This window comes from Lepidochelys kempii, chromosome 9 (genome assembly GCF_965140285.1).
Source record: "Lepidochelys kempii isolate rLepKem1 chromosome 9, rLepKem1.hap1, whole genome shotgun sequence".
NCBI classification, from domain to species: Eukaryota; Metazoa; Chordata; order Testudines; family Cheloniidae; genus Lepidochelys; species Lepidochelys kempii.
Genome location: NC_136388.1, coordinates 99,719,750 through 100,180,690, shown reverse-complemented (window position 1 = coordinate 100,180,690; position 460,941 = coordinate 99,719,750). Strand labels below are relative to the sequence as shown.

The window sequence follows — 460,941 nt, the reverse complement described above, 5'->3', positions numbered from 1 at the left end:
CATGCAAGCAGCATGGTCTAGCAGATTGGTCACTGGAGTGGTGGTCAGGAGACCTGGGTTCTATTTAGGGTTCTGGGAAACTGAATTTCCATTCTGAGAATACTTTCGAGTTTTGGGCAGGAGGAGGGGAGGATTGTTCTGAATAGGGATGAAGATAAAACCGCAACTTTTTGCAGAATCGAAATCCCAAGATATTTTGGTTAGGAAACACCGAAACATGGTGTTTCCAAAATGATGTGTGCTCCCCAGGATCCCTGACAGCTCAAACGGATGTGATTTTTGTCTGTTTCACTGCTGCCCCCACCGCATAAAAGCAGTGAAATGGACCAGTTCTATTCCTGGCTCTGCTACTGACCTGCTGCATGACCTTGGGCAAATCACTCCACCTCTCTGTGACTCTTTCTCCTCCCATCTGCTGTCTCTCGTATCTTTTTAGACTGTAAGCTCTGTATGGGAAGGCCTGAATCTCACTATCAGTTCATACATCACCTAGCCTGAAAGCCCCTGGTTTTGGTTGGGTTCGCTAGGTGCAACTGTAATACAAACAATAATAATAACATGGAAGTGCAGTGGCCTCTAGGAAATTGTGTGGGGGAGAGGAAGTAGCAGTAGTTTCCAGGCAGACAACTGGCATCCAGTCCACTTCTGAACTGGGGGAGAGCATTGCCAAGGAGCAAAGCCCTTTGCTCTGGCTAGGTCAGAATGGCGTGATGGAAATTGGTTTGGTACAAATGGTTGAAGCTGTACCATAGTATTTGGAAATTATTCATGTAATTTGTTGTACTTGGCAGCAGACCCATAATGCAGCATTAGCAAGGTGGCTGAAGAATAATGCACTGTTAGTGTTAGACAGACACTGACCTTGGTTTAGGAGAAACTGTGATCAATAGCAGCGATACTTTAAGTGAGTTCAAGGTGGCAGTGGCCACTTTAATCTACTGGGGTGAGATATTGGTTTGTTTGTCTGCAAGCTGACCTTTCACTAGTCTTTGAGCCTGACCTTGGTAAAGTTACTCTCCGCTAGAAGAGGAAAACACCTACACTCTGAATGTGTGAAGAGAGTAAGCATGCCAGGGCTTTTCTTGGATTCATACCTCTTCTGTACAGACAACATGGTCTTAATGTCCTTAAGATTCTACACACAGTATTACATATATGTCTATGATTGCCCCTTAGTTGTGTTGTTTTAGGGAAATCTGCTGGTCCCCTTTTGGACCATGTGCAAAGTAAAAAGGTAGCTGCTGCCTTTAAAATCCTTTCCTGATTTCTTTCCCCAGACTTGAAGAACTCTGTGTAGTTTGAAAGCTTGTACCAGCTACCAACAGAAGTTGGTCCCATAAAAGATATTACCTTATCTCGCTCATATCCTGGGACCTACACAGCTACAACAACATTGCAAGCAACTTTAAATGCTTGGAAGCTAGCCGTTATCCTTGCTATGTGAGGTCTCAGTCCAGCTAACAAGAATCCTGTCATAATCACTGTTGCTAGGCAACGATACCTCAAGCAAAGAAATGTGGTAGATCAAAGATTCCTGCAAGTCTCTGTGTTTTTTCCAGTCTTCTGGAGTTTGTTAGTGAAGTTTGTAGTGGCATTATCCACTTTTGTTTAGCCAAGGAAAGCATTCACCTCAAAAGGTGGTACTACCTGGGCAGAGGTAAGGGAAACCTAAAAAGAGCTGTTTTCTTGCAATTCCATGAATTACTTTATTGGGAAATAATGAAAACAAGAGACAGAGTGAAAAATAAGGAGGAGACCAGGTCCAATTATAGGAGAGAAAATGTAAAGGGTAAATCAAGCAAATCCCCAAGAGGAGATGCACGAATTTCAGGGGATGCAGGCAGCCTGGTACTTTGTGACAATTTCTGGAGGCTATCCGGCAAGCTGATAAACTAAAACAGGCACAAAAGGTCAGAACTATACTTTAAAATGTAGGGCAATAAAGCATGCTGAGAGAGAGGAACATGCATAGGAAATGCAGCTGCATTCAAAGCCGGACATAAAGTCATACATTACACGCTTTGTCCAGCGCCACACAGGGACCACTTCCTATCACACTGACCTCATAGGATGTGAGATACTCACCGAGTGACTCAGCTGAGATAAGCTTCATATGGATGGTTCTGAGAACTTGTATGTTTTGCTGTAGTGTGGGTGGCCACTTGTCCGTCGAGAGGTTTTCGCCTTTGACAGCCGAGGCATCCATTGCCACTTTTGCTGCTGCAGCTTCTATAGCACCCCTTTAAAGAAAACACAGGTATTACACGCTTTTACCAGAACGTTGCAAAAACACTAATGGCTTCCAGTACCAACCCTGCAGCATTTGAATCTAGAGCTATAGGGTCTTGCTGTGTTTGGGATAAGTGCTCTAAGACCCTCTAGTATTATTTTTAATAAAACAGAGATAAAACACATAGCCCAAAATATGTCGAAAGAAGAGCCAAGAAGGTAGAAGAAACAGCCACTGGGGAAATAAGCTCGGAGAGGAAAACTAGTGCTAAAGTGACCACAATATACCAATACAATGTTTCCACTGAGTGATTTACAGTGTCACAGTTGAAGTTTCTGCTGGAGAAGGGCTCTTGCTGCTCCTTCCAGCCTGGCATTACTCAGAGGCAAGCAGCTAAGCCAACCTAGCACAAACAAAGGCCCCAATCCTGCGGGCAGCCTCTCACACCTATGCAAAGCCCCAGTGAAGTCAATGAGACTCGACGTGGACATCCTGCCAGCCTGGATGGAACGGGACAACCTGGGCCTGTCAATGAACAGGAGCAGGCAGAGAAGATCCCCTCTTCTTCTGCACTAATGTTGTCGTTCTGCACCTCTATGGCACACTGCATGCCTGTGACTCATGCACCATCAGCTAATGCGTAGGCTCCATGGGTCTCTGGCCACAGGGACTCTGCCTGACATTGCATTCTTTAGTCCTACTTGTGCTTAGGAAAGAAAGCTACTAATCTGATTTGGGGGAAAAGAGGACAGGTTAGGGGCCTCTGGTCCTGAGCCTCATAAAAAGCAGATCTGAATGGGCACAACCAGCCAGGTATGGCAGAGCTCAAGGAGTGGAGAGGTTGGGAACAGAGCTGAGTGAAATATTTTGGTTGAAACTTTTTTTGTGTACGTCAAAAATGCAAACTGAGGTGGACTGAAACGTTTTGTGAATTTGCGTCAAAGTCGCTGGGTTGTCCGAGTCACAAAAAACCCTGAAGAAATCTGAACATTTCATTTCAACGTTTTCGCAGCAAAACGTTTTGATTTTTCAGTTTGACATGGCTTGTCATTTGCAAATTTCCTTCAGTTTTATTTTTTAAAAATGTAACATTTTTAAAAAGCTCAAACCTGAAGCAAAATGTTTCGTTGTTTCAGGAGAACGAAATGTTTCATTTGATCCTAAATTAATTTTCGGTTTTTTGGAATTGCCAGAGAACCAAAAATCAGCTGTTCACACAGCACTAGTCAGAAGAACAGGAGTAATTGTGGCACCTTAGAGACTAACCAATTTATCTGAGCATAAGCTTTTGTGAGCTACAGCTGACTTCATCGGATGCATAAAGTGGAAAATACAGTGAGGAGATTTATATACACACAGACCATGAAAAAATACACATTGTAAGGAGAGTGATCACTTAAGATGAGCTATTACCAGCAGGAGAGTGGGGTGGGGGGAGAGAAAACCTTTTGAAGTGATAATCAAGGTGGGCCATTTCCAGCACATTTCCAGGAGTTAACAAGAACATCTGAGGAACAGTGGGTGGGGAGGGGAGGGAAATAAACAAGGGGAAATAGTTTTACTTAGTATAATGACACAGGAGGCTGTGCCATCAACCCACCATCTGTCTGGAGTCTACTTAAAGTACAAACTGCTGACTATGATTCTGCGGCATCTAGCTGAGCCGTGTAGATGCCAGCAGAGCTATGAACGCCTTGTGATTGTGTCGCAGGGCTGCTTTCTGTTCACGCCATTCCTCTTTAAAAAAAAAAAATGAACATGCAATTGGAATGATACCCCACTTCTCCAAGGGCACAAACACCTGCCTGCTCATTTGTACTGCGTGGGGAGAGCGACAGCTGAACGTTATTAGTGCCTTCATGTGCACTGACAGGGCCCATCTTTATCAGTCCCACCGTGGGAGCCGGGCTATGGCAGAAAGAGGAAACAGAATCTTTAGAGCAACAAAACTACGCTGGGCAAAAAGTTCAGATTCCTTCTGTGGCAGGTTCCAATTGTTTGTAAGTACCCCAAGGAAACAGCACATAAAGACTGCCCGTTTCTGTTCTGCCATTGGCTTTAGACTGGAACTCATTTGAACATCCACATATAGCTGCAGAGTATAATTGTATTTATAGGCTTGAAGGGACCTCTTATCAGCTTTGCCTATTATTTCAGTGGTTTCTGCTCACTCGGTGTGAAATTATCGACTCCACTATAGAAGAGGCAAAGCTATTGTTATGCTCTCAGCCACCGTGATTTATACCCTGTGGCGCTAAGCAGCGTTTCCTCCACCAACAGAAGAAAATGTGTCTCTCAAACAATGTGACACTGGGGGAGAGACCGCCTTCATTTTGGGCCTTGGGGCTGGTCTCCCGCGCTCCACATAAACTACCACTGAAATAGCTGAATTGCTTTTCATTCACACCCTTGGTTGCTACAGTGCAAATCTGTGTGGGCAGTTTGGGGGCTCTGCAGGAGCTCCCGAACCTGGGTAGAAGTGGTGGGGCCACGGGCACTGGATTTGAGGCCCCGCCCCCTGCTCCTCCTCTTCCCCAGAGGCCCCGCCCCCTGCTCCTCCTCTTCCCCCCTGTGGTCCTGCCCCCTGGCCAGGCCAGAAGCTGGAGCCAGGCCATGGTAAGAGCCTCCCAAGGAGCCCGTGCTGCTGAGGGGAGCCCCGGACCCTCCAACTTGGGCGGAGGGCTGGGGGGCCTGAAAGCAGCCCCCAGCCCCTGTGCCCAGCCCCCGAGGCACACCACCCAGGGCAGGCGGAGGGTCCAGGGCTCTCCATAGTGGCCCAGGCTCCCTGGGCAGCTCTCACACCAGCCCAGCTCTGGCTTCTGGCCTGGCCAGGGGGGCGGGGCCCTGTGGCAATGGAGGTGTGGGGGGGGGACCAAAAGTTCTTTGTGCCCAGGGCCCCAATAAAACTTAAACTTCATCTAAAACTGGTCATCTGAAATGAGAGTGTCCACACCCAGAAATGCACCAGATTAACTAAATCAATTTTAATTTACACTGTAACAGGGCAGCCTGCCCTTTAAGGACCAGCCAGCCCTGTTAGATTATCAGAGCCCGCTGGGAAGGGGTCACGTTTCCTATAAAGGGCGGAGAGAGCTCTGATGGAACGGAGCTCCAGGAGGCAGATGGGCTCCTGCTGTAAGTTCTGAAGCAGGCAGTGAAGGGGCGGGAGCATTTTCATTTCAGCACTGAGAGAAGCAAGGGCAGAAACTTCTGGGAGCTGTTGCCCAGGGTGGGCAGAGGAACTGCTTTTGTTTTGAAGTTTTGCCTAAGTTTTATGTTTGAAGAATAAATCTGCACTTGGAAAGAGACTTGGGCCTGGCAGCGAGTCCTCCCCGGAAAGGTTGGGAAAGCCCACTTGAGTGAGGGGAAACTGAGGCAGTGGCTAGCTGGAAGCTGGACCAGGTAGGTGGCACTGCTGCAGACATCTTTTCTTATTTCAGTGCTAGTTTGTGTGTGGAAAAGCTCTTATACAGCCCCACACATGGTAGCAGCACTCAGATAACCAGCACCCTGAATGTAGTGGAAGCAATAGACTTTCTGTAAACCTTTTAAAATATACTGAGTGTTGGAAACAAGGAAAACCTTAAACTCATTCAACTCAAACACATTGTGTCCGATATGCAAATCCTCTCAGAATTTATTTCCAGAGCACCTGTCTCCTGGGCACTGGGAAGAGGTGTCCATGTTCCAGCCAAGCCTAGCAAAAATGTCACTACACTTCTGCTAACCCCACCACACTCTTACAGCTAATCTGATGCTGTACACAGGGAGGGCAAAATGCCACCTCAGCATCTCAGAGAGACAAGGTGGGTGAGGTGTTATCTTTTATTAGACCAACTTCTCCTGGTGAGCGAGACAAGCTTTTGAGCTTCCACAGAGCTCTTCATAAAAGATATCACCTCACCCACTTTGTCTCTCTAATATCCTGGGACCGACACCACTCCAACAACGCTGCATACTTCGTGATCTGACTAGCATTATACAGAAATGTGGAATTTTAAAAAATACCTTTTATCTTCCTAACTAAGACACCTATTCAGCAAAGCACTTCACAGATATTTTAAAAGGGTCAAAAAGGGATGAGCCAGGGAACTATAGACTCATTAGCCTGTAGTCAACCTGAGGAAAAATAATAGCATGGTTAATCCAGGACTTTGCCAACAAAGAATTAGAGGTTAATGATAATTAATGCCAGTTAGAATAGTTTCACCAAAAGTATGTCTTGTCAAAGCTGTTAGTCTTTTTTGACAGGTTTACAGGTTTGGTTGATAAAGGAAACTGCATTTGTTGATACAGCATTCTTGGATCTCTCTAAAGTATTTGACTTAGTACCAATTGACATTTTGATTAAAAACCTGGCATCCTATGGAACCAACCCAGCACAGATTAGACAGATTACAAACTGGGTCACTGACAGATCTCAAAATGTAGATGTTAGTGGAGAATTATCAATGAGCTGAACTGTTGTGAGCAGGGGCCCCAGACATTGGTTCTTGGTCCAATCCTATGATCTAGACCAGTGGTTTTCAAACTTATTTGATCGCACCCCCCTTCTTTGTGTCTGTAGTAGGGTACACCCCCCACCCCCACCACACAAGTACATTTACTGATAAAAAAAATCAACATGCAACTCTCACTAAATATTGAAAACAGTAAGGCATCGATTCAAACAGTGCCAACGATCCATTGTAATAAGAGCAAACGCAAAACTGCAAGTGAGATCAATACATATAATCAAATGTGTACACTATGTCGTAGCAAACAGATTAATGCGCAGGTGGCAACGACTTTGTATCGCGCTATGGAAGTTTAACAGAAATCCGTCAAAATGCACAGCGCCACCTGGAGTCAAATGCACCTCGCCATCTGAGGACCTGACATGTCTGGAGGAATCAGCTTGGCCAGTTATTCATTGCTGTGGGTAAAATGTGCGCAGTGAGGTTTTTCCCCTGTAGTTTCGCACGCCTGCCCTCCCATCTGTGCGGCTCCCCAGTTTGAGAACGGCTGATCTAGGCAATGATGTGAAATGGGTGATGGTAAAGTTTGCAGCTGATAAAGATTGGCAGAGTAGTAAATAATAAGGAGGTTAGATTACTGTTACAGAGTAAAATGGCCACAATCCAATAAAATTTACCTTACTACAGCCAGTTGCAAGGTAACACACCTGGGAATCTAGAATGCAGGCTACACATACAGATGGGGACGCTGTCTTGGAAAGCAGAGACTCGGAGGAAGATTTAGGAGGACAACTGCCTCAACATCAGCTCTCTCTGCAGTGTTATGACAAAAAGGGCTAATACAATCCTTGGATGTATAAAAAGGGGAATATCAAGAAGCAGAAGTAGGAAGTGATCTTGCCTCTGTGCACAGGACTGGTAAGACTGCTACCAGAATATTGTGTCCACGTCTAGTGTCTGTGCTTCGTGAGGGATGTGGAAATGCTGGAGAGAATTCAAAAGAGGGCCACAAAAATGATCCCAGGGCCAGAAAACAAGCCTTAAGGAGCTCAGTCTTTTCAGTTTATTGAAGAAGAGGTTGGGAGGTGTCTTGATCACCAGGTCTAGACACTGACACATGAAAAAGAGATTTGATGGTAGGCGGCTTTTCAGCCTTGCTGACAAAGACATCACAAGATCCAGTGGCTGAAATTGGATAAATTCAACTTTAAAACATGACACAATTCCCTAGCTGTGAGGGTAGTTAAATAATGGAACAGCTTATCAAGGGGAGTGGTGGACTCACCCTGGCTCACTTTTTAAGAAGAAATTAGATATTGGGGGGTGGGGTGGCAGATGGGAAGGATGGATTAGCTGGTTGGCATGGTGGTCTTTTCTGGCCTGGGATTATATGACTACCCCAGCTCATTTCCCTCCCTTCTTGAGCCATGAGGAGAATAGGATTCTCTGCCTTGACTTCAACATGCTCTTAACACTTGCTGTTCTGTATGAAAACAATGACCATAATCAAGTCTTGCTGTCCCCTGAAGCATGAGGATATTTTTCCCTTAATGCACAATTGGCCAAATATATTTGGTGGGTTGTTTTTTGCCTTCCTCTGAAGCTTCTGAGATTGGCTGCAACTGGAGATGGGACCTCAGGTTTGGTGGGCTAGAGCTGTGAGGTGGTACAGAGAATTCTCTTTCTTATATACCTGCCAGGTGACTTTTGCTCACATGCTCAGGGACCAACTGCTCTCCAGATTTGGGGGCAGGAAGGAATCTTCTTCCAGGTCACATTGGCAGGGATCTTGCAGGAGGCATGGGGGTATGGGGAGGTTAGAAGAGCTGCTGGGAAGCCTCGAAGAACATGGCTGTGAATAGCCTAATAATTTTCTATGCTTTTTTTTTTTGCCTCAGTCTTCACAGAGAAGCACAGCTCCTGGATGGCTGCCCTGGGCAGCACAGCATGGGGAGGAGGGGAGCAGCCCTCTGTGGTGAAGGAACAGGTTAAAGACCATTTAGAAAAGCTGGATGAGCACAAGTCCATGGGGCCAGATGCACTGCATCCGAGGGTGCTGAGGGAGTTGGGGGATGTGATTGCAGAGCCATTGGCCATTATCTTTGAAAACTCATGGCGATTGGGGGAGGTCCCGGACGACTGGAAAAAGGCTAATGTAGTGCCCATCTTTAAAAAAGGGAAGAAGGAAAATCTGGGGAACTACAGACCAGTCAGCCTCACCTCAGTCGCTGGAAAAATCATGGAGCAGGTCCTCAAGGAATCAGTTCTGAAGTACTTGGAGAAGAGAAAGGTGATCAGGAATAGTCAACATGGTTTCACCAAGGGCGAGTCATGCCTGACTAACCTGATTGCCTTCAATGATGAGATAACTGGCTCTGTGGATGAGGGGAAAGCAGTGGACGTGATATACCTTAACTTTAGCAAAGCTTTTGATACGGTGTCCCACAGTATTCTTGCCAGCAAGTTAAAAAAGTACGGATTAGGTGAATGGACTATAAGGTGGATAGAAAGCTGGCTAGATCATCAGGCTCAATGGGTGGTGATTAACGGCTCAATGTCTAGTTGGTGGCTAGTATCAAGCGGAGTGCCCCAGGGGTTGGTCCTGGGGCCAGTTTTGTTCGACATCTTCATTAATGATCTGTATGATGGGATGGATTGCACCCTCAGCAAGTTCTCAGATGACACTAAACTGTGGGGAGAGGTAGATACGCTGGAGGGTAGGGATAGGATAAAGAGTGACCTAGACAAACTGGAGGATTGGGCCAAAAGAAATCTGAAGTTCAACAAGGACAAGTGCAGAGTCCTGCACTTAGGACAGAAGAATCCCATGCACTGCTACAGGCTGGGAATCCAACTGGCTAAGCAGCAATTCTGCAGAAAAGGACCTGGGGATTACAGTGGATGAGAAGCTGGATATGAGTCAACAGTGTGCCCTTGTTGCCAAGAAGACTAACGGTATATTGGGCTGTATAAGTAGAAGCATTGCCAGCAGATTGAGGGACGTGATTATTCCCCTCTATTCAGCACTAGTGAGGCCACATCTGGAGTACCGAGTCCAGTTTTGGGTACCCCACTACAGAAAGGATGTAGACAAATTGGAGAGAGTCCAGTGGAGGGCAACGAAAATGATCAGGGGGCTGGGGCACATGACTTACGAGGAGAGGCTGAGGGAACTGGGATTGTTTAGTCTGCAGAAGAGAAGAATGAGGGGGGATTTGATAGCAGCCTTCAACTACCTGAAGGGGGGTTCCAAAGAGTATGGAGCTCAGCTGGTGGCAGATGGCAGAACAAGGAGCAATGGTCTCAAGTTGCAATGGGCGAGTTCTAGGTTGGATATTAGGGAAAAGCTATTTTACCAGGAGGGTGGTGAAGCACTGGAATGGATTCCCTAGGGAGGTGGTGGAATCTCCATCCTTAGAGGTTTTTAAGACCCAGCTTGGCAGAGTCCTGGCTGGGATGATTTAGTTGGGTTTGGTCCTGCTTTGAGCAGGGGGTTAGACCAAATGACCTGAGGTCTCTTTCAACCCTAATCGTCTATGATTCTATGGTCCAGAAGGATAGAACCCAGAGTGAGTCAGAAGGGTCTTTGTTTTGGTTCTGTCCATTTTGTTGTGTTTCTTTTCCTGGAGGATAGGTCCATTAATGACTATTAGCCAGGATGGGCAGGGATGGTGTCCCTAGCCTCTGTTTGCCAGAAGCTGGGAATGGGCGACAGGGGATGGATCACTTGGTGATTACCTGTTCCATACATTCCCTCTGGGGCACCTGGCATTGGCCACTGTCAGAAGACAGAATACTTTGGTCTGACCCAGAATGGCAGTTCTTATGTTTTCTCTAGCTTCGCTCCAAGTTATGTGCGTATTGAACCTCCAGCTATAGTGTTATCAGCCCCCCCTCACCATTCCTTGATTTGATTTTTTGACAGTTTATCAGCTGCTGGCTTCACTGTCTACTCCCACTCAGAGAGAGGGGGATGCTTTGTCCAAGAATAGGTCTGTGTCTCTGATCCAACCTTGCCACCTGGCCTTCAGGTGGGCCAAAAACTCAGGTCTTTCCTAGGAAAAAGCCCCAACTTCAGCCTGCATCTGACAGCCACCACCTGCCAGTCACCACCATGCAGCCTAGGAAAGAAGCACGTGTTCTCTTTTCCTTCTCCTTTCTTCTGCATTCTCTCTTGTAGAAAAAAAAATTATGCAAAAGTCTTTGCAATTTTCCATGAAAACTTTCTTGTCAATTTCAAATTTTTGAAAAATGTCAACCTTTCACTAGGCTGGTTTTGCAAGTCTCTGGATGTGTAAGCCATAGGGGCCAAATTTCAGACTAGATGTAGATGTAGTGAAAGTAACACACAGAAAAGTCAGCACAAATGAGTGCAAGTAGCTGTAGGTTACATGCCAGAGCCAGGGAAAGGTGGACTTATAGCAGCATCCACCAGGAAATATAAGATATAAGCTAGGTAGACTCGCTGGATTTTGCGCCTTCATATACACCCTCCTGTTGGCTGCTTATCTTGCTACGACCTCTTTCTTCTGCCCATTTTGCAGGTGGTTATATCTAGTTTCACTGATGTGTTTGCCACTAGGTAAGTCACCTCTGAGTGCAGCCGGACCAATTTATAAAATAACAGTGCTAGGTTCTAATAGAATAGGACACCTCAAAACTGCACCCAGCAAAGAAGCTGCTTGAAAAATGCACGACAAATAAGTTCAGGAATAATGAAACAGCAGCTAGACACCTTTGAAAAGTGCCTTGAGATTCTTGGTTGAAAAATGTGATGTATTCCTCTTAGAGTGACCACTTGGGCATCCTCGGAACACCGGACATTCTGGGACTTGCAGGAACGGCATGACCCTGACCTTGCCAGCGTGACCATGCACAGTGGGCATGAGGTCATGCTGCACAAAGGACACCATTTTGAAGAGCACCTTGCCCCGGTCACGCCACGTGGAAGTTGCAATTCTGAGCTGGCGTGTGCAAGGACACACCAGCGAGGGAGTAGCGGTGTGCTTCAAAATGCTATGGGACAAACCATGTCCAGTTTTGTCTCCGTACCAGACTGGGACAAACCATTTAAAAACAGGACTGTCCAGCTTAAAAACGAAAGAAAGGCCTACCTAATTACTGTTCTTGTTTCGTACCTCTGTCTGGTTGGGGAAATTGACTTGAGAAAAGTAGCAATTTTGTAAGAAAGCTGAGAACATAGAGTCTGGGGTGTTATGTAGGTTATGCTGTTGTGACTTTCAGTTTTTCCTCACACGTGAGTTAAGGAAGTGGTAGGGTTAGTGTGATGTGTGACTGGTTATTAAGAAATTGAAGGCTGACATCTTCAAACAAAACCCTAAGGCCCAGTACTAGCCATAGCCTGTAAGAGCAACATGTAAGTAATCTATGAACCATGGCAGACCCTTCCAGGGGAATGGAATCCTTACACACCCCGTCACACAGAGTCTAATCTGTGCTGGGTTGTTCCCCATACACAGTACACTAGAGGGCGATTACAGTCGTTCTACTCAAGTGTTGCCAGCTCTCACAATTTTATCACAAGTCTCGCAATCTGTGGTGTTTTCTCTCAGAGCGCCAGCTCCTGAAGTCATCTGATTACTTGAGAATATTGGGTTTCATTTTAAAAAATGTCTAGCCCTACTAGTTGAAAATATGAATCCTAAAGGCCCAATAAAACCCAGAAGGCAAATAGAAAGAAGCACAGCTCTCCAGCCTGAAAAGACCATTGTTGATGGTGGTGGTTTAGATGGGAAACCTGTCCCCTTGGAGTCAAAGTCACCCCAGTACAAGGCCTTTGGACTCTTCCATTCTGGTTTGAAAGCAGAAGAAAACCCTGTGCAGCTCCCCTATATGGAGGTTAATTTCCCCGGGGGAGAGGGTGGGAACTGAGGCTTGGATCAATAGCTGAGAGCAGTATTTTCTCATGCAATGTTAATACAATGAATAACTAAATCCTCAAATGCTTGGGATTGACCCTATTCAAATCAGCCTACCCCCGCAGCAGTTTTTATAACTGCAGGTGATTTCCACAGGCTAGGGAAAAGAAATGTGATCCAGAGTTTGTCCCTCAGTCCTCCGACTGGCTCACTTTCTGGGGTTCCCATTTCTTATCATTCTGGATGTGAATTCAGCCTCTGCAGCCAGTTGTTAGAAGGTCAATGAAATTATACTCTGCTTAGAAAAGAAAACCCTAAGTTCTGAAATGAATTCTGTTTATCTGACCTTAAAAAAAAGGTTATAAAATACCAAAATTTGCACATTCTCAAGGGAACCACTCCACTTATATGCCAGGAAAGGAGGAAATTATATTGCATGGGGACATGGCTGGGAAGGAGCCAGATTAGAGAAACCAATCTGAGGCACTGATCCTGTACCGTACTCTGCAGGGCGTTGTCAGTGTGCCATTTATTGCAGGATTGGGGCCTTTATTTGTAACCAGATTTGCTCAAGAAAGAACAATAAAGAAATTCAAAACTGGGCTTGCCGGGAACGCTGTATAAATCACTTAGACACAATCTGCCGAAGTCTGTCTTGTCTTGTCCCGGGTTTGCCTTTTTGACATCAAACTAAGTTCTCTGAGACAAGTGCTGTCCACCTTTTTATTTGAAGTCTGTAAAGCATTTAGCACAACGCAACTTCTGGGTATTTCCCTGACGGAGGTAATAAGTGGCCAAGCGCAGGAAGCTCTCCAAGCAATGTCATGACTCATTCTCCCTTTCTGGAAACAGGGGGAGGGGTTGTGGCCTGGGGACCATGTGATGCCTGAGCGTCTGGGGCAAAACTGGGTGCCAACCCTACAGAGCTTGGGACATCCACCCAGAGCACCTGCTCTCCAGACATTTTCCTGTGCTTTCTCCCTCCCCAACACCCAAATTTCAAGGCATCCCTGGCACAGTTCTGGGCTGCTCAGCCCCTTCTAAGGTGGTGTGATGCTGCACACCCAGGTGGCCATATCTCCTTGGCATCTCCCAGCCCCGCTTCTCAGGAATCCTGAGTCCACAGACATAGGTTGGCTTGGACCCGAGCACCCTGCCTGGCATGCGGAGGGAGGAGCACAGGTGGCAGGAGGGAAGACTCTGGAGGAGGCATGAAGGAGTCATTCTGTTTGCACATGGCTTGAGTGCTAACGGCAGCCTTTCTGTCAACGTCTCTCTTCCTAAATAGCCAGTTTTGTTTTAAAAACACGGCGCTCTCCTCTTGTTACCCTGCCCCCAGGATGTGAAACACGGACAATGTCTTCTACCTGTCATCGGGTTCAGACAGATTTCCGTGGCAGTGAATTCCAGAGGGGAGCACCCCCAGCGACACCCAGGAGCTTGGATTATACTTTAGTCCTCGATTTACTGTTGAAATACAACGTGACTACGTTTCCATGTGTATTGCCCAGGAAGAAGCAGCCTCTCTTATACGAACAGACATGCGAAGGACTACATGCCATGCTGGCCGATCACCTACCCATTCACTCTGCCCCATTTAGCTGGGCTTTTCTTAGCACTGAGCATTCCTCCGTGCTTTCATCCCAGGGGGTGATGGAGAGTATCTCGGTGTGCTGGGGTGTCTACCCCATCAAGGCCTGAGTGGGGCCAATTAACCCCATGGGAAGCTACCCCTGGAGGAGAGTCAGAGCTGATGAGGCCCGAATGGCTGATGAAGCCCAGTTGGGGAAGGAGCTGAGACAGGCATGAAGAAGATGGTGGTGGTCAGAGGGGACTGTAGGGAGGAACTCTGCAGTCACTCCCTAGAGAGGAGCGGGGTAGAAGCCCTGGGATCCTGCCTGGGAACACAGACTCGGACAAGAACTCGAGAGAGGGTAAAGTAGCCACAGGGAGCAGAGGAAGCTTCAGTGGTAACTCAGAGGGCGCCAGAAGGCAGAGAAGGGAAGGTAGGAAAGAGCCCAGGGAAACAGCAACAGGGTCTGAGATTGGGCAGACCGTGGCTGTTGGGCAGCAGGCCCCGAGGCTGGAACCTGGGGTAAAGGGTGGGCCTGGGTTCCCCTACCAGCCACTGGGGAAGTGGCATGGTCTGGGCTGTGGAGCTGAAGACTGCCTGGGATAGTTAGTCCTGAGAGACTTTGATACCCCAAAAGGAGAAAACTGTAGTGACTTGGCTGGAGGGCCAAGCCACGAAGAGGGAGCCCCCTAAATCACAAAGAGGGAGCACCCTGAGTCCAGAGAGAGAGAGACACCACAAAGGGGGCGTCAGACCCATTGAGAGCTCATCCCCAGATGAGCTACAAGGAGGTGCCCCAGCAGAGACCCCTGTCACAATCAGCATTGAACCCGGGCTCCTAAGAATATTAAAGAAGACGGGATTTTTGACATGAGCCTGCAGAAAGAGGTCAGCTTAAGCAATGAATACCCAGAACACCACAATTGAATTGCCCGCTGGATCTTTTCAACACCACATTTCTAACTGGTGGAGTGCAGGTATTTATTGTGAAGGGCCATCTCCGCTGCCTCTCCATTACGTAGTTCTGTAGTTACGTCTGAATTTTCCATTTTCAGAGTCATTGTAGAAAGCATTCTTGGGCAGGTCTCTGCTCAATAGGGGTGGGACTTGTGTCCCCAAAATACAAAAATATAGCTGGAGAAACTGGAACTGGCTTAGAAAGAAGGATTTTTAAAAGGCTCTGTTCATTCCTAAATATAACAGAGAGCTTTCAGCATGCAAATGACTGTCGTTTCTTCGGGAAGTGCTGTGCATTAGGCTATAGTGCCCAGTATGTAGCTAGCTCCTAGAGAGAGAGAGGCATTTTACTGCACGGTATCCGGGCCCACCTGGAGGTAGAACCAAATTACCAGAGTTCTTGATGATGTGAGATGCTGTAATGGCAATCGCAGAAACACACTCTGATGCACATAAGCACCTGGAATGAGTGGCTGCAATGTCATCCCCTGCAGATAAATGTTCCAACACAGCTAGGAAAGCGGGAATAGTCATGAATGAACCAAGCCTGCGAGAAAGGGTGAACTACTCTCATCTTATAAAAATAGTGGGGTGAATCAAAATGAACAAACACGAACAGAAAAGCAAAAAATGGCCAGACAGAACATTCCAACAGAATGAAAGGTACGTGAAATCATTCTTAATTGGAGCAAGGTATTTGTTGCAGTACTACAAGAATAAAATCAATAAGCTGAGCTGGTGTAAATCGGCATATATCTATTGACCTCAGTGGAGCTAGATCACTTTACACCAGCTGATGGTCTGGTCCAGCGTACCGGACTCAAGGCACCATAGGTAGAGCTGTAAAAATAATCAATTTTTTGCCTCACTGTGTCAGGAATAAGGCCCTCAGCTGCACCTGCTCAGTACTCCTGATGCCCTAACAAGCCAGCAAGGCTGCCTGACGCCAGGCTGAGGAAGCCAGCAGGCTGATTCCTAAGCTCAGCCGCAGCAGCTCGTCACAGGGTGCTCAATGCACATGCCCATGGACTCTGCCTCCCTGTACTGTCTCTCTAAGCCTTGTTCCTGCTTTGCTCCTCCACAGCTGCAGCCCAGATCCTGCCCTGCACCCAGCCTTGTTCCCATCCGGTCCCAGAGTTGCTCCGGCCTCAGAACCAGACCGTTCCTGCCTTCCCTGACTTTTGGTAATCTGGTTCCAGCCCTCAGCTCTGACTCCTGACTCAGGCTCTGTCTTGGCCTTTGGCTCTGGCAATTCAGTCACTAGGCCTGACTCCTGGGCCGACCGCTAGCCATGACCACCTATGACCCAGTCCCCTGACACACTGGCTGAACCAGAAAACCATTGTTTCAGGTTGATCCAAAATTAAAATTTGTCAATTTTTTCAGCAAATCTGAAAACATTCGTTTAAAGTCAAACAAAGCACTTAGTTTGACCCACAGTATTTCATTTTGTTTTTAAAATAGAATTCAGGGAGATTCGGAAATGAAGTGCTTTTCCAAAACGAAAATTCCAAATGTTTCATTTTTGGAAATGCTGAAGTGAACTGTTTTGACATTTATGAAAAAAAATTCGGCCTAAGCATTTTGCCAAAATCCACCCAAATGCACAAATTGTTTTGGTTGACCCAAATCTGTAATTTTTTTTTTTTTTTAGCAAAAAAAGTTTTTGCACACAAAAAAAATTCATCCAGCTCTACTCAAAATAAATGTCCCTGATATGCAGATGCTATTGTTTTGATATTTTCTTTTGAATTCTTAGAGGAAGACAACAACAACAAAAAATTCACATCCATTGGCTTTTATTAACTTTTCTCTCAATGCTTTCTAAGAAGATTCCCCAAACAAGAATGAACACGGGAAGTTGATTTGTGTTTTATAAACTACTTGAATAAAGTCACCTCCACTTAACTGACATGACGGCATTTCTGATTGTAAAGCATAACTTCAAACAGCTTTATTTGTTAAAGGCTAACAAGAAATCAAGCTGCTGTTTTATTTATTGTTTGTATTTCCCGATTGCTCAGCAGCCTTAGCCATAGGCCGGGACCTCATTGTGCTAGATGCTGCACAACCATGGAGGAAAAAGACAAGTTTTGCCTCAAGAGTTTACGAGCTAGTATAATCCAAGAGATAAAGACAGATAATCAGGATGAACAACATTACCAAATTCTCAGTGAGAAAACAAATTGAAAGTGCAAAAATGACATATTTTTACAACTTTTTGCTGTTTTGCCCATCTTTGTTTGTTTTTATCAGCCTTCCATAACGACGAATGGAATGCAGTCAAGTGCAGTGGTTCGCAACCTTTCCAGACTACTGTACCCCTTTCGGGAGGCTGATTTGTCTTGCATACCCTCACTTAAAAACTACTTGCTTACAAAATCAGACAGACATACAAAAGTGTCACGGCACCCTATTACTGAAAGTTGCTGACTTTTTCATTTTTACAGTACAACTATAAAATAAATCAATTGGAATATTTATAAAAACCATTTCATATTTGTATATACATTTCAGGGTATGGTACATAGAGCAGCATAAACAAGTCATTGTCTGACATCTTTGTTTGTACTGACTTTACTCGTGCTTTTTATGTAGCCTGTTGTAAAACTAGGCAAATATCTCGGTGAGTTGATGTATCCCCTGGCAGACCTCTGTGTACCCCTAGGGATACGTGTACCGCTGATTGAGAACCGCTGATCTAGTGGTTTGAGCATTGAACTGTGAATCTGATGAAGAGAGGTCTATTCCTAGCACTACCTCTAGCCTCCTTGGTGATTTGGGCTTAAGACTCCCATTCATAAAACTATTAACCCCCAATCTTGCAAAGACTTGTGTACATACTTCGCTCTGTACACTGGGAGTGGAAGTATTGACCTTTATGGGGCTGCTCATAATGTATAGAAGTAAGCCCGTGCATATATGATTGCAGGATCTGGGTCTGTTATAGTAACCACACCTCATAGTACAGTAACCCCATGTAGTTCACAGTCATGTAAGGCTAAATTTCAGTTATACGGTGCTCTGAGAAACACAAGTGAAAAACATTACAGGAGTGCAAATAACAATGTAAAATAAAAATCTGACCCCTTCTTTAACCTAATCTGACAACATTTTCAATCCTGAATGGGATTCACTGAGCAAGCTGTTGTGTTTTAGCATTCAGAATTTTTGGCTAAGCATCCAACGTATCAGTCTGTGAAGAGAAGAGAAGTTTAAAGGAAGAGCTGCTCGCCGGGGAGCAATAGTGCATCCTTCAAGATAAAGCTGAATCCTCCACCTTCAGAACAAGAGTTCTCAATTTACTAAGCAGACTGTTTGTTCAAAATAATGTTGATCTTTGTTTGATGTTGTATCGTGAACGGTACAATGCAAGAGCAAGAAAAATAGCCCCAAAATCTTGGAGTAAATCGTCATTTACTGTCTGTAATTCTGGCGAGAAGACTGCAATGTGGTCCTGAGCTTTCGAGGAACTGAGAGTGAACAGTGATAAAGGCACTGATCCTCACAGTGCTATCCTCCTCATAGAGCTGGTCAGGAAGTTTCCACTGAAAGTTTCTCTCAGCAGAAAATGTGGCTTCCACGACATTGGAGTTTTCCAGTGGAAATTTCAATTGTGCTGAAATTATTCCATTTTCCAGCAGGAAATAAAATATTTTGTTTTGGGTGGGGTCGTCCTCACTCAGCACTTTTTTTTTCTTATTGAACCAAATCAGAACATTTCATGCTGTGGTCTCCCCTGTATGTGAACTGCATGACTCATCATGGGAGTGCCCTGACTCTAGTAGATCCCGGGCAATGTACTCTAGCCAGGGCATCGGATCCCTAACGAAGAAGGGGCATAAGACCCCCAAACAACATCTCCCAGGAAGCATTGCAGCAGTGTACACAGAGACAGTTCAACGCTGAACTGAGCTAAAATGAAATATTTTCACATTTCCAAACTGAATATTTTCCCAACTTTCTATTCATCAAAAAAAGTGATGTTCTAATATTTTGTCTTGATTTGGGACAAACAGGAGTGCTGAAATACTGGAATGCTGACATTTGATCAGCTCTGCTGCTGACCAAAGAACACATATGAACATGGTCCTGAACCCAAGTCTTGGCAAGCACAAAGCTTTTCAGTTCCTCTGTAAGAACTAAAGGCTGGCTGTTATAAGGAGCTTTGCAGACTAACTGAGCATCCTGGAATGGTAAACAGAACGAGCGAACCTGAGAAGTGAGCCCCTCTCTTCCTGCATTTAGATGACTTATTTGGACTTAGTTATGATACAGGTGCATAGGATCTCTCTTTTCTTTGTGGACTGCAACTTGTATAGTTACCAAACTAGAACCAATCCCCCACAGTATGATGTGTTGTGTACTGTTCCTTCCCACTTCTGTTTCCTTTTCATCACTTTGCAATTATTTTAAACGAGGCAGTAAAGCCATTCTGTAGAACCAGCCTGTCTTTTCTTTATTTCAATACAATTTTCTGTTTCATGGTGCTTCAGTTTACCTGTGGAAATAGGCCACAAAAGCCACATTAGCATTTTCCCCATCACGTTCCTTTTGCACACCAGGATCTTTTGGGTTATCAGTATACATGCAGCAGCAATTACTTGAAACAGATCTGTAACGCCCTTTGATTATAAACCTTGCATTGTACTTGGGCTCCCTGCACTCAGCTCAATATTATGTGATATTTGCTTTATCTACATGTTTGTTGGGATGTAAATCAGCCACTTTTCGGCCTCAGAGTATTTCAGACTATAAGAACTCAAAGCAGATTTCCCCATGTCACATTCATGACTAGGTTTATGTCGGTATAAATCAGTGTAAAATACGGGAGGAGTCCTAGGTTAAGCCAGTGTAGTTGCTCTTTAGATCTAATAAATTACAATAGGGGGAAATAAAACAATCATTATGGGCTGAATAGGAAATCAGAGGTAAGTGGTTTAGATTACAGTGGGTTTAAAATTTCAATAGGCTGAGGGCCAGATGCATCCTTCAGAATTGTACACATAGTATTTCCTAAAGCACCTCTCTTCCTGGCACCTGTCTAAATTAAAGAACACAGAGAAATCCAGCATGGCCCCTATCCGTGTTCTGGTTTATTCCTGATCCACTGCTCATCTAGAATTTTATTCAATGCTAATTTCGGTCCCAATACAGAACTAGATTTCAGTGCCACCAGTCGTGGGGAGACAATGTGATGTAATGGGTAGTGCACTGAAGTGAGGCTCAGGAGACCTGCATTCTCTTCCTGGCTCTGCGCCAGGCCTAGTGTGTGTCCTGAAGCAAGTCACTTCCCCTCCCTGTGCCTCATTTCCCTCTCTGTAAAATCCTGGTCTCCTTTGAAAAGCGCTTGGATGAAAAGAGCTAGGGATTATTTATTATTCTCACCTGTATACTGGCCTGTGGACCTGTTAATTGAACACATATCAATAGAGAGTGGTTTGATTCAAATCAGAAGAGAACTAGATTGCAAATGTGCCTGGCAAGAAGAGTGTGTGCCTTTAACCGGCACGCCTCGTAACAGCTGTCCTTGCCTTTGTCATGTCTGGACTGAGTCACTGCAGTGTTTTCTGGATGGGGCTACTCCAGACATCCAGTCGGTGCAGAATGCAAAAGTCTGCTAACCGGGGCTTCTCACCCTGAGCATTCTTCACCTATGCTTCAATGCATAACTGTTGACACTGACAGTCTTTAATAGTTTGGGTCCAGTGTATCTCAGATCTGCCTTTCTCCTTGTTTTCCATCTCAGCCTCTGAGTTCGGCGGAGACGCATATCTGAGAGTGCCTAGATTGGCACTTCTGGGCCTGGGATCAGGGTGTTCCTGGTGGGGCACCCTCACCTCGGGCACTCTCTCGCCCTGGACTGAGAGAGCCGGAGTATGTTGCCCTTTGGGGCATTCTGAAGACTTCTTTGTTTCGCCAGGCTTTTTCCAAGGGTTGTTTCCTGGGCGTTGGGGAGGAGTCATTCTTCTGTGTGTGTTTGCGCTGGTCTATCCTGATGCCCTGTGGGTTGCAGATGTCCTCAGAGGTTGGCTGATGACTTCTTATGAATGGAAAATAATTTCAGCTCCGATTCCAGCAGAAATGCGGCCACTTACAGCAGGGCTGACTTTGTCCCTGAACGTCATTACATGTAACTAGGCCCGGCTGTCTGAGTCGCCCCCTTGAACAGTCCCTATCTCTCTCACATCCTGTGTGGTTCACTCGATTGTCCACCACACTTGTGTGCTAATAAATAATATCTGTAATAATAAGTCCTGGCTAAATTCTGGGCTAAGGCTAGGCAAGACTTGGTGTTAATTAAATACATCTGTTTGCTCTTTTTTGGTGATGAACTCAGTGCTCATGAACGGGAGCTATTTATAGGGCTAGTTGGAGGCAGGCAGAGCACAGGCAGGCTAAGTGTAAACTGCTGTCCACTGTGCTGTCAATGAGCCAGTCACGATCTCCAACACCTCTTCTCTTCCAGTTCTGCAGGGCCCTCTTGGGAGGCAGGACTGCTGCTTCCGAGGGCTTGTTTTGCAGTTTTTGGTAATGCAGGTAGAAAGGCCCAAGCCTGTCCTTTCTGGAACTCCACTGATTTCAGCCCATTTGCACCTGGGCAAAATATGACCTGCTGTCCTAAGGGAAGTAGGACGATGTCAGCAGCAAATTCATTTTTTCATGTTATCTACACAGGCTGGGTGTCCTGGCACCTGACTCTCCCCTGCCCTGTACCTTGTGTAGCCATTCACGCCTGGGCAAAGGGAGTGTGAATGGCCAGTGGTGAACTCACCACTTACACCCCTTGGCACCCGCTTTGCACAAGTGTCAATGACTGTGTGAGTTGCAGGGGAGTTGTGTTAGTCTGTATTCTCAAAAAGAAAAGGAGTACTTGTGGCACCTTAGAGACTAACCAATTTATTTGAGCATAAGCTTTCATGAGCTACAGCTCACTTCATCGGATGCACACTGAGGAAAGTGTAGAAGATCTTTTTATATACACACAAAGCATGAAAAAATACCTCCTCCCACCCCACTCTCCTGCTGGTAATCACTTATCTAAAGTGACCACTCTCCTTACAATGTGTATGATAATCAAGGTGGGCCATTTCCAGCACAAATCCAGGGTTTAACAAGAACGTCTGGGTGGGGTAGGAAAAAACAAGGGGAAATAGGTTACTTTGCATAATGACTTAGCCACTCCCAGTCTCTATTGAAGCCTAAGTTAATTGTATCCAATTTGCAAATGAATTCCAATTCAACAGTTTCTCGCTGGAGTCTGGATTTGAAGTTTTTTTGTTGTAATATCACAACTTTCATGTCTGTAATCGCGTGACCAGAGAGATTGAAGTGTTCTCCGACTGGTTTATGAATGTTATAATTCTTGACATCTGATTTGTGTCCATTTATTCTTTTATGTAGAGACTGTCCAGTTTGACCAATGTACATGGCAGAGGGGCATTGCTGGCACATGATGGCATCTATCCCATTGGTGGATGTGCAGGTGAACGAGCCTCTGATAGCGTGGCTGATGTTATTAGGCCCTGTGATGGTGTCCCCTGAAGAGATATGTGGGCACAGTTGGCAACGGGCTTTGTTGCAAGGATAAGTTCCTGGGTTAGTGGTTCTGTTGCGTGGTATGTGGTTGCTGGTGAGTATTTGCTTCAGGTTGGGGGGCTATCTGTAGGCAAGGACTGGCCTGTCTCCCAAGATTTGTGAGTGTGTTGGGTCATCCTTCAGGATAGGTTGTAGATCCTTAATAATGCATTGGAGGGGTTTTAGTTGGGGGCTGAAGGTGACGGCTAGTGGCGTTCTGTTATTTTCTTTGTTAGGCCTGTCCTGTAGTAGGTGACTTCTGGACACAAATCAGATGTCAAGAATTATAACATTCATAAATCAGTCGGAGAACACTTCAATCTCTCTGGTCACGCGATTACAGACATGAAAGTTGTGATATTACAACAAAAAAACTTCAAATCCAGACTCCAGCGAGAAACTGTTGAATTGGAATTCATTTGCAAATTGGATACAATTAACTTAGCCACTCCCAGTCTCTATTCAAGCCTAAGTCATTATGCAAGGTAACCTATTTCCCCTTGTTTTGTCCTCCTCCCCCCCCCCCCCGCCCCGACGTTCTTGTTAAACCCTGGATTTGTGCTGGAAATGGCCCAACTTGATTATCATACACATTGTAAGGAGAGTGATCACTTTAGATAAGCTATTACCAGCAGCAGAGTGGGGTGGGAGGAGGTATTTTTTCATGCTTTGTGTGTATATAAAAAGATCTTCTACACTTTCCATTGTATGCATCCGATTAAGTGAGCTGTAGCTCACGAAAGCTCATGCTCAAATAAATTGGTTAGTCTCTAAGGTGCCACAAGTACTCCTTTTCTTTTTGCTAATAAAGTTTGAGGCTGATACAAAGCTGGGAGGTATTGCCAATTTAGAGAAGGACTGGGATATCGTCCAGGAGGATCTGGATGTCCTTGTAAACTGGAGTAATAGTAATAGGATGAAATTTAATAGTGAGAAGTGTAAGGTTATGCATTTAGGGATTAAGAACAAGAATTTTAGTTATAAGCTGGGGACGCATCAATTAGAAGTAACTGAGGAGGAGAAGTGGAGTATTGGTTGATCATAGGATGACTATGAGCCGCCAATGTGATATGGACGTGAAAAAAGCTAATGCGGTCTTGGGATGCATCAGGAGAGGTATTTCCAGTAGAGATAAGGAGGCTTTAGTACCATTATACAAGGCACTGGTGAACCTCACCTGGAATACTGTGTGCCGTTCTGATCTCCCATGTTTAAGAAGGATGAATTCAAACTGGAACAGGTACAGAGAAGGGCTACTAGGATGATCCGAGGAATAGAAAATTTGTCTTATGAAAGGAGACTCAAGGAGCTTGAATTGTTTAGCCTAACTAAAAGAAGGTTGAGGGGAGATATGATTGCTCTCTATAAATATCTGAGGGATAAATACCGGAGAGGAATTATTTAAGCTCAGTACCAACATGGACACAAGAACAAATGGATATAAACTGGCCACCAGGAAGTTTAGACTTGAAATTAGACGAAAGTTTCTAACCATCAGAGGAGTGAAGTTTTGGAATAGCCTTCCAAGGGAAGCAGTGGGGGCAAAAGATCTATCTGGCTTTAAGATTAAACTCAATAAGTTTATGGAGGAGATGGGATAACATGATTTTGGTAATTAATTGATCTTTAAATATTCATGGTAAATAGGCCTAATGGCTTGTGATGGGATGTTAGATGGGGTGAGATCTGAGTTACCGAGGAAAGAATTTTCTGTAGTATCTGGCTGGTGAATCTTGCCCATAAGCCCAAGGTTTAGCTGATCGCCATATTTGGGGTCAGGAAGGAATTCTCCTCCAGGGCAGATTAGAAGAGGCCCTGGAAGTTTTTCGCCTTCCTCTGTAGCATGGGGCACGGGTCACTTGCTGGAGGATTCTCTGCTCCTTGAAGTCTTTCAACCACGATTTGAGGACTTCAATAGCTCAGACATAGGTGAGGTTTTTCGCAGGAGTGGGTGGGTGAGATTCTGTGGCCTGCGTTGTGCAGGAGTTAAGACTAGATGATCATAATGGTCCCTTCTGATCTTAGTATCTATGAAAAGGGGGGAACTGAGGGGAACCTCACAGAGACAAAGGAAGCTTGGAACAGCATGGTGTGCTTCCATTGCAGAGGGGACCTTGAAGGGTGGGACCAGCTGAGAAAGAAGGAAACTCTCTGCAGAGAAGAGAGATTCCGAGGTTTGGAGGAGAAGGCATAGGCTGGGGTGTGGGTCCTGGACTCCTCAAAGGGCTCTGACCCAAGCCCAAGGCATGTTCTAGATTGGTGAAGGAAATGAGGCAGGGAAAGGTATCCAGGGGGTTTTGTTGTGTTGTCTAGATCTGTGTCACCCTTGTGCTATTTAGAGAGAAGAGTGGTTGGGTTTTGGGAATCCTTCCAAAGCCTGTATGGGGGTCTGTCCCTGAAGAGGTACCTCTGGAAACAGGTGTGCTTCAACAACTGGGGATGTGAGGGCTCAGCCCTGGGGGCCTCGGGCAGCTGGACTGCCTGGACTGTGAGCTTCCATTCTGGGGAAGGGATCAGAATGTGGGCCAGAGAGGCCAAGGGAAGAGACTCTGCTGGGACCAAGGGATGCTTAACGGTATGTGGGTCCAGCATGTGAGCCCAAACCCATAGCCTGGTGAATGTCCAGCTAGGGGAGCTTGACAAGGCTGTGACAACAGGATGCAGCATTGCCCTTTGAGAGCTAGGCCTCTTGTGTATCTCCTAGATCATCCCCAAGGTCAAAACTGCAAACTAAAGCTTGCTCAATGGCAACAAGGGCCAGAACCACTGCTAGTACCCGCAGCCGAGCAGAGTTGAATAGGTTTTTAAAAAAAACCACAGTGCATGTTTTACATTCCTGTGTATAAATCCCTGAGGGGCTAAGACATGTACCCCGAATGCTGTGGAGCAAAGGCACAGCTGCCCTGCCTGAGGGGGAAGGAGGCTGGGCCTGTGCAAAGGATGAAGGGACCCATGGAAAAGTCTGTGCAGAATCCTGCCTCTGGGTCCTGTCTGTCTGGAGTCCTGGACGCAGCGCTCCATCTCCCTTGGCAGCATCTCTCTAGAGCTGCCCTGCCATTGGGCTCTGGCTACAAAGCTTGCTCCTGTCCCCTCCCAGTTCACGTGCGCCATTGGGAAATTCCCCCACAGTCCAGCGGTTATTCCTGCCTCCCCCCTCCCGCCCCCGAATGCATCCTCTGGCCTAACCCAGCCCCCGGTCCGGAGCTCTCACACAGCAGGGCTGGGTGGCAGGAGGAGCGTGCCAGGGAGATGCTGCCCCACGGCTGCTGCAGCAGATTTGGGGCTAGAGCCGCAGTGGGGACATAGCTGAGCATCACGAGGCCTCAGGGCTGGGCACGCTGCCCCCTAGTGGAATCCCCAGCCTTGTGCGAGGTGCTCCAGCACCTCACCCCATGCCTAGGGAGAGGTAGACACTGCAGCATGGGATTCACCGAAGCCGGCCCTCTGCAGGGGGAGCTGCTGAACCTAGCCCGTGGGAAAGACCCAGGAGAGAGGATGGGCCTAACTCCACCCCCTCAAAGGCATTTCAGCACCTCCCTCTGCTCAGGCTGTCCAGCCATGAATCCTCTGCTGGAGCTCGGCCTTTCGCACACACAACCTGAATGCAACCCCCACCCCCCTACAACCTATAGCCAAGTGGTTCAAGCACTCAGCCAGGCTGGCGGGTGAGATCTGGGTTCAAATTCCCCCTCTGCCTGATGTGGAGCAGGGATACGCACCCATGGCCCAGCTACGTTCCCCTCTCCATTGTCTGAAGAGTCATTCTCACGCATTCCCTGGCCCACTGACTATTAAATATGTCATGTAAAGTGGAACAGTATCAACAAGAGCCTGGGGAGTCCCCACCTCGGACTACCCCATAGCCTAGTGGTTAGGGCACTTGCCTGAGAGTGGGAGAGATCTGGGCTCAAATCTCCTGAGGCAGGGAGTGCATTGTGAGCAAGGGCAGGTGTTCTCATCCTCTGGGGATGAGCCAGCCACCTCCACGGATCCTGCAGCCCATAGACCATCCATGGTCTGACTTTTCCCAGAGGAGCTGAGTGCCCACAGTTGCTATTGACTTCCCCACAGATCAATCCGCTGAACAGTACCTAGAGCAACCGGGGTATAGGGGTTCTCAAACTTCATTGCACCGCAACCCCCTTCTGCCAACAAAAATTACTACACGACCCCAGGAAGGGGGACCAAAGCCTGAGCCCCACCACCCTGGGCAGGGGGCCTGTAACCTGAGCCCTGCCCTCCGGGGCTCTGGCTTTGGCTTTGGCCCCAAGCAGTGGGGCTTGGGCTTAGGCCTGGGCCCCCCATAAGTCTAACGCCAGCCCTGGTGCTCGTGACCCACTTTGGGGTCCTGACCCACAGTTTGAGAACAGCTGCGTTACTGCAAATCAGACTGCACAACATGGTCCGGGGCCTGGTCAGGAGACCAGGCTGAGTCACAAGGCAGTGGGGATGTTCAGTATTTCAAAAGTATGTAACCAGCCACCTCAGCTGATCTAGTCTCCTTTGCCAGTGTGTAGAACCAGGTATATTCCTTGTACGTACCAAATGTATCCCTGCTATATGGATATACAGGACCAGATTCTGCCCTTGTTTCAGAAGCCCATTGGATGCAATGGCTCTGTGAAGCACTTGGATTAGAGCACTTGGGGATTTAGGATTTATCTCCACAGGGACACTGTCTGGAAGAGCTACTGCGGAATAGCTCTCTATGTAGACATTTATTTAGCTTAATCCAAAACGGATTAAGCTAAATTGGAAAAAGGCCCCTGTGTTTCCAGAAGAAGAGTTTCCGCACGGTTGTCCCTGACGAGCTATTCCTACCACTTTCCTGGTGTAGACCAAACCTGGATGGCTGTCTGGCTCAAACTATCCTGCTGATCTATTGCTAACCATTAGGGACTCCTGCTTAGGGACTTCCCCAGGCTAATTTCCATCCTACTGTTACTCACACCTTCTTGTCAACTGTTGGAAATGGGCCATCCTGATTATCACTACAAACGGATTTTTTTTTCTCCTGCTGAGAATAGCCCACCTTAATTAATTGGTCTCGTTACAGTGGGTATGGCAACACCCTTTGTTTCATGTTCTCTGTGTATATATCTCTTCCTACTGTATTTTCCACTGCATGCGTCCGATGAAGTGGGTTCTAGCCCATGAAAGCTTATGCCCAAATCCATGTGTTAGTCTCTATGGTGCTCCAAGGATTCCTGGGTTTTTTGCTGATTATCTAAGACTCATATGCCTCCCTTGGGAGGGATTGTGAGCTCCAACCCCAGGCCCATGGATTCTCTGCTGTTGCTCAGACTGGGGCTCTCACCCAAACCACCGGCGAATGGGGCTAGCAAAACTCTAGCTTGCAAAGGGCCCGTCCATGAAGCTCCTGAATGGGGGAGACGTCCAGCCCCACCGATTGGCTGGGATGCACTACTTAAACCAGAAAGAGGGACTGGCAGTTGTCTGAGCAAGGAAGCGAATCCCTGGCAGTGGCAGATGGAGCCTATTGTCCTGACTCTTGAGCCTTGACTTCCTGCCTGCCCTCCTCATCCCAGACCCTGTGTATGCCCAAACCCTGCCCTGCTCCTACACCCTACCTGTGATGCTGATTCCAGCTTTAGCCCCTGCTTGGCACCTGGCTCTGTCCTTTGGTTTGGCACCTGACTCTGACCCCAGCTTTCATTCCGTGCCTTGACTCTAACCATTAGACCTGGCCAGTTCCTACATCTCTATAGTGGAGGCTGTCAGGCTGGGCTCTGTTAGTCTGCATTAGTTCTGTGTCTGGGTAGTGATTGCCTTTCTCCCAGTGTTCCTGCTCCATTGACTAAACGCCTTCCAGATATTTTAATTAGCTGGCCTTTTGGACTGCTAAGCATCTAAGCAATACCTTGACCAGACTCCATTCACATTGCGACGGCAGCCCTGTCAGATCAGCTGTGTGTGAGGCTGTGCGATTCTGTTAATAACTCCAGTCATTAATAGAAATGTATCGGGTAGCAGTAAGATTGGACAGGTTGGCCAAGCCATTCACACGCTTTCCCAAGGTAAGCAGGTGGGAGATTCGGACCAGTCTCTTGGCACATCTTGCATATCAAGGAGCTCATTCATACCTGTCTAGTTTTAATCCAGAATTTGCACATTAAGTATGTGGGAGTTCACTCCACTTCTTCTGGGGTTTTTGAACAGTGGGTGCTCACATCTTAGGTGTTTAGTCATGGCTGGCTGGCCCAACATAACTGCACAAAGGTACACACTGTACTCTTCCTTTGAGAAAGCTATTTATGAAAATTAATTAGTGCAGCTTGTGTATGACTAGAAGCAGCTGAATGGCTGATGTCACGATGCCCTAGAGAAGAAAAGGAAATTGTCTCTCTGGGTTTTTTTAGGAAACTGGTCGCAGTGTCTTGGGCTAGATATTTAATTTGGACTTACAACAGCATGGTGATCAGCCCAAAGCCGGGGCTAACCAGCATTCGTCTCTGCCAGTTACTCTGAGCCCACATGACACTTTCAGATTTACTTATTGTAATGTGTCCTTTAGTACGGTCATTTGTCTGGTGCTTTAAAGGGCAATGGCTGACATTTGGTCTTTGGTGGATTTAGCAGTCGCTTCTAAGCGTAAAGGTTCTGTCTGGTTAAATAAAGTTTCATTGGAGGTGTTTGTGACTTTATGCTTCCCTCCCCAGAAATGTCACCATTTGCCTCTACTCTGAACTGGTTCGGGGAACTCGGTTTTGTTTCTGAACAGTGCTGAAGATAGCAGGTACTTGCCCTTAGGCCTGAGCTTCTGAGCCCTTATGTAAAACCAGCCTCCTGATGTACCAGTGAGAGGGAAGTGCTGACTTTCGTGAAGGTACTGAACTTTATGCCCAGATAAAAGTGTTAGTCTCCAAGGTGCCACAAGGGTTCCTCCTTGTTTTTTTCTGTTTGAAGAGATTGATATCACTGCTCCAAGATGTAAGTTTGTACTAGCAGCCACATACTGGACTTTTTCAATTCAATGTGCTATCAGGGAATGTGTTTTCTTCTCTCCTTGGACCTACTGCTTTGCGATCTAAGCCAGACGAGCAGCAATACTCAGAGCCTCAGTGGCTCAGGAGCCAAATTAGCAATTGACATTACCCCAAAGAGCCTCAGCCATGTGAATTCATGGTTTCATTTGATATAGTACTAGCTAGTCATACTGAAACAGCATGACAGGGGAAATATTTACTATATTCTCACAGCAAAAGGACTGACCAAGTATTATTATTAACTACAATACAGTAAACGCATCCGGACTGGCTAATAACTTAGCTGGGTTAATAATGAACTCACCCAGTGTTTTAATAGCATGTGTTGCAAAGAGCCGCCGGAGACACATGAAAGAGCCGCTTGCGAGCCTCAGTCCGAGTATCCCTGGCCTCGAGAGCCAGGTATTCCAGCACTGGCCTCGGAAATAGGCAAGGCCGTATTTGTGGGCTTGGTAGAATGAGACCTTCGTTCTCTTACTGTAAAAACAAATTAGGGCTTAGGATATGCTATGGAGGGTGAGCACGTTCCCTTCAGCTTATGCCTCTGTGCAGGGTCCACGCACAACTATAGGCCTGGCACTTGTAGAGCATGAGGACTGGCACAGGCTGCTGCAAACAATGACCCTGGACTCCCCACAGAGACAACAAGCTGAAGTAACCTCTCTCTGCATCCGCTCCTGAGCTGGGCCAGCCCACGTAGCCCTGCAAGGGAGTAGCAGGGCCCTTCCCAATGTGTAAGTCTACAGAGGAGCTGGGGGGTAGCTAGCAGAGGGACGGGCTAGCTGCCAGGAGGAAGTACCTAGGGTTTCCGATGGGACTGTGCTCAGGGCAGCCAGCCCATCCCTCTCTGGGCAGATGCAGCTACGCTGCTACTGTTAGCAGATCAGCTCTGCTCATGTGAGCGGGCACCTACGCCTTCCTGCTCCATGTGGACAGGCCCTGTGTGGTCCCTCATCCCAGCTGGAGGCCTTGTATTGCCTGAGGCCCTACCCACACCCAGCCACTCATAACCTATTGCTGTCTTCACCCCTCTCTCAGGCAGGCGGTGGCTTAGATCTGCAGTCTTGGCCTGTGGCCTGATATTCAGGGCGGAGGCTGGTACTCTCAGGAGGTCAGTAGCCAAAACAAATGCCTAAAGGGGTTCTGAGCCCCAACGGATAGTGGCCATTAAAGATCACGCTGGGTATGATTTGTAACATGATGTAAGCTAAATAGCCAGTCCTGTCAGCCTCCCCTGGCTGCTAGCTCAGTGCTACTCAAAGTGGTGGTCCGCACTCCTCATTGGTTATTGACGGGCGTGGAGGAGAGGACAAAATCCCAGCCTCCATTGCGAGCAATCCAGTCACAGCAGGACACAGCCTGGTCTCTCTTACCTGGGGAGATGCTTTATCCCATATTCTGGGGAACATATTAGGTCTCTTTTCTTTACCGTAAATACCATTTTTATAACCTGCAGGAATACGCTTTGCCAGCCTGTTACTGCAGGAGAATCTGCACCCTTCCGTCTTGCCAGAGTTACCTTTTTTCTTTTGCCTGAGGAAATGGGTAATGCAATGTGTATCATGCCTTTGGAAATCTCTAAGGAGAGTTACACACTAGTGCCAACAGCATATGTCCCCTGAATGAGCTCTGTCCTGTAGCCCATTGGTGAAACCTACATTTTATACATCGCCTCCTTTGAGGCGGTTGTAAGGGCCAATATTTCCTCTACTCCAGGTGTGACTGGGGTCCTAGTGGGGGCCAGCCGTGGTCACTCAGTTAGGGTGAACTGCAAAGAATGGGGCAGACAATCCCCATAAAGCTGGTGGATATTCCAATACTTAGATTCACCAAGCCCGCATAAAACAGCTTCTTTATTACTTTACTGGTTACTCAGAAGTCCAAACAACACAGTTCCCTTAAAGTGATCCAGCCTCAGGCCTCCATCCAGGTACCTACATCAAATATGATGAAAATTTGTGTAAATCTTATTTCATCATATAAAAGAAATGTTCTACCAATCCCAAAGGATCAGACACATCACCTCCCAGGTTAATGAAGGTTTCAGATCTTACCCAAATACATACTACAGCCAATTCTTATGAACTAAACTAAAATTTATTAAAAAACAAAAGAGAGAATATGGTTAAAAGACCAATATACATACAGACATGAGTTCAATCCATTGAGGTGCAGATTCATAGCAGAGATGGTGAGCTTCGTAGTTGCAAAGAGTTCCTTTAGCATTCAGTTCATAGGTCATAGTCCAATGTCCAAATCTCATATTCAGGGCATACCAGCATAACTGGGACCTCAGTCTCATGACTCAAACTTCCCCTGATGAAGTTTAAGCAGATCTGAGATGACAGAATCAGGACCCAGGATCTTTTATACAATTTCATGTCCTCTTTGACAAGTTGGGATTTCCTTGGGGAACAAAAGGTCATTAGGATGACTTTGAAGGAGGTGGCCATTTGCTTGTTCCTCCACCATCCACAGTAAATTTCAAAGAGAGATGAGTACTGCAGTATCCCGTGTTTACAATTCATGTAAATGATATCAGAATACAGCAGAGAGAGGGACTGTTCATTACATTATCGACCCTACACATACATATGTAAATACACAAATGTGATCTCCCCACATGTCTTCTGTGGGTTACTGCTTTTGCAGGATGTTTAACCCTTTCTAGCCATGCGTCACACCAGGATATTCAGGATAAGAGTTAACCCTTTAGGAATTACTCTGTTGAAAATGGATTCTATATGGAAACAGGGACAATTTAGCTGTCAGTCCTTCTGAAATTTTGGTGCAAACTAGTCTGAGGGGTTTTTTTAAACTTGAAATTTAAAAATGAAATAAACCATAACTCAAAATTTGAGGTTGTCAGGGGCAAACCTGAGCTCATTTTACTGCTAACCTATTGGATCTATTATTGCAGTTGGTCCCAAGAGCCTAATCACAGGCAGGAGGAACTCCACTGGGGTCCCATTTGTTAAGAGGCAATCGAGGGTACATGGAGCCCTGTTGGCTATCTCTAAGGCAGTGATGAGCATGCAAACAGGGCTTCAGGCACAAAGTGCAGGGCACATTCTACTCTTGTCAGTAGGCAAAGTCGAGACAACTTTCCTGGACTTGAAATTACTTCTTTTAGTCTGCAGTTCATGGAAGAAGCTACATATTGTTTTTCCTTTCACAATGGTTCCTTCTATCTGACTGAAATGGTGTGAGAATGCTGCCACAGTCTGCTTTGGGTAGAGAACAGGGGCCCAATATTTCAATCCCTTACTCGTGCAAGTCACATTTCGACTTCATAGAATCACTTGCGTGTGTAAGGGCTGCGGGATCAGGCACCAAGTGACGCGCCATAGTCATGCGTCATTGGCTATCCCTGTGCTGAAAGGTACCAGAGCCTTCATGAGGTATTTACAATGGTCCCGGTTCTGCTGTCCTTCCTCGGAAAGGGTTTCCGCGGTCTTCAGGGGGATTTTTCTTTGAGTAAGCAGTGCAGGGGCCAATCCAGTCTTGCACCTGAATGCTTTAAAAAGGGGATGTAGGCACGTGCTACTTTCATCTCTGAGAGCAGCAATCACAGCACAGTCCTTAGTCTGCCATTTGGGCAGGAGATGACACCAGACCTTTACAAACAATATTCCAGTGCTATTTCTGCAAATCCATTAGCAACTTTCCATAGCAATCAGACCACCACCATGTCTAGGGTTAGTTCACAGGGATGTCTTCTAAGAAAACCACCTTACTGTGCATCTGCTGTGTTGTTTCCCTGAGTGATGCATTTTTAAGCCTCAACCTTTCCTGGTGTCTAGGAGTCACAGGTTAAATGTAAAAAGAACAGAAGGACTTTCGAAAGCTTATGCTCCAATAAATGTGTCAATCTCTCAGGTGCCACAAGTCCTCCTGTTCTTTTTGCAGATACAGACTAACACGTCTGCTACTCTGAAACCTGTCAGTTTAAATGTAGGCTTTTAAATACGGTGCTGCTCTAGGAAATCTCCTTCAAGTCACTGTCTTGCACTGTTATAGATCATAAGGTTTGCATGGTGTTGGATAGACCAGGACTTTACAATGAGAGTTTGCTTTTCTGTCCAACATTGCTAACATAACCCAAGAAAACCCTGGTGCCCTTCCTAGTTTTTTCTTGCTGTCACTAAGTTTCCTTTTTTAAACCTGTGTCTGATTATAAGCATGAGGCCAGAGCACCACCCTCTGGTGCTGTATTGCAAAGCAAGCGTCAGAGATACAAACTCTGAATCGTTTTCCATTTATCCCTTTTATTCACATGCAGGCTGGAGCAGCTTCCCTCTCAGAAACTGACTCCCTTCCTTTCTTGCAGCTGTGTTCCTCTTTTCTTTCTTTGTAGTTCTTCGTCCTTTGGAAAGTAGCCAGTGCCCTCAGGCATGGCACCTGGGAACCAGCTAATTTGCAGGTCATTGTGAGGTTGCGGAGGGGCACTCTCCTGGAAAGGAGGGCGGCTCTGTGGTCCTTGGAGTCAGGCTAGGTTAAACTCCTGCTTGCAGTGAGACTATGCTGCCCTTTGTCCCGACTTTCAGTTGAGGTGTGAGCCTGACGACCTGTGGTCAGTAATAATTCTGACTCTCTATTCACCAGTGGGGAATGTTTGTCCTGGGACCCTAGTCACATTGCAACCCTTATTATTTACATTTCCCTTCCTAACATTTTTTTGGAGATGTCAGCAGGGTGTGGTCTTCTCCTCCATTTCCAATCTCCACTGCTGGTGTTTCTGTTCGCTGGTAAACAAATGACGCTTTCCCCCCAAGAGGAGGGTGCATTTTTCTGGTTTCTAGGTCCTGATCCAGCCCCCATTCATGTGACTGCAGCTGGATAAGGCCCATGGTTTACATATCATTTTGGTAGGACAGAGGCTAAACAAGGAGAGCTGGTTCACTGGAGACACAGGTCTGAGCACGTCACCCTTTCCAGGTTGGAATCCCCATGCGTGGATTCTGGTGTAACCCAGTCGACTCCTGCTTGTCTATGGCTGCTTCCCTTGTTAAACTACCTGCAGCTGGGGATCTCAAATAAAGCCCATGCAGCCTAGCTCCTACGGCGGCCGGTTGGGGCAGCAACCGGGGCTCTGGCAAGAACTCTTCTGCCCCTTTTGCTGGGGGTGAGCATCTGTCATAGCCTGGGGTGCTGTTGGAACGTGGAGCCCCACATGACCACACAGCATGAGAGCAGCGCTGCCCAGGACAGGCCTTCAAGGGCATTGGAGCCTTCCCAAAAGGGGAGGGGGCAGGGGCCCCGCTGAGGCCCCATCCCTGCCCCGCCTCTTCCCCCTGCGGCCCTGCCCCCACCCAAGCCAGAAGCTGGAGTGGGGAGCCTGCCCAGGGTGGGGTGCAGCCGAAAGCAGCCCCCTCCCTGCCTGTGTCCCTGCCCTCCCAGCTCCCCACTGGCCTGGACAGGGGGTGGGACTTCAGGGGGGAATAAAAAGGGGTGGAGTCTACCCCAGCGAAAAGTGGACGGGCCAGACCTGTCCACTTTCAAAAAGTGGGAGGGCCCTAGCCCCCTGACCCCCCCCCCCCCATTGTTCTGGCACCACTTCACTCTCTTCGGTTGAGAAACCAGCTATGCCTTGCAGCTGTGATCCTATCTCTGAGCTTGATCACTGCAAAGGACCCTGTGTGGGGCTGTTCCTTCAGAAAATCTGCAAACCCAGGCAGGCGTAGAGGGCAGCAGCCCCCCCGCATTTAAGCAGCGGGTCCCCGTGGGAGCTGTGAAGGGTTGGATCGCAGAAACCCCTTGGGACTGCCACCTGATGTACCTAGACTACCTCTGGGCCTGTTTTCCCTGCCAGCTTGGGACTTCAGTACCTTGCCTGGTTTGAGCCAGACACACTTGCCTGCTGCAAACACAGATCCAAGTCTGAACCACGTCCCCCACAAGCTGCAGGCTTAAACTGAAAACAGCTTAAGACGTGCTCCTGTCTCCAGCCCTCAGATACCCAACTCCCAACGGGGTCCAAACCCCAAATAAATCCATTTTACCCTGTATAAAGCTTATACAGGGTAAACTCATAAATTGTTCGCCCTCTATAACACTGATAGAGAGAGATGCACAGCCGTTTGTGCCCTCCCATCCCAGGTATTTTACTCTGGGTTAATTAATAAGTAAAAAGTGATTTTATTAAATACAAAAAGTAGGATTTAAGTGGTTCCAAGTAATAACAGATAGAACAAAGTGAATTACCAAGCAAAATAAAATAAAACACGCAAGTCTAAGCCTAATACAGTCAGAAAGTGATTACAGATGAAATCTCACCCTCAGAGATGTTCCAATAAATTTCTTTTACAGACTAGCCTCCTTCTAGTCTGGGTCAAGCAATCACTCACACCCCTGTGGTTATTGTCCTTTGTTCCAGTTTCTTTCAGGTGTCCTTTGGGGGTGGAGAGGCTATCTCTTGAGCCAGCTGAAGACAAAATGGAGGACTTTCCAGGGACTTAAATAGACTTTCTCTTGTGGTTGGAAACTCTCTCCCCCTATGTAGAATCCAGCTACAAAATGGAGTTGTGGAGTCACATGGGCAAGTCATATGTCCATGCATGACTCAGTTTTCTACAGGATGTTCCCAGGAAAGGTCAGATGTGGATTGGTGTCTATCAAGGTCCATTGCTAACCAAGTACTTTCATTTACTTGAATAACCCCTTCACGCTATGTTGACCAAATTTGCCTTAAGTGCTTTCTACAGCAAACATTTTAAATACAAGCACAGAGCCAACACTCATAACTTCAGATATAAAAATGGTACATGCATACGAATAGGATGAATACATTCAGTAGAACATGATCTTTGCAAATATATGTTACATGGCAGATGTAGCATAAAACATATTCCAGTTATGTCATATTTACATTCATAAGCATATTTCTATAAAGCATTATGGGGTGCAATGTCACGGGATCACTGCTCTGTGCTCTGGCATCTGCCCATTGGTTTCAGACAGAGCTTAACATGCTGGTTTTGACCGATGAAGCCTTAAATGATCTGGCACTTGCCTCACTGAGAGACCATCTTGCTCCCTGGACTACATGCAAGCTGGAGTCCCTACCCCCCCCTCCCCGCAGCTTCCTGAGGAGACCCTCCACTTGGGAACCTGCCCTAGTTGGAACCCCCAGCTGTCAGTTTGCTCTGGCTGTGATGGAGAAGGGACTGGATGACGGGGGCTGGTTGGAGTTGTGATGGGAGGTATTAACTGTTTGCTTTGTTGCTATTGTTTGTCTTCTCCCTGGTGCAGGTGCATAGTGTGAACAGGTGTACATGTTGGTAAATGTTTCCAGCAAGGTCCCATCCCTGGCGTCTGGGTCTGAGAGCAATGCCCCCTGCTCTGTGGGTGGACAGCCTACCTAGTCTAAATAGCAGCCAGCTGGGACTGCTTCCCCCAGGCTCCCTGGTAATTAATGCCCTAGCCCAACATCTCCCCAGAGGCTACAGCATCCCGAACACCACATCAGATGCCAGGATTTAGTCATGTGCTTTGGGATCCTTTCCCAAAGGTGCAGGGTGCTATTACCACCTCCACCAAGATGACACGATTCCTTGACACCAGAGCCTCTGCGAAGATGGCCCCTTCACACAAGCTTGCAGGTGGGTTGCCCAACAGTCCGTATTCTCCTTAGCATGCAGAGTGCTTAGCCCGCAGCCTGGGGTGGGAGATGAGTAATCTCAAGTCTCTCCCCCACCTGCTGAGTAACCATGGGAGGCCCACGTCTGGTAAGCCAGCTCTGGAAAATTGTTTTTAAAAGACTTTGGGAGGGAGGGCAGGTAAATGGTATTCCTTCAGGGGGCTAGGCATGTAGAAAGGCACTAATCCCTAGCATGTGCTGCTGGTTGTGGCCCAGTCGGACCTGTAATTTATTCCACTTTCTTTTAGGTCCTAACAAAATGCCAGCCTGCCCTTAAACAGATGGGCTGGCCTGACAAGCACTGCATTGTCTTGATCTCCAGACAGAGTGCTGCCAGGTCATGTGCATATTGGATATTTTGTGTTTTGCTTCAAGCCCCAGCTCCTGGAGTCATGGAATCTTGGCTTTTAAAAAAAAATGAAAGTTTTCTAGCCCTGGTGCTTGTGTGAAAAGGTTGAAAACCTGGCCCTTAGCAGCACAAAACCCCAAAAATAAATACAAAGAGCCTGCCATTTATTATTTTTTAAGCCACACTCATGAGTTTTGGGGGTCTGGTTCATGATTTTTGATCACTTAGGCCTGACAGTACTGCTGACGGGAAGAGGTCTGAAAGCCCTGGTGTCTGATCATGAACTGAGAACTAAAATGTCTAGGACTTGAGTAAACTCTGGAAGCGCAGCCCTGCTCTGCAAAGTGACTGTATCAATGGGAGCGTCTCCCGCTGCTAGGCATGTGTACTTGCAGTGGCAGCCATGACTGCACTGGTGACAACCGAGATGTCTTGTAAACCCTACTCCTTAGTTTTTGTCTTTAAACAATCAGTTACTATTCAGTGGGAAGGCTGCAGTAGCCTAATGCCAAGGGGAACTTTTAGAAACGCTGTGGGGAAACTTGAGATCTCTGCTGCTTCCCTACCTCTGAAACCTGATAAACTGATCACTTCTCCAGCCGACGAAGCATGGCTAACTGCAAGTATTCAAACGCTGAGGCAGCGTATAGCCATTGCCCTGCGTACGTTACACTTCAGTTACAGCTTCTTAACAGCCGCCTTGCAGTCAAGAAACGACAGAGAAGCTGCTGTAACTCCAGTAAATACGTGTTAACAGGAGAGGCTGAGGTGCTGGTGTGTTACTGTGGAATGCACGTGTCTTGCTGCTTTTCTAGTGAGTCCGGGTACTTGCTGTTCATGCCACTTACAAGAGGGTTGGTGCGAAGGCCCCTGGAGTGTCCAGTCACAGCTGCTGCAGCTGCTCCATCCACATGCCCCATCACCGCCGAGACAAGAAAGGACCCTACAGGGGACCAGCTGCAGACACCGCTTTGGCATGCGGCTATTGCACCAGCAGACAGACAGACGCCCTCTTCACATGGGGTTTAAGCAGCTTGGAGGCCCTCTGCACCCGTGCGAATTTCACCATGGACAACACCAGACAGGTGCAGTAAAATGGCCCAGACCCCACCTCAGGCCCAGTCACCATTACAGTTGACATGATGATAACAACACTTCCTCCCAGTGTGATTGACCTGGCTTCTGCCCTGACACTGTGCAGCAGGGGCCACCCAATGGCAGGTTCCTGGAGGTTTTGCTAGCGAGGGAGCAGGTTTTCAGTCCCTGGAGAAATACTGTGCTGGTAGTTGTCTGAGGCTGTGCCTCTGGGGAGAGCTACGGCCAGCAGCCAGGGAGTTTGCTCTCTGCCTTAATCTCTCTGGGGAGAGTGAATTCTGGGGCAGCACCGCTCCCTGGGAGCCAGGCATTGGCGTTGGGCTGAGATTTCTGGAAGAAGGAATTGCCTGCCAGCTGTGTGACCCCCCCCATTCCACAACTAGTGGATATGTGTAAATAAAAGAAGTTGCACAAAGCATGTGCTCTGACCCTGCATCAGCCATTTCTCCTCTTGCAAGAAGCAAACCTGCAAAGCCCTGGACTTCTGCTGCTGCCATTTGTCAGAGGGAAGGAACACTATTCACCTGTGGTTCGGCAGTCCAGTTTTGCTGGTCACCCACGACATATCTCTGCTGTGTTTGGAGCTCCAGGAAAGGGAGCGGGCTCTGGTTATGGATAAAAGATGGAAGCTGAGATGTTTTGTCTGTAGAATGATGCTGTTGTCCTTAACAAATGTCTCTTGTTTAAGAAGGGCTGTGGCCGTATGTGTTATGTGCATCCCACTCTTATTAGCGTGTTACCATATAGCACAAGGTGTCTTTCCAAGGTTGTCATTAAAACCCTTTAACCTCTGTTTTTTGTCCAATTACCACAATATTTCTGTAAATAGCAAAGTAACATTAATGACTTGCAAGCAACAGTTGTATGAATTTCATGGCAACCACTGTATAGACTAGAATGTAGTTTCTTAACATTTACTCACCTCATTGGTGAGGTAGCAATAGGACCCCTGTAATTGTTATTAGCAACACTATTGCAACTTCCGGGCAGACTTGGCCTAGAAGAGTGCAGAGAAAACAAAACCTGTTTAAAGGCGAGCTGGTCAAAATCTTTTAAAATTTTTGACAACAAAAAAGCAAAAGTTTTTCAGAAAATGTTTACGTTCTAAATCTCCTGGTTTTTCATTGAAAAAGCCTAAAACTTTTTTGAAATCCATAAAATATTTTAAATGGAAAAACTGGAAATTATCTATGCAAACTTTTTTGGGGGGGAAATGTTTCTTTTTAATTTTTTTCCATAGCCAACACTTTCCATTTTCTGACTAGCTCCCGCTAAAAGGAATAATCTGCAGAACAAGTGAAGGGGCTACAGAATCTGCCAGAGGGGTTCGGGGATGAGATATTCAGGAGTGAAGGCCTATTCATGCATTGCTGTAGCAAGCTGGTGTGTGCGTGCGCATGATACCTGCTTGGAGACGTTCCCATTGTTGTTTGTTGTCCTTTTTAAGTATTAGCTGAAGAAAGGAAGGGGAATTTCGTTATGTCCTGAATGTGGGCTAAGAGGATAAGAAAAAAAGCAAAGGTAATTTGAGAACTGCAAAGCTTCCTGGTTGGCTCTTACATTGTATCAAACTGTAGAAAAGAGCGGTTAACAGGCCACATCCCAGGGCAGACCTCCTGTGGTAGCTAAACGTCTCCACTCTGACAGCAGGTGGAAGGAGGAGCAGACGGCTGGTACGTTTCTGATAATATATGCTAGTGCTAAATGCAGCCAGCTGGCTCTGAGGTTTAGAACATTCTCTGCTAGTGACTGGGAAAGGCTGGCCTTCCTGGTTTACTGTGGAGAAAGAATCCTGTTCATAGATAGGAGGACTTTACGGTTGCTGATGCTGAAGCAGAAAAGTAGATGCACTTAAAATCCTTGTGGACTGAAGGTTGAAAACAAAACTCTGTGTGTTTGAAGCAGGTCTGGGAAGGTAGCTGGGTAGGTGGGGCATCCATGACCTATCCTCACAACCAGCCGTACCATCGCCCAGTTAAAAACTTACTAAAAGGGGACAATGGACAGGGCTGGAAACAATGCTACAGGCTCACAGCTACATTGTATGGCGGTTAAACATATTAATTGTGTGATCATCACACTGAAATAGGGCAACTACTGTGTGCGTGGTGTATCTTCTACCCTCCCATCATGCGCTGAGTGGCTTCATTTTCTATCCAGTTCCACTTTCCTATGATTTGCATTACTGCGTAACGCCAAACAAGGCTGGAGCCTCATTGTCCTGGACAAACACAGTCACTGCCCCAAAGAGCTCCCAGGCTAAGCAGACAAAACAGACAGTGTCCAGGTTCACACAGGTCAGGGGCAGAGTCAAGGGGAGAACTTAGACTCCAATAGCCAGGATACCACACAATCCACTGGGCCATGCTGCCTCCCAATAGCTATTGTGAGATCAGTCTGTCACACAAACCAGCCCTGCGTTCCTCCCCAGAAGATGACACGTTCCCTCTTAAGAGGGTGTTTCCCCCACGTGGGTAGATGAGGCTGATAACAACGGCAGGGGGCCTCCTCCTAGTGGCAGGACAGACACAACCTTAGCGACACTCGCCTTTTCCTTTTCTTCTCCCACTGGTGTTTTTCCACCAGGGCAGCACCAGGGTTGGGGGGGCACTGGTGTATTTACCAGCATGTTGTTGAAGCAGCTCTAGCTTTCCTCCCAAACAACCACCGTAGTGCTTCTCCTCTCCCTGCGTGAAAAGGACTTTGGATCGTTGCTGTCCACGGGGTTGGCTTGGATCCCTTGTCTGTGCTAAATTAATGTTTACTGGCACCCTGATCCTGCCATGCAATCTGCCAGAGTTGTGACGATCATCTCAGTCACACTTGGGGAGTGAACCCAGCAGCTCCCTGACCCAAAATGTGAGTTACTAAAACACCAAGTGCCAGATTTGTAAAGGACTCCCAGGGGGAGTCTTCCAGCTGGGAGCTGTAGCAATGTCAGTTCCTCTGGGCATCATGTACCAAGAGGGACGTGTACCACACACTAAGCAGTGCCTCACACTAGCATGAACCCCTACGCCCAGACAGAGGCCCAGTGGTACTTTGCACAGGAACAGGAGTCCACGCTGGCAGATCCCAGGGCAACACTGGGAACTATTCCTTCTCTTACCTCCAAAGCTAGGTCCAAAATCACTTACAGTATTTCCATTGTTTCTTGGCTTCAGCCTTTCCAAGTTTGGACTGTTGCTGTCTCTAGTGTCAGTTGTGCACCCAGACAGAAAACCCAGGGTGTAATTCTGGCTTTGCTGCTCCCGTAGAACATGCAACCTGTGCTTTCATAGGCCATGACAAAAGCAGAAACCCTTAATTTAATTCCACTGTTGAGTGCTTCATCGAGGACTGTGACATTTAAAGTAGTTAATAATACAGTATTGAGTTAACATTTAGCTGTACATGGCTAAAATTAAACCAGTAGGCGGATACATGGCATAGGAAAGTAACGATCAGGATCTGATTTAAACCCAGGAAAATCTGCCCATTCAGAATTAACCCATCCTTTTGTGCCTTCGCATTAGAATGTGTGATATTCAGAGCTGTGTTCTGCCCACCCATTTCTCCAGAGTGTTCTTCACTCTCTTTCTCTGGCTCAATGGCTCAATGACTGTTTAACCATTTGCCCACAGTGGCCACTATGCCAGAGAGCCTGAGAATGACTCTGTAGCCCAGTTGTTAGCCACCCTGCATGGGAGCAAGGTGACTATGGATCCTGCCCCCCTGCTCCAACCACTCTTTCATTATTTATCCAGAGTGCAGCAGCTCTACATCAGACTGTCACACGGCTCAGTGACCAAGCTGTACAAACAGGTAGTTAATTATAACTACTTACATTATTTTTTGCTCTTGATAGCACCTTGAAAATGAAGCTAATCTATTCTATATAGGTTCGAATACCACACTCTAGCAAGGGGGCGTCGTCTCCCTCCGAGACTGATGGGGAGGGACGGCCATGAACTCCCTCACACACACACTCCTACGAAGCTTACTGTCCAAGACAACACACAAAAGGCAGTCATGGTGCTCTGCATGACCTGGAGGTGCATCCGTTAAACACCAGTGCAGCGGCTTGTGTGGGTCATACGGATGAAGAAAGGAGCTGCTTAGGGTGGTGGTTTCAGTGATAGGCTTTGTGAAAGGTGTGTTTAGAAGAAAGAGTTGAAAGACTAGAGGGTGGATGCTTGTCACACCACAATGGGGTCTAAATTAGCTGTTATCACTCAAGAAAGAGCTCTTGGAGTCATTGTGGATAGTTCTCTGAAAACATCCACTCAATGTACAGTGGCAGTCAAAATAGCAAACAGAATGTTGGGAATCATTAAGAAAGGGATAGATAATAAGACAGAAAATATCATGGTGCCTCTGTATAAATCTATGGTACCCCCACATCTTAAATTCTGTGTGCAGATGTGGTTGCCCCATCTCAAAAGAGATATATTGGAATTGGAAAAGGTTCAGAAAAGGGCAGTAAAATTATTAGGGGTATGGAACGGCTTCCATATGAGGAGAGATTAATAAAACTGGGACTTTTCAGCTTGGAAAAGAGACAACTAAGGGGGGATATGATAGAGGTCTACAGAATCATGACTGGTGTGTAGAAAGTAAATACGGAAGTGTTATTTACTCTTTCTCATAACACAAGAACTAGGGGTCACCAAATGAAATTAATAGGCAGCAGGCTTAAAACAAACAAAGGAAGTATGTTTTCATACAACACACAGTCAATCTATGGAACTCTTCGCCAGAGGATGTTGTGAAGGCCAAGACTATAACAGGGTTAAAAAAAAGAACTAGATAAATTCATGGAGGATAGGTCCATCAATGGCTATTAGCCAGGATGGACAGGGATGGTGTCCCTAGCCTCTGTTTTCCAGAAGCTGGGAATGGGTGACAGGAGATGGATCACTTGATGATTCCCTGCTCTGTTCATTCCCTCTGAAGCACCTGGCATTGGCCACTGTCGGAAGACAGGATACTGGTTAGATGGAACTTTGATCTGACCCAGTATGGCCGTTATGTGCTTAATGGCTCTGCACACAGCGCAAACATCGTGTCATCCGAAGCAAAGGGGCACGGTAAAGTCCTCTCATTCTTGTTGGCCTAGCAGATCTCTCTCCATCACAGGAACAGCTATGTTTTTCTCCAAGTAAAATGCTGCACTGAAATCATCTTCTCCAGAAGATTTAGTCATCTGTCCAGTTGTTTTGAAGAAGAAGAAGGAGGAGTCTGAAGTATGAAGTGATACTGGACCATCGGTGGTGCACAAAACCACAATGAAAAGCTTTTTGTCTAAACTTCCAACTGTAACCCAGGAAAGCCTGGTTCCCCTTCTCCACCCACCTTTTGGAGGAGGCAAGTCCCAGACAAACATCTACAACATCCTGGAACACTTTTGTGACAATTGGGAACTGGGACATTTTCTTAATGCTGATCATTATAGGACTATAACATATAAAGTTACAAAAAGAAAAGGAGTACTTGTGGCACCTTAGAGACGAACCAATTTATTTGAGCATAAGCTTTCGTGAGCTACAGCTCACTTCATCGGATGCTGAGCTGTAGCTCACGAAAGCTTATGCTCAAATAAATTGGTTCGTCTCTAAGGTGCCACAAGTCCTCCTTTTCTTTTTGCGAATACAGACTAACACGGCTGTTACTCTGAAACCTGTCATATAAAGTTACAATAATTTCAAAATACTTTGTGGTGTCAATCATAGTGTTCAACTGACTTTCATGAGAATTTTTTAAACACAGTCATTTTGGTTTGAGGGGGGCTCCTGTGGGGATAGTGTGGACAAAATCAATTGCTTAAATTATTTTATTAATCTTTAATATTCTTTCTCAAGCCTGAGATTGTTTTACAAAAAATATATTAGAAAATATTTCCTTTATTTTATAAAAATTTCTTTGAATTTCTTCATGAATTTTGGATTATTTTATAACTTTGTAAACCTGCCAACATTGATTAAAAGAAAGTTGTCTGTATCACAAATTTTCCATGCATAAACAATGACCTCATTTCCGTCTTAGTGTGAAGAACGTCTGTTTTAGCTTAATGAAAACAGACAAGGACCAGCAAAAGCAGTTTCCAGGAGAGACCACACTGTGTGGTGGTCTTGTAGAATGATGTATCAACTCTGCTTCGTAAAATGGCTGCTGACTCCTAGATATTTAAAGAAGTAGGACACAGAAAACAAAATCATAACCATTATATAGTCACACACGCACGCACACACCTGGACTGTTCCAGACAAAAATAAAAAATGGCACTTCTGGCAACAAAATATTTGCATTTGCAAAGATTGAGCTATAGCTCATCTGCACTTGCAGAAGTTGGCAGCACGCCAGTAATAATGAATAAAGATCAAGTCTTTACATCAAATCCGTGTAATTAAAATGTTTTTATTTGTAAGATGAAGATGATAAAGTAGCAGGAAAACTCTTTAAACATAAATACTTCTGCAGTCTGAGTTTTGGGAGGACAGCTGACGAGGCAGATGGGTGGCTCCGCTGAGAGTTCTCGCCACTGTTTGTTTTTCTGTCTAGCAGAAAGTGAGTAGCACTGAGATTTCAGTGCAGCATTTGCAGCCTGCATCAGATGCTATTCTAATGCTTAGTGCAGTTCCTTGCCAAAAGAAACAAACATATTTCCCTCCCGACAAAGTAGTTTGGTTCACAAGTTCAATTAGCCTGGGGAAACCTCAGCCATTTGACCCAGACTCTGCTGAGCCACTTCAGACCCTACTGTTTCTTTTAGAGGAATCAGAGCCACAAAGTTCAGATCCAGACCTGGGCTTCCTCCCGCATGTGGCTACACAGGGCTGTGCAGGTGAACTGCCCTCAGTTCCTTCTCAGCTGCATTGGCCTGAGATGGAGCCTAGCCTGTCCGCACTGAGCGTGCCTTGGCTACTTTGCTTTTCTTTTGCTGAGCTTCGCTGAGCTTCATGTTATTAGTTGGTTGACTTTTATTTGGAGAATTGTTTATTTCCTCCCTCACCAGAGCCCTTTCTCACTGAGAGAGGAGTGCCCTGTTCCCCAGGTTTTAAACGCTGCCTCGTGTACTGCAAGGCCATCCTGGTCAGTGATGGACACTCTAAGTGCGTTAGCTGTTTAGGAAAGTCACAAGTCCCACAGAAGTGTAACGTCTGTTTAGTCCTCAAATCCAGGGCAAGAAAGAACCAGGAAATCAAGCTGCAACTGCTAATGATGGGGCCCTCCCTTCGATCTGCTTCAGAGCCAGGTAAGGAGAACCCCCCTGTACATTAGTTTTCAGGGGTATCTAACGCCTCTTCGACCTCAGCTCGGCACTCCCCCAGAAAGACACCGAAGAAGAGGAGCGCTAACCCCTCTCTTAGGCATCCACTTTGAAAAGACCTCGCTCTCTGAGCAGGTCAAGGGCCTCAGAAGCTCCCACCTCAAGGCACTGTACTGCGGAGGCTAAGGGTCGCTCTGGTACTGGTGTGGTTAAGAGACCCTGTAGCTTTAAGAGCAAGCGTGGCTCCGAGAGGGCACTGGTACCATCTGGAAGAGCTGGACAGGTTAAGCATAGAAGAGTGGTACTGCCAGACATCACCACTCTCCTGGTATCTTCTTTAATGGGCTCTTCAGTACCGGGTGTGACCAAGCCCCCATCTACATCAGTAACTATCTCAGAGCGCTCAAAACCTTTGGTCCTGTCCTGCAGGGATAAGCGCACACAGTGCCGCAAATCCACTCAGCGCTGCAAGTCCGTGCAGTACCGCAAGACTTCAGGTACCCAAAGGACGTATCAGTGACTATTGAGCCCGAGTCGCCATTGCTTGCTGGTACCGAGAGTCTTTAGAGACCGAGTGGTTCTCAGTACCCAGACCCATACACATCTGTGGTACCACCTGATTCGCCACCCGATTCAGTTGGAGCTCCTCCATTAGAGGAAGAAAAGGATGATGATGGGGACCTCCCTTTGGTCTCCGTGGTTACCCTGCGTATCCACATAGGAACCTGCTTTCCTGAGAAGACAGGGATTAATTTGGGGGAGTGTTTGGTGGAAACCTGGGATACCACCCCCTCCCCCATATGGACCTCAATGGCCATATTGGGATCCATGGGCAGCTTATTGCCAACAATTGTCCAGGACCCAACCCTCTCCCATCGGGATAATAGGGGGACACAAGCTTCTCCTCCCGGACACACCCCTCAACAGGAAGGGGCTAAGGTGGACAAAGAAGCTACCCCTCAGATTACCATCACCTGAATGGGCGGTAATGCTCTCCCCACCCCCATGGCTGATGATTTTTGGCAGTTCCAAGAACTTATCAGATGGGTGGCAGACTCCCTACGAATATCTCTCAAGGAGGTCAAAGAATCACAGCACAGACTGCTGGATATTCTCCACTCTGCCACTACATCCAGAGTCGCCCTCCCTGTCAATGAGGTTCTCCCGGAGCCTGCAAAAACAACTTGGCTTATCCTGGCCACAGAACCACCTACACGTAATAGGGCTGTTACAAATATTATGTTCCCTCCAAGGACTCTGAGTTCCTATTCTCCCACCCTCCATCCAACTCTTTGGTAATTGACATGGCGAATGAACGAGAAGAGTCCATCCCATATGACCGACACCAGAAGCGTCTGGATCTTCTAGGGAGAAAATCTTACTTATCTGCGTCTCTACACTTCCTCATTGCACATTACCAAGTGCTAATGGGCAAATACAATTTCACAGATTACACAGAGCTTAATTCTCTTATTAAAAAATCATCCTCCAGAAGAAAGGGAACGATTCCGGGCTGTTCTTGCTGAGGGACGTTACTGGCCAGGCCAGTCCTTCAGGCATGCTTACATGCTGCGGGTACCATGGCTTGTTCTACCACCACAGAAGTGGTGATGCACAGGGCAGAGAAGTCCAGGATATAGCAGAGGGTCTCCTGTTTGACGGACTGGAGGTGTTCACGGAGAATACCAATGAGCTGCTCCACACTCTAAAAGACTCTAGAGCCACATTGCGTTCACGGGAATTTACACCCCTGCGAACAAAAGGAAATTCAGTAGATCACAAAGAGCTCAAAGATCCCACCTGGTGCAATTCTCAGGGTTTTAGAGACCTCTCAAACCTCAAAGAAAGAACCAGAGGTTCCAGAGAAAGAGATCCTCTAGCCCAACCAACTCACAGCAGAAATAGGCGGAGAAATGTTTGCAATGGCATTGCCCTTAGCACCATGCGATCCCTGGGGTGAGCAGCATGGTAGCAGTATTCCTGGCATACAACACCAGGTGTTAGCATTCTCAACAACTTTCTGATTCGACTGCGGTTCTAAGCCAGGAAATGGCAGGGTAGCATTTTGCAGTGTTTTGATACTCGGTGTCCAAGAAGTGACAGGCCTGCCCTGTGCTGTGACATGCTGCCTATCATGCACCTTTTCCAGATACCCGCCCCAAAACGATCTTAGGGTTTATGCTGCCACCCATCAGGCTAGTGTCCGAGTGCCTTCTATGTGCAATGAGTAGCAATAGCAAAGTCCCCAGGGACCTTAGCGGAGTCTCTGGTTCTCCTCCCTTTTGGGGGTAAAAACTCTGCTTGGGGTATTTTTTTGTTTGTGGCTTTTTGGTTTGGATGGGTTGATTGTGTTACAGGTTTTTATTTGTTAGTTTTATATATATATATATTGGCTGGGGTTGTGGGAGGAGTGTTGGGGTAGATGGGAGCTCTTGGGTGGCTGTGACATGTCCTAGAGGATAGTGAATGGATGACATCGCTCCATCCAGTGGTGTGTATCTTCACGCGTATTCCATCAGATCATCTTTGTTTTTAATGGGCAGCTAACGAATAAGGTGCTCCAGGCCACTACTGCAGTATGCTACGGAAATGACGAAGAAACCTGTCTTCGCTCCAGCCCTCGTGCACTGTCTTGGAGGAGGATGGGCTGTAAAGCAACCACAAGCCGCTGGGAGAGTATTCCCGCGGCACAGGGGTAGGGCAGGGCAACTGTCTGTCCCCACACTGCCCCCGCGGTAGCCCTGGCATTGTGGGAGGAGGGGATGCATACACAGCCCGGAGCACTGCGGAGAAGGTGCGCTGCTCCAGGCTGCAGTGCAGCCCATAGGCAGTGTGAGAATGGCTGCTGTCCATTAGAACAGCCCCAGCACGCCAGGCCCTGGAGCAGCCCAGAATCTGGACAGCCTAAGCCACCTTTGTGCCCCCTTACCAGGGGCTGTGCCCAGTCATGTGCCCTCATCCCCTGGAATGGCTGTGGTGGCTTCCACATGAAAACTCCAGCTCCTTGTCCTTTCCTATCGGGCCACATACATTTGTGCTCTTCTTTCGTCCACACACCCCTTCCATCCTCTACACTCTTCCCAAGCCGCTCTCCTTGCTTCATCCTTCCCCTCCTCCTCCAGTTCTCAGCTCTGTGCCATCCATCATGCTCTCCCCTCGCCCCCCGGAATGGTCTCCCCTCCTTAGCCTCAGAGCATCCACTTTATCCTGCAATAATTCCTCCTTAAAACCCACCTTTTCAGGAAATCTTTCTCCCTTCTCTCGCCCTGTGCCTCTCCTGCATGGCTGTCTGACGTTTCATCTTCTGTTGGTGTGTCAGGTTTTATGTAGATTGTCAAGTGTCTGGAACCTGGACTGCACCAGGTGGTCAGGAAAATGCTGTGTTAATTGACTATGTCAGTGTTTTATGATAATCCTGATCATTCCAAGAAAGCCCATTTCTGCATCAACCTTTTTATTGCCTTAAAACTTTCAGTAGGCATCCGTGCAACTGGCAGCATTGCTAAGATCAGCCCATTTGTTCCTGTTCTTGAAGCATCTGTTCCATCATCCCATAAGGCGTTCTGTTTCCCTGTGCCCTATCTAATGCCCAAGCTGGCGGAGAGCTGTGTTCCTGTGTTGCGCCAGGCTCTCATACTCCAAAGTTTCAGAGTAACAGCCGTGTTAGTCTGTATTCACAAAAAGAAAAGGAGTACTTGTGGCACCTTAGAGACTAACCAATTTATTAGAGCATAAGCTTTCGTGAGCTACAGCTCACTTCATCAGATGCATATCGTGGAAACTGCAGCAGACTTTATATATACACAGAGAATATGAACCAATACCTCCTCCCACCCCACTGTCCTGCTGGTGTTTATCTACAACTCCAGTGATTTATGCAGGCAAAGATTAGAATCAATTCCTCTACTCAGATTTTCCATGTTAGTAAAAAGCAGAGGAAAGCAGATGGGCATTCAGGTATCAGCACCCATGGGGATAGAATCCCTCCCCCGACTCTGGTCACTCTGTGTCAGAATTCCTCCCCTGCACGCACACATTCGCACCTCTACAAGGAGAATTCCAGTGGCAGCCACAACCTGGGGCCTTGATACTAGATAAGGGACAGGAGCCTTGACAGCTGAAGAGGCATAGGGTACTCCAGGGTCTAGCAGGTCCCCATGATTCCCAGGATTTGGTGGGTTCAGCCCCTGCTCCCGTTGCAGGGGTAGAGAGGAAACCCACCAGCCAGCACTGGACTGGGACTCAGGAGACCTGTATTCAATTCTTGGCCATCGACTTCTTGTGTGAACTGGGGCAAGTTGCACTGAGCCATAGCTCCCCTTTGTACAATGAGGACGTTAGCACTTCCCTCCCACCCAGGGGTTTGTGCGGATCGGTTAACGATTGTGAGCGGCTCAGCAGCTACTGTCCTGGGGGCTGTTTAGACAGACAGCCATACCTCTGTCCTCTCTCCGTGGTGCCTCCTACACCTGGAATATCCTCCTCACCCTGAAGGCAGCACAACCTCTCTTTGGTCCTCTTCCCACAGTGCTTCAGACAGCATCCTCTCTTGGCTATTTAAAGAAAAGAGGTCCTGCCCTTTGCCCACCCCTGTGTTTGCGTGTTGCCTGTGGCCATTGTAAGCTGTTTGGGTAGGGGCCTGACTAGAGATTTTTGATACATTTCTAAAGCACCGAGCACATTCTGGGGCACTAAAGAAACCATCATCATCATTTAACCGGGAAGCCAGACATCTACTCCAGGCCTGGTATATCGATGACCCTACAAAGACTCCACTTTCCATGAAAAACCCAGTGAAATTATAGGTTACCATTTCCAAGGTACTCTTTCTTTACCAGACATTGGCAGTTGACCCCCATCCCGCATATAGGAACTACTTGGACCGAACCAAGATGGCACATTCTAGAAATGAAGTGAGGAATTAGGTACAGGGGTGTGGCTTATGGGAAGTAGAGGAGACCGCCGAGCAATAACAAGGGGGAGAGTAAGGAAACCCAAGGGAAGACACCAACAGTCATTAGCTGGTGTTGGTTGTGACTGCCGGTCAATTGTGGCTGTTATGACGGTTCTTTGCTGGTGACACCAGGAAGGCAAATAGAGCTCTGGGGCGAGCTGCTGCAACACCTATTAACGCTAATGGTAATTGCACCTGCTAATACCAGAGCTTAGTTTGGTCCTGAGGGTGCAGAAACCGTGGCCCAGATTTCCTGTGTCTTGCTGAGCTGTGCTCATTCCAGGACTGGGAGGGACAAAGATGGTTTTATGTTAATTTTGTGGCCCTGGGGCTGACTGGTGACAAGTTTGGCCCGTTGCACAATTCGGAGTAGCCTCAGGGCTGCTCTAGGTTACACCCAGGACATTCAGGGAACACCAGAACTCAACAGCACGCCACTCATTCATCCTTTTACCTGGCCACGCTCCTCGAGCTTGGGCAGGAGTGGGCAGGCTGTAGAACTGCTACCCTGATTCTGCTCCACTGGGGGCAGGTAACCTGTTAAGCCGGAGTGATATGAAGCAGCCAGATTGTAGGGAAGAACCGGAGCCAGTGTTTCACATTTTTTTAATAGCCAGAAAAAAATAAATGTTTCATTAAAAGGCTTTTGCCAGTTCACTCCTCACACAGACGGCAGGTACAGCCCATCCAGATATGTGAGCCTTGCCCTCTTTGGCATTCCTTTGATATGTCTCAGGCATGTCCACAGAAAGGCAGTATAGACAGGTTGCTTGATTTCCTTAGACCAGAATGTCATCATCAACTCAGCTGGGAACTCTTACTGACAGGACAGGAATGCCAGGGCTGTAAATTTAGTCAAGTCTTGTGCACGCGGCACTTACCACAAGGAACTCATTTCCATTTTCTCCATCCAGGCTGTGCCTTTGGCTTGCAGCTCCCCTTTCACACAGCCACATGAGAGCTGACTGATCTGGAACATTTTTAAGATTACTGGCATTACCAAGGACACTTTGACCCTATTATTAATCTTGGCCTGTTAATTTTTTTCTGCAGTGACAGTTGCTTTGAGCACATAGGTGTTCTGCTTCTTTTGGGCCAAATTCACTTATGGCTTCGGTGAGTGCCACTCCCTTGCCATCTATGAGTATTCTGTGAATATGAAATGTACCATTCGCAGCAGGGCCCTGTGGCCATTTGCTGCAGCCTGGTTGCTGGGGTCATAGCCTCATGCCAGATTGAGGCTGCTTTGTAGTTAATCCAGCCTCAGCCAGACAATCTAATTCTCAATTACTACAGATATCATTATTCTCCTTACCTGCTGCCATAGCATTCTGCACAGCCGTGTGCAACGCCAATGGGAAGTTTTATCTGCAAAGATTTGTTTGGGTTGTGGGGGAGAAAGGCTGAATAATTTGTAATACCAGTCACGAACTGTACACTATATCTCTGGAAACTGTATTCCTGCTACCAGAGCTGTCCCTAGGATACAGCAAATTGGGGCGACTGCTCCAGGCCCTGCGCTTTGTGGGGGACGGCACAATTGGTCCCAGAAGTGACGGATTCGTCACTTCCGCCCCGGGCCCCGCACCCCTCCAGAGACAGCCCTGCCCGCTACACCCAAACTGCACTGTTCTGGTTGGCTGGGAACAGGAAAGTTAACAATATTCACCTTTAAAGCGAACTGAAAACACCTGACCACACCCTGAAGAAATATGAGTGAGATTAAAACCATGGAAGACATTCTTCTATTTTGCTCCTATGAGCTTGGCAGAAACACAGCATTGTGGCTGCCAGATCTTGTGCACGCCTCCCTTTCTAGCCTCTTCCGATCAACAAATAGATTTGCTGATGCTTAATGACATCTCTAAAAAATCCTTCATAGTATGCAACATTATACTTGTCCAAGCTGATAAAGGAAATTTAGGTTGCTGATTGTTAGTGCTGTGGTAATTATCCTACTGACTTCCTATAGTGTCTAACAATTGCTGTGAATCTTCTCAGACATTTACAGGATGAGAGTTTTCAGAATGTGAAGGCAAAGATCGCTACATATAGGAAATTGGGCTTGATTCTGATCTTAATCTTGTACAAAGCAGGAGTAAATGGAGTTATACTTGAGTAAAATCCAGACTTGGGCTCTTGGTGATCTTTAAAATGCTAATGTTATCTATATCATTTCCTCTGGGCAACAATATACTCAGCCTTACAATTTCTGTCAGCTATTGGCAAAGTACTAAATTCAAGAAGCTCTTCATGTTTTTTCAACTTCTGTAGAGGTCTGTCTTTCCAATTAAGATTACATCATTAGCTTTAATAATTTAGAGACCACTCTATTGTCTTTAACGGAATCTATGTGTCATGCTGACTGGCAGAATAGGAACATGAACTATGTATTAAACATTGAATCATTAGTCAGTAATTTGCTGCATGTGATATTTTGCCCTATTGTTCCCTACATAAAAGTGCAAGGTGCCAGCCAGGTCCCACCTTACCTCTTTATTAGAAGAAGTATAAAAACAGCAAAAGGATGTGCCAGGTGCCCTCCCTCCTCATCTTCCCCAACCCCCCACAACCATCGTCATCTGGTTGGCTGCCACTCTTCACCCATTACTGCCCTTTTGTGAGGGATGTCACCCTGTAGTCACGGGCACGTTCAGAGAGAATGGGAACCTACTAGGTGTGTCCTTTGGCTCAAATGCTAGAGGTGTGTGTTTTTGGAGCTGAAGGCCCAGCCCTTCCTCTGCGTGTATGCCATGAGCATGCCATGTAGCCTCCTGTGTAGACTAGCCTAAATCCACATGCTATGCGGAGCACTCTGCTTTCATACTCTGGATTTCAAATTCTATCTTGTTCTGATTAACGTTTTGTTTCTGAAAACTGATGGTCCGTGCTTTTCCCACACAATCTTCCCCACTGAGTGATGGATTACAGTCAAGTTTTAACTATATTCTTGAGTCCCAGAGGCTCATTAGAAGAAATTTGTCTCTTCCTATGTGTTACCAAAGAGATTTCCATCGAGATTCCTTTGAATGTGTTGGCAGCTCTCTGCCAGATAAGTGCGTTTCCACAGCACTTATCACTTGCAGTGCTGCACATCCCTAATAGTGTCACAGTCTCATTTTTGGCATCAGATTTTTTTTTCCTGTCCTACAAAACAAAGTTGAAAGAGCAGACAGCGGTCTCACCGCACGTTGTGCTGAGCAGGCCAGGTGACGCCGACCAAGGCTTTTAAACAGTTGTTACAAGGCAATCCTCTTGACAAAGTTGACTACTGTGACCAGATTCCCAGGGGACCCAGCTAAGGTCACATAATTAGGGTGAACTGCAAAGAATGGGGCAGACAATCCCCATGAAACTGGTGGATATTCCAATACTTAGATTCACCAAGCCAGCATAAGACAGCTTCTTTGTTACCTTACTGGTTACTCAGAAGTCCAAACAACACAGTTCCCTTAAAGTGATCCAGCCTCAGGGCTCCGCCTAGACACCCAAGTCAGACATGATGAGGATTAATGAAAATCTTATTTATCATATAAAAAAGGGGATCAGACACATTACCTCCCAGGTTAATATCTTACCCAAATACATGCTTACAGCCAATTCTTATTAACTAAACTAAAATTTATTAAAAAGGAAAAGAGAGAGAGAAATGGTTAAAAATCAGTATACATATAGACATAAGCACAATCTTGAAATTCAGATTCATAGCAGAGATGGTGAGCTTTATAGTTGCAACGAGTTCTTTTAGAATTTAATCCATAGGTTATAGTTCAATGTCCAATATTATATTTGGTGTGTTCCAGCTTAGGCTAGGATCTCAGTCTTGCGACTCAAACTTCCCCTGATGAAGCTTAAGTAGATCTGAGATGACAGGATCAGGATCCAAGAGTCTTTTATACAGTGTTTTGGCATCCACTTGACCGTACAGTCCTGGGTAAACAACAGGCTTTTGATGTAACCTTCTGTTTCCTAAACATCACCAGTTATGTTACACAAATTAACATAGGGCAATTTATCCATTAGGCCGGCTATCACAAACTTCAAAGAGACATATAAACAATGACATTATTGCACCCAAAATTCATCTAAATGTTAATATTACCTTCTGATCTCTAAACCAACAGCTATAGTGACAGACAGGAACTGTCTGTTTACATGGCTAACATTTATGAGTAAACAATTAGTATCACTTCTAACTTCTAACAATATAGGTTTGCATTTCAAAGTTCTAGCCTATCTACTATAGAATGACCCTAATTACTATTTCTAACATGTCTCTACAGGTTGGCTCTGGGTTAGTTAGCCTGCAAGCTATTTAACCCTTTCTGGCCATGCGTTATACTTTGTATAAGATTTGTTGCAATTATATAACAGTGGTAGCAATAATGATTTGCCTGATGATATTTTAATTAGATAACATCACAACTACCAATAATGAATCTAATTCAGCTTGTTCCTGGACCTGCAATGTATTTTAACAGGAAAATCCTCCTTAATGTGGAGTCCCATTTAAGATCCCAATCCTGCAAAGACTCATGCCCATGTTTAGTTTGAGGTACTGAGAGTAATCCCACTGAAATCTATGGGAATATTCACAGTGCATCAAATTAAGTATGTGCACAAATCTTTGCAGGATTGAGGGCTAAGGTACTGTATGGAAAGCTGAAGGACTGTCATAATCTTAAAATGCACTACTTGCAGACTCTGAAGTAGAGAAGACTATCCACTCCTCAGGAATGAGGATCTGTCCAAATATCCAAAAGTTTAGAAGTCTAGCCTAAGTGACAAAGACCCACAATTCAGCTTCGAGCCCCTGGCCAGAAATATTTGCCATTTAATTAATTAATTATGAATGTATTGCAGTAGTACCTGGATTCCCATCCCCATTGTGTTAGGTGCTGGACACAGACACATAACAAGGTGGTCCAAAGAGTTTACAACCTAAGTATAAGACAACAAGAGAAAACAGGTGGACCTAACAGATAGATGCGGGGGAAGCACAAGGTAATGAGACAATTATGATCAGCATGTCATCTTGGCAAGTGCTGATAAATTATTCTGCTTTGGTTCAGTAACATGTACTTATAAAATTACTGTACAGATGCAAAATGAAAGGAATGTTTAATGTGTCAGAAAGCAGTTAGATCCCTACAGTGAACTGTTGTTGCCTTATTCATTGATTATTTGGTGGTGGATGGAAAATGTCCACATAAGATAAATCTCATAGGCAGGAATATATATATGTATATATGTATAGATATATAATATAAAATGAGGAACCAAAGAATTTGTCTCTTGCTGGATTCAAATGTTCATTGCTAAAGCTGGTCACAAAAAAACAATTTTTCTCAACAGGAAAAATCCCTTTTAAAATTTTTTCAACTGAAAATTTTTGGATATTTTACAGGAAATTTTGCGTTTTATTTCATCTTGAAGTGTCATTTCATTTTTGGCTTTTGAAAATGAAAACATTTTGGTTTTTTATGGTTTGTTTTTGGATTTCCCCCTGCTTCTCTTTTTATTACATTCCACTCTTTTTTCCACTGGAAACCAGGGAAAAACAGTAAGAAAATGTGGGAAATCCATTTCTGACACTTGAAAAACTAATAAAATATAAAAGTGTTTTCCCCACTTTCCCACACATTCTTACCATTTCCCCCCATTTCCAGTAGAAAAAGTAAAAAAGGAAGAGAAAGGGGGAATCCCCCAAAATAAAAATATTAAATCAGAACATTTACATTTCCAAAAAACAAAGAAAAACGTTATTTTAGAATCATAGAATCATAGGACTGGAAGGGACCCCGATAGGTCATTTAGTCCAGTCCCCTGCACTCATGGCAGGACAAACTATTATCTTCTAAACCATCCCTGACAGATGTTTGTCTAACCTGCTCTTAAAAATCTGCAACTTAAACCTCCCTGGCTGCAATTTAAGCCCATTGCTTCTTGTCCTATCCTCAGAGATTAAAGAGAACAATTTTTCTCCCTCATCCTTGAAACAACTTTTATGTACCTGAAAACTGTTATCATGTCCCCCCTCTCAGTCTTCTCTTCTCCAGACTAAACAAACCCAATGTTTTCAATCTTCCTTCATAGGTCATAGGACATTTAATCATTTTTGTTGCTTTTCTCCGGTCTTTCTCCAATTTGTCCACATCTTTCCTGAAATGTGGTGCCCAGAACTGGACACAATACTCCAGCTGAAGCCTTAACAGCCCAGCATAGAGCAGAAGAATTACTTCTTGCTTACAACACTCCTGCTCCATCACAGAATGATGTTTTCTTTTCTTTTTTTTTTCTTTTTTTTTTCTTTTTTTTTTGCAACAGTGTTACAGCGGTGACTCATATTTAGCTTGTGATCAACTATGATTCCCTTCCAACATCTATTGTCCAATCCCAGCATCTGGCAGTCAGAGGTTTAGGGACATCCAGAGCATGGGGTTGCATCCCTGACCGTCTTGGCTAATAGCCATTGATGGACCTATTCTCCACTAAATTATCTAATTCTTTCTCGAACCAAGTTATACTTTTGTCCTTCACAACGTCCTCTGGCAATGAGTTCCACAGGTTGACTATCCATTGTGCAAAGTACTTCCCTTTATTTTTTTTTATACATGCTGCCTTTAATTTCAATAGGTGACCCCTGGTTCTTGTGTTATGTAAAGAGATAAACCACGCTTCCCTATTCACAGTTTTATTAGACCTCCACCATAGCCCCTCTTAGTCGTCTCTTTTCTAAACTGAACAGTGCCAGCCTTTTCAGTCTCTCTTCTTATGGAAACTGTTTCACACCCCTCATCACTTTTGTTGCCCTTCTCTGCACCTTTTCCAATTCTAAAACATGGTTTTTTGAGATGGGGTGACCAGAACTGTATGCAGTGTTGAAGGTATGGATGTACTGTGGAAATATAGTGGAATTATGATACTGTATTTTCTATCTATCCCTTTCCTAATGGTTTCTAACATTGTTAGCTTTTTTTTTATTGCTGCTGCATATTGAGCAGATGTTTTCAGAGAACTATCCATGATGACTTCAAGAGCTCTTTCTTGAGTGGTACCAGCTCATTTAGACCCCATCATTTTGTATGGATAGTTGGGATTATGTTTTCCAATGTGCATTACTTTTTATCAACACTGAATTTCATCTGCCATTTTGTTGCCCAGCCACGGGTCTTGTGAGAGCCCTTTGTAACTCTTCACAGTCAACTTTGGACTTAGCTGTCTTCAGTAATTTTGCATCATCTGCCAACTTTGCCACCTAACTGTTTATCCCTTTTTCCAGATCATTTACGAATATGTTGAATTGTACTGGTCCCAGTACAGACCCCTGGGGGACACCACTATTTACCTCTCTCCATTGTGAAAACTGGCCATTTATTCCTACCCTTTGTTTCCTACCTTTTATCTAGCTATTGATTCATGAGAGGACATTTCCTCTTATTCCATGACAGCTTAGTTTGCTTAAGAGCCTTTGGTGAGTGACTTTGTCAAAGGCTTTCTGAAAGTCCAAGCACACTATATCCACTGGATCATCCTTGTCCAGATTCTTGTTTATTCCCTCAAAGAATTCTAATAGATTGAAGAGGCATGATTTCTATTTACAAAACTTGTATTGACTCTCCCCCAACATATCATTTTCATCTATGTGTCTGATAATTCTGTTTTTTACTATAGTTTCAACCAATTTGCCTGGTACTGAAGTTAGGCTAACTGTCATGTAATTACCAGCATCACCTCTGGAGACTTTTTAAAAAACCAGCATTATATTAGTTGTGCTCGTCATCTGGTACAGAGGCTGATTTAAGCAGTAGTTACATACTATAGTTGACAGGTTTCAGAGTAGCAGCCGTGTTAGTCTATATCCGTAAAAAGAAAAGGAGGACTTGTGGCACCTTAGAGACTAACCAATTTATTGGTGCATAAGTTTTCGTGAGCTACAGCTCACTTCATCGGATGCATCCGATGAAGTGAGCTGTAGCTCATGAAAGCTTATGCTCTAATAAATTTGTTCGTTTCTAAGGTGCCACAAATACTCCTTTTCTTTATACTATAGTTGTTAGTTCTGCAATTGCATATTTGAGCTGCTTCAGAACTCTTGGGTGAATATCATCTGGTCCTGGTGCCTTATTGCTATTTATCAATTTGTTCCTCAGCTTCTATCCCTCAATCATGTAACTCGGGATCATGGCTGCTCAGAGACAGAGTTTTGTGGATCTTCTCTCTGTAGTCACTGTCTTTCCTATAAAAGCTGTATAAACAAGCCACCAAAGCAACACTCCCAAAGCAAAGAAACAAGTACGTGAGTCATTCAACAGCTCCATTTATTATGTGACACCCTTCAGTTCTCATTTCAACCGTTGCTACCTTCCTTTTTCACAACCCACCTAGCTCCACCCTTATCCTGCACAACCAACCACATGTATGGGTTATTGAGCCATATGCTTTAACAATCAATCTAGGGTGAGTGGGGATTTCCTACATCAACCTCAACATATTTCTGTACACGCTCTTGCATTGGCATTCACCAGTCAGGGAGGGATAGTATCCCATTTTACGTGGGAGCTGCAAGATGGTTTTCTATGAATGGATAATCTAGGCGGGTAACAATCGATCTGAATTTGGTAGTAATGTTTAAACGGAAATGACAGCACCGCAATCTGCACCTGACGGTGCACTGGTGCATTAGCTCCATGCTGCTTGTTCAGGGTGGAAGTAGGGGGATGTGCAGGCCCTGGTTGGTGAAAGGGAGGCAGTGGAGAGCTGAGAAGGGGAATGGATGAGTGGAGCGCTGACTGACTTAACTGCTTATTTTCCTTTTTTGGGACCTTGTATTTAACTTGAGTCATGCGAATTTAGCTGAGGCAGGGCTGCAGCTAGTAGCTTGCCAGGCCACTAATAACGGTGCAATCTCTAGCACCCTGTCAGCCCAGGAACAAAGTGAATGAAACCACTGCCCTTCTGAGGGTCTCATCATTCCCGATCACTCAGGGTGCAAGGTGGTTTAGGGAAAGGCCTCTCTCTCCCGTAGGTGTTTGTACAGCTCCGAGAACAGTGGAGCCCTGCCCCTCCCTGCCCAACAGAAATGAGCACCAGCCTCTGTAAGCACCCAGTGCTGTGCCAGAGCCCCTGAAGCCTCTTGCTGAGAAGCGCCGGCAGCCTCTCTCTCTGTGTTGGTACAGCGCCTAGCACCGCGCCTAGGTGTTGGTACAGCGCCTAGCACCGCGCCTAGGTGTTGGTACAGCGCCCAGCACCGCGGAGCCGTGCCCGAGCCGGGGTCGCTTGGTGCCAACCCCAGTGAGCTGCAGCCCCGGCCCTGACCACGGGCACAGCAAGGCCCCAGGCGGGCCTAGGAGAGCCCCGCGCCCCGCCCAGGCTCTGCGGGGAGCACGGCCCCGCCCCCGCTCGGCCTACGCCGCGGCGTCCCCCGCCATTGGCCGACTCGCAGCGGCCCCGCCCCCGCCGCGCCCGCGCCGCTCGCGAGACTTGCGCGGCTCCCGCTGTCGCCGCCGCCGTCAGCCGCCGCCTCCTCGCCTCGCCTGCCGGGGCCCGGCCCATGGCGTCCGACAGCGACACCGAGGAGTTCTACGATGCGCCCGAGGACGTGCACCCGGGCGGCGCCTCCCCCGCGCCGTGAGTCCCCGCCCCCCCGGGCTCCCCCCCCCTCGGCGCCCCCCCGCCGGCTCCCCCCCCTCGGCGCCCCCCGGCGCCCCCACCGCCCCCCCGGGCTCCCCCCCCGGAGTGCCGGGCCCCTGCTCCAGCGCCCCCCCAGCTCCCCCGCGCCGTGAGTCCCCGCCGGCTCCCCCCCCTCGGCGCCCCCCCGCCGGCTCCCCCCCTCGGCGCCCCCCCGGCGTGCCGGGCCCCCGGCGCCCCCACCGCCCCCCCGGGCTCCCCCCCCGGAGTGCCGGGCCCCTGCTCCAGCGCCCCCCCAGCTCCCCCGCGCCGTGAGTCCCCGCCCCCCCTCTCCTCCCCCCCCGCCGCCGGCAGTACGGCCCCCCCACCCCCCCGAGTCGGGCCCCATTTCCCCGGGCTTCTTCCCCTCAGCCCCGCCCTGCCCCCCCTTCCCCCTGCTGCCCCGGCCTTTCAGTTCCCCATTTACCGCCCGCTCCCCCCCCCCGGTGGGCCCTTCTGAAAGGGGGGCGCCTGGGGCTCCCCCCGAACTCCCGCCCCGGTGCCCTCCCCCTCAGGCGGCGGGGGCTGGGGCGGGCCCCTCACCCGGGCGGCCCCGCGGGGGCGCCTTGGGAGCGAGCGATGCGCTTCCCTTTGCACCGCCCCAGCCCGGGGGGGGCCGGCCCCTTCGCTCGGCGGGGGCCCTTCCGAGGGCTGGACGTGTCCCCTGGGGCAGTCACCTAGCTCCCCCGCGCCGCCGGGGGGGGAGATGCCGAAGGTTTAGCCAAGCTTTTTTGTGAGGGAGGAAACAGCCCCAAGTCTTCAGTCTGTTCGTCAGTGGGTGGGACACCTCTGGTTCTTGGGGAGTAGGTGGTGATCACAGCTCGATGGCACTGGGATGTTAGATAAGGATCTGACTTTACAAACTTTTAAAAATGTATTTTCCTAACTGAGGCTGCTTCCAAACTCTTCTGTCAAAAGGTCCTTTGTTCCTTGAAGAACTAGTCGTGTTTGCTTTGGTGATTCAGATGTATGCAGTAGTAAAAACAAATGCAATAGAAATGGCTTCCTGCAAAATAAAAAATGGGGTGAAATTAGCTATTTTAAAAAAAAAAAAAATTCCCTGCAATGTTTGCGAGTCAACCCTTGCAGCATGGTGCCAGTACATGAGATCATGAAAATGTATTCATTGTCCAAACTGAGAGAGAATCTGCATGTGAAAAGCAAATTAGATATTTATAAAGGTCATGGAAGAGTTAATAACCATGTAAGAATTAATAACATGTGTACTAGTTTTTAAATGCAAAATTTTTAACTTCATAGTGTTCTATTTAAGGCCTTCTTATGAGCTGAGATGCAGAGCGTGAAAACAGTTTCATGTTTATAAACACAGAGCTCATACCTAGGAAATAGAGTTCTTGAGGCAAGCTACAGGTTTTGTTGACCTGCTTCAATATCATGTTTTATGCTTTTGTTACTTTTCTTTTATGTTGAACTTGGAGTTTAAGAATGCCTGTACACGCAAACAAACCACGCAAGACTCTGCAATGTAGATGATGTCGTCTTTCATTCTAGAATATTTGTGCTACGTCATTTAGTTACTTATTTCATAGGATATACTCTTGCTAATGCTAGTTCAGTGTCTATTGTCTTGAATTAGAGAGGGTACCATTATAAGTGTTCGCAAAAAGAAAAGGAGTACTTGTGGCACCTTAGAGACTAACCAATTTATTTGAGCATGAGCTTTCGTGAGCTACAGCTCATGCTCAAATAAATTGGTTAGTCTCTAAGGTGCCACAAGTACTCCTTTTCTTTTTGCGAATACAGACTAACACGGCTGTTCCTCTGAAACCTGTCATTATAAGTGTTACAATTCAAACCATTACTGTTCAGTAAAACCAGGTTGCCTACAGTTGTAACCTCTGCTTGTTTGTATCACTGGGTTCTTTTAAATTGCTACAGCTGCATACTGTTTGGAAAAACTCATAGGTCTCGTATGTTTGCTGTGTTTCAGAAACCGTTCTCTGCTATGTATTATGTAGAAAATGAGGCTTTTTTATTAAGTTAGTTTTATGCTATATGAACTACAATGTGCATGGTGCTTCATACCGCGGATGTATACCAAATCTTTCTATAAACTGGTGTAGTGCTGTTCAGGCATTATAAAACATCTTATGGATTAAATAAAGTTTTATTTAAATGTAAAATCAGAAAATGACCATCTGGAAATTAAGTATATTATCTGCAGCAGGGGTAGTTGTGGCTTTAGCTAAGTAAGCTTTTATTACAGTTACCTGTCACAAACACCTTTCTTTTTAACTATATTTTAAATAGTTCTTAGCTGGATCAATTCTGTTTTACACACAGTCTGAACCAAAAGCTGTGCTCCCTTTGACCTTGCAGTGGAAGACTTGTTGAAAGAGCAGTAAGATATGGGATCAATTCCATTTTTAAAACTTTGAGTCAGGGTTTTAGTTTTAACAGTCTGTATATCAACAAGCAGCCAGGTTCCAGAGCAAAGCAATTGATACTGAGTCCACTCTGTCTGCTCCTGCGCACACACACCCATGCACTTCTGTCAAAGCTAGTGCATTCTGCACTATCAGCTTTTTACATGCACTCTGTCCTGGGCTATCTTAATGTCATAAAGAAGTATATTAGGGTTAGTAGAGGGGGTCAACAAGCATGTGGACAAAGGAGATCCAGTGGAAGTAGTGTATTAGATTTTCAGAAAGCCTTTGACAAGGTCCCTCACCAAAGGCTCTGAAGCAAAATAATCAGTCATGGGATAAGAGGGAAGGTTCTTTCATGGATTGGTAACTGGTTAAAAGATAGGAAACAAAGGGTAGGAATAAGTGGTCAGTTTTCAGAATGGAGAGAGGTAAATAGTGGTGTCCCCCAGCGATCTGTACTGGGCCCAGTCCTATTTAACATATTCATAAATGATATGGAAAAAGGGGTAAACAGGGAGGTGGCAAAATTTGCAGATGATACAAAACTACCAATATAGTTAAGTACCAGGCAGACTACAAAGAGCTACAAAAGGATCTCACAAAACTGGGTGACTGGGCAGCAAAATGGCAGATGAAATTTAATGTTGGTAAATGCAAAGTAATGCACACTGGAAAACATAATTCTAACTATACATATACAATGATGGGGTCTAAATTAGCTGTTATTACTCAAAGAGCTCTTGGAGTCATTGTGGATAGTTCTCTGAAAACATCCACTCAATGTGCAGTGGCAGCCAAAAAAGAGAACAAAATGTTGGAAATCATCAAGAAAGGGATAGATAATAAGACAGAAAATATCACATTGCCTCTATATAAATCCATAGTACGCCCACACCTTGAATACTACGTGTAGATGTGGTTGCCCCATCTCAAAAAAGATATATTGGAATTGGAAAAGGTTCAGAAAAGGGCAACAAAAATGATTAGGGGTATGGAATGGCTTCCGTATGAGGAGAAATTAATAAGGCTGGGACTTTTCAGCTTGGAAAAGAGGCAGCTAAGGGGGGATATGATAGAGGTCTATAACATCATGAGTGGTATAGAGAAAGTAAATAAGGAAGTGTTATTTACTCCTCATAATACAAGAACAAGGGGCCACCAAATGAAATTAATAGGTAGCAGGTTTAAAACACAAAAAAATATTTTTTCACGCAACGCACTGTCAACCTCTTGAATTCCTTACCAGAGGGTGTTGTGAAGGCCAATACTATGACTGGGTTCAAAAGGGAGCTAGATAGATTCATGGAAGATAGGTCCATCAATGGCTATTAGCCAGGGTGGGCAGGAATAGTGTCCCTAGCCTCTGTTGGCCAGAAGCTGGGATTGGGTGACAGGGCATGGATCACTTAATGATAACCTGTCTGTTCATTGCCTTTGGGACACCTGCCATTGGCCAGTGTCAGAGGACAGGATACTGGGCTTGATGGACCTTTGGGCTGACCCAGTATGGCCGTTCTTATGCTCTTAGACCTGGTATGTGATTTTTCTAATGTCACTAACTATGGTCATGCCTAGGCTGGATGTATAATTTAGTGGCCACCTTCAGGAAGCCTCTATAGAATAACTGGGAGAACTAGAGAATTACTGGTCTTACCCCATTTTGCTAATTTAGTAACCAGTTGCTGTATGATTTCCATGTAGAGCTGGTTGGAAAATTTTTGACAAAATGGGTTTTCATTGGAAAATGCTGATTTGTCAGAACTAAGGTTTTTTTACAGGGACCTGTCAGTTTTGGGAAGGTTTCTCTGGCCCAGATTGGATTCAAGAGAGACTGACCAATTTATAGTCAGTCCAGAATAGGCCATAGCCTGGTAGTTAGGGCACTCAAGTGGAATGTGGTAGATCCAGGTTCAAGTCCTTGTCTCCAATTTTTTTTGCAAAAATTTGTGAAAGATCTTGGATTCATTCCAATGCAGAAATATAAATTCTTGAAAAACTTTATGGGATGTAAAAACAGTTTCCCACCTAGCTCTAATTCCATCTCTATCATTAGGTATGGAACATGCAAAACAGTAAAATTAGGGAGAAATATGATTTCTCACAATTTCTATGATCTGTCATTAATGTTTGTAATTAATACTTGGGCTCAGGAGTGCAAAACAGGAACTAATTTACATCGTGGAATACTCCAAATACATGGTTTTTCTTTAGCAGCAGGAAACAAGAGGCATAGCCTAATAAATAGAACATGGGACTGAATTCTAATCCTCTTACTGATATGGTACCTCTGGCCTTGGATAAGTCACACAACCTTTATGCTTTGCTGTCTGAAAATCAGGGATTATACTGCCTGCCCAGATCACAGGAGTGTTGTGAATCATAGAATCATAGAATCATAGAATATCAGGGTTGGAAGGGACCCCAGAAGGTCATCTAGTCCAACCCCCTGCTCAAAGCAGGACCAATTCCCAGTTAAATCATCCCAGCCAGGGCTTTGTCAAGCCTGACCTTAAAAACCTCTAAGGAAGGAGATTCTACCACCTCCCTAGGTAACGCATTCCAGTGTTTCACCACCCTCTTAGTGAAAAAGTTTTTCCTAATATCCAATCTAAACCTCCCCCACTGCAACTTGAGACCATTACTCCTCGTTCTGTCATCTGCTACCATTGAGAACAGTCTAGAGCCATCCTCTTTGGAACCCCCTTTCAGGTAGTTGAAAGCAGCTATCAAATCCCCCCTCATTCTTCTCTTCTGCAGGCTAAACAATCCCAGCTCCCTCAGCCTCTCCTCATAACTCATGTGTTCCAGTCCCCTAATCATTTTTGTTGCCCTTCGCTGGACTCTCTCCAGTGAAGACTGTTTTAAATAAGCTTTAAAGTGCTAAGTATTATTACTAACAAAACCAAGTATCATTTGTTAACTAGCTGTTTTTTCAAATAATATTCCCACTATATTTAGCAGTCAAAATGCCTGCCATTATGTTTGACCCTCTGTGGGCACAAATAATTTAGAATTAATTGCAACATCTTTTGAAATTGGGCCCACTCCATCTGGCTCACACGGCATTTTTTGTTGCTACCTATATGATTCACGTGCTTCTGAGGTTGGAAAAACATATTTTGTTTTAGGTAGTGTTCTGCTGTCCCTGTTGCTCTTGGAGATTTCTGTGCATGTGGGAGGAACAGTATTTGAGATGAGATCCACCAAAGAAATACTGAGAGCGTAAGAACTGATTGGAGGCTCTTCCCATTCAGGGTATGTCTACACAGCAGCTGGGAGTTGTGGTTCCCAGTGCAGGTAGACATCTATGCACTAGCTCTGCTTGAGCTAGCACCTAATCATAGCAGTTTGGCCACAGAAGAAGAGGTTAGCAGAACCATTCAGTACGAACATGCAACACCCAGGTAGTTCCTCTGATGCTTTGTTGGAGTTCTCTGCTCAGCATAATGAGTCCTGTGACAGCTTCTGAAGACTGATACTTCAGGCTATTTTTCTTGCTAATTTTTGCTAAAGAACTTTTTCATGACTTAGTTCATTTGATCCTTGGAAAGAACTTTAACACACTTACACACACACTATTCTGCAGTGCTTTACAGATCTAAATGTGTACGTATATCCTTCAGCATGGTGTGTGGGGGTGTGTGTGTATTTAACATCTTTAATGTGTCATACCTGAATTTTTTTAAAATGTTGTTCCTAATACAACTTTCTGTGCTTATAAAGGTCAAACATAGCATAAAGTTGGGCCTGATGTGAACAAAAGTGGACAAGTAAATGGTCACTGCTGAGTCTGACTTAAACACAAACATGAATTTAATAACTTAACAAAATAGAGGTTTAATGGAATCAGACACATCACGTGTGTCTATACAAATGGCAATGTTTTAATGCCACTGACTTACCCACTGGGACAGCTATATTTAAATCCTCTTGTAAAACTGTGCAGAACTTTGTGATTTTATTGCCTTTCCAGTAGACCGTATCTCTTGTTTTTTAGCCTTCTTATCAAATAGGACATCAACATTAGATAAATTTACTCCATGTCATCAATAACATGTCATATCAAGTTGACATATTGACCTTTTTTTATATGACCTAATGTACTTAGTCAATTTATGAATGCTTTTATTTAAATCTTGCTTATATGACTAGATTTTTAAAAATTGTTTAAAAACCTGTGTAAGTGTAACAGGCCTATGTAAATGTTATATACAACGAGAGAGAGAGTGGCTGTATACTTTCATGTTCCAGTTTTTAATAGCATATCAGTAAGGGCAATATCCTCATATCGGGGGAAATGACTTAACCTCCTACCCCAAAATAGTTAATTTAGACATTGTAAAACATTCATGAGCACCCATATCATTGCTGGGACAGACCTTTTCACAGTTCCTTTGTGTTCTGTTTCTGCCAAGAGTAGGAATACATTTGAAGAGGGTTGGAGTTGTCCTTGGGGAGCATGACTTGGTCTGATTAACTGCATGTTCATTCATACACGTGCATTCAAACCCCAGGCTCAAAGTTAGGATGGTATTCCAGTGCTTCTGTGGGGAGACCCATCAGTATATGCAGGATTTATTAACAAAAAAAGTTAGTGTTTATGGTTACAGGGATATGCTCTGAACATGAACCAGAGTCGTGCTGTCTTGCTGAGACAGCAGACAGAAGGTCAAACAGTAGCTCAGATACGTAGACTACACCACTTATATCAGTTGAATATTGACTCTCAAGTTTAATAGTGGTTTAAATGTCATCGCTAACAATTTCACTTCTGAACATGTCAGCAAAATAAGACTGACTTTAGAGGTGGGAAAAATGTATTAGGCCACCTACTTCTTTCCCTGAGGCCTGAATAAGATTTTCCCAATGTGTGTGTTCTCATGGCTTTTTCCAGACTAATTAGAAATGGCTCAAGCACTGTGGTTTCCATCATATAGCTAAGAAGACTGATCTTTAGAAGTTTTCCTGAGCCTAATTCTTTTTTTCTTAAATTAATACCATTATTCTTAGTTTGATCCCAGTGCTCAAGGTGAAAGGATGTAAAGAGGGGTAAAAGCTACCTGTGGAAGGGGTGTTATAAATTGGGCATTGGTTTTCAGTTTGACACCTGTGTGGACTGCACACCCCACGACACAGGTGACAGTTCTTGTTGCTGAGGGCTTCCAGTGTAATCTCTCTGCAAAAGTTTGGTTTGGTCAGATTGCCGTAATAGCCACAAGTTAGGTTTTTCACTGTTAAGGGTGTCCATGTGTAAGTGTCTAGCTAAAACTTGGAGCTGATGGAAGACATATGTGTCAATCAATAAACTTAACGTTTGATTGTTTCATATAACCAGCTCCTTCCCTCAGTTCGCTGGGCCTTGGGGAGCAGTGGCCTTAGCACTGCTCCCCTACTTGAACTGCACTTTGACATTAATTTCTGTCATTACCAATGAAACTTAGTCTAGTGACAACCACTGGTGTTGGAAAACCCTTTAAGTTTTGATGGTGGTATGAAGAAAAAACACCCCAAGTCCTACTTGTGATTAAATTGTGTTGCTAAGCTAGAATTCTTTAGATCTAATAACTTAATAAAGATGAGTTCAAGCTATTTATTTTTCACTTGTGAGCTTGCTTGGTGTGTTAATTTTGTTTTTGAGCTCTAAATCTTAGTGTAATGGAAGGGCTATTGTATTGCCTAGAATGCCTCATGTAGCTTTTAAAAAAAATGGTCTGGACTAAGGTATAAGCAGAATAGCTTTGAGGAATAGCGCAAAGTTGCTGTTTTATTGTTGAAAATATCGGATTAGTTATTTTTAGAGCTGTTTGTTTAAGTAGCTGTCAAGCTTCTTATTGCAGTACTATGTAGGAGTAGTTTGTATTTTGGAGAATGGAAAACTTGTTTTTCCACATCTGGCAGCACTGTTGGGAAGGCTGGGTTTAAACACCCCATGCTGCTGCTCTTATTGATAGGCCAACTTTTCTGCAGATGTCTTATCTTATGATTTGGGAGCAGCATCTAACATTCCACAAAAGCCAGTAATGGGGATGTATGACTCTGAAGCACAAAGCCAGCACTTCAGGGAAAGCAAAAATACAAGAGGAGGCTGAGTATGCAAGGCCATCATTACACTGTAAATTCTTCAAAATAGTGACTTGATTTGGTATTTTTATCTGTTGCGTAGTGATATTCATAGTAACAGCATAAATGATTTTAACAGGAATCACAACTAGCAATAAGAAAAGGAGTACTCTTGGCACCTTAGAGACTAACAAATTTATTTGAGCATAAGCTTTCGTGAGCTACAGCTCACTTCATCGGATGCATTCTGTAGCTCACGAAAGCTTATGCTCAGATAAATTTGTTAGTCTCTAAGGTGCCAAGAGTCCTCCTTTTCTTTTTGCGAATACAGACTAACACGGCTGCTACTCTGAAACCTGACAATTAGCAAGGAGGATTTTGTATGAGTACGCCATTGTGCATAGTCAGTTGAATCTCACTTGTGGGCTGCGTACACTGGTGGCAGTGTTACTTGAAAACCTTACTATTCCCTCAAAAAATAATATTGTGACTCATGGCTTTAAAATCTTGTGGCTGTCATTTTGTTTAACACAACTTCAAGAAAAACCTTCTGATTGCAGCCAAATGTTAAGTGATGTCCTTAAAGAATTGTCTACTCCAGTATCACTAAGACCCTGTGTGCATAGGAATATCTTTCAAAAATTTCCCACCACTGATGATAGTGGTTCAGTTTTCTGTTAGCAATTTTGTGGAATGCAACTGCTGCTGTTTTAAGCACCATGTTGTCTTAACACTCAACTGGGGTCATCTCAGACCTCATTTCTTGCTCTGCATGCAGCCGTGAATATCTTAAACAATGTCCACTGTGATTTATGTGGCGGAGTACAGGAACCTAACAGTAGGGATAGACTGGGTTTGATAACTGCAGACTCAGGAAACCCAACCAGTCTGGGAAATAATGAGTTAAAATGGATGTAACATTTCTAATTCTCTGAGAAATCTATTGAGATGAGTTTGAAAGTGCTGGTCAGTATATGAAGTAAAAAAACGAGGAGTACTTGTGGCAAGTTAGAGACTAACAAATTTATTTGGGCATAAGCTTTTGTGGGCTAAAACCCACTTCATCGGATGCATGCAGTGGAAAATACAGTAGGAAGATATATATACACAGAGAACATGAAAATGGGTGTTGCCATACCAACTGTAACGAGACCAATCAATTAAGGTGGGTAATAGTTTGTGATTCTATACACTCTTCTATGACAAACATCAGTTTTGCCTCCCAACACCGCTGTGGGATGTGTTATCTCCATTTTACAGACAAGGAGGCTGAAGCATAGAGTAAGTGGCCTGCCCAAAGTTGCTCCCACCTCTCCTGCTGTGTTCTGCACACTTTTCAGGCCTTGTCGCTCCCTTTGTCACCTCATCCCACTCTTGCCTTTGTGCTTCTTGACGTGCTGCTCCTTATGTCTGGAATGGCATCTGCAAGTGTATCAGAATTTGTAACTTGCCCACTATATAATTGCTCAAATTTTTTCTTTTAACCTTTGTCTTGTCTTTCCTTTCCCTTGCCCTTCCATTTGTCATCTTGTTGTGACCTAACTTCTATTGTAAGACTGAACTTTTCAAAGGAGACTTGGGCTTCCAACCCCCATTGCGAGGCAGTAGGAGTTGGATGCCTAAGGCCCCTCTGACAATCCGTCTCAACTCCCTGGGGAAGCATCATGCAAAACGATGGTGCTATGTAAATGTTTAATATGGATAAAAATCCATACAAGTAATTGCATAGAATGCAATTTATCCTGAGGATTTAAGTGCTAAACTTGCCCTTCCGGATTGGGGACTTCAGTAACATTAAATATTCTAAACCAGATGTTTAGAGAGCTAAGGCATTCCCTCTAGCTGAGCCTATCTGCTTCATTGCCAAAGTATATCTTCTTTCATTTTATTTGTAACTATGCTTCTATGATGGGACATATGGAGAGAGTCAGTCTCTCAGATAACTGGGTCCTGAACTGAGTCCTGGACCATGTCATTGCCTATGAGAACATCTGTTCAGTGTGCAGCTAGGGTCAAAATGCCTAGATGATAGGCTGTATTAACAGAGAATAAAACTGAAAATATTGTAACGACCCTATATAAACAGATGAAATGCCCTTATCTGGACTACAGTTTTTAGGTTTGGTCACCCCCTTTGAAAAAGGGTATAGTGATAGAAGGGGTTCCAAGAATGGCAATGAAGAGTAATAGAGACATGAAGATTTTCAGGAGAGGAAAGTGATTCAGGCTCTTCAGAGAAGCGGCAAGTGAGATGGTAGAGATAATGAATTGTATAGATAGGGTAATAAACGCCTATGAGGGACTTTATCTCATACCATGAGAAAAAGGCGTCACCCAATGAAATGAAACAGTAGCAGACTTAATACTGATAAGGGGATACTTCTTGTGATCTACACACAAGAAACTTGGAACTTCTTGTTACAGGAGATTGGGGTGGAGCATAGTAGGATTTTAAAAAGGGATTTGACTTCCATGGACTATAAAATATCCTCTGTTACATTAACTAGGTAGGGTAAATATTTGAGGGTTTCAGTGCTCATGCTTTTAGGATGTAAGCCAACCACTAGTTTTCTGGGGCTACTGTCTAACTATCCCAAGGCTATTCTATTATTGGAGTTTTAATCTTTGAAGCATCTCGTACTTACCCTTATTAGAGACTAGGTAAAACGCTGATGTGACATGTATGGGAATTCCTTTGTTCCTATACTTATTTTAACCAGTATCTAAAACTGCACTCAGTGAATAGGTAGCCAGTGCAGTGTATGGTGCATTAATTATATCCTTGTACTTGCTTGCCCCTCCTGAGACAAGCTTCTTTGTTCTCTATCAACTGACGTTTCCAAATGTTTTTCAAGGGTAGCCCGGTAGAGTGCGTAGGAATGATGTATCCTTGTGATTACAAAGGTGTAGACTACTGCAGTAAGATCTGCAGATAGAGGCTGCAATTATTCCTACCAGCCATAGTTCATAGGAAGGAGGAAAACATTACATGTCATTGGTGTCACATGGAAATCAAAGAGCAGCAGTGGATATGATGACTGGACTGGGCTGACTGAGGTCAAACATATACCTCCTGTACAAGATGGTCTTTTGGCTTCAGTCCAGTCCTCTGTTTCCCTCTTCCTTTCAGCCTCATCTTCCTCTTACGTAGGCTTCCCATCTACTGTCCCATCACCAGCCGTTGGAGAGATTTGCTCCTAGCCATCACAGATTAGCTACATGCCATTGTAGGCACCTCTCGCCATACCATCACCTCCATAAACTTATCAAACTCAGTCTTGAAGCCAGTTAGGTTTTTTGCCCCCACTACTCCCCTTGGAATGCTGTTCCAGAACGTCACTCTGACAGTTAGAAACCTTCGCCTAATTTCAAGCCTAAACTTGTTGATGGCCAGTTTATATCCCTTTGTACTTGTGTCCATATTGGCACTTTACTAAAATAGCTTTTCTCCCTTCCTGGTATTTATTCTTCTGATGTATTTATAGAGAGCCATCATATCTCCCTCAGCCTTCTTTTGGTTAGGCTGAACAAGCCAAGCTCCTTGAGTCTCTTCGCATAAGACAGGTTTTCCATTCCTTGGAGCATCCTGGTAGCCCTTCTCTGCACCTGTTCCAGCTCGAATTCCTCTTTCTTAAACATGGGAGACCAGAACTGCACGTAGTATTCCAGATGAGGTCTCACCAGTGCCTTGTATAATGGTACTAACACTTCCCTGTCTCTACTGGAAATACCTCCCCTGATGCATCCCAAGACGGCATTAGCCTTTTTCACAGCTACATCACCTTGGCAGCTCATAGTCATCCTGTGATGAACCAAAACACCCACGTCTTTCTCCTCCTGTCACTTCCAACTGATATGCCCCCAAGCTAATAGGAAAAAATCTTCTGGTTAGTCCCTAAATGCATGACTTTGCACTATTAAATTTCATCCCATTTCTATTACTCCAATTTACAAGATCATCCAGATCTTTTTGTATGATGTTCCAGTCCTCCTCTGTATTAGCAATACCACCCAACTTTGTGTAATTTGCAAATTTTATTAGCGCACTCCCACTTCTTGTGCCAAGGTCAGTAATAAAAATGTTAAATAATATTGGTCCCAAGACCAGTCCCTGAGGAACTGCACTAGTAACCTCCCTCCAGCCTGACAGTTCACCTTTCAGTATGACCCACTTTAACCAGTTCCTTATCCACCTTTCAATTCTCATTAATCCCCATCTTCTCCAATATAACTAATAATTTCCCATGTATAATTGTACCAAATGCCTTACTGAAATCCAAGTAGATTAGATCAACTTGATTTCTTAGACAAAGGAAATGCAGTAATCTTCTCAAAGAAGGTGATGTATCATTGACAATGCAGGCCTAAATGTCTCCTGTTTTCCCTTGCACTAAATTTGTCAAGAAGCTGTTCAGTGGTGAAGACATTAATCTTCATGAAGTCTCCACTCTTAGCTTGACAGTCTACTAGCTTGGAGCTGCCCAATAAGGGGAAACAGGGAGGAGGAGGCCTTTTATAGCCTGGTCAGTTTTAGAATGAATAGGTAGGTTGAATGGATGAAAGAGCAAGTTCTGCAGGAGGCTGCTGGTATTTTCAGTTTTAGATATTCTAATAAACTGATTATGTTTGTGGCTGTCCCATTGGCTCATTCTTTGACTCCTGCTTTGCCTATTAAACCCTTTTCGTTCGGGTGTAGTGACGATGGCAGTGATATAATAACTTAAGCTACTCTCTAAACATTTCATCTGCATTTAACTGAAAATCAGTTTTGTTGGAAAAGATTTTTATGAAATCTGTTATGCAGGGCTGAGCCTCTAACTGCTAAATGTCAGATAATGGGATTATAGAGCTGATAAATTTCCTGGAGGAATATCAGATTCTATTCAACAGCACATTCATAACAGTATTCATTTGCCTTACGATTTTGTTTAGTACATGACATTTCATTGTTAATATAGCATAAAGAGACTTCCTAATTGAATTTTTCATGATGGCTCAAACTTCTATAATTGATTAATATTTGTACCAAATAAATTTCATGTCTTCCATACATGTATTTATGAAATTGCTGCTGTTCATATACAGAATTTGTAAAATCAGTGTCTGATGAAATAGAACTGAGTGTTAATTTTAGGGGGCTGGGAAAGAGAAGGAACCCATTACAGAACAATATTAACAAAACCTCTTATTGGTGAAGGTGCCTACTAACAATTTTTTTTTTTGTGATGTACTTGTTACGCTGAGTTATAAAGGCTTAAAAAGGTGACCCACTCATGCCCTGGAGGGACAAGCACTGACATTAATGAATAATTGAAACGAAGTACACACAAGCCTAATGAACAGGTTTTTTTTATTCTTAGTGCACCACAGATTGCTCTGAGAATTATGCCACCACAACCAAGAACAATTATGGCAGATCATCTGAATGCCTTATTATGTTGAATAGATGCCACAGCAACAAAAAACTTTTATCTTTAATGTGACTTTTATTCAGTAGCCTTATCAAATACTTGTTGTGTTATACCTTGTGATACCTTTGACATTCTTATTGTATTGTCTTTGTAAGCATTCTGTACACTTCAGTAATACATCAGAAGTGGAAAATAATTAAATGGAACTTGTGTGTGTTTTCCTGAGAAACTGCAATTAATTATTTTGAATCTAAAAAAATCTACCCACGGAAGGCGGGAAGAAGAATTAAATTGGTTTACTGTACTACTTACTTCATATAACTAGTGAAGGAATGTGAGGGGGTGTTTCCCTGGTGTGTTTCCTTGCTTAGAAATAATCAGTGTTAGCACTGATAGTTACATACGTATATAACTTTGTTTAGTATTACTTTGTAACAGGTAGGGTGTCCGAAATATCTTTGGCCACTATGGTCATTTAGATTGAAAGTTCTTCAGGGGAGGGACTGTCTACTGTTGTGTTTGCACAGTGTTTAGCATAGCGGCCCCCCATTCTTGGTTGGTCCTTGTGCACCACCACAATAAACATGTTTAATAATAATACTAAGGAACAAAGTACTTCTAAGATTTTTGGCTGTAGTGACATGGTACTGCATATGTCAATGCTCCTTTCTCCTTTTCAACTTAAAATCAAGGGGTTATAGTACAAAGTCCTGCTAGTTGGAAATACAAAGTGGTTAAGGATAGCTGCTGGGAAGAGGGAGTGAGGAAGGAGAGGGAAGTGAGTGAGTGAGCATCTTCCCAAGCAATATGTTAAGAATAGCAGTAAAAGGCACATACTGATATTTGAGTGAAGTATTGATTTATTGTCCTGAACACCTTGGTCAACATTTACTTCTAGTAATTGTACATCGTAATCACTGAAATAAGTTACTATCTATATTACTACAAATATTCTGTATATCTCTGGAAATCTCTCTCCAATGCACAGATGAATTTCAAAAGCATATTGTTTTTTCCTATTAAAGAGATGCTGTCAACTTGAAATCTAGCCAATTTTTAAAAAGAGCTGAAAGTAGTTTTGTGTACTGTACCTTACTTTAATAATAATAAAAAAACACCACAGAAATCCCAGTCCATTCTTTGAAGGGCCTTCTTAACTAAAAAGAAAAACTTGACTGAAGTAAGCCGAGTAAATATTTTTCTCTGACCTTTCAGTTTTATTTTTTTAGTTGTCTCTGGTGTAACAATGGTAGTCTTTTTAAAAACAAATGAACCAAAAAAAAGATGGTAATTACTTGTTTTTCAAGTTGATAGTGTCCCTTGAAACTGTCATTCTGGAAAAAAGATGAAGAAAAGGGTCTGGAAAAAACTATTCTCTTAGGTCTTGTCTATACTAGAAAGGGTTTGCTGATATGGCTGTACCAGCAAACCCTCCTAATGGAGTTGCAGCTTTTACTGCCAAGAGTTCTTCTGCAGGTGTTATGCCAGTTTCTTGAATTAAATAAGCTATTACCAGCAAAATAACTCTTTTGCAGGCATAACTATGTTTACAATGGGGCTTTTGCTGGCACAGCTAAATTGGTTTAGGGATGTAATTATTTTTTTCACACTTCTAACTGACATAACTAGGCCTAATCAATTAACAAGCAAGGATTTGATTATGTATGTGGTTCATCAAAGGTGTGGTCACTGATCTCTGCAGCCAGTTAAAATTCTTGAGCAGTCTTTTTACCGTAGCTTCAAACTTTGATGCTCTCATTGGAGGAAGCAAACTATGGGCAAACAGCCCATAATAGGCAGAGGTTATGGTGTATGTAACTTTAAGGGCCCTGAAGTCAAAACACTGACTCAGCACTATTCAATATAAGAGTATCTTCTGGAACACCAAAAATCAAGAACAGGTTCAGGAATTTGGGTACATTGCAGAAGTAAAATAAACCAGTGAACTTTCCATTGCTGTCAACCTGAAGTATTTTTCAACCAGTGACTTGAAGATGAGTAGCTCTCTGGTGCCCAATCCCTTTCTCTAATTAGGTTTATTAGAAGTTGCGCTTCAGATTGGAAGCTAATGTAGCTCTCTGGCTCTGAATGTAAACTTCTAGAGGCCAATTGTCCAAGCTGCTTGTCTCAGTCCTGTGGCTGGCTGGTGGGAAGGTGTTCTTATCACAGTCCATGCTAGTTGGAACTCTTGGTTGCTGCCTTTATGGAGAGGCTGAAGAATGAATGGACTTGTCAGAGATGACACACTCTGTCTGGGCTAAGGCACTTGACTGCTGTCTCTTGGAGTTTGCACTACTTTTCGTTTTAATGAGGGCTTCAGTTTTCAGTGATGCTTCTCTGTCATCTTCCATGAGCAATAACTCTATTAAAATCCCTCTGATTAGAAATGATCAATGGCCACAGAGATGGGATAGCATCAGTTTTATAGAAGGGATGGAGGGCAGGAGAATCCTATTATTTCGGTTCTTAGAAATTGCTTTTGGCTGGGCATTTCAAAGGAGATTTAGGGAGTTATTTTCCCAGCTCCTGTCAAATTTCAAGTGACAATTGAGCATTTAACTCCCTTCAGCTTCTCTGAAAAGTCTTCACTGTGAGTGCTGAGGAACCTGTGGTATAATCACTTGGTCTTCGTGTAGAAGAGGCAGACACAATATTTTTAAACTGAAAATTCAGAGTAAACCACCAGTTTAGAGAAGACCTTTGTCATTGTGATTTTTGTATAGTGAAACTTCTACTAAGTAATCCAGGGAAGGATTCATTTTTGGAGCTTTGGGATTTTTTTGCATACTTTCATCTAAATCTTTTTTCCTTTTTTTTCCTAGCAGGTCACCGACAAAAGTTGGGTCCCATGTATTAAAGGTGTGTCTCTCTTTATATAATCTTAAATGTTTGTAATCTGACAAATGCTTATGTAACATGCCTGACCGTAAGTCCATAATATTGGTTCATATTATATAGCTGCATGCGTAGGCAGAAAATGGCAAACTAAGGATGAAGCTTTTTTCCAAATCATACTTTCCTTGTTGTGGGTTTGTTGACTTTTTATGCTTCCACTTTTTTTAAGTTTAAACTTTTCTTGTTTCCTTTGGCTTAAAAAAAAAAAGAAAAGAAAAATGGACCCGCATGCTTTGACTAAAGAGCTAATAAATGGTATCCTTAAATTGGCAGAGTTTTTAATTACTCAAACAGCATGTAGAGGAACTGGACCCATCTTTTTTTGTTTTATATTCAGATACAGGAGTATGTCAGAGTTTTGGTCACCTTGATTATATTGACTTATTTCAAATCATTGACTAAAATTTCTATTTGTATTTTGGTGACAGAAGGCAGTAAAGTGTTTTATGCTTCAAAAGCTACCACTTCAGGTTACGTGAAAGCAAAACTCTAAATTTAGCTTATCGAGGCAGCATCACCACTTCCCACGCAGGTAATTAGTATGCTGTTTCTCTGCACAATGACAGTGCAGCTGAACCTCTGGCATTTATTAAGTAGGTCAGGAATTGGTATATGTACGGATACAATTCATTATACAGGTTGGGAGAAGGACCAAAGGCGATGCTATGCAATAATCTTTTATGTGGAGTAAAGCAGGACTGGCGTTTTCTGTCCCAGAAGTGCTGGGTAATCCGTAGTGAAAATAGAAATACTTTGATTCATCAACAGTGGTAGAAAGTAAGTCATAACACTGTCCCACAGATAACAGCATATCTTTATTCATTCCACTGTAATGTGATTTAGGAGGAGAGATTTAGAAAAGTCATTGACTTAATTCTGTCGTTACATTTATAGGCGTCTCACCTGGTATCCTGCTTTAATTTCAATGTCTCCTTGACAATATGGTGTTAAATGTCTAAACTTTTCAGTAAATGTAGTTCCATTTAATTCTGACAGAAAGTAGTACGTGGATGTGGATTGAGGCGGATTCCATGTATCACTGGCTAAACTTTGAGTGAGAATATTTGGCTATAATCTAAATTTTTAAGTATATGCAGTGGCTGGGCACTACTGTTAGTTGCTTATGGGGTCCTCACCATGTTACTAATTTTCGTTTTTCATTAAGGAGTGTCTTCCTAAATCACTTCACCTTCAAAAGTCAGCCTTGTATAAAAGCAGACTATCAGTTTCACCACTTGGTACCATTATCAGTTCATTAAACTTGTGACCAGCCGTACAGTTGAAGGAGTTTGGGATCTTTCTCAAGTCCAAAGTCTACTGTGTTAATGTCAACAAAAGTGGAAATTAATCTAGCAAGCTTGTTGAGGCACGGACTACAGTGGGATGTATTTGTGTCAAAATGTATTTGCTTCTTGTCACCTTGTCAGTATGCATTTGAATAGCCTAAATTAAAATGTTGTAGGAGTTTATTATATGATGTCTTGTCACTAGGAGTAATTAGAAAAAGTACATTAAAATATACAAGTATTTCTATTATGGGGAAAATGCCTATATATCCTCCTGTTGAGTAATATTGCTCATTAATTAATTCTTTGATAGAATAATGGCAGGTGCTTCTTTATTGTATATTAATGCACATTTCTGGGCCAACACTTAAAAAAAAAAAGAAAAAAAGAAAAAAGAAATGTGTGCGCCTAAAGTTAGGGTTTCAAAAGACAGCTGAGCTCCGCTGAAGTCACTGGTAACTGCTGAGTGCTCAGTAACCTGATGTGTAACCAAGCTGATTTGGGTGCTTGAAATCAGGCTCCTACTTTTCAAGAACTTGCCCTTATTTTCTAACTTTTCAGTTCTAATTGTTGGCGTGTATTATAGACAATTCTCCCTGTTCCTTCTCAGGCCATAAACATGTTGACTTCTGATTTTTAACTGAGATTAGTTAAGGGGTTTAATTGTAGACCAAACTGGCTCCCATTCAGCGGTTAAAATTTGGTCTGATATTACAATTTTTTGACAAACTTGATATTGCAGTAAAAGCTTTGTTATCCAGCATGTTGTGGGAATGGGGGGTGCCAGCCAGTTAACTAAGAGTTATACTTACCAATGGATTACCAATTTTCAAAGAATTGGAATACAATAAAATGAATAAACATTCCTATTCTTGCCCTTTACAAGATGTGGACAAATATCTATTTTCTGTTTTAATGTCAACACAACTCTCTTAGGCTTCTCTCCTTTGCTTTTCACTGGTATTTTGGATGCTATAATGGTGGTGATATTTTACGATAGACACAGGACAATACACCAAGTAATAAACCAACCAATCACAATGGCGGATGCAAACAGAACAGCATTCAGCTCTTAGAATATCAGGGTTGGAAGGGACCCCAGAAGGTCATCTAGTCCAACTCCCTGCTCAAAGCAGGACCAATTCCCAGTTAAATCATCCCAGCCAGGGCTTTGTCAAGCCTGACCTTAAAAACCTCTAAGGAAGGAGATTCTACCACCTCCCTAGGTAACGCATTCCAGTGTTTCACCACCCTCTTAGTGAAAAAGTTTTTCCTAATATCCAATCTAAACCTCCCCCATTGCAACTTGAGACCATTACTCCTCGTTCTGTCATCTGCTACCATTGAGAACAGTCTAGAGCCATCCTCTTTGGAACCCCCTTTCAGGTAGTTGAAAGCAGCTATCAAATCCCCCCTCATTCTTCTCTTCTGCAGGCTAAACAATCCCAGCTCCCTCAGCCTCTCCTCATAACTCATGTGTTCCAGTCCCCTAATCATTTTTGTTGCCCTTCGCTGGACTCTCTCCAATTTATCCACATCCTTCTTGAAGTGTGGGGCCCAAAACTGGACACAGTACTCCAGATGAGGCCTCACCAATGTCGAATAGAGGGGAACGATCACGTCCCTCGATCTGCTCGCTATGCCCCTACTTATACATCCCAAAATGCCATTGGCCTTCTTGGCAACAAGGGCACACTGCTGACTCATATCCAGCTTCTCGTCCACTGTCACCCCTAGGTCCTTTTCCGCAGAACTGCTGCCTAGCCATTCGGTCCCTAGTCTGTAGCTGTGCATTGGGTTCTTCCGTCCTAAGTGCAGGACCCTGCACTTATCCTTATTGAACCTCATCAGATTCCTTTTGGCCCAATCTTCCAATTGGTCTAGGTCCTTCTGTATCCTATCCCTCCCCTCCAGCGTATCTACCACTCCTCCCAGTTTAGTATCATCCGCAAATTTGCTGAGAGTGCAATCCACACCATCCTCCAGATCATTTATGAAGATATTGAATAAAACCGGCCCCAGGACCGACCATTGGGGCACTCCACTTGATACCGGCTGCCAACTAGACATGGAGCCATTGATCACTAAATGGCTAACTAAATGGCTAACTTCTTGGCTAACTAAGTCCGACTGCTCTCAGAAATACTCGGGTTCCGAATAGCTTCGGCATTGGTCCTGGTTACTAGATGAAAGATTTGTGTTGGGAGGTATCAGAAATGCCCGTTTCTCGAACTTTCCAGTTGGTAAAGTGCTGGATAGCACAGCTTTTACTGTACTAGGTTACTAAAATCTAGAAAAAACAGACCAAATCTGCTTGCAAATTCATACCAGAATGGTTGTCATTTCAAATCTCTATCAAGATACAGTAGTCTGCAAAATAAAGGGCCTCAGCCTCTGTCAAGAAACAATAAATACTGAGGTGCTGTAAAATGCAAAGTGCATGTACATGTTAATATATATGAAATGTCAGAAATCTTTTCACTTTGGCTATGAATTTCAGATGAAAACTTCTAACAGTTTGAAGGTTTAATGAAATAAGAGGCCTGGATGGGGATGGGAGGGAGCGCTGTTCAATTCACATGAAAATCACTGCTTCCTCGTTTGCTCTGTCTTCAGACCAGAGGCGTAGAATAGCGTTCACTGCATCCAAGTTCAGAGAATCAAGTGTGTTTATTTTACATTGCTCCTGCCTTGGTTTTACCTCTTTGCAGGTTAATCATTAAATTAATGGCTTGTCAGATGACTCTTCTCAGCCAGTCGTGCACCAGGATTTGTCTCTTCTGTGTAAGAATAGCTAATACTGGCCTTTACCTGTGGGTTTGTGCTTTAAGTGCCACCCTTTCTTTTTTTCCACACCATTGTAAGCCATATAGTATGTGAGTTGCAAAGTATCTAAAAGCTTACGGATCAGCATATGATCAATATTCTGTCAGCTCAAATGAAAACTAGCTTTTTTTGTCCACTTAGTGGCATTGAAGAGGAGAGAGTGAATTCCTAATAAATAAATTGCAATAGCAGATGTGTAAGGAACACTTCCACTGATTATACTGGAAAATTGATGTCACTATCTTTTTTCTATTCCTGAAAAATGCTCATTTTTGCTCCCTGGATTAAGCTTGAACAAATGGTGGTGGTCTCCTGAAAATACTGCACAGAATGCCATATCAGAGCAGCCAGTAACTATTTAGAAAAGCTGTTCAAAATGTAATGTCTATAATTAACTCGAATAGCATATTTAAATTAAAGAAATACTTTTTCTTTTGGTCATTTTTTTTTTTTGTCATTGTATGAAAAGTCCACACTTTTAACTTTCAGTTGTAGGTCTTTACCCAATCTCTAAAATGTTCAAAATTAAGGTTAGTTACTTGACCTAAATAAGTGGCTAATATTTTAGAATTGGGTTCCAAATGTTTGCTTTAGGTTTTAGTGTATTTAATACACTTAATATATAACTTTGTTGTGTCAATTACACTGTTTTCATGGAGCTGCTGCTATGTAAACTTGCTAAAATTTATGCTACATTGTACTTTTCTTGGCTAAGTGTGACTGGGGGTGAAACAAGGTGCTCTAAGGGTTGCATTGTATGTTTAAAATTTGCTCATAAAGTTAAAATATAACTAGTGGAAATGCTATTCAGATGAATGGTGCAAGATGCAAACTGCCCTACATGTGAAAGTATTTTCTAACCACAACATTTCTTATTTTTGTAACAAGTAAATATCCCATAAGAATCACACTTTTTTTTTTAGAAGGTTAGGTTTGGAAGGGACCTCAGAAGGTCATCTAGTCCAACCCCCTGCTTGAAGCAGGACCAATCCCCAATTTTTGCCCCAGATCCCTAAATGGCCCCCTTAAGGATTGAACTCACAACCCTGGGTTTAGCAGGCCAATGCTCAAACCACTGAGCTATCCCTCCCCCCCAATGACTTAATGACTTTCATTTTAGGGTGGAGCAGTTTTGTCTGTCTGTGGAGCGGTAAACAATTGCTTAAGTATTTTCTTGTTTGTGTTCATTAAACTTCGTAATGAAATGAGTGTAATGTACTGTACTGCAGTTTCATTAGATTCCAAAAGCATCTGAGTGAACATACCTTTGTATTTAGCTGTATTAACTAGTATTGCTATGCCAGGTGTTAAGCAGTTATAATTAGGACAGAATACGAGGTTGTGAATTTTCAAGAGCTCAAAGACTTATTTGTGTTTGCCAGATGTGATTTAACCTGGCAACTGCTAATCACATTACACTTGCTATTGTGAGTGATGGTAGTACTAGGTTTTAAAAATGTGAAAATTCTGCAAGTACGTACAGATCACTTGTATTGAGCTAGTTTTGCATAATCAAGACAAACTTTATGTAAACTATTATAAATATAGCTGTGTTGATCCCAGTATATGTGGAAACACAAGGAGGTAAGGTAGTGTCTCTTACTGAAACGAATCTACAAATGACTATATACAAAAACCAATGTATCACCAAACTTACCTTCGCAGATCCAGCAACCGCTTCAGACACACCAAAAGATCTGTTATCTGCAGCCAGGCACTCAGCTACCACTGAATTTGCTCTGAAGAGAGAGTCAGGGATACACGCACCTAAACATACTTAAAACTACCAAGCAAGGACACTCTACCAGAGAAGTAGATCGCATAATAGAAAGGGTCACCCAAATACCCTGGGAGAACCGACTTCAGTACATGGGGGGGAGCCACTGACAGCTCACCCCTAGTTGTCACTTACCACCCCACACTGGAGCCCTTATGGAGAATCATCATCAAACAATTACAAAACCATATTTTATGGGGACCATATCCTGAAAGAAATCTTTCCTGAACCCCCTTCTCCGGCTTTCAGACAACTCCCAAACATTAGTAAGCTCCCCATGGACCAGGACACACCAAATCAAAATGGCACCAGAACTTGCCAGTACAATGGCTACAAAACCTCCAGACATGTCTCCACTCCTATGATAATGAATACCACTCACAACGCATCTTTCAAGATTTATGGATCCTATACATGCCTGTTACAACATGTAGTGTACCTCATCTCGTGCGTCAGATGCCCCAGTAACAACTATGTGGGTGAAACTAGACCATCTCTGCCCTCTAAATGAACTCCCAGAAAAATAAGACAAAAATGCCATCTCATCCATCAGCGAACAGTTCACAAAGTGATCGCTTCATTTCTGACCTCTCGTTCCTCATCCTGACACATACACAACACCTTCAAAAGCAAGCCTGGGAACTTAAATTCATAATGCTGCTAGACACAAAAAGACATGGACTTAACAGGGACACTGTTTTCATGGCTCATTCCAACAATTTGCAACACACTGCATGCTAACCCTTACTGGTCCACTTCAAACCCCTTTTGCATAACAATCTAATCCTTATTGCTCACGAATCTCAAGTGACCTGCAACATGTTACCCCTTATGCTTACTGTCTGTCCCACTCTGATTTTTTTCCCTAGACCTGAAGAACTGTGTGTGGTTCAAAAGCTTCTACCTTCCACCAACAGAAGTTGGTTCAGTAAAAGATATTACCTTACCTACCTTCTTTCTCTTATAAATGTTTAATTTTTCCTAATTTTCATTTGTTGCAGATTATTAAATATGCTTGCATTTATTTCTCATAACTCAACATTATCTTCCATTTGGTTATTTTAGCAACAAAGTCAGAATATTTTTTGTGACATTTCAATGGGAAAACACTGGGTTTCATAAGCACAAGATTCTAATGTCTGTGTAGGATCATTTAGATGGAAGGAGTTTATCTTGTGATAGGCAGAGATCTTATCAAGCACGCCTAAAATAGCAAGAGAATAGAAAATTACTGAAATTAAGTGACTTTTTTAGTTCTCACCGTAGTGTGTGTTGTCTATTTCTGTGATTACTCCAGTGTGACATACCTTCTCCAGTTTACTCTATGAACTACTACTTAAGCTTGTCAGTATGACAGCAATAAAACCAGTCTTCAAATATAGGGGAATGTTTGCCCCCTTGGGATATTTTGCTGCTTTGCCGTTTAATTTGTATCTTTGCTAAATTACCTTTCGTATTGAGGAATTTTATTCCGTTCCTTATTACTGATGGTTGTTTTTACAGGAAACAGACAGCAATATACCCAGAGTTGCAAATGAGGCCCTGATACAGGAAGTAAAACAAGATGACTCTAAAGAGGTTGGTTAAACATCTGTTTAGCAGTGTGTATAAAGTCTAAACTTAGATTTAAAGTTTTCTTAGCTGAATTAAAATATTTTTAAAATTAATTTTTAATATTTTTAGCAATATATTGAAATTGGAATCAGTAAGTTTTTAAATTACCTTAATACAAAGTTTTTAGAATTAGTTATTGTAAACAGCCCAAATGCTGTTCATTTAGGGGAAATCAAACTAAATATGTTCAAATAAAAATTCAGGATTTGTGGTCACTAAATCATTTGGCTACTTTACGGTATAATAAACAAGGGAAGTGAGGGGGATGATAAATGTCCAAAAAAATTAATCAGATTAAATTTTTCTGTGTTTTGTTACAATCTTTTTAAAAATATAAACTACACTAAAAAGCAAGAAAATGCAGTTTACGTTTTCTGAAGTCACTTGACCCCATTACCACTCGAGTGGGTGTATTTCTGTACCCAGCTTCTAGCCCCCATAATTTTGTTTAAAAAATGCTGGAGGGTAATAATTATATTAATATTAATATTTAATATATTTATTGATGTCCTTATTTTCATTATAAAAGTGAGGTAACTTTTCCATAGACGCTGAGACTTATCCTATGCTTGGCATGGACTGCCTGAAAAGTGTGCTTTAGGAACTCTTCCTTCCTATATTTGTATGTCTTGGCAAACATATGTTTTGGGTTTTTTTAGATTATTGACAGTATTATAGAAGAAAGCCAAAAGGTACAACAGCTAGAAGATGATCCTTTGGCTTCTCAAGGAAAAGAACTAACTGATCAAACTTCAGATATAAATACTTGGATTCCTGGAGCAGATATCCTTAGTAATATTCCTGAACTACTAGCTACTGAATCAGCATTACAAGAAGATACTCAAGAACCTGTGACTCAGAGTACATGTAAGGAGGCAGAAGTGGAATCCAGAGGGTTTTTTTTGCCTTCTGACCATACCGTTGAGCATCAAGAAGGTGAAACCACTAATAAACTAGCAGAAATAATAAATGCAGCTGAAGAGCTTAAAATCACTGAATCTTACTCACCGAAAGAAACATCTAAAGATGAGGAAGTAACAGAAGTGAAGCAGACAGATACTTTAGAACAGGTGACTTCTGATTTCTTACCTACTAAAGATCTTACAACAGAAGAAATGCCTCCAGCCAAACCCCCAAGGCAACTTAGTGTAGAACCTGATATAGTTGCTAGCACTAAGAAATCTCTTCCAGCACGTCCACCGCCTCCTGCAAATGTTCCTCCTCCTAGACCACCACCACCTGCTCGGCCCGCTCCACCACCACGGAAGAAAAAGAGTGAATTGGAGTTTGAGGTGCAAAAATTATCTGGTTTAGAAGGCAAGTATATGCTTTGCCCTAAGGTATTGTGTCCAGATTAGTGCACCAATTTTCTGTCTTTAGACGGTTGACATTTTTCTGCTTTTCAGAAGTTACTGAACCTCTTGCTTTTCTTTTGGCTAGCTATCCTTGAATTAAAGAGGAGCAATCAACTGAACAATCACATGGCATTTTCAGATATCTGCGTGAGTTAGGAGCCCGAGGCCCTTTGAAAGTCAACAGGATTCGGGCTGTTAACTCACATATTTTCTTTTGAAAGTCTCACTCCATACTTCTGTCAGAATTTTTCACCTGCTTTTATTCAGAACACCTAAAAACAACAGAGCAAGAGAAAGTAATGGAAATATTTTCTCTATTTTCTTTTCTGTGTTTGCACCATTTTGTGATCAGTTTCACTGTTCCTTTATCTTTTCCCTGCTTATGTCTCTTCTGCACAGCAACAGGAGTCTAAATGTTTTTTTAAAAAGTAGTGATTATAAAGCCACAGATTAGATGTGGGATTCAGTTCTGTTTTTGGCTAGATGGCTATGTTTATGGCTAGATCTTTAGAAGTAATGGCTTTCTTTAGTATTCATATTGGACTTTCTAAAACTCTGTACTCATGACTTTTAGTTATGATTGTTGCCCATACTGTAGGTATCTTACTACCTCCTTCTACTAATGATGGTTGGATGTGCATATGTATTGGCGTGTCAGAAGTAAACATGAGACGCAGTCCGGAATCTAGCACCGTGCCACTTTAATTATGTACTGTCCCAGAGAATTGCCCAGCAACAGTAGGACAGCTGATTAGAAACAGTAATCAGTTCACAAAGATCACATTAAACCTTCAGTACTAAATTTCTGATGCAATGGCTGTCAAAAATAATTTTTAGTCCGAACCAAAAGAAGCTTGATCTTCTGGCACTCTGTCAACTATTTCTGCATAGGAGAGGGCTGTCTTTTATGTTGAGAATAGTGTAGGACAGAAAACTGCAAGTTTGATAGGCTATAAAATATACTTTGAGCAAGATAGAACTCTTGTGGTGAAAGGTAAAACACCCAGCATAGTACACATGAATTTGTGTATATACATATAATTATAAATCATAAATTTTAGTTTTCCAGTAATGATTTTCCCCATATGTATTGTCTGAGGATTTGGTTTTTAAGCAGGGCACAGCCCTAATGAAACTCTTTGATGAAACATTCGACTAGGAGGAAAATTAACCTTTGCTCCAGCAAATAAAGAAATGGTGTAGTTTCAGTATGCCAAAAGTCAACATAGATAAATTTTTGGGTGAATTTTAACCACTGTATGATGAAGAGAAGGAGTTAGAGATGTCATATTGTAACTGTATAATTTTAGATCATTACAGATTATTTCAGTTTCTGCTAATTCTAAAATTATAAATGATCTGTACAATATTCTATAATAAATATTTATTTTCAGAGATTACTATGGGGGAAAACCAGTTCAAGAGAGTTGGAAATTTTTCAAAGAGACATTATTAAGGGGACAATAAGATCAAACTGTCCCACTGTGTAGGAAAGTTAGGAAGTAATGATCTGAAACTCAAAACAGAGTCTTGCAAAAAGTGGAAATAACACAACGAGATTAAATTAGCTAGAGACGTAAAGCATAACAAGAAAATATTCTACAAATACATTAGAAGCTAGAGGAAGTCCCAGGACAGGGTAGGCCCATTACTCAATGGTGGTGGGAAACAACAGAAAATGTGGAAATGGCAGAAGTGCTAGAAGACTTTTTTGTTTCAGTCTTCACCAAAAAGGTTGTTAGCATTGGATGTTTAATGTAGTGAATGCCAGTGAAAATGATGTAGGATCAGAGGCTAAAATAAGGAAAGAACAAATGAAAAATTACTTAAATGTCTGCAAGCCACCAGGGCCTGATGAAATACATCCTTGTATACTCAAGGAGCTGGCTCAGATATCTCCTCAGTCATTAACGATTATCTTTTAAAAGTCATGGAAGATGGGAAAGATTCCAGAGGACTGGAAAAGGGGCAAATATGGTGCCAATCTATAAAAAGGGAAATAAGGACAACCAGGGGAAATTACAGACCAGTCAGCTTAAGTTCAGTACCCAGAAGGATAATGGAGCAAATAATTAAGCAATCAATTTGCAAACACTTAGAAGATTATGAAGTGATAAGTAACAGCATGGATTTGTCAAACCAACCCGGTAGCTTTCTTTGATAGGGTAACAAGCCTTGTGGATAGCCGGGAAACAGTAGATATGGAATATCTTGACTTTACTAAAGTTTCATAATGTCTCACATGACCTTCTCATAAAGAAACTAGGGAAATACAGCCTCGTTGGAGCTACTGTAAGGTATAAGTTCTGGGTCTGGTTCTGTTTAATATCTTCATCAGTGATTTAGATCAGGGGTCTCCAAACTTTTTGAATCATGCACTCCCCATGGCCAGCTCTAGGGAAGCAAAAAAAGAAAAAAAGAGCTGCCGAAGAATCAAAGGTCCAGGAGCACTGCTGCCCGCCGTGCCGGCGGTGCTGCTTCTGCCACATGCCCCCAGGGGTGGTCTTGTGCACCCCCTGGGGTGAGCGCACCCTACCTTGGAGACCACTGATTTAGATAATGGCATAGAGAGAACACTTATAAAGTTTGTGGACGATACCAAGCTGGGAGGGGTTGCAAGTGCTTTGGAAGACCGGATTAAAATTCAAAATGATCTGGACAAACTGAAGAAATGGCCTGAAGTAAATAGGATGAATTCCATAAGGACAAATGCAAACATCATTTTGGGCTGTATTAGCATGAGTGTTGTACGCATGACACAAGAAGTAATTCTTCCGCTCTACTCCGTGCTGATTAAGCCTCCACTGGAATATTGTGTCCAGTTCTGGGTGCCACATTTCAGGAAGGATGTAGACAAATTGGAGAAAGTCCAGAGAAGAGTAGCAAAAATAATTAAAGGTCCAGAAAACATGCGAGAAGATTGAAAAAATTAGGTTTGTTTAGTCTGAAGTTTGGGGGGAAGAGGGGCATAAGTTTTCAAGTACATAAAAGCTTGCTACAAGGAAAAGGGAGAGAAAATTGTTAAGCAACGGGCTTATGTTGTAGCAATGGCAGCTTAGGTTGGACATGAGGAAAAACTTCCTAACTGTCAAGGTGGCGAAGCACTGGAATAAATTGCCTAGGGAGATTTTGGAATATCTATCATTGGAGATTTTTAAGAGCAGGTTAGACAAACACCTGTCGGACATGGTCTAGATAATACTTAGTCCTGATGTGAGTGCAGGGATCTGGAAGGATTCTAAGTTTAAAGAAGCTACTACATTATTGTTTCACCAGAGTACGGTACCTGCACTGCCTGTCTTCCTCAGTAGAAATAGTTACCTAACATAATCTTGTACAAGGAACAGAACAATGAATATGGTGTATTCAGCAGCTTGGTATATAGCAGGCTTCCCAGAGTTGTGCAAATTGCAGCTGAAGCATGTATAATGTATATCTCCATGCTAATAAATAGACAAGAGCTGCTCAGGCCCTAGGGGGGAAAAACAGTAACATAAACACTTGCTGAATCATAAAATATCAGGGTTTGAAGGGACCTCAGGAGGTCATCTAGTCCAACCCTCTGGTCAAAGCAGGACCAATTCCCAGTTTTTTCCTCAGATCCCTAAATGGCCCCCTCAGTGATTGAACTCACAACCCTGGGTTTAGCAGGCCAATGCTCAAACCACTGAGCTATTCCTCCCCACCCGGGTAGAGGGAGTAGAGGTTAGTAGCAAAACTTATTTTCAGGCTTAAATGATCCCCTTTACTGGTGTTGGATTTGTTTGCATAAGAAATCTAATTGGCAATACAGATTGCTAATACTGTTTGATATTTATTTCAGTTTGAAAAAGGTGGTGTATTAATGTAACTTTGACTAAATTATCTCTATTCTGGTATTGCAATTTTAAATAAAAAAATTTCTAGGGCATATAATACTATCATGATGCACCTTTTTCTAACCTGCAGTTGCTTTATAGTTCCTAGAGAGAATTTAACAACTGGTGGTCTCTTTGCTTTGAATACAGTGACAGAATGCATGGCCAAAGATTCTCAGCCTTCTTTGGATCTGGCAAGCGCAACCAGTGGAGATAAAATAGTTACTGCACAGGTTAGTGAACTGTTCTATTATTATGCATTGTGGTTATCTGGAGTTGCATTCATGTATCCGGGCCCCATTGTGCTAGACACTGCATGTGTGTGTACACAGACAAAATGAAAAGATAGTCCTTGCCTACAAATGAAGTAAAATCTTTGGATGACCTTAATAAAGTATTTAGAAATCGTACCGAATGGGTTCATTTAAATAGGCACTTTCACATCATAACAAACTTGGAGGAATCAAAGGTCTGCATATGTGTAGCTAATATTGTATAAAATACAATGCAGCAAAAGGAGAATTAAAATAATAGAGACAGCATGTTTTTAATTCTTGACAGTCCTTTAATGCAGATAGAGCCTCCCACAAGTGCTTGTGTCCTCGAGCTGACTACAGGTAGCAGCGCACTTAAATGCTTTCCCTTCCTTCTCCAGGTTCTCTCTAACCCCACCTACCTTCATCCCAACTAGTCCCGGGGAGAGCCAATTACAATAGAAAATACATTGACTTCGTCAATATTTTTTAGTACATCTCTTACCAGTGAAGGGTTTTTTTGTCTGAATAATATTTTTCTGTCTCCCAGTCCACCTTTTGTTTGATTATACAATAGATTTTTGACAAAGTTGCTGCAGCTGAAATTGTGTCCAAATTCACCTCAGAGTTAACTCCATTATAGCCAGTGAAGTTGCCCAGGGATTTGTTTGATCCTGAACTTTCACCACAGGATGTAGCAAGAGAAAATGAGAGAATCGGAAAGTCACTTAAATATAAGCACAATCACCCTTGGGTGGGATAAAGGCAAGGGAAGCTATTTGATCTTGGGGCCCAATCTTTCACAGGTGCTCAGCATCCACACTTCTTTAACAGAAGTCAGTTGGAGCTGCAGGTGCTCAGCACTTGCAAATACCAGTATTGTGTATGTGGCAGGCAATCTGTATAGCTCTTCATTCAGAGTTTAATTTCAGAATACTTAATTTATAAACATTACATGTACATTTTTCAAATGGAAAATGAGTATTTTTATTTTTCTGGAAATATCCTGTAATGTAATTGCCAATTTGCACTTCTGGAATTATAGTGAAACTAATATACTAAAAGAATGTTTGAAGTAAATACATATATTAATATATATATATATCTATGCGCACACACAACTGCAGGAAAATGGAAAATCAGCTGATGGACAAACAATACCAAATGAATTGCTTGGACCACAAAGACCCAGATCTAACTCTGGAAGAGAACTCACAGATGAGGTATTACTAGGACTTCTACCCAGTTTTCTTACGTGTGCTTTTCCTTTCCAATTTCAGAGATGGGTTAGAATAGTCATGTTTCATCACCCCTGCTCATGCACTGTTGAACCATGGTATCCTGAGGTGGGGAAAAGGAAGGCGCGGTAGGAATGGTGCAGAGCAACACTATTTTTCTTCACAGGTTAGGCGTTCCAGTGAATCAAGGGCTGTGAATGCTCACAAAGTGTTTAAATGCCTCTGTGTTGAGCGTACTGGAATTCCAAGAGTGTTTGGCTGCATATTTTATTAGAAGATAGAGTATTTTCTGTTATACTTATGACTAAGGGTATGCTTATGTTATGGAATCCGTGACTTCCAAAGACCTCTGTGACATTTTCTGCTTCAGCCCCTGGGGCTGCGGGACAGGAGCTGGCAGCCAGCGGGGCCCCGGCAGGGTTCCAGTGACAGGCAAAAGCCTCCTCAGGGTCCCCCTTCAGGTTTCCAGCCACAGACAACAGCCTCCTCAGGGTTTCCCTGCAGGGTTCTAGTGATGGGAGGCCCTCCTCAGGGTTCCAGCGACTCACGGGGGACAGCCTTGCGGGAAGGGGGAAGAAGCCTGCAGTTCCCAGCCACCATGGTGGCAGGGGAAACCATGGAGCTGCAGCAGCAAAAGTCACAAACAGGTCATGGCTTCCCTTAATTTTTGTTTATTGCCCGTGACCTGTCCGTGGCTTTTGCTAAAAATAACCATGACAAAATCTTAGCCTTACTTATGACTTGTGTGTATTCTTATCCGTTTTGATGTTATAGGATTCCCTCCCCTCATTAATAGGTACTAGCTGTCTTGTTGGAATAACACTGTAAGCTTTGTGTTTTCTTCATGCCTGTCCCTTATGTATCTCTTTCTTCATTCCATACCTTAAATTTGTACAAGTTATTGCAGCAAAATTTTAGATTCCATTCATAAGAGCATAAGAATGGCCATACTGGGTGAGATCAATGGTCGACCTAGCTCAGTATCCTGTCTTCTGACAGGTTTCAGAGTAGCAGCCGTGTTAGTCTGTATCCGCAAAAAGAAAAGGAGTACTTGTGGCACCTTAAAGACTGTCAAATCTATTTGAGCATAAGTTTTCGTGAGCTACAGCTCACTTCATCGGATGCATGCAGTGGAAAATACAGTGGGGAGATTTTATATATGCAGAGAACATGAAACAATGGGTGTTACTATACACACTGTAATGAGAGTGATCAGGTAAGGTGAGCTGTTACCAGCAGGAGAGAGAAAAAACCTTTTGTAAGGATAATCAAGGTGGGCCATTTCCAGCAGTTGGACACTTCTGACAGTGGCTGATGCCAGATGCTTCTAAGGGAATGAATAAAATAGGGCAGTACATTGAGAGATCCATCCCGTTGTCCAGTCCCAGCTTCTGGTAGGACATCATTAGGTTAAAGTGCCTTTCAAAAGGTGTCCTTGTTTTGTCCTATCTAGGACTCAACTGTTCTAGCCCACAGGGCCCCCTGGTGAATAGAGGTTGGCAGTAGGCAGATAAGATGGTCCTCTCTCTTTTCCATTTGGACATAAACCTAAAGTAAAGTTTGAAGAGAAGGATTTCAGAATTTTGGAATTTGCATCTTATCCAATCTGCTCCCTTATTCAGTTTTCTAACTGTATAGTGGTACAACTGGCTATTAAATAGGGCAGTATCAGTTACCAAATATCGATTCAGAAATTGAAGGTAGTTGAGTTTGCATGTTGTAAAACAGAAGACAAGTTAGGTCTGTGTTCTGCAGAGGTCACATAGAATGCTTCCCTTCACACATCTAAAATCTGTAACTCTACCCGTATAATCCAGTTAGTTGTGTCCTTTCTTTAAAGTGCTATCATTAGCATTCTACATGTCTAAATCAAGACAATTTATGAAAAAATGGTTCATATAATGCAGTATTGTAAGGCATAGAGTGTACTGCAGAATTTCCCAGTAAAAACCACATACAAAATATTCTGGTATATAAGGTATCCTTTTTTTCTTTAGAATCCTCTAAAATTGTTGTTTTAAGTCTCAGGACTTAAGGCACCCTCATTAATGTCAGATTCTTCGTATTTTCTGTACTGCAGGAAATTCTAGCGAGTGTAATGATAAAGAACCTTGATACTGGTGAAGAAATACCATTGAGCTTGGCAGAAGAAAAACTGCCACCAGGCATTAACCCCCTGACGTTGCATATCATGAGGAGAACTAAGGAATATGTCAGGTATGAATGAAAATGGCTTCTAGCTGTTCATCTCAGATAGCTTGTGATATATTGTTCAAATATTGCTGTTTTGTTTCTGTACTCATTATTTTGTTTAAAGCCTTTTTTAATGGAAGCAAGGAAGTATGTTTCAACCCATCCATCTGTTTGTGTTGTGTATAATTTGAATGCTGTTACCTGGTTCTCTCTGATATTAGCTTATTTAATTAGGTAACAGAGGATATAGAATGAAATACTGTATTTTTAGGATAACTGACCACTGGACAATAAATCTCTGACTGGATCTGCAGGTGTTCAGCATCTCTGAAAATCAGCCTTAACTCCAAACCAAACAGCAGTAAATATGCATAATGTTGTGTTGCTTCTGACCTGAACTGAATGCATTTTATTATAACCCAATAATAGGTGCCTAAGAAGTAGTTAAAATAAATTTATGGGAGAATAAATATTAAGAGGTCATTCATGCTTTGAAATTCTACGGGCACAATTACAGTTGAGTATTCTACAGTCTCCATCCTATTTAAGCAGGTTTATAATTTCTCTTTTGAGTTCTTGAATAAGTTCGGAGATTGTTGTCAATTGACCTTATGGTAGACTGTTGCAGATACTTGATGCTGATCAGCAAGTCATATTTTAATGCAGAGGTCTCTAAGCCCTTAGCATAAATGTCAGATAGGAATTTGAACACTTGTACTGTTTATAAATACGTATAGCATTGGACAAAATAATTTTCAGACAGCCACATAAACTTCTGTGTGCGAAGTTTTGCTTTGCATTATTTCTTCCTTCAGTATTGGCTTTCTTAGATACATATTTGCTTAACATCTACAATTGGAAACAAAGTACCATAATGAAACAGAAGCATCTGTAACATGTTGTGAAACAATAAAAAGTTGTTATACGTACAAATAATTCGTTAGCCAGTTCATGTATTTAGTCTGCTTCAGACATTTTTCAAAACACAGACGAGAAAGAATGTGGCCTTTCAGGATATTTGAATGTACATAAGGTAATAGATAACATGTACCTTGAATTGAGAGAGATGTGTATGCAGTTTGTCTTAATCAAGGTACCTAATGCATTGTATCTGCTGACTACAGCTATTGCTTGCTGAACACGATGCTGAACATTATTGGAGGATGTTGAACTTACTAATGGACTCCTAAATCAAGAGCTATCAAGATGTGTGATATAAGCAGGAATCTAAAGATATGGTTTAATGCTTAATAGAATGATGCTAGCACTTTAATTTGTGTTAAGAGCTGTTACAGTATTTTGCATATAACAGTGTATATTTCACAGCAATGATGCAGCACAATCTGATGATGAGGACAAAATGCAGACACAGCAAACTGATTCTGATGGAGGAAGGTTAAAACAAAAAACGTAAGACTTTAGGCCTCTTGTTTCACTGTTTTATGTGAACTACCAGTGTCTTTAGAAGTACAAATGTTTTGTTTTCATGTAATGATCTGTACTCTGGTCACAACTTGTCCCCCCCTTTCATGTTTCAAAATGATTTCAGGACACGGGTCTGAAATCAGTTATGACTACTACTACATATTAAAAATAGGTACCTATATTTTATCCTAATTAAATTACTGATGCTTACGAGCAAAAAAGCTGAACCAGCAGGTTTAAGACAAACAGAAGGAAGTTCTGCTTCACACAACCTCTGTTACTCATTGCCAGGGGATGTTGTGAAGGTCAGAAGTATAACTGGGTTCAAAAATAATTAGGTAAGTTCATGGAGTATAGGTCCATCAGTGGCTGTCAGCCAAGATGGTCAGGGACGCAACCCCATGCTCGGGGTGTCCCTAAGCTTCTGACTGCCAAAGCTGGGACTGGACAGCAGAGGATGGATCACTAGATAACTAGTGTTCTGTTCTGTTCTGTTCATTCCCTCTGAAGCATCGGGCACCAGCCACTGTTGGAAGACAAGGTACTGGGCTAGATGGACCATTGGTCTGACCTAGTATGGCTGTTCTTTATATTAAGATGTAAAAATACAAATGGAAAGAAATAACACTTTTTCAAACCAAAAATGTTTTAGGGTCACAAATTGCAAATACTATGTGATTGGTTTTCTGTGCATGGCATGAGTGGTGAAAAAATATCCTTGCATTTTAAGGACTCAGCTGAAAAAGTTCTTGGGCAAATCAGTAAAGAGGGCAAAGCATCTTGCTGAAGAATATGGTGAACGTGCTGTAAATAAAGTTAAAAGTGTTCGAGATGAAGGTCAGTGAAATAGAATCATTATCTAATAGATCTGAATCTTGTGTATCCCTTGGGACAAAAGCCAGCTATATAAGGGAATCTGGGATTTTCCTTTGAGGGGAAAATTAAAAATGAATTATGCTCCCACCAAATAGCTTCAACATAATGCGGGTTCTCGAGGCTGAGGTCTGTCTTGCAGTTCTCTGTATGATCTGACAGATGAATACTTCAGCAGTGGTTTTGTTTGCTTCCTTTGTGGTGTTACTGTTTCTTACACAGTACAAACAGCTGTGGGGAGGGTGGCAGGAGCTGAATAATGATTTTAAGTGTAGCATAAAAACTAGCCTATAGATGTACAGGAAATACAGGGGATTTAAAGACATTTAATCAATGTATATACTTAATAAAAATATAAAGAATTATGCTTGGTGGTTCTTCTAGTGCTGGTCCCCATGTGTATTCCACACCAGGTGTGCATGCCCCCGAGACTAGAGATTTGTAGCAGGGAGTGCTTTGATCTGTGCATGCACAGTTGGTTTCCCCATGTTCCAAACCATGGGCATAAAGGGTGGCATGGACCAATGCCACTCCAATTCCTTCTTACCACCTCATGGCCCGAGTCAGAATTCTGTGTCAACTATGGTCTTCCTCTGCTTTCAATATCTATAAGTGGTCTCAAACTGTGAGCAGCATTAACCTGGAGTAGAGGCCAAATCAGTTAAGCCTAAGAAACCTTCTCATAAGAGTGAGGAGTATAACCACAGGCATAAGGACAGATTCCCCATCTGCATCTGCCCCTAAGAGAAAGCATCCCTCCCCATCCCAGTACAAGCTGGGTGAGTCACTGTGTGCAGATCATAAGGAATTAGGTCCTCCTAAACCTATCCAAAAAGGAAAGGTGCAACTGAAGAAGGGTCTGACAATACCGGCTCTGGCCCACAAGCCAAAAGATCAGCACCCACTGCTCCTGTCTGGGAGCTTCACGTTGGACCCCATTTGACAGTTCTGGCACACTCCAAGTGGGATTCTCAGATTACCAGGTCATTAGAGGCTCTGGATCTGTCCATTCCCATCTCAGGAACTCCAGGTAGGACTAAAATCTTTTCCTCGCCCGAAGATCTTTTCCCTCTGCCCTATCCACAATCTCCTCTTCTGTCAGCTTGTTCCTCCTTAGAGACATTTCGACACCACAAGAAACCCTCTCAGAGAGAAGATCCTCCCCTGCTGCATCCGCAAGTCACAGTATTCTCCACCGGCACGGTTGGTAGAACAGGAGCCTACCCTTTCAACAGATGGAGTCGAAGCTCCAGATGAGCACACTCGATTACACAACTATAAAGCACTGTTAGCAAAGTACAGTTTCCTAAATTATTCTGAATTTCTGGAATTCAGAGACAAATATCCTCAGGAAGACAGAGCTCAGCTCCAAGCCCTTATTGATGAAGGCAGGTTGTTGGCATCATTCCAAGCAGCTGTGGATGCAGCTGATACTGTGTCTGTTGCCATCTCCACAGCCTTAGTCATGAGGCATGACTCGTGGCTTCGCTCGTCAGGATTCCCCATGGAGGTCCAGAATACCATCAAGGACTTGCCCTTTGAGTCTAATCTCTACAATGAGAAGACCAACGAATCACTACACTCTCTTAAGAACTCTAAATAAGCAGGAAGTGGAGGGTTTTCCTACACCCTGGTCCCAAAGAGAAAACACCTCAAGCAAACCTACAGGCCATGACCTCCTCCCCCACAAGCATTTGTCACCGGCTCCCTTATGAACTACCACTCAAGCGACAGGGTTCAGGAACCCAGGTACAAGGCTTCTTCCACTTCTGTGATCACTGCCCAGGCCCACCTACCATGTAAGGATTTCTTTGATGTATCACTCAAGGACTGTATAGCAATATTTGATGCCATGACATACTGCCCCCAATCTTTTGGTGGCCGCCTTACCTACTTTGTTCACAACTGGAGGGCAGTAGCAAGAGAGAAGTGGATACTAGATGTCATCCAATCCAGCAGCACAATCAAATTTATTTCACCTCCCACCACAAACCACCTTCCCAGCCTCTTCTCAGGGATCATACTCATGAGAAGATTCTTCATCAGGAGGTGAAACTTCAGGAAGGGTCCATAGAACAAATGCCACCACAACATCCAGGGAAGGGGTTCTACTCTCTATATTTCATAGTTCCCAAGGAAAACAAAGGATGAAGACCAATTCTTGATCTACATCAACTAGATATCTTACTTGCAAATCAAAATTTCTCATGGTAATCCTGGCAGAAATAATTTCCTTACAGGAGAACACCTGGTTCCTGGCCCTCGACATGAAAGATGCATGCTTTCTTGTGCATATTTACCAGTCCCACAGAAGGTTTCACAGATTCATGAGAAGACGAGCACTACCAGTTCAGAGTACTCCCATTTGGGCTGGCAACAGCACCCAGGGTCTTCACGAAAGTCCTCTCTGTGGTGGTGGCAGAGTGTGACACCCCGTAGCTCATGTTCACCGCTTGCATGGTTGGTATGTGTTGTACAAAGCATGCCTTATGAGGTATCATTTGAAAACTCATAAGCTACTGAGCATCCTTAGCCTATTAATGTATATCGTATATGCAGTTATGAGACTTTGCTATAGTGTACTGAAACATGCGGTGAGTCTGGGGAACGCCCGCAGACTAGGTCCTTAAAGATAACGAAAGGACTGTCAACAAAGACCTTGCATGTTATCTCTGAATATGCCTCAAAAGTCCTTGCTCACACCTTCTGTGTAAGGAAAGTGACCATTCACCTGAAAGAAGTCTCGACTCTCACGTACACCACAGACTGTCTGCACCCCAGCAGGGGGTGGGGGTGTTCCTTAAGGAGAGGAGGAGGGTGTTAAATAAGAGACAATGGCTTCCTCTCCTACCCCACCTCAGACGCATGAAAACAAGATCATTCAGAAGACAAAGAGAAGCATCATTGATGTGTGAGGGGTGGTCCCAGCCTGCGAAATGTATTGCAGCTTATGGTAGCCTGGGTAAAGTTTAGGAATTAGATTGTGATTTTATCATTTTATTTCCTTTTGTAACCAATTCCGACTTTTATGCCATTGTCACTTACAATCTGTCTTTCTCTAGTTAATAAACTTGTTTTAATATTTTAATCCAGGCCAGTGTTTTGAGTGAAGTGTCTGGGGGAATCTCTACTCAGGTTAACAGAGGCTGTGGCATGATCATTTCCTTCAATTAAATTAACTAATTAATGAGCTTACAGTTACTCCTCACTTATAGTTGTGTTGTTGTTACGTTGCTGATCAATTAGGGAACATGCTCGTTTAAAGTTGAGCAATGCTCCCTTGTAACGTTGTTTGGCAGCCGCCTGCTTTGTCCACTGCTTGCAGGAAGAGCAGTCCATTGGAGCTGGTTGGTGGGGGCTTGGAACCAGGGTGGGTCAGCCGCCCCCCCATCAGCTCCCCTAAGTTCCCTGTGCGGCAGCCCCACAGCAGGCTATCAATTGCCAGCAGTTCAGGTGTCCCTCCCCCATTGCCCTGTGCTGCTCCTGCCCTCTGCCCTGGAGCTGCTCCCCGGAGCCTCCTGCTTGCTGGGGGCGTGGGAGAGAAAGAGGGGTGCTAATGTCAGGGTGTCCCCCTCCCCCTGCTCTTGTACTGCATCTTTACAGAGCCGGGGGGGGGAGGGGGGGACAACAGGGCTCAGGACTGAGGGAGCTTGCTGGCAGCAGCTGCTGTCTCAACTTGCTGATCTACTTAAAAAGGCAATGTACTTAGAGTGGGGTCAGCATACTTAAAGGGGCAATGTGTGTGTGCGTGTGTCTTGCGCGCTCTTTCACACTCACAGCCACACAGCACTTTGGAAAGTGGAGGGAGTGGTGCGCTCCAGGGGATAGCGTGGGTTCATCATCACATTCAGTTTCCACAGGGAATTTTTGCTGCCGCTGCCATGTGGTGTCTTTTCCCTCCATTCGTGCCACCTTGTAGAGCGTGAGGCTACATTAAGGTGTTAATCCCTGAGGGCTCAGCCGAGTGCTAGTTCATCATTTTAGCAGTAAGGCAATCCCTGGGAAATATCCCACCCTCTGACTTCACCACCACAACCAAGCTTCACAATCATCACTGCTGTGTACCAGTATTACACAGTTTTAGACAAACAATTTTTGTGTGTGTATAAATAAAATATAGTATTTTGTCTGGTGAAAAAAATTTCCCTGGATCCTAACCCCCCCCCCATTTACATTAATTGTTATGGGGAACTTGGATTCGCTTAACATCATTTCGCTTAAAGTAGCATATTTCAGGAACATAATTACTGCAACGTGAAGCGAGGAGTTACTGTACTCTGATCAAGGGGGTGTTCAGCAGTGTAAGCAGATTAGTGTTCTTCCTTTCAGATTAGATTTAGACACACTAATACAGTAATAACCTTGTCCGGTTTGTAAGATGTTCAGAACTCCTTGCTAAAAGAATCACAATTAATTCAAAAGCAAAATAATCTTCTGTTCCAAGAAAAATGATTGAGAAATGCACACTGCTGGGATCATTGCTATCTAATGTACACAGTTGTGTTGTGTTCTGCTTAGTGTTCCATACTGACCAGGATGATCCCTCTTCAAGTGATGATGAAGGAATGCCATATACAAGGCCAGTTAAATTCAAAGCAGCACATGGCTTCAAGGGACCTTTTGACTTTGAACAAATAAAAGTAGTTCAGGATCTCAGTGGTGAACACATGGTAAGTTTATCTTTTTGGTGTCAAGTTCCACTTTGATGTAAATGAAGAGAATACTTCTGCTTGCTGAGTGTGGTCAGTGTGAAATCCAAGTGTATCTTCAGATTATGAAATAACAGAGTAGGGAGTCAGAGCCATTAAGACTTATTTCTTCTGTCTTATCTATGGGTGAGATTCTGCAAATGAATTTGTCTGGACTCATTCCTAACCCCCCAAGGAGCTATTTGCAGGATGTAGCCCTGTATATGTAGCAGTTAATGCAGTTCCATTGCTCCAGTTAGAAGAGTATTATGCTGCTTTCTCATACTCTTGATCTGAATGTTCTTGTGAGAACTGGAAGGCAAGAATCTCCTTCCCTTTCCAGCCTTCCTGGAGAGCCTTCATGCCTCAGGTCAATGTTCTATTTGAGTGCCACTGAATTAAGTCAACCTAGCATTGCAATGCACTGGGATTGGCGCAGTTCTTCAAGTGTGTGTATTATAGCATAATGATTGCCCAACTCTTCCCTTTTAAAGACCTTGTTTTCAGTAGCTTATAACTTTGCCAAACTTCATCTGAGCTGAAATGCTGGGTCTCTCTATCAGGCTGCCTTTTTTTTAAAGAAATTTCAGGCCAAATGGTTAGGCAGTTTCCTAGAAAGCTACTAGGAAAACATGTTTTACCCATGTTAAAATTTTGAATTTTTTTTTTTAAATTTGAGATGCTCTCGCACCCTGTGTTTTGGAGCAGGGACTTTAAATTCAGGTGGCCTTTCTGTCAAGGATGTGCCTTTTGCCAAAGCTGGGAAAATCCACCCAAATTTGGCCAAGTTACAAGCTCTTGAAAACCTGCAGTTTGCACATGTTCAGTAGAGATTTGCTAGCGCTTCTCGGCTAAGTTCCCCAAATATGTCATCCGCACTTGGCATGCTCCAGCCAAAGGTTGAGCAGAAATTTCCCTGTAAGTGCCGCTGTGGGCTGTTGCCCAGGTCCAACCCTGGTCTGCACTAGAACTGAGCAGGGAACTTGTCTTGCTGTGCTTTCAGTGACCTCTCACTGTAAACAGACATCCAGGTTGCGTGGAGGAAGAAGCTGTCTGATGCAAATGCGGAGAACAGAAAATCTTGACTGTGGCAGAGAAGAATAGATTGGGAACAGGTGCAGAGAAGGGCTAGTAGGATGATCTGAGGAATGGAGAACCTACCTTATGAGAGGAGACTAGAGGAGCTTGGTTTGTTTAGCCTAACAAAATGAAGACTCTGGGGAAATAGGATTGCTTTCTATGAATACATCAGAGGGATAAACACCAGGCAGGGAGAAGAGTTATTTAAATTATGGGCCAGTGTTGGCACAAGGAGAAATGGATATAAACTGGCCATCAATAAGTTTAGGTTTGAAATGAAACAAATGTTTCTAACCATCAGAGGAATGAAGTTCTGGAACAGCCTTCCAAGGGGAGTAGTGGGGACAAATAACCTAACTTGTTTTAAGACTGAGCTTGATAATTTTGTGGAGGGGATGGAATGATGAGGTTGCCTACAGTGTCATATGGCCCTTCCATGGCTGCTATTAGCAAATATCTCCAGCAGCTGGAAATGGAACACTAGGTGGGGAGGGCTCTGAGAATACTATAGAGAATTCTTTTTCGGGTGTCTCACCCACATGCTTAGGGTCAAACTGATCACCATATTTGGGGTCAGGAAGAAATTTTCGTTTAGATCAGATTGGCAGAGACCTTGGGCATTTTTCGCTTTCCTCTGAAGCATGGGGAATATGCTTGCTGGTTTGAACTAGAGTAAATGGTGGATTCTCTATAACTTGAAGTATTTAAATCAAGATTTGAGGACTTCAGTAACTGAGCCAGAGGTTATGGTCCCACTATAGGAGTAGATAGGTGAGATTCTGTGGCCTGAGATGAGCAGGAGGCCTTAAAGACTGAGACTGGAGGCTGGCAGGCAGGAAGGTGGGGGACGCTGGGCCTGGCAGCAGGGAGAAGCAGGACCCTAGAAGTCAGTGGATGAGGGGAGCCTGTAACTGGCTGTGTAAAGAGACTGGAGAGAAGGCGATGGGGGAATGTGAGCAGAACTGGGTATGGCTGAGATGGGGAACAGGGAGTCTGGAGGGGTGAGAGTAGGATTTACTGGGTAAGGAGCTTGGGATGGGGACAAGAAGCCTCAGGAGTGGAGACTGGGACTCACTAGATGAGGAGAATGGGATTGGGATGAGGAGCCTGGGGTGAGGAGGAGGTGGTACAGAGGAGATCGATCTTGAGTGGGGAATGGGCAGAAAAGTACCCACTACAACAGCCCCCTCTCCAGAGTTTGGCATGGAACCCATGATTCCCAACTCTCACTAGGCCTCTGCTGTTAGCAAATGGCTGTGAAACCCACTGACAAAGTGTGTGTCTGAGTCCCCTGCAGCGCTCATTCACCCAAAGGATGAGAACCTACTTTGTCCTCAGTAACTCCATTAGCTCAAGTGGCAGAAGTTTGTGCAGTGAATCTAAAGGTTCCAGACCGGCTGACAAGCCATGTGTATGTCAATAAGGTGCCACATGATGGAATTGTTTTCTTTGTTTACTTTTTTAAAAAACTAGGAAAATTACATGCAAACCATGTTACAAGAACATTAAGATTGGAAAGTCAAAAGTTGGAAAATGTCAGCATTAAGGTTGTCTCCCCAACCTTAATTCAGCCCCCTTGTGCGCATGCATTATGGTACGGTCGCTAATTATGTGATCACATACTATTTTTCCTGCAGGACCCCTCATGCTCATACTGCTCATGTAGTACACAGGTTGGAACTGCTCTGGAGACGAATCAGGGTTGTGTAGTGAAGGAGGCTGTTGTCTCTAAGACCTTTGCTTCATTTGTTACAGAGGTGTAGTGCCCGTGGCAGGGGACTGCAGAAAGAAAAAGGAGTGTCTCATAAGGCAGTTGAATGGTGCCCTGGAGAACTGGATTCTATCCCTGCCTCTGCCACAGTGTTCCTGTGTGGTGCAAGTCAAGTCACTTAAACTAGACTCTTCACGGACGGTCACTAATTGTGTAATTTTCCTGTGCTTTGAACATATCAAGTGCTGTATAACACTATATATTCTGAAAAACCAAGTGGTAGTTATCTCAAATTGGGCACCCAGAATTAGTGGATACTTTTGACCTTAATCTCTCTATGCCTCCGTAAAATGTGTATAATAATAACCACTCATCTCCCAAGGGTATAACATAATTTCACCAATGTTTGTGAAGCACTCTGATAGAGTGGTGATGCCATAGACAAGCTGATGAGAAGTTGTTAATTCTGTGATCCTCGCGGAGTTTGAATAGCAAGCAGGAAATAAGGCATGGGGCCACATATTGAATAATGAGGAGAAATAAAAATTGAATAGCTGCATTTCAAGTGAACACTGTCCATCCTGTGCACTGAATGAAGCCGAGGTCCTGTGTAAAAAGTAGTATGTGATGATGTAATTACAGACACAGTCATAATGTATGAGCTCAGGGGGAAACAAATTAAGATTGCCCAGGCAACCTTAATTCTGGTGTTTCCTAACTTTTTGGGGCTTAACTTCACGATCTTAATAAAATGTTCTTTTAACATGATGGTGTGTATATATGCCTATTAATATGCTAGTTCTGGTATGGAAAAAGATACTTACATTGTTTTATTGTGAACTCTTATTTTGACAGGGTGCTGTTTGGACAATGAAATTTTCTCACTGCGGCCGATTACTTGCATCAGCTGGACAGGACAATGTAGTGAGAATATGGGTTTTAAAGAATGCTTTTGACTATTTCAATAACATGCGACTGAAATACAATACAGAAGGTACCTCTCCATTTCTCACTGGTATTTTAAGGGCATTAGAAATTCTAGAACTATCTAGAGTTTTTCTTGTATTTAAAAAAAAAAGTTCTACTTAGTTACTAATTTGCTGGCTTTTAATCTATGTTCTAGGTCGTGTGTCTCCCTCCCCATCTCAAGAGAGCCTGAATTCTTCAAAGTCTGATACTGATGCAGGGGTATGTGTACCAGATAGTGTATGAGTTTTGTAAGCAATGTGTTTCTCTAATGCTATAGATTTGCGCTGCTTTAATCCAAAAAGCATGCCCCAGCTCCAGAGGAGTTCAAACTCTGAAGTCTCAATTCTTCAGTCTAATTCTACATGGTCTTCTGCGGGAGTTTCCCCTCAATAAGAATGCAGGCTTGGATCCTATGTAATAGGACTCAAACATTTATTCACTCAGTCAAAAACTAAGATCTGATTGAAGATGTTTAGTCAATGTGTGCATGTGATACAGGCAAAAAATAAAAGAGCAAAACTAGATAACTTGTTACAGTCTGCACATCTTCATTTTGATATGTTATTAATTAAAGCTAGTCCCTCAGTGGATCTTTGAGCTGAATGCTGGAAGTAATTAAATACAGATAACATTGAATTTCTCACCTGGCAATTTCTTTCACAACTTTATTTAAAAATTAGTCTGACACTGTATCCTTAATTCTCACTTAAGACTAAGATTTAGTCATGGGCATTTTTAGTAAAAGTCATGGACAGGTCATGGGCAATAAATAAAAACTCTCGGCCCATGACCTGTCCATGAATTGTACTATAAATACCTCTGACTAAATCTTAGGCACTTTGTGGGGCGTCCCAGGGCCCCGCCGCTGCTCTGCCGGGTGGGGGGCAGCCTGAGCAGCTGGCTCCACAGCACCGCTGCTGCTCTGCGGGGGTGGGGGGGCATGAGCAGCTGGCCCCAGGGCCACCCTTCATTCTCACGGGGGTGTGTGTGGGGGTGTGTGAGTGAGAGGGAGAGGAGGGAACAAAAAACAAGGGAAGTTTTAAGAATGGTGTATGTTTATAATAGATATGTGTGCATACCCATTGTTTCATTTATTTATACAGTTACATAAACTGAATACTGCTTAGCCAATAAATCAGAATTAACCTGCCTTAAATATGCAGTATGTATTTAGACAATAAATCAGAATTAACCTGCCTTAAATATGCAGTATGTATTTAGACAATGTTATTTTAATCTATTCAAATCAGTTAAGTACAATAATAAGCATTAAAGTCCTTTGATTGACATTTGAGTTTTTACCACAGTTACTAAGTATACTGCAGTAACATTAGCTCATGCTCAGTTTCACAGTTTGTCTGTAACTGCACTGAGTGTTTTAAAATCTTTTCTGAAAATGTATTCTAGTTTAAAAAAAGGGAATGTCATCTTTTGGTAAATCCATACCAGCATCGTAGACCACATCAGTGCTCCTGTGGGTGTTTGTTCTGAGACCTAGCTTTTAATCAAAGGTCCTATGCAGAAGCCAACTATTTTCCTTTCATTTTGCCTTTGTTTGTTGCTGAAAAGCTCACGTATCACTGCAGTCTCTAAATACCCCTTCCCAGTAAGCACTAGGAACCTTCGTTTTTTATTTAGAATTTTTTTACTTAATTAGGCAGTGAAAAAGTACAATCAGTGAAATGTTAATAAAACACAAAGTCTAAAACCCCAGGTTATGCATCCTAAAAAAGTGTTTGACTAATGGGATTGCTTATCTGCCTTCTCCCCCTGTTGTAATGAAAAGCGCTGCAGTGTTCGACACTTTAGAATAACCAAAAATTCGAGATGTATGGCAGAACTTTGTGCGTTTTAGAGTAGTGTAGTTGTAAACTCAGTACACTGCTTATAGCACCATGTAATTTATTTTGAATGTTCAAATAACTGACATGAATCACTTATTTCTCGAATACTTGGTACTTAGGTTTTATATCTGTGCTCAGATATCTGCAGCACATCTGCATATCAGAAATAGTAACAATATGTTCTGTTACCATAGGTTTTTTCTGTTGCACTGATTGATTTTGATATATTTATATCTGATAGGTTTGCAGTGGAGCTGATGAAGACCCTGATGATAAAAATGCACCATTTCGGCAGCGGCCATTTTGCAAATACAAAGGTCATACAGCAGATCTCCTTGATCTCTCATGGTCTAAAGTAAGACAGCTTTTGTGCAGACTATACAGAACTTTCCCTTTTCCCCACGTGTTTTGCTCTTTTCCTTTTCTTGTACTTACGTTTGGCACTTTATATCTAACCAGTGAAACAACTGATTATTAGCCTATGGATATAGGCACAGCCCATTCGTGAATTTGTTGATAAATGTCTAAAACACTTTGTAGCTGGTTTCCTCTTGTCTCTCATAGAGTATCCAGCATAAGAACATTATCTCTCATTCTAGCTTCGCTGCAGTTTTTAGGGGGCCAGATTCTGAGCTGGTGTAAATTGGCATAGTGTCGTTGGATTCAGGGAAGCTATGCTGGTTTACTTTAGATGAGGATCTGATCGCAGAATATTCAGTACCTTCAGATTGGCCATCTCTGTGAGTTCTAGCTGTGTTGTCTGTGTTATATCTAAAATGTGATCTTAGCTGCTGTTCTGTGAAGAGCTTAGTTTATTGCACCCTTTTAATTATTATATTGTGGCTCAGTCTGTACTGGCAGGAAGCTGAGTCCATTTGTGGCTTTACGTAATCATATGAAAGATGGAATCTCCCGCCACTACTGGTTGTAGTTTGATTATCTGAAAATGTTGCTCTTCCTCAGGTTCCCCTATTTTTAAAAGAAGAAAACTGGTTATTTCAAAACCTTTTTGACTGTTCACTGAAGAACTTAGGCTACACAGAGAGGAGGCAGGAATGATTGTTACTATTTTTCAGAGGTTGACTGGCACTGGTTGAATGAGGGTGGTTGAATAACAGCTAATAAAAAAAAATTAAGTTGTAAACTCTTGCAGCTAATTGTGTAACCCTACTGACTTGTGTTGATGAGGTCTTACTCTCCATGGAGCTACTCAAGTGTATAAGGCCTCAATAGCATCAGTAAAGGTGTTCCAATGCAGTTGTTAAAAAGTTTTCCCAGTTTCCATATTTATTATTGGATTGTCTGGAAGCAACTTAGATTATAAAGATTCAGAAATCAAGATTTTAAATTTACCATTATCAAATCAAACACCTTAATTTCTGGAGGCCATTACATTTCTTACTCAGTTCAGGGCCTATATTAAAATCAAAGTAGTATACATTCAGTACCTGGTACAGAACACACCTCAGGGATCTTCCCAAGATACACAAACAAAGGAACCCGGGAAGACCCATCATATCTGGCTACAGTACTCCTACTGAAGGAAAATCGCGACTCATAGAAACTATCCTCAAACCTCACCACCCAAAGGGCCAGCTTCCTCCAAGACAAAACTGACTTTCTCCAAAAACTCCACAAATTAACAACCTCCCTCAGAATTTATGTACAAGATAATAGACAACCCTCAGATATCCACCCAAAACACATCACCAAATTCATCCATTTCATCCTCACCCATAACAATTTTATATTCAACAACAAATACTTTATTCAAACCCTGGGAAGAGTCATGGTTACTAGGATAACTTCTCAATATATCAACTTCTTCATGGCCCACCTTGAAGAATTTCTAGACAAATGCACCACAAAACCAGTAATATACCTGAGATACATCAGACATTTTCATCCTCTGGACAGACGACTTGAGCTCCCTCGTAAATTTCCACCACAACTTCAGCCACTAGCCATCCATTAAACTTTCTAGAACACACCCACACTAGCATCAGCTTCCTGGATGCCACAATCCACTTCAACAGTGGAACCCTACAGACAGCCATATACAGGGAACCCACGGATTACCACGCGTACCTTCACAGATCCAGTAACCACTCCAAACAAACCAAGGCATCTGTCATTTACTGCCAGGCACTCAGAAACCACAGAATAGTCTTCCAGGAGAAAGTATGGAATATACACCTTAACACATTTATAACTGCCTTCACCAAACAAGGACACTCTACCAGAGAAGTGTAGAGCATCATGGAACAGGCCACCCAAATGCCCCGAGAGAACCTACTTCAGTACAGAAATAACCCCCCCTCCAACCACACGCCCCTAGTTGCCCCCACCACCCCACGCTGGAACCCAAACAATGATGCCCTCCACTTGATGGGTACCCCATCTGGAAAGAAATCTTTCCTGAATCCCCTCTTCTGTGATATGTAATCAGTACTGAAATAACTCTGAATTTGAGATGGGAGGGAAGGGGAATTTCCACTGATCTATTCTGTGGTTTCTAGTTCCTGCATTGTTGCTATTTTTGTCATCAGTACAATCCACTGTTCTTGTGCAAATTATATAGTCCTTGAAGCCACTGCTGTATGTCTGCAGTTAAAATGAGAAAATCACCCAACCTTCAGCTTTGTATCACATTTTTAAAACCAAATTAACTTTTCTTGAGTTCTCTATACTGAAATAACAGAGCAACCTCTTAGGAATGCAGACATCTGGCCAAAGGAGACCAGGCAGTAGTCTCTCTGCCATCACCCTGGAGTTTCTTTCTTGTACCCATGCTGGGTTTTTTTCCCCAAATACTTTAAGAACTAATTGTTATAACCACTTCATTGCCACTTTCATTGATATTTTTTCCTATTTTAAAAAATAAATTCTACCTAAATTTCTTTGTGTACTGATTTAGGTAAGGCACAAATCAGTAAGTATTTTGGGTGAAAATGACATTTTTATGAAAAGATCAAATGTTAAGCATGATAGGAGGAAAGGATTAAGTGGTCTGTGGGAGTTTATAAACAATTTCACTTGGTATCATTTTAGTCTCGAAGTGTGAAATTTACAAAGGATGAAACCTTACATGCATGCTCTCAGTAATCTTGTTTGGTAAATATCTTAAAAACCTACAGGCTGCACCTTTCAAATGCTGTGAAAATTATTCTGTTTACGAACTGAAAATATTATAAAGAGAGATTAGTATTTTTCTTCCATTTTGGTGAAAAGGAAAAGTTTATTCCTGATTATTCCTGTCCTGCAACAGCAACTTTGCAGTTCGTTTCTGTGGAGATTATTTTGATGTCCTAAATGGGAATTGTTCTTAATGGGTGGGGAATAATCAGGAATAGATAAACTGTAAAATTTTCCTCCAAATTTTTCTAGTAATAAACAAAAGGGGGGGACAGAGTATGATATAGAAATGGTTTTTAAGTGATTTTCAGAATTCTTCAAGAAATGTAGGATACTTAAGAAAATAATTGTCGTTGGTAGGTGCCTCTGCACCCCATTTAGTAAGCTACTTGCTACTTCTGTTGTCTTCCCAGCCCCCCTCTGCCCCCTCGCCCCTGAAAAAGGTATTGTATTAAAATAACAGTGTTTGAGCATTAGCATTTGGGGCAGGGGGAGGCCTTTCATTAATACTGAGTTTCTACTGGAGTGCTGTTACCTGGAAATCCATGTTATAATCTGAGCAAGAAATATTATATACCAAACTGCAGTTGTGCTGTGTACAAGTATATTTGATAAACCTTTGAATTATTTTGTGCAATTTCTGCCACAGAACTACTTCTTGCTTTCTTCTTCAATGGATAAAACAGTCAGATTATGGCACATATCCAGAAGAGAGTGTCTCTGCTGTTTCCAGCATATAGACTTTGTCACTGCGATAGCTTTCCATCCAAGAGTAAGTAGCTGTATACTCTTTCAAATGAATAGAGGGGAATATTTTTGAAAGGGGATTTAGGCACCTCCCATTAACTGTCAAACCTAAAAATTGAGTCTCTGTAAAAGCTGGGCACATGAGTGCTCTTTGTGCCTCTTGAAAGTATTCCCTGTGCCCTTAAAATTCTGTCCTGAGCACTAGTTATTGCTAAATTGCTAAACCCTAGTCCCAGTTGACTGGCTGACATGATATATATAGCACATGAATTGTTCTTGTCTGCACTGACCACTAATATGGCTAGTATTGCCTTAGCTAACTTCATTGTAAAATAAATCATGTTTCAAAATGATAAAATTTCCTAATGTTGACAACGGAGTGGGAACCCAATGCAGCACACTCTGGAAATCCATCCCAAGCACTTTTGAGCTTCATCATGGACTCTGGAAGCAGCTGTGTCCAACCAGCCAGAAAAACATCAGTTCTTAGCAGTGTATATCTGAGAGCAAAGAACTCTAAGTAACACATTGCGCCTCTCAGAGGGAACAGTTAGACCGTCTTTGGATAGAAAACATTGATTATGTTGCTAAATTAAAAAAAAAAAACAATCTACAGGTGTGCATTGTACATCCAATGATATTTCAAATAGTGTCTGGGTCTTAATTCTACTAATTGATCTGTCAGTGAATTCCTGTTTGAGACGAATGGTGGGCCCGGGGATGGGGTTTCCAGTATGTATTTCAGTGCATACACATCCTTTTACTCCACAGCTTATGGTATCTGCCCTTTTAGGATGACAGGTACTTTTTAAGTGGCTCATTGGATGGGAAACTCCGACTTTGGAACATTCCTGACAAAAAAGTGGCATTATGGAATGAAGTGGATGGGCAGACAAAATTGATCACAGCAGCAAACTTCTGTCAGAATGGCAAATATGCAGTGATTGGTACATATGATGGGCGATGTATTTTCTATGATACAGAGGTAAAAACTTCTGTTTTGTATACTCAGTTAATAATTACAGCCACAGCTTCCATTTATTGATAGGACAGTTTCACTTCTAACTTACATTATATTAGGTAAACAACTTAGGTTAAAGCCTTTTTTTAACATTCGTTTATAGAAATATAAGCTTTCTAAGCAGTTACTATTTTTCAACTTCTAGCAGACTTCTTTATGCTGCCTGCAGTTTTATCTAATACTTCCCAATAATTAAGAATCTCAGTGTAATTTCTCTAGCACTTGAAGTACCATACACAGATACATGTGCGCTCTACCAGAGGACGGAACAGAGTTGGAAGAAAAATTACTGGCATTGAACCTTTGCCTGGAGAAAATAAGGTACTGTAATATAGTCCAAACAATCTTTCACATGCATGTTCAGCGAGGTGTTAATCTCAGATACTCTGTATTCTTCCCAGGGCCTATGCTAATAGTTATTTTTCAGAGGTCCTGGATGCACACTGCCCCCACTGTCTTTTGAATAACAGTTTCTGGGCACTACTATGATATAAACATTTGCTGAGATGTAGTTCAGTTGATAATATGGTACCACAATCACAGCGGAGAGACAAATGCCATATTTAATATGAATATTGTAGCAATCTAAAATACTGAAATTGGCTGCTGATGGTTACCCCGGGAAGTGCTTATATCTTACCTTTAGTATGTCTAACTTGTTCCCTATTAATTGGGTTTATTTTTTGAAAATTTGCTGAATTTACATGTGATTTCATACAATTTACTTAGAAAAGTTGTTAAGCATGACTCAGAAGCTGCTGTTTTAGGGAATAAGTTACCTTTGGTGTGTCCCTAGTGGGTCCCCTTGTTCATCATAAGGGATAAATTATCATGAATCAAAGAACTCCACTACAGCATATTCAGCTTAAAATGAGAGAATTCTCAGCTCTGCTCTGCCAGGGCTCTGATGTTCTGCTGTATCAACTCCTGGCTCTGGCTTAATTATTTATCACCTGCCGCTCTGTTGCTTCCATGGCTGTACTCTAGACGTATACCAATGCTGTACGCAGCAGCAGCCCATCTCAAGGGAGTGCAGAAACCTCAGAAGTCTTTGGATCTGGATTGGGCAATGTTATGCTCTGGTTAATGAACTGGGGGGGGGGGGGGGTTGGTGATAAGCTATGCATGAGCTGTAAAATAATGAGAGCTTATCTACATGCACATTCATTTATTTACAGGTTAGTCCCAGTTGTTCAGATATCCCAGAGATAACCGTTGAATAATTGGAATATAAAAAATGTGTTTCTATAGCAAGATTTGATGTGAAGGACATATCTGAATTTAAAAACCAGGGTTCAGTTAATTAGAGTTTCTGTACTTCGCATGAAAGGGACGAGAAAAAATAAATATGAATACTACTAAATAGCCAATAAATCTGACTTCAGGCTCCTGCCTTACTGAAGGGGAGATTATTTTCTGAAATCTGGGGTCAATGCAAGTCGCTAAATATACTGCTCTTATACAAAATAATAAAAGAAAAGTGTTTTAAAAAATTTCCTTAAATTCTCTAGGCCTATTTATCAACAATTTGGTGTCATTCTCTCCCATGTTTTCTTGAGACTGTCAAAGCCTGAATGATTTGTTCAAGAACTCTTGTTGATAGAAGTTAGGTTTTCCAATCAGGTAGCAGAAACCATACCATGTGACTTGAGTGAACAGCATACCTCACAGATATTAAATGGTGCAGTAGAATATTCTACTGAGTTACCTATTGATGCCAATCTGCAAGAAACCAGATTAAACAGATACATCTCGTGCTGTGTCCTGAAGGCTCCCAGATCTGGGCATGTTACTTGGGTGCTTTATAAGCATAACAGACAGGGAATAGATGAGCACACAGTTCCCACCTAAAGTACACCTGGCTTGTTGTGAGAGTTTATTTCATTCAAGGACTCCTTTTTAACTGCCATGTGGCATAGTGTGAGGAAACTCATAGACCAGATGCACCTGCTCAGTTGCTAATGCGGTGGTTAACACAGAGTGCTGAATCGCCTCCCCCCCGCAGGGTCTCCCACTGCCTCCTTTCTCAATCACTATGGACAGTGGCACCATTCTGCCTGTCACTCAGGCCCATAACCTGGCTGCCCTCTCTGACTCATTCTCTCTGAGTCCTCACATCAAAGCTGTGTCTAAATCTTGTAGATTCTTCCTGCATAACATCTCTCTGAGATACAGCCTTTCCTATCCGTCTGCAGGGCTAAAGCACTTGCTCAACCTCTCATCTCGATAACTGCAGCAGCCTTCTCTCTGGCCTTGACACGTGCAATCTTGCCGTATTCATATCCATTCAGAATGCTGTTTAAAGACCCTTCTCCAAGCCCGTTGCTTTGGCCATATCACTCCTGTCTTTAAATAGCTTCCCTGCCTCCCCTTTCCCTCGCTGATGAAACATAAGTTTCTTGTCTTCGCTTTCAAGGCTCTTCATGGTCAGTCCTCACCCTGCTTATCTCTCCTTCACTACGGAGCTGTGGACTCCCACCTCCAACCAGCCAAGGGTGCCAGCCTTCATCTCCCACGTGTTCAAATGTTCACACAGGCACCTTTATGCTTTCTCCCATGTTGGCCGTCACACTTTAGGAAGATCCATTCCTGTAAATATTCCTCTGATTTCTATAAACATCACCCGAGCTACCTCATTAACCTCCTACAAATCCCTCCTTAAAACCTCTCCTTTGACGTGATCCAACAAAAAACTTGACAATAATTATGCCACTGGTATGCCGAGACTGCTGCCTATCATGTTGGTCTCGTATTGGCTCATTGTTTCCTTGTATTCCCAGATCTGTCTCTTTGTTAATCTGTTCTCTTGTTTTATACTTCAACTGTAAGCTCCTTGATGCAGGGCTTGTCTTTCTGTTCTATGTCTGTACCTCGCCTAGCACAGTGGGGTCCATGACTGGGACTCCAAGGTGATAAAGTAATACAAATAATGTATTTGGCTCAGTCTATAACCAACATGGGTGGGGATGTCCTGTATGTGCCGTTTGACATAAGACGAAAAAATATGGAACTATCATTGTACCAGTTCTTCTGGGATGAATGTAGGTGACAACAAGGAAAGTGTCGATCTATTTAAGTACCTGGAAATTCTGCTGCTGTGGTTTGAATCAGCTAGATCTTTTGTGTATGCTGCATTGTTTGTATGAAAGGTTTGTGCTTAGTATAATTTACCTTTTTCTGTTTATTTTCAATTGGAAAGCTGTTTCTAAACCTTTGCAACATTTTTATTTAACTTCTAGATATTAGTGACATCCAATGACTCCAGAATCAGACTGTATGACCTAAGAGATTTGTCCTTGTCCATGAAATACAAAGGTTATGTCAACAGCAGCAGCCAAATCAAAGCCAGCTTCAGGTAAGAAGTGGAAAAATGTAGAATGTGTTATAGCAATGCACTTTGTGAATCTCCTAGAAATCTGTTAAGGGTAATGTACAAAATCGTCTTGTTGGAGGATATCTGTATGTAACCTAATATGAAACGGAGCAGCTTGAATGCCGGGTTGCTAGAAATCCCAAGTGAGTTGGAGGGGAGGGGAGAACCAAATCCACTCTGCAGGCAGGAGTGGTGGAGCTCCTCAGGGATAGAGAGCTCATGTACATAAGCTAATCTCCTTCCCTTACCTGCACCATTACTCCCAGTTCTTGAGTCATGTCCCATAATTGCTTCTACAGCTGGCACGCCACAGGCTCCAGAAGCCTCACACAGAAGCTAGGAAAGCTCTAGGGCTGGAATAAGCACTGTACTTAGAGAGGCTCTCTGAGGTGTTCCTTCGTTTAATGAAGAAAATCTCTTGGTGGCTGTTGATGTCTTGGTTCTTCCTTCCCCATCTGTTGTAGGGAAGCAAAAGGCTCTTGATCACTACTATTGGTGCGTCCATCAGCGAGTTGCTTCCATTTCTCAGGTGGGGGAAATTCTCCTTTTCTTCCCCCACCTCATATTGCATTGGTGAGGGGAGGAGTATTTGGCCCAGTAAGTATAATATACTCTCTCTGACTAAGCTCCTTTGAGCTTCTGACTCCGCTCAGGCATAGAGGTGTCAGTTTTCTGCTAAAAAAAAAAAACTGGGGAGCTTGAAGGAAGAAGAAAGGGGGCCTTTACATGTATCATACATGGTAGTCAGGCCAGGCAAGTTGCAGAGCCCATCCCAGCGACTGCCAGATGCTGGGACTAGACGACAAGAGATGGATCACTTGATGGGTGACCTGTTCATTCCCCTTAAAGCACCTGGCATTGGCCACTGTCATTAGACAGGATACCTGGCTAGATGGACCATTGGTCTGACCAGGTCTGGCCATTCTTATGTTCTTATACCTGAGAAGGGGGGTAGGTTTGAATAGCTGCTTAGCCCAAAATCTGCGCTGGGATTCTTATCTTATGTCAAAGGTGCACATCTGTACAAAAATAATAGGTGTCCCCTTGTGGTGGTGGCAGCAGGGGGATGAATGAAGTTCCCAAAGCTGAGATGTTCATGCTACCAAGCCCGTACATTGTGTGACGTTTAAATACGCTTACATTTAAAATCCAAAACTATGCAGCAGGAATAGAGGGGTAGCACAGTTCAGTACTCTGGTTAGGAATTGCTTGTACTCCCTTGACTGAGCCCGTTTTGTATATCATAGAATCACAGAAGATTAGGCTTGGAAGAGACCTCGGGAGGTATCTAGTCCAACCCCCAATCAAAGCAGGACCAACCCCAACTAAATCATCCCAGCCAGGGCTTTGTCAAGCCAGGCTTTAAAAAAGGCTGCATTATGACAGTCTTCATCATATGATCACATAACTATTTCTCAAATGTCTGTAATTTTTGCAACCTTTCGTACACAAAATTTGTGCTTCTAGGTATTGGTCTGTTTGACAGATCATGAATATCTATATTGTATGATAGGCTGCACTGTCACTGTGTATCTTAAAAGGTGCTTATTTCAGGTTGCAGCCAGAAGCAGAAGAAAAACAGGACTGTGTTTTTGTATGAATGAATTTCCTCCCACTGAATGTAGTGAACTAGGATTGTGTAATCCCCTGCAGTTGCAGTAGCAGCGGGAGAGTAATTTCTTTGCAGCTGCCATCGTCAGCTGCTGGAGAGCATTTTGCGCAGAGGAGGGTGGCTAGATACCTGTCACTGTGCCTCGAAGGCGAGTGGACGGCTGATTTTAGGGCCGGGCTACACTTAAAAAGCTGCAGTGAAGCTACTATTACGCCCAGGGGAGAGCTGCTCCCACTGGCGTACTTAATCCACCTCCCCGAGGGACAGTAGCTACATCAAGAGGAGAAGCTCTCTTGTCGACATAGCGCTGTCTACACCGGGGTTAGGTGGGTATAACCATGTCGCTCAGGGGGGTGGATTTTTCACACCCCCAAGCGATGTAGTTCTATCGATTTTAAGTTTGCAGGGTAGACCTGGCTTTAGACTCCGGGTTTCTTGTTTTAGGTGGCTGTGAAGGTTGCCATTGAAGCAAAGGAGCTACTTTGATTGTAACTTGTTTTTTCCACTGTTGCTTACATTAGTTCCTTACTGTTCTAGTGTCCAAATCCTTTTCTGGATTCAGGTCTAATCACCTGTTACAATCCAGCTGCTGATAGGATGTATTTCTTATGATTTGACTGGTAACTAGCTTTATAGATGGTATTGGAATAATTTCTGATTTCTGTTCTGGACTAGACGAACAGAAAGGTGTATGCTCTTCTGCGATTTCATGTCCTTTTCAGGAAAACAATGCAGTGTGCTGAGTGGAAGAGCCAAAGATTAAGGGAATAAGTCTTTGTCTTTTGTATCTTCAGCCATGATTTTACTTACATTGTAAGTGGCTCAGAAGATAAATATGTATATATCTGGAGCACCTACCATGACTTAAGCAAGTTTACTTCAGTAAGGAGAGATCGTAATGACTTCTGGGAAGGCATTAAAGGTAAGTTACTGGATCTTTTATATATTTTGTTTTTTATCTAAACTTGTACAGTTTTAGGGATTGAATGTTTTTAATGTCTTTTGGCTTTTACTTTTGCCCGCAACAATTAAAAACTGTAAGGAAAGTCACACAGATTTCATTAACCTAATATAACAAGCATTAAGTTTATAGAAGCAAAATGTACTATGTAACTTTTGAGCGTTGTTCATAATGAAACTTTTCGCTTGCAGAGCTGAAGAGACCCTTCAGAATATTTGACTAAGTACAACTGAATAAGTGGCGTGATAAGAGATGGATTTAAATTTTTCAAATAATCCGTAAGGGTCAATCCAACTTCAGTCAGGGTCTGGACTTAGTTTTCTAGATGCACAATAATAATTCATGCAGGTCAGCAGAGCTATTTGCTCAGTTGTAGAACTGTAGGGTCATCAACATTGAAGAATGTGTTGCTTGGTGTCTAATTCATTTAAAATCCCAGGGGTTTCTATTGTATGGAAATAGCAAGTTGACTCTAAGTAATTCATTTTGTTTTCAAACTTTAAGCTTTGTAACTTGCCTCTCCTTAAAATAAGAAAACATGACATCAATATAAAGAAAGTAAGAGCAGCAAAATACCCATCTTCTCCCTCTCCCCCCAGACATCTTGGTCGGGAGGGGAGTTAAAGTAAGAGGAGTTTCTTGTATATATGTTGTTCTGTCTGGGCAATCATTCACATTGTGCATCTTAATTAATGGGATGGGTGCCTACAGAGACATTTTATTTCCTCAGATTTTTAAGATGTCAACAGTATTCCCTGCCTAGCTCCAGAATTCCCTGAAAATGCAGATGACTTAGTTCAGCTTACATTAAGCTACTTGGGCACTCTGACAGGTTTCAGAGTAGCAGCCGTGTTAGTCTGTATTCACAAAAAGAAAAGGAGTACTTGTGGCACCCTAGAGACTAACCAATTTATTTGAGCATAAGCTTTCGTGAGCTACAGCTCACTTCATCGGATGCATTCAGTGGAAAATGTGGTGGGGAGATTTATATACACAGAGAACATGAAACAATGGGTGTTACCATACACACTGTAAGGAGAGTGATCACTTAAGGTGAGCTATTACCAGCAGCAAAGCAAGGAGGGGAGAGAAAACCTTTTGTCGTGATGATCAAGGTGGGCCATTTCCAGCGGTTGACAAGAAGGTCTGAGGAGAATAAACATGGGGAAGTAGTTTTACTTTGTGTAATGACTCATCCACTCCCAGTCTCTATTCAAGCCTAAGTTAATTGTATCCAATTTGCAAATTAATTCCAATTCAGCCGTCTCTTGTTGGAGTCTGTGTTTGAAGTCTTTTTGTTGAAGAATTGCCACATTTAGGTCAGAAATCGAGTGACCAGAAAGATTGAAGTGTTCTCCGACTGGTTTATTAATGTTATAATTCTTGACATCTGATTTGTGTCCATTTATTCTTTTATGTAGAGACTGTCCAGTTTGGCCAATGTACATGGCAGAGGGGCATTGCTGGCCCATGATGGCATATATCACATTGGTGGATGTGCAGGTGAACGAGCCTCTGATAGTGTGGTTGATGTGATTAGGCCCTATGATGGTGTCCCCTGAACAGATATTTGGACACAGTTGGCAACGGGCTTTGTTGCAAGGATAGGTTCCTGGGTTAGTGGTTCTGTTATGTGGTAAACACCCATCTTTTCATGTTCTGTGTGTATATAAATCTCCTCACTGTATTTTCCACTGAATGCATCCAATGAAGTGAGTTGTAGCTCACGAAAGCTTATGCTCAAATAAATTGTTTAGTCTCTAAGGTGCCACAAGTCCTCCTTTTCTTTTTGGGCACTCTGAAATTCTTGGGTTTTTTTACTGTATTTACACAGCTGTATTTTAGAAAATTGATGTTTCTTGACATGAATAAATCTTAAAATGTATTTTCCCCTCTTTCTTTAGCACACAATGCCGTTGTCACATCAGCAATTTTTGCCCCAAACCCCAGCTTGATGGTATCATTGGAAACCTCTGAAAAACAAGAAACTGAAAGCAAGGGAGATGATCCTGAAGCATCAGACACTATACCTTCTGGTAGGTTGCTGCTGTCCACCTGTATTTGGTACCAGCCAGAAAGATTAGAAGCCAGATTTGATCCACAGTGTATAAATGACTGGTCAGAATGTTCTTGAGGAAAATTGTAGTTCATCTGTTGGTATGGACATTTTTTAATGAGGTGCTTTAATAGATATATTAAACTATTACTCTGTAGAAGCTGTTTAGCAGTGTGCAGATGAGAAGAATCCCAAGTTCCTCATTAGGAACATATCACGGTCATCCAGTCCCCGTTAGGAAGATGCATTTTTTTCCATTCAGACTGAGGACAATGGGGCCCCATTGTGGTAGGTGGCTGTACAAACCCATAACAAAAAGACTGTTGCTTACCCAAAGAGAGCTTATGATCTTGGCAAATAACAAGAGGCAACTGCTGACTATAACAAATGGGGAATATGGAGAGGACAAGGTATGTTGTACCTGGTCTTCAGTTGAAGATATGTTGTAGCTGGTCTTTCATTACAATTGGTAGCTTTGTTTTAATAAGCAGTTTTCTTTTAAAATCAACTAAATTATTTCTTTTCGCTTAAGGTGCTTTGAAGACTGATCACACAGAAGTGCTTTTATCGGCTGACTTTACTGGAGCTATCAAAGTCTTCATTAACAAAAAGAAAAATGTATCTTAATTATTTGTAGCTGATAGCATTAAAATATGGTACCCTGGAAGTAAAATTCCACAGATGACATGGACAGAAGCAAAGTATCTACTGTAATAGCATCATGGGCTGATTTAGTTTAAAATCATTATTTTAAAGCTACTCAGTTATCAGACCTCTTGGGAAGCAGTCTCAACCTATTAACACCTGGGCTTGTAGAGTAGAAAGGAATGTGTAATAATAACCTTGCCAAACAAATAGGCTCAACGTTTTCTAAATACCATTGTTTTGCTACATAATTGTGAACATGCACAGATTTCTGCATGAAAATATGTTAATATATTCACACATGTGTGTGCCTTTCTGGTTACATGCACTAAATTGAACATAGATCAGGAGTTAATTTATTTAGTGGTGCTTATGGCCACTTGATGGGGGAGGGGAAAATAAATTTTAAAAAATGCTAAATGGTCTAGCTTGAAAATAAAAAGCAATCTCTTTGCACAAAGTTCCATTTCTAAGAAAGGTGATCTATTTTGAATTTGCGGTAGTTATGGTTCAGAATATCTAAGTTATGCAAGTTTCTAATGGATCAGCAACCATGTGTTAAATGTTTTTTATAAATTTCTCAACTTTCAGGACATGTGAAAATTTTTGTTGTCTTTTAATTGTGGATTTAGATTCCTTTATTTATATATATATATATATATATATATATATATATATATATATATATATATATATAATTTTGCACACTGGAGCACAATATTTCTATGTAAAGAATTCTCTCATTCCTTATTCACGAGCATCATGCTATGCTCACCTAAAATTAAGCTGCATTAGAAACAATTCTTATATTTTACAACAATGTAAAATAAACTGTTTACATATTTTTTTAAGCATTGTAGTTTAAAAAAGTTTTAAGTTGTCTTTTTGTTTAGAGCTACTGAATTTGAAAGTCTTTGTAAATATTCATATAATGTACCAATGAAATAACGTTCTGGGCAACATAACCCATGAAATGTTATTGATGGTTAAAATTGTTACAGAGAACAAAGATGTATCATTAAAATTGGTCACAAATACTTGGAAAATATCATTATTTTCAGATATTTTGTATGTTTGCCTCTTTGCCTTAATACAGTTTCCACCTGTTTTTCTCAGATCAAAATCTTTTTGTTTAGTCGTTCACTTGTCCACTCCACTCTCCCTGATTTTTTTTTTCCTCCTCTGATTTTAAATGGTAATTTCAGTTTTCTTCTTGAAAGAAGCAGTAGGGAACTGGAAATGGGTATTAGGTGGAGACTGTGTTAAGAGTTATTGCATGATCCATACACACACTTCCCTTATGAGAAATTCATGAAGTCTTGACATTTGTAGTAGCATGGGGAAAGGAATGGGAAAGCCATAAAGAAAAGGAAACTGCATACTTTAATTGCTCCAATTTCTTATTTCTACTTTGCCACTGCTGCTGCGGTGAGTATGATCACAGTTTGACTGAAGTTAATATTGGAGGCAGTATCTTAAGCAAGGAAGCTGATAGATGAAAAGGACTATCATAAAGAAATCACTGCTTCTGACATCCCTGTTTACTAAATGCTAATATGGGAGACATGCTGTGGCATTGGGTTTGCCTTCAAGACGCGGTCACTTGGGATAAGTGCACTTGCAGATGATACTAAACTGGGAGGAGTGGTTGATACGCTGGAGGGCAGGGATAGGATACAGAGGGACCTAGACAAATTGGGGGATTGGGCCAAAAGAAATCTGATGAGGTTCAATAAGGATAAGTGCAGGCTCCTGCACTTAGGACGGAAGAACCCAATGCACAGCTACAGACTAGGGACCGAATGGCTCGGCAGCAGTTCTGCGGAAAAGGACCTAGGGGTGACAGTGGACGAGAAGCTGGATATGAGTCAGCAGTGTGCCCTTGTTGCCAAGAAGGCCAATGGCATTTTGGGATGTATAAGTAGGGGCATAGCGAGCAGATCGAGGGACGTGATCGTTCCCCTCTATTCGACATTGGTGAGGCCTCATCTGGAGTACTGTGTCCAGTTTTGGGCCCCACACTACAAGAAGGATGTGCATAAATTGGAGAGAGTCCAGCGAAGGGCAACAAAAATGATTAGGGGTCTGGAACACATGAGTTATGAGGAGAGGCTGAGGGAGCTGGGATTGTTTAGCCTGCAGAAGAGAAGAATGAGGGGGGATTTGATAGCTGCTTCCAACTGCCTGAGAGGGGGTTCAGCTACTAGAAGCAGGTGCAGCACGTTTGGTAGGCACCTCTGGAGGGAAACTCCCCCAGGAACTTTTATCCGCCTTACTCCAGGTATTGGTCATCCCTCTGCACAGCTGGCTTTTGCAATCTCCCTGGATTGCCACCCTGCCGCTGCCACCCCCACGTTGTTTCCTATGCAGGGCTAAGCTCTGGCACCAGCTCACGTTGACTATGTGATTTAAATATGGACATTTTTTTCATTAAATCTGGTGGCCAAGGGTGAGACGTGAATTTGCCGGGGCGCTGAACATTAGCCAGCTGCCCTCTGAGGGGGGATGTGGTGGGTAAATATGGACGAACCACATTTAGAGCAGAACTTTGGGTGTAAATGCAGGAATGCAAGTGCCTAGTGTCCACTTGTAAACCCCATTCAGCAAAGAGCAGCTGCATTTTATTACTAAACCTTACACGCCCAAGCCAGGCTTCCTACAAACCTAACATGTTGGTTTATAAAAAGAACAGGAGGACTTGTGGCACCTTAGAAACTAACCCATTTATTGGAGCATGAGCTTTCGTGAGCTACAGCTCACTTCATCGGACGCTGTAGCTCACGAAAGCTTATGCTCCAATAAATGGGTTAGTCTCTAAGGTGCCACAAGTCCTCCTTTTCTTTTTTGCGGCTGCAGACTAACACGGCTGCTGCTCTGAAACCTGTTGGTTTATGTTGTCTTTTCTTCAGTGCAAGCTCTGATGTCAGTATCCAGAAATCCTGCCAAACCTGCCTATCATGCAAACAGCGGGATGCCAATCTGCCCTGACAGTTTCTCTTTCTATCCCTTTGACCAGTTCAAACATTAGCAGAAAGGCAGTTGATTGTTGAGTTCCCTACTAGCATTTCAACTCACTAGATAACTTTGTTCTACTGGCAAACCAAGCTGAGAGAAAGTAAGTAGCAAGGTGGTTAAAAATCTGGTGTTTATACAGTAACTCCCTTGCTAAAGGAGCATGAGACAAGGTGGGTGAGGTAATTTTTTATTGTAGGATTAGTATCTGTTAAGCTAACTAGGGCAAATGCCTCAATTCACCAACTACTTGAATCTCTTTGGAAAAGTACTTGGGTAATGTAGACCAGCTAAAAGCCATCTTAAGTTAGGATGTTCTTAGTGGGTATTATTTATTCTGGTCTTTTCCACTACAGTTTCTTAATAATTTGAGGGAAACCTGAAGAACATGAAGAAAGCCGCAGCTTGTAATTCCTAAAATGAAATGAGGAGCCACTGTACTTAAGAGGGTGAATACACACTCTGTTCTACTAGACAGTTTTGCTTCCTGTAGCTAGATACTGGACTTAGTCTGTGACAACTTAGATTCTACTAGATTTTCCATAGCTTGTATGTTTTGGCAGTATATGAATACCAAAATCCACTTGCTCACTTCTCTAACTGTAGTGTTATACGTCATCAAGCATGTTACCCAGATGTGATCACCGTAGGAAGAGGAATGCACCACTGACAGAGTCTCCTCCTTTAGGGAGCCTGTCCTTGCTAAGTTGCTGCAGCCCTTTAATTCCAGCAACTTTACTGGATGACCAGGGAAGAGTGGTTCATGTGGAGGGAGCTCATTCATGCATCTTCAGCTGTAGTGCAAGCAAAAAGCCATCTAGTTAAAGGCTGACCTTGGTCATTACAGGTAAATAAAAGAGGAGGATAAAGTGCTTCCTTAGTCCCTATGTTTCAGTATTGCTCAAAGACTAGACATGAGCAGGGAACAGATTCTTGTCCTGCAAGAATTTTTGACATTTTGAAAATTGCTCCTGTCCTGAATCAGAGGGAAAAATCAATATATTGAAACCTTGCACAAGCTGGTGATAATCCAAAATATTTCAGCTTGGGACAAATGAAATCTTGTTTCAGTTTTGATCTTTTTTTAAAATTTAACCACCTTAGTATGTGTTAATTAAAATGTCAAAACACCGTCTCCTCAAATCAAAAAATGTTTTGATAAAAGGCTAAATGTTCCATTTCTGCCATTTTAAAACGTTGATGTTCTAACTGGGAGATTTGTTGAACTGGCCTTTTCCCTCCACCGGTTTGTTTTGATGAATCTGCTTTTCTTGACAAAAAAGCATTTAGTCAGAAAATCCCTGACCAGCTCTGTTGGACAGCTCGTAACTGAAACAGTGTTGCTAACTTTACTTTCCACATCTACTTATAACCTCATTTGCTTGGATTTCTAAATAACCACGTGCTGCAAACTTAAGGGAAATAGGTGATTTTTTTCAGTCTCCCATCATCCAGCAACTGGAGGTGAATAGTTCCTCAGCATCTTGGCTTCTCCTTGCCAATATGTCTTAGCCATTTGTACATGTAATCCCACTGAGCAATATCTAGCAACAAGTGAGGAACTGATTCTTTTTAAGTTACTTATTCTCATGCCTGAGAACCAAAGCTGATCTGCACAAACCACTTCAAACCTTCTAACTCTTTAAGTCTCCATCTTTCCTTAAAGATCTGGAGGAGGAATTTTAACGTGATTGGGTTGTAGTTAAAACACTTTGGAATTTGATGAATCAAACATTCATTTTTCTCCTTAGCTGCTGCTGATGCCATTAGAGAGTCATGGAGCACATCAAACTTAAGTAAAGTATTTAATACCCCTTCATAAAAATCACTGATTACAGCTATCTTTAATTATCCAGTATCTGGTAGTAAGCGAAATAGACTCTCTCAAACAGACTATTTCTGATTGAGACAGTCTCATCAGACACCAGACACCTTTTAATTTTGCATTCATTGCTATATATCTACAGTAAGTGAGATTGTTAGGTTCAGCTCTCATGGTTTCTGAACTATGTTGAGATTCTTTGAATAGTTTAGGTACATCAATTTAAAAGAAAAAAACACACGGCTTGTTACCACCAAGCTGTGCCCACATCCAGTCTGTTTATGCCTTATGCCTTTGTTTTTTCCCTTGTTCTCTTGTCCCTGTTCCTTCCTACATCCATACCCGTTGCTGCATCTTAAACAGGGCTGGGCCTGTCCTCTGTACAGTGCTCGGCACAGAGTAGCACCTACATGCAAGATTGGGGCACCAATCAGAGAACTAATAAATATCAGAGCTACTCATCTTCACACTGCCTGAAGTTGGTGGATCGCTGAGTACTTGGCTACAATGTACACCAGCAAAATAACGTACAGTTTTGTCCCTTCAGGCCTCTGCTCTTCGCCTCAGCACCACAGAGTTATGGAGTGTACCAGCACCTCAGGCAGAAGTAATCTGGCCTCCCTCAGCAGTGTGAGGGTATCTGAGGCATCTGAGAAGCTGACAAGGAGGCACTTCCTGTCATTCCTGAGGTCTTCCTCCCATGACATACATCTCTGCCAACAGACTAACTCGCTTTCTTTCATCAGCAGTGGGATCAGTTGTGCAGGCAAAATCCCACCTAAAAATGGCAACTCTCAACTCCTCCCTGTCAAGCCAAACAAATCACGAGAAATGGATGGAGGAGGAGGGGAATCATCCTTGTGGGAAAGAACTTGTACTCAGAGGAAATCCCTGCAAAGAAAAGACGAGCTCGCCCCTCCGAAGAATCAGTTGAACAAGCCAGCTTGATCACAGATTCTAGAACACCAAGTCCCCTCTCCATCTCTGCTGCAACCAGCTCCTACCTTTAGGCCATGGCTTTTGCCTACTGCCTCCCAATCAGAGGGCAGGCTTTACGCGGCAGCTCGAGCGGGTGGCAAAGGTGCATGTTTCTCTAACACTTCTATTGTCTTTCAGCGGCCACCATCACTCCCAACGAGTGTAGCGTTAGAGAAAAGAATTCACGTTGTCTGAGTAATGTTAACAGGGTAGCCTGGAGCAGGATCTGGGTTTTCACAACCTTTGAACTGAGAAGCACTTGCATTTTGCTATGGCTGATTTAGGACCCGCCTCTATTCTAGTGGAGAAAGCGTGTTACGCTATTGAGCATTCAGGAGCCATGGGTGCCTCTTCCACAGCAGAAGGTGCCTGTAACCAGGCAACTCCTGGAGAGGAAACTGTTGCCACCATCCACTCACTTCCCAGATGTTCACGGCTGGATGGGAACATGCTGCTCCTGTGCATTAATCATAGAGAGATTTCAAGGGTGTGGATGAATTAGGTTGTTTGTTCTTTCCTTTTAAATAGTTTTATCCTCACAGGGTGGATGGTAATGCAAAGGAATACTATTTACCCAATATTATTTGTTATATTAGCCCCAGGACCCCGTTGTGCTTGTTGCTGTACAACCACAGAACAAAAAGACAGTCCTTGCCCCCCAAAGAACTTACAAACTCAGACAGGTGACAACAGATGGGGAGTATAAGGAAACAATGGGACAATGTAACCAGGAAGCTCCTTACCCAAAGAAACATGTATACAGAAGAAAATAACTAAATCAATGTAGACAAAAACTTGTCCTAAACTCTAAGTAGCTGAGAAACTAAACTCCATCCAGAGTGTCTGTGTGTGTTTCAGGTGAGTCTAGTTTGTCCAGTCACTGTCCTTCTCCTGATCAAATGTAGGATAGTGCCCCAATTTGGATTGCTGTTTGAGTGACGAATAGTAGGATTTCTCCTTCCACGATGCCAGGTCTTTAAAGCACAAGCCCAGTCTGATCTCTTAAGCTCCATGCAAACATGTCTGTGTCTCAGATGCCCTGACTCTCGCCTTTCCCTGTCAGTTTATAGGCTAGCACAGTTTGGTGTGTGAACAGGACAGGCTTAAAATATCATCCTTTGCACTGAATACAATCTAAGAAAGCTACAGCCCCTTATGGCTGAACACAAAGCCCTTCGCCTGTATCACAGGTATGTTGTCTGTAAGCCTGCACTGTCTCTTGTTGACAGCCATGGGACTTCTCACATTGCCATGATTTATTATTTGCATCCCAGTAATATTCACAGTGCACTGAGCGCTGTCCCTAACCACATGACAACTAAGTTCCAGCTTACTTATTCTAAGCAGCAACGTATTAGAAAATACAAGGGAAAGCATTAAATTGGATATAATTACTAGAGGCACCAAAGACCTGTGTATGCGTCTTTTCATTTCTTAAAAAGAAAAGGGGTACTTGTGGCACCTTAGAGTACACAAGTCCTCCTTTTCTTTTTGCGATTACAGACTAGCACGGCTGCTACTCTGAAACTTTTCATTTATTGTGTCTTGCAGAAGGAGGAAAGCAGACTGGCTGTATGTTTCTAGGGTAACTATTTAAATGATCTGCACGGGTGAGGTTCAGAGCCAGACATAAGTTATTAGTGAATATTCTACTCAATTTTTGTTTGAAATGTGTGTATTTTTGTGAATATTGATGAGCTGTAGAAGGTGGGGGGATCAGTGTGTAATTTATTAGAGAAACTTCATGAAACTTGGCAAATTTGAATAATAGTTGACCATCTAGCATTACTGCTGACGGTTGAATAATTAAATTATTTGGCAAGTTTTATGAAGTTTTTGTAATAAATTAGGCACTGATTCGGCTTATAGAAAAACAAAACATTTCAATAGCTGGTGTGCCTAGATAATCTGCATGGATAATCTGTAGATTTTATACAGATGGTAACTAGCAGTAGCGTCTGTGCATGAGAATTACTGGAGAAACAAAAAGAACAGGAGGACTTGTGGCACCTTAGAGACGAACCAATTTATTTGAGCATAAGCTTTCGTGAGCTACAGCTCACTTCATCAGATGCATGCATTGGAAAATACAGTGGGGAGATTTATATACACAGAGAACATGAAACAATGGGTATGACCATACACACTGTAACGAGAATGATCATGTAAGGTGAGCTATTACCAGCAGGAGAGCCGGGGTGGGGAGGGGAGAACCTTTTTGTAGTGATAATCAAGGTGGGCCATTTCCAGCAGTTTACAAGAACAGTAGGAGGGGAACATCTGAGGAATGGGGGGGAGGGGGGGAAATAAACATGGGGAAATAGTTTTACTTTGTGTAATGACCCATCCACTCCCCATCTTTATTCAAGCCTAAGTTAATTGTATCCAGTTTGCAAATTAATTCCAATTCAGCAGTCTCTCGTTAGAGACTGTCTTTGAAGTTTTTTTTGTTGAAGAATTGCCACTTTTAGGTCTGTAATCGAGTGACCAGAGAGATTGAAGTGTTCTCCAACTCGTCTTTGAATGTTATAATTCTTGACGTCTGATTTGTGTCCATTTATTCTTTTACGTAGAGATGTCCGGTTTGGCCAATGTACATGGCTCGGGGCATTGCTGGCACATGATGACATCTATCCCATTGGTAGATGTGCAGGTGAACGAGCCTCTGACAGTGTGGCTGATGCGATTAGGCCCTATGATGGTGTCCCCTGAATAGATATGTGGACACAGTTGGCAACGGGCTTTGTTGCAAGGATAGGTTCCTGGGTTAGTGTTTTTGGTGTGTGGTTACTGATGAGTATTTGCTTCAGGTTGGGGGGCTGTCTGTAAGCGAGGACTGGCCTGTCTCCCAAGATCTGTGAGAGTGATGGGTCGAAACAAAGCTTGTTTCCAGTAGATGGTGCTACGAGCTTAGAATCAACAAAGATGCCAACCATTCCTTACATTGATGGCACAGGCAGGCAATGGTTAGGTTGTTTGCTCGGTAGAGAAGGAACAAAGCTTAATATTTGTTATACACAACTTGGAGCTTCTGAATGGTCTTGACTTGCATCCCTGCTACTATTGACAGTTGCAGGCCATACTATACATCACTGAAAAGTAATTCCCCCTGGATTTGTGCTAGACTCTGTGATGTGACTACGATCATACTGATGAGGTATTCATGATTTCCAGACAGCTGCCATATAAATCAATAGGTGCTGGTTTGTCCATTTGATAGTTTGATTTTCAAGGTTAAACTCAACTCACTGCTTAAATTTTAACTTTCCACTGATTTCCCCTATTTCTAAACAAGGTTTAAACCCTCCAGTATCTAAATACTGAGAAACCTGTTTGAAATCTAGATATATGCTCTTAGAGAAGCAAAGTGAGTAAAAGGCCCTCTGCCTAAATATTGGACGCTCATTTATCCCTTCCCATGGATGAACCACACGTGCTTTACAGCTATTGATTATCACTTGTATTTATTGTTTGCATGGCAGTAGCAGCCCAGCCATGGACCAGGACCCCCTTGGGCTAGGCACTGTACAAACACAGAACAAGAGTCGGTCCCTGCCCTAGGGATCAATTTATCCACAACACCCCTGTGGGGGGAAAGAAGTACTAACTAAAGCACGGAGAGGTGAAGTCCTCCAGGAAGTGTGTGGCCGGGCCAGGTGCAGACTCAGGAGTCCTGGGCCTCAGCTCTGTGCTGGGGCCATACATCCATTCCTTCTGGTATTTGTTAAGCAGGAGCACTAAGGGGCAGGGCCTGTTTGCTTCCCCACTGGGCGGGCCTGGGAGGCCTCTGGTGGGAGACTGTAAATGTCTGAGAGTTTCAGTGCTGGGTTATTCTGTATGTTAATCACTGGTCGAAGGAGGTTACAGAAGTCTTCTATTGGTAAAAAGGAATCCACTTTAATGTATCCGAGAGCCCCTGCAGCAAAGGACAGGGTGGCCTGTCTAAGGAGGGAGCATACGGAGTCAAACCCTCAGGGCAATGCCTGAATTTCTCCCCCTCATAGTTCTAAGTAATGCAGTAAACACTACGTTTTCAGCAGATAGGTGAGGTGGAGGTGGGGGGTTTCTGCCTGTCTCCTTCACGCTCGTACTGCTATTTGCCCCCTCCTCAGGAACTGGCAACAAGAGTAGGGGGGGAAGACAGGATTCCTTATTAAACAGCCTTTAGGAAACGGAGCACAACCTCCAGTGCCGCTGCTGTTCGTGTGACCCCTGTGCCCTCGCAGAAATCCAGAGGACTTGCACCTGCTTTGTACATGATGTAAAGCCCTTGTGGAGCGAATTCTTTGTTGGTGCTCATGAAAGCTGCCTCAAGGAGAGCCCACCGGACACGTCCATAGGGGGGAGAGAGCCCAAGCAGCAGCAGGGCAAGGCTCCTCACACAGTACAGTCACTGGGCCTCAATCTGTAGGGACCATCTCTGGGGACGGGAACAGGCCTCAATAAATCGGTCTCTAGGACCCGTTCAGCCCTTGGCTTCTGGGCCAAGGTCACCAGCAAAGGAGCCAACTGGGATTGTGGTTTCTGAGAGACAGATACCACACAGAATTGGACAAGGATCACCATTTCTGATGGTCCCTGAGCAGCTGTCAGATGGTGACGACTTATCAGATATGAAGACTTTTTAATTCCAGTGGCTGCTTTCCTGCATCCAAGCATCCCATTGACCAGGGCAAGCTTTAAACAAGCAAAGACGTTGGGGTGGGGGGTAGCTTTCAGCTAGCAAAGACCCAAACCCAGGATGCAGTGCACAGTGACATAGATCTAAAACCAGTGTTGCACAAAGATTGTTCCTTCAGAAAACTTCCATGCAGAGGGGCTGATTCATTCACTGCAATCACACTATAGACTGAAGTCCATGAGGCTTAACTCCTGATGTAAATGGTACCCACCAATAAAAATGAGAGGGCACCATTCTGTGTGGAAGGTAGGCAATTTGGTGACAGCAAAGGAGTTACACTTGAGAGCCATTCTTGGGACTAAGTTTCCTCACGTCGGCAGGACTGGAGGGGGAGCTGGTTGGAAAAAATGGAAACACATTTCACAAGGGTTTTTTTTTTTCATATTTTTCATTAAAAGTTTTCAAAACTTTTTCATGAAAATCGTTCATCAAAATGTGGATTTTTCCCCCCAACATTCTGATAACTCTGTGAGTTGGTTTAGGGGAAGAAAAGGCAAAAAAGTCATCAAATTTATTTATTTTGCAAAAAAAATACATTAACATTTTGAAAGTTTAAAAGATTTTGTTTGGCTCCTATGTATTTGTATTTTTAATCCTGCCATATGTCAGAATGACATCAATGTCCACAGGTCATCAGAGAAAACTGGGAGGGAAATTTTGAAAAGACCAGAAAATCTGGAGTATGAGATTTTCTTGGTTGCCCCCAGCAGGCCAGGAGCAGTTGGGTCAATAGTTTCAGAGAGATTTGCCACTCGGATCTGTGGAGACCTCTTTGCGCTTCCCTGCTTGCTTATGTTGTTGCTCTCACCAATGGCCAGTCTTCCCCATTCCTTTCCCTAGATGGTTGAAAAGTACATCCCCTTTGAGGGGCCCCTGTAGCTCCATGTTGTTTCTGCTACTCTCCTGTCTTTTGTCCACAATGGTAGCGTTCCATTATGCTTGTAGCTCTTATCCATTCTCATGCTGATTCCTTCCGGGGGAGCGTTACCTTCGGAACACGTTGCACTAAGATGCCACATGTGGGAGAACGCACCCCATCTCTTCCCTTTCACTTATGTTATTTTCATCTCCAAAGGACAGCCCCGTTGTTCCCTGTAGCTTCAAGGACTATTTAATCCAATTGCAGCAGGAAGCTGATGCGCAGCTGAGCTGACGCTCAGTAACTGGCCTCATGCCTAGCTGATAACTCCACGAGAGACTTGGCACCTCCCTTTATAGGAACTATGGATGCTGTGGTGCTGATTTCCTGTCCAGTCATGTGCCAGAGCACAAGGAGTTGTGCTCCTTCTTTTCATTTTTGCAAACAAAGTTACACTGGATCAACACACTTCAGACACTCAAGGGTTACGGTACAAAAGCAGCCCTCCTGAGCTTTGACGTAACAGCTAACCTCTACGTAAGAATGTACGTATGCCTGGGAACACTCTACTGCACATAGGAGCCAGCTTCCTCCTTTCCCCCGGGGGTGCTCAACTGCCACTCAGCCCCAGGCCCTGCCCCCACTCCACCCAGTTCCGCCCCCTCTCCAGAGTGTGTCCCGTGTCTGCTTCCCCCACCCCAAACCCAAGCCTCTTGCATGCCACGGTACAGCTGACTGCAGTGGGCAGAAGGCGCTGGGGGGAAGGGGAAAGCTGACTGCTGATGGGTGCTAAGCACCTGTGCTACTGGAAAAATTTTAAATGCTAAATATGTCTGTCATAAGTTCACCATTTCTCCCTCAATACTTTCTACATTTGAGGAGGTTAAAAAGAAAAGGCCATTTCTTCTTCGAGATGGGTGTCCCTGTGGGTGCTCCACTTTCGGGGTCGGGGCATCCCGGTGCTGTCGGTCAGAGGTTTTTGGTAGCAGTGTCCATCGAGGCCACATGTGCATCGTAGCTGTCTTGCAGTGCCGTTGGTGCCTTGACCAGTGTGCTCACAACTCGACCCCCTCGGTTCCTTCTCAACCGTCCTCGGCCTGAGACAGAGCTCCATAGCTGTGTCGAAAGACAGCCTAGGAAAAATAATTAGAAACACAATTATTTTAGTTAGGCTTTTGTAGGTTACTTGTTTAGATATGTCACATCTTTTTGTTCTCCTTTTAAAAAAAAAAAACCAAACCTTTATTATGTTTTAAAAATGACCTCGGCGAGGACCATTAAAAACATGCCTGGTTCACCAGGTTTCAAAAGCTGTTCCTTGTGCAAGGATGCTGTGCTGATTTCTGATGGCCACTCAGGCGGCGTCCATTGCTTAGGTGAGTCACACATACCACAAACAGGCACTCACTACAGCAACCTCAAAGCTAAAGCCAGATGGGATAGAGATCTCTGCTTGAAACTTATTCTCATGGAGAAATCCCTTCCGTCAACTTCTTACCCCAGACAGCAGACCCCCTTAGCCAGGGCCTCTCTGGGCACATCATCTTTGGAAACAAGTACTCACTCCTCCAAGAAAACAAGGAGAAGAGAGACCTCGTCCCAGCAGAGAGAACTGTTGAAAAGAAAATGATCTCCTGCAAGGTCCCTATCTTTGGTGCCGACCAGCCTAAGAGTGAATACCTCTGATGCACCAGGAACCTCAGCACTGCCCCAGGGCCTCTGCTGGGAAAGTTAGGGCGTCGAGAGGGAAACACAAGCCAAACTCCTCCTTTACGGCCTGGACAATGCGGGTGAAGACGACAGCACCACAGTCTTCTCCAAGGCCCATGCCCCCACCAGCAGTGCCACCAGCAGTGCCTCCAACAGCATCGGCACTGATGGAGAGATCCACATCAGCAACACCGGCATGGAACAAGGCACCACGTAAACAACTGTCACCGATCACCGTTACTGCACAAGGGGGGGTAACCTTCTCTTCTGAAAATGCTGAAAGGCCATTAAACAACCTCCCTGTTTGTCTAAACCTCATGGACAACATCTCTGAGAATCAGCAAATGGGCGTGCATTCTTCACTCATTTTTCCTTCCAGAGCCTCCAAGCACAGAAAAGCAAAAGGAGTATTTCCTATGAAATGGTACTTCCTGCCCATTTAACAAACTGCTTACAAGCCAAATAGCAATTGAGGGCATGCTTTACAAGTTACTACTAATGTTTACAATGATTTCAACTATAATCGCTGCACATTTGACCCCTACAGATAATCTAAATAATTCCTTTGTACCTGGAGTGGTTGGTAATATGAATACAGGAACAGAGAACATCCTCTTCAGTTGTGCTTAAATGACAACACTGCAGCAAGCATGTGAGCTCCCTAGAGTTGCACTCAGAAAAACTATCCAGTTCAGGTTTGGTACTTTTCGTATCCTTAACTGTATATTAATTATATGTCTTAGCCCTAGGCCCCAGACACAATAAACTAAACACAACATAAATATAAATGTTAACATCAGCACAGCTTGGTAAAATAAATACAATTTTTTAAGACATACCCGATGAAAATACAAGCTCACCCCTTCTCTGGGGATCTATTACACCTTTACAGTCACAGCCCCTAACACGATATACAAACCTAGATGAAGGGTTAGAAATACATTAGTGCAGTGAGCCCCTGCGGACCCTTCTTTCACCTACTTTTTTCTTTTTTGGGGCCTACCCAGCAAACTGGAGGACAGCCCATGTTATCAAAGCACTAGTGTGTCACGACCACATGTGCATTCGCACCTCCATGAGCAGAAGGCACTGCACCATCACACTGGAGCCCTGTACCGGTAAAGCACACCTGTCCTGGCTGAATGCTGGAGAGCTGCCAGGGGCGGGAGGGAATATGGGTTCTGGGGCCAGTTTCTTGGGGTGAGCCAGAGAAGCCTTCGAGCCCCACCGAGCTCTTCTTTCCCACCTTGTATCTCTACTATCCTGGGAGGAGAGGGCTACAGCTCCCCGGCCTGTGCATAGAGCGAGCCGGGGATCCAGGCGGAGACCTTGGAGCTGGTCCGTGCCAAGCACAGGGCAGACGGGTACCAACCCCAGTGTACCCTGGGCTCACACAACAGCATGGCTCTCGGCAGCATGTCCTGCTCTGGGCAGAGGCGCGGCACCTCTTTGCTCTTCCCTGCGGTGTGTCCCTGAGGTGGGGCGCTGTGGGGGGGCCGGTCCCTGCTCGCTCTAGCCAGGGCCCCCGGCCGAGCCAGCTGTCACCTTCACCCTGGGGCCCCTGCTTCCCAGAGCGGCCCTGGCCCCAGCTGGCCGGCCAGCTCCCCTTCCCCCGGGGCCCCTTCCTCCCAGAGCGGCCCTGGCCCCCAGCTGGCCGGCCAGCCGCCCTCCGGGAACACGAGCCCCCTGCTCCGCCGGGCTCGCCGCCCGCCGGGGCGGACGGAGCGAGCTGGGGATGCACTGGCCGGAAAACGCGGCCCTTGTGCGGGCCTGGGAAACACTGGGGCAGAGACCCGCTCCTGCCCTGCCTCCCCGCGGGGGTGCGAGGCGGGGGGGCCGCGCCCCGCTCCCCTGCCCAGCCAGCCGGAGGAAGGGGGCGGCCCCCCCCGCCATCGTGACCCCGCCCCCGCCCGTGCCGGGGCGGGGCCGGCGGCGGGAGGGGCCCCTGCGAGCGGCTGCCGGGCCGGGCACCATGGCCGAAGTGAGGAAATTCACCAAGCGGCTCAGCAAGCCGGGCACGGCGGCCGAGCTGCGGCAGAGCGTCTCGGAGGCGGTGCGCAGCTCGCTGCTGCTGGTGAGCGCGGGGCGCGCCCGGGGCGCACGGGCAGGGCGCACGGGCAGGGCGCGCCCGGGGCGCACGGGCGGGGGCCGCCCTGCCTGGCCGAGCGGCGGCCGGGGGCGCCCTGGGGGGCCGGGGGCGCCTGGCCCTGCGGCCTGGGCACTGCCCCAGCCCCTCCCGGGGGTGCCCTGGGCAGCGCGGGCTGTGGGGGGAGCCCCTCCCCGGCACCCCGGGCGGCTCCCCGCGGGTGCGATGGGAGGGGAAGGGCCGCGCCCCGCCTGCGCTTCCTGCAGCGGGCGCCTTCCCGCCCCGATCCGCTAAGCGAGCCCCAGGCGGGGCTGCCTGGTCGCCCCGGTGCCGGGCGTGCCCTGGGGCTCGCACAGCAGACGTTACCCTTGGGCCGGCCAGAGCCCGGCTCCGCCCGCGGGTTCCTGGTCCGCGGTGCCCCCAGCCGGTGCCCTGGGGGAGAAGGGGCCGCCCTGCCAGGCTGCGGGGCGGGTTCCCAGCGGCCGAGCGTGGCAGTGGGGCTGCAGTGGAAGTCCTGGGCAGAGCCCAGCCTGGGCCACCCGGTTGGCCAAGCAGCTGCAGTCTCCGGGGCCGGGCGGAGCTGGGTGACCTGCTGTGGGGAGGAGGTTTTGTAGGGTGACTCTCCCGAGGGAGCCCGGGGTTCGAGCCAGACCCTGGCGAGGAATGACCAGTGTTCCTCTGAGCCGTCCCTGGGCTGGGGAGATTTTTCTGAAGGTATATGTGGCACTTAGCACATGGGCCAATAGCTCTGCAATGGCCGGCGCGGGGGCCAAGTTCAGCTCAGTTGATGACCCTCAGTCCTTACTGCAGCATCCCTGCTCTGCCCGTCCTGATCCTCACCTCTCACGCAGGAGTCGCCAGGCTGGATCAGACCAGTGGTCCAGGCCAGCGAGCCCAGTATCTCATCTCAGATAAAGGCCAGATGCTTTAGAGGAACCTCTCGTTAGGCAGAGGTGGGATAATCCGCCTCCACATTAGATTTATAGCTTCTAAGGCCAGAAGGGACTGCTGTGCTCTTCTAGTCTGGCCTCTGGCATAACTTGGCCAGAGCAGTGCCCTGAGATCATTCCTGTTTGATCCAGAGCAGGTCTTTTAGAAAAACAGCCGGTGTCTATCCATCTATCCACCCACCGTAAACTCACCCCCATATCCCCCCTCACCCCCATCCATCAACCCATTGCTGCACCTGTGTCTCACTGCAGTTCCCGTCCCTGTCCCCCATGGCGTCAACCACGCTCCGACTGGGAGCTCTGTGGGGCAGAGCCTCGTGCAGTGAGGGCCCACTTCCTGATGGGGGCCTGTCAGGGTTCCCTCCCCACTCTGACCTCCAGGGTACAGATATGGGGGACCCGCATGAAAGACCCCCTAAGCTTATTTCTACCAGTTTAGGTTAAAACTTCCCCAAGGCACAAATTCTTTGCCCTTGGATGGTACGCTGCCACCACCAAGTGATTTAACAAATAATCAGGGAAAGGACCACAAGGAGTTCCTATTCCCCAAAAATATCTCCCCAAGCCCTCACACCCCCTTTCCTGGGGAGACTTGAGAATAATATCCTAACCATTGGTCACAAGTGATTCCAGACCCAAACCCCTGGGTCTTAGGACAGTAGAGAAATCAGTCAGGTTCTTAAAAGAAGGATTTTATTTAAAAAAAAAAAAAAGGTAAAAATCACCTCTGTAAAATCAGGATGGGAAATAACTTTACAAAGTAACAAAAGATTCAAAAACACAGCAGAACTTCCTGTAGGCTTAGTTTCAAAGTTACAAAAAACAGGAATAAGTCTCCCTCCAGCAAAGGAAAAATTCACAAGCAAAACAAAAGATAATATAACGCGCCTTGCCTGGCTTTTACTTACAATTTTTGTAATATGAGAGACTTTTAGGATGGTTTATAAGAGAAGGAGTTTTCTGACCTGATGCTTCTCTGCTTCCCAAGAAAACACACACAAAAAAAGCCTTCCCCTCGCCAATATTTGAAAGTATCTTCTTTCCGAATTGGTCCTTTTGGTCAGGTGCCAACCAGGTTATTTGAGCTTCTTAACCCCTTAAGGGTTACAGGTAAGGGGGAATTCTAGGCTACCCTTAACTGTATGGTTATGACAGGGTCCTGGACACTATCTCAGTACACCCAGACATCAACAAGGGACCACTTCTTCCTGCCCCACTAGGCACTCATTGCCCGTGGCGCTGGGACTGTTGGGGTGTCAGAGAGCCTGCCCTGCTTGGCACGTGGCTCGGGCAGGGCTGAGTGTGTCCTGCTGTCCACGGTGACTCCTGGGTAGTTGTTTCAGGGCCAGGTGTGAGTTGAGGTTGTTTATCCCTTGGGATGGAGGCTGTTGTGAGGGAGATGGCTAGGGGTGTTGGCCATTGATCTTCCAGTACTTTCCAGTGGATTGTGTGTGTTTGTACTTCCAGAGCCACAGTAGACCCCAGGAATCCCGGCTCCCAGAGCTTCCACCAGCTCGAACACGTTACACCCCCTGAGCTGGGGATAGAACCCAGGAGTTCTGGCTTCTAGCCTCCCACCCCAGCTCTAACCCATTAGACCCCCCACTCCCATCCCCAAGCTGGGGACAGACCCTGGGAGTCCTGACTCCCACCCGCTCTAAACCACTAGACCCAAGACTCCTCCCAGAACTGGGATAGAACCCAGGCATCCTGACTCCCAACCCCCTGCTCCCCCCGCTGTAATCCACTAGACCCCAGTCCTCTCCAGGAGCCCTAATAGTCAGATATTGACTTACATCCTCGCGCTCCGTCTCAGTCCTGGTTTGCAACCCCCTGCTCTGCTGGCCTCTGTGGAGCAGCCCCAGCTAACTGCCCAATGGCGGGTTAGTCTGCGTGAGGGTCACAGGAATCGGCACCTTTGTGACCTATTCTCCTCACGGTTATGGATTGTTATTTCTATTGTGGGAGCTCCAAGCGGCCCCAAAAGGGAGCAGGGCCTCCTTGTACTAGGCACCAAGCAAACCTTACACAGAGGCGGTCCCTGCCCCAGGCAGCTCACAGCCTAGGATCGAGACAACACACAGCAGTGGTACAGACAGAGGGAGAGGGCTAGCAGCAGAGAAAGATGCCTGGGGATAAGTGGGGAGTCCCAGAGGTCTCCGTAGTCACAGAAGATCAAGTGTCCAGAGGCGCCGCTTGCCCCTTTTAAGGTTTTAGAAAATAATCAGAAGAATTTTGTGTTCATTGTCAACAGCCTGTACTCTAGACCTGGGGAGCAGGCTGTCCCTGCCTGCCCTATACGCTGGATATCTCTATTGTGTTCACTTTTTAGTGCGTCTCAGGTGGCATGTCACCAGGATCCATCACCAAATTTGCTCCACTGGATGGAGCATTAGCTTCCCCGGCCGGGCCGGCTACTGACAGGGAGCATGTCATGAACTCTGTCCCCTACTGAGTGTGGAGGCTATGGACTAAACATTAACAGCAGGGCTGTGGGTGATCAGCATTTGACATTAGGATCAGATCAAAGCCTCTCTGGCTTAATTTGATCTGCTGCCCTATTCCTGTTTGAATTACATTAGGAGACAATTAGGTTTGACCTTGAACTTGACAGAGTGTTAGTCAATCCTACATACAATACAAGTACAGTTTGTGCAGACACTTCTCAGTACAGATTGTTTCTACGAATCCTAGCCTGACAGACACCTGTGGAATAAATGAAGAATTTTAGACAAATCTTTTTAAAACAAAGCGGCCAAGATTGAGATCTCTTAATTTAACAATATCTTCACAGACTCAGAGATTTTAAGGCCAGAGGAAGCATAGTAATCTAGCCTCGCTTCCTGCCGAACGCGGGCCAGAGAATTTCATCCAGCAATTCCAGCATCAGGTTTAATCTACACTTCTTAGCAGGCTCCCATTCATTTTGCTCACTGTTTTTCAGGAACAATTCAGATGTACAAATGTTTTATGAAAGCTGATGGAACTTTTCTCATTAAAATAGTGATTATCTCTCTATTGATAGTCTGGTAGGTATCCGACTGCCTAGTAAGGACACAGTCCCTGCACTCGGGGACTTACAAGCAAAACAGACAATGGATGAGAGATGAGATGAGGAAAAAACCCAAGTCACCGAGCCAGTAATGATGTTCAGCACCCATCTGGCATGTTCTTTGTTTGGCTCACACTCACGTACACTCTCTCCCCCAGCTCACCTCTCTCTCTCTCTGTGTCTTTCACACACGTGTGCCCCAGAGCCCATTAGTGCGAGTTTGAGTGTTCACAGCCAAATGTGGGGGGAACAGGCCATTCGATTCCACAGGGCTTGAACCTGCTGTTTCTGCAGAGAGCCCAGCTCCTGGCAGCCGAGCAGCCAGGGATACACAAAGCCAAGGCTGGAAGTTGGGTCTCCTGTAGCTCTAACACTAGATCAGCTGTCAAAACCGGAGTTCCAGGCTGAACTTGGGACAGTCCCATAAGCTGAAGCCACCTTCCCCCTGGGACTTGGCACTCTGCTTCTGGCTGGGAGCAAGCCCCTCGGTTACGTGAGGGAAGAGACTGTTCCACTCTCCTCCAGATCTCTCCTAGCTTGGGAGGGGATATCGCTCATGCTTCCCATCCATAGCGATCAGGAGGAGGAAGAGAGGCAGGTAGCAGAAACTGGCCAGGAGGAATGGCGAGAGAGGGGAAAGCCTGAAGGGCCTTGGGGGTGAGAAGATGGGCGGGAGCCATAACGTCTCCCGGGTGTGCTGGCGACAAGGCCTCGTGTAAAAGCGAAGCACAATGTGAAGCTGCTTGGCCCATGCTGTGCCTTTTGGGAATGGTGTGAACGCACTTACCTGGCCTCCTCCGGCACTCGCCGTATGAGCAGCTTTCCGAGGAGGTTGTCATCACGGGCTCCGCATGGCGGGAACTGCATTTTGGGCTCAGGCATCAGCAGTGGTTCGTTGTAACAAGGGACGCACAGCGAGCCTGTACAAGGTGCCGGTACTGAGAGCTGCTATCTTGGAGCACGGCGTAGGTACAGCATGGGCCAGGGCAGTGCCTGCTTCCCCACGCAGCCCTCCGACCGCGCCTTGCTTGGCAAACCCAGGGCTGGTCGGGCACCTCAATGGCTGCATAATTCTAGGCCCGTCTGAGGCCACCAGCCTGAGTGCCAGGGAGGTGGGGGAGCTTGTGACACTGACGCTTGCCCATAGGAACTGGCCTGAGACCTCACTGTCACACAAACCTTTTTGGATGCTCTGAACCAGACCAGATTCAGACTAGTGACTGCGGAGTGCAAAGATCCACGTCTCGTTACCCGTGCCGTCAACCAGCCAGTGCTGTGCAGTTATAATGCAGGAAGTGAGGATTAGCCAGTCAGAGCTCTCACCTGAGTTCAGTACTCCACACAGCACAGAACAGCTGAAGGGTTGGCTCTTCCTCCGGCTGCGGGGAGATGCGCCCTTGGAGAATTTCTGTTTGTGAGCCCTTGAGTAACCCAGTCTCAGAATCACTGCCCTCCCATGCTGGTCTAAGCAACATCTGAGCATCTTCAGATCAGTCTTAGCACTTAACCACCTTATGATCCCATAAAGGACAGTCATTCATAGGGACTTGGCCCATTGTCCACAGAAGCTGACGGGAGTCTTTCCAGTGAGCATTGATCAGGCCCCAGAATAGAAAATACACTGTGCCTTAGAGTTAAATTTATCCCCCTGGAGGAGCTAACTGCATGGGTACACCAGGGAGAGTCAGTCTAATTCGCCTCCAGCACTTGGTGAATGTTTCTTTGTCACATAGCTTCTGCAAATAGGTTTAAATGCAAACATCTTACTGAGGGTTACAGAGCACCTGGCACTGGCTGCTGTCGGAAGACAGGATACTGGGCTAGATGGATCATTGGTCTGACCCAGTAAAGGCTCAGTATGGCCGTTCTTATGTACAGAGCTTTTAGCAGCAGGAAAATGGTCTGGTTTTATTGCAGAATAACACTGCTCAAAAGATGACATAACTCCAGCTTGACAGGGACTGCTGAGAAATATACCCCTGTGTAGGCTAATCTCTCTGTGTGCGTCTCATGTTAAGTAGTGTGTTGGTTAAACAGCACCCTCAGTGTTCTTGCATTGTTGGATTTTAAGGCAGTATTGTTTCCATTTTCACGTTTCCAATGAAGCCTAGCTAGTAGGGCGAGAGTTTGAATGCGTGTTGTTCTTTTTGTTGTTGAAGCAGGGTGAGATCCTGCCTTAGCGAAGTCCGTGGGCATTGTCATTGCCTTCAGTGGGGTTGGGACTTCATCCCGGGCCAATTGTGGAATTGAAAGGGAGGAGCTGCGTACTGCCCTAGCCACCATCCGGTGTAATTCCAGCTTCCTCCCCCAGCTCCGCTCTAGTGGGACACAGTCTTGAGTTCAGGATTCCTGCTCCTCCAGTGCTGGGCTCTGGCGGTAGCAGTTCTGCATTGGGCGAGGCAGGTGAGGGATTTTGCCCTTTTGACTAGACACCAGGATAAGGCCACCGAAGTTATTTCTACTCATGCTGTGAAATGGGTTGTAATCCCCATCTCTAGAGGTGAAAGGGCTGCATGACACAGCCTGGGACATTCATAATCTTGGTGGCTAGGATAGGACGGAACAGAACTCTCAGTCCACACCATTTCACCTCCTCAGCCAGCATGTGGAAGCTGCATCTCCCCTTCCATAACTCTGGCTTCTCTGTGTCTCTCACACCACCCAGAAGAGGAAAACAGCCATCAGGGGAGGAGTGAGAGAGAGTCTGGGGGAAACCCCCCAGAGTCAAGCTGGAATCCTTACGAACAAAACCCAAAGAGCCCTGACTACCTTGGGCAGTGGAGACATAGGGGAGCCCTCATTCTTTCTGCAGGCTTGAGGTTTTTCACACATCTGTAGGGTGAGATTGTATCAGTTACAGCCTTTAACATTCCCTGTGTTTGTCAGGCTGTAAATGCATGGCTGGAGTCTTGGCAGGGTGACTTATAAACAATGTCATTATTTTAATGCTTTTGCTGTATTTATTTAGTGGTCAGGCTGCGGTATAAATGGCATGCAATGGCAGAGCGTGCTGCTTAAGTGCTCAGTAGTTAAAACCCCACTTAATCAAATGTTTGGTCGTGAAATAAATCCTGGGCCCCCAAACAGTAACATGTTGCCTTCTGAACTGCAGTTTCACACCCAGGGTGAAAAGCGAGAGCACCGTGCGGTGAAGCTAGGGGAGGAATTGTGGAATTCGAGCCTGAACACAGCAAAAAGAGAGAGCCAGGGTCTCATGCGGACCAGGATTATCTGACCTACATCTGAGCTTATCTGACCTACACATCATAAGTCCTAGTAAGGTAGTGTCTAGGATCTCTCTTCCCCCCCTGGGCTTAGGATGTAACTTATGCAGAATGGGAGAGTCCCCCAGCCAACAGGGAAGGAGAGACCCTTTTGGCCCAGCCCTGCTTGGGGCTGTGAAGAAGAGCACACAAGAAAACCGGCCGACAGCAGTAGGAGCAGTAGGGGAGAGCTGGGTACTTCTGTTGTAGGAGTTATGGAGCGGCATAGGGATCAGGCTTGCCAAGCATGGGCTGCAGACAGGTTCTTGCTGACTGTTTCAGTGACTTCTGTGTGCATCTCCTCCCCCCCTTGGATCACATGAGTCTTGGCTTCGCCATGGGAATATTGCTGGCCATTGCAAAGAGCCTTGCACTTAGTATAATAATGTAAAAGTCCTCAATCAGAATAGGATCCAAAATGCTGTTCCTGGTGGCAGGGGCAGCGAAGTTACAGAGCTCTGTCTTAGGAAAGCAAATCAGCTACCCCCAGATAATCGATTTCTCTTTGTGAAACTGAGACCATCAGGATTTCAGCACCATGCCACAAAGTTCATGGTCTCGTTCCCCTGGTGAACACTAATGTATTCTGAAGGAGCCGAGTGCTGCCATTCCAGCGCTGCAGGGATGGGGGAGTAGATAGCTGTTCCTGAGGCACGTTTCATGTCTTCCAAAGCGGCTGTCCCGTGTGGTGAGGGAGAAGTAACGTACAGGAAGCGTTCAGATCAGGAAAGGAGGAATTTCGGCAAGTATAGACAAACCGTTTCCCTGATGGTGTTGCCAAAAATAGTCGTCTGGTGGCAACTTGAACTCTGACAGCATTACTCCTGCTCTTCTTCGTCGTTCTGCCGTGGAGTGAATTGAAGACACAGTCGGTATGTTACCTTAAGGATCTATAAAATGCGTCATGGTTGTAACACAGCATCTTAGCTGAGAACCAGCAGCTGCACCAACCCGTTCAGAAACCGCAACCAGCCTCCTCCTCCGACTACAGTGCAATGCTTTACCTGAGCACGCCGGGTGGTCATGCACACGCCTACGTGCACACGCGTGTCTGCGCGTTTGTGAACATCTCTGCTGGCAGAGGGCTGCGTGGGTTTTTGCCATATTAAATCCTGCATCTACTCTCTCAGCTGTTATTAGATGCCTGAGATGTGCTCCCTGACACCTGGCTCTTAGAGAAGTGGCAGAAAGTCAAGGGAAGGTCATTTTTGTTTGATCCAGCCTGGGCTCGGTTTGTACATGTGGCTCAGTTTCCAACAGAAACAATGTAGGAGACAAAACTGGCCTGTAATTATGGTGTTAGGGAGGCTTTGACTAGAGGCAAAAACATTTTATTTTTTCTTTGTGCGTCTCTTTCACTTTAATCTGTGTGATTTGGCTGCAGGATTTACACTCATTATACGGTACACGAGAGAGCCCGTCTGCAAAGAAAACAACCTTCCAACTGCGTAAACCCTTGTTGTAATAAACTAACCCCACTGTGAACGTAGACGGTGCTGACAGGGTGCTAGGCTGGTACAGACAGACAAGCGAACGTGGAGCCTGCCCTGACGGATTTACTGTCTGAGCAGTCACTAGGTAGATCTAATATTGACAGCAAACGGTTACATTACAGACAAAGGGTGAAATCCTGGGCCCATTGAAATCAATGGGAGTTTTGCCAGCTATGTCAGCATGGCCAGGATTTCACCCACCCCCTACGCATCAAAATAACGGGGGGCCAGATTTTGCCACTTTTACTCCGAGTAACACCTTGCTCCAGGGTGGTCCCACTGACTCCCATGGGGTCACTTGCAGAGTAAGGCCACTCAGAGACCCAGATTCGGGAAAGCACTGAAGCACACGCTGGAATTTAGTCACACGCTTTTCTGGCTAAGGGCCGCAGTGAGTTCGGGTAGTGGAGTATGCTCTCAGGCGATTTACACAACACAGGTGGGCAGTTTTGCGCTGGCCTCCCCATCCAGTCTGAGCACCGTGGGGGCAGAAGGGGCGTGTGCTGCAGAGGTATGAGCTAGCCCTGCTAACATCACTTCCCCCTAGTGCCGTTCAGCTTGGGTCCCACCTAGAAACAGCAAAACACCACCCCCAAATCTGCCAATTTTTGGCAAAACCCCTGGCTGCCACCGTCACCTTCCCTGGCCCTCTGCTCCCTTCTGGGACTGTGCCCCCTCACAGCTCTGCCCTGTGTGTGGGATCGAGACCCCTCTCTGCTACTGCAAGAGGTTCCACCCCCCGGCCGCCTAAGCGGGCAGTGGGCTGGTGGGTGGCCATGACGATGCAAGACCTGGTGAATGGGCCCATGGTGGTGGTTTTGGAAGCTGGAGCCAGTTCTCCAAAGGTGCTAAATCTTATCCCTTCCTAGCATGCTTTTCAACTTGCCCCTGGGACAGGAAACCTCTCGGCCCCGGGAGCTGAGACCCTGACTATCCTGGCTGAGAAGAGAGCCCGCCCCAGGAAGCCCAGAGGGCTGGATGTGACAGGTGTACCTGGGCCTGCCTTCTCTCTGCTGGCTGCATTCACCTGTTGAGTTCCGGGAGGTGGGAGGGCGCAAACCCACCCACCTCCAAAGCCCCCTCCCCCAGCCTAAGGGGAGAAGCTACCAAACCTGAGGCTCAAGCAACTTCGGGGGACACCTAATGAGAAAACAGGGTCAGGAATGAGGGTTACAGGTTCAAAATCAGGGATCTGGAAGGGGGGCATCAAGCAGAGAACCCCAGGCAGTGCCCACTGCTGAGTTTTGGTTAACAGCTGAACACACTGACTGACTGACTGCACCACAGAGACACCTGGGCGAGAGACGTGGCCAAGGCGTACAGCCTGAGCAATGTCCCCAGGTGGGCTGGAACCACCAGCCTTTCCGTTAATAGCTGAGCGTGCGGCCCGATAGTGCACCACAGGGACACCTAAAGGCACCAGCATCTCCTGTTTCCTAGGCAGACATGTTAGGCAGCTTCGCCCTGGCTGTGTTCACGTGAACAAGCAGGGCACTGAGCCTGACCTGAGTGTCGCCTCACAGCTTCTGAGAGAAGGATTCTGGTCTGCAGCGGTTCTCCTGCACCTAGGGACAGGAGGGCGAAGGGCATGGGCCCTTCCCACCCATGCACATACATGTCCCATCATGTTTTGCCACCCAGGAAGAGACTTCAACATTGCTGCGGCCCGGGTTTTGAATGGCTGAAGGCTATAGAACACCCATCCAGGCAGTGGGGTGCACACCGGTGAATTGCTACTGACGGGCTCTAAACAGACTATTACTGTTAGTAAAAGGAAGACTCTTCTCCTTGGTTCTGGCTAACGCTGGTGACTGTTTTGTGCACTGATGAGCAATGGGCTCAGGCTGCCAAATTCCATTCTGGATTGGAAGCACCCAATAGCCAGGGAGGCATTTGGATCTGGGGTGTTGGTCCAGCTCATTGTAGAATGTGGGGCCATTGGTAGAATCCCCCCAAAGATCGAGGGTGTTCAGACCCCACAAACTCAGTTCTAATATAAGTCATGGTGGCTTTTTTAGTGTTTCCTTTAAAGCCTAACACGCTGCTTTATCATCTCTAACAGGGTTGTAAAATTATCTCATCCTTATTGTTATTATTGGCAAATATCTTGGCAAAATGGTGAGAATCTTTTCAAATCTCTGTGGTTGGGAAGTGCAATCCCAGTCCGAGAAATCATTTGGACAGCGACCAGCTTTCAAGTGCAAGTTGTTTTCTAATCCCTTGGTTAATCCGTCTCCTTGTTCCCATTCTCTCCAGAGCACAGGAGCAAACTCACACGCTTTCCTGCTGCCTTTTCAGAAATGCTGGGAATTCTCTGTTTCCCTGCAGTTGCCCCCTTCTGTGTCTGGTCTGGCTTCATTCTCTCATTACCTTAAAAATACCAATCAGCGCTCTCCCTTCCTGGTTCCAGGTCCTTGCTCATAGCTCAGTCTGGTCTGCACAGCACTCCCCTGGCTCCTGCTGTTTCTCTAATGGTGTCTAGTCTGTTCTTGCCTGCCCCTTTCTCACCCGCATTAACTCCTCTCCTGGTGCCACGTGAAATAGCTTTGTCTCTGGCCCTATTCATTTCTTGCTGATCTAGCGATGATTCAATACCAGAGCTCTGGGGGCTTCTCGGGGGAGCAACTGCAGAGGGAAAATATTCTCCTTCTTCCAGAACAGCTGTTGCACAGAGCTTAGTGCTCCCAGCATAGCAGGGCTCCAGCTGCTTCTGGCACCTCTCCCGCAGCCTCCGTGGAACCAGCCCAGGCTGATCCATCAAGTCCTGCCCATAAACCATGGTGCTCTGCTCCCGAACAAAGGGAACAAAAGCAAAGCCCAAGTGAGAGTAAACCCTTGACATGCTGTGGCCAGCGCCTCGGGCAGGAGCAAACAGCTGCTGGGCCCCCATGCGATTTTCAGCGCTCGGGTCATCTGAGCCCAGTGGCTTGAGCACTCGGGGGTGGGGAGCAAAGGCTCCCGTTGGCGTTCCTGGGAATTGGATGGGGCCCAGCCTGGGTTAGGGGAGCAGCGCTCAGCTGGTGTATTCAGAAGGGCTGCATTTCTTGGAGAAGGTTGTGATCAGCTGAACAATGAGGTGTCCGTGGAGAGATGGTTTAAAATGGAAGTGACTTCCCAGTGACTGGTTTGGGTCCAATTCTCCACTCCCTCCTATCTCAGTAATCATTTACCCCTGCAAGCTGCTGCTAAGTCAGAACAACAATTTTTACTGCTCCCTTTGCCTGCACCCAGTGCTGGTCAGGAGGATCTGGCTCTTTGTTCACCCTCAGGAAATGCTACGACATGCACAGTGTTGTTTGGGAGAGAGATGGAGATTAAATAGCAGCAGAACCAGCCCAGGGTAAGGCCGTTTGCTCTCCAGCTGCAGACAGGGTTTTCTTAGATCAGCCATGGGCTCATGCCCGTCTGTGTCAATCTGACTTTATTAGTTTCCAAAAAGGCTCTCTCCTTTTGGCCTGAGCTCTGTCACTTTGTCAGGGAATTGCAAAAGGGGTTTAGACCAAGCTGGCCCCATGCCTCCTGGGCTCCTGACAAAACACGGCTTGATCTAATAGTAACTTTAGTAACATTAAATCTTTTAAAATATGTGTCTTCAGGAACCGAAGTAGCTAACCATTTTCCAGCCCGTTGAAAACCAATTCCACTGGAGATTTAAGCACCTGATTTCTTGCCATTGAAGTGAATGAGAAAACTCCCTTTAAATCAGTGGCAGCAGGACTGGGCCGGAAGTAACTGGGAAAAGCTCTTTGCTGCTGCACGCAGAGATGAGCTCGCTCTGCTGGGTGAGCTGTCCAGGGAAGTTAACGAGAATCTAGATTTTAAAAATTATGATCTGTGTTTAAAAATAGCAGGTAAAATGTAGTGACGGTAAGCTAGAGCATTATCAGAAGCAAATACAGAATAAAACAGTGTAAACTCCCCTATATTGTAACAGGACTTTCCTTTTTTGCAGTACCGCACAAGCATCCGTCCTCACAGCACCCAGGAGGAGGGAAGTAGTATTATCCCCTCTTTCTGGCTGAAGAAACAGAGACACAAAAGGTCAAACCCTGTTTGCCCATCTCTTATATTGTCTCCGGGGAGCTGCTCTCGAGAGTAAGATGGTCAAGCCTAGGCCCCCAATCAAAGATCATGCTAAATGCTGTCGAGATACAGAGCCGAGGGCGGTCAGTGCCCAGAGAGCTCACAGACAAACTAATGCGGGGGAAGGCCTTGGGAGGATGAGATCGTTGCAGAGCAAGCAGAGTTGAGCAGAAAAGCTGAAGTGGTGGCTCAGCAGTGTCGAACTCATGCCAGTTGTGTGTGATTTGTGGGGATCAGAGAGGGTTGACCCAGGCAGGATCAGGGCTAGATTGTGACTGGGCTGTACGTCCACACGAGAACTCTCTGTCCACCCTAGGGCAGGTCCCTGGACCTAGGGGCTGGGTGTGCAGGGGGAGGCAGGAGGAGGAGGAGGTGGGCGGGGAGGGGGAGGGAATAAGTGTGGCCTTGGCTCCGCCCCCCCCCCCCCCCCCCCCCCGCTCTGGTCCGTGCATCTCACTTGGCTCCATGGAGCTGTAATTTGCTGCTGGGTCCAGCTGTGATTCCACTGGGCAGAGCGTGGCCTTTGTGCATTCCTGCGACGCAGAGATTTTGTAAATGTGGGAATTGTCTGGACCTGGAATAAGCTGGTAGCAGGACTGTCACTAGTACTGTAATGCAAGCATCAAGCCCTGGGATCCTGCTTCCAAAACCCTTTCTTCATCCCTGCCACGAGGAGGGCATTGAAACCGGATGGGGGCACGTGCCTGGCCGGATCCGCATCGCTGACAATACACAGCGGGGCCGTCGACCGTTTCCTCGTGGTATTGGGGATATTTGCCATTCATGCTCCAGTTCTGGGCTGCTGTTTTGTTTGGGTTTTTTGCTTCTGGTGAGCTTTGCGATTTGTTTTTAATTGAAATGTACGCTTCCAGTTGTCACAGAAGAAACGCAGCATCTGGGTGCCAAATGGATCTTCCTGTGGTGTGTGAAAAGAATGGCATTTTGGAGACGCACAGGGGTGTCCAAGACCATCTAGCATGACCAGTCCTTGCCGCTGCCACAGTTTGCTCTGCAGTGATGGCCTCCTGAAGCTCAGGTGTGCTTTAAACGTGGCCTGTAAAGAGAAATGACACATGAGGAAGGCTAGCAAACCGCTTCAGGGGCAAGGCTGCCAGGGACTCAGTGGGCATGGAAGGGGATAATAATGGGGGATCTGAACCCACAGTCTCGGCAGCAGCCGTGCTTGGGGAGGTGGAGTTAAAAGGACGAGTGAATCCTGGTAAAGAGAGGGGGACAGGGAGGCTTAATGGGGAGAGGGAAGGGTGGGTAGAGTTCAGTGGGGGAAGAGAGATCAGTGGCAGGAGAGGGAAAGAGATGGGGAGGCGTGTGAGAGACAGTGGGAAGAGGAAAGCAAGGGCAATGCTCAATAGAGGGAAGGGACAGGGTAACACAGGAGAGAATACGGGGTTAGGCGGAGGAAGAGGCAGATGAGAGAGCCCGAAGAGGAGAGGAGAGAGGGGCTGCATTTTACAGGGGAGAGGGAAGAGCTGCAGATGGGTCTGAGAGACCAAATGGAGACCAGAACAAGGCGGTGGGGAGAACCAAACACCGAGCCAGGCTCTCAGGTCAACAAACTGCAGTTATTTGTGCTTCTCTGCATGTCCCACGCGTCTATGTTCAGGGGACAAGGGCGGATTGCCCCTCACATTGTGGGCCTGTAACGGGATTCACTCACCGCTATGGCACCTCCTCGTGGCTGGGTCTGGGGATGAGCACTCATCCAGACTAGTGCCCCTTTCTGTTGCTCACTGGCCCCGCAGCCCTCTCGCTCTCCAGGACTCGGGGTGCGCTCTCTCCGGGACTCAGCCCTCCAGCCGGGTCACTGTAGACTTCCCCTTCTGGGGGAGCCAAGTCCCACCGGACAATCTACCCGTGTGCTGTCTCAGGCAGTCTTCAGCCATTCCCGCTCTGTGCTACTTTCACAGTGGCTGGTAGGGGAACCCAGGCCTGCCCGCTGCTCCGGGTTCCAGCCCTGGGGCCCTGTCGGTAGCCACCAACTCTGCACAGTCTCCACACTTGCTGCTCTTTCCTTGGGCTTCTTCCTACCCACCTGTTTGTGCCCAGAGGTGAAAGCAGGATCACTCCCTGCAGCCTCTTTCTGCCCTCCACTTCCAGGCTTTATTCAAGTCCCCTGCTCCTGCCCAGCTGGGCTTCATCTTCAGTTAGTGCTTATTGGTCAGGCCTGACTCTGCCCCACGTGCGGTCAATAAGGTCCATGACCCTTTCTGAGGCCCTTTAACTCCGTCAGTGCTGGTGTGGGGTAAACACCCCATCACAGGGCCCGACCCAGCTCCTATTAACAGTAGTGGGTAATTGAGGCATGGGTACTCGTCTCCAGACCAGTTCCCTACACAGCCCTGCCTCGTTTACTGCCCATCCTGTGGTGCATTGCAATGCATTTGCGTGAAGGGTGAACGGACACCCTACACGCAGTCGTTTTCTGACTCTGAGTGCTTCGTTTGGTGGCTTGAACGTTTTTGGTGGTGTTTGGACTGGAACTTCGTGAATGCTTCTCGCAATCCAGCCCCGGAGGGAGCCCCTGAAGGGTTGTCTGCACGTGCCTGCAGTAGGAACAGAAAAGAAAGGAACATTGTTGCAACTAGTATTCGGTCTGCACCTGGATTAATTTAGCCCGCAGACCAGGCTGGGCAGGTCAAGCAGCAGCTGGCATGAGCAGCTTCCTGGAGCTGGGTAAATTGCTCTCACTTCTGTGAGATCTTACTTTTGTGCTGCAGTTTCATGGATGTTAAGCATGTTGTTAGGGCAGCCCATGTGTGTGTTTCCTGGCTTCTGCTGCAGTCTTGCGTATAACCTTGGGAAGTCACTTAACCACGCGATGCTTCAGTTTGCACAGCTGCCAGGGAGATTTCTGTCATGTCACCTACCTCCCAGGGGCGTTCAGCTACTTTGGAGAGCTTCCGGGCCCTTTGTTTGGCCAAGCTTCTGAACAGCTCCTTGATGGAGAAATAGGGTTTTTCTGTTAACAAGCGGAGGGTCGATGTGTCATTGATCGTTGGATGATGTCTGGAGCCCGGGTGCTTTGGAGCTGAATGCTAAATGTAAATTCCAAACCATGTCAATAAATGATGAGGCATCATCAATGTCTGTAAAGCTCTCTGGGATCCTGAGATGGAAGAGCTTTCCTAAGTGCAAAGTAGAAGCAGGAGTACTGATGATGATTTCCCTGATACAGCATGCTTCTGTGTACAAAGCCAGATTGAAAAATCAGCCCTGACAGAGATCCATGTGTCCAATGGAAACACAGTCATTTGCCAATTTCTAATCCTGGCCCCGCTATTTCCAGAGGAGACGATCAAAACAGTGTTTTGTTTACATTCCTCTTCGCTCAAGTCAGTGGAGATGCACTGATGTTCACCAGCTCAGGATCTGCCTCTCTGTCTTTGACGTATACAAGCAGAAAAGCCATGTTTGGTTTAGCTTAGGGCCAGATTCTACCCTGGGATATGTACTGTTGACTTCGTGGGAGCCAGACATTGTGTCCAAGAGCAGAAGATGCCATAGCGATTGGTGACTAATGGTCATTATTATGTGTGCTGCAGAAGCGTTCAGTGACCCTGCTTGGGACCACTGGTGCATTGTGCTGGGTGCACACACAGATAGGTGTGGCAGAACAAGTGAATGCGATAAAGCGGAGGGTGAGGGTAACAGGAATAAGATTACGTGGTCACGTTGCTGAGCTGTTGGACAGCTAGAGGTACCACATCGTCTCAGATACACATTTAAAACCGAGACCTTGTCTGTGCCAGGGATTTTCCATGATTTCAGCGCTGGGTGCCAGCCAGCGATGCTGATTCAAGCTTAACCTAGGCCTGGTTCTCCATTCCTCTTGTGCAGTCATTTTCACTTGTGCAAAGTGGGTGTTGAGCACGGTGGCGTTTTAACTCACGTTGCCTTGCTCGCAGTGTTGCCAGTTCTCACCATTTTATCTTGAGTCTCTCATTATTTGTTTTTTTTCTTAAAGCCCCAGCTCCTGGAGTCAAGTGATTGGGTGAGAATCTCTGCAGTCATTCGAAAAAAAAGTGAGGTTCCAGCCTTCCTGGTTGTGGAAGAGAGCCCCCAAATCAGAAGGGAAATGAAAAGAACCCCACACTTGTTATTTTTAAATCTCATGACTTTAAGCCAGTCTCTGGATGTTGTGATTTTTTGAATGCCTGGGGTTAGCCCCACTTCTGGTGTAAACAGCCACACAAGGTGCAAGACAACAGAGAGTCTGGCTCCTAGTGTAGACTGGCAAAGAGGTTATTTGCAGGGGAGGAGCTTAGCCCAGCTTGGAACTAGAGTAAATACAGTGAGTATGCTCAAGGTTGTTCTGGGCAGTTACATCGCGGCTGCCATCAATGTCTGTAACCAGAGCGGATCCCCAGAGTAGATAAGGCCTGACTGAATCGGATCTGCTCCTCAGCCTCACTCCCATTGGCTAGCTGGTTTTTTTGAAGGCATCCTGGCAGAAGCGGGTCTTGAGGCGAGTCCTAGGACTGGCCCTTAGTGCCACCCCCTTCTGCTGTACTGATAGATTTGCTGCTTCTGTGTAGAGAGCTGTTTCTGAAATTAACAAGAGAGAGAGGTTTGGTGGTGAAGGACCAAGGCTTCCTCTTGTTCCAGGGCTGTCTGTGTCAGCTCTGTGCGGCTCCTGTGCCTAGGAAGGAGAAAGTGACTCTCTGACTTTATACCATGAGGGCAGCATACTGGGGGCTGTATCAGCCTCTCAGGGTCTGTCTACACTACAGTTAAAAACCCACATCTGACCTGTGCCAGCTGACTCAGGCTCGCAGGACCCAGGCTAAGGGGCTGTCTAATTTCAGTGTAGATGTTCTAGCCTGGGCCCGAACATCTGCACTGCGATTAAACGGCCTCTTAGCACGAGTCAGCTGGCAGGGGCCAGCCATGGGTGTCTAGTTGCAGTATAAACACCCTAAGACTCTTTCTCACCACCCTTCGAGTGTGATGCTCCCAGCAGCATCTGTGCAGACAGAAAGGGGGTGGTGAATGCTTTTAGATCTTTAGAAGATGTCCCTGAAAAGAAATATTGTGAAAGGCTGGTCTGAGATGGCCCAAAGGAGAGCAAGAGTTATCTCCTGTATTGTAGATTAAGTATTACCAACCCCAAACATGCAGAAATCATGGGTCAGGCTCCCAAAACATGGAGAATTTAAAAAAAACAACAAAAAACCCGTGCATTTGGGTGGTTCTTATTTGGTTCTTGAGTCTTTAGGTCACACTCTAATCCTATCGTCTGCAAACGTGAGGGCGAGAAACTTCCTTGTTTAACCGAAAGCCGAGATCCCCACGTTCTAGTGGGATAGCCATGGTGCCACTGTCTACCGTTGAGACAAGCTTACGGTTTAATTGACTTTTCTAAGTGCTCTAATATCCACAGCTTTAAACAGATCTTCCTGAAAACGGCTCTGGCCCCTGGGAATCCAGGGTAGTGTTGGTGATCAAATTTGAGGTCATTCAACCGAGCGATTCCTGACATACAGCCTTCATAGAATCATAGAATATCAGGGTTGGAAGGGACCCCAGGAGGTCATCTAGTCCAACCCCCTGCTCAAAGCAGGACCAATTCCCAACTACATCATCCCAGCCAAGGCTTTGTCAAGCCTGACCTTAAAGACCTCTAAGGGAGGTGGTGGAATCTCCTTCCTTAGGTGACCCATTCCAGTGCTTCACCACCCTCCTCGTGAAAAAGTTTTTCCTAATATCCAACCTAAACCTCCCCCACTGCAACTTGAGACCATTCCTCCTTGTTCTGTCCTCTGCTACCACTGAGAACAGTCTAGATCCATCCTCTTTGGAACCCCCTTTCACGTAGTTGAAAGCAACTATCAAATCCTCCCTCATTCTTCTCTTCCGCAGACTAAACAATCCCAGTTCCCTCAGCCTCTCCTCATAAGTCATGTGTTCCAGTCCCCTAATCATTTTGGTTGCCCTCCACTGGAAGCTTTCCAATTTTTCCACATCCTTCTTGTAGTGTGGGGCCCAAAACTGGACACAGTACTCCAGATGAAGCCTCACCAATGTCGAATAGAGGGGAAGGATCACGTCCCTCGATCTGCTGGCAATGCTCCTACTTATACATCCCAAAATGCCATTGGCCTTCTTGGCAACAAGGGCACACTGCTGACTCATATCCAGCTTCTCGTCCACTGTAACCCCTAGGTCCTTTTCTGCAAAACTGCTGCCTAGCCATTCGGTCCCTAGTCTGTAGCGGTGCATGGGATTCTTCCTTGCTAAGTGCAGGACTCTGCACTTGTCCTTGTTGAAGCTCATCAGATTTCTTTTGGCCCAATCCTCCAATTTGTCTAGGGCCCTCTGTATCCTATCTCTACCCTCCAGCATATCTACCACTCCCTCCTTCCTAAAAAAAATCACGCAGCTTCAACATTTAAGTGTCGTTACAACTTTCTGTGCACAAGCCTTGGGCTCAAACTATGGCTCTGATCCTTCCCAAATGGATTTCAAATGGCTGCTTTGGATTGATCTCAGCTAGTGTCTGGCCACCGCTGCCCCTCTTGGGAAACAGTATTTTTAAACTTTAATCTGTATGAGGCGAGATTATCAAAACTGGGACTTTTCAGCTTGGAAAAGAGACGACTAAGGGGGGATAGGATAGAAGTCTATAAAATCATGACTGGTTTGGAGAAAGTAAATAAGGAAGTGTTATTTACGCCTTCTCATAACAAGAACTAGGGGTCACCAAATGAAATTAATAGGCAGCCAGTTTAAAAGAAACAAAAGGAAGTATTTTTTCACACAACGCATGGTCAACCTGTGGAACTCTTTGCCAGAGGAATTTGTGAAGGCCAAGACTATAACAGGGTTCAAAAAAGAATTAGATAAGTTCATGGAGGATAGGTCCACCAATGGCTATTAGCCAGGATGGGCAGGGATGGTGTCCCTAGCCTCTGTTTGCCAGAAGCTGGGAATGGGTGACAGGGGATGGATCACTTGATGATTCCCTGTTCTGTTCATTCCCTCCGGGGCACCAGGCACTGGCTACTGTCGGAAGACAGGATACTGGGCTAGATGGACTCAGTATGGCCGTACTTATGGGGCAAAAGTTGGATCTAATATGTGTCTCAACTCAAACTGACAAACCTGGAAAAATCACTTTCCCGTGTGCGGTGGCACAGGGATTCTGTTGCAAGTCAGAGTATGTGCAGGCAGCCTGTGGTCACAAGCAGTGTGTGGTTCAAGGTGACATACTGTGGCTCTTAAACCTGGGGGGCTCTGCCATCCACAGACTCCCCTGGGGCAAGGCGAATGCCCAGCAAGCTGTCCAGTTTTGACTGCTCTGAATCACTGGAGCAGTGCAAAGCTCTTGGAGTTGAGGGGTCGGGAGAGAGCATCAGGCCTACAGTGGCTGCAACCCCAAGTCCTGCTAGCTGCGGCAGGCATTGCTGACACTCTGAGCAGACTCACTGCAGTAAAGAAGTGCTTTTAAAAAACGACTCCCAGAAAAAACAGCGGCTTGGCCTTAACACAAAGGCCCCCGCCTTAGCAACTGCTGTGCCAGGATCCTGTGCACACCATAAAGGCATAGCACTGTCTCTGCCTGGTTCCTAAAGGCCGTGACTGAACGAATACCAACCCCACTCCACGGGTACTACAGCAAGGCCTCGCTGTGTAATTAGAGAAGTCAGCACTGTGTTTAAAGAAATGGAAAAGCTCCAGTTTCTAGAATGCCCTTTGGGGTGTGGTTCTGAGCGGGGCTACGCTGGCTGGTACTTTGTGGGCTGCTTTTCAGTCGGAGTCGGCCAGGGAGTTCCTTCAGCTCGGCGCTGGCTCTGCCTGCCTGGGGCGCTACCGGGGTGAAACGAAGGCAACATATGGCCACGTGCTGTGGGCCACATCCTGGCCGGCATGTGCCTCTATGCACGTGCTGGAAAAGAGGCAGCCAGCTGGGTTAGGCTGGGGTGAAAATGCTCCGACTCTCCACAAACCTGAACTTGTAAAAGGTGCTTTAGGAGTGGATCCCTGGAGAGGATTTCCAAGTGGACTCCGGTATCAGAGGCATGATCTGCTCCTTTTAGTCAGCGTGTCCCTGCTCTGGTCTCAGCCCCGTGTCCTGCACTGGCTGCTTACGCTGGCAGGAATCACCTGGACCGGGGGGGAGGTGCTGTGCAGGGATCGCGGCAGGGCGGGGCATGGGTGCACAGTTACAGCTGGCTTTGCACCAGTCATGACGCCGCTGGGGATGGTGCTGCTGCAGATGCCAGGATCTAAGCCTGTGTTTTCAAATGGAAACCGAGAGTCATCATCACTGCGCAAATTCTCTGAAACTGCCCCAGCTGCCCCCCTCATCCCAAAGCAGGGACTTTCCATCCCCCTGGAGGCTCCAGCCAAAGCTGGCCATGCTGCTGCTCGCGCTGTCCAACAGGAACCCTTGGAGGAGAACAGGAAAGCTGTTGTGTTTACTCTGCTTCTCGTTAAAATCCAGGCCTGGGAAGAATAACACAGCAGGCTGCAAGCATGGGGTGAGGTGGGCTGTGTTAGCCAGCTGGTCTCCCGTGGCCCTGGGCACTTGAGCCTTGCATGCCCCTGTCAAGTCCCAGCTTAGCCCTCTGCTCCCTGTAGTCTCAGTGCGGTGGAACAGGCAGGGTAGGGTTACAGGGCGTGATGGGCAGGCAGTAGAGCTGTACGGCCCGTCGGGGCCAGGTGCTGGTATAAAAGAAGAAGGCAGGGAGTGGTGACAGTCTGGGGTGGGAGAAATGGGCTGGGGGGGGATACTGCTACTTGGGCCTCCGCTAGGGGGAGTTTTTGTGTTCAAAGCCTTGGGAGAAGTCCTGCAGATGGCGAAGAGGTGCCCAGATCAGATACTACAGGGATGGGCATGGTGTAAGATCTGGAACAGAGGGGAATATTTGCCATCTTACTGTGCCCCGCCCAAGGGAGGACTTGGTTTGTATGGTGCTTGGTGAGGAGAGCCATCCCGTGGTGACAGAGGAGAGACACGCTTTCCCACACTTTAGGCAGCAGAAAGTCCGGTTCCCAGAGCCAAGTTTTGGTGACATGTGGACGGGCTGCCAGAAGGCTCACAGGTGCCTGAGTTCTGAGCTGTCTGCAGTCCCTTGCACTTCCCTGCCCAGTCCTGCTGTAGACCACTGTGCCCAAGACACATCATCTCTTTAAGGACCATGGGCAGGGCGCTGGGATTCTGTGTATAAATACAGGCCCCTAGCTCTGCTCCACGTTGTCCCAATTTGAGGGAGCCTGTGCTCTGGCCTCTCTGCAGGTTTGGGGGGAGATGGGACAGGAGCAAAAAACAGGGTGCACCCACTTTTTATAACTGGCCACAATGGTCATTGCTTATGAGGCCCTGCTCTATACAGCTATGTGGATGCTTGTTTCACATCCGTAGGATCCTTTGATGTCAGTAAGTGTTGTTAAATGACAGTGGGACAAGGTGAGGGAGGTAATATCTTTTATTTGACCAGTGCTGGTGAGGGAAACAAGGTTTTGAGCCACACAGAGCTCTTCTTCAGGTCTGGGAAAGGAACTCCCAGCATCACAGAAAAATGCAAGGTGGAACAGTGTTTAGCATAAGAAGTTATTATATATTGTAAGGGACTATTCAAGATAGAATGGCTTGTTAACACCTCTGCAGTCAGAGGGCAGAAAGAGGGGGTTAGTGGGTTACAGATTGTTGTAATAAACCATAAATGCAGCGTTCCTGTTCAGTCCATGATTTTTGTATCTAGCAGAGTAACCAATTTAAGCTCCCAGGCTCGTCTTTTGAAAGCGTTGTGCATTTGTGGGGTTTCCTTTGGGGATGAGGACTGAGAGGTCAGCTATAGAGTGATCACTTTGTGAAAAGCGTGCACCCACAGGTGACAAAGTGTTTTTGTCTTTTATAATTTTCCTGTGCTTCAGGGGGTCCATTAAAACACCTGGAGTGTATAAAGGATGGGGTTAGGCCTATTTCAAGTGGATCACTACTTCGGAATCCCACTTTCCTTTTCTAGAATGTATAATCCCTTTGTAGGAAGAATGATGCTGTACTCCATGCGTAGATGAATGGGTGTTGCCAACTCGCATGAGGGTTGATGTTTTTCTTTCAGCCCCAGCTGCTGGAGTCAGGAATTATATAAGAATCTCAATTTGGTGGTGGTGGGTTTGGTTTTTTGGTAATGAAAGTTTTAGCTCTAATGGCTGCAGTGAAAAGTTTGAAAATGTGACTAGAGTGACCAAAAGATGGCTCCGGAAGCGCAAGGCGAATAAAAAGAACCCAAAACTTAGCAGTTTTGTAAAACAAAACAAAAACCTCATGATTTTTAATCCAATCCCATGGAGTTTGGGGAGCCTAATTCAGTATTTCTAAATGTTTGGTGCTGGAGATACTTTTCTTCTGTTATAATTATTTACTTAAAAATGCCTCACATTTCCATAGTGTACTTGTTTAAAGGTAGATTTCCTCGGATCTCGATTCAGTGTAAACTCTTCCTTTCACAAACAAATTGTGTAAACAAAAGCTGAGTTGTGATGTCTGGTTTTTATATGCTTATGTATCCAGGTTAGTTACCTCTCTCGGAAGTTGTTCCCCTTCTGAAATTCGAGGTTGCAAGTTACACTCACAGTGGTTTTGAATTATACATGCATACGCCTGTTCTTTCTTGAGCATCACTGACTGGGCCACTGCGGTTAGTCGGTCCAAAATGCTTAATTATATGTTGTCATATATAATATATAAAAATGCACCCTTTTCAATCTGTTCCTCAACTTCTGCCTCATGTTTTCTATATTTTTCATCTAGTTGGTCCTTTGGGATCTATTTTAAAATTTAGTTTGCACTGGGTTTGCAAGGCTTTATGAGATGCTCCCTAGAAATGATTTCATACATAAATCAATGCATTACGGAGTTACAATAGAGAAAAGAGAAAGTAGATATACTGTAAAAGCTGATTGACTGATCAAGTTTTTGTGAGCAACAATTGCATATCCTGATGCATATTTTTAGATTTGTATGTGATCTGTGTTGTTTCCCCTCTTTTGTCCAGCTGCCACTCTTAATATTCAGATTATTGGTGTCTCTGTTCAGGATGCCGTCTCTCTCTCTCGTGTGTGTGTGTGTATGCAATGAATGGATGTGTTTAGTTGAGTCTCATTTCAGATATTTCTTCATCAAGTCACAGTGAGAAAACGTGACATCTCTTGTTCACAGGCTCATCCATAAACAAAAGATTTTTAGTGCAAGGTTTGGAGAAGAAGCTGCAGTCAAGGTTGACTGTAGTAGGGGAAGGATCATCTACTGAAAAATAATGTCCATGTTAATCGGTTGGCATTTGTCCATCAAGAAGTGAAAGTCTAATCTAGTCTAGTTCCTACACTGGGGGTGTGGGTTGAGAATAACGAACTTCCGTTCTGGAGCAGGAAATGTGAGTTGATGGTTACTGGTGAGCCTTTCATATGCTGTCTAAACAGACTGCTGGAATTGATTAATGGCAAAGTAAAAACAGCTTTTTGGTCTGTGTGTTACTACTGCAAGCGGGTGATGGACAATTACTCTTCTGGGTTTGTTTGTTTTTAAATGCGAGCCACTGTGACATGACTGATGATGTGAAAGAATGTTATATTTGTTCCCTTAATGTACTATTTTGAAAACCCTCAAACCTTTGTGAAACAATCTTTTCTGCAACTTATGTACAATGCTGTAACTTTATTCACCATCTGGGGTGATTTGGAAGAAAAGGGATACTAGGAAAGAAGCCATTGGGGTATGTTTCTATTAATAGAAACATGTGTTTGTAAGAAATTCAGCAGGTGCAGAAAGGAGGCCATTGGAGAGAGATTGTTGTACTGGCCTGGAAATGGAACTCTCCTTTCCTGTCCTCAATCCCATGAACTCTCCAATTATCGTTATAGGGAAGCTCATGAAGGTTGGGCTGGTGGCATTTAAAAAAGTACTATTTTCTTTTTAGAGAAAGTGTGCCAAAGACCTTGTTCTGAAAAGAGGTGTAAAGAATTCCATCGATTTTGCAAATGGATACAGGACAGGTCTCTTTGTCTGACTCCTCGTCAGCCTCCGGAGTCCCTCAGTCTGTCCCCTGGATGTATCAGTCATTCACTTACCTGTTTCCTTGAGTCCTCTGTGACTGTTCCCCATGGCTGTACACACCCTGGGGCCCATACACTTCATGTTCGGGTGTCTGTACGTGGCTCTAGCTAAATAGGGTTTGGGCAGCCGTACAGGTGAAGGCAGGTTCCGTGCAGAGACAGAGCAGCTTTGCCTTCGGGTTATTTTCCGTGCTTTCTCGCTCTTTGTATCTGCACCCAACCAAAGGCAGAGCCTGCCTGGCTGGGCAAACCGAGTTTGTGTTTCAATGGAGTAATGCAGCTGAAGGTCCTGTCAAGGTGCAGGCTAGCGTATTGGAAGCCACATTGTTCCCTAGGGGGATTCCTAGGCTCTAATATGGTGGCCACCATTTTGGACGACACACCGAGGCCCTCCTGAGCTAAAAGCAGGAGCTGCTAGAGCAGAAGAGTCAAGGCTCTGTAGTTGGGGGCTGTAACAATTCACCCCCTTGGCTTGGCACAGAGAGGGTCCTGGAGTGCACACAGACTGCTGGGTTACAGTCACGTGGCTTCAGACGCGCTGGTCTGGATTCAGTGCGGCTCTCAGGAGGGTTAAGCTAACTTGACTGAGAAACACACATCCTGTCTGTCCAGACATATCCCTTGAGACCACCTCCCTGCTGCCCCCCACGTGTTACCTCTCGCCCTGTGTCTGTGAGCATGATGCTCACACTCCCTCTAGCTGGCCAAACACGCTACCCCGGGAAGTACTAATGCAGGATGCCTCTGTGTTGATCTTCCCCTTGCGAGCTTCAGCACGTGGCCTCCAGGTGAAGGTGAGGAGAGACGTGTGAACCCAAAGCAGTCCTATCGACCCTGCTGTAATAAGGGGATACAGGCCCTTGTATTTTTCATCAGAGCTTAAAATTATCCTCTGTCAGTGTCTGTTAGCCAGGAGCAATTTGCTCAGCATTGTGCAAAAGGACAGTGACCAGAGACTGCTTCATCTTCTCCTATGGAGAAGCTCCAGATTTCTGCTGCTGACCTAGTTTGGCACTATTCCCCATAGGCAGCCCTGATTCCTCACATGGCAAAGAGAGATCAGCACTGAATTTCTTTGCCACCAGTGGAGTCACTGAGGTAGAAAATTGCTGAGCTTTATGGTTTGCTTTGCTCTGCTTGATGGAGGCTTTGGTGTGGGACCAGACTCTTTAATGGGAGGATGCTTCACCTCATAATCTGTACAGAATGAGTGTTGTAACCGGGTTGGGAAATGTTACTCCATGGAGCAATGTGTGTTAGCTTGTAAATTTAATGCAGCCCAGTGTCAACACCTGCCATATCTCTGACTGTGACCCACCTCTCTCTTTCGGTGGGACTGTCTTGATTCTCCCTGGAAGAAGATAGTGATTTTGTTGCCGAGGTAGCCAAGCTCCTTTGTGCTACAGTGTCGGGAGTCGGCTTCTAATTGTAAATCGCTTTAATGCAATTGCTTCTCCTCTTCTGTCACAATTCTGTTGGTGCCATCTGCGGATGTAATAGCAAGGGGCGGAAACATTTACACCAGGAGGTGTCTGTGGTCTGCAGTTTAACAGAGCTCAGCAACAAAACAAAGACTTTTGAAATCTTCTTTCAGGGCTTAAAAAGCTTCGTCTCCAGCCCTGTTAGATCAGCACTCTTTGATACATGCCGGAGAGCAAAGATATATTTTTGATGTCTGTCTTGCCAACCTACCAGATTGCAGTTATAATTTGCATCAGGTACATAAAAATACTTCTCTCTAACTGGGTGACATCTTGTAACCGAGGAATTCAGGTTCTCCTGGATCATAGCTGTGCTGTGGGCTAACAGTCAAGTTTGTTTACAAAGACTTGACCTGCATCTTTCAGTTTCACTTTGAAGACATTGCTCTAAATCATCTTATGGCTTGTGGCAGCCAGCTGGGTTGTGTTTTGGTGATAAGTAAAACTAATGTGATGTGTCTCTGCCATGTAACCCAGTGGAGTTATTCAGCAGTATGGGTTCCTGGGCCAATGCAGGCTGCAGCTGATACAGGGAGGACTGGATGGAGAGTGATTTGATGCCCTTGAAAATTATGTGGTGCTATCCTTCACTGAAAAAATGTAAACTGACCTCAGACACTGTGATTTTGTGTCTATTTCATGCATGTGAGTGGGCAGCTTCCATTCAGGCTTTAGGTGATTGAGAGCCTTGAGAGAAAACTAGAAAGCCCTAACCCCCTCTCCGACCTCCCTGCCTGGCTGGGCATTGCAGAGTCTGCTGGTTAAGGGATCACACTTCTCACATCTTTGAAAAAAAGGAATGGAAAACACCTTTGGCTCTGGGTACTGAAAGGCCCAGCCTGGCAAACCCTTGTGAGTATTTTGCACTTGTTGGTGGTAGGGTGACCAGACAGCAAGTGTGAAAACCTGGGATGGGTGTGGGGGTAATAGGAGCCTATATAAGAGAGAAACCCCAAAATCGGGACTGTCCCTGTAAAATTGGGACATCTGGTCACCCTAGTCAGTGGCTGGACTAGGTGGTTAAGAGCTCAGATCCGTAGGTCTGTGAAGTTTCCCCGCATGCAGCTGAAGGTCTGTTCCTGAAAGGTGCTGGGTGTCCTCAACTCTCCCTGAACCCTCCTTGCAGGCCAGAGCCTCAGGGGGAACCCTGCCATCCTGATGCTATAAATAAGAGGGTGTAAGTTACATCAGATGCTTTGTTGAACGTAATTAAAATCCGAAGAGGCCCCTTAGCGCAGAAGAGCGGAGGAAACGCTGGGTTATTTTTAGGAGCTCGGTAACACCAATTGCTAGTGCTGTACAGGTGTAAAAGTCTCTTGTAAGAAGGGCTTGGGTTCATGTTTAGACCTTGAAGTCTTTATAATTCAGTTGATACCAGTTCCTTTAAAGATGCCCATGCTGGGATGTGCTCTAGAAACTCTCACTCAAAGTGCATCCCTGCAGCCCCGTTACACTGCTTCTGCAGTGTGACAGACTCTTAAGGTGGACATGAATTACAGTCTTCCCCACTGCCGGAGCAGTAGAACGGGGTCCAAGTGTGAAGGAGAATGCAGGCTCAAGACTTGAGTTTAGCAACAGAGTTACTGATTTACCTTAATTGGCACTGCAGCAAATGTTGTTGCGTGTTCAGAGCCATGTGTTAAAGGCTGGTTTGTTCAGGAAGCAGCTTGGCTCAGAGAAAGTCCGACTCTATTTTTGTGCATGCAGGATATAAAGCTGCAAGCCAGGAAAGTGACTTTTAGGATGTTTCTGCCCATCACTAGCAAGTATTTGGCACATTGTCCCAGTGCATTCTGTTTGACTGAAATAAGAGAGCTGTCCGGGGATGCTAACCAGTGACTACATTCAGGGCCACTTCCTGCCATCAGCGCTCAGTCCCAGCTCAGGCAGTGACGTCTGAGTAAAGGCTGCGGGCTCTTGCCATAAGTACGTGAAGTCAAATTCAGCTCCCATCCCCTCACTCTCATCACACTGCTGTGAGTGTGGAAGGCCATGATAGCCTGGGACCACCGATGCCGTGGGCTGGGGGGGGAGGAAGACTGGAAGGGTGGGAGGTGGGGTTGGCTTTCATCCCCACAGTGTTGCTGTGGTATCAGCATTGCCAATCTAAGCATTCAGAGAGAATGGCTTGAAAACCGTGAGACATTAACAGCAATAAATATCAGGTTCTTTTGATTTGCTTTCTTGTTTTTGAGCTTTTGGGGGTCCCATTTTCAATCTTTTCTCTGCAATTGTGAAAGCTAGTAACTTCCTTTGTTTTTTTTTTGGTTTTTTTGGTTTTGTTTTTTTTTAAACAAATGTTAACTGAGATTCTCACATAATCACATGACTCCAGGAGCAAGGGTCTTACAAAAAGCTATCACAAGACTTGTAATAAAACTAACACAAGGACTAGGGGCCACCAAATGAAATTAATAGGCAGCATGTTTAAAACAAAGAAAGGGAAGTATTTCTTCACACAACGCAGAGTCAACCTGTGGAACTCTTTGCTAGAGGACGTTGTGAAGACCAAGACTATAACAGGGTTCAAAAAAGAGCTAGATAAGTTCACGGAGGATAGGTCCATCAGTGGCTATTAGCTGGGATGTCCCTAGCCTCTGTTTGCCAGAAGGTGGGAATGGGCAACAGGGGATGGATCACTTGATGATTCCCTGTTCTGTTCATTCCCTCTGGGGCACCTTCACTGGCCACGGTCAGCAGACAGGATACTGGGCTCGATGGACCTTTGGTCTGACCCTGTCTGGCCGTTCTTATGTTTTAAAACCAGAGGCATTGGTAGCACTTTGACCGGCCCCTGTGGCTTCACAGATCCCTGCCTCGCTAGGGGAAACTGCACAGTGATGGATCTGCACAGTGATGCATCTGTGATGGAGCTCCTTGTCCTGCGACTGTGCACCCGACCCGGGGCCTCGTCCTGGGAAGTCTCCAGAATTAGCTCTTCCATGTGGCTGTGGTTCGTGCAGTATAACACGGCCTGCGTAATTCTCAGAAGTTACCCACTTGCGAGAGTGCACAGGCTCTCTGGCAAGCACCTCTTGTTTTCCAAGTTGCTAGTTTGTCTGGTGGGCTCATCATGTCTGCGTCTGAAGGATTTTGCTGGCATCAGCACCCTGCCGGAGCTTGGCGGAATTCGTGGAGGGTTGTGTGCAGGGTGACACACACATTTCCAGAGAGCGATTTTGATGGCACCGTTTCAGATGTTTGAGCTAATCCACACGGGCATTACTGCACGAAAAGAACGCTGAATGGAAAATCAGGTGGGGGCAGTTAGACACCGGCTTCTCACAGGGCCTCTCCATTGCCAACCCAAAGCTCACCGAGGCGGCGATTCAAAGAGCGTACATGAAAACCTGTGTGCGCTATTCACATGGCATGAAATTCCCTGCTTGCTGACGAGCCACATGAGGCCAGGCACCACTTAAGGCAGGAAACTAGGGCTTAAACAGCATGTAGCTCCTGTGGTAGCCTCCTGCAGGGATGGGCTGGCAAGTCTGACTCAGCAGGTTGCAGAACCGGGTCCTGAGGTTGAGGGAGGGGTGTTTTTCTGTTGGCGCACATGCCAGTTCGAGGAAGCTTGAAGTGAAAGGTGGATCTTTTTTTAAAGTGCTGTAGGAAACTTAAGATCTCATTGTTACTTATTGCATTAAAAATTAACCCCAAATTACTTCCTGATTGAGCCTTCCCCAGACGTTGGGACATCCTATGCAATGAGCATTGTTCATCCTCTCACAGCCTTATAGTCAACCTCGCTTGGCCCCAAATGTACAATTTGTGAAAACCAATTGGAGACAGAGTTTGTTTTGTTTTTAAAACAGAGTGGGAACAGCTGTGTTTAATCAAATGGAAAACCTCCGGGGGATATTGCAGCCCTTGAAAATTAAACTAACTTTAAACCAATGTGAAAAGCACTTATTTGATTTCAGTTGTCCGCAGTGGGGAAAATGCAAAAAAGTAAATAAGGAGCAATAAACAATGAGATTCACGCTGGATATTTAAAATTCTTTCCTTATTCCTAACAAGTCTGATTATTAAAATGAAACTCATTTTCGTTTACAACACATGATATAAGTTAACAGCAGCCCATTCATAAAGGGGAAAAAAGGCAGTATAAAGCCAGTATTTGATACCCTGCAAAACATGCTTTACGATGTATATAAAACAAGGCTAACATCTTAAACTTTAGTGTCACTGGAGACAGACTGGCACAGCTGCCCTAGGTTACTGAATTTATTGAGTATTCTTTTTGACCACAGCCCTAAAAGAACAAATTGAAGGATCCGTTTTCATCTTACTGGACACAAGGACCTTCTCGTAACGTGAATTGGAGTTATTTGCAGGTGTTAAAAGGAAATAATATCTCCTTATATTCAAGCTGATGAGATGTTATTGATAGAAGTTAGTTAAAAATGAGTAAACAAAAACCCTAAATAATAGCAATTTTATCCTTAAAATAGCATAATCGGGTATTTAATTTGTGAGCGCATAGAGAAACGTTAAAGAAAAATAAGTTTTCTAATATTTCCTGGTTTTATAAAGGGAATGGTGTACTAATTTTCTAGTACCGCTGCTGGCAAAATCGTTTTCCACAGCACATTGCATTGTTGGAGAATATGCAAATCGTATCAAGGTATTTCAGTTTTAATCATATGATACCACTTCCTTTTTTGTGCTTAAGCAACGGGGCCGCAGCACTCTTCTTACACAAAATGGCATTTCTGCCTCTTTGGTTGCAGTTATTGGGAAGTATCCTTTGTTTGCTAAGGATATGTCTACACTATGAAATTAGGTCAAATTTATAGAAGTCGGTTTTGTAGGAAGCGCTTTTATGTTTTTATACAGTTGATTGTGTGTGTCCCCACACAAATGCTCTAAGTGCACGTAGTCAGCGGAGTGTGTCCACAGTACCGAGGCAACTGTTGACTTCTGGAGCATTGCATTGTGGGTAGCTAACCCACAGTTCCCGCAGTCTCCGGTGCCCATTTGAATTCTGGGTAGAAATCCCAATGCCTGATAAGGCTAAAACATTGTCGCAGGTGGTTCTGGGTACATATCGTCAGGCAACCCCCTTCCTTCCCTCCCTCCCTGCTTCCCTCCGTGAAACCAACAGCAGACAATCGTTTTGTGCCTTTTTCCCTGAGTTACCTGTGCAGAGGCCATACCACGGCAAGCATGGAGCCCGCTCAGCTCACCGCTCAGCTCACCGTCACCGTATGTCTGCTGGGTGCTGGCAGACGCTGTACTGCATTGCTACACAGCAATCGTTTATTGCCTTTTGGCAGCAGACAGTGCAGTATGACTGGTAGCCGTCGTCGCCGTAGTCCAGGGTGCTCTTTTAGCCGACCTCGGTGAGGTCAGGGCACCTGGGCAAACATGGGAGTGGCTCAGCCAGGTCATTTCCCTTTTAAGTTTCGTCTCATGGTGATTCAGTCCTACCGGCAGTGCACTGTCTTTCAATCAGCAGCCAGGAGAATATGATGGCCAGCAGTCCTACTGCACCGTCTTCTGCCGGGCACCCAGGAGATGACGATGGCTAGCGGTCGTACTACACCGTCTGCTGCCAGCAAGATGTATAAAGCTAGATGAAGTGGCTCAAAACAAGAAATAGACCAGATTTGTTTTGTACTCCTATTTTCCTCCCTCCCTCTGTGAAATCAATGGGCTGCTCAACCCAGTTTTGAGTTCTATCCTTGAAGTTTTGAGTTCTATCCTTGAGGGGGCCATTCTGTTTCTCGCAAAGCCACCCCCTTTGTTGATTTTAATTCCCTGTAAGCCAACCCTGTAAGCCATGTTGTCAGTCGCCTCCCTCGCCCCAGCCAGAGCAACGGCAAACAATCGTTTCGCGCCCTTTTCCCTGGATTGCCCGAGCAGGAGCAGATACCATAGCACAGCAAGCATGGAGCCCGTTCAGCTCACCCCAGCAGTTATGACCATTGTAAACACCTCGCGCATTATCGTGCAATGTATGCAGAACCAGCACCTGAAAAACCAGGCAAGGAGGCGACAGCAGCGCGGTGATGAGGACATGAACACGCTTTTTTCTAAAACGGCGTTCCCCCGCAATTTGGAGATCATGGTGTTAATGGGGCAGGCTCATGCCGTGGAACACCAATTCTGGGCCCGGGAAACATGCACAGAGTGGTGGGACCGCATAGTGTTGCAGGTCTGGGATGATTCCCAGTGGCTCCGAAACTTTCACATGCGTAAGGGCACTTTCATGGAACTTTGTGACTTGCTTTCCCCTGCCCTGAAGCACAAGAATACCAAGAGGAGAGCAGCCCTCACAGTTGAGAAGCGAGTGGCAATAGCCCTGTGGAAGCTTGCAACGCCAGACAGCTACCGGTCAGTTGGTAATCAATTTGGAGTGGGCAAATCTACTGTGGGGGCTGCTGTGATGCAAGTAGCCAACGCAATCAAAGGGTAGTGACCCTGGGAAATGTGCGGGTCATAGTGGATGGCTTTGCTGCAATGGGATTCCCTAACTGTGGTGGGGCCATAGACGGAACGCATATCCCTATCTTGGCTCTGGAGCACCAAGCCGGTGAGTACATAAACCGCAAGGGGTACTTTTCTATAGTGCTGCAAGCGTACCACAAGGGACGTTTCACCAACATCAACGTGGGATGGCCGCGAAAGTTTCATGACGTTCGTGTCTTCAGGAACACTGGTCTGTTTAAACGGCTGCAGGAAGGGATTTACTTCCTAGACCAGAAAATAAGTGTTGGGGATGTTGAAATGCCTATAGTTATCCTTGGGGACCCAGCCTACCCCTTAATGCCCTGGCTCATGAAGCCGTACACAGGCACCCTGGACAGTAGTAAGGAGCTGTTCAACTATAGGCTGAGCAAGTGCAGAATGGTGGTAGAATGTGCATTTGGACATTTAAAGGGTTGCTGGCGCAGTTTACTAACTCGCTCAGACCTCAGCGAAACCAATATCCCATTGTTATTGCTGCTTGCTGTGTGTTCCACAATATCTGTGAGAGTAAGGGGGAGACGTTTATGGCGGGGTGGGAGGTTGATGCAAATTGCCTGCCTGTTGAATACGCATAGCCAGACACCAGGGCAATTAGAAGAGCACAGCAGGAAGTGCTGCGCATCAGAGAAGCTTTGAAAACCAGTTTCTTGACTGGCCAGGGTACTGTGTGACACTTGTTTGTTTCTCCTTGATGAAAACCTACCCCCTTGGTTGCCTCTAAATTCCCTGTAAGCCACCCTCCCTCCCCGCTTTGATCACAGCTTGCTTGCAAAGGAAATAAAGTCACTATCGTTTAAAAAACATGTATTCTTTATTAATTGATTATAAAAATAGGGAGATAATTCACAAGGTAGCCCGGGTGGGGTGTGGGAGGAGGGTAGGAGGGAAGGAAAAGGCCACTTCAAAACTTGTTGAATGCCAACCTTCCGTTGCTTGGGCTGTCCAGTGGTGTGGAGTGGTTGGGTGCCCGGAGCCTCCCCCCCCCCGGCCTCCCCCGCGTTCTTGGGCATCTGGGTGAGGAGCCCATGCAACTTGGGGAGGAAGGAGGGCAGTTAAGCAGGGGCTGCAGTGGCAGCCTGTGATCCTGCACCATTCATGAACCTCCACCGGACGCCGTTTGATCCCGCAGTAGCCCTAGTGTTGCCTCATTCCTCTCCTGATCTTCCTGCCGCCACCTCTCCTCAAGTTCATCGGCCACTGTCCTGTACTCTGCTATTGTGTCCCTCCACACAGCTCTGTTGGTGCCGGACGACTGCATGAGCTCAGAGACCACTTCATCGCGGGTGCGTTTTTTTCGCCGCCTTATCTGAGAGAGCCTCTGGGACGGAGGAGGGAGGCTTGAAACATTTGCAGCTGCTGGAAGAAAAAAAGGGAGTGAAGTATTTTAAAAGGTACATTTTACAGAACAACGGCTACACTCTTTCACGGTGAACAGCACTATTCACATTGCATAGCACATGTGATTTTGGTACATGGTCGCATTTTGCATCTTTTATATTGAGTGCCTGCGGCTTCGGTGTTAGAGATCACACACGCAGGGCCGGGCAACAGAATTCGGCTTGCAGGCAGCCATGTTAAGCCATAGTCTTTCGGCTTCTGCAACCTTCATAACAGCAGCCCCCTGCTTTCCCATACCAAGCAAAGCACGTTGAGTTGGCCATTTTGTGCTGCAGTTTTCCTGTTAAGGTGCAGCAGCAGAAACCAAAATAACCCCCTCCCCCCTTCCATTTCTCTGGGATGATTGCTTTTCCCCTCCCCCCACCACCTGGCTGGTGTTAGGGAAGGTGCCTGCTAGCCAAACGCGAACAGCTTAGCATCAATGCCTCCCCCCCCCACCATGTGGCTAACTGCGGGGAGGATTTCTTTTCAGCCACAGGCAAACAGCCCAGTAGGAACGGGCACCTCTGAATGTCCCCTTAATTAAATTCCCCTGTTTCAACCAGGTTACCATGGACAATATCACTCTCCTGAGGATAACACAGAGAGATAAAGAACAGATGTTGCGTGAATGCCAGCAAACACCGGGACCATACACTGCCAGGCTTTGTCATGTAACGATACCAGATTACTTGCTACTAGCATGGCGTGGTAAAGTGTCCTACCATGGAGGACGGAATAAGGCTGCTGTCCCCAGAAACCTTCTGTAAAGGCTTTTTGAGTACCTCCAGGAGACCTTCATGGAGATGTCCCTGGAGGATTTCCGCTCCATCCCCAGACACGTTAACAGACTTTTCCAGTAGCTGTACTGGCCACGAATGCATCTCAAGTCCTCAGGGCTACTTAATCATTAAACAAAACACTTGCTTTTATAACATGTATTATATTTAAAAAGGTACAGTCACCAGAGCTCCCTTCTCCGGCTTCGTTGGGTTGGGAGGGTATTTCAGTCCAGGTGATAAAAAAAAGATCCTGGCCGTCGGGGAGAACAGTGTGCTGTGCGCTCTCCCCAAGCTGCTGCTGCTCCTCCTCATCTTCCCCATCTGCAAATCCTCAGCCATGGCGGAGAGTATCCCATCCTCAGAATCCACGGACAGGGGTGAGATAGTGGTTGTGGGCCCCCCCTAGAATTGCATGCAGCTCAGCGTAGAAGTGGAATGTCTGGGGCTCTGTCCCGGAGCGTCTGTTTGATTCTTTGGTTTTCTGGTACACTTGTCTGAGCTCCTTAAGTTTCAGGCGGCACTGCGTTGCATCCCTGATGTAGCCTCTGTCCCTCATGGCCTCTGAGATTTTTTGAAATGTTTTGGCATTTCATCTTTTGGAACGTAGTTCTGATGGCATGGATTCCTCTCTCCATACAGTGATCAGATCCAGTACCTCCCGTTCGGTCCAGGCTGGAGCTCTTTTTCGATTCTGGGACTGCATGGTCACCTCTGCTGATGAGCTCGCCTGACCAAACAGGAAGTGATATTCAAAAGTTCCCAGGGCTTTTCCTGCACACCTGGCCAGTGCATCCGAGTTCAGAGTGCTGTCCAGAACGGTCACAATGGTGCACTGTGGGATAGTTCCCGGAGGCCAATACCTTCAAATTGCATCCACACTAACACTAATTCAAAATGGCAATGTTGATTTCAGTGCTAATCCCTTCGTTGGGGAGGAGTACAGAAATCGGTTTTAAGAGCCCTTTGTGTTGAGAAAATGGCTTCATTGTGTGGACGGGTGCAGGGTTAATTCGGATTTAACACTGCTAAATCTGACATAAACTTGTAGTGTAGACCAGGCCTAACAGATCAGATGTATGTACTGAAACAAAACTATATTCTAAGGCGTAAAGCCGAATTCTGTCATAGCATCAGCAGGTGCAACTCCATGAGATGCCAGAGAAGGAAATCCTCGGGTGTCGCAGGGCAGAAATGAAAATGGGATCTCAGGAACCATGAAGATGGGTGCAGTATGAGAACCAAAAGAGACAGCCAGCTAGGCAGCCTCTCCTCCCACCATAGAGGGAGGCCAAAAACAACTGTGCAGCTGGTCAGGAGAGGAGCAGGAGGGAATTCTGGCTCAACTTCATCAGTCCTTAATCAGACAAAATTTCCCTTGACATCAGTAGGAGTACCCTTTGCTTGGGTAAAGATGGCAGAAGTTGGCCTTTTGTTACTAATGTGGCTGCTGCCTTATGGACATGGGGACAAAACCCTGCATGGACCCCAGGGCAGCGTTTGGCCTGATCACTCCCTCAGGTATAATGCTACTGGATACTTCAGTGCTGTCTCCTTAGAGCCTTGGGTGTTTGCTTTAGCTGGGTATCATCCTGTCGTGGCATCACTCTCGGTTTTTTTAACATCCCCACCCCCAAATCTTAATATGAGCATGTTTATTTTAAAGAACAAATAATGGCATGTAACGATGTTAACCCACTATTACATTTCATTAGATCGGTCTGCCAAATGGAATCAGGATACCATGGTTTACAGTGATTACATAATACGTAACATGACTGTGTCCTGGCAACTGCTTGTAATGACTTTGTATGGAGAGCAATGGCAGGGTTTTAATTTTCAAGCAAATCCTTGAATTTCTGCAGATTAATTCTCCGTAAGAATTTGGAGAATGCCAAACCCTGCGCAAGTGGGGATTGCTGCACTAGGAAGCACAAGTAAAGACACAGCTATGTCTACGAGGAGCCTATCAATGTCCTCCTGCCACAGCGTGTGTGAGATCGGGAGAGTCAAACCGCAGGTGAAATGCGAGCATTTGGGGGTGTGACGTGCCTGGACTTGTTGAGGTCTCCACCATCCCAAGGGCTGAGTGCCCTCTGGCAAGGGTGCAGCTCTTGAGGGAGTGCGGCAAATGTCAGGGTGTGCTAAGGGTCTCCTGGGATCAGGCCCAAATGGGTGTGAGGAGAGAGTTAAAGTTCCCATCCTTCAGGAGGCTCTAGCTCGTGCTGCACAGGGTGGTCCCAGGATCGTGCGAGCACAAGTTTCATTTAAAGCCGCCGTTGCACCCCACTTCCATTCTGAGTCCCATCAAGTGCTCGCTGGCGGGTGCCAAGGATCTGATCTGGGACAGTCCATCTGATATGGCTGGTGTTCCTGTTTCTCAAAAGCAGTGTTTCCAGAGAGACTCTTCGAGGTAGTTCGTAGCCAGCCAGCCAGTTCTGGGGCCTCTGACTGATTGCCAAATGTCAACACAGTGTTGCCAACTTTCACTATCGATGGTGTTTTCCTTAAATCCCCAGCTGCTGGAGTCCTGTGATTGCGTGAGACTCTGTGTTCATTTAAAAAAAAAAAAGTCAGTCTCTAGCCTGTATGGTTGTAGAAGAAAGCTTGAAAATACGACCCCAGCACACTCTAAAGATTCAGAAACCAGAAAGCCAAGAAAAAGAACTTATTATGTATGATTTTTTAAAAAAAACTCTCAATATTTAAGCCAATCTCTTGATGTTTTATGGCCTGGCTCGTTTAACATTTGGGGTTGTCAGTCCTGCTACTTGTGTAGCATTCTCAGTGTGTTCTGCCCGGCTGTTCAGAAATGCATTTGGGTCTGATCCTGTGTTGTGCTCAGCACCCACAGTTCTGTGTTTGAAAGCGAAATGGGGAGTTGTGGGTGCTAGGAGCCCCTCGTGCTGAGGCCATTTGTCTCTGAAGCAGAAGCTGTTATCTGTGAGGCTTTTGCACAGGGCAGTTGCTGGAATTTTGATGGTCACCTGCAAAATATAAGCTGCTGAATGCTTCACTTCTCATTCTTTATAACAGTTCTTCTCTTGGGCCTGACCCTCTATGCCTGGCTTAAGAGAAACTGCCTTGAACCTCAGTGGGATACTTTCCTGTAGGATGGGATGGTGGCTTAATATTTAATTACATGAAAGTGGGCCACAACCAAAACATGCCCATGAGTCTGGAGCAAAGTTTACTGGTGGTTAAAAATAGTATGTTGCTGCTTCACCTGAACATGCTACTCTTGTGACGTGGGTTATCTCCGGTTCCAGAGTGAAACGTAATCAAAATCTCTGCGGAGACGGATTAAACAGCCTCTGTGGAGGGGCTGTTTAGTGTTACACTTTTCTCCTAACTCCCCAACAGGGCCAGGCTAATAGACTGAAGTTCATTTTTCCATTCAGTGTGATCCTTCCCCAACGTCTATAACCTTTGAAAAGAATTTGGTCTAAAGTTTAATTTTCATAGCTCTTGTGATAAGCGTCTGATAATTGCTTCTGAAATCCAAAGTCTGGGCTGGACCTGGAGTAAATTTTCCTGTTCGTTGCTTTTTTTTTTGTCCCCCTTTTTTTAGCCTTTGTTCATTTTTGGTGCTCTCTAATCTGGCTAAAGGAAAAGCAGCGAATAGCATAGTGGTTTTACAATACCTTCGCAGCAGTGCTGTGGGCTAACGCATGCCGACTCCCAAAGGGGTCGGATAAAAGCACCTTGCCAAGGATAACATAATAATTTGGTTTTTCTCTTCAGCAACAGCAATAATTGGGAAGGAAAAAAAAAAGGAATGGCCTTCCGTGGCAGGCAGTAAATTGTAAAGCTGTATCTTCTGATAGAGTAACGTAGTATGTATGTGATGACACCTCCGTATGATCAAATATGCAGCTGTTATCAATTCGGCGATGGGCAGATCTGTATGGAAAAAGGTGGAACAGTCATTGCTAGCGAGAGATGTTTATCAATGACTTATAAAGGGCTTGACTGGGCTCTCTCCCCAGTTTTACCCAGTGTGACCCCCATGGATTTCAGTGGAGTTACTCCTGGTTTACCATAGCCCAGGTCTTCACCTAAACCTTAGCCACATTGCTCAGAGCTGTGAAAAATTCACAGCCTTATAGTTAAGCCAAAGTAAGGCCTGGTGTAGACACTGCTAGGTCAATGGGAGAATTATTCTTTCGACCTCGCTGCTCCCTCTCAGGGGGTGGAACGAAAAGCCCCCTCCGTCGCTGTAGCGGGGGCCGGCACTATGATGGCGCAGCTGCCATGGTGTAGCTCTGCTGGTCTCGTGCCTGGAACGTAGGCGAGCCCGCGTTTGAAGTGAAAGCAAAATCAGGCCTGGAGAGTTTACGATCGTTCTTGCCACAAACTCTCGCCTGGCAGTGGGCCTGGAGGCGTGATTTATTGCTAGGCGTTCAGGTTTCAAGTGTTGAAAGGGATTATTGAGTTGATCTTCCTTTCCATCCTGCAAGATTCCTAGTCAGAGCTCGGAACAGCTGGTTTGCTTTCGTCTTGGCGAATGGCAGGCTTCCCGAGGCCCCGTAAACCTTGTCAGTTCACATCACATAACAAGCCTCAAACAGGGAAGGCTCAAGCGACGCTGAGTGTTGGGGTCTCATTGCAGCGGGGTTCGACTAGTGCAGGTGAGCTACTCCTAATGGTACGTACCGTGCCTTGCAGGGGCTGTAAAAGCACGACCGCTAACCTGTCCAGGCAGCTTGTTTTCCACGCTAAAGGGAGAGAGGGAGTGTGAACCGGGGCGCCTAGTGCTTAAAGCCATCAGGATGATTGTTCTTTCTGTAGGCAGTTTTGTGACCATGGGCATGTCACTGAACCTCTGATTCACCCTGGAGGATGTGCATAGTAATGTTCACCTACACGGCAGGAGGATTGTAAGGCTGATGTAATGAGTAATTCCCTGGTACCAGGCTTTGAAATCCTCAGGTGAACATTGCTGTGGAAGCGCAGATTGCTGTAAGTCACTAATGTGATTTGAAAAGGGCTCCTGGCGTAACCCAGATTCGGTAGCACCCAACCTCGGGCAGAAGTGGAACTGATGACTCGTGTTGGGGAAGTGAATCTCAGTTCTTGGTTGAGTGTCTCAGGTACAACATTTGCAATTTTTGTTCACTATCTCTTTTGTTATTCTGCTTTTATTTTCCTTCAGGAAAAAACCAAAGTGATTGAACCCCTGGACTACGAGAATGTGGTCCAGCAAAGGAAAGCCCAGATCTACAGCGATCCTCTCCGTGATCTGCTCATGTTTCCGATGGAAGATGTGTCTGTGAGTTTGTGTTGGCTCCTTCTCACATATAAGGCCTAATCCATTCCTCCACTGACCCACTCCCATGCTGGGGAACCCCCTTTGATTTCAGTGTCCACTTCTACATTGATTTCAAAGGCCTTACAACCAGGTCAAATGGGAGTGACCAGACCTTGAATCAGGCCCAGAGTATTTATTATTTTCACTGAAAATTTATAAGGGCCCAATTAACTATGAAATCTCTTTTTCTATTCCCTCCCTCCCCGCAGATCTCGGTGATAGGTCGCCAGCAGAGGACTGTCCAGTCTACGGTGCCAGAAGACGCCCAAAGGAAGGCTCAGAGTCTCTTTGTCAGAGAGGTAGGGTGCAAAGGCCTTTGACATGCAGCGTTGCAGCTCCTTGTCCTTCAGGGGAAATAATCTCCAGGCGGCTCTGCAGCTAATGGCAGATAAGGCTGCAAGTTGCTTTGCTGGCCTCGTCTGTGATGCAGGGGAGCTGTAACTTCAGGCCTGGAGTAACAGCTCTTGTTTTCTATCTGGCAGAAGCAGTTTATGAGCCACCTGCTGCCCCCAGCTCTGTGGGGTGCAGTACGCACCCCCACGGCCTTAAGGGGGGGAGGGGAAGGCAGAGGCTTCACTGCTTCTGCCTGTGGTGCCTCCGAGCCGCTGGAGAGGCTCCTGTGTGTGCGCCGGCAGGAGCGAGACGGGGGAAGGGAGACACCCGAGAGCAGCTGCTCTCAGCAGCACCAAATGGAAAAGGACCCGGCGGGGGCTCCCCTTGGCCGCGGCAGCTGTGCCCTTGAGAGTGGTTCCTGGGCAGCTGCAGGTGGGGACGGGTGGGGAGCCCAGCTCCCGCGCGGCCAGCGTGGGGGTCAAGGGGGAACCCCGGCAGAGGTGCCATTGGTGGGTGACTGTTTTGAGACCCCTTTAAAGGAGCCTGACTCTCTCAGAGGCAGGTGCTCGGCGTGCTCTGAAAATCAGTGCACCAGGCTGGGCGTTCAGCCGCACTGGCCAGGTCTGACGGCCGCGGCCTCGGCAAGCGCAGGTTCCAGCACCCGGGCAGCTGGAGAGAGGCTCTGTGTGCCTTGTAACTCGGCAACTCTCCTGTCCAGGCCAGGCGCACCTCGTTTGGTTTAGTGAGGAGGGTGGGGCTGCCCTGGGGAGTATGAAATGGGAGAGGGTCCAGAGGCGAGGGAGAGTCCAGGGGCCGCGAGCTCAGAGAAGGAGCCAAGCAGGATGGAGCGCCTCGGGGAGGGGACGCCCCAGAAGGAGGGAGCGGCGAGAGGTCCCTCGTCAAGCTGTGGATCTGGCCGGTCAGAGGAGGAGGCAGTCATGGGTCACCCACAAATCTCCGCTGGCCAGAAAGGGCTGGATACTTGGAGCAGCAGAGGGAGATGCCTGGCGGCTCTCCGAGCGAGAGAGCTGAAGCCAGAGGGCCAGAGAGGGCTGCAGGCCGGGGAGTGGTGGAGGGCTGAGCCTGTCGATGTCTCCGGCCAAGAGCTAGAAGCAAACCCGGGACAGAAATAGGGCGGAGGAGCCTCCCAGCTAGAGGGACTGGGCTGAGGACTAGTGAGGTGACTGCACCGGTCGTGCCATGGTCTGCCACAGGAGGGCAGCCCATGGAAGGCTTGTGACATGGTGGAGAATGTGTGCAGGTGACCGGCCCCTTGGAATAGAGAAATTGAGGCAGGGGGCCTCTTGCAGATTCACCCTGAGCCCAGGAGGGGATGCTCTGGAAGCAGCCATCATAGAATCATAGAATATCAGGGTTGGAAGGGACCCCAGAAGGTCATCTAGTCCAACCCCCTGCTCGAAGCAGAACCAATTCCCAGTTAAATCATCCCAGCCAGGGCTTTGTCAAGCCTGACCTTAAAAACCTCTAAGGAAGGAGATTCTACCACCTCCCTAGGTAACGCATTCCAGTGTTTCACCACCCTCTTAGTGAAAAAGTTTTTCCTAATATCCAATCTAAACCTCCCCCACTGCAACTTGAGACCATTACTCCTCGTTCTGTCATCTGCTACCATTGAGAACAGTCTAGAGCCATCCTCTTTGGAACCCCCTTTCAGGTAGTTGAAAGCAGCTATCAAATCCCCCCTCATTCTTCTCTTCTGCAGGCTAAACAATCCCAGCTCCCTCAGCCTCTCCTCATAACTCATGTGTTCCAGTCCCCTAATCATTTTTGTTGCCCTTCGCTGGACTCTCTCCAATTTATCCACATCCTTCTTGAAGTGTGGGGCCCAAAACTGGACACAGTACTCCAGATGAGGCCTCACCAATGTCGAATAGAGGGGAACGATCACGTCCCTCGATCTGCTCGCTATGCCCCTACTTATACATCCCAAAATGCCATTGGCCTTCTTGGCAACAAGGGCACACTGCTGACTCATATCCAGCTTCTCGTCCACTGTCACCCCTAGGTCCTTTTCCGCAGAACTGCTGCCTAGCCATTCGGTCCCTAGTCTGTAGCTGTGCATTGGGTTCTTCCGTCCTAAGTGCAGGACCCTGCACTTATCCTTATTGAACCTCATCAGATTTCTTTTGGCCCAATCCTCCAATTTGTCTAGGTCCTTCTGTATCCTATCCCTCCCCTCCAGCGTATCTACCACTCCTCCCAGTTTAGTATCATCCGCAAATTTGCTGAGAGTGCAATCCACACCATCCTCCAGATCATTTATGAAGATATTGAACAAAACCGGCCCCAGGACCGACCCTTGGGGCACTCCACTTGATACCGGCTGCCAACTAGACATGGAGCCATTGATCACTACCCGTTGAGCCCGACAATCTAGCCAGCTTTCTACCCACCTTATAGTGCATTCATCCAGCCCATACTTCCTTAACTTGCTGACAAGAATACTGTGGGAGACCGTGTCAAAAGCTTTGCTAAAGTCAAGAAACAATACATCCACTGCTTTCCCTTCATTCACAGAACCAGTAATCTCATCATAAAAGGCGATTAGATTAGTCAGGCGTGACCTTCCCTTGGTGAATCCATGCTGGCTGTTCCTGATCACTTTCCTCTCATGCAAGTACTTCAGGATTGATTCTTTGAGGACCTGCTCCATGATTTTTCCAGGGACTGAGGTGAGGCTGACTGGCCTGTAGTTCCCAGGATCCTCCTTCTTCCCTTTTTTAAAGATTGGTACTACATTAGCCTTTTTCCAGTCATCCGGGACTTCCCCGGTTCGCCACGAGTTTTCAAAGATAATGGCCAATGGCTCTGCAATCACAGCCGCCAATTCCTTCAGCACTCTCGGATGCAACTCGTCCAGCCCCATGGACTTGTGCTCGTCCAGCTTTTCTAAATAGTCCCTAACCACCTCTTTCTCCACAGAGGGCTGGCCATCTCTTCCGCATTTTGTGATGCCCAGCGCAGCAGTCTGGGAGCTGACCTTGTTAGTGAAAACAGAGGCAAAAAAAGCATTGAGTACATTAGCTTTTTCCACATCCTCTGTCACTAGGTTGCCTCCCTCATTCAGTAAGGGGCCCACACATTCCTTGGCTTTCTTCTTGTTGCCAACATACCTGAAGAAACCCTTCTTGTTACTCTTGACATCTCTGGCTAGCTGCAGCTCCAGGTGCGATTTGGCCCTCCTGATAACATTCCTACATGCCCGAGCAATATTTTTATACTCTTCCCTGGTCATATGTCCAACCTTCCACTTCTTGTAAGCTTCTTTTTTATGTTTAAGATCCGCTAGGATTTCACCATTAAGCCAAGCTGGTCGCCTGCCATATTTACTATTCTTTCGACTCATCGGGATGGTTTGTCCCTGTAACCTCAACAGGGATTCCTTGAAATACAGCCAGCTCTCCTGGACTCCTTTCCCCTTCAAGTTAGTCCCCCAGGGGATCCTCACATGTGTATCTAGGTCTCAAAGGAATGCTGTGTTGTTTAGTTTCCCCAGTCCAGGATAAATGAAACAACTCCACAAAGTCTTTGTCCAACCTATTGTGTATGCTTGTTACCTTAATGCCAGACCCAGCGTCTGACTAGTAACTCTTCATTCTTAAGCGTTGTGCGTGGTTTTGCTTAGCGTGCTGTGATTTCACAGAACATGCATCATTCTCCTCGCAGTGCATTAAAACGTACCACTCAGACTGGCATGTGGTGAACTATAAATATGAAGAATACTCGGGTGACTTCCGGATGTTGCCATGGTAAGTGATCTTTCTCTTCTGGGATACTAGGAAGTCTTAATAACCTTGCTAGACTGTGGTATGATCAGGTCTAAGTTTCAGCTTAGAAAAGAGATGACTCAAGGGGAAATGATAGAGGTCTATAAAATTGTGAGTGGTGTGGAGAAAGTGAACAGGGAAATGTTATTTATCCCTTCACCTATCACAAGAGCCAGGGGTCACCCACTGAAATTACGAGGCAGCAGGTTTAAAACAAAAGAAAGCACTTCTTCACACAATGCACAGTTAACCTGTGGAACTTATTGCCAAGGGATGTTGTGAAGGACAAAAGTATAACTGGGTTCAAAAAGGAACGAGATAAATTAATGGAGGATAGGTCCATCACTGGCTATTGTCCAAGACAGTCAGGGACGCAAACCCATGCTCTGGATATCCCTAGTCTCTGACTGCCAGAAGCTGGGACTGGACAACATTATGGATCACTCCATAATTGTCCTGTTCTGTTCGTTCCCTCTGAAGCACCTGGCTGTTAGAAGACAGGATACCATTGGTCTGACCCAGTCTGGCCGCTCTTATGAAATATTGTTATTGATCCAACAAGCCACTAATATTTTCTGTTCCCTGATGTTTGCCCCACCCCCGTATCTTCTCATGAGATTTACTTGCCCTTTATTTAGGGTTTGCAAGCCAGAGGCCTGTGTCACTCAGACTGTATCAAGGAACTGCAGGAGATACTACAGGGGTTTGTTCACATTGTATCTGTCAATGTGCAAACATCCTCCTTCCATCAGCGGATATGACAGGAAGAGCCTAAATTCAGGGCATGTGGCAGAATAAGTAGCTTCAGCACAGACTGCTCATCCCGAATCAGGAATCCCATTGTCTCTGAATGCTGACAGTCACAGCACGCTATACAGCATTATTCCTTGCTCACGTCAATCCTGCTTGTGCCTAACATGGTGGGGAAATCCCAGTCCTGTGGGAATAAGAATATTGCCATCAACACTGGCAATGCTGAAGAGAGCTTTGTGCATTAAAATGCCAGCCCTTGTGTTATTCCAGCCAAAGGCTAATCTCATTTTGTGCCTCCATCTTCAGACAAGCACGTGCATGTCTGATGGATGGGTGGTTATGTGCTGGGTGGGGCCAGTTTTGCCCCCATCCCTTCTCAAACCACTTCAGACAAAGCTCTGGTGGTATGCTGACAGCCTCGTCTTGCTAATGACTCCTCTGGAGAGGCAGAGCTGGGGGACAGCTGGCTTTGAATCATAGAATCATAGAATATCAGGGTTGGAAGGGACCCCAGAAGATCATCTAGTCCAACCCCCTGCTCAAAGCAGGACCAATTCCCAGTTAAATCATCCCAGCCAGGGCTTTGTCAAGCCTGACCTTAAAAACCTCTAAGGAAGGTTTATATATATAAACTATATGCCTGCGCTGTGAGTGGTTTTGAGCTTGAAAAGTTTTGCTGTCCTGAATTGAGACAAAAAGTCAAAATCTGGAAATTTTTGTGAACCAAACAAATAATTGTCTCAGGTGGATCAAAATGTTTTAGTTCTGGAATTGTGAACATTTTGTTTCAGTTTCAGCCTTTTCCCTTTTAACCCTTTTCAGTCTAAGTGGCTTACATTTTAAAACAGAGAGTCACTCTGAACCGGAAACCTGGAATTTTTCATTTTGAAAACATCCAAAAGAGGTGGCTTAACAATTTCAACACCTTTCCCCAAACACGTTTCTGGTCAGGAGGTTCGTCAGAAAGGGCCTTGTCTTGCAAACAGGTTTGGTTTCCACAAATTGGCATTTTTAGATGAAAAAATTTTATGTCAAAAAATTCCCCGCCAGCTCGACGTGCAAGAGGCCTGCTCCATGCAGGTGGCGTGAAAGCCATGCACGAGAGGAGGCCATTGGTGCTTGAATTACATTCAGTTTGCACATGCTCTTGCTATCTGATCTTTGTTGGGTTTTGCAAAATAAATGATGGGCCGGTCCCTTGACTCGGTCCTGCTCATGCGAACCAGCAATAACTGCACTGAAGTTGGCGAAGTTACACTAGTGTAACAAAATCCAAAGGAAGAAGCCACTCACCTCCCGCCCTTGCTTGCCTCACTCAAACAAGAAGTGCCAGTGACGTAAATGGGACTACACAGGTGAGTAAGGCAAGCAGGATTTGGCCCTATAAAGGCTATGGGCATTCTACAGGTAGAGCAAGGTCATGGGCCACCCACCTGTGGACTTTGGTCGGAAGTCAGACTTCGGTCACGTTTGGTCAGGAAATCAGGCTTCAGAATGACTTGGAGGTTTTTTAAATGCAAAGATCTCTTTGGTGGTCAATTAAGGCACCAGTTCCTGTAGGTTTCACTTGTACTGAAGTGTATGTTCAGCGTGAAGCCCAGCTTCGGTGCGTGTGAAGAGGGCATGGGGGGAGGTTCACGTACAAGCTTTGATTGAGACTTCTGCATGTTTATATCATTTTCTCCCAGAGAAGCAACAAGATCCATAGATTTCAAGGTCTGAAGGGAACCATTATGATGATCTAGTCTGGCTTTCTGCAGGGAACAGGCCAGATAATTTCTCTCAGGGATTTCTCCAAGCCCAGTAACTTCTGCTTGAGCTAAGGCATATCTTTTAGGCAGCCACCCGCTTTTGACATGTCATGGCGACACACACAAATGTATGGCCTTCCATTGTCCTACCCCCTCCCCACTCATCCACATCAATTTTTGCAAATAATATCTGTTGTTGAGCCTACTCATTCCATTGCATGCATGAACATGCCCAGCAGTGACAAGAGGACCAGTACCCATTCTTTACTATTGTCCATAATTCTTCCCTTTTGTGTGGCTGTCTTACATATTGCGTTATATTTTCAGCAAATCCTTTAGACCGGAGAAGATTCCAAACCATATATTTGAGATTGATGAAGACGTTGAGAAGGATGAGGTAAGGGAAAGATAAATGTCTCCGTAGCACTGTGCATTCCAGCTGGAACAATTCACACCAGGCAAAGTGCCAGTCTGGAATGCTCCTGCTGGGAAATCATACACTGACGGCCCATTCCCTTTTCTGAGCGGTTGGGACAAGGCTACAGACAATTATTCGACCGCAGGTGTTACAAGATAATCTCTTAGAGCCAAGAAGCTTATGAATTAGTAGGCATGTGCTTCCTTTCAGTTCACCGGAATGTTTTTCCCTGGATGCTTTCTTTGGCTCTCCATCTGGTATTGTGCAGCAGTACGAAACGGAGAGGCCAAGAAAATTACTAAGCAATTCTTTGTGTGAAGGTTTTAATTAAATCTACTTCAATCAAAAGTGAACAGGTAGGTTCCGTGTGTAAAGGAATCTTGCAAAATGGTGTTGCGGCTCGTTTAAAGGCACAGGGTCTGACTCTCTTCTGCCTTGCAATGGAAGTTGTTAATAAGTTTTAGTCTAAAATTGTTGGACACTGTAGCCTAAATGTGTTTAAATTTGATGTGGCCGTGAGGCATCACAGCTGATGAATTTATTAAAGGAAAAAAGCAGCTTGTGTTTTACCAAGGCTGAAGATTTGAAAGTGATGTTTCGTATGCATTTTTAATGACTGCTGTGCATGTCCTGGATGTGCCTTTTAGCGGCAGACCGGAACGGCTCTTTATAGTCGAGAATTGATTGTTGGGCCCAACCCTGAATTTCCTGGTTGTTTTGTTGGCTTGTGTCATTAGCTGTGTGTAGTTCTTTCCTTTAATAGCTTCTCACTCTATCTAGATGCGGTATTGTGCAGTAAGTTACACAAGGTGCTTTCTGGAAAGCAAAGGACAAAAATAAACCCTCAAAATATAATAGAATTGTTTTCTTTTAAGCAGTTCCCCAAATAAAATACTCCAATGAAAATACTAAAGTAATTTGAGGGAGTGCTTCCATACTCCTTCTTAGCTGAACTGTAATTCCTCATCTTGGCTTGTGTCTGACCAAACATGGACTGTGCTCTTTGTAATTTTCCAATAGTGCTTTCGCATCAGGATTAGGTAAAAGAACTTCAGTGAAAAGCAATGTGTTCATGGAAAAGGGTGAACTGTCAGCAAGGAGAAATCCTGGACGTTAGTCACAGACGTAAAGCACTGTGAATATTTCCATTGTCACCGCAGAGTCTTGAATTGTGAGGCTTGGAAGCTGCTCTCTAGGGGGCCAGGAGGCCTAGGTTCTATCCCCCACTATGCTACTGACTGGCTCTGAAACTTTTAGCAAGTTGCTTCCCGGCCTGTGCAATGGGGATAATTATGCGTGCCCCCACGTAGAGCACTGTGAGATCTACACGTGGAAAAACGCTGAGTATGACGAGCTGGGCAGATGCTAAGGCCTGGCTTACACCGAAAAGTTTTACCAGTATAACTGGTATGGGTAGGGGTTGTGATTTTTTTTTTCTTTTTAACTGTAGTATTATACCAGTAATAGCTCTCAGGTGGATGCAGTTATACCAGTATAAGGGTGACCCATACCAGTATGGATATTCCCCTTTCTGTACAAGAATAGCGGTGCCATTACAAAACTGTATATCGCTAAAACTGCATCCGTGTTGCGGGTAATACCACTTGAACGATTAATTCAGTGCAACTTCCTAGTGTAAATGAGCCTTAAAGTTCCCCTCCATGGGAACTTTTTGCATGTGGCACAGTGGCAGGGTCAGGACCTGGTTAGCACTGACATCACCTCTTTCTAATCTCCTGTTTTGTTCCAGGACTCGTCCTCATTGTGCTCTCAGAAGGGTGGAATCATCAAACAAGGCTGGCTGTACAAAGCAAATGTCAATAGTACAATCACTGTTACCATGAAGGTGAGCTTAATTCCATATGCTGTCATGCCAGAGCAGTGCGGGGAGGGTTCTCATTTACAAGGTGGAGCTTTGTAGCCAAGTGTCTCCGTTCAGATCCAAGCTTCCAAGTCTGGCTGCTGGGTTTTGGTTTGGGCCCCTCTGTAACTGTCTTACAGAGCCTCCCTCTGGACGAGTCCCTTTCTGCAGTGCGATCTTTGCTGAACCCTGACAAGCAGTGCATAGACTAGTCGCTTTGGATCACGAAGGGCAGGATAAGAAGAGAGGTAGGTTAAAGCAAACCCATGCTCGCCTTCTGAATCAGCGCCCAAGGCCCAGAAGAGGAGGACAATTGAATTAACCAAAACAGCTGGCCTAAAAAAAATTTTAAAAAAGGCTTTTGAATGCTGGTTTCCTTGTATGCACATGGCCAAACTTTTAGACTCTAAATAACAAGTTTCTGTGCTTAAAGCAGGGATGGTGTCTCTGAGATGATACAGTAGGACTGACCTTCTGTGCAGCAGCTGTGTCTTCAGCTCTTCTTTTTATCGGATACCGGATACCGTGCAGCACTTCACAGCTCGGACTTCACTACAGAAGCTCAAACTAGTTGCATAAGTGGTTTTGCTCAGCCAGGGATCTATTTGTTGTTTCAGCAAACAGCTGCTTTGTTACTTGATAAGAGAGACTGATCTGGTGATAACACTTGGGTGGGTTCCAAATTACAACAGGAGCAAGACTCAGGAGAGAAAACGTTACATTCTTTTGCTCCCGTTGGGATACTAAAAGCTCTCCAAAGTATTCCACGATTTTGAGTTTCTCAGTCTGATGCCTTGATTCAGTGAGGTGCAGAAGCACATGCCTGAATTGAAGCTCGAGCTGTGATCATCTAGTCTGACCTCCTGTATCGTACAGGCCAGAGGACCGGTAGTTTCTGCACTAAGCCCATAACTTCTGGTTGCGCTAGAGCATATCAATGTACAACCTGTGAAGTGAGGCACATGATCAAGGATGTTGCTGCCTGGGAGGCTGAAATGCTCAGCCAGAGGCATCTCAGGCCTGTTTTTCAGAGGTGCTGAGCAGCTGCAATCCCATTGACTTAGCTGGAGTTGTGGGGGTGTAACACTTCTACAGATCAGGCTCAAGTTATCTATAGGGTGACTCAAAAATCAAGGGACCCAAAATTAGTGCCCATTGGTGCAAACGTTGGTTCTGATCACTTCTCTTCCTTGCAAAAGACTTCTCTAATGCCTGTTGCTAGAGTTCTGAGAAAGCAGTAGCACCTTGAAGGTCTGAAGCCATCCGTACTGGCACAGTGAAGCATCATTATGGTGTTGCAGAAGGAGCTTTGCCATGATCTCAGTTCCGAGTTCCTTCATTACAGTGATGTGCTTGGCAACGAATGGTGCTGGCTGTTGCTAAGCATGTACAGAATGTTTTTGGTGGTGAGCCAGTTTATAAGCAGAACTTAATTAGGCTTACGGTTTACTGCGTTTGCTTCAGAGTAACCTTTTTCTTTGCAATGCATTTTCTTGCAGACACATTCTCCAGCGTGACTCTGGTTAGCTTGGATTCTGTTGCACACCAGTCCAGTTTAACCCCGGGCAATTGCTATATCAGGACCCTTTTTGTTTTCTGGACCTCCTCAATACCCTGGCTAGCCCCACACAATTGTCTAGCAACATTTTTTGTTGTTCTTTTTGCTTCATCTGAAGCTTTCACAACTCCCCCCTGCCAAAGGTGGGATACTGAGCCGGCTGTACTGATGGTCTGATCTGATATGGCATTCGCTCTGTTCCTAGGTTCCTGCAAGTCATTCCAAAAGCGGTACAGCATTCTGACAATTCTTTGTAACAGCAGGCCTGCAAAGGAAAAATCCATATAAATAATGCAGCATATTTGTATCTGCTGCTTGCTTCTGCACTTTCCATTGGAAGGATGTTAAATGTTTTGCATGAAATCAAACATCGCATGAGAAACTTATTCTCCTCTCTTCTGAACATTAGTTAAACACACATCTGTTTAATCTAAGATTTTCTGTAGCACCCAGCACTGAAGTATCGAAGGCCCCAGTTCAGCTAAGTGCTGAAGCAGTGCTTACCTTTGAGCTCCTGCTTAAGTCCACACATACTAAGTGCTTTGCTAAATCAGGGCCAAAGTGCTTACACTATCCTCTAAACTTAAAATTCATCAGCCTCAAGTCCTCAGAGCTCACAAACAGTACTCATCTAAACACTGAACTCAGTGTTACATTTTAATGGATTAGATTTAATTCACTCTTCCTATTCTGTGCAATAAGTGAATGGCCTGATCAAATATGTGATAGATTTACTATTCATGGAGGCATGAAATTAGTGGTAGAACCTGATCGGTGGTGGTCAAATGCTGCATTGATCCATATTTGTTCCAGGCACTCATTACAATGAGAATATTTTCTAAGTCTCAAAATGGGAGTGCAAGTGGTATTTCTCTTTCCTGACCTCCTGTGCCCTACCTTCATGCTCCTTTTAAACATGGTCTCTAGCAAGAAGAAAATACATTTCTGATTCGTAGCAAACCTGAGAACATCTGAGGCTACTTTTCCAACTGCTGAAATTGCAAAATGTTCCTAGGCATTATGTGCCAGTATCTACTGCTAAGCAGACTCCAGGAAAGGTGCGTTGTGTGAATACTACCTAGGGCAGGAGCACATTTGTCTCATCTTTGTTGTGTCTCTGTAGCTCCCAGTATATAATAGTTGGATGGATCACAAACATCCTGGCCTTAATTTGGCACCCAGTACAGTAGGAGCAAGAAGTTGCAGATGCAACTAATTGTGCGTGTGGTCTTATGCTCCCATTGACTTGCAGCACAAGATTGCAGCTGCAGCATTGGAGGGCATAGTCCAGTCTGTATGTTTGTAGTCGTAACTCAGGTATGGAGACACTTAAGACAAACTTATTGCATTTAGGGGTGAGTGAATGAGTCAGGAAAATAAACCAAGGCTGGTCCATAAAAGTTTCTTTTCTCCAAAAAGAAACACAACCAGTTGCGTGGATTCCATTCAGATTCTGTCACTGGACTGTTTGCTAAGGTGTTGTTACAACATCTGTCTGACAATTGGATTGCAACTATTACTGAGATCTTTATCACGAAGGGTTCTGGAAGTACCTTCTGTGTGGTGGAATGAATCTCCGGATGCTTGCTCAGCTGAATGGCCCAGACCCTAATGTAACCACCTGGCTTTTCTTTTTAGAGCTGAAGGGGATAGGAGCCAGTGGAGGGGAGGGCGTGCAGGCAGTATGAAGACTCTGCACTGGGGGGAAGGGAGGCCCAGCCTGTAATCATGCACATCTTCCCCCCACAAAGATATTAATTCAGGGCTTCCTCCTGCAACGTGCTGAGCACTTTGATCATGATCCAGCAAAACACTTAAGCAGATGAGTAATCCTATTGATTTCAATGGGGCTGTGGACAGACTCAAGTGCTTTGCTTGGTCAGCTTTGCTCAGCACCTTGCAGAAGTGAGCCATTCCAGGAGAGGGTGCAGAGGGACAGAACTAGGAGCCAGCTCAGATTCAGACTCCGACTTTAAGCTCAGAAGGGACCATCATGATCATCTAGTCTGACCACCTGCACATTGCAGGACACAGAACCTCACTTCTGTAATAGACCTCTAACCTCTGGCTGAGTTACTGACGTCTTCAAACCATGGTTTCAAGACTTCAAGTTGCGGGAAATCCACCATTCACACGAATTTAAACCTGCAAGTGACCCCTGCCCCAGGCTGCAGAGGAAGGCGAACCCCCCCCACCAGGGTCTCTGCCCATCTAACCTGGGGGGGAAATTCCTCAGATTGCCAGCGTGAGAGGGACTTCTTTAGTTGTGGAATCCAGCCCTGCTAAGGAGTTTTGAATTACCCCATTAAGCGAACAGTCTCAAACTGCCAGAGGTGAACGGAACTAATCTGGAATTAGGTGTGTGAGACGCAGGAGCTTTGGGGGGTTGTATTTCAGACCTGTCTGTGAGGGTGCTGACCTGTGAAACATGCTTTCTGTCCTTTCCGCCTTCCAAAGCCTGAGTATGAGAACATCTTTAGGTTTAATAATAACCTGGTAAATGTGTAGCACAGAGAGACCATCTGGTTTCCCTAGCAGGGTATCGTACAGTGACCGAGAAGCCAAATGCTGCAGATGCGTGCCTTGCTGGCTGTGTGTGGCACAGAGTGACCCTTGTATGAGAATGGCGTTCTGCTCTTGCAGGTATTCAAGAGACGGTATTTTTACCTCACGCAACTGCCGGATGGTTCCTATATTCTGAATTCCTATAAAGACGAGAAAATTTCAAAAGAATCCAAAGGCTGCATCTTCTTGGATGCTTGCATTGACGTTGTTCAGGTAGGTTGACAAGGGGTGAGTCCTACCTGATTTCGTCCCTGTACATGTGCTTCACCAATCTCATTTGCGCGCTCTGCCTACCCGCCAGCCTGACCAGCAACGCCATCGCTGCGACTAGCAGGGGGTGGGCAGAGCCTCCCGGTGACCATGTAAAACCTGGGGCTCGCTGCCACCGCGCCTCCCGCCTGTTCCCCAACTGGCTGTGCCATCCATACTGAGATGGTATGCGCTCTTTTTCTTCATGACTGTCCACTCTCCACCACCAAGGGGCCCTGTCCCCTGATGGGGACCTCTAGGCACCCCCGTTGACTTCAATGGGACTAAAGGTGCTTGAACTACATGCAAGATTGAGGGCAAGAAACTATTCTGTGCAGTCAGATGTTCACCCCAGTGTTACCTTCATCTGCCTTCCTCTCTGTCTGTCTGCACCCACTGGTTGTCTCTTGTCTTAAATTAGGTCCGGATCCTGTACACACACAATTCAATGGGACTACTCACACATGTAAAATAACTCACCCGTGCACAGGGTTACAGAAGCAGGGCCTAAAATTGTAAGCCTTTCCAGGCAGGTAGAGTCTCTTACTGTGTATTTGAACACTGTGGTTTGCTGGAGGACAATTATAATACAAATAATAAGAGAATGCAAATGAGCTGTGTTTGCTTCCTGTAGCTCTTGTTAGAGAGGAGGAGGAGGAGTGGTGAATGGTAAAGAGTGGTAGTGGAAAATGTCCCCAAATTGCAACATCATGGTGTCTTCTGTGGAAAACTGTTTCAGCCAAGTACTTTGATCATGTAAAAAACCCTTCTTTGGAAAGGTCCATCAGGCATTAGTCACATGCACTAGCAGTAGTGTATGGAAAAACACAGCTTCTGAAGACTGAGACAGTTTTTACTCCTGACCTTGTTCTGTCTATTGTGTAGCTCCCACAGGGCGCATGTGGGTTTGGGCTAATGCTCAGGTGAGTAGTGCAGAGTCCATGCAGGTTCCAAAGTGAGTTTCCGTAGATTTCTTTGTAGCCATCAGTTGTGACTCTGGGCGGCATGGACTGTACTTTACATGTTGCATCATGGGATTTGCCTAGACTTCTCACTGGAATATGCTACTATGAGACAAGCAGCGGTTGGAAAAGTGAGCTACCATGAAACCATGTTAGTTTGGTTTTTGATTAATGCTTCTTGCTATAGCGCCGGGCAGAAGTTCTACTTGGTGGGTTGGATGAGTCTTTAAAATCAAGCTCCTGGGTGTGCTGTAAAGCTTCCATGGCACGTTTTTTATAAGTGAAGGAATTTTCTCTTGTGACTTGGGCTCAAGTTTCCCTTCACACTAGTGTGTAACAGGCTGCACCTTGGCTGCTTGCTACTTTCCACCCCAGAGCTAGCCGCATGTCAGTGGGGCTGAGCCGTGCATGTGTGAGTTAGTGATTGCCCTTTGGAATGCCCCGGAATGGAAGGTGCTATGGAAGTAAGGCATTTGTAACAGTGTTGTTTTTGCGTAGTATGTTTCATCTGGGAGAAGCTTCCTAATAGCTCTGCACTGAGCTGAGCTCTAAAGTGAAGGCAGTATTAATGAGGTGTAATGCGAAGCCCGCTCTCTTGTTTGTTTGTGCAGTGCCCCAAAATGCGCCGCTATGCATTTGAACTCAAGATGCTAGATAAGTACAGCCACTATCTGGCAGCCGAAAGTGAACAGGAAATGGAGGAGTGGCTGGTAACTCTGAAAAAGATCATTCAGATCAATACGGAGAGTTTGGTGCAAGAGAGGAAAGACACAGTGGAGTCGGTACCAGGTCAGTCTTTAAATCACTAGATCTTTCATTTCACCATTCCGGCGCTGACGTCGTCGTTAGGGAGCATGGAGGTGTTTACATTCTTTCCTGCATTAAAAATAGCCATTGTAGCAAGTAAATGCTGACGCTGAGATTTGACTAGTAGCACATACACTGTGGTGGGTAGGATAAAAGTGGATTTGAAATTTGACTCTTCTGCTGGATGGGGAACCCATGGCAACGTCTCCAGAGCGCCAATCAGTTGTCCCTGTGCTATTGTAAGTGAGCGGCTCAGGAGCAGAGCCCGGAGGCCTGATGGGATTAGAAGGCGCCATTCCTGTCATTTGGAACATCTGCTTTTCATGACTTCACAGATGATGACTCGAGCAGCCAAGGGAAATCGGAAAACATCCTGGAGAGCTTGGAGAGAAGCATGCATCCTGAGCTGATGAAGGTATTGTGTCCACAGTGGCCATTTCCTCAACTCCCACAGCTAACTTGCAGCTGGCACTGCAAAGGGACTTCCCACTCGACACTGTTAAGTGACTGAGGTTAAGGTCCCTAAGCTGTGCTCTGGGGGGAGCTGGGCAGCCACGGGATGTTGCTGGCACCGGCTTCGCCTCCTTGTGTACGGATCCCATCAGGGTGCCCCAAAGCTCCGAGCTGGAGCCGCTCCCAGGCCTGCTGCTGAGGTTACCGCAGAAGGAGCTGCCTGTATTCTCATCCCAGCTCAGGCACACCACCGCGGCTGCTGCTTCCCAGAGCCAGCGGCTGGGACAGGGATAGGAGAAAGAACCCCGGGAGGGGGTGCTGAAGCCAGGAGGGGGCAGGGGGAGGGGTATTGGGGGGAGGGTCCGTGTCTTTGGGAGTGGCAGGGAAGGAGGCGGCTGGAGCAGAAACCTGGAAGGAGCTGCAGACAGGAGGAAGAGAGGGCCTCCGTCTGAGAACCTCTGTTGAGCTGGTGCTCTTGTTCCTTTCGGGGAGCTATTCGTGGAAGGGAGCTGCAGGAGGCGTGTGCCCGGCCCTGTGGCACAGAGCTGGAAAGGGGCTGGAGGCCTCCGAAAGGTGGGAGGGAGGGAGTGGGAGTGCAGTAGGAGATGAGGGGTACGTGCATCCCAGAGCAGTGCTGTGTGAGAGCCTTCAGAGTCAGGGTGAGGAGTCTGAAACCCAGTGGGGATAGGGTCAGAGCAGCCGTTTGGGCTGCAGTTCGTGGAATATATTGGAGCGGATGAGATGAGAGGCGGGGAGGCCGCAGAAGTTCTGGGGAGAGGTAACGAGGGCTTGCAGAGAAGAATTTTGTGGGCGGGGACAGGGCGGATCTCGGAGGGAGAGGCCGTGGAGGGAGACGTGGCTGGATTTGGTGAGAGCCGGGAGGTGAAGAGAGGGGAAGAGTCAGACAGCCATGAGGCTGTAGACCCGAGTGACTCCGAGAATGGGAATGTTGCCGATGGTGATGGAGAAAGGCCGGGAGGGATGTGATTTGGGGAGCAAGCTGAGAAGTTCAGGTTTGGGCATGTCGAACATCCCAGAAGACGTGGCCTGAGCGTGGATGTGGGGGGTGGGAAAGTGGAAGGGTCAGAGGTAACTGACCTGAGTCATCAAGGTAAAAGGTGCCACCCAAGCCACAAAAGAGGATAACTCAGCTGGGGGAGAGGGCATCGAGCAAGGGACAGTGGATGCATCTGGTGATGGCGGGGAATAGAGGTCGCCAAATCTACCCCAGGGACATGCAGTGCAGAGGGGGGAAGAAGAGATTGGCCTCCAAAGTGGTGCAATAATATTGACAGCTTCACTCCTGTTTGGCAGGGCGGGGATGGCTCGTCACTACTCTCTGCGTAGGCCAGGTGCAGGTATCTGGTAGCTAGCTGGCTGTGTCACTTAGAGTGACCCTGTCACATAGCCAGGCCATGGGACCCCAATTCCTCCTGTTTCCCGGTGCGGCGTTCGGTGGTGCAGCAGGGCACCAGTCATCAGTCAGCTCTGAACAATATTGATTTCTTTATTTTTATTACATTTTGCGTCCATTCCTCCCAAAGACAAACACTTGCTTCTCTTGTGGCCTGGTCTCCTCAGTAATATCAATGCTTTCCTTGTCCTAGTATGGAAGAGAAACTGAACAGCTGAATAAACTAAGCAGAAATGATGGACGACAAAACCTCTTTTCCTTTGACTCGGAAGTCCAGGTAATTTCTGCCCCCCCTTAGAGTCTTCCAGAGTTCAGCCATTCTGAAAAGTCCATTTGGTGTCATCTGCTTCCTTCCTTCCTTGGGTGGCTGTGGTCACCTCCGGCAGCAATGGGATTTGTAGGAAGACGGTAGAATGACTGGGAGTCAAGTCACCTCTACAGATAAGGCCGATGAGAGAAGCAGCAAGCCCATGTCTCTGCTGAGTCCTTGTGAGATATGCCAGCCGCTCAGGTTCCGGGTTTTGGAGATACCAAAGCTCAGAACACCTCTCACATCAAGGAAGTCTTGATGGCTGCTGGCACACGGAAGCTCCCAAACCACAAAGGCTCTTCCCTGTTCAGACTCCTATCTGACAGCTGCAGAATGCCAGCTTTGGTCTTTCCCCACTGCTCCTTTCCGGGGACTTAGTCTGATTCCATGATAGCCCTTAATTTGACCATGTAGACAGCTGACCCTTCTTTAAGTAGGCTGTGGGAACACATCTGTTTGTCTCTAAATTTGTTCTTTACGAACTTTGAAGTTTGGGCTGTGGAAAAGTGTCAAGAATGAATCTCTATTCACACGGATAGGAAAGAGTTAATAGAAACGTTGATACAAGCACAATGATAATGTGGCTTGAGCTCAGTACCTTTGGAATAGAAGGGACGACTTTGTCCACTGCACAGTCAGGGGAATAGAGAGAGACTGCCCCAGCTCCAGCAGAGCCGCCATGTGGGATGATGGGGGCCCGAGGTCCTCCCCAGGATGGCAAAAGGAAGGTTCGGCATGCATGCTAGCATTTCTCCTCGGTCCCTGAGGCCAACGGGACGGAGCTGAAGGCACGCGTGAAATTTAAAGGGAATAAGCTGCTGCTGTTAACACGACTTTAGAAACCTGTTCCGTTTATTTCCTAGTTCCTGATTTTCTCTAGCTTCAACTCAATATGATCTGTTTCAGAGTAGCAGCCGAGTTAGTCTGTATTCGCAAAAAGAAAAGGAGTACTTGTGGCACCTTAGAGACCAACCAATTTATTTGAGCATGAGCTTTTGTGAGCTACAGCTCACTACATCGGTGCCACAAGTACTCCTTTTCTTTTTGCCAATATGATCTGTTAGAGCCCAGGAAAGTGAGGATTCTGAGTTAACGGGAAAAATTCAGAGTCTCCCAAGAGTCTTTCTTGTACCAAACCAAACTTTCCTCTCGGGCCTTCTTTAGGATGATTGCACCGGGGTCTCTACGTCCCTTGTGGCAGCCATGAGGTTTGTTTTTAAAAAGGGACTGTTGGCAACACCCCAAAATACTAGACGTGTGATTCAGAAGGGGAACATCCTTGACAGTGCAGTACAAAAGATCTTTATTGGCTGGGCTGTCACTGAACTCATGGTGCCCTTCTCCTGGGCACAAAGAGGTCTGTTGATTCTGGTTCAGAGCAGACCCCGTGTGTTCTGCGGCTTGGTACGTCTGCGATCGTGGACACAAGTTCAGTTTTGTGGCGCGTGTTTACACGCTTGTCAGGCTGATGTTGAAGCAATTATGTGATCGCAGCAATGGGCCTGAGAGAGGGCAGGGTCTTCTGTCTGCTCGAAAGAAAATCAGAAATAGTTTTCTAAAATAAGTTAATGATTGCAGCCTATATTTGCTTAAATTACTCAGAGGGGGAAAACAGCCCTCACGGAGCTATACCACGGGTCTCCTCAGTAACTGGGGGGAAATGATCGCATGTACTTCAGCCCTTCAACACACTGTTATTTTGATGTTCTGGATGCAGTCCTACGTCCTTGGCACACAGCAAGATGGGTCTGGTTAAGGGAGGGAGTTGTTATCTGGCTAAGGGTCATGCCTAAAAGTCGTCTTGTCTGTTTCTTCCCGTTCTGCACTGTCTGTGAACGGTCGCTGTGTGGGCACAAACCAGTGACAGGACTAGCTGGGCCTCCTCCTATGGAGGAGGTGACTGGATTCAAGATGGCTTGAGTTTTATTGCAGCAAATCTAAATCAAATGCCCATCTTGACTGTTTATAACCAGACTGGTCATTGCTGCCTATCAAAAATGTCTTCCAGTTTGTGAGCTGTTGCTGGTTCTGGCAGCTCTGTCTATTAACTATGTGAATGATCTCGTCAACCAATAGAGTCCTGCTAAGTGGTAGAAACTCTTTGAGCATTCCCGCTGCACCTACGCTGTTTTCACTTCCAAGCTCCCTATGTCTGGACATTTGAGTGGATCCTCAAGATTACAACTAAAAGGCAGAGAGCAGAACTGATTTAGTTCTCTGTACGGTACAAACTAGACTGCCAGAAATCAGTACACAGTTATGAATTCCTGTCCTTAATGCATGTGAATAACAGGCACCAAATGGGCTCTCAGTTTGTGAATGTCCTGCACTTTTTATACCATCTTTTAATCATGGTAAAATAGCATTAGCTATAAGGTAATCCCATAACATTTTTGTGAAGTTCCCATTTTCAAGGCTGTGTATCATTTGTTTCCTAGAGGCTGGACTTCTCTGGAATTGAGCCAGACGTAAAGCCCTTTGAGGAAAAGTGCACCAGGCGCTTTTTGGTGAACTGTCGTGATTTAACCTTCAACGTCCTGGCTCACATCTGTGACCGATCCGAGGGCGCCCCCACAAACGTATGTATATTTTCATGGGAAAGTTCTCTTTCTTCTCTTGGAGCTGTGCTTAGACATAGACAGTTACCTTCCCGTTTCTTCTGATCAGCAACAGACACTGACCGGGGGTGGAGCTGGGAAAAGAAATTAGGCCCCAATTCTGCTCCCAGTGGCCTGTGGACCGACACAGGGGGTCGACTGGCACAGAGCTCATTGTAGGCCTGGGGCCTGAGTTGGCATCACTGTGACAGTATTTCACCAATATGACGGAGCGGGATGGAGACACTGCTAACAGAGACCTCAGTCCTGATGCACCCAGGGCCAGTGGGGACTTCAGATTTTAGCCTGCAGAATCAGGCCTGGAGATAGCAGAGACGTACGTCACTGCTCAGCTCAGTGCTGGATCAGGCACGCTGCAGTCTTACCTTCACGTGGTAGCTTTGACCTCTACAATCTTTCTGAACCAAAAACATATGGGATTGTTGCTACTTGTCAAGGCCTGCAGCTACAAAGTCCAGCATGAGGTCTGATGTAGTCCCCCATTGTGGAACTCACTTCAGACAGTTCACATGCAAGGTGAGAACAGCTAGGGAAAGGTGATTAGTTTATGCTGGAAGCTTTCGCTGTGTGACTCTGCCTGACGTGCCAAGAAATATGTAGAGTCTCTTGCTAGAACCCATTTGAAGTCAGGCAACTCAGAACTGAGTTCTTTGGGACTTTGTGAGGTGTGAAGTAACATGCTAAAAATACACATTCTTAGGCTGTGTGTACACTACAGACCTTACCGCAGCACAGCAGCGCCACCGTCAGGACTCCCGAGTGATCGCTCTATGCTGATGGGAGAGAGCTCTCCTGCTGGCATAATCAGACCTCCCCCTGTGAGCAGTGGTAACTACGTCGGCGGGAGAACATCTCCCACCGGCATAGCACTGTCCACACCAGCGCTTCTGTCGGTGAAACGTATGTTCTTTTCACGCCTCTGACCGACAAAAGTTTTACCGACAAAATGGCTAGGGTAGACAGAGCCTTATACTGAACTTACATCCTTCAAACAGCTCTTACAGGCTGATCAGTGTTTTCATCTCTTCCTGACATTCGTGTTCCACCATTTGTATAAATAACCCGCTCCTCTTCTTTCTGTCTGTTAACATCAGTGATTTTAAAATGGCACTGCTCAGCTTTACTAGATACAAATGCAAGAAGATCCGGCAAAGCTGTGGCCTTAAAGTCCTTTTTTTGGATAGTTAGAAGCAAATAAACTGTTGGTTACTTATGTAATTCTTTCACAGTGAAATTCACCCTGCGTACATGGCCTCCACAGATTGTAAGTGGTGCACAGTCCTTGTGGAAGGGGGAATTTCATCCTAAGAGTTGAACTGAGACTCAAAGAAACAGAGGTCACACTTGTGTATCTGGCAATGAATTTCACGTACACCTAGATGTACCAGGCTTTTTAACAAGAACATTCATTCAAATTCCCAGGTCGAGCCTTTCTTCATCAGCCTGGCATTATTTGACGTAAAAAACAATTGCAAGATCTCAGCTGACTTCCATGTCGACTTGAATCCTCCCTCGGTCCGTGAAATGCTCCTGGACAGCTCCACCCAAGCAACTGCCGACAGTCACCCCAAGGGGACTTCGACCAATGAGCACCTCATTCACGGAATTCCCGAATCTCACCTTCGCTATATAAAGCAGGTGAGGAACTGACTTCCTGTTTTCTTTCCTTGTTGTCATGGTATATGCAAGGAAAAAGCTTTGATGATGTTGCAACTCTTCAGAAAATGTACAGTACATGATTGATTATGTGGAGTGCTGTAGCATCTAGGGGCCTTTGTCATGGACCAGGAGCCCACTGTGATAGGTGCTGTACAGAAACAGCACAAAAAGATGGTCCGTGCTCCGAAGAGCACAGTCCCAATTATCCAGCCCTCGCTCACCCATGACCCTCTGTCACCTGAATGATCACTGAGAAAACATGCAAACAAAAGTCGTAGACATTTTTCCCGATTTTTATCAACATTTTGAAATTCAAATAATGTCACCCACTCTGCCTGAAATGTAGCCACCTGGGATTTGCGAAGGAGCCAGTGAAAGTGCCTGGAAGCTGCGCATCTCCCTCCCTTTGACTCTCCCAGTCCATAATTCAAGCATACGCTGTAGCTTTTCTTTGAGGGGGAGGGAGGTTTCATTATTGAATCCCCTCCACCCAGCTCCGCAGTCTGCTGGGAACCCAAACGGTTCTGACTGTTACCACGCTTGGGGCGCATAGAAAGAGCTGATGAGCCATTTAACCTTCCAAGTCCCACAGCTAGCACCAATTCTGAGAAGTACCAAGTGCTTGCACCATCCCAGTGGCCTCTCAGGCTTTGGCCCGGCTCAGACCGTGACAACCTGCTGGAACCGGGCACATGGCCCCAGTGCCATGTCAGTAATGGACATGTGCCATGAATCTGCAAAGTGCCAAAGCAGGGAAGCTACCAGGCTCCATTCTGATTGGAGCCAGAGGAAAGCGCGGCCGTGGGAGGAGTAGTTGCCTCTAACTCTCTGCTGTTCGTTCACTTTCAGGGAGTTTTCTCCGTGGCAAACCCCCATGCGGAGATATTTCTTGTTGCCCGTGTGGAGAAAGTGTTGCAAGGCAGCATTACACACTGTGTGGACCCGTACATCAAGAACTCCGACCCGGGGAAGGTACCGGATAAGGTTATGTATGGCAAGGTCTCCCAAAGGGCACTGCAGGCCACTCCTCTGATAACCTGGAGCTGGCTAGTCTCCACGGGCTTCTGATACTCTGAGAAGCATGAAAATACAGAGGGAATTGTTGTTTCTCGTCCTTTCTGGCAAACCTTGGGTTCTTCCTGCGCCATTAAGGTGACCGCTGCTCTTGGCATTTCTGGCCTCACTCTGGGCGCTGGCGTCATAGCTGATGTCCGCTCGGCTCTCAGAACAGAGCTTGGCTGTTCAGAAACATGCGGTAGATTTTTAAGATGAGTTTAATTATTTCCCCAGCACGCTAGAACGGTGCGGGGCCTGATGCCGCATTGGCCTAAGTTGGGTGTGGAACTGCTATGCACAGGAGAGACTCGGCCCTGCTCACAACCAGCGGCCTCAGGTTGCTCCTGCAGGTGGGAAGAGCTGTTTTTAATGAAAATGGTTCCTTCCCCACAGCTGTCGCGCTTTAATTCTTGTCCTATGAAGGTGTGACCCCACTGTCACCTTGTTGATCCTTTCTCTTGTTTTTCCAGACTGCCCAGAAGGTTCATAAGTTGGCTAAGCAGGTGTGTAGTCGGCTTGGGCAGTACAGGATGCCCTTTGCTTGGGCTGCCAGGTCAGTTGTCCTGAAATCCTCACGTGTCCTTCTGAAGTTGTTGTTGTCTGGTTGTTTGTAAATCAGGCCACATGGTGATGATGGGTTAAGGGCCAAACTCCTCAAGACAGGGAGGCTGCACAAGTGTAACTGAGGGCAGAATTTGGCCCTACGTATTGTCTTTCTGAGCCAGCATTTCAATTGGCTGGAGTCCTAGATCTAGAGCGAGATTATAAAATAAACAAAAGTTCTGGGGAGGGCTATAAATAGAGCTGGTCGAAACGTGGAACTTCTGTTTTGTGGGAAATGTTGACGTTTTGAAATTTTGTTTTTGTTCCATGTGGGAACAAAAACATTTGAAATTTCCCAGGCAAATGGAATTCCCATAAAATTTCTGATTTGGAAAATGTTCATTTTGGAATTCTGAAATTCCATTTTGAATTTTGTTTTCACTTTTATGTGTAATATTTTTATGTTCTTTCATTCCATGAGAGTAATAGTAGGGCCAGACTGTTCACTGGAACACAAACAGGAGACACTTTGATCTGGAGAAGGAAATGTTTCAATCACTGCGATGTAGTATCTGCCTTACTGATTTTAAAAATAAAATAGAATATTTCAGCTCTTAGATTAGGTCACATTGTGCACCACTACTGCTGACATGGCAAGAAATAATGTGAAAATATTTTTTTTTAAAATGAAAACCATAAAGTAAAATAAAATCTGAAACAAAACTTCCCCCAAAATGAAAATTTCAAAACAGAAAAAATGCATTTTCCTTCCCCCAGGAATTTTCATGACAAGCAACACATTTGTTGAGGTGTCTGGATTTCAACAGCAATGGCATTTTTCACCAAAACCATGTGGGTGAAAAATTTCCAACCAGTTGTAGCTATAGAATCATAGAATATCAGGGTTGGAAGGGACCCCAGAGGTTCATCTAGTCCAACCCCCTGCTCGAAGCAGGACCAATTCCCAGTTAAATCATCCCAGCCAGGGCTTTGTCAAGCCTGACCTTAAAAACCTCTAAGGAAGGCGATTCCACCACCTCCCTAGGTAACGCATTCCAGTGTTTCACCACCCTCTTAGTGAAAAAGTTTTTCCTAATATCCAACCTAAACCTCCCCCACTGCAACTTGAGACCATTACTCCTCGTTCTGTCATCTGCTACCATTGAGAACAGTCTAGAGCCATCCTCCTCTATAAACCCTCCTGCTTCAGGTGTGAGCTGACCTCTGCCTACTGTGGTCAGGAGGGAACTTCCTTGGGGACAGGTTATCCTGTAACTGCTAGTGCCAAGGTCTTGCACCTGCCTGTGAAGCAGCTAGTACAGGACACTGTCAGCCTCAGGACAGGATGGTCCATTGGTCTGATCCTGTCTGGTAGCCCCTGTAGTTCTTTTTCAAAGAAAGGACTGAAGGGACTGCATGCATGTCCTCTCTGCTTCAGTGACTCTGCCCAGGAGACAAGGGCTGCAGGACTGGACCTTTAGTTAGTGGGTTTTTTGGGGTGGAGGTTAACTCGTTCAGTCTGGAATTCTGGAAATTCCCAAGAGATGCCACCTAGCTGCAGCTCCTCCCTTTGTTTCCACTTAATTAGTATTCTCTTGGATGACTGAAGAAAGACCGTGATCTGTTCCCCCGAATATTCTTTCGTTAAGGGTAAACATATACCGAGCCAAGCTGGCCCTTAGTGCAGCACCCTTGAAGACACTGATGTAAATTCATCCCACTGTCTCCTATTCCTACCACTAGGTTGCTGTTTGGTCCTAAACCAAGATGGTGATGACTCTTGAATGTCAGCGTGGGCTGTGGCTTGGTACATACATGTCGGTTCCTGAGCAGAGTTTTCATATTGCAAGGACATGCTGAAGAGCTTCCATAGGATGCTGTTCATTCCTTTGCGGAGAGCTAGCACAGACCCTACACACCACCAGTGTGCTGGTTAGAGTATTTGTGTTGCATAGCCCTTGTGTGTGTTGCCTGCACAGGAGTGAATCTCACCCTTTGAGCTTGTCCCCAAGCCCGCTGAAGTCAATGACAAGATTCCCCCGACACAGATGGGCTGTGGGTCAGTTCCTGCTCCATACACTGTTAATAGCAGGGCAGAGCACAGCACTTGGGAGCTGCAGAAGCTGAGTGTGTCACAGACTGGTGTGTGTAGCCACACAGCTGCCTGATACTAATGCTCGGGAAATGTGTCCACTTTTGTTTTTTGCAGGCCAGTTTTCAAAGACTCTCAAGGTACTCTGGATCTTGACGGGAAATTCTCTCCTCTCTATAAACAAGACAGTGGCAAACTCTCTAGCGAGGATCTGCTGAAGCTGCTGGCAGAGTTTAGGAAGTGAGTGTAAGGAACTGGTGAAGCGACTGTGTGGGCATTTGAATATTCTTTAAAATAGTATGTGTGGATGCGAGAGTGTTTCTAAACCACCGGTAGAGATCAAATATTTGGGGCTAATTTGTTCATGCTTGAATTTTCAAGATTGGTGAGTTTGTTCTTGCTTTCTAATACAGACCAGAGAAGACAAAACTCCAGGTTATCCCAGGCCACTTAAATGTCACTATCGAGTGCATCCCTCTGGAATTCTCAAGTAAGAAACACAAATCAGAAAGTAAATATTGACTGTGCTAACCATACTGCTAACATTTATAGCGCGCTTCTCTAGAATATGGCTGAGGAATATCTAGAATTTACAGTGTTAGATAATGAGCAACTCACATAGTGAAACTGATATTTTAAAAAGAATAGGAGGACTAGTGGCACCTTAGAGCCTAACCAATTTATTTGAGCATAAGCTTTCGTGAGCTACAGCTCACTGGAGCTTAACAGCAAAGGTTTCTCTTAAGGAACACATCCATGTACTTTCGTTTTCAAGCTTTAGGAAATCGGCAGCTCTGGCTGCACTAGTCTAATGATCCTTTGAAGGGGTGGCTGTCCAGTGACTGACAGGAGAAGTTGGCCCAGTAGCATGGAACAGGCTCTACCTTGGGGCATGTACCCATGGCTCTCTGACTGCAGTGAGAGCCCTGGATGTGATGGCAAAGGCAGAGTGTCAAATGTGCAGTGGCATGTTGCATTTGCTGTCTTTCCCATGTTTGTCAGACACCTGCTTATCTCAACTTCTCCTTCCTCTTTAGATTGTGTTACTGCCTCTTACATCCCTATAAAGCCTTTTGAAAAGGGCCATGAGAACATCACCGTTGAGGTGGAGGAGTTTGTCCCAGACGTGGCGAAATACCGTTATCCCTTCACTATTTACAAAAATCGTCTCTACGTGTACCCCTTGCATTTAAAATATGACAGCCAGAAAACATTTGCAAAGGTGAGTCACGTGGAACACGGGCCGTACAGACGCTCACCACGTCTCCAATCTAAAACTTGTAGCTTACTCTCCCATTCTTCTTCAATCCAGGCAAGGAATATCGTGGTCTGCATGGAATTCAAGGACTCAGATGAAGCTGATGCCCAAGCTTTGAAGGTTGGGTCATAATCCATTTTTGAAACCGTAAACAAATGTATATAGAATTGGGCACTTTGTTGGGTTAATATGGCGTAGTACTGAGTGTCTCCATAAGAACCCAAGAATGGCCATACTGGGTCAGACCAAAGGTCCATCTAGCCCAGTATTCTGTCTGCCAACAGTGGCCAATGCCAGGTGTTTCAGAGGAAATGAACAGAACAGGGAATCCTCAAGTGATCCATCCCCTGACACCCATTCCCAGTTTCTGGCAAACCATCCCTGCCCATCCTGGCTAATAGCCATTGATGGACCTATCCTCCAGTCAAATGGTCTTTCCAAGATGGAAAAGAGCATCTAGAAAAATGTCAGTATTTTCTGTTTCCAATGTATTTCATTATTCTGGTTGGCAAATTTGAGTGACAGCTGCCTTTGATCCAACATGTCACTTGCCTTCATTCCAGTGTATCTATGGCAAGCCTGGAGGACCCGTCCTGACAGCAAATGCCTATGCCATCGTGTTGCATCATAACCAAAGTCCAGAATTCTACGATGAGGTAAAAACTCAACTCTAGAACAGCTGCGGGAAGTAGTAGTCTTTCATGGGTTTCCCAAAGCCATAGAGAACTTCAGCACCTCTTTCTATACAACTGGATATGGAACGGGGGGGAAATGAGCATCGGCCCATCTGCTCAGTGATTTTCAGTTTTTAATGTCAGTTTGTTTGCTGGTCTCTTGCTTTCCTAGTATGTGGTGTTATTACTGTAAGGTTATGGTCACAATGTACAAGTAATACACAGTTGTGATGAAACTGTTACACGGTCGAGTTCAAAGGTGTGCAGAAATATCTGCAACACAATGTGTGATTCTGAAAATGACAGTAAAACTTCAGTAAATAAGAGAGCTTACAGTATAACTTGACAATTATAAATCCAGTATTATCTGTCATGGTATCATTTTAGATTAAAATTGAGCTTCCAATTCATCTCCATCAAAAGCATCATTTGCTCTTCACCTTCTATCATGTCAGCTGTGAAATTAACACCAAGGCATCAATGAAAAAACAGGACTCCATTGAAACTCCAGGTATGTTTTCTCCTTAAGTTATAGCTCTTAAAATCTAAAACTCAGCGATGGGAATAAATGTAAAGAGCTGAATAAAAAGAAAACACTGTTTGTAATTTAAGGTACTAGTCTGTTTTCATCTTCTTATGAACAAATGAATCATGTAACCCCCTACTACAAGAAGCAACACAATGGATTAGTGGCTACTAAAATACAAACTACTGCCTCCATCATAGAATCATAGAATATCAGGGTTGGAAGGGACCTCAGGAGGTCATCTAGTCCAACCCCCTGCTCAAAGCAGGACCAATCCCCAATTAAATCATCCCAGCCAGGGCTTTGTCAAGCCTGACCTTAAAAACTTCTAAGGAAGGAGTTTCTACCACCTCCCTAGGTAACGCATTCCAGTGTTTCACCACCCTCCTTGTGAAAAAGTTTTTCCTAATATCCAATCTAAACCTCCCCCACTGCAACCTGAGACCATTACTCCTTGTCCTGTCATCTTCTACCACTAAGAATAGTCTAGAACCATCCTCTTTGGAACCACCTCTCAGGTAGTTGAAAGCAGCTATCAAATCCCCCCTCATTTTTCTCCTGCAAACTCTTCTGCATATTCTTACCTTTACTTGCATGAGAAGTCCCACTGGCTGCAATGGGACTACCCATGGGAGTAAAGTGGCAGGCTGGTGCAGGATCAGGGCGTATGTGTAACTTTGAGGTCCTATTGATCTGGGCATCTGTGCCTGCAGTCCTCCCTCAGGCAATGCTCGCTGGGGGAAGTTCACATTGTGAATTAAACCAGCACAAAGGCTATTTGCCATGCAGCCCCACTGAGGGTCGCAGTTGGTGTCACGTGAATTTCAGCCGCTGACTCTGCGGAAGGGATTTTGTCAGAGTAAGGCGGGTGGAGGACAGTTCCCAGTCGCTGGGTTAGCTTCCCTGGGCGGGTGAGTCTGGGCCACGGCTCCCGAGTCTCATGAGAAACTGGGCTGAATGCACACCTGTGTGGGTACATTAACCCTTGCTCATTAACTCTTTTCGCAGTAAGAAAAGGAGGACTTGTGGCACCTTAGTCTCTAAGGTGCCACAAGTCCTCCTTTTCTTTTTGCGAATACAGACTAACACGGCTGTTCCTCTGAAACCTGTCTTTTCGCAGTGGGATTTGCCTGGCTCCCTTTGCTGAAGGATGGTCGAATTATCACCTTTGAGCAGCATTTACCCGTTTCAGCCAATCTTCCACCTGGCTACCTGAGCCCTGGGGACATGGAGTCGCGCAGGGTAGGAAGAGCTTTTAAAATACGCTTAAACGTAGAGAGAAGAAAGCTACGTCTGGTACCATTTCAAGCCTTGGGTTTGCATTTGCCCCACAGATCATCTTGAGCCATGCCTGTCCACCCAGAAAGTCCTGCCCCAACTTCACCCACCATCAGTAGGCTGCAAAAGACCCCTAATGCACCATGGTGTTACTGCCTGGGCCTTAGACAAGTACAGGCTTTGTAGGGGACTCCGTGTGCTACGTCCGTCTCTCTTCCTGGTCCTTTATTCCATGCTCACCATGTGAGTCCCAGTGTGTCTCCCCTGGTGCAGTGTGGTGCGTGGTACCTGGCTCGTGGGCACATGTATTATGTGGATTCAGTGGCTGATGAAGTGCCGCAGGCCACGTTCCCTGCTGCAGGCTGGGAACAGAGTGGCTGTAGGGTGCACTCTGGGTTGAAGGACGACTCCATTCTCCTGTGCCAGGCAAAGCCCTTCTCGCCAGACCTTGTGCAGGCAGTGAACCTTTAAATGCGGGGCTGAATAAAGAGCCGGCTGCATAAAGCCTTGTTCTCATCTGCAAATGTCTGCAACCAAGTAGCTGAATATTTTCTGGTTTCAGCGTAGCAGCCGTGTTAGTCTGTGTTCACAAAAAGAAAAGGAGGACTTGTGGCACCTTAGAGACTAACCAATTTATTTGTTATTTCCTGTTCGTAGCAGCCGAGCGTTGATGTTAAATGGGTCGATGGAGCAAAGCCACTGTTGAAGATCAAAATCCACTTGGAATCAACCATTTACACCCAGGTAAGCGCACCGTCTCATTCCTCGCCAGGAGCATAGTGGTAGCAAGACCTTGTAACGATGAGCTTGGAGGGAGCGTGGGAATAAAATGATTTGAACTACGCTGTTGCTGCTGGGTTTAGGGTATTAAGAAAGGGATCAGAGCTCTGCAGCATAGAACTGGGAGAGTCTATGTAATAGCAGGTTACAGCTTGTTTCCTCTTCTCTCCCTTCTTCTGGACTGGGAGCGTAAGGAGCAGTCAGAGCTGAGAGAGAGCCGCAAGACGTGCTGGTATTCCCTTTGCTGGTCACGCTACAACCCACAGGCACTATGGAAGCCTGAGTCGCTGAGCTGGTTGGAAAATGCATTTTTCCTATAGGCAATTTTGTCTTTTCATCCCCAAAAGAAAAGTTTTGGGGTCTTGACCAAGTGTCACACTTCGCCCCAGACAGCACTTTCCGCAACAACCTTCGTTGAGTCACAAGCCCCTTTTCTCGTAGGAAATATGGAAAATTGTTCACCTGACCCTCCTGAGTAGGTCAAACTCGTGATGACAGGTTCCATATCCCCAGCGCCTGACCCTGACCCTGAGATCATCGCTGTGACTGTGCGAGTGTCAAGGGAGCTGCACTGTGTGTGCAGCAATGCTGCGGCGTTGTGGGCCATATTCAAGGCCGTGTCGACACTAGGGGGACTCTAGCCCCAGAGCTGTGCCAGCATAACCCTATAGTGTAGACGCGGACCACAGCCTTGGAAGGGGTTTTCCATCGGTGTGGAACTCCACCTCCCTGCTGAGTGACAGCAACGTGCTTCCATCGACTGAGCTGTGTCTACACCGGACGATAGGACAGCAGAGCTTAGGTGCTCAGAGGTGGGGATTTTTCACACCCCTGAGTGCCGGAGCTAGGCCAGGCTGAGATTTGTAAGTGTAGACCTGGCCATGGTGTGCAGCTGGCTCATTTTCGCTGGGGCTTTTTATGCCTTCTGTGATGTTTAAGCGTGCTTTTCGCTCTTACCTGTGTGGTACTGTGGGTAGCAACAGCACAAGCCCACGTACGCTGCACCCTTCGTACAAACTGTGCCCCCAAACCTTTTCAGAGGTAAATACCCCACTAATAAACTGTAAGATCAGAGGGAGAGAGAAAGGAAGGGACATAGGCAGGGGAGAAAGGAGGGGATCCGTGAGGCAGGCGGACACAGCGAGGCTGTTTCAAATATTAGGAGCTAGGAGGAGAAAGCTTTTGCCCCACCAGTGCTGGGACTAAGAAGGGGCAGGAGGAGGCTGATGCTGAGCAGACTGTGTGGGGAGGGGCTAGCCAGAAAGACACAATTGTGATGCAGATTGGTGCAAGCCTACTGAGGCCGCTGTTTTGCGCTAATGCTGAGAAGAACAGGGAGCCAGAGGAGTCGTTTGAAGAGGGTGGCTATGTGGCCATGCTTCTGTGTGCATCTGAAAAGGCAGGGAGCAGGGCTCTGCATGGGCTGGGCTCTAGGGAACTGGGATGCAGTTGAAGAGGACCTGGCAGGGCTGAGATCAGGCTACGCCACGCGCCGGGCACTGCTGCAGAGGCGGATAGAGGTAGGTTTGCAGATCTGGGGAACGTGGGGTAGGAAAGACTGACCATGGTTGAGGCTTAGTAATTGAATTTTGTATGTTTTTTCATCTCTCTTTCAGGACTTGCACCTGCATAAATTCTTCCAGTGCTGCCAGCTGGTGCAGGCAGGAGCTCAAGAAGTGCCAGGAGAGCTTGTTAAATATCTGAAGGTGAGCAGTGTCTTTCCCTGACCTTTTTTACAGTCCATTGGGGGATACCCAGAGGGCTTTTCAAGTCACTCAGTCACAACTAAGTATTCCACGTGGAGTATGCACATGGGGCTTTAAAGGCTCCTGTGGGACAGTAATAGAGTTACTGATCTCAATAATGCTTTCTAGTATGTGCATCTGTAACTCTGGAGACCTGTGAGTCAGCAGCCCCATGCCGAGAAAGTAAGTGGCTTATCACCGGAGTTAAAAGTCTGGTATACGTACGCTCATCAGTATTAGTCCCTAGTCACTAGAACGCATGACGCAATGCTTCTGCGTTATCTGCGCCGTACATGCGGGCGGCGGGCGTAGCTTCAGTAGCCACTTCATGTTGTGTTAAAATTAAATATCAAGAAGCTAAAGAGAGACCGTTCACCAAACGCAATGGCGCACTATGTTACAGACCAGTCCAGTCCTTCCCTGATGTCAGGGAAGCCCCCCCCCCCTTTTCTGATGTCATTTCCTCCTCTGCCCTATCTCTTTGTACTGCAAACGCCTCAATGCAGGGACCGACGAGCTGTGAAGTGCCATGCGTCTCCTGGCACAGCACAGATAATTGGTTCTGCTCAGATGTCTGGCACACACTGCAGCAGGGTCTGTTTTGAGGGAACGGCGGAGCCCCTGTGAGAAAGGACCCTCCTCTCCGCACCCATTAGGGTCTGACCCAGCTCCCACTGATGTTGACAAGAGTTTTCCATTGACAGCATTGGAAATTGGGTCAGACCCTCAAAAACTAGAATGAGGCCAGGGTCACTGTCCTTGTGAGTTCCTGAGCAGCGCATGTTAAAATACAACGCCCTCCTTCACCCGAGTTAATGTTCCCCGGGTTCTGCTCTTTCAGAAGTGTGCTCTCCTCTCTGCCTGCGTGATTCGCTCAGAAATGCTCGCCGCTGTTTTCACGTTCATTCTGATTTTTATGAGGGTGTGAACGTAGAGGCATTTGTGCAGCTTCCGGGCGCCCTCTAGTGGTAAAAGTCCAAATAGTGCCCATTCATACCAGCAGTTTCCCGTAAACGTGGGAGTAATTCTCTCGACTGGCAGATGTCACAGGCACATAAGGCATAGAATGTTTCCTGGTATCGCAGGTGGGTTTGCTACATTGAACCTAGTTGGCATCAATGATTTCCCAAAGGTGTAATGATCGTTTATATTACACCTGTAATCTCAAGCTACTGTAGGTACTGAAGAGGCCCTTGGATTAGCGTCGTCTCTTATTTTCAGAAATTTATAACCTGTGTACACCTTTTTTTTTTTTTTTGCCAGCGTGAAATTTGGCCCCTGTGGCCAATAGCTCAGAATTGAATTTTAGTTTTAAAGGAACCCCAATCCTGATGCAAGTGAGTGATCCCACTGAAATCGGAAGGTGGGTTGTAGGATCAGGCCCAAGTTTTTATAAACAGTAACTTCTGAACAGAACAAAAACTTTCTGTACACCCCTTCTGATAGCTTTATGATAAGAACTTGTCTTCAAGTGTGATTCAATAGCAAAGAGGTAGATCATTTAGCGTTAAAAATCATTGGATCTATGTCATAGATCTAAATATTGGTTTAAGGAATAAAAATAATCACACTTTTAATAATAATGGCGAGCACTTAAATAGTAGTTTCCATGTTCAAAACACTTTACAAACATAATCTAATGAAGCCTCAACCCCCTGAGATAGGCCTCTTTCACAGATGGGGAAACTGAGACAGAGATGTTGTCACATTGTCAAGGCTGTAGAGGGAGTCCATGTCTGAGGCAGAGCTTAGCACCTCTGAAAATGAGGCCACTTTTATTTAGGTCCCTAAATATGGACTTGGGCCTGGGGAATGGCTGAGTGACGTCAGTGAGTTCATATTTAAACTCACAGGGTCAAACTTTCGAAAGCTCCTAAGTCCCATGTTCAAAAGTGGGCACTTGGGAGCCTGAGTACCCTTGCACATCAGTGGGAGTTAGGCACCAAAGTGCCGGAGTTGCTTTTGAAAGTTTTCCCCTAATCACAAAAAGAGAGTTGGGATCAAAACTTCAGCTTTAACCGTTTGGATATATGGGGCCCTTCGGAGCGAGCACGTGACTTCTTGTAAAGGCAGCTGAGTTGCTCCAAGACCGCGCTCAAGCTGTCCGGGCACAACTGAGGGTTGTATTTATGAGCCCTGGAAATGATTTACATTTGCTGGTGTGAGCAGCTGGCTGGGTAATTCCAACCTCTCCTTCCTTCTTTCCAACTGGGAAGAGGCCTGGCCTTTATTAATGCCTACACTGGTGCTAAAGATTCTGTGCAAAGTAAACAGAGAGCAACATCTGTAACATATCAGGCTAATAGCCATGTGTTTTGAACCTTTATTCTAGTGTTTGCACGCCATGGAAAGCCAAGTGATGATACAGTTTCTACCGGTAATTCTTACGCAACTGTTCAGAGTCCTCACAAATGTGAGCCAGGAGGATGAAGTAGCTGTCAACTGCACCATGTAAGAGTCTGCTAACCAGTGCTGCTTTCTTCCATTATAAATATGAGGCTGTAATTCAGACTTTTCCAAAGGAATTCTGACATTCCATCATCAAAAAAAGAAAAAACTTAGCATTCCCGCAACTCACATTTCTCTTAAAGGTCTTACTGACCTCCACAAAACAGAGCGGGAAGTCAGCTTGCTTTAGCAAAAGATCTTGCCTTTATTTAAAAGTATTTGGAGATGAAGTCAGAGATCAGGGGAATTTGATTCTCCCTCTTTTGTTATTTTACTTCTTGGCTTCAAAACTTTATTTTTGGAGGGCCAGGCTCTTTCTGAGCTGTGCAGGGTAGGATTTGCTCTTGTGAGTGGTCCTGTTTGGGGCAGGCGTAAATGTTACTCAACATGAGTAAAGCTTGCAGAATCTGACCCTAATTGTCTTGAGGATCCTGACATTGTTTGAGTGAGACTAGAGTCACTTGTCTACTCTGAGCTGTCACTTCCCACCAGGTCCTAGAGCCTGAATTAGAATCAGTTCGACTCTAATATTATTAAGAATCACTTTCACAGCACTGCTTGTTATGGGCTGGGACATGGGCGGTGAGGCCTCGAGGTCTGAGCAGGATGTCAGAGCCGGAAGAGCAGGGACAGGTACCCCGAGCTGGACAGGGAAGCAGGAACAAGGCAGGGAAGCAGGCAAGACTGGAAGGCAGGTCCAATGTAGCAGGAAGCCAGGAGCTCACCACTTGCACAGCCAACTTCCTGTGCCTCTTTCTGGCTGAAATAGTGCAGCTGGGCCAATCGGTGGGTCAGGCGCTCCTTCAGTCAGGACTCCTGTGGACGGTGCCCCTGGTGGGGCTAGGATTACATTAGCCGCTTAGCCCACCCTGTGCTAGTAAGCTGCTGGATGGCTGTTGGGATATGAAGGCTGCCCGGCGACCCAGGGGCCCCAGGTTCAAGATTTAATTGGGGATTGGTCCTGCTTTTGAGCAGGGGGTTGGACTAGATGACCTCCTGAGGTCCCTTCCAACCCTGATATTCTATGATTCTATGACCCATGGATCCTCGTGCTGAACGTGCATGGTGCTGCATGGCCATGTATAAAGTCTCATTCCCCTTAATACACAGCTTATGGTTAAGATGCAGGGGTGGCAGGTTTGTATAACATTGGCGGTGCGGGTCCGAGTCCTGCTACCCCACTCCCCTGCCTAAGGCTCTGGGAGGGAGTTTGGGTGCGGGCTTTGGGCTGGGGCAGGGGGTTGGGGTATGGGAGAGGGTGCAGGGGGCAGGCTCTGGACTGGGGCAAGGGGTTGGGGTGCAGGAGGAGTTGCAGGGGGCAGGCTCTGGGAGGGAGTTTGGTTGTGGGGTCTGGCCTGGCGCAGGGGTTTGGGGTGCAGGGGGCAGGCTCTGGGAGGGAGTTTGGTTGTGGGGTCTGGCCTGGCGCAGGGGTTTGGGGTGCAGGGGGCACGCTCTGGGAGGGAGTTTGGTTGTGGGGTCTGGTCTGGCGCAGGGGTTTGGGGTGCAGGGGGCAGGCTCTGGGAGGGAGTTTGGTTGTGGGGTCTGGCCTGGCGCAGGGGTTTGGGGTGCAGGGGGCGGGCTCTGGGAGGGAGTTTGGTTGTGGGGTCTGGCCTGGCGCGGGGGTTTGGGGTGCAGGGGGCGGGCTCTGGGAGGGAGTTTGGTTGTGGGGTCTGACCTGGCGCAGGGGTTTGGGGTGCAGGGGGCAGGCTCTGGGAGGGAGTTTGGTTGTGGGGTCTGGCCTGGCGCAGGGGTTTGGGGTGCAGGGGGCGGGCTCTGGGAGGGAGTTTGGTTGTGGGGTCTGGCCTGGCGCGGGGGTTTGGGGTGCAGGGGGCGGGCTCTGGGAGGGAGTTTGGTTGTGGGGTCTGACCTGGCGCAGGGGTTTGGGGTGCGGGGGCGGGCTCTGGGAGGGAGTTTGGTTGTGGGGTCTGGCCTGGCGCAGGGGTGTAGGAGCTGGAAGAGGGGTGCAGTGCTTACCTTGGGCAGCTCCCGAAAGCAACCCACACCCCCCACTGACAGCAGCTCGTAGGCCAGGGGCCGGAAGGGTCTCCAGGTGCCGCTGCCCACAGGCACTGCTCCTGCAGGTCCCACTGGCCACAGCTCAGGGCGGGGGCAGCATGTGGAGATGCCCCCCCAGGGGCTACAAGGACATGCCGGCTGCTTCCAGAAGTGGAGCGGGCGGGCAGGACGGTGCCCTTGCCCCGTTGCGCTGCTGGTGATGGCAGTGGGGGCCCTTTTAAATCGCCCGGGGGCGGCAGGAGAGACCCAGCTCTGAACTTCGGTGGAGTCGGGCCCCCATGCTGGCATATTGGTGTAGTGCGGGCACCATGGGCCCATACATCTCGCCGCCCCTGTGCAGAAGAGTCATTCAGGAGGAAAGGGTTTGGAGAGGTTACTGGGGAGTGGAGCCATGGAGTGTTCCTGGCAGAAGGGTCTGGAGGAGAAGACTCAGTGCGAAGAGGAATGCGGGTGGACGTTGCTCAGCTGGCCCCTTCCAATGACTCTGCTGGGTTGATTTCAATTTTGAGAAAAAATAGGTTCCCAGGGCCAGTGGGAAGGTTCCACAGGTTTTAAATCTCCAGTGAAAACTAGCTTGTGTTGGAATTTGAAAATCCCTTTGCAGTGTTTGCAAGCCCCAGTCTGGGCGAGGGGGTGAAAGCCAGAGGGCAGCTGGCTGGGCTGCAGGTCTCTCTTGCCCCAGCTGAGAGAGACGCAGAGAGGAAACCCCAGGCCTAGCAGTGAATAGTAAAGTTGCTTTTTAAAACAGCTTTTGCTCCTGGTGATCTAAGGCCCAGTCAAAATGCAAGTAAACCAAGTGGTGTGTTAAACATCTCTGGGGCCTGGTTCACTTGTGACACCGCTGCCTCTCCGCTGCAGCGCCTTGTGACTTACACCAGTCAGAGAGCAGAATCAGGCCCATAAAGTTTCGCCAAACGCTGCAGGCTTGCACACATTGGGAGTAGAGGGCAGGGTGGCCTCTGGCATGCCCTAGCCCCCTCTCTCTCACCCCCACTGGAGTTTGAGGGCATTCCGTCGGGCTAGAATGTCTCTGGGATGAACCTCCTCCTGCCAAAGGGCTCAGACTCAGGAGATGTGTCTGATCACACCAGCCGCAGGGCCTCTGGCTGCTAGGCTACTGTTGTAGTCGGATGAAGCCCGAATGCTCTCTGTTCGCCAGCTGGATGAGCTAAGCCTTGCACATCACCGAGTGCTCTGTAGTGAGCAGAACCCTATGGTTTGTTTTTGTAGGGTTCTTCTCCACATCGTGTCCAAGTGCCATGAGGAAGGTCTAGATCATTACTTACGGTCCTTCATAAAGGTCAGTCAGGACCATGCTCTGGTCTGGTAAATTCCTCACTGCGAGAAAGCACCTCACTGGCCTGACGATGTCCCTGTTCCTTTGTAGTATGGCTTCCGTGCAGAGAGACCCAGTGCCTCACATGTGAAGACGACCCATGAAATCCTGGCCATCGCAATGGCCACAGTGCTCAAGCAGTCAGCAGATTTTCTAGCCATCAATAAGCTGCTCAAGGTAAAGGGGTAGCTGGCCATTTACTATAAACTGTCGGAGAAGAAAGGGGGAAAGGTCAGGGGCTCCATGTTACAAAGCCGCTTCTGCCCTCTCAAACCCATCCACAGGATCAGAGCCTCAGTGTGCCCGGGCAAGCCTTTGTAATCTGTTCCCAGGCCCCCCTCCTAGCAGACACTGATCCCTGCTCTCCCTGCTGGAGGGACAGCTGTGACTGTGATTCCTAGTATGATGCACCTTGTGGATTTCTCCGTGTGCAAGTGTACTCGTTCAGCTGACGTACAATCTCGCTCCTTTCCAGACTCCACTCAGGGGGAGTGTTCCTTACAGTGCTGATTTTGCATTCCCCGGGAGACCCCACATTTCTGCCTCCTGTAGCCTAGGAACACTGCCCTTTCTGTGCTCTCCCTCTGTCCATGCGTAACGTTCTTTGGACCCAGTCACGCGCTGCCTTACCCCCCATTCCAGCCCCGGTGGCATCAGCTGGCCCTTCCTATGTGCCTTTGCAACTTCAACACAGCCCCTGCTCCTCCAAGTGGATCTTCTCCAGGCAGACCCTTGCACCTGAGGGAGACCCGTTGATTTCAGGGATGCGCTTGGTTTAAACGGTCATTCGTATTACTCCTCCAGTCATTACAGTCCTGCATTTTCTGATTCAGACCAATGCGCTCGATCTTACTGGGAGATTGAACTGACCTCCATTTCTTTGTTCTAGTACTCCTGGTTTTTCTTTGAAGCGCTGGCAAAGTCGATGGCAATGTACCTGTTAGAGGAAAACAAAATCAAGGTAAGCGTGACTGCCCATGACCCGTACGAGAGATGTCACAAGGCAATATTCATTCAGACAGCTACTTTGCAAACTTGATCTTCAAAAAAAAAAAGTGTAAATCTTTCTAAACAAACCAGAAAACTCCCAGCCAGATTCTTTTTTCTTCTCTCTCCTCACTTCCCCTCCATTGTAACTTTATGTCGCTGTAAACATTTGTGGTCTTTTTCTTATGGTCAGTGCAGCACAGACCTCCTGTACTTGAGCTAAAGGAGTAGCTCTGTTAGTTGGTAGCAGTAGTAGGCTATTCTCCTGTAGTGTCCCCGCCACATTATTTTCTGGTGTGTAGCTCAACATTTCTTTCTGTGAGTGATTAAAGGGAGCTTGCACAGTGACGCCTCTCAGACCTGATTGTGCACTGTGGTTTGTGTTTGGTTTCAGCTTCCCAGAGCCCAGCGGTTTCCTGAATCCTACCATCGGGTTTTACAGTCGCTGCTTCTTGCCCTAATTCCCCACGTGACTATTCGCTACAGTGAAATCCCCGAGGAGTCAAGGAGTGTCAGCTTTAGCTTGGCCAACTTCCTGAAGGTCAGTCATTTCCTGCTCTCTCCCAGGCTAAATAAATAAAAGACAGCTAGCACTGAACAGGCTGTGAATTCACAAGCCAGGCAAACATGGCTTGGCTGCGTCATCCTTGCAGGTCCAGTGACTCCGGCTCTTTCTGTCATGGTTAGCTTTTGTTGCAGGTAAGAAGCAATGAGGACTCTCCACTTTTAATATGGGGCCTGCCATCATACCTAGCAGCTGTGCCAAAGCTTTGATTAAAATGAGTGCGCGCACATTTAATTTATTTGAGCAGAAGCTTTCGTGAGCTACAGCTCACTTCATTGGATGCATGCAGTGGAAAATACAGTGGGGAGATTTTATATACACAGAGAACATGGAAACAGTGGGTGTTACTGTTATACCAATAAAATAAAAACCAGCAGGATCTTATTAAAGGGGAAAAGGCAAAATACCACATTTATTGTGAATACAGAAAGAATCATAGTAAGCAGTTAGTTATAGCTATAACATTCCATTCAATCTCATATTTATTCACACATTCATTCATACAAACACACACACACAGGTTCTGCAAGGTTGTTATCATAGTTACCAGCCTTAGAGTTGCTTGTGCCAAGCCACTGGCCAGGTGGCCTGGACATGAGGAGGGAGCAGGGCCTCGTCAGATGCTCATCTGATGCTCCTGGAAGTTGGTTTGCAGAATCAGACCCCAAAGTTCTCACTTTCTAGAGTCCATTGTTATAGGAGTTTCTTCCTATGCCAGTCTGTGGGAATTGCTTCATCATGCTGTTGCTGAATCAGTCAGCAGATGGCACATTCCTGACGACTCAGTGCTGCCAGATGTTATCTTGTTCTTTGGTTCTCCCATCCTTGAGAATGTTGGGTGGATTCCAGTCTGCCCTCCGGGGGTCCTCTGGTTATTTCCACTTGATGCCTTCTTCGGCTGATGGACACTGGATTCTTAGGCTGGCACCTCCCTGATCATTCAGTTATTATCTACACCAAGCATCCATCCACATACGTCCTCTATCTCTGTTTTAATCACAAAGCGAGATGAATACAACAAAAGGGCGGGGAGTCTCTGGGTGCTGTTTCTATTGTTGTATTCATCTCGCTTTGTTAACAATTGTGATTAAAATAGAGATAGAGGATGTATGTGGATGGATGCTTGGTGTGGATAATAACTGAATGAGTATTGCTTTGAGTCTCTCTCTGTGTGAGTAGTTGTTGTTACAAAGAATTGCTTTGAGAACAGACGCTGTCTTAGAATGTACTGACACAATTAGCAGCTTGCAAGTTTCACACACGGAGGGAGAGAAACAGCACCAAAAACCAAGAGACCTCTTAATCAGTAATATCCTGGAATTTAAATTTAAACTATGGGGAATCAAACTCATTTGTGATTTTAATACAGAACTACTTTAATATGATCCAACATTACCATACACACCGTAACGAGAGTGATCAGGTAAGGTGAGCTATTACCAGCAGGAGAGGAAAAAAAACCTTTTGTAGTAGTAATCAAGGCGGGCCATTTCCAGCAGTTGACCCATTGTTTCATGTTCTCTGTTTATATAAAATCTCCCCACTGTATTTTCCACTGAATGCATCTGATGAAGTGAGCCGTAGCTCACGAAAGCTTATGTTCAAATAAATTTGTTAGTCTCTAAAGTGCCACAAGTCCTCCTGTTCTTTTTGCGAATACAGACTAACACGGCTGCTACTCTGAAACCTGTCACACATTTAATGTTTCTCTTGCCCCTTCAAGGCTGAAGTGAGATCATCCAGTACATTTCAGAGAAAAAAGTTTATAGATCACATGGGACTTGAGTAGCCCTGCAGAAGGACTTGACTCTTGGCAGGACTCTTGGTGAATTGACTCTTGGGGTGTAGAGAAGATTTAGGATGGTGACGTTCTTTTCTAATGATTGCTGACATGCTTCACTGTGCTTTCTGCAGCGCTGCTTGACATTTATGGACAGAGGGTTTATTTTTAACTTGATAAATGACTATGTTTCTGGATTTGGCCGCAAAGACCCTAAGGTGAGCGTTGGATTTATTGTGATCGCGTGTTGGGGGTGGGGCGTTATTTGTCAGCATCAACCAGAGCTTTGCGGTAATTATTTTGCACTGTAATTGGCTGCCATATGGACACAATTGCTGCAATATCAGCTAAGTGTAGAGGTGTCTCCAAGAGCACCAATACTGTTCTAAATTTTCAAACAACCTGAGAGAATTGGAGCAACCAAACTCCAGAGACGCTAGGGAGTATCAGGCCCAGGGTAGCAAGAGAGGGTATGGGAGACAAAGAGCAGGGTAGCAGAGGACAGGCGGTCACAGTGGCTTATAATGACTGGAGAGACAAAGGAAGCAGGATATAAACCAGCCCTAATCGGTTACTGATACTATGGAGACCAAGCTGGTATCATGCAAACCCTGTCCCTGCCCTAACTCCGCAAGCGGTAAACAAGAAGTACATTGAATGCCAACTAGCAGTGAGCTAATCCAACTAAAATCTTATGTCTTTTATCCAGATACTGGTTGAATTCAAGTTTGAATTTCTGCAAACAATTTGCAATCACGAGCATTACATTCCTTTAAATTTACCGATGATCTTTGCCAAACCAAAACTTCAGAGAGTTCAAGGTACGTCCTTTTCATATTGAATTGGTTAGAGAGCCCTAATTTATCAGCCTTGATGGGTTCCCTTGGTGACATTTGGTGTTAATTTTCTGTAATGCCCTCGGTGAGCCCCATTTTAATTCTTATGTTTCTGTGTGACTGGGCCCACATAACTACAGACACACTGTTGGTCAACACGTTCTGTATTTCCTACATCTAAATAAACCCATAGAGCTGCCCTAGAGAAATTCTCTCTGTTTTCTGAACAGGGTTCAGTAACTATATTGAATATAGTGTAGCTAACTGCCCTTTCCCACAACCTCCGAACTCTGTCCCCAAGGAGGATGGCTGTTCCCATCGTGGGGGGCACTAGCCTGTTACACGGGAGACCTGGTTTAATGCCCTACTGGCTCAATGGGTGACCAGGTCTCTCTACCTCGGGGTATATCTATACTTGGGGGGGTGGGGAATCAAACCTGCGGTGGCAAGTCTCAAAGCTCAGGTCTACAGACTCGGGCTCACAGGGCTGGTGCTAGGGCACTAAAAACAGCTGTGTAAACATTCCTGCTCAGGCTCCGAGCCCTACCCCCATTTCTGGGCTTCAGAACCAGAGCCGGAATGGCTGCATGGCTATTGTTAGCGCTGTCATTTGAGCCCCGCAAGCCCAAGTCTGCAGGCTCTGAGACTCGCTATCATGGGATTTTCTGCAGCGTAGATGTCTCCTCGGTTCCCCACCTGTCCCATGGAGATAACAGCACTGCCCTACCGCCGAGGGAGCTCCAAGACTAACTGCCTTCAGTTGGAGCGCTTGGGGACAGATCAGCATCTTCCTGTCTGTTTTCTCGCATTACTTACCTCTCTGAGCGGCCCAGCCCAGACTAATCTCTGTCACACTCGCATAAAGCTGGCCTTTTGTCTGTCTGGCCCAGTGTAACAGCATGCACTGCTGGAAGTGGCTGGGAAAGAGAGGAGATGTGACACACTGGGATGTCTGCTGACTGCTTACGGTTAACACAATAGGACAGGGATGCTCTGACTTGGTTAACATACATCTCTGTACTTGCAGCATTCAGACTGAAAAATGAAAAGCCACTAAGCTCCCGCCCTGTAGTTCACTGCCGCCAGTGTCTGCCATGATATTCTATTCTATGATTCAGGTTATTTTCCTTCCTTTTAAAAAAACATGCATATGTTAATAAGTGTGAATCGGTTCACCACAGTCACCAGGATCTGGCTGACGTGAGAAAGTGGCACAGCCCCCTCCTCAAATGTGCACATGATAGAAGTGGCATTAACATGTGCCCATTCTGCCTGCCCTTGCAGAGGTGCATACAGGGGCGTGTCCGTGGTGAAGTGGGCCTGTCTGTAGGTGGAGTTCATGGAGTATGGAATTGTCTGAACCAAGGGAAGAACCCTTCACACCACCCCTTTAGTATGGTGTTCGCACTAGAGAAAGACTAGTTTGCATAGGGCTGGGAACAGGGGATGTGGTGTCTGCTGACACGTCGCATGCAGACCATGCCCACTTTGGGTCATTCTCCGTTATCTCTCAGAGGCATCTCAGAGCAGTTTGTCTGTGGCTTCGCAGGGTAGGGATAATAAGAAGTCAGTTTTCACATCTCCTCCCTCCCCATGTAGGTTTCCTGAAAGACATCTGTGTTTCATCAGAATTTGGCATTGCTGTTGTAATCAGAACTAACACTGGCCAGTTTCTGCAGGTCGCTGTCAGCCAGCTAAACAATAGATTAGTAGAAACAGAAGTTACAATGTATGAAGAAGTGGGTTTTTTATCCACGAAAGCTTATGCCCAAATAAATCTGTTAGCCTTTAAGGTGCCACCGGACTCCTCGTTGTTAATGTGCGAACAGTGTGTAACAACACCATCAAGACTGTCCCCTGCCCAAGGCTGAGGGCAGGATTACTTAATACTGTTCAGTTTTGCTGTATTTTTATTTGTTCCTTTTCTTTTTACATATTAGTTAGATTTTTTTTCATTTGCTGTGGAACGGTTCACTTCAGTAGGTAGGTTCGACTGGGATCATTGAATCATCTAATGTCAAATTAAATACACAGCTTCAAATCAACGCGCTTGCTTGCACGCAGCTAACTGAAATAACCATGGTGTGTGCTAGACGCAGACTTTTACTAAAACAACTAACAATCGATGCTAGAGAGTTTCTCCAGCTTGCTTTCTGTTTTCTCCTAATCAAGAATTCACAGTTCAGTTAACGGTGTATTGGATGATATGGAGCAGCAGAATTTAAAATACCGATTGTTTCTGTAATCAGCATGATACAGTTGTTGGAAAACCTAGGCTGGGATTTTCAAAGCTGTCTAGACACCCCAGGCCCAACCAGGTGTATCAGGGGAGCCTTCCACACTTGCGGGAGTGTCCAAAAGGCATCTGAGCCAAGAACAAGGTGGCTGTCCACTCTGGGGAAAGGCCACACAAGTTGTGTCATGTCCACCAGACTGGGAGCTTGCGGGATATTCCAACTCTGTGTGTGCGAGCATTAGAGGAGAGCACAACAAGAGCTGGCCATGGTGAAGTTAAACCACCCGAAGCAGTGGAAGTCTGGGCTGCATTGCTCCTTGGTGGCCGAGCTGCAGAGGCAGTGTGTTGGGAACAGCAAAAGATGTCTGCTGGCGGAGGTGAAGCCATCGCAGCTTCTGGCAAGCAGGGCATTAAACCCCCTGCCCGGTTAGCTCCCCAGGCCCTCGGGGGCATATTGAAAAGCCTGGTGTTCTAAACCAGCAGCAAGGACAGGGGGTGGGCGGGGAAGATACGTCCTCAAGAGCCTCCCGTATGTTCTAGGTCTTCCTGCAGCTTGATCTTCTACAGGAGTCGCAAGAAGCTGTCTCTTGTATATTGGGACTCCGGAGTCTTTTAACCCTTTCCTTTGCTGTCTGACCAGGGCTGAAGGAGACGGTACTGCCATTGTGGATGCAAAATAAACCAGCGCCCGGACTCAGTGTGCAGATTCCTTCCCAAGCCACTGCGCCGAGTGGCCTATTGTAACTAGGCAGCACGGCTATGAAGTGTCCCATTCCCCCACCCATTAGCCATCGCCCGCAGAGTGTAGCACTCACTCCAGGGCTTGAGCTTCTCTCTTGCTTGTTAGTTCTCAGTAGCATAAACAGCCCCCGAAAGAGGCTGTGTCATGACGATAACCCCTCAAGTGGGCTAGTCCCCAAGTGCTAAGTATCTCTGGGTCTTAGCAAATCTCTTCCATCCCTGTTCTCTGTGATTCTAGGACTTCCGTAAAACTCTGCTGACCCTAGAGAGGTAAATTTAATAAGGCTGTCTGAGGACCTTTAGGGCCGGCGCTGCCAAAACATGGTCATGAAAGAGAGAAGCCAATATCAATGTTTAATCTAAACAGGAGGAGCTAGTGGGTGTCTGTGACCTTTAATGTGGTTGCAGTCGGTGGGCAAAACCTGTGGTTAGTTCAGTCTTAATCAGAATGTTGCTCCATTGAATAATGGTTACAAAAGTTCCAGGGCTGTTCATAGTCCCTGAATCACGCCAACCTAGAATGCTTTACAGAGAGGGCGGCATCTGTGTTACGAATATATCATGATTGTGTTTTCTTTCTCTAAAACAAAATATTGCGAGCACTGCTCAGTGTTTTGCTGTTTTGTTGCAGACGTAAATCTTGAATACAATTTAACCGATGAGTATTGCAGGCATCACTTCTTGGTGGGGATGCTGCTGAGGGAAACGGCTCTTGCTCTGCAGGATAATTATGAGATCAGATTTACAGCCATCACTGTGTTAAAGAATCTGTTAATAAAGCATGCGTTTGACAATAGATACCAGCACAAGGTAAGGCATGACTATTTTGATGATTCAGTGTGTCTTGGGGTGCGATGCAAAGACACACAACAAACTTTTGGTTTTGCAGAGTTCATTAGTATTTTATTACTTTTTAAAGACCCATTCGGAATAATTGACAGGAGCTTTACTGTGTTGTGGGGAAAGTTTAAGATGGAAATAGCTTAATCTTCAGTTAGTTATTCCCATTGGTTTTAGCCATATTGAGCATTAAGGTGATAAGGCCTTGATTCAACAAGGTACTTAAGCATGTGATTAGCCATGGGCTACCTAAAGTTAAGCATGTGCTTTACTGGACTAGGATTTAACTTAACATCCTCGTATTAAATATGCAGTAATATGAGGAGAGAACCAATCTCTATTACTCTAAGATAGCTTGATGTTTTTCTAACTAGTCGATCTCACACTAAGATAAAAGGATTTGGGTGAGGTTTGGTTTCAGATGCCTACATTGTGTTCATGATGCCTTTCTTACTCCAGTGGTTTTATGGTAAAACATTTTTAAACGTTGGAACTATCTTCCCCATGACTTTCCTGTCACTGATTTCTCAAATGCAGGATTTCTGCCAGCGTAACTCCTCTCTCTTTCGGGAGAATTAGATAGTCAGCATTTGGTATCAGGTTTGTTTTGCTTCTCACTGATCTCTGTTGACTTCTGTAGTTTAGAAACTCTTAGCTGCAGTGCTCAGTGGTTGTCAAATCATGTTGTAATAATCATTGAGATTAAGGAAAAGATCCCTGTCCCTTCTCAGTGCAAGATAAGGGAACAAAAGCCACAACTCGTTAATTCAGTGGCATTTACTGGGTACTCAGTGCTCTTGCAAATCAGGTCTCTTATTTAGAAGAAGGATGGTCTAGGGCTTAGGGTGCAGCCGGAGTCAGGATAGTAAGGTTCAATTGCTTGTTCTGCCACATACTTCCTGTGTGATGTTGGGCGTGTCACTTAGCCCTGCTGTTCCCCATCTATAAAAGAGGGATAGTAATATTTCCTGCCTCATAGGGGTGTTGTGCAAATTAACATATTAAAGGTAGTGATGGAGCAGTAGCTAACTCTTTCTAGGCTATTGCAATCAGCAGGGATCATCATGGAGAAGCCGAGGAGCTTAACTGTGTCACCCACATTTGAAGAGATTGGTGGTTATCTTAACAGTTTGTGCACTGATTGTCTTTCAGAACCAGCAGGCGAAAATAGCCCAGCTGTATCTGCCACTTGCTGCATTGCTCCTAGAGAATATCCAGCGAGTGGCTGGCCGGGACACCCTGTACTCCTGCACGGCCATGTCTAATTCTGTGAGTAACGCTACCTGCACCGAGGATTGGCAGTTCTCTTCCTCGGGATTTCTAGCTCAAATAGAGCAGTCACCATCCAAGTGTCCCTGTGTTCCCCCTCTTCACTGGGCACCAAAGATCCATCTCACTCTCCCCTTGTCTCGGGGCTGATTGAGGCTCTCCCATTCTCCACCGTACGTGATAGAGCAGGGCTTTCCCTAGCTTAAGCACTCGCCACCAGACCAGTCTCCTTGAAGTAGGTTTATTTGTCCGAACATAAGCACACTCCACACAAAAACAGTTCCTTGGCTTGCCCTTTGTCCTAGTGTTTCACAGCCTCCCCTCCGAGGGGTCTGTGGTAATCCTGCTCTTTCAGCTTCACTGCCAGTTCTCTGCTCTCAGCCATCTTTGCTTCTCTTCTGGAACACCGGCCCCAGAGCCACCTCCTTGGGCCCCTGGTCTCTTGTCCCAGGAACCCACCACCAGAGTTAGCGCCACTCCTTTGTGGTTCCGCTCCCCCGGCACAACCTACCCCAGCCACTCTTCCTCCTCTTGGCCTCCAGCAGGCCTTTCTAGTCCCAGGGGTAGCCCTGCCCCCTTGAACTGGCTCCATTGGGCTCACCTGCCCTGACGCAAGAGCACCGGGCCTGGTCTTCCCACGGGGACCAACCCCACCCTTCCGTTAGCTCTGTCACCCTACCCGCAGTTTTTAGTATGTTTTGCCGGTAGCCAGCTCCATTTTGCTTTATAAACAAATAACTGCACTCTCTTTTCCGTAGCCCAGTTTGATCTCGCTTGTTTTGTTCCTTTCACGTTCCTTTTCTACTCTGATATCAATCTCTCTGCACTGCTAGGTGAGATTGCTTCGCCCTTTCATTTGCAGTTTATAACATTCTTTTGAGATCTACCCTACGCTTGAGGAAAGTGGGTTGTCGCCATGTGTTAATGTAAAACCATGTCCTGCTCTCGCACAGATGTGGATTTACAATGGGAGTTGTATATCCATATCTGAGTTTGGCCCCAGGATGAGCTCAGCCTTACAAATTGTCCCTGCCCAGTTATTCAGGGCAAGTAATTTTTTTAGACTGGCAAGTAAAATATCAAATTTTTAGAGCTGGTCAACATTTCAACAGAAATCTTGGGGAGAAAAAATTTGACAAAACTTTTGTTAAAATGTTTTACTAGTCTTTGAGCAGCTCTGCCAGTGTTTTCATCCTCCTGGCAGAAGTGAGTGAGGAGATTTTTTTTTTTTTCTTTTTAGTCACACTAGATATTTTTCAGCCCACGTTTTCAGCACTGATCGAGTTGGTGATCACTGTTCTACTTTGACATTGCTTTTCCATCACACACCTCTCCTGTTGTTTTGCAGGCATCCAGAGAGGAGTTTTTGTGTAATTTTACATCCCCCTCAAATAGATCGGGTCTAATTGTGGAGAACGATACAGGTAAATGAGTTATGTAAAGTGTAATTAAAGCATCACTAGCACCAACTAAAAGCAGCTGGTGGAAACAAACAGCACTTTCCTTGTTTTCTTCCAAATGCACAGCAAGGAAAGGAAGGAGACCGGAGAACAATTACTCAAATGTGGGCTGTCCTCTTCATCTTCAATGGGCCAGAGTTTTAAGTGATTAAAAATGGCAGAATTCTGCTCCATTCCTTGCCCAGAACAATAGTATGCCCACCCTTTGGGAGGGACTTTGTGTCCTTAAGGTTACCAAGGGCTAGATTTGGCCGTGCTTTGACGGAATAACTCTGTTGAAATCAGTAGGACTGCTCGTGGTAGCAAGGGTCTGTCTATGCAGTGGTCAGAGGTGGGATGCATGGAGCTCACGGACACATACCCACCCTAAATTCAGTCTAGTTAGCATAGCTGAAAGTAGCAGTGAAGACCCGGCGACGCAGGCTTCGGCACAGGCAAACAACGTGGGGGGCGGGGTGTGTGTGTGTACGTACACTTAGGGTCCCAGCGGATTTGTACAGCCTTCCCTGAAGGCCTGAAGTATTGCCATGGCTTCCCTGCCCTTTTCAGCTCTTCTAGCTAGATTAGAGCTAGTGCAGGTCTGCCTCTTGGGGCTGGGATCGCCTCTCGAGTTGCAGTGTAGACATACCCGCAGTGTCCTAAGCGTCGGTATCGTAACCAATGAGATTACTCCAACGGGTGATTATTGCTAGATGGAAACTTTTCTTAAATGTTTATAAACGACTTTGTTCTTGGGGGGAAGCTACGAGAAGTATTAAAAGAATAGATTTCCCTCATTATGCTCAGGAGATAGGTGGTCCGCTAAACTCTGCAGTCCAGCTAAATTCAGCGGGAGCTGAGAAAGGGCTGGTGGAACTGAGCCATTGTTAATATTAAACAGTTATCAAATCAATTGCCAGAAGAGTCTGACACCCTTACTCACACTGAAATCCATGGGACTACCAGTGGAGTAACGCGTTACTCAGTGCGAGTAAGTGGAACGGAAGCTGGGCCAGAACATGACACTACTATTCTGTTAAACAACTGCTTAAAGGTTTGTAAGTCTTTGTGGACACTCTGCCTGACCCTTCTCAATTCTTTCTGGATTAGTCGTTGCTCCAGGGGCACTCAGATACGTGCCATTTGTTCTCTGCCGGTCATGTATCCATCCGCGGGCATCTTTCATGAAGCCCCTTCCCAGCGATATGTAGTCGCTAACGGTGCCTTTGTGGGTTTGTTCTTTTTCTTTAGGCTATGGTACAGCACTTCCGAACGGCCACAGTATGAAAAGGGAGGACTCGAAAGGATCTCTGAGTTCGGAAGGGGCAACGGGTTCTCCTGATCAGTGCAACACCGGGGAAAACGTAATGCATGTGGGATGACAGAAAGCAATAGCACATTTGGGCTGTTCAAAAAAAAAAAAATCACCATGTTGATCATTCTCTTGCAAACCAGTTTTAAAGCAAACAGAAAATGATACTTGTGTTTTATAGAGGTCAGACTAGATGATCTAATTGTGCCTTAATCTATATATCTAAAATACAGTGAATGATTTATAAAAGGTCAAAGTCAGAATTCATAGGGAATGTTTCTACTCCCTGAGTAGAAACATTGGCTGTCCACATGCACACACACATCCTCATTGACTTCCGTGGGTCATTGCACATTTGACCAAGGCCTGATGAGTTCTGTATGTGGACTGAAAGCAGAGCACCGTGGTGTTTGCCTGCCAACGATCGTCACTTTCAGGGGAGAAGACGCTGAGAGGACACAGCTGTAGGAAAAGCAGCTCTGTTTAAAAAGCAGCCACCACCTCACTTTGCAGGAAATAACGTTGGTCAAATGACCCAGGGAAGAATGTGGCCCCAAATTTTAAGAATGCAAGTTCCCTGCCTGAGCCCAAGTTGCATGCACAGAGACTGGGGATTTGTCCCAGCTTTCCTGTGACCAGCAGGCATTTGCACATGTACCTGGGGCAGACACGGAATTGCTACGTGCTCTTTTAAAAATACAGGCCTCTGTGACTAAAAAGGCAACAGGAGCGAGCTCTCGGAGCTGCCACCGGTTCTACTCGTGCATACTCAGAAGGGAGTCTGCAGAGCTTCTCGGTGGGAGAGGCGGGGCCTGGTGAAGGTCCAGTATCCCCACCAAGAGCCCTGAAGCCCCAGTTCTGTCAAGTACTTGAGCACTGAACCATTCCTAGTCAGCCAAGTATTACGCTTGTGCATAAGTTCCATTGGAGAGAACATCCAACTCTGTTTTGCAGCAAGTAGTGTTGGTATTCGCACAGTTCTTCTCGAGGGACCCTTGTTAGCCAGGAGTCCTCTTTGTTTTTCAGAGTACCCAAAAAATAGTTCTCTGTTAATAGACGTGATGTACCAGGGTTCAGTTTTCCAGCAACAAAGGTGCATGTCTTTAGAGCTACATGGTATAGTATGTGGAATGTTCTCTGATGCCATTTGTGCACCTCCTGTTTTCCAGCACTGAGTCGTGTGCAGATTTAGTAGGTTGAATTTGGCACATACGAACAGCGTGATGCTCATTCTGTGTTGTGCAGTGACTCATGTCCCTAGCCTGTTCCAGAATCAATCAGAAACTAAAAATTTCTGTCCATTCTTTATGAGCCTGGGGCTCAGCTAAAAAAAAAACAAACCAAAAAAATCCCTGTGTGGGGCTTCAGCCAGAACTGACTGGCCCAGGGAGCTGAGAGGGTGTGTGCAGTTCCATTCTGCACTCGGTCCATGGCAGGGATCGTTCACTCGTCATTCCCCTTCAGTCAGCCGAGACCCCGGCAAGTACCAGTTCCTGCCCGTTCTCACAGTGGCTTGGGTGACATGGGAACATCCCGCCCCTCACACGCAGATTGCAGCCACCAGCATATTTCACCTCGGCCACCAGTTAGCCATCAGGTGGAAGCAGCCTCGGGTCGGGGCAGCTTAGGCTACATTCAAAGCAGGGACCCGGCTCTCTGTGCTGCAGGATGGTTTTCTAACATGTATTTTTGTGGTGATTAGAGCCGGAGAAGTTCCACGAGGAGTAACGTGTCCCATCACAGTAGGCTGGACCAGTATGAGATCAGGAGTCTCCTAATGTGCTACCTCTACGTCATTAAAATGGTCTCTGAAGGTTAGTGACACTCACCGAACTGTGTGCTTAGGGAGATGGGTCTGCTCCCTACCACAGCCCCTGTATGCCATGGCGTGTAGCAGCCGTAAAGGCGAGGGGATCTCCCCCAGCACAGAGGCAATGCAGGGCCACCAGAAGCAGCCATACACTTCCTCACCTGACAGGCCCCGGTGTGGGGGGCAGGAGGGGACGCCCCCAGTGCTGCAGAGATCTTGGAGATTCTGCAGTGCTGCCCACAGGTAGCCCTAGAGAGGCTGCTGGGAGTTAGACACTCTCTTCGCCCTCCACCCAAGGTTGTGCCACTCAGACACCAGCATGGACCCAGCGTCTGGTAAAGCACCGTTGGTCGGATGGTCTCCATACCGTATATTGTAGCAGGGTGCGTTGGGGCATCACAGAAGTTACGTGCCCTCTGTTTTCATTGGCTGGCCCTCGTGTTACCAGAAATGTACAGTAAGTGAACTCATTTCTGGGGGGAGGGCTGCACCTCCCCTTGCTAAGCCCAGCTGTCTCCCACAGTCAGCTGGGGCTGCCGAGGCCTAGGACTAGAATCAAGGGCTGCGAACTCCAGCCCTTCCCACACTGCTGAGTTGAGGGGGGAGCAGAGGGATCCCAGCTGGAGCTTGGTTAGGTAGAGGAGCTCCCATCACAGGAAAGAAGACGAGCCTGCGGGTACCACATCCATGACTGGGGAGACAGGCAGATCCCAGACTTGCTCTGCTCTGTCTTATTTCATCATTTTCAAAAATCCATCTGTGGGGAAGGTGAGCATCTGACCCTGACTGCAGGAGGAGGGCAGCTGAGGGGCTGTTCCCCTCCACGGCTGGAAACACGTTCACTGCAGCTTCCTGCCCCATTGCATTGGACGAGCAGGCTTGGGCAAAGGCCTCCAGGGAGGTAAAGAATCAAATGGCCAGTATGAAAAAACACATGGTTGTGTGGCTGCAAAGATAGATTTCCATGGGCCACTGGTCACAGGCTGATTTAGCCTGCAAAGACCCCCTGTGACGGTCTTAAATGTTATACATTCTTAGCGGGTTTGTTTCATTTTCAGATACACTTCTCGCCTATTGGAACAAAATATCACCCCATGAGCTGATAAATGTCCTCGTACTTCTGGAGTAAGTATCAGGAGATTGTATCTATGCTTCGAAGTGTGCATGATACGTTTGTTATATAACATAGGTAGGTAAAATGAAACCATCCCTCCATGCACTGCACACGGTACATGCTCCTCCGTTCCACACGAGATGCAGCTTACCAGGAGGTAGAAAAGTCTTTTGGTATAATATTGCATCACATGAGACATGATCTAGGATCAGCCATTGCAGACTGTAGGGTAACAGGTAGCCCCGTGAGGCCAGGCTGGCAAGCTGACTGTGATCAGCACTGATTCTGTGCGAAGAGCGTTCCATTGCATAAGAGCAGAGAAGGTGATCGCATCAAAGGCCCTGGAAATACCAGCACGGTCTCACTTTCTATTGTGTCTGGCGGCACAGATGGGTGAGTAGATAGGAGTGTGTTTGGAGGGGCTGAGGGCCTACATGCTGAGCACAGGTTTAAAATACAGACACCCAAACCCACGCACGCAGACATGTACTGGTTAAAGTGAAACAGCTCGGTATCCTTCCTGACATTTACAATGTTTTTCTTTCTAGAGTCTGTTTATTCCACTTCAGATACGCAGGGAAGAGAAATATAGCCAGGTATAGTTCTCTTTTTGCTAGTGGTTTCTTCCCCCACACCACCTGCCCCATGGTGGCTACATGAGAATGAACAGGGGAGCACTCATGTCCAGTGCGGAGAGGGAGCTGTTGGAGAGCCCTGCTCACCCCGTCCAGGGAGAGGAAGTGCGGGGCTTCCTTCTGCTTTTAGCAGAGAAGGGAAGCTACACTTCTCTCAGTGGTCTCACTTTTCCTCCGGCTCAGCAGAGGGCAACTTCAGCTCTCACTGGTAAAGCTCAACTTCCCAGCCGTTTGTCTGATCCTTCCAGCCCTTGGCTGAGATTTATTTTTATAGATTTCTGCTAGAGTGAAGCTGCAAGCTTTGAAATACAAGTGGTGGTTCTCAGTTCACACATCTGGCTCTGGACCTGATGCTTGGAGGTGCTGCAAAGCTGGTTATTCTCTAGTTTTAGGGACACACCTGCCAGTGGGGCTACTTGGCACAGTGCTCCATTGGGCAAGCAGGGACAGGCCATCCCTGTTGGTTTTTTTGTTGCCTGCCCCAGGTGCCACTTTAAGCCCTCCTGTGTGTTGGCATGAGCTTAACAAGCAGATTGGACTCAGGTCTCCCTGCTTCACACTCCAATGGTAATGATGCCAGCCCAGTGCCACTGGCCCATCCCAGTCTGCATCTTGGGTTCTCCTTTCAGGGTTCACGATGCCTGGTTATCAAAGCATGTTGGAGTTGACAGGAAGTCGCAGACAATGCCTGCCCTTCGCAGCAGGGCTGGCCTCATGCAGGCCCGGCTACAGCACCTGACCAGCTTGGAAAGTTCATTTACGCTCAATCACAGTATGTACAGAGACGGAGCTGGTAACGTCGGTTGATCGTATTAGACGATTGCATGCTGCCACTTGTGACGTCACTTCCCTTTTGTTGCGTCAGGCTGCTTGGCTTTGCATCTTTCCACTGATCCCCTCGCTTCCCTGCAGCCCTTTGAACTGCGGGGAGTGGCAGGGGCTTCAGGCCAAAGGGTGTGTTAAAAATCACCCCTGTTTAGTCTGTAGATGGAATTTTCCTCTTCCAGTCTCGCTTCCGCTTCCTGGTTGCCAGTAGGGACAGGTGGTGCTCTGGTGTCAGTGATCAGAACAGACAGGAATGCTGCATCCTGCATGGCGTTTGGCCATTCGCCCCGTGCAGATCCCCAGCACAAGGCCAATGCCAATGGGGCTTACGTGGGATTTAAGTGGGGTATAGGCCTTGTATTGGCCCTTCTTCATGTGGGTGAACTTCACCCCTCCCCAATGAGAGAGCCTGCCCCGCTTCTGCGCCAGGAATCCAGCTTGGAGAGGCAGCTGTTGGACGGGAAGTGGCAAGAGGCCACTCACAAACTTCCCTCCGTGTGGTGATGAAGCTGCCCTTGCCTGCTGTGGGTAAGGTGAGTACCTGCTGCATTTAGGTCTCAGGAGGGCTGGAGTTATAACCCTGTGTGTGCCTGAGCTCCACACTTGCATGTTGTTCTGGAGGGTTCCATCACTTTCCTTTACTTCCTGCTCCCAGATGCTGGCACTTCAGAAGCAGACATTGTGCACCAGGCCTTACTAGAAGGCAATACGGCCACAGAAGTTTCCCTAACAGTCCTGGACACCATTTCTTTTTTCATCCAGTGTTTCAAGGTGAGCATTGAAATCAGCATTGTCCTTTGGTGTATTGCAGACCCCCAAAACAGTGTCAGTTTGAAAACCTTGCGTTAGACTGAACGCTCTCACATGTAAATGTGCTTTTCCTTTCCGCTCACGATCATAAAGACGTACCACACAGAAGTATAGTGCAAAGAAGGAAAACCCAAGCTGAGTCTTAAGCATTTATACTTTTATTGACAGAGCTAGTTCAATAAAGTGAGTAAATGTATCCGGCTAGTAGACATGTTTAGGAATTCAAACAAATAGTAAAAGCCAAGAACTCACGCAGAGTATTGCCTATGCTTTGTGTAGTTGGTCAAATACTTCTCTGGGGCCAGATCCTAGCCCATGTAAAAAGTGCTACACAACTGTACCAGGATGTCTGTGATACAAGCTTGTTATTTTTTTAAGAGGTGTGGTGAGAGACATAACAGAAAAGTGGTTCAGCTTTTGAAGTGACTTCTGCAAATGTGGTAATATCATTTGACTTTTTATCTAGTGTAGAAAACAAAATCTCTGACCAAATAATATAGCTTTAGGGGGACTTCCCGTTTTTCTACCATCATTTGTCTGTACCTATTTACCCAAGTCGCTGTAGAGCTGCTATTTGTCTGGCTTAAGAAATAGCATATTCTGTTAGGCATGGGTATCCCAGTCACTTACAGTCCTCCTTCGAGTGCTTGCGCATGTCGATTCCATTCTAGGTGTGCGCAGCCACCAGAGGGGGGTTTTGGTGTAACTGTATCTGTAGGGTTGGCTGTGGCGCCCCCTGGAGTGCCGTGCTCGTGCGTTGGTATATTAGGTGCCGCTGGCTCTACGCCCTCTCAGTTCCTTCTTACCGCCCGTGGTGGCTAGTCGGAGCGCCTTTCCCTTGCCTAGCAGGGGTTACCGGTTCTTCTACTTCAGCGGCCTGTGTCCGACTGATCTTGTTGGGTAGCAGAAAACCCTCCACCAGAGTGACCTACCTGGCCAAGTGGAAAAGGTTCACATGCTGGACCTTGGACCAGGGTATCCGGGCCGAGCAGGCCTCAATGCAGGCAATCCTAGATTATCTTCTGCACCTCAAGCTCCAGGGGTTGTCCCTGTCTTCAATCAAAGTCCACTTGGCCGCTCTTTTGGCCTTCCACCCTCTGCTCCAGGGCAGGTCAGTCTTCGCGCATGACATGATGGTTTTTGAAAGGTCTGGAGAGTCTCTACCTGTACGTCAGGGATCCCATCCCTCCCCTGGGACTCAACCTTGTGCTGTCAAGGCTCATGGGTCCCCCCTTCAAACCTCAGGCTCCATGCTCTCTTCTTCTCTCCTGGAAGGTTTTGTCCCTGGTTGCGATAACATCTGCCCACAGGATCTCTGAGATCAGGGCACTACTTCAGAGCCACCCTACATGGTGTTCTACAAGGACAAGGTCCAGCTGCGGCCACATCCAGCATTTCTGCCCAAGGTAGTTTCACAGTTTCATACAGGCCAGGATGTATGCTTACCTGTCTTCTTTCCAAAGCCTCATAAATTGGAAGAGGAGCACAAGTTGCACGCCCTGGACATCAGGAGGGCACTTTCCTTCTACATTGACAGAACTAAGCCATTTCACAAGTCGACACAATTGTTCTTTATGGTGGCAGACAGGAAGAATGGTACCTGGCCCAGGTGCTGATTCAGGATATCTGCAGGGCCGCTACCTCGTCCTCCATCCACACCTTTACATCTCATTACATGCTTACCTAGCAAGCTCGAGAGGATGCTGTCTTTGGCAGAGCAGTGCTGCAAGACCGTGAACTCTGAGCCCACCTCATAGAATCGTAGAATATCAGGGTTGGAAGGGACCTCAGGAGGTCATCTAGTCCTACCCCCTGCTCAAAGCAGGACCATTCCCCAATTAAATCATCCCAGCCAAGGCTTTGTCAAGCCTGACCTTAAAAACTTCTAAGGAACTTCTATCACCTCTGTAGATACTGCTTGTGAGTCACCTAGAATGGAATCGACATGAGCAAGCACTCGAAGAAGAAAAAACAGTTACCTAACTTCTGTAACTGTTGTTCTTCGAGATGTGTTGCTCATGTCCATTCCATTACCTGCCCTCCTGCCCCTCAGTCGGAGTTGCCAGCAAGAAGGAACTGAGAGGGTGTAGGGTTGGCGGCGCCTAATATACCAACGGATGAGCATGGCCCTCCAGAGGGCTCAACAGCCAACCCTATGGACACCGCTAAGGCAAAAATCTCTGATGGCTGCACACGTGGGCGTGCACACACCTAGAAAGGAATGGACATGAGCAACACATCTTGAAGAACAACCATTATGAAAGGTAGGGAACTGTTTTTTTGAGGCACACACGCTGGGTTTTTCTGCAGAATGAATTCTCTCCTTGCTTTCCAGAATCAGCTCTTAAACAACGACGGCCATAATCCACTTATGAAAAAGGTTTTTGATATTCATCTCGCCTTCCTCAAAAACGGGCAGTCAGAAGCAGCTCTGAAGCACGTCTTCGCTTCCCTGAGAGCTTTCATTAGCAAGGTAGGTGCAGAGGTGACGCGTGAGGCAGTCCTGTGCCCTCGAACCTTTACATGGTGCCTCCCGCCCCTACTGACGCTTACGAGATGTCTCTGGGTAGGTGGGGCAGCTTTAAAGGTTCCGGTTAGAATTCATACAGGTCGGGGGGCAGGAGGGGATGGCCCTACCGCAACCTTCACTGCCGGCCTGCACTGCTCGGGGGAACCTTTAAAATAGAGATTCTTAACTAATGGAACAGCAAGGCCAGATGAAGTCATCTAACTTTAAACAGCGGTCAGCAATGTACGGACACTCATCAGGGCTGGGTAAAATAACAGGGACATCACCAGGAGCTAAAGAGGCTGTCCTGACTCTGACTGAATGTGCACAAGTGTGGGTCAGAAGTAACTCCATTGACCTCTGCGGTGTTCCCTGGGTCCTGTAAGAGATCTGTATCAGTCCCACCAAAACGTTGCTCTTCCTTGAAGCATTTGTGCCAACAGGCAGCGTTAAAATGAGTTATCCGCAGGGGTGGGTCTAGCACTCAGGACCTGCTGCATCTATGGGAGGTAGCATCACGCTCACTTTCTCCGGCAGCTTTTTCAACATTCCAATAGTTCTGTTTTGCACAAAAGCAGCCCAAGGTTGTGTTTGAACACAGCAACTTCCTCCCTTCCCAGCCAACTGTTATGCAGTTCAAATGAACAGGCAAATCCACACCTGCCCTACTGGATCTCCTGACGAGATTCCAAAACCCTGAGCTCCTGGAGACTTTCCCCAGAGCTAAGGCCTTATGCCCATGGGTTCCAAAGCAAAGTGAAAACTACGGTGGGCCAAGTTCCTTGCTTGTGTCCATGAGAGCAACTCGTTGACTTCAGTGGAGTCTTGACCATCTACAGCAGCTCTGAATTTGGCTGATATATTTTCAGAGACTTGCAAAATTATTTTACTGAAGTTTTCTCATTTCCCCTGAGATATGTTGCTTCTGTAAAATGAGATACAGGCCCAGTAGATAGTATCTGCAAGGAAGTGTTTTCTCTGCTAGCTGTACTCACATGGGTTCAAGCATCCTTCTTCTACCTCTGTTAGACTTTAAAGGTCATTTCTAACTGCAGAGTGACTATAAAGTGGCCAGGGCAATTGTCTCTCAAAGACGGGTACAAGGTTGGCTTTTATGTTTGCAAACTTGTTATGGGATCTGAAAGTCCCAGCATGTTGTTTTTGGTTTGCGCACCATCACCAGTAACTTTTTTCCCGCTACGGTGTCCATTCCATTGGTTGTAGCTCTGCTGCAAGTTGGATGTGTATGTTCCCTCCTACTTTCACACTTCCTCTAGTGCAGAGATAATGGTAATGAAGCAGGAAAGAGCCTCCTGTCATGGTGAGTTTGTAAAGGTAGTAGTTAGGAAAAAAATCTTCTTAATTTCACCCATACTAGATACATTTTACCGCTTGTCTCAAAAGTCTTCCCCGCTATACTAAACTCAACTGGGCAACGTGACAGGGAAGAGACAGAGAACAGAATTGGTGTGCGAAAACTGAGCTCACGCTGTGCTTAGTTGTTTAAAAAAAGAGGAAGAAGCAGCTCTGTTTCTTTCCTTAGTGGAAACTCAATAAAAATCAATTATTCTTAATTGTTTATACTCTTGGTTGCTGCCAGTCCCTAGGTTGCTGGGGAGAATGCTGACATAAAACACACATCTCCTATTCGGGAGTGGTCCCAAAATGAAGGGTAGTGAAGGAAACATGGCTTTTAAGGGGCTAATTCACTTGATCCACAACAGGCTTGATTCTCTACTATGTCCAAGTGGAGCTGCGAGGGAGGATGAGGGGAGCTGATTGCAGATCCCTACTCCCTTGCTGTAACTTAAAGCTGCAGGGGAGCAACTTTAACTTTTGTCACTGGCAAAGGTCCCTGAGAACTTCCTGCCTGTGGAGAGTCAGGAGAAGCAGAGACCCACTCCACCATGCCCAGGCTCCATCTTTCTCACCCCTTGGCCTGGCACTCTTCCTCCCTCTCCTTATGCCAGGTGAGGGCAGCTGGCACAGGAGGCTTTTCCCACAGCACAGGGGAAATTCTCTGGCCACTTTAAGGCCACCTTGGGCTACTCGTCTATTCAGGCCCAGCATGGAGACACTTTCTCCATGGATGTTGCTCAGACGTCCCTCTGTGGGGCATCAGGGATGCCATGAGCTGTGTGCTGCAAGGCAGAACCCCACTGGACCCAAAGCATGCTGAGCTGGGGGCCCCGTGGCACTTCTTCAGCACTTCCAGACATGAGGATCTAGATGCCCCTCTGCCGACAGGCACTCCGAACTCATTGGGGCAGCAGCGCCTCTGAAGTCAGTGGATCTAGGACAATTTACACCCACTGAGGATCTGCCCCATAGATGGGAACAGCCAAGTTACCCCATTTCTGGGGGGAATGGGTTCTCTTTGTATGACAGAGAGCTGCCTTCCCACATCTGACATGCTGGAGGAGTGACTGGCGAGTATTATAGACATGGAAAAGACTCTAAACTCTAAATCTGATGAAGTGAGCTGTAGCTCACGAAAGCTTATGTTCAAATAAATTCGTTAGTCTCTAAGGTGCCACAAGTCCTCCTTTTCTTTTTGCGGATACAGACTAACATGGCTGCTACTCTGAAACCTAAACTTTCTGTGTCAGCCAAAGACTACACATTCCTGCAGGTCTCAGGGTTGTGTGTGGAATAACACCATGCCTGTGGGCCAGAATCAATTCCTAATATAAATACATCACCCACTAATCCTCTCATCCCACTGTTGACTTAACTTGATCGTAGGGGAACTGCCTAGTAGAAATGCTTGAACTGTGGTTGATCTTCTGCCTTTGGTAGTGGAAGAGGGCAATGCTACCTAAGCAGCAGTTAATCTTTAACCGTTGGTTTCTTGTGTACACACTTTTAGTTCTTTGCTGTTACACTGGTGTGTTTTTTCTCTTCTTCCCAATTTTTTTTCCTTAAAATGTTGATTTTGGCCAAAGACGATGAATATAAGGCTTATTTGCTGTCTCGCTGACTATAAGCTACTATAATTATTATTTGTGTTACCAACTCAACGGAAGAGATCTGCCCCATGCATAGGAGGTCAGAGCTCCCCTACCAATGGTTCAGTCTGTCGTAGAGTAGAAAATATTTGATCTTTCAGCTGTTGACTTTTCTTTGACAAATAATGCTACGAGGCAGTCGCAGTCCCTGGTGGTGCTGATATTACCATTTACTTGATCAAACTACAAAATAAATCAAACCTCCTCTTGTAAGCTGAGCAAGTTGCTCAGAAATCATGTGGCGGCAGAAAGCCTAGAGCGCCACAGCGACATCCCCCCAGTTCATTTCCTCATGGACGTTTTCAAAATGTCTGCCCAGTATTCTGGCCACCGAATACCGCCTTTAACAGAGCTCACAAGTCCCCATCCCTTCAGCAAACTACTCTGCTCGGATCCACCCGCACACCCCAGGGTGTCCCCTCTTCCCCTGCCAGGAAGAGCAAGGGAAGAGACGAGTCCGTGGCATTCCCCTGAATTGGCGTGAGCCGGGGCACTCGGCCTGAGGTGGTGAATCAGCTGCTGAAAAGGCTCAGGCCGACGGCAGCGCAGGGTACATCTACAGAAGAGCCGGGCGGGCGCTACCCAGATGGACACGCACTAGCTCGACATTAAAGGTAGCCGTGTGGCCGTAGTGGCATGGGTGGAGGCTCAGGCGACCCGCCCGAGTACAGCCCCACCTGATCCTTGGGGAGTAGACTCAGGTGGCTAGCCCGTGAGCTGCACCGCCCGGCTGCTCCGCAGATGCACCCTCGCTGGGCAAACCCCCTGACGCTTTGTCGCCTAGTACGGCAGCGTTTAACGTCTCCGTGATGTCTGGGGGAACGACGCCCCCTGAGAATACGGCTACACTGCAGTGGAAACCGCCCCGCACGGAGTCTCGGAGCCCGGACTGTGGGGCTAAGAATTGCAGAGTAGACATTCGGGCTCAGGCTGGAGCCCAGGCTCTGGGAGCCTCCCCTCTCATGGGGTCTCCAGGCCTGATCATCTACTCTGCACGTTTTAGTCCTGCAGCCCGAGCCCAAGTCAGCTGACCCAGGCCAGCTGTGGCTGTGAGGCTGGTTTTTGATTGCAGGGTAGGCATACGCTGAGCATTTGTGCGTGTTCCAGGCCCACAGACAAATCCTGCCCACTCCTCAGTGACTATCTAGCCCTCACCATTTGCACGAGGAAGATCCTTGTGCCACCCCCGAGCTCGCCTCGTCTCTGAAGCTGCCCTGCTGCGGTTTCCTTGTGGCGGGCAGGAAGGTAGCATGCATCCCCCTTCCCCCTGTCCTTCTTCCAGGTCATTTCCCTGCTGCGACCCTGGTCCCACCATCAGGCCCAGTGAGTTCTGGGAAGAAGCAGATTGCAACTCCTGGCAGCCAGCAGAGAAGGCTTCAGCCACAATTCACTCTTATTTAGAGATTTGCTTGGATTACAAATGTCCTAGCTGCTGCTATTCCTCTCCTGCTGCTCCACCTCATTCTCAGTGTAGAAAATATCTGAGGAGATGTACTTCTTCCTCAGGAGAACAGTCTGTGTTTGTTTTAACCCTCATCCTTCCCTTGCCTACTGCTTCCTTTGCCTGCTAGCTCCGTTTGGGGGGATCTGATGGAGATTTCAAGCTCTCTAGGACAGGATGTGTCTCATTTGTGTGTCTTCAGAGTTCCACACAAAGTCAGGGCATTCTATAAACATTCAGCAATTAAAAATAAGCCCCTGAAATTCATTCCCACGAGTATTTATAGAAGCCAAACACCAATCTAGGCCCATTTGCATTCAGACGTGAAGACAAAGCATGGGCCTGCTTGTGCACATGTGTATGTGTGTGTGTACTGGGTGTGTTTCACAGGGGTGTTTTTTTTAACATTGGCACACTTCTTGTTAAGTTTCCCTCAGCATTTTTCAAAGGAAGGGTGACCATGTGTGCAGCCTTGTGCTATGAGGTCCTGAAGTGCTGCACCTCGAAGCTAGCCTCCACCAGGAATGAAGCATCGGCACTCCTGTATCTTCTGATGAGGAACAACTTTGAGTTCACTAAAAGGAAAACCTTTCTGAGAACACACCTGCAGGTCAGTGAAAGGTGAACTGCTGCACAGAGGTGCACCTCAATGCTTAATCTCCAGGTCAATCCTGCAAAGACAGAGAATGTGTCCAGCATGACTCTGAGCTTCAGCATGACAGATTAAAATATTTACACTTAAGACCTAGCTGTCATCCAGCGCTTGTCATCAGCAGATCTCAAAGCACTTTACAAAGGAGGTCAGTGTCGTGCCTCCCCATTTTACAGCTGGGGAAAGTGAGGCACCAAGCAGGGCAGTGACTTGCCCATGGTCACTCAACAGGCAGGGCCAGGAGTAGAACCCAGAACTCCTGGGTATTATGGGGATTTATCAACCTCAGCCTGTCCTGTTCTTCAGGGAGTCTGAGAAGGAGTTTGACTTTCTTTAAGCAGGCTAAATCTTGCAGTCCTTATCTGGTCAGAAATCCCATTGATTCCAGTGATTTCCCTGGGAGTTTGGTCTAAGTCGTGATTTCAGGATTTGGCCCAGGGTCCTTATGGATGAAATACGTTTGCTGTTAGAGTCAGAGATTATTGATTTTCAGAGTATGCTTACAAGGCTCGCCTCTTTGCCAAGAGATGAGTGAAGAGAACGGGGGTGATTGTCCATGGTCAGGTGGGAAAAGTCCTGCCTGTTGGATTGGGGGAGGATTTTTTCTGGGGGGTTGTTTCTGGCTTTTGTTGTATTGTTGTTTTCAGTCATGATAAAAGCAGCCAGAATAGCAGATGGGCTACAAGCTGTTATAAATCACAAAAGAGATAAATATAACATAGCATCTAATAGCTACGGCCCCAGGATTTGTTGTCTGTTCTAGTCCTAATCCTCGTTCTAAAAATGTGGCACACTGAGAGCAGAACTATGTCCTGTGGTGTAATGATCATCAGATTTTGAAGAGTAAACAAGGAAATGAGACCGGTTATGATGAAGGTTATGATTTAATCATGAGTATTTTAAATAAAAGTAATGAACAGGTCACGGGCAAGAAACAAAGAAACACAGTCCGTGAGCTGCCCATGACTTATTCCACAAATAACCCTGACTGAATCTTGGAGGGTTGGGGGTGGAGCCCTGGTGGCCCATGGCACCAGCTGTGGGAAGGCAGCCTTGGAGGGCCTGGGGGACCTGCTGCCACTCAGGCCACCGCCAGGGGGGAAGCTACGGGGGGTCAGCCACTGCTCCAGCCACCCCAGGACTGCTGCCAGGAGCCACCAAGCTGCGGCTGCTCCCCCCAGGACCACTGTTCAGGTGGTCTCCTAGGCCACCCACATTGGCCGCTGCTCAGGCGGTCCCCGGGGCCAGCTGCCCAGAGCAGCAGCCGGTGCAGCTGGTCCCGGGCCTCTCCAGCAGCGGCTGGTGCATCTGGCTCCAGGGCCAGCTGCTTGGGCAGCCCTGGGGTCAGCCACACTGTCTGCTGCAGAAGTCACGGCGGTCGCAGACACTGAGCCCTAGTTACGATTAATTGTATTCATTCTGTTTGAAAGATTTTTGACTCACAAACATCTTTTTATACAATTGTGACAACAAAGCACATGGATGAGAACCTGTCCCTTTTCCAACAGATAATAATTGCAGTGAGCCAGTTAATAGCAGATGTGGCACTAAATGGAGGATCGAGGTTCCAGGAGTCACTATTCATTATTAATAACTTTGCAAACAGTGACAGGCCTATGAAGGTAAATTTGATGAATTAAAACAAATAATAAGTTTGCACTACCACCACCAAGTATGTGGTCTGGGAAATATACACAGAGATTGTAGTTAAAGAGTGAATGTTATGTATTTATACTATTTACTCCTGAAACCATCTGCCAAACTATGTGTGTTGAGTGAGAGGAAACAAACATTTTGGCTGCAGCGATTTGAGGCTCTCTCTCAATGACTATGACAGCTGTGTCAGTCTAATTGTTGGTTTATTGCAGCTGGGTGAGAGGGAGAACTGCAGTTGAGGTTACACCTTTGTATTTAGCATTACTTTCTGGTCATCTGAAGATCTTCCCGAGAATTTCCAACAAAGGGAGGGAAGAGAGGACCAGGTGTTTCTCATGTAATAAAGCTAACCATTAAAAATAAAAAATTGAGACAGTCACTCTCTGTAAAAGAGGTGAAATGATCGCCATATTATTTTTGCTTTGCAGTCTACCGTTTTTGGAAAGCAATTGCTTCCTTAGTGCTAAAGTAGTGTGAATAAATTCTGTCTGCTTCAGTAAATATCAATATACAATGCTTGCAATCTGGTCACATTTTACAATATGTAACTGCCAGTTTAGGAAAGGAAAAACCTAGGAAATGTTTTAGAAGACCACAGTTTTCCTATTATTTAAAGATGCGGGAGGAGGAGAACCTAAGTAGAGTTATGGCCTATGATAGAATGAAACTTGTCATTGGCATTGGTAGGTAACGGGCAAAGATCCTTAGTTCTGTTCTGCACAGGAATGTTTATGTGCATTTGAAGTTCACTGAGCCACGCTTTGTTTGCTAACTGTATTTTACACATGTGGACCTTTAAGTAATGCACTTTTCAGGGAAGGGAGTATGTCTGTTTATTTCTAGTTTTTACTTAGCATTTTTTTAGTACCGGGCACACTTTTAGTACAATATACAGAAAAATGATAAACCACACTAGAGAGCGAACAAGTGAGGCAGGTGTTGACTCGAGTGAAAAATACTTCAGGAACTAGTGAAGGCCCAATTCTGTAGCCTGTACTCACGTTGCGTAGCACTTGCTCACCCACATGCCAGTCCAGTAGGGTACGTAAGCATAAGTAGTCCCACTGAAGTCCATTTGGCTACTGTTTACATGAGCAACTCAAGCAGAGTTGCAAAATTTGACCCTGAACAAGAGGATTTGCAGACCCAAGGTCAAATGCATTGATTGCATAGCAAAATGACACAGTATAGGATTAATATATCAAAAGTCCAGTCGGCATCCTCTCCTGTACCTTGCATGTGAAAATTGCTACATGCAGTGTACGTAGCAATTAAATCCATTGCACGTTGAGTAAGCTGAAGGGTTGACATCTGTCTTTCTATAGCAAAACCTCGAACATCTTTATTTCTGTGTTTTTCTAATTAGATTTGTTTTGTGCCAGGCAACTGCTTTCCCCTCAGAAGTCAAAGATTTGACCAAGAGAATCCGTACTGTGCTTATGGCTACCGCTCAAATGAAAGAACACGAGAAGGACCCTGAAATGTTGATCGATTTACAGTACAGCTTAGCCAAGTCCTATGCTAGTACCCCAGAGCTCAGGAAAACGTGGCTGGACAGCATGGCAAAGATCCATGGCAAAAATGGAGATTTTTCAGAGGTAATCTGTCAAATTCCATTGAAAACAGGTGGTGTGGAGAGGCAGAGATTCCAATTGACGTGGTAACTACTCCTGTTTTGTTGTATTTTGCAGGCTGCCATGTGTTATGTCCATGTAGCAGCCCTTGTTGCAGAGTTTCTTCACAGAAAAAGTAAGAGTTTACTGTTGGGGTGGGGAACGCTGCAGCCTTTTTTTGTGTCCATCTTTGAGTTTACAGGTCATCAAAACGTTTTCAAGATCAAATTCACTTAATTTGGTAAACGACTGTTGTCAGTTTATACTGGGTTCTTCTAAAATAGTGAACGAAAGCTGTGGTCCTCAAACTATTGTACTGGCGACCCCTGTCACGCAGCAAGCCTCTGAGTGCAACCCCCCTTATAAATTAAAAACACTTTATATACTTAACACCATTATAAATGCTGGAGGCAAAGCGGGGTTTGGGGTAGAGGCTGACAGCTTATGCCCTCCTCCCCCCCATGAAATAACCTCGCGACCTCCTGAGGGATCCTGACCCACAGTTTGAGAACCCCTGAACTAAAGGGAAAACTACAGCATAGGAATTTACACATGTAAATGCCAGTCTAACTATTCAAACACGGGACTGAAATGTCCTAATCAGTGTAAAAACTGGCTCCCCACTATTCTGATCATGCCACAAGTGTCACTGCATGGAGTTCAAAGCCGTGTGTCCCTTCACAGCGGGAGTACAGGCTAAGTGCAGTGAAAGCGGAATTGGTCTACGCCCTGTACAACTAGATAAAGAGCCAGTGGTGAGAGAGGACATTGTGGCTTAGTGCAGAACAGGAAGTGGTGGGCAGACTGGTTGGTTTTAAAATATCACAATTTTGCATGTAAAAACACATTTTTCTTTCGAATACCTCCCTGCTCTGACCGTTAATGTACTGCACTCCACCTGTCGGCTCCCTCTGATCTTTTAATCTAAAGGGCGCCATTGAAACTGAAGTTGGAATATCTCTGACTGCAGTTGATCTGCAAAAACTAGGAAGAAGGGAACAGAGACCAGGAAACGCTAGTTTTCAGCTGTAGTTCGCAAAGGTGATTGATGGCACCTTATTGGCATACTGGGGGCCAAAGTCCCATAGAAGTATATATTTTGTGTTCATCAAAAACATTTCTGGTTACGTATACAAAACATACATGATTGCAGATGGAAGGGTTGTTACAAATCTGGATACTCTCCATTCATGTGAGTGGAAAGAAAGGGAGACTGAAGCCAGCAGGAAAAGAGGAACAGTCCCAAAGGATGCATGAGTTAGTATTGCTACTGAACTGCATTGCTCATCCATCACATGTGCAGGAAAGTGACACTTTTGCCATGCCCAAGGAAGTACTCTCAATTTCAGAATCCATGCCACTAGAAACAGGCAACCCTGCGCATCCATTACCCTGCACTGCAGCACACAGCACTGCCCATCACTCAGCGTGCACGTTCAGAACACAAACACAGCCTGCTCCTTCTCTCTTCTCCGGTACATTGCAGCCCCCCTTAGTGGTTCACAGATGACTCTGTGCAGTAGTTGTTAGGTGAGACACGCGTTCATTGCTTTCTGGTAGAGGAAGCCAAGGCTATTGGTGGAGGAGAGCGTTATTCTGAGAAGTGGGGCCCCCTTACCAGATGGAACAGGCTGGCCAAGTCATGGGTGGTGTCCATCAGAAGGAGCCGGCGAGCAGGCCAGCTGGCCCTGCCATCAGACAGATCCAGGCTGTTGGATTAAGCCACGGTCTCAGAGGATGTGCAGGCTGACAGTTTGTTGAACAGTATGGCTGACTCAAGGGGCAATGTGTGTCCATGCCTCAGTGATTAGTTAATACTCCCCCAAATTCCTTGCAGCTGCAGAGGGGTCAGCTGGAGGCCACACTCTCTAACGTGCTAATTCATCTATTTTGGTTCTATTCCTCCCTTTGAGGTACAAAGGCAGAGCAGCCTGGAGACCTTTGTTGTCCCTTTTTACTTCACAATCGACTCTTTCGCTGAAGTGTTTTTGGACATTATTATTTTTATTGCAGTAGCACCTAGAGACCCCAGCTGAGATCTGAGCTCAGTTGTGCCAGGTGCTGTAGTTGCCCAGGCAGTCCAGGCCCAAACCATCTAACAGTCCAAAGGGACAAGACAGACAAAGGTTGGGGGGGAAAGTGACATTGAGAGAGGGGAAGGGACTTGCCCAAGGTCATCCAGTCTGTCAGTGGCAGCACTGGGAATAGAACCCAGATCTTCTGACATGCGTATAAGTGTCCTATTTGCTAGCCCACATCGCTTCCCATGCTAAGGCATGATGGTATGTATTAACTATGCTAAAACATAAGCCACTGTATAACCGATAACATGAAAGTAAGTTTAGCTTTTCGTGCACAAATGGACCAAGTACAATGGGAATCCGCATGACAAAGATATAGCATGGGTAACCATAGCACAGTATTCCGTACGCCACATTAGACTGTTTGATAATATTTGAATTCTAACTTACTTTTCTTTTTGCCTTCCATAGAATTGTTCCCTAATGGATGCTCAGCCTTCAGGAAAATTACGCCCAATATTGATGAAGAGGGAGCAATGAAAGAAGATGCTGGGATGATGGATGTTCACTACAGCGAGGTGGGATTCCAAAGCGCAGAACCTTAGATTGAATAAGAATAATTCTTTAAGAATGAGTCACCCACCCTTGGGCTGCTGAACTGTTCTGATGTCTTTCACGGTACCTCTCCCTAAGATTACTTAGCTATGAACAGCCTCCATCTTGTGCTTCATACAGGAAGTCCTAGTGGAGCTGCTGGAACAATGCATAGATGGCCTGTGGAAGGCAGAACGTTACGAAACGATTTCAGAGGTTTCCAGACTGATCATTCCAATTTATGAAAAGCGCCGTGAGTTTGAGGTAGCTATTTGGAGCTGGCTTTGTGTTAATGAGAATTCCCCAGGCTGCTAGTAAACAAATTCTTAGTTTGTGAGTGATGAGCAGATGTGATGGGTTGTATCATTTCTTTTGTATACTCTGTATTATTGATTAATATTAAACAAAATAAGTTAAAGCAAGACTCAGGAGGCTAATAGTTCCCATGAGATGCCGCAGTCAGAGATCTCTTAAATAGGGACCCAATTCAGCAAAGATTATAGGTACATCCATACCACCCACACCCATAGAAACCCCTGTTTCTGGGTGCCCTTAGACTTGGGAAGGCTTCAAAGCTTTGCAGATTTTTTAAAACTGAATGAGTCCCTTCCTTTGACCTGGGGGTAACTGACACTAATGGGTACCCAGAGCTTCAGCTGCCCCAAGGCAAACATTTCCTCCTGTTCCCAGATGAATACTTGTTTCTCCCGTGCTCCTGGATCTTTCTTCCAAGAGGCAATACAGCCCAACGTCTCCAAGCCCACTACAGCAGGACACCAGCCAGGAGATATTAGTTGTGCCCTATACAATTATCTGCTGCAGACTTCCTGCTGCAGACCATGGAATTGAGTCACTAAAAGCAGATGATAAACCAGACATTAAAACTGTGCCTTCAGCATGTATTGACTTGCTTAATGCGTAGTGCTTGCATATCTTAGTGGTTCACAGCCAAAGTACCAGGCAGGCACATTCCAAAATCCATGTCATCTCTGGCTGTAAACCAGACAGAAGAAATGCAAGCTATGCTCCAGCATGCAGTTGTATGTGTTACTTTCCCTCAGAATAGGTGCAATGCACAATCAAATCTGCAGAGAAGGCATTCTTGAGGACAGGCTTTCAGTGATGCCAAGTGATTTTCTGTACCCCATGGGCCATACGCTGTCCCTGGATGATCCCATTGGCCTCACTGAAAGCAATGCCTACATGGCTGAGGGCTGAATTTGGCCCTATGTGAGAGTCAAAGGGAACATTCAGGGACATCTTTCATTTTCCTGTGGCTTTAGGAAAGGTGGGGGAGTGAAAGAATGCACTGAAGTAGGGTGGGTCGAAAAATGTTTCTTGGGGATTTCAAAGCTCTGTTTTGCAGGGTTTGAAATGGATCCATTTTTTGCTTTTTCTGGAAGATTCCACAATACTTTGTCGCCATTTTCATGTCAGAATTTTTACTGAAATCTTGTTCAGAATAGTTCTCCAGCATTTGTGTTTACTGGAATCCTGGTCTTTGGTAAACAAAAATGTTGGACGAAGATTTTGCATATTATTTCAATAAACATTCTGCTTTAAAATATAAAAATAAAAATGTCACCAAAACTTTTAGGAAAACCAGAAAGTTTCAAATATGTCGGCAGTTTTTCACAAAAAGTTGAGTTTTCGGAAAAGGTCGGTTTTCACTGGAAAAACTTTGAGTGTGAAATATTTCAAGCAGCTCTGCTTTCAAAGACTCAGTCCTGCAACGTGCTGATCTCTTAACCCAGCAGAGCATTTAGGCGCGTGCTAAAGTTTAATGTGACTAACCCTATTGAAATAAATGGGACTACTCTTGTGCTTAATGTTAAGCATGTGCTTAAGTCTGGCATTTTCAAAGGAGCTTCTGTGCTAGGCTGAATCAGGGCAAGAGTGCTCAGCACTTTGCAGAATCAGCTCTGACTTCCTGCTCACATAATTCTACTTCAATAATGTTGAAACACACCTGCCTTTTTCTGCTTTCCAGAAACTTACTCAGTTGTACAGAACACTTCATGGCGCTTACACTAAAATATTGGAGGTGATGCACACAAGAAAAAGACTTCTAGGAACCTTTTTCCGAGTGGCCTTTTATGGACAAGTAAGTACATAGATCAGCCTGCCAACTAACCTGCCCCAAGCACCCTGTCTTTGCTCAGCCATTTCATTCAGGAAGCATTCTTGTTGCACTGACCACTAGCTTCTTTAAGATGGTTCTGTATTTTGCTCCCTTGTGCTCTTTTATATAGTAAACTCTTCAGTACAGGGCTTCTGTGCCTTGTTAATGTGTTATTACAAAGCTTTATGACACTGGGTGGGATTCTCAAAGGCAGCTGACTGATTAAGGATACAAGTCCCATTGATTTTTAATGAGATTTCTCCTTTTAAGTGACTTAGAAGCTTTTGAAAATCCTACCCTGTATAAATATTACTGTAATGAGTTAAAAAATAAAGTTTAAAAAACACTTTGGATTACTCAAGCAATACAGAACCAATAGTGATCATGGATATTTCCCTCTGCAGAAGATCATTGTGACTTTTCAGAATATTAGCAATGGTGTGTTCAGGGGGAAGGTCTGCTTAAAAACTGGTGGCACAATATGGCCCACTGTTGTTATGGGTTCGACATACTCCGGTAGTGGCTGTCTCTGCAGTGCACATAGTCTGATGTCTCTCACTTTGGACTTCTATAAAACCAAGAATAGAATCCCTTTTAATAAAATGTACAAGGAGCAACAGCTGGCGTTAGTTTTCTATATGCTGGGATCACTATATTTACAGTAATGTGACTAAATGATATTCAGCCTTATTCCTGGTACAAGTTCCAGATTTTCACTTTGAAAGTTTCACCAACTTTTTAGATATTACTACACAGAGATCGTTTTAACATATAAACGTATCTTATCTGATAAGTTTTTAAAAAAACATTTTAAAATGAGCTTTTTAAAATAAAATGTTTAATGTAATGAAATCTCTCCATTCACCATCTATGTCTTTCTGATTAATGCTAGACTTTCTTTGAAGAAGAGGATGGCAAGGAGTACATCTACAAGGAACCCAAGCTGACGGGCCTGTCAGAGATCAACCTGAGGCTTCTTAAACTTTATGGAGAAAAATTCGGAGCAGAGAATGTAAAAATTATCCAAGATTCAAATAAGGTGGAGTTAAACGGCATGTGGTGTCATTGAGTCTAGACAGCCCTGCTAACAAAATGCTTGGAAGAGTGAGCTCTAGGCTGTAGAGCAGAGAGGATCAAAGGAATGGAGACTCCATTCTAACATCCCAATCCTTTGGACTGTCAAAAGGGAAGGAGACCAAAGCTACGTTGTCCTCCTGACTCCTATAAAACCCCCTCCATGCAAACATCACACAGTCGGGGCCCTGTGGGGTTTGGAGGAGGCAGGTCTCAGACCAGAAGGAGATGGATCTGGAGGGCTTCCAGGTGACAGTGAATGAAGTATTAACTCATGCTCTGCAGCCTCTCCAGACTGAGTCATGTAGTCAGAGGCAGAGAGCAGGGAGCAGCATAGAGGGACTGATGCCCATATGGTCGGGGACAGGATTGGCTGTGGGTTCTCAGGACTTGCCAGACAGGCATGAGATGCCCCTTGTCCCTTTTGCAAACTCCTCCCCTTTACTAGGACGATGCCTTGGGATTTCCCTCGTACATGTTCCATTCACGGGAGTTCCTCCCATGCAGCAGGTCCTTGACCTGCCCATTCTGCTGCAATTGCACATCGCTCTAGCAGTAAATTGTGATTTTTTTACTGAGCGTAAATGTGACCATGTTCTGAACACAGGAACTACTTGCAATAGCTTTGAAATGTCTGTCACCGTCACAGGGTGTGACTGTGTCTTTATAGTGTTATGTGAGCAGGGGAGGGCCGTTACTCTGTGAAGGTGCTGGGAGTTCATCGCATAAGCAACCTGACGCTGTCTGGCAGAGCTCCAAAGGAATTCTTGTGGGTGAAATTCACCCAAGGCAGCAGGGTCAGTCCAAGGCCTGTGTGCCGCTTAAGCCCTTGAAATAGCATGTAAGTGGAACTAAAGTGATGTATAGGATTCATAGAATCATAGAATATCATGGTTGGAAGGGACCTCAGGAGGTCATCTAGTCCAACCTCCTGCTCAAAGCAGGATCAATCCCCAATTTTTGCACCAGATCCCTAAATGGCCCTCTCAAGGATTGAACTCACAACCCTGGTTTAGCAGGCCAATGCTCAAACCACTGAGCTATCCCTCCCCCCCAGGATTTGTACTGGTCCTCTGCATGGGGTGAATTCACCCAGGATGGATAAATCCGTGAATATCTAAACTGGTCATTAATGTAGTTTGTGCCAGTTTCCTCTTCTAGTAAATAACTCTCTTCTGTCATAGGTCAGTGTCAAAGATCTTGATCCCAAATATGCTCATATTCAAGTGACTTATGTGAAGCCCTACTTTGAAGACAAAGACCTCTCTGAAAGAAAGACTGAGTTTGAAAGAAATCACAACATTTGCAGATTTGTGTTTGAATCTCCTTATACCTTATCTGGGAAAAAACATGGCTCTGTGGAAGAGCAGTGCAAAAGACGGACCATTCTAACTAGTGAGTATGACCTTCTAAATATTAGGGAATAGGAATCAGCAAATATTGTTTTAACACATAAATCACAGCTGATTAACCTCCAAAAAATGGCAGGAATACCCCCTAGAACTTAGAATTGTGCAGAATTGTTCATTTTGATTTGTTACATTTTATTGCCACATACAGAATGTTTAAAGTGTCAGCTAATTACAGTACAGTATTAACCCCTGGATCTCAAATTATTCCTGTGGGAATTCTGCACCACTGTGTGGGCACAGAATTCATGTCCCCCACAGATTTCTTTGCTTCCCCGCAAAAAAATGACTTTCTGACGGGAAAGCAAAGGGAAGCGGCAAGAATGGTCACGTGCCCCTCCCCAGCAGCGTGGGCACATCCTTTCAGGCTCCCAGAGCAACCGGCGGAGATGTAAATCACTGTGGGGGCAGAGGGTGGAGGAGCCCCCTGTAACTGAACTCCCACCCTGCCGAGCCCCACCCCCGCACATCCGCCCTCCTCAGCCCTGTTTGGGGCTGGGGACACCCTGGCCAGTGTCTCCTATTCTGTGCAGGGCTCAGCTGCTAGTCCAGGCTGGGCTGGGGATGGGGAAGGAGCGCACTTCCCCAGCACAAAGTGGCCAGGTCAGACCCACCCCCAGAAACCTCCCCTGGCTCCACCCCCACACTTCCTGCCCCATCACTCCTCAGCTACGGGGGAGGAGGGTGGGGTCACTGTATGGGGAATTGCTCCCCTGTCCTCCAAACCCTCTTGCATCTGGACACTCCATATACCCAGTACCCCCACCAAGTCTCACTCCCCACACCTACAACCCCCCTGCCCCATAACCCCCACCCTGTTGAGCCCCAGCCCTCTGCACAAGGCCCTCCCTGCTGAGCCCAACCCCCATACACCTGGAACCCTGCCGAATCCCTACCCCCTGCATCCGATCCCCCACCCCTGCACTCAGATCCCACCCCCACCGAGCCCCACCCCCTGCATCCAGCCTTCCCATTCGTGCACCCAGACCGCCCCCTGCACTCAAATCCCCACTTCAATGAGCCCCATCTCCTGTGCACCTGGATCACCCCAACAAGCCACCCACACATGGACCCCCACTCCACTGAGCCCCAACCAGCTGCACCGGGGACTTCCCTGCAGAGTCCCATTGCCCTGCATCCAGTTCCTCCCACCACCACTGATCACCCGCGTGTCCAGATCCTCCTGGCACCCGTACCCCCCACTGAGCCGCCCACACCCAGACTGCCCCACACAGAACCCTCTCACCCCACACCTGGATCCCCCCACACTTGGATCCTCCCAGGCTGAGCCTGCCTTCCCACACCTGGTGCACCTGGCACAGAGGGGTGGGGCCCTGGGGTGTTTCTGGGTCAGGCCGAGCCCTGGCGCTGCGTCAGGATCAGATGCAGCCTCACAGCCGATTATCCCTGTCCTGGAGTCCCTGTCCCACCTCTGTGCAGCTAGTGGTCTGTGCTCCCCAATGCCATGCTGGGGCCTCCACATTTATTTATTGACAAAATTTGCAGAATTTTAAAATGCATTTACATTTTTAATATTCTGTGCAGAATTTTTAATTTTAATTGGACACGGACTGAGTCTCCATATTGTTTTAGATCTGATTTATTCAGCCTCACCCCTTCCTCCCCCTCTTGTTTGTGATCGTGTCATGCCTAAACACTATGGCTGAAATCCTGACTCCTCTTGAAACTCAGTCGCAAAACTGCTACTGACTTCAGCACAGCCAGGATTTCACCTTTGCTCTGTGAGATCCTCAGGGCAGGGCCCTGGCTATATCTGTTCCGTGGGCCTTTGGGAAAGGGTCGACTGAGAAGACTTTCAGACTGTACATTCTGTTTGATATGTTTAATAGCTTCAAACTCGTTTCCATATGTGAAGAAGAGAATTCCAGTAAATAATGAACAACAGGTTAATCTCAAGCCCATTGATGTTGCTACTGATGAGATAAAAGACAAGACAGCAGAGCTGCAAAAACTCTGCTCTTCCAATGAGGTTGACATGATCCAGCTGCAGCTCAAGTTGCAGGGTTGTGTTTCCGTTCAGGTAAGGCCCGTCATTAGCACAACATCTTGAAGTCCTTACTCTGTTGGCAGAACAGCTTATTTACTTTCCAGAAATCATTAACTAGCTCACTGGAGCACTAAATGTAGTGCTTACCACTATAAGTCAATGGAACTACTCATAGGAGTAAACACTATACCAGTTGTGTTTGCAGAATCAGGCCCATTATTTGTTTGTGACAGGTGTTGGTTATATTTAACAGCTCTGAAAGACTGACCTGGAAATGACAGACAGAAACAGCATCATGAATCCTGACCTGTCCCCAATCTGAGACATGGTCCATGTGTCTCAATAGGTCACTCCCCAAAAAGGAAATGAAGGGATGTAAATTTCTTCATTTTTCTTTTTGTATGTAAAGATCATAAATAGAAAAGTAAAGTCTAGCACAACCCTTAAAGCAAACCGTTGTAGCTGATAAACTCATATCATGCATTCTTTTTAGTATATCTAGATTGCTGAAACTTCAAACCTGTGTGTAAAATTTTCTAATACAGATAGCTTTGTTGGTGCTTTTCTTCTCTGAAAGTGATTTTTAATAAAGTAAGCAGCAATCAAGATTATGTCTAGAATGTGTAATCAGACTGTAAATATGAAATAACAGCAAAATAATGGGATGAGATGATGCAGACAATGAATAGATTTTAATATTAACGTAGTGCAAATTCAGTCATTTTTAGTTTACAGAGTGTGTGTTTCTCCATGTCTATATAATAAAATACATAATATTGCCCCAGATATCTGTATGAAATGCAAGACAGCCAGGCCCTCTTTCATGCATGTGATATGGGACTGGTGGTAATAAATAAAAAATAGGAAAAATATCCTGAAAGAAATAAAACAAATATTAGCAATAGAATTTGAACAGGACTGAAAGATTTATATTGGAAGCTGGCCTGTTAAAGAGATTCAAATCAGGAAATATATCTAATACAATGTCTTTAAACATTTTTTTTTTAAAAAGGGAAATGTTAATAACATCATAATATGTAGTCAATATTCAATATGTTGCTTAATATTGTTAATTCTGTATTAAGATATACTTATCAAGACAATATCATCATCATAATGTCTTATTGTAAATGTCTCAGGAGATCAGTAAATACATTTTTTCCATCCCAAAAAGTAAAACCTAACATTTTGAACTACAGGTGCCTTCTGTTCTGGTACATAAACAGTACTGTAGCATTGCTATCCCACGACCATATAGAAATCCACACCTAGTGGCATGAAGTAATATTTCTAATAAAACAAACTGATTATCCTCTGAAGTTAACCTAAAAGCTGCAGCATAAATGAGTTCTCACATTTTGGGTTTTAGGTTAATGCTGGTCCGCTGGCCTATGCTAGAGCTTTCCTGAATGACAATCAGTCCGGCAAATATCCCACTAAGAAGGTGAATGAGTTAAAAGAAATGTTCAGGTAGGTTACTCAGTAATTGAATTAGCCTGCTGGCAGCAATGGAATATGTGGTTTTTCTTATATTTTTAATGATCAGGGTTAAGATTTGTAATACTAATGCAAAGATTTGCTACTGTCCTTCTGATTTTGGAAGGAGACTGGTTTCCACTTTCCTGGCCCAAAAGTGTCCTGACCATGATCATAGAATCATAGAATATCAGGGTTGGAAGGCACCTCAGGAGGTCATCTAGTTCAACCCCCTGCTCAAAGCAGGACCAATCCCCAACTAAATCATCCCAGCCAGGGCTTTGTCAAGCCTGACCTTTAAAAACTTCTAAGGAAGGAGATTCCACCACCTCCCTAGGTAACGCATTCCAGTGTTTCACCACCCTCCTAGTGAGAAAATTTTTCCTAATATCCAACCTAAACCTCCCGCACTGCAACTTTTGAGACCATTACTCCTCGTTGTGTCATCTGCTACCACTGAAAACCGTCTAGATCCATCTTCTTTGGAACCCCCTTTCACGTAGTTGAAAGCAACTATCAAATCCCCCCTCATTCTTCTCTTCCGCAGACTAAACAATCCCAGTTCCCTCAGCCTCTCCTCATAAGTCATGTGTTCCAGTCCCCTAATCATTTTTGTTGCCCTCCGCTGGATGCTTTCCAACTTTTCAACATCCTTCTTGTAGTGTGGGGCCCAAACTGGACACAGTACTCCAGATGAGGCCTCACCAATGTCGAATAGAGGGGAACAATCACGTCCCTTGATGTGCAGGCAATGCCCCTACTTATACAGCCCAAAATGCCTTTAGCCTTCTTGGCAACAACGGCACACTGTTGACTCATATCCAGCTTCTTGTCCACTGTAACCCCTAGGTCCTTTTCTGCAGAACTGCTGCTGAGCCATTCGGTCCCTAGTCTGTAGCGGTGCATGAGATTCTTCCATCCTAAGTGCAGGACTCTGCACTTGTCCTTGTTGAACCTCATTAGATTTCTTTTGGCCCAATCCTCTAATTTGTCTAGGGACCTCTGTATCCTATCCCTACCCTCCAGTGTATCTACCTCTCCTCCCAGTTTAGTGTCATCTGCAAACTTGCTGAGGGTGCAATCCACACCATCCTCCAGATCATTATTTAAGATATTGAACAAAACCGGCCCCAGGACCGACCCTTGGGGCACTCCACTTGATACCGGCTGCCAACTAGACATGGAGCCATTGATTACTACCCGTTGAGCCCGACAATCTAGCCAGCTTTCAATTCACCTTATAGTCCATTCATCCAGCCCATACTTCTTTAACTTGCTGGCAAGAACACTGTGGGAGACCGTGTCAAAAGCTTTGCTAAAGTCAAGGAACAACACGTCCACTGCTTTCCCCTCATCCACAGAGCCAGTTATCTCGTCATAGAAGGCAATTAGATTAGTCAGGCATGACTTGCCCTTGGTGAATCCATGCTGACTGTTCCTGATCACTTTCCTCTCCTCTAAGTGCTTCAGAATTGATTCCTTGAGGACCTGCTCCATGATTTTTCCAGGGACTAAGGTGAGGCTGACTGGCCTGTAGTTCCCAGGATCCTCCTTCTTCCCTTTTTTAAAGATGGGCACTACATTTGCCTTTTTCAGTCCCCCGATCGCCATGAGTTTTCAAAGGTAATGGCCAATGGCTCTGCAATCACATCCGCCAACTCCTTTAGCACTCTCGGATGCAGCGCATCCAGCCCCATTGGACTTGTGCTCGTCCAGCTTTTCTAAATAGTCCCGAACCACTTCTTTCTCCACAGAGGGCTGGTCACCTCCTCCCCATGCTGTACTACCCAGTGCAGCAGTCTGGGAGCTGACCTTGTTCGTGAAGACAGAGGCAAAAAAAGCATTGAGTACATTAGCTTTTTCCACATCCTCTGTCACTAGGTTGCCTCCCTCGTTCAGTAAGGGGCCCACACTTCCCTTGACTTTCTTCTTGTTGCCAACATACCTGAAGAAACCCTTCTTGTTACTCTTAACATTTCTTGCTAGCTGCAACTCCAGGTGTGATTTGGCCTTTCTGATTTCACTCCTGCATGCCCAAGCAATATTCTTATACTCTTCCATGGTCATTTGTCCAATCTTCCACTTCTTGTAAGCTTCTTTTTTGTGTTTAAGATCAGCAAGGATTTCACTGTGAAGCCAAGCTGGTCGCCTGCCATATTTACTATTCTTTCGACACATCGGGATGGTTTGTCCCTGTAACCTCAATAAGGATTCTTTAAAATACAGCCAGCACTCCTGGACTCCTTTCCCCCTCATGTTATTCTACCAGGGGATCCTAACCATCAGTTCCCTGAGATTGTCAAAGTCTGCTTTTCTGAAGTCCAGGGTCCGTATTCTGCTGCTCTCCTTTCTTCCTTGTGTCAGGATCCTGAACTCGACCATCCCATGGTCACTGCCTCCCAGTTTCCCATCCACTTTTGCTTCCCCTACTATTTCTTCCCAGTTTGTGAGCAGCAGGTCAAGAAGAGTTCTGCCCCTAGATGGTTCCTCCAGCACTTGCACTAGGAAATTGTCCCCTACACTTTCCAAAAACTTCCTGGATTGTCTGTCTGTGCGCCGCTGTATTGCTCTCCCAGCATATATCAGGGTGATTGACGTCTCCCTTGAGAACCAGGGCCTGCAATCTAGTAACTTCCAAGAGTTGCCGGAAGAAAGCCTCGTCCACCTCATCTCCCTGGTCCGGTGGTCTATAGCAGACTTCCACCACGACATCACCCTCGTTGCTCACACTTCTAAACTTAATCCAGAGACTCTCAGGTTTTTCTGCAGTTTCATACTGGAGCTGTGAGCAGTCATACTGCTCTCTTACATACAATGCAACTCCCCCACCTTTTCTGGCCTGCCTGTCCTTCCTGAATAGTTTATATCCATCCATGATGAACTTACCTAATCATAGTCAGAACATCTTGGCTCCTTCTAAACCTGAGACCATTGCCCATCATGCTGACCCCTACTGACTCATTGTTTTTATACTCCCCCATAATCGGTCTGTCTGTATCCATCCATGTATCTCTTGTCTTAGATGATAAGCTCTTTGGGGCAGGGACTCTCTCTTCTTTCTGGATTTGTACAGTGCCTAGCACAATGGAATGCTGGTTCATGACTAGGGCTCTTGGTGCTACAATAAATAACATAAAATAATAATAATGATGATAATAATTAATAAATAAATACACCAGCAGTTGCTGCACACTAAAGCTGACTCTGTTTTTAAAGCTAGAGCGTTCATGAGCTATCAGGTGCCCAGTCTCAACACCTAGACAAAACTGTTTTTTAAAAGTGGGAAATGTCTCGCTAAAAACCAAAGACTTGGTGTTTGTGTTTGTTAATTTTTTTTATTATGCTTCATTTCCTGATCTTTCAAGAGAGACTTTTCTCGGGGGACTGTTAAACTGGAAAGAACTTTAAAATATTTAAATAAATCCATTTACTGTCCATGTGGTTCCATTACTCTTGCCTCCATTGCTACTTTTGCAAAGATATTTGATTTCAAACAAGAATTTGTTTTTGCATCTATCAATCTACCTACCTACCAATCTATCCTGGCATTCTCTCTGTGGTCTTAGAATTGTGGCCAACGCTGTGCCTCCCAAGAGATAACTAAAGAGCTAACTTCTCGTCCTCCATCCATTTGGGGCCATTGTAGATTTTTCCCCACTTTCATCCTTCCCTCTCTCCTCCTTCCTACTAGTCTGCCTTTGGTATCTAGAATTCCTCTTGAAGCAATAAGAAAAGGAGTACTTGTGGCACCTTAGAGACTAACCAATTTATTTGAGCATGAGCTTTCGTGAGCTACAGCTCACTTCATCAGATGTTTACCCCGAAAGCTCATGCTCAAATAAATTGGTTAGTCTCTAAGGTGCCACAAGTACTCCTTTTCTTTTTGCGAATACAGACTAACACGGCTGTTCCTCTGAAACCTGTCTTGAAGCAATGAGGCACACCCAGCCTGCTCGCCTGTTGCTGCTGCCTCCTTTGTTGGGTGCAGCTGCCTCCCACCCCACACAGCTGGCCAGTGCACAGGGGGAGTAAGCTGTTGACACTTCTTTCCTGTCCCCTTTGGGGCACTGGACACCCCAGGGAAGTAGTGAGGGAGCAGCCCCTTCAACTGTACCGGAAACTTATGCTTGCCACGAAAGAAAGAGGGAAGACATCTTGTACCCCGAACCGTGCGGTGCAGTCTTATGGTCCCGGCAGCTCTATCCCTTTCATAACAGCCTTTGAAAGTCAGACACTGTTATTTCACCACAGCCTCAGACAGGGGAGAAGTGGTCATGTGAAAGAGAGAACTTAATCTGAGAAAAAAGATCAGGAGGACTTGTGGCACCTTAGAGAGTAACAAATTTATCTGAGCATAAGCTTTCATGGGCTACAGCCCACTTCATCAGATGCACAGAATGGAACATATAGTAAGAAGATAGATACATAAAGGGAACATGAAAAGGTGGAGTAAGAGGCTAATTAATTAAGATGAGCTATTATCAGCAGGAGAAAGAGTAACAGTAACAGCCAGGAATAGAATACAAACATCCTTTTTGCTCAGTGCCACCCAAGAGAGAACCTGTGTGTTGCTTTTTGGATTAGATGTTGCCCATGGGGTGAATCTGTAAACAAAGTCATACATATCCGTTTGTTTTTTTGGCTCCAATCTGCAAATCTGAATAAGAAACAATAATGCCCAGTGGCTATTTCTTTCATCCCCAGGAAGTTTATACAGGCCTGTGGACTTGCTCTGGAACTCAATGAGCAGCTCATTAAGGAAGACCAAGTAGAGTACCATGAAGGACTAAAATCAAACTTCAGAGACATGGTGAAAGAGCTTTCCGACATCATCCATGAACAGGCATGTATTTAAAGAGACTCCAAAAACTATGCTGAAATATTATCTCTAGCCTGGCAACCCAGTGTAGTGAAATCACATTCTGAGGGCAACTTAGTGATAAGAAGGTAAGAGAGGTATCCTCTGACTCGAAAAATTCTACAGAATCATTTCAGTGGAGGACTCACTCCCACCTTCTCCTGCCCCACAGTGGCCAGCTCCAGGTCCTCTAGTTGGTGGGAATTTTGATAATACAATGTCTTCAGAAATGGGTCAAGCTGGGTATCGTTTGCAGCCCTTATTCAAGCCCTTTCTTCCACACACACAGTGGTACCAAACATGGCAAACCAAGAACAATTATATAGCTACCTATCGGAGAAAATGTTGAAAAATCAATGTTTTTTTAATGACAGGTTTCAGAGTAACAGCCGTGTTAGTCTGTATTCGCAAAAAGAAAAGGAGGACTTGTGGCACCTTAGAGACTAACCAATTTATTAGAGCATAAGCTTTCGTGAGCTACAGCTCACTTCTTCAGATGCATATCGTGGAAACTGCAGCAGGCTTTATATATACACAGAGAATATGAAACAATACCTATTCCCACCCCACTGTCCTGCTGGTAATAGCTTATCTAAAGTGATTTCCAGCACAAATCCAGGTTTTCTCACCCTCCACCCCTGGTGGAGGGTGAGAAAACCTGGATTTGTGCTGGAAATCACTTTAGATAAGCTATTACCAGCAGGACAGTGGGGTGGGAATAGGTATTGTTTCATATTCTCTGTGTATATATAAAGCCTGCTGCAGTTTCCACGATATGCATCTGAAGAAGTGAGCTGTAGCTCACGAAAGCTTATGCTCTAATAAATTTGTTTTTTTAATGATACTCTAACACAGGGATGCATTGCTTACATTAAAAAGGACATTGATCTCTGGCAACCCTAGGGAAGTTATCCTTGACATGTACGACTGAAAATATTTATTCATCAAAGTCATCTCCATCTAAGGCATCACTGCTAGACCCACTGTCATGCTGATCCTCGTCCATATCACACTTGTACTTCTCTGTACAAGGAAGGCTGCTGGCTAAACATTTGCATGGTGGTGAGCACCTGGTCTTTGTGCACAAACATTTGATTAGTTGAAGGATTGATTGGGGAGCGCATGGTATTTCAAACATGACTAATGTGATCAGTCCATCCTCCAATACCCCTTCATGCCTGATAGGGGATGGTAGTTTTGGATATGTTTGATCATCCCAGAGCCATTCCATTGCTTGACAATTTACCTCTAGATGGCACCCCTTCTAGGTGGCAGTTTTGCTCCGTCTGCCTTCCTCTTGGAAAATGTCTACCAATGTAACTAGGCAAGTGTCGTAATGTTGGTCTTCAAACGGCAAACTCGTGTAAACACCTCCAGCGTACTTATGACCTCATCAGTGATTGTCTCAGCTGTTCCAAGCACCTCCAGAGCCAGGAGAGAGTCTTTGGAGGCTGAAACAAAAGCCTTCCAGTAACATAATTTGGTCTTCCCAGCCAACCTCCAGTAGTGTCACATTCTGAAAGGACGTGGAGACCTGGCAGAGTGGCAGCTTTTAATGGTCCGAGTGGTAGGAACAGGTCTCTGAGGGATACACTGCGATTCTGCTCCTCAGCAGCAGGCACAAAACCAGAATCTTCTGAAAGTCTTGGGTAGCATCTCTGTGACATACCACGGTGCAGTCCAGATCAGTGAAGGGCTGTCTCACCATTGTCCTGTAACCTTAGGTGCCTTACAGTGTCTTGGTGCTGTAGCTCCCTCCTGGGCTGCTCACAAACAGCCTTCCAGCATGCCACCCACGCCCTGTATGTCTGTGCATAACTGCAAACTTCCAGCCACACTTGGGTTACTTCTGCAGGTGACCCCCAACATATTCCCAATCGCAGATTTCCCCCCTAAAATATATGTCCTGTGCCGCTCAGCCCTCTCCTGGACAGTTCAAATACATTATTCCTTTAAGGGAATAATATACACTAGCTTGTTATCTTAAATAGTTACCCAGACACTTTAAGATAAACACACTGGATTAGGTAAAACAAGTTTAACTATAAAGAGAGAGATTTTAAGTGAGTACAAGGAATGAGGCATAAAAGTCAAAATGATTACTAGAAAAATAAAGATAACACTTTCTAATGCCTATCTTAACAAATTATATTAGATTCAAAGCAAAATTTTTCACCACATGCTTCCAAGAGTGTTACTGACCAAACTCTTCCATTCAGGGCCCCTTCCCCAGAGTCCAGTGGCTGTTTCTTTCACCTTCTCAGGTGCAAAATTGTGAAATAGACAGGGGAAGAGAGAGGAACAGGTCTCTTGGGGTGTTTGCTCCTCCTTTTTATAATTTCAATTCTCCCCCTTGGAAAACATTTCCAGCTGAGAACCAGGAGATGGAGGTCTGATGGAGGAAGGACACCTCCAGCTGTTTTTTTGCTAAGATGCAGATCTCTTTGTCCATGTCCCCTTTTCTTGCCAAATAACGTCCACTCGATAAGTTATGTCCCATCAGCTTTATTGACATCTGGCTGGGCCATCAGCTTGCCCTTTGTTTTAGAGAAACTGGCTTAGCCCCTCCTCAGACTTATCTGGGAAACACACTTCAGTCATGATGTCAGCTTATGTTCATAACTTTACACACAATGTTGCTACTTGCATTTTACCATGATATTACTGATCAGCAAGTTATGAGTTTTCAGATGGTACCTCTCAAGGCATACTTTGTACCGAGAGTATTACAGGAGGGCGCGAGTATGGGGTGCATTCTGTCACAATTGCACAGAGAACGCTAGAACATCTGAGTCTTGTGCAAAAATTTGGAGTTCAGATGCACCTCTCTTTGTGGCAGTGATGGCACGCCAGATAATTCTAGCGTCAGCCTCTTCGTGAGAGCAACACAGAAACTTCACTGAACACGCATGGCAGCAGCCTCATAATGCCATGTCTCACATGTGGAAACTGTGCATAATGAATGCCTTTGGGCTAACCACAGAAGAAGCAGGTGTTCTTCTCTAAACACAGACCTTGGGACTTAGTATAAGGCAAGTCTTGCCCACAGCTGGCACATGTCCCATCCGTTTTCCTGTTGCTTGATGTACTTTCTCTCCAACCTTTCCATATTCAGTTTGTGTGCATTTCTTATAGCATGTAAGGTGCCACAAACGTTATGTGGTTACCAGATCTTCAGTGGTGGTATCCTCCAAAGATTCGGCTACTAGTTGGTACTCTTTGTCTTCCCATTGATACCTAAAAATGATCAAGAACAAAGTTTAAAAACAAGGATTTTCTAATAAATTACTTTGGGATTGTATGTAATGTATGTTATATGCATTGTTGTATAACTATATGCATGCTATTTGAAGATGGATTCTGACGTCTTAATCAATGCTTCATTACACCTCTTTTGGCAAAATAAGCAAAGCTGATAATACCACTGAACTGCTTCTTGTTTGCCAATGATGGCAAATCAGCTTGATGCATTCCTTCCATTTACAGTAATCTGTAACATTAAAAAAATGATTCAGGTGTCCTGTTCTGAGCATTAACTGATAACCCAGTACTGTCAGTCAAGGGCCACAGTATAACTTTGTGAGGGCTGCATGTTTCCAATACCTGTGGTAAAGTATAATTACAAAAACATTGATTTTTTTAAAATCATTTTGTCAAATATACAGCTCCATAATTAGTCGAGTTTTGGCATGTTTGGTACCATTGTTTTGGTGGCAGAAAGGGGACTGATACCCAACTCGACCCATTTCTGATGACACTGTATTACCAAAATTCCCACCAACCAGAGGACTTCAAGCTGGAAGCGGCGGGTGGGCAGAGCCACATTAACCAGTAGGCTGATAAGGCTATAGCCTGAGGCCCTCCTATCTTTAAGCCTTACTGGTCAGGCAGGGGGCACAGCCGGGGCTGGGTGTGGGGGAGTGAGCTTGCAAAAGAAAGGCAAAGCAGCCCTCTGTGGCTTGGAAGGAGCTCAGCCACACTGCAAGGGATCCAGTTAACACTGGTGACCGGACACTAAAAATCCAGTTACCACGGAAACCTGTACCAACCATGGGTGTAGTTTGAGCAGGCATTGTCCCCCCACTATGCCCCCCACCCCCGATTTCTCCAGAGCTCTGCTTAGCTGTCAGGGAGGGAGGAGGCTCCCTCTGTCCCTCTCCTGGGCTGATGCTGCCTCCTGAGTCCTAGCGCCCATCACTGTCATCTTCTATGTGTGCTGGGTCCCGTTTCTGGACAACTGGTGAGCACCTGTGGGGGGATGGGGGGAAGGGGCAGTACCAGAGTGGTAGGTGGGAAGCTTGCACAGAATCTGCACACACTCTAACTCCAGCCAGGACGATTGCCCCTCCCATGTATAAGGAACGAATTCCCACACATTTGTAGGAAAAACAAAACAAGACATCCCATTCTGGATTCCAGTCCTTGAACTTTTACAGACCCTTCCATGGAGGGGCGTCAGGTGTATGATGTGCTGTGTTCAATACTGTAGTGAACTGTACTAAAAATCAAAGACATCCAATGTTTTTCTTTGGTGTATTTTTCTGTACTGGGATGCACAGGCCACCAAGTTCTTCCCTTATGCTCAGCCTAGTTCCACAGGCCAACGCATCTTTGTACTTTTAAGGGGTTGCAAAAGCACTGGAGGAAGCTCAACACACAATGTTGTAGGTTTCTCCCTCCCCGCTCCCTCAAGGATTTTAAATCCACTTCTTAGCAGGCTATGATAGAAAGACTGGCTGAATAGGCTAAAGGCAGGTTCTGTCCATTTGCTGGTTCTCTAGCCATTCAATCCATCATAAAAGTACCTCACATTTGATTTCTTTTGAGTTTAATTCCAAAAACTTAAAGCTAAATAAACCTGAAGTTAGTCCTTATTTTTCTGCCCCAACTCAAACGAACTTCTTTCCCGACTGGAAAATGTTGGGTAAGCATGGGATGTGTGAGATTCGAGATGGGAATGAGAACACAGGCCAAGTCCTGCTGACAGTTATTGACTTCAGGGAGAACAGATTTTTGCACAAGAATAGATTTTGGTTCCTCTGCTTTTTCACACGTGGTATAAGCAGAATCTCATTCACTTTCATCCCCTAAACTCTGAGTACTTAAGGAAAAAAAATAAGGTTTGCTTGATTTACACATGCACATGAAACAGGACACTCTCCCTTCATTCTAAACCAGCCTTAAACACCAGACCTAATGTAACAAGGGTCTCACTACAGCAGCTTTGGTTGGACTGTTCTTTTGAAAGATCCTTAATGGTTCTTCTAAAGTGCTGATTTTCAATGAAGTCTTTTTGTTCAGGGGGGCAGAGAACACAACAGGGAATGGGTCTGTTTTGTCAACTCCTAGTCATTCAAAAGCTGAAAGCCTTTAGATTAAGTTTGTTTAATGTTTGTACAGTGATTTTGAAGAGCTACAGTACAGAAGTGCTAAATATTGTGACTGGGCAACCATCTAAAGATCTGTGTCACTTCTAGCTGTTACCTTTTTCTTACAGAAAGCTTAAAACAAACAAATGCAAACCATAGGGGGCTGGTGGACACAGAACTCATGCTTTAAAAAACTCATGTCAGAGCTGCTGATCACACATTCTAGAATAGATAATACTTAGCCCTGCCATGAGTGCAGGGGACCGAACTAGATGACCTCTTGAGGTCCCTTCCAGTCCTGTGAGTCTATTCTATTATTCTAATTGTGGAAGAGCTGGTGACAGAATGGCCTGATGTAGTGAATTACTGGAGATTAACTACACAAACTGGGTTGCAGTATACTGTGCTTTAGGGTGCAGCCTTCGCAGATGCAAATAACTAGGATCCTAGCCATGTATAGGCTGGCAGTTTTTGCAAGAGTACAGTAATAAGTCTTGGCTTGCTGCAAACTTGATTAGTTACATCTTGCCTATATAAATTCCTTCCCTCTCTTTCTAATGTTTTCTGCTTCTTGGCCTAAACAGCAGTGTATGTGTTAAACAGCATGTAAAACCCAGGAGGAAATGAAGTGGGTATGTGGGTGTTATACCATTAGATATACATGCACTGTAATCACACTTTGGGAATCTTCTGGGTGAAAGGTGTTGTACAGATGTAATCTATGATCAATAATAGCATAGTGTTAACAGATGCAGAAGAATAACTTGTACCCATCCATTAACATGGTATGAAATCAAAGGCCAGTTGGCTCTTTGAAGTGATCTCTCTACCTCTGGGATCATATCTTTAATTTATAAAAGAAAGTTAATATAACAAAGCTACAGTACCAGGTGTCTAAAATGAATAGTTGTGTTTGTAACTTCTGATTGAACAAGATGTTCTCAGAATTTCCTAGTCATGTTATGCACAATAATTTCATCTCCTACAGGTTAGAGTACTATATACAGTATAATTTTAACTGAACATGTGAAATCAAAATTATTTTACATTAAAATAGCCTGGGAGGAGGGTCTGCACACAATATATAATTTTTGTTTGATTAAACAGTTCTCTTCATTTCTGTTATAACTGTACCACTTTAAATTCATATACATCATCAGGTCTCTTGAAAAATATTTCATCAAATTCAGTGGTGACACAAACAGTTGTGTAAATTGATAGGAAAATGTATGTAAGTGGCAAAGTATAACTTGCATCAATTTGGCATTTGCAAACCGAGTGCAATTTACAATAGTTTAGTGTCTGTGGAAGCCAACTAGAACCTTGACATAACTGGATGTTGGTTCAGGTAAGTGGGAGTTTCCCTTTCTTGTGCTGGGTCTGAATTTGGCCCTGGGAGTGTTGGGGAGGAGGAAAGTACTAAGGGGTGGGGAGTGTCTGCTTTACCTTACATCTTCTAGTTAGTTGCTTTTTCTGCTACCTGCCCCCTGCTGTGCATTCTCCACATATTATAACCTGTTTATTTCACTGCTGAACTTTGCCCAGAAACTTTCACAGAGTTGCACCTGCTTACTCCAGTCTTTTTTCAAGTAAACATGACCAAGCTATTTAATTTACATGCAGCTGCCAGAATGAGGGTTTTTTAATTCTGCAATATTCAAATTGAAAACAAATCAGCCAGTACCACACCTTGGCATCACAGCAGGTAGGGGGCTCTTAGAACAGAGATGCATTGTTAATATACTCCCTATTATCTGAACACATTTAAAAATGCACCATCTTGTTCTCTTCGATTAATGGGGCAACATATTAATGTATTATCTGCTGTTTTCAGGTTAAGTGCTAGCTAAGAATATTAGTTTTCATTAATGAAGATTCTACATTTTGCATTGTATAGAATGAATAACCCAAGATTTCTTATATACAAAACTGATCTTCATGTTCATCTTACTTATTACATGTAGATAATGGTTGGCTTTCAATCTTTTGTGCATTTAATAGCAACAAAACGTCTACCAGTTTTACCATAATGAAACTCTTCTGCAGAGTTCCTCAGTTAAACACAGAGGAGGAAATTGGGTTAGTTTTGAGGCCCAATTTAAAAAAAAAATTGGTTGCTATACTTTTTTTAAAAATCAGTCAACAAACAAATATTGTCCCCTATTTTGACATGGAAGGGAGAAGGGCAACCCAATAGATGCCCCCCTGAGGCCCACTTTCAGGTCATTTACGATAGGGAAGGGAAGGGAAGCTGCAAAAGAGAGAGAGATAGGGGAAGAGAAGGGTAGAAGCAAAAGTAGATGGAGAACTGCAATTAGAGGACACAGGGAGCCACAGAGAGAAGCACAGTGCTGGATGGCCCAAAATGGGCCAGATTCTGAGCTCGGTTCCATCAGTGGAAATCCTTTGGCTTACCAGTGCCCCCACAGAATGTACACTAACCCCCCAGTTACCTACCCCAGTAGGAACTCTTTGAAATCAAGGTACAGCAGATAGGTACTATGTTGTAGTTCCCACTGTGCCCTGACTTTTTTTGGCAATAAATGCAAGATTGGTGACGCAAACATTTATGAATTGGTGTTGATTTTGCCAAATTTGGCAGGGGGGAGGTTTTATATTTTTGGTTTGAAACACACTTTTCATTGCTCACAATCTAAACAAAACATTTCATGCAGAGTCACACCAAACATTTTATTCAACTCTAAACAAATTTTTACTTTTGAATTCTCCAAAAATTCTCATTTTTAATCTAACCCAAAACAATTTTTTGACTTTTTTCAAAATTGCCAGTAAACTGAAAAATCCATTATTAACCCAGCTCTACAGCCGTGCTCTCTAAGAGAGTACCAAAACCAGTTTCATCATGTCTATGCCTGCAACTATGCTATATTCACCACTCTGCACTGACATCCATTGTCATCAAAGGGTCAATTTGCTTCTGCAGGGAAGGCTCAGAACTCCCACCTATTTCAATGGGATCTGAGCACCTAGAATCTTTCTACCACCAGGTTGTACAAGCAAGTGGGTTCCTATCTGTATTTGTATTTACCACTCATCCTGACAGTTGCATCACAGAATTTAGGTTTATTTTCTAAACTAGAGAAGTCTGCAAAACTACTGAAATCAGACTGAGAAATATCAGTTTCTGGAGCTGTGTGTCCGTTTCATTTTGTACATTTTTAAATGCTGCAGTATAATGAAGTTTGGTTTTCTAGGTCATGTGTATAGGTCATCAAATCATACTATACAATACTGATTTTGGTTGAACAACATCTTTCACAAGCAGCTTTCTGTTCTTTGGTAATAAATTCCTGATTGCCGCTAAAATAACATTTGTTCTGAACTATTGTTAAAATATACAGGTATAGCAGTAAGGAATTCTTAGACTCTTGCCTGTCTTTAAGCTCAACAGTCTCTTCTCCTGAAATCTACCTAATAATATATATGCATCATGCTGTAGTTACTGAATAACCATTCTTTCTCATTTCTTTGTTATGCTGCCTTTGCAACCCAGCTTTGAAGACAAAATTGGGGTAATACTATGCCACTTTTGCTTTGTGTATCTTTTAAAATAATGATATCATGAGTGAATAATGAGTTGAAACTTGACTTAATTACTACCTTGGTTTTGTTTTAGATGTACCAAGAAGATACTATGCATTCTCCCTGGATGCATGACTCCTTACATGTTTTTTGCGCAATCAGCGGAACATCTGGTGACGGAGGTTATGGCTCGCTTAGATCTACTGCCGAAATATAAAGAGATTTAGAAGTAGAAGTGACACTTTACAGATATTTCTCAGGAATACTTGGAGCTGTGCAAAGTTTGTTAAAATTCAAATGAGTGACTAGTATACATTCAGTATTCCCCCCCCCCTCAATTAACATGCTTTCAAACAGTGTTCTCGCTTATTTTGCTGAGCAACATTGAAAGTGCCCAGACAATTGCACCACTGTGCTTGTTTTGTACTTTTTTTAGTTAAATGTATACAGTACACTGAAAGGCATTTATCAAAGTATGTACTGAATTGCTTAATTATGAGTTGAAATTGTAATGGTAGTCTGTAAAGTTGTAATATGGAATATAATAAAGTGTAAAACTGCTTTGTAAGTAGAAAGTGGAGTACAGCATATAGAAATTACCCCTCTGCAATATTTGCTGCTATATTCCCAGTCTCTTGTGGGCATGGGGTATGCAGGTTGGTGTGGAAGTCAACCTGCCCTCAGAGCACTTGTGAGCAGGAGCAGTGGTGCCAGTCATGGTGCAAAACGTTTTCACTGCCCCATCCCGCAGCAGTCAAGCCTCCAATATATTTTTTAAAAGCTGAATGGTACGGTGGTACAGCACTTCCTAGAAGCTGGTACCTAGGGCAACAGCCCTGCTCGCCCATCCCTAGAAGCATCCCTGCTCCTGAGAGAGCCTGTCTTGCTAGAAAGTGATTTAGGCTGTATATGCTACTTATGCACCAAGAGGCATTACTATACAATAGCTATACTTACTTAGTTTGAATCCTGCATATATCACATTTAACACCTAATGCAGACACCACATAGTCCACAAATAGATGGTCTGTCAGGTGAATCGGGAATCCTTGTTGAGCCTCTGGGAGACTTACCTCAGCTGGCTTTTTGCCTCTCGTACACTGTCTGCTTGAGGAACCATCATTATGACTAAGCAAGATCTCTGATAATACAAGCCTTTGTTTATCTAACTCTTCCTCTTTATCATTCATGGGATAGAAGCTGAATAAACCTTGAGAGATCCTGTGTGATGCAGTTATTACATTTTATGTATAAGATAAATAATTAGAGAATTTAAAGTGGGTCTGGGAGTCTAAAGTGCTTTAGCAGCTTTCAGAAAATTCTAATGTCGTGCAAGGTCTATTTTAAAGAAAGAAGGGTTTTTCACTGGAAATTTCTCAGACTGAAATAACTTTTATTAACTAGACTTTTTACATCTTGTGACAAACCTCAGTGTTCATTCCCCTATGCAGGATGGATCTCCTAGAGTTGTATCTCTCAAAACAACTTTTCAGATAAATGTTGCTTTTTCTGGCAGATGGTTGAGGGACATTTAAGTACAAAGGGATTTAGTCTTTAGTGAATTTCACATGCCCTCATACAGCATCTGTGTCTCTTTCATATCAATGGGACTTATTCATATGTGGGAAGAGGAAAATGGATCCTCAAACTACTCAATAATTCCTTCATGCATTATCTTTCGTCCAACAACAAATGTAATGTCTTTATTTTCAAATCACTCCTACTGTTAATACAATTCCATGCATCCTAGTGTCTGTAGAGCTTTTAATTTTGACATTAATAAAAGCAGGTGCATAACAAAATGTATACAAATATATACAAGAGACTCTAGCTAGGTTTTGACATGGGAAAGGTGTCTGAGCGCATTCAACCCTATGAAATGCTAAACCTCTAATCTCTATAATAAAAGTGGTCTATAATAAAACTAGCAAATAGTCCACATGCTATGTATGGTAGCTGTCCTTTATGGGGAGCTATGACCTAGCCTTCCCATAACTGGCCCAGGTGGCTGATTAGTAAATAAAGGTTACCTAAATTCAGTTAGAAGGGAATACTCCAAGGGGCGACAGGAAGCTCCTGTGGGGAGGAGAAACTGAACCTAGAGGGTGAGCTCTCTGGGGAACCCACCAAAATGTTGAATCTATAAGAGGTGCTCCTAGAGAGGGGAGCCTCCTATATGGAGGACTGCAATCAGCCAGCATCCAAGGGGAGCTGCTCTCAGCCAGGAGTCTCCTTGGCAGTGACCAGAAGCCTGGCCTGGAAAGGATCACCTGCTGTCCCTGGAAAAGAGTCGCTGTGGATGGACCTCTGACTTCAGAGAAGGATCTTACTTCAGTGAGGTAAGAGGCCTAACACCAGGTGCAGAGACTGGAACCAAGAGACCCCCCAGAAGGAAGTACCTGGGTAGAGAGAGCACTGGGCTCGGGTGTGGGATGGCTAGAGCAGGAATGACCTAGTCTCCCGGCTGAGATGTTGAAGTGAAAGTTTTGTTCATGTCCTCTGTTGCATTTTCTGTTAACAAATGAGATCCTCCACAAGGAGGTTCTCTTTAGCACCTGATGGTCTGTTTGGCCTTGTTGATACCCTGGGCGAGGGGAAAATCAACTAAGGGCTCATCTGCAACCCTATGTCTGCCTGCATGGGACACGGCAGGTAGCCTGGAATGATGACAGTGGAAAATGGCAAAAATTAATAGAGTGTCCTGGGAAGGAGATTGAGAGTTCCATTACTTTTAGTAGTAAGCAAAATATAGATACTCCTGTTTCGCAAACAGATCATGTTTCTGCTTGTACGTGCTTGTGTTCCAGCCAGGATCCAAATTTAGTTTCACAGAAAGAGGAAGAGAGATTAGTACATTTAGTTATAGTCATTACTATCTTGGTCATCAGCTTTCTTTGAGGAATGTTTAAGGACAGATAGTGGGCGTATTCCAAATTATGCTTTGAAAAGATAAATATGTTTATCAGTGACTGCAATAAATGGCCTTATCTGTCCATTAATAGCAACCAGCAGTACTGAAAACATGTTCTGGTACACAGGGACAGAAAGCAATGTAGCAAAAAAGTTTCCAAGCTATAGGCACTGATGCTATCTCAAATGCCATAGCCACACTAATAGTTATTGCTGATGCTGTTCCTGGTGATGACAATGTGATTGTTCCTGGTCGCTTTATACTCCCTAGTGTTCCCAGCTGACATTCTGGAGAGAGTTTTCAACAATATATATTATGGCACCAACATACACATGTTCAGGAACAAACAGGTAATATGCAAACACTCAACTGTTTGCAGGCAAACTAAATATTTTGTGCCCACCTCCATATTTTGCAGACACAACATGCACTTAGGGTCAGAATGAGCAGGGCATGGAATGCTGTCAATGGGCATTGAGGGCACTCAGCTTCTCACAATATCAGGAGCCATTTTGATGTTTTGTGTTGTGAACGAGAAAAATAAGGAAAAGAGATGTAGAAAAGGTATCTATCAGCACTTTTCTTTGAGAGTATAACTATCACAGAATCATAGTATATCAGGGTTGGAAGGGACCTCAGGAGGTCATCTAGTCCAACCCCCTGCTCAAAGTAGGACCAACCCCAGCTAAATCATTCCCAGCCAGGGCTTTGTCAAGCCTGACCTTAAAAACTTCTAAGGAAGGAGATTCCACCACCTCCCTAGGTAACGCATTCCACTGTTTCACCACTCTCCTAGTGAAAAAGTTTTTCCTAATATCCAACCTAAACCTCCCCCACTGAAACTTGAGACCATTACTCCTTGTTCTGTCATCCGCTACCACTGAGAACAGTTTAGAGCCATCCTCTTTGGAACCCCCTTTCACATAGTTGAAAGCAGCTATCAAATCCCCCATCATTCTTCTCTTCCGCAGACTGAACAGTCCCAGTTCCCCCAGCCTCTCCTCATAACTGTGTTCCAGTCCCCTAATAATTTTTGTTGCCCTCCGCTGGACTCTTTCCAATTTTTCCACATCCTTCTTGTAGTGTGGGGCCCAAAACTGGTCACAGTACTCCAGATGAGGCCTCACCAATGTCGAATAGAGGGGAAAGATCATGTCCCTCGATCTGCTGGCAATGCCCCTACTTATACTTCCCAAAATGCCATTGACCTTTTTGGCAACAATGGCACACTGACGACTCATATCCAGCTTCTCGTCCACTGTAACCCCTAGGTCCTTTTCTGCAAAATTACTGCCTAGCCATTCAGTCCCTAGTCTGTAGCGGTGCATGGGATTCTTCTGTCCTAAGTGCAGGACTCTGCACTTGGCCCTGTTGAACCTCATCAGATTTCTTTCGGCCCGATCCTCCAATTTGTCTAGGGACCTCTGTATCCTATCCCTACCCTCCAGTGTAGCTACCTCTCCTCCCAGTTTAGTGTCATCTGCAAACTTGCTGAGGGTGCAATCCACGCCATCCTCCAGATCATTATTTAAGATATTGAACAAAACCGGCCCCAGGACCAACCCTTGGGGCACTCCACTTGATACCAGCTGCCAACTAGACATGGAGCCATTGTCTAAAGTCAAGGAACAACACATCCACTGCTTTCCCCTCATCCACAGAGCCAGTTATCTCATTATAGAAGGCAATTAGTCAGGCATGACTTGCCCTTGGTGAATCCAGGCTGACTGTTCCTGATCAGTTTCCTCTCCTCTAAGTATTTCAAAATTGATTCCTTGGGGACCTGCTCCATGATTTTTCCAGGAACTGAGGTGAGGCTGACTGGCATGTAGTTCCCAGGATCCTGCTCCTTCCCTTTTTAAAAGATGGGCACGCCCTTAGCCTTTTTCCAGTCATCCAGGACCTCCTCCAATCGCCATGAGTTTTCAAAGATAATGGCCAATGGCTCTGCAATCACATCCCCCACTCCTTTAGCATCCTCGGATGCAGTGCATCCGGTCCCATGGACTTGTGCTCATCCAGCTTTTCTAAATAGTCCTGAATCACTTCTTTCTCCACAGAGGGCTGGTCACCTCCTCCCCATATTGTGCTGCCCAGCACCATAGTCTGGGAGCTGACCTTGTTCGTGAAGACAGAGGCAAAAAAAGCATTGAGTACATTAGCTTCTTCCACATCCTCTGTCACTAGGTTGCCTCCTCCATTCAGTAAGGGGCCAACACTTTCACTGACCACCTTGTTGCTAACATAAAAACCCTTCTTGTTACTCTTAACATCCCTTTCTAGTTGCAAGTCCGTTTGTGATTTGGCCTTCCTGATTTCACTCCTGCATGCCTGAGCAATATTTTTATACTCCTCCCTGGTCATTTGTCCAAGCTTCCACTTCTTGTAAGCTTCTTTTTTGTGTTTAAGATCAGCAAGGATTTCACTGTGAAGCCAAGCTCGTCGCCTGCCATATTTACTATTCTTTCGACACATCGGGATGGTTTGTCCCTGTAACCTCAATAAGGATTCTTTAAAATACAGCCAGCTCTCCTGGGCCTTCTCCTGTGACCCAATCATAAGAACAGCCATACTGAGTCAGACTAAAAGTGCATCTAGCCCAGGAACTTGTCTTCCAACAGTGGCCAATGCCAGGTGCCCCAGAGGGAATTAACAGGTAATCATCAAGTGATCCAACCCCTGGCAAACAGAGGCTAGGGAAACCACCCATGCCCATCTTGGCTAATAGCAATTGATGGACCTACCCTCCATAAATTTATCTAGTTCTTTTTTGAACCCTTTTATAGTCTTGGCCTTCACAACATCCTATGGCAAAGAATTTCATGGGTTGACTTTGCGTTGTGTGAAGAAATACTTCCTTTTGTTTGTTTTAAGCCTGCAGCCTATTAATTTCATTTGGTGACACCTAGTTCTTGTGTTATAAGAAAGAGAGTAAATAACACTTCCTTATTTATGTTCTCCACACCAAGCATGATTTTATAGACCTCTATCATATCCCCCCTTAGTTGTCTCTTTTCCAAGCTGAAAAATCCCAGTTTTATTAATCTCTCCTCATATGGAAGCTGTACCATACCCTTAATCATTTTTGTTGCCCTTTTCTGAACCTTTCCAATTCCAATATATCTTTTTTGAGATGGGGTGACCACATCTGCATGCAGTATTCAAAATGCGGACATAACTTGGATTTATATAGAGGCAATACGATATTTTTTATCTTATTATCTATCCTTTTCTTAATGATTCCCAACATTCTGTTTGCCTTTTTGACTGCCATGGCACATCGAGTGGATGTTTTTAGAGAACTATCCACAATGACTCTTGAGTGGTAACATCTAATTTAGACCCCACCATTTTATATGTATAGTTGGGATTATGCTTTCTAATGTGCATTACTTAGCATTTATCAACACTGAATTTCATCTGCCATTTTGTTGTCCAGTCACCCAGTTTTGTGAGATCCTTTTGTAGCTCTTCACAGTCTGCTTGAGACTTAACGATCTTGAGTAGTTTTGCATCATCTCCAAATTTTGCCACCTCACTGTTTACCCCTTTTTCCAGATCAGTTATGAATATGTTCAATAGGACTGCTGTTCAGCTAAATTGCTAAGTAATGTGGTGGTGACACCCAGTAACATACAAAAGCTATCTCCAGAGAATTCTAAAATCTAGCTTTCCAACAAGAACATTACCTGTTTCTGGTTCCTCCTCGTTGGAATCCATAATCCAGCACAGGAACTGGGAGCAAACTCACACCTCCGGTGAGCCAGATAGAGGACATTTCACTAAGGCTCACTAAAAGGATTCTAGAAAGAGGACAGGAAAAACTAGTGGTACACTCTGCACTTCAGTGAATCTTTTACTTACTGAGCCTGATTCTGCTCTTGTTTCTACCAATATAGGACTCGAATATTGTTTTTTAAAGTGAATAGCTACACCACTGTAAAACTTGTCAGAGCAGAATTGGGTCAAATGCGTACTTGTATATACTTCCCACAACCCCAGATTACTATGCTAACCCCCCAAAATGTTGAGCTACTCCAAATGAAGGAGAGTTAATACTAAGTCATTTACTTGGGGATGCAGATTGAGGTAGTTGATACTAATTCAAACAGCTCCAGAGGAACATGCATTCCATTCAGCGTTACTAGAGCTACACTCACCAGGGCATCTCCTGAGTAAAACCAGGCACTAACCTAGATTAACTGTAAATATGGTATAGTTCCCCTAGAAATGAGACGATGACAGCAAACTGACCTCCCTCCTCACCTGGAGAAGATTCAGGAGGGTAGTGATCCAATTTTTGCTGCATCTTGCAGTTACAGATTCTGAGCCCAAAGTCTGTTGTTTTGGAATATATTTACCCTGACTGCCCACTTCAAGTATCTAAAATTAAGGGGCTCGACGCTGATCTCAGCTACTTCAGGGTAAATCTGAAATATACGTAGTTATCCTGGCTTTACAATTGGTGTATCTGAGATCAGAATGAAATCCCATTCTTATTGGATACTTGCAAGCTTGTAACAGCTGATAAAAGTTAGACACAGCTTTTTCTGTGCTGTGTGGCTGGGAAAATGGATCCAGCTCCCATGGGGTTAAGAAAGGAAGCCTGACATTGACAGCATTCAGCAACTGGAGCAACCTTCTGGCAATGCTTCCGCTGGCAGTAATTGCTGGAATTATTTATGCAAGGAATTATCATGACACTAATTTAACCATAAGTTAATTTACTAAAGCCAAACAACATTTATACAATCATTCTAAATATGTCTAAAAAGCCTAAATAATAAGCAATTTCCTACACCAAACAGTAACAAAACATTTATAACCATTTGATCAAGATGCTTACAACTGGGCTAAACCCAGGGGTATTCCGATCTAAAGTAGTCTGCTCCAACTTGATCAGACATGTATTAGCAATTCACTAGTGGTGTTATTGCCTGTTGCTAACTTAGCTAAAAACCAGGTTTGGGGGCAGTTTAGGGTCATTGCTAGTTCAAATGCACCATTCTTTCTTACTATTAGCTATCCCTGTTAATTGGAGCCTGTCAAGGTTCCTCCCCCACTCTGAACTCTAGGGTACAGATGTGGGGACCTGCATGAAAAACCTCCTAAGCTTATCTTTACCAGCTTAGGTCAAAACTTCCCCAAGGTACAAAATATTCCCCCCGTTGTCCTTGGACTGGCCGCTACCACCACCAAACTAATACTGGTTACTGGGGAAGAGCTGTTTGGACGCGTCCTTCCCCCCAAAATACTTCCCAAAACCTTGCACCCCACTTCCTGGACAAGGTTTGGTAAAAAGCCTCACCAATTTGCCTCGGTGACTACAGACCCAGACCCTTGGATCTTAAGAACAATGAATAATCCTCCCAACACTTGCACCCCCCCTTTCCTAGGAAATGTTGGATAAAAAGCCTCACCAATTTGCATAGGTGACCACTGACCCAAACCCTTGGATCTGAGAAAAATGAAAAAGCATTCAGTTTTCTTACAAGAAGACTTTTAATAAAAATAGAAGTAAATAGAAATAAAGAAATCCCCCCCTGTAAAATCAGGATGGTAGATATCTTACAGGGTAATTAGATTCAAAAACATAGAGAACCCCTCTAGGCAAAACCTTAAGTTACAAAAAAGATACACAGACAGAAATAGTTATTCTATTCAGCACAATTCTTTTCTCAGCCATTTAAAGAAATCATAATCTAACACATACCTAGCTAGATTACTTACTAAAAGTTCTAAGACTCCATTCCTGGTCTATCCCCGGTAAAGACCAGCATATAGACAGACACAGACCCTTTGTTTCTCTCCCTCCTCCCAGCTTTTGAAAGTATCTTGTCTCCTCATTGGTCATTTTGGTCAGGTGCCAGCGAGGTTACCTTTAGCTTCTTAACCCTTTACAGGTGAGAGGAGCTTTCCCCTGGCCAGGAGGGATTTCAAAGGGGTTTACCCTTCCCTTTATATTTATGACAGAGCTGCTACTTCCATCTGTCTTATCAGTTACCTTTCAGGTCCAATTAAGCCATATTCTTTCAAGGCCTTCCCACAAAGGCTAACAAACCTGCACTTTACATAACCTACAAAAATGTGTACATTTAAACTAATTTACCCCTTTATGTTCTACAGTAACTCTTCCTTTCACCCCTCACTCAGCTGGCACATTGCCTCTTCTGGGCCCTCTAGCTGCTGTGGAGCACTCATCAGCTAGGTCACTTTCCGGGACTCCAGGTGACAGTGCTGCACCCAAGACCTGTATTCCCTCTATTAATTGCCTCTGAACCTCCAGGCCTCAACAGTCCATCACACAGCTCCCCAGATGCCATCCCTCTGTATAAAGCTCCTCAAGTTTTGTTTAACCAGTGGAGGTCAGGGAGACGGAGACTATTATCCTTTATCTCCTTTCTTTCTCTCACTGTCTAGTCTCCTGCTGCCCACAAACAAAGAAGGGAAAGAGACTATAAAACGCTCTACAGAGATATCTCCAAGTCTTGCAAGATCCCTACATAAGCAACCTCTTCAGAGAGGAGACTACAATTGTTTATATGGGTTAGGGTCATGGATATTAACAAGGCTCCAGCTATTTGTAGTAAATAATATCTGTCAAGCGTTACTGCAAAATGAATTCAATGGTACTGACTTTTCATCTGGAAACCATACATATACAGGTTATAAAAGCGTATATAGGAAAGATGCTGTCAAAGCCCTCCCCCATCCTGCAAAGACACATGCTTAAAGGATCAGGACCTAAACTAGTAATTAATAGCAACTCGTTCCATGTCTGGTTTCTATTGTTACATGCCACTTATTGTAGCAACCAGAACAGAAATTCAGAGGCTTTCTACCAGACTACATTGTAAATTGTAAAACTGGTATATTTTAAAATATAATTTACTCAGAGAGACTAGCTTTTTTGGTAGTTTTACATTTTATACGATTGTACACCCTAACCTGTATTCTTAATTGCACAATTTAATTCAATGACAATCTATTCTGTGTGATTTTTGATATGGGGTGCAAGAACATATTTTGAGAACCAAAGGGGTACAGGCTGTAGTAAAGTTTAAGAACCACTGCTTTAGGACATGACTACGCTGTGCATAGACACCTATAGCTAGCCCATGCCAGCTGACTTGAGCTAAGGAGCTGCTTAATTGAGGTGCAGACATTCCCAACTCCCCTCACAAGGTCCTAGAGCCCAGGCCTGAATGTCTACACCACAATTAAACAGCTCCTTAGCCTGAGCCCAAGTCAGCTGGCACGGGCCAGCCACTGGGTTTAAATTGCAGGGACTTCTCAGCTAGCCCTGTTCTGGAGAGAAGCCCAGCAAGCAGGTGCTGAGAATCAGCCAACTCAGTTGTACAGAAACTAGTGATTAGGACTGATTTCCAGCTGAAGGATACAAAGGAGAGCTCCAAACTCCCTAACAGAGTTGATAGGATGCTTATTTGTGGTTGTAGTAGTAGAAGGCTGGGAGAAGGTAAGCTAAAGTAGCCATGAACCCATTAGGTAGGGGTGAAGATCAGACCCTTGAGCTACTAAAGGGCCCCACAATCTCACTCAGGAACGATAGCTTTTTGTTTGTTTGTGTGGTGAGGAATAAACTGAGCCCTGAGAAATAGGCTACAAACTGAACTGTGTATGGCGGAGTGCTTGTTTGTCCCAGGCTAGTGATTGGGTCTACTGGCCTAAATTTCAACAAAGCACAGGCGTAAGGTCCTAGTGAGTAATTCAGTGCAAGCAAGTGTGGCTCATAAGTTGAAAGCCCCAACAGAAAGAAAACCTACACAATGCATTGCTTAAGTGAGAGATTCAATCTATGAATCTACATCTTTGAAATCCACTGGAGTTATGAAGTCTCTAGAAAGGTGATCAATAGGTAAAATGTTTAACATTGTAGATTTGGCTCATACAAAATTGTTCAATTTGCCTGATGGACTGCTATGGTGTTTAGACGTTGCTTGTAATGATTAGAATTGGGAGCACTGGCTGTTGGGAGTCTGAGGGAGAGCTACTGAGGGTGCAGCAGCAGCTTGGAAAAGAGGTTTCCACTTCAAAAAAAGAAAGTCCTGTTGAAGTTTGTTACTACCTTGCCTGACTACTATAACAACGGCTTGGTTTTGTTTAAGGAAAACAACATGGCCCAATTTTGTTACCTTTATTCACCTTGATGTAGTACTTTGCTATGAATATTAAAAAAAAAATAATTGTTTTCAGTGGGACTATTCATGCAGTAAGGCAGTACTCAGCATGAGTAAGAATGGTGCAATTTGGTCTTCAGTAACATCTTTATTGTCTTACTGAAACACAAACTATTACTTTCATGAGGGTATTTAATCCAATCAAAATATTTGTATATCCTGAATTCTTCTCTTCAGGATTTATGCTGCCTTTGATGTGCCTGGCCTTCCTGCTGGGATTTACACATGTACAATGAGGAGAAACATTAGAAGTAGGGCTGGTAGTACCTCCTATTAAGGCTACTCAACACTTACTTACCCTTATAAAAGTCTGGTTTGGGTTGCTTATAGCTTTGCCAAACTTATAGGCAGGGTACTATGGAAAATAACGTATCAAAATGTGTACAGAGCTGAATTAAACCTGCACAGGCAATCTTACTTTAACATTTCCTCACTTTTGGGTGCTTGACTTTGCAAATTAATAATATTCTTTTAAAGTAGGGTGATAGTTTTTTCCCCATGTAATACACATTCTATCCTACAAACTGCAAGAACAGGCTGAATTTATAATTAATCATACAGTGATAACTGTACAATAAAATGAAATATAGCAATTTACTTTGGACAGAAACATCTGTTGGGCTTTTTGGCCCTTGGGGAAGGAGAACATAAAGAATGTATGGAGCCAAATTCATTGCTAGGGTAACTCTACTGTGGACAATACAGTGACATGGGATGAATTAAAGTCTGTGTGCCTGGGAAGAGAATCAAGAGGAAAGAAAACAAAAGAGAAAAATTAGAGTCAAAACTGAGGGAGGAGGGGGAAAGAGCTAGAAAATAAAAGAAAAACAGTCTACCAGGAATAGTGTTTCATGGTAGTCCCACAAAACCACCTCTGACTCCAGCAGAGCTTATAAATGTGTCCAAGAAGACTGTCAGCGGTGAGAGAGGAGGAGGCTGGGAAAGGAAATGCAGGGATTTATTCCAGGAATTGAAACCACAAGAGGCCGGACAGGAGTCAACACCAAGGAGACCCAGGAATCTGAAGTCTCAGATTAGAGAGTAATGAATATGGGAATGGATGTGACTGCCATCAAATACGTGGGAGAGTAGGAAAGCATAGTATGTTGTTGGAGCAGAGAGGAATGCAACATTCTGGGAGCTGGGTTGAAAAAATAAATGCAACAAAGATCTGGGAGGCAGGACAGAGAGTCGAGGACTGGAGTAATCTGTGATGCTGTTACTGCTCCGAGAAAGAGTGAGTGGATGGGGGGTGGAGGAAAGCAGAAGTGAGAAACTATACAGTGTAGTGCTGAGTAAGGGTGGAGACTGGGAGGCTGCCATATAGCTCAGGATCAAGCCCTTATGCTGTAGTTCCAGAAGCTCTGTGCTAGCAGGCATTGAGTGCCCTGTCAGAAACCTAGCAGTGAAAGCCTGACACATGTTCCAGTGTGTGTAAATTAAGCGACAGTGTTTCTATTTTGCTTGTCTTGGATACCATTTTACAGAGGTTAGGAGGTTCCCTAGACCTGCTTCTTTTCTTCTCCCACAACAATTAAAAAAAAAACTCAGAGGAAAAATACACTATTAAAACAGCATAATCCACACCCTAGAAGAATAGGGTCAGCTTCCCTTTTCCCAAAATGGCTGTGAACTCTAATGAATACTTGCAAAACTCTTCAGCTGGGAAGTTGAGTAAGTCAGACTACAGAATGTTAGTTTTACAGGTTTAGGAACAAGGAGAATTTTAGCTAATTCACTCTTAGGTCCACCAGCAGTTTAAAATTATTACCTAAAGTTCTGTATGGGCTAGACTTTTATCATTTGTATTGTGGTAACATCGAGCACATTAGATTGCTAGTTACTACACAAACAACACAAAAAAATGGTTCTTGTCCCCCAGAGTTTACAATCTCCTTTAGTTCTAATCTCATGTGTGTTCAAGGTGTAAATCAGGAATAACTCTCAAAGTCAGTGGAATTATACTGAGGCAATACAGGTGTAAGTGGGGCCTGGGCTACTCCTAAAAGTTAGGTTGACCTAGCTGCATGACAGGGCTGTGAAATGTTGTGCCCTGAGCATCACAGTTAGGGTGACAGGTTTCAGAGTAGCAGCCGTGTCAGTCTGTATTCGCAAAAAGAAAAGGAGTACTTGTAGCACCTTAGAGACTAACCCCCAGGGTAGACATTCCTATGTCCACAGAAGGATTCTTCTGTCAACCTAGCTGCTGCCTCTTGGAGAGATGGGTTACCTACATTGATAGACAAACTCCTGCCATCAACATAGGAAGCACCTGCACTATGGCGGCCCAGCTGTGGGACTGTAGCTGTAGGGGCTGTGCATATGCTAAGAATAGAATCAGGCCCTCTTATTGCAAGGGGCTTGTGAAGTCAGGCCAACCTAACACCTGGTGTAGATGTGGCTAGGTCAGTGGAATTCTTCCGCTGTCGTAGGAACCATCTTTCTGAAAGCTAAATAACTACATTGATGGAAAAAATCTTCTGTGTTGCGGTCAAAGCATCTACACTGTGGTGGGACAGCTGCAGGCTGTAGCTGTGCTGCTGTAGCATAGGGTCTGAACTCGGAAGCAGAGGCTAGGTGTCTGTGGACCCTTAGAAAGTCTGCTTAACACCTTGTCAATATAGGAACTCTCAAGAAAGTTAATGTGAATCAGCTACAGGTGTGAAGTCATCGGGCATAAGGATTAACTAGTTTATTCCTGAATGAGATTAGCCATATGGTTTAACATGCTTTAATTTAGGTGGATTGTCTTCACATCTTTAGTTGACTCTGGTTACATTTCCTGCGTGTCCCTGTGTAGACATGACCTAAGAGTTTGTAGTAGTGGGTCGGTATGAGGAAAACTGTTTGTAGTACAAGGTGGGTAGCAAGATGGGGGGGCGGGGGTGGAAAATAAAATGAATTTGCAGTAGTGGGTGGACAAGATAAATTCTAGGGTCTCTGAGGGTACGATGGATCCGTCTAGTGCTGGATTTCTAAAAGGGGGGCTGTAGTGGGAGCCTGGCCATAAGGGGGCTATCCGATATGCAGGAGCAGAGACGACTGGCAGTGGGGCCAGGCTGGTGGGTGGGTTCGGGGCGGCGGTGGCCGGGCCGGGGGGTGTGGACGGGGGCTGGTGGGCGGGCTCGGGGCGGTTGACGGGGCTGGGGGCGGTTGAGGGGTGAGGGACGGGGCTGGGGGCGGCTGAGGGGTGTGGGGCGGGCTCGGGGCGGCTGAGGGGACGGGGCCAGGGGGCGGCAGCCCTGGGGGTGTGGGCCGGTGAGCGGCAGCCCTGTGGGGCGGGCTCGGGGCCGCTGAGGGGGCCGGGCCGGGGGCTGAGGGGCCGGAGCCGGGGGCGGCAGCCCTGAGGGGACGGGGGCGGGGGCCAGGCTGGGGGCGCTCAGAGGGCAGAGGTGGCCGGGCCGCTGGCCCGCCCCGCCTTTCCCGGCGGAGGCCGCTCCCTTCCCGGCTCGGGTTACCTGGGCGGGCCGCCCAGCGCCTCTTCCCGTCTGGCCCGTCCCCGCAGCGCTGGGAAGCGGGGCGGCGGCGGCGGCGCTGCCGGACGCGGACATGGGCCCTGCGGTCCCCGCCGGAGCCCGGCTCTTCCTCGCCCTGACGCTCTGCCTCGCGGCCGGGGCCGCGGAGCCCGAGGGGCGGCCAGCAGGTGCGGTGCGGTGCGGCGCGGGGCCGGGGCGAGGCGAGGCGAGGCGAGGCGGGCAGCCTGGGGGGCGGCCCGGGGCCGAGGGGAGACACGGCGGGGGCGTGGGGCGGGGCCCGCCGGCCGCTGCGGGGGCTGCAGCTGGCGGGTCACCGCGGTCAATGTTCCCCGGGCGCCCGGCCGGCCCCTTGCCCTGCTGCCCGGGCGCGGCGGTGCCTGGCCCCCCCCAGCTCCTCGTTCGCACCGGGCGTGTCACGTCGCTTGCCTCCGGGCCGGGAGCCCTCTTCGGCGCTGATCCCGCCAGCGTGTGCGGCGGGATCGTTCCCGGGGCATGCAGCCCACGTCGGCGCCCGCACCTGGGCGGGATCGGGGCCACCAGTCTCCCTCTTTTGAAATAAATTAAAAAAAAAAAACCAACCACCACCACCTTGCAAGCTGGCCAGCCGTTCCTAATCCGTTTAATCCCGCCAGCTACACGCGTGTGGTCCTGCAGATCTTTACTACTGCAGGTAATTTTGTTCCTGTACAACTCTTTGTAAAGACAGGAGGTAGTTGCTGTTTGCAGGATTAGTCGCTATATTTCTTTCAGGGTGCGATCATTAGATTGCACCTTCCGTTCAAATAACTTCGACTTTTCAGCCTAAACCTCCTGTAGATGGTGGAAATTTTGAGCGACGTGCAATGTGAATTAGGATTTCAGACCCTCTGCTTCCTATATCATAAAATAGTGAGGAGAAATTTAAGATTCTGATCTTCCTTCCTTTATGATGGTATTTCAAAAGAACCCTAACATCTCTGACAGGTTTCAGAGGAGCAGCCGTGTGAGTCTGTATTCGCCAAAAGAAAAGGAGGACTTGTGGCACCTTAGAGACTAACCGATTTATTTGAGCATGAGCTTTCGTGAGCTACTTCATCGGTACGATGAAGTGAGCTGTAGCTCACGAAAGCTCATGCTCAGATAAATTGGTTAGTCTCTAAGGTGCCACAAGTCCTCCTTTTCTTCTAACATATCTGGTGGCTTTAAACTGTATCTCAAATTTCTGTGGCTGCAGCCACAACCACCGTAAAATAAAAACACACTTTTCTAAAAATTTCAAACCTGCATCTCTTGCAAGTAGCACCAAAGTTTACTTAAATTGAAAGAATTAAAGAAAAAAACTTTGTTTATTCAGCACCCCGGTTCTTTATTTTGTGCATTTGATACTATTTTCTGTATAGTTCATTTCCCATTGCTTTTTCTGAAGCAGGGTGCTCACACAGTAACAGGGAAAACAAGGTTTTTTTAAATTGTTTTAGCTTTCTCAGATTAATAGGAAAATACATCTGTAAACCCACAAAATCAGCAAAGAAAGATTTGAGAACAATCTACCTCTAGTTGGGGGATTTTTTTAAAGTGTCTAGATTTTCATGTTGACTGTCCCTTTAACTAAAGAAATTCAGTGGAAAAACGTTGTGAATATAATGTGACTGAAAATGTAAATGAAAATTAAACAATCTAAATTGTAAAGGATTTCCTATTTACATAGGATGAGTGTAAATACTTAGTCAAAAGACCACATGCTTAAATGTATGTAGAGACTACATTCGATCCCAGTGATGTTCCCTGTGTTTGCTTTTCCATCAGAATTTTTTTCTTATTCTTAAAAAGAAAAGGAGGACTTGTGGCACCTTAGAGACTAACCAATTTATTAGAGCATAAGCTTTCGTGAGCTACAGCTCACTTCTTCAGATGCATATAAGAAGTGAGCTGTAGCTCACGAAAGCTTATGCTCTAATAAATTGGTTAGTCTCTAAGGTGCCACAAGTCCTCCTTTTCTTTTTGCGAATACAGACTAACACGGCTGTTACTCTGAAACCTTTCTTATTCTTATTAACAATCTGAAAAGTAAGTGTGTGTGTATGTGTGTGTGGTAAGTACAAAGGAATAAAATTCATGAGTAAATTCCATTATATAATTTCAATTCTAAATAACTTAATTAGTTCTTATTTTCCGTGTGGGATGCTAGTCTTATATGTAGATTATTTACTATACTAACTCATTGGAGTACTGTAAGTTGCTTGTAAATAGGGACCTGCATGCCAAGGTGGAGCCCAGCTGAAGTCATTAAAGCCTCAGATGTTAGATAAGGATAATTTTGGTGGAGTGCAGAGGGAGGGAGGCAGAGGTTCAATATTTAATCAAGTTGTATTTTGTATAAATGGTGGTATTTCTGATATTGGGGAGTTAAATATTGGAAACAAGAGTACATCAGTGAATCGGTCCCTGCTACAGTTAATCTTCCTGGAGGTCTCACTGATGAGATCGATAGATAGATCTTGAGCAAAAATAAAATACTTCTCTTTTTAGGTTTTTGAAATGGAAAAAAATCTTGGTCTTTGAATTGAGCCATTGATTTTCTTTTCCTATTATTGTAAACTTTTTTCAGCTCAAAGGGGTGCCATTTTAATGGTCACTAAATCACTGTGCACACCTCTGGAAGAGTGGAAATAATGAATAATTATATATTTTTTTAAATATAATGTATTGTTCTCCTTGAGAGAGTTGGAATCCCCTCACGATTATTGATAAGTACTTATCTTTGATCTACTTCTTCTTTCACTTTCATAATTACTGTTAGGCTGCCATTAAGAGCTAATCTAATATTAATCTGTCAAACTTCCTATAGTAATTTATTTAAATTAGATATCTTAATTGTATCCACAAAAACAACAAGGAGTTCGGTAGTCTTTTTGTGATAAGACTAACATGGCTACCCCTTGATGATTAATTTTATCACGTATATTTAAATCATGATTTACTAAACTAATATGAACATTGGGTGCCACCTGTATGTAATAGTATGTATTAATATTGAATCAGGTTGATTATTTTCTACTTGATTTTTAACACTTTAGTGTGAAGTGAAGTAAAATCCCATTAAATCATTAAGTTGCTAAATGAAGAAAAATTTATGAGTAGAAACACAGTTTTGCAGAGATATTGGTTACTTTTACTTTTGTATTATGGTATTTAGTCAGAGAGAGCTATAAAGAAAGAGAGGCCATGAAAAAGGCATGGAGATCCCAGGCATGTATTTATATGTATTTTATAAGTTAGATCCTTTCAGCTAATGCTGATCTGCTTATCAAACTAAGGATGGTAATTGGGATGATGCAGAAATAAAACATCACAATGGGGACTGAATTTAAAAGCAGAGGTTTCTATTAAGTAAAACATCCTGCTGTGTTATCCACCAGCTCTGGGGTTCTAAATAATCTTGCACCCATCACATGTCCTGAGATATGGCTCCAAAATGGAAGCTTCCAAACCATACCAATATTCGAGAGGAACATGTTTGCTTGCCTAATCTAGTGTTTGGTCATAAAGCTGTCATGCATCCCTGTGTCCTTCCTCCCCCGCTGCCCTAACCATACCTGATCCTGTCAAAGTTAGATTCAGGACTCCCATAATTTGTCAGACCACTCTGTTTATTAGCAAAGCACTTTGCCAATGCACCCAGATATGTGAGCCCCTCTCTAAGGCTCAAGCTAACTTATTTATACAGATAAGCCAAAGCCAATTTAACATAAGAGACAAAAGGAAGCAGAAACTGACAAATATACATACAGATCTTATTTGCATACTAACGTTTACCAATCTCCTAGCTCAGTAGGAGCTCTAAGTTAATTAGTTTGAGGACCCATTGTCTCACACTCCTTAATGTTTCTCTTTCTGACAACTATATTTCAACAAACCCTTCAAGCAGCATTTCTTTAATGAATTATAATTTCAATATAATTCATTCTACTTTCACAATCCCAAACTAGCATCCAGATTTTGGGAAAGGAACGTACGCTACTCAGCTTTTACCAGAAATTAAATGCACATAGAAATGTAACTTAGAATTTTTTGCCTATTAATGCAAGTATTTTGCATCAGAATTTAACTATGCTTTACATGGAATAGGTCCAAATTCATAAAAGTTGAAAAGATTGTGGTAATTGCTGTTCAAACCACTGTCTGGCTGATATTTTAATAATAAAAGTAATGAGCAGGACTTGAGTAATCACCGAAGGTGTATTCTATACATGCTTTTTACATCTAAGCCATTTTTTCTTCAGAGGTTGACTTAAAAGCATGAGACCTGAAAATTACTTTGGAAGTTTATTAGGTTAAATTGGTTATGCTAATAAGACTTAGTCAAGGTTTATATCTTGCAAACACAATTTCAGCTTCAGGCAGTGTGAAATAGTTGTGTGTGAATTTAAAATACCTAAAATTAAGCTTTACTAAAAGGAAAGCTGTAGAATTTTAAAAGGAGTGTCTATTAAAGTTCTTAGCTTGGAATTATTTAAAGACACCTTGGGGTGCCCCCCCCCAAAAAACATGCCTCCTGTGCTGGTTGCAGTTTATTAGGGGCTTAATTCTGCAAATACTTCAAGATGTGATACTACTGTAGAAAGTCATATTGAAAGACTTAACTAGAACTACTAATTGATTTAGTGAGATCACACTCAGTAGTGAATGTTTTCAGAATAGGGCCCGAATAGGGCATGTCTGCTACCTTCTTGTGGCATCCCCCATAAGCAGTGCAAAGGGAAAAGAAAGCAAACAAAACGTGGAACAGGCTAACGTTGTAAGCCACATTCAGCCTGAAAGGGCCATTTTCCAATGGGGTCCCTTTCAGGGCCAGCACCGCAAACCCTAGCACTAGGGTCGTTTCTCAAGATGCTGTGTTCCAATATTGAGGGGATATCAACAGCAAAGTTACAAACTCCACCTACATACAAACCTTGAAGCACATGTAATTTTGCTTCAGGAGATGCACTCTACCACTGATGTGCAAGTTTCAGTTCCAGGCTACACTGTCATGGCTCATCACCATTGCAGTCAGTATGGGAGTATGGGAAAATCACCTTTTCATCTTCCAGGCAAATGCCTCCAGTGGTCAAAGAGCAGAAAGTATTTGAAGCTTTTCTGAAATCTCAGCATCTGCTGTCCTTGACCACCACAGGCTTGCTGACATTAACAACAAACAGTTTACAGAAGGCCTGATGGAATTTTCAGAAAGCTTGGTGGGAGGTTTTTCAAGCAGAACTAGATACATTTATAAGCAAACTGGCCCCTGCACCCGGGATCCCTAGGGAGGGCTCTGTCCACCATTACAGATTTTTTTTTCTGAGAACCCCCGATACATTTCACGAACCTCCAAGTGTTCATAAACCCCAGTTTGGGAACCACTGCTCTACATAAGATCGAAGGATCACTCAGCCAGGACACACACGCTCTGGCCACTTCCTTTGGTCAGTGGAGACTTCCAGTGAATGAGTCTAAGATGGCAGCCCCAATCTTCCAGCTGAAGGATCGCCTGGCTAACCAACCCCTTGCAGTCTGTGGTGAGGCTCACCCCCTCCCTTTCCAGCCAGTTCTCACTTATTTAGGAGCTGGCAGCCTGAGCTCCGTGACCATGACTTCCTGGCGGAACAAGTTTAAGCTTTGTTGTAGTTGTGCATTGTTTGCCTGGACTGCTCAAGACCCGAATGCTTGTGGGAGGAACTCTTTATTGAGTTGGCTTCTTAAATACTTTCATGCTGATTCACGTCTGGTACTCCTGGATGAAACATGTAGGAGGCTTAATCCAAGTGATATGAGCTACAGAAATGAAATCTTGGAAGAGTGTTGCCGTTTTCATAATGTAATAAAATTAATAATGATAAATAATGTAATAATTGTGTGTAATAAGCAGGGTGGATTTGATTTAAATCACTAGTCAGGAAGACTCGATTTAATCATGGATTTCTACTTAAAAGTGCATTCTTGTTGGTGGTTATAACCTCAATACATATTCTTCATAACTCAGAGACAGATGTAGGTTTCATTCTTAAAAGGTACACACTATACATTTTAAAGTGATTTTACTTTGAAAACTTTTCAGATTAGTTTTACAGCTGTATCAGAAAATGAAGGATTGTTTGGTTATTTCATTTACCAAAGTTAATTGAAGCAGATATTTATGAAGTCACTGGGAGGTGAACTATCTCCAATTCAACAGATTAATCATTAATATTTGGAGGATTTTCTTGCCATGCTGCATTAGGAGGAGAACATCACCAAACCGACATTTAAATTGTTTTATTTAACTAAAACAACAACATTATGTATTCTGGATTTTTTTCTTCAACAGCAAACCTACAATATTTTAACAAAACAAGGATATGAATTTTTGAATTTAGTTAAGCGTTCAAGTTTTTTAAAATCAGGTTTGTCTTTGTTAAAATTGTTAACTAAAATAGTTAAATGAAATTTAAAAAAAAAAAACAAAACAAAAATTAAATAGACTACGTCAGCCAGGTCAACGTGAGAAACTTAAAATATTGGCTTCTGCAGCTAACAGTCGTCTTCACCTTCATTTTCCTGTTTGTTCATAATCTGGCAAAGAAAAACAAGCTCTCCTGCTTTTTCAGGCCCAAACGATTTCTCAATTTGGAATGAATTCGTCCAAAGGAAGAAAATAGTCTTTCTACACCTGCAGAAGAAGCTACTGCTGTTAAAAGTGAGATTATCACGTCAACGGTCTCTGAATCCAAGTGCTTGAGTGACTTCCACCAGTTCAATGGTGTGACTTTCTTCAAAACGTCATCAGCAAACATATATTTCTTGAATGGTTCTTATTCCGAAACTGGGTCTCTTTTATGGCCTGCTGCTATTATAGGTTTTTCCCTTCTAGTGAGAGAATGTTATGGTAGATCTCAAATCAATGGAGGCTACACTCAAGACTTCTGGAATATGCTGCTCAAACAGTTTCACTTTTGTTTCTACTGCATGTCCCTCTCTTCTTACATTTATCTCTTCTCCTTATCTAGATCTATTCCATCCCCAACAATCTTCTATTCATTGAACTTTCTGAAACTTTGCACTTTTAGGGAGAGATAAGGGAGTGACTCTGTACACAAATTTACAGAGGGACAATAGGGTTGAGGTCTGTTGTTTCTCACCTCTATATAGTTATTTATTTTAAAACATTTTTGCTGTTAACAGGCACGTTATCTCTGGAGACAAATCCACAGTTTGAGAACAGCAAAACTAAGCATCTCTGATGGTATCTTCTAGACTGAGCACTAAGTCCCATTGGGTAGATATAAAGATTAACCTAAATAATCTATACAGAAGCCTCTGGAACCTCATAAAATGGGGTCTGTAATCCATGAACTATTGGAACTCATTTACAAAACTTTTTTCTTAAACGTTACATGAATATATTGTCTCATACTATAGAATTAGAATTTATAATCCCAATTCCATGATGAGATATCTTGGAGCTAAAATGTATCTTTATCTTTAGATAGGTTTTTTCCTCCAAAAGCATTTTATCAAAAAAATCTGATATAAATTAAAAAAAATCCGATTTTTTTTTATTGATTTTTATCCATCGTGGTAATAGGCGTGTCATAAAAAAACAAATTATTTCCAAGATCACTGCTTCCATAATTTATGCTCGGGTAAGGGAGGAAATCCCTGGAAATATTCATTTTTAGGAGGGGGTTTGCGAGATTCGATATTTTCGTGAAAGGGGTTCATGGGTGGTTAATGTTTGGGAATCACTCTTCTGAGGGGTAGTAGTGTGCTACTAGCCTATGCCAGCAGTAAATTATTTCTTATTGCACCCTGGTCCTACCTATTGTGCACTTGAGTTAAAGATCAGGTGAATCCATGGAAGGTAAAGTTTTTAATGCCCTCTTACTCACTAAGGTGTGTGTAAAGTCCAAGCCACAATCTACCCCAAAGGTTGTAATTTGAAAGACTAATTTTTTGAAATTAAAACTACTGGATTATGTCTCTAAACACAAAATAGGTTCTGTTAATACACACATCTTTGTTCTGAAGCACTTAGGGTTACTACAAACTCACAAAAGCCTCCAAATAAAAACTTCAGCCACCTACCAGGACATATTCTCTGTTCCTTTGCCTGCAATCGCATCCCTTGTTACCGTAACTATTGTATGCCACACACTGCAGTCTTAACGTTGTCTCCCCTTCTGCCTTTGTGTACCCAGCACTTTCCCAGATTAATTTGTCCCATACTAGTAATTGTGGATGTTTGGTGTCGTAGTTGGTTATGTTGGGAGACAGTGACTTGGCAAAGGGTTGTTTGTAGAAGAGCATGTAGGCTAGCATCTCGAAGGGGTAGAATGAAGGTAACTGTGCTATATGGTAGTTTTAGGTGAAGGAGTAGAGGATATGTACTGTTAGGTAGCGTCACTTTTGTTTCTTCGCTTTTGTAGACTTGTTAGGCATGTATTTTTGTAGCAACCTTAATTGCTTCATAATAACATCTTTGTGTCATTGCCTGTGCTTTTGTTTAATCCGATGGCTGGATGTGGGATGGGCAGACCTGTGAGGGTAAGGACAGAGAATAGTTCATCTGTCAGCCTCTGTGCAAACACTTTCGCATCAGCAGCCATCCATAAGCCCTTTGCTGATGCCAAATAAAATCTGACCAAAAAATGTAATTCCTGATGGAGAAGGTTTTGTATGCACCTGCCGACCCAGTCAGCCAGTATGATTTGGGGAAGTAAGAGGAAGCATTGATTGGGCAAATATTTCAGTTGTGTTGCTTTACAGTCAGTGTGAACCACTGTAAAGACAGGATTTTTTTTAATCAAATGACTTTTTAAAAATAAATATAAAAATATACTGGGTTTTATTTATCCTTTATTTTAGGAGGGTTGTGAAACTGAAGCAGATTTACATTTTAAATCATTGTAATATAAACCTCTTAGGATTTCAGCTTCATTACATGAAACTTAAAACATTTTCTGACCAGCTTTAATTTTTTATTTTCCACAGAGTTGACTTTGCTTTTTTATTTTTGGGGGGAAGAGGGGGTCAAAATGTGAGAGTTTCCAGCTGAAAACTTGATTTTCATTTTTTGACCAGAAAGGGTGGGTTCTTTTTCAAGATAACTGTCAGCTTTTGATGGAACATTTCATTTAATTAAAATGAAATTTCTGTCGAAATAGTCCTAATGGAAAATTTTTCGCCAGTGTTAATTGAATTACTTAGAGCACCCATGAAGTATTTATTTAGAACTTTTTCCTTTGCTTTTATAGGAAGAAAAGTTCTCCCACCTCCATCCAACCTGCATTATTCATTTGGCCAGCTCTGTAAACTGAAATGGACATGGAATCCCCCAGAGGGCATGAACAGTGGCTGTGATCTAGAATATTGCAGTGAAATTTTGATTAATGGCATCCCACAAGAAAACAGAGTACGTTTTGTTGTTGTTTTTGTTTTGTTTTTTGTTTTTCCCCCAGCTCTTTGAATTCCACAATATTCCAGTAAATGTTTATCCTTACAATGAAAGGAAATAAAATTACCTGGAGCTGTTCTTAGATGTTATACACTTCATAATGGATCTACATACTTGGGGGTCGTTTGCAGGGCTGTGCGAATAACTAGTTTAGATTTGGTGGCCAAACGAGGGGGTAAAAATTATCTTGACTTTACCAGAAACAAACCAAAAATTTTGACAAAACAATTAAAAAAAATTATTGATGGATTTTTACCTTTTTTTAATAAAATGGAAGTAAATTTTGAAATGAAAAGTTTAATTTGAAAATATTACTTTTTTTAATTCGAAACAATATATTGACTTTTTAGAGTCTTTTTCACAGAAATAATTTGGTGAAATCAACACAGTTACAAAATATTTTGGTTTCAGAGTAGCAGCCGTGTTAGTCTGTATTCACAAAAAGAAAAGGAGTACTTGTGGCACCTTAGAGACCAACAAATTTATTTGAGCATAAGCTTTCGTGAGCTATGGCTCACTTCATCGGCTGCATTCAGTGGAAAATATGAAGTGAACTGTAGCTCACAAAAGCTTATGCTCAAATAAAAATATTTTGGTTGACCCAAGTATACGCTTTTTGGTGTGTGTGGGGGGGAGAAATTAAAGAGGGTTTGATCTGAAAAAAATCTCACCTGTTGCAGTTATGATGTCATGACGGGTTGTGGAATATTCAGAGCTCAAAAGCAGTAGCCAGCCTCGTTCTTGAGCAGGGTACTTTAGTAGTAATTCACAGACAGCATAATAGAAAAGACTCATGCATCCATTAAATTAAGTATTCTTTTTAAAGGTACTTTTAACCAATACATACCAAACTTGTCTTCATCTTCAAGCTACACAAAACTGGGTTTCCTGAAAGGGTCCTGTACCCTGACTCTGAACCCTTCAAAGTGGGCTCCGAGTCCAGAAGAGAGACATCAGTCGTCATCTTAGGTTAGATAGTCATATACTTCCAAATTATAACAAACTTTACTTTTTTCCTGAACTGCCCCCAAGTGACTGTGTCTTGGATGCAGTTAAACTTGATATGATGCAAGTCCTCCAGGCCCGGAGAGGATGCCTCATGGAGACACTCTGTGATTACTGAACGTTATTGCTGAACATTATTGCTGTGACAGCTGCCAAGTCCAGGATATCCTGGTCTTTTTAAGGGAAAGCAGTTCATAAATTTGTTTTGTGGCTACAGTTTTGCGTTCTGATCTGCTGTATTTGGAATGTTAATGGCTGTTTGACTCCCTACCTGTTCAATGATTGTTTGCTTATATGCATGTTTTTTTCTGTTGTTACTCTGGTATGGGCTTTGAGTGCTTTTTTCCTTCTGTTAATGTTTTGTGTGACTATGGAGTGGTGAAAGGTGCTGGATTGACCTCCCTGTATTTTTTAAGTCCTCTGTTTAGACAGAGGTAGTGTAAACTTCATGACTTTGCCTTATCAGATCTGGAAGAATGCCCGTAGGAAGAAAAGTCTCCTCCATACTCCATTTTGGATCTCTGTAGGTTGCCAGTCAGTCCATGTCCGTGGGGAATTGGTTCAGACTATGACACTCTCTCTCTTCTTGAGTGGTATGTTTGAGTATGCCTGCCGAGAGATCATCACCTTTTGTTTTTGCTGAATGGCTGTTCATTGCTTTTGGTTTGGATTTTTAAGCATCCTCTTTGTTCCTTTCGTTCTAGAACTGGGTGTGAGCCTTTTGATTTGTTCTAATATGTTTTTACATTAACTATGGTTTCCCTTGTACTTTGTGTGTTTACTATATTTGGGCATTTTAAAGTTTTTTTTTCTTTAAATTTAGGAATGGAGTAGGAATCTTTTTCGTGAGGAAGATGTATCCTTGAATGAGGAGGCTCATTTCAGAGTGAGAAGTGAATGCAAATCTGATAATACAAGTGAACCAAGCAACTGGGTGGAGATTTCTACTCCACCAAAAGGTACCCATTCTAAAACCTAGCCTTGAGCATGTTACCTTCTTTATATCTGATGAAATACACAACTTTTTTTGCTTTCTGAGATGTAGTACAAGAAAGCTGAATCTTTAGAAAAATAAAACTCAGTTAAAATCTTAAATTAGCTGAAAGTGTCTGTATTTTTGCACATCCCAATACACTTTAAAAGTGAACTGTACAGTTCTCACCTGCCAGGACATTAGTTCAGGATTGTTTGTTGTTTATATTATTAGCTCTTACAGGAGAAACAGAAAATCCTGAACACCAATCCTAGCAGGTAAGTAAGATAGCAAATTAGAGAGACAAGGTGGGTGAGGGAATGTCTTTTGTTGGAACCACTTCTGTTGGTGAGAGAGACAAGATTTCTGGTTTACGCAAGCTTTACTCAAAAGCTTGTCTAAACTTGAAAGCTTGTGTCTCACCAACAGAAGTGGTTCCAATAAACTGTATTCCCTCATCTCCTTGTCTCACTAATATCCTGGGACCAACACAGGTACAAGAATACTCCATACAACTGGGAAATAATTGTCATATGTTTTAGTTCTTAAAGTGTGTGTGCCTCTGTAATATTGAAACCTACCCTGTGTGCCCTGCTAATAAATATGATTCTTATATTCTCCTCATTTTTTAAAAGATGAATTCAGAGATGAGAAGTTTAAGTGATTGGGCCAGGGGAGAATAGCTAAGGGAAACACATTTTCTGGGTAGTGTCAGGGACGAGACAGGTGTATGGAGGACTGATCAGTAATAGGCCACAGGGCACAGTCCAGTTGCTTGGGAGTAGAGAGAGCTGCAGGGAGAAGTGGGCAGGAAAGCAAGTGACAGTAATGGAAGCAAAAAAAGCAGGTCAACTGGAAAGAAAAGTAAAGTTGCGGTGAGACACTGAGATGTGGAAGCTTTCACTGATTAAAGGGAGGCCGTGTCCTAGGAGTACTGTGTATCCTTTGGTCTAAGGACTGTTCTGATGCACCCCAGGGGTGGACCATTAGGAGTGAGTGAGCTAAACAGACTTTTGTTTTTAAAAAGCTATCTGCATAGACATCTGTCACCTTATGAACTAAACACAATTTTAATTTTCCTGTAATAAACCTTCAAGTAGTCGCTTCCGCAGAAGAAACAAGTTTAGGAGCAGAAGTGAGGTTGAAGGCTGGGCTCTTTATGGAAGTAACATATATGTGTAGTGCCTGAGGATTATTGTGGTGTTACCAGATATATTTATTTCTTCTCTAAGATGTAATCTGTTAATACAGTGTGAGACAGCAGTGGATGGAAGGAAATGAAGAAATTAAATTTAAAAAAAGAAACTCTTCAACCTTTGCAATTTTGCCACTTTTTGTGTGAGTGACATGAAATTAAATATGAAGAACCTGATTCTATAGCTGTTGTACCCACCATGGGATATCCTGTTAACATCCCAACTCATGGTGGCTATGTAATCATTTGTTTCTACCATTCTGTCACTTGTTTCCTAGTATTTTAAATACCGTCGAGGTATCTTGGAGGTACAGTAGTCATGATTAAAACTTGACTTTGACTCACTTTTGCCACTGAATAGTATTTTAGAGACAGTTTATTTCCATATTCAAAGTACATGAAAATAACACTGATACCCCAGTAACTGTGGGTGAGCACTGATGGTTTCTAATGGCTGCAGCTGTCATGCAGTTCATGGCTTTGCAACAGTGTTCCTTTGACTGTCAAGGATTTTAACTAACCCTAAAGCACCTGCATTTTATTGGAATATGGCTTCCCTGTTTCACCATCTCATTCTATCTGTAAAATTATTGTTCACACTAGTTCAGATTAAATGAAAGCAACAGCTTAGGCTTTTCTGGGTCACTTGTGTTTAGAAGGAGCCTTGCACAGGTTCAGGAATGCCATGCTGTACAAGTGAGTGACTTTCACTTGCTGACTAATGAGGGCATTCACTGTAGCCTGAGAAGCCCATTGTGACAGGTTGGATCACAGAACCCCCACTTGGTAACTGCCAACTGATGTGCCAAAGCTATTTCTGCTCCTGCTTTCCCTGCCAGCTTGGGACTCCAGCACCCTGTCTTGATGAGCCAGACACGCCAGTCTGCTCCAACCCAGACCAAGGGTCTGAACCACGTGCCCCAAAGCTGCAGACTTAATTGAAAGCAACTTAAGAAGTGTTCCTGTCTTTAACACTCACATGTGCAACTCCCAATGGGGTCCAAACTCCAAATCCGTTTTACCCTGTATAAAGCTTATACAGGGTAAACTCATTAATTGTTCGCCCTCTATAGAGAGAGATGCACAGCTGTTTGCCCCCCCTTCCCAGGTATTAATACATACTCTGGATTAATTAATAAGTAAAACGTGATTTTATTAAATCCAAAAAGTAGGATTCAAGTGGTTCCAAGTAGTGACAGAGAGAACAAAGTGAATTATCAAGCAAAATAAAATAAAACACGCAAGTCTAAGTCTAGTACAGTAATAAAACTGAATACAGATAAAGTCTCACTCTCAGATGTTTCAATAAGTTTCTTTCACAGACTGGACGCCTTCCTAGTCTGGGCACAATCCTTTCCCCAGGTACAGCCCTTGTTTCAGCTCAGGTGGTAGCTAGGGGATTTCTCATGATGGCCGCCCATTTGTTCTGTTCCACCCACTTATATATCTTTTGCATAAGGCAGGAATCCTTTGTCCCTCTGGGTTCCCACCCCGCTTTCTCAATGGAAAAGCACCAGGTTAAAGATGGATTCCAGTTCAGGTGACATGATCACATGTCACTGTAAGACATCATTACCCACTTGCCAGCACACAAGTATACAGGAAGTCTTACAAGTAAAACAGAGCCATCTACAGTCAATTGTCCTGGTTAATGGGAGCCTTCAAGATTCCAAACCACCATTAATGGCCCACACTTTGCATAATTACAATAGGCCCCCAGAGTTATATTTCATATTTCTAGTTTCAGATACAAGAGTGATACATTTATACAAATAGGATGACCACACTCAGTAGATTATAAGCTTTGTAATGATACCTTACAAGAGACCTTTTGCATGGAGCATATTCCAGTTACATTATATTCATACTCATTAGCATATTTTCATAAAATCGTATAGAGTGCAACATCACACCCGCACTCTGCCTTTCAAGTGGGATAGTGGAAGGTGAACAATGTCAACTGCTAAGATATTCACTAAACAATGGGAGGGTGCTCTGATATTTGGGAAAGAAAAGCACTTACTGGTAGAAAAAAATCTTTCTAAAAAGCCTTTGAACTTGCATTCCAGGTGCTGCAGGCACTGCTGCTGTTGGCATAAATTGCACTTGGTACAACTTAGAGTACATGGTCTGTACATGGCTTCCTGGACAGAATGCAAGTGCTGGTACCAACTACACTCTGTACTACTGGTTTGTATCGATTGGTGGTTTGTTTTTTGTTTGGTTTTTTTCCCCTGCTTTAAAAGTACTCTGCATACCTCTGACTTAATAATAATAAGAATAATTAATAATAAAAATATTATTTTTATTACCCGTTGCCCTGAAGGATCCCAAAGCTCTAATATAGAGACTAGAACTGTGAGTCCCATCTAGCATGCTGGCTCTTTAGAGCTGATTTGCTTATATGAAGCATTTGGCCTGCCCCAGAAACTCATTTTTTAAAAAAAATTATCTGTTGGTTTTATCTTCCATCTTTAAGAAACTGATTTATTCCTGGAAGTTATGGAGTAGGATGCCACCTTAACATCTCCAACTCACTTGCCAACTGTCTTCCATAAATAGTCTTCTGTTACAAGACAACAGAGTTGTGGAGAGAGAGAATTTGGCACGGATATTTATATACACTAACCAGTGCGCACACCCCTATATTGATGTCTTTCCTGAAATTTTAGACTTCATTAGTTTCTGCAGAGATATAAAGAGACTTTTTTTGAAAGCTTTCAAAGTTCTTTTTAGTTTTAAATTTACATTACATCTTACTTTCTGTTGACTACATAAAAAAGTTGTCTTTCTCACTCTAATGGTAGATACTAAAATTACTAAGTTTTCTGCAAATGTATTTGGACAGCAAATACCAGGATGTTTGTTACTTGTTAAGCTAAACACAGGGAGAAATGACCTTTTCACTGTCCAAAACTATTCACCTCAACCCCTTCTTGCATGTAGCAGTGGTAACCTAGCCCTGGTTCTAATTGGAAAAAAGAATTTAAATTTCTAGTGGACTATGCACCTTCTTGGAGTAGCATTTTACACCCCTCTCCTGGAATCCTTTCCTGCCCAACCCATGCTGGGATCATGGATGAATGTGAATATAAGGCCTCTCAGCTGCCTGGGTTGTTGGCATTAGCTGGCAACAAATTCCCACCAGTCCAGAGTGGTATTAGCTGGAATAGAGTCCAGCTGGAAGGAATGAGTACAATATTGAGATATCTTTGTACTCAAATTTTCCTGAAAATTCAGGGGTGGTTGAAGGTGGTAGGCACTCAACAGGGAGGTGGATAGTGTGGGGTGGGACGGAGTTGGGGGCCTGAAGGTGCATATGTGAGAGGGACTGCAACAGCTTCCCCACCTCCTACACATGGGGGCAGGCAGCATGGAAACTGCACTCCTGTTGTGGTGCCAGAGACAGAGTTTTCCTTCCCTGCTGGGGGGGCGGGGGGCAGGAGGGAAGACATCTACAGCAGCAGTACCCCAGCTCCTGTGGAAGAGCCAGGAGGTCCCTGCTGTGCTTGCGTCCATAGGGTAAGGTGGGGAAACAAGGAGGAAGGTGTGCAGGTGGCCGTAGTTCTCTTGGGCAGCTGGGGAGGGTGGGTAATTAGTAGCGTGGGTGGCATGGGAGGGACTCTTGACTGGATTAGCCAAACCCTGGGTGACTCTATAAAAGTGGTCCCCAAATTGTGGGGCCCGTCCTCTTAAGGGGGTGAGGAGGAACATTTGGGGGTGCACAGCAGGGCCCAGGCCAGCCCCGTGGGGGTGGGGAAGGGAGAGGCACCCTGCCCTTGGCCACCAGCCCCTGACCACAGTCTCTGCTCCTGACCATGGCTCCGGGGGGCATGGGCAGATTACATTAGGAGTAAGGGGGTCGTGACTGAAAAAGCTTGGGGACCTCTCCCCTATAACTGCTAGTAAATTACAGGAGTAGGACTCGCTACTTTCCATCATTGAGTGGACTAACTTCCCTTTTTGGGGTGGGGGAATGTCAAAAGGAATCAATCAGAGGTGGAATTCTTTTTCCCTGGGGATGTTTGCCCTCCTGGAAAAAACTATTTTGAACTAATATTTTTTTAAACATTTTAAAATATAGTATAGAGGTAGCAGAGTTGTCTGTCATGCTTTGAGTTAAAGGGCCCAAGACTTGCTTCTGCTTTGCTGCAGCTTTGTACAGAAAAATCAGTGTGTTTCATGCTTTGGCATTCCTTGAAGTATGAGTGAAATGACACCCTGTGTGTTCAGTCTAATCCCGTCTCTTATTGCTCTAACCTAACCGTCATGCAATGCCCACTTTGACAATCTTGTAAAGCCGATTTAAAAGCACATGTAACCATTGGTGCCCTGGTGTTTGAAGTTAAAATGTGGTATGTTTACATTTTATTCTTGTAGGTATGACGGCCTGGGAAATAACCAGCAGTGCCAGAATTATATCTATGGAGATAACTTTGGATGTAATTTCAGTCTTTCCATCCAAAATTCCACAGATGTGTATCCAACTATCAGTATTTTGATCAGAGACAACTCGGAGGAAATTAGGCCTGTCTGTGCAAACAGAAATCCAACAACAATTGGTAGGTTTAAAAGATTATGTAACTTTGCAAAGAGTGTTAGGTTTAAATATCAGTCAAAGAAAAGGGTATGGAATTTGTTTTGATTATGTATTGTTCCGTGCAAAAAGGAACAGCTGGTTTAACCTGACAAGAATACACCCAGGATACATATCTGTATGTATTCTAACAAGAACATTATGTAATGTTCATAAATTGTGCATGAACACTCAAGATTCTCTTGTAATAGGCTGATCATCTTATCCAGATTAAATTGCATCAGTGATGCCTCCGGATGAAACTCAGCACAAAACCACTTTACGCTAGCCTAAGATCTGGCCCTTCATCTACAGGAATGGCCCCACTATATTCCCTGCATGTTAATCATCCTAGATGTCTCAGGTCTTCTGGGAGTTGGGGATAGGAGAGTGAATCTGGATAGCATTGGAGCCAATTAAATCCATTCTCTTCAATCTTGAATCCAAAGTTTTGTATTCCCCTGGATATGAGTCACCGGCACTTAGTGAGAACAGCAGATGCATCTGGTCAGCTATCAGCTTGCAATTGAGACTTCTTGCAGGTACCAGATTTTTGCAGTAATAGTGGGAGATTTTTAGGGTATTTTTGCCCTTGGGTGTGTTATCATTCACCTAAACTACACAGCCCCTTGTCGTTAAGGATCCTGGTCTTTCAACCTTCTTGCCAGTCTGTGGCATTTGAAAATTGTCAGGGACCTAGGATTTGTACACAGCTTCCTCTAAATTTATTGTCAAGTAGTCAGTTATTTTTGACAAATGAAGGGCACTTTTTGGTGTATCTTAGGCCACACTCTCTAATGTTGGAACTCTGTGGCTAATCATAGCTCTATGTGGTGTGATGACTAGCTTCTGAGAGGCTCTATTCTATTCAGCATGTTGCTTCTTGGCAGAATATTCTTATTAGTTTGACTTCCTGGTGTGAGAAATTACACTGTATTTTGAAATTCCAAGGACTTGACATTACTGAGTAATGGTTTAACTTACACAATTTTTGAGCCTGCCATCTCACAGTCATGTTCAAATTTCCTAATAATAAAAGCATCATTTTAGTGGTTGGCTTGTCTTTAACATGTTAGCAAATGCTACCATGTAAACGGAACTTCTGGAGCATGGCCATCCATGCTCCAGACAATAAGACTAGTGCAGAACGATACAATGATTGCATCTTATCTGCTACTTACTTTTTCATGAGATTTGATTTGGGAATTCATCAGAAGTGTTGTTGATCCTGATACAGGGTGACCAGACAGCAAGTGTGGAAAAATCGGGGCAAGGTTAGGGGTAATAGGTGCCTACGTAAGACACAGCCTGAAATACTGTGACTCTCCCTATAAAATTGGGGCATTTGGTCACCCTGTCCTAATATTGAATCTGTCAAGCTCTTCCCTTACTTTTCACTGTCCTAATTGCTGTGCGTGCATTATGCCTTATACTGCTGTATCTAGTGACTCTTTCTTTTTAACTGGTATGGACTTTAATCATATTAAATGTCAAAATAAACTTAGTTCAAAAATTTGGATTTTTTCTATTTCAGTAAAACCTGGACCTCCAAGGATTGTAACGGCATCAGTGATCAAAGATGAAATGCACATAGAATGGCAAAACCCAGGCACCTTTCCACCACATTGCTTAGTATACCAAGTAGAGCTTAAAGACAGCAAATCGGGCTCTGTTCAGCAACATGATGTAACTTTTTTTCCATTAATTGTTTACAATGGCACTGAAATTTGTTGCATGTGTTTTTTTTTTTAATATCTTCTTCAAACTGTTCAATGCAACACTTGAGTTGCTATTAAGAGCTATAATTGTATGCAGAGCAGAAATGTGTACGTTTTATTAACTTACTTGAAACTGCATATGTGGACATAACTGGTTTTCCTCTCATGAAATGTGGTTCAGTAATATGACCATGCATTGAAACTAATGCCAGTTTTCTGAGTCTCTTGCCTTAGCTACCCATTTACCATAGCAAAGGCTTGGTATGTACGTAATGTACTCTGCAAAACAGGTACACTTCTGAACGGGGTAATAGCTCTTCAGAAACATACAGCACAACTACATTACCCTATGGTCTGTCTCCCAGTCAGATCCTCATATTCATGTACTCTGGTTTTGTGACTTGATTACCACAAAGAAAATGAACATGCTGATTTGTGGTTCTGTGCATGTAGTAAGCAAGGAGATTTGAGGGTAAGGGAAAGGGGGAAATAATCACACACACAAACCAATACAATTGCACTGATATCAATGTGTGGGTGTGTACTTGCTTGTGTATGCCTGTATCTGAGTAACCGAACTAGGTGTGCCATTAAATCAGTAAGGAAAACAGCTTAGTATGCTAGGTTTCAGAGTAGCAGCCGTGTTAGTCTGTATTCGCAAAAAGAAAAAGGACTTGTGGCACCTTAGAGACTAACCAATTTATTTGAGCATAAGCTTTCGTGAGCTACAGCTCACTTCATTAGTATGCTATCTACTAGTTTCAATGCTTTGTAACTTGGCAAAACAAGAGTCCTTTCCTGAGGACTGTGTACACAATAAGTTATAAACAAAACTGGATGGTCCACACACCAAAAAAGGCACTAGATGAATTTGTTCAGTCTTCCCTTTTATTTCTCCCATAGGAAAAATGAGAGAAATGGATGCGGTTCTCAAACTTCGTTGTACCGTGACCCCCTCAGATAACAAAAATTACTACACCACCCCAGAATGGGGACTGAAGCCTGAGCCCGGTGGGGGAGGGCAGAGCCCGAGCCTCACCACCCCAGGTGGGGTGCCAAGGCTGAAGCCCAAGGGCTTCAGCCCCAGGCAGTAGGCCTGTAACCTACCTGAGCCTCGCTGCCCAGGGTGCAAGTCAAAGCCTGAGCCATGCCACCCTGGGCTGAAACCCTCAGGCTTCAGCTTCGGTTCTGGGCAGTGGGGTTCAGGCTTTGGCCCAGGGCCCCAGCAAGTCTAATACCAGCCCTGGTGACCCCATTAAAATGGGGTCACAACCCCCTTTGGAGTCCTGACTCTCAGTTTGAGAACCACTGAGATTGGGCATTTGTCCTAACTTCCATGGAGAATTTGGTCCTTTGGGCTCAGAATAAACATGAAGGTTCTCAAGCATTTCACTTCTCACAGGGATAGGGGCAGACTCTGGTGTAGGGAAAGCTTGGGCAGCAATTCTGCCGTCCTGATAGATGGAGGGGAAGGCAGTAGAACTCATGCAGGTATTTGGGGGAGCTTGTAGACCACCACTCCAGGCCATTCAGCCTCAGTTTAACCTTTGATGCTAACACTGGGGTCAGCTAGTTTGAACCCTGATTTCTGAATGACCTTGCTTCGGCAGTTTGGATAATTGTTTAAGGCCAATACATACTGTGAAAATCTAAATTCCTTATCTTTTACCCTTTTATTTTATGGAGTTCAAAAATACAAAAGGCAAATGGGGCTTCAGTCAAAACATTCAGTTTGATTATGTTAAAGCTACACAATGAAACCAGTTTGCAAATGTCATGTATCCTGTCACAAGAAATAAGTAAATATCTTTAATTTCTTTATTTTAAGATTAAAGGCTACACTGAAGCTTGGTTTCCCAGTGTTCATCCTAACACTGTGTACGTCGTCAAAGTGAGAGCAAGGGTTGAAGGAACATGTTACAGCAGCAATCGCTGGAGCGACTGGAGTGAGGAGAAGAGCATTGGTAAGAACACTCTTTCTTTGAACTGATCTGAATTTTTTTTCTAACTTCAACTTCCAGTCATTAGCCCTCTTATGCTTTTGTCTGCTAGATTAAAGGGCCCCAGAATTGTCAGATTCTTTCTACCTGTGTAGGTACTTACAGCTATGACCAAGTTCCCTCTCTCTTAACACTTCAGTATCTCCGGGTCACTCGATTACAGTCCTAAAAGTTGCAATATTACAACAAAAAAACTTCAGAAACAGACTCCAAGGAGAGACTGCTGAATTGGAATTAATTTGCAAACTGGACACCATTAACTTAGGCTTGAAGAAAGACTGGGAGTGGATGGGTCATTACACAAAGTAAAACTATTTCCCCATGTTTGTTTTTTCCCCCCTACTGTTCCTCACACATTCTTGTCAACTGCTGAAAATGGCCCACCTTGATTATCACTGCAAAAGGTCCCGTCCCCCCGCCACTCTCCTGCTGGTAATAGCTCACCTTACCTGATCACTCTCGTTATGGTAACACCCGTTGTTTCATGTTCTCTGTGTATATAAATCTCCCCACTGTATTTTCCACTGCATGCATCCGATGAAGTGAGCTGTAGCTCACGAAAGGTTATGCTCAAATAAATGTGTTAGTCTCTAAGGTGCCACAAATACTCCTTTTTTCTTTTTGAGGATACAGACTAACACAGTTGCTACTCTGAAATCTTTGAAGATCGTTAGCTTTACTACGTGAATTTTCATAGCTGTTGCTGTTTTTCATCTGTCACATTTTGAAAAGTTAGTGGTCACTTTCATTGCTCACAAAAGCATTTGTGAATTTGTAAGTTGGAATATTCTTAGGAGTCTATCATGTAGCCTGAAAAGAAGTGTTTGCATTAAACGTTTTCATTATTCCTGAAGCACTTTGCTCTCTAAATTCTTTGGGATTTTTTTGTTTTGTTTTCCAGGTGAAAACACAGACTTCACATTCTATATTGTTTTAATACTCACTGTTCCATTAACAGTAGCAGTCGCTACTATAATTCTACTAGTGTACCTGAAAAGGTAAATATCCATACCGCTTTTATATTAAAATCTGTTACTGACTGACTTGACTTTTAGAGTTACATTGCAGTCAGTCTCTGCTTTAGTTTACCTTTCATGTGTAGTATGTATGTTTTGACAGTGGTTATCTTCCCTTTATACCTCTGTGTACACAATTAATATGGAGGTGCCAATCAGAGCTCTAGAGTTGACTTTGAGTTGAGGTTTTTTATGGAACAAATATGTTCTGGTTGCAGTAACACTGTGTGTAGTTTATCTCCCTAAAAAAAAAGGAAGTTCCTCTCACTCAATGATTGCAAATGCAGTAGGTGCACACTTGCAGCTCCCATTGACTTCCGGGGGAGTTGCTCAGAGATATCCAAAGACATAGGCGCCGACTTCCACTGTTCCTGGTGGGTGCTCAAACCCCCACCCCACCCGCCCCTGGCCCTGCCCCCGCCCCCATTCCACCCCCTTCACCCAAATCCCCGCCTTTGCCCCACCTCTTTTCCGCCTCCTCCCCTGAGCACATGCTTCCCCCCCTCCCTTCTGAAAAGTCCTAAGTGCCGCCAAACAGCTCTTTGGCAGCGGGAAGCACTGGGAGGTAGGCGGAGGAGCGGGAACACGGCGAGGCTCGTTGGGGGGGAGGGGAGCTTGGCTGCCGGTGGGTGCAGAGCACCCACTAATTTTTCCCTGTGGGTGCTCCAGCCCCAGAGCACCCGCGGAGTCGGCACCTATGTCCAAAGACAAAATTGGGCCTGTATGTACAACTCCTTTTCCATTCATTATTGGGAATGAAGGTGGAGAGAACGGGGCATGGTCTGGGAGGACAAAAGATGGTCAGAGAAGACAGAGTCCAGCTGACTTTCACTATAACATTCTAAATGCAACTTTGAAATGTTCTTCCTTTGGTTAATTGTTTTCATCGAACACTTTTATTTCTCTATTCTAAAGGCTCAAGATACTAATTTATCCACAAATTCCTGACCCTAGAAAAATTATTAAACGCATGTTTGGAGAGCAAATTGAGGACTTCCAGGTTAGTATCTGCCTGTTTGCTGTGAAGTGATCTCTCAGAATTAAGTCGTCTCTACATTCCCACCTCCTATATTAGTATTTTGCCTTTACATAATCTAAAAGAATTTTAAAGAGAATTTTACACTATATATAGACCAAGTATTTAAGACCATGAGAATTATACAAAAACAAGTACAGTCTAAAACCAAGAGTTTCATGTCCTCAGTTAAGTTTTTTTCTTAAGCAGTGTAAACTTTTTCCCACTCACTAATTTACTAAATGCCATTATGCTATTCAACAGAGCTTGTGCTTTCTCTTCCAGTTCCATGAAATGGTTCTCTTTGCAACTCAATTAAGCTGCTTTTCCAATCTCCCAGTCTTGAGTAGCCCTACAGAGACTCACAAAGAATTGGTGTATGGGGTTAATTACGTGCTACTGTGAAGTCACAGGCACTTTGCACCTTTGCAATTGTTATCCTGGTTATGCTACATTTAATTGTGTTTAAATCCCTTTTTCTCTCCTCAAATCTCTGGGCCAATCCAGACACCGCTTGTAGTTCCTTCCTGCCAGCAAAGAGAGCACATTGAACCTTTCTGGTGAGGCCATTCCCAGTTTATAGAGCAGCTATTGGTTCACCACAGTGAATTGTCTCTGTCTTCTGCATCTGGAAAATAAACTGTCCTTGACAGTTTTATAGAGGACTAAAGAAGGATTAAGAAGGTCTCTTCCTGGAGCCCTTGTAGGACTAGGACACCCTGGGCTGAACAGCTTCCACTGAGGGAAGTACTGGTGGGCTCTGGTTCCCAAGGGGTTTCAGATGACTCTGTACAGCCATGGTCTCCAAACCTTTTGGCACGCGCCGCCGATGGAAGAAGACCTGCCGCAGGCGCGCTGCCAACGGAAGAAGACCGGAAGACCTGCTGCAGGTGGGCCGCCAGAGGGGAACACCAGCCTTGGACTTGCAGAGCTGCCGCCGAAGGAAAAAAAACAGTGGAGTGCCATTAGGAGGGCTCCTGCTGCTGCACACCCCCGAGGATCCTCTCGTGCCCCAGTTTGGAGACCACTGCTCTACAGGAAAGACAGGATCAAGTAGAGGAGAGAGCTTCTTCCTCCTGCAGCCTCTCAAGTGGGAGGGAGTTTGGGCAGTGTGAACCCAAGAAGCCCCACTCCCCATAGTGATGGGCAGGCTAGATACTCCCAGTGTAACTCAGCCCAGTGTGGAAGGCTACGTTCAGGCTCGATGCCAGCTCCCCCTGGGTCCAGGCTACAGCATCCAGTGATCACTGAGCCTCTTCTAATGGTGGTTCTAGTTCTACCAGTGTTAGACCTACTGCAATGTTCCTCCCTATCACTATTCCCCGGCTGCCTTCTTCCCTTCTTCCGATCCCAGCAACAACGGCCTCCCACCTGTATGAGCTCAATGTCCATGGGGAGAATGGGGAACACACCCCATGTGCAGTTTGGCAGCATTGTGGGACCCAGTCCTGACCTCTGGAATGTCCCGCTTGCATGCCTGCCCCTCTCAGATAAGCAGCTGCAGCAGGGGGAGGTCTCCTGAGACTCTGGCCAACCCTTGGCACCAACCGAAGCCCCATCACTTTCCTAGGAGGAGCAACTGCACCCCCACACTCCCCCTCCATAGGACATGCTCTTGGTCCTGAGCTGCCTCTGCTTCACCCTCTGAGCTGAACACTGCATACCCTGTAAAGCTGACTATTACTGCTAACTAAAAGAGAGACCGAGCCCTGAGGACACTGAAGATCTTCTGTAAAATAATGTGTTGTATTCTCTTTCAGAGCTGTCCAGGGGATGACTTTTTGAATGTCCGTAAGCCAGCTATGGAAGAGGAAATCCACTATTTAGTTTGGATAGAGAATCCAGAGAGCTCCACATCTGATAATGAGGACCGAGAAAGACCTGCTTTACAAGTGAAAGCCTTGTGAGGAAGACTTCTTTGTTGCTCTTGTTTACCTCAGAGGATTTCTGAATATTGACAGTGACTTGTCTGCAAGGCAGACACCCACATTCCAAACAGCAAACACCTGCTGAAAACTCACCTCTCTGGTGACACTCGCAAGATAAAATGCTGACCGTTGCCACCTTCCATCTCTGCTAAAAATGCTACCCAGAGCCACCACAATATGCATGTACATAAACCATGCACTGGACCCACAGCAGTGCCCCTCCTTCTGCCTAAGCCCAGCTCTTCTGACTATGTGCCTTTCTTGCTTCTGCTCATGCCTCACATTTGGACTGTAAGCGGTTTGGAGCAGAAACTGGTTCTTCTGTGAAGCACCTTGCTCAGTTCGGTGAGAAGTAAAACAATAAACAACTTGTTTACAGCTTATCACTGCTAGAACATAGGAACTGCCAAGAGATTGGGTGGACCATTTAATCTGGCTTCCTGTCTCTGACAGTGGCCAATTCCAGAGGAAGGTGCCATAAATCTTCGAGAGTATTTATGGAATAACTACCTGTCTGTAAAGGAAGTTTTTTCCTAATGCCACCTGTTAGTGGCTGCTGAAACCAAAGAGGACCATTTATATCCTTTCTTTAAAATATATGTATATACACAAGTCTCCTAGCATAACAGTGGATGTTGTCACTAACCACACAAGTGTTTTTAATCCTTTTTGAATTCTACAAAGCTCTTGGCCTCTAATATCTTTTTGACGGTGAGTTTCATCAGTTAATTATGCTTTGTTTAAAAACCACTGCAGTCTCTCACTTGAAATGTGTAGCCTTTCAGCTGCTGGGACTGGTTCTCTCCATGTACCCCTGTATAACCTCCCATGCTGGGGAGAAGGTGAAAGCCCACTTCTTGGGAATAAGCCTCACTCTTCCCCCTGGTTAACATAGTGATCCTATTTTGTTCTTGGTTTTCTCCTCTGAGAACTTGAAAGCCATTTAACTTTCTGACTTTACTTCAGCCTGTCTCTGCTGATGGTATTTATCTTTAGTGATTGTACATCATAGACTTTAAGGTCAGAAGGGACCCTCATGATCACTAGTTGATTGTTCATAATATTCTCCTAAACTATGTTTGAGGTTGTTTTCGCCATGCTTTCCTGCTGTAAATTCTAAGCATAACCTAATGTGTGCTTTTATGCTTCAAATAGGGTTACTCCCTGGCCATTATTATGCCTCCTAAAGATGGGGAGAAAGAACTGCAGGAAAAAAATCATATCGGCTGGCCTTACGTGGTGGATTAGGGATTATCTCTCTCCTCTAAATCCCCTTGGCAGCCTCCACTACGAAGTGCAGTCCAGTTAGCTGATAAGAGACCTAACTCTAAACAAATTGGAACAGGCCACCTCAAAAGTTTCATTGGAAGCCACTGGGACTGGAAGGGACCTCGTGGGTCAGTAAATCCAGACCCCTGCGAGCCCATGCAACCCTGTCAGATCATCCTCTTCATATATGTGTCAAGCCCCAAAACAAGGATGCAATCTCAGGGATTTTAATAAAAGGTACAGCAAAACGCTCAGCCTCTGGAAAACTCTAACATCAGCTAATAATAGGTTGTTGCAGAGGGAGAAGAGTTTTAAAGAATATCCTGTCCGTCAAATTCCCTTTCCAAGCTTCAACCCCCCTCCCCTCCCCCAAACATTCTTTGTATATATTCTAAAGATATTCCCTTTACTTCTCAGATCTGACCATAGTTAGAATGATCTACCTCAACTAGAATGGTATTAGCTCTGGCATCACGGTGTGACTAGGAACATCAGACGACCGTGTAAGGGAGAGCAATCGATAGCTTTTCTGTAAAGGTTGGATTTTTTTCTTACCAATCAAGGAAGAAAATTATTGGCACTTTGCCACAAATTCTTTTGAGTTAGCTTCTGTGGTGTTTCTGGCAAAACTGAAGCTTATTAAAGAGAATAATTCTGTTTGGGTTTGTGTGTTTTTTAAGAAGTAGGGTAGTGCTAGGCCAAAAGGAACCTTTTAGTTTTTTTAAATGAAGAGATAAATGTAGGTCCTGATGAGGATGTTGTGAATAATTTTTTTGTTTCCTGGCTGAATAGTGAAGACAGTTCCCGGTAGCAGAATGTTTTGTGTTTATTCCGTACCATACCACACCACAATGCAATGTGAGTACACTTGAATTGCTATTTTTTTCTTTGTCCATATGCCATTTTTTAGTAGACTTCTTGATAAGTTTGGGATTTTTTTTTTCAGCTTTTGTAATTATGTGAATCTTCTAACGTTTGTTTGTTTGTTTTCCTTTATTATAGTTAGTTGATTGTGATTTTGTTAAAAGGATGAATAAAAATATATTTGATTAACTGTTGCATTTCAGTTTAATTGAATAGCTTCCTTGTATTTTAATCAGAGGGTAAATCGAGAGACTGAAAAAATGGGAGCTGTTTAGTTTAGAGAGAAGATAAGTAAAAGGGGATGTGCTAGAGGAATGCAGAATGAAGGAAAAACGGCCATTCTCATTTACTATTTCTGGTGTAAACAAGCTAAGATAATGCAGAAGCTGGCATTTTTCACTTGGGTGTTCAGGCAAAAAGAGGGGATGTACAAAGAGCCTTAGCTATCGTCTTGTGTATTTCCATTTAAGTAGTCTGTAACTACGTCAGCATATACTGCTTCTCAGTAATACAATAGAATATCATACAGACACCTTCAAACTTCAATGTGTGTCACACTGTTGAGAAGATCAAGTAGGGTTTAAGATGTTGTTTTAAATCATAGGGGGTTTTTTATTACTGCCCCATATTAGCAGCAATTTGGGTCTCACGTTTTGTTACCAGGAACCTGTTAAAGTCTGATCATGTTTCTTCTTTAGGCAGAAAAAGCAAGTACGCAGTAGAGGTGAGAGGGAGAGAAAAGATTGAAAAGTAGGAAAATACAGCTTCTGTCTGATGCTTGCAGTTCCATAACTAGAAAACCACAGACACGTATCCACAACTGGGACCTGCAAATATTCTACCAGAAAATTAGGCTGCTTAGGGATTGACAAACCAAAAAACAAACTGGTCATAGCAAAATGTTGCAAGGTTAGATTTGTCCTCGCTGGCCAAGTTCAAATCTTCTCAGATGACCATGAGCAAGGCACACTGTCCGACAAGAGGGTGATGATAGGAACAGTAGCATCACTGTTTGGAATTCAGCCACCTTTTTGTAAACTAGCAAAGGAAAAGTTTCTGAAAGTTAGGAGTGACTGAAACCAAGGATTAGAAAAGAAGACACTAGTTTAAATGTAGCAGTTGTTGGAACTTTTATGATAACAAAAGTGACAGGCAGTGGGTATTGCAGGCTGGAAAGAAATGAGTACATAAAAGGAGCATCCTTTATAAGAAGTATAATTAGAGATTAAATAGATATCAACCTTTTGTTACCTTTAGAGCTCTGTGCACATGTGGCAACAGAATCCCGTACGGTTTTGAAATGTCGTCATCTGGCCCTCCCACAGGAATCCAGCCAGGTAAACACTGCTTCCTGTCACCTTGACGCTGATTTGAGATGAAATGGGGTCTCTTCTTGACACTAGCACGAGGTGGCAGTGCAGTTACTTTTCATTCACATTGCAGCTGGAGCTTCTACCCGCTTTCCAGTGCAGCTGACGCCCCCTTTCTCCTTGTGCAAAATGTTAAAAAGTGCCAAGAACTTTTTAAAAAGACAAGGAGGGCTTGTGGCACCTTAGAGACTAACCAATTTATTTGAGCACAAGCTTTCCTGAGCTACAGCTGTTACTCTGAAACCCGCCAAGAACTTTTTAGAAAATGTCATTTAGGCTGTCTTTAAAAGTGCACAGCTCCCTAGCTCTTTAAATGACAGGACAGTTGTGGACCCTGTTAATAAAAGTGCCTTTTTTCAAATTCGCTTTATCCACTTTGGAAGTGCATTAAGATTAAACCAAAAAAAAAGGAAATTCTTGCCCTGGATTAAGAGGGTCCATACACAGCGTTACTCCGGAATAGCTATCCTACTTTAGATTCACACCCTATTTTACACCAGAGTAACTTTCATGTAGAGACATTCCCCCCCAGAATAAAGGGAAATTTGAAAAGCACAGAGCTGTTAGTGCTTACTCATAACTAAGGAAATGACTAGGTCATGGAAGTCACAGATTCCATGACTTTACCGGAGCTCTGTGACTTCTTTGGCTTCAACTGTCCGTAGCTGCGGCTGGAGCTGGGGCTGTACGCCCAGGGCTGGGGCCATGCACAGCCTTGCAGCCGGAGTTGGGGCTATTCTCCTCCCCTCAGCCCCCATGGCAGCAGGGCTCAGGCTGTCATTACACACACACTCACACACCCCGATTATTTTTAGTAACAGTCACAGACCAGTCACTACTCCCATTAATTTTTGTTATTGTCTGTGACTGTTACTAAAAATAACCGTGACAAAATCTTAACCTTCCTCATAACTAGTTTTCGATGTGCTTTTATTCCATAAAAGAACTTCTCTCTGTCACTCATTCTGCAGGGTTTTTTCCTTTGAAGAAACAGTAAGTAGAAAACTGAGACACTGTCACTTATGCTCTAGACTTTAAAAGGTTATATTCACCTTAGCTTAAGTCCAAAATCTTGATGGTTGGTGGGTTTTTTGTTGTTTTTTTTAATTAACCCTGACATGAGTAGCACAGGTTTAATAACTTATTGACAAATTCTTTGCAGTGTTGTGAGCTCAACCATACCAGGGATGTGCTAGAAAACCACAGGCCTATGGCTACAGTATAGGACGAGAAGCCAGGAGACCAGACTGCGGGGGCTTCCTATGTCACCTGGGCAAGTCACTTAATCTGAAGTCAATGGGAGCTTCAGGGGCTCGGTACCTGGAGAAATGTTATTCTGGAATCTGACTTTAAGCACCCCGGTCTCTAACCTTTTGGTCGAGGAGCTTAAAATACAATATTGATTTGATTTTTTTCCCCCTTTATTAGTATTTAGTGTGTTTCCATTCTGAGATGATTTGTGCGCCTTCGTCAGTCTCACTTTGGATGCTATTTTTCCCGCTCCACAAACCTATCCAGCAGATAAGGCAAAAATGTAATTTCAGAGTCATTAAATGTGAGAATGAGCTCCTAGCATGTTTGATTTTTAGATGACTCCAGAATGCGAGGCATTGACCTGCTGACATTAGTTTATGTATACCTAGGTTGAATCACTCTTCTCCCTGTTAGCTGGCCAGTGCTGTAATGTAATCTAAGTAGTGATCTGTAACACTGTGAGACCTGCTTAGAGAAGCAAAGTTACTATATAGTTACAATGGGTTCTTATTGCCCTATCTGAATGTATTGATCTAGTATAATAGGGGGCTGGAGGAAAAACAAGCGGGAAGGCAGCACAATGATGATGATACCCCAGCACACACTTGAAAGACGAAGGGGAAAGTTGTTAGCTTTGAGGATCCTACGTCTCGCCTCTGATGAAGTGACAAGCCCTGTTTTGCCAAGGCTGGGAGCCAAGAGATGAAAAGGGCACCAGACAGTTGAAAAGCCCCTCTCAGGAGAGGTAAGGGGGCTGTCCTGAGGAACAGGCTGCGTGAAGAGGTTGGGTCTACAAGGCTGACATCAGGAGCTGGTGAGCTCTACACAGATAGGCCTCGGTAGAGGCTGGTTTGTTGTTTTAGGTCTGTTTTCTCTGAATGCTGTTGTGCAAATCAATATACTTGGCTTTAAGGAGGCTGTCTGGTCACTAGATAAACTGTCACTGCTCCTGGGGGGACTAGAGCTGCAGATATTGCACATAAGTCAGGCCTGCTGAGGTAATCATGGTAGGTCACAGGAGACCTCCATCCAGGGCCTGATCTGAGAGTGACATGATTTCACCCCTACTGAGGTGACAGTGTGAGGCCTGAGAGGGGAGTGGCCTGAGAGGGGAGTGGTCTCAGGGGACTGAGCCCCGGTAACTGACCGGTGATCACAAATAAGTCACTGCAAAACCGGGCATTATTTTCACTTGGTTGCTAAGCCAAGATTTTTGTCTCCTCTGTCTTCAGTCCAAATTACTCTACCAAATATGGTAAAAGGCCAGCATAAGCTTGTGCTAGGGAACAAGAATACATGGAGCGAGGTAAGACAGGGCACTGTGTACATATACACCAGATAGGACTGGAACGTTATTTATCACTGTTTAGAGTTCTCTCAAGGATGTTTTAAAGGCCTTGTCTGAAGAGTTAGCACATTACAGAATGCTGTAAACATGTGGCAAAAATAAACATCATAATTTAAAAGATGCTTCTGTCTACGTGATACTTAAAAGTGCACATGGCAAACAAAAGGAAGTATTTTTTTTCACACAATGCACAGTCAACCTGCAGAACTCCTTGCCAGAGGATGTTGTGAAGGCCAAGACTATAACAGGGTTCAAAACAGAACTAGATAAATTCATGGAGGATAGGTCCATGAATGGCTATTAGCCAGGACGGACAGGGATGGTGTCCCAAGCCTCTGTTTTCCAGAAGCTGGGAATAGGTGCTAGGGGATGGATCACTTGATGATTACCTGTTCTGTTCATTCCCTCTGGGGCACGTGGCACTGGCCACTGTTGGAAGACAGGGATAGTGGACTAGATGGACCTTTGGTCTGACCCAGTATGGTGGCCAGAGGTGAAAGTAAGCCCATCTGGTCTGGTGTACTGGTAAAAGCCGGTACACAGCTGACTGCACTGGCAGGGCTGATGATGATGGGGGCCAAAAGGCAGCTTCCCTGGGACTGGCAATTTAAAAGGGCCCAGGGCTCCCGGCAGTGGCTGGAGCCCCGGCCCTTTAAATTGCCCCCAGAGCCCCAGGGCTCTTGGCCGCTGATACCACGGGGCTCCGGCAGCGATTTAAAGGGCCTGGGCTCCTGGCCCCCGCTACTGCGCCAGCAGCCGGAGACCCAGGCCCTTTAAATCACCGCCGGAGCCCTGGGGTAGCGCTGGTAGGGGCAGCCAGGAGTCCCGGGCCCTTTAAATCGCCCTCCCAGTGCTGAAGGGTTGGCTGGGGGAGTCTGTCCCCAGACCCATCCCCACCCCTTCTGGTTGAGCTGCCCCCCACACCTTGCTCAGGATCCCGGCTACCCTGAATACCAGTAAGTCCCTTACGTTCCTTTCACCCCTGATGGTGACTCTCATGTTCTTATGTCCTCTCTGTTCAAGCATGGGAATGAAAGTGGGAAGGGTACACGGAGAGAGAAGACGGCGGCTGTGCTAATGCCAGTTACTGCTGTGTAAGGGACCTACAGAACTGAGCTCAGATTAATGTCCGTGACTGGTGTTGGGATATTGTAAAACACCACGGACATGTCCCAAATTAATAACAGTGTGTCTCTAAAATCCATTAAAATCTAAAATGAAGGGCACAGCAAAACAGGAGTATAGAAGGTATATGCTGCGTACAAAATCATCTTCACACCCAAACACTTTTGCACCTTTCTCCCCCTCCCCATCCCCCCCACTAAGCATTTTCAATGCTGCTAATTTACTACAATAGAGCCGTCTGAGCAGGTGTGGGGGTGTCCAGGATTTTGGCACTAGAGTGAATGGTGTCTTCCTAGAGAGTAGTGCAGAGGGGACTTCTGTGATCCTGAGTTAGTTAGGCAGTAAACCTCACTTCCTCTTGAGGAGACCCTGCCCGGAGCCTGGAAATGCTTTAAAACTCACTATAAAAGAGAAGTGTTTATAAAAATGAACTCTCTGCCTTTACATGTTCTGCTAGCAGCTTGGAAAGAGAAATGTCCAAGGACGCAGGCCCCAGGCCTTGTGGGCTGGGCTATCTGGAGAGTGGGAAAGAGAAGAGCCCCAGGTACTAGGGGCATGTACAGGAGAGCTGAGCGGAAGAGGACTAGGGGGCAGAGAATCATGTGCTGGGGGGCAGGGTAAAGGAGAGAAGTGATGGGAGGGCGATGGAAAGTAGCCAGCGTAACTGAAAATCCTATTTGTCTCCTGCTGGGGCCCTGGAATGCTCAGCCGTAGGGGACGCTATGCCCACCGAAATGTATGCCTGGTTTGTTTTGCCCTGACTGTTGCACCCTGTCACTTGTAAGAGGAGGGGTGCAGGGAAGACATTTGGTTGCTGGTTCTGGCTGTCTGGCATTTACTGCCTTGGCCCTTATGCTTCCTGGGAAGTGGGATGTTGCCTTGGGCTTTTGTCAGCTTGATGGGAGAAAGAGAATTTCGTATTACCTCAGGGCTGAATTTTCTTCTGGTGTACATGGGTGCCTCGCCATTGCTTGCAGTGGAATTGTGCTAACTCACCCCAGCGGAGAACTTGGCCCTGAATTTTCATATTTTCACAGCTAACAAGGCAAATCTCTCTCCTGGAATGCTGGGTTTCTGTCTCCGCCATCCTTCGCCAGATTTACTTGGCTGGTCTGAATAATGGGAGCTGTGAAATTGGCAAGCTAATTGGTGAGTTATCCCACATCTCTGCTCTTGGCCGTAATTATTTTTCTGTTCACAGAAAGGAAGCGTGTACCTTAAATGGACTGAATAGACCGTGAATGTTTTTGTTTGTGCTCCATTCTCCTCCAAGGATAAGCTCCTGCACACAGCTGGTAGGTAAACACGGTCAGCTGGGTACGTACAGTGCATGTCCAGAAATTCTCCCTGGGTTAGTCTCAGACCAGCTCCTTGTATCATTTCAGCTGTGCCTGTACTAGCAATGGTTGCTAGTGTACTAGTGTAAGCCATGACATCAGCGTTCGTATCACCATGGCACTGAGCAGTGAGTTTCTGAAAAGATACAGCCCAGACAAGGCCATTGTAAACAATTCTATCATCGGGTGACAGTGAAACAGAACAGGCCAGCTCCTCACTGACACCTGTGTTTAATTTAAAAAGGGAGAGGGAATGCTTAATGCAACCCAGGAAACATCAGGGCAATGACACAGAGGCACTGCAAAGAATTTGAGATGAATGTCCTGGGTTTCTTCCCTCTGCAGGTGAAGGAATATTTCTCCAAGGCCCTGTCTACAGCAGGTTCTTGTACACGTTTCCCACTGTTGCTAGCCCCAGTTAAACTTCTGGGTGATAGTGTCTTTATGGTTAACACCTTCAATAATGCCAACCCCGAGCATTCAGAAATCACGAGATGTTTTTAAAAAGTCACTGCTGGATTCTTTTTCTTTGCCTTCAGGTTTCTGAGCCTTTCTGGTGCACTTGGGCCATGTTTCCACATTTCTCCACAGCCAGCTGGGCTAAAAACTTTTTTTTGTTTTTCAAGGAAAACTAAGATTCTCAAGTCATCACCTGCCTTCAGGAGCTGTAACTTTCAGAAAAACACCAAATACCGCAAGGCGTACAATAAAATGCAAAAGTTGGCAACACTAGGGCACCATGTTTATACCTGCTCTGTGTGCGAGGTAATGCTGGCAGCTGTTGGAACCTGGTCTATCCACTACAGCTAACACTGGGGGAGCTGCACCCAGCCCAGCTGTGAGCTTGGAATCCTTTGGTTTGCATCTCTTCAGCTAGGGGGTCATATTAAAAAAAAAAATCAATTGGAAATTGAAATCAGAGGACAAGCTGCAACATGGCTCTAAGAAGCCTGATGCACAGCAAGATTCTGGGCAGGTGCTTGAGGGAAATCGAAGGATCAGGTGTTACAAAATAATAGGAAAGACTAATTAGCATTCGCCTGACCTCTGGAGGCAGCAGGAGGATGTTGCTGTGGGACATGGAGGTCTTGAATCCCTGTGTTCATCTGGGCACTATTGCCTGAAATGTACATGTTTTTGGATCATACAGGGGGATTTTTTTAAGCTGTAGGCCAACTGTCTGTGTCTTTTGCTCTCTTTTCTGTGCATTATCTGCAGAACCAGCAGCTCTCAAGAGGTTCTGGGACCATTAACAATAGTATTAGAGGCTGTGTTAATAGCTTTGAAAGCCATATTTGCAGTGTAATTAAATTGTGTACTGAGCATCACCTTGCCTTGATTCATGTAGGTAATTACCAGGCTACTTAGCTTGTCAAAACAAGCTGCTGCAGCCAGAAGCAATTAATGGATTTGCACAGTAATAGTGCCCATGTCTAGAGGAGACGCTAGGGGACAGGATTCTCCCACCAAGCGAGCGCTCTGGTTTATTGCACTGAGTTGTTACTTCCCTTGCTGAGGAGTTCATCTTTAATGCACAGTGATAGTAACTTGCAGGATGCCTTGAGTTACCATTGTTTGCATGTCCAGTAAATACATCCCCTGTAGCTCCATCGGCCCTCAGGCTCGGCATGCCTGGCCGGGTGAAGAGGCCTTTGGACAAGCTGTGGTATTTGGCCTTCAGACCTATGGATGGGCTCAGTTACCCAGCAGCTGTTTCTTTACACTAGGGGGGTCGCACACCTCATGGCTTCTGCTAGCCAAGCTCATTACATGCACCGCGGGCCCTTCCATTCCCCCTGCAAGCTCCTGGGGTGCCCCCCTCCCAACCCCCCTATCAAAGGGACTCCCTGCAACTCCTCCCAATCTCCCCCTGCAGCGGGCTCCGCCTGCCCCATTCCCCACCTTCCCAGGGTTATGCAATCTCCCCCCAAGGTGGGATTGTGTGTGCCCCATTCTCTTCCCTCTCCTTAGGGTCCCTTCTTCCCTCATTGCAGGGGCTTCATGTACCCCTTCCTCTCTTTCTGGACTTTCCTTGGTGTAAGCAGAATCAGGATGAGCTCCACCCTGACATCTGGTGGTGAGTTGTGGCAAGTTGTGGAAAAGAACTTCAGGGACTGATCTCATTTGCATAGGCACACCCACCCTGCCTCGCATGAGCCCATAGCTGCCCAAATGGTCACTTTGGCTGCTGTGGGATCCCCAGTTTCTCTGTTATTGGGGCAGGAAGAATAAATTATCCTGATTATGTGAATCAAGGACAGTGGAACTGTACTTGGCCTTTTGTTATGATGGGGGGGGACTCGCCATCAATTAAGTAACACTCGCTAGGCAAGGGACATGGGTTCCAAAACTCAGTGAATTCAGAGAGAGGCTGGGGACAGGTATTAATACGTGGGGGTACAGGCCCCTGGTGAGGGCCTTACATGCTAATCAAATCTTCTTCTTCTTCCTCCTCCTCCTCCTCCTCCACTACTGTGGAATGTCAGAGTTAATTTTGATTCCATTAGGAGTCTAGTTACAGGCTGCTGAGCTGAATTTGCTTTGGGCCAATGGTGCACCAGCACTGAGGCTCCCCTACTAAAAGCTGAAATCACAAAAGAGCTAAACTTCCTAAGAGCTGAAATCACTGAGGGTTGTGTTAAGTAGTGGGGGAGCCTGAAGATACATATTGCGGAGCAGTTTGCAGGAGGGCTGGAGCAGTTCAGGGGTGGGGGCTGGCAGAGCAGAGCGATTTGTGGGACAGCTGGTAGAGTGGAGCCCTATGGAGAGGTGGGGCAATTGGCTTTGGACCATGTAAGGTGCCCCTTAACCCTCCCATTTCCACCCCATTCCCTCCTTCCCCCCCCCCATGCTAAGGGTTCTGCATCCCACCTGTATCAGGGTATCCCAGTTCCCCCTGCCAGGGCAAATGGGGGACATGCAGAACCCCTCTGTCCCTGCTTCACCCCCTTTCCCCACCTCCACCCCTTAGTATTTAGCTGGGAAACAAGTCATTCAGCATGGTACGCTCTGCTGGGAGGCTGGGCAGAGTTGAGAGAGGAATATAGTTATGCCTGAAGGCCTTAATGAGTGCCAGCAGCCAGTTGTTTGGTCTGTTGATGCTGTGCTAATCTGATAGCAGGGGCTCTATGTGTCTTCCTTTCCTTTTTATTTTTCTGATTCCCCCAAATCCATAGGCCCCTTTGCTATGAGACTGGACATGCCGTCCCCTGCCCTGAAGAAGAGCTGTGTGTGGCTGGAAAGACCGTCTCTCTTGCTAGCAGACATTGGTCCAGTATAAGAGATTCCCTCCCCCACCTTGTCTCTGGACTATTCCCTGACGTTGGTGTTGATCAATGCAACATTGCAAAGTTATTACATTACAGACAGAAACACCATCATGGTGAGCAGCTGGCCGGCTACCGGGAAGCCTCTGCCCCCTACCAAAGGGATGTGGGGATGATGGTCCTGCCTCCCCAGTTTTGGACGGGAGTGAGGGATGGGATGATCTTGCTCGTAACTTCCCAGCTGTTGTTGCCTTCCCAGATTTGGGGTGGGGGAGGGATAGCTCAGTGGTTTGAGCTTTGGCCTGCTAAACCCAGGGTTGTGAGTTCAATCCTTGAGGGGGCCATTTAGGAATATGGGGCAAAAATTGGGGATTGGTCCTGCTTTGAGCAGGGGGTTGGACTAGATGACCTCCTGAGGTCCCTTCCAACCCTGATTAAAAAAAAAAAAAGATTTCTTACTCTTGTTACCAGGTGTCTCCTGCCCCTCCTCTCTCCTGTCCAGCAGGCCCTCTTGTTGTGTTTATTATTTCTTCTAGTGGCCTCAGCTGGGCGCTGCCGGAGAGCCAGCGAGTTTAGGGTCTAAGCATCACAGGCAGAGGGCAGGCAGAGATGCTGAGACACAAAGAGGGGAAGTGACTTGCTGGAAGTCACTCAGCAGGTCAGTGGCAGAGATGGGACCAGACCCCGAGTCGCCTGGTTCTATTGCCCTGATTGCAGGGAGCTGCCTTTCAGTGTGGTGTGAGGGTTGGTAAAAGCGAAGCCAGGGAGTTTCCCTCCAGAGGTGCCTACCAAACATGCTGCACCTGCTTTGGGTGGTTCAGCTACTAGAAGCAGGTGCAGCACGTTTGGTAGGCACCTCTGGAGGGAAACTCCCCCAGGAACTTTTATCCGCCTTACTCCAGGTATTGGTCATCCCTCTGCACAGCTGGCTTTTGCAATCTCCCTGGATTGCCACCCTGCCGCTGCCACCCCCACGTTGTTCCCTATGCAGGGCTAAGCTCTGGCACCAGCTCACGTTGACTATGTGATTTAAATATGGACATTTTTTTTCATTAAATCTGGTGGCCAAGGGTGAGACGTGAATTTGCCGGGGCGCTGAACATTAGCCAGCTGCCCTCTGAGGGGGGATGTGGTGGGTAAATATGGACGAACCACATTTAGAGCAGAACTTTGGGTGTAAATGCAGGAATGCAAGTGCCTAGTGTCCACTTGTAAACCCCATTCAGCAAAGAGCAGCCGCATTTTATTACTAAACCTTACACGCCCAAGCCAGGCTTCCTACAACCCTAACATGTTGGTTTATAAAAAGAAAAGGAGTACTTGTGGCACCTTAGAAACTAACCAATTTATTGGAGCATGAGCTTTCACTTCATCGGACGCTGTAGCTCACGAAAGCTTATGCTCAAATAAATGGGTTAGTCTCTAAGGTGCCACAAGTCCTCCTTTTCTTTTTTGCGGCTGCAGACTAACACGGCTGCTGCTCTGAAACCTGTTGGTTTATGTTGTCTTCAGTGCAAGCTCTGATGTCAGTATCCAGAAATCCTGCCAAACCTGCCTATCATGCAAACAGCGGGATGCCAATCTGCCCTGACAGTTTCTCTTTCTATCCCTTTGACCAGTTCAAACATTAGCAGAAAGGCAGTTGATTGTTGAGTTCCCTACTAGCATTTCAACTCACTAGATAACTTTGTTCTACTGGCAAACCAAGCTGAGAGAAAGTAAGTAGCAAGGTGGTTAAAAATCTGGTGTTTATACAGTAACTCCCTTGCTAAAGGAGCATGAGACAAGGTGGGTGAGGTAATTTTTTATTGTAGGATTAGTATCTGTTAAGCTAACTAGGGCAAATGCCTCAATTCACCAACTACTTGAATCTCTTCGGAAAAGTCCTGTCTTCTAATTATTTCACTCCATTACTTCTAATGCTACAGATAGACACTTGGAAGAATTCTGTAGTTCACACTTCATCTCCCTTGCTTCCTTCATGCTACCAAACTAGAGAGGAGTAAGTCAGGGAATCCCAAACTTTTTGCCTGCGTGACTCCAATTTGGAACTTACTGTTTCCTATGACCCCAGACAGCTACAAAGTGTGACGGGTTGCCCCCCTTTAAGGTGCCTCCTGATGTACCGGGATACCACTGAGCCCACCTGTTCTGCCAGCCTCGGCCCCCTTTACCCTGTCTTGCTGAGCCAGATTCTTAAGCCTCCTCTAACACACACAGAGGCAGGGCCACACCCAGCTGCAGAAAGGCACAGACACTGAATCATAGAATATCAGGGTTGGAAGGGACCTCAGGAGGTCATCTAGTCCAACCCCCTGCTCAAAGCAGGACCAATTCCCAACTAAATCATCCCAGCCAGGGCTTTGTCAAGCCTGACCTTAGAAACCTCTAAGGAAGGAGATTCCACCACCTGCCTAGGTAACCCAGTCCAGTGCTTCACCACCCTCCTAGTGAAAAAGTTTTTCCTAATATCCAACCTAGACCTCCCCCGCTGCAACTTGAGACCATTACTCCTTGTTCTGTCATCTGCTACCACTGAGAACAGTCTAGAGCCATCCTCTTTGGAACCCCCTTTCAGGTAGTTGAAAGCAGCTATCAAATCCCCCCTCATTCTTCTCTTCCGCAGATTAAACAATCCCAGTTCCCTCAGCCTCTCCTCGTAAGTCATGTGCTCCAGCCCCCTAATCATTTTTGTTGCCCTCCACTGGACTCTTCCCAATTTTTCCACATCTCTCTGGTAGTGTAGGGTCCAAAAATGGACACAGTACTCCAGATGAGGCCTCACCAATGCCGAATAGAGGGGAATGATCACGTCCCTCGATCTGCTGGCAATGCCCCTACTTATACATCCCAAAATGCCATTGGCCTTCTTGGCAACAAGGGCACACTATTGACTCATATTCAGCTTCTCGTCCACTTTAACCCCTAGGTCCTTTTCTGCAAAACTGCTGCCGAGCCATTCGGTCCCTAGTCTGTAGCGGTGTATGGGATTCTTCCATTCTAAGTGCAGGACTCTGCACTTGTTCTTGTTGAACCTCATCAGATTTCTTTTGGCCCAATCCTCTAATTTGTCTAGGACCCTCTGTATCCTATCCCTACCCTCCAGCGTATCTACCTCTCCTCCCAGTTTAGTGTCATCTGCAAACTTGCTGAGGGTGCAATCCACACCATCCTCCAGATCATTAATGAAGATATTGAACAAAACCAGCCCCAGAACCGACCCTTGGGGAACTTCGCTTGATACCATCTGCCAACTAAACATGGAGCCATTGATCACTACCTGTTGAGCCCGATGATCTAGCCAACTTTCTATCCACCCTATAGTCCATTCATCCAGCCCATACCTCTTTAACTTGCTGGCAAGAATACTGTGGGAGACCGCATCAAAAGCCTTGCTAAAGTCAAGGAATAACACGTCCACTGCTTTCCCCTCAACCACAGAGCCAGTTATCTCATAATAGAAGGCAATTAAGTTAGTCAGGCATGACTTGGCCTTGGTGAATCCATGTGACTGTTCCTGATCACTTTTCTCTCCTCTAAGTGCTTCAGAATTGATTCCTTGAGGACCAGGTCCATGATTTTTCTAGGGACTGAGGTGAGGCTGACTGGCCTGTAATTCCCAGGATCCTCCTCCTTCCCTTTTTAAAAGATGGGCACTACATTAGCCTTTTTCCAGTCGTCCAGGATCTCCCCCAATTGCCATGAATTTTCAAAGATAATAGACAATGGCTCTGCAATCACATCTGCCAACTCCTTTAGTACCCTCAGATGCAGTGTATCTGGCCCCATGGACTTGTGCTCAACCAGGTTTTCTAAATAGTCCCGAACCACTTCTTTCTTCACAGAGGGCTGGTTGCCTCCTCCCCATGCTCTGCTGCCCAGTGCAGTAGTTTGGGAGTTGACCTTGTTTGTGAAGACAGAGGCAAAAAAAGCATTGAATACATTAGCTTTTTCCACATCCTCTGTCACTACGTTGCCTCCCTCATTCAGTAAGGGGCCCACACTTTCCTTGACTTTCTTCTGACCACTGAGCTCAGCTCAGAGAAGACTCAGCTTAAGGGACTTGCCCCAGTGCTCAGGTGCCCACCTCCCTGAGAGTGCAGACCCAAAGGTATATTCTTTTGCGCTGTATAGAAAGATCTGCACAGCACAAGCTCATAAAAATTTGCCCCCTCCCTCAATGTGAAGAGAGATACACACAACTTCTTGCCCCCCCCCCGTTAGAAATTGCACAAACTGGGTTTAATAATAAACTAAACAAATTTATTAACTATGAAAAGCAGATTTTAAGTGATTATAAGAGACAGCAAACAGAACAAAGCAGATTACTGAGCAAATAAAACAAAACATGCATACTAAGCTTAAGATCTTAAAGAGACTGGTTTCAAGAAATAATTTCTCACCCTAAATGTTGGTTTAGGCAAGTTGCACAGTTTCTGTAGCTTTGAGTTCCAGTTAGTTCTTCTTACAGACTGGACCCCTGTCTCAGTCTGGACTTACCCTGCCTTTCCCCTCAGGTACTTTCAGCAGTCTTTCTTCTTGGGTAAGCAATGGAGGAGAGGCCAGATTAACTCCCTCCCCAGCCTTAAAATGGATTTACCTAAGGTGGGAAACCTTTGTTTGATCCCCATCCCCCTACAGAGGAAAAGTACCAGCAGTGTCCAAGGTGGTATTTTGCATCAGGTGACAGAACCACCTGGCCTCGTAGTGTCAATGCAGCATCCCAAGAAGCTCCTCAGGCAGGTGGAAGATTAGTATCGTCAGAGTTCTATTGGCCTTCTTAAATGGCTCATTCAGGATGATTGCTTACTGCCTGGTGGGCGTTTCCCCAAGTACACACACAGTTGTAAGTGTTACATAGTCAATATTCCTAACTTCAGAGACAGAAATGATACAGCCCTATAACTTGGATAATCACATTCCGTAAATCACAACCTTTCCAATGAGATCTTACATGAGCCATCTTGCATAAAGTAGATCTTAGTCATGCCATATTCGTATCATAACCATATTTCTATGAAGAATGTGGGGTGTAACATTACACAAAGCAACATAGCGACCAAGGAATCCAAGGATTTTACACATCAAGTACATTATTTAATGCTCTCTACTGCGACCCATGGGCTTGCATGTTGTGACACTGCATCTCAAAGTCTGCCTGTGTGGTAGAAATCTCGTGTCTCATCTCCAGTGTGACATCAAGGGTAGCTCAATACTGAGATTTGATGGACACAAGCGTGCTGTATCCAGCTTCACACAAATACATTTCACAAATGGCACCATCAGTTTCAAGGCGTGGGTTGAGAAGTGCAGGATATTCATTCCTGACAGAGACCCAGGAGGCCGGGAGGAAAAGCTGGGCACATATTCCTCGCAAGAAACAATCACCGGACATTTCGACGAGCTGTTTGATTTCAGCTGCTAGCATCAGGCTTGCACAGAAAGGAGCTTTGCACCCAACCATACTTTGTCATGTCCATGTGGGGAAAAAGGATACAGACTGTTCCTCCAGCCAGCTGAGATATTCAGCCGTCACCTGTGTGGGAGGCTGAATAATTTCATTGTCAGAGGAAATTACAGAACTGTGGGAAGGATTCGTAGTTCGTCTTTAATTGATTATTCTTCCAGAAAATCATTTCCTTCATGACTCCTATGATTCAGTCACTCAGCTGCAGGAGCGGGTGTCCTTTCCTTGCAGACCTGTATTCAATTCATTCAGTTTCCCAGATATGCCTGTGGCACAAGCAAAAAGACACCTTCTCCTTCAGTCACACTGAAAACCAATGAATTCACTCTTTTTGCTGTCCATTGCATAGGCTAGTCCAGGGGTCGGCAACCGATGGCACGGGAGCCAAACACGGCACGCGAGCCAATTTTTAATGGCACGCTGCTGCCTGCCAGGTCCCAGCCGCCGGCCCTGCTCAGCCCACTGCCGGACCCGGGCAGACAGCAGCATGCCACTACAAATCCTGCCCGGCCCTGCCCGCTCTTTTCCGCCCACTGCTCTCTCCTTGCAGGGCAGGCAAGGTTCCCTCTCCCCAGCCTCTTCCCCCAGCGGGCTGGGTTCCTGCCCCTCCTTCTCTCCCTCCCTGCGGCCGATCAGCTGACAGCCCTTGCTACAGAGGGGGAGAGGGTGGAATCAGAGCATATCCCCTCCAGCTCCCTGCCGTGAGCCGCTCAGGGCACCCCCACGACCCCAACCCACACCTCCAGCCCTCTGCCTTGACCCCTGAACCCCCCCCACACCCCAGCCCTCTGCCCTCACTGCTGCACCCCCCACACATCCCAGCCTTGACTCCAGCACCCCCCACACATATCCAGCCCCCTGCCCTGACTTCTGCACCCCACACACATACCCAGCCCCCCCCACCCTATGCCCTGACTCTTGCACCCCCCACATCCCCACTCCCATCCCTCGCACCAAATGGGAGCTGCCCAGGTAAGCACTCCACACCCAAAGCCCCTGCCCCAAACCCGAGCCCCCTCCCTCATTCTAGCTCCTGGCCAGACCCTGCACCCCAACCCCCAGCCTGCTCCTTCACCCTCAGCCCTGTGCTCAGTGCACTCCCACCCTCAGCTCAGTACAGAGAGAGAGGAAGAGAATGGGCTAGAACCAGGGAGAAGGTAGGTACCCACTCTGTGTGGACAGGGCCGGGATCCCAGACCGGCAGTGGTCTGAGCGGAGCCGGCAGCTGGGACCCTGGCTGGCAGGAGCTGGCAGACTGAACCCCAGACCGGCAGCGGGCTGGCCCCACTCAGCCTGTTGCCGGCCTAGGTGAACGGCACCCCAGGTTGGCAGCGAGCTGAGCGGGCCGGTGGCGTAAGATCAGTATTTTAATTTAATTTTAAATGAAGCTTCTTAATCATTTTGAAAATCTTGTTTACGTACGACAATAGTTTAGTTATATAATATATAGACTTATAGCGAGAGACCTTCTAAAAAAACGTTAAAATGTATGACTGGCCCACGAAACCTTAAATTAGGGTGAATAAATGAAGACTCGGCACACCACTTCTGAAAGGTTGCCGACCCCGGGCTAGTCTCTCAGTCCAAAACACCCTCCCAGTGCTTTTGCTCTCGACAGCCAACGAGCTGCAGAGTCGAACAGCAACACGTCCTGATCAGACCCCATTTCTTCATGCAGTTTTGCAAACAGACATGTGCAGAGAGGCTGATTCTTGACGTAGTTCACAGCAGATGAGACCTGCTGCAAAACCTCACCTTGCTCTGGTCTCAGAGCTCGGTTGTTCTCTGGGAATCGTGCAGTGAGTCCACACAGCAGATGGAGCAATTTTCTTTACCAAGACGCACAGACCGGCTCTGCGGCCTGCCATAGACTGAGCTCCATCTGTGCAAAAGCCAAGCAGGCAATCACACGGGATATTTTTGTCTTGCATGTAACACATCGAATAGTCCTTGCACCCTCTTGTGTCCGGGAAGAGGGAGAGAATTGCAGCCTCCCGTATATTTCACAAGCCAAGAAATGTGCATCACGACCCTCAGTGCTCACATCAACTTGACGAGCAACAGCCGCCGTGTTTTTTCAGGTGTTCCAGTAGCGTGTTTTCCTGAACCGCTGCTCTCCCTTCAGGGCTTCGCTTCACTGTGTTGCTGGAGCGTGGCGTGGCTTTGAGCTTGTTTGCCTCGTTTCCCCCAGCACGTTCTGTTCACCCTATTGAGTCCAGCTGGCAGAAACAAAGTCTTTCCAATTGTGTAGGCTGCTTGGTCTATGGGATGCGGTACCTCACCTCCGATGACGCCTTTTGAGCATGCTCAGAGACGGTCACGGCTCTCTACAGTTGCAATTGAGGATGCAAAAGTTCTTTCCAATGCTGGGAAAATAACCGTTGTTTTCCTTTGTGCTCTTGAGAAGGGTTTCCAAGTGTCATTTCAGTTTATTAGGCTTCATGCTTTCGCCAGATAACACTGTGTGGTCTAGCTGACATTTTGGCCTTTCTTCACTCTTGACCAAAGTGCCAGGGAAGCCAACGTCAAAGGAAGCCTTGTTGTATTTGCAAGCACGTTTCTTGCATTCTTGTTTTTTGTTCATAACTGCGCCACTAGACTCACTGCTGGAGGTTGAACCAGACACTGTGCGTAAACATGGGTCCATTGTGCTCTTATCACAACCAGAAATAGGAATTCAGTGCTAAGCAAATGAGGCCAGGATGGAGGAAGGCCCGCTGTGGTGAAACTAGGGCAGCATGGAGACACTGACTTCCAATGAGTCTTTATCCTAGTAGCCAATAGGATACTCCGGGTGGCCCTGCCTCAAGGAACTTCCAAATCACTGCAGATTCCCATCTCAGAAAAGGCCAGCCCAGGCTCCTACCAGCTCGAGCAGAGAGGATGCTCTGTTGACGAGGCTGCTGCCCACACAGGAGGATCTTCTGCATTCGATCCCTCAGCTGGATGCTTACACAGCAGGATGGTGCAAATTGCCAAACTGGCGTCTGCACAGCCAACCTGTCCTGACCTGCTCCACAAATGCCACACCGGGAGGCTTCTGTTTGGATCCACCAGATCGCGGCCTCTGCGCAACATGACCTCACATGCACTGTATGTGCAAGGTTGTGCCATGAGGAGGCCACTAGTTCGAAGATCAAAATGGCAGCCTCCCGGTGTGGCGTCTGTGGAGCAGATCTGGACACGTTTGGAGGTGGACGGCATCGTCTCATGGGCCAAATCTTGCCTATTGGACCCACGACCTAGTTGGCTGATGGCACAACCCCATTTGGGGTCGCGACCCCTAGTTTGGGAACTGCTGCAGTAAGGGATCTCTGCTTTCAATAGGAGCATGTCACTCTGATTCATGTCAGTTCAGTCCATCAAAAGGGACCAACTACAACGGTTTGTTCTCTCTGGAAGAGTGCAAGGTGAGAGAGGTCCTGGATGTCCCAGAAGACCATGGTATAATGTGATATATAAAATCATCCAGGCACCCCACCCCCTGCAGGCTTAAATGGAGGCTTAAAACAGACGTGGATGGAATCTGTTCATATCCTGGGTCCTACCCAACCTTGGCATTGGAAAAAGGAGATGGGGGAGATGATGATGATGATGAAGAGCAGCACCACTAGTGAGATTCAAACACCCCCATACAGTGCTCTCTAAAGGTCGCTAAGCAGGCAGGGTGTTCTGCACCAGGGAATGCTTGATCAAGAAAATCCTGCTTCAGGTCCAGTTCAGAGCCTGACCCCAGGTTGCAAGGTGAGGGGCCCTAGATTATGCTGGTCTGTGCATACTAAGAGCTTTGAATTGCGTGTATCCTTTGGTGTACCGGCACTCAAGGAAGTTTGCAAATGAGCAGTTGCATTTCACAACTGCTGCAGAAGCACATTTGGGGCTTGTCAATATGAGCAAATTTAGTGGCATAATTTTCTCCTGTAATTATACCTTTATAGTTATATCAGTCCAACTCCCCATCTGGACCAGCGGAGTCCAGAATAGGAATGCCTCTTTCCACTGCAACTAGCCTTGCTTTGGAAGGGAGTTGTACCAGTCTAACAATGGTAGTATAACTCCTCACTACATCCCCTCCTGTAGCCAAGGCTTGAGAAGCGAGTTGCTTCAGTCTCGTCCGGCTGCGACAAAGGCTTGGTCTACACGTTTAAGGTTATATTGGTATAGCTATGCTGGTCAGGGGTATGAAAAACTCACCCCCCTGACCAGCATAGCTATGCCAACAAAACTCCCAGTGTAGATGCAGCTATGTCAAGGGCAGCATGCTTCCCTTTAACTAGCTAGCATCATTTGAGGACATGGTGTTCCTACAGCAATGGAAAATCCCCTTTGGTCAGTATATGCACAACAGGGCAATGCTGCCATCATCTCCATAGTGTAGACAAACCCAAAGGCATGGGTGTCTCTGATGAGGTCCATGTCTGGGGCAGAACAGATGGTGGGAGCAAGAGAGAACAACAGGAGACCACAAAGTCCTGCCTTCTCCTTTGGTGCTCCAGGCAACTGACTTACTCGCCTCATGCCATAAAACTGCAGCATTACACAGCCAAACGTTCCAGTGGTAAAGTCCTGCTGTGATCAGTTCTTAATACAAGTATGGAACTGGCAGCTTCTCTACTCTCGCTATGGTCCCCTCCTCCTCTAAAGAATTGGAATCTCTCCTACCGGCTCAGAAAGAAATGAAGAGCAAAGAACTGCAAAAGAAGATGAATACTGCAGCTGGTTTGTCTCTGCAGGGTGATTTGACATTGCGTATTCCATGTGTCTCAGAATCCACCCCCAAGTGAGTATTTTCAGGCAGGTAACCCACCCAGGGGGAAGGAATAACCCTGGAGCAAGAGAGAGCCACCAAACTAGTAGTAGAATCAATGAGACAGAACGGATATAGGGAGAGAAAACGCTCAGCTTTGAACCCGGTCCAGTGTGAGAATGATCCAAATGTGCACACAGTGGGATACCTCACTGGTGGCCGTTTCTTTCTGGCCAAGACTCCACTCTCACCAATCACCTCATCAGGTATGCCCAAAGTATGGAAAGGCGGAGTAGCTGGAGTGGGTTCTCGTTTTCATCCTTACTGGAGTTATACTGTGCTCTACAGGAGGCCAGACTAGATGGTTTTAATGATGCCTTCTCAGAGACTCATGGCCTTTAAAACCAGAAGGGACCATCATGACCTTCAAATTTATGATTCACAAACCCGTGAATGAATCTTACAGGGTCTCTTTCCTCGTATTTGTTCCCCACGTTCCCTAGAATGAGCAGTGGAGGATATAATACCTTGCACAATATCTACTCAAGGACAGCATTTCAGAGCTACAAACCAGTGTTATGTGATGCAGAAATCAGAGATGGGACCAGCCCATTTCTTGCAACCCCTGGAACCAACAATATATGCATGTTTTCTAGAGCGCTGTCTACTCTGCTGTGATTACAAAACAGTTCTGTAGGTGTACATGTTGTTCAACAGACAATAAGGCGGGGCCCTGCCTCAAAGCGCTTACAACCTAAGCACAGCCTACTTCACAATGGTACATTTTTCACCACTCTCCTTGGGAGCCCAGTGCACAGGTTGCATCACCAGGAAGGCTTCCCTGCTTTTGAAAAGTTCATTCTTTTATTTCTAATTATGCTCACAAGCACCAGCCTCAACACTTCCTCCCTCTCATTTCTGTGAACATAAGAACAGCCATACTGGGTCAGACCGAAGGTCCATCTAGTGCAGTATCCTGCCTTCCAACAGTGGCCAATACCCCAGAGGGAATGAACAGAACAGCTAATCATCAAGTGATCCATCCCCTGTCGCCCATTCCCAGCTTGACAAACAGAGGGTAGGGACACCATCCCTGCCCATCTGGACTAATAGCCATTGATGGACCTAACTTCCATGAACTCTGTTATAGTCTTGGCCTTCACAACATCCTCTGGCAAGGAGTTCCACAGGTTGACTGTGCGTTGTGTGAAGAAATACTTCCTTTTGTTTGTTTTAAACCTGCTGCCTATTAATTTTATCTGGTGACCCCTAGTTCTCATGTTTTGAGAAGAAGTAAATAACACTTCCTTATTTACTTCCTCCACACCAGTCACAATGTTATAGACCTCTATCATATCCCCCCTTGGTCATCTCTTTTCCAAGCTGAAAAGTCCCAGTCTTATTAACCTCTCCTCACATGGTAGCCGTTCCATACCCCTAATCATTTTTGTTGCCCTTTTCTGAACTTTTTCCAATTCCAATATGTCTTTTTTGAGATGGGGCGACCACATCTGCAGGCAGTATTCAAGGTGTGGGCGTACCATGGATTTATATAGAGGCAATGTGACATTTTCTGTCTTATTATCTATCCCTTTCTTAACAAGTCCCAACATTTGGTTCGTTTTTTTGACTGCGGCTGCACATTGAGTGGATGTTTTCAGAGAAACCTCTGGAGAGTGTGTACACCCTCCAGGTGCTTATAGCTGACTAGTATGTTCCTCCCTGACGTTTAACCAAGCCAAGTGTATTTTGTTCTATTAACGCTCCACATAAGGCACTGCCTCCACCCTTCCTTGATCCTTGTTGTTTCTCTTCCCTGAGTTTCTTCAGTTTGTCAACATCTTTCTAGAGGTACCCAGAAGTGAACGCTAATATGGGGGCCCAATCCCACAACCACGTTGTGCTTCGACACAAAGCATCCTGCACCTTGGCAGGGGGTTAGACCAGACGCATCTTGCAGTTCTGTCTAACCCTATGGTTCCACGATTCTAGAACTCCCACTGCCATCAGTGGGAGTGTCCACACATTCCTGGAGATATTTGGGTGCCTGGTGTGGTGAAGGCCCCAACCCGGCAAAGCGCTTAAGCACAAGAACAGCCCCACTGACTCCAATGGGTTCTCATGCCTATAGTTAAGCATGAGCTTAGTTATTTTGTGGGACCAGAGGCTAAGATGTGAACATGGATATTACTTAAAACTTGGTGTGACAGATGCTATGGACACATGGACTATCCAAACACTATTGTATAAACTCTATAAATGTTACCTGTATCTGTATGGGCTAGGGATTGTATTCTGCTCCACTGGGGAGCTAATGAGTTTCCTGCAGCAACTAAAATCACCAGGGTCAAAGTGAGGGAAAGGTGGTTAATACAAATCCCTGGACAGGTAATGAATTTGGAGAAGCCTGCACTCCTGCAGAGACCTGCTTTGACCTGACTAAAGAGGCCAGACAAAGGAAAGAATTGAAAACTGGAGAAAGTGACCACCTAGACATAGGGAGAGAGGTCATTCTCACCCGACCCAGCGAAAGACATGAGACTGTGGCCTCAGGGATATGCCTTGTGGGAGGAACTGATGGGACTTTGGAAGGGTCTCCATGTGGAAGATCGTGGGTGACTCCTGGTGAGCTTGACACATCTAAAAGCTGTTTATTGTTTTCAAGCTGTGTTTTCCCTGTATTGCTTCTGTCCAGAATAAAGAGTACTTTGCTTTGTGAAAGCCGACTACTCACTGCTTAACCCTGTTATTGCCCCTGAGAAAACAGGACTGCAAGTGCGTCAGCCTTGTCAAGGAGATCACTGCAAATCTGCAGGAATCTGCAGCCTAAAACCCTGGAGAGGATGGGATGGTGGGATCCCAACCTGAGAAAAGTGATGGCTAGAGGCCTGAGATGGGGGGGAGGGGCCCTGCCCCCAAGGAGGCCATGAAGCAGTGAGCAGTGCATTTCCCTTGGGAACTGAGACACCTGGAATCCCCAAACTTCTCCTGGTTTTTTTAGCTGAAAGATTCCAGATGGATTGAGAAAAGTTATGCAGGCTCAGGGCGAAATAACTACTGCACTTAAAAAAATGTGCATTTTTCCAGACTGAGCCACTTTCCTTCTTAAACCAGTAGAAATGCCTGTCTGATGCCATAAAAAGCATATCATCCCCCGGCGCGCAACTCAAAATCAAAAGACCCAGTTTAAATAAAATTATGTGAAGGGTGGATGGGAATCAAAGTCATGCATGCCGTCCTGTATTACATAGCATGGTTCAGCCTTGCACTATCTGAAGCAACCACAGTATATTCAATTTCTTTCTTTACCCTAGAATATATATGTTTGCAAGAACACCCAGATCGGCAATGTTAATTTCATCGTCAGTGCTATGAAACAGGCTCCTAGAGCCCCAGCTGGCGGTTCAGCTGCAGGGAGGGACCTATGCACTCCTCATGACTCTGACATCAGGTCTGGAGCCTGCACGAGTTTAAAAAAATCAAATGTAACTCATAGAGATGAAAGGAAAGCCCATCTCTTCAGAGATTTGTGTGCATATTCTCTTAGGAACAAAAAATATAATCCTGCTGCACAACTGCAATGTGTGAAACAGCCACAGGACTTCCTGGCAGAAGAACTCATCAACAAGCTTTCCCCACTTCTCTTTTGTGAAAGTTTCACTCTGTTCCACTGATCCGGCTTCTTCTTTGTCTCTGGCCCCACCTCCCCCCTGACTCCCATCAATAGCTGAGTCAGCCTAGCGACAATGTTGCCCTGTGGCCGCCTCTTGTAACATAGCAGGAAGACCTGCCTCTGGAGTGTGCTCTTGACACATTTCTTGGGTTTTCTTTCTTGCTCTCCAGTAAGTTATTTTGCTGCTATTCCTCATTCACACACTGAGAGAGAGAGAGAGAGAGAGGGAACCAATGGCCCATATATTCAGCAGCTCATTATCAGTGAACTGTGCTAGGGGTCTCCTATACCTCCTCTTCCTCTGTCCCCACTGCCTCCAGACTCATATTTGCCATGTAGCTTAATCTCTGCAATGACAGGTGCCTGGACTGAGTGTTCAGAGCTCAGCACTTGCCTGCATAGGAGAGTGCTTGTCTAGATTTCATCCTCATTGTTACATACATTTTAATTACAATGCTGTCATCCTTTCCTGGAAACAAAGACATTGAAGCACCAATCCAAACAGAGGTTACATCAAGCTTTGCATATTTTATTGATAGTCGGCCATATAGTCTTCTTCCTGGCATTTATAGTCCCATTATCAGCTTTCTGGCCTTGCCCTTGTCTCACTTCCTCATTAGAGCTAGGAAATCAAATGAATGTGTGGAGCAGCTGGACCCACTAGAGGAGAGCTCCCAAAGCAAAGTCAGAAGAGAAACATGCTAATGGGGCAATCATCTGCTCTTTAGTGTAGCGCTTCATTCACAGAAAATACCCCTTGCATGCAGTGCCGTACTGACATCCAGAAAGATTCCTGGCCCTTCTATTGCGCCCACGGAGACTTATTCTGTTTTCCATATCAATTACTTTGTAAATCTGAAATAACATTAAATAAATGTTATCTGACTTGGGTTAGAAGGGACTGCAAGATTCATCTGGTCTAGCCCTGTCCTTTTGTATTTTCCTCTGAGTCACTGGTCAATTTAGGAAATCTTTTGCGTTCACAAGGGAGACCACATGCCTTCCGTTTGAGCCCAACAGGTTTGATGCTTCTTTTTACTTCTGGCTCATCAACGATCCTGATCCAAGCAGGGTGGATCCTTGCTTGTATGTGGAGTCCTCTTGAAGCCAATGGGTCAACCAGGCACATGCAAGGAACTGCCCACATGGGTTCGATTGCAGAATAGGGGCCCATGACAGCGGTTCCTCCCTTCGCACCCCACTTCTATCTTATTAGTTGCTTCCTTGCTAACAGTCTGAATAGGTTTGGGTTCTCTGGGTCCTTGTGGTGTATAGGAAGTCCTCTAGTTGTAATACTTACATGCTCAAGTGGAGACTAATATCCTAGCAGTGTTTCATGGGGTACTAGCCCTGTCGTCTCTTATTTTTAAATACTCTACTTCTGGATTGCTGTTTCCTCTGTTTTGCTGTCAAATTTGCAAATATGTCTAAGTCAACTCCTCTCTTCTCATCCTCTTGTGGTTCACTTGAGCCCTCCCCATTCCTCTCCAGCTCCTTTCTGTCCCTCATGAAGTCTTGAGGGTCTCCTGCTCTACATTCACCACCTTTCGAGGCCCTGTGTCATGGCTAGCATCTGTACATCTGCTGCTCTCCTCTCCACCTGCCAGCCTAGGGAATGAGAAGAGAGAAATTAAACACAGGACTCTCACAAACCAGAGGTTTTGGGTCATTTTTCTGTGAGATTTGCTCTGTTTCTCTTTTGCTCAAGTTCCATGTTAACACCAAGGAAACTTAATTTGTTCTTTGGTAAAAAAGCAGCTTCCTTTGGAACCTCTGAAGAATGAATACTTTGCTCTCAGCACCTCTTTTCCCTATGCCAAGAATGTATCAATTTCCTTCTTGACATCACCTGTGAATTTAGGCTGGGCTTTAAAAGCCAAGCTGCATTCTTCCCACCTAGAACACCAACATGAGTAAGAAAAGTCGTACAAGACAAAGTAAGCTCTCAGTGATACCTGAGTGGTTCCAATGGGTGTAACTGATCAGAACTCAATAAACAAATTTTGCTGTTGAGCAATATGGAATAGAATCCAGCTCCCTGTCTCTTAGCTGTGTTGGCTGTATAGTGAAACAGGAATATAAAGCAAGAAATGCTCTTGTCATCAAACTAGAGAGAGAGATTTATTAATAGGTGACTGAATGCACAAAAAGACCAGACCAGTTGAGTAAGAAGATGCCCATTTTTAATTCGTCATCTTTTTCAGAGGAGAAGCACATTTGAACCAATGTTTCCTTCTCTCATCTTAAGTGGGTGATAGCCATCACCAATTCAGTGTGAAGAGTATTCTTTTGTCTTTCCCATTGATAGTGTGAAAGAATTCTATTTATGGGAGTCTGGCCATCTTTCTGTGGTCTGTGTGCATTGTTTAAGGGACAGCAATCTTCGTCCAAGTGGAGTATAATTTTATTTCTATTGTTTGGGCAAAGTTTTAGTTTCTGAGCATCCTTATGCATACTCCCACTCCCCACCCCTGTTTAGTGACTACTTTGTCAGCCTGTTTTCAACAGGTACTGATAGCTGTGATTTGCCAGGCAGCCCTTGGAGTTCTGCCCGTACTTTTTGTGAGCACTGTTGCCATGATACCGAACATAGAGCAGATGTTTATTTCAACAGAGATGTTTCTAATTCCTTTTCAACGTTTTTCTCAGGCTGCCATCATGCGTGAATGCTGCTTTCTAGGAGCCAAGTACAGCCAGGGCCCAAGAGGCAGGCACTGTCCCTGCAGCTGATTCAGAAGAAAGTGGGGGTAGGAGAAACTGGGGAAATGCATAGAGAGAAACCTGACTGTGCTGGGAGTTCTTTAGCCCAAACATTTGGTAGGGGTGGTGAGAGTCTGGGGACTCCCAAGACTAACAGCATTTTCATGGCTAATGAAAAGTAACACCCTCCCTCTTCCCTAGCTCTTTGTTTTGCCTTCCTTTTCATCCCCTCACAACCTACTTTTCCTCCTTTAGCTCATGTACCTGGCCCTTCCCTGGACTCACCTATACCTCAACTGCTGCGATTGCAACCAGATAAATTGAAGCAAGGGTGGACCAGAAATGCATTAGTGTTTGGAGGTACATGCTCCCTTTTCTCCTCCCCTTCTTGAGGTAGTGTCTCCTGTCTGGGACTGACAAGAGGTGTCGCTCATAGCTGGATGAGTTTTCTCCTTCCTTCCTTTCTTTTACCTCTCCTAATTTTCTTCTCATTTTTTCCTCTCTGCTTGTTTCTCTTCTTCCATACTTTATCTCGCCTTTAACACCTGTTGTCTCTCATTACCCGCTTTCTTTCTCAAGTTGTTCCTCTCTGGCTTCTTGATTTCTTTTTTGCAGGTGTGGATCAGCATTCCCACTCTGTGGGCCGAAGATGATCTGCTCACAAAAAGTACCAGAGCACCATTATATCACTGCTCTCCTCCCAGAGGTATGCTTGGGATGGTATGTTGGACAAATCCCACTTGGAAATTCACTTGGGTACTACTGTGACATACTCCTGGAGTGGATGCTTTTTTAGTATAGGAATTCTCTTTAGCGCCAGCTTCCTGTTGTTGCTCCTATATAGAGAAATGTTTTTAATTCTATAAATACAGTATGTTTTATTTTAAAAAATGACTGACTGGGCTGGAGGAATGATAGAACATGAATCTGGAGCCTCTCACTGACTTCCTTCAGCCCTTCTATGGTTGTGTTCACACTATTTTTGTATTCCAAGGGAGAGCTTTGGTGAAATTTCAGTTTCCTTCTAGAAGAGAAATTAGACGAGGGAAGGGGCTCTTAAAAGCATAAGTAACTGTGCTAGCAGAGATGTGAATCCATGAAAACTTTCATTGGAGAAAGCTCTCTAACAAACTAACCTTCCAGTGGTGCAGACGATACAGGATTGGGCCTAAATTAACTAAGACTTCCAATGCCCCTGCGAGGTAGGTAAATATCCTCTTCATTTTACAGATGAGGATATGGTGCCAAGAGAAGTTAAGTGATTTCCAAAGGCCATATGGCTAGTCAGGGGTAGAGCCAAGAATAGAAATATGGAGTCTTGCCTTCCAGTACAGTGCAAAATAGCTTGTGTATAACCACTGCAGAGGGAAACCATAGTACCCCCCCTCCCCCTCCACAAAAAAGACGACTTTTCTGGCACAATTAAAAAGGGCCTTGGGAATTGTGTAAACATTTTTATTCTATTGTACTTCACTCAGATGTTTGGATCGGATATATCTTTAGTGCAGGGTAGCACAGACTGTCTGGTACACAATATGCACAGTACAAGTGCGTGCAGCTATATTAATGAAACATTTTGGAGAACTCCAGTTAGTGTGGAGTAATCCGAGTGGTGTACTCGCTTCTGTAGGTTAAAGTTGGGTCCTGGGCATTCTGTGCAATTTGTTTAGTTTAACAGGAATAATTATTTGAAGAAAGAAGTTAGTTCACATCTATAACCAGCCTTTTGAAACCAGCCAGCACTGATTAAACTTTTGTCAATCTGTTCTACTCAGAGTGGGTGTGAGTAGTTCATTGTTCAAATCACACACAGTTAGAGCACTCTCTCCATACCAAAGCAGTGAAGAAAATGAGACCTAGATATTAATACTGTGCTTTCAGCAGCAAGATTATCTAGTTTCTGACCTTTTCAGAATGAATTTAATCTATAGAAGATTGACTTGTGTAAACCAGATTCTGTATTAAAATACATAACTCACTGCAGTGAAGGTGAACAGTATACCTTGAACTTCTGATCAAGTAGTTCAGTTTGTTCCTAACTCTTAGTCACTGTACTGACTCACCACTGTTTTTCCCTATCCACCCTCCTTATATCTAATATAGAACACCTGAATAAAGTCAAGTCACAGCTTTTTGTTCCTACTAAATAAGATTATAGTGTGTGTCAAAGAAAAACTCTCAGGAAAAAGAGAGAGAATTAAAGCCAAGTTCATCAAGCCCAAGGACATAGCAACAGCTTTTCTCTTACAGAAATTCATCTGCTCCCTCCTAACGGGTTTCCTTGGTCTTTTTATATTGTGTCCTGTATGTGAGGTGCCTGTTTGTGAGCTCATATGGAGAAGCAACAGCAACAAGGATTTACCAGGCTTTTCATATGGTGGCACGAGCAATAGGCCACCTGAGCCTTCTTAATTAGTAAAAGCATTAGTACTAGTTAATTACAGGGTGGTAAATAATTATCTAACAATTTTCTTGGTTCTTTCGGTAAGATTCCTCCACTTCACAGCCTGGCTTCATAGTTCAGTCATTACACAACCGGCTGTTTTGTCCTAATTCCCTCTCAGGTTTTTTGTTCAGTCTCCAGCCACCATGTCCAGGAGTCTTCTAACTGAATGTGATGTCGCTGACTGACTGCCACATTCTACTAGAACCTTCTACTTCTACATTTTAACCTAGAACCTGACATCCCTGTCACTGCAACAATGATTCACAAAACTGTCATGTATGTGACCAGAATAGAATTACTGTGGAAAATATACTAATCATTCGTACCCAACTTACCCTTCTCCTCCTTGCATTCCATTCGAGAAATTGGTTACAAAAGATGTCATATTATACTCAGGAATAGATATGGGAAGAAGTTGGAAATCCTTGTTTATGAGATTTTGGGTTGACGTCTGCAGAATCTGAAATCCACATTGTCTGGAACTTTTAACACAGACTGAATATCTGTTTTTAGACTCAGGGTAGCACATACCAGCTAGCAGTATTTAGTGAGTTTCTGCCCTAGTAACTTATTTTTGTGAACCTTAACGGATTTTCAGCTTGACCTGTGAAGAGTGCACCCCTGTATGACTCATCGACTGCAATGACTTACTGGCAACAGGAGATGTGAAGGCTGCAGCTTTCAGGGCATTGTAAGTGGCAAAATCTCCAGATGGTGCATCATTATGAACATACTTTGCTACTTGAGTTTTCCCTTAATAGCAAACCAGTCAGCTCCTATAATGGAGTCTGTCTCTTTGTTTCAGATTTCTATGCAGACGTACACTTTGTATAAAGACTCGTCCTACTTTATTTCTTTCCGTATTCAACTCTCCTTGTCAATATTCCTCAGCTCCTAGTGAAAGGCTGCACAGCTGCAATGTTCTTGGTGCTGAGCACGACACAGCTAATGCAGTGCTACTCTCATGTGAAAGATAAATGGGGTGGAGATGGCCGAGGGAGGGCAGCAAGTTCAAAATGACATGAGAGCTTCACTTTTCCCCCATTTTGTGCCAGATGAAAAGGAACACCCTTCTCCTTTGCATCTGATGAAGTGAGCTGTAGCTCACAAAAGTTTATGCTCAAATAAATTGGTTAGTCTCTAAGGTGCCACAAGTCCTCCTTTTCTTTTTACCTTTCCCCTTGTTTTTTATCATCTGCACAGTTGCAGGTACAATGTCATGTAGCAAAGAGCATGCAACTGTTTTAGTGCTACAAAGAGCTCCTCTCTTCCTGCATCAAACATTGTAGTGATATTTACTTTACTAGGTTTTCTCCAAGATTTTTAGTTACGTGTGGAGGGAGATGGGCACTAAACAGATGTGAATTTTTTTAAGTAAAAGGGCTATTTTGGTATTATTATAGAATCAAAGGGGTGCATGGGATGTAGGGGTGGCTTTCAGAAGGGAATGTGTGAGAGAAAAGAGTAAAACCAAAGCATGCTGGGACTACTAACATCTAGGGCTCCAAGGAACAACACGGAGGACAACTAGTGCAGAAAAATCAGCAGTGAACATCAGACTTAGAAGAGGAACAGAAGGGAGGCTGTGCATGTGCAGTAATGAATTAGCAGATTGAAAAAAATTCAGCCTCTACCACAAATATTGGGATTTTTCCAAAGTCATGATGAGTTATGACTGGAGCACTGAAATATAAAAATAGAGACAATGTTAAGTATTAATGAGCAGAATGAATCTGCACTATTTAGAAATCTGATAAATGGACATCTTTAAATTTTATTGAAATGCTGTATACTGCAGTTAAGGTTGGGTCAGGTCCTTTATTAACAAAATCTCCCAGTTTTTTTAAGGTTTAATTATTCAGCCAAAACAATTCCTGAATCTTGGCATACAGTACAAGTTCCCAGAAATTACCCTTTTAAAGTAATCTACCCATGAGATTGGACTCATTACAGCTCCCAGGTAACTAACATGCATTTTATAACTTTCACTAAGAGGGCTTTTAAAAATACGTATTTTTAAACTGGAGGGTAGGGAATTAAATATTTTAACATTAACATTTTAACAAACCAATAAGTCAGAAAGTTCCAATTTAAGCCACAAGTCCTATCCTTAACTAACATCAGTGTGGGGTTTTGTTTGATTTTAAACCACAGTTAGTTATGGATGGAACTTCTGCCTTAATGTTGAATTTCTTGGCTTTAGGTAGTTTTAGCCCAACCTTAACTTAAACAAAGATGTTTTGTATTCAGTGCCATATTGGATGTAGCAGGCAGTGCTTCATGTTGAAAAAGGGGGAGCTACTTTAAAAACTGCCTTCAAATGAATCCTGCATAAGGAAACATCCTCTAAATAACTATTTTGGGGTAGGTACGATGTGTGTAACTGTCCAAACTAGTTCCTACACCCTTGGATTGGATGAAGTAAACTATTTCCTGGCCTTGGGAATGAACCAACCCTGTGAACTCATGGAACCCCTATCAATTTTCAGGGACCTCCCTTGCAAGCAGGGCTTTTAGTGCATGTAGTTTTCCCAGGTGAATGGAGGAGCTCTATTGCCTTCGGAAAGGATTTTCCATATGAGTGGGATGGCCCTGCCCTAATGTAGGCAGGATGGCCTACATGGGTGAAAAGGCTGTCATCTTGATGCAGGTATTTCCGTATGGGTATAATCCTGACCCCAATTAAGTCCATGGCTATACTCCTATTGATTTCAGTGGAGCCAGCATTTGACCCTCTGTCTCTATAGTTGCAGAGGGGCTTTCTATAAGGATGATGGGCCCCATTTTAATATTTGGGGAGGAGAGAGAGTGCTATCCAGGGGCAAGGGCCCAGTGTGCTAGATACAGTTACTTTTGCAAAGAAGCAACTAGATACTCCAAATGCTTTTATCCCATAAATATAAAAACAGAACATTTGATCCACAGCTAAAAAGGAAAACTACTGCCTAATTCAAAACAATCTCAATTCCTCTATATCACAGGAGGCACTGAGCACATTTGGATTATGGAGACATCAGACAATGGAGTCAATTTTCATTGCAGGAGACAGGACTGTTTTGGATAAAAAGGCATTTTAGACCTATTGTGGAGGCACTACAGTAGGTTTCACCTACAACTATACATGACCACAGGGTGCTAAGTACAGAGAAATGTCACCTGAAGTACTATTTGTCCTACCCTTCCGGCACAAAGAAGAATGGCCCATCATAGGAGGGAGGTAAAGTGTAAGGTCAGAAGGTTCTGGAGCAGCTGAGACAAAGAACTGGAGCTGGACAGTTGAAAAATCAGCCTCAAGAGGGGGAAATTATTGATAAGGAAGAAGAAACTCAGGAGTTGGTTCACATCTTAGGGTATAACTATAAAAAGAAAAAGGTTGCTATGTCTGGGTGTTTGCCAGAGGGGACACAGTGAGATTCAGTCAAGTTCTAAAAGAAGAATGAAAGTTGGGGTTTAACAGTTATGTTGGAGGCAGCCGGTCAAGCAGAGAAACTGAGTCACAACAAGGTGAGCACTGGGTTCAGCACACCACCAGCGGGTGGCGGGGGGAAGCCAACGAGAAGAGAGGACTTTGCCAACTCCGCATCCTCCTGAAGGGAGGCTATGGAAGAACTGTGGACTGCTGGATGAACAAATCAAAACGTAAGACTTGCATTCCGAAATGTTAGCGGGATGTCAAGTTAAATATCGACCGAGTTGGGTTAAATACAGTGAAGCCTGTACAAAAGGCCACAATTACTTGGCAATTTCCCCTCTTGACAGGCGGCCTCAAAGGATCTGGGGCAAAAAAGGGGGGCAGGGGGGGAGGGATAGCTCAGTGGTTTGAGCACTGGCCTGCTAAACCCCGAGCTGCGAGTTCAATCCTTGAGGGGGCCATTTAGGGATCTGGGGCAAAAAAACTGGGGCTTGGTCCTGCTTTGAGCAGATGGGACGGGACTAAGTGACCTCCTGAGTCTCCCTTCCAACCCTGGGATTCCATGATCTCCAAATCCACCGCACCGCCTCCACCCTCCTGAGGAGAGCGAAGGCCACGGAGCCGCGGACCAGGGCAGGTCTCACCATCCCCCGGGACCAACGGGTGGGCAGGGGCCAGGCGAAGGGGCTGGCCGGCTTGCTCTGGTCCCGGGGGGTCCCAGCCCGGGGACCCCCACGGCTCTGGCTCCTGCAGGGGCGAGGCCCAGGCCCGTGCCGGGCGGGGTGGGGGCGTGGCGGTCTCCTCTCGCCAGGGCTCCTTCCCCTCGCACCAGCCGCCCTGGCCCCGGCTCCCCGCCCCGTGGGCGGCCCCGAAGGCGGGGGGCGGGTGACGCGGGGCCGTGTCCCGGCGGCTCCACCCCGCGCGGCCGGAGCCGAGGAGACGGAAGGACGGAGCCGCGGCCGCCCCACCGCTTCCCGGAGCCCAACATGGCGCTGGCCGCCGCGGCGCCCTGAGCCCAGCCCCGGCCTCGCCTCGCCGCCCCGCGCCCGCCCGCCCGCCGCCGCCGCCGGACCTTCCCGCCCCACCCCGCCGGGGCCATGGGCAGAGCGGGCGGCAGCCGCCGGCCAGGCCGCGCCTAGAGCCCCGCCGCCGGGCATGGGAGAGCGGCGCTAGGCGCCCCGCAGCGACCCGTCAGGTGAGCCCCGGGCCGGGGCCGGGGCGGGGAGCGGAGCGGAGCGGAGCCCGGCCCGGCCTAACCAGCCTCCCTCCGGCTTTGTCCTTGCAGGCCCCGCCGCAGGCAGCCCCTCCCGGCCGGAGCCGCAGCCGGAGCCAGAGCCAGCCGCGGGCGGCGCCCGGCCGCCATGGCCCACTCGCCGGTGGCCGTGCAGGTGCCCGGCATGCAGGTGAGCGGGGCGGGCCCGGCGCGGGCGGGAAATGGAGGCCGGGGAGCGGGGCCTTGCCCGGAAGCGGCGCGGCCGGGGCCGGGGCCGGTGTCGGCGGGCGGCTCGGGCCGGGCGTCGGCTGCGGCCTGCGCGTGTCTGGCCCGCCCGGCCCGGCGTGACCAGGCCGCGGGGGGGGAGGGCGACGGGGCCCGGCCCGGCCCGGCCCGGCGAGTCCTTGGGCAGGACCTTGGGCTGGGGCGGCGGGTCCCCTGACCGCGCTGGGGGGGCTCGGGGAAAGGCGGGGTCTCGGACCCCAACGCCTTGGTGGGGGCGAGTAGGGGGCGTTGCCTCGCCCCCCGCGGGGGCCAGGGCTGCCCCCTCAGCGCTGGGGGGGCCCCGGCTTTGTTCAGAGGCAGCCGCCCCCCCCCCCCCGCCCCCAAGTGCTGTTAAACCGAGTACTCCGGGTTCGTGTGAAACGGCATCGCAGCCCAGCTGGCCAGGGCAGGCCAGCCAGGCCGTCCCCGGCTCCTGGCACTGGGCCTGGATCGCAGGTCCCCGGGGGACCTTCTGTTGAATGGGAAGAGATGGGGAAAGCGGAGCCCTGCCTTCCTCCAGGCTGGCAGCTAGGCTGCTCCTAGGAGGTGTCGGTCTGTTGGCAGTTCGCAGGCTGGGCCAGGCCGGGAACCTCCCTGGAAAAGGGGGGCTTCTGTGTGTTTGTTGCTGCAGCCTGAGCTGGGGCACTTGACAGTTCGCTCCCTTTGTTTTGGCAACGATAGCAGCGGTGTCCCCGCCTGTCCTTTCCCCTCTTTCGAACGTCCTAAAACAGATTTAGGGTGGGGTTTTCAAATGACCCTAAAGGAGTTAGGCACCAAATGCCCATTTCTATGGGATTTGCGCATCCAACTCCTTAAGCCTGGTCTATGCTAGGAAATTAGCTTGTTATAACTGCATCTCTTGGGGGCTCTGTCGACCTAGCTACTGTCTGTCCGGGAGGTGGACTACCCACCCTGACACGCGAACCCCTCCTGTAGGTGTAGATAGCATCTTCACTGCAGCCGTAGCACGGCACAGCTGCGTACCGGTTTATGTGTAGACATATCCTTATTTTCCTTTGAAAATCTGAGCCCTGTAACTTTCCCAAATGAATGTGGTGATCCATAATATTGATGCTACAGTGTTTTTTCAAGACTGCAAGCCATTTCAGCCCCCCCCCCCCCAAGATGTCCTATTATTGGTATGTCTTAGTTTTTGTAAAATAAATATATAACATATTTGTCTCTTAATAGTTGTGTCTAATGTTTCTAGTAACATCTTTCTCTCTTTTTCCTCTATCTAGTTTAAATGTCACTTGTTTCTTTCATACTTTTTTTAATTGGGTGAGTGGTGTGTGAAAAGTAAGAGAATTCTTCTGAGATGGTGTATATTCATAAACTCTGGAAGGCTTTGTGCCAGAATCATGGACGGGACAGCTACGACAGAAAACACCGAACCATGCAAGATGGAAAATGCAATTACTATTTTCAAGTTTTCCCTTCATTTTGCAGTCATGCCTGTGAAATCAAGGAAGACATTAATACAATAGCTTTTAGGATGTGTGTTGGATAATTCTATGTAGAGTAAAAGAAGTTTTGAAGCTGCTAGTAACAATATCTTGAGTGTGATTAGATGCAGCTTGTAAGTATTTGTGGAATGTTTACCCAAACACTCTAATCGTACGCTTTCCAAAAATGAACTTTCAGCAAAGTAGGCCAGGCCAGTGATAACATTTGTAAGGATAAAGTTAATACCATTATTTCTGAAGATCTGCGCAATTTTTGTACTTTTCTAAAATCTGTTGAATTTCTCCTTTCAAAGAAATTGCTTCACCAACTTTTTGATGGTACAGACAGATGTGAAACCATACTTTTGCCATACCAATTTAACCTGCAAATACACTTAATCTCCATAATGACAGGTTTCAGAGTAGCAGCCGTGTTAGTCTATATTCGCAAAAAGAAAAGGAGTACTTGTGGCACCTTAGAGACTAACCAATTTATTGGAGCATAAGCTTTCGTGAGCTACAGCTCACTTCATCGGATGCTCAAATAAATTGGTTAGTCTCTAAGGTGCCACAAGTACTCCTTTTCTTAATCTCCATACTATGTCAATATTATTGATGATACATTTTTAAAAATTAGAAGCAAGGGAGAAGTCTTACTTTGAGCCTTTTCTTTTTGTTGTGTCCCATGGTGTGACTTCTCTTCAGAGAATTTTCCTATATTGCTTTGATAAGCATTTTGGACACGTTTTCTATCTAAAAATTCTATAATCTTGTTGCCCATTTCTTTATCTTATTTAATGTTTCTACTTTCTTGGGCTGTAGTATAGTTCAACAAGGACCCTGACATAATTTAAAGCACTGTTTTCCGATATTAAACTTTATATCGGAAGTTTACATTTCGTAAAAGTAGTACATTTCCTTCCACTACTTTGTTTTTAGTTTAACCCAAACTCCTTGATCTACACATGTAGACTTAAAGCACATTTTCCTTAAGTGCTCATAAGTACATCTGAGTAGAATTGATGTTTTCTCCGTGAGACTATTTTTTTATGAAGACAAGTATAAGAAACATTAAAAGCTTTTCTAGAATATAAAACATTAAAAGCTTTTCTAGAATATAAAAGATTTTGAGTTTAGTGTAAAATTATTCTGCATGGTATTCCCCTTTGCACGTTTTACTGTTCTGTGACTGTTAAAGAAACTATGAAAGAAGTCATTAAATCAGGGGTGGGCAAACTACGGCCCAGGGGCCACATCCGGCCCTCTCGATATTTTAATCAGGCCCTCGAGGTCCCACCGCAAAGTGGTGTCCGGGGCTTTCTCTGCTCCGGCGCTCCAGCCAGGGACGGAGTCAGGGTATTGCCCCAATCCACATGGCTCCCGGAAGCAGCAGCATGTCCCCTCTGGCTCCAGCGCATAGGGGCTGCCAGGGGGCTCTGTATGCTGCCCCTGCCCTAAGTGCCGCCCCCGCTGCTCTCATTGGCCAGGAACCGCAGCCAATGGGAGCTGCAGGGGTGGCACCTGCGGAGGGGGCAGTGCACAGAGCCGCCTGGCCGCAACTCCGCATAGGAGCCAGAGGGGGATATGCTGCTGTTTCTGGGAGCTGCTTGAGGTAAGCGCCCCTCAGAGCCTTCCCCCCGACCACCTCCAACATCCCTGCCCCAGACCTGAACCCCCTCCCATCCTCCAAACCCCTCAGTCCCAGCCCAGAGACCGTCCTGCACCCCCAACCCCTCATCCCCAGCCCCACCCCAGAGCCCGCATCGCCAGCCGGAGCCCTCCTGCACCCCAGCCCCAATTACATGAGTATTCATGGCCCACCATACAATTTCCATACCCAGATATGGCCCTCGGGCCGAAAAGTTTGCCCACCCCTGCATTAAATGATTAGGAGATAGGAATGGTTTTCTTTTTTTTTTTTAATTTGAATTAGTATTATTTATTGAAGGTCACCTGAGTAATTATTAAAGCATTACCTACTTCTGGTCGGTGTTAAAAATAAATGCATGAGGTTTGATTTAAGAAAGCGTAAACAGATCCGAGTATGGTGGAATAAGATCCAAAAGTTATGTTAAAATTAGCACTGTGGGAAAGTTTGTCTGTAATCTCAAACCATCATCTACCATGTAATGTTGGAGGGATTTTTTTGTTTTTGTTGTAGTATAGGAGTTGGAAACAGAATTTATGGAAGGGAATGTGCTGTAGCTATAACGTTTTCAGCTATATTATGATAATACTTTCCCCTTTCTGTCCATTATTTAATTATGCATAAAAGCAAAATAACATTCCATGAACAAAAACAATGTGATAATCTATTATATTGCTTGTAGACTAATTTCCAGACAGAAATTTTGTTAACATAGTTTTGAAGATGCACAGAGATTTCTTCTGCTCTTATTAGAAAAAGCCCTTAAAATGTTTATTTAATAGAAAAACAAAAATCCAAATGCTGGAAACTATGGAAAGTCCACACAAAGGTCGCTAAAGCAATCCTAACTTTGCCCTTACATTACCGCCCTGACAGCAATAGGAGACTCGGACAATCTTATTAATTACACAGGTTTATCTCATGAATAGCTATGAAAACACTTAGAGTGGGTGCATAGACTCCAAAATATTTTGTACAGCTTATACTCAGTTCATGAAATAACATGTGCACGGTAACTCCTCACTTAACGTTGTAGTTATGTTCCTGAAAAATGCGACTTTAAGCGAAACAGTGTTAAGTGAATCCACTTTCCCCATAAGAATTAATGTAAAATGGGGGGGTTAGGTTCCAGGGAATTTTTTTTCACCAGACAAAAGACGTATACACACACAGAGCGATGATGATTGTGAAGCTTGGTTGTGGTGGTGAAGTCAGAGGGTGGGATATTTCCCAAGGAATTCCTTACTGCTAAATGATGAACTAGCACTCGGCTGAGCCCTCAAGCGTTAACCGATTGTTGTTAATGTAGCCTCTCGCTCTACAAGGCAGCACGAATGGAGGGAGAGGAGACAGCGTGCCAGACAGAAACACACACCCTGTGTGTGAGAGAGAGATGCGCGTTGCTCCTTTAAGTACACTGATCCCACTCTAAGTACAGTGCCTTTTTACGTTAATCAGCAAGCTGAGACAGCAGCTGCTGCCTGGAAGCTCCGTCCGTCCTGAGCCCTGTTGTGTCCACCCTCCCCCCCGGCTCTATGGAAGATTGGGTAAGCTGGGTGCAGGAGTGGGAGGCACCCTGACATTAGCCCCCGGCCCCCACCCCCCCCAGCAAGCAGGAGGCTCTAGGGAGCAGCTCCAAGACAGAGGACAGGAGCAGCACATGGTAGTGGGGGGAGGGAGAGCTGAACTGCTGGCAACTGAGACTGTGCTGGGCGGCTGCCGCACAGGGAACTTAGGGGAGTGGGGAACTGATAGGGGGGCTGCCGGTCCACCCTGGTTCCAAGCCCCCTCCAGCCAGCTCCAATGGGCTGCTCTTCCTGCAAGCAGTGGACAAAGCAGGTGACTGCCAAACGACTTATAAGGGAGCATTGCACAACTTTAAAAGAGCGTGTTCCCTAATTGATCAGCAACGTAACAATGAAACAATGTTAACTGGGATGACTTTAAGTGAGGAGTTACTGTAATCAGGAATTGCTAAGTACAAATAGCCTGCTAAATACATTTTCTTCTGTAGGTTCCATATGCACAGAACCTAACAAAGCTCTGTGTGTCTATGTATTCACACTTCTAAGCCAAACTCATAAAATTACAGCACATAGATTAGAAGAGTAAAGGCTAGCATGGTGCTAAAGCATCATGTTTAGTGTTGGAAACGTGTATATAGCACTAATGCTCGGAGGTTCAGATTTTTAACATTCTACCTGCAGATTATATAAATAGTATGTTCTACAAATTTAAGATTAGAACAGAAAGTGAGAGATGAATGGAGCTAAAGGAGCACGGTTAAGGTTGCCATTGATCTGAACCATGGTTTTCCATGGCCTCCAATGTGTGTTTGGAATTTGTTTTGTAAAGTAACACTAATTTTAATAATAATAAAAAAAAAACAGAGCATGAAAATTTAAAGTGGAAGGAAGAGTTTAAAATAGCTTCCTACTGCTAGAATAATTTAGTGTCTCTCTCTGAAATCCTATTCCACAGAGGCCCCCTGAAGAAAAGTGCTTCTAGGTATAAACTGTGAGAGCTGTCTTGCACTAACAGTTTGGGGGGTGAAGTATAGGTATTCCTGAAGTTGGAAGAGGGATGTGTTGGGCTGCTTAGTAGCAGGGCTCATCTCCCACTGCATTTCTTTGACTTAGCTGGCCAGGCGTGTATTTGGAAGGGCCACATCAAATACAGATGAGCAAGGCTTTAATATCCCTTTCATTTCAGATGGGTGCAGCTTGAGATGAGTCTTTGCTACTCCAGCCCTTAATATTTTACTATGAAAATCATTTGAAGTTGGTCTTTCCAGCTTTGATTATTTTCTAAGTGTAAAGATGGATAACCAAATAGCTTGAGAGTGGACAGTTCAACACTTAAGAATTAACAGGAAAATTGCCTTTAAAGTTCCTGATGAATCATTTGTGCTTTCCAAAGGCAGTCCTTAAACCCTGTGTGGAAAATACAATTTTTGCTGGTCTTTGTGGTTCCTGCTTTCTCCACCAATGGAAAATCACTTGAGAAATAACATCTTCTAGTTGGAGGAGTGGTTGGTGAACTTTTCCTTTCCTGCTTCTAATTTGTATGTTATCAGAATTCATCTAATATTCAGCACTGGTGGAAATGTCTTGGAATATTCTGTCTATTGGGTACAAGGAGTAAGGGGGATTACGTGGAGGTGAAGATATTTTGTGAATTATTTATGTCTCCACCTCTCTCTCAGGTGGGAGAAGTTTACTGGAGAATATTTGGCTGATTGACACTTATCCCATGTGGGTTTCAGAGTAGCAGCTGTGTTAGTCTGTATCCGTAAAAAAGAAAAGGAGTACTTGTGGCACCTTAGAGAATAAGAAATTTATTAGAGCATAAGCTTTCATGAGCTATAGCTCACTTCATCGGCTCCGTACTGTGGAATATATAGTGGGGAAATTTTATATACACAGAGAACCTGAAACAATGGGGGGAGGGATAGCTCAGTGGTTTGAGCATTGGCCTGCTAAAGCCAGGATTGTGAGTTCAATCATTGAGGGGGCCATTTAGGGATCTGGGGCAAAAATTGGGGATTGGTCCTGCTTTGAGCAGGGAGTGGGACTAGATGACCTCCTGAGGTCCCTTCCAACCCTGATATTCTATGATTCTATGGGTGTTACCATACAGACTGTAACAAGAGTGATCAGGAAAGGTGAGCTATTACCAGCAGGAGAGCAGGGGTTGGGGGTGGGACCTTTTGTAGTGACAATCAAGGTGGGCCATTTCCAGCAGTTGACAAGAACAATAGGAGGGGAAATAAACAAGGGGAAATAGTTTTACTTTATGTAACAACACATCCACTCCCAGTTTTTATTTAAGCCTAAGTTAATTGTATCCAGTTTGCAAATTAATTCCAATTCAGCAGTCTCTCTTTGGAGTCTGTTTCTGAAGTTTTTTTGTTGAAGAATTGCCACTTTTAGGTCTGTAATCGAGTGACCAAAGAGATTGAAGTGTTCTCCAACTCGTTTTTGAATGTTGTAATTCTTGACGTCTGATTTGTGTCCATTCTTTTACGTAGAGACTGTCCAGTTTGGCCAATGTACATGGCTCAGGGGCATTGCTGGCACATGATGACGTCTATCACATTGGTAGATGTGCAGGTGAACGAGCCTCTGATAGTGTGGCTGATGTGATTAGGCCCTATGATGGTGTCCCCTGAATAGATATGTGGACACAGTTGGCAACGGGCTTTGTTGCAAGGATAGGTTCCCGGGTTAGTGGTTCTGTTGTGTGATATGTGGTTGCTCATGAGTATTTGCTTCAGGTTGGGGGGCTGTCTGTAAGCAAGGACTGGCCTGTCTCCCAAGATCTGTGAGAGTGATGGGTTGTCCTTCAGGATAGGTTGTAGATCCTTGATGGTGCATTGGAGAGGTTTTAGTTGGGGGCTGAAGCTGATGGCTAGTGGCATTCTGTTATTTTCTTTATTGGGCCTGTCCTGTAGTCGGTAACTTCTGGGTACTCTTCTGGCTCTGTCAATCTGTTTCTTCACTTCAGCAGGTGGGTATTGTAGTTGTAGGAATCACATCAGCCACACTTTCAGAGGCTCGTTCACCCTGCGCATCTACCAATGTGATATAGAATCATAGAATATCAGGGTTGGAAGGGACCTCAGGAGGTCATCTAGTCCAACCCCCTGCTCAAAGCAGGACCAATCCCCAATTTTTGCCCCAGATCCCTAAATGGCCCCCTCAAGAATTGAGCTCTCAACCTTGGGTTTAGTAGGCCAATGCTCAAACCACTGAGCTATCCCTCCCCCCATGCTGGTGTTGGTGCTGGAAAGGGGCAAAACCAATATTGGGAAAGTAGTCTCCTTCATTCTTTCTACCACCTGGTTCCAGTCTTTCTTTCCTTGCATACCCCTGTTGTCTGGTGTTGCCACCCGCCACATGCCTGGTTTCCTTATGCCGTAAATATTCTTCTTTCTAGTGGCTCCTTTGGCATCTTGTGTAGTAGCAACCTCTGATGAAGGCAGCAAGGCAGGCTTCCCCTTGTTTCCATCCATCTTCTTTTACTGGCATACATGTTTTCTTGCAATGAAGAGCCTAACTTCCTGCAGAAGCAGAGAGGAGCAGCCAGCTCCATGTGACCTGTCAGATACTACAATGTGGTCCACAATTTGAGGACTACTGGATTAATCAAAAGCTTGGCTGAAAAGATGAGCTTTGCTCTCTACTTTGAAAGTTTAACAAACTGGCTCAGCTGGACTACCAGGTCAAAGTATCCTGTGGCTGGGCACTGGGGATCCTTAACTGGGAACATTCTTCTTCCAAACCTTGAGTGCCTGGCAAGGGACTACTCAGAAGAGGTTCAGTTGGTCTCGGAATGGGTACAGGAGGAGGAGGAGATGGATAGTGCCTATGTTTTGCAAACTATAACAGCGTGTTAATTTTAACCTATAACACCTTGAACCCAGAAGGAGATGAGAAGCCAGTCCATGGCATAAAGAATGGATGAAATAAGACTTTAAGTTTAGTAAGGAGTAAATGGGGAATGCTGCTTTAACACCTTGAGTTCATGCACCTGCAAAATTAGCTTACTTATTAGGCTTAGATACTGTATGTTTGGAAATGTGTCAAACTCTCAGTACCTCTAAATTATCTTGTAGCGTCCTTATACATTGCAGTTATGGGAATATTATCACTGTGTATATGACTTACTACTGAGTGTGAGCAGTGCTGGATATAAAGTACTTAAATGTTTAAAGGAAGGCGTTGTACAAACAAAACTCTGGGAAGGATCCAGTCAAATATCTGTTAATTTATTCTTGCGCTCAGAAATTAATTGCATTCAGTTGGTTCCACAGTATCTTGAAGCAACTTTAAATTGTTACTGCTTCAGTATATACTGGGTGCTGTAGAAACCAGAAATTTGTCTAGTGAAAACTGATAAACCTAACCCTTTAGGATACCAAGTTTCTAAACTGTGACTTTTGTGGCTTCCTTGTTTTCTGGCACTGTGATTTTTGGGCCATAGAAAAAATGCATAGCTAGACATTAGGAAATTATAAAGGGCTGTGGAGTATTTGGCTCTTAATTTAAAGTGGTTCTGCTCTGAAAAGCAATTTGTGGGATTCCATGTTCAGTCTTTCAGCAGTTTATGTATCAGATGTGCTTGGTGTGCAAGTACATTTTTTTTCTAATTGCTAGCCCTACAAACTCAATTTGAGTTCTAATAGCCACGCTGGGTTCCTTCCATCTTATGCATCACCAATAATAAAAGTTCTCTGTGACAAATTAGGCTTCAGTAACACCTGTGATGTCTTATTGTCTTCAAATTATGCTGTCAGTGACTCCGCGTGCAAAGTGTTTGCCTACTCTGGAGTTGTACAAGTGTAGCTGATTGGAACTTCATAGACAGTGCTGTTTATGATGCATGAGATGGGATAGAATCCAAAGCACTCTCACCTGTGGTTTTCTTCAGATTTAAGAGGAGTAAAAAGCTGTGAAAACTCCCTTTTGGCAGAAGATCCGCCTCTGAATTCAGATAGGGGATCAGGTCTGTTGAGTAAGATGGTGGTGTTTATATAGTCATTTTTCAGAATGCCAGCTGCACTAATGGATCTTGGTTGAGTTGGCTCAAAATATACATTTTGAAAAATATAAACTGATAGAAATGTTTTCATTGCTGTTAAAAATATAAGGTTAAAGGCCTTTTTAACAAAGCATTCCCAAAACGTTGTATCTACACTACATGAGAACTTGGAAGTGAAACCAAATAGTTATTCATCTTCTTCACCAAATGAGAGAGATGCAAAAATTGTGCAGCATAAATAATAGAAACTAAATTAGGATTTATAGTAAATTATTTCAGTGTCTCCTTATATAATAATGGAGGTAACCACGTATCTAATCTTGGACTCTCTAGGCTGTCTTTAATGAAATATAAAGATTTCTCTTGTGAATTTGTAAAAGTAAGGCAATCTAAGTTAGTCCAGTAAAGAGAAGATTTTAAACCTAGGTGTCAGTTTCTTCCTGTCTAGAACACTAGTTCTTGTGAGTCTGTCTGGGTACTTATCAAATTTCCATCCAGAACAAGCTCTAGAGAAATAAGCTGTGTGATTCAAAAGAACATTTGACTTGGCATGTGCATGGTAAATCAAAGAATCTATATAAAAATGTTTTTTATTCATGGCATTGTAGTGAAAAAAGGAAGTTTTCTAAGTGAAAAACTAGGGTATTTATGTAGATCTGCTCTTTATTTTGTTAGATCTGTGTGCGCGTCAACTCTACAGAAGGGGTTATATTAAATATTTATCTACCATTTGGTCAGTACTTAATATATACTTTGGCACTCATGGATCTTTACACCTTTTATGTCTCATTCTGACTGGTAAAGCCAGTACAGGTGTTCAGGTCATATAGACCTGATTTAGGAAAACATTACTATTTTGGAAGGCTACTCAAGAATATGATTAAATGCTTTCTTGAATTGGGGTCCTATTTAGTAGATATGGTATAGCCTTACATATATACTCTTGGGGGAATTCTGCGCCAAAAAATGAAAAATTTTGCACACAATATTTTAAAATTGTACCAATTTTATTTGTCAAAATAACACTATATAATCATGCCAGTTTCAATTATTTTGGTAATTTATTTCAAAACACCTGTCAGCAAGTATGTCTGTAACAATACAGACATTCACAAAAATTACCCCAGGAGTGGAGAGTTAAAGAAACCCATACAACAACCCAGTTCCTGTTTCTCTTTTGCCCCCAACCCCCGAGCCCAGCCAAGTTAACAAGTGTTTGAGCAGCTAAAGACCCATCCAGTAATAAACATTGCACCGTGTGCCACAAGCTACCAACTACAAAGATAGGTTAGAAATCATTAAGAGATGGAAGCAAAGTTAATTTTTTAAATGTACACAATACTGCAGATAATGCACATGTATTATTCAAATAAAGTTCAAGTGCAGAAGATGAAACATGGCACAAATCCAGTCAGAAAAGCCCTGTGTAAAGTGGGGCTAAAATATTGTTTTTTTACAGATACCACAGAAATTTAGCTCACTACTTTCCATAGATGGTTACCAAAATTAGACATCCAGAAACAAATTTCAGTGGCTTAAAATAAGGCAACCAGTGACTGAATTATCCAGTAAAATTAAAGATATACGCAAATTTATTTGCTAATTTGCTCAGAAAATGTTACTAGTTAGCAATAATTTTAGTTTTTTCCTCATACAGAGAAGTTACCCAAAAAGGACATCTGTAAAGATTTTTACTTCTGCAACATCTGCTGCAAGGAAAGATCTCACTAGGCCACCTGCCATGTTGAACTTCAGAGAGAATTGAGATACTGGCATGGAGTAGCTACTGCTGTTCTCTGAACTTCTGCTTTTGGCATATTGAAAAATGTCAGCAGTTAAGAGAACCAGGAAACATTCATGTCTAAGTGAATATTGATCTACCCTTTTTAAGGAGATGACAAAAGTTATGTAATTAAGTGTAAGAGCAACAGAATTACTTGGATTCATCCCAAAAGAACCACACTAATAGGGTGTCACAATATTGCTTGTTTAATGTTCAGCTGATGAACTGAATGAGACTTTTCCAATGTATTATTGAACTACACTTATTACAGGGCACGTTCCCTCCCTTTAAAGCAAAAACAAAACAATATAGAAAATAATTGCTCACTATAATCAGTAAAACAGAACAGAGTTAGACACATTTGCCATACGTTCAAAAAACAGCCAATGTCAGTCATTTTATAGGAATATAAATATACACTCCTGAGGAAAATCTGTGGCCAAACAGTAAAAATTCTGTGCCAAAAAAGATAAAAATTTTGCTCACAATATTTAAAAATTCTGCAAATTTTATTTGTCAATAAATAAATGTGGAGGCTCCAGCATGGCAATGGGGAGCACATAGCTTTAAGCCATGTTCACTGTGTAGCCGGCTGATACCCAACAGTGACCCCCATGAGATCTGTTTGAAGTGTCCCGGGGAATCACACAGAAAAAACAAGTCCAGGATCTGCAAAAACTTTTGCCCTTGAACTCAAAAGGAGCGGGATCTCCACTTGAGGGCCCTCTTCATGGAGACTGCACTTGGTCCTGCCTTGGAGCCCTCCCAAGTGGACTCCACACCTAGTACTTCAGCGTCAGTGCGTAGTGAACTGCTGGCGCTGGAACCTGCCTGGCACCGTTCCCCCTCGCCAGTGCCTAAGAAGCGGCTGAAGCCCAAGGGCCCGTTGGTACCTCAAGACAAGGGGGCTTCCAGCAGAGGACCTGTGTTGGGCCACGTGCCCGCCTGGAGCTACATGGGGATACTGCTGTGGTTCGACCCCCTAGCCCAGCCAAGGATCCAACTCCCGGGAGCGGCAGGGGATCCCAGCCCCTCGTAGGGCCACCTGTGCCCGAGGTGGCCCTGGCGACCAAGGACCATGTAGGCCAGCCGGCACCACAGACACCAAGCCAGGCGATGGACCCAGTTAAGGCCCAGACCTCTATGGGCAAGCTCCCTCTAAAGCAATGGAGGATCCCTGGACCGCAGGCATCGATCCCTGGCACCGCAGCCTTGGTCTCCTGTTAGAAGACCCAAGTCCCTAACACCAAGGTCGCCACCTATGAGGCACAGGGCATCCAAGTCATGATTGTGATCCCCGTACCCATGGTACCACCAGGCCTCCTGCCGGAGATCGCCGCAGCCCAGTCCCCCATCAGCTAGGCCATCCCCCCAGTGTCGATTCCTCTTGGTGTGGGATCATTCCCAGTCGTGGCACCGGTCTCCAACTTCCCGGTACCACTGTTCATGCTGGCACTGTTCCTTGCCCTTTCCTTACCGGTCTCGGACGAGGGTCAGCCGACAGACTTGGACATCTAAGGCTCCGCCCTGGTCACCAGAGGGGAAGTGGTCCAAGTCAGAGGGAAAGTTCAGCCCCTCACCTAGGAGAGGCAAATTGCCAATGGCCCATGCGACCGGTGTGGTGGCATGGCAGCAGGCCGTTCAGTGGCAGTACTGGATCCCATGGGGTGTACCCCCCAGCCCTCCCCGATGACTTCAAAGAGCACCAGGACCTGCTCTAAAGAATGGCTGCTAACTTGAACTTGGAGGTTGAAGAGCTAGCGGGGACCTCTTAAATGTCGTACTCTCGTCCACCCTGGCCCAGGTCGTATTGCTCGTCTACCCGGGGTCCTGAAACTTGCCAAGTCTGTGTGGCAGACTTCCCCTTCCATTCCATCTACCTCCAAGAAAGTGGAAAGAAATATTATGTCCCGGCAAAGGGATTTGAATATCTGTACACCCACCCTCCAGCAGGGTCCCTGTTAGTGTCTGCTGTCAACAAAAGGCCCAGGCAGGGCCAAGCCAGTGGCACACCCAAAAATAAAAACGCTAAGAGACTGGACTTGTTTGGCAGGAAAATTTATTCAATGGCCAGCATGCAATGTCGGGTATCTCACCATCAGGCCCCGCTAGACAGGTACAGCTTCAACTTGTGAGACTCCATCAGAAAATTCAAGGAGGGTTTTCCATAGGACCAAGCCCAGGAGTTTGCTACCTTAGTGGATGAGGGGAAAGCGGTGGCGAGAGGTGCCCTCCAGATGGCCTGGGTTGCTACAGAGTTGGTGGCCAGGGTGGTCTCCTTTTGCAGTTGTCATGAGGTGCAGATCCTGGTTACAGTCCTCCAGGCTGTCCCAGGAGATACAGGCTACCTTTCAGGACCTCCCGTTTAAGGGAACAGGACTCTTCTCTGATCTTAGCAATGCACGGCTCCACAGCCTTAAAGACTCCCGTGCCACCCTCTGGTCCTTGGGCCTGCACACCCCTCAACAGGCTCGAAAGCCATTCCAGCTGCCGTTGCCTCTGTCGACATTCAGGATCAGAAAAGAGAGTTGTGCTTGTACTCCTATATTCTCATGGCCACAGTCCAGGTTGTGAACTGTTAAACTACAAAGCTGATTTTGTTCAAATTGGATTCTATGGCATGCACTAAATTTTATGTAAGGAAGAAAATCTGTATATAATACTGTGCTAAGTCTTTTCATATTATAAAAATGATAAAATGCCTTCTAAAATAATGTCTTCCTGTGAAGACACTTTTGTTCATTTAGCAATAGCCATTTTACTGCTGAAACTTAAACTTTTTCAGTATTCAGAAAATATTGCGTAAATATCATGACTCTGTAGTTTTTTCTTATTGGCAAGGCTTCAGTGCTGCTGTCTCTTGGATTGGAAGGGTGTGGCAAAAGTAAAAGAAGCCGTCTTGTGAACCGATAAGCACTGCCTGCCAGCTGAAAGGAAATATGTTGCTGTTAAAAGTAAAAGGCAGACTTACTGTTCCATGCATCATTTTTTCCTTTTATCTGCCTTTGCTCGTAGAAGTGGCTTCTGTAATCTCTCAGTATAGTAGGATTTTGAAAGTAGTGCATAAAATGGAGAGAATAATGCAAATGCCCTCCAATAATGAGAGCATTTACAGACGACAGTTCTCTCATCTTCAGACTTCTGATTGGTTATAAAGTGTTCAAATAGTTCATCGAGTTAGGTTACCTAACTGTTTAAACATCCTTTTGTTCTACAACAATTCAACAAATTAGATGAATTTTGTTTTGGAAGAGAACAATTTGCTGACTGCTATAAGAAACTGAGAACCAGTTTTAAATGCTGGTGTGGTGGAATCTGTCATTGGATTTAGACCAGGCTGAGGTCTGAAATAACAAAGGGCAGTTAACTTTTTTAGCTGTACAATGTTGTTACTAAATGAATCCATTCCAAATCATGATAAAGATCCAATGGTATCGTTTGCATATTTTTCATTCCACTGGTTCAACTACCAGGCAGTACTTTCCTTATGATATGAATGTTCAAAGTCCATGATCTGAGGTCAGCAGCATCTGAGCAGTGGAGGAGATGTCATAGGTCTAAATTAATAAAAAATATAATGAATAGATATCTTCCTTTTTTACACGTTGGTGTCAAATTATATTTCTGTTAAAATTCAAAGTCAAATCATTACTAAGAATATGCCCCTTGTGTCAAAACGCCTCTCCTTTCCACTCCCTTCTTTCTACCTAGTGCACACTGTACAAGTAAAAGCAGTTAATCAAGAGACGTATGTGAATGTTGGGGGGGTGGGATGGGGTTCTTGCTCATCTCTAAAGAAATGTGTTTTTGTTTTTTGAGGTAGGCTGATCCTTCTGCCTTTTGTTTTTGGTCACTTTCTGCTGCTCCCCAAACCTCTCCTTCCTCTGCTGCCAAGATGGAAAAATAATTTGGGGCTAGAGAGAGTGATTTGGGGCTGGAAACAGAAACACTCCTTTCATGAACCCAGTTTGTGGCCAATAATAGCATGTATCTACTCTAGAAAGGTCAGAAAAGTTTTATCTTCCCTTGAAGTTCCCAGAGCAGCCTTTAGTGCGCTGCTCATTTTAAGAAAGCAGTGGTATGGTGTCCTCCGTAGAGTTTTGAAACAGCAGAGTTCTTCTGTGACTACAGTTGTCTCAGTGAAAACAGAGTTCTCCAGTAGGCAGAGCCCCTTTATGGCCAGAAGTGACAGTAAAGCAGGGCTTGATTTCGCAGGAGCCCCACTGTGTCTTCAGAGGGATCCAAAGGCCAGAGCACATAGCTCTGAATATGTTGGAACTCAGATCTGGTTGCCTAACAGCCATCTGTGTCTCTCTGAAACGGAAACGTGGCGTGAAGCTAGAAAACATGGCTAGGCCACACTTGCTGTGGAAAGTGTATAATTTATTTAAAAATCATCCCCTTTGGAAGAAGATGACGTGAGCCTAGAAGACCAGCGGTTATGTTTGCCCTAAGATGGGTACAATGTTTAACACTATCTTTTAAAAAAGATAGGAAATTACATATAAAAAAAGCACATTAAATGAGTGTCATTAGGTTGCAAAGTCAAGCAGTTGCAAGGTAGACATGCCAGAGTTACTGTTGTTCATGCAACCTTAGTTCTGCTCCCTAGTGCATCAATGTTGTACATTAAACAAGGTCCTGCGGCTCTTGGAAAGCATTAAAGCAATGGTCCTGTGGAAACATGTACTTAAAGAGTATATCTCAATGCCTACAGAATCAAAGGGAATTGGGGGAGCTCCTGACCTGTGTGGTCTCCTTAGTGAGGAGGGTGGCTGGTGGGTCTGGAAGCTAATTGGGGAATGGTGGGAGGAAGGGCAGCTTGACTCTCCTTCCTGCTCTTTCACTGCCTCCAGCTTGCTGTCTTTAGACCAGTGTTCTAAGTACTGTGTATGTAATGGATGGTTCTTTCCTTGTGCTTACATGTTGTCAGTTTGAATACTTTCTCTGGAGCACTTCAAATAGACAACGATAAAGCTCTTGTGTTTTCTTCACAGCGGCTTTGTCCTTACCTTTTCTGTTGCTCCTGAGTGGAACAACTTAATTTTGTGAAGGGCCAGTTTAATTTATAACAGAAGGATGTTAGTTACTTACAACCAAAATATCTACCCATCCTTGTTATGGCAGTTACAGCCTTAAATGTGACTTTAATATCAAATGTGTATTGTCACAAGAAAAATCTGCAGTTTTCACCCTGGTTCTAAGAGTCAGGCTGGGTTCTTTACTGGTCATGATGCAGGAGAGGAATCTTAGATTTATACCTGTATAATCCATTGCCTTCAAATTATGCATTCAGTGACATCTGTGCAATCCCATCGTACAATGTGTTTGCACAGCTGTAATTAATTGTAACTCAGTAAACATTTTTTTTGAAAGGAATAGAATCCATGTCTCTTAGGTATGTTAGCTGTGTTGTGCAAAGAAGTAAAAAAGTAGTAAAAACACCTTAGCATATCTTTAAAAAGTCTGACTAAATATATATGCAAGGAACAGATCTTCTGAGTAAGATTTAGAACCATTCTTCACAGTTAAACTGAGCGATCAGTTTTTTTCTATCTCTACTCAATCTGAATCTCTTTTAGACCTGAAAATTGCTGTTTGCTTTCATTTAGAGTGGGGGAATCCTTTACATGACTGTTGTTTATTTTGATACTGGTCTCATCGTTTTTTACCTTTATTCAAAGGTGTGGATATGCTCAGTTGGGGCTCAGGGTTAGGGTCAGGGTCACATAGGTAATTAAAATAGACTGTAGTGATTTGGTGAATCTTAAATCTATCTTCAGTTCATGCCAGCTGGCATAACTTCAGTGCAGGTAGCTACTCTCTGAGACATAGTCTAATTTCTGTTTTACAATACTTAAAAAGTACTCTAGATATGAAGTGCACCAGGATATTTTAAACAATAAACTAAACCTACCGGTGGCCCTATCACATGGGCATTCTCTCCACTTTAGACAAGTAATGGAGGCACAAAACACTGGGCATGTCTACACGGGGATAAAAAACCTAAAGATAAAATGTGTACACAGCAATTTTTAGCCCTGCGCCCTGAGCCCAAGTCAGCTGACCTGGGCTGGCTGTGGCCATGCTGAGGGGCTATTATCTCCATGTAGATATACCCACTATGGTCACCTAAGAAGTCTGGGTTCTAACCCTGATGCTGCTATGAGTCTCATGGTGTTGTACTTCAGCCACAGACCTTCCTTCCGATGCTTGCTATAAGATACAGATAATAGATTACTACCAAGTCACTAAATATTCAGCTTTGACTGTCAATAATGAGAGAGATCAGACTGCTTTTTGTTTCTAGTTATTGGTGTTATCAGTGGGTTGTTGTATCTGGAACTATCTATTAGGCAGCCACAGAGAAATATAATAGTAACTTCTTATAGCAGCAGCCAAAGTTCCCCATTTGTATTGGAGCTCTATAGTACTAGGCATGTCACAAACATAGGCAAATGGGCAATTTAGTACTCTAACCAAATTGGCAAAACTTTTTGCACTTCTGGAAGCATTTTATAAAATCTTTTAAACCTTATTTTTGAGTAATGTCTCAGTGTAGGTGAACTACAAGCTCTGGTAACTGACCACACCTACATTAGAAGGGGATTTCTGTTTCAAGTAAAACCCAGGAGACATCTAAAAATCCAGAAAATGTAATAGCTTCTCTGGGCGGGGTGTGGGAAGTATTGTCAAGTCAACAGAGTGAACAAGATGGTGTTTGGACACCACTCTCCAAAGGAATCTTGTCAGAGTCCATGATACCCGGTTTTTATAAGGCTGAGAAGATGCATCCAGCTTTTGGTTTCATTAGATCAGCCTGTATCTGAGACATTTTGGAATGGTTGTTTTCTTGCTTTTTTGTTTGCTCGTCTTCGGTGATATTGACTTGAAAGCCATCTTGGGGGGAAAAGGCCGTTTTGTGAAGTGGCAGCAGCTAGTTTCAAGATTATTCTGCTTTGGAAGATCTGCAAGGCAGCCATACAGAGTGTATTGCTTACTTAATTAGACATTGTTCTGAGCAGAAGTCTAGCTTTCTCCCTATTTCCTGTGTATGAACGGGTTGTTTGAGTAGTCAACCCATGTTCTATAAAATTGATATCCTTCCCCTTTTCTTAAATATATATCTTTTAAAAGGGCAGCTGATATAACATACCCAGCTTCTTTTTAAGAGCAGGAACACAATATGGTAAAAGCTGTTTTATCCGGCATGTTGGGGGAATGGGGGAGTGCCAGTAAGTGAAAAATGCCAGTTAACTAAGAGGGAGGGAGTTTGGGTGTGGGAAGGAGCAGCAGGTTGGGGCGTGGGAGGGGGTGCCAGATCCAGGGGGGCGCTCATCTCAGGCGGCAACCTGTGCTGATTACTCCTAGGCAAAGGCATAGCTAGGCAGCTCTGCGCGCTGCCCCCATCCCGCCCCGCCCGCTAGTTCCGCAGCTCCCATTGGCTAGGAACCGCGGCCAATGGGAGCTGCGGGGGCAGCGCCTGTGGGCAGAGGCAGTGCACAGAGCCGCCTGCTGCACCTCCACCTAGGAGCAGCCGAGACAGGGAGCCGCCCAAGGTGAGTATCCCCTGGATCCAGCACCCCACACCCTCACCCACGCTGCCAGCCTCACGTTAACCGGCCTATAAACTGGAATTTCAATGAAGATCTGAAATGCCGATTTATAGAGCTTTCCGGGTGCTGAAGTGCCCAGAAAACCAGCTTTTACTGTATATTGGGAAGTTGCTGGAAGCAGGGAAGAAGAGAGGTTGGAAGATTAGCCAGTCAAGGTTTTGGAGACGATTAGGACCTGGTCTACACTTAAGTTTTGTCGGCAAAACTTATGTCTGTTCGGAATATGAAAAAAATTCACAGCCCTGACTGTCATAGCTATTCTGGCAAAAGCCCAAGTGTAGCTGAAGTTGTATTGGAAAAGACTCATTTAGCCAGAGTAGTTTATTTCATTGAGGGAACTGGTATGAGCTGCATCTACACTAGGGGTCTTTGCTGGCATAATGCTGACTCTTTCCTGCTCTTATGCACAACCTTTCGCAGATGTTCTTTTCATGGAAAGTGATGGAGTGCATGAACTCCAACTACCATACGCTCATTCTATTCACTGTCTTAACAGATATGATCCTTCAGTCAGTATTTCTCTGTGCAAATAAAGCTTTGTAGCATTGCATTGGAATGCGTTGTGCATCTAAGTTTTTATGAACTTCTCTTGGTTAAAATTAGGGTGCCCAGAGGGCAAGTGTGAAAAATCAGGAGGGGGGTGATGGGTAATAAATGACTATATAAGAAAAAGTCCCTAAAATCAGGACTGTCCCTATAAAATCGGGACATCTGGTCACCGTAGTTAAAATACTCTCCCTCCATAAACAACAACAAAACATGGCTGAAAAGAAGTAGCCTGAAAGACAGGGAAATTGAGAACTGGGAAAGGCAAAAACAAGGCTGTAGCTGCATGTTTCTGAACTTCATACAACCAGTGATGTAAGACTGTATCTCAAATGATACAAGCATGCTTGGTAATTAATATGTAAAGGCTTACCACCTTGTATCTCAGTACTTGGCCATAGCTGAACTGGAATATTGGGCCTGATCCTGGGCTGTGCTGCAGATGCTTTTTCCACACTGTGAGCACAAGGGAGCCGTAAAGCTGGGGAGATCCTCTTATGGCCAGCTGCCCCAACATAAGGAAATCCTTTGGATTGTCTCCTAGTCATGCCGCATAAACTGTGTACGCCCATGCACACTCTGGTGTAAGGGGGAATGACTGGAAGAAACCAGACATGACTGGAGCTTCCTTGTACCTTGGCCATTCCCAACTACTGTATCCACCTGTTGCTGGCTTCGGCGCCTGGGGGAAGTTAGAACAGTCTCTTGGACTGTTATTGCTCACATTAGGGAACTAGACCTGCGTTTTATTGATGAAGGATTGGGGAAGTGCAGTGGTGGTTTAAGTGACCTTTGTCTACCCTTCCCCACCTAGAGTTGCTCTTTGGATTTCTCAGTCACATACAAAGATCTGGGCCACTGGCCGCAGGCATTTAGCTTCTATTCTGTCAGATCCTGCAAGTAGCTAGGCACCTTCAACTCCTATTAATTTGAATGGGATTAATAGAGGGTGTTCTGCCTCAAAAGATACCTTCAGGGAAGCAGAATTGAAAGCAAGTTACTTTCCCTTCCAAGGTGGGCTCCTGAGATCGTCTTTCCCACCTGTGTACTGTGGGATGAGTGGAAAGGGTGATCTTGGGACTTAACATGGAACAGGAGTTGAAAGATATCAAACAAGCACCAGCAAGCCCGTACTTCATTGCCACAGCACACAGGGGATCGGGTTTCGTCTCTACTTTGCTTGTAGCAACATTATCAAGTCTTCACATGAACAATCTTGGAAGGGGAAGGGTAGATGGTTCCCCTGGAAAGTCATGAAAGTTTACAAAATCCAAAGAACTAATCAGTGGTACGTATACCTAAATTTGAGTAATACCAATGGAAGAGAGAGAAACATTTATTCTAGCTGAGGGTTATTCTTTCCCAAAGAACAGATGGACTGAAAAGTAAATCTCAGAAAAAAATATGCATCAACTACCTAGTTTCTGTGACCAATACGAACATAGTGCAAGGAGCTTAAAGAGAAGCTTCTCATGAAGAAAAGAGCTCCCAAGCTCTGCTGAAGATCTCTTCAGTCTCATCCTTAGGCCAGTTGTACATTTCAAACTATTTTGCCAATGTTGGTCAGGGTGTAATGAGGTCTGATTTTGAGACATAACTGTACTGGCAAAAACCCTAGCTTACGCGTGGTTATACTGGCAAAACTACACTTTTGCAAACTTACTTTGGGGGTGAGGGTGAGGAGGGCTGAAATAAACTGTGTTTTTGCAAGCATCATTTTGCTAGTATAGCCTGTCCACACGAGAAGCACTTTGCTGGCATATTATTTTGGTATATCTAAATCTGCAAAGCCTTTCAAGCATAGACTGGTCTTATTTACTTCTGCCCTGATCAGTGGCAAGGAACACAATGACCAGCATGGACCTAAGCACACAGATCAAATCATTTGGCAGTTTCTGACCCTTCCAATGGGTTAGGTTCTTATGGTATTCGCTCTGTATGAAAGATTCACATTCATGCTCATCTTACTCCTAGTGTGACGAGAAATAGTACAAGGCATGTAATAAGAGCAGGCTTTCATTTTGTACCTGTGACTCTGCCAGATTCCATAGCGTCCCAATCCTGGGGAAGATTTAAAAGCAAGACTGAGAGTTGGAAAATTCCATCAGAATTTTTAGCCTTCTAGAACCAGAAGAAACAGAGCTTCATGATTATCAGCTTGCTTCCTAAGGGGGAACAATTTGGCAAGCTGGGATTATCGCACAATCATATTTCTTTGCAAATTAGACTATGCATTTTAATAAACTGTTGGATTTTTTCATAATAGGAGGAATGCTGCTTTTTAAAAAGAAAACCAGAACCTGGGACCTGTATCTCCAGGGTTTTAGGGAAGTAGAAACCAGAGAATTAAAAAAAAAAAATAGTTTCTTAGACATTTTACTTCCTCTTCTGTCTTCAACAATAGCACCTACATGTTCTATTTATATTGGCATGGACTGAAGCTGTGGTAAATGTCCTGTGCTTTATTCATTGGTCCCAGTAGTACTAGGAGCTGATTTTCTGACCCACATTGCTTATGCAAAATACATTCCTGGTTAGCAGCATTGGGGTAATTGACTTTTGGTGTTTAGAAATATCTTGTAAAAGAGTAATTTTTTGATTATAGAACTGTATTCCAAATATATTAAATTTATAATCTAAAGCATTAATACATTCAATTCTAGACTGAAATTTAGAAGGAATATCTCAAATGCTATGAGTATACATTAAATCTTATATTTCAGTAGCTGTCGGAGTTTTAAAGAACATGTAATGATCTGAATTTTAGAATGTTTTTGAAAGTATCGGTTTAAGAGCTGCTTTAACATCTAGGACTAATGAGGTTAACACTGTGGAAAACTATTGCCCAGATCCTTTGCATTTGCGTTTCTTGATAAATATATTAGTGTCAATTGACTTTTGACTGGGAGAGCAGCTAGTTGTTTACTGACAACTGTTTATGTTGCTTAGAGAGGCTTAAGAGCTTGAATTCCTCTGGAACTTGTCAAGAAAGGTGACAGTGTGCATGGCCGTACATCTGGAACATTGTGTAATAGCAGGAGTTGTTAGGCGTGGAAAGAAGGTTTGGAGAAGTAAATAGAAAAGATTACAGCATGGGGGCACATTTACTTTACATCATGAGGCACTTGACTTTTTCCAGAAATGTACCTCAAAGCTGGAAGCTGCTTTTTCTAGTCTATTGTGAGTTTTTTCTTTCTTTTAACAAGTTGATAGGGAAAGGTTGCTAGCTTCATATAGCCATGGTATGGTTCACAGGTCCATTTCAAGTAGCCTTGTTAGTAGGTGGAGACACCTCCCTTCTTGAACTCTTGTGCACCTGGTGAAGATAGTCTATTTTAATTCATTTGGACTGCTTCCTTTTAGAGATTTGTTGCTGTGGGTTGTCTTCCACACCACACTTCTATGTATGGTCAGTGAAGGGAAACTTAATGAGCAACTGACAGGTTTCAGAGTAGCAGCCGTGTTAGTCTGTATTTGCAAAAAGAAAAGGAGGACTTGTGGCACCTTAGAGACTAACAAATTTATTTAAGCATAAGCTTTCATGCATCTGATGAAGTGAGCTGTAGCTCACGAAAGCTTATGCTTAAATAAATTTGTTAGTCTCTAAGGTGCCACAAGTCCTCCTTTTCTTATTAAGCAACTGTTCTCTGAAGTGCAGTATACTGGAATTGCAATAACTGAATGAAGCAGAGTACTGTGTTTTCAAGCATTGAGGCCTGGAGCTGTGCTATCTCTGGCCATTGCCTTGTCTGATCTCATGAGCAAAGCAGGGTCCAGCCTAGCCAGTTCTAGACTGATGGGAGTTTCCCCCTCCTCCAGCCACAAAAGGAAGCAAAACCAAGGTACTTCAGAAAATGGTGTTGGTAATTCAGTAGATCACAATCTCTGATGCCAAACAGATTTTTTAGCATGATTGGTGCTAGGCAGGTTTCTTTTGTGAAACAGAAAGTAGAAGTCTTGGCTACTTGTGGTACAAGTCTGGGTTTCAGATGGCTCTGAGGAAGAACAGTGTTTTGTAGATCAGCCACACACTATTAATGGTCTGGTAGAACAATATTATAATCCTCTCTCGTAAGCAGTCTCTTCCCCTGTTTCATCCTCATGGGTCACCCTAATATGCAAGTGATCTGACCCTAAAATGCATGGGAAGGTAGCTGGAGTGCCAGTGGAAATAAATCTCATGCTGAGTCTGACTGGTTCTGATAGGGAAATTTTTAAGTTCTATGCCATGACTGTACCGGAGGGAAAGAAGGACTTCTTCACTTTAGCTGTAGGAAATGCAAAAGTGTGGATCAGCTAAACTGTTCCAGATGGTCGCCAGCCTTGTTAATCCAGGTTGTCTCTGCTTGGTAACAGCCAAGTATTCGACATTAGCAGAAGTATTTAAGTTGCTTCATGCATAGGAGTACTTTGATTCAGAGTGAATGTCTTTGTGGTAGCAGAACCCTGTTGAGGGAGGGGGAAAACAGCAGCTGATGCTCACAGTGATCCCGGAAAGTGCCTGGGGAGCTTCAGAAAGCTGGACACTTATGTTTTTTGGCTGGCACTGAACCTGATACTGAAGGGGATTTTTGTTATCCCTCTCTGAGGGCAATGAGTAAGTATTGCTTAAGAGGGTGATGATCATCCTCTACTCAGGAAACCATCTCTTGTCTCTTCAATCTCTTGAATCTCCTTTTTGGAGGGAAGGTTATCAAGGGTTTGTAGTGAGGCAGCTTTAGTTGTTCATCAGGTCTTGGGTTTGTGACCCATACAGTCTGGTGTTAAACTTGCCTGTGATACAGAGCTTCTTGGTATTTGGTGATCCAGCTTCTGTGTTGATTCTCTCATGCTCTATGTTTGTCAGGTCACTGAGATAGTAGACAGATTCTACTGCATTTCTTCCAATGTCCAAGTGACACCCAGCTCTGTCTCCATTATATCAGATTCTGCAGTTGAATGCCTTAAGGGGAGGCCCTGATCCTGCATTGTGGTCTGTGGGGGTGCACTGCTGCACCATCACAGAGTTCCATGCACCTCGTTGCTTCACCTGGGTGGATCATAATGCAAGACTGGGGCTCTTAGTGTGATTGCAATTCCAGTTTGGATGGCGGAGGTTATCTGATAGACTCAGCGCAGACAAGACTCAGATGTGACATACGGAGTTGGTAATATTTTTACACAGAGTTTTTCATCCCTGAATCACAAAAGAGGGTCAGCGTTGTTTTACAGATGGGAAATGGAGGCGCAAAGATTAAGTGACTTGTGAAGATTGCCTCATTATAGAAGAAGTTTGTCTGCTGTCTGTTTGGATGAACCTGAAGTTGCGCTGGTGGGAATCTCTCATCAACTTCCCTAGTATGAACCCAGCTCTAGTTCTTGGGCCAATGAGCATCAGAGGACTTTCTAAAATGTGTATATATAATTATATTGTGTACCAGAGTTGTATTTGAATTCTGTGTTCTCATATGGCAGCCCAGACTGGTTGATGTCTCCTTCCAGCTGGTGGAGTTAGAAAAATGGCTTTTGCTGCTGTAGAGGATTTGCTATAAAACTTCTGCTAACTGCTCTGAGGCCTAGGCTATTTCCTTTCTCTTTCAGATTCTAAAGCTTGCTATGAACTCTCTTCTTCCAGAATATCTAAAGTATTTACATTATAGACAGATTCCCTGCCAGAGACTCTTTGAGTTACAAGAGTACAAAACAAGTAAATGACACTATTTTGTGACCAAATGAGACTTTCATAGAAATCTAAAGACTTCAGATATTCCTGTACAAAACACGCACCTTTTGTATTTTAGACATAAGCCACTGGAAATAGAAATACAAATGGAACCTTAATTATAAAATAGAGAACATTTGCCTTGTGATAGTCAAGTGAAATAAGACTGCCTGCTTGCCTTGGATGCAGAAGTCCAAGGTTAAAACTGATTTTTTATCCACAGACTGAATATAATACAAGTTTTCCTATTCTGTCTCGCGACTGTGCCTCATCCTTGACCTTGAGTGTCCACTTCCAGGCATGAGTAGGCAATTCGTTCTTCATGACCATCTAATCCTTGGAATCTGAGGCAGCTTTTATTCATTGACACCTGCTCGCTGAGTACTGGGCGGACACCCCAGCTCGTTTCATGTAAGGTATCCAATCCATTAGACTCAAAGCTGCATGTGTACACAGCTAAACCCCTGATGGTAGGGACTGTGCCACATAGAAGTGCTTTCCATACAGTGAAATACCTTCACCAGGAGCCATCTGCCTCCTGGCTGGGTGGAAGGTGGCTTGGAGGTTCTTCCCACTACTGTTTCTGCCTCCTGCTGAGCAGGTGAAGGAGGCTCCCAGCTCCTGCTGTTGGCACACTTCTTTCTGAGGCTCTCCTTCTCCCTTTTTGGTGCTGCTACAGCAATCTGGAAAACAGGTGGAGAGAGTTAAGGGAAGGAGAGGTTTCAACAAAGAAAATAACAGAACGCCACTAGCCATCAGCTTCAGCCCCCAACTAAAACCTCTCCAACGCATCATCAAGGATCTACAACCTATCCTGAAGGATGACCCATCACTCTCACAGATCTTGGGAGACAGGCCAGTCCTTGCTTACAGACAGCCCCCCAACCTGAAGCAAATACTCATGAGCAACCACATACCACACAACAGAACCACTAACCCAGGAACCTATCCTTGGCAACAAAGCCCGTTGCCAACTGTGCCCACATATCTATTCAGGGGACACCATCATAGGGCCACATCAGCCACACTGTCAGAGGCTCGTTCACCTGCACATCCACCAATGGGATAGATGCCATCGTGTGCCAGCAATGCCCCTGAGCCATGTACATTGGCCAAAGTGGACAGTCTCTAGGTAAAAGAATAAATGGACACAAATCAGACGTCAAGAATTATAACATTCAAAAATGAGTTGGAGAACACTTCAATCTCTTTGGTCACTCGATTACAGACCTAAAAGTGGCAATTCTTCAACAAAAAAACTTCAGAAACAGACTCCTATGAGAGACTGCTGAATTGGAATTAATTTGCAAACTGGATACAATTAACTTAGGCTTGAAAGACTAGGAGTGGATGGGTCATTACACAAAGCAAAACTATTTCCCCATGTCGTCGTCGCCCCCCCCCTCGCCCCGTTCCTCAGACGTTCTTGTCAACTGCTGGAAATGGCCCACCTTGATGATCACTACAGAAAGTCGTCCCCCCCCCCCCACCCCACCCCCGCTCTCCTGCTGGTAATAGGTCACCTTACCTGGTCACTCTCGTTACAGTAAAAAGAAAAGGAGGACTTGTGGCACCTTAGAGACTGACTGTGAGCTGTAGCTCACGAAAGCTTATGCTCAAATAAATTTGTTAGTCTCTAAGGTGCCCCAAGTCCTTCTTTTCTTTTTGTGGATGCAGACTAACACGGCTGCTACTCTGAAACCTCTCATTACAGTGTATATGGTAACACCCATTGTTTCACATTCTCTGTGTATATAAATCTCCCCACTGTATTTTCCACTGAATGCATCTGATGAAGTGAGCTGTAGCTCACGAAAGCTTATGCTCAAATAAATTGGTTAGTCTCTAAGGTGCCACAAGTCCTTCTTTTCTTTTTAAGGGAAGGAGAAAAATTTTTGATTGGGTGGGAAGCTGTAGCAAAAAACCAAAACAAAACACCTGGGAAGCTAAGTGTTCTCGTTCCAGTTTCTTCGTTAAAAACAAAATGTAGTTCATTTCTCATGTCAATAGTCTCAGTTTGTAGGAAATTGGGCAGGCTGGTGCACTCAAAGCGGGTCTCTACAAAAAAAAAACTTGATAATCACAGGATTAAATCTGTCCGTCAACTAGAATGCCATCAGTTGTTCCTGACTGTCATCATATTTATTTGAAAGTACCAAAAAGAGAAATTTTAATCAAGTACTTTTAAAAAGTAATATAGACCCAGTTACTATGGTTCACCTAAGTCAGGGGTTCTCAAACTGGAGGTCGGGACCTCTCAGGGGGTCACAAGGTTAGTACATGGTGGGGTTATGAGCTATCAGCCTCCATCCATCCCAAATCCGACTTTTCCTCCAGCATTTATAATGGTGTTAAATATATTAAAAGGTGCTTTTAATTTATAAGGGGGTCGCTATGTGAAAGGGATCGCCAGTAAAAAAAAGTTTAAGAACCGTTGACCTCAGTGTTTTACCATCATGACAAGAACAAAATAATTAAGTCCAGCACGGGGAGATAGACTAATTCCCATCAGAATAGGGAAACCAGGTTATGTGCCTCTTCAGCAGCAATGATGAGGCACATGACTTCCCTAACATCTCAGAATAAGCGCTGAACCCATTTTCATACACCAAACATTCCTTTACTCAAAAAGCCTGGACTTCCTCCTCCGTCATAATATTTCACTTAGGTTAAGATTATAAGAAAAATAGTGTTCAAACAATTTTCAGTGTGGCTTCTGGGAAGCCCTGAAGGCAGTCCTTGAAATAGCATTCCTGAGAAGCCTTTCCCTACCTTGGCTACGCTGATAATACTGACTTATACTTTGTGGCAACCTAGTAACAGGTCCTGTACAGCGTTTTAGAAATGTGGCATTTCTTAGACACCTTAAAGGAGCTGAAATCTTTGTGAAACCTGCATGAGAGCCCATGTTTCTAACAGAAATGCACATGTAGACAAACCACCCCACCCCCCACAACCCGTTTTAAGAGGCAGACTACAGGACTTCATATTCCATGTAGCAGCAGATGAGTGCATGGGATTTTACAGGCTGCTAGAGTGATGATGTCCTGGCCCTGTGGAACTTGCAACCTAAACTTGGACACAAAGGACAGAAAACCACAGAATAATAAGAGGGTGGAAAAGATACTGGTATAAAAAATGCGGCTGTAGCTTGTCAAAGTGGGAGGTAAAATCTGCTGCTTTCAAATTGTTTTTTTAATCTAATATAGAACTAAGCTCCTTTTTGATACTATCAAGATTTATATCTAAACAGAAATGCATTTTTACATACTCTAGTTTTCTCTTTAAATTTTAGATTCACCTGTATTTTTAGTTATGGATTAGTGTTGACAGGCTTTGAAGAAATAAGTTTTTCAGGTGGGATGTGAATCAGAGGAGGATGGTGATTTGATGCAGAAATGGAGACTGTACCAAGTAAAAGGGGTAAAAAGTGATGAGTGTGGAAGAAAACTAAAAAGAAAAGGAGTACTAGTGGCACCTTAGAGACTAACCAATTTACTTGAGCATAAGCTTTCGTGAGCTACAGCTCACTTCATCGGGTGCAAGGCAGTGGCTCAATGGGAAGCTTGTCCAAAGCATTTTACTCATAGACACCTTAGTCCTTGGTGTCTGGTTTAGTGTTTCTTCTGCAATAGAGAATGACCTTATTAACACGCAGAGAGGTTTTGAATGGAAGTAAATGGGGCCTCCTTTCTACTTTTCATGGATTCCTTAGTCTCCATATTATAGTAATCTGATAACTGATAAAAAAGAAATATGCATTGTGTGAAAAATTGGACCGCCATAGGAAGTGTACCAAGAATGTAGCAAGGTTCAAAAAAGGTTTGAATATTTATAGGGATATCAAGAATCTCCAGAGTTGTCATTATTAGTATCCCTTCCAAAAATGTTGTCATTAAACTTCATGCTTTCAGGCTTACCCTAGTAGTTAGATTGCTTCTGTCCACACCGCCGCGGGGGGTGAGCCTCCCAACCCAGGTAGACAGACTTGTGTTAGTGGGGCTTGCGCTAGCAAGCTGAAAATAACTGTGTGGACATTGTCGCACTGACAGAGGCTCTGGCTAGCCACGCAGGCTGGGACCGAGGGGTTGGGGTAGGCTTGAGCTTGTGTGGCTCTCCTGAGCCTCCACTGGTGCCACAAAATTTGCACAGCTATTCTTAGCATGCTAACTTGAGCCTTGCGAGCATGAGTCTGTCTATCCAGTCTGGCAGTCTTGCTTCCAGCTGCAGTGTAGACATACCCTTAGAGACCAGGATGAGACCTCTTGTGGGGGGCAGATTATAAAACATCTGCCTATTGCAGATTTTGCACCTTTCTCTGAAGCACCTGTTGCTGGCCACTATCAGAGACAGGATGCTGGACTAGATGTTATAATCCCTGCTCCAAAGAGTTTATAGTCTATCTTTGTTCTGTGTTTGTACAGCTCTGAGCACAGTGGGGACCTGGTCCATGACTAGGGCTACTAGGCTTTCTGGTAATAAATAGTAGTAGACAGGTCTTGGGTGTGATCCACTATGGCAATTTCTATGCTCACCAAAGAGAGACTCATTGCCTCATGACCACATCTAAATGCTTTCTGTAAGACTGTCACACCTACGCATGGGAGCACCCAAATGGCCTGCAGCAGGTGGGAGGCAACAGACAGTGCAGTTGTTGGTCACCACAGCACTGTCTCTTGAAGCCCTGCTGTAGTTTTGCATGGCTGGCTAGGAGAAAAGTCTCCAGTCACTTTTCCACAAGCACCCAATGCTTTAGATTTGGTTGACTGACAAGAAAACATGGCTGTCCCAGTATTTGGACTGTGGTCTTATTCTGACTTCATGTACTGGCTTTCTACTGGGGGGGAGAGGGGTTAGTTTGTCTGTGACTTGGTTGTATGTTTAGTTTTGTTCTCAAGTGCAATATAAAATGTCACTCTTGCAACCAGTTTAAAGACGGAGAACTAAGACTAAATAACTATCTCAAATACAAGTATACGTTGTAATGCTGTAATCTACCTCATGTGAAATCTAGATGTGATCATTCAAAGTAGCACTAGTCTAGTCTGCTGCTGCCTGCCGTCTGAGACTGGAGATGGTGATTTTGGTTCCTGGTTCCCTTTGAAGCTAGTAGAGAATAGCCTGATTAGGCTAGAAACATGTACATTTGGGCCATGCATCCTACCTGCATCAGATGTGCTTTGCTCCATATATTGGCATGATCTTGTTTAAGTTCATTGCAGTGGTAGACTGTCCTGTAGACAGTGCCCTTTTTATTTTCCCAGATATTGATGATAGCACTTCTACTTGCCTTGGACTTCTAGACTTTCCCCAGCCTGTTGCATGACTATACAGTTGGAAATTTACATAGTGCCAACATTTCCTTTCGCCTTAGGGGATGTTTTATGGGGAAACTCAGAGGTTAATTTTCCTGCCTGCCTGGCTCCATCCTCTCTGTTGCTTATAGGAGCAGAGGGTCCGGCCCTTGCCTTTACTACACAAGATGTACTGTAACTAGTAGGTGAACAGAAGTTCAGCTTAACTTTCTGATAACAATGTACTAATGCATAGCATTACCACATAACTTTACCAGTGCCAGCCGGGGGTAATGTGGATGATCTGCTTTTTGGGGAATGAGGAGGGTTCGTCTTTGACAATAAGTAAAATAACTTGTTTACAATCTTTCCTTTCCTTTCCTTCTTTTATAGAACTATAGAGCAGATCCAGAAGAACTGTTCACAAAATTAGAACGCATTGGAAAAGGCTCATTTGGTGAAGTCTTTAAAGGAATTGATAATCGAACGCAGCAAGTGGTTGCTATAAAAATCATAGACCTTGAGGAAGCGGAAGATGAAATAGAGGACATACAGCAAGAGATTACTGTCTTAAGTCAGTGTGATAGTCCTTATGTAACAAAATACTACGGATCATATTTAAAGGTAATGTATACCGTTGCTCCAAGCTCCCTGGGAAAGTCTTAGCCTGTCTTCTAATTGTTTTGAAAGCAGCAAATTTAAGAAAATTCAAAGTTAAAGGAGTACTGTCCTGTCAACTTGAATTTTTTTGGAAAAAAGACTAAAAAAGTCATTTTCTGGCAGTGGGCAGAGCACCTGATCAGTATTGTGCTGTGGGCCTTTTTCAGTGCTTTCATTCAGGTTTTCTGATTCTGCTGCCAGTGGTTTTTTTAAGGGTCTTTTGAAATGTCCCAGAGCCACAGTAAAAAAAATTAAAAAGTGCTGGGGCTTGCCCCCTCCCAGCGACTCTGGGTTGCCTACAGGTGTCTTCCCTTCCATTGCCCTGGGCAGGCAGCACCACAGCATTGACGCCTGTCCCCCCGGCCCCGTATACTTGTCTCTCTGCATGGCTGCTCCTGCTACAGGAGTTGGCTTTGAGACAGAAGATCTCTACTGCCTCACCCAGGCCAGGATTCTGGCTCCTGTGAAGGGAGCTGAGCAGAGGATCTCTCCTGCTCCTACTGTTGCACTTGGCCTCTGGTATTATTTGCCCCATATAGAGGTCTCACATTCCATGGCCCTGAGGGGCTCTCTCAGATGTGTTCCTCTCTCCCCAAGCCATTTGCTCATTGGGTCTGGTGCTCGGGAAGAAAAGATGTCCTCATAGGCAAAATTTTGATGCTACAGAAGCTCTCCTATTACAGGTAAATACTAATCAAGGTTTTAGGACAAGTGTGTACATGAGTAGTGCGTGGGTGCTGTTTTCAGCTAGTGCATGAGACAGGAAATGACCATTAGCAAAACAGTAGAACTGCCTATACACACAGTGCTGTCAAATGCACAAAATAAGCAAACTAGAGGAAAGTTAGGGAAATCTCTCTTCTGCTTACTTTTCAGTTTTACTAAATGTTACTTAGTGACCTATCAGGTACAAAATTTTTAGACAGAAATGTGATTGATTGTTTTTAATGTTACCAAGATCCTTTTTAAGACTGAAGCCATTGGCAACATTCTAAAGGAGTGGCTCTTTTTAGTAAAGCCAGCAGGTTAGCTCAGACTCTGTTTAGGGCATTCTTGAAATTCAGATTGTTCCAAAGACAGTAACTGGTTTCTTCAAGGTGTTGCACTATTGCATGAGCTCTGTCTCTTTAAGAGCATTGATATAGGAGTAGGTTATTTGGAGAACTAGTTCTAATGTAGTATTCACGTTTTCTCTTTTGGTTTAAGTTGCCAAAACATCCTAATCTAACTTATCTACTAAATGCCTACGGCTTTTAAAAATTGTGTACTCCAAGGATCTGATGCTTGGTTTGACCCACATATAAAGCCATGGAAGCTTTGTTTCCTTGGCTGTTCCCTATTCCATGGCCTTGCTTCCCCCATCAGAAGTGGAGATACGACGTCAGTGATGGTTTTCTTCAGCTGCCTTGTTCTACCTTGTTCTTAAAGGGTGTAATTACTGGTGTATGGCAATAAGGCTCCGAGGAGGAGCTGAGCTTGCCCACTCATGTTCTGTTGTCTTAGCAGCAGCAGGTTCTTCCCCAACTGGCTGTGAATCAGGCTGGGAAATCCCCATTAGAGCAATTTTATGGGTACTGCTATAGCAATCTGCCCCCAATTCCTTATTTCCCTATGCATACCTATGTCCGGAGTGTCATCCAGCCGTGAATCTGTCAAACTTAGCCTTCTGAGTTTTAGGCACCCAGAAGGCCTGATATTTGCCCTGAAGAGCAAACAGATAAAGATAAGTGTGTTGGTGAAAATCCTCTACTTTTGAGTTGTCAGATATCTCCATGGTACATAGTTTTCACAAACTCTAAACATAGAAATAATTTACTTTTAAAAAAAAAAAAAGTTAGTTTTGTAAGCCGTGGATTTGAAAGAGTGTGGAAAGCTGTCTCTTTTTGTACTCATGCTGGTTTTTAAAAAAATAGGTATTAGGAAAAAAACAGACCCCAGATCTGGGAAAGCTAAATGTGATTTATACCTTCTGTATTCATGAGCTGCTGCTGCTTTTTTTTTCTTTTTTTTAAATGTAGGCACACCCATCAGTAGCCTTGAAGGGTCTAACTCAAACTTGTCCTAGGCATTGTTACTCAAATCTTTCACACTTTAGTATCTTCCTCTTTTCACACAGTAGTATGAAGGTCAGGGGGGAATCTTCCCTCAATGCTCTAGCAGTTGTAAACTTTTGGCTGAAATTAGCTTAATATTTTTATTCAAAAAATTCCTGGCAAATACAGAACTACCATTGTGGCAATATTTTCCACTCCAGCATGAGTTGCCTTCAGTTTTCCATTACTATAATGACTCAGTAAATTCTGAAGTCTTTAAAGATTAATCCTAGCCTTATAGCTGCTCTTCAGACTTCCCAAATTCTCTTCAGGAAAAAAATAAACTTCTCTATATTGTCTGGAGGGTTTTTTGTAGTTTGGTTACTGTCTAGCTCCTTCTTGAGAAATTCCTTTAAGAATGGGATCAACAAAGATTTTTCTCCTCCAGCTTGACTAGCATGTTCAGTAGCTTCACGGGCTGACTGCTTCCTGCAGTTAGATGAGTAAATACATCCACATATGTGAGAGGGAGAGAGACTGTTACCTCAAAGGGACTCTGTCAATACAGTTTGTTTTTAAAATTAACACATTTCAGAAGAAAAACTCTGATAGGATCCCTTTAAATGATGTCTTGGTTTAGAAAAAAAAAATTAAGGGTTTTGTTACTCCCCAACTACTAATTACAGGGATCTTTTCTGCAGGAGACAGAAAGTTACTGACTACCCAAGGAAGTAGTGGCATAGAGTGGGCACAGTGTTGCCAAATGGAGTAAACATTTTTTGCTACGTTTTAGTTTTAGTAATTACAGGCGTTTTTAGAAGGAAATGGGACTTCCATACTGATATCTTTTTTAATGACTTGGTATCTGCCACAGATCATTGTCTTATTCCAACAATGGTTATTGCGCCAGAAAAACCTTAGTGAGATGGTGCTTTTCTGGTGCTTTAGATAACTATTTAGATTTAGGGAAACTGAGACACAGTAAAATGCTTGTGGTTGTAAACTAAAAAGGATTTTTAATATAAAGGTATAAACAAACCTTAAAGCAATGTAAATATGTTTTAACACCTCTTGTTGCAACAAGTGTGATATACTGGCTCCATGGAAGCCAGTGAGGCAAGGATTTCACCCAAAGCGCTGAAATAACATTATCACAAGTATCTGTATTGATGAAAAATGTATTCATTTTGTATTTAGAGATCAGCAGAAATAATCCTGGAAACAGAAGTTTTATTTTGGATCTTAAACTTTAGCACTATATTTGTGTTCTTACTAAACGAAAAGATTGAATTCCCATTACCCCCAAGCTTGCTGTTTTCTTCTAAATCCAGAAAAAAAAAGACTAAATTGACCATTATTCGAGTTCCCTAATAAAGAGAATAATGCCATCGTGTATCCAGTCTCTGACTGGTGAAGGTTCTGAATACATGGGTGTCCAGTAGAACCTTAGAGGGTAGGGTCTTTCTAGCCAATCCACCTTCCTTCAAGTCATGCCTACGAACTAGATGGTAATCTAAACTGGTTTCTATTTTTAAATGTGATTTTTTTCCTTCCTAAACGTGAAAACTGCTGACATTAGAAGTCCCTTGTATGTTGGGGTTTGTCTCTATTAAAAAGCTTGCACCAATTAAACTGAAGTGTTTTAAAAATGGCAGTGAACACTCCTAATGTAGATATATTTAAACTGACTTAATTCACACTTCAACTGGTTCAGCTTAGTTCAGTAATACAGACCAGGTCTTGGTCCCTAGATGCTATTTGAAAAATGTTGCAAATGACATACACAAGGGTCCTAACACTTCATGGGCTCGCTGTCACTTCCATTCGTATAGAAAAAGGGGAATTGAGTCTGGGCGACTGGAATTAAGGGTGAGAGAAGTAACTGCAGATGAGTTCCCTTTTTTCAGAGAACACAGAATTTTGCTTTTGTCCTGCAACTTTGTGTGATTGCTTATAATAAACCTGCTTTTTAAAAAGCTATTTATATCATATAGATCAGTTTGGCATGTTGACAAATACAGCATCAATTATTCCTTGAAACACAGCATATTTGAACTGTCAATTGAGTTTAGCATATGAAGAAAAACATAACATGAAAATATTTTGAAATTAACAAGATGTGTGCTAACTGTGGGGGATTTATTTTTAATCCTTCTCACGTCTCATCCTCCGTGTACTTAGATTTTAAGCTTTTCAAAACAGGCATCTTCTCTTCTGCACTGGATCCTTTACAGTGTGTGTTTTTGCAGCTCGGGAGGCCGAACCAGACCTGTGACTGACAGGAAGGGAGTGGCCCAGCCTCTGACTGCGCTGCTGGTTTTATCTTGTTAGCTGCAATTAGGTTTTTCCAGATTCTTCCTGCTGCAGAGCAGAAACTGAAACAAAAATGGGTGTCTTTATTCATACTATTCGACTTAGTGTATTTTAAACTTTTGCTGGGCTATGTAGACTCTTTCTATAAGCTCCTCTTATACAGAGTTAACTGGCTGCACAAGGTCTACAGCTTGCATATCTGACTGAAAGTATGGACAGATGACCACCAGGAGTACTGCATGTCTTGTTTTTAAACTTGTCCAACTGTTAGACATTTTAGTCTTTAAAACTATGAGTATAAGATAAGCTCTGCTTCCTTAGTGACTCTTGAGGTGAAATTGAATCCAGTTTCCAGACATTGTGACAAAGGAGCAGACCCTTAAACGAACCAAAATTTTTGAAGTAGAAACAGTTGTCTTCATCTGTGGGGTTACTTATTAATTTTCCTTGAAACATGGAGAAAAACTTCTAGTTGCTATTGAAAAGGGGTACTTGTGGCACCTTAGAGACTAACCAATTTATTTGAGCGTGAGCTTTCGTGAGCTACAGCTCACTTCATCGGATGCATAACGACTTTCTCACTTTCTGATCCATGAATGCTTAATTGTGCAGCCTCCCTGCTGTATTAAAAAAGTTTTTACATGTAATAAGTTTTTTAAATTTGTAGTATAATTTTATCCCTTTATATGATAGTGTAGAGTAGATTACAGGGATTGGATTTGTCTGATAACCAGTACTTTCATAGCATTATAAAAAACAGAGATTCAAGCACTTACGATTGTAGAGAGAACCTTCCAAAGTAGACCATGTAAAACAATGCAGTGAAAGCTGCCTGATAGGAAGACAACTGAAAAATAGACAGCTGAGAGATGTCTGTCATCTCAGTGAGGCTTTTTCTGAAGCCTGATCATTCAAATGTCAAAATTATAAACTATCACTTCCAATCAAAGCCTGCAAGAAAGGGATAATAGTCCTATAAGAGCTGCAAGTCTGCATGTAGCATCATCTTAGCAATACAAGCAGATGAAGCTTGGGAGAGTATCTCCACTTATTTTCAGTCTGACCCTGTAGATATAAATCTTCTCTGGAGCTAGATGATTATAAAATAGTTGCTTGATGGTGTTTCTCCTCCTCACCAACCCTCATGCTGGAAGCTAGAAATCAAATGTTTGATTCTGTAGTTCCTATCATGGCCAACACTTACTCATTTTTATTCGAGACTAAGACCAGCTTTATGTTATCTGCAGTTAATACTGGTTTAATTTGTAGTATTATTATTTACACTTGTTAGCACCCAGAGACTCCAGTCACAATTGAGGCCTCATTGTACTAGGTGCAGTACAAGAACATACAAAGACACGCCTCTTGCCCCACAGCATGTACATATGCATGCTCTTTCTATATTTCTATATTTTCTTGGCCTAAAATAGCTGGAAAGAAGGATTCTCGCATGCCTGGGTGAAAATTAGACATGCTCAGTTATACTGTGTAGTAGCGATTTCTTTGAGACATTATTTTAAAAACAGAGCACTTATTCATTTTCGCTATTTGGTGTTTTCAAATAGCAGTAAAATCCATCCAAACATATCTGTGAGACCACAGTGTTTGCCTGAAATTTGAGTTCATTACAAGTTTTTCCCAACTTACATAAACTTGGGCTTTATGAATAGTGCTAAAATTAGCGAGCCCTTCCCTGCTGATCTCATAATATTGGAATAGACTCATAACATAAATGCTGGTTGTTTTTTTTTTAATTCATTATGTCTTAACAAAATGTACCCTGTTCAGTAACTGGACATGGTGCATTCAAAAACTGCACCTTTATTTGCTTGTTGGGTTTCCTTTAGATATTTATCAATATTCAGGAAATGGAGCAAGGGAAAAGCCAACAGAGAGCATAGAAAGGCTTTTGAAAGTAATGATGTCATAAGCTGGGCTAGTGCAAGTAAATGAATTCCTTGAGATCTACACAGCATATTGTAATATTGTAAATTGACTTATTTTTGTTGTTTTCTTACTAATGGTGTGGTTTTTTAATCCGAATGTAGTGGGTATCTTCTTCACCACCCCAATATTTACAAGAACTGCAGCCCATAGAATTTGCTCATATCTTAACACTTGAGTCTTTTTTCAGGGAAGTGTAGGAAAAAATGGAATTAAATGTTTGAAATTGTATGTTAGTAGATCTGACATCAGATTCTTGCTCTTTATATGAACCAACCATCTTCTGAAACTACAGACGAAGGGCTACCTCAGCATCCACAAATGATTGTCTTAAGAACTTCTGACTTCCTGTACATGGAACTTCAGAGTGATTACTCAATATTGAAGAATCTGGTACTGTAATACATGGGCATCTTAACCCATTAAAAGCCAAGAATTTCTAGGCTATCACCAAAATTTATGAACTGTGAGTTGAGGATGAAATGGGCCTTCAACTGGTGCTAGTGGGGTCTGCTAGGTTGCTGAGAAGCAAGTTCTCAAGAATGCACAAATGAAAGGTGTATCTTAATATTATTATATTTGACTTCTGAATGGACTCTTTATCTTGAATTGTATGTAAACAATTATTTGCCTTGGTCTAAGGTCCAGGATTAGTTTTCTCCTGGATCACATTATGTAGGACTGCTTTGCATTACAGTAGGAGAGCCACTTACACAGAGCCAGAATGACTTTACTGTGGGAGTGTCTCAAATATGCTAAAAGAAAAGGAGTACTTGTGGCACCTTAGAGACTAACCAATTTATTTGAGCATAAGCTTTCGTGAGCTACAGCTCACTTCATCGGATGCATACTGTGGAAAGTATAGAAGATCTTTTTCTATACACACAAAGCATGAAAAAATACCTCCTCCCACCCCACTCTCCTGCTGGTAATAGCTTATCTAAAGTGATCACTCTCCTTACAATGTGTATGATAATCAAGGTGGGCCATTTCCAGCACAAATCCAGGGTTTAACAAGAACATCTGGGTGGGGGGTAGGAAAAAACAAGGGGAAATAGGTTACTTTGCATAATGACTTAGCCACTCCCAGTCTCTATTCAAGGCTAAGTTAATTGTATCCAATTTGCAAATGAATTCCAATTCAACAGTTTCTCGCTGGAGTCTGGCTTTGAAGTTTTTTTGTTGTAATATAGCAACTTTCATGTCTGTAATCGCGTGACCAGAGAGATTGAAATGTTCTCCGACTAGTTTATGAATGTTATAATTCTTGACATCTGATTTGTGTCCATTTATTCTTTTACGTAGAGACTGTCCAGTTTGACCAATGTACATGGCAGAGGGGTATTGCTGGCACATGATGGCATCTATCACATTGGTGGATGTGCAGGTGAACGAGCCTCTGATAGTGTGGCTGATGTTATTAGGCCCTGTGATGGTGTCCCCTGAAGAGATATGTGGGCACAGTTGGCAACGGGCTTTGTTGCAAGGATAGGTTCCTGGGTTAGTGGTTCTGTTGTGTGGTATGTGGTTGTTGGTGAGTATTTGCTTCAGGTTGGGGGGCTGTCAGTAGGCAAGGACTGGCCTGTCTCCCAAGATTTGTGAGAGTGTTGAGTCATCCTTCAGGATCATAGAATCATAGAATATCAGGGTTGGAAGGGACCTCGGGAGGTCATCTAGTCCAACCGTCTGCTCAAAAGCAGGACCCATCCCCAATTAAATCATCCCAGCCAGGGCTTTGTCAAGCCTGACCTTAAAAACGTCTAAGGAAGGAGATTCCACCACGCAACGCATTCCAGTGTTTCACCACCCTCCTAGTGAAAAAGTTTTTCCTAATATCCAACCTAAACCTCCCCCAGGATAGGTTGTAGATCCTTAATAATGCGTTGGAGGGGTTTTAGTTGGGGGCTGAAGGTGACGGCTAGTGGCGTTCTGTTATTTTCTTTGTTAGGCCTTTCCTGTAGTAGGTGACTTCTGGGAACTCTTCTGGCTCTATCAATCTGTTTCTTCACTTCTGCAGGTGGGTATTGTAGTTGTAAGAATGCTTGATAGAGATCTTGTAGGTGTTTGTCTCTGTCTGAGGGGTTGGAGCAAATGCGGTTGTATCGTAGAGCTTGGGTGTAGACGATGGATCGTGTGATATGGTCTGGGTGAAAGCTGGAGGCATGTAGGTAGGAATAGCGGTCAGTAGGTTTCCGGTATATGATGGTGTTTAGGTGCCCATCACTTATTAGCACCGTAGTGTCCAGGAAGTGGATCTCTTGTGTGGACTGGACCAGGCTGAGGTTGATGGTGGGATGGAAATTGTTGAAATCATGGTGGAATTCCACAAGGGCTTCTTTTCCATGGGTCCAGATGATGAAGATGTCATCAATATAGTGCAATTAGAGTAGGGGCGTTATGGGACGAGAGCTGAGGAAGCGTTGTTCTAAGTCAGCCATAAAAATGTTGGCATACTGTGGGGCCATGCAGGTACCCATAGCAGTGCTGCTGATATACCTTCAGCAGGAGAGTGGGTTTGTGTGTGTGTGTGGGGGGGGGGGGGGGGTGAGAAAACCTGGATTTGTGCTGGAAATGGCCCAACTTGATTATCATACACATTGTAAGGAGAGTGATCACTTTAGATAAGCTATTACCAGCAGGAGAGTGGGGTGGGAGGAGGTATTTTTTCATGCTTTGTGTGTATATAAAAAGATCTTCTACACTTTCCACAGTATGCATCCGATGAAGTGAGCCATAGCTCACGAAAGCTTATGCTCAAATAAATTGGTTAGTCTCTAAGGTGCCACAAGTCCTCCTTTTCTTATTGCGAATACAGACTAACACGGCTGTTACTCTGAAACCTGTCAGATATGCTAGGCACTGTATAAAGTTGTAGGAAGAGACAAGCTCGTTTTCAAAGAGTTTAGGTACATTATTTAGCTACTGGTGTTCTCTCTGGTTGAAGGCTCTTTTCTACATCAGAGTGCACATGAGCCATACAGCAATAGCCAAGTAATGCACACGAAAATTGTTTCTGGTGAGCCTATTTCAGATGGCACCAATAGTTCTTAGCTCCTGAGAACTAAGATGTCTCATTTGTTGCCAAACCTGACCAATTACGTTGGAGCACAGAAGACTTAGTTGTCTGATTTGCTTTATAGATGACTGGATCCATCTGAAGCAACAGTTTTTTAGTCTGTGGCTTACTGGTGTACCTGCATCTGGCAGCAACATCCACTTCTTGTTGCTGTTTACAAGAGCATGCTCAATCTCTCAACTTCTGTGGAAGGGGTTTTTGAGAGTCATGCAGAATATAGCACTCAAATGGGATTTTTACTTTTGTGTACTGACTGAATATATACAAAAACACACTGTTTGAATCTAATTTGAATGACAGTAGCCATGTCAGAGTCACAAAAATATTCAACCTTTGTAATTCCTTACAATTCAGTATGTGGTTTTTGACTCAAGTGATATATTTCAATAAATTTCATTCAAGTGTGTGCTGAAAATGTGTGTGGTCCTTTTATTGTCATGTTACTAATTTTTAGTGCAAAAGCCTAGAACTGAAAAGAAGTGGATATTTTAGCTTAATTCTGGTGGTGCTGAAAAAGATTTTTAAAAATGTTTTCCTGTTTGTTAAACCACATTGCTTCAGCTAATAGGACCGTAGATATCAAATATGAAAAGTTACTATTGTGCTCTAGAAATAGAAATAAAATTAATTTTCTTTGGTAGCCTGAGCATTCTTGTAGGAAATGCTACTGCCTGTTAGGGTCTCTTGCCAAAGATAATGAAGAATAACTTTATAGTTACTGGACTGTTGCATTTGGGGAGGGGTCTGTTGTTTAGGTACACTGTGTTAATAGTACCTTGAAATAAGTGATAGTGTTTTCCAGTGCAGTAAAAATAATTCTTTACAACGTTCAAACCATTTTATGTGTCTAGTCTCTCACCATATTTCTTTATTTATAGGGCACAAAGTTATGGATAATAATGGAATACTTGGGTGGAGGATCAGCTTTAGATCTTGTAAGTATTATAATTTAGTGCAGCTTGTTGGCTTCTTAAAGTAGTACTTAAACTATTTTTCTTATTAAGCAGAGGAACCTAATAATACTTGAAGAGCGTGGTCCCTGTTGGAAAAAGTAATCTGTCATCTCCATTCCAAAGTGGTGATCTAGTGAAGAAAAATGTGTCTTTAACTAAAGATTATTTAGATGTTGGCTGTTTGTGCTCATCTTTGGGTTCATATCCACTCTCATTCTTTATGCCAGCAGTCAGTTGTGCATTTGTATATCTTCTTACGAAGTTTGGACTCTGGAGGTAGTTAACGTTGTTTTAGTCCTGCTGTATGACATTCCTAAAAGTGTGAATATGTGCACTGGTTATGCTAAACGACTTTTCCTACTCAATGAGTTTGCATTAAGGTTTGTTATTTCACTGTCTCTAAATGCTGAGAAATGGTGTAAAGTTTTGTAACTTACCATATCATTTTTTTTCAAATTGGTTTTATTAGGAAAATTTTTATCCTTGCTTCCTTTTTTCAAAGCAGAATATTTATTACACTTCAGTACATAAAATGTTTCTTTTGGAGTGGGTCTCAGGAATGTTGTGTGCACACAGAGTGTAGTTAATATTAAATGGTAAAACTGAGTTGGGTTTTCTGTTTTCAACAGTTTAAATTTAAACATACAAAGTGCCTTTTTCTTAAGATAGATGTAGCAGTCATGAAAGAAGCAGCTTAGGAGGTATGAGAAGAGCACAGTCCTCTGTGTGGCAATGTGTGGTTTCCCCAGTAGAGCTGTACCTCAGCTGCGAACTTGAGAAGACCTGCCCTTTCTTGTAAGATCATAGAGCCACAGTGCTTCTGCTTCTTAGGCTCTGGAATTTGAGGACCAATTCTGTAGTACCGTAGATCATTTTTTTCCAGATGTTCATTACAAAGCGGGCATGTGCTTAACTTTTTTACAAGTGGTCCCTATGACTTTTTATTTAAACTTGTTTATGGAATTCGGAGGTAATAGCTCAACAACTAGAACAAAAAAACATAGTGAAAGTCTTAGTGAACAATTGCCCAAAGCTCTGGAACTAAGCTGTTTATTAACCCAAAAAAAAAAAAAAAAGACACTTTTAGCCATTGTGGTGGTTTGAGAAATTTTTCAAAAGTGTGAGCCAGGTGTAAATGGATGCATTGTTTGTGGAATCTGCAGAAATCATGAAACAGCCCTCACTTTCCCTATTGGCAAAATCTCCACTTACTCTCTACAACCTTTTCTACAATATGGTGATATAAAAAAATCTGCAACAAATTAAAAACATTGGGACAATGAAATTAATGGAATTGAATATCAAAATAAATAATGCAAAGCCTGTACTATTTGTAGTGGTTTTTCATGTTTAAGTGGATTGTAAAAGGTAAAACCTCAGGTTCTTTGATGGGGTACAGAATTTCTAGTTTGTAAGTGCTGCAGAAACCAGGAACTTTTGCAGTTAACACCAGTTTTCAAAGTAGTCCATGGCTGGGTGTGGAGAGTCTTGTCTACTGTATAGACCCTTTTACCATTTAAACATTCTTTAAGTTATGTAGCAGTACTGCTGTGAGTGTTACCAACCTGCTAGTATCCCTTTCTGCAGTACCCGTGTCCCAGTATGTTTAATCTACATATATAACGAATCTTTTCATCTTGTGCACTCTGTTAAAGACACTTCCTATAGCAAAAAAGCTGAAGTTTCAAACGTACTGTAACTGCATTTTAATAAATGACAAGGCAGGGATTAAGGATAAGATCGGGAATATTGTTTTAATTTTAATGTTTCCCTCTAAAGCTACGGGCTGGTCCGTTTGATGAATTCCAGATTGCTACTATGTTAAAGGAAATCTTGAAAGGTCTAGACTACCTACACTCGGAGAAGAAAATTCACAGGGATATAAAAGGTGCATAAAACTTTAAATATTAACTTAATGTCTTTTAAAGTAATAGGAGCAGTGTGATAAACTACATTTGACTTCACCTCTTTTCCGTTCCCTCCACCCTCCAGCTGCCAATGTCTTGTTGTCAGAGCAAGGAGATGTTAAACTTGCTGATTTTGGAGTTGCTGGGCAGCTGACGGATACACAAATTAAGAGGAATACCTTTGTAGGCACACCATTTTGGATGGCCCCTGAAGTTATACAGCAGTCGGCTTATGACTCAAAAGTAAGTATTACTATAGAAATTGTTCTCTTATAAAGGCAGCTTCAGAAGAAATTAGCTTAACTTCTGCTTTTTGGCTAGATCAGTCTTGGTAAAGTACCCTTTAAGCTACACAGAGTTTTGAATTGTATGTAAATTACAAATCATTTAGTCATATTATATTTTATTATAGAACTGTAATAGTCATGTGACTGACATCTTCATTTTATTTCCACACACCGTAATGACAAGTAGGTGTTTGTGTAAGCACTTAATTCACATCTGTCATAGCTTGAGTGATAGACCTATGAGATTATGGAAAGTTTGCCGGTGAATAACTTATATAAAATGGTCAAAGAAAGCACGTGGAAACCTCCAGGTAAACTCTGTATACTGCATAAATAAAGACGGCACAGTCCTACCTCTGCAAAAGTGTGAGAGCTCTAGTAGGGTTCATGAAAAGCCACCGAGTTGGAAATTGTCATTTTAGATTAATTTCTTTGGCACAAATCCCCCCAGGATACTGTCAAGGTGCGAGATGTTTTTGTTTCCATTCCGTGCTCTATTATTGCTATTGCAATCTAAAGGGAAACTTTCAAAGATTTAAAAATGACCAGTGAGAACCTGCTTTTCAAAAGGAGCAGAGTGAAAAATGGTGACTGAGAATTTACTGCTCCATTAGCTTCTAAAGGCATTGCAGTCTTTGCAGGAGTTTCCAGAGTGCAAGTGTATATCCAGAGACCTCTTCTGTCTCTATTGTCTCTGGTTCTGTGTCCTATATCGCTATGCCTGGGACATTCTGGGAAACTTTACCACTTTCAGCATAAATTTCCTGACCTTTGTGTTTTTTATATTCATCACCTTTATGCTATGTTAACAGTGTATAAAATATGTGTACAGTAAGCATGTTTAAAAAGATATATGTAATTATTGCGCTGTCAGGAGCTCTTACAGAACTCCTCTTTTTTTTATTGGCTCTAGTATAGAATTCAAATAATAATCTGTGACACCTCAGTCTTCAACTTTGTATTCAGTGAGAATAAAACTCTTTATTTCATTCCCCCAGGCTGACATTTGGTCTTTGGGAATTACTGCTATTGAACTAGCCAAAGGAGAGCCACCCAACTCTGACATGCATCCGATGAGAGTTCTGTTTCTTATTCCAAAAAACAATCCTCCAACTCTATTAGGAGAATTCAGCAAACCTTTTAAAGAATTTATTGATGCATGTCTGAATAAGGACCCAACATTTGTGAGTATATCTCTCATCTGTGTCGTCTTAATGCTTGCAAAGCTCTTTGGCTGTGAAATCTACTACATAGGTGATGGGTGTAACGTGAGAGCCTGTGACTTTGTATGCTTCTCTATTGTAAGAGGGAGTGGAGTACCTTGTTGCTACTTAGACCTTACTCCTCCTCCCCATGGAGATGTTGAGATGACTAAAGAGAATTGATGATCGGCTCCAGAGACAGCTTCCTAAAGCACAGAAGGCGGTAGTATAATGCAGGTTTCAGAGTAGCAGCCGTGTTAGTCTGTATCCGCAAAAATAACAGGAGTACTTGTGGCACCTTAGAGACTAACACATTTATTTGAGCAGAAGCTTTTGTGAGCTACAGCTCACTTCATCGGATGCATGCAGTGGAAAATACAGTGGGGAGAAAACATGAAACAATGGCTGTTACCATACACACTGTAATGAGAGTGATCAGGTAAGGTGAGCTATTACCAGCAGGAGGGGGGCGGGGGGGAAAACAAACCTTTTGTAGTGATAATCAAGGTGGGCCATTTCCAGCAGTTGACAAGAACATGTGAGCAAACGAGCTTCTGATAGTGTGGCTGATGTGATTAGGCCCTATGATGGTGTCCCCTGAATAGATATGTGGACACAGTTGGCAACGGGCTTTGTTGCAAGGATAGGTTCCCGGGTTAGTGGTTCTGTTGTGTGATATGTGGTTGCTCATGAGTATTTGCTTCAGGTTGGGGGGCTGTCTGTAAGCAAGGACTGGCCTGTCTCCCAAGATCTGTGAGAGTGATGGGTCGTTCTTTAGGATAGGTTGTAGATCCTTGATGATGCGTTGGAGAGGTTTTAGTTGGGGGCTGAAGCTGATGGCTAGTGGCGTTCTGTTATTTTCTTCGTTAGGCCTGTCCTGTAGTAGGTAACTTCTGGGTACTCTTCTGGCTCTGTCAGTCTGTTTCTTCACTTCTGCAGGTGGGTATTGTAGTTGTAAGAACACTTGATAGAGATCTTGTAGGTGTTTGTCTCTGTCTGAGGGGTTGGAGCAAATGCGGTTGTATCGTAGAGCTTGGCTGTAGACAATGGATCTTATGGTATGGTCTGGATGAAAGCTGGAGGCATGTAGGTAAGTATAGCAGTCCTTAGGTTTCCGGTATAGGGTGGTGTTTATGTGACCATCGCTTATTAGCACTGTAGTGTCCAGAAAGTGGATCTCTTGTGTGGACTGGACCAGGCTGAGGTTGATGGTGGGATGGAAATTGTTGAAATCATGGTGGAATTCCTCAAGGGCTTCTTTTCCATGGGTCCAGATGATGAAGATGTCATCAATGTAGTGCAAGTAGAGTAAGGGCATTAGGGGACGAGAGCTGAGGAAGCGTTGTTCTAAGTCAGCCATAAAAATGTTGGCATACTGTGGGGCCATGCGGGTTCCCATAGCAGTGCTGCTGATTTGAAGGTATACGTTGTCCCCAAATGTGAAATAGTTATGGGTGAGGACAAAGTCACAAAGTTCAGCCACCAGGTTAGCCATGACATTAATCAGGGATACTGTTCCTGATGGCTTGTAGTCCGTCTTTGTGTGGAATGTTGGTGTAGAGGGCTTCTACATCCACAGTGTCCAGGATGGTGTTTTCAGGAAGATCACCGATGGATTGTTGTTTCCTCAGGTGAGTGGTGTCTTGAAGATAGCTGGGAGTGCTGGTAGCATAGGGCCTGAGGAGGGAGTCTACATAGCAAGACAATCCTGCTGTCAGGGTGCCAATGCCTGAGATGATGGGATGTCCAGGATTTCCAGGTTTATGGATCTTGGGTAGCAGATAGAATACCGCTGGTCGGGGTTCTAGGGGTGTGTCTGTGCGGATTTGTTCTTGTGCTTTTTCAGGGAGTTTCTTGAGCAAATGCTGTAGTTTCTTTTGCAAAAAGAAAAGGAGGACTTGTGGCACCTTAGAGACTAACCAATTTATTAGAGCATAAGCTTTCGTGAGCTACAGCTCACTTCTTCAGATGCATCTGAAGAAGTGAGCTGTAGCTCACGAAAGCTTATGATGCATCTGAAGAAGTGAGCTGTAGCTCACGAAAGCTTATGCTCTAATAAATTGGTTAGTCTCTAAGGTGCCACAAGTCCTCCTTTTCTTTTTGCGAATACAGACTAACACGGCTGTTACTCTGAAACCTAGTTTCTTTTGGTAACTCTCAGTGGGATCAGAGGGTAATGGCTTGTAGAAAGTGGTGTTGGAGAGTTGCCTAGCAGCCTGTTGTTCATATTCTGACCTATTCATGATGACGACAGCAACAGACTCCGAGAGACTGCTGAATTGGAATTACTTTGCAAACTGGACACCATTAACTTAGGCTTGAATAGAGACTGGGAGTGGATGTGTCATTACACAAGGTAAAACTATTTCCCCATGTTTGTTTTCCTCCCCTACTGTTCCTCACACGTTCTTGTCAACAGCTGGAAATGGCCCACGTTGATTATCACTACAAAAGGTTTTGGTCCCCACCCCGGTAATAGCTCACCTTACCTGGAGAGGAGGAAGCATGGGCCAACCTTGAATGATACCCCAGCAAGACTTACACTAAAATATATTTATTCTGGTTACAAACCTCATTGAATTGGAGAAGTATCATCAGTCAGCTTTGTCTAGGTGTCTGTTATCTAATACAGAAATCACTAATTGATCAATTCTGTAGCTGTTGTATGGGGTGATCATAGTCTTAGAGGATTATAAATGTAGGTTGTGTTTGGCTTCTTAGAAGCTCCTGTTACTATATGGATGTTTGGTTCTGGGCTGGACCAAGGAGGAGATGTTTTTAAATAACATTTAAAATCACAACATCTTTATGTAGGATAAGTGTAAATATCTTTGTGGTTTTGTTTTTTTTATAGCGCCCGACTGCAAAGGAACTCCTGAAACACAAATTCATTCTGAAAAATGCCAAGAAGACTTCTTATCTGACAGAACTTATTGACCGGTTTAAGAGATGGAAGGCAGAAGGGCACAGTAGTGATGAATCGGATTCAGATGGTTCTGATTCGTAAGTGTGTTTTAGTATGGCTTCTCTGAACATTACTAATGCAGCAGTGTTTCATTTGTATGTTGAGTTATAACTCACTGCTCTTGTTGTGCTATGCTGCAATCATTCTCGAGCTCGTGCGTTAGCAGCAGCCTTGCATGGAACTCGGCTCTCAAACTAGAGCCTATACTGTGATTTGCTTGTGTGCTATTCTTCCAATCTCTGTGGACTTAAATTCCAGTTCTGCTTCTGTGACAAGCGTGTCATGTCTTAGTCTTGCCCCAGTGTACACTTTGCCCTTGCTACCGAAGTACCAAACAGTTTGGTACAACTATCCGTTTCTGCTCAGGAGAGCCCCCCAGGGTTGAATTAGTAGATGTTGCGGGCCAGGATTGCCGTGTGTCTGGAAACCTGCCCAGCCCTCACCTGTCCAATGTCTGTAAGTGTTCCATTTGCTGGACACCAAATCATTGTCTTATGTAATTGTAGCCACATTTATTGGGCCACATAAGACAATGTCCTTGTCCCATAGAGCTTGCAGTTTGAGTTGTGACACGAGAGGGAAAAACGTGGTGGGGGGAGATGAGTTAGAACTATAAGATCTTGTAAAGTTCACTTAATTTATTTAACAATAAAGGTTCAATAGACATGAATTTTTAAGGCAGATGAAATTAACCATGCAGTTTCATTTGCATGCTCATTACCTGGGCTAGTTAAGTTTGTGTTTTTGACCACTGTCGTTGTAGAAGGTATCCTTGTGATTCTCTTTAGGGAGTCCAGCAACAAGGAGAATAATTCTCATCCTGAGTGGAGTTTTACTACAGTTCGAAAGAAGCCAGATGCAAAGAAACTGCAGAATGGAACAGTATGTACAATCTGAAGTTTTTTATTCTTAGAGCTGATTGGAAGCTGTTGACTTTTGGCTTCAGTCCTTATTTTTATTTTTCATAAAATAGAACAAAAATATCTGCTAGTAAAACCCCAAAATTAATTAATGGTGAAGTCCAGTGTCCATGGCAGCTTAGCCGTAGAGATAATACTGAGAGTTCATGGCACAATGTCTGTCTAGAGATAACTTAATTTTAAAGAATTACATAGAATTAATCTGACCGAGAAATGAACCATAATATAAAGTGGCATTGGTTCAGAAATATCATCAAGCATTTATTTCCAAACCACACTAGATTTGTTGAGGTAAAGTATATGTCTTTTGTGATGTGTTGCAAAGGTTCTGTTAAATATCAAGTCTTTTAAAATGATGATGCAAGCATAAATATGATTGCTTTTATAAATGCATATAGAATATATATATTATATTAAATATGTATGTTTGCTAACTTTTAGGATCAAGACCTTGTGAAAACCGTGAGTTGTTTAACTATGATAATCACACCTGTGTTTGCTGAGGTAAATCGTTAATTCAAAGTTCTCTTTGAAATTTGCACAAGCATTTTATAAATCTTTAAGGTACATCTGTGTTGGTCTTTCACTCAGCTTAAACAGCAGGACATAAATAATACTAGCAGGAAGAAAGCAATTGAAGAACTTGAGAAGAGCATCACTATGGCAGAATCTACATGTCCAGGGATCACAGATAAGATGGTGAAGAAACTTATGGAGAAATTTCAGAAGTAAGTTGGGGTTTTTTTGGAGGCATGTGGGGGGGCGGGGAGGGGCATTTAAAAAAATACAATATATATATATATATCATATTGTATGTAAACTACGTTAAAAATGTTACTTAAGTTGCAAAGTTCTGGTCTCAGATTAAGAAATGCCAGTGTTACAATTACCCAGGCAATCTTAATTCTGCTCCATTGTGCATCCATCCTATGTACTCGATGAGACTAGTGTGCTGTGAAAATAATCTTATGCCATCCTGTAGTTAGACTTTATCATGTGCATGTGTGTAAGAGGGGACCTGACTCGGTTTGCCTTCCACCTCCCCAAGCTCTCTGCCCCATGAGCTGGAGAAACTTCTACCGCATGTGGTGGCCCCTGAGGGAGGAATTGGCCATTGATGCTGTTTGCTGGGTGTGGAGGCTAGTTGGGGAGACCCCAGCCAGTTTGGCTCATTCCCCTAATCAACCTATTTAAAGCTGGTTGCAATTCAGAGGCAACAGTGTCTATCTTTATCTTTAGAATGTTTGTGATCAGTTGTTGTTTGGTCAAGCTACATAAACTCTTCCAGGAGGATAAAAGTGACAGACAAGAACTGGTGATTTTAGCAGTTTTTATCTTAGCGAAACATGTACAGAATTTCAAGAAAAGACACGTCTGTAGCTTGAGGGCTTTGTGAAGGTGCTATATGTCCCCACTGATTTCTGTAAAAAGAAAAGGAGGACTTGTGGCACCTTAGAGACTAACCAATTTATTTGAGCATGAGCTTTCGTGAGCTACAGCTCACTTCATCGGATGCAACCCTGATTTCTGTGTAACCCAATACAGTATAAAGAAAAGGAGGACTTGTGGCACCTTAGAGACTAACCAATTTATTTGAGCATAAGCTTTCGTGAGCTACAGCTCACTTCATCAGATGCTGTAGCTCACGAAAGCTTATGCTCAAATAAATTTCAGTCTCTAAGGTACCACAAGTACTCCTTTTCTTTTTGCGGATACGGACTAACACGGCTGCTACTCTGAAACCAATACAGTATAAGACAGTAGCATTTATATGTTCACAGATTCACAGATTCACAGATATTAAGGTCAGAAGGGACCATTATGATCATCTAGTCTGACCTCCTGCACAACGCAGGCCACAAAATCTCACCCACCCACTCCTGCGAAAAACCTCTCACCTATGTCTGAGCTACTGAAGTCCTCAAATCATGGTTTAAAGACTTCAAGGATAATCCCATGTATATCAGAAAAAGTGATGCCACATTTTTAAAATGAATGGTGCAATTCCCAGACTTTATAAAAATCAACACTTCCTTAATTCTGGTCCCTAAAGGAAAATTAATTTTTTAGGTCAACAGATATTTATCAGTTTAGGTTTCATTCAAATATTGACCTAGAAATACCATTTTGTATTTTTCCAGAAGGTTCTTTATCATTCCAAAATCTGCATGCTTGTTTTAATTAAAAGCAAACAGTAAAAAAAAGGTTTTATTCACTTAGAACACATAAAGGCATGCAAAGTACGGCAGAAATTAAGGGAGGAGTACAGTACACAGTTCTAATGCTGAGTGGACAAAATGAAGATAAAAGGAGTTACAAAACTGAAACATTATTGCTATTTTAACAGACTGAGAGTAATCAAACACATTTATGATCGCTTAATACATTGTTTAAGGTGGAATAATAGAATTTGGGTCAAGTGTGTTTTCTTATCCAGTTTCATATAATTTGTTAGACATATTGCATTATATATAATCCCTAGACTGCAGTAAAAATGTAGTGTTCATTCCCTTTGTCTGCCATCTTTACATGCTGAGCACCTCTCTATGCAAATACTCTCATTGAGATCAACGGAGAGAGTCTTCTCAGCATGAACAACAGTGGCAAAATAAAGGGAGAATCTATTTGAGAACTTCATTTCTTTCTAGAAAACGTTTTAGCTATTGTAGTTACAAATAACACTTCCAGTTACTATAAATGAAAAATTAATGGTAAAAACAATTATTCTCTTTGTTCTTTATTTACACTGCAGTTTTAATGTAGACACTTCCTTGTTGAAGAGACATTTATAAACTTTACCAGGGGAGCAGATAAGCCCTTGACTCACCTTTTTTTAAAAAAAATTCACTGCATGTTATTTCAAGGGTCTTCTATGAGAAACATTGCCCCTTGGGTTTTTTTCATATCTGTGTAGGCAATCAGGTTAAAAGCTAATGTTTCTGAGATAAGATTAATGCACTTACTTGTTTAGTAGCTTTATACACTGAAGTGTGGTGCATTCATGTGCTGTGTACCAAGTTGGAATAAAGTGAATACAGTTCTTATTTGTGTATTTTTATGCATAGGATTTCTGTTAATGACTCATCCTAAGAAACTTCCCATAAATGACTGCTGTTTCATATGGACCCAGTGAAACCCACCAAAACTACTTCAAGCTTGGCAGTGCTTAGCTCATGAGCTCCTTGTGCCTTTTGGATCTTTGCAACATATTGATGAGGAGGAGGACGATGATGATCAAGGATTTGGAAGACCCTACTTAACTATTTTGTGATGGTGTACATGGTTTTATATTTTCAGGAAATTATTTTGTAAAGAACAACTTTTAATATTGTAGTTTCATCTGTTTAATCAGATAAATGTTGAGGTGCAGTTTTGCTTTTAGATGTGGCCGTTACTTTAGTTAATAGGAAGTGTAAGTACAGTATGTTTTTATGCTTTTTGTTACTGTACATTGATGGGAACGTGCAGGTCTTTTGTATTCATAAGTTAAACTTTTGTAAATCACTAACATGCTTCATAAATAGCTTTTTTCACAAGCCTATACTTAGTGGGTAGGATATTGCCGTAGCACCTGCTTTGATCACCATAGGTTTATCATACCCTAAAACTAAACCTGCAACAATATCTATCATACTTCTAAATTGGTACCGTATTTTAGGCAGCTCTATGATTATACACATTTGAGAGCAATATGTCAGTAGTTTGCAGGTGATATGTAGCAGCAGGTATATCCTGATGTACAGTAGATGTATTACCTTTTAGAACAGATTTAGAAGTAGTAATTAAATCTTATTCATCATGGTAGGAAATTTAAAGCAATACAGATGCAAGGGGCGGGGGGGAGGGCTTTGGCAATAATGGACAGAAATTGAAGTCCAGTTTAATTTAAATTTCTTTCTTTTGCGTATAAAAACAGCGCATTGTATGCTTGGGTGGGAGGTAGCCAGAGAGAAGTTGGGTGTCATGTGATAAATACCTCACAAGCAGGTATCCATAGAACACCAGCGTTCTGGGGGGTGGTGGTGGTTTCCTGTAAACTATTTATACACTTCTGTCCTTAAAGTACATTAAAGGCAGTACATCCACATCATTTGTTCATAATTTTCTGAAAGTGTATTTTAAATAGGTATTTACCAGTTAATATGCAAATAATTGAGTTATAGATATTCTTTCACTAAAAGGTTGTACTGTGCAGTACAGAATGATTTTTTCCCCTGAAGTAGGTAAGACTATAAAATTGCTTTCAGTTATATATTTATGGTACTGCTAGATGGGTAATGTCCTTTTTTCTTTTCAACCCAGTATGTATATTATGCTGAAGTTTTGAACTGGGATTGTATTTCAGTACTTAGCTGTGGAACTGTTGGTGTAAATTTATTTTTGATAAAGGCTGGATGTGTTTATTTTATGGTTCCTGCACATTTTGTTTTTGCACAAAAGTCATTTTAAAGAAATCTGAAATCTGTCTGCCAAATATTGGAAAAAGTAACGGTGTGCAAACAAATACTGCATTTTTAGTCAAAAGTTGCCATTACATCGTTTTTATATAAAGGACACTCGTGAGAGATGGTGGTTAGACATGCCAAGGACAATTATTTTCAATGGTGCCTACACTGTAAAAATTACTTTTAACTCCTTGTTTTAATTTTAAAGAAATGTTTCTGTTTAAAACTTTTCATCTGCTATATAACTAAAACTCAATTAGAATTTATATCTGAGAAAAAAGTCTGGAAATAGTTTTGAAAACAATAATGTTATGGATTAAATAAATATTTTTATAAGTGTAAAAGCAGCAAAAGTTGTATATACAGTTGATCTGAGGCTTTACAAAATAACTGCATCACAGATACAAATTGTAGTGCTCCTATAGCTTATGTAGTTGTTAGTCCTGTAAATCTGTTTATAGATGTAGCTTATTTCAATGTTTTGGGGTTTAAAATGGTTTAAAAATAAATATTTAAGTTCTGTAAACTTTCATGACCCTGCTTTGTTGTGCATTTTATTTTGGATTTAGTTAAATTTGCAAATTATTGTTTTATGGTTTCCAAGTTTTAAATGTTTCTATTTAAACAAAAGTGCTCCTTGCAAAGAGTTGCATGTTACTTTAGAAAATGGTGTTTTTTCCCATGCTGACCTTGTCCAAAGAACACCTATTGGAATTTAGACAGCGTGGAATGCTAGACATGTGGAACAACTACAGTATTCAGTTTGATCTCATTCTTGAAGCATAATCTATCAGTATGTGCGCATGCAGACATATATATGGGACCGTTGACAGAGTTGTAGACATTTCAGAACGTCAAAACTTCACTGTGAACTCATATTTCAGATTCAAGGTACAGAAAGCATGGTGCCCCAGTTAACTTTGATTTTGTACTTGTCTGTCTCCTCACCAAGAATCTCACTAAACTACTACATACTCATTTCTCAGAATTCAAAACCTGTTATTTTTAATTCCATTGTCACTTTCCCTCAAGATGATGTTTTATTTGGGCTGGAGGGGTGTTACTGAGAGGTGATCCTTTCTGAATTTAGTAATTGAAGGCTACGTCCTCATCTTGATGCCTGGGGCTTTATTCTACGTAACTCTAAATGAAGCCTGTCCTGAGTGGCTAGAGCAGTGGGCTTAGTACCACTCCATGCTTGCTGTGTGACCTCAGCCAAGTCACTGAACTACTGTCTGTTTCTTTCCTTGTCAAATGGTACAACGCTTACCTACCTCAGAGGGATGTTGTGAAGCTAAGTTCATTGATGGCCGTGAAGAGCCTTGGTCTTTGGTAGTGCTGTCCATTGGAGGAACTGCAAATATTGTGTTTCAAATGGGATTTACTCTGCTGAAATCCTGTGCCTCCATGAGGAGAGTAAATTATACTTTTAGTATAGAGGGTTCATTAGGGAACCATCCTCTGACTAGTGTATTTTCCACCTTGCGTTGAGAATTGACATTTTAGTCACTTATGGAAATAGAATCGCATTAAAAAAAGAAATGTATTCTATTCGTCATACTTGCATATCCGAGTCCTTTGTCAATGTAATCCTCCCTAAAACCCCTTAACTCAGCTTCTCTCAGATTCCACCAAGATTTTGTACCGTGTACAGGTAGTAATCGTAATCGTAAAAATCTGTTCTTAGAACAGGTGACTGCTTAGTGAATAGAAAACAATATTTCCCACACACCAGGGCTAAAGGAGATTTCAGGTTTGCCTGTCCATGTTCAGATGCTTCCAGTTTGGCCCTTAAGACACCACCTCTCTGAGGTCACCTGGCATGTTGTTGTTTTTTTTAAATGCTACTTCTCCCTCCAAGACCATGTGGCTGGAACCTTTTCAATTATATACAGAAGTGCAGGCTTGTCATGCGTTCTGTTTGACCACAAATCCTATTTTTAAAATAGGTCTTATCCACATATCCTTCTTCTATGTCAGCGAGGGGAGGAAGTCTGTACAATGCTGTGTGTATGTTGTGTTAATCTGTCAAGTTACATAATCTGTCCTGTTCTGAAACTGGATGCAAAAGACAAGTGCCTAGATCCTTATCCCCATCTTAGAGCATCAGGTAGTGCTTTCTCTCATGCAAGAATGGTGCATTGTGGGAGCAGGCCCTGGGAAGGAGGACAGGCGTCTGGAGTTGATATGCTCCAGTGATCCTGGATTGACTGAGCAGCTCTAGAGGCCTGTTACTGCCAGCACAAGTTGGAGCAGCCCTGCATCTGATCTAAATTTGTGTTCATGAGGTTAGGGTCGGGGGGGAAAGTGGCAAATATAACCTATGCACCTGAGAACTTGGCCCTGTAGTAGGAAGAAAGCATGAGACATAAGCCCTTGTGTCAGAGGCCTGGAATGAGGCAGGACCTGAACACAGAATCTGGCAAGAACAGAGCTGATATTGTAGAAATACACATTCCTAAGAAGAGCTAGGCACAGAGTGCTCATGCAAACACATCCCAATATCAAGTGGTACCAGAACGTCCCACTATCAAGGACGATACAAAAACATTCCCCAAGGATAACAGGAACACACTGATAAGGTCAGGGTAACTACGCAATAAAAATGTTTTACTCAAACCAACATGTACAAGAGGATGGTTAGAGGCAGTATTGATTTGTTCGTATCAGAGTAGAAAGATGTATCTCTGAGGGAGTATCTTCGTCCAGCTGAGGGGGAAATGGACACAGCTCAGAGAATGGCGGGACTTTCCATTGTCATGGGTATACGTGTCTTAGCATCCTTGTAGAGTCTGCCAGGTGCTATTACTGTGCTTCATTGACAATAAACCTGGCCTGGCACCTTCGTACCTTCAGGGATCTCATGGTCATTGGGCAGTTTGCTCAAGCTCTGCTGTGCCAGCTGTCTGCGCAGAGCTGGGGCAGCCCACAGGGAAAACACACACACAGTCAAACACCTAACCACAGGCCCTACAACTGGAAAAGCAGTTATCCATCCCTTACCAATTCCTCATCCTGGCCTGATGCAATTGTGGGGGGTGGGCTCTGAGTCTGTTGCAATAAAGGGAGTTTGCTGTAACCTGTTGGATTTTATCTGTGCTAACATCCCCCATATCTAATGAAGGGCTAGAGGCTGGAGCAGGCATGTTACAATCAGACCTGGCCTACAAACACCATAAACACTGCTGTCAATGGAGCGGGGCCTGCCTGCACTGAGCTCAAGATGGGCCTCCCACCCAGTCCATCTTCTAAAACCGGTCACAGAGCGGACCACCTCGAGCACCCCCAGCTTGACATGCTAAACCATGTGTTCGGCCCTGCACTCACATTGCTGCTCTCCCTGGTTCTGCCGTGACAGCCAGGAAAGAACCTGGAATTTCCCAGGAACGTGGGACAAAGTGTCCGTTTCAAAGGAAGCCCAGCTGCTCGAACGGAAAGGGGCGTGGAGCCGTGCCTTGCCCTTCCCACACGCAAACTTGTGCAACCCCCGAGAGAGGCTCAAACCAAACCTGCACCAGGAAATGCAGCGTCAGGAGACGGGCTTCCAGCCTCCACCTTGAACTCTGCCGCTTGGCGATGGCAGTAGAAATAGAACCACCGTCCCATCCCGAACACAGCTGCAGCTTGCTGTGGGCCCAGCCCCGCGCCGCATCATGGTTCCTATGCATGCGCGCTCAGCCTTTCCCTGGGCTCTGTGTGGGAGCCACACTTGCGGCTGGTTGCCAGACATCAGGCAGGCCCCTCACCAGGCTCACCGTTCTGCCTCATGGGCCCCAGGGGGTGGTGTCAGTGACAATGGGGAGTAGAAGGGTTTGTCACCTCTTCCAGCCTACCAAACTGGCCACAGTGGGTCAGGCCAAAGATCCATCCTGCCCGTTAGTGTGTCTCCTGACAGGGGACAGGGCCAGCTGCTTCAAAGGCAATTAACAGAACAGGGCAATTAGCGAGTGATCCAGGCCCAGCTTCTGGCAGTGAAAGGTTTAGGGACACCCGGACCGTGGGGTTCCATCCTTGGCTAAGAGCCAGTGATGGACTCATCCGCCATGAAATTCTTTTTTAAACCCATTTCCAGTTCTTGCCTTCATAACATCCTGTGGCAAAAAGTGCCACGGGCTGACTGGGCGAAGAAATACTTCCTTGTTTTAAACCAGCTGCCTAGCCGTGTCAGCGTGTAACCCCCCCGGCCCACACATACACCCCCCCACTCGTGTGTTATGTGAAGGGGTAACACACCAGGCATGATGGTCTAGACCTTGGTCATCCTACTCAACAGTCCCTGGCAGTTTAGTTTTGCCTCATGAAGCTGCTCCACACCCCAATCACCTCTGGGGCCGTTCCCATTTCCAACAGATCCGATGGGGGCGACCAGGACCGTACGCAGCAGTCAAGGTGCGGGCGTCCCATGGATTACTATAGTACCATGGTGTTTACGTCTTAGCTACCCCGTTCCTAAGCGTGACGCCCCAAGTGGCTGTGACGCACCGTTTTCCCAGGGCGCACGAGCGCCAGCAGGCGGGCTCAGGGAGGGGTGAGGGAGGGCCATCTCCCTGGGGCCTCTTTTGGGCAGGGGTGCACTACGCTGTTGTGACTCTGGAGGGAAGGGGGCAGGCTGTGGGGGTGGGGGTGGGGGGGAGAGACGCCTTTCTCGGGTGGCTAAACATCCTGGTCCGTTTGCGTGCGTGTAGGTCCAAGGGGGCAGCGGCCTGTTGGCAGCGCCTTTGTTGGGGGGGGGCCTCACAGGCACGGCCCCGCACCCTTAAAGCCCTTGGCACAAAGACTTTTGTTGGTGAATGGCCCTTGGGCCTTGCAAGCGTGCGCACGCGAGGCCCGCGTTTCTGCCTGGCAGCACCCCTTAGCCTGGCTGCCTGGTGAGGGTTGGCACGGCCGTGCGGAGAGGGCAGCTAGTACCAGAGGGCTACAGCAACTGCTGGCAGGGAGCGAGGGCAAAAGCCTTGGCCTCCATGGCCGTAGCGGACGTGAGCTTAGCCACACGCGGCTGGCCCGTGCCAGCTGACTCAGGCTCACGGGCCGGTTCATTGTGATGCAGCCATTTGGGCTGGAGCCCAGGCCCCTACGAGGTGGGAGGGGGGGGGGGCCTGCTGGTGGAAAAAGGCCCCGCTCAGCACCGCCGTCCAGCCCGTTAAAAGGCAAGTCGGTGGCACCGCGGGGCTGGCAGGCTCCCTGGGAAGCAGCCAGCGTGTCCCACAAGCGCCGAGGCGAAGGGGTGGCCACCGGGGCTCCTTGTGCTGTGAAGGAGGAAGGAGTGAGCAATTGGCGGGAGGGGGAAATGGAAGGAGCTGGGGGGGGCTGCTCAGGGAAGGGGCAGGGAGTGGCCCCCTCGTGTTCGTTTTTTCTGCAATAAGAAAGTTAGCACCCCCTGACTGGCCAGCCCTAGGTGTCTAACTGCCGTGTAGACAGACAGGCCCCTCGCACCGCCCTTTCAGCCAGGCCCCTACAGACGTGCCCAAGATGGCAAACGCTAACGGGGCAAATGCCCGGGTTTGCCAAAAAAGTTGGGCTGTCCGGGGCCAAAACTGGCCATATGGAATTGCAAGTCCGGGATCTCCAAACTTTTTCAGTCACCCCCCCTCCGCACACACACACCCAGTCAGCACCCCTTCCTCCCTCCCCACCCCCTGCCAGGAGCAATGGGGCCAAAGGTGCAGCTGGGAGCAGGGTAGGGTGGGTGACACTCCTTGCCCATCCCCTTGTGGGAGCTGACCCAGGCCCCGCCCTGTCCCCTCCATGAGCTCCACTGTTTGGGACCACTGCCCTAGGCTGCAATAAGAGCCACCCAGGGAGCCCGGCCAGCTGTAGGGAGCCCAGGCCTTCCACCTGCCCTGGGAGCGGGGACCCCGAGAGCAGCCCCTGGCCCACATCCTTGCACCCCAAGGTGCACCACCCAGGGCAGGTGGAGGGCCCAGGGCTCCCCACAGCAACCAGGCCCCCTGGGCAGCTCTTACCATGGCCCAGCTTCTGGCCAGTCAGGGGACATGGAAGGGGAAGAGCAGGGGGCAGGGCCCCATGGCAGGGATGTGGAGGCCCAAAAGTTCTGTGTGTAAATAAATCTTCATCCGCCTCTGCCCAGGAGTCAAAATACTCAGCACCTGAGGCGCTGCGTGAGGGAGTCAACCTCAGGGCCCTTCTCTGGCAAGGTCCCTTGGGGTGGGGGTCCCTTTGGAAATCCAACCAAGAGTTTTGCTGCTTCAAGCAGTGAGGCAGCCGACCCAGGGATGGTCCAGAAGGGGGTCAGCAAATGGCAGCTGGCAGGGGCCAGGCAGGGCCGCTCTGTGGAGGGGGTGCAGGATTGTGATGAGTGTCCTGCGATCTCCAGGTTTAACCCGCACCTGCTGTGCATCCGGTGGGTGACCCTGGGTGGAGCAAGGAGGAAGCTAAACACCTGGGCATTCGACGGGTACGTAGGCTCCACTGGCCCACAGCTGCTTCTGCTGTGCCCGAAAAAGGAAAAAGACACCACACCTAAAGCAGTGGGGGAGGGGTTCGTTTGTTTTATTGTCCAGCTGCTAAAACGATAGAACAAAGACGAGAGCTTGAAAAATACAGGGTGGGCAGCATCCTGCTAACCCCAGTTGTCTTGACCGTTCACTTGATGTTTGCGTCTTTCCCCACCAGGAGCGTGGCCAACAAAGCCACTCTAGCACGGTGCCCGACAGCCTGGTTTGTTGGCTCCCTGCCAGGCAAGTGTGTGACCCCAGAGCACCCCCACAGGCATGCTCCAGCCTTCCCTTACAGCTGTGGCCTACAGGACTGGACAGAGAACACGCCAGAATCTCACAGCAGCCGGGTCGGGCTCGGGTTGGGTCGCTTGGACCTTTTTTTCCTTACAAAGCGTTTGAGGGGAAATTAGATGTTTTAAGAACTAAAATACAAGGTTAAAAATAGATATTTCCACTTTCCTGTGGTTGGTAAATACAAGAGCTGGTCAGAAAACATCAATATTTGAAATTTTTCAACACCAAAAAAGGGCAACATTTTTTGCAAAAATATGTTCCTTTCTTTTTTAGCCATCTCTAGTAACCACAGTGTCTTACTTTGCAGTGAGACAGATGACCTGGGAATGCCTTTGGGAGCCTGTCCACCTGCATAGCACTCTCCTGTTACAGCTTATTCCAAGTGAGCGCCTTGTTTGTGCATTGGCTGGTCCGTTCACTACTGATGGAAGGAGGGGCCCATTCAGCCAGGCTGAAGTATTTGCGCGTTCCCCATCAGTGATTCCAGCCAGGTCTCTTGGCTGCTCACTTGAATTTAGGGGTCGAGAAGCCTGCGTCTCTGGGAGCTCAGGTTTGGGCCCCCCACAGGTACTGCTTGTGTGGCCATGCGCGGTCTCTTAGCAGAAGGAAGGAGAGAGATGGATGTGAGTGGCAAAGACACATTTTCACTGTCAGTCGTAATGGGAGGTACCGTTCCACCTCACTGCAGGCGGGGGGGAGCCTGCAAGGCAGCCGCTAAAAACGATTTACAAACTGACCGGCAAAATATGTTTCTCGGCAGTATCTTTGCTGTGGCTGGGGAAGAGGTGGCGTTCGCTCCCTACACAAATCTGAAAGCCAGTGGCCAACACACTGGGATGCAACTCCGACGTACTCAAGCCAACCTGTCTAGTGGCTTGGGCGAGGCTCTCTGCTGCACCGCCCTTGGTTAGAAGAGAGGTGCTCCTCGCCATCATTAGTGATGTGGCAGCATCAAAATACAAGCGGTTGGTGTCACAGAGTGGGCGCCTTTGTGATCAGGAGCTGGGGCATATGGAGCTGCCATAACAAACATTCTGCTAACACACTCACGAGTCTTCCCAAACAGGCTCCCAACGGCCATCAGCCCAACTGAGGGTCTCGTGCGCTCTCCATTAGAAACAGACATTTTAGCAGCTTTCGTTTAATGGTGTTTCTATTCCCCTCGCGGAGGAGAATTGACGTGACACTTCTGTGGCCCTGCTGTTGGACAGTGGTTCTCCACCTTTCATGCATCAGGACCCTTGTTCCCAAGTGGCCATGAGCTGACTGGTGCTTGCCTGCCATTTAGCAATTTGGGGTGAGCCCAGTGGACGTGACTAGCTGACCCCCCGTTCATTGAGAACCTCGATGTAGAAGATTTTGCTGGGGTGCCCACTGTTGGCTACTTTTTTCTTGCCTGTTGCCTAGATCTTTATGTCCTAGAGCTCCCCTGTCATCCATTAACACAGTCTCTACAGCTAATTGTACTCACACAACACTAACCCGTCACAATGCTTAGCAAGGAGGGAGCAGCATCACACAAAAATGACCTTCCTGTTCCTTCCAGCTGGCTTTGGAAATCTCTGCGCTCTCAAGCCGATTGGAGACGGTTACGTGAAATAATTGGACATGCCCATTGAAGTCCTTGCTTCTGCACTGCTTGTCGCGAAGGACACCTCTTCATCCTCCTCCTCCAGCTGGAGGCTGCCCGAGGACAGACGCACCCGGGCCAGGGGTGACTTTTCTACCCGGCCATACAGAGAGTAGTAATCCACGTTCAGGAGATCCGAGTCGGAGTCACTGGACTCGGTCCCGCTGCCCACACCGCGTTCGGCCTGGCGTGGCGCTGCGGCGGGGTTGGAAAGCCCTTGTTGGGCGAGCAGGGACCGTAAGATACTTACTTTTCTACTGCTCAGAGCAGGGCAAGGGCCCAGCGGCCTGAACTCCGACCCATATGGGAAATGGATGGTCTTCATATCGGACTGGCTCCAAGATCTTTTGGGCAGTTGCTCTTGAATGCTGTAGTCAAAAGCCCCAGCCAGGGTTCTGCTCTCCTCTTCCAGGTGCCTGCCAACACAGCAAGCCCTGGGCAGGGCCTCGGGCTGCAGACCCTTCCTCTGGGCCGGGGCCGGACATCTCTTGGAAGGTTTCATTGACACGGGGCCAGGGCCACTCAGCCCTCTCCCTGCTTCCTCAGCAGCAGCTGGCGTGTGGCGTGGTACCGGGGGAGGCCTGTCCACGTAAAAGAACACTTGTGGAGACGTCGTCTCCAGCGGCTGGCTGGTGGAGGGGACGTACGGTACATCTGTGTAGCTCAGCTGCCTGGAGGCGACCTCCCTCATGTTGCCAACCGAGGTGCTTTTACTGTTTCCAGCGAGCTTGTGGCTGGGCTGGAAGGAGGTCAGCGGGCTGCGCTGCCCGAAGCCGTCGGCCGGCTCCCACTCCGGCTCCAGCTCGGCGTAGGCCAACGGGAAGGCCGAGCTGCTTTTGGAATGGGGCAGGAGCCTGGGGTCAGCCTCGGGCTTGGAGCGCTCCAGCTCCGCCGCGAACGTCACCTCCACGGAGGAATTCCGCCTCCTGCTGTCCAGCATGGGATCTGACGCGTGGACCCCGTTTGCGTTCCAGTAACAGGCTCTGCTGCCATATGCCAGGCGCAGGTCTTCAACCTAGGGAGACAGCAGGGCCCGTTAGGGTAGGGGGACAGGACTGGAAACGGGGGGTGGGGAGGGTGTCTTTCTCTCTCTCTTGTCTTCTATTTGGTTTTATTGCTTTCTAATCATTACAGCCCCAAGAGCAACCAAATTAATAAATGCTGCTCCATAGCCCCTGGGGTCGAACACAGCCCTGTGCCCCCTTCCCACCAGCACCCAAACCAACCAACAGCTGAAAGCCAGGCAGTGAACCAGAAGCTGTGTCTGCCTCACCCCCCCTAGCTCTCCGGGGAGGATTCAGAGGTGAGCCAAGGCCAGGTTACAAACAGCGAAGGCCAGGTGTTTTATTTTCCACACCCCCCGACTTGAGGTGCCCCGAGGGCACTTGTCAGCAGTGGGTGCAGCTTTCACACACACGCACCCACCTTGCAAGGGTGGGAACGCGGCCAGATTCTGCTCTCAGCATGGGGCTGGGCAGGGCGCAGGGAAAGCCCAGCCTGAGCCATGCGGTTACCGTCAGAACTTTGCAGGGTGTGGCCATGAGGCAAAGTCCCACCGGCTAGGCTACCTTGGTGGTACCACTTCCCTTCCCCTGCCGCCAGGAGCCACCTCTGTTCTAGCCCCTCTGGGCCACTAGGGGAGCCCTTAGCTGGGGTGGGGTGGGGGGATGAACACGTGCTGTTATCCCCTGGTCGGGTGGGAAACAGAGAGGAATGTGGGTCCCAGCACGGAGGGAACCAAGTCTCCCGAGTGTGTCCTACACACACACACACACACACACACACATGCCCCATTACAACGCAGCACGATCCACTGTGCAAGGGGGAGATAACATACCCAGCGCTTCCCACACACACTGTACAGTGTTGTACACAAGTGCTGGCCCCACCCTGGGGTTCACTCCTTCGCCATTCCCATCGACATGCGCTCCCCTGTTCGCTGCTGTGCCATGCTCCCAAAATACCCGGGGAATGGCCCAGCCTGGGGTCCCGCGCAACTGCTTTCCCTCCAGTACAGCAAAGGCTGCGGTGGAATGATTAACCCGGCATGGCGGCCGGTGGCTTTCTCCATCAGCGACAGACACTGTATTTCTCTGAGGAGAGACCAGTACCTGTTTGGACACGTCTGTGAGGAGGTCTGGGGACGAGCGGCACTGCCTTTCGTGGTACTGAGCCGGGTAGTGTTTCCTGCAAATCCAAGACGCACGCGTCAGTTTCCCCTTGCAAATAACCCGTGAAATGCTACAAAGCCGCCTCCGCCCCCTCAGATACCTCTCAAACGGCGTGCTCTTCCCCTTCCCCTTGCGCCCATGCTCCAGCAGCTGCCGCTGGGTTCTGCCACTGGCAAGGACAGAAAAACGCTCGTGAAAGACCAGTTCTAACAGTGCTGCCCGTACAGCGGGACTGGAACCTCTGCTGTAGCCAACACAGCAGCAAGGGCTGGCTCACGCCTTGCACTACAGGCCTGGACAAAGGAGCTAGGGGTGCAGGCAGGCAGGCCTGGCCCGGCCCTGCTGCTTCCACAAGAGGTGGGCTGGGTGAGATGCAAAGGGTGTGGGTAGAGGGGTAATGGGCCTAGGCTGCCTCGCCCAGGCAAAGAGGAAGCCAGACAAGAACTGCAACTCAGAGGAGACTCTCGGGGATAAAAGCCCTGGGGCATGGCTCAGTCCAGCTGACTCTGACTCCGGGGCTACAAATCACTGTGTAGACGTTTGGCTCAGGCTGGAGCCAGAGCTCGGGGACCCTTCACTTGAGCTTCAGACTGAGTAGCTACAAAGCAATTGTTCTGCCCCAGAGCCCAAGCCCTACATGCCATGTTAGCTGACCCGGGCCAGCCACGGGGGTTTTAATCCCTGTGTAGACACAGCCTTTGTCCCACTGCCGCCCTCCCAGGGCTACTTGCTCATCAGGCTGTGCCTAAAGGCACATGCAAGCGCCAGGTTTCTTTGCCCCACACAGCTAACACTACCAAAGAGACTTATGGTATTAACGGAGCTAGTGTGAGCGATTTACCTATAGCGGAAACTTGAACCTTTGCTGCACAGGAGGGCTTTGGGCTTGGATTTTGGTTCTTCGGAGAGTCTAAAAAAAGCGTGGTACTCCACACATGTCTTCCAAAACGTTTTGCACGCGTCTCTGCTTGCCATGGTAAACTCTAAGGTGTCCTTGCACAAAGCCTGGATGAGAACCGGACATTCGAAACACAACCCAAAGGGTTAATCCACCCCCACTCCCCGCCGTGCTGCAAAGTCAGTGTCCAACAGCTGTGAAAACACGAGCACTTTTTCACACAAGGAGACATGCACCTTTGTGCAGCGAGTGATGCAGGCCTGGTCTGTGAGCCCTGTGACCCAGGCCCCTCAATGGACTTAGAGCTGAAACTGAGTGTGGGTCTCATTGGGGACCGGGTGAGGGCCCCTGTTCTGATGTATATGGGCCGCTAGTCTGTGTTACACATGAACCTATCTTCCCCCTAGCAGTGCCTGGGGCAGCTGAACGTATAACCAGGCTGTCGGCTGGAAATACACTGGGACCCCAAGGATGTTATCCATCTTCACATTGTGGAGGCCTCACCACGCTGTGCCCCTGGGGGTTCTCACCCATTTCACCAGCATGAGAAGAAATGTCTCAGGACAAATAAGAGAGCGGTGCAGAGGTGAAGCGAGAGACCACACACCAACACTGACACAGCCCAAGGGAACAGATTTTATTGGAAGTAAGTGAACTTTGGGGCGGGGCGCTGGAACAGGGAGGGATGGGGGGCCATGGCCCCACCACTTTTAAAAGGGAGAAGGGGCGGCGTGGAGGCGGGGCCTCGGGGAGATGGGGTGGCATGGGGGCAGGGCCATGGTTCGGATGCCAGTGACACTCCCCGACACACACACTGTTAAGAGGCTTTCACTGCCCTGCTTTGGGGGCCCTCCAACCTTGGCAAAGTCCTTCTAACTATTCCTAGCTTGATACAAACACGTAATCTTCAACCCTGGCAGCTGGCGGTAACGTGGTACTTACAGAGATATTTGCATGTAGTTTGATTAGAAAATGTTTCCTCTTAAAACTCAGTTTCCGAATTTTGGCCCAGTTGAATGTGTTGATCTTTGTGTTCCCCTGCAATGACAACGCATTGGAGCATGATTGGTCATGGTCAATCTTTACAAGCCAGGGCCTTGATCTGGCGAAATGCGCTCAGCTTCTATTGACTCCAATGGGTGTAGGTGATGCTCCAAGGATTTGGCCTCAAATCCTGCTCACTTTACAATCCCACAAATTTACCAGCATCGGTTTACCCTGACTCCAAGGGGATGGCATCAGACAAGCGGATTTGGACCCAACCGGGAAGGATAAGACTACAGGGCCTGATCCTGTGTTAATTGACGTTAATTGCAAATCTCCAAGGGCCTGTCCAAAGCCCCCTGGCATCAGTGGAAAGACTAGCACTAATTTCAATGGGCTCTGGCTTAGACACTCCCGCCCCCGGTCGATTTCAGTGATGCAGGATCAGGCCCTGTATGAGGCGGGGGTGCTTTATCCTCTGTCCGCTGGGCAAAGTGCAGGTGTTATGTACATTATTCCCACATTAACCTAACCCTAATTTACCTTTACTGCTCTAGCATGCGTTCTCTCTGGGCAGCAAGCTTTAAAGGGAACTCCTCAATCCGACTGGGTTATTGCCACGTTTATGACACCAAGCGCCGTGTTCTCACATTGAAAAATAGTGAGTGTTAGAGGAGGCAGTTATGCTCCTGTTATGTCACGTGTGCGTGCGTCTACCTCGCGGAATAAACAGCCAGGCATCGCATCACTCGCCTTAGCATGTGCTCCACATGCGGCCAGCTATTAACAATGGGCCACTCGTTATCATTTTCTTCCAGCCCAAGTGGCTTCGCAGGTTGGAATTAGCCTACTGTATGCAGGAAACACAGAGGTATGTATCTACGCTGCGCAGACGTCTTGATTATAGCACTCGGGAATTGCATCGCCATGAGATGGCTATTTTCGCTTGAAGATTATATGGGAAACGTGCGGCGTTGCCATAGAACGTGAACGTCTTACTTCTCAAACACGTTAGTTTACAAGGGGCAAACAACACTAATTCTCCAAGAGGGCACCTCCCACATCAGTGGGAAGCCGTGTATGGAGATGTAGGGTGTGATTTGTCACTCGTTAGCACTGGCTAGAGCTCAGAGACTTGCCCAGCTTGAACAAATGTGGAGGGAAAAGTTTCAGAATGCTTTGTTTTGACATTTTCAAAATGAAAAATTCCAGATTTTTTGGTTCATAACAACTTTTTGTCTAGAAATTTAAGCTAATTTGGCTGAAAAGGGTTAAATTAAAAAAAGATTAAAATTGAAACAAAACGTTTCAATTGACCGGAAACTAAAAAAAAATCGATTTTGGTTTGTTTGTGACTATTTTTGAGATTTTTTACTTTTCAGGATAGGAAATAATTTTCAACTCTGGGTCCTAGGACAGGAAAACCATCTCCCCCCAGCGCTTAGCAGGCTGGTTAGTGGTGAAGATAGGGAAGTCCTTGGATTTCAGACAGGGGCCTACGACAAAAAATGTTTACTTCCCTTATCTACTCACTACAGCTCCTAGCTACAGAGCCTGTCCCATCCCTAAAGTGATTTCTTGATGCAGGAGGACGGCACATAGGCTCTGGTACAGCTAAAAGACCTTTGATGAGAATGGAAGGAAAAGCTCTTCCAGAAGGGTCCCATTGCATTGTACAGTAGGAATTTAAAAGGGAAACGTTACCCGTAAAACCAGCACTCCCATGTGCGTAACAGCCAGATTGATCTGCGTCCCTTCCCCATCGCTTGCAGGGTGGGGTCTAATCCCATACATGTCTAACTTCCTGGCTATGTCCAACAGGTGAACGTCCGACTCAGCTGGTGTCTTCCCACTAGGGAAGGAAGAGGGTTATAAGTCTAATGACATTAGAATAAAGAGCCCCCTCTAAAGTCCTCTGACAGCACCCCCACATACTGTATTCAACAGTCTCTGCTACAGGTATTTAATATCTGTGCTGTGAAAGGAGCAGGTATATTAGGAGCTGAGTAGGGCACAAGTGTGGATGAAATGCTCACACATGCTTCTGGTGATAATGCATGATCTTATCATCTAAATATTCCTGGTTGGGTAAATACTGGTGGCTCTCCAGGTGCTTCTTATCTGTTTCTTCATGAAAGTCCCCCAGCTCAGCTGTACGGAAAGAAACGAAGAGCGGCATTTAGCAATGTCCATTGAGGAGACCACAGCAGGCAAACTGAGCAAGTATTCAGAGACCAGTGACTTCGCTGATCCCTGCCAGGACATAGACATGGTGCGTGCGGGATGGAAACAGCCAAGACAGAGAACACCAGCTACCAGCTCTTCCTAAATGTGATGTTTCTGATGTACCCACACTGAGGACCTGGTCCTGTCTCACTGACATCAATGAGAGTTGCTGTTAGCTTCAACGGGAGCTGGCCTGAAGAACCAGTGACACACTGTTCTGACAACAGGGCTCTTCCTGCCTCAAGGGCTTTGATGGGCATGGAAGGGGCCCAGCACCTTATCAGGGGCACTCAGCCCCTCAGCGGATGGGGGCCTAGCTAAGCCGGACTAAGGGCCTCATCCTTCCAACCTCACTTGTGACTGTAAGGATTGCTCACGTGACTAAGGGTCAAAAGGTCAGGCTCTAAGTGGAGATCCAGATGCCTTCACTCAACCTTTCCATTTTGGACCATGAGTGGTGGCCCTTTGACCTGTGGGAGGCCATGCAGGCTCCATGCAGTGACTCTTGGGGAGGGCTGAAGGCCAAGGGAACAAGCCATCCCTGGCTGGACCATGGTGTGGGAGACTCTGAGAGTTGGTCGCCCCAGGGACACTGAACAGCCTGGGCCATCTTGCTAGCCAAAGACTGTTTCCACTCTGGTAACGCCCTCCCTGCTGTTCTGAGATGTACAGACGCTTCCGATTCAAAAGCTCAGGGAACACAGCTGGGCAGCATTGAACCGTCTTTGAAAACACACATTAACTCGCCTCACTGCACTCCAGTTCAGCAACTCCGCCCTCCTCCGCAAGCCCTTTACGCACGTGTTCAAGCCCCCTTGCTCCAGTGCTCTACTGAGCTGGCGCCTTTGGGCTTGCTCCTGCTCCCGTCACAGCCAGGGAAAGATTCCTAGGGACTTCAGAAGAAGCTGGCTCACCCCTGAGCTGCACCCCTCTCTCCTGAAAGCAGTCTCCCAAGGCTGCTGCTAGGCTTGCTCTCCTGTGGCCAGGCCGACGCTGAAGCATGCTAGGCTGATTTCACTCAAAATTCTGGCTGCAAAAGCCAGATGACGGGATATAATAGTGAGTCTACTGCAGTCAGGGTCTGCTACTGCACTCAGCTACGGGCAAGGATCGGGCAAACAGACAGCATTTGTCAGACATCCACTGCTTTGCCCTGACATCCAGAGCAGAGCAGGGGGGTTGGTTTGTAAGCTAAGCCATGGTTTGGAAGTGAATAGTTAGAAACGGGCTTTTGGAACAATACAACAATGCACCGTTTTTCAGGCTAAGAGGGCCAATGGTGATCACCTAGGCTGACCTCCTGCATAACACAGGCCAGAGAATGTCACCCTGGGCTTCCCTTGTGGCTGAACAAGAGCGGATCTAGAGCATGCTCGTCTGTCCTTACACTGCAAGAGGTGCGACACCAGCAAAGCGGCACTGTTCTCGCTGCCCGGGAGCCTCCCGACTGCCAGGTCCCTCTTGATTTGAAGGGTAAAGAGATACCTGCAAAGGAAGAGAGAAGAGTTTCCTGACAGAGAGCAAATGTTCCCGCTCCCAGCTCAGACAAGTTATTAAGAAACACAGCCAGCCCACCTCCTGCAGCAGGGACTTTGCTAGACAGGGGACCCTCCAGGAATCAGTTAGGCTTTGCACCAGTGAAAGGCCCAACCCTGCAAGGAGCCAAGATCCTTCACCTGCCAGCTCTGCTCGGAGTGGCCGTGCCGGGATCAGTGTGGATGTTTATAAATCTCTGGGCAATACTCAGATGGAAGACAGTACACGCGGGCCCGGCAAGAGACCATTTGGATCCTGATACATCATGTTCACTGGGGCCCCTCCCCGGCCCATTTCATGTCAGTCACAGACATTTTTGAGGCCCCGGTCCAACTGTCCCCATTTCCCCTGCCTCTTGTCTGCCTGACCCAGAGCCCAGGGACGTCAATGGGAGTGTTTCCACTGAGACTGATGGGCTCTGGCTCAGACCCCATGAGCGCTCAGTGGCCCAGAAGAGGGGCAAGTGCATGGCTGGTGGCCCTCTTTTCGCTCCTGGATCAAGGAGATGGGACGGGCTGGTACACACGGGACTCCAAACCATGCTGGTTCACCACCATGTCTGAACGCAGCGCTTTCCAGCAGGGCTCTGCTAGAGAACAGGGTCATGGGGTGTGTTTGGCAGAGAGCGGACTTGAGAATGCTCAAGAAATGATTATTAGAGATAAGAAAAGAGAAAGGGATTTTCACTCTTTGTATGTCTCTCTACTGAGTTCAGAACTTAGCCGAACAGCTTCAGGGTTACGTAACAATGAAACTGGCTTGTGTGTCTTAGCTGTAAAATCCTTGGTCTGTGCAAACAGCAGGGCCCTCCCAACAAAGCAAGCTAATAAGTAAAACCCAAGCCCACAAAACACAGACCAGACAGAAGAATAAACACCCGCTGTAAGATAAAAACCACTGGCTGGAGCCAGTGGGGTTGACAGCAAAGAGGAGAAGGACAGAAGTGGACAGCTAAGCAAAAGGGTATTAATTTAGGGGATTTATGCATGAGAATGTTTTACTGAGGAAGTCATACTAGAAAGGTACACAGATGGGCAAACTGAGTCTGTTCAAAGTTACAGAACCAAGGAGAAAGTTAAATGACTGACCCCAAGCGACTGGAGAGGACACATGGGAAGAACACAGCAGAGACCAGAGATTTGAAAAAGTCACCCTGTCCCCAGGAAAGGTAACTATATCACTTGTTGTTCTTGCCATATCGGGTTTTGCATGTATATGTGATGGCAAGGTGATCATGGCGTTGTCTTAAAATGCCCAGAATAAAGGCTAAACTGTTCAAGTCTCAGTTGAAGTGGATCTCGTTTTACTCCCAACAGTTCTTTCATTACCACTGTGGACAGGGATTTCTTCAAATCAGAGAACTCTGTTGCTGGCCTGGCTGCGAAACCAACCCAGGTAGGGCCTGCGGAGGGAGTCACTTGCCTCACAGGCTGTGCCAGAAGTAAAGACATGAGCTGATAGTTTCCCCAGAGGGAAGAGAAGAAGTTAAAGGGGATGATGGAAAAGGGGGCGGTAGGGACTCGCCTTCGGAGCGGACTGGGAGCTGCAGCCGTCCGATGCAGATAGGAAGCAGCCCTGGCTGAGTAGGGGCTGGCGCGGGTGATGACCTGGCACCTCCCCCGCCCACAGTAACTAGACATTGGGCGCCTGGCCAGTAGATCTGAAACTGGACTTTCTGGTTGAAAACCGGACAACTGACCACCCAAGAGTCCAGTCCCCTTCTATTGCAGAAAACCCTAACATGTAACCCCATTCATAAACGTATCAAGGTCCATCGTAGACCAAGACAATCAACCAGTATCCTGGTGTGATTTTGATTTTAAACTCAGATCATTTTACACATTGTAAAGAAGCATTGTAGACACTGGTGGTTTTAGCAGCAAGGTCAGGAACAATTGAAGCTTTCGACACCCAGTGTGTGGGAAGCAGTTTGGGATTGTAAAATGAGGTGTGTCACTTGGGTGTTTATCAGAGAAATAACACTGGCATTTGAATGGCAATCTGTAGGTTTCAGAGTGAATACAACACTTCGAACTATGGGGCAGGTCACACCTCTCAGAGCTATTGTCTTAGGTTGGCTAAAGAATCTGCATGAAGCTGCTGCGTTGGTTTTATATTTAGTTAATGTCTGTAATGTTTTCTCCAAAACATAATTGTTTTTTAAATAAAAACTTATGTTCTAGAGCACAATTTTGCACTAAAAGGTAGGATTCTGCAGCAGATTTATAGATCACGGGGAACCCCAATCAATGCTTAGCAAATAAAAATCTGCAGTATATGGCTATGGCTAATGGACAAATAAAGATGATGGATTAGGCAGAATTGTTTGTGTTTCTAAACAGAGGGTCAGAGAAAGAAATATTTGCAACATATAAATTTGCACCGACAGTCAACATGACTATTGCTAGGGGGCTTGTTTTGGCTATGGACACTGAATGATTTAGACAACGAAGACTGCGTTACAAAGCCTCTAGTAGCGAATAAAAATGTAGACCATGAAAAGAAATGGTGCCCTACCTTGTCAACTCTTCTCTCAGATGTCCAGGGTCCACTGGGAAAAATTTCACCATAAATTTGAAAAGAACCTCCTTAGGATCTTAAAACACAACATCTTCATAAGTTTTATTTCAAATGTCTGTTGAGAACATTTACAAATCTCTTCACACACCCTGCACCCACGCACACCGGGGAGTAAATCACTTTGATTCCTTACAAATTCGGCCCTGACGGGTCGGGGACGTGATCCTGCAGGGTGCTGAGCCGGGGCTTCAATCCAGCCACGTACTTAAGCAGAGGCTCAACTTGAGCCACATGAGCAGTGCTATTGAACTCAGTGGAAGAACAGCCCCACTCCCGTAAACAGGGTAACCCCGACGATTCAAATTAAACACATGCTTGAGCGCTGCCCTGGACTGGGGACAGGGCGCTCAGTGCCTGGCTGGATTGAGCCCCCGCAGAGCAAGTGCAATTCCCATTGGATTCCAATCACCTCACAGGATTGGGCCCATCGTGCCGCTCCTTTGCCCACTGAATTCAAGAGGACCGCAGTGCCCGACGTTCAAACAATCGTGTTTAGCATTTCTTAATGTGCCTATCACAGTGGGGCTCTGGTCTGCCATCTATTCTGAATCAGCCCTTCCCATCGAGACAATACTGAAGTTACGGGTGTGCAATGAAATCCCATACAAACAGAAAATGTAACCAGCTCATTCTGCAGGGCCCAGAGGAGGTGTAAGGAAGAAACAATCCTTCCAAAGGCTAGTTTGTGCACTGAGGGGCAAATTCTGCTATCGGAACTGTAGGGTCAACTCAGATCAGTGTAATTGCAGGGTTGTTTTGGGCAGGGAGGGGCTGTTGGCAGGCATGTCATTGAGAAAATCCTATGGGGAACCATATTCCCAGCACCCACGTCTGCCCACAGTTCCACCCAGATAAATCCTGCAGGCATCTGGGTGGGTTTAAAGAAGGGCAGACTTGTGGGCTTGACAGAGTTTTAAAGCACTTTGTGTCTCGGCCACAGGTGGGCTAGAAGGGAAACCCAAACGGAACGAGGTGGCCTACGAAAGGGCACCGGTAAATGGCCAGACTGCAGTGGAGTTGATTCCGGGGCCCCAGCTGCCTTTCTGTGGAATAATGGACACACAGCTGTCGAGACTAAGGCGGTGGCTACACCACGGAGCTGACGGCGGCACGGCGAGGGCAGATGCTCTAGGCCGATCGGAGAGGAGAGAGTTCTCCCGTCGACTTCATGACGCCAGCGCCCGAGGCGGCGGTAGCTACGGCAGCCGGAGACGCTCTCCCGGAGACACAGCGCCGTCCACACCAGCGCTTAGGTGGGTGTAACTCACGTTGCTCAGGGGGGTGATATAGTCACCCCCCCAAGCCACGTAATTTAGACCAACCTCAGCTGTAGTGTGTACAGAGCCTTCCATGTGGAGCCAGAAAGCCGACGGCTGGGTCTGCAGCCTTGCCCCTGCCTTGCACTGTGTGGGTCGAGGGGACTCCGGGAGCTACATACAAAAGTATTGGCTTCCCTGCAACTGGACTAAGGGTAGAATCACCTGTTCCTCTCAGAGCCCAGGGGGTGACATTTGAATAGAAGACAGGAGTCACCTTGAAGCAGGGAAAAGCTGAGAAATTCACAGGCAGTGATATGGCAGCAGCCTCTGAAATGGCAGCGCTGAGGAGGGAAGGGTCAGGGAGGGGGTGGGGGCACCACCACCTTGGGGACAGCTGTGTTTCAGTCCATTCTGACCGGCATGCAGGACAGCACGCAACAGAACATGCGTATGCAAAACCTGCAAAGGGGCTGCTGCATTTTCTAGCCTGCAGGTCAGGCCAGCCTAAGAGAATGCGGCACACCTGCTTCTGAGCTGTGGCAAATCACCCAGGCCAGCCCAGAGCCGACACATCACAGCCACGAAGCAGGTGCTTGTGCCAGGCCTTTCACTCACGTTGAAATGCATGGAGGGCAATGCTGCAATCCAGCCCCGATGCTTTGTTCTGCAGCCTCACCTCCTGCAAACAGGAACCACGATTTCACACGGGGCTCAGTGCAGCAGATACCTGAGCTTGATCTTGCTTGCAAATTCATTTTTGAAAATCGTAATCTAAGCTGATGGGGAAATGGTTTAGATGATTGGTTCTGTGGCTGGCAGTCTGCAGGTCACCTCGGGCTAATCCCAGCTGGGATGGGATGCTTCTCCCTGCAGAAGCCCAGCACCAGGCCTAGCTGCCGCCAACACCATGCACAGGCCAGTGCTTAATTGTAACGACAGAGGTGCCAGGCTCAAGCAATTTGTTTACATTCATAACTGATGCAGCAGGCCCAGAGGGGCCGGGGCTCAGCCCTGGCACAAATTACACACTGGCCTCCACCCGGGCTAGCCTGTGCAGCGGAGTGAATGTCACCAGTTATAGCCCCTTTGCTTGTGTAAGGGTTGCAGAGACCAGCTTAGAGCTATACTGTGAGCCCCAACTGGGGCTTTACTGCGGCTCTTTACAGCACATGGTCCTAAAACACGGGGTGATTTCCTTATTAACCAGCCTGTTATTAACCAGTCAGGAGGCTTTTACTGTGTTATTAACCAATTAAGTTATCAACTTGCACAAACTTATCAACTTGTTTGCTGTGAGAATAATCTATATGTACACTGCGTATTTCCCCGCCATGCTGTTTATATATGAAGAGTACTATAGTAAATGAAACAATGAATTCGCATTACCGGGGCTCCTTGGGGTAATGTCACTCACTCATTTGGCTTCTGAATCACTGAGGTCTGAGTATCATGGCTCTATGCACATGTAGCTACACTCCAGACAGAAGAGTAGCTTTTGGCCCAACACTGAGCAGGCACGTGAGCTGCCAGGATCTCGCAGCCTGACTTTTGTTACAGACAGGACAGCATTACCCTTGCTCTGCTGACAGACCGTGATCAGGATGTAGAATGGAACCTGAAGCTTGGCCAACAGCCTCACCCAACTCCGCAGCACAAGGTGAACCCAAGCAAATGCCAGAACCTGAAAGCCCATGTCCCCAAGCCTCAGCCAGCTCACGAATGTGCTGGTGAGACTTCTGGTATTAGCTGACATTTGTCTGCAGCGGCTAGTCCACGGTTATTCCTTAGACACTTACTTTTCGTCTGCTTTGTTATGGGTTTTAGAAGCTCCAGCCAAACCTGCAATAACAGCAATGGAGAAGTTGGTGAAGACACAGCATGAAGTGCTGGGTTTGTATTAATAAAAACAACACAACTCTTTCTGTCAGGAGAGAAAGTAGAAAAGATACAGGCCTGCTGATGCTAAGAAAAAACTAAAGAGTGACCTGCCAGTAATGGGGGAGGGAAGAATAATAAACCCAGATGGGGCCGTGTTCTCCCACTGCAAGACAGGAGGAAGTCACTCGAGCACACTGAAGTCAATGGAACTTAGAATCATAGAATATCAGGGTTGGAAGGGACCTCAGGAGGGCATCTAGTCCAACCCCCTGCTCAAAGCAGGACCAACCCCAACTAAATCATCCCAGCCAGGGCTTTGTCAAGCCGGGCCTTAAAAACCTCTAAGGAAGGAGATTCCACCACCTCCCCAGGTAACTCATTCCAGTGTTTCACCACCCTTCTAGTGAAACAGTGTTTCCTAATATCCAACCTAGACCTCCCCCCCTGCAACTTGAGATCATCGCTCTTATCCTTAGGGGAAGAATTAGGACCAGGACACTCAAGAATTTTGATAGTTTCCACTTTTACTTCTGCTTTTGTGCAATGCCCGGGGTGGGGGTGGGGGTGTGCCTGTTCTGCAGGAATCTCATTGTGCAACAAGAAGAAATGGGGGGGGGGGTTAAGAATCCTGATCGAGACTAAAATCCCTTTTAAAAAACACGTGTAGGCTCTGAACAGGTCCGCTGATAAATGAGTGGGCCAGAAAGCACTCTGGGAAGCCCCTATGCCTGTAAGGGTCATGGCACAGCCTGTGCCCCCAGCATCCACTCTGCCCGGCAGAGCTTTCTGAAGGTTACTATAAAGTTATTCTAAGAAACCAGGGTGGCTAAAGTGCCGTCCATGAGCCACGCGCTCCCCACTGCAGCCGCTTCCGCCTTTGGGCCCGAGACAGAGCCCGGAAGGTCTGTGAGGGTCAGCATGCGGTGCTGTCCCGCAGCAGCCCTCCACCCTGCCCACAATGGAGCGCTGCATTGCGGCACCTGCCCCTTCACATTGTCACGCCACAGGGCCGCTGCAGCATGCCAACAAGGGGCAGCTCTCAAGCTGGTGTGACCCCCCCACCACTTATCGTCCCTGTGATAGGCAGAAGTTTCCACTCTTCTCAGTTACATCTGAACATCCCTATTCCGCCCTCTTCACAGAGAGGCCGTGTGGTCTAGTGGACGGGGAACAAGGAGACCCAGTCTCCATTCCTGGCTCTGCGTGCACTGATCTGCTGTGTGCCCCCTGGCAAGTCACCTCCCCTCCCTGTGTCCCGACTCCCCGCTCCCCCTTTTGTGGTGTCAGTGGTCAGGCTGGAAGGCCCGGGTCTTCACAGGTGCCTCGCGCCTACCGAAACCAGTGGGGGTGCAGCGCCTTACGTCCTTTTGAGGATCTGGGCCTGGGCAATTGGGTGCAGTAACGATCTCTCACTGTGCCTGTTCAGAGCCCCGTCCAGCCAGCTCCACTCTGGCCTGGGCCTCCAGGTGCTGTTGTAGGGTTGCCAACTTTCTAATCACACAAAACTGAACATCCTAGCCCCACCCCTTCCCTGAGGCCCCACCCCCTGCTCACTATATTCCCCCTCCCTCGGTGGCTTGCTCTCCCCCACCCTCACTCACTTTCACCGAGCTGGGGCAGGGAGTTGGGGTGCGGGAGGGGGTGAGGGTTCCAACTGGGGGTGCGAGCTTGGGGATGAGGGGTTCAGGGCTCCAGGCTGGGGAGTGAGGCCAAGGGATTCGGAATGTGGGAGGGGGTTCTGGGTTGAGGCAGGGGGTTGGGGTCTGGGAGAGGGTACAGGCTCTGGGCTGGGGCCAGGGATGAGGGGTTTGGGGTGCAGGAGGTGGCTCCAGGCTGTGGAGTGGGGCTGAGGGATTTGGAGGGGGCCACAGGTTGATGCCAGGGGTTGGGGTGCAGGGGGCGGTGAGGGCTCCGGCTGGGGATGCATGCTCTAGGGTGGGCCCGGGGATGGGGTGGGGCTCACGGCTGGGGCACAGGGTTGGGGTGCAGGCTTCCCTTCGGTGGCTCCCACTCAGTGGCGCAGCAGGTCGAAGGCAGGCTCCCTACCTGTCCTGGCTCTGCGCTGTGTCCCGGAAGCGGCCAGCAGGTCCAGCTCCTAGGCGGAGGGGCCAGGAGGCTCCATGCCCTGCTTTTGCCCATAGGCATGCCCCCCCCCCAGCTCCCATTGGCCACGGTTCCCAGCCAATAGATTGCGGAGCCTGTGCTGGGCGTGGTGACAGCGTGCAGAGCCCCATGGCCCCCCTGCCTAGGCGCTGGACCTGCTGGCCGCTTCCAGGGCGCATCGTGGTGCCAGGACAGGTAGGGACTAGCCTGCCTTAGCCCCGCAGCACCACCGATCGGACTTTTAATGGCCCGGTCGGCAGTGCTGACCAGAGCCGCCAGGGTCCCTCTTCGACTTGGTCTTCTGGTCAAAAACCGGACGCCTGGCAACTCTATGTGGCTGTCAAACAAGAGATAGGCAGGGCGGGTAGAAGAGGGGCAGGAGAGGAGCAGAGCGGGGAGGGGAAGGGCAGGTTGTGGGGACAGAGAGGCGCAGAGCAGGTGGGCGGATGGGAAGGCGCTGGGGTCAGGGGCAGACGTCAGGAAAAGGAAGCAGGACCAGCAATGTGATGTGTGTTATCGTGTCACTAAAGACTGTATCACGCTGCCTATGCACACGGTGGCAGCAGTCCCGCTGCATGGCAGCCTTGCTTCGGGCATTTCCCACCTTTAAATCCTTTGCTTTGCAACATTCATGTCTGTCGGAACATATTTTTGAAAGGTAAAAGCGATCTAACAATGGAAGGTTGGGACTGCTGAATGCTGCCCTTGGCTATTGCTGTGTTTCGTTCAGCGGGAACTTGGCCTTATCAAAGAATGTTACTTACATTGTTTCCAGCCTGGCTTTGGAATTCCAGTCCAAAGTATTCCTTCTCCACAAGGTGCAGGTGGCTGCAGCTCAGGTTGAACAACCCCTTGCCAGACGACTTTTGCTAGCAAACAAAAAGCTCATTAGAAGCAGCGCAGTGGGCAATGTCCGGAGCAAGAGGTTAACTGATGTCACTGATGTCAATAAGAAACTCCAGTCATGAATCTTTGAAGCTATTTACGGGCCCCTGGGCTAAGATGTCTTGCCTGCAAAGTAGCCAGCACAATTTTGGGATGAGACAAATAATAATTAAATTAAAATAACAAATACAATAAAACAAACATACACTTCCTATATACAGACGTCTCGTAATTATTATATTCTTCTGCATGCCTTACACTGCCCCCACACGCCTCTGCTGTCTCCTTCCCCTTGTCAGGTGCTGTCCGTATGTAACATGCACAGCAGAGAACCGAAGTCCAAGTCCTGCTTCGGCCATGGGCCTGAATCAGAGCTCATGCTGGCGAGACTCCACTGAAGTCAGGAGAGTTTCACTGGTATAAAGAGTTGCCTCTAGAGTGCATGAGTACACACAGCTGGGCCAGTGAAAGATATTACACACACAGAGTCTGATTTTCACACGGAGCACCCACTCTTTGAAAGTCAGGCCCCTTTAAGATGGGCACCTACAAATGGGCACATGCAAAGGCTCACGTGTCACCGTCTTAAAGTGTATCAAGCTTTTCTAATGATTATATTCCACCACATGCTGGCGCAGTGCACGACACAGGTTATTCTGGCCAGCCCAAAAAAGAGCCGTAAAACCTTAATTCCACCCCAGCTCATCACGTAGCTGACATACGACAGGTATTAAACAGAAGAAATATTTTATTTCAGAGAGTTTTTAAAAAGTGTCATTGGGCTATTTTTGAAAACTTGGAAATGTTTCTTTTTCACCTAAGCCAGCAGCATGATCCAGAGACAAACCTTATTCAAGAAAGGCGAGTTGCCGCTGCATTTGAGCTGGACGTGAACTGCTAAATGCAGCATGTGTCATTCTCTTAGTCCTTTGAATTAAAACTCTTCACGGAGAATAAAATAAAAAGTTTTTCACAAGTCCCAGGAATCAGATGCATGAAAAAAAATCTGGACAAAATCTTATTTGATTTTGCTGTTTTTTAGCAGAAGCTATTGCAGGAGACAGAGCGGTTCAGACAATGCAGTGATGTTTCCTGAAGACAAATGCGCTATGCTCAGAACTCACCATATGGAAATCTCATGTGAAATCAGGGTTGCCATGGCAAAAGCGTTTAATTCACCCGCGAGCTGGAAGTGAACATCAAACCTGTGTAACTTCTTGGTGCACACGGATCTGCTGCCGGAGAGCTGGTAAATTAATAAGGTGCCCTGCTGAAAAGCTGGGGACGTTCCTTTAACATCTTGGGAAGGATGGGAAAGAAGAAAGAAAAATTCTGCCTGCAGTGAGAAAAGGAAGCTGAAAAATGGACTGGCCAAAATATGAGCACCCAGTGGTGCTCACTCCTCTAACACCAGAGCTGTGCAAGGGACCGTCCATCTGACCTGAGATTTGCAAGCTGCCTGCAGGATTTGGCTATTGAAATTAATGGAATTCAGGCATCCAAACCATCCTATCCACTTTTTCTGGAGCCAAGTCCCTGGCCAAGGAGTCCGCCTGGCTCTGAACTGGCTGCATTTGTCACAGGCTGTTGAAGCAGGGCAGGGCTCTCCCCACCTGGGTCAGCCAGTTGTCAATCAGGGCAAGCGTTATTACACTGATGTCCTTTCTGGCCAGTTCTAGGGGCTGGCTAGATGCAAATGAAAGAATCTTTCGCCCTTTGGGAAAAGGTAAGGGGATGCCTCAGTAGTCTCTCTCTGTAACGAAAGGGGCTGAAATCCAAGGCTTTGGGGGAGCTCGGTGCACAGCGGCTGCAGTGTTGGAAATACAGGTGTCTCCTGCAGAACTGTGAGTAGTTTTACTAAGGCACTGCAGGTGCAGACTGCCCTGCACCCAGGTGTCCTAGTGCCCAGCCCCAGACACTAGCAGATCACATTTCCCCTCCTTTTTCAAAGTGCTTCAGGATCTGAAGAAGAGCTCTGTGTAGCTCACAAGCTTGTCTCTTTCACCAGCAGAAGTCGGTCCAGTAAACGATATTACCTTAAGATATTCCTTACAAGTTAAGGAAGTATGGGCTGGATGAATGCACTATAAGGTGGGTAGAAAGCTGGCTAGATTGTCGGGCTCAACGGGGAGTGATCAATGGCTCCATGTCTAGTTGGCAGCCAGTGTCAAGTGGAGTGCCCCAAGGGTCGGTCCTGGGGCCGGTTTTGTTCAATATCTTCATAAATGATCTGGAGGATGGTGTGGATTGCACTCTCAGCAAATTTGCAGATGATACTAAACTGGGAGGAGTGGTAGATACGCTGGAGGGCAGGGATAGGATACAGAAGGACCTAGACAAATTGGAGGATCGGGCCAAAAGAAATCTGATGAGGTTCAATAAGGATAAGTGCAGGGTCCTGCACTTAGGATGGAAGAATCCAATACACCGCTACAGACTAGGGACCGAATGGCTAGGCAGCAGTTCTGCGGAAAAGGACCTAGGGGTGACAGTGGACGAGAAGCTGGATATGAGCCAGCAGTGTGCCCTTGTTGCCAAGAAGGCCAATGGCATTTTGGGATGTATAAGTAGGGACATAGCGAGCAGATCGAGGGACGTGATCGTTCCCTTCTATTTGACATTGGTGAGGCCTCATCTGGAGTACTGTGTCCAGTTTTGGGCCCCACACTTCAAGAAGGATGTGGATAAATTGGAGAGAGTCCAGCGAAGGGCAACAAAAATTATTAGGGGTCTGGAACACATGACTTATGAGGAGAGGCTGAGGGAGCTGGGATTGTTTAGCCTGCAGAAGAGAAGAATGAGGGGGGATTTGATAGCTGCTTTCAACTACCTGAAAGGGGGTTCCAAAGAGGATGGCTCTAGACTGTTCTCAATGGTAGCAGATGACAGAATGAGGAGTAATGGTCTCAAGTTGCAGTAGGGGAGGTTTAGATTGGATATTAGGAAAAACTTTTTCACTAAGAGGGTGGTGAAACACTGGAATGCGTTACCTAGGGAGGTGGTAGAATCTCCTTCCTTAGAGGTTTTTAAGGTCAGGCTTGACAAAGCCCTGGCTGGGATGATTTAACTGGGAATTGGTCCTGCTTCGAGCAGGGGGTTGGACTAGATGACCTTCAGGGGTCCCTTCCAACCCTGATATTCTATGATTCTACTTCACTCTCCTGGTCTCTTACAAAATAATAAACATTCAGAAATGAAGAGGGTTTCGTATGAAAGCAAGTTTAAAGCAGGACAATAATGAGCCTTAACTTCAAAGTGACTGAGATAAAACACTTAGGCAGGAAATAGCACTGGCAGGCCAAGGGATTGCAGAGTTCCTGCCTAGAGGGAAGGGGAGGTGACTTGAAAACTGCAACTTGTTCAGAGCAATATGTCCATGCTGCACGCTAATAGCAACCCTTTGTAGCTCCCGGGGGAGTGGAATTGCTAGCCCCGTGTGCTAAGCCTGCTGCAAAGTGACAGCATAATAATAGTGTTCTTGCTCCAGCATGCCTCATTTGCCTCAAAATTACTAGATCACAAGGATAATTAAAACAATTATAATTGTTTATTTCCATGCTAGAATTGTCAAGCATTATAGCCTGTGATGGGCAGCCGGAAGAGAGAAGCGCTCGCGGTTTTCTCACTAGGGTATTACTCACTTTCAGGCTTCGGTTCACACCACACACGACATCACTTACGCCAGAAGAGCGTGCGTCACGGCTTTCTTGGAGGAGAGAGGAACTTTTATCTCCCGATCTCCTGCCTCTGCTGTACTAGCTTGTTCACCCTTTGTCCTTTCTCTTTTACCACTCCTCCTGTCACGCCTTTCCTCTTTATCAGCCTCTGCCCTCTCTCGGGAATGTGCTTTTTAGTGCACATTATGACGAGCCTGACTGGTAACCAAGCCCTAAACGGAACAAAAAGAAGTGAGTGCGGCCCGACTGCTGGCTGGGCTCAGACACCTTGAGGCAGGGCCCATGGACAATGGGCCGCAGCCCCAGCTGGTGTGACGTACTCCCTTGCCACGGGTGGAGCTATGCCAGTAGACACTAGCTGGGGACAAAATCCCAATATCTCCAAAGCGTTGAAAGTGTTCCAGTGACACTATAAATAAGTGACTAGTAAATAGCTAGAATTAATCCTAGACACTCTCCCAAGCTGTGGGAAACTCGGCAAACAGTCACTGCCCAGAACCTCCCCGCATACCTGCTGTCCCTGCAGCCAGCACTTCTGCAGTGTCACGAGAGGGAGGGTGTCTAGGGGACAAGGCAGGAGACCTAGGTGCCAGGCTCTGCTTTGACCCTGACCTATGGCGTGATTTTGGGGCGAGTCACTTCCCCTCTCTGCACCTCTGAGTCCCTCCCACCCTTGGTCTAGCTTGGATTGTACGCTCTCCCAGGCAACCACTGCCTCTTACCCTGTGTTTGTTCAGTGCCTAGTGTCAGGGAGTCTTACCTCATTCAGCCTCTCTGCTGTAATACAAACAACTAATACTAGGAGTTTGCCCAGCGAGTACCCCCAGAAACACTGCTGTGGGGCGACAGTGCCCCAAGGCAAGGCTGGAGAAATAGCAGACCGACACTCAGCCGCTAGCCACCCCGTCCTCACCAGGCAGCGTGACCTCCAGGTTATGAGGTAACCAAAGAAGGTCGAGCCTGACAGGTCCATTTTCCCCAGGGATGAGTCAGGAAAGGAGGAAGTGTGAGAGGAAGGCGGGGCAGAGGGCGACCAGCATTTTGCATTTGGAGACTGAGCCAAATATTGGACTTAGGTTACAAGTGAAAGGAACGTAAGGCCGTCCAGATACCACACTTGTCAACACCTTGAGCTCCTTGGCTCAGCTTCTCTCTCTCACAGGATCCAGCAAGCTGATTCAGATGCTATTTTAAAATCAAAAGAGAAGACTCTCCTCTTGCTATCCGACATTTGGGACGTCCTCATTCCGACTTTGCTAAGCAGCTGGAGGCTGCCAGCGGCGGCATCTGTATTAATTACTTCAAAAAATGTTCATTCCCAGCGGGCGTCCTGTGAGGTCAGGAAATGCTCACATCACGGGGCAGCCTCATTGTCAGAGACGACCAGTGCTAGAGAAGCAGAAGGAACGTGTGGAAGTCGCTGATGGAGGAGTGGGACGTAATTCATTCCTAATTAACACACTCAATCGTTATTTAGACAGCATCAGCGTACGAGGCCTTTAGAGAGAGGCACCAATAGATGGTGCCTGCCCCAAGAGGTGACAATGCAGGCAGCGTACAAAGGGCTTCAGGCACAGGGCGGTGTGTAAGTTGATTCCAAGTTGGAGCCAAATTTCTACCCTCATGGTTCAGAAACGGAAAAACAAATGTCTCCCCTCCCAGTTTATTATTGATTTTTAAATCTCATTTTTTAAGCCAATCTCATGATTGTGGGGAGTCCTGACTCATGAGTTTTTAATACTTGGGGTCAGCAATACAGAACATTTCCCTTGAGTTTTGTGACACTTTCCAGTCTGCTTAGCGTAACGCTTTCAGCGGAAGTGACGCCTTTGTTGTGAGAGGTGGGGCCTCGGGCTCATGGGCACACAGAGAGCAGAGTGTTTGAAGGAGGATCTTGAAAGAAGAGAAGGAGAACGGGATAGCACAACAACTGATTACAGCCCTTAACATATTTGATTATTGTTATCAGGTTCTCCTCCATCTTATTTTCTCAAGATAAAATATATCCATTTTTTTTTAACCTTCCTTCCTGGGTCAGGGTTTCTAAACTTTTTATCAAGTTTGTTCATCTTTCTATAGGTTTTTCAGAATAATCTTTTGAGTATGATTGAGAATTCTACCCCTGCTCCAAAATGCTTTAAGGTTGCTTGAAAATATGTCACCTACGGAAAGGACATGACGATTTAATTCTGGAGGTATTCAGCGTCATTTTCATAGGACTTTTCCATCAGGGCTGTGTCTACCCAAAGTGTCCAGACCACTGTTGCGTTCTAGAGGTATTCAGCTGCGTCTGAACTACACATCCCATGAAAGTGGAACCCGACGGGAGGGCTCGGATGTGAGCCTACGAGTCGCAAACTCAGCCCCATCTCAGAGGCAAGATGCCCCATGCTCGTAACCACAGGAAGAGGCGAATTGGATGTTCCGGGCTGCAGCTGTCTCTGTCCGCCCAGTGGCAGGAAGCACGGCTTGTGCAAAGGAACCAGCGTAAGCCTGTTCCGGGGGCCAGTGTAGCCCCAGCTATGAATGCTCAGTGGCGAGAGGAAGTGGCAGGCTAAGTTTTCTTTCCTTGGGTTCAGCCAGGCCTGGAGCTGTTTGGGCTGGAGGAACCACCCAAAAGGATGCCCAGTTATTTCTGGAGAACGGTGAATACCTCCAGAAGAGGACTGGAGTTGCCATCTTCCAAAAGAAACTCACTCCAGAATAAAGACAACCCCACTCAGCCAGGCACGGATCCTGCCAGCATCCAGCTCCCCGCATGTAGGCATAAAAAGGTTCCCCATTTGACTGGGTCCACCACCATCACAACAAAGAATAGCAGTATTGCAAGCAGCCTGCATGCTGCTGCAATGTGCTTATGCAGATGCAACAATAAGCAGGCCGATAAAACAATTTGGCATATCCCAATCCAGACATACCTATGAGCTTGCTGAAAGAGAGTCCTGATCTTCGGGGTGTTAGCTGTTTCAGTTCTCAGAAGGACTCCTCCACCATGCTAGAACTGTGCTAGCAACAGCCATATTAAAATGCAGCGGTTTCTCCCACAGTCCGGCCTAGGTTGTAGGACATGATCCAGTGTCCATTCAGGTCAATGGGAGTGTTTCCACTATGGGCTGGGAATGAGCCCTTAGTACCAGTAACAGTTTTGGTGATTCAGACCCTTGCCCAATGCTACTGGACTGAGACTAACAGCTTTGTTGTTTCTGCAGAATCTTACATAAGAACATCAGTAGACCTTAAGAATGGCCATTTTGAGTCAGACCAATGGTCCACCTAGCCCAGTATCCTGTCTTCTGACAGTGGCTGATGCCAGATGCTTCACAGGGAATGAAAAGAACAGAGCAATTACTGAGTGATCCATCCCCTGTCGTCCACTCCCAGGTTCTGGCAGTCAGAAGCTTAGGGACACCCAGAGCACGGGGTTGCATCCCTGACCATCTTGGATAATAGCCACTGATGGGCCTATCCTCCATGAACTTATCTAATTCTTTTTTTAACCCAGTTATACTCTTGGTCTTGAAAACATCCCCTGGCAATCAGTTCCACAGGTTGACTGTGCGTTGGGTGAAGAAGTACTTCCTTATGTTTGTTTTAAACCTGATGCCTATTAACTTCATTGGGTGACCTCTGATTCTTGTGTTATGGGAAGGGGTAAATAACACTTAGAATCACAGAGTATCAGGGTTGGAAGGGACCTCAGGAGGTCATCTAGTCCAACTCCCTGCTCAAAGCAGGACCGATCCCCAATTAAATCATCCCAGCCAGGACTTTGTCAAGCCTGACCTTAAAAACTTCTAAGGAAGGAGATTCCACCACCTCCCTAGGTAACTCATTCCAGTGTTTCACCACCCTCCTAGTGAAAAAGTTTTTCCTAATATCCAATCTAAACCTCCCCCACTGCAACTTGAGACCATTACTCCTCGTTCTGTCATCTGCTACCATTGAGAACAGTCTAGAGCCATCCTCTTTGGAACCCCCTTTCAGGTAGTTGAAAGCAGCTATCAAATCCCCCCTCATTCTTCTCTTCTGCAGGCTAAACAATCCCAGTTCCCTCAGCCTCTCCTCATAACTCATGTGTTCCAGACCCCTAATCATTTTTGTTGCCCTCCGCTGGACTCTTTCCAATTTTTCCACATCCTTCTTGTGGTGTGGGGCCCAAAACTGGACACAGTACTCCTGATGAGGCCTCACCAGTGTCGAATAGAGGGGAACGATCATGTCCCTCGATCTGCTGGCAATGCCCCTACTTATACATCCCAAAATGCCATTGGCCTTCTTGGCAACAAGGGCACACTGTTGACTCATATTCAGCGTCTCGTCCACTGTAACCGCCAGGTCCTTTTCTGCAGAACTGCTGCAGAGCCATTCAGTCCCCAGTCTGTAGCGGTGCATTGGATTCTTCCGTCCTAAGTGCAGGACTCTGCACTTGTCCTTGTTGAACCTCCTCAGATTTCTTTTGGCCCAATCCTCCAATTTGTCTAGGGCCCTCTGTATCCTATCCCTACCCTCCAGTATCTACCTCTCCTCCCAGTTTAGTGTCATCTGCAAACTTGCTGAGGGTGCAATCCACACCATCCTCCAGATCATTTATGAAGATATTGAACAAAACCGGCCCCAGGACCGACCCTTGGGGCACTCCACTTGATACCGGCTGCCAACTAGACATGGAGCCATTAATCGCTACCCGTTGAGCCCGACAATCTAACCAGCTTTCTATCCACCTTATAGTCCATTCATCCAGCCTATACCTCCTTAACTTGCTGGCAAGAATACTGTGGGAGACAGTGTCCAAAGCTTTGCTAAAGTCAAGGAAAAACACGTCCACTGCTTTCCCCTCATCCACAGAGCCAGTTATCTCGTCATAGAAGGCAATTAGATTAGTCAGGCATGACTTGCCCTTGGTGAATCCATGCTGACTGTTCCTGATCACTTTCCTTTCCTCTAAGTGCTTCAGAATTGATTCCTTGAGCACCTGCTCCATGATTTTTCCGGGGACTGAGGTGAGGCTGACTGGCCTGTAGTTCCACGGAGCCTCCTTCTTCCCTTTTTTAAAGATGGGCACTACATTAGCCTTTTTCCAGTCGTCCAGGACCTCCCCCGATCACCATGAGTTTTCAAAGATAATGGCCTATGGCTCTGCAATCGCATCCGCCAACTCCTTTAGCACTCTTGGATGCAGCGCATCCGGCCCCATGGACTTGTGCTCGTCCAGCTTTTCTAAATAGTCCCGAAGCACTTCTTTCTCCACAGAGGGCTGATCGCCTCCTCCCCATGCTGTGCTGCCCAGTGCAGCAGTCTGGGAGCTGACCTTGTTCGTGAAGACAGAGGCAAAAAAAGCATTGAGTACATTCGCTTTTTCCACATCCTCTGTCACTAGGTTGCCTCCTCTGTTCACTTTCTCCATGCCAGTCATTATTTTACAGACCCCTATCCTATCATCCCTTAGTCGTCTCTTTTCCAAGCTGAACAGTTCCAGTCTTTCCTCTCCTCATACGGAAGCTGTTCCATACCCCTAATCATTTTGTTGCCTTTCTCTGTACCTTTTCTATTTCTAATGTATCTTTTTGAGATGAGGTGACAAGAACTGCATGCAGTATTCAAGGTGTTGGCATATCATGGATTTATATAGTGGCTTTATATTATCATCTGTCCTTTTCCTAATGGTTCCTAACATTCTGTTTGCTTTTTTGGCTGCTACTGCACATTGAGTGGATGTTTTCAGAGACCTATCTACAATGACTCCAAGATCTCTTTCTTGAGTGGTAACAGCTAATTTAGACCCCATCTTTTTGTGTGTATAACTGGGATTATGTTTTCCAATGTCCATTATTTTGCATTTATCAACACTGAATTTCATCTGCCATTTTGTTGCCCAGCTACCCAGTTTTGTGCAATCGCTTTGTAGCTCTTCACAGTCTCCTTAGGACTTAATTATTTTGAGTAATTTTGTATCATCTGCAAATTTTGCCACTTCACTGTTTACCCCCTTTTCCAGATCATTTATGAATAGGTTGAACAGCACTTGTCCCAGTACAAACTCCTGGGGGACACCACTATTTACCAGCCTTGCCTCATGATAAAGGACAGGAGGATGTAATCAAATTTGTGCCCTTTGCTGGCTCTGCCTGGCAATTAGGTTTGCTGGTTTTCAGACAAATCTTGCCCTGTAGCAAATTATACTTGCAAAGAAGCAAGTTCTGCAAACGTTCAGCCTTTGTGCGGAGCAGAAAGCAACAAAACTGAGCACGCTCCACTGCTGGCACCCTGCAAGCTCATCTCTCTCCCCCGCCACTTGGGAGCCACGTGTCTCAGCTCCCCACTGGGTCTCAGGGCCGGAACTAGGCTCTCAGAACGGATTGGAACAGAAGTGCAGTGTTCACTGGCTTAGCAATCTTCCCTAAGGAAGATTTTACCGACACTGATCACCATTAAGGAGCCTAACAAAATTAGGGATGGCGGGGACGATAGAATAGGTGGCACGTTCATTACGGTCTCAGAGGCTCCCAACCTGGGAGGTACTGTGAACTTCAGGCAGGGCAGAAAACCGGTAGAGAGGGGCTGAGAGAGATTAGAAACCAGGACAGAGAACGCCAGCCTAATCTAACCAAATGGAAAGGCATGTGTCTAGGGAGCAACAAGCCAAGGATGATACTTGGAAAGCAGCGCTGCCAGGACAGACCGACAGTCTGTGACAGCCAAACCAGCCAACCAACACGCAAAGGGACTGGCTGGCTCTGGCAGCACGCAGCAAAACAGAACCATACACAGCACTGGAGCAGAAAGGTGACAGCCCCTTCTTTGCATGGCACTGGGGAACCTTCCCCGGGGACGGCAGCGCTCCGTTCTGGGCACCTGGACAAGGAGGGGTTCACAGGAGAGCAACACAAATGTCTAAGGAGCCGGCGGGACTGACCAGTGAGGAGAGGGAAGAATTCATATTCAGAACAGTGGAGGAGGGGTCGAGCTCTTTGCAAGCACGTGAAGAATACGGACTCCAGGATGGGAAAACGGGAATTTCGGGCGACGCAACCGGGGGAGAACTATGCGCAGTGGGATGAAATGAAGTGGAATATGGCTAGAAGTTTCGGAACGGTGCGATCCGTTAGAACATGAAGTCGTCCTTCAGGGAACGGTGGGCACCTCATCTCTGGGGAAAGCACTGGGCTCGGCCCTGTGCCTGCCCCTGGGGAAATGAATAGGGTCAGGCCTCCTTCATTGCCAGTTTCCATGGGCTCTGTGCTCTGCTCTGCTGTCAGATGGGAAGAAGAGCATGCATGGAAGAGAGCATTCAGAGGAGCCCTGCGGCTTCCCTCATCACCTAGGGTCAGAGCGAGGCCCTCAGAGCAAGCAGGAACTGGACCGAGGACGCAGCCAGCAGATGCAGACTGTTCCCCTTACACAAGCAGCAAAACGCCGCAGCAGAAAGCAGTGGAGGCTAACGCTGGTGGGGGCTCCCCCACTGCAGCAGTAACTGGTGGGGCTCACGTTGCATAACCCTGGGGGGAAGCCAATGGCCTCACAGCTTCCCTGGAGATAGAAGGGAAAAGGCTTGCTGGAGAGTCTGCAAAGGGACACCTGCTCTGATGTTCCGGATGGGAGTGTCACAGAACCCCCCCCCACACACACACATCTGCCTTGCTGCTTCTGGGTTTGGGGCGGGGGGAGGGAGGAGCCACTCCACATCCACAGGATCTCTTCACCCCCAGGGGATTTTGCTGCTAGAAGGAAACCAACGAGCCCTACAAGAATGCTGGTAGGAGGTAAAACGTGGTATCCCCTGGTTTGCAGATTCAGACACTGCTTCCTTCACCTCTGATAAAGGACAAACCTGGGTGTCAAACCTGGCTGCTAACCCTGATTCTGTTGCATGTGCTCCTCTGAAATGAGGCAACGCAGCATTTTGAAAGTTTCTCCTGAGCTTGAAGTAAATGCTAGCTGCGCTGGGTTGGAGGGGTTTGCTAGCAGCAGAAACATTTGCCCTAGCTGTTTAAGGTCTTAATTTTCCAAAAAGAGAGACAATTCTCCACCAGCTGGCACCCTTGTGTAGCTATTTACTCTGCTGCAAAGTGAGTGTATGGAACATCAGATCCGACCTGTCCAGTCCCACCAATGGTATTTATGTCCATGTGGGACAGGTGCAAATGATTACCCAAGGTACCAGACAGTGGGAAACCAGGCCCTTGCATTTGGTCTCTTTTGTATTTCTTCCTCCCATTACACTAAAGCACTCTACATTTGAGAGAGCTTTCCAAAGTCAGTAAGGGTTTAGGAAGAGTCACGTTTGAGTTGCTTGTATTATCTGTTCAAAGCTTAGCCTAGAGCGGTCTTTTTATTCTGGAGAAGTCACTAATTCAGCTCCTCATTTATCGTAACCGCAAATGCAGCAAATGCCTAAAAGGGGTTTCCAATACAGCTCCATGTAGGAAAAAAACAGGAAATGACTAGCAGTTGCTCTAATGGAGGCTATTTTCTGCAATAACGTGTCATGTCGGGCGATAGTGCCATAAATGTCTTGTGCAAAGAAGAACACAGAGATGGACAAACTGCAGCACTATGGTATTAGCAGCATTCACTGAACCCTCACCCTACACACACCGATCTAGTCAGGGAAAAACTCAGCAGGTTTAAAAACACCTCATTTGCAAGCTGACTCCATACCTCTGCTCCATTCATGTAACTCAATAAAAGTTAAAAAAAAAAAATCTTCCTACTTATTCAGAGTCCGGAATTACTGTATTCAGAAATGCAATTGCAAAGAAACTAACCTACAGGCTATGTTATAAAATATTTCCTAGGAAATGCATTATCATTTGAATAACTTTATATAAAATAACATGGTCCCTGGGGAGAGAGAACTATGTACTGAAATAGATTTGGTTAAATGTTATTTGAATGTGACCTTAGCATGTTAATCTACAGTATATTCTCAATCACTCCTAAAAAGAGATGTAAACAGTAATATCACTTTGCATTTAGCTACATACAAAGCTGTAACGATGTAGAAATTAAAGGCTAATATTTTAGTGCAGATTTTACAGGTTAATATTCAAGGTTAATATTTATTAATTGTGAATAGTTAATAACTCTAGTTTTTTCCAGGTACTGTTATAGAGTAAATATGAGTCAATGATTTTCTTTGCTTCTGATCTCCATTCTTTTTTCTCATCAGCCTTGTCTCCATGAAGACAAGCATACAGAGCTTTCCCCTGAGGGGCAATTTGGTAAAATATGTTATGTTTGTCCTGGACCCAGACTTTTCTTCCTGGTTGAGGCTTAATGTTGGCATCCAGACAAACGAAGACAGACTGCCAAAAATGCACCCCATCCTGGCTGATTTCAAACTGATGACACCGGATGAGTCCAACCCATCTCCCCCACTTTTTAAAAACGGGATGCAAATGACAGTGGGCAGCTTGCGCGCGTAAGCGCTGAAACATACGAGGAGGACAAGGCTACACGCTCCTTTTTCCAAAGCTGAAAACGAGAAGCTATCACAGACCATCTGAGGGTTATGCAATCCTTTGGTGCAACAATGACTTCAGTAATTAGAACAAAACAATAATATGACAGCCACTTACATCCACTACAAAGATCTTCTGGGAGTCATCCAAGAACTGGACTTTCAGATGCAGCATCCTTGAGCACGCAGCTGAGCTGCCAGCCAGTGCAGGAGTCTTGGTAATCTGCGCTGTGTGCCAGACAGGGTACCCTGACTCCTCTTTCACACACAATTTCACTCTCAGCTGGATGGAGAAGGCAGCAGGCATGTTACACAGATGCAGACTTCTCTTTGGAGGGAGGTTTGGAAGCAAAGGAATGTAATGCCTAGGAAGAAATACAAATGCAGTAAGCAGAGATCCTGACAGCCGCCTCTTCTAAATAGCAACCTGTAATTACTTTCTGTAAATGAACATTATATTATTATTGAAAACATCCAAGGGACCGGTTTCAATGGAGCCACTCAGAATTTAAACTGATGCAACCAAGAATGGGTCTGGCAAAAGCAGAGATTTTTCATTAATTGTTTGAGAAATGCAATGGCTAAAATCCTCCAAATTTCATGTAGTAAAGTCAGAAGAAGATCTATACTGCTCATATTAGTTGTTGGTGGTAATAACTTCATTCTTCATTCAAACCCAATTCTTAAATTTTTAAATACCAGCCTAAAAAACTAGCCCTGTAGCCTGTATGGAATCAGACTCATTCTTGCTGTTTCTGTGAACAAAGCAGAGGGATAAGACAATATCTTCTGAACAGATTTGTATGAAGCTGCCAGACAGAAGAATATCTCTCACTGGAGCCTTGAGAAATGCTCACAGTGGAATTAAAAAACCATGAACCATCCTTGTTCTGGGGTTTTGTTTCTAACTCGCATTTTCCTTAAAGATTAGTTGAGGATCACAGTTCTGTGAGATAACCTGGCTCCAGGATTCAGGAGCCGCCTCCCCCCCCACACACAAATAGCAGCCAGCTGCTTCGGCTACAATGATCAGCTGTGAAACGGTTAATATTAACATTTCAGGCCTCAGAGCTGACTCCCCCAGACACTTGCCAGCGTGTCCCCTCACTCCAGGGCATTTTTCCCATTTATACCTGTAAGCACCAGGGAGCAACATTGCACTTGCTTGCAGCAGGAAGAAAAATCTTTACAACCCATAAGCGTTCTTTGGCTTTAAAGCAACAGTGGCGCAATCCCACTAGATGATGATGAACAAGTAAGTCGTTGTGATCCGAGAGGTATGGGCATGATTACAGGGGGTCCTGGCTTTCATGGCCATTTGGGACAAGTCCCATGACTAATATTCCCCATACTGCGCCTTGCTGAATCACTGATGGCGTGAATGTGGGGTCAGTTGTGAAGGCAGCTAGACTAATTCACTGTCTTGCCACTTGCGGAGGAATGAGCATCAGCCAAACGGGAGAGGGATGGCACCCAAAGGAAACCGTTCCCTCCAGCCACCTTGCTAGCACCAATGCAGCATATGTGCCGTGAAGCCCTGAGAGTTGCCATGGGAAAACCCTCATGGTCCTGTCAGCAATGGGAGGGACCCCTAGGCATGGCGGGAGGAGAGAGCATTGGACTGGGACTGAGGAGACCTGGCTCTGCCACTGACCTGCTAGGTAACCTTGGGCAAGGCATTTCGCCTCTTTGGACCTGTGTCCTCTCCCCCCATTGTCCATTTAGTCTGAAAGCTCTTCTGAATGCCGGACCTCTCTCTCATGATGTGTGTGCATCATCCAGCGCAGGGAGCGCCCAGGCTCAGCTAGGACATCACAGAGCTACTGTCATACAAATAAATAGATAAAGCAAGTGTCGCCGATGAAGGGAAAGAGACTATCGGTAAGAACTGGGTGTTACATTCTTGGTATTATTCTTGATCCCGTTGCAAAGTGCCTCCTACCCATACATTGCTCTGGAAATAACAACAACAGTAGTTCATCATAACAACCCTACCAAGATGCTTTCTGGGTTTTTCATCTTCCTCTGTAGAATCCAGCGTAAGCCACTGCCAGGTATCAGGGCCATTGGTTCTGTTCCATGTGATGAGTCCTGAATCGGGTATTCTAGGATTCACCCAAGTGGTTCATATAAATAACTAGCTTTATTCAGGTTGTAACAAGGTAACTTGCTGTGTCCAGTCCTTACAAGCTATTCTTTAAAACCCACTGTTCACAATGGAAAACGATTTTGTCTGGTTTCATGTCACATTTCTGTAACACTGCTAACAATGTTCTGCTGTATCTCTCCTTGCACCATAGCAGGAAGGTGCTAAGTTCAGGGAAACTCGTCAGGATGCTGCATAGCTACTAACAGTGGGATTGTACTAACACATTGTACATTATATATTTCATAGCTGCTTCTCACTCCCACAGCAATGCCCCCAGTCCTGACCCAAAGCAGTACAGCCTCATGAGCCCTTCGATTCTTACCAAAGGAATGCTGACTGGCATGGTGGAGCTGGGAACAGAACCCACTTCTTGGGACCCTGCATGGTGCCAAGTACTCTCAGCTCTCGCTGACTTCAGGATCTGGCCATTATATGACTCCAGACAGTCAGTGATGTGAGAGGAGACAGGTAGATAAGCTCAGGGAGTGAGGGGTTAAAGTGTCAGATGAAGAGGGATAGAAACCCCATAGTTCAACCAGCCACTGAATGGAGCAGAGTGTGAGCAGGTACAAGTCAATCCAATTTCTGAATCACTCCCCTTCCCAGCCAGACAGCAAAACTCATCTGTTGGCCAAGACAAGGAAGAAGGATCTGCTGCATGCTCTGGTGTGGTCTGCACTGGGATTTACGTACAAATACATTCAAGGCAAAACTCCACTGACGTAGAACAAATGTGCTGCCATGGCCAAAATGAATGCGGTTGCCTTGGCTCATGATTCAGGACGTTCGGGTCGCTAGCAGAGGGTGTGGTGTATAAGTCGCTAGACTTGGCTTAGCCCACTCGGACTGCAGCTTTCCTCCGTGGGGCAGCTGCATTTTTAAACACACAAACGATTAAGTATTGATACGCACAGGTGGGAGCAGCCCTCCAGTGCTGAGAACAACGGGGTTGGGGGGGCAGCCATGTAATGTCAGACATCCATAGGAGCTGTGGCAGCCAGGTCAGCTTGTCATTCCCTCAGGCTTGCAGTGTGCGTGGAAAGACGGAGCAGGCTGAAGGTGATGCTGGCAGACTGGGAACGATTCAGAGTCCGATGAACTTGTAACAAAAGCCCAGCTAGAGCATGGACGCTGGTGGGGAGGGGGGCCAGCGGGGTGGCAGCAGGTTGTAGCGGGAGCACCAGAGAGCCAGGTCTGGCCTGGGAATGGAAGTTACTGAGGGCCCTAAGGCAGGCTGAGTGCTGGCCACTGAGGAGAAGGGGGTGACCGCAGAGAAGTCCCTTTGCTTGGACCACTCACAGAGGAGGCGGAGGAGAATCCGATTTCAGTCCCACCTCTCTCTTGGCTTTCAGTGTGAATTGCTTTTCAGTTCTCTTCTGCCGGCTGGAGCGAAGAGTCAGGAATCCTGGAGTCTGACCCTGCCCCTGACTCACCATGGGTAGGCCAGCCCTGTCTGCTGGTTACTCACCGGAGGCCGCAGGGTCGAGGGACTGAGTAACGGCTGGAGTGTGGGCGAGTGAGGGCTGGGCTCCTCAGCAGCAAGGGAAGCAGTCCCCTGCGCAGCCATTAAACCAATGGCAGCCAGAAGCGACACAACCGCGATGCTGGCAACAGGGGGAATCTGGGCGCAGGGCGGGGAGATGACCCCATCCTCCTCCTGTCTCCCCACTTCCCCAGGAAGCACCAAGAACCAGATCCAGTCCTCCCACCCTCCCGAAGGCTGGGGTTCCCAGTGCGCCCTGCTCTGCTTCTTGCCAGGGGCTGGGGCTGCAAAGAAGGGGGGTCAAGTCAGCGCACGGGTCACAGCACCACTCAAATTCCTCACGGCTGCCCCTCCACCATGATGGAGGAGCAGCCAAGTCAGATTTCCAGCTCAGCAGGCAGGCCTGGGTCCCCAGTCCTGGTGCCCCTGCACCCCGCTGCTAATTCCACTGCAGCAGCAGCATGGGGTGCCTCTGGCTCTGCCCCCATGTTATTTCCAAAGGGGATTTCCATTTGGGGTTTGGACTCGCACAGTTCTTTCTTCCCCCAATATCCTCCCAGAAGCAGTGACAGGAGCAGCACAGGACATCTGGCCGGCATCCAGTGCCTCTGACGAATAGCTGAGTCACCCACGTTACGTGACTGGAGAGTCTCCTGAACATCCGCCTGCCAGATAGCTGGCAAACGAACTACTCAGTTCAGCTGTCCTCCCCCCAGAGCCGTTCCCGCTACACGCCAATCAATGGGCCTTTCTTTTGGGTTGGCAAAACTACCCATCTCCTGACCCACTCACTCCCAGATCCGAAAGGAGTCGTCCCGGAAAAGGGAGCTTGACCAGGCAATATTATAATCCCGTTCTCCTCAGCTCCTTCGCAGCACATCCAAGTGCCAAAGTTCAGCACAAAAGCACTTTGCTGGCGCTTCTTGGTAGTAGTATAAATAGCGCGCACCCCTGCTCCTCATGCCAGCTCGGTCACTAACCGCTGCCTGGGCGTCTGCCCTTTGTATGCCTGTTTATTGTGTAGCTGCGTTAGATGTTTTGTAACTATTTTAAAACTCATTTTGCAGGGGGGAAGCAGCACAGAACTTTCAGTTTCATTTTCCCTCCGAGACCTGAAGGCCAGAACCCTACAATTGAAACTGGAAGCAAAGGGCGGGTTTTGCTTGTTGTTGGGAGGAGGCTCACAGGTTCAGCTGGATGCAAAGCCCAGTCTGTTTGGCAGCAGACTCATGAGATTATCTATGGGTCTGATTTATACACTGCTCTACCTCTGCCAAAGACACATCCTTCCAGCCATGCGCTGTTTCCGTCCTGAAAAAGTTCTTTTAGCCACTCGCCCTGCCCCTGCTCTACAACGTATCCCTGACTGTAGAGAACACACGGGCAGGGGAATGGACCAGAGACAATGGTTGTGTTCCTGGGTCTGCCTCTAACTCACTGTTTGAGCTTGGGCAAGTCACTTAGCTTCTCTGTGCCTCAGTTTCTCCACCTGTAAAGTCTTACCCACCTTCTTTACAATGCACTTTCAGATCTCTGTCTGAAGAGGGCTGTACAGAAGTGCCGTGTATTGTTTTCAATGAGACCGCACCTGCTTCTTTGGGTACAGATGGCAAACATATTTTTCATGCAAGCTGGACAAAAATCGACGTTTTTTGTTTTTTGGGGAAAAAAGGTTTTTTTTTAATTGTTCTTTAAATTGTAGTAAGTTTGTCTTTTTAAAAATAAAACTGTTTAAATATCTGAATTTAATACAAAATACACCAAGACCTAAATTTCTTATAATCTCTTACAAATTTTTTTTTAAAAAAGTATGCTGTACCCATGAGCCTCTGTCAAAACCTGAGTTAAAGGCTGCTTTTCCATATAGAGAAAGAATCAGGGGGAACACATCTAACTTTGGAGGTCAACCTTTATAAATATGGCTCTACAGATCATGTACCATATTAAGGGCTTGATCCTGTGGGGAACCCAGGGAACATGCTACTAGGCACAAGAAGACACCAGCATGTCTCTCATTAGGATCATCCCATGAGCCCACCTGGGTGGTCTCATACACCTGTTTTATAGCTTCTCCCTACCTAAGCTCTGTGCAGCTTCTAGTGTTGATTTCAACACCTGGCAACTGGAGAAAAAACCTGCCGTGTCTGCAGGTCATAAAGAGACCCTCTCTGGAAATATTTTCAAGGAATTCCAGTACTTCTGGGTGAAAAAGGAATAGGTGCCAAATGTAAACGGTGCGACTAGGAGGTGTAAGGCCTGGTTGTCAGAACAAAACAGCATTATGGAAAATGCTCCTCAGATGGCAATGACTTCGAAGATGATGACGTGAACATGTCTGAACAACCTGGATCAACTGCTTAGTAAACTTATTTTTGCACTAATCTTATGGACTGCCTACCATGTCCTTACTATGCTAGTAGGTGATAACTTAGATTATGGTCAGAATTTTTGTTTTTGGTGGATTACTTATGAATTTCAAAATGTTAGTGTTCAAAATATTACTGGTATGTTAGTTTGTTGATTAGTTTTGTGGGAATATTTACTGTTACTTCTGGAATTATTTTTTATTGCTCAATACAATCGAACATCCTAGGTGAAGACATCCTGTTTAAAAGTAAAATTGTATCAGGCATTTACGAATTTTAACATTTAAAAATTTCTTTTTCAAGCTCTTTAGTATATTGCTAGAAATAAGGGTTTAAATAGATTTTGATCATCGTTATGATTTGTTAATTATTTTCCCTGTAGAACTGGGTTTAGAATAAATTACATAATTGAAACAGTGGTACAAACAGCTGCAATGGGAGGAATCTTCCATTTAGAATCCCATTTTTTAAAGCAGCGTAGAGTAATGCTCAGGGAGTGAGAGTGACTTATTTTTACAATTCTGTTTCAGTGCCCAGCTTAGACATAAGAGGTTGTGAATGTCCATCACCTGCAACAATCAGCAGTGCTGCCACTAAACATGTCAGACAGTAAATTACCTGTATCCAAAAAAAAGGAATAAATAAATAAAACTTTCATCATCATCCAATCAAACCATGGCTGAGTTTGTAACCAGGCAGATTCCAGGCCAAGTTCCATCCCAGGCAGATTCCATCGATGAAAAAGCTCTTCAGTTCATGTATGCAACAAATTCTCCCTTTCACCTTGTTCAGAACAACATTTCATTGACAGGTTCAATCGTTATGACCAGGCTACTGTCCACCCGGCAGTGCAAAGTTGATGGATGCAGGGTGTAAGAAGGAAAATGAGCAGTGTGCAAAAAACATTGCTGGGAAATTCGTTAGTCTGAGTCTTAAAGGGTGGAGCAATGGACACAATGACCCAGCAATAAGTGCTGGTGTGACAACAGAAGGTGGGGGTTTTGTCATACAGAAACAACTGATACACCAGGAAATGCCCATACAGCAGAGTACTTAAAAGTAGCAGCAAAAGCTGTAGCAAACTGTGAGCAAAAATTCAAGTGTCAGATGTGTCATTTTGTCACAGACAATGCCGCAAATGTAGCAAAGATGAGATGAAATCTACAAGATGACAATGAAAGGAACATAAAACTTGTAACATATGGGTCTAGTGCTCATTTGATGCATCTTTTAGCCGAAGACTCAAGTACAACTCCAGGAATAAAAAACAACGTGCTGAAATAGCAAAATCCTTACAGGAGAACCACTCTGCTTCAGCCTCGCCGAAGAGAGGAGGCGGAGCCAGACTGATTCTCCCCCAGGACGTACAGTGGAAATATATAGAGTTACAGTGAACCTTCCTAGGTAGCAAAAACATGTATTCAATGTAGTGTAAAAGCTCTATTTCATTCCAAATCAACATTTTCATGCTTATATCAGCCAAGGAGCTTGTACCTTTTTTAAAGAAAACACCTGAAGTACAAATAGAAAAGTTGATTAAAATTAGGGCTATCGAGCGATTAAAAAAATTAATCGCAATTAATCGTGCTGTTAAACAATAATAGAATACCATTTATTTAAATATTTTTGGATGTTTTCTACATTTTCATATATATTGATTTCACTTACAACACAGAATACAAAGTGTAAAGAGCTCACTTTATATTTATTTTTGATTACAAATATTTGCACTGTAAAAAACAAGAGAAATCGTATTTTTCAATTCCCCTGATACAAGTACTGTAGTGCAAGCTCTTTTATCATGAAAGTTGAATTTACAAATACAGAATTAAGTACAAAAATAACTGCATTCAAAAATAAAACAATGTAAAACTTTAGAACCTACAAGTCCACTCGGTCCTACGTCTTGTTCAGCCAATCGCTCAGACGATTAAGTTTGTTTACATTTGCAGGAGATAATGCTGCCTGCTTCTTGTTTACAGTGTCACCTAAAAGTGAGAACAGGCGTTCGCATGGCGCTGTTGTAGCCGGCGTTGCAAGATATTTACGTGCCAGATGCACTAAAGTTTCATATGTCCCTTCATGCTTCAACCACCATTCTAGTGGACATGCGTCCACGCTGATGACGGGTTCTGCTCAATAACGATCCAAAGCAGTGCGGATCGACATGTTCATTTTCATCATCTGAGTCAGATACCACCAGTAGAAGGCTGATATTCTTTTTTGGTGGTTCGGAGTCTATAGTTTCCGCATCGGAGTGTTGCTCTTTTAAGACATCTAGAAGCATGCTCCACACCCTGTCCCTCTCAGATTTTGGAAGGCACTTCAGATTTTTAAACCTTGGGTCGAGTGCTGTAGCTTTCTTTAGAAATCTCACACTGGTACCTTATTTGCATTTTGTCAAATCTGCAGTGAAAATGGACTTAAAACAAACAACATGGGCTGGGTCAATCACCCGAGACTGCTATAACATGAAATATATGGCAGAATGCGGGTAAAAAAAAAATTTACATTTGTAAGTTGCATTTTCACGATAAAGAGATTGCACTACAGTACTTGTATGAGGTGAATTGAAAAATACTGTTTTATAATTTTTACAGTGCAAATATTCACAATAAAAATAATAATATGAAGTGAGCACTGTACACTGTGTATTCTATGTTGTAATAGAAATCAATATATTTGAAAATGTAGAAAAATATCCAAAAATATTTAATAAATTTCAGTTGGTATTCTCCTGCGATTAAAACTGCGATTAATCATGGGATTCATTTTTTTAAATTGTGACTAATTTTTTGGGTTAATTACATGAGTTAACTGCGATTAATCAACAGCCCTAATTAAAATGAATTATTTCAATTGAGGTTTTCCACTTGGTGATTTAAATCATTATTTAATTTGCTTATTTAAACCAATCCACCCTGTTTTCATGCTTCCATCAATTAATATGACCTGGTGGTGGTGTCATACTACAGGCCGCTCTGATGTTGTACTTTATTTGGTAATATTTTTTCCAATTGCTATGGACTGACCGGGTGTTATTCCTTAAAGAATCCTGTCTCAGAACCTGCTCACTTAATATAATCATCAATAATGCTACGCACTTCTACAGCATTTTGCATCCGAGGCTCTCCACAGGCTTCACAAACATTAACTAAGCTACACTACATACCTGTGCCATAGCTTAACAACAACATTATTCATGCTATCCTGTTGGGGACACTGAAATTTAGTTATTGTTTTGGCTCTGTGCTGTCAGGGCCTTGTTTCCCATTCATTCTCCTCTGCATTACTTTCAGGTGCATCCAATCTGTACTTAGTTTGGGGATTAGATGAGATTATCTCTGAGTATTTCCGTGCCAAGCCTGCCCCATTCCTACCTGAGAAGGTCACACACGTGGGCCCACATCCTCAAAGGTATTTCAATGGGAATTGGGCCCCTGAATGCCTTTGAAGATCTGGGCTTCGGTGTCTGATCCGGCCACCAACTTTGCTGTTTGAAATCATACCTGGTCATCCTGAGGTCACCGTAACTTATTTATTTCATCACATGAAACTTACTTTATTGCCACGCTTGCGTAAATCAATGCAGGTTTAAGGGGACTGTTTGATACACGAGGGCTAGTGTTTGTCTGGAAGCTGGCAGAAAGTCCCATTTAAACATTTTTTTAAAATTTTGGTTGTTAAATCAAAAAAAAGCAGGATGAAAACTGCCTGGCAATCTGGCAGCGGGGTGCCATTGCTGATGATGGTATGGCTATGATGCTACAGGTTGATAATGATCATAGGCACCAGCAGGCAGCAATCAACAGTGCGCGGTAAGCACGGGTACAAATTCTGTGCAAGTCCCACTGACTTCACTGGGCCTGATCCTGTCTATTGGTTCCCAGACAAAACCGGCAGAGTGAGCCTGACTGGGAGTCGCATATACAGATATATAAGCTATCTGATATCGTGAAGAGAAGCCTGCCACCATTTAAGTTTCAGACCATGGCGCTGTGCAAAATAGGTGTTTCTTTGTTTTAAGCACGAGACAAATGACAAGTCAATTCAGAATGGACCTTTCCACTCGCTCATTTGACTCTAACACAGCGTGTGAAATTCAATTCAGCAGGGTCACTTGTTTCTGAGACCCAAGTAAAATCTCATTCTCACCATCCTGATGGGGGAAGTGGATTTTGTGCGTTGGCTGTTTAATTTTCATGACAATTTGGCTGTTGTAACAAGTCAGGGAATCCTTTGGGGCCACGTACCGTCCTTGACTCCTGCACATGATGCCTAGTGATAGCAGCTGGAATTGCTGACACAGAGAGGACAGTACATGGCTCTTAAGGAGCTGATAGCCAGAAGATCAAACCTTTTTGAAGAGGATGGAGATAATTCCTATTATAAATGTTACACAGTGGATCTGGTCTGGATAGGATACCGAAGAGCACGCTATGCAACCTCAATCCTAAAACATAAAATTATTCTAAACTGCCTTAGAATTAGGCTTTTGCTTTTCCAGTGTAAAGCAACTTTGCTGCCCAAAACACTGATGGTCGGGTACAGAACACAAGAAACATTCCGAGAAAACACATCCAGCAAAACCACTAGGAGGAAATGAGACTTTTGCTTTAAAACGGCGCCATCTTGTGGAAGTTGTGCTCAACAATCAGTGAGGGGCTGATTTAGTTTGTAGGTCTGAACACTGCAAGGTGCGGTTATAATACAATCTCGCATGCATTGAGTATTGTCTGCTTTTATCTACTTACCAGAAACTGATTGTGCACATTGACGAAGAGAGGCCAGGATTAATATTCGCCATATAACTGAGCACAGAATAAATGCCATTTGCTGCGAACAAATACGAAGGTCATAGGAATTGCTTCCAAGGTCCCAAATAATAGCATGGGCTCCTGCTATTATCCAAAGTGATTTCCCACCAATGGAGTGCCTGGTAGTGCTGCACCTACCAAAGGAAAACTGCAAAAAGGGAAGAACTGAAGCTAGTGTATATTTCACTCAAACAGACCAGTTGAGATATTGAGCAAAACAAGAAAATAGCTCCTCATCCATGTCCGGTCAAAGGAGCTTTGATGCTCCCAAACATGTGGGTTTCTCCTGGCACCCAGCCACTTTGAGCCATGGAGGTGTGGTTGCAACCAGTCTGTTCTGCAACTCAAGTAATACGTTTCTTGTAAGAGCGCCCTTTGTTTTGTTTCGAGTATTTACGGTTCCTGGTAACAGTCCTGAACTCACATCTCCCTAAACTAGAAATAAAAGCGGACACATTGTGAACCTACCTGTAATCTGGATAACTCCACAATGCGGCTCAGAGACGATATGGACACGAAGGCTTTCCAGTCTGATGGGAATTGGCAGGAAGACTGACTTGTCAAAGACGTAGGACTGATTTCCTCTCCAGGGTCCACTGTGAATCAGGCATGGAAACATCCACTATTTTGTCCCAAGGCAAAAACAAGCCAGACACTTGTTAGAAACATATACAGATTTCAAAGCACACCAGGGATGGTGCCCACAGTTCTTTATCAGCATCTCAGAAATCCCATTTACAGGTAAAACAATATCTCCTTTACTAGCCATGCACTGCCAGCAACAGAGATGCCTGGACTATAATCAGCAGTGATCATTTAATGAAAGGGGATTAAGGAAGCGATAGGGAAACCTTTTCTGAACATCCGCATTATGGATCCTAAGGCCAAAGGCTGATTCTGAGGAAGCCACCACATCGAGTCTGTCGTGCTTGGTGAATGGAGGGAACCCCAAAGGAAAGGACAGCTTCCTAAGGAGCTGCCTTGCACATTTTCATGACAGATGTGGCTTCCCCCTTGGCTCAGGATGAACAGCTCTGGTTGAGTGAGTCCCAACGGCAGCGAGGCAAGGAAATCCTGCTGCTTTGTAAGCCTGTGGTATGGTGGATCAGACCCCTCTGGCCACAGTGTTTTGCTAAAGAGAAAAAGTCTGTCATATTTCAGGCCATCTGTCACTCTGTCAAGTCCCAGTGTAGAGCTCAAAGGAAACCTAAGGCCTGGGCAAAGCCATTCCTTCTGGGGTGAAGGGCTGGAGCAAAGAGAACCCGGATCGACATCCTGTTCCACAGGAAAACTGGTCTCTCTGTGGGGTAGGAAACTCAGTGCAGCCCTCAGATTGGTCCTTGTACAAGGTAATCAAAGTCTCACATGCCTAAAGAGGGAGCACTGAGCTTTCTCCCTCTTTAGGCAGAGGGGGCAGTAAGATATGAATAATTGGGAGGTTTGAGAGGATACGCTCCAAAATTTAATTCGGGCTCTTGGATGAAGCAGCTCTTCTTGTCCTTCGATACTACACTGACGGGAGATATAGAAAAATGTATGTGCCATTTTCGATGGTCACTGCTCTTAACAAGTATTTTAAATTAACCTAGATTCTGCCCCGCCCCCAAGAGGCGACAATAAATAGCAACAATAGTCTGAAAATTAATATTGCTTTGTGTTTCTGCAGCACATCGTCAGACACTATCATTTCTTCTCCGCCATTAACCCAGAGCCATCTCTAGCTTTCGTCTTCATAAAGGAATTTGAAGCGAAGTCCTGCTCTGAAATGGAACGCTGAAGGAGAACACCATAGGGGGTGAAAGCGCTCTCTCCTTGGCTTCATGCCAAATTGACTCCACTTTCATGTAAAAAGACCCTTTTTTCCCCTCCCCTTCCCCTTAGCCACCACCTAGCATAAGAAACTCAGGATGGAGGCGTTTTGGCAACTGCATCCTCAACCCCCAACACCCCCCGTAAAGATTTTACCAGCTCAGTGCTGCCATCAATGGAGCTGAAGCTGGAACTGCAGGCAGAATGTTGCCTCTGCAATCCTGAGCAGGTCGGAACTCTCCCCCAGCTCCATGGGCAGGGCAGTGCTAACTGGAATTCAAAAATAAATCAGTATGAACTTACTTTTGTGCAGTGTATAGGAATAGGATAGGAAGGCCTATTGTGAGCCCTCTAGGGGCGCTCATTCTACTTACTCTCTGTGTTAGAGGCTGCCAGAAATCAGCCAGAGCAGCAATGTGTATGTAGCTAGGCCTGGCTTGTTTGGTTGTGCTTGGTATACGCATTTATATGGACCTGGCTGTGTCCAGGTGGTTTCTTTACATTATTTGTGTGGTGTGAAGAACGAGACACCCACCCTTTTGTCACTACAGCAGGCTCCTATCTGCAAGGTGCCATTTTTTTAATACACACTTTTTTCTGATCACAACCCTTTTAAGATGCTGCTAATGAGTTTCCTCTCAGTTAGTATAAAGGGCTAGCTGTCCTTCCTAGCTCCATTCATGGAACAGCCCCAGCAGCCCACTTCTTGCTTTATTGCCTGCTTGGCTCTCAAATGCAAATATAAAGCTACAGGAACAAGGGATGCAGCCAAGACGTGAATCAGCAACAATTCCACAATAACAGATACATGAAAAAAACCGCTTCTGACAAGCCCTGTTTCAGTAATCCCCCAAAACTCAGCACAGATAGTCCTTGCTGACCTATCAATTCTCTCCCAACTCCCTTTTACATTGGATACATTTGTCTTCTGACATTAAATCTTCCCTTATCAGAAATAAGTCCCAGTCCTTCAGTATTTATCAAAGTAGCAAAGGAAGCCATAAAGATTCCCCTCGTTTTCCAAGGTGCACATCTATACCCGATTCCTTCACACTTAGCACACCGCTCTCCACGTCTCATGTAACTGTTATATTCCTTCAGGGGCTGTTTTTAATAGTTACTTCTGTATTTGCCGAGGGGTGCTGCACTCGGGATCGCCACAAAGGCCCCATCCTGCGTGGGGAGCTATCTGTGCTACAGAGCTCCCCTCACTTCAGTCAGGCTCTGCTTCAGCACTGGGAGCGAATTCCACAATCGGGGCTTTGGTACAGCAATAGTCAAGTCTCCTCCTACAGGAGACTCCTGCCATTAAGCTTGTGTGAGCCACTCTTCTGCTAGTGCTGAATAGAAAGTCTACAATGGCAATTCTGGCTTTTGAGCAGTGGTAACGTGACCATGAATAAATCAATAAGAGCCCTCAACGTTTTAAACCACAGCTATCATTTTATCCAATCTGTATGAGAGACCCTGTACACTACTTTGTTTAGTTAGGGCTTTAAAGTTTAGCTACCTTAAAAACTAGTAGGGAAGAGGTAAGAGCACACTTGTTTTAAACACAGCTGTCGCTGGTGAGTTACACATCACCCATTTACGATCTTTTGTCAACTTCCTTCTGAGCTATGTCACTGTGGTGTTCGCAGCCACACTGACAAGCCCTGCCCAACTTCCTGTGCCCTCAGCTCGTGGGAGCTGCACTCACTCACGCATCGCTAGGACGTCTGGGAACATATCCTGTGGTTCTTTGTACTGCTGTAAACTAAGCCACTCTGGTGCTTTCCCAGTGAATTGTGAGAGAACTTGTCTGCCCTACTGTGCACAGAGTAGAATTGTGGGAAGGCATGGGAGGACTCTCAGCGCTCAGCCTGCATCCTCGCTGCAAGCTGAGTGGGTTACCAGCTCTGGCCTATACCCCTAGCCAGCAAGCTAGCCTGGGTTTAAAGCCCCACCAAATGCCAGTGAGACAGTTTTGTGCATCTATGTGGAGGGAGGGGGCTATTCATGGCAGCACCCAAGGAAGAGTCAGATTGGAGTGAAGAAATACCCTTGGTGCGTGTTGGCCTTTATACTTACTAATACCTAGCTTCCCCTGATGGCCTGCAGCCCTGCCTACTCCCATCTCTCCTCGCCCCTTTGGTTCAATCCATTTGCTACCCCTCCTGTTTGGTGTCATCCACAAGTCTACTCATGCTGAGTTTCGATCTGATAAGACAGGAAGCAGCCACCAAGAGTAAAAAAGCTGCTTGTTTGTTAGTCAGAAGAGACTGCAGAAAGCGTTACAAGAAACTAGAAACATCACTGCCTACAAAGTGACATACTTCTTCCCTGTAACAAATTCAGCTGTAGCATAAGACACACTGATTTGTTACATTTCAGAATAGCCCATTTTTGTTCCCCTTGTCCACGAAGGTACTGCTGAGACACACACGCTATGTGTGTGTCTGGATTAGCCAAGATGTGCACCTCTGGGGAGGTGAATTTAATTCTAACAGCTAGTCACCGATACACATCTGAGAGCACCATTGTAAAGAAATGTACCAGTGGCTCTACTTGCTCTCTCTCCAGTGCAGTTTATGCCAGGTCTCCATGCAATAAAGGGACTTTATTGTTCTGAACGGTTCATGTGAATTCTCTCCATTTCTCTCACTACAGCTCCCCCCTAGGGAATGGGCAGCACCCCCTCCCCTCTCACTAACAGGGAGCAGCGGGAGATGTAGGGTAGACAGTACTGTAGTCTTATCCACACAAAATTCTAGCAGTACAGGGTGATGGGACAATATTACCTAGGGCAGATAAGGGTCAGGATCCCGGGTGATTTTGAATGGCCTACAGAAGTCCCTGAGGTTGAAGCCACCACTATGCTAAGCGTTTGTGGGTTCCTAAAGCTTTAATGTATTCAGATGAAAAGCTGTGTTGGATTTAAAGCAACAGATGTAACGTTATCAGAGGCAACGCCATCACAAAACTTTTAGCTACTTGCAAACAGTTGTCCTACGATGCTCAGTAGCCAGAAGACTTCTATTCACCAGGGATGCGTGCTCAGTATTTTGGGGTGAAATGGGGGAGGCTGGGCTTCTTCCACCTCCTCTTGAGAATCACCCAAGCTTCTGAGTGGAGAGGCTACATTGTAAAGACGCCCTCGGCTCCTGAGGACGAGCTCCAGTAATTCTATGGCTAAGGTGATGCTACTATAGAGTTTGTAACCATCAGCAGCGGCCATCCATTGGCCCTATGGATTGAAAACCTTGACAAATCCACTTGCAGTCATTGAGATATTTACACAGCCCACAGGGTGTGAGAGCCATAAAAAGCAAGTTAGATTTAGTCTGATAAGACAGACACCTGGCCAGGTCCACTAAACAAAGCATCAGGAAAGATAAACACTGTGTAAGGCTCCTTATCTAAGGGAGCTCTGCTTAAGGTGTACACATGGTACATCGCCAGAAGTTTGCTTTAATTTAATGCTTTAAATCAGAGAAGCTTGAATTGCTTTCAATTCATTTAATCTCACACCATCTCTTCCAAGGGCGAGGGAGGATGGCGTAATACCCATTTACAGGATTTCTGCCCTTCAGGGGCCCTTTAAGTGATATTCTCCCCCCTCCCCCCCCACATCATAGTAAGTCACTGAAAGACAAGGAATAGAGTCCACAGTTCCTGCCACCCAGTTCTATGTCAGCCAAAATAGTCTTCCTCGCTAGGAATACATAGTGCTTTACATCTTCAGTCACTTACAGACAAGCAATCTACTTGGGCCCCTGTAAGGTGCCGATGTACCCACATTTTGCAGATAGGAAGACAAAGCCACTTGCCTTAGGCCATCCCATCAGTCAGTGATATAGACAGACTATTCAAAGGTGCTGGAGCAGTCTCTATAATTAGTACACTTTAAAACCACTAAAAGAACAGATTTTGAACCCCAAGTATGAGAATAACACTTCTGCATTAATCCAGCCCTGCAGAACAGCCAGTTGTAAAATCAAACAGTGAGCCCAGTTTGGTAATACAGATATCTATTTTATTAAAAAAGTTACAAACAGGTGGACCGTAGGGTTGTCTTACAAAATGACAAGAATGAAATCTATCGGAAAAACTTTTTACAAAGCATTATAGGTAATTGTTCAATTTTTGCACTTGTTATTCCAGATTTCACCTATCACTGATAAAGATACAGTACATTAGATATATGATGTTAGGTTACATTTTCTTTGTAGAGCCCTACTGCAGTGATTTGAACAACTCCTAAACAGATGCCATAGTAGAGACAATACATATATTGCATTTATTATTAGCTTCTTATTCTAATAAGCAACTTCACATGCAATCTATTGAGGAAGCCTAAAATAACTTTTGGTCCCTTTTTTCAAAGTGTGCTGAAGAAACCATCTTTATCTCATTTTCTCATCCTTACCACTCTAAGCTAGTTCAATTCAAGTTTTTTTTGCTGAGGTCAATGAAATGAATACTTTTGTTTATAAACTACCCATAGGAAAGAACCACCAACTGATATCAACCCAACTTTTCTCCCCTTAGACAATGGAAAACTAAGATTGTAACTATTTATGTTTATTTCCTATTACTTGGTATATCTACTAAAAGACCAACAATCACCACTTAAATCTACTTTGAATACAGGGTTTGGTTTAATTCTGGTATTAAAGTGCAAACCTAAATATTAGCCTCGGCCTGTTTATAAAAGTTTGAACAAACAGGGAAAAGTGTTTTAAGTAACCACACAGCAAAGTTAGGTGTTCTGATATCCAAGCAGAAACCTTAGAGAATTTATTCTCATTGAAATTAAAATTCAACACTAAGAACATAGTCAATAAAATCTTAATTTCTGCTAAATACTGTAAATCTTAAGATCCTGTGTTCTATTAACCCAATAAACTGCATGAAAGTGGAGATACTATACTGGTGACTTCATTTGCAGTTTTGTTTGAATGCCATCATCATTTAGTGAATTTTAAATTGCTTCACCTCGCATATCCGTCACTGCTTTTACTGGAGCTTTCCTTGTCAAAGTTATTTAGCTAATACAGGGAAAATGTATACTTATATTTATCAGAAGCGTGTTCAAATGACTAAAGCTGGGCTCCTAAAAACCTAGAACTTTGGTGCAGTAGGTGAGCTGCAGTTATTAAACTTCTGCAAAACAAATTACACATTTTAAACCACCGCTAGAAAAAGCTCTCATGTATGCAATAATTGTTAATAAAACTGAACAAGGATTTCATCTGCTCTTTATACATTTTCATTCTGCTTTAATACCTGTGTTATTGTTAAAATTTTCAAGTATTCAGACAAAATGTTGATCAGGTAAACAACATGGAAGGCAATGGCTGTTTAAAGCACACTTGCAGTTAGTATCACTGAAACCTGGTGCTTTTCCCCTTGTTACACCAACGTTGTCTCTAACGCTAACTTGTTTATGGGGGGGCAAAAAAACAACTAAAAAGCTATTTGTGACAGTGCAAGAAAAACGTTAACAAATATTGCTTTAAAATATTATTCAGAAAGACAATTAGGAATTATAAAATGTCAGATCATTTTATTTGCATTAGATTTACAAGTGCAGAGGTCCACTAGATGTCACTTAATGTGCTGGGTAAACTTGAGCTAATTCTGGTTAGGCATACAACCCAGTTTGGAGGATACATTATCCCTTTTCAAAAGCATACTGAAGCAGATCAGAAACTAGCAAATTTAGAAACTTAACAGAATGGAAAAACATACTACTTCATTTCAACACTGCAATTACCATTAATAAAAAGTCTGAAAACCCACAGCATTGTGAAGTAAGAACACATTAGCTGGATGCTTGATAGCCCATTTCAAATAATCCCTATTACAAATACACGATCACAAACTCCATATGACTGAGAAAAGGGATATTACATCCATACAGCATAAGAGGTGTCTTCAGTATCTTTTCATGACACTGTCACACGTAAACATAAAAGTCTCAAAGTATTGACCAACTACATTGTAGGAGAAAACTTTGCAAATAGAATTAAGCACTGATGCGAGGTAATATACAGAAGTAACCACTTGTTTAAGGCTCAATTTATTCTCCATTAACTCTTTTTAAAAAGGCATTGAGTAGGTAATACTGAGTTTAAGTATTTAATAAATACAAGTTCAGAAATTGATTAAAGAAATCAATTAAAATATTAAAAATGAATTCTTGCATATTAGCCATTAATATGAACTTAGAAAGCTAGAAAAGGAAGATAAAGAACAGATTTTAACTTATGGTAAACATGCTAAGCATTCCTGTTTAAGGTCTGTGGATCTTGAAGGCCACTGACCTTATGCACTTAGATGTATGGCAATGTGCTGTAATAGAGACAGGTTTACCAAGGCTCAGCTCTGCAACCTGGGCTGAAAGAGTTCTCCAAAGCAGCATCTGTGCAAGTTTCCTCTGAGTTTTATCTGCAATTTAGACCAAAAAAAAGGAGTGAATAAAGGCCATATTCAGATTTACACGTTTAAATCAAGTTAGCTTTAGTAAACATGTTAACGAAAAGCTGGTGGAAATTTTGTAATATTTTGACCAAAAGGACCAATTTTTCCACAGAAGCTTTGAAAAAAAAAAAAAAACCAGGAATTCCTTTTTCACCAAATGAGCGCTGTTGATAATGGAAGGCAGGCTAGCAGGCGTTACCTAGGTTTCTATACTGTGCACTTCTGTAGCACCTTATGAAGCGGTAAAGGGATAACTGAAGAATTTGAATTATTCTCTATATTGGTGACATACACTGGATTCAACCCAAAACATGCCAAGAAAATATGAAGCAGTTGTGTTCTAGGTAAACACTTACTGCTGGGGAAATTCTGTGCCACGGCACACATGCAAAATTCATGTCCGGTGCAGAATTTTTTCGCCCCCGTAGAAAACACATTTTGCCCAGGAAGCGTTACAGGGCCACCTTTTGCCCAGCCAACTGTGTTCATCACAGCCGCCGGCATGTGAAGCCAGGTTGGGAGGCAGAGTGGGGCACACGGGGCTGCTGGGGGGTGGGGGTGGTCACAGACCAGGGTTCAGAAGAAGTGGTGGTGGGAGGACAGAGTGGGGCATGGGCTCAGGAGCTAGTGGGGTGACAGCATTGAGCCAAGAGCTGAATGGGGGGGAGGCTCCAGGGTCACAGGGGCAGAGGTGCCTGACTGAATGGGAGAGGCTCCCCACCTTCCTAACAATCCCTCCTCCTCCCCAAAAGAAACTGTTCCATACTTCTCCCACCCACACCCAACAATCCTCCAGGATCACTCCAAGGCTCCTTCCCTCTCCCTCAGCTCCTCTGTTACTCCTGACTCCCCGCAAGCCTTTGCACTGCTTCTGAGGGGTGCGGGAAATACGTTTCTGTATAGTAGTTTAAATGAATTACTCAACGTTCTGTATTAATATGCCTAGTAAAGAATCTATTGGTCAAAAAAAAAAATTCCATAATTATTTTTAGTCTGTATTTTTTAGATACACTTGCTGACAGCTATTTTGAAATAAACTACCAAAACAATTGAAACTGACATGATTACATTGTGTTACTTTGACAAAATAGAATATGCAGAATTTTGAAATATTGTGCACAGAATTTTTTGGAGCAGAATTCCCCCAGGAGTACACACTGCCAGATAGAAAACACCAGCTTGTTCATTTCCCCAGTAGAAAGGGCCTTACAGTATCATAACACGGATGGTGATGTTAGATTTTCCATAAACCAGGAAGTTGAACCAATCTGATTTTCAATAATAGGACTCTCTGATCAATACTAAAAAAAACCTCTTAAACCATCAAAGATTAGGCTGTTTCTTGGTAGGCAGGATTGTATGTGTAGCTATTCTGAGTCACGTGTACAAACAAGTTTAATAATTCTGTCAATGCAAGAGATGCAGCTACCAATTCCATAATACCCAACACCTAACTGCTATGTCTTTGCACCCTTGATGACTTGTAGTTTAGACAAACACCTGTCAGGGATGGTCTAGACAATACTTAGTCCTGCTGTGAGTGCAGGGGACAGGACTAGATGACCTCTCGAAGTCCCTTCCAGTCCTACGATTCAAGAATTCTATTTCTGAGTATCAGAAAAAAGGTCTTTAAAATACAGTCAGTTACAGAGACTGAGCCTTCCTTTGAAAGGATCTAGGAAACATGTAGGAGCATAATTTATCATATAAACACAACAGGAAAACACTGTTTGAAGTTTTTCGGAAATTTTCAACATGGAAAAATGTTTCCTGTTTTGAATTATGTTTCTCTATAGGGTGTCATGACCTTTCAAGTTTCCTCTTTATCAATTCAATTGACAGTTGTAAAATAAGAAAACACATCACAGATCACATCAGATTGAGTTCTATAATGGGTAAGTGATACTGGACAACTAGCAGCTCTGCTCAAAGCTTTCACAGCTCAGGTTGCAAGAAAACATAAGCGACTAACATTCAGAACAGAGCTCTTTTGGCCCCAGAGACTAAAAAAAGTGAAAGCTTGATTTATCAGACAAGTGCTGAACACCCAGACCCCATCTTCATTAGAGAAGTTTTCTAGATGTTTCCCTACTTTTGCTAACAATGGTGCCGCTCTATCACTTTTAGCAATGCTGAGAACCCTACTGATAAAAGGGCTGACAGCAGCCAGCTGACTGCTAGTAGGGGGTCTGTTAGACCTGCTCCGAGCCGGAGTACAGGACACATTAAGAATGCCAGTAACACACCATTTACAACAGGGCTCCTGACGCTGGTGAACTGGCGATGGCCCGAGTGGCACATTTTTAGAAAGTGGCTCTAGCGCAGACAGGGCTCCAGAGTGAATAATCAGCCCTGAGACAGTGTTTATAAAATGCCAGGCAGGGACTTGGACAGGAATTTAATGAGCAAGTATAACCATTAATATTTTCTAAGATCTGCATGGGAAAGGCAGACTGGGTGAGTCTCACAGTTTTACAAAGCTACATAGGCCAGAGAGCTACTTTTCTAGAGTAGAACAAAAGCGTACACTTGCAAATTTAAACTCCAATGAGATGTTTTCCCCCTCACACCTAGATACGCACATAGCTCCTATTAGCGTCACGTTATCCAGGCATGAGGAGGGGCAGATGACTGATCAAGAATACTGCTGAGATCACTCACCATAAAGTACTGTGCAAATTCAGAATATACGCAGGTTTATGCAGATAACATTCAGTATCTTTGGTAGTGGAATAAATTTGTTACATATTTGGAGGACGTTTCAGAGAAAAGATGGACCGTCAGACTGAGGAATCAAAAGAGCAAGAGCTACAAGCTGATAAAATAAGTGGCAACACGTCAAAACTAGATATTCATCTAAAAAAACGCGTGAAGGAATTTCATTAAAATCTACTCCTAAATTAGAGGGAGGGGTGCAAAAGATAGCAAACACAGGACCACTTCTTCCTAAGGCTGGGTGCAATGGAATATTAGGAAACTGGAGACCAATAAATGTCACCTTCAGTGCCATATGCATTGGTTGAAACAATAATTCAAGGAAGTATCTGGGAAGAACATGATCTGAAAGGACAAATCAGAAAGGCTTCTGTGAAGGAAGTCCTGGTTCTCCTTTTTACTAGAATTATCTATTACTTTGCTGACGTTTGAAGAACAGCAGATAATTTGGACTTAGACAACATTTCTCACTAGAGGGTACTAAGAAAACCAAGAAGTCACAGAGTGAAGTAAATTCTGTCATGGCTTATTAGAAACTGACTAAGGCAGAAAACAAGTAATATGGATAAGTGATCGATTTTCATCATGATAAAAGACCGACAGAGGGGTACCCAGAGAATCCACACCAGGAAGAGGGAGAGGAACAACAATTTGAAGCGACATTTTAGTTTAGTCAAGACTAAAGACTTTCAACTTCAGAGGGAACTAACAGAGCGAGGTCCATGGTGATGTGCTCACCAGAAAAGCCTGAACAGGTGAGCAGACAGCAGGAGAGATGAGATTCAGTGTCGACTAATGCAAGGTAGTGCATACTAGAAGGAATCATCTGAACGAATCACACATACTGCTGGGTTCTAAACTGACTAGTTGTTCTGGAAAGAGAGGTGGGTGTCACTGACCAGCTCAGTATGCAGTAAAGAGCAACAAAAAAAGAAACAAGATGCTGGGACACAGAATAGAGTAAAACAGTGGTTCCCAAGCTGTGATCCACACCCCTGTGCCAGAAGAAAGAAGCTGCCACTAAAGGTTGCAGTTTTATAAGAGTAGCTACCACCTGCTTCTGCCCACCTAAGATCCAAAAGCAATTATCCTTAGGATAAGAGACAACTGACAGAGGAAGCTGTCAGCTGCCATCCTCCATTACAATATACTGGATGGAAATTTGGTATCCAAGCTTGTCATTAGGCCAAGGAGATACTGGACCACAGGAACTAGGAGACAAGGGCCAGGTGGTGGGAGCCAGGGATGCAGAAAGGAGGCAAGAGCTTGAGCAACAGGTGAGATCATAGAGCCTAAGAAGAGCCCGTGAATGGAGATGGGAGGTGAGGGGAAAGAAGGCCCCAGAGCAAAGGGAGGATTGGATGGGACATGAAGAGTCTATGGATATTAAAGAGACAATGGGAGAATAGGGAAAGAAGAGAACTTTGCTTTCCCAGAGCTGGAGAGATTGCTGTGTGGGACAATTATCACCTGCCCCCTTACAACGAATACCAATAGCTTCTTGAGAAATGTTGTAATTGCAAACTGAGGCAAAATCAAGAGGAGAGGTGGTTCAGACTGAAAAAAGCATGGGAACTCCTGCAATAGAAAATATTATAATGGCATTATTTAAGTCAACGGTACAGATTCACCTTCAATATGGTGTTTAGATCTGGTCGCCCTACCTCAGGAGAGAGAGATGCCAGAATTTAGAAGGGATCTGGAAATGGAGGATACAAAGAATTAAGAGGAGAGAGACTGAACATTGGGTTTCAGAGTAGCAGCCGTGTTAGTCTGTATTCGCAAAAAGAAAAGGAGGACTTGTGGCACCTTAGAGACTAATATATTTATTTGAGCATAAGCTTTTGTGAGCTACAGCTCACTTCATCGGAATGTTTAGAGATATGAAATGGAGCAAGATTAGCCAGCAGAATTCACTGCCTCTAGGTATCAAGGCCAAGAACTTAGCAGGATTCAAAGGAAGACATTTATATACTAAAGACTGTGGATGTTCTCATTAGCTACAGTTCTGTGGGGGTTTTTTTTTTAAACAAGAGATCCTGATGTTTTAGGACACAAGCCAACAACTGATTGATGAGATTAGGAAGATTCTCTAAGCATCCACTATGAAGTTTCATGAACAATCCCCTAAAGCATCTGTGCTGGCCTAGACGGGCCACTGGCATGTTCTGGTGTGGCAAGTCAGAAATGCATGTAGCTTCAACATGCAAGGTAAAGCCAATAACGTCCTACTGGCCACTATATCTGAGGGTTAATTGCCTGGAACTCATATGGGAAGTAGTCACAAGACTAGCTGAACCATCTGGCTTTGTTTTACTCAAAGTGAGACTAACCCAGCAGCATTTTGAGTCAAAATCAAAGGCAGCAATCTGTAGTTTCTCTATTCAGAGCAGTTCTGCTCCATCAGCCCAGTGCTCAGGGTACTAACCTGGCACCTGGGTTCAATTTTCTGCTCCACCACACTTCCCATGTAACTGTGAGCAAGTCAGTCTCTCTGTGCCTCAGCTGCTCATCTGCGAAACGGGGACAGTGAAGCTTCCCCACCTCACAGGAGTGTTGTGAGGATAGAAGTACATTAAAGATCGTGATACTAATTAGTGGGGGCCATATAGGTATTTAAGACAGACATGACATTTCACACTCACACCGTGCTTTATACATGTAATGGATATTAATGGAGAGCTCCCTGTGCCCATACTCTTGACGTTGAGGTGGTCAGACAACCCACAACTTCAAGTACAATATTATCCTATTCTTCCCCACCTGTCATTCTCCTACAAAAGAGAGTCTTTGGCTAAGACAACTTTCACAGGGATTATGTCCTCACCCCTTCCCTACAAGGTTGCTGAGTTACAGCTGCCATGAGGAAAGCAGAGGTACTCCTTATAATACTATTATCTGCCTCTATATATACGGGCAGCAGTGCTAGAAAGGGAGACTGAACTGTGGTCACTGAAGGCCAACCATAGTCTTGCAAGAGAGCTTTTACCCCTGCAGAGGGGGGAATGGAAGGAAGGGGGTGGGGAGAAGCAGAAAGGTAAAGGCCCTATTGAACTCACTGCACTCTTCCAACCACACATGTGCACAGAGTCACTGGGAGGAGGGAGGAGTTTCAAGCACTTCTGCTTCCACAGACAAGCAGAGCTCTGAAAGAGGACAGAACTCTGCCTCCATTCGAAATAGGCAGCCCTGCAGACTGGAATTCTCTCTCCTGGGGCTATGAGGAAGTGCACTGACAGACTGAAGAATGCACAATCCCAGTGACGACAAATCAAGTGTGATGTTCTGACTGCTGAAATGCAGCCACTTCTGAGGTGGCAGCCAGCCAGCCAGCAAGGAGAAACCCCTCCACACAATTCCATCTTTTCAGTTTTGTTCAGCTGGAATGCAAGACTCCCACATATATTCTTAAATTTAAAATACTGTCATTACTTTCAACTACAATTCAACTGTTTTTGAAAATAAAAATGACAAACTATTACAACCACCTGACTTCAGAGCCATTTATTTGGAAACCAACATTACTGTATCTCCCCGTTCTTTATTAGAAAAGAATATTTGTACAAAAGAGAGGTGTGCTGGAGTGGCCTGTACATGGAGTTGACCAAATTAATGAATTCTGAATGTTTTCTCTAACCAGACTAAATTAACCTCACCATTTCTTTTTCAGGTCCTGAAACATACATTGACAGCCAGCTGCTACTTTCACAGGACATCTCAGCAATCATCACCAGTGAAGCCAGCTTACAGAAGTCAGCAATAAAATGGAAATTACGAGCACTCCCATAAGCCAATGCTTAAGCAGGAAGTCTTGGCAGCTGTGACAGACATACCGTTAAAGTGGAAAGCTGAGTTGGGCAGCTGGGATGGACATTGTGGGAGCTTTGTTAAGAGAGTGAGAGTTCATATATTGAGTGCCCCATAGGTCTGGTTAGTGGGGAACTCAGCACATAGTTAAAGTCTATTTGACTAGCGGCAATTCATTTGGATAATGATATTTGCAGGTGACTTTTGAGAGGTCATTTGCACCTAATGAAGTCAGAATCGCACTGCAACTATCACCATAGGTCACTAGAGATAAAGATGTCACCAATGCAGTATTGGTAGTCCTCATCCAGTGAATTGGTGCACAGGAATTCAGGCCTCCTTTTATGTTGTAAGTGCCTAACTAGTATTAATACACAGGATATTTCAGATAGAGGCAGTAACCCCTGGTTAAGCATACTGATGTAACATACAGAGATTATTTCACATAAAGGTGCCTATTTCTAATACATTAAGTACTCATGTGCTGTTGGGGCCACACACTTTCTCTCAGTAGAGGCTGCAAGACATTTCAAGGTTAGACCAACTAATTTTACAGTGCTTGTGGCAGCTTAATCTCCTCATTTAAACACAACAGTTAACCACCTCAATTAAATATGAGCGTTCAACCCACCTGCTCTGTATGGCCATGATTGAGGTTTTTCTTTATTTTTTCTCACTGGACGATGCAAGTTGTACAACACTGATCTTGTTTTTCAGGCAGGGACGCATAGTTCATTTGTCTGACGATCTCGGCAAACAGTTCATCCACCATGGTTTTACTCTTGGCCGACGTTTCCATGAATGGACAGCCCCACTCCTGAGCCAAAGCTCTGCCTTCTGCAGATAAGACCTCCCTCTCAGATTCCAGATCCACTTTATTCCCCACTAGGATTAGAGGAACTTTTTCATATCTCTTCACTCGGACAATCTGGTCCCTCATTGGCTTGATGTCCTGATTAAACAATCCAACTGGTTAATACACTTTTAGTACTAATCATATTTTAAAATAGTAATCACAAATGATTGCTGTAAAAGTTAACACTGGTTCTAGGAAATAGCTCACTGCAAAAACAAGTGTTTTAACAAGCCCATAGATCTTATGTCTAACTGAAAACAAACATAACAGCTTATGAAAAATTCCTAAATGGATACCTTGGATTTAGACTAGGGTGTGTCTAAAATTCAGAAATTTATCCTCCATCTGTAATGCACATTCTTCAGGGCACATGGCACTTCCTGTGTGTTTAGAAAATGCACTGCTGCAATGTAAAATTACCTCTCATTTCTCAGAAAACCTTTTGGTTAGGATTGGAGCTGGTCAGGAATTGACAAAACAGTTTTCCATTGGAAAATGCTGATTTGTCAAAACCAGAACTTGTTGAGAAGGTTTCTTAGGTCTAGGAAAGAATTTCCAGCCACACTGAGAATAGCCTGGTGGTTATGGCAATCACCATCCCAGGTGAACTCCCTAGCATAGGGGTAATTTTCTGTGCAGAGTTTCAAAAGGTCTCAGTTACATTCTGATGAAGAACCAGAAAAACTGAAAACTCAAACATTTTCATAGGCTGGGTGACCATTTTTTTTGCCCAGCTCTAGTTAAAATAAAGGCAGATTTTGTATAAATTAACTTAAAGTTTGGAACTGAACTAATTTTCTGGTCCTCAGCAGGATTTTCTACAAAAAGAGAAGTTCGCCTTTAAACTCATGACCGAAACTGAAGTCTACATTACGCATCTACGTTAAGTGATCACTTACACAGATGGGAAACTTGTGGCCAGCCTACTGCCTATGAAAGTTAATTAAATTTTTAACTCACTATCCTCTCCCGCATATTAGCGGCATGCTTAAAAGTGTTCACTGTGAACACACTTGGTTATGCCTAAATGACAAATTTAGATACAATAAAGACACGTTTTAATATTCTGTGAAACCCAATAATCCTGTAGTCTTCCCAAAAGTGAAAAAGGAAGAGACGTTTATATACCATACTCTTGAAAGTTTAGATCCACTTCCTCCACCACCTCAGATTTAAGATTTTAATTTGTTACAATAAATAAAGGTTTACAATTTCTTGCAGGGTTGTAGGAGAGACACAATTAAGTGCTTGAAGCTGCCACTGGTAATGGAACTTCACAGAGAGATTTACATCCACACTGTTCTGATTAAATGTGCTAAAAAAGAATGAAAACCAAGCAACTGAAGTAGCATATATTAATCCACTCTTAGATTTTTTTTCTTAAGTACATGCCTCAATTCTTGAGGGAAAACCTCCCAACTCCTAGATGAGAGCTGATCATAGGCAGGAGAGAAACACCCCAGCATGAGGATTGTAGTTCCTTTGCAAGGGAAAAAAATCTCTAACTTGGATACAATTTATCTAGGTAGGTACCCTCATCTAAGATAATGTTCAGCCTTCAACTGAAACACTCTGCCTTAGTGGGGGTGTAAAAGGTTTTGCCAAGCAGCTGGACTACACCCAGCACAAGCAACCTAATTCAAGCCAACAAACAAGTTCCAAATCCCTGTTGCCAAGTCCAGTCATTTCCCACAGATACAAGCTGCTTATTACCAGAGGCAGTTTAGGCCAGTTACAGGTTGAGGGACTTTTTTGCTTCTTGTCAGTTTTTGCAATGCAAGTTTGTGGGTTGAATTTCGTTTTCACATGTGACCTGTCCTTCCCATGAACACACCACCCACACAGTGCCAGCATCACGCTTACACTCGATGGCAGCTTGTTATATAGAGAGGGAAAAAAGGATCAGGGTTTATTAGCAAGATTCACAAGTTATAAGGTAGCAAGTTCAGTTCAGAAAACGGCCAACCTACCCGCCCTTATGAGAGTAACCGGCAAAATATTGCTTTCCAAAGAGCAATGTTTAAAAGCACACCACGGGTCAAATCTAACCCCAAATTCGGGATGGACAGACATTTATTTTTAAAGATGACTGAAGACAAGTGCTTTATTTACCAGAGTCCAAGGGGAATAGTTTTGCAACCCGAGTATTGCAGCTTCCTGCGAGGGCTCGGCAGTTTTCCTCGGTTCTACCGACAGCAAAAAGGTCACCAACCCCCCCCCCCCTTAACCTGCTTTTGATATGAATAAATACAAGGCGGGGGATTGGGCGACAGGGGACGGGCCACTTGTTCTGTTCACGCCTTCTGGGGCCCCCGGCCCCGGCCCCGGCGGGCGGGCAGCACGCGGGGCCCCGCGCTGGACTCGGGACCCGGGCGGGGGCCGGGGCGGGGGCCCGGGGGCCCGGGCCGGGGGGTTACCTGGAAGCTCTGCTGGTTGACCAGGCTGTAGACCAGGATGAAGCCCTGGCCGTTCTTGATGTAGAGGTCCCGCATGGAGGCGAACTGCTCGGTGCCGGCGGTGTCCAGGATCTCCAGCACGGAGGGGGACGAGTCCACCTCGATCTCCTTGCGGTAGAAGTCCTCGATGGTGGGGTCGTACTTCTCGATGAAGGTGCCCGTGACGAACTGCACGGTCAGGGCGGACTTGCCCACGCCGCCGCTGCCCAGCACCACCACCTTGTACTCCCTCATGGGGCCGGCGGGGCGGGGCGGGGCGG

The 460,941-nt window shown here is 45.3% G+C and overlaps 6 protein-coding genes and 1 long non-coding RNA gene across 21 annotated transcripts in view; 5 read left to right on the top strand and 2 right to left on the bottom strand.

Moving 5' to 3' along the window:
* Window positions 1-60,440: 60,440 nt before the first annotated feature.
* WDR44 (WD repeat domain 44) lies at window positions 60,441-120,969 on the top strand. 5 transcript variants are annotated; one of them, XM_073358535.2, is made up of 20 exons: window positions 60,441-60,597; window positions 77,323-77,356; window positions 84,785-84,859; window positions 85,555-86,212; window positions 90,258-90,340; window positions 91,489-91,584; window positions 93,680-93,816; window positions 95,119-95,202; window positions 95,948-96,054; window positions 100,609-100,760; window positions 104,425-104,563; window positions 104,693-104,757; window positions 106,624-106,737; window positions 110,167-110,289; window positions 111,058-111,249; window positions 111,505-111,606; window positions 114,525-114,640; window positions 117,065-117,192; window positions 119,136-119,267; window positions 119,820-120,969. In XM_073358535.2, exons 1-20 carry the CDS (start codon window positions 60,521-60,523, stop codon window positions 119,912-119,914), a joined length of 2,709 nt encoding a protein of 902 aa, XP_073214636.1. In that variant the 5' UTR covers window positions 60,441-60,520; the 3' UTR covers window positions 119,915-120,969. The 5 variants fall into 5 exon arrangements, with proteins under 5 accessions (XP_073214636.1, XP_073214635.1, XP_073214638.1 ...); XM_073358534.2 differs by having other exon boundaries at window positions 77,320-77,356; XM_073358533.2 differs by lacking the exons at window positions 60,441-60,597; window positions 77,323-77,356 and adding an exon at window positions 83,266-83,756.
* A 13,949-nt stretch (window positions 120,970-134,918) lies between these two features.
* Window positions 134,919-267,056, top strand: DOCK11 (dedicator of cytokinesis 11). 8 transcript variants are annotated; one of them, XM_078854288.1, is made up of 54 exons: window positions 134,919-135,068; window positions 175,263-175,379; window positions 175,628-175,717; window positions 179,439-179,521; window positions 182,371-182,440; window positions 184,212-184,307; window positions 188,524-188,658; window positions 190,268-190,445; window positions 190,799-190,878; window positions 192,524-192,607; window positions 195,079-195,219; window positions 196,681-196,896; window positions 197,767-197,901; window positions 198,444-198,526; window positions 200,726-200,848; window positions 201,022-201,098; window positions 201,646-201,830; window positions 201,921-201,986; window positions 202,430-202,522; window positions 202,928-203,051; window positions 204,187-204,308; window positions 205,002-205,088; window positions 206,741-206,830; window positions 209,202-209,320; window positions 212,564-212,633; window positions 212,721-212,846; window positions 213,559-213,630; window positions 214,051-214,197; window positions 216,136-216,219; window positions 216,711-216,822; window positions 220,446-220,624; window positions 221,807-221,923; window positions 223,272-223,347; window positions 224,614-224,726; window positions 226,377-226,488; window positions 227,543-227,609; window positions 228,147-228,194; window positions 228,863-229,005; window positions 229,714-229,829; window positions 232,204-232,341; window positions 237,254-237,436; window positions 238,987-239,100; window positions 240,517-240,732; window positions 240,826-240,883; window positions 243,240-243,346; window positions 243,504-243,626; window positions 245,353-245,466; window positions 246,377-246,523; window positions 247,743-247,953; window positions 249,818-250,008; window positions 251,345-251,445; window positions 256,156-256,294; window positions 265,193-265,211; window positions 265,316-265,394. In XM_078854288.1, exons 1-53 carry the CDS (start codon window positions 134,967-134,969, stop codon window positions 265,196-265,198), a joined length of 6,126 nt encoding a protein of 2,041 aa, XP_078710414.1. In that variant the 5' UTR covers window positions 134,919-134,966; the 3' UTR covers window positions 265,199-265,211; window positions 265,316-265,394. The 8 variants fall into 8 exon arrangements, with proteins under 8 accessions (XP_078710414.1, XP_078710411.1, XP_078710412.1 ...); XM_078854285.1 differs by lacking the exon at window positions 265,193-265,211 and having other exon boundaries at window positions 205,005-205,088; window positions 265,316-267,055; XM_078854286.1 differs by lacking the exon at window positions 265,193-265,211 and having other exon boundaries at window positions 197,767-197,889; window positions 265,316-267,054.
* A 12,713-nt stretch (window positions 267,057-279,769) lies between these two features.
* IL13RA1 (interleukin 13 receptor subunit alpha 1) lies at window positions 279,770-306,962 on the top strand. Its single transcript, XM_073358556.2, has 10 exons — window positions 279,770-279,973; window positions 289,058-289,215; window positions 291,086-291,221; window positions 294,500-294,620; window positions 296,811-296,992; window positions 298,541-298,692; window positions 300,553-300,688; window positions 301,626-301,722; window positions 302,656-302,740; window positions 304,516-306,962. Exons 1-10 carry the CDS (start codon window positions 279,880-279,882, stop codon window positions 304,660-304,662), a joined length of 1,308 nt encoding a protein of 435 aa, XP_073214657.1. The 5' UTR covers window positions 279,770-279,879; the 3' UTR covers window positions 304,663-306,962.
* Window positions 306,963-307,552: 590 nt separating this feature from the next.
* On the top strand, window positions 307,553-314,490 carry LOC140916965 (uncharacterized). Its single transcript, XR_012160696.2, has 4 exons — window positions 307,553-308,153; window positions 309,349-310,254; window positions 313,115-313,208; window positions 313,790-314,490. It is a non-coding gene; the product is annotated as an uncharacterized LOC140916965 (long non-coding RNA).
* A 25,366-nt stretch (window positions 314,491-339,856) lies between these two features.
* On the top strand, window positions 339,857-394,249 carry STK26 (serine/threonine kinase 26). Of its 4 annotated transcripts, none has more exons than XM_073358519.2 (12): window positions 339,857-340,156; window positions 340,247-340,364; window positions 371,408-371,638; window positions 381,919-381,975; window positions 383,773-383,881; window positions 383,986-384,143; window positions 385,186-385,371; window positions 388,244-388,392; window positions 389,143-389,236; window positions 389,716-389,736; window positions 389,866-390,002; window positions 392,340-394,249. In XM_073358519.2, the coding sequence occupies exons 2-12, from the start codon at window positions 340,323-340,325 to the stop codon at window positions 392,362-392,364; spliced, it is 1,209 nt and encodes a 402-aa protein (XP_073214620.1). In that variant the 5' UTR covers window positions 339,857-340,156; window positions 340,247-340,322; the 3' UTR covers window positions 392,365-394,249. The 4 variants fall into 4 exon arrangements, with proteins under 4 accessions (XP_073214620.1, XP_073214619.1, XP_073214621.1 ...); XM_073358518.2 differs by having other exon boundaries at window positions 339,859-340,156; window positions 389,716-389,778; XM_073358520.2 differs by lacking the exon at window positions 385,186-385,371 and having other exon boundaries at window positions 339,859-340,156; window positions 389,716-389,778.
* Window positions 394,250-400,223: 5,974 nt separating this feature from the next.
* Window positions 400,224-418,580, bottom strand: FRMD7 (FERM domain containing 7). Its single transcript, XM_073358859.2, has 11 exons — window positions 418,501-418,580; window positions 415,552-415,594; window positions 412,434-412,512; window positions 409,768-409,865; window positions 408,191-408,305; window positions 407,859-408,006; window positions 406,113-406,208; window positions 405,114-405,277; window positions 404,373-404,441; window positions 404,213-404,288; window positions 400,224-403,116 (listed from the first exon to the last, which is right to left on the bottom strand). Exons 3-11 carry the CDS (start codon window positions 412,484-412,486, stop codon window positions 402,061-402,063), a joined length of 1,875 nt encoding a protein of 624 aa, XP_073214960.2. The 5' UTR covers window positions 412,487-412,512; window positions 415,552-415,594; window positions 418,501-418,580; the 3' UTR covers window positions 400,224-402,060.
* A 29,795-nt stretch (window positions 418,581-448,375) lies between these two features.
* The window catches only part of RAP2C (RAP2C, member of RAS oncogene family), a 12,884-nt gene continuing 318 nt past the window's right edge, over window positions 448,376-460,941 (bottom strand). The window contains exons 1-3 of the mRNA XM_073358516.2: window positions 460,643-460,941; window positions 458,001-458,321; window positions 448,376-450,814 (exon numbers count right to left, since the gene is read on the bottom strand). The exon at window positions 460,643-460,941 is cut by the window's right edge and continues 318 nt beyond it. Coding sequence (XP_073214617.1) covers window positions 458,043-458,321; window positions 460,643-460,915 — 552 coding nt within the window. The 5' untranslated portion in view covers window positions 460,916-460,941 and the 3' untranslated portion in view covers window positions 448,376-450,814; window positions 458,001-458,042. The remainder of the gene's footprint in view (window positions 450,815-458,000; window positions 458,322-460,642) is intronic.

What these genes read in the sequence shown, in the direction of transcription:
- WDR44 (XM_073358533.2), top strand. Translation starts at nt 83,559, where the DNA reads ATGGACCAGGACACACCAAATCAAAATGGCACCAGAACTTGCCAGTAC. An exon ending in AGAACTAAGGAATATGTCAG is followed by an intron (nt 93,817 to 95,118) that starts GTATGAATGAAA and finishes TATATTTCACAG; the next exon opens with CAATGATGCAGCACAATCTG. An exon ending in AGTCTGATACTGATGCAGGG is followed by an intron (nt 104,758 to 106,623) that starts GTATGTGTACCA and finishes TATATCTGATAG; the next exon opens with GTTTGCAGTGGAGCTGATGA.
- DOCK11 (XM_078854284.1), top strand. Translation starts at nt 134,967, where the DNA reads ATGGCCGAAGTGAGGAAATTCACCAAGCGGCTCAGCAAGCCGGGCACG. An exon ending in GCTTGGCCAACTTCCTGAAG is followed by an intron (nt 214,198 to 216,135) that starts GTCAGTCATTTC and finishes TGCTTTCTGCAG; the next exon opens with CGCTGCTTGACATTTATGGA. An exon ending in AGGGTTGTGTTTCCGTTCAG is followed by an intron (nt 250,009 to 251,344) that starts GTAAGGCCCGTC and finishes TTTGGGTTTTAG; the next exon opens with GTTAATGCTGGTCCGCTGGC.
- IL13RA1 (XM_073358556.2), top strand. Translation starts at nt 279,880, where the DNA reads ATGGGCCCTGCGGTCCCCGCCGGAGCCCGGCTCTTCCTCGCCCTGACG. An exon ending in GCCCGAGGGGCGGCCAGCAG is followed by an intron (nt 279,974 to 289,057) that starts GTGCGGTGCGGT and finishes TTGCTTTTATAG; the next exon opens with GAAGAAAAGTTCTCCCACCT. An exon ending in GAGTGAGGAGAAGAGCATTG is followed by an intron (nt 300,689 to 301,625) that starts GTAAGAACACTC and finishes TTTGTTTTCCAG; the next exon opens with GTGAAAACACAGACTTCACA.
- STK26 (XM_073358518.2), top strand. Translation starts at nt 340,323, where the DNA reads ATGGCCCACTCGCCGGTGGCCGTGCAGGTGCCCGGCATGCAG. An exon ending in GAGGATCAGCTTTAGATCTT is followed by an intron (nt 381,976 to 383,772) that starts GTAAGTATTATA and finishes TTCCCTCTAAAG; the next exon opens with CTACGGGCTGGTCCGTTTGA. An exon ending in GATTCAGATGGTTCTGATTC is followed by an intron (nt 388,393 to 389,142) that starts GTAAGTGTGTTT and finishes GATTCTCTTTAG; the next exon opens with GGAGTCCAGCAACAAGGAGA.
- FRMD7 (XM_073358859.2), bottom strand. Translation starts at nt 412,486, where the DNA reads ATGGTGAAATTTTTCCCAGTGGACCCTGGACATCTGAGAGAAGAGTTG. An exon ending in AACTACATGCAAATATCTCT is followed by an intron (nt 405,278 to 406,112) that starts GTAAGTACCACG and finishes GTTCTCATCCAG; the next exon opens with GCTTTGTGCAAGGACACCTT. An exon ending in TCACAGACGTGTCCAAACAG is followed by an intron (nt 403,117 to 404,212) that starts GTACTGGTCTCT and finishes CTGTCTCCCTAG; the next exon opens with GTTGAAGACCTGCGCCTGGC.